Consider the following 569,047-nt stretch of genomic DNA (forward strand, 5'->3'; position numbering starts at 1 on the left):
TAGCAAGAGAATTAATTTACTCACTTTTTCAGAGTTTGGCATCAGCCAACATTAATTTGCAGATCAGGCAAGGTTGATCAGACTCAGGTTACCTCACAGAAAACCTGATGTAATCCAGCGGGGTTACTGACAGTTGGAAGGTACAGAAGAGTTAAACCATTTTATTCTTGATATTTGGATAAGTCGTCATCTTTTTAATATAAATTTTCTCTCTGATCCACATAGCACAAATAAGCCTAAGATAACCAAACACAGAGAATCCTCACAAGTCTGGCAGCATCCGAGGAGAGGGAAACAGAATTGGTGTTTTTGAGTCCAATATAACTGTTCTGAAAAAAAAAGTCATGTTGGACACAAAATGTTAGCTTTGTTTCTGTCTCTGCCAGATGCCAGACCTGCTGAGTTCCTCACAGTTTTACCTTTGACTATTTACCTTATCATTTTTTCGTAAATATTTTGATTTCATGATCATTTTGATATTGATTTTGAAACATTTGTTATGCTCCTCACCACCATGTGAAAATAAATGCCGGAGCTGGCTGGTGAAGAGGCAACCATTCGTATGGGGGAGACTGGGACCTCCATGTCCAGCTAAATGAGTGAGTTTCATTAGGCTATGCTGCTAGGGTTTTATCCCTTTTTTCACAATTAATTTCCTCTCTCCTCTTAAGCATGTACTAATGGGACCCAAGAAACCACTGCAAGAAAGAAACCAGCACCAGAAATCCTTAGCTCCACCTCCCTTTTTGAGGGGGAAGCCACTGAACCCTCAGGATGCACCAACAAGGCTTCCACCTGCACCCTCCCCTACCTCCGAGGTGGGTTCTCTTTCTAGATTAAACCTGGGAGCACATCACTGATACATGTCGCAGTTGGCCAAGGAAGAAATATCTCTGGTCTCTGATGCTCACAACGCTGGCTGAGACCAGGCACTTGCTCAGCCCCAGGAAGACAAATCGCATGGCCTTGGCTTCATCCAAAAGCACAAACAGGCGTGGAGAAATCAGTAATGTCAGAGGCAGTTGGCATTGAAGGATGGAGGAATCCATCACCATTATTTGTACCATGCTGACTCCTGTAGGTGCTCATCTGGCTTCTGCCATCTTCACCACCCTGTCCACCTGTGATTCCACTTTCAAGGAAATATGCACCTTCACCCCTAGGTCCCTTTGTTTAGCAACAGTCCCGAGGGCAAGGGTGAAAGAAGATACCTTATATTTGTTACCGTAAAGAAACATTTATTTAACCACAAAAATGTTCCTGGACTGTAGAAATAACCAGGTTCACATGAACGGACTGGGAGCCTGTTTGCCATATTCAATAGAAGTGACACAATGAAACTTCCATGGAGAGTCAGGCCTAGTACATTCAATGCTTGCTAAGTATCCACACAGATCTGTACTCTATCTCAGTAGCCATTGGTGCTCAACAAGAAGGGGAGGGGGAACCTCACTTCAGGTGTCCCTTCCTTTCATGGAGATGAGGTGGTACCAGCAGGTACCCGTAGGAGATGGGTCTACACACAGGAGAGCCTTCTCTCCAGGTGAATCTACTGAGAACACTCCAGAATGGCCAGCCCTTTCACCTCCTCCTGCCTCTGTTGAAATGTGCGGAGGGGGAGCCTGTATCTGGGCAGGCCTATGCACTCTCGGCCCAAACCTATTGTGCCACATCAGTTCACAGGGGACACAAATAAATGTTCACTTGCACTATTACATTTCAGCTGTAGTCTCTTTTTAGCTATGAGACCTGATGAAGTTGCATCCATTTGAGATGATGTGCAGCTCCTTTAGACATGAAAGACGTTATAATGGCCAAGCATTACTCATCTATCACTAGTAGCCAACTCCTTGAAGATATCAGTCTTCAGGGATTGGAAACTGTATGTTTGATGATTGCATTCAAGGCATTGTGCAATAAGATAGACAACACCTGAGGTTAAAAGTGATGTGAAGGGATGTGGTAGAGCTTGCTCTGCATCAATCATCTGCTTACACCCACCCTGTGAGTGAGAAGATAGAATGAGTGACGATTCCAGACATTTTTTTCAACCTTTCAGCCCTTCAAGGCAGCTTATTGCTAATCAGGACTGGATGGTGTACAAAGGGCAATTTACATTCTCACTCTCACTCTCTCGCTCTCGCACTGGCTCGCGCTCTCACTCTCACTCGCTCTCTCACTCGCTCTCTCTCACTCTCACTCTCGACGCTGCTCAGGCATTTCATCACAATATAATAATCTGTACAAACTTTGAAATGTTGAAGGGTGAAAGAAGGTGCCTTATATTTGTTACCAAAAGGAAATGCATTTATCAACTGACACGTTCCAGGGCTGCAGGAGTGACCAGGTCCACATTAACTGACTGGTGCCTTGTTTGCCATGTTCAACAGAATTGACACAATGAAATAAGTCATTCCTCCTGGAAATGGGTCCTAGTTAGATTCTGTCTGACTGCTTGCACTTGCTGTTGCAAAGCTCTATCATGGTCTCTTGGATATCCCTCCCAGTCAATGCCCTGATCCTCATCCTTTGAGAATCGATTTTGATCCCTTATTTTTTTCTGGACTAATGACATGGACCCCTTGGTCAGCTCCAGTTGTGCAGGCTTTCTAGAATATACAGTTAGTTCTGCATTTCTTCAACACGATTTGGCTATAACACGATTGAAAAATTTAGACCATTATTTGTGGAACACAAACTTTCCTTACTTGTATTAGCTATAAAGCAATTCTGGTCCCATTGGTTTAAATGGTGCTGCTATTATGCAATTTTCTTACATCAAGGGATCACAACTGAACGGAACTATCGCATTATACCAGAACAGACTGTGCTGCAAGGTCTTGCCAGAGCAATGAAACCTTGTCTTAAGGAGATTTATGGTCGGTTTCACTATGACACTGGTGACAGTGTGAGCAGCATTGTATCTCCCTTCTGTGTCAGTCTGAGACTTTGTAAAGGTGTCATCAATCATGTTTGCAAGGGGTAACCCTTACCTCCCAGGAGCCATCCTGTTTAGGCCAAGGACTTTGGGATTCCCCATTGCTCCTTGAAAGGAACTGGTATAAAAATTGGGATACAATGTAGTACTGTATTAATATTTTGGATACATACAACTGGATGAGGTTACATCACTCAAAACTCCATATCAAGACATGACATTAGCCTCCTTGCAAAGCCTGCTAGCCACACTGTCTACACAAACACTTGCTTCATTGTGATTGTTGTGGGGGATTAGGACGACTGCTACTTATTCACTATTCTCCACTGATTATCAGCTCACTCATCTGAGGTACAATCAGTGTTTGGAGGATCCCTTGAGGCCTTATTGAACACACGACAACAGCATCAAAGAAGATATCAATCAAAGTGTCACAAGCAAACCAGATCAAACAAACAATCACCAGCAGCTGCAGCCCAGTGTCCAGAGGGAGAAGCAGCAGGTGAAGAGCCCCCAAGGAGGTAGGGAAGAATGACTAGGTGCTGAGCTTACCAGCCTCATTGTCATTAGTCTGAGCCAACAGCTCTGGATAAAGTTGGCCCAGGCCAATATCACTGAATTGTGCCATCTGCTGAACCAGGACTGGCACTTGGAAAGAATACGTGCCATCCCATCCCAGTGGCTCTCATAGCTTGGACCACACAGGGATGACTGCTGGGAGGCAAGGGTTACCACTTCACAAAATCTCAGACCGACACAGGAGATACAATGCTGCTTACACTTTCACCAGTGTCATGGCGAAACCGACCATCGGCCTCCTTTAGACAAGGTTTCATTGCTTTGGAAATTCAATGTATGGTAATGGCACCACTTCCCAAAAAAGGTCATCCCAAAACATCACAGATCATGTCTTTGCATACTTCAAGTTAGGTGCGGGATGTAGCAGTTCCAAAGCATTGTCTTTGTCTTTTAATTTCACATATCAAAAATTTATGAATTGACAAAGGCAGGTGAGATTTTTAAGTTTGTCTTTGCATCGCTTTGCAGATGTGACATGGTGGAGGCTAGTTGATGCATGATGGTCAAGATTCCTAGATGCCATTATTCTCAATGTTGATGGTCCCTCACTTCACAGTTAACCAGATTCCACTTGTGACTGAGCAGCTGATCTAACAAGCTGGTCTATATTCTCCTGTAATGCAAGGCTATCCTCCTCACCATTTACAACTCCAAATTTTGCAATAAAATAGAAATTGCTAGAAAAGCTCAGCAGGTCTGGCAGTGTCTGTGGAGGTAGATCAGAGTTAATGCTTTGGCCAATTTTTAAATCATCCACAAACTTGAAGATCTACCCTCCTACATTCAAATCTAAATCATTTATATACACCGCAAACAGCCAGAACCCCAACACTGACCCCCTGTGGAACCCCCTCAGACACAGACTTCCAATCACTACAACACTTCTCAACCATCACCCTCTGCTTCCAGCCAGTCAACCAATTCTGGATCCAATTAGTCAAATTTCCTTCATACTCTTTGGATCTTGCCTTTTTTTCTTTACTTAGATCCCTTGGATTCTTATGGTCACTATGAGTGTCCCATCTGGGATCTTATCAAAAGCCTTGCTGAAGTCCAAGGAGACTATGTCAAATGCACTGTCCTCATCTACACACTTGGTCACCTCTTCAAAGAATTCAACCAGGTTGGTTAGACATGATTTCCCCTTAACAAGACCATGTTGTCTGTTCTTGATTAATCCCTCCTTCTCCAAGTGCAGATTAATTCTATACCTCAGAATTGCTTTCAGTACTTTCCCCACCATTGAGATTAGACTGATTTGGCTTGTAAATTCCTGGTTTATCCCTTCCTCCCTTTTTGAATAGTGGAAGGCCATAGGCTGTCCTCCAGCCCTTTAATATCTCTGCTGTGGCTAGAGAGGAATTGAAAATTATTGTCAGCACTCCTATTTCCTCCCTTGCCTCACTCAACTGTATGGAAAACATTTAATCTGACTCTGGAAATTTATCTCCTTTTAAACCTGCTATTTTACTCTGAACCCCTCTCTTCTTTGTCTCTACTAATTTCTCCTTTACATTATCCCTCTCATGAGTGAACACCAAAACAAAGCATTCATCTCAAACCCTACCTACGTACTCTGGCTCCAAGCATGCATTACCTACCTGTGGTCCTTAATGGGCCTTACTCTTTCCCTAGTAATCCTTTTACCCTTAATGTACTGGTAAAATAATTTAGGGTTTTTCTTTACCTGCCTTTATCCTTTCATGTCCCCTTTTGCTCTCCTGATTTCCCTTGTAAGTTTCCCCTTGCACATTCTGAACTCCTGTAGGGTTTGTGCTGTTTTGAGCCCCCAGCTCATGTCTAAAAGCCTCCATTTTCTCTTTATTCAATCTTGTATATCCCTCAATATACAGTTTGCTGGATTTGTTGGTCCCACCCTTTATTTTTATTGGAACGTGTTAGCCCTGGACACTCCTTATTTCCTTCTCATTACTCTGACACAGATTTGCCTAAAATTATCTGCTCCTAATCCACTCTGGCCAAATCATACCTGATCTCTTTAAAATCAGTTTTCTCTAGTTTAGAACTTTGATTTTAGGATCATCCTTTGCCTTTTCCATAACAACCTTGAATGTAAAGGAGTTATGATCATTGTCTGCAAAATACTTCCCCAGTGAAACTTCCACCGGTTGCCCAACTTCATAATTTAAAATTAAATCCACAACCACTGGCTTAAAAAGCTCTCCTGGAAGCATTTTAAAAGTACTGTTCCCTTTACAACTTTCACACTATGATTATTCGAGGTAATGTTGGAGAAATTGTACATCCCCATTATCTATTACTTCTTATAAGACTCAAACTTGCCTACAAATATACACTTCTATTTCTTTCTAACTGGAGGATCTACATTATACTTCCAGTGATGTGATTGCACCTTTTTGGTTTTTAAGTTCTATCTGTATGACTTAATTTGACAATCTTGTAAGATGTCATCTGTCTGTACTGCTAATCAATATTGCCTCCTCCCTCCTCTTTTATCTCCTACCCTCTCTCTCACCTGAAGACCCTATATCCTGGAATACTGAGTTGCCAGTTCTGCCCCTCTCTCAATCATATTTCACTGATAGCAATATTATCATGCTGAAAGTTTGAGAGAAGATTTGTAGCTCGGGTACTCGTTGTTGTGGTTCTGTTCGCCGAGCTGGGAATTTGTGTTGCAGACGTTTCGTCCCCTGTCTAGGTGATTTCCTCAGTGCTTGGGAGCCTCCTGTGAAGAGCTTCTGTGATCTTTCCTCCGGCATTTGTAGTGGTTTGAATCTGCCGCTTCCGGTTGTCAGTTCCAGCTGTTCGCTGCAGTGGTCGGTATATTGGTTCCAGGTCGATGTGCTTATTGATTGAATCTGTGGATGAGTGCCATGCCTCTAGAAATTCCCTGGCTGTTCTCTGTTTGGCTTGTCCTATAATAGTAGCGTTGTCCCAGTCGAGCTCATATTGCTTGTCATCTGAGTGTGTGGCTACTAAGGGTAGCCGGTCGTGTCGTTTCGTGGCTAGTTGGTGTTCATGGATGCAGACCGTTAGCTGTCTTCCTGTATGTCCTATGTAGTGTTTTGTGCAGTCCTTGCATGGGACTTTGTACTCTACATTGGTTTTGCTCATGCTGGGTATCGGGTCCTTCGTCCTGGTGAGTTGTTGTCTGAGAGTGGCTGTTGGTTTGTGTGCTGTTATGAGTCCTAGTCCTAGCAGCACTAGAATGCACATCGGAAACAATGGACTGACAGAAGAGACACAACAAACAGTGAGACAAAGTATCGTACCCCTGATAACAAGGAAAAGACAAACACATAACCTCAACACCAAGGAGAGGGAAGCACTAAAGGCACTAAGAAACGATAAGAACATAATCATACTACCAGCAGACAAAGGCAGAATGACGGTCATCCTGGACAAAGCAGAGTAATTCCAAAAAGCATAACAACTACTTGCAGATACCAACACCTACCAAAAGGGGGATTTTGACCCCACCCCATAGCTCACCAATAGGATAAACAACACACTGAGGAACCTGTAAAAAAACGGACAGATAACCAGGTTTGACCTACAGAGAATGAAACCTGAAAACAACAACACCCCCAGATTCTATGGACTACCTAAAGTGCACAAACCAGACATCCCATTCAGACCCATAATATCACTACCAGGGACACCATCACACAAACTGGCTGAAGAACTACAGCAGAAACTGAAACACCTGATCAGCGGATCCAGACACTCTATACAATCAACACAGGAATTCTTGGACATCATCAGAAATATACACATAGACAAGGAAGAAACCATGGTCTCATTCGATGTAACGGCACTGTTCACCTCTATCCCTAGCCCTAGCCAGAGAAACAATAGCCAACCTGCTGGACATACAGAACAGACAACAGGACGTTGAACCTATCAACAAAGACGGCATACTCAAATTACTGGACCTGTGTGTCACAACACACTTCACATTCAACAACCAAATATATGAACAAATCAACGGCACACCCATGGGCTCACCCATCTCTGGACTCATAGCAGAAGCGGTAATGCAAAGATTAGAACAAACAGTCTTACCGCAAATTCAACCCAAACTCTGGGTCAGATATGTGGATGACACCTTTATAATCATTAAAAACACAGAAATAGAGAACACACACCGGATCATCAACGCCACACTCACAGGAATCCGATTCACTAGAGAGGAAGAAAAGGACAACCAACTCCCATTCCTAGACGTGATGGTACAGAGAACACCGAACGGAAAATTCACCACAAAGGTATACAGGAAAGCCACACACACAGACCAAGTCCTAAACTGTGAAATCAACCACCCCAACACACACAAAAGAAGTTGCATCAAGATACTGTTCAAAAGGGCCACACAACACACTGCAGTACACCAGAACTGCAAAAAGAGGAAGAAGAACACCTATACAATGTATTCGCCAAAAACGGATACCCGCGCAATTTCATCAACAGATGCCGAAGGGAAAGACAACGGAATGAGGACATGCCACAACCCAAAGGACTAACCACACTACCATACATCAAAAACATTTCTGAACTGACAGCCAGACTACTGCGACCACTAGGACTCATAACAGCACACAGACGAACAGCCACTCTCAGACAACAACTCACCAGGACAAAGGACCCGATACCCAGCATGAGCAAAACCAATGTAGGGTACAAACTCCCATGCAAGGACTGCACAAAACACTACAAAGGACAAACAGGAAGACAGCTAACGGTCCGCATCCATGAACACCAACTAGCCACAAAATGACATGACCAGCTATCCTTAGTAGCCACACACTCAGATGACAAGCAATATGAGCTTGACTGGGACAACACTACTATTATAGGACAAGCCAAACAGAGAACAGCCAGGGAATTCCTAGAGGCAATGCACTCCTCCACAGATTCAATCAATAAGCACATCGATCTGGACCCTATATAACGGCCACTGCAGCGGACAGGTGGAACTGACAACCGGAAGCAGCAGATTCAAACCACTATAAATGCCGGAGGAAAGATCACAGAAGCTCTTCACAGGAGGCTCCCAAGCACTGAGGATGTCACCTAGACAGGGGACAAAACGTCTGCAACACAAATTCCCATCTCGGCGAGAACCACAACATATTATCATGCCCTCCTATTTTAATTTGTGCCTTCAACTCATCTACTTTGTTCATCAAACTCCCAGTATTAAAATAAATACTATCCAACCTTGTCAAACTCCTTAGTAGGAGAAAGTGAGGACTGCAGACTCCTTAGTACCTTAACTTACCTTTAATTTCTATGCTTTAATTACTCACTTGCTGTCTTTTCTAATTTTGGCCAGACATCTCCCCATTCAGTGTGTGCAGATGCCAGCATCCTGAAAAATGGTCCCAATTCCCATAAAACTAAAGCCCTCCCTCCTGCATCATTTCTGCAGACACACATTGTTTTGGGTGAACCTCTTATTTCTGTATGCAGTAGCATGTGGCATCAGACATAATCCAGGGATTACTATCTTTTGGGTGCTTTTTTTTTAACTTACTTCTTAGCTTCTTTGATCCTGCTTGCAGGACCTCATCCATTTTCTGCTGATGTTATCATACAAAGCAAATTGTCTCAAGCTCAGCTGCAAGGACCCAATCTCACTGTAGTAATCACAAATAGTCTTGAAAGATGACTGAGTTTCCCAATGGTGGTACAGATGAAATTGTCTTCAATGGTCTTGTGTAAACTATGATTAGATTGTGAAGGGAGTTTTTATTCTGCTTAATTTATGCAGTTTGCAAGGCCTGTAAATCTAGCTAGTGTGCCTCTAATTTGTTTGATTTTCAGTCTGTTGCTCAGCCAGTTGGGGCAGTGGGTACAGAGAGGCTCTATGATGGATGGTGGAAATGTGAATGTGGGCCTTCATTCATGGAGGAAATATATGTTCTTTCAGGAACTTCATGGTGGAGAAATCACTCTGAATAAGATTCCCATGAACCTTCCAAGTATGCTGCTCCAGGGCTCTGACTGAAAGTTAATGTTCTGATTCCTTTAGCTTTTTCTTCCATATTAGTCAGTCAGAGTCTGCTATATCATTGTGCCCTTCTCTGTTAAGATAGATTGTAGCATCCTTCGTTCTTCACAATCATCGTGGAGACCCTTCCTGGCTCATTCTGAAGAACAAGCCCAGAGCAGGCACTGCATTTTTTTAGAAGACGAATTGGCTGCTCCGTGTCATGTCAGAAATTGTATTGAGTCTCTATTTCGTTACTGGGGTTTCTAACAGTGTATTATGACCTCAATGGCGTGCATCATCTCCTGAAAAAGAAGTCTGTACTTTTGGTTATTAACTGAAAGAATCCTGCCGTAAAGTTTCACATTTTAAACAAAACTTTACTGTATAAAAACTAAATAAAACAATTTAACACCAAATATATTTTATAAACATTTAGATTTTAAACTTGAAGATCTCAACAGACCACTTCCTGTTCTGTTTTTAATTCCATGCAAGAATTCCCCTTTACATTACAGAATTTAGAGGGCTCCATTATATCTCCTGGGACCAAAGGAAGTTGTGTCACAACTCTTAGGAATTTGCCTTGATTCTCCTTAGCACGTCTGCTTTTCCTAGAGATATGCAACTTCTTGATGTTCTTCCAGTAGTATTCAGCGAGGCAGCCCACTTTAAAAGCTCATCACTATGGACCCTCCAACTCAGGAGAAGGTTTAACTGTCTTCCTGCTTCTTGGTGTATGATTTTCTTTTCTCTACTGTCTTCCAAGCTATTCCACTTTGTAAAGTTTGTAAACCTATGGTGCTTATCGGAAAAGACACAGGTAAACCCAAAAAAAAAAGGGTGCCTTCCTTGCATACTATCTCCATGACAATGTGGCCCACTTGAGATATCCCAGATAGCGATCCAAACTAATTAACTTTACCTTCCCAAATCAATTTGTTGCTATACCAAATGTGTGAATACTATAAGGCCTGCTCTTATTTGCCAGTGGTTTCCAACATTTCTTTGACGTAGCGGAATTACATGAATAATTGACACATTTAATTGGGGAAAACAGCAAACCGATCAGACTTACTAGTTCCATTCATAAGCAAACAGTAGCCCACCTATCTAATTATCAGTTTCTCAAACCCAATATTTTTTACACTTATGTTTAAAAATGTATGAATCATGAAATTAGGCATTTTCACAGCAGGTGTTAACAGCCAGGATTTGAGAGGGGAACTCCTGTTGCCTTGGATATATCCATGGTGTTGTGTGACATGTGGAAACAGCTGGACAAGTTGAGTGCTGCCGGATGTGACTGGTGAGTGCTTCCTGGGAAACTTGCACAACATGCTTCCCATGGTCACATACTAACTGATCATAAATTGAATTAAACCTCTTGCTGTTGTTAGAGGCTGCAGGGCTGGAGCTTCAAAGGCCAGATATGTGGAATTGATGGTTTCCTGCCCATATGGAGAGCCTTCAATGGACTTGAATGGACTTGAATCCTATACACACCTCATCTTGGTTTTTCAGGTGTATTCAGAATTGCATGGACTCTCCAGCATTTTTTAAAAAGTTTTTTTTGTGATACCTCGATGCAGCATTATTTATCTGTCCTGGAATGTTTCCCGTAGATTCTTGAAAGAACCTGGATGCTTAAAAACTTGATGTCACAATGATCTTTAGTATGACTGGCATCTGCTGCCCACACAAACCCATTGAACACAGGTCATTCCATAGCAGTCTGCTTAATCTTTGATTCTACACTTGTACGCTGGAAGTCTGAGATAAGAGAAAATGCTGCAGAAGTTCAGTAGGTCTGACAGCAACTGTGAAGAACAGAGTTAATATTTCATGTTTGATTTGACTCTTCTTCAGAACAGTCATACTGGACTCAAAACATTAACTGTTACTCTCTCCACACATATTGCCAGAGCTGCTAAGTTCTTTGCAGTGATGTGTCTGACTATTTAGATATATCATGTATATTGTAAATATCAGTTAGTTTTATTCAACGACCAGTTTATACTGACACCTTCTCACAAGAAGGATTTCTTGCTGATAAGTGTTGTGTCAGTAGCCATGTTTATTTCCAGTGTATTCTTCACTTCCCTGGTCACCATTTCTGAAGTTTACTTTATTCTTTACAATGGAACCCTCCCCTTACTTTCTGCCAGCTTTGTGAAGTCAATTTTCGAGAGGTCTTGAGAAACAAATTGCCATTTCATTTCACCTGTTTGTCTTTTTAAAGTTGTATTTTTGATCTGACACTTGGTTTGTATTCATCCTACATTATTTTCAATTTCCTCTTGAAGGTGCCCTCGCTTATGCTCTCTTGAAATACGAGCAAATAATTGCAACCAACCACATTGTTCATACAACTTATTGTGTATCTTTACAGTCAGTCTTTTTAGAATGTTAAAATATTGACTGTGTTGAATCTTCAGTCAGGTTAATCCACCCAGAGTTTTCCATTTTCGGCATACTGTCAGAATAAATTGTCTTTGTCAAGTTAAGCTGAGAGTTTCCCCTTGTAATTTTCCAGGCACACCAAGTCATGAAATAATCGTGAATTATATTTACAAATTTTGATTCGAAGCTTCTTCCATTTTATGCTTGATCGAAGTGCACCATGAATGCAACTCTCCTATTTTTACTTATCCTCTTTAGTTTTCCATGATGCATTCTTTCTAGGCTCTTATTCTGATCTAGCAGTCTGTAAAATCTTCCAGTTTTATCGTTGCATTAGATATGTGCAGCCAGATGCTTTCAATTCAAGCAGTCCATGACAATGTGTCCAGTAATGGGTAGAAGAGCATAAAATATGTGCAGATAGATTTTCCACTTGTTTCCACAAATAATAGCAGTGTTGTCCAGATGGAAGTAAATGGAGCAGAACTAAAGATTAGAAAATGTTAACTGCAAATAATGCCCAAATACATTGACATTATGCACAATCTTTTGCCTAAACCAGTCCCGATCCCACGAAAGGGATTATACACCAACCCCCCCCCCCCCCCCCCCCCCCATTTGAAATTGAGCTCTTTTTCTTTGTACATAAGCATTATTAGGCACATTTTAAAAGTTCTTTCATATCAAAATCTACTTAATTTACTAAGAAAATGACTTTTGTATAATTATGAAATGAACCTGTCTAGTTTATCGTTTTATTGAATTTTAGATCATATTAATCACTGGTGGAGAACTAGGACCTTCACTAAATATGATTAGTTGGTGTTAAACACATTTTCAGATATAATAAAACTGCACTTGATTGCTTCAAGAAATGCATCTTTAATGAAAATAAACAATTGAATTCTATAATGCTGCCAGATTGTGTTTGTACATGGACAATTTTACATTTATGATTAAAACAAATTTTAATGGAAACTAGTGGTAACTGGTGCAACATTAAGGAACTTTTGAATGTTGGTCCTGATTATATCTAAAGCAGAAACTGTAACCAGTGTCTTCTCCCAGTGCGGCACTGGTAAGTGAGGCACATGCACAAGTGAGTGGTCCTTTTAGGAAATGCACATCTTAGTACCTTGTTGTGGCCAAGTCCTTTCGCTGCCCAACCTTTCTACAAATGGAATGATAGTATGGTTACAGCATGAAGAAGGCAATTGAGTGCTTGGTCCCATTTCCCCAGCTTTATCATGTAGGCTTTCTTTTAAAACAAAATCTTCCCTTTATTATCTAACTCTGTTTTGAAGGCCTCACTTTAATTTGCCATCACCCCCCCCCGCCCCCCCCTCAGGCTATGTAATTCCATTACACATATGGATCACAAAATGTTTTTGTTCATGACTCCTTTGCTTCTTTTGTTAAATGCCTTAAATTGGTACCCTTTAGTATTGGATGCTTCTACTACTGGGAACATCCCAATATGAACTCTATCCCTAATGATTTGCAAACTTCTATCAAATCTCAAGTCAATCTTCTCCTATCCAAAGAGAACAGTCCCCTTTCTCCAACCTACCAATGTAACTGAAGATCTTTATCTCTGTAACCATTCTCATGAATCTTTATTCTATATTCCATCTCATGTCTTCATATCCATCATGATGCCCAGAATGGTGTTTCTTCATAACTTCTTTGCTTGCACTTTCTGCCTCTATTTATAAAGTTCAGATTGCCGTATACTGTATTCCATTAATTGCTTTCTCAACCTGACTGCCACTTTCAATGATGTGTGCACATGTATCCCCAGATTCCTCTGTTCCAGCATTCACCTGAGAACTGTATTTTCCACTTGATGTTGCACACCTTTGTACTTCCTACTGAAATGAATTGCTTCAGATTTTTTCTGCATTACATTTCACCTGTAACTTTCATCAGCCTGCCTTCCTCATAAAATTGTTAAAGAAGATAGGATAGTGAAGAAGGTGTTTGGTGTGCTTTCTCTTATTCACCGTGGGGCAGCATGGTGGCTCAGTGCTGCCTCACAGCGCCAGGGACCTGGGTTCAATTCCTTCCTCAGGTGACTGTGCAAACTCCACACAGACATTCTCCCAGTGTCTGCGTGGGTTTCCTCTCCCTCTCAAAGTCCAAAGGTGTGCAGGTCAGGTGAATTGGCTGTCCGAAATTGCCCATAGTGATAGGTACATTAGTTCGGGGTAAATTTGGGATAGGGGAATGGGTGTGGGTGGATTACTTTTCGGAGGGTCGCTGTGGACTTGTTGGACCGAAGGGCCTGTTTCCATCCTGTAAGGAATCTAGTCTTGTTGGTCAGAGCGTTGAGTACAGGAGTTGGGAGGTCAAGTTGCAGCTGTACAGGACAATAGTTCGGCCACTTTTGGAATATTGTGTGCAATTCTAGTCTCCTTCCTATTGGAAGGATGTTGTTAAAACTTGAAAGGGTTCAGAAAAGATTCCTGAAGAAGGGCTTATGCCCGAAACGTCGATTCGCCTTCTCCTTTGATGCTGACTGACCTGCTGCGCTTTTCCAGCAACACATTTTTCAGCTGAGATTTATTGCTGTCAATTGCCCAGGGCTCAGCTGTTTTCTCCTTTTGGGTTCTGAAAGTAGCAGGGAGCTGAGTCTCACCCTGTCGCCCTTCCAGGCGCCCTGGGCTGCAGGGAGCGGCTCGGATTGAGTGCGCCCCCCGGAGGCGCTGCAGCACAGTACAGCACAGCCCGGCCGGCAGCAGAGCGCATGCGGGCCCGGGTGCCTGCAAACTTCCTGGTCAGTGTGGATGGGCGAGAGGCGGGCAAAGGGCGGAGGTGTTAGCAAAGGAGAGAGAGAGAGAAAGAAGGAAGGAGGTTCTGCTGCTGTTGCGATTGAGAAACTCAGAAAGCCTCCAGTGGAGTAAAGCGAGGAGGCGCTGTTGGTAGGAAGTGCAGCTGCAGCAAGGGGGAGCGAGGCGGCTCCCACCATAGACAGGGACACTGACTCCAGCATGTACTCCCAGTGCCAACTCTTCCTGCTCCACAAATCCAACTTCCAGCGACCTGGCAACACGCTGCACCGCTAGCCCCGTGCCGCCTGTGATTACAACCTGTGGGCTTTGCTGGAGGAGATTGCATGGAAGAACAAACAGCCCCAGGTGACTGGAATACACCCTGTTCTTGTGATTTCTTCTAGCCGGGTTGTGAGCATCAGGAGCAGGGAGCAGTGACGGGAAAGCGCCTTCTGCCTCCCGCTCTCCAGAAGCCCGGCTGTAATGGTAAACATATAAATCGGATGGAGAGCACGTAATTAATCAAGAGTGAAAAGTTTCTGCAGGCTGGTTGCTGCAGCTGCTGCTTTTCCAAGTATTTATGCACGTTTTATTTAAACGAAAGCGCTCCTGACATTTTTAAAGGAATTTCAACTACATTATTGTGCTAACCCATAAAGGGAGAGAGGAAAGAAACATTGTGGGGATGCCCGCGAGCACCTTGCAGTCTGCCATTGAGATGGTGTTGTGTTTGAAGGAATGATGTTAGCTGAAGTGCATTAATCCAGACGCTGGCTCTGCAGAGAAACAGTGGCCGGGCGGACATCAGGATTTTGTTTTCCCCTCCGGGCAGGTTTCGTTGCGAAGAAAATTAGCATTTCGAAGTGTATTTATCGGAGTATTTTATCTGTATGTAAGAAAAAAGGAGGTAGGGAGGAAGGATGCACCCCAGCGTGTACAGAGCAAAAGTCGAGAAGCAGAAAGGGAGACACAACTCTGTGACTGTGGAAGTGTTTCTGCAGGGAGGTGCTCCCTGGGGATTCACTCTGAAAGGTGGCCTTGAACATGGGGAGCCGCTGATCATCTCCAAGGTAAGATGCGATTCTCACTCACACGGAAGAAAGCAAAACAACACATTCTGCTTTCTTTATGCAGCATTGGCTGTACATCGTGTCGAAACTGTTAATGCATGCTCGTTCTCGGCTGGTGTTTTGAACTGTATCGGAGAAAATTGAGTTTTGAAGCGCAAATTGTCGATGCTGGCTTAGTTCCCATTGATAATGTCACACCTCTGTTGCCTTCAACGCTGATTCTTTTTTTTTGGTGAGAAAGCCCCAAACGAGTCACCTTGGCAGGAGGGGAGGTTCGCCACTTCGCTGGAGCTCTCCCCCTGAATAAAGTGAGATGGAACTTCTGCACTGACGGATTAAATGAGTGCAAGGATCCGGTTTCCACAACAACCCGACCCTTTAATGGCAAACACGCCGAGAGGGAGAGAGTGATGCCACTGGGCGCTGCATCACTTGGACTCGCTCACATACCAGCACATCGCGACGTTTGGACCTCTGCTTGGGGGGGGGGGTTAGTTTACAGGTCAGAGCTTGGCATTATGGAGCCAGTAACACCGCTGCCTGCATGATGGGGTTCTGCCGACCCCATCGTTGAAGACACGGTAGCATTTGTTCCGATATGTTCCTCCTCCACCCGCACAGGCAGTGATGGAGGGAAGCACAGCTATGGTTTCTCCTGTGACCCCCCCGTTTCAATTTGGTTTGAAGCAGTGGGGACGAGGTGGAGAGTAAAGTTGAGATGCAATCATTGGGCGAGAGAAAGATTGCGACGAGACTGTGGATTCTCCCTTGATGATCCCATAATCAGCTCTGGAGAGACTCACAGCAGGGCAAACGGGTGACTCTTACTGAGTGTGCTCCACAGCTGTAACAAGAGCTTTTGATTTGATTTATAGTTGTGTCCCTAAGTACAGTGAAAAGTTTTGGTTTGCAAACAGTACAGGCACATTCATAACAAACGCAGACGTACAAATCATAGGGTGCTTACAGCAAGGCATATAAGGTTACAGCTGCACAGGAAGTGCACAACAGCAAGATTGGATTTGAAATTAGAGAGGTACATTCAGCAGGCAAGATGCTGTTCTTGAAATTTTGGTGCTTGTGTACAAGCTTTTGTATCTTCTGTCTGACTGAAGAGGTTGGAAAAGAGCTTTACCAGGGTGGAAGGGATCTTTGATGATGTTGGCAGCCTTTCTGTAGCAAAAAAGTGTAGATGGTGAGCATGGATGGGAGGTTGGCTTAATGTGATGGGAGCTATAAGGCAGATGAAAACCTGTGTGACACATGGAGATTTTTTTTGTTTGCATTTATTTATGTCAAACAAATAAAGGCTACAGTCTCATTGTCACACCATATTATGATGTGACTAAGACTTTTTGCATGTGTTGATCAGGTTAACAATTTTATACCAATTTTTATATTTCTTAGAAAATCTGGACATACCTGCAATAGAACATGTCTCCTCACTTGACGAATAGGAGCCAGGTAGAAAATCATTTTGATAGTTCTATCCAGTGACAATTACTGGCAAGTTGCTTGTTACCAAATCCATCACTCATCCCACCCCCTGTCAAGTGCACCCGTCTCTGCTCCCCCAAAAGGCCATCCTAAATCAATTGCTACAAAAGACAATTAGCAGTACAATTGCCCTGCTAATAGAGAATTGGAATTAGCTTTATTATCACATGTACTGACATGAGTACAGTGAAAAGTTTACAAGTCACCACTTACTTTCATCCCTAAGATGATGCAGTATGTAGGTACAGACACTTAAGTATAAATTCTTTGATATGAATTAGAAAAATTAAGAAAAAATCTAGCAGAGGAATGAAGTAAAAAATATATAATTTACAGGCTTTCCACCCCAGTCCATGCAACTTCCATTCATGAACTCCATCTCAATATGAATTAGCAGCCCAAGGAGAGTAAGAATAAGGGGAAAACATCTTTTATCAGAAGCTAGTTAGTGAGTGAATTCTGCTGGTGCTCATGAATAACTGCCCTCAAGAAGTTGATTTCAGACCTTGCCTTGTTGAGTCTTTGTTCCCATCTAATGTTTTGTTTGATACTGTGGTAGTTTTTTTTTAATATAGATTCTGGCACCAATACTCCTACAAAAACAGAGACTAATCACTCAGTGCACCAAGAAGGTTGCGCCGCCCTTGCACTCCTCTATTGTTTCTCAGTGTGGTGTTGTGGGCCAATTGCATTGTGGTAGCTTGCTAAGGAGACTTCCTAGAATGAGATGTTCCTGATCTGTGAAGATTCATGTACCCCAGCACTGTAAAGGTAATAAATTCTAAATATTATGTTAGACTTGTTTAGTAATAATTTCCATCAGCTGTTATAAAGTATTGGTAATCTTTGGGTGAAACCTTTAAAAAAAGAAGGAAAATTACTAAAAGCTGGTAGAACAAAAAAGAGAGAAGGCTGTGAAATAATGAAGTTAGCAAGAAATACTCAATATTGGGAAGGGTATTGTATATGTCAAAACTGTCAACTGTGTATTGGTTCTGTAATATTTGAGAGTTTGCAAATTTATGGGAATTAATGTAAAAATAGAAGTTCAAAACTGTTATCATCGGTCACAGTAATTCAAAAAGTGTTATTTTAGTGCTTGAAGCATTTTCCATTTTAGTTCTGTCCTCTCCTGATAATGTAAATTAAATACAAGTAACCATTTTAAAGCTGAACATTCAGAGGAGGTTACCATTTTGGTCCCCAGTGTGATCAGTTTAGCTGTGGAGACCTAATACCTGGAGTTCTAAGCACAGTTTTGGTTTCTCTATGTAAAGTTGCAACACACTGAAAATTCACTGTTGATTTCTGACATGAGAGCGTTCTCCTAAGATAAAGGACTGCATAAGTTAGGCCTATGTTGTCTGGAGTTTAGAAGGATAAGAGGTGGTCATGCTGTAATATACAAGTTCTGATGGAGCTTGATAGAGTAGGTACTGAGAGTTTATTTCCCTTTGCTGTGATGAGGCTACCATCACAGTAGACCATTTAGCACTGTGATGTGGTGCAATTTCTTGACTTAAAAGATTGCAAATCTTACAAACTGTCTCCTTAAGTGAATTCTGGGTGCTCCAATCTTTGAATGTATTTAAGGCTGATATTTATGGCAGATTTTTCAGTATTCAGTGAATCAGTGGAGCAGTGAGAAGGTGGTGTTGAGGCAGAATAATAGCAGAGTGAGCTTGAGGACCCATGTAGTTAATGCACCCTCCTATTTCCTATATATTGTCTGCATTACTGTTAGCTTAGGTCGAGAATGGTCAGCAAATGATGCACTCTTCTGTTTGCAGGTCTACAACATTTGGTGATCAAAGACCTAATTGGATTGTGATTTTGCCTGTATTTAGATAAACTGATGTGTTTACTGTTCAGGCTAGCAATGAAGAATAATCACTTAGTACTGGAGGATGCCAAATGATAATGACAGTGGTTCCAATAAACAGTCAGTGTTGCAGAGGCCAGAAAGTGGGAGCAAGTTTAATGAGAAGAAAGTATCCAAGTGCCTTATTGTTTCTTGGGGAAATTTCATGATCTTACATCTTTCTCCTTCCTTAGTGTAGGAATAATATGGCTTTAAGAGGTGTATTTGGTACTTTATTTTTGAAGAGAGATTGTGAGCCAAGCTGTCTCTTCGTAGTCAATAAGTAAAAAGCTGTGAGGCCTTGGTTTTTTTTTTAAAAGGTTGGAACAATAAAAGCAGCATGAATGGGCAGAGTCAGGTTCCCACAAAACGAGAGTTTTAGTTTAGCTTTCAGTGGTTAGGTTTTGAAGTTGCTTGTGGAAGCTGCCATACCCCTCTCTCTCTCCAGAGTTTTCCCATGGTGTTCGTTTCTCCTTGATTGAAGAAACATCGCATGTGAGATCATCTGTTATATTGAATTTGCTTTCACTAAGGGTGTGTTTAGAGGAGGTTACTATATTGTTGTTTAGTAGTTAAATAATCTTTTATTCTGTTAAGTTTTCCAATAGAATTATACTGATTATTCTTTTATTTGTATTTTAACTGTAGGGTAAGCATAAAGTGTGTTTTGCTTAAGGCAGAGTAGTGTGACCAAGTTACACGTGAAATACAGCATTCTTGCACATGCCTTTAATTAAGATAAAAGTTAGAGTCTCAGCTATGTCCTTGATAGACTTGAAGGGGGTTTAGTCTGGTCCATGACATTTGTCCAATCTCTCTGATTCACTTGAGTGTTTCTGGCATTACAAACTGTAAAAGCCGAGTTCAAGTAGTTAAGGACATTATTTTTAATTTCTTCATTAAGCTGGCTGATTTACTTAAACCATAGAACAAATGTTTGACTTGTATAGTATCCTAAATAGTTCAGTGAAAATGTAACAAAGATCATGACACAGTATCTTGAGGTGTATGGTATTATTGTAATGGTATTATAATTCCTTTTGGTGTCAGGTAAAGCAAAATCTTTAAGAAATGTTGCTGGCAATGGATTATGGGTGAAGGAAAAAGACAAAGTAATACTTTGGACTGTTGTACATCCTATATAATTCTCAGTCGCAACCTTGGTTCGTGATCGTTTTGGCTGATTGAGGAACATTTATGGCATTTGCATCTCTGTAGTACAACACTTCTGTCTTCCGAAGACTGTAAAGCAAATGTTTTCCAGTTGCGTCTAGAATGTCTCTAAATAGCACTTCAGTTAAGTTTTAAACATTTTTTCAAATCAATGTTTGGGAGCACAGATTTAAATTAGTGAACTAGGAATTGTACTTTATTTCATATTTGATTTCTAAAACTCTGTGATTTGAAGTAATCTTTTGGAAAATGATTTTTGATCATTCTGCATACAGGGAACAGTGCATTACCTGTATATATGTGTTTAGAGCCTGGTGCAGATTGACATGCAGAATCCTGCATTCACAAACTTGAAAAACTCTGTGATGAGCGATCTGAGCCCAAAAGGGTCCATTTTCTTGTGAAATATCTTAAAGCAGTCTTTTTCATAATAATGTGCAAATTTATGACGTTTCAATATTGTCTGAAGTCAGTTGTCTCTGCCAGTGAGCTCATTGCTCAATAAAAAATGCATCTGAAAAGGAGGAAAAAAAAGTGAACAAGAGGCTTCCATCCAAGCTGATATCAAGGTCCATGTATGAGAAGCAGTCTCATAGAAGCTGGGAAGTGAACATGTGGAATGTAGCTGAAGTTTTGGCTGTGCTCCAGGGTTGGCAAAGGAATGCCAAAAACATGTGCAGCTTAGTTGGCCCAGTTTGCTTAAACCGTAAAAGGGTCATCATTTCAAAAGGATTGTTCGAGACTTCCTAGTCTGCCTGTTAAAGAGTAAGGTCTTTTATTAAAAAATCATTCATTTGAAAAAAACTATATTTAATTAGTCAGTTTTCTAGTGTGGAAGCAGGAAGGAAGTGGTGCGTTAACCTATTTGTCAAAGAACAGTAAGATTAAGAATCTTTTCCTTGTCGTTCAGGTTTGTATTGATGGCTGTATTGTGGTTGGCTTGGCAAAGGGTTCATATTTTTAAAGTTCATATTAACATTGTACAAATAGTAAACATTTGTTTTTTCCTGGTAAGTAGTAATTGCATTAAAACTTCCAGATGGAAGATCTTGGCTAAAGTGGCAGACCCTATAGTTGAATCTTTATATTTTTCATATTGATTTCTAAATGATTGTGTAATTGGATCATTTTGTTTACCAGGTTTTCTCTAACCAAATCGCCTTTTTAAAACTCTGCAGCAGCTCATAATCGTCTATCGGAACACATGGCATTGTGTAGCAGATAGTTCGTTAGTCTCTGAATCATAGCCCCTGTGATGCACAATATTTTATTATTGTTATAAAAAGTTTAGGTGAGCTTTTGATTTATCATGATCAGAATCAGAATGGGCAGTACGCTGATTTGACCGCTGATTCACTCCTTGCTTCAGACATCAAGTAGGATAACATGTCAGATGCAAAGTATTGTCAAATACATTGACATCTTTTCCCTTTTACAGAAATAATTTGGTAATGGAAAACAGCGTGAGGAGGGATTTTATTCTTGATGCCATAAAAAGCTTTTTGCGATCCTCTTTAATTAAATGCATATTTGAAATGTTTGCACTAATCTAATTACTAAATCTGATGTTTAACCTGAATATGAAGTCCAAGTAGATTACAAATTGTCTTGTTGATGTTGCGTTATTACTGATAACTCATTCATGCCTTCATCAAAATGATTGCAATTCTGTGCATTACTGAAATGTGACTTTATTATCATGGGAAACTTTGTAAAAGTTCGCAATCACTAACACAATACTTTTTTCATCATCAAAACAGCCCTTAAGCTCTCTACTTTATACATTACACCATATCTAACTTTGATGTGGTAAAATAAAATGCCAGAGGTATACAGTATATAAACTTCAAAGAGACAGGTTCATGTGCCTAATGGGAAGCTTCACATATCCACCATTTTTGATTTTAAGCCAGTTCATTTGTCAGGTGTAATTGAAAATTCACCGATCCTTTATCATATATCAACGATCTATTGTAGTGCTACTAATAAAGTCTCATTCCCACTTCTGTGTAGTTCTCCGGCTTTCTATACAGGGAAGGTTTACTTCCTCTAACTGTGGTTGCAGTTGCTGTTGTTGCATCTCCTTGATAAGTTCTGTGAATAAATAGATAACTTTCCCTCCAATTTACCGCCTTGAACAAAAGAATAATCTCCCCTCAAAAAAAAGAGACACCAGAGACTGGAAGAGCAGTGCCCCCTGAACTCGAGTGTACAGGAAGGCCTGAGGCCTCTGCTTCCACTGAATGAACAACATGAGTGTTGGGTTCCTTTTCTACCACTGTCTCCTGAAAGATCAAACCAAAGGTCTTGAGTGCCTTATTTAGCTTTGCTGCCGTTTGTCTCACCATGTGTTGCTGCTGCTTTAAGAGAATGAAGGGTCTTATGACTTTGGTGCCTGCCAACTTTAGAATATTCAATACGATGCCCGCATCTCTGCTTCATAAAGAATCAGAATGATTTGGAATGATCTACAGGGTTTCTGTTATCTCTCTTTCATTCTAACAAAGATTAGCCTGGATCTGGATCTGCTCTTTGGGGCACAGACATTAATAAAATCAGTTGGTCTGAAAATTATTTGCCTTAAACATGGCAAGCAAGCTTCTGAAAGAATCAATACCTCTGCCCTTGTATCCAATTTAAAATTAATTTTCTTGTTTTTAAGCATGATCTCAACACGCCAGAATTTGTTTTATGGGCCTGTGCATTCTGGGAAACTGACACTTTGCAGTAGCCCTGTCACACTCCAGAGGAAGAATTCACCATCCCCTCCATTGTCCTCTGTTGCTGGAACACAGATTGCTGTGGTCTCTGTTTAATTTTTGGTGTTGCTGCTGTAACATGATCTTCCTCTTGGTACTTTTGGCCCTCTATAAAACTAGCTAGGCTGATTTTCTGCTGGTCAGATTCCTTAATGGCACCCACTGTACTCTGTTTCTTTATTAGCAAATTTCTTTGAGTGTTAATTTCTTCTCCATGCCTGTAAGCCCTGTGATCTGTGATTCTATTTACTTGCTTTTGCTGGAGGCTTGCTGACTTTCCTGCAATGAGCTATTTCCTGCATTTTTACTGCTTTTATGCATGTTTTCCTTCTCCGTGGTCCATTGCTTAGGAGAGCCTTGAGGTCGATTACTCACTGCTTCATGTTACTGTTGGATTTCCCTTTTGGGATTTGCCATACTCCCAGAGTCAGGTTGCTGGGCTAGTTTCATCTTTCACCTGTAGCACTAAACTGCCGTTGGGCTTCACTTCAGGTACTCCTTGCCATTTGCCTCTAATTATCAATGTCTAGTCATTGCTGTTAAGATGTGATTGATATGCTTGAGTGCACATTGATGAGTGTTACTAAGCGTAACTATATACAAGAAATGGTAAAAGGTCTTCTGGAACCCTGTAGACTCTGCTTCCATTTCCCAGTGTTCTGATGTTACCGTGACTGCTCAATTTGCATGTGCCAACTGGCTATTCTTAGAGTCAAGTTATAATTAACCCCTTACTCCACACCTTGTACAGCCCAGTTGAAACTTTCCCTAAGTAGGTTGGCACAAGTCTGTGAAATCTTTGTAAAAATGACCAATTGTCCCACCAATTTGTCCTCAGTCAGTTCCAGTCAAATCATTGGTATCACTGAAAAGGCTTGTATTGCATGAGATTGCAAAGTGGAAGATTTATGTTTTCCAACCTTCTGGTAATTCTGTTTGTCAGGAAGAACATAAGTGTGAAGCCCCCCCCCCCCCCCATATTTGCCAGTTACCTTTGTGCTCCAGTAAAAACAAAATACTGTGGATGTTGGAAATCTGTTAAGCAAGTTGCTGATGATAGTCAGCAGATCTGGGGATACCTTTGGCAAGAGAAACAGTTAGTGCTTCGAGTCAAATATTAATTGCAGAGCCTTGAGAAGACTAAGTCTCTTTGGCCATTGTCATTAAATTGGAGGATAGTGCAAAGCGGAAGGAGGCAACTTGAGTCATTGTATCTGTGCTGTTTAAAAGAGCTGCCCAATTCCTCCCACTCTTCTGAATTTTTTCCCAGAGCCTTCCAAATTGTCAGGTGTTTCTCCAGCTCCCTCTTGTAAGTATTATTGAATCTGCATCCACCACCCTTCCAAATGCATTCCAAATTTTCTCAAAAATATTCTCCCATCTCTCCAGTAAATAATCTGCCTTTAAAATCATCACCTTTTAAACCAGTATTCTGTGCTCACCAGCCTGCTGCCACTTGAAACAATGTAGTCTATTTACTCTGTCATAAGGTTTCCTGATGTTGAACATGATTTATGCTGGTGTCAAGCCTCCAGGTTTGAATACACTGGTAAGTATCAATGTAATAAGGTTGGGTGTCAAAATCCCAAGTACATACATAGTTTACTAGTTTTAACATATGATGTGTATAGCTGATGGCTACAAATCTCCAGAGTATAGTGTTTAACTTGCTTAAACTCTGAAAGTGCTTTTCCTTACTTAGATTTAGCATCGCATTCGAAAATGTGCAGACAGTCTCAAATTGGACAATATGGCATTGCATTTGGATGATTGTTTTTGGTGGTTTTCCTCTTGCAGATGTTTGGAGCTTCAAATTATATGCAGTTTTGAGAATGCTCTTAGTGTGGCAAACCAGAATGAAGCCATTGAATTAGTGGCCCAACCTCAAAGATTTGGTATACTTTTTACATTGCTGTATTCACATCTGATGGAGAGTTCTTCCAAAAAAAAACTTTCACAAAATTCTGCTGCACCTTGGATGTGAATCACGTAAATGCAAAATTACAAAACTGGTGTGTTTCATCTCTGGCATTGTTGCTTACAATGATATTTTATTTCATTGCTAAAGACTATGTTCTAGTGTGATTGGTTGGGTTCAGTTAACATAGGTACTTTCAAGCCTAATTTAAAGGTGTTATTGTATACCTCTGAAACAGGTGGCAGTTGAAGCCCAGTCTCCTGGTTTAGAGTTGGGGGCACTACCAGTGCACCACAAGAGCCCGCAGGAGTGCGAATAAAGAAAGTTTTTAATTAATGTGTTCAGAGTTCTTATTACACACATTTGGAGCAGCTGCGATCTAAACCCAGGCCTCAAAGTGATAAAACAAAATGCATAAATATATAATGTTTTGCAATAGTACATAATTTGCTATGGCTATTTTGCATTTTGTAAGCTTACTTGATCAGAATTGGGCAGTTATAAAATAACATCGCATCGAAAATAAATTATTTAAGGGTTTAATTTTGAAGAGCATCATATCAAAGCTAACCCTTCACTCAGATAAGGCTCATGAGATGGATTGAGGAAAGGGAAGCTGGCGGATTTTTTATTTTTCATTTGCTTCCTCCATGTCTGAAGGTGCTGAGGTGGTTGTAGTAATGTTGCTGTAGCTGAGATCGATTTAACTCAAACTCCGGAAGTGAATCTGGATCCTTTGTCTGTAATTCATTTTCAAGCAACTGAAATATCTGTGATATGTAGCAGACTTTAACAGCCTTGATCTAGTTAGAGGTTTCCCTGCATCACATTATTAATTGACTTCCAGTTTCCAAAAGGCTGAAACTCGTTCAACATAAATCTAATATTTATTATTTGCCATTAGGTTTTGCAGTCCCTTCTAGTGGCTTTAAAGTATTACCAATATTGCTCTGATATGTGTATGTGGCACTGTCAATATCTCATTCTCTCAAAGGCTCTAATTTCGGTGAAAAAGCCATAGAAAAGACAGAAAAAACATGATTTATTTTTCTTAAACGTCCTCAGCTACTGTGTTGATGTCACAACAGAAGTATGGGAGAACCCTTATGGATGGTGCCACTCTTTAGGAAGGGTAGTGAGGACAAGCCAGGGAACTATAGACCGGTGAGCCTGACGTCAGTGGTGGGCAAGTTGTGGAGGGAATCCTGAGGGACAGGATGTACATGTATTTGGAAAGGCATTAGGGATAGTCAACATGGCTTTGTGCGTAGGAAATCATGTCTCACAAACATGGTTTAGTTTTTTTGAAGAAGTAACAAAGAAGATTGATGAGGGCAGAGAGGTAGATATGGACTTCAGTAAGGTGTTCAACAAGGTTCCCCATGGGAGACTGGTTAGCAAGATTAGATCTCATGGAATGCAGGGAGAACTTGCCATTTGGATACAGAACTGGCTCAAAGGTAGATGATGGAGGGTTGTTTTTCAGACTGGAGGCCTGTGACCAGTGGAGTGCCACAAGGATCACTGCTGGGTCCTCTACCTTTTGTCATTTATATAAATGATTTGGAGGTGAGCATAAGAGGTATAGTGAGTAAGTTTGCAGATGACAACAAAATTGGAGGTGTTGTGGACAGCAAAGAGGGTTACCTCAGATTACTACCAGATCTTGACCAGATGGACCAATGGGCTGAGAAGTGGCAGATGGAGATTAATTTAGATAATTGCGAGGTGCTGCATTTTGGGAAAGCAAATCTTAACAGGACTTATACACTTAATGGTAAGGACCGAGGGAGTGTTGCTGAACAAAGAGACCTTGGAATGCAAGTTCATAGCTCCTTGAAAGTAGAGTCGCAGGTAGATAGGATAGTGAAGAAGGCGTTTGGTATGCTTTTCTTTATTGGTCAGAGTATTGAGTACAGGAGTTGGGAGGTCATGTTGCGGCTGTACAGGACATTGGTTAGGCCACTGTTGGAATATTGCGTGCAATTCTGTTCTCCTTCCTATCGGAAAGATGTTGTGAAACTTGAAAGGGTTCAGAAAAGATTTCCAAGGATGTTGCCAGGGTTGGAGGATTTGAGGTATAGGGAGAGGCTGAACAGGCTGGGACTATTTTCCCTGGAGCGTCAGAGGCTGAGAGGTGGCCTGATAGAGGTTTACAAAATTATGAGGGGCTTGGGTAGGGTAAATAGACAAAGTATTTTCCCTGGGGTCGGGGAGTCCAGAACTAGAGGGCATAGGTTTAGGGTGAGAGGGGAAAGATATAAAAGAGACCTAAGGGGCATAGTTTTCACACACAGGATGGTACGTGTATGGAATGAGCTGCCAGAGGAAGTGGTGGAGGCTGGTACAATTGCATCATTTAAAAGGCATTTGAATGGGTATATGAATAGGAAGGGTTTGGAGGGATATGGGCTGGGTGCTGGCAGGTGGCACTAGATTGGATTGGGATATCTGGTCACCATGGACGGGTTGGACTGAAGGGTCTGTTTCCATGCTGTACATCTCTATGACTCTGTCTGTCTCAGCTGTCTCATTTCCAAGAGATCTTTTACATTATGGATACAGATGGGCTGTTGTCCTGTTTAAAATCCACAAAATATTTATCTGCTCCTTCACTCTTCCTCTCAAATGTTTTACTTCTGTTCCTGGATGAAAGGATATAGATGTACACAAAAGCAACAACTTCCCTATCAAGATATTATTCATACATCTGAATAGTTGTTTTTTAAAGAAGCATAATATTGCTGCATTTAACTTTTCTTTCATTTTTCATGTACTTCAAACTTACCGGAAGCACAAACCTTGATTCTGGTACTGGAAAAGACATCTGCAAAGATATTCTTTATATATAGAATATATATTTTACAGTATTTTCATGTTCCATTTTCTTTCTATCATGATGGATGAAAATAATATTCCACTCTGCATGTGAGGTAAAGTAGTTGGCTGAGCAAAGTTCTCTTTCTTTCTCATTATAGTGTTCGTGATCTTTCTCACAATAGAGCTAAATCATTGCAGAGCAATGACACCAAACTTAAACCTTCCCAAGAGAACTAATCTTGGTTTTACCCCAATTGTATATGCTCACTCTTACTAAGAGTACTCATGACATAGCCAAGAACGTCACTATGAAAGCCAATTTGTCTATGAGCAGTGTTGTAACAGACTTGGGAACTTGTGTTCATAGCTACTAATTCTCATTTGCATTTACCACTATATATAATCTGAAAGAACTTGGAAAGGATTATTTCAAATGTTCCATTCTGATGTTCACAGCATTATGATCCCAAAGAGGTAGTTTAGGCAAAGCATAAACTTTCATTTGATAATTTCTGTCTGCTTTCAGGGATCTTGGCAGCTGCTACCACCTAGCTGGGTCATTTTTAATGTGCAAATCGACTAAGGATAATATTGACCAAGGAATGCAATGTGTAATGAAGTTTTATGTCTATTAGAAAGTTGCCCTTAAATATATCTCACTAAAGTATTCAACACTGTCAGCAGGGTAGGATCCAACAAAAAGTGGGTGAAAACTGCTGATAGAGCTCCTCAGTCACATATTCTTTTATGAAGATGTTCTTTTTTACTGGACAATTTGATTACAGCGCCTCTGACAATTTCATGATGAAGAATGAAATGAAACAAGGTTGTGTCAAATACACAATGAAACAAGGGACTTGAAAGTCCTCATTTGGGATTCTCTTAAGGTTAGCATGGAAGTTCATTTGGCAGTTGGAAAGGCAAATGTAGTTTTAGCATTCCTTTCAAGAGGGCTAGAATGCAAGAGCAGAGACGTACTGCTGAGGCTATATAAGGCTGTGGTCAGATTGCATTTGAAATATTGTGAGCAATTTTTGGACCCCATATCTAAGGAAGGATGTACTGGCATCATAGAGGCTCCAGAAGAGGTTTACAAGAATTGGTCTGACGTTTCGAAGGGTGAGGAGGGGATCTGATTGAAACTTAGAGAATACTGAGAAAACTGGATAAAGTGGGCATGGAGAAGATTAGATTAGATTCCCTGCAGTGTGGTAACAGGTCCTTCGGCCCAGCAATGTTTCCACAAGTAGGAGAGTGTGCAACCTGAGGGCACAGCCTTGGAGGGAAGGGGCAACCCTTTAGAACTGACATGAGGAGGAATTTCTTCAACTGAAACGAGGTGAATCTGTGGAACTCATTGCTGCAGAGGCCTGTGGAGGTTAAATCATTGAGTGTATTTAAGATAGAGGTAGGTTATTAATTGCTAAGGCGATCAAGAGTTACAGAGAGAAGGCAGGAAAATGTGCTTGAGAAATATACCAGCCATGACTTAACATAGACTCATGAATGGCCTAGTTTTGCTTCTATATCTTATGCTGTCCTAGCCCCCACCTCGCTAGTATCATCTCCATGTCTCTAACCTTTTCTTTCCCAGCAGATATGGAATACGGCACGGTGGCACAGTGGTTAGCACTGCTGCCTCACAACGCCAGAGACCCGGGTTCAATTCCCGCCTCAGGCGACTGACTGTGTGGAGTTTGGACATTTTCCCCGTGTCTGCGTGGGTTTCCTCCGGGTGCTCCGGTTTCCTCCCATAGTCCAAAAATGTGCAGGTCAGGTGAATTGGCCATGCTAAATTGTCCGTAGTGTTAGGGGCAAGGGTGAAATGTAGGGGAATGGATCTGGGTGGGTTGCTCTTCGGCGGGTCAGTGTGGACTTGTTGGGCTGAAGGGCCTGTTTTCACACTCTAAGTAATCTAATCTAATCTAATATCACCTTTACCTGCATACTAGGTTAGATGGCAAGCTCGGCAATCTACTGAGATTGCAAGCAAAAGCAAAAAGTACATGTATTTATCAGGGAGCTTGTCTGTGCTGGCACTGCAGCATCAGTCACTCACAAAGAAACTGTCAAAGATTCATGAATTGTCACTCTAATATCTGCAACTTGCTGTAACTGTGCTACTTCAATAATGCTATAACCATCCAGAAAATTGTGGTTGTGGATCAGCATGTCACATTTCTATCCTTGATCACTTAAGTAACATGCCATTGGAAGTGGTTAGTAGTTTCTTGAGTCCACAGTGACAGATAATCCTTCTCTTGGCACAGAACTTGCATGCTTGTGGGGAAGGCAGTTTCCACCTTTTGGTCAAATCACATAATATGCATGTAATCACATCAAGCTGACTCTTGACAGGAAGATATAGGCTTCTGATAGAACAGTACAGCACAGTTCAGGCCCTTCGGTTCTCGATGTTGTGCCGACCTTTTATCCTACTCTAAAATCAAACTAATGTACATACCCTTCATTTTACTATCATTCACGTGCCTATCCAAGAGTCGCTTAAATGTCCCTAATGTATCCGATTAATACCACCACTGGCAGTGCATTCTATGCACCCAGTACTCTGTGTGTAAAGAGCCAACCTCTGATCCTCCAATCACCTTTAAAATAATGCCCCCTTGTGATACCCATTTCTGCCTTGGGGAAAAATCTCTGACTGTTCACTCTATCTCTGCCTGTCGTCAAGTTGTACCTCTATCAAGTTGTCTCTCGCTGTTCTTTGTTCCGATGAGAAAAGCTTTTGCTCCCTCAACCTTTCTTCATAAGACATGCCCTCCAGTCCAGGAAGCATCCTGGTAAATCTCCTCTGCACCCTCTCTAAAACTTCCACATCTTTCCTATAATGAGGCAACTGGGACTGAACACAATATTCCAAGTGTGTTCTGAACAGGGCTCTACAGAGCTGCAGCAGAACCTTGCGGCTCTTAAACTCAATTCCTCCTGTTAATGGAGGCCAACACATGCCTTCTTACCAACGTATCAACTTGGATGGCAACTTTGAGGGATTATGGACGTGGACCCCAAGATCCCTCTGTTCCTCCACACTGCCAAGAATCCTGCCTTTAGTTCTGTATTCAAATTTGACCTTCCAAAATGAATTCACTTCCTCACACTTTTTCATATTGAACTCCATCTGTCACTTATCAGAGTAGTTCTGCATCCTGTCAATGTCCTGTTGCAACCTACAACAGTCCTTCACACTATCCACAACTCCTCCAACCTATGTGTCACTGGCAAACTTACTAACCCATCCTTCCACTTCCTCACCAAAGTTATTTATAGAAATTATAAAGAGCAGAGGTCCCACATCAGATCCCTGCTGGTTACTGAGCTCCAGGCTGAATATTTTCCATCTGCTACCACCCTCTGTCTTCTACAGGCCAGCCTAGATCCAAACAGCCATATTTCCCTGTATCCCATGCCTCCTTATACTCTGAATGAGCCTACCATGGAGAACCTTATCAAAAACCTTGCTAAAATCCATGTACACCACATCCACCGCTCTACCTTCATCAATGTGTTTTGTCACATGAAGTCTTGTGAGGCATGACCTATCCCTGACAAAGCCATGCTGACCATCGCTAATCAAACTGTGGTTTTCCAAGTAATTATAAATCCTGTTTCTGAGAATCCTCTCCAATGTTTCACCCGCCACAGCCGTAAGACTGACTGGACTCTAATTCCAGGATTATCGCTATTCCCTTTCTTGAACGAGGGAATAACAGTTGCCAATCTCCAAACATCTGCCATGACTTCAGTAAGGATGCAAACACTATTGCCAGAGGCGCAGCAATCTCTTCTGTCGCTTCCTGTAGTAACCTTGGGTATATCCTATCCGTCCCAGGGGACTTATCCATCCTTACGTCTTTCAAAATTTTCTGCACATCCTCCTTCCTAACATTAACCTGCTCATGCATATCAACCTTTTTCATGCTGTCCTCACAAATGAAAAGGTCCCTCTCAGGAGAGAATACTGAAGCAAAGTATTCATTTCGGACCTCCCCTATCTCCTCCAACTCCAGGCACAAGTTCCCTTCACTATCCCTGATCAGCTCTACCCTCACTCTGGCCATCCTCTTGTTCCTTATATAAGTGTAGAGTGCCTTAAGGCTTTCCTTAATCCTACCTGCTAAAGCTTTTTCCCGCCCTCTTCTCGCTCTCCTAAGTCTATTCTTCAGTTCCTTCCTGGCTACCTCATAAACCTCTAGAGCCCTGTTTGATCCTTGCTTCCTCAACATTAAGTAAGCTTCCTTTTTCTTCTTGACTAGATGTTCTATATTCCTTGCCACCCAAGGTTCCTTCACCCTACCATCCCTTCCTTGCTTCAATGGGAAAAACATATCCAGTACTATCAGCAAGGGTTCTCGAAACAACCTCTACATTTATCTGTTATGCATTTTCCTGAGAACATCTGTTCCAGTTCCTGCCAAATAGCATTGTAACTCCTCCTTCTCCCCCCCCCTTAAATATTTTGCCATTCTATCTGCACCTATCCCCCTAGATGACTGTCGAAAAAGTCAGGGAGCTGTGATCACTATCACGGAGATAGAGTCATTGAGATGTACAGCACAGCCACAGACCCTTCAGCCCAAAGTGTCCATGCTGATCAGGGTGGCACAGTGGCTCAGTGGTTAGCATTGCTGCCTAACAGCGCCTGGGACTGGGGTTCGATTCCAGCCTCGGGCGACTGTGTGGAGTCTGAACTATCTCCCTGTGTCTGCATGGGTTTCCTCCAGGTGCTCTGGTTTCCTCCAACAATCCAAAGATATGCAGGTTAGGTGAATTGGCCATTCTAAATTGCCCAGAGTGTTCAGAGATGTGTCAGTGTACTAGTCAGGGATAAATGTAGAATAATGGGGAATGGGTTTGGGTGGGGTGGGATACTCTTTGGGGGGTTGATATGGACTTTTTGGGCCGAATGACCTGTTTCTACAATGTAGGGATTCTATGATATTCTAACCTAATCTAGTACCATTTACCAGCACTTGGCCCATGTTCCTCTAAACCCTTCCTATTCATATACCCATCCAGATGCCTTTTTAATGCTGTAATTGTACCAGCCTCCACCACTTCCTCTGGCAGCTCATTCCATACATGCACCACTCCCTGTGTGAAACATCTGCCCCTTCGGTCCCTCTTATATCTTTCCCTTCTCACCCTAAACCTATGACCTCGAGTTCTGGACTCCCCCACCCCAGGGAAAAGACCTTGTCTATTTATCCTATCCAAGCCCTTCATGATTTTATAAACCTCTATAAGGTCACCCCTCAGCATCCGATGCTGCAGGAAAAACAGCCCCAGCCTATTCAGCCTCTCCCCATAGCACAAATTCTCCAACCCTGGCAACATCCTTGTAAATCTTTTCTGAACCCTTTCAAATTTCACAACATTCCTTCCAATAGGTAGGAGACCAGAATTGCACGCAATATTCCAAAAGTGGCCTAACCAATGTCTTGTACAGCTGCAACATGACCTCCCAACCTCTATAATCAATTCTGTGACCAATAAAGGAAAGCATGCCAAACGTCGCCTTCACTATCCTATCTACCTGCGACTCTACTTTCAAAGAACTATGAACCTGCACTCCCAGGTCTCTTTATTCAGCAACACTCCCCAGGACCTTACCATTAAGGGCGGCACGGTAGCTCAGTGATTAGCACTGCTGCCTTGCACCGCCAGGGACCCAGGTTCGATTCCAGCCTCGGATGACTGTGTGGAGTTTTCACATTCTCCCCGTGTCTGCATGGGTTTCCTCCAGGTGCTCCGGTTTCCTCCCATGCTACAAAGATGTACAGGTCAGGTGAATTGGCCATGCTAAATTATCCATAGTGTTAGGTACATTAGTCGGGAGGCAGGGAATGGGTCTGGGTGGGTTACTCTTCGGAGGGTCGGTTTGGACTTGTTGGGCCGAAGGTCCTGTTTCTACATTGTAGGGAATCGAATCTAAATATTAAGTGTATAAGTCCTGCCTGGATTGGCTTTTCTAAAATACAGCACCTCACATTTATCTAAATTAAACTCCATCTGCCACTCCTCAGTCCGTTGGCCCATCTGATTAAGATCCCATTTTACTCTGAGGTAACCTTCTTAGCTGTCCACTACACCTCCAATTTTGGTGTCATCTGCAAACTTCCTCTGTTCACATCCAAATCATTTATATAAATGATGAAAAGCAGGGGACCCAGTAGTGATCCTTGAGGCACACCACTGGTCACGGGCCTCCAGTCTGAAAAACAACCCTCCACCACACCCCCTGTCTTCTATCTTGGAGTCAGTTCTGTATCCGAATGGCTAACCAGTCTCTCATGAGGAACCTTGTCGAACGCCTTACTGAATTCCGTATGGATCATACCTACCGCTCTGCCCTCATCAGTCCTCTTTGTTAGTTCTTCAAAAACTCAATCAGGTTCGTAAGACTTCTCACGCACAAAGCCACGCTGACTATCCGTAATCAGTCCTTGCCTTTCCAAGTACTTGTAAATCCTGTCCCTCAGGATTCCCCTCCAACAACTTGCCCACCATCAATGTCAGGCTCACCGGTCTACAGTTCCCTGGCATTTCCTTACCACCTTTGGAAGTAGTGACACCTCATTAGCCAACTTCCAGTCTTCCAGCACCTCACCAGTGACTATCACTGATACAAATATCTCTGTAAGGGGCCCAACAATCATTTCCCTCGCTTCCCACAGAGTTCTATGGTCAGGTACCTGATCAGGTTTTGGGGATTTTTCCACCTTTATGCGTTAATTTTATCAAACACTTCCTCCTCTGAATCATGGACATAGTCATAGAGATTTACATTTTCAAGATGTCACCATGTATTTCCCTACATTCTATATCTTTCACATTCTTTTGCACAGTAAGCACTGATGCAAAATACTCATTTAGTATCTCCCCCATCTCCTGCTGCCCCACACATAGCCTGCCTTGCTGATCTTTGAGGGGCCCTATTCTACTCCTGGTTACCCTTTTGACATTAATGTATTTATACAATGCCTTTGGATTCTCCTTAACTCTATTTACCAAAGCTATCTTATGTCCCCTTGTTGCCCTCCTGATTTCCCTTTTAACTATACTCCTCCTGCTTTTTATACTCTTCTAAGGATTCATTCGATCTATCCTGTCTATACCTGATATATGCTTCCTTTTTTTTAACCAAAATCTCAATTTCTCTAGTCATCCAGCTTCCCCTACACCTACCAGCCTTTCCTTTCACCCTAACTGGAATATGCTGTCTCTGGACTCTCATTATCTCATTTTTTGATGGCTTCCCATTTTCCAGCCATCCCTTTACCTAAGAACATCTGCCTCCAATCAGCTTTTTGAAAGTTCTTGCCTAACACCATCAAAATTAGCCTTCATCCAATTTAGAACTTCAACTTTTAGATCCAGTCTATCCTTTTTCATCACTACCGAGAGATCTGACACCTGGCCTGTTTCGTTGCCAAGCACCAAATCCAATATGGCTTCCCCTGTAGTCGACATATCTACATATTGAGTCAGGAATTCTTCCTGGATACACTTCACAAAAGCTACTCCATCCAAACTATTTGAACTGTTCCAATCAATATTTGTCATTTCAGTGTCGTGTTGTGTGGTTGTGAACTGAGATTTATTTTCAGCTGTGAAGAAAAGTATATTCAACAACTTTAATCTGTTGTTTGTGACACATTCTGGGCATCTCATAGAAGGACAAAATAACAAATATGGCAGTCGTCTTAAGGGCAAAGCTGCCAAGAATGTTGGTAATCAGCGGACAGAGGCATCTTGGTTCTCCTAGTCATTTTCTCAGGATGGAGCATGATTAAATTCCTAAAGATTTTCTCTATAATGAGTTAGCTGGAGCCAAATGGAAGGTACGACACCCAGAACACTGCTTCAAGAATTCAAGCATGGCATGATGGCCCTAAACATTGATTCTCTGTCTGGGAGATTGTAGCTGATCAGAGAACAATATGGCATCATCATCTGTGGGCTAGCATCTGTCCCCATGGTGATCAGTAGTTACAATGGGTGCCCACATCAAAATCAACAACCTGCAACATGACCTGATAACCACTTCAAATGAGACACGTGTCACGGATCCTGCATTTCATAAAAAGCTTTCTTCAGCTCTTCGCAGAAGTGCACCAGATTAAGCTGCTGGGCCATACCTAACGTTGGAGTTGTTGCATGCCCATCATCACGTGCAGATGGTTGGATGCCAATGACATCTGAGAGAGAGAGAGTTGTGGCCTCTATAATTATTAACTTTGATTGTGTAGTCAGTAGTTAGTAGTGTGAGGAAATGATGGAATCGAGAAAGGCCAATATTGCTTCAACCTTCCTGAAATGTGTTGGAATGAAGGGAAGCAACAGAGCAAATTGAGAAAATTATTCAAACAAGGGATCAGATTTCTGAAGACGAGATTCATTTTTCAACCAGTTTAAAGGTGTTGAAAGGGGAATTTGGTAATTTTGTGAGATTAAAGAGCAAGACATCAACACAATAAATTTAGAATTACATTCTGAATTGAATAGAATTAGCTTTATTGTCAATTGTACTCCATTCTCTCCTATCAGCTTGACAGGTTAGGGAGAAAAAGGTTAGGTTTAACACAAGTTTTGGTGTGATGTAGTTCAGAGGCTTTTAGATTTATTTTAAGGAAATGGACAGAAGTTTGGGCTAATAGAAACTCTGACACAGTTTTATTGAGATTCTGAGAGTACCGATGTTATTGTACAGAGAGAGTAAACAGAGCAGTGGGAGGATTTAAACTATAAAGCAATTGACAATGGATAAATCCTAGTGAAATGAATAACTGTAAACGTAATTTTATGAAAGATAACTTGCAAAGGATAGACATTAATAAGAAAAGCAAAAAAATGAAGAAAAGAATTATATTGAGGAGGATGCCAGGAAGTACAAATATACCAGTATTAGAAATGGTGATGAGAGAACTGGTGCTTCTAATTTGAATACAAAAATTATATTATCATCTTGATGGAGGTCATTTGGGGTGAGGCTGAGCTAAATATTGCTGGATACAATATTTTCAGGTGACATAGAAAAGAACATTATTCATTATTACATAATCTTGCATTTATTTTGTTCTTGTCTTCAGCAATCCCTCGCTGGCGAGTGTGATTGTCCACCCGGGTAATCCCCTGTCACTGGTCATGGTTTCTTTGGGTCCTTTAGGGGCTGATGAGCCCGATCCTCGAGCTGCATGTGACCAGTGTTTCTGGGAGGTGGGATTGGTACTTGGCCTCAAGATCACTGGCATTACTTTCTCAGCCCTTTTTCTTGCACTTTTCTCGCCGACGCAAGTTTGCAAAGAATTGTGCCCCTTCGTACAGGAGGCTTCCCTAAGTGAGTTACTTCTGAGTGAGGGTGCCCCTGGTGTTGATGTCTATGTTGCCTTTCTTGGTACCTCCCTCATTCAAGTGCCTTCCTTGAGCAATTTATATAGTGCCTTTAAACTAGGAGGATGTTTTGTGTACACTAAAGAAAAGCATTGCTTTTGTTTTGGTTGTCATGTAATAGGAGTATAGTTCCAGCCATGGCTGTCTTTCTTTCTTGTTTACCAATGGAGAGAGAGATATTCAGACTAAAATTCGCAAGCAGTTTAGGGAAGTTGGCAGCTGTAGCTGATTGCACTAAGGTAAACTGCAATAAGACGATAATTCTGGTTAATTATTTTAGCCTTTAATCAATTCATTTTCTTTAATGGTAAACAGAAAGAAAGCCTTCATTGCTTGATCTGATTGAAAGTGACTAAGGAGGAGGGTGAACAACCCAAAAGTAGACATCATGACATAAATCTAATTGGGTTTTGCAAAGAGCAAGGCTGTAAGTTTTTAAAAAGAATGGACAGAAAATTTTCTATGGCACGAAAGAGCTTACGAAATACAATCAATTTAAAAAAAAATGATAGGTCAGTTTGTGATGTCTAAGTACAAAATAAATAAGATTAATCAGTGGGAGGTTAGAATAGACAGACATAGAATACACTCACCTTCTTCCAAATGCATGTCGACCATCTACAAGATACAAGTCAAAAATATAATGGAATATTCTTCACGTTCCCAGATGAGTGTTGTTCCAACCACATTGAAGAAACTCAGCATGATCCAAGACAAAGCAGCCTGCTGGAGTAGCATCCATCTGCCACATTCAATAGTTACTCCCTCCAGCACAGGTGCACATTGTGGGCAATGTGTCCTATTTATCAACCGCTCTGCACCAGTTCATCATAGCTCCTTCAGCAACACCTTCCAAACCCACAACCTCGTTCACCTTGGACGTGGGCAGCAGACATGTGGAAACACTGCCACTTACATGTTCTCTCCTGTGCAATATGCCATCCTGGAACATGAATGTTACACCATAGCAATGATATCATTTAAAAAGGAAATATTTGAGTATTTTACGCAAAAGAAGAATACAAAGAGATGTGAAGTGAGTACAGGAAGATAGGATCACAATCGATGGTTAAAAGCACCAACGCAAGATAAGCAGAATGATGATCTTCTGTCTTGATTTTTTTTTTGTTCTCGGTTTTTGTTGTATAATCTTGAGTGGATATAAATAGATTGAAAGGAGAAGTATAAAAATAACATCCCATTGTAATATAAGATGATCTCATGCTGTGTTTTCTGCTGTAGAATCCTTTTAAAATGTAGCGCCCACCTTGCCTCACCCTGAGTCTCAACAGTTAATTGCTTCTGTGCTGGTACAAGTAATATTGCGAAAGAGCAATGTTGTGAGAATACGCTAACTTGATTCAGCTTGAAATGGTTATTTACTGACCAGAGTTGAGGTACAGATGGCAATACCAGAATGGTGGAGAAACCAAGCTTCAGACAAATGTTGCTGCATCCTGTTGAGAATGTTCCTTCATCTGATGAGAGAAGAATGGTCAGAGAATATATTGTGTTTTGTTTCAGAAGGTAGCTGGAGTGGGCCTTATGCTTTCAATCCCTTTAGTATGCACCCTTTAGTTAATTAAGGTTGACTGCTGCACATTAAATAAGAGATTGTCTCTTCTTGTTTCTTGACCATGGCAAGAGAACTGTTGTAATCTTCCTTTTGAAGCATAATATAGAAATGTTGGAGAATAATCTGCTATCCTTCAATGTTTTCATTGTGGCTTAAGTGACATTGGGACTTGATAAACATCAAATATTTTTATTCAATTCCTGCAGCAAACTAGTTTTTCAGATTCAGAGATGTATAGCACAGAAACAGACCCTTCCATTTGTCCATTTTTGTTTTTTTTAATGTTTCTAAAGCTAATGTCTTTAATAATTTTGAATGCAGTTGGTCTTGATTTTCAGTTCGGAGGTTTGTTTCAATCTTACTCAACTCTTCTGAGCGTTACAGTGAAGGTCTTGACAGTAAAAGACCGAATGTTGTCAATAAATTGTTTATACTCCTATGGAGAGGTGATGAATGCGAGTACTGCTGTTTCATAAGTTCCTCTTCTGCACCATCCATCTTATATGTAAGACAGGGTGCACCAAACATCTTTGACCTGCCTAAATCCTACATATCACGCAATTCATTTTATTCCTTGACTCCTTTTTCTTTTCACAGCTTTGTTTGAAAGGTCATAATTTCTCCAGGACTGGCGAAAACCTTTTCCTCTCCTGCTTCCGTTTAGTGTTTTTCAAGCAGTTACTTGTGAATCTCCTGATCACTGACAGGCAATCTGGAACACATTTTCTTCTCTGCCAATCAATCCCTCTCCTTCATTTCAATTCTGTTTCAGTAATTTTGAGAACTTTCTTTTAATAACTTCAAAATATTGTATCTCCACACTTTTGTATTATTCTGTGAGCTGTTTGTACTGCTCAAGCAAAACCCCAGTGCAATTGTTTGTTTTTCTCATCTACTTTTTTTTAAACTGTGAAGCAAAGAGTAAAGCAATTTCTGAATTTCCGGACTTTCTTGGTGTGCTTTCATTTATGGGTGTATACAGGAAACATACAGGAAAATGAAGGAGTTGCAGGAAAAATGCATAGAGAAGTTTTGGAGTATACAGGAAAAGCTTGGATTCTGATCTAGGAATATTGAAGTGATAATTGCAACTGAGTGTGTTTTTGTTTTTAATATTTTTCCTATCTTATCTTCCCTATTCATTAGGCATTTGTTTTTGAATGATCTGCAATGTGACTCTCTGAAAGACACTTGCCCACCCCAGCTATCATGTACAAACCACAAAAAAATGCATTTGAAAGAAAGGAAGGGAATTCTGGTTTATGCGTCTTCCTTTAGCAAGAGATGAGGGAAAGTTGCAGAGAATGGGCAGGATGAACTTGCCTGTGACAAAGTCAAATGCATATCTTGGCCAGAATTTGGGCCTTTTTTGCCATAAGTGTATCGTTTGTTTTATCTGTGATCATACTGCAGTACTCATGATAAAATATATTCTGTTCCTTTGTACTGTGCAGCTTTATTTCAGTATTTGCAAAAAAACTAGCACATTAAATTGAGAGGCTTGTGAAATTGAGATTTATTACCTTATGTGTATGTCTTATGTACATATACACACAGAAAATAGTTAGTGGTACTATTAGAGTCTTTGTGTCAAAGTAAAAGCTAAGCCCACTCCTCTTTGACTGATACAGCGGGCCACATTTCTTTCAAAAATGAAAACAGAAACTGCTGGAAAAACTCAGCATGTCTGGCAGCATCTGTGGAGAGAAAGCAGAGTTAATGTTTCGAGCCCATGTACACCTAGCTATTATTGCTTTCGAACATTTCTCTAGCAAGCTGGGATCACATCTCATCAATCTCTTCCCTGCCCTACTGTGTTGGTGAGGCACAACACTAGATATCAGCAAAATGCAGGCTACATGATTTAAGTACACTATCTTTGTCAATGATGATGTTTTGATGAAGTAAAGGAAATATTGACTTTGTCGATCCAGTCACGTCTGCGCCAGAGCAAACAGTATGCATAGTTCCCAATCCTCCGGTTGTTATCATTTTAAGCAAATAATTTACTCTATAAGTAAACCTAAATTTAACACAGATGAGAAGGTATAACAAGGACATGTGTATTAACAAAATGCATTGACAAACAAGGAAGACTATTTTACAAGATTATACAATCTATTGAACGTGCCGTTTCTGAACCGTAATAACAATGCATCTGTATAGAAGGTATTCATTAATATAATAATTAAACAATACAAAATTAATAATCTATTTTGGGATAATATTCCATGTAAGAGGTCTGCTTGCCTTGCAAGGCATGTGGTAGAATTTTCCATTCATGTAAAAAAATCAGGCCTTGCTGAATTACCTAGCTCTTGAAGCTATTCCTTTTATGTTCACGACCATCGCACCCTTAACAATGGTCTCCCTTCATTCCTGCATCCTCAATTTTTCCACTGTTTCAGCACTGATTGTTCTGATTTCAATCCTTTTCCTATAGACCCAACTATTTCCCTTCCAATCCCGTTTCTTAAGGACCAATTTTTAAAATTATTTTATTCCTGAATAATGACGTAGCTTTAGGGATTTCCATGTAAGGACAAATCTGAGTCTGGGGGAAGGCAAATTGTATGTTAACCTTTCTAAAGTTGAAATAAGTGTAAAGAAGTCTTGCTGCAATTATACAGAGTTTTCATGAGACCACATCTGGAGTACCATGTACAATTTAGTCTCCTTATGAGGAAAAGATATGCTTTCCTAGAAGAGGAGTAGCATAAATTCATTAGATTGATTCCTGGTACTGACAGTGATGCTGACAGTACTGTAAGCAGAGATTGAGTAGAATTGGACCATATTATTGGAGATTAAAGAATGTGAGAGATCCCATTGAAATGTCAAAAACCCAGTGAAACCCAAACAAGATTGATGCTGGGAGGCTGTTTTCTTTGGCTGAGAATCTAGAACCAAGGGTTATAACTTCAGCTCAAGTGATCAACCATCTAGATGAGGTAAAGAGAAATTTCTTAGTTGCAACGATTGTGAAATGTTTGAACTTTCTTCTTCAAGAATTTTCTGAACGAGTAGATTCAAGAATTTGAGGAGACCAAAACAATCAAGGGATCGGATAATGGGGTAGGGCAAGTGAAGTTAATATAATTGTTTATGATGATTTTATTGACTGGTGGAGGAAGCTTCAATGACTGTACAGCTTACATTTGCCTTTATTTCTTGTATATGTTTATGACTTGGCCTCTGTTCTCTAAATTGCATGTTGAGGTTATGTTGTATTTGATGACATGTAGTCGGCAATTATATTTTGAATTGATGCATGGACTTGTAACTAACAGAGGTTTTCACAGCTGTAAAACAGAAAATGCTGGAAATACTTCGTGGGAGAGGGAGCATCTGCAGAGGGAGAGTCAGTTACTATAATTGTTCTAGTCCAATAGCCTTGCATCAGAGCCGGAAAATGTTAATAATGTAACAAATGTTTGCAAGAAATAAGGTGGGAAAAAGAGGGCAATGAAGAAAAGGGAACTTTTATGATATTGTACAAGTCAGGAATTGATTAAATTGCAAAAATGGTGATGGCACAAGGTAAAAGCTGATGGTAATGGGTCATGTAAGAAACTAAAAATGCATCCAGAGAAGCTGTAATTGGGAGTTAACAAAATTTTCACACTCAACCGTTTTTATACAATAAATGGTAGAGTCCTTGGAAGCATTAACACACAACAGAATCTAGGTGGAAATGTCCACAGTCCTCTGAAAGTGACATTACAAGAGGATAAGGCAGTCAAGGTGGTGTATGGCATGCTTGCCTTAATTGGTACTAACATAGAACATAGAAAATTGCTAAGTCATGTTGCAGCTTTAGTTAGGTCGATTTTGGAATATTGTGTTTAGCTCTGGTCACCGCAGTACAAGAAGGATGGGGGACGGAAAGGGTTTACCAGGATTTTTCCTGGTTTGGAGGATGTTAGCTATGAAGAGAGATTGAACAAACTTGATTTGTTTTCACATAAATGTCAGAGACTGAAGACATGAACTGATGGAATCATTTTCCCAGGGTAGAAATATCAATTATCAGGGGACATACGTTTGGATTAAAAGGGGGAAAGTTTAAAGGAGATGAGAGAGACCAGCTTTTCACATAAAGGGTGGTACGTGCCTGGAATGCACTGCGAGAGTATGTTTAAGCGGCATCTTGACAGATACATGAATAGGCAGGGAATAATAAGATACAGACTGCATAGAGGCAAAAGAGTTTTAGTTTAGAAAGGTGTTTACATCAGTGCAGAACTTGGTAGACCAAAGGGCCTGTTGCTATGTTATATGCAGATGTTCCAATTTGAAAACTGTGCAACTCAGTGTCATGGAAGACAATGAATTGTCCAATCAAAAAATGAGATACTGTCCTCCAATTAGGTTGACCTTAATTTAAACACTGTCGAAGCCAAGGACAGGGAGATTAGAGTTCGGATAGGGTGGAGAATGAAAATGAGTAGCGAGAAGTTCAGGATGGTAACTAAAAAAAAAAAATTTTGGTCTTACTAACCTGGAACTGTCTTTTCAGAATGCTGAAAGGAAAAGTGAAGGTAAGTTTACTGATGACATCCTGCATTGGAGATGGTGGAAATGATAGAAGATGATCCATTGAATATGGATAATAAGGTCGAACATGTTGGAAACACTGGTATGAAAAGTTGCATCAGTGGCGATGTAGTGGAGATAGGTTAGATTAGATTCCTCTACAGTGAAAACAGGCCCTTTGGCCCAACAGGTCCATAACGACCCTCCGAACAGCAACGCACCCAGACCCCATCTCCCTCTGACTAATGCACCTAACTCTATGGGCAATTTAACATGACCATGGGAGGAAACTGGGGTAAAAGAGATGGAAATGTGTTGCTGGAAAAACGCAGCAGGTTTCCTGAAGAAGGGCTAATGCCCGAAACGTCGATTCTCCTGTTCCCTAGATGCTGCCTGACCTGCTGTGTTTTTCCAGCAACACATTTCCATCTCTGATCTCCAGCATCTGCAGACCTCACTTTCTCCTCAAGGAAACTGGGATACCCAAAGGAAACCCACGTAGACACAGGGATAATATGCACACTCCACACAGACAGTCACCCGAGGCTGGAATAAACTGAGAGAATGGGAACAGTGTTGCAGGAAATGTAGTAAATACAGCTAACATTCCCCATACTCATCAAAACTTTATAACTCTCATATTGAGAGAGAGAGAGGCAAAGACCTAGTGGTATTGTCGCTGGAGTGTTAACCCAGAGACCCAGGTAATTTTCTGGGGGCGTGGGTTCGAATCCCACCAATGCAGATGGTGGAATTTGAATTAATTAAAATATCTGGAATTTAGAGTCTAATGACGACCATCAATCCATTGCCAATTGTTGAAAATACCCATCTAGTTCACTGTCCTTTAGGGAAGGAAGCTGCTATCCTGACCTGGTCTGGATAACATGTAACTCCAGACCCATGGCAATGTGGTTGATTCTTAACTGCCGTCTGGGCAATGAGGGATAGGCTGGCTTGCCAGCGAAGCCTTCATCCTGTGAATGAATTAAAGATAAATCATATTGCAGTCTACAAACATTTAAAGTTGTGTCAGTTGCTCTGTGAGAAATGTTATGGAAACTCATACAATAACATCTAAAGGTCAGGCACACTGGCTGCAAAGCAATATTGAGAAGTTTAATAAAATAAACTCCATAGTTTGAATGGGGAGATGATGGCAATAGACAATAGGTGCAGGAGTAGGCCATTCAGCCCTTCGAGCCTGCACCGCCATTCAACATGATCATGGCTGATCATTCCTAATCAGTATCCTGTTCCTGCCTTATCTCCATAACCCTTGATTCCACTATCTTTGAGAGCTCTATCCAACTCTTGCTTAAATAAATCCAGAGACTGGGCCTCCACTGCCCTCTGGGGCAGACCATTCCACACAGCCACCACTCTCTGGGTGAAGAAGTTTCTCCTCATCCTTGTCCTAAATGGTCTACCCCGTATTTTTAAGCTGTGTCCTCTGGTTCTGCACTCACCCATCAGCGGAAATATGTTTCCTACTGCCAGAGTGTCCAATCCTTTCATAATCTTATACGTCTCAATCAGATCCCCTCTCAGTCTTCGAAACTCAAGGATATACAAGCCCAGTCGCTCCAGTCTTTCAGTGTAAGGTAATCCCGCCATTCCAGGAATTGACCTTGTGAACCTACGCTGCACTCCCTCAATAGCCACAATGTCTTTCCTCAAATTTGGAGACCAGAACTGCACACAGTACTCCAGGTGTGGTCTTACCAGGGCCCTGTACAGCTGCAGAAGAACCTCTTTGCTTTTATACTCAATCCCTCTTGTTATGAAGGCCAGCATGCTATTAGCCGCCTTCACTACCTGCTGTACCTGCATGCTTACCTTCATTGACTGGTGTACAAGAACACCCAGATCTCTCTGTACTGTCCCTTTACCTAAACTGATTCCATTGAGGTAGTAATCTGCCTTCCTGTTCTTGCTACCAAAGTGGATAACCATACATTTATCCACATTAAACTGCATCTGCCATGCATCTGCCCACTCACCTAACCTGTCTAGGTCACCCTGTAATCTCCTAACATCCTCATCACATTTCACCCTGCCACCCAGCTTTGTATCATCAGCAAATTTGCTAATGTTATTGCTGATACCATCTTCTATATCATTAACATATATTGTAAAAAACTGCGGTCCCAGCACTAATCACTGCGGTACCGCATTGGTCACTGCCTGCCATTCTGAAATGGAGCCGTTTATCACTACCCTTTGTTTCCTATCAGCCAACCAATTTTCAATCCAATCTAGTACTTTGCCCCCAATACCATGCGCCCTAATTTTACTCACTAACCTCCTATGTGGGACTTTATCAAAAGCTTTCTGAAAGTCCAGGTACACTACATCTACTGGATCTCCCTCGTCCATCTTCAGAGTTACATCCTCAAAAAATTCAAGAAGATTAGTCAAGCATGATTTCCCCTTCATAAATCCATGCTGACTCTGTCCTATCCTGTTACTACTATCTAGATGTGCCGTAATTTCATCCTTCATAATAGACTCCAGCATCTTTCCCACCACTGAGGTCAGACTAACTGGTCTATAATTTCCTGCTTTCTCTCTCCCACCTTTCTTAAAAAGTGGTATAACATTAGCCACCCTCCAATCCTCAGGAACCGACCCCGAATCTATCGAACTCTGGAAAATAATCACCAACGCCTCCACGATTTCCTGAGCCACCTCCTTCAGCACCCTGGGATGCAGACCATCAGGCCCCGGAGACTTATCAACCTTCAGACCTAACAGTCTCTCCAACACCAAATCCTGGCAAATATTAATTCCCTTAAGTTCAGGTCCTTCAGCCACTGTTACCTCAGGGAGATTGCTTGTGTCTTCCCCAGTGAACACAGATCTGAAGTACCCATTTAATTCCTCTGCCATTTCTTTGTTCCCCGTAATATAATTCCCCTGTTTCTGTCTTCAAGGGCCCAATTTTAGTCCTAACCATTTTTTTGCCTTGCACATACCTAAAAAAGCTTTTACTATCCTCCTTTATATTATTGGCCAATTTACCTTCGTAAATGGCCTAGTGGTATTTTTCCTAAACTATTAATCCAGAGACCCAGATGGGGTTCTGAAGACCTGGTTAAAATCCTGCCATGGCGGATGGTGGAATTTTAGTTCCAGATTTTTTTATTGAATTTAGAATCTGTTGATGGCCATGAATTCATTGTTGATTGTTGTAAAAGCCCATTTCATTCACTAATATCCTTTAAGAGGAAAACTGCCATCCTTATCTGGTCCGGTCTCCAGACCCACAACAACATGATTGACTTTTAACTGCCCTCTGGGTAATTAGAGTTGGGCGGTAAATGCTGATCCTGTCAGTGATGCCCTCATCCAGTGAATGGTAAAGAAAACTTGCCCTGTGTCCACTATTTTGAGTCTGCTTAGTCCAAGAAAAAGAACATTTGCAATATTGGTCAGTTATGACATTTAAAGCTTACAAGGCTAATTTTATTCTAAGAATTGGTGGAGAGATTTTCTTTGAATAATTGGAAGTCAGCAGAGACTGCATGGTTAGGATTGAAGAATGATAGAGAACTGAAAATCATAGCAGGAATTGTCTGCAAGCCTCCTCATAACAGCAGCGAAGTGGTAAAATGTTTTAATTCTGAGATTAAAGTTTCTTTGTAGAAAATGTTAAGTTGTTTTCGTGGGAATCTTCAATTTTCACATGTATCAGGAGCAACAAAGTAGTTGAATTGCTGAATTTCTTGAGTACACTCCATGTAGTTTTCGGAAACAACGTGTTCGAGAATCAACAAGAGGACAAAGCAAACCAGATTTAGAAATGAGCTCGACTTAGTTAAAATTATAATTGTAAATAACATTTTATTAACAGTGATCATAATATTATCAATTTAATGTTTGGATTGAAAAGGAAAACTTATCAAAACATGTAGTTTGTGTGTTAAGACTAACTTGGCGAAGGTGGTTAGTGATGACTGCAGACTGTAGGTCAAAAACATTATGGAATAATGTTTGAACACCGTGGAAGTGTTCAAATTGCAGTTAGATTAATACAGGAAAAATGCATAGTTCTAAGGAGAAAAAGTACTACTTATTAAATAAAGTAGCTATGACTGACAGAATACTTGTAAATAACAGCAAAGAAAGGTTAAAAAGAAAATTTGCAACCGATTTCAAGATTTATACAGGGTTTACAATTATAATTGGGGAGAAAAGTGACGGTATTGAGGTTAATAAAATCATGAGGTATGGGGTGGCACGGTGGCTCAGTGGTTAGCACTGTTGCCTCATAGCGCCAGGAACCCAGGTTCGATTTCAGCCTTGGGTGACTCTGTGGAGTTTGCACATTCTCCCCGTGTCTGCATGGGTTTCCTCTGGGTGCTGCGGTTTCCAGAGATGTGCAGGTTAGGTGAATTGGCCACGCTAAATTGTCCATAGTCAAAGGGAAATGGGTATGGTGGGTTGCTCTTCAGAGGGTCGGTGTGGACCTATTGGGCTGAAGGGCCTGTTTCCACACTGTAGGGAACGTAATCAATATAGATAAGTGAATGACAAGGGTCTATTCCCGAGGATGGGGAGTTCAAAAATAGGGGACATACTTTTAAGATGGGAGGAGAAAGATTTAAAAAGGACATGAGGGGCAATCTTTTTACACGCCGTTTAGATATCAGACAAAAGTAGTGGATCCAGGTACAGTTACAATGTTTTAAAGTCCATGAATAGGAAATGTTGAGAGAGATATGAGCCAAACACTGGCTGGTCAGATTAGTTTAGTTTAGTTTGGGAACATAGTCAGCTTGGACTGAAGGGTCACTTTGTATGTTGGATGACTGACTCTATGGCCAAACAGTGTAGTCAGGGATTATGTGGGCACTTAAAACAGTTGTTGAGAATATCAAAAATGGAAATAAAGAAATAGCACCCGCCTTGAATGATCGAGGATGAGGATAAAATACCTGATATTCTAAGAAAATTAATAATGAACTAAGAATTAGAACTCACTAAAATTAGCATTAGCCAGAAAACAGTGTGGAGGAAAAAGGCATTAAAGATAGACAAATTCTCGGGATTTGATGGTTTCCACTCCAGGATTTTAAAGGAGGACCCTTTATACACTTTTTACTGTAATTTTCCAAGATATGGAGGCGCTGGTGTTGGACTGGGGTGGATAAAGTTTAAAAAATCACACAACACCAGGTTATAGTCCAACAAGTTTATTTGGAAGCACTAGCTTTTGGAGTGCTGTACTCCGAAAGCTTGTGCTTCCAAATAAACTTGTTGGACTATAATCTGGTGTTGTGTGATTTTTAACATAATCTTTCAAAGCATTCTTTTAATACAAGAATTGCCTTCTCTAGATTTCTAAGTTATAAATATAACTCCCTCATTTAAGAAAGATAACAAGTAAACACTTTCAGAGATCTGTTTGTCTGATATCTGTTATAGGGAAGTTTTTGGAATTAAGGACAAAATGACTGAACTCTCGGAAATTTGAGTTGATTAGAGAGAGTCAACGTGGGAGCATAAAGTGTATGTCATGTGTAACAAACCAAATTGATTCTTTTTGACCAAGTAGTTAATGTAGTGTACAAAGCAGCATGTATAAATGTAACTTTTACGGACTTTTAGTAGACATTCAGAAATGGCCCTGTTAAATAACTGTTTGTTAAAAGGTGAATTATTGCCCTTATCAGGAGATTGATTAGGTGGTAGAACAGAGATGGAATCTGGATAGTGTGTCCCAGAAGGATTTGTGCTGGGGCATCAATTATTTGCTATATTATTTGTCTGTGATAACATAGCAGTGAGCTATATATGCAAGTTGGCTGACAACGCACAGATTTGTGGTATAATAAGTAACTTAAAAGGAGGATAAAATGACAAACGGATATTGATAGCTTATGAGTGGGGAAGATGAGAAGGTGGGTTTCAGCACAAGTCAGTTTGAGATCATTCATTGTGGAGCAAGAAGAATGGATCGGAGCATTATTAAAATGATGAAAAGTTGGGAAGAATGGACCTCCAAAGGAATTTAGTGGTCCATTTGCTCAAATCTCAAAAATGTATCAACATATGAAATAAAATCAAAACAGATTATGGAAAGCTAATGTTTAAGGCTTGATTATAATGAGGAGGAAGTTTAGCTCGATCACTACAAAGCTCTGGTTCCACCACATCTGGAATACTATACACAGTCTGGGAACCATATTTTAGTAAATATGGATTGACTTTTGAGGGAATGCAGCACAGATTCACCAGAATGTTATTGTCTAACTTACAGAATCATAGAATGGCTGGGGTGCAGCAAGAGGTCCTTCAGCCCATCACGTTTGCCTCAGGCAGGAAAAAAAAACAAGTTTCCCATGCTAATCCAATCTCCCAGCACCTGGTCTGTACGCATCAGCTTCAGATCCAGGTTCCTTTTAAATGAGTTGATAGGTTCAGCCTTCACCATCAAGCCACACAGTGAATTTCAGGCACCCACTTTCCTCTGGGTGAAAAATCTCTTCTTCCTGTCCCCTCTAATCCGTCCAGCAATCACCTTAAATCAGTGCCCCTGGTAATTGATCTCTTTATCAGGGACCAGGTAATTCTTGTCCACTTAAAAAAAGAGTCATACTGAACTCCATGTTAATTCTGTTTCTCTATCCACAGATGGACTGTGGCTTTGAGTACTCTTGTGATCTTTCCATGAATGCTATATACAGTATTCTATAAGTTTGGCTGGCAGCATGCTTTCCTGTGCTAGGGCAACAGAATGTTGGCTCCCAAGCAACCCAAAACAAATAAAAATTTGGGCAGGAAATGATCAGTTTAAACTGTGTTACATTTGCAATTCAAGTTAATTTAAAGATTACTTCAGGCTAATTTAACAAATGTTTGTGATTTGAACTTTTATGGGGAGAGAATGGGAGAGAAGGTGAAGACCATGGACAAATGTGTAATATGTAATACAGAACAAAAATAGAAATACAAAGAAATATAAAATACAAAGCACTGGAAATATGCAGTCCACCTGACAGTATCTATGGAGAGAAAAGTAGTTAACATTTCAAGTCTGTGACCTTTCATGAGACATATGGGTGGTATACATTATTACAGTGAATGATTGAAAATGCTTATTTACTCGATAATCGCTTAATTTCCGTATTTAAAACATGTAAATGTGAACATCAGAGAAGAACATTTGAGGAACTATATTCAGGTTTATGTACATAACATTGAATGGTTACCAGAACTTACGGCACATAATCACGTGTTGTACTAAGCCAAGCTTGTGTAACAGTCATCTTATTTGTGTTGGAATTTACCTCCCAAAGAGTTTAAGCAACTTTGAAATGTTAAATTATGATCCAAACAGTGTTTTTTTAAAAAAAACAGCTCTAAGATAAACATTTTGCTTCCTCACTCAGTCCTATCTTTCAGAAACTTGGTGCATGGCTACTTTGCTATGCAACAGAGTGAAATTTTCCAGGTAAGATTTTTGTAAGGTTCAACATTGGAATCCCCATAAAAGTACTATAAGTTTGGAAACGATGCTGAATGCCTTCTTGTTTTAATCACTTTTGGTTTGATCATGTTCACCTTGAATTTGAGCACTGGACCTTTGTTTGATAATTGTAAAATCCAAGGGCAGAAAACCTTTGGTCACACGTAAGTAGTCAGCGCAAAGGATAGTGCTATAATCCCCACGGAGACCAAAAGCCTTTCTAAATGTTGGAATCCAAATAATTCCAAATAGGTAGAGAACTGGTGGACAAGAATTCAAGTTTTTGAACTCCTTCTACACAACTAACTAAAATGAATACAATTCCCACATTAATTAACAGGTGGGATCTCTGCCCAAGGAATGAACATTGCTCCTTGGAATGCGAAATGATTGTAGGGCTGCAGTGCTCAGTTAGGATGTGTTCCTCACCCACTGTTAGGTGGTGGGGCTGGGAAATCTGCCATCTAAAATATCCTGTCATGTGCCCTGAACTGTGGGTTCAGAAACCGGGTTCAATCTCTGTTCAACGTTTGCTATTTAGCTTTCATCTCCCCAAAGCATCCTCGGGTCGCTTCTTGTAATGAAAATGCTTGCTTTGGAAAATCTGCTTATGTCCTTTTCAAAATATTAGCCACTTTCACTCTGAAGCGGACACGACATTCCCAAAAGAACTCGCAGGCTGTTCCCGAAAGCGCACAGGTCCACACAAATGTTTGGAAAAATGAATAAACATTTTAGGAGCAGTTAAATAAAGAAAACTGGCCACTTGTGCTTAAAACTTGGCCTTATTTCTATGTTCTATGCACAAGTGAGCAAAGAATTGAAATGAGGGGAGTGGTCTCCAGCTTTGTCAAAATGAGACATTTCCCTCGCCAGTTTCTGTGGAATCTGCAGTCATTATTGATCTGAATTGAATGAATAATTTCAACTTTGGTTCTGTGACAGCACTCTCACCTCTGAATCTATAGGTTCAAGGTTCAAACACACAGTTTCAACTGACTCGTCAATGAGCAATTTCTTTGCAGTGGGAAGGGGCGTTGGCAAGTTAAACTGAAAGCGCTGTGCTGCACTTTGCTGCAGGCAAGAATGACACAATTTTGTTACAAATTCCTTCTTTTTTAATTCTCTCCCCTTGGCATTGAGGTGAAATGTGGTGTTGGATATAAGAGAATAAAGGGTGCAAAGGATTAAATGTGAGAATCCATTGGACAATTGAAGGCTAAATGTATGTGGACAATCACGGTATATTGATCCTTCAATTTAGTTTCAATGGCTATATGGATTAGTGGATACATGTCTTCCTTCATATTTAAGATTTATCAGAATACTTGTGTTAGAAACACATCCCCAGAGGTCAGCTACTTGCTTAATTTAACAACATAATGCAGTAGCTTTTACATGCTCGTTAACTTTTAGTTACCTGCATTCTGGCTGGAACATTAAAGCTCTTCTGTCCCACCTATTAGCTCCTTGTCTTTGCCAAAATGGGTATTTTATATCAGAGCTAAAGGATTCCCTTGGACAATTGAGCAGAGTTTTCTCAAGGTGGAACAAAATAACTACATATAGAGTAGGTGATTACATTTTTAATAAGAATTATATATACTTTAATTGTAATTAATTTTCTTGTCATTTATTTTTTTGAAAAAGAGAAGTGCATAGCTATCTTTTCCTGCCTTCCTCTGTTGTTTGCCCTCCATGTTGTTCAATTTTTTTAAAAAGAACTGAATGAATTGTACCACTGTCACCTTGCATTTAGTGTTACTCCAGCAGGTGGCAGGCAGAGATAGGACTGAACTTTCTCAAAAATTGGCAAAGTGTCAGTTTTGGGGAGTTTAATGGAGGGTTTCTCCCCATGAGCTTGAGTGAGTTATCACACTGAGTTCTCAGTTGCTTGCTTCATTATGTCAGCTCCACATCTTTGAGACACTGCTGTTAGGCTATCCTGCTCTCACCAGGTGTACTACTCATTGTTGCTGGGAGCTCCCAGGATTTGCTCTGTGAGTACCTTTATTTAAAGTCCAGCTAAGTACCAGGTTAAGCTCTGTCAGCCACAACTAGCCCTTCATCGTGCACATAGTAGGAAGGAAATGAAAGAGGAAATCCTTTTGAGGGCACATAAATGGCATAGGTAACACTTCATTTGAAATATAACCTCAAGTTCACAGATGTTACATCATTACCTGTTTGGATGTCATTGTGATTACAGCTGCAAGAGTCAAGCTGCAGTAGTTATCTGACCGTGGCACCGTGCCATGTTCGAACCCTGTCGGACTCTTTACCTAAGGCCCTGTGTGGTATCTTGTCAATGTTCAACATGTGAGCAACACACTTTGGGTAACCTTCAAACAGCTGAGAGTGTTAACCTTTATTGAACTACAGCAAAAACAAAGAACAAACAAAAAGCCTTTGTTTTTGGGACTAAACCGGGGCTGCTGACCTTTCAATGAGCCAGAGATTTGTGGTCAATGGAAGGTTACTTTATCCCATTCCAATCTGTAGGAGCAGGTGTCGATTACATCCTGTCTGGACAGTTGTACCTGATGCCCCACTTCTGCATCGTGTTGATCACAATGTCCCTCCTGCGCAGTCTCATCCTCTGGAGACTGCTGCCAGTCTCCTAGCTCCTCAGCGTCCTTTGCCTTCTCCATCAGTGCAAGGTACAGTGTGTTAAAATAATGCAGTGCACTCTGTATGGACTATATTGCAAGACCACCTCCTCTCCATTTATGACACCATCCAGGACAAAGCAGCTGGTTTGATTAATACCACAGCCACAAGCATCCACTACTGACGCTTAGTAGCAGCAGGGTATGCTTCCTGCAAGATGCATTGTAGCAATTCACCAAGACATATTTTGCCGCACCTTCGAAATCCGCAATCTCTACCGCCTAATCGGACCAGGACACCTCTGCCTGCAAATTCCCCTGCAAGCCACACACTATCCTGACATGGACATATATTGCTGTTCCTTCACTGTCACTGGATCAAAATCCCAGGACACCTTCCTGAACAGTACTGGGAATATACTCCATAGTCTACCACATTTCAAGAAGGCAGCTCACTGCCACCTCATTTTCTCCAGGATAGTTGTAGAGTCATCGAGATGTACGGAAACAGACCCTTTGGTCCAACTCGTCCAGGTATCCCAACCCAATCAAGTCCCACCTGCCAGCACCCGGCCCATAGTCCTCCAAATTCTTCCTATTCATATACCCATCCAGATGCCTTTTAAATGTTGCAATTGTATGAGCCTCCAGCACTTCCTCTGGCAGCTCATTCCATACACGTACCACCCTCTGCGTGAAAATGTTGCCCCTTGGGTCTCTTTTATATCTTTTCCCTCTCACCCTAAACCTATGCCCTCTAGTTCTGGACTCCACCACCCCAGGGAAAAGACCTTGTCTATTTACCCTATCCACGCCCCTCATAATTTTATAAACCTGTATGTGGTCACCCTTCAGCCTCCGGCGCTCCAGGGAAAACAGCCCCAGCCTGTTCAGCCTCTCTCTATAACTCAAATCCTCCAACCCTGGCAACATCCTTGTAAATCTTTTCTGAACCCTTTCAAGTTTCACAACATCCTTCCAATAGGAAGATTTGCTTTCCCAAAATGCAGCACCTCGCATTTATCTAAATTAAACTCCATCTGCCACTTCTCAGCCCATTGGCCCATCTGGTCCAGATCCTGTTCTAATCTGAAGTAACCCTCTTCGCTGTCCACTACACCTCCAATCCTGGTGTCATCTGCAAACTTACTAACTGTACCTCTTATGCTCGCATCCAAATCATTTATGTAAATGACAAAAAGTCAAGGACCCAGCACCGATCCTTGTGGCACTCCACTGGTCACAGGCCTCCAGTCTGAAAAACAACCCTCCACCACCACCACCCTCTGTCTTCTACCTTTGAGCAAGTTCTGTATCCAAATGGCTCATTCTTCCAGTATTCCATGAGATCTAACCTTGCTAACCAGTCTCCCATGGGGAACCTTGTTGAATGCCTTACTGAAGTCTGTATAGATCATGTCTACTGCTCTGCCCTCATCAATCTTCTTTGTTACTTCAAAAAACTCAATCAAGTTTGTGCCACATGATTTCCCACTCAAAAAGCCAAATCCTTGCCTTTCCAAATACATTTACATCCTGTCCCTCAGGATTCCCTCCAACGATTTGCCCACCACCAATGTCAGGCTCACTCGTCTATAGTTCCCTGGCCTATCCTGACCATCTTTCTTAAACAGTGGCACTACGTTAGCCAACCTCCAGTCTTCCGGCACCTCACCTGTGACTATCGATGATACAAATATCTCAGCAAGAGGACCAGCAATCACTTCCTCAGTTTTCCACAGAGGCCGAGGCACCCCTCTGCCCTCAAACCCCACCCCCCCCAACCATAACAAGGACAGAAACCCCCTGGTCTTCACTTTCCACCCTACCAACCTTCACATAAACAACATCATCCGACGACATTTCCGCCACCTCCAAACGGACCCCACCACCAGGGATATATTTCCCTCCCCACCCTTTTCCACCTTCCGCAAAGACCGTTCCCTCCGTGACTACCTGGTCAGGTCCACGCCCCCCCAACATCCCACCCTCCCATCCTGGTACCCTCCCCTGCCACTGCAGGAATTGCAAAACCTGTGCCCACACCTCCTCCCCTCACCTCCATCCAAGGTCCCAAAAGAACCTTCCACATCCATCAAAATTTTACCTGCACATCCACCAATATCATTTATTGTATCCGTTGCTCCCAATGCGGTCTCCTCTACATTGGGGAGACTGGATGCCTCCTAGCAGAGCGCTTTAGGGAACATCTCCGGGACACCCGGACTAATCAACCCCACCGCCCCATGGCCCAACATTTCAACTCCCTCTCCCAGTCTGCCGAGGACATGCAGGTCCTGCGCCTCTCCACCGCCTCGCTCTCACCACCTGACGCCTGGAGGAAAAACACCTCATCTTCCGCCTCGGAACACTTCAACCCCATGGCATCAATGTGGATTTCACCAGTTTCCTCATTCCCCCCCCCACCTCACCCCAGCTCCAACCTTCCAGCTCAGCACCGCCCTCATGACCAGTCCTACCTGCCTATCTTCCTTTCCACCTATCCACTCCACATTCCTCTCTGACCTATCACCTCCATCCCCACCCCCATCCAGCTATTGTACTCTATGCTACTTTCTCCCCACCCCCACCCCCCCCTCATTTATTTCTCCACTCTGCAGGCCCCCTGCCTCTATTCCTGATGAAGGGCTTTTGCCCGAAATGTCGATTTTCCTGCTCCTCTGATGCTGCCTGACCTGCTGTGCTTTTCTAGCACCACTCTAATCTCTACTCTAGGTCCTGTGATTTATCCACTTTTATGCATTTCAAGACATCCAGACTTCCTCCACTGTAATATGGACATTTTTCAAGATGTCACCATCTATTTCCCTACAGTCTATATTTTCCATGTCTTTCTCCACAGTCGACACTGACGCAAAATACTCGGTTAGTATCTCCCCCATCTCCTGCGGCTCCACACAAAGGCCACCTTGCTGATCTTTGAGGGGCCCTACTCTCTCCCTAGTTACCCTTTTCACCGTAATGTATTTGTAAAAACCCTTTGGATTCTCCTTAACTCTATTTGCCAACGCTATCTCATGTCCTCTTTTTGCCCTCCTGATTTCCCTCTTAAGTATACTCCTCCTGCCTTTACACTCTTCTAAGGCTTCACTCGATCTATCCTGACTATACTTGACATATACTTCCTCCTTTTTCTTAACCGAACCTTCAATTTCTCTACTCGTCCAGCATTCTCTATGCCTACCAACCTTTCCTTTCACCCTAACAGGATATACTGTCTCTGCACACTTGTTATCTCATTTCTGAAGGCTTCCCATTTTCCAGCCATCCCTTTATTTGCGAACATTTGCCCCCAATCAACTTTTGAAATTTCTTCCATAATACTGTCAAAATTGGACTTTCTCCAATTTAGAACTTCAACTTTTAGATCTGGTCTATCTTTTTCCATCACTATTTTAAAACGAATAGAATTATGGTCACTGGCCCCAAAGTGCTCCCCCACTGACACCTCATTCACCTGCCCTGCCTTAATTCCCAAGAGTAGGTCAAGTTTTGCACCTTCTTTAGTAGGTACATCTACGTACTGAAAAATTTTCTTGTACACACTGAACAAATTCCTCTCCATCGAAATGAGTTAATAAATGCTGACCCAGCCAGTGACATCCACATCTTGTGACTGAATCGGAAAAATGTCATAGGAAATTTCGCATCCTCTTGAGAGAATAAGTAGGACTTCAGTTTAACATCTCATGAAAGGTAGCACCTCTGACAGTATGGCTGTGCTTCAGCAGTACACTAAGTGTCAGCCTAGATTGTGAGTGGAAGGCTGGAGTGGGTGTGAACCAGTAACGTTCTGACTCCAAGAGAATGCAGCTACTGAACCAAGCTAATGAGTACCAAGTTATAATGAAATACTGTTGACATGTCCATTTTGCAATTGTATCAATTTAGAAATTGAAATGAATATTTTTTGGGAAATTACCAAGGTGTTAATATGAATATATTTCTGATGGACAAAATTCAGATTAACTTGAAGAGTGAATGCTATGTTTTTGAAAATTGTAGAACCAGTCTCTTTACTGATCATCTTTGTGTGCAGCGCCCATGGTGCCAATGGTATTGCTAATTGTCAGAGTATTCCAGCAACATAAAACGAGGCAAAATGTATTGTCTTCTGGTGCTGACCGAAGTGGTCAGTGCTCTCTCTGCCTGTTCATACACCAGCCACTGATGTTCAAAGAAGATCTGTTGCACTTCAAAGATTGCACATATGTAGTTATTTATTTTCTGGCACTACTCCTTGGAGATCTATTTTTTAATGTGGATGTGCTGAACTAAAAGCATTGTGCGATTGCTTCGACAGGAAATCTGGAATTAACAGTTCAAAATAAAGTATTTGTGTAACAAAATTATAATGATGCTAGCTGTCGGTGTGTAATTGTTGATGAGCTATACTATGAAATATACTCATTGAAGTAAATGTTCCTATAACAAAGGTCAAATTCCTGACCAAATTAACGTAATGTAAAAAATCCCATATTGTGAAGATTACACTGCACTACAGAAGGGAATAATTGAGCTATTAATGCTGGTACGTTCTCTTGTCTTTGTGTTCTCAGAAAACACAGGCAATGAATTGCCTGATACTTGCTTACATGAGGGCAATTAGATTCCCATTCTCTCCGCCCAGCCCCAGTGTTGTACTTTAGATATTCTGCATCACAATAAAGCCTTCATAGTTATGCTATAGTTGGGTCCTCTTATTTCGTGCACATGGAAGAAATTCCTTTTGTATGGATAATTGACCGTTGGCTGCAGATTTTTGGTCATGTGACATTATGGACCAGTCTAGACGGTTTTCAGCAGGAGCTGAGTTAGAAATGATTGTTGCAGCTTGAGCCACCAATCTCATTCAAAGTAGCAGCATATTTGAAATGGGAGGATGTCAGTTCTGTTTAAATAAAAAAGTGTCCTGCAATAGTTTCATAGCTGAATCATTCTTGTACAGAAATTATTCTGTCTGACATGATTACATTTCTCACAATTGTACAGAACAAACAGCCACATCTGCGATCAATATTAATACCAGGTATATATTTAATCAATTCTCTATCCTATTTGTTTGACTTAGGCTCAGATCCTGAAATCTACGTTATTGGGAAGTTATTGTAAAGGGCAGAGTGAGTAATTAGAAATGGAGACTATCTAATCTAGGTGAGAGATAGATAGTTGACAGAAAGTGAAATAAAGGCAATTGGAACTAGTTTGAGAATAAACACCAGCTGCCTTCTTTACCTGTTGTGATTTGTATGAAATGTTTTAATTACTTTCACGGTTGCTGATCTGCATCATAATTTGTAACATCCAAAGGTACATTAAATTGAATATATCAGCTTACAGCATTAAAAATTGCTTGTTTTGTCAGTGTCTTTTTCACTGAAAAAAGGATTGTACCAGTTCTTTTATTTTGCAAGACACAGGCATTTTGCTTATATCTTCCTTCTCATACTTAGTAAATCAAATGCATATGGTCCCTCTCCTGAATGGTTTTGTGGCTGAACTTTACATGCTGTGAAAGCTTTGAAAATTCAACATTGTCTTTCAGTGTATCTGCCAGCTGTCTCTTTCAGAAATGCTGCAAAGATTAGGGAAGAGAAGAGGAATTTTGTGTATTGTCTTTTTTTCCTGAACTGGACAGGGCAGAGCACCAACATCCACTTTGGGAACATATATCATGCTGCAAGAACTGGTGAATTCAGTGAAGCACTGTCCTGGAATGCGGTCTCTTTGAGATTTTCAACAATTTGAAATTGAATCCACATAATTAACAATACTCGCAATCAATTTTTAGCCTGAATGGATTTAACTTTATCAAGAACTCTTCCAAGTCTGAATTTCCTCCTGTCCATAAAGAAGAGAGGAGGTCATTTCCTTTGTGCATCGCCTCATCACTAACTCATAGTTTGTAGCATCGTCATCAGAAATTTCAGAACCATTGGTTCATCAAACCAGTCATTAGAAGAAGAGGTGCAGGACACCCATCTAAAAGGGTGGGTAGCAATCTCCATATAGATTGAGAACACAGCATATAGAATTAGTGTGGTTTATTTCCATGTCTGGTAAAAGAACTTGTATTTAGACATCTTCTCCAAGAAATGTCGAAAGGTAGATTCTTTTTTAATAGCTGTGTCACTTCTGAGGACACAGTAGTCAATTTGTGAGATTCCTCAAGCAGCAAAGTAAAGGGATGATTAGTTAATCTGTTAGGGCGCTGGTGGCAAAGAACTTGTGTTGCTGAGAGGTATGCTTTGTTGAAGCTTTTCATCTTGTACTCATCAGACCAATTTGCAAGCAATACCAAAACAATCATTTATACTGTATGAGGTGAGTACTGATTGTTTGGTAGTTAGGGGACTATCATTGGTCATGGTGTTGCTGTGGGCATTGCATGAGTTGATGGTTGCTGACAATTAACTGTCAATCTTTATTTAAATATTAAACCATGTACGCTGACTCTGATTAAGCCATCACCCTTGGAAATGAACCAGAGAATAGCCGTCTTCTGTTTTATTGCATCGAATCAGGTGCAGTATTGGTACATGTTCTTTCCATATGACAAGAGTAACCGTCTGTGTAATTATATCTGTAGCTTCCAGTACATGTCAGTACTGTAAGCCGAACTGACAATCCTAAATCCTTGCACACTCAGGATTATGGTGCAATTGTTGTCCTGTTAAAATAGTTGTAATTTTGGATCCTGTTATGAGTTTAGTGAGCATGGGCTAGTTGGATATGGGTAGTACCTTTCTTCTTGCAGACAGCTAAAGGAATATGCTGTTAGATGTGATCTGCCTGTGTTTGGTATGTGCCACCTCTGTATCTAGCTTCATAGAAGTATGGAAGTATCTTTGCAGCCAGAAAGAACTTACAGACACACTCTGCTTGTTTCGATGCAACAAAATGGGTGCCAGCCATTCTCTGGTTCATTTCTCAGGGCCATATCTAGATTAATCAGAGTCACGTTTTAGTATTTCTTAACAATAAGAATTGTTAACCAAACCACTGGGCGAATACTGCTGACTCCAATTAATGCCAGCTTTTGCATTCATTTAATAGGTATAAGGGGCTTTCATTAAACCTCAACCAAAAGGAAAGTATCTTGCTTCCAAATGACTGAGTTGAAGCCTTTTTTATACTCTTGGTCTTATATATTTTTCAAGCTGTACAACTGGGCCATGATAATGAAATACATGAGTAAAATAATTGCATGCCTTTTGGAAAATCGGACATAGAAGAAACACAGAAGGATAGAAAATAAGTGCAAGAGTAGACCATTCGGCCCTTCGAGCCTGCACCACCATTCAATATGATCCTCGCTGATAGTGCAATCTCAGTATCCCGTTCCCACCTTCTCCCCATACCCCTTGATCCCTTTAGCAGCAAGGGCCACGTCCAGCTTCACATTGAATATATCTAATGAACGGGCCCCAGCAGTTTCCTATGGGAGAAAATTCCACAGGTTCGCAACTCTGAGGGAAGAAATCCTCTTCTCAGTTCTGAATGGCTTACCTCTTAATCTTAGACTGTGACCCCTCGTTCTGGAGGCTTGGAAATACTGACTGAGGCTAAGTTGAGATGTTAGTCAGTATTGATATTTCCATCAAGTCTACAAATTTGAGAAAAATGTCAATATTGTGGAAGTAATTAACTTGCGTCTCTGTTAAACAGTTAAAAATCACACAACACCAGGTTATAGTCCAACAGGTTTAATTGGAAGCACTAGCTTTCGGAGCGATGCTCCTTCATCAGGTGGTTGACAATCATATGATGAAGGAGTGTCGCTCCGAAAGCTAGTGCTTCCAATTAAACATGTTGGACGATAACCTGGTGTTGTGTGATTTTTAAATTTGTACACCCCAGTCCAACACCAGCATCTCCAAATCTGTTAAACAGAATATTATTGAATAGTATGTGAAAGGACAATTATGATTTGTCAATTTTGTACCTGCATATGCAAGAGACAGATATGCATGTAAGGTATACATTGTTCTTTTGACCTATGCTTGACTAAAATAAATAATATTTATAGATATTTATACAAACAATAATTATGGGAGGTGATAGACTAGTGGTATTATTGCTAAACTATAAATCTGGGGAGCCAGGTAATGGTCTGGAGTCCTGGGTTCAAATCCCACCTTGGCAGATGGTGGAATTCGAATTTAAAATTAAAAAAATCTGGAATTAAAAGTCTAATGTTTACCATTGTCAGAAAAAAATACGTATGGTTCATTAGTGTCCCTTAGGGAAGGAAACTGCCATCTTTACCAGGTCTGGCCTACATGTGACTCCAGACCCCCACAGCAATGTGGTTGATTCTCAGCTGACCTCTAGGCAATTAGGGATGGGCAATGAGTGCTGGCCTCGCTTACAATGCCTGCATCCTGTGAATGGATAATAAAAAAGAAAGATCTTGTTTTCCAGATCAGAATATTTGACAACAATCAGTGACTGTGATGTCGAACAATACATTTGTGAGTTAACTATAGCCCATCAGATTATTTGGAAATTTCTTTTGTCACTTGTGTGCAAAGTTGACTTCAGAATCCATTTCAAATATTCATTTCTATGATTGCAATGAATCCTGGTCAAGTCAGATTCCAGAGTGAGACCTGACTTGATAGACTGGTATTATTTTTGTTTGCCATGGAGGTCCGTTATTGAACATATTCATAATGGGCTGTGGGTGTACTTGTACATTCTTTTGTTAAAAGGTAATTACTCACACAAGAACAACACGAACTGTTACAGCCTTATTACACATATCAGAATGTATGATTCAACACATAATCTCAGAATAGAACGGGACTGTGATCAGATGTGCTAATGGGCTGCGGACTGGCAGATGGATTTTAATTTAGATAAATGTGGGGTGTTGCATTTTGGTAAGGCAAACCAGGGCAGGACTTGTATAGTAAATGGTAGGGCCCTGGGGAATGTTACCGAACAAAGACACCTAGGGGTACAGGTGCATAGTTACTTGAAAGTGGAGTTTAAGGTAGATTAGATTAGATTCCCTACAGTATGGAAACAGGCCCTTCGACCCAACCAGTCCACACCGACTCTTTAAAGAGTAACCCACCCAGACCTATTTCCCTCTGACTAATGCCCCTAACACTATGGGCAATTTAGCATGGCCAATTCACCTAACCTGCACATCTTTGGACTGTGGGAGGAAACCAGAGCACCCGGAGGAAACCCACGCAGACACTGGGAGAATGTGCAAACTCCAAACAGACAGTCACCCGAGGCTGGAATCGAACCTGGGACCCTGGTGCTGTGAGGCAGCAGTGCTAACCACTGAGCCACTGTGCTGCCCTATGTAGAGAGGGTGGTGAAGAAGGCCTTTGGCACACTCGTCCTTCATTGGTCAGAACATTGAGTATGAGAGTTGGGTATCATGTTGCGACTGGACGGGGCATTTGTGAGGCCACTTGTGGAATACTGTGATTTTAGTCGTCCACCTATAAGAAGGATGTTGTTAAACTTGAGTGGGTGTGGAAAAGATTTACAAGGATGTTGCTGGTCTGGAGGGTTTGAGCTGAAGGAAGAGGCTGAATAAGCTGGAGCTTATTACCCTGTAGCATTGGAAGCTGAGGGGTGACCTTATAGACGTTAAGAAAATCATGAGGGGAATAGATAGTGTGTATAACCAAGGTCTTTTTCCTTAGTTGGTGAAGTCCGAAACTAGACGGTATAGGTTTAAGATGAGAGAGAAAAGATTTGAGATGAACATAAGGGGTAACGTATTTATGCAGAATGTAGTGCATGTCTGGAATGAGCTACCAGAGGAAGTGGTGGAGGCTGGTCCAATTACAACATTTACAAGGCATCTGGATGGGTATATGAATAGGAAGGGTTTGGAGGGATATGGGCCAACTGCTGGCAAATGGGAGTAGCTTTTCCAGCACCACACTCTTTGACTCTGACCTCCAACATCTGCAGTCCTCACTTTCTCCCAGAACTTCTCTTCAGGCCCACGCTCCTTGAGACTGTTTAAAATAGCCCCTCTGCTTTTTGTCACCTCTTCTCTCAATGAACCTGCATGCTATTTGGTTTCTTTTGGATCGTTCTCTTTTGTACTGAACTGTTCACGTCATTTAAATACATGTAGCTGAAACAAATCTCCATTTACCCAATCACTGCTCACAGAACAAAACTAAAATGAAGCTAAACCATCTCTCCCCTTCCAACACACAAAAATATAATTTCACCTTAAGGCTGTACATTGTTCTTCCATTTTAGAATCTAAGCTTTCAAATAATAAAACTACACTGTGAACCTTCATTACACCAGGCCTGGTGAGGAAAGGAAAAGATGTGTTTGCACTCATCAGCGAACTGTCTTCACTGGACCTTCACACCATAGTAGCTTTGAATAAATATTGCATTTTCTCCAGCTATGCTTGGGACCTTTGTATCTACTTTGCTGAGCCACCACATTCAGAACATAGGATTCAATCGTCAAACTTACTTTGAAATAAGTAGAATGTTCGAAAAATCTTGAAACTTTGCAGTAAGAAAGATGAAGAAATCTAGCTGAAAAAAAAAATTCCAACCAAAGGCACAAAAGCTTTGCACTACAAGGTAGAGAGAGCCTGTGAATGACAGTAATCCTGTGGTGCATCATGGATGGGTTTGTAAATATGGATGAAAATTTAAAAATGGAAGTATTGTCGCAATGCGAGGCAATGTGCATTAGCAAGTACTTGGTTGTGGGCAAACAGGGCATAAAGCAAGTTAGGATGCAGACAGCAGAATTTTGGATGTACTGAAGTGTATGTAGAGTGGAAGCTAAGATGCAGATCAGTAAAACTTTGGAATATTGGAATCTGGAGTTAATTAAGGTCTGGTGGGGATGGGGCTTCAGCAGTAGATGAACTGAGGCTGGTTTGGAGTCAGTCAATATTATGGAGGAATAAAAAATAAATCTTGACAAAGTTCATAAATGTATTTTGAAGCGCATCCCATGGTCAAATAAGGCACCAAGGTTCAGCATACACTCTTTCAACCTTGGACAGTTGCTAGGGAGAGAATGGAATTAAGTTGCTTTATTATAAACCGTGCTTGGACTGTTTGTATGGGATAGTCAAATCTATTAAACTGGTGATACCTATGGCATACCCAGATTCGTAACTATTGAAAACAGGTAGCCTACCTGCTCAGCTCTCACTGTGCATTAGTAAAAGCTTGTATATTAATTTTGATCCTTATTTTGGATTGCTTACAATTCTGAGAATGTGCGTTCTGCACTTAAAATGCAATACACTGCTTTACCAAGGCTCAGTACAAGTATTCTTGGAACTGAATGATGTAGGCAAATCATTCTGAAAGATAACCTGCACTTTTTGATGTTAATCTGATTTCCTATTCTATTATGCAGTGTTTAGAAATGATAGAAATGTTAGAATCGTTCGTATCCCCATGAATTGAGCATTGTACGAATAGCTAAGGTGCATAAGTAGCTACCTCGGGGTATCTTAACTGGCATTAATGTGTGCAGCATGGGGAAAGACATTTAATGACTGTGGGAAAAATGAAATAAAATCAAAAGATGAATACAAAGTATCTGTTTCACTTGACTACTTAGATAGTATTTCAGATAAGAAATCTAATCTATGCAGAACACCATTAAAATACCAGATCAGCCCTAGGAAAATAGACTATCTGAAAACCACTATCTGAGATTTTTGTAGTTAGGGGAATGAAATATAGATGACAGTATTTAAATGGAATGTCAAACTCTTGTTGAATAAAGGTTTATTTTTAGAAGGGCAAATTTTATTGTATGATGATCATAAATAATTTGCAAAACTCTTGTTTCATTAGAAGATTACCCTTTGCACAAAAGACTTTTTTTTTTAAACTGTTCTTTGGCTAAATGAGCATATTAAGTGTATTAATTCCTTTTGATGCGGTTGATTGGACTGAGTATGTGCCTGAAGGTTCTGGTGGAAATGAACAAAAAAAACCCTTTATCAGATTAAGCTAATGTATCTGATTTCTAGACAGTCAGAATACTCACTGTAAAACAAAAATGAAAAATATAAGTAAGGTTGACCCACTATACTATCTGAGTTTACCATTTATTCTGGTTCTTGAGGTATACATTTGGTGGAATGTATTTCACAAACTGGTAATTGCACAATATCCCATTCATCCAGCTGTTGTCTGAATCTTCTTGTTGTAGTGTAATGGCTTATGCTCATTTTAAAATTGCATTAAGAAATCTGCAGTGATTCCCAGTTGCAATTTGTTTTACACAGTGAAGTTGAACTGGCAACATACCTAAATGCGAATCAATCCTTTACGCAGTGTATCCTTTTCTTGCGTTATGTAGCTAAATGCAGGTCAAATCTATGGTGCCACATATCCCACAGTGGTTGAGGAGAAAGGTCCTGAATCCACCTCACAAAAAAAACACAGGAATCAAACCCCGTGTTGTTGGCAACAATCTGATGCACACCGACTGTCCAGCCAACTGAACCACTACCAAAGGAGTCCAAGTTGCTGTGGCAGCATAACTTTTGCGTATATGTTGGACCCTGGAACTTTGAATGGCAATGATCGAGACTCCAGCTTCCTTCCACCAATTAGCAGGAGGCTGGAAGAACACAGCAAGCCAGGCAGCATCAGGAGGTAGAGAAGTCAACATTTCATGTGTAACCCTTCTTCAGGACTGGCGTCCTTCCACCACTTGGCTGACCAAGAGCTCTCCCACTTTCGCTGTCTTCTTGGAAGGGTTTTAGCTGGATTATGAGTGCAGTTCCCTTGATCATCAGGTCCTAGGGTGGAATTTGAACCTGGAGAGATTGGCTCAGAGGCAGGAATTCAACCCACTGCACTACAACATCTCCACACAGTGCATGCTTTGCCCCAATTTGTTTGTGTTCTGAGATATGCAATTTTACATGGTATGGTATGTCGCAAACATTTTAGACCAGCTCTCTTTTGTTAGCATTCCCTCAATTCAATAAGTTTACATTAGCAATATGTAAGTCCAATTATATTCCAAATTATGTAGATAGATCAACTTTTTAATTGTGAAGATTTCAAAACAAAAAGTATGGTACTTGTCAACATGCTGATCAACACCTGTGGAGAGAGAAACGTTTCAGGTTGATAACGTTTCACCATAACTGGAAAATGCTGGAGTTTTAAAAGGTTTTAAAACTAAAACTAAATATGGAGTTGAGTAAGAAAACAAAGAGTCTGGGATTGAGTAGAGACCGAGGCGATTAAACAGCCAAGGCAACGATGGTGTATCACAGAAGTATATGTCAATGCACAATGTTGAAAAATAGTGAAAGCATACATCTAGAAGAAATATAAATGGGAAATAACAAAATCGCCATCAACAGTTGCTAACAGAAAAAAATAGGAAAATGTTTATGATTTGAAATTGTTGAATTTAGTCTGGATAGCACTTCTTAGGTTTCTAAACTCAAAATTGAGTTCAACAAAATTGATCAAGAATGAAAGGGAATGTTTATTTTGAGCTTAGAATTGATCATTACGATATTGGGGGGCAGTGACAAAGTGGAAATGTGACTAGGTTAGCACTCCAGAAGTCTTTGTTAATATTTGAGGGCCACGGGTTCAAATCACATCATTGCAGTTGGTGTAATTAATAAATCAGGAATATAAAGTTAGTCTGAGCAATGGCGATCATGTGAGCCGTCATAAAACGCATGTGGTTCACTGGTCTCATTTCGAAAAGGGAATGTGTCGTCTTTACGTGGTCTGACTTATTTGTGACTCCAGGCTCACAGAAATATGTTAACTCTTAACTGCCCATTGAAGTACAACAGGGAATGAGCAACAATTTCTGGCTTTGCCAGCAACACCCGCATCCCATGAAAGAATGAAACAAAAAGATCTGCCATACTGTCCTGAGAAGATGATAAAGTGATTAAATATTCCTGTAACTCACCACACTAATTGCACTGCCGTTTCTGAGATTGAGCTGAACATTTTTGAAGAGACTTGAGTATAAATGTGTAATTTATTAAAATGGCCATTTTAGGATTGTCTTAGAGCTGCTCAAACCTGAAATTAGCAATGTAAGTCCAGTTGTATTCCGAATTATGTGAACAGAAACTTTTTAATTATGAAGATTTCAAAACAAAGAAGATAAGGAAATGACCTGATGAAGGAGCAGTGCTCTGAAAACTTGTGATTTTAAAAAATCCCCGTTGGACTATAACCTGGTTTTGTTTGACCTTTGACTCTGAAATTTTTTCTGACCAACTGAAATTCAGTATTTGTCGGTGCTTATGTCTGTGTATTTCATTTGTAACTTCTCTTGAATTTCCTCATTTTTCTTGAGTGCTTCCAAACTGACCAACTGAAGATTTAAGGTTCTCATGTATACGTGTCCTGACATTGCACTGTCAAAACCGAAGCAACATGCTGAGGATTATTGTCAGACTGCAAATTACGGCTATGCAATTTTGATTTGTCTGTATATCCCAGGTTGCTCCCAACAAGATTGGAGAGAGAGATTGACTGACTAACTGGCTCAATTAAACAGGCTCATGTATTTTATAGCCATGATCTAAAGGAAACTGTTGGTGTTCATCACCAATACTCCATTGATAGCAACGGCAGTATTTGGAATCCATTCATATTCAGCAGAATCCAGAAGTTATCGTCTGTTTTTCGAGAGTTTGGAATCCAGGCAGCAATCGATGCACAGCTTTATGAACTGGTGAGAGTGTCTACTCTGCTGGTTGTGCTGTTAAAACACCTTGAAATAGAATGTCACGTGGTGGAATGCAGTGCAAATGGGTTTTTATTGATGCACTAACAGCTCTACTAGCTGATGTTGTTTGTTTTGATGTTGTTACGTGTCACTGGGATGCTGCACTGGACATCAAGCTCTGTTATTCTGAGAGTAATCGCAAAAGTTCAAGGTTTTATAAAAATGCAAAATGCCTTATCTATCATTTAGATTCAGGTTGACAGAAAACACAGTTTCTGCACTTAAACATTATATGAGAAAATTAATAGATTCTAGCTACAAGTAAATGACTATGGACTGTCACTATATAACTCTACAAGTTAAAACTCTAACCCTATTACAAAGCTCCTGCTACACACAGATACTGACAGACTCAAAGAAATGTATGTTCTGGGCAGAGGGAAAGATTAGGAAGGCAGTTCAGTTGCCCCATCAATAGGATATGCGAAGATCATCATTTTTCCTTGTCAGGACTTGCAACTCCTGAATCGTCTTTCTCCAGGGACTTTCGGTTCTTGCAGGAGGCACAGGGTTCAAATATTTCCAATTAAAGGATTTCTGCTGTAACTTTGCACCCCCTCCTTCCACCACTACCCTTCACGGTCTTTGTTTGCCACCCTCAGTGTGTACTAATTTCCCAGGTATGTGCTAATGCAGCGTTCGAACAGTGTGGGTTGATGCATGCTCTGGTTTATTTCCTCTCTCTTCATTGATTTTCCATTAGACATCTCACAAGATGTTTCAAAATGATATTACAGTCTTAGTATTTTGGAAATTATGTGGGAGCATCTGTTTCTCATCCTTCTATGGTGCAGTCTCTTGAGTATCACAGAGAGATAATTCTGTGGATTTAATTTTGAATCTTGGCAGAATCAGAAACTTCAAATGTCCCATCCAGCTGTCTGTAATTCATATATGTGTAACTAAATGAATGGTCGAAATTAAATTCTTTCAGATATGCTGAGGGAGAGAAAGAAAGCAGATGGACTCAACTACTGAATTGCACTAGCATTAGGGTTATTAATAACAATAATTTCTGTGATATCTATAAACAATGCCATTGAGCTAGACTGAGGTAGTGGGTCAGTTTGAACCAAATCTTGGTCAATGATTCATGCACCAGTTTGGAGCATTGGTGTGCTCTGCTTTAGAGTGGATTACAAAGGCTCAATCCCATCCTGCTCTGTTGACTTGCCAATCTCTATCACACCTCTGTGTTCAGGAAAGTTTAGGAGGCTCAATAGGCACGGTAGTGTATGGAATGAAGTAAGGATTCTGCTGTCTGTAGTAGATATGAAAAGACCAATGTTGGCAGCTAAGGAAGGTGATTGCAGTTACTGAAAAGAGAGACATGTTGAAGCTTTCTCTCTTGCACTCATCAGGACAAATGCAAGAATGTCAAAATTCAAACAATCAGGACAACTTATACTCAAGGATCCAAGGGTGCTGGCTGGTTGGCAAGTTGACTTTGTTTTTAGAATCCCATAGTGTGGAAACAGACCCTTTGGCCACACAGACACTCCAAAGAGTAACCCACCTAGACCCATTCCCCTCCCCTATATTTATCCCTGATTAATGCACCTAGCAAGCACATCCCTGAACCCCATGGGCAATATAGCAAAGCCAATTCACCTAACTGACACATCTTTGGATTGTGGGAGGAAACCACAGCAAACCCATGCAAACATGGGGAGAATGTGCAAACTCCACACAGACACCCGAGGCTGGAATCGAACCCAAGTCCCTGACACTGTGAGGCAGCAGTGTTGACTGACTGAAATGTTGCTGTGAAGAAAGTAGCAGAGAAAAAGCTCATAAAGCTTCTGGGTAATTCAAAAAAAGGTGTACATCTTGAACATATTTATTTTGTAGACAATAGGCCACTGCATATGATCATACACTGCTTCTAGCAAATATAAGTGAACTATGAAGATCTTGGAAGTTGCCGGCGAACCTCAGCAGGTCTGGAAAGATCTGTGAAGAGGAAATAGAGTTAACGTTTCAAATCAGGGCCACCGAATCTTGCTGTGAATCGTTGTGTCTTGCTCTCACCTTGAATCAGAGAATATTTAATGTTGACCCTAACAAATACCTTGTTTTTGCAGTTGAGCTATTCAAAGCAGTATAAAGGATTTACTTCATTTACCAATCAGGCTATTTTTAAAGAAGACAACTCAGTACGTCAATAAAATTTAAAACACCTCGACAGACTGTTCTGAAACGGTCTTTTATCTGCCATTTCATCCATTCAGTACACTATAATGAATTACTACCTAATTGAATTGATCTCCCTTTTCGCTGAACTGAACGCACTAGAAATTCCACTTTGGTAATGGAAGACAGGCAACAGGGAGTACGAAAGCCCATTTTATGTAGTTGGGTCAGTTAATTTCAATGGAGAAAAAAATGGTGCAGTTTGTAAAACTGCTGATTTTGATCACTTGTTTTGTGTTGTTGTAAATGTTGAATTTTATTCACTGACAGCTACTGTGTCAACCTTTGCAGGTTTTCCTTCACCTTCACTTTATCACATAATCAAATGCATCAATATTGATATATGAATGTACCTCAAAAGGTGAGGGATACCTTTTATGGGTGAAGACTTCGCTGAAAGTGGCTCATGTATGGCCAAACAGGGAAGGCATTTTAAGGGCTACTTTAGATGGTTACAAATATTTAAGTTATTATGTTTGAGAAAAAAAACTGATCATCTAGGTAACAATCAAAATTTTTAAGACATACAAGAGATTGTTTAATAATGAGGATACCAGTCTCAACATCCAAGTAAGTTGCAAGGTGTGTGTGGAAAATTGCCTTGTCATTGTGGATCCAGATATCCCAGGAGATGGTTTAACGTCTGTCTAAAGTAGCGTTCATTTGTGTGTGGTTTGGGGGTTGGGGGATTTTCATCATAGTGAGGAATGGAAGGATAGAGACATTTCTAATCAAACTATCTAAATTATTATTATGTAGACATGTCTGGAGGAGATAAGACTTGATCCCAGGCCTCCTGGGTCCAGGGGTATGGATGCTACCACTGTGTCACAAGAGCCTGGAAAGTAAGAAAATGAAGTGCACATTTTGATTCACGACAGCTGTGATGGAAATCTAAATTTACAGCTGCTTACTATGTAATACGTCAACCATTTATTTAGTACATGTAAAGAATAGACAAAACTGGTGAAATAAAGTTTGCACATCTGTATTTCACTGATCAACGCTTTACTGATACATATTTTAAGTGCTACAAATTATTTGTTCAGGTGGAGGAAAGCTGCTTTGAGAGAGTATAAAACATTTTCATAGGTCATTTGATGATAATGAATAGATCAAAATTTGGTTGGGGAAAAAAAATCCTGCATGATTATCGTGCCACGGAGTCCAAAATCAGAAGCAATTGTGGAGCTCTAATTTCTTTATTATTTGTCTTCTGGATTTTTGAAGCCTTATGCACAATGTGATTAAATTCCACATCGATCCTTGTCAGACTTGGCTGCCTCACTGCCTCAAACAGCTTTTCAGCACCAAAAGATAAATTCTTCAGCTATTTGCCTCATTCTTGTACTTGCCAGGTTGGCTGAGTGGTAGCATTGCCTCTGCATCACAAAGTTGTGGATTGAAGAACAAAAATGAACTGGACCATGTAACCAACATTGACACTTGGTTGCAACGTAATATCAATTGTCCCATCCATCAGGTGGATGTTAATCCAAGATCTCGTTTGCCTGTTGAGATGGTCATAAAATTACAAGCTCTCCGAGTATCCGAGCCAACCTGGTTCCTTTAATCAAGGCCTGTAAAAAGGATTAACCAGGAGCTTTATTTCAGACACTGTGCACAACATGGTTACTATATTTGGTAGACTACAGTGACCACACTTCAGAAGTAATTAAAACAAAGAACGGCTGAACATCTGAAACAAAAGCAGAAATTGCTAGCAAAACTCAGCAAGTCTGACAACATGTGTGGGGTGAAAGCAAAGTTAACACATCGAGTCTGGTGACTTTTCTTCAGAAATAATTAATTGGTTTTGAAGCATTTGAGCACTTTGAGGGTAAGAAAGATACCTCTTAAATGCAAGTTTGCTCTTTCTGTAGAGAGCTTATGTGTAATATGAACACCTGAGAGCTGTCATACCTTTCCTGCTTCCCCCTTCCCAAACTTCATGGTGATCTTTCTTAATGAGACAGATTCCCTTACTGCACCTTTCTTTGCTCAGTCTTGAAGAGTCGACCCGCCAAGGCAGTTGTTGCTCCACAAACAATTTTGCAGCTCAGTAAGTAACACAGTCTGTAGTCCCGTAACTGCTAAGACCCAGTGCTGCAGTACCGAGTCCCCTGCTGCTCACATTCAACATTGCTGCCCCAAGCCCTATGAAGCTGTTCCTAAAATGCTGCGCTCTGCATAGACTGTGACACAAAATTAGTGTGCCGCTGGGTCATGTTGAGCCTAAGGCACACTGATCCAGCAGGGCTGCACAATGCCAGAAGCACATTATCAGGCCTATTGAATTCACTTAAATTATTTTTTTAAGGAAGCATTGCAAGCCACAATGCACAATTAACAGAGATAGTAACTTTATTGAGATTGGATAGGATATTTTTAAATGCTTGCATTATGAGCAAGGGGAACAAGTAAATCTGTTCAGATATTCTTTGGTGATGTCTAGTATGCCTGATGCTAAATGCATACCATGACATGCAGTCAGGAGTATTTCCGTCATCGTTGCATCAGGAAAAGAAAAAAATGATATAGTGGTTATATCACTGGTCTAATAATCAGTAATAATCCAAACAACAATTTACGTGCAAGAATTTGAAAGTCTAAGAATTTGAATTAGTTTACGATAAGAAATTTTTTTATCAGTAAGTTTATTGGATCATAGCAAGAACAAACCACTTCCCTAATTTGAACATACAAATTAAGAGCAGGAGTAGGCTGTTTTGCCCCTCCAGTCTTGTCCATCATTCAATAAGATCACGACTGATCTGCATGTGACCTCAATTCCACATTTCGCCTCCTTACCTCTGATAACTTTTCACCTCCTTGCTTAACAAGAATTTTTTCTACCTCTGCTTTAAGATAGTCATTACAGAAAGAAAGTTCCAAAGACTTGCATCCCTCTGAAAGAAATCAACTAATTTCTGTTTTAAATGGGTTGCCCCTGATTTTTAAACAGACCCTCTTTCTCAATTTTCTTAGAATCGGAGAGGATGTTTCCTCTTATATCCTGTCAAGATCCCCAAGGTGGTCAAGTACTGTGGACAGCACTCCCGATGTGGTCTCACCCTGTAGAACTTGAAGCATCACTTTCATACTTTTGAATTGAATTCCACTTGTGATAAATAATAATATGCTGTTAGCTTTAGATTAAACTTCATGCACAAGAATACTCAGATCTCTGGGCATCACATAGTTCTGAAATCTCTCAACATTTAGATAATTTTTTATTTTGTTGTTCCTGCCAAATGGACAATTTCACATTTTCCCACATATTCCATCTGCCACATTTCTTTTTCACCACTCACTTAATCTGTCTGTATAGTTTTGCAGCTTCCTTCGGTCCTCTTCACAACTTTTCTACCTACCTTTATGTTGTCAATAAATTTAGATGAAAACCTTAAGGCATGTTTATCAAGTTACTTCTGTAAATTGAACCATCAGCATCAATTCCTGTTGCACATCGTTACATCTTGCCAACCTGGAAAAATCCTATTTTTGCCTGTTCTCAGCTAACTGTTTGCCAGCCTATCTTCTGTCCCTGCCAGTATACAGCCCACATACAACATAACCTTTTATTTTCCACTGTAACTTTTGATGTGGCATCTAATCAACTGCTTTCTGGAAATTTAATTTTAGCTCATCTCACCAGGTCCTTCCTCAAAGAACTCCAAAAGATTGGTCAAACCTTCACATCCAAATTGACTGTGCTAGATTGGCGTGAACCTGTCCAAGTGTCCGAGGATAATTTCTTGAATAATAACTTATAATATTTTCCTTCTAATAGATGTTGTAGTTTAGTGCTTTCTGTCTCCTTCCTTTTTGAGTGAAAGAGCTACATTCACTCTCTTCCAATCAAATGAGACCATCTTCGAATAAAGGGAGTTTTGGATACAGTACACAAGCTATTTCACTAGCTTTTATTTACAGCCCCGAGGCTGATCCATGAGGACTTGGGCACTTTTACAAGAATTTACTCAGTACCACTTCACTCCTGTTTTTAATTTTCCTGAGTTCCTCCCTCCTTTCCATTTCCTAATTTAACACTGCTTCTGAGATATTACTTGCATCCTTGATATTAAAATTACCCGTTAAATTCCTCCATCATTTCTTTATTTTCCTTTATTAATTCTCCAGTCTCACCTTTTATAGCCAGCAAACTCTTCTCTATTTATTCTCTCTATTAATATTTTAGTCATTCTTTGCTCTTTTTCATGTTCTGTCCAATTTTCTGACCTCCAAATACATTTGATCAATTGTATTTTTTTAAGTTTGATACCCTCTTTAACACTTCTAGTTAACAGGTTTGTGTATCTGTCCCTTGGAATTTTCTTACTCATTGGAATGTATCCATTCTGATATATCTCTTAAATGTCTGGCAATGCATCTCTCTTGACATATCTTTTAACGTAATTTGCCAATTCATTTTGGCTAGCCCTGCTTTCATAATTGTCATTATTTAAGTTAAATAAAATTGTCTCGATCCCATGCTCATCTCCCTCAAACTGAATGTAAAATTAATATATATTATGGTGTCTCCTACTTAGGGGTGTCTTCACTATGAGATCATTAATTAATCCTGTCTCTTTGCACAATACATCAGCATTCGTGTAGCTTTCTAGGCCGCTCCAGAACGTGCTGTACTTACAATACCATCTCAAAAATAATGTATGAACTCCTCATGTAAGCTTTCTCTGCCCATTTGATACCTTCACTCTGTTTGTTGACTAAAATCTCCCATGATTGTTGTCATGAGGTCAGCCACGTGACCTCACGGAATATGCATTCCATGATTGGACCAGATTAACAGCCCCAATCAGGGAGAAGAACAGGAATGTCTAGTCATCTTGATATTCTAAGGGAGGTGAATTGGAATCAAGGACTTTCCATGTATAAATAAAGGGTGACTTGATAATGGGATATTTGCCTCTGTGGAGTTATTTCAATTATTGCTGTGTCTTTCTGACAACCTTTTGTTTTAGAACACAGAACATTACAGCGCAGTACAGGCCCTTCAGCCCTCGATGTTGCGCTGACCTGTAGAACCAATCTGAAGCCCAAAAAACCTACACGATTCCATCCTCGTCCATATGCCTACCCAATAACCATTTAAATACCCTTTAAGTTAGCAAGTCTACCACTGTTGCAAGCAGTTCTTTCCACGCCCCTACTACTGAATAAAGAAACTACCTCTGCTATCTGTCCGATACCTATCACCCCTCAGTTTAAAGCTATGCCCCTTGTACTAGCCATCGCCATCCAAGGAAAAAGGCTCTCACTGTCCAATCTATCTAACCCTCTGATTATCTTGTATGTCTCAATTAAGTCGCCTCTCAACCTCCTCCTCTCTAACGAAAATAGTCTCAAGTTCATCAGTCTTTCCTCATAAGACCTTCCCTCCATACCAGGCAACCTCCTAGTAAATCTCCTATGAACCCTTTCCAAAGTTTCCACATCCTTCCTATAATGCAGTGACCAGAATTGAACGCAATAATCCAAATGTGGCCACACCAGAGTTTTGTGCAACTGCAGCATGATCTCCTGGTTCTGAAACTCAATCTTTCAACCAATAAAAGCTAACTAATCAAAGTGTGCCTTCTTAACAACCCTATCAACCTGGATGGCAACTTTCAAGGATCTTTGGACCTGGACACTGAGATCTCTTTGCTCATTTGCACCACCAAGAATCTTACCATTAGCCCAGTACTCTGCATTCCTGTTACTCCTTCCAAAGTGAATCACCTCATACTTCTCCGCATTAAACTTTATTTGCCAACTTTCAGCCCAGCTCTGCAGCTTATCTATGTCTGTCTGTAACCTACAACATCCTTTGTCACTATCCACAACTCCACAGACCTTAATGTTATCCACAAGTTTACTAGCCCATCCTTCTATGCCCTCATCCAGGTAAGTTATAAAAATGACAATCAACAGTGGACCTAAAACAGATCCTTGCGGTACACCACTAGTAATTGAACTCCAGGATGAATATTTCCCATCAGCCATCACCCTCTGTCTTCTTTCACCTAGCCAATTTATCACCCAAACCACTAAATCCCCCTCAATCCCATGCCTCCATATTTTGGTATTTCTTACTTTATGGTCCATTCTACTGAGTATTTCGTGTTAGGTGGCCTGTAGACCACTTCTACAAGTGTCTTGTTTTTATCATTTTTAACTTGTGTGAGCCAGTTTCCCATCTTGGGTTCCTGGGCTTGGGTTCATACCTGTTATGCTCGTCTCATCATTAACTAACAGAGCTACCCCTCTACTTTCTCCTATTTTCCTATAATCCCTAATTATCATGTATCCCTCAAAATTGAGGTCCCCAATCCATGACCTCACGTAGTCATCTCTTTTTAATGGCTACCAGATCATACTTGTACATTTTAATATGCATGCGCAGTTCATCTGATTTATTTTGAATACTGTGTGCATTCAGGTTTAGAACATTTAGTTTTATCCTTTTATTCTTTTTTTTATTACAAATTCTCATCTTATTTGTTGATTGGCTGTTAGATTTGTGCTCTCTCTCCATTCCTGTCATAGAATGTTTTTGATACCTGTTCTCTTTGACTTTCACTGTACTCTTTATCGCAGCTTCTCAAATTGCATCCCCTGATCCCACTATTTATTTTAAAATGTTTGCTGCTTCCCTAGTTATGTGAATGGCAATAACGCCAGCCCTTGTGTTGACCACATGAAGACTCTCCCATTGGTCCAGACTCCACCTTCCCCAGTGCTGCTGCCAGAGCATCGTGAACTGAACTGACTTCTCCCTTAAATTAGATTAGATTCCCGACAGTGTGGGAACAGGCCCTTTAGCTCAACAAGTCCACACCGACCCTCCAAATAGTAACCCACCCAGGCCCATTCCCCTACCCCATGTTTACCCCTGATTAGTGCACCTAACCTACACATCCCTGAACCCTATGGGCACTTTAGGACGGCCAATTTACCCGGCCTGCACATCTTCGGATTGTGGGAGGAAACCGGAGCACCTGGAAGAAGCCCACGCAGACACTGGGAGAATGTGCAGACTCCACACAGCCAGTCGCCCAAGGCAGGAATTGAACCTGTGTCCTAGGCGCTGAGTGGCAGCAGTGCTGACCACTGAGCCACCGTGTCACCCCTGAAGCTGCAAAGTTATATTGCAACTCCTACTAGGTTGAGTATTTTCATATGCTTCTAAGACAAAAATCCTGTCTGACTCACTCAATGCACATTCAGTTTCAGCGAGTTTTTAAATTAAATTGTTCTTTGCCTGGAAGCCTTACTAAAATCCTGCTGTTGGCTGACAACTACAGAATTTAACTTATAGGTTTCAGTTAAATGCCAACCACAAACTACATTAGATTGCTACAAAATAAAAGCTGAATGCTAGGACGCAAACAATGGGTAACAATCTGTTCTTATCAAATATGACTTCAGCCCTGTACCAACGCGATTGACTAACAGTAGCAACAAACCATATTTATGTAGCACCTGTTAAAACTCTCCAAGGTGATCAAAATGATTGTTATTGAACAAAACTTGACACCAAGCTATCTGACGAGACCTTAGGACAGGTGACCAAAGGCTTGCTGAGTGAGTTATATTTTAAGCAGCTTTCTGAAGGAGAAAATGTAGAAAGATTTAGGCACAGAATTCCAGAAGTTAGAACTAAAGCTGCTGCATATGCAGGTGCCAATGATGAAGTAACTAGAATTGGGGATATCTTAAGAATGTGGGGCTGTGAGAAGTTTAACGCGAGGGTTGGGCTCCACAAAAAAGGATTATTTTAAAATTGAAGCGTTGCAAAATCAGGAGTCAATCTCAGTCAGTGAGCACAGGGCTTATGAGAAAGCAGGAGGGTAGTGAACATTTTGAGTGAACTCGAGATTTTCGGGTACACATCAAGAGGCTTGCTAGGAAAGCATTGGAATTGTCGAGTCTCAAGGTAACAAAGGCATAGCTGAGAGTTTCATAAATAAATGAGTTGGGGGCAGGTGAAGACAGGGTATTCAAGGTGAAAGTGGAAAGTTCTGATTATGAAATGATTCTGAAAATTCTTTAAACGCCACCCATTTATATCAAACCTTGGATATACTACTTGCTGTCTTTACCGGTGACGTAGGTGCTGGCTTGTTAGAATGAATGACAGCACAAATATTCTGTTTATGTGGCTGTATCAGTTATGAATCACTAAGAAGTGTTGCAAATGGCTTAAAGTATGTTTCTACGCAATGGGAGCTTATTTCCACACGGTACTTCAGCTAATGAGGTATGAGTAACACTGTGAATATACTGTTTATAGGATTTCTATAATCCAATGATTCTCTGCTAATACTCTAGTATTAATGTCAGGAAAGAGGCTAAACTAACTTGAAGGTAACAGCGTGGAACATTTCAACATAGAAACTGTCACAGTAATGGAAATGACCACACAACTCCAAACCAACAGGAAACATATCTGTTATGCCCATCAACAGGTTAAAGACTGTAGGGGTGGTCAAATAACATCAGTGCTCTTTAAAGCATTGCATAGTCTTGGGTGTAAGTATTCATTACTTTGCAGTGTGTAAATCCATAATGACATGATAATTACCCTAATTTTGCTTTTGTAAAGACATATGACTCATATTTTTTTTATAAATAAGGACAGTAATTTTAACCAAAAAAAAACTACTTATCGGCAGACTTCAGCCTTCACATTCACCATGGCTTCCACTGAATCGATTTTGTGTTACTTTATTTGTGATGAATTAAAGAGGAAGAATTTCCTTATTATTCATGATCATGATAATTATTAACAGTCTCTTTGTGTTGAGGATGATTCTCCTTTGTGGATTGCTGGTTTCAGTGAGTTGTCAGTGTTACTTGTGTGCTTGCAGATCGTGTGACCTCTATTTTAAACTTCCAGGCTCTCCCATAGTGAGGCCTTCTCTTGTCAGCTGGTGGTGGCAATGGCAGATTATTGCTTGAGCAGTTGCCCTCGCTTCTGGTTTCTCTTGCCCCATGCTCAGCGGATCATGCAGTCATCCTGAATGATGGATGACCAAAGTGGCTTCAATTGGGCACCTGCTTCCTATGTTAGTATGAATAGAACAGACTTACGTTGAGGCTTTAAGCTTGTATTTGAAACATTTCACTTATCCCCATGTGAATGGGCACCCTGGCATAGCTCTGAGTAAAGAGTCTGTTTGATGGTCTTGAGTCAGACATTGTAACATGTCCTGGAAAAGCACAGCAGGTCAGGCAGCATCCGAGGAGCAGGAGAGTCGACATGTCAGGCATAAGCCCTTCATCAGGAATACGCTTGTGGGCTGGGGGGGGGGGGGGGGGGGTGGGGGGGGGGTTGCTGAGAGATAAATGGAAGGTGGGTGGGGTTGGGGTGGGGGGTTGGTGGGAAGGTATCTGAGAATGCGATAGGTAAGTGGAGGTGGGGGAGAAGGTGATAGGTCAGAGAGAAGGGTGGAGCAGATAGATGAGAAAGGTGATGGACTGGTCAGGAGGGCAGTGAAAAGTTGGATGCTTGGGATTGGGATAAAGTGGGGGGAGGGGAAATGGGGAAACTGGTGAAATCCACATTGATCCTATGTGGTTGCAGGGTTCCAAGGCGGAATATGAGGCATTCTTCCTCCAGGCATCAGGTGGTAAGGATTTGACGATGGAGGAGACCCAAGACTTGCATGTCGGTGGAGTGGGAGGGGGAATTGACATGTTCAGCCATGGGGCAGTGGGGTTGGATGTTGCGGGTGTCCCAGAGATGCTCTCTGAAGCAAGTTGGGGTCTTTTCTTCCCAATGTAGAGGATCTCGGGTGCAATGAATACAGTAGATGACATTGGTGGAGGTACAGGTAAATTTCTGTCAGATGTGGAAGTTTCCCATGGTGTCTTGGACAGAGGTAAGGGAGGAGGTGTGGGTGCAGGTTTTGCACTTCCTGTGGGGAAGATGTCAGGAGTGGGATCTGGGCTGGTTGGGGTGGGGGGGCGCGGGGTATGGATCTGACAAGGGAGTCGCGGAGGGAATGGTCTCTCCGGAATGCTGATAGCGGTGGGGAGGGAGTAATATATCTGGTGGTGGGGTCCGTTTATAAGTGGCGGAAGAAGCGGAGTGATGGGTCGGAAGGTGAGGACCTGGGGGTTCTGTTGCATTGGGAGGGGGTGGAATTCAAAGACGCAACTATGGGAAGTGGAGGAGATGCACTGGAGGGTATCGTTCACTGTATGGGAATGGAAATTGTGATCTTGGAAAAAGGAGGCCACCTGGGATTTTCTAAGGTGGAATTGGTCATCCTGGGAACAGATGCGGTGGAGGCGAAGGAATTGGGAATAAGGGATAGCGTTTTTCTGAGGTACAGTCTAGGTAGCCCTGGGAGTCAGTGGGTTTGTAGATATCCATGGTTAGTTGGTCGCCGGAGATGGAGGTGGAGAGGTCCAGGAAGAGGAGGGAGGTGTCTGAGATGCTGAAGGTTTCGGTTTTATAGTATGTACTGGTTATCTTCAGGTCCAAATTGTGTTGGTTTGAATGTAGTCCGGGGTCCATGTGGGATCAGTCAGTTCCATAGGTAGGCACTGAGGAAGGAGATATAGATGTGGTAGTGAGTCTGCTTCAGGATGTAGTTTAAGAGCTTCAGGGCGGAGGAGATGACCAGTGTGGTGCAGTGAGAGAGAGGGACTCACTGAGATCCTTGTAGAGAGAGGAGGGGAACTTCTTCAAGGTAGGCATCTTTGGAAGAGGCTTCGCAGTAGGGTTGAAATCAACTAGGAGAAAGTGAGGACTGCAGATGCTGGAGGTCAGAGTCAAGAGTGTGGTGCTGGAAAAGCACAGCAGATAAGGCAGCTCCACCCTCCTCTCTGAGTTATCACCTTCTCCGTCATTTTCAGCTCCCTATCACATTGTCAACTACCTTACCCCAACCGCACACCCTAGCCCAGAAGCCTCATTCCTGATGAAGGGCTTATGCCCGAAACGTTGACTCTCCTGCTCCTCAGAAGCTGCCTGTCCTGCTGTGCTTTTCCAGCACCACACTCTTGACTCTGATCTGCAGCATCTGCAATCCTCACTTTCTCCTAATATAATATGTCCTATCCACCTCAGCTGATGTAAGATATTATCCTGGCCCATCTGCTTTTGTTTTGTAGGTCCCTATTGCTGGTTCTTCCACCTCCTTGCTTCACAAGATCCTCTAAGACAAAGCTCATTACCTTCTCGAGCAGTGATTCTCAACCTTTTTTTGGCCACAGCCCCCCAGGAGCTCTTCTCAGGTTCCAGGCCCCACCCCTTTCAAATGGATGCAACAGGAACAGATGCACAGAAAATCATTTATTATTGAGCAGTCTGTGACCCCCTTCAAATGTACTGGCGGCGATATGGCCCCCATCGAGAATGACTGACTGTTCTCGAGCCTTGATATTGCAGCCAGATGTTGTCCCAAGTTTCAGCACTGTGCAGAGCGCAAAGAGAACCACTGCCCAGTACGTCTTCAGTTTAGTGTCTCGAACCTTTGTACATGTAATTTATCACTAACACCAGCACAGTGTGTGATTGTCCCAGCGTGTTTCTCTTTAAGTGCAGCTTAGAGGTGCAGGCAATGCAGGCTGTTAGGCATTCAGTGCCATAGCAAAGTGTGGGAGCACAAAATGAGCAACAAGCAAACACAACTGTGCCAGCAAGAATCTGGAACCATTGAGCTCCTGAGGCTGATATAATTTTTATAAAAATAGACTCCTATTCAAGCTCAGCAGGAATGATGTAATGGCCAAGACTGGGCAGCAGGGAATCATGTGGCATCAACATGCTGCCAGGAATTGAAGGAAACAGGCTTTGGCATTGTAAGTAGCTATGTTTATCGGGTGAGGAAAGCCAAGTATTCCTTCTGTGAACTACATTTTGCCTGTTGCCATAGTTTGGAAATTGATACAGTTTCTTGTTTGAAGATTTTCTTAACATTGGCTTTATATTTAAACTTTCAATTTCATTAGTTAGTTTGGCAGATGGAACATAATATGGGCAAATGTGAGGTTATGCATCTTGGCAGGAAGAATGGAGGAGCTGAATATGGTTTAAATGGAGAATAACTGCAGAAGGCTATATAACAGAGCAGAATGGTTAAAAAAAGCCATAATTTTGTTCAAATGAGAATATTTCAAGAAAGGAAATCTTATCTGTATCTTGAATAGTTAATTTGAATTACTAAAGCCTTTTGCATTGGTTGACAAGTTTGACAAAAAAAAATGCACACTCTTTCCAATGATTTCTGATTAGAGAATCGATAAATTCCATTTTCTTTCTCTTTATTGTGGGTTCACAGGAAACAGTAACTCCTCTTCAAACAATTACTTGTCCTATTTTCCATCCCATTGAGAATAACCTCCATCGCAGAGTTTGAACAGATCTAGCATCTCAAGACTGGGCATTCATAAGGCGGAGTACAAAGCAGCAGAATTGTACTCCAACACGATCTGTAACCTCATAGCCTGACTTATCCCCTCTCGACCATTACCATAAAGCCAGGGGATCAACCCTGGTTCAATGGATAGTGCAGGAGCCAGCACCAGGCAAACCTGAAGATGAGGTGTCAACCTGGTGAAGCCACAGAACAGGACTACCTGCGAACCACACAGCACAAGCAGCAAATGATAGACAGAGCTAAGCAATCCCACAAACCAGTGGATCCGATATAAGCTCTGCAAGCCTGTCACACCCATTCATGAATGGTGAAGGATGATTGAGCAACTCACTGGAGGAGGTAGCTCCACAAATATCCCCATCCCCGATGATGGAAAAGCCCAGCACATCAGTGCTAAAGAGAAGGCTAAACCTTTCGCAGCTGGATGATCCATCTCGGCTTCCTCCGGTGGTCTTCAGCATTATAGATACCAGTCTTCAGTCAATTCAATTCACTCTGTGTGATATCACGAAACAATTGGAGGCATTGGAAACTGCAAAGTCTATGGACCCTGACAACATTCTGGCAACAGTCCTGAAGCCTTGTGCTCCAGAATTTGTGCTTTGGTGATTCAAAAGAAAATGCTTAATAAAATCATGGACTTTATTAAAATTCAAGATCAGAACTCCTACATTGTGCTTTGCTTCAGGAAGCAATTGTACATAAACTAAAACAAAGTGTTTCTGAGCAGATTAATTGAACTTACTTGGTTGTGATGTTACTGTTTTCAATTAACACTGAAAAGACTTCTCTTTCCTGCTTCAGCCTTTGCCCATCTGGCAGTCATAATATGATCTTTCTCTTGGCAATTAAGGCATTTGATATTTCTGTACTGACAGCTTGTCATTATAGCAAAAGAAGTTTCTAAGCCACTGTCAACAACCGTGTTCTTGCTCTTGGGTCTCCACCTTAGACATGGCAGAAGTTACTTGCATTGAACCAAATTTCTGAGAATTCCTTGCCATGTGCATGGAAAGTGAAATCTTACATTCTTGCTCAAATGTAGGATTTTGGCTGTTCAGTAAGTTTGATTGCATCTATCTTCCGCATACATCTGTCACACAATGCACTGTCTAAAACTGTAGTTGCAATGAAGTGACAAATTCTTTAGCACCACAACATACTCATTGACTGTTTCGTTATTTTTCTGAAGTCTGGTTCCAATTTTATAGCTTTCCTCTGTCTCACTTGGGATGAAATGTTTCCGAGAATTGGTGAGAATTATTTTGAATGGAACATCTTTAGCGTTATCGTGTGCAAGAAGATTTGTTAATGCATGACATTTCTTCAGGCCAATTTCTATTTACAGGATTGCTTGCCTCTGCTCAAGAACCCGTGAATTGCTGCATTCTGAATCTTGACTTCTTCACTTTCAACTTCCAAATGCTTTTGGCTTTGAAGATTTGTCCATTCTTTCAATGTACAAGATGAATGGTTCTTGGCTCCTTTTCTATGCCCTGAGCTTTCTGATACGTCTCATGCTCACAGTCATATTGTCCTACATCTAATTCCAACAGTGACACTGTCAATACTTTAGTGTTGCTGGCCAAGACAGTGTGTGATGCATGCATGCTGTAGTTGTGAGGCATGTGCGATTCAATGTGAGCGTTCATGATAAAACATCTCAAATCAATTTACAACAATCAAACTCACCCAAAGCCATCCAGTTCATGATTAAAAATGTCAAGGAACCCCAGTCCAGGAGGTCAGTGACAGAGTTGAGTCTACTCCAAACTGTCCTATGGGTCTGGGGCCAAGCAGTCAGACCAATTCACTCGAAATTTCAAACATCACAGCAGCAAGGTCAAGTTCAGCCCCTTCTGCAACTTGTTGCTAGTATTTGTGAACTTTCAGCCCATGCATCTGATTGATGTTGCTAATTTTGTTCTACATCGGCTATCACACAGAGAGGCCAACACAGAGAAAGCCAGTTCAACTGAGTTTATTGTAATGTAGCAAACTGAGCAAGCTCCGATATCCTATTATGTTAACTCGTGACACGAACCAATTTTTTAAACTGAACACTCAAGATGAATCCGGTGTTACAAAACCTTGCCTGCACATTCACCAACCCAGTTCTTACCAAGCTTTTCTGGCTTCCTGTGATTTTGCAACTATTTCAATTTCATTATCTTAGTTTTAAATCTCTCATTCCCACACCCAGCTTACTTAAGTAATCCTCTCAAGCCATACATCCAATCACTTCACAAAGAATGATTTGCAATTGCATTATGCCTTTCATGACCTTGGTCCCAACAGCCAATTAAGGGTTTTTCAAGCGTTGTGACTGATGTAGCAAAATTTGCTTCAATTCAGTATTGACAAAAGCAAAGCCATTGTCTTTATCTTTAACACAGACTGCAAATCATATTCACGCATCACCCCAGGCTGACTGAGATAGATTCGTTCCCAGTCTAGCAATTCCTCAACTCTTGAATTTTCATCTTTGACAACTATCTCGTTGTTGATACCACAACTGGAGAACTGTGTTGTGAACTGTAGTGTTCTCCTTACTTAAGGAAGGACGTAAACATGTTGGAGACAGTTCAGAGAAGATTTACTAAGCCAATTCCTAGAATGTTTGGGTTGTGTTATAAGGAAAGGTCGGACAGGCGAGACATGTTTAAAAGGGTAAGATTTGGACAGGTCATGACAAGGTGAGTGAGAAAAGGATGGCTCCTCTCATGGCATAATCTAGAATTGAAGTCCATCCATTTGAACTGAGATAGGGAGAAATGTTTTGTCACAAAAGGTCGAGAAAGGATTTAAAGAGAAACTTCAGGGGGTTAAAGGCTGTGAAGAGCTGGCACAAAAGAGGAGTTGAGGCAAAGGGCAGATCAGCCATGACTTTATGGTGAAGATGGGTGGGTTTGAGGGGCTGAATGGGCTACTCTTCCTATTTCTTATATTCCTTGAATATTTTTAAGGCAAAGTTAGACAGATTCTTGATCAGCAAAGGGGTAAAGGGTTATCTGGGCTGGGCAGAAATGTGGAGTTATCAGATCAGCTGCAAAATCTTATTGAATGCGCAGCAGACTTGAGGGACCAAGTGGCTCATGTCTGCTCCTAGTTTGTATATCCTTCCTTTCCCTTGCTGCTCCCTATCACCGTGCCTTCATACTAATCCCTGTTCAAAGAAAATTGCTGAGACTTCATGTCTGGATTGCTTTGCAGATACACTTATATTATGTTTGTATATCTACATGAACAATTATATATAAATGATAGCGCTATTTGTATCATTCTGAATTCTCTGCAAAAAGGCTTTTCAGGCAACTTGCAATTTCATAAAGTTATTGAAATTCCATGCTCTAAATTTACCTTTTGTATCTTTCTCTCTCTTGTTCTGTCTGTGTGTCTCTACCAAATTGTACCATAGTTCAAGATGCTTGTTTACAAAGTACTTTCAGTAAAATGTTATACAATTGAAAATTCTAGTTGGTCTTGATATCGTACGTATTATTTATGAAACAGTGAACAGGCTATAGAATATCTGTTCACCATCTTCACAAAATGTTATTTTAAAACTTTTTATCCTTGAATGTTGTTGTCAAGATCCAAGTTCTTAATCTGTTTAAGACAGCATAATTGAGCTGTAAGCAAAACATTTTCTTTCATAAAAGGAAAATAAGCATGTACGGAGACTTCGAACTTTACTGTTGTTTTATAATTAGTTTGTTTTTCATTCATGGGATATGGATGTTGCAGGCTGGACCAGCATTTATCCTCTGTCACTAACTGCCTTTGAGAAGCTGCAATGAGCGGCCTTCCATTTAGTGTAGGCAGACCGAAAAAGCTGTCAGATGGGGTTCCAGGAGTTGAACAGCAACAGTGAAGGAATGACGATGTAGTTCTAATTCAGGATGTGGAGTATACTTAAGAAGAAAATCAGGAGGGTAAAAAAGGTGATGTGAGATAGCTTTGGAAAATAGAGTGAAGAACAATCCAAAGAGATTCTACAAATGTATTAAGGGCAAAAGAATAATGCAGGAGAGCATAGGGCCCCTTAAAAATTAACGATGCCATCTCTATATGGAACCATAGGAGATGGATGAGATACTAAACAAATATTTTTTGTCAGTATTTACCATGGAGAAGGATATGGAAGCTGGGCAACTTGAGGAAATACATAGTGGTGTCTTGAAAAGTGCCAGTGTTACAGAAGAGGAGGTCTTAAAACACATAAAGGTAGATAAATCCCTAGGACTTGATCAACTGTGTCCCAGAACTTTGTGAGAAGCTAGTGAAGAGATTTCCGGGCCCCTTGCTGAGATATTTGTATCATCAATAGCCATAGGTGAGATGCTGGAAGTTGGCTAATGTGGTGCCATTACTTAAAAAAAGGTGGTAAGAAAAAGCCAGGGAATCAGTGAGCCTGATGTCAGTGGTGGGCATGTTGTTGGAGGGATTCTGAAGGACAGGATTTACATGTATCAGGAAAGACAAGAACTGATTAGGGATAACCAATATGGATTTGTGCATGGGAAATTGTGTCTCACCAACTTGATTGAGATTTTTTGAAGAAGTGACGAAGAAGATTGGTGAAGGCAGAACAGTAGACGTTGTCCAAATGGACTTAAGCAGATGTTTGACAAGGTTTCACATGGTAGACGAGTTAGATCATACAGCGGAGCCAGCCAACTGGATACAATATTGGCTAGAAGATAGGAGACAGATGGTAGTGTCAGAAGGTTGTTTTGCAGACTAGAAGCCTACAACAGGTGGTGTCACAAGGACCAATGCTGGGTCCACAGCTTTTCATCATTTATATAAATAATTTGGATGTAAATACAAGAGCTATAGTTACTAAATTTGCAGATCACACCAAACTGTTTGGGGTAGTGGATAGTGAAGGTGGTTATCTCAGGGTACAACAGGATGTGAACATCGGAGGGATTAGATTAGATTAGATTCCCTACAGTGTGGAAACAGGCCCTTCGGCCCGACCAGTCCACACTGACCCTCCGAAGAGTAACCCACCCAGATCCATCTCCCTCTGATTAATGCACCTAACACTATGGGCAATTCAACGCAGCAAATTCACCTTACCTGCACATCTTTGGACTGTGGGAGGAAACCGGAGCACCCGGAGGAAACCCTTGAAGACATCGGGAGAATGTGCAAACTTCACATAGACAGTCGCCCGAGGTTGGAATTGAGCCTGGGTTCCTAGCACGGTGAGGCAGCAGTGCTAACCACTGAGCCACCTGACTGCCCCTTAGTTAGTAAGTTTGCAGATGACACCAAAATTGGAGGAAAGGTGGACAGCGAAGGAAGTTATCTCAGAGTACAACAGGATCTTGACCAGATGGGCCAATGGGCAGAGGAGTGGCAGATAGAGTTTACTTTTGGATAAATTTGAGATGTTGCATTTTGCTAATCAGGGCAGGACTTGTACACTTAATGGTAGGGCCCTGGGGAGAGTTACTGAACAAAGAGACATAAGGGTGCAAGTGCACAGTTCCTTGAAACCAGAGTTACAGGTAGACAGGGTGGTGAAGGAGGCATTTGGTATGTTGCCTTCATTGGTCAGTGCATTGATATAGGAGTTAGGATGTTATGTTGCAGCTGTATAGGACATTGGTGAGACTGCTTTTGTCATGCTGCATTCAATTCTGGTCTCCCTGCTATAGGAGGGATGTTGTTAAACTTGAAGGGTTCAAAAATATTTACAAGAATGTTGCTGGTATTGGAGGGTTTGAGTAATAGAGGTTGAATCGGCAGGGGCTTTCTTCCCTGGAGCGTTGGAGGCTGAGGAGTAACCTTTTAGAAGTTTATATAATCATGAGGGGCATGGATAGGGTGAATCGACAATGTCTAATCCCTCGGGTGGGGGAGTCCAAAACTAAAGGGCATAGATTTGAGGTGAGAGGGGAGAGATTTAAAAGGGACCGAAAGGGCAACTTTTTCACACAAAGGGTGGTGCATGTGTGGAATGAGCTGCCAGAGGAAGTGGTGGAGGCTGGTACAATTACCGCATTTAAAAGGCACCTGGATGGATGTATGAATAGGAAGGATTTAGAGGGATATGGGCCAAGTGCTGGCAAATGGAACCAAAAGCACTGTGGATACTGTAAATCAGAAACAAAAACAGAAGAAGCTGGAAAAGCTCAGCAGGTCTGGTAGCATCTGTGAAGAGAAATCAAAGTTCATGTTTTGAGTCCAGTGACCCTTCCTCAGCACTGACGGTAGCGAGGAAAATGTCAGTTTAATGCAGAAGATAGATTGTGGGAAAGGGTTAAGGAGTAAATGATAGGCATGGAATGAATCCAAAGATAGAGAAGAACAGTTGGACAGACAAAGCAGTCAATAACAATCTGGCTGGGAGGATGAATAACTGTTATTGGAGGCTATCAATGGCTAACAATAGGTAGTGTGTAATGGCCAACTATGTGATAACAAGGCCTGGTGTGTGAGGAAGGGAGCTCGGACCTGGGGAAGCTCAGGCCTTAAAATTATTGAACTCGATAATGAGTCTGGAGGACTGCAGGGTCCCCAAGTGGAAAATCAGGTGTTGTTCTTTCAGCTTGCATTGAGTTTAGCTGAAGCACTGCAGCAAGCCTGAGACTGAGATGGTGACCAGGGAACAGGGTGGTATGTTGAAGTTTTGGATGTAGGTTTGCTCGCTGAGCTGGAAGGTTCATTTCCAGATATTTCATCACCCTACTAGGTAACATCTTCAGTGGGCATCAGGCGAAGCACTGCTGAAAATTCCTGCTTTATATTAAAATGTTCGGGTTTCTTTGGGTTGGTGATGTCATTTCCTGTTCCTTTTCTCAGGGGGTGGTAAATGGGGTCCAAGTTAATGTGTTTGTTAATAGAGTTTCGGCTGGAATGCCATGCTTCTCTGAATTCTCATGCGTGTCTTTGTTTGGTTTGTCCTATGATGGATGTCTTGTTCCACTCAAAATGGTGTCCTTCCTCATCCGTATGTGAGGGTACTAGGATGAGAGGGTCATGTCTTTTTGTGGCTAGTTGGTGTTCATGTATCCTGGTGGCTAGTTTTCTGCCTGTTTGTCCAATTTGGTGTTTGTTACAGTCCTTGCACGGTATTTTGTAAATGACATTAGTTTTGTTTGTTGTCTGTATAGGTCTTTCAAGTTCATTAGCTGCTGTTTTAGTGTGTTGGTGAGTTTGTGGGCTACCATGATGCCAAGGGGTCTGAGTAGTCTGGCAGTCATTTCCGAGATGAATTTGATGGAGGGAAAAGTGGCTAGGGTTTCTGGACGTGTTTTCTGGAACACATCGAGTTAGACCCCATCTACCACCCCCTGAGAAAAGGAACAGGAAGTGACTTCAATATAGGAAATGACATCACCACAGGAAATGACATCACCAACCCAAAGAAACCCAAACATATAAATAGAAAGCATGAATTTTCAGCAGTGCTTTGCCTGAGGCCCACTGAATATGTTACCTAGTAGGGTGACGAAATATCTGGAAATGAACCTTCCAGCTCAGCGAGCAAACCTACATCCAAAACCTCAACCTGAGCTACAAATTTTCTCAAATTTAGGTAAGGTATGTTAAAGTAGCAGGTAACTGGAAGCTCATTTTTTGCAGGCAGAACATAGATGTTCTGTGAAGCGGTCACCCAGTCTACACCTCATTTCCCCAACCTAAAGGAGACCACGTTCTGAGCAGCGAATACAGTCGACCCGATTGTGTGAAGTGCAAGTAAAACGCTGCTTCACCTGGAAGATGTGCTTGGGCCCTTGGATACTGAGGAGGTAAATGAGTAGGTGTTACCCATTTGGCAGTTGCAGGGGAAGATGCTGTGGGGTTCTGGGGGATTGTTGGGAGTGAAGGAAGAGTGGAATAAGGTTTCCCAGAGGTATTGGTCCCTGCGGAAGGCGGGCAAAGGTAATATGTATCAAGTGGTGGCATCTCACTGGAGTTGGCAGATGTGGCGGCTGATGATCTTCTGGTTGTGGTTGCTGGTGGGATGGCAGGTACGGTAAAGGGGAACCCTTTCGCTTGTGGGAAGAAAGAGAAGGGGTGAGAGTGGAAGTGCGGGAGATGAGTCGGACCCGGATGAGAGCCCTGTCAACAATGGTACTGAGGAATCTCTGGGTTTTTGTTCCAATCATTTCTCTTATCCACTGACAGTAATTTTGCTTTCACTCCTAGTGTTTGACCAGGTATTTGTTAAAACTCATTCCCATTGTCACAGCACATTCCTCACTGACTGTCCTTGGCTCAGACCTGCCTCACATAGATTCCAATTGAAGTTTCATCCCTCTTACTTTGAATCCAATCAGGATCGCAAGTGTCTCTGTCGTGTTCAATGTTCCACAGATAGCTGCTCTCACCACATCCTGAGATCTGCACTGAGTGCCATGCGGCATCACATACACACTCTTGACCTCTCTGTCCACACACTGTCTCAGGACTGCACCACTCCACAGCTACACTTCATTCTTCACCGTATTCACCACGCTAACAAGAAACGTTTTATTTTCCTTTCAGGCTTTAAGGCTCACAAGATGCAAAAAACCAAGAATACCCATGCTTTCTGGAATTTTGCTCCCCTCCCCTCCCCTTCCCTCTGTCTACATCCCCTCCCCCAACCCCCACCTCCTGCTGGGTATTCACCATCCCTCCCAACTGTCCACTCTCTGATGCTGAAAGTTCTGTCCTCAGCAAAGGTTCCAGCTTTATCCCACTGCGTCCCCACCTTAACGAATTTCCGGCACAACATGATGTCGAACTCTTCTTCCATCATCTTTACCTCCATACCCATTTCTTTGGACAACAGTCCTCTCCCCATCCCATGGACCCCTTCGCCAAGTTCCAACACACTTCCTCCACCTGGACCTCTCCCTCTAGCCTTTTACGTGCCCTTGACCTGTTCATTGAGAACTGTCGATGTGACACTGGTCACCTCAAATTCTGTCCCCTTCACCTAATCCAACCCAATCCCACTCCCTCCAATCTGACAGCACTCCGTGTGCTTAGACCCAACCCTGACTTTGTTGCTAAGCCTGCCGATAGGGGTGGCGTTGTTGGAGTCTGGCGTACTGATTTCTACGTTGCAAAGGCTGAGTGCCAGCTCTCAGATACCTTCTCCTATCACCCTCAGACCATGCCTTCACCAAGGAACAACATGCTATTGTATCACCTTTAGTCATTAACCTCACTTTATCCTCCAAGCTGATAGTGCCCCAGCCTTGCATAGCCCGCTTCTACCTCCTTGCAAAAATCCATAAACAGGTCTGGTCTGGACAGACCTATTGTTTCAGCCTGCTCCTGTACCATAGAACTCATCTCCTACCTTGACTCAGTCCCTGCCCACATACATCCGCAAATCCTCTGAGGCTTTTTGCCAGTTTACAGACTCCAGCTACCACCTCTTCACCCTGGACGTGCAATCCTTTTACATGGCCATACCCCCAACCCCCCCCCCCCCCACCCCCCACCCCCACCCCCCACCAGGATGGCCTCAGGGCTCTTTCATAGAACAAAGGACTGAACCGTCTCCACCTACCACCACTCTCCTCCTCTTGGCTGAGCTCATCCTCACCATCAATAACATTTTTAACTCTTATCATTTTCTTCAGGTCAGTGGGGTGGCCCTGTTACCTGCATGGACCCCAGTTGTGCCTATCTCTTTGTCGGGTACGTGGAACATTTCTTGTTCCAGTCCTATACTGGCCCCCATCCATAACTCTTTCTCCGATTATATCAATGATATCATCGATGCTGCTTCTTTCACTCGTCCAGAATTGGAAAAGTTTATCATTTTTGCTTCCAATTTCCATCTTACCCTGACTTTCATCTGGTCTATCTCTGACTCCTCCCTTCCCTGCCTTGACATCTCTCTTTCCATTTCTGGGGATAGACTGGCCACTAATATCTATTATAAACCCATTGAATCCCACAGCTACCTGGACTATACATCCTCGCACCCTGCTTCCTGTTATTCTCTTTCTGACTCATATGTTCCAATAAAGCTAACTTCAACAAGGGAGCCTTGGAAATATCCACCTTCCTCAAACGAGGATTCGGGCCCTTAATTCGGGGCCAACCCATCTCCTGCACTTCCGCTCTCACCCTTCTCTTCCGTCCTGCAACAGCAATAACTTTCCTTAACTACCATCCCACCAGCATCTACATCCAGAAGATCATCAGCCGCTATTTCTGCCACCTCCAACGAGATGTCACCACCAGACACACGTTCCCCTCCCCTCCCTTGTCTGCCTGCCATAGGGAACGTTCCCTCTGGGACACACCAATTCCACTCTTCTTTCACTCGCAGCATCCACCCCACCCACAACCCACAGCATCTTCCCTGCAATGTGTAAAAACCTGCCCATTACATCCTCTTTCCTCAGTATCCAAGGGCCCAGACACACCTTCCAGGTAAAGCAACACATTACCTGCACTTCACACAATCTAGTCTACTGCATACTGGGAAAATGAAGCGTAGACTGCGTGACCACTTTGTGGAACATGTGTGTTCTGCCTGCCAAAAAAGAGCCTGAGTTTCCAGCTTGTTGCCTCTTCAACACAACGTCCTGTTCCTTGGTCAACATCGTGATAGGTACATTCGTCAGGGGCAAATGTAGGGTAGAGGAATGGGTCTGGGTGGGTCACTCTTCGGTGGGTCAGTGTGGACTTGTTGGGCCAAAGGGCTGTTTCCATACTATAGGGATTCTAATCTAATCTCTGTCTCAGGTTTGCTGCAGTTCTCCAGTGAAGCTTCGTGCAAGCTGGAAGAACAAGTAATCTAATCTAATCTAACAAAATCTCATTTTCCACTTGAAGACCCTGCAGCCCTCCAGCTTCAATATCAAGTTCAATAATCTTAGGGCCTGAGCTTCCCCCATATCCAGCTCCCTATCCCACACATGCAGGCCTTATCACAGTCTGCATTACATACCGCCTATTATTAGCCACTAACAAGTCTCCATTAACAGCTATTCACCCCCCCCCCCCAGCCAGATTGTTATCGACTCCTTTGTCTGTCCAACTGTTCTCTCTCTCTTTGGGTTCACTCCCGACCTATCATTTACTCCTTACCCCCTTCCCCATCCTATTCTTCTGCATATAAACTGACATATTCATAGCTACTATCGGTTCTGAGGAAGGGTCACCAGACCCAAAAGGTTAACTTTAATTTCTCGTCAGAGATGCTGCCAGACCTCCTGAGCTTTTCCAGTAACCTCTGTTCTTGTTGCTGGCAAATTGAACTTGATCAGTTTAGGATATCTAGTCAGTGCGGACAAGTTGGACTGAAGTGTCTGTTTCCATGCTGTATAACTCTCTGTGCAACAGACATTAGGTAGTCTACTCCCATCCAGTCAGTCTTTAAAACAGAAAAAAACCTACAAGTACATGCTGTACATGCATTCACTGACCCACAAAAATAAAATTTGTTTTCTGTTTTATATTACAATATGTATAATTTTAAAAAGGTGGCATCTAAAACTAAGTATGCAGTTGAACTTAGGAGTTTTTAACTTCAGCTTGAACTCCACCCTGAAATTAGTTACATATTTTTCTGGGTAATTTGTATCAAAGGTGGAGATATTGATTTATTTCCAAGCTAATCTGAAAAACTGCTTCATTCTCAAGTTGGTTAATGCTAATAGGGGGAAAATAAACCACATCCTAAAATTCCCCTTGTGCAGGTTCAAATTCTCTTCCCTTGTGGCACAATTGCAAAGTGCACATGCTGAAAACACATTTGTTTTACAAGGTGGCCTGGGAGAGCTGCAATCTGTGCGTGAGTGTGCTAATGAGGTTCAGATGTGATGTCCTGAAAATATTTGAGATTGTAATCCACATGACTGCACAAAGAATGTGTGAGCTACTCAACAATAGACAGCTTCACATCAACAAATACCTCATTATTCAGTGTAAAATGTTATCCCTTCCAGGCATCTTAAAGCTGAAGTATTTAATTTGTAGCACAAAGGGATTTACAAAAGGAGAGATTGATGCAAATGTCTAAAAATGGCTAAGCAACACCTCACACTTTGGCTGTGTGTATAATTTAAAATGACATATATTGCTGATTAGGCCATATTTGAGATACTGTAGGTTCATGCACCGTGAGTGGGGAATGGGTATCTTCAGGGGTGACTGATTCCTTGCCAGATCAAGTGCCATTTAGAAGTTTTTGGCAAGCTCCCTGGTGAATTGCAAGCCTTCACACTGATTGTTGTGGTTCTGTTCGCCGAGCTGGAAGTTTTTGTTGCAAACGTTTCGTCCCCTGTCTAGGTGACATCCTCAGTGCTTGGGAGCCTCCTGTGAAGCGCTTCTGTGGTATTTCCTCCGGCATTTTTAGTGGCCTGTCCCTGCCGCTTCCGGTTGTCAGTTTCAGCTGTCCGCTGTAGTGGCCGGTATATTGGGTCCAGGTTGATGTGTTTGTTGATGGAGTTTGTGGATGAGTGCCATGCTTCTAGGAATTCCCTGGCTGCTCTTTGTTTGGCTTGCCCTATAATGGTAGTGTTGTCCCAGTCGAATTCATGTTGCTTGTCATCTGCATGTGTGGCTACTAAGGATAGCTGGTCGTGTCGTTTCGTGGCTAGTTGATGTTCATGGATGCGGATCGTTAGCTATATTCCTGTTTGTCCTATGTAGTGTTTAGTGCAGTCCTTGCATGGGAGTTTGTACACCACATTAGTTTTGCTCATGCTGGGTATCGGGTCCTTCGTTCTGGTGAGTTGTTGTCTGAGGGTGGCTGTTGGTTTGTGTGCTGTTATAAGTCCTAGTGGTCGCAGTAGTCTGGCTGTCAGTTCTGAGATGCTCCTGATGTATGGTAGTGTGGCTAGTCCTTTGGGTTGCGGCATGTCCTCGTTCCGTTGTCTTTCTCTTAGGCATCTGTTGATGAAATTGCGTGGGTCTCCGTTTTTGGCGAATACTTTGTACAGGTGCTAGCGATGGCAGTTTCTGGGTCATCGAGAGTGTTGTTTGGATGGAGCAAAGGTAAATGGCTGCGAATGGTGAGTGTTATGGGGTGGATGGGTTTGGGAGTTATTGGAGGCAAAGGCAGTGGGGTGGCCTTCAGTGGCTACTCTGGATGGGTGACAAGGATCAAAGATATTTTTCTCTTTTACAGGGACTCCACCTAAGATTTTCTCATAGAGTACTTTACAATTTGCGGGGTGGGGGGGGGGGGGGGGAGGGGCTTGATTTTTGGGGGTTACTTTATTCTCACTGACTCAATTTATTGGGCACTGTTAACCCATCTTCTATTTGTTGAGATCTGGGATATTTAGACAAACAGCAGCACTATTAGAATAATTCACTTTTTATAATTATGAACTCCCCTCTGAGCTCACAAGAGAGTCCTCCTCTTTTCAAAGTATTGTATGCAGCAGCCCGAAGCAATAGGAAATTAAGCAGGGTCTCTGGGGGCGAGGCAACACACAGTTTCTGTGGAAGGAAAGCATTTTTCAATTTAAAAAAAAAAGATTTTGTTTTCAGCCTGGCATTTAACTGTTTAAGGGAGCTGTGCATAAATATTGATTGCACTTCTCTCCATGCTGTTGAAACGGGAGCACACTTTGTGCAGATTGGAGGGCCTGCTGTTGGGCCTGGCCAGAATGGCTGTCAACAGGTCCAGGCCACAGACCCTGGAAGGGGTCATACTACCTGATTGTCTGGGCAGGAGTGGGTGCTGCAGATTAGAGTCAAGATTAGTGTGGTGCTGGAAAAGCACAGCAGGTCAGGCAGCATCCGAGGAGCAGGAAAATCGACGTTTCAGGCAAAAGCCCTTCATCAGGAATGAGGCCTGACTGTCTGCCTGTCTTCAACCTCATGAACAGGGAGCATGTGAAGCCCACTAGTACAGTATAGGCCTTCCGTGAGAGGTGGGTACCACATAGGCTGGGGTGTAATCATTACCTTAGGTAACAATGTTGTGTATTTTTCTGGCTTTAAAATTTAAGTTATTGGAACAATTAAGTGAAAGGATAATGGAATACAGTGAAATATTTGACAAAGTATCATTTGCAAGTTGCTACGGGGAGAATGCGGGTAAGTGGAGTTGAAATGCCCATCAGCCATGATTGAATGGCGGAGTGGACTCGATGGGCCGAATGGCCTTACTTCCGCTCCGATGTCTATGTCTTATAGTCTTAAGTCACTCCAAAGGAGTCATGATGTGAAGGTGTAGGTGTTTGACTGGGGTGGACAAAGTTAAAAATCACACAACACCAGGTTATAGTCCAACAGGTTTATTTGGAAGCACGAGCTTTTGGAGCACTGCTCCTTCAGTTGGTTCTGATGAAGGAGCAGCGCTCCGAAAGCTAGTGCTTCCAAATAAACCTGTTGGCCTATAGTCTAGATGAGAGCGGTGCTGGAAAAGCACAGCAGATCAGGCAGCATCCGAGGAGCAGAAAAATCGACGTTTTGGGCCAAAGCCCTTCATCAGGATTTTAGCTCTACTCTATTCTTGACTCGAATCTCCAGCATCTGCAGTCCCCATTTTCGCCTGTTGGACTGTAACCTGGTATTGTGTGATATTTAACTCCAAAGGAGGGAAGCTTTTGGAATGAATAGCTGCAAGGCAATGAATGCATTGTTTCTGAAAGAAGCAGCTTCAGAGCAGAAAGCGGTGTCTCGTAGCTGCTGAAGAGAATTAGATGTTTGGTCATTGTTACCTTCAATGTTTCATTCATAGTTTTAGGAATGAATGGTGGTGACATTTTGTCAAGAGTTGAGGTTTGATGAAATGAGTTTAGAAAGTAAACCTGTTGCAAAGGGGCATGCTCAGGTCGGATGTCTGGACCAAAAATATGTAATGTGGAATAAAAAACCATCGAGTTGCAGAGGGGAAGCAAACAGTGGAAGTACAAAGCGTATCGCGAACAGCTTACAGAACAAGCACTGTAGAGAAAAAAGAACAATAATGTTTAATTGGCCCAACTAAGTCTTACTGTGGATGACAAGGCCAGTTTTTTCTGCTCCTTTACTGATGAGGGCATTTTTAAAAAAGATTTTTTATTTTGTTGTCATGTACTCTATTGCAAGAGTACAGTGAAAAGTATATAATGTCACCACACATGGCACCATCTTAAATACAGAGCTGAAAATGTGGTGCTGGAAAAGCGCAGCAGGTCAGGCAGCATCCAAGGAGCAGGAGAATCGACGTTTTGGGCATGAGCCCTTCTTCAGGAATGAATCAGGAATGAAAGGCTCGTGCCCGAAACGTTGATTCTCCTGCTCCTTTGATACTGCCTGACCTGCTGCGCTTTTCCAGCAACACATTTTGAGCTCTGATCTCCAGCATCTGCAGTCCTCACTTTCTCCATCTTAAATACACCAAGGTACCTCAGTACCAAAAAGCTTAGGTACAATGTAGTAAGAGAAACAAGAGTTCGAAAGTTAAACAATACTTCATAGAATGGGAGAAAAATAAAGAAAAATGTCACAGTTTGCATTAAAGTCTTTTATAATTTAAACTCGGAAAATAAAGGAAAAATTTAAAGTTCAACGTCTTTGATGAGTCCTCTGCTTATCTCGCTCTGCTCTGTTCTCGCCGCCGCTGCAGATACTCTTGGCGATCTCCCACAGTGCCTCAAGAACACACCAAGCCAAGACACCACCATGAGCCGCTGAGAGACCAGGTGACATACTATCGGGAGACAAGGCTGATAGCAGCCAAGAGACTAGGCTGGGACCCACTACGAGCAGAAAGTGTGGTCTGCAGATGCTGGAGATCAGAGCTGGAAATGTGTTGCTGGAAAAGCGCAGCAGGTTAGGCAGCATCCAGGGAACAGGAGAATCGACGTTTCGGGCATAAGCCCTTCTTCAGGAAGAAGGGCTTATGCCCGAAACGTCGAATCTCCTGTTCCCTGGATGCTGCCTGACCTGCTGCGCTTTTCCAGCAACACATTTCCAACCCACTACGAGCAGCCAAGAGACCAGGACGGGACAGGCTACAAGCCACCGTGAAACCAAGTTGAGACGTGCCAAGAGACGACAGGGGGAAACAAAAGAGAAAAAAGGGGAAAAAGGAGGAGATGGAAGGAACAGAGGAGACCTGGTTGAAACATCCTACTCTACCGCCATCTTAACTGGATTCTTTGTAGTTGAGGCGAGGTTATATTGCCCATTTCTAATTACCCTTGAGAAAGTGATGGTTAGACACCAATTAAGTGGATTACTCAGCCATTTCAGAAGGTATTTGAGTTAACCACATTTCTCTGGGTCTGGATTTGTGCGCAGTAGATTTCTTCCTTTGGATATAATGAATTCATTTTTTTTAAATAAAAGTCCAGTAGTTTCATTGGCACCATTACAGGGTGAACTTTCCATTCTAGATCTTTTTAAACTTAATTTGATTAAGTTTAAATTCCTGATTAAACTTAACTTCCCCAGCTGCTGTGGTGGGATTTGACCTGGTTCTTAGGTTCATTGGTCCATTCCTCTGGAGTACTAGACCAGTAACAGAACTTTGATATTTTCTAATTAACCTGTTAAGTGATGCTATTAAATACCTCTGAAGCAAATGGGACCCACTCTTCTGGTCTACAGGTAGGGGCATTACTACTGCACCACAACTTCTGTACATATCTCTCATGTGCTTATGCGTTGAGTCTGGCACAGAAATGTAGAAGTTTTATCTTGAGGAAGGAAAAGGGAGATTATAACTCGCTTGGGGTCCCAGGCAAAAGAGGAGAAATTGTTTAAGTCAAGAGTTAATTGCAGCGGCTCAGAACCGAAAATTCGGGAAGTGAAATGGTGAGGGTGCTGAAGAGTAACTTTTCCAGATGCACAGGTGGATTAACCATCACCAGGGGGATGTGGAAGTTATCTGTGACAGTATTATCAATAGCTGAGATCTCAGAAGAAGTGGGGCAATGGATTTGGTATGTAATTAGGAAGATTAGCGGCACAGTGGTTAGCACTGCTGCCTCACAGCGCCAGAGACCCGGGTTCAATTCCCGCCTCAGGCGACTGACTGTGTGGAGTTTGCACGTTCTCCCCGTGTCTGCGTGGGTTTCCTCCGGGTGCTCCGGTTTCCTCCCACAGTCCAAAGATGTGCAGGGTCAGGTGAATCGGCCATGCTAAATTGCCCGTAGTGTTAGGTGCAGGGGTTAATGTAGGGGAATGGGTCTCGGTGGGTGCGCTTCGGCGGGTCAGTGTGGACTTGTTGGGCCGAAAGGCTTGTTTCCACGCTGTAAGTAATCTAATCTAATCTAATCTAATTATCAAGAGAGAAAAGCTAAATGAGGTTGATTAAGGCAGGTTGAAGACATTGGGGAAGAATGATTGTTAAATGTAAGGTTTGGACCGTGTTCCAAACTCTGTTCACAGGCCTTTCTCTCCCTAACAACTGCCTGAAGCTAAACCAGGCAGTTTGCAATCTTGATGTACAGAAGGTGAGCTTCTCTCTACATTTCTGGTGTATCACCATGTCTATCTGCTTTTATATTAATGGCATCGCCAAACTCCATCTTTGCTTCATCGTACAGAAGCAATTCTGCAACTGGAGTGATTTGGACCCAGCACACAGAGTCATAGAGATGTACAGCACGGAAACAGACCCTTCGGTCCAACCTGTCCATGCCGACCAGATATCCCAATCCAATCTAGTCCCACCTGCCAGCACCCGGCCTATATCCCTCCAAACCCTTCCTATTCATATACCCATCCAAACGCCTCTTAAATGTTGCAAATGTTGCCTCCACCACATCCTCCGGCAGCTCATTCCATATATGTACCACCCTCTGCGTGAAAAGGTTGCCTTTTAGGTCTCTTTTATATCTTTCCCACTCAGCCTAAACCTATGCCCTCTAGTTCTGGACTCCCTGACCCCAGGGAAAAGACTTTGTCTATTTACCCTATCCATGCCCCTCATAATTTTGTAAGCCTCTATAAAGGTCACCTCTCAGCCTCCGACGGTCCAGGGAAAACAGGCCCAGCCTATTAGGCCTCTCCCTGTAGCTCATCCTCCAACCCTGGCAACATCCTTGTAAATCTTTTCTGAACCTTTACAAGTTTCACAACATCTTTCCGATAGGAAGGAGACCAGAATTGCACGCAACATTCCAACAGAGGCCTAACCAATGTCCTGCAACATGACCTCCCAACTCCTGTACTCAATACTCTGACCAATAAAGGAAAGCGTGCCAAATGCCTTCTTCACTATCCTATCTACCTGCGACTCCACTTTCAAGGAGCTATGAACCTGCACTCCAAGGTCTCTTTGTTCAGCAACACTCCCTAGGACCTTACCATTAAGTGTATAAGTCCTGCTAAGATTTGCTTTCCCAAAATGCAGCACCTCACATTTATCTGAATTAAACTCCATCAGCCATTTCTCAGCCCATTGGCCCATCTGGTCCAGATCCTGTTGTAATCTTAGATAACCCTCTTCGCTGTCCACGACACCTCCAATTTTGGTGTCATCTGCAAACTTACTAACTGTACCTCTTGTGCTCGCATCCAAATCATTTATGTAAATGACAAAAAGTAGAGGACCCAGAACCGATCCTTGTGGCACTCCACTGGTCACAGGCCTCCAGTCTGAAAAACAACCCTCCACTGCCACCCTCTGTCTTCTACCTTTGAGCCAGTTCTGTATCCAAATGGCTAGTTCTCCCTGTATTCCATGAGATCTAACCTTGCTAATCAGTCTCCCATGGGGAACCTTGTTGAACGCCTTACTGAAATCCATATAGATCACATCCTCTGCTCTGCCCTCATTAACCTTCTTTGTTACTTCTTCAAAAAACTCAATCAAGTTTGTGAGACATGATTTCCCACGCACAAAGCCATGTTGACTATCTCTAATCAGTCCTTTCCTTTCCAAATACATGTACATCCTGTCCCTCAGGATTCCCTCCAACAACTTGCCCACCACTGAGGTTAGGTTTACCGGTCTATAGTTCCCTGGCTTGTCTTTACCACCCTTCTTAAACAGTGGCACCACGTTTGTCAACCTCCAGTCTTCCGGCACCTCACCTGTGACTATCGATGATACAAATATCTCAGCAAGAGACCCAGCAATCACTTCTCTAGCTTCCCACAGAGTTCTAGAGTATACCTGATCAGGTCCTGGGGATTTATCCACTTTTAACCGTTTCAAGACATCCAGCACTTCTTCCTCTGTATTATGGACGTTTTGCAAGATGTCACCATCTATTTCCCTACAGTCTATCTTTTCCATATCCTTTTCCACAGTAAATACTGATGCAAAATATTCATTTAGTATCTTCCCCCATTTTCTGTAGCTCCACACAAAGGCCGCCTTGCTGATCTTTGAGGGGCCGTATTCTCTCCCTAGTTACTCTTTTGTCCTTAATATATTTGTAAAAACCCTTTGGATTCTCCTTAATTCCACTTGCCAAAGCTGTCTCATGTCCCCTTTTTGCCCTCTTGATTTCCCTCTTAAGTATACTCCTACTTCCTTTATACTCTTCTAAGGATTCACTCGATCTATCCTGTCTATACCTGACATATGCTTCCTTCTTTTTCTTAAACAAGCCCTCAATTTCTTTAGTCATCCAGCATTCTGTATACCTACCAGCCTTCCCTTTCATCCTGACAGGAATCTACTTTCTCTGGATTTTTGTTATCTTATTTCTGAAGGCTTTCCGATTTTCCAGTCGTCCCTTTACCTGCGAACGTCTGCCTCCAATCAGCTTTCGGAAGTTCTTGCCTAATACCATCAAAATTGGCCTTTCTCCAATTTAGAACTTCAACTTTTAGATCTGGTCTATCCTTTTCCATCACTACTTTAAAATGAATAGAATTATGGTCGCTGGCCCCAAAGTGCTCCCCCACTGATACCTCAGTCACCTGCCCTGCCTTATTTCCCAAGAGTAGATCAAGTTTTGCACCTTCTCTAGTAGGTACATCCACATACTGAATCAGAAAATTGTCTTGTACGCTCTTAAGAAATTCCTCTCCATCTAAACCTTTAACGCTATGGCAGTCCCAGTCGATGTTTGGAAAGTTAAAATCCCCTACCATAACTACCCTTTTATTCTTACAGATAGCTGAGATCTCCTTACAAGTTTGTTTCTTAATTTCCCTCTGACTATTAGGGGGTCTATAATACAATCCCAATAAGGTGATCATCCCTTTCTTATTTCTCAATTCCACCCAAATAACTTCCCTGGATGTATTTCCGGGAATATCCTCCCTCAGCACAGCCGTAATGCTATCCCTTCTCAAAAATGCCACTCCCCCTCCTCTCTTGCCTCCCTTTCTATCCTTCCTGTAGCATTTGTATCTTGGAACATTAAGCTGCTAGTCCTGCCCATCCCTGAGCCATGTTTCTGTAATTGCTATGATATCCCAGTCCCATGTTCCTAACCATGCCCTGAGTTCATCTGCCTTCCCTGTTAGTCCCCTTGCATTGAAATAAATGCAGTTTAATTTATTAGTCCTACCTTGTGATGGAAGCTGTGGCTTGAGACACCAAGTATAAGGTGTAAAAAGCTGTAAAACTAATAGCTTGGATGCATCATCAGTGAGGTCCGATCATGAGGAACTGGAACCTGTGAGAAGACGGTTCTGGTGAGTCCCCTCAGTAGCCGTTGAGAAGTGAAAAGAGCGATAGAAAAGACCTGGGCTCTTCTCACAGCCCAGGACTACGTGAAGAGCATCAAACAAGCGGCAGACTGGATCAGTAGAGTTGTTGTTTCACTCGACTCTGACCTGCTGCTCGAACCTCTCAGAACCTTAGCAAAGTTCCAGTTGGTGCATTAACATGTGCAAAAGGTAGAAATGCCGTTGCTATTCTGACTAGGCAGTAGATCAAAGAAAAGAACTACCAAATGTTAAGAAATGATGAAGGCCATTGATTCTTCTTTAGTTTGCACCCAACCCTATAATAGACTGGGCAAAGTTCACCTGGCAGAACCAAGAAAGATTATTGATTCTAGTTTTAAGTGACCTGCACCACCTCACAGACAATTGTCAATATGGAACATTGAGAGATAAACACATAAGAGCCCAGTTATAATGCAGATTCTGGATTAAACTTTATTTAAGTTCTTGCAATCTAGTGAGAACTTTATCGTGGCCAAAGTAGTGTAGATCGTCTGACAGGCTGCAAGCAAACTGGACGTTTTATCTGATGGGGCAGGGAAGTTTCCTGGGGCCAGGCTTCTGATTGCGAGCTAATCGGAATCAGTGTGAAGAAGCAGCACGTCCTGCCATTGCTTCGGGTCTGTACTGAGGCAGAAAAATGCTGGATCAGTGTCCGGCCTGCCCGACGTTGTTGCTGGGTGCTATGAATGCCGTGGGAGAGGCCATTTCAAAATGATCTGCTGCTACAGCAGAAGCTGTCCATCTGAAAAACAAAAGCTGGACCCACCTGCAACTGTCTGAGACGTAGATGATACTGAAGAATGATATATGTTCTTCTTAGGGGATGTCATAGATCACAACATGATTTCTGGTGTGCTAATATTATGGCTGGTGGCAGGAATGTTAATTTTAACCTGGGCCCAGGTACAGGAGTATTCAATCTTTCTGATACCACAACGTAGGTGAAGCCTGAACCTCTCCAAATGGCCACCATTCAACTTCATTTTACGAGGATATTCTGCTTGGTCCCAGGCCATATATAACTCTGTACATGTAATTCCTAATCAATGCTGTGTTTTATTAAGCAGGGAAGCTTGTGTGGTTGTATCATTTTTATTTGCCAACTGCAAAAGTATTTCAGTTTGACTCAGTACACTGTCAACCTGTCTTCCATAAATCCATCTCGAAGACCACAGGAAGATGTTGGAGATCTTTCTTTTCCCTTGGAGGAAAAGCTAAATGAAGCAGAAGAGGTGCCCCAACGATGAAGGTCATCAGCTACAACATGGCCTGTCAAACCTTCACTTATTCTTTAAGGAAAGTGTGGAAGATGTTGGTGGTTTTCTTGGGTGAAGAGGTTCTCAATCTAGCTTTGCTCCCCGAAGATGACATCGGTAATGTTCATGATAGCCCCAATGTCTTTATTGAATGGAATCTGCATATTAGTGCACTTTCCAGGAAACGTATTCAAGAAAAAAGATGTTCTGAAGAAAGAAACTCAGGGGCACTCTAGATTGGCAAATACGTGAGGAATCAGACTACATATGCCACATGTAATTAATATTTCTGTACCTGGAAAAACTAGGAGAGGTAGGTTTAACATGAAAGGAGGTAAGTTTAAAAAAGATGTGAAAGGCAAGTTGTTTTTTTGACAGAGTGGTAAGCGCCTGGAATGCGCTGCTAGAGAAGGTGGTGGAAGCAGATGCAATAGCAATGTTTCGGAAGCATCTCGACAGATACATAAATGGGCAGGGAACAGAGGGATATGGATTATGTAAAAGTAAAAGGATTTTAGTTTAGGAAGGCATCATGTGTCAGTGCAGTCTTTATAAACCGAATGGCCTGTTCCTGTGGAACTGGAACCTGAGAGGAGGAGGTTCTGCTGAGTCCCCCGGGTAGTATCAGCCATGGCGGCCATGTGCAATCAGCTGCGTGGCCGTTGAGAAGTGGAAAAAAAGCAATAGAAAAGACCTGGGCTCTTCTCACAGCCCAGAACTACGTGAAGAGCCTCAAAAAAGCTGCAGGCTGGATCAGTCGAGTTGTTGTTTCCCTTGATACTGTTCTTTGTTTCATACGTAAAAGCAGGAGAAATGTAAGAGTTTCTGTATTTAACTGATGAAAATGCTGGAGAACAAGTAACTGAAACAAAACAATAGGGATTGAAGGAAAGAATAAACCCACGTCTTGTAAAGATTTGAAAACTGTGCAAAGTGTAGAATTGCAGAGTGACACAGCTACTGTTTGAGCTCCAGAACACCCACTGCCACTAAAAATAGAAAGACTCATCAAAGAAAGGGTCTTGTTAAAACTGCTGCTTCACGACTCAGCTCAACAAATCAAAGGCATTTTCAAATTCACACATTCTGAACTAAACTGCATGGATTTTTGGGCAACCACTATCTGCAGCGAGAGGTTGAGGAAGAAAAGGCTTTCTGCAGAAAGTCAGTGCTGTGCTTCACAACAAGATTGTTAAGACAGACACAGAGGAACTTGGCCCCATCAAAGATGGTAGTCTTATAGGGGGTTGAAAATGAAGAAACTCTTAGGGGCACAGTGACTGTAAGATTATAGCATTTACCTTGTAGTTTGAGAGGGAGAAGCTGGAATCCGATGGAACAATATTACAATCGAGTTAAGGTAGTTACAAAGACATGAGGGAGGAGCTGGCCAGAGTTGATTGGAAAGGGAGCCTATCAGGGAAGGCAGTGGGAGCTGCAATGGCAGGAATGTCTGGCAGTTATTTGGGAAGCACTGCAGAAATTCATCCCAATGAAGAAGAAGAAACATACTCTGAGAGGACGAGGTAGCCATGGTGACCAAAGGGTAGCATAAAATCAATGTGGTTGATGATTAGCAGGAAGCCAGAGGATTGGGAAGCCTTTAAAAACTAGCAAAAGAGCAAGGGTGCAGGGTGGGGTGTGGGGAGGGGAAGATGAAACATTTCGGAAAGCTAATAATATCAAAGAAGATTACGCAAGTTTTGGCAGATGTATAAAAGGCAAGAGTGAACATTGGACACTGGAAAATGAGGTTGGAGAAGTAGTAATGGGGAGCAAATAAATGCTGGAGGAACTCAGTAAGTACTTTGCATCGGTTTTCATTGTTGAAGATACCGCTAGTATACAGGAACTTCAAGAGAGTCAGAGTCAGGCATGAGTGTAGTGACTATTAGTAAGGAGAAGGTGCTAGGGAAGCTAAAAGGTCTGAAGGTGGATAAATCAATGGACCTGGAGTACTAAAGGAGATAGTGGAGGTATTGGTGATGATCTTCAAGGAATCACTGGAATCAAGGAGGGTCCCAGAGGACTGACAAATGGCTAAGATAACACCTTTGTTTAAGAACGGAGGAAGGTAGAAGATGGGAAACTATAGGCTGGTTTGTCTGATCTTAGTCATTGGTAAGATTTTAAAATCCATTATTAAGGATGAATTATGGAGTACATGGAAGTCTATGGTAAAATAGGGCTGAGTCGGCATGTCTTCGTCAGGTTGGTTGTCATGCCTGACAAATCTGTTGGAATTCTTTGATGAAATCAGAGCAAGTTAAAACGAGAGCCAGTGGACGTGATCTATTTGGATTTCCAGAAGGACTTTAACAAGGTGCTGCACAGGAGCTAAATAAGCAGAGAGCCAGTTGTGTTCAGGGCGAGGTACTCGCATAGGTCGAGAATTGGCTGACTGGCAGAAGGCCGAGGATGGGGATAAAAGTTTTTTTTTCAGAATGGCAGTTGGTGACTAACAGTTCTCCTAGGGTCAGTATATGGACCACAAATGTGAACAGAAATCAAGGTTAACCTTTCGAGTTCAGTGAACCTTCCTCAGTTCTGAGGAAGAGTCACCAGACCTGAAATGTTAACATTGATTACTCTTCACAGCAGCTGCCAGACCTGCTGAGTTTTTCCATTTTTCTTTCTGATTTACGGCATCTGCAGTTCCTTCGGTTTTTATTTAGGGCCATAGCTATTCACGTTATACGTTAACTCTCTGAATGAAGGAACTGAGGGCATTGTTGCTAGGTTTGTAGATGCCACAAAGATAGATGGAGGAACAAATAGCATTGAGAAAGCAGGGAGGCTGCAGAAGAACTTGGACATAGTAGGAGAGTGGGCAACAAAGTAGCAGATGGAATGCAATGTGGAAAAGTGCTATTGGTCGTAAGAATAGAGGCATAGATTACTTTCTAAATTGGGAAAGACTTTGGAAATCTGAAGCACAAAGGACTTAGTTTTAATTCAGGGTTCTCTTCAGGTTAATATGCAGATTCAGCTAGCAGTTAGGAAGGCAAATGTATTGTTCGCATTCATTTCCAGAAGGCTGGAATACAAGAACAGGGATGTACTGTTGAGGCTGTGTAAGGCTCTGGTCAGACTCCATATGGAATATTGCGAGTAGTTTTATGCTCCATGCCTGACGATGGATGTGCAGTGTCAGAGGGGTCCACAGAAGGTTTACAAGAATAATCCTGGAAGCGAAGGTGTTGTCAAATGAGGACTGGTTAGAATTAGAATCCCTACAGTGTGGAAACAGGCCTTTCGGCCTAATACGTCCAGACGGACCCTCCGAAGAATGACCTATCCAGACCCATTCCCCTACATTTACCTCTGACTAATGCACCTAACCTACACATCCCTGAACACAGTGGGCAATTTAGCATGGCCAATTCACCTAACCTGCAAATCTTTGGACTGTGGGAGGAAGCCGGAGCACCCAGAGGATATCCACGCAGACACAGGGAGAATGTGCAAACTCCACACACACAGTCGCCTGAGGCTGGAATTGAACCTGGGTCCCTGGCTCTGTGAGGCAGCTGTGCTAACCACTGAGCCACCATGCTGTCGGTTGACGCTTCTGGATCTGTGTTCATTAGAGTTGAGAAAGATAAGGGGGGATCTGATTGAAACTTAAAAGAATACTGAGAGGCCTGGCCTATGGAGAAGGTGTTTCCATTAGTAGAAGAGACTAGGACTCAAGGGCACAACCTCCAGGTAAAAGGACCAACCCTTTGGAACTGGGACCAAGAGGGACTACTTCAGCCAGAGGGTGGTAGATCTGTGGAACTCATTGCTGCAGAAGGCTGTGGAGATAAAGTCACTGGGTAAACTTAAGACAGAAGGTGATAGATTCTTGATTAGAAAGGGAATTGAAGTTACAGGGCGAAGGCAGAGAAATGGGGTTGGGAAACATATCAATCATTATTGAATCATGGAGCAGACTCTCTGAGCAAAATGGTCAAATTCTGCTCCTATATCCTATGGTCATATAGTCTAGTCACGGTGCTGTCAAGCAATAGAGCGAGATTCGCACATTAGGAATGGCGCAACAAAAGAAAGGAACGTACTTCACTGGAGGTGTAAATGTAATTCTGCAGAAATGCAATACATACTATACACTAAAGAGAATAAAAGAGCACGAGTGAAAGTACCAAAACTGGGTGCCTTCCTATCACTGGGGCACCTACAGTGGACGAAATGCCTGATACTAATGTTGAACCTTGAAAAAAGTCTGTGGATCAGAAAGCTGTGAAGGAGCTGTCTTTGTGTTTCAATCCTGAGGTATGTGTCCAAGAGATTCCAAGTTCATAGGATCTTCAAATTTATTCAAATATTTGGAAGGGTTTGGAGGGATATATGCTGGGTGCTGGCAGGTGGGACTCGATTGCATTGGGATATCTAGTCGGTGTGGATGGGTTGGATCGAAGAGTCTGTTTCCATGCTGTACATCTCTATGACTCTATAACTCTATTAATCTGTGGAGAGGTGCAGCCTCAAGTTGGAAACTATAGAAATAATGCCAGAAATTCTTAATGCAGGAATCGATTGTTTATTATAATACCATCATTTTCAGAATAGTCCTTGAAGATTTTTTTGTGTCTACCCAGTGAGTTCCTCAATGAAGTGTTGAATAGTTATTTAATTGTCGCATTGAGGACGGATGGTAGAGTTGCAAAGTTTTTAATGAGCGGTCAAAGTGCTTCAATTTTTTTCAACCTTTGTTTTAACACCACCTATGTAAAAGGATATGACGGAAAAGCAGAAGAAAAAAATGAAAATTTTGCATGGTTTCATGTTTTGTGATGGGTTTTGATGTTTTAGGTCCTGAGGATTTGTCCTTTGAATCAGTCCTACTTTGATCACTTTTCAAGTCACCATCAGTCAAACGGATAGTACAGGCTTATTATTGATATTCCCAAGTGCACCAATGGTATGCATTCATTGGAGACAGATAATGGAGAGCATTTATCCCTACCTTCCTCAAAAAAAAGCTGAGAATATTAGTGAAGATTGATGCCTTTGGTGGGGGATACTTGGATTTGGGGAGGTTTTGTAGGGTGAGGGGTGTGGCAGAGGGGAGGATAGTGTACAAGAAGTGAGAGAAGGAAACCTAGATTACAAAAGGAAAACACTGGAAATATTCAGGTCAGGCAGTATTTGTAGACAGAGAAATGGAGCAAAGTGTAATTACACAGTTCGCAGGAAGATGAGTAGAAAGATGGGCAGGAGATGGTGTGAATCCAAAATTCAGAATCTAAAGTGAGAAAACAGGAAAAATTCTTGCAATTTAGTTCCCTCACCTTAAAAGGCGGGTTGCCATTCCTGACGGCAAGTGTCAGGAAGCTCATCTGTCTCTCAGTAAAAATAGAATGAAGTGTTTACTTCCTGTTAAGTTACACTAGATCAAGAAATCCAGGCTTTCATATAAGAGACATGGACCTGGTGAGCTTGACTTCTTCCAAGACTTCAAAGCAACTATTAGCCACTTTGTCTTTGATAGCACGGCAGTTGTGGCATTTGGACGCCAAAAAGCATGAAAGTTGAACAGGGAGAAAGCTGACTATGGGTGTGGGGCAGGGCAGAGCAAAAGCAGCACAGTTTTGGTGGGGAGTGGGGGAGGTGTCAGTGGTGAAAGGAAGAACAATGGTTGGCATGGCGTGGGACGTTAGGCAAGGGTAGAGAAATAGCCTGTTTGTTAGGGGTGATAGCTGGGAACGTTGTGCAACACAGAGCTGGGTGGCCAGGATATAGTTGTTGTTCTGGGATGTTTCTAATATCTTTGAATCCATCTGTTGATATTACACAGCAGAGTGACAATCGTGGTGAGGGAGCTGGCAGTAGGATTTCAAAATGAGCATAAATGCAATCTGTATGAACGGGTGGGGGAAGGATTTGGTCACAATGGACAACAGGAATCACAAGACAGTTTGGGTGAAGGATAATGGGAAAATGTTGGTGGGAGACAAGTAGAGATGGAATGTATTAGACCTCACAATAAATTTGAATCATCGCGTAATCTCCCAAGGGAGTCAGAGGTGCTCACGAAACTGCAACACCAAAGGTGGGAGAGATTTTCTTTTATACGGGCTGAGTTGATATTCAAATGTTTGACCCACTGAAGAGACATCCTAATGTTTATGATCCCAGTTACTGGAGAAGGACGCTTGACTCGGTTCCACTCTCAATGGACCTCCATCGCTTCACATCTCCAAGCATCGTATTCCAACCAGGTCCCATGAAGTCACGGAGCCACAATTCACCAGAAGCTGATTGGCATTTTATGATTTCTTGAGGTATGGGCACAATCAAGAAGGAAAAATGCAATTCTTTAAAAGGCCTAAGTGGCAAAGGGCAACAGTCTCCTGGACTGGAACTTCGACTTTCCTGTTTAGCAGCTCCAGACTGGAGAGAGAGTGGAGCAGATGGACTTATTCATGGCTGCTTCGGTGATACAATGACAAGAGTATAATGGTTGTGCTGCAGCTTCACTGAAGGGAAACTGAGTGTTGTCTCTGGGAAGATCCACAGCCATTCTTTAAGATACCCCTGACATGATGCAATGTCTTCATGCCTTTGGATGTTGGATCACAAGGCTGTCGTCTGGGGCGTCCTGACCGAACCTCACTGCAGTGGACATGATGCGTAAGGAGGAGACAGGTGAGGTAAAGGATTTAGCGGGAGAATCGTGGAGCAGGTTTGGAGGACCCACCATCAAGATGTGTGGGTTTCCTCCAGGTGCTCCAATTTCCTCCCACAATCCAAAGATGTGCAGGTCAAGTGAATTGGCCGTGCTAAATTGCCCATAGGTGCATTAGTCAGGGGTAAATGTAGGGGAATGGGTCAGGGTGGGTTGCTCTTCGGAGGGTCTGTGTGGACTTGTTGGGCCAAAGGGCCAATCTAAACAACCTGCCCTCCTCCTGGCCATTGTGCAGCTGAGGAGAGGCCAGCACAAAAGGATACAGGAACAGAAGCAGTGAGATAAGCTGCAGACCATTGCTAGTTGTCCCGGAGAAGGTGGTGGTGAGCTGCCTTCTTAAACTGCTGCTGTTTTTGGGGCATAGGAACACCCGTAGTACTAACAGACAGAGACTGTCCTGTGAAAGCCTTATCGTGGACAGATTACAAGCTGGGTGAGCTGCAGGCTTCTGTGAAACCTGCTTGCTCTTTGGGGCATTGATCATTGGGTAACACAAATTTCATTTCTCTGTCCTTCGTGAGGTGAAGTGTCTTTTCTTAAAAGTGGCACCTGGACCTGTGGTCACGGCAAAGGCAATAACGTAATTCTGCATAAGGTTTGCCATACGTGAGCAATGAGCTAATTGTAACTTAATTGTACAAGTGGAAGGGACCAGCCTGTCAACTTGAGAATTCCTCACAGTGTTTCACGAGAACTGGTCTAAGTTGGGATGAAACAGGTTTCAATCAAGTTTAGAGGCAGGGATGGAGGGTAAGGGACAGAAGAAATAATCAAAGGGATGATACATGATGGGAGCCATGTCAGAAAAGCATAAATGATACAAGAAAATGGTTTAAAGAACATATTGGAAATCTCTTTAACTGACCTGCGTAATTAGTTAGTCACATGAAATTTCGCTTTAGTTTCATCTGATAAGTTAGAAGTCTCCAGAACATTGGATAAGAAAGTGAACTCTGCCTGAATGGTCTTAAATCAACAATAAAAGAAATGCAGTTCCAGCACTGTGTCAGACTTTCTAATCACTGCAGAATGGATTGAACTTTGTTCAAATCTAGGTAATCCTATTTTGAAAATTGTTATTTATAAACTGGTTTGAATTTGATTCTGGATTAGTGGTGCTGGAAGAGCACAGCAGTTCAGGCAGCATCCAAGGAGCTTCGAAATCGATGTTTTGGGCAAAAGCCCTTCATCAGGAATAAAGGCAGAGAGTCTGAAGCTTAGAGCGATAAGCTAGAGGAGGGTGGGGGTGGGGAGAAAGGAGCATAGAGTACAATGGGTGAGTGGGGGAGGGGATGAAGGTGATAGGTCAGGGAGGAGGGGGTGGAGTGGATAGGTGGAAAAGGAGATAGGCAGGTAGGACAAGTCCAGACAAGTCATGGGAACAGTGCGGGCTGGAAGTTTAGAACTAGGGTGAGATGGGGGAAGGGGAAATGAGGAAGCTGTTGAAGTCCACATTGATGCCCTGGGGTTGAAGTGTTCCGAGGCGGAAGATGAGGCATTCTTCCTCCAGGCGTCTGGTGGTGAGAGAGCGGCGGTGAAGGAGGCCCAGGACCTCCATGTCCTCGGCAGAGTGGGAGGGGGAGTTGAAATGTTGGGCCACGGGGCGGTGGGGTTGATTGGTGCGGGTGTCCCAGAGATGTTCCCTAAAGCGCTCTGCTAGGAGGCATCCAGTCTCCCCAATGTACAGGAGACCGCATCGGGATCAACGGATACAATAAATGATATTAGTGGATGTGCAAGTAAAACTTTGATGGATGTGGAAGGCTCCTTTAGGGCCTTGGATAGAGGTGAGGGAGGAGGTGTGGGCGCAGGTTTTACAGTTCCTGCGGTGGCAGGGGAAAGTGCCAGGATGGGAGGGTGAGTTGTAGGGGGGCGTGGACCTGACCAGGTAGTCACGGAGGGAACGGTCTTTGCGGAAGGCAGAAAGGGGTGGGGAGGGAAATATATCCCTGGTGGTTGGGTCTGTTTGGAGGTGGCGGAAATGTCGGCGGATGATTTGGTTTATGCGGAGGTTTGTAGGGTGGAAGGTGAGCACTGGGGCGTTCTGTCCTTGTTACGGTTGGAGGGGTGGGGTCTGAGGGCGGAGGTGCGGGATGTGGACGAGATGCGTTGGAGGGCATCTTTAACCACGTGGGAAGGGAAATTGCAGTCTAAAGAAGGAGGCCATCTGGTGTGTTCTGTGGTGGAACTGGTCCTCCTGGGAGCAGATCCGGTGGAGGCGGAGGAATTGGGAATACGGGATGGCATTTTTGCAAGAGGTAGGGTGGGAAGAGGTGTAATCCAGGTAGCTGTGGGAGTCGGTGGGTTTGTAAAAAATGTCAGTGTCAAGTCGGTCGTCATTAATGGAGATGGAGAGGTCCAGGAAGGGGAGGGAGGTGTCAGAGATGATCCAGGTAAATTTAAGGTCAGGGTGGAATGTGTTGGTGAAGTTGATGAATTGCTCAACCTCCTCACGGGAGCATGAGGTGGCGCTAATGCAGTCATCAGTGTAGCGGAGGAAGAGGTGGGGAGTGGTGCCAGTGTAATTACGGAAGATCAACTGCTCTACGTAGCCAACAAAGAGACAGGCATAGCTGGGGCCCATACGGGTGCCCATGGCTACCCCTTTGGTCTGGAGGAAGTGGGAGGATACAAAGGAGAAATTATTAAGGGTGAGGACCAGTTCGGCCAAACGAATGAGAGTGTCGGTGGAAGGGTACTGTTGGGGACGTCTGGAGAGGTAAAAACGGAGGGCTTGGAGGCCCTGGTCATGGCGGATGGAGGTGTAGAGGGATTGGATATCCATGGTGAAGATGAGGCGTTGGGCGTCGGGGAAACGGAAGTCTTGGAGGAGGTGGAGGGCGTGGGTGGTGTCTCGAACGTATGTGGGGAGTTCCTGGACCAGGGGAGATAGGACAGTGTCGAGGTAGGTAGAGATGAGTTCAGTGGGGCAGGAGCATGCTGAGACAATGGGTCGGCCAGGGTGGTCAGGCTTGTGAATCTTGGGAAGGAGGTAGAACCGGGCAGTGCGGGGTTCCCGGACTATGAGGTTGGAAGCTGTGGGTGGGAGATCTCCTGAGGTGATGAGGTTCTGTATGGTCTGGGAGATGATGGTTTGGTGATGGGGGGTGGGGTCATGGTCGAGGGGGCAGTAGGAAGAGGTGTACTTGAGTTGGCGTTTGGCTTCAGCGGTGTAGAGGTCAGTGCGCCAGACTACCACTGTGCCCCCTTTATCCGCTGGCTTGATGGTGAGGTTGGGATTGGAGCAGAGGGATTGGAGGGCTGCGCGTTGTGAGGGTGAGAGGTTGGAGTTGGGGAGGGAGGTAGACAGGTTGAGGCGGTTAATGTCCCGGCGGCAGTTGGAAATGAAGAGGTCGAGGGCAGGTAATAGGCCAGCACGGGGTGTCCAGGTGGATGCAGTGTGTTGGAGGTGGGCAAAGGGGTCCTCGTAAGGTGGGTGGGAATCCTGATTGTGAAAGTAAGCTCGGAGGCGGAGGCGACGCAAGAATTGTTCGACGTCATGGCGTGTATTAAATTCATTGATGCGTGGACGGAGGGGGATGAAGGTGAGTCCTTTGCTGAGGACTGATCGTTCGTCCTCAGTGAGGGGAAGGTCTGGAGGGATGGTGAAAACTCGGCAGGGCTGGGAGCTCGGATCTGGTGTGGGTGTAGAGCTGGGAGTGGGGCGGAACCTGTAACTGGAGTGGGTGTGATGGTGGGGGGAATGGGGGTGGAGTCATGAGCAGAGGTAGTGTTCCCCTCGGGGTTCTGGGGGGTGAGGATAGTGACAGTGGGGTCTATGGGGGGCATGTCAGCAGAATGCAGGTGACTGGCGCTGGTGGGGGCGGAAGTAGTGGTGACCACGGCAGTAGGGGTGGCGGAAGTCACTGAGCATGTGGCATCAGCGATGATGTGAGTGGCGGAAGTGATGTCATGTGTGATGCATGAGGAATTGTGAGGGGTGGAAGTAGTTGTGGGAGTGGCCATGATGGGGGTGGAAGTGACATCATCAATCAGCATAGGGGTGGCAACTGTGTTAGCCGCATGGCTAATGGCGGAATAGGTTCCGAGGCCAGTGGAATCTTCTGGAATGTTTGAGGAGCGCTGGTTATGGAGGATAAAAGTTTGTTGTACTTACAGTTTTTGATGTTTGAGATGGAATTGAAATACTGTTTGTTGAGCATATGGATTCTCCTGAGGATGTAGTACAGAGTGGGTCCTTTGCAATACTGAGAGAGTGTGGCCCTCAGCTGAGGCAGGGCTGACTATAGAGATTAGGTGTTGGCACATTGCTGTGAGTGTGGAGCAGAGGATCTTGAAGGAGAACTGTTGCTGGTGTTTTTGAATCTGTAGTCTGTACTGTTTGTCCTGTTCGGTTCCGAACTCTGCTGATTTAAAGGTGGTCCGGAGTCCGTGTGGGATGAGTTGGTTACGGAGGCAGGCACTGAGGAAGCAAATGTGGCTGTGGTAGCGAGTTTGTTTCACAACATGGTTGAAGAGCTTCAGGGCAGAGGAAATGACCTGGGAGTTGCAGTGGGAGAGGGACTCCCTGAGATTCTTGTAGAGAGAGGAGGAAATCTTCAAGGCAGGCATCCTTGCAAGAGGATTCGCAGTAGGGTTAAAATCACGAGGTAAAAACAATGACTGCAGATGCTGGAAACCAGATTCTGGATCAGTGGTGCTGGAAGAGCACAGCAATTCAGGCAGCATCCAAGGAGCTTCGAAATCGACTTTTCGGGCAAAGTTTTTCAACTCTGACTCTCCAGTGTCTGCGGTCCTCACTTTCTTCTGTCATAAAATTGTCTCAGTCCATAGAGTGACAATGTAATGGCTTCTCACGATTCATTACAATGCTTTATCCACAGAGGAAGTTGAGAAAGGTCCATTTCAGATCGTCTAATATTGAAGAAAATTAATAGTTTCAATATCCATACTTTTTGAAAGTTTATTACTTGAATTTCACTTAAGTGTTTTACACTAGGATCCCAGAGATTACCCAGAAGATTTTTGTTGAAAATGCAACTTAAATTCTATTTGTTTTATTCTGCACATCACAGGGTTAGGATAGGCGGTTAGGTCTGGGTGGTGTGCTCTTCAGAGGGTTGGTGTGAAATCGATGGGCTGAATGGCCTACTTGCACACTAGGAATTCTGTGATTCAGAAGATAAAATAAATAAAGAGGTTCCTTGCTCTGAGATGATTGGTGTAACATGAAAATCAATCTCTGAATTCATAGGCAAACGAACATAGGAAATCTCAGCAGGAGTATGCTATTCAGCTTTTCACCCCAGTTTCACCATTCACATACGACCATAAATAGAGTAGTAGTAAGATGTAAGTTCTGCTCAGAAAGTTCTGATTTAGGGGTATTTACTCTCCAAATGAAATGTGTCTTCACATCAGTGCCTTCTGTATCTTAGATTTGCAAAGTACAATTAGCTACCCAGAGAGGCCACCACAGATACCTCCACTCCCTTATCTCCCATCTTCCTGTATTGTCTTCTGAAGGTATATATTCTGGCATAATTCCATTCTCTGTAAATTCCAAGTGCTCAGGTTTGGAGTAATTGCTGACTACCGCCAGGCAGAAACTTGCACAAGATCACGTTCCTTTTCCATCCCCCATGAAAGTGTGTCTCATGCCAGGCTGAAGCTGTACAAGTGCCCTCATGACCATTCCTCATAGATAGGTCCAGACAGTGGGCAGTCAGTGTTAGACCATGACGGGTGTTCGATTTGGGAATGGCAGCAGAGAATAATCCTGTCTGCATCACTGCATAAGCACATTTCATTTGGCAGAATGTGTCTTGGCTGATTTGTGTTCTCTCTGTTACTCAGTTCAACTCAGTTAAATCTATACAGATGAAGGGGTCCTAGCTGAACTATATGGATCAGTACCATGCCACGCAATGTCGTTATCCACTGAGCCATCAGACGTGGTTTAATTAACAGTAACACATTTTCCAAAAGAGAAGCAGACTTGCTGAATTAGGTCAAGTGAGTAAATCCTTGGTTTTCCTGCTGTTTAAGGCAGCTGAATGGTTCTTATCCACTCAACACTAACTTTTCATCTGGTGTTACATTTCTTGCTGTGTAAGAAAATATTTCATCACTTCTTATCACAAGGTTGTACAGGTTTGCTTCCATGTGACCTGGCCTGAGCTTCAATAAAGTACGAAATGCGAAATCTGAATAATGCAAAACTAACTTATCAGTCGAATGGATTGAAAGGAAGAAATGTCTGGAGTTTTGTGATATGATGTCCTGTTTTTCTTTGAAATCATGCTTTGTAAACGGGGTGTAGTCCTAATTTAGAAAGCCACTTATCTGACTGGCTCAGGTCCATACAAAGTTAATGGATAAGATACTGTACATGCCTCTGGTCCTATGAGACCTTGTTTCCCACAGTGAAATACTAAACTTTATCTCGAGTTGAAATTGCCACCCAATTTGAAACCAAGGGCATCGAAATAATTTTAACAAATTGCAGTTCACCAATAGATGTAGTAGCAAAAAAAATGCATTATTGTTTTAAAATCACATATGAATGTCCATTTTCAAACATTACCTTTTAAGACGTATTTAGTAAAGACAGAATAATAGCTATCAAAATTTCCTTGAATCTCCTGGATCTTTGTAGCAGTTGGTAAGGCTGTTCCTGTACTATGCTCTGTGGTGAGGCTGGTCAGGCTACAGTGCTTGGGGAATAAAGAAACTGCACAAATCTGTAGGTTTTGACATGGTTAAATAGTGAATGAGGCAAACAGCAGGAGGAACACTTTATTAATAAGACACCATTTTTGTTAAATTAGCTATGGAAAAGTATAATATATATATAGCCAACCATCGAGTCATTGTATTTTGTCAAATCCACGGTTCAATGGAGCTTTGGCCAATAGCTTTTCAAAAAAAAATTGATAAGGCAACACCGACTTTCTGTAGTTATGCTGAAGGGAAACAGATTCTGTATTTAACTGAAACCATCTTTCGACAGAAACACAAATGGAGTCTAATTTTCATTTGAGTTGAAAGGCTTATTTCAGTGGCCATCTGACTGCTCTGTTTATCCCCAGTGTGGCGGTCAAATTAATATAAATTATGGTGTCCCTGATAAGCATCAAATACTCGTTTTTTTTTCATCTTTGTGTTGGCTATGTACAAAAATAGATAACTCTCAGTGTGGTATGAAGTGTGATATCCATCATTGAAAGAGAACTTAAAACAGTCAAATTGCCAGATGTTTCAACTGCTTTGAGCCTCATTTTGCTTTCCTTTTAATTTCTTAAGTATGGTAATTGCATGTGTGCAAATGTTACTTGACTTCTCTTCGGCAATTCTCAAACAATGAGGACATTCTCTTCCCAAAACTTGAATTTGGAACCTATATATCAGTAACTGCGAGTCTTTTCCTCTGCTTTCTGGATCTCCAAATCAAGAGATGTATTATGCGTATGGTATGTTTGTGGGTGGTGATTTATAAATCGATACTTTGGCTACAGTGTGCATTTTGTAAAGGCATACAGCTAAGCTACTGCACAATCTATGTTTTAAATCCGACTGCTTGATTTAGTTTTGTATAAACAAATTCCTTTGATTTGAGACTAAAGATGGAGACTGCCCAAATAACCAGAAATGATGACTCACTACTTTTTACCTCATTTGGAAATAAAAACTGGAATCATTTTTGCACCTCTGTTTGGCTCAGGACTCTTGTAATTTTATTATCAACTAGATACAGAGACTGTTTGAAAGCAATGGCTGTGAATTTCCTTTTGCACTTTGGCTAAGGCTGCCTCCTGTAGGAAATTGAATTACTTTTTTCTGTTGTTGGCTTCACCAACTGAAATCCAAGTTGTACAGTAAGCCGTGACTTGTTAGTCTTGAACTATGCTGTGTTTCCATTGTTTGCTTTACAAGTTGTCACACTGTATAAATCAACTCTGGATTTAATGGGTACAGCGAAAAGATGGGAAGTGGTGTTCCACAAGAATTCGTGTTGTAATTACTATTCACCTGGAATGTGAACTGTTTGGATTTGTGACTTGGATGTGAATTGTCCAGTTTTCCAGACAACACCTAATTTGCCAATGTCGTCAAAATACAAGGATACATTAAGAAACCTGCAAAATGGGCATAAACGTGACATCTTGGTCCAAATGGGGTCGAGGTGCAGAGTGATCTGTTGGTACATGTGCACAAATCATTAAGCAAAATGGCTCAGATTTACCAGGCACACAAAAGAACATATAATCCACTCATTCTTTGGGGCTAGAAATGAAAAGCAGAAAAGTTGTACTAAACTTGAACACTGATTAGACAATAATTAGGAACTATTGAAAATTTACTTCTCCATATTAGAAGATAACGAGTCCCTGAAGTATGTGGGGAAAAGAATTACTGGAACATTCAAGTTGAGGTTTGGCCTATCAGAATAGATTGAGCAGGCTGGAGCACTTTCTTCAGGAAAGAAAAATTGATTTGTTAAATGTCTTCAGGATTTTGAAAATGTTTGATAGGGTGTATGTGGAAATGGATGGTGTACAATGGCAGCAGTGTGTACCTTTTGCAAAATGTGTTATAGCAACTTGCCAAGCCTTCCAAATGATGGAGCTCTACCAGCTAGAGGATCAAGGACAGCAAATGCAAAGAGACATCACCATACCCAAGCTACATACTATCCTGATTTGGAGCAATATTGCTGTTCCTACTGGAATTGTCCCTATACTTCATAAACTGAAGTGGTTCAAGAGCCAACTGTGCCTGGTACCTTTGGAGTGCAAATATTACTTGCCGAAGTCTGAGTGTGGTCCATATCTTGTTGTATTTGGTCAAAGTTATTGCACAAGAGCTGAGCTTAGGGTATTGGGGGTTATATATTAGTTTGGTGGAGAATTGGCTTATGAACAGAAAACACAGTGTGGGCAATGGGTTATTTTCACACTGATAAACTATAACTAGTAGAGTGTCATAGAAATTAGTACTGGGGCCTCAACCATTTAAGATCTGTGCTAATGACTCGGATTTAGAAAAGTGGGATGATTTCACGAAGACATGTAAGATTCTTAATGGGCTCGACAGGGTGGATGTTGAGAGGATATTTCGGCTCATGGAAGAGTCTCCGACCAGAGGATATAGTCTCAGAATTAAGAAAACCAATTTAAGCCAGAAATGAGAGGAATTTCTTCACTAAAACTTGTCTTTGGAACTCCTTGCTACAGGGAGCATTGGAGGCAGAGTCCTGACATACAGCTGAAATAGCAGTGGAATCAAGGGTTATGGGGAAAAGGTAGGACGGTGAATATGGAGAGTATCTGATCCACCATGATCCTATTGAATGATGGAGCAGGCTCGAGGTGCCTTATGGCCTACTCCTTTTTCTATTACTTATGGTCTTATGGATGAAAAGACCAAACATTTTATAAGCAAATGTCACCACAATGTTCAAGGAGGGATGGACAGAGAGAAAACTGAGAACACTCCAACCCTACATTGACAGCAGGGAAATGATGGAATCCACCATGAAGGATGTGATAAATGTACACTTGGACAACAATTATCTGATTGGGCAGAGTCCGTGTGCATTTGTTAATGGGAAATTGCGTCTGATGTACTGGTTGGAGCTCCTGGGAGATGATGTGGGCAGAATTGATGAAGGGAAATTAGTGGACATAGTATACCTCAATCCTCAGAAGGGCCCTTAATGAAGTGACCATTGGAGGTTGCTCAACAAAATATAAAGCTCGTTGGATAGGAGGCAAAACTTTGGCAGCTATTAATGTATTTATACCCAACACTCATCAGTGGTTAACATTCAAGAAGAATTCCGATTTCTGTGTTTTTGCCAGTATGACAGGTTGGAGCATACACTGATGGTACAGAGCAAGTATTAAGCTTGAGGTTTTCTTGGTGTCTGTGGTTCAGTTCCTGATAGTTTGTCATCTTGAGCTGTTATTTACTGAGCTACAGAGAAATCTGTAAAATTTTAACTGAGATTGAAATGGTTGGTGTAAGCTTCAATACAAATGACCCCGACATTCACCTACCCAAGATGCTTGAAGGAAGAGAAGAATAGAAAAGCCTTTGATTGTATTAAAGATACACAAAACAAGGCACCAGCAAATACTCCCAGTTGCTTACCTTTACTGGACAAACAAAAGAACCGTCTGGAGGTTTTGCTGTGAAACCGGCTCGATCTGACGTTTTTGGGGTCTCTGTTGGTCACAGAATCTTGGAGCCCAATCATAACCTCCGTATACGTGTCACCTCTGCTCCTCAGCACTCGGGGCATGTCCAGTGAGAGTTTGTGTCATTTGTGCATCAACAAAGGCAAAATCAACCTGTCTTTAAAATTATGTCCAACCTGTTAAGTGACATCGGTGGAGGTTCATCATGGTCATAATGTGTACCTTAGTTGTCCTTCTGACCATGAAAGATGAAAGGTGAAAGATTAATTGCACCATAAGTAAGCAGTTCCTTTTGAAGGTTACACAAAATGTTCATGATATTTTTATCTTGGTAATGTGGATGATTCAAGGTTTTGAGACTAAAATGATCCTGCCTGTTTTCAGTTTTCTTAACCTGTAGAATTCTGGTTTGTGTGGTAAGGCTTTATTTATACAGAGTTAGTTTTCAGAGTGTTCCAAGAAATTGGAGTTGTCGGTTCTTATCTCGTGATATTTTACAGTCAATGAAAGTAAGTATAAAAAGTAAACCAGAGGGTAATGCATTTCTTTCATAGTGCTTCTCACTGTATCTATGATTAATGTCATCGTCTGAAACTATTTTCAGCCAGTCAGATGCTAGTTTGTGTGTATCCTTCCAGTGTTTTTGAGTTTCATTTCAGAGGGAATGATTGTGAAAAGTCACAGATACAGTTTGCCATTCTTTATTTTGAGTATAAACCATCATTTTGTTGAGAGTTGGGATATTTGTCTCCTGACCCTTAAATACATGGTGACAGCTTATATTACTCTGTTGATATATGATTATTTCATAGCACATCAATGAATGCTTTACAGGCGTTGATAAAAAGGTATAACATCCTTTTATTTTTCTGTTTTTGCCATTTGGAATTTAATTTCTGAAGCTGTTGACTTTGGCTAGTGCATGGTTTTCATATAACTAACAACTTACATCCATTCAGGAGGTTTGTTGAGTTTTGAATCTTTGACCCGAGAAGCATGATTTGGTTCATCTGGTAGCAGTAATGCTCCCCAAATCAGGAAGTTGTTGGGTTCAAGTATAGTGCAGGAGTGAAGCATATAATCGAAGCTGACACAAATGCACACTGTCGAGAGAGGGCCACTTTGTCAGGTGCTATCATTCATAAACTTTTCGTTCTAATAAAGCCCCCTTCAACCAACTCCACCGAAATTCATGAACTAATCATTCAGCTCATTTCTACTGGAGTGTATAACAGTCGAAGAGCGTGGCGCTGGGAACGCACAGCAGGTCAGGCAGCACCCCAGGTGCAGGCGAGTCAACGTTTCGGGCAAGTCCTTCACATTCCTGATGAAGAGCCTATGCCTGAAACACCGAATCTCCGGCTCCTCGGATACTGCCTGACCTGCTGTGCTTTCCCAGCAGCACACTCTTCGACTCTGATCGCCAGTATCTGCAGTCCTCACTTTCTCCTTGCTGTGTATAGGTCAATTACAGGAGTTTCCTGCGTAATAACCTGACTATACACCAAGAGTAATTCAACTGAATGTGAGAAGTGCAATGTAAGGACAGATTTGCTCATTCTCTTATCGAGCTGAGGGGCATGTTTTCCAGCACAGTTTTAATCCCATCATGTTTAGTGTATATTAATGGTCAGGCAGACAGACTGTTTGAGGGCTGGACATCTCCAAACCTCCTTACTGTAATAAGTACGTTTCTGTCTTTGCTAATCTCCAGATGGGTTTTGCTGTTGTAACTGTAATCCTGAGCATCATTGTGTCATGGTGACACCACCATGTTCTCTCCCTGCCACTGCCGTGTGTGTGTGTGTGTCTCTCTCTCTCCCCCCCCACATTCTCTCTCACTGTTCCCCTCTCTCTCCCCGCTCCCCTTCCCTCTTTCGTGTCTGTCTTCTCTCTCTCTCTCTCTATCTGTCTTACACTCTCCCCTCCACACACACTCACTCTCTCTCTCTCTCTCTCTCGACCCGTCTCTCCCTCCCCCGCCCCTTCTCCCTCTCTCACCCTCCCTCCATCTCTCCCTCTCTCTCCCTCGCTCACCCTCTTCCCCTGCGTCTCTCCCTCTTTCCCTCTTCCCCTGCGTCTCTCCCTCTCTCTCTCTCTCTCTAACTCCGCGTCTCTCCCCCCTCTCTCTAACCCCGCGTCTCCCCCCCCCTCTAACCCCGCGTCTCCCCCCCTCTCTAACCCCGCGTCTCTCCCCCCCTCTCTAACTCCGCGTCTCTCGCCCCTCTCTCTCTCCGCGTCTCTCTCTCTCTCCCCGCGTCTCTCTCTCTCTCCCCACGTCTCTCTCTCCCCACATCTCTCACTCCCCCCACATCTCTCTCTCTCTCTCCCCACAACTCTCTCTCTCTCTCCCTGCATCTCTCTCTCCCCCCTCTCTCTCTCTCCCCCCGCATCTCTCTCTCTCTCTCCCCGCATCTCTCTCTCTCCCCGCATCTCTCTCTCTCTCCCCCCGCATCTCTCTCTCTCCCCCCGCATCTCTCTCTCTCTCTCTCCCTGCATCTCACTCCCCCCTCTCTCTCTCCCCGCATCTCTCTCTCTCCCCGCATCTCTCTCTCTCTCTCCCCGCATCTCTCTCTCCCCGCATCTCTCTCTCTCCCCGCATCTCTCTCTCTCCCCGCATCTCTCTCTCTCTCTCCCCCCGCATCTCTCTCTCTCTCTCCCCCCGCATCTCTCTCTCTCCCCCCGCATCTCTCTCTGTCTCTCCCCCCGCATCTCTCTCTCTCTCCCCCCGCATCTCTCTCTCTCTCTCCCCCCGCATCTCTCTCTCTCTCCCCCCGCATCTCTCTCTCTCTCTCTCCCCGCATCTCTCTCTCTCCCCGCATCTCTCTCTCTCCCCGCATCTCTCTCTCTCCCCGCATCTCTCTCTCTCCCCGCATCTCTCTCTCTCCCTGCATCTCTCTCTCTCCCTGCATTTCTCTCTCTCCCTGCATCTCTCTGCCCCCCATCTCTCCGCCCCCCCCACCTCTCCGCCCCCCCACCTCTCCGCCCCCCCACCTCTCCGCCCCCCCACCTCTCCGCCCCCCCGCCCCTTCTCCCTCCCCGCCCCTTCTCCCTCCCCGCCCCCTTTTCCCTCCCCGCCCCCTTTTCCCTCCCCGCCCCCTTTTCCCTCCCCGCCCCATCTCTCCCTCCCCGCCCCATCTCTCCCTCCCCGCCCCATCTCTCCCTCCCCGCCCCATCTCTCCCTCCCCGCCCCATCTCTCCCTCCCCGCCCCATCTCTCCCTCCCCGCCCCATCTCTCCCTCCCCGCCCCATCTCTCCCTCCCCGCCCCATCTCTCCCTCTCACTTTCTGCTCCCCATCTCTCTCTCTCGCTTATTTCTCTGCCCCCACCTCTCTCTCTCCCGTCCCCACTCCTAAAAAAACAAAAACAAAACTTTATTAAAACTCGTATTCTGCTGAGTTACTTCACAGCAATGGGGGTAGCTGGTAGCTGCAGATATTTTTGCAATGCTCACTTTCGATGTAGGGCCTTATTGCTGCTGCTGTTTGGTGTGTTGGGTTTGCTAAACAAACACGTGTCAGACATCTGTATCATAAACAGATGTTTCACTTCAGTTAACGCTAGAAGCTACTGCAAACACGGAAATCTGCCGAACTGGTGCTGGATATTCAGGGATTCCAGTCTCTTGCACAGTTGATCCATATTCCAGGAACTACATTTCAATAATGTTTTAATGTGATCGGTGAGTGGCATTGGCTGGGAGAGAGTTCAATGGACAGTGAATGGAGTTCTAGCCAATGCATAAAAGTGGATAAATCCCCAGGACCTGATCATGTGCACCCTAAACTCTGTGAGAAGCTAGGGAAGTGATTGCTGGGCCTTTGTATCATCAATACTCACAGGTGAGGTGCCAGAAGACTGGAGGTTGGCTGAAGTAGTGCCACTATTTAAGAAAGGTGGTAAGGACAAGCCAGGGAACTGTAGACCAGTGAGCCTGACTTTGATGGAGGGCAAGTTGTTGGAGGGAATCCTGAGGGACAGGATTTGGAAAGGCAACATGGCTTTATGTGTGGAAAATCATGTCTCACAATCGATTGAGTTTTTTGAAGAAGTAACAAAGAGGAGTGTTGAGGGCAGGGCGGTAGATGTGATCTATGTGGACTTCAGTAAGGCATTTGACAAGGTTCCCCATGGGAGACTGATTAGCAAGGTTAGATCTCATGGAATACAGGGAGAACTTGCCATTTGGATACATAACAGGCTCAAAGGTAGAAGACAGAGGGTGGTGGTAGAGGGTTGTTTCTCAGACTGGAGGCCTGTGACCAGCCGAGTGCCACAAGGATCGGTGCTGGGTCCACTAAGTATCATCATTTATATAAATGATTTGGATGTGAGCATAAGAGGTGCAGTTAGTAAGTTTGCAGATGACACCAAGATTGGAGGTGTCGTGGACAGCAAAGAAGGTTACCTCAGAATACAAGTGGATCTCGATCAGATGGGCCAATGGGCTGAGACATGGCAGTTCGAGTTTAATTTAGATAAATGTGAGTTTACATTTTGGAAAAGCAAATCTTATCAGGACTTATACACTTAATGGTAAGGTCCGAGGGAGTATTGCTAACAAAGAGACTTTGGAGTGCGGGTTCATAGCTCCTTGTAAGTGGAGTCGCAGATAGATAGGTTCGTGAAGAAGGCATTTGGTATGCTTTTCTTTATTGGTCGGAGTATTGAGTACAGGAGTTGGGAGGCCATGTTGCAGCTGTATAGGACATTGGTTAGGCCACTGTTGGAATATTGCATGCAATTCTGGTCTCCTTCCTATCGGAAAGATGTTGTGAAACTTGAAAGGGTTCAGAAAAGATTTCCAAGGATGTTGCCAGGGTTGGAGGATTTGAGCTATAAGGAGAGGCTGTACAGGCTGGGGCTGTTTTCCCTGGAGCGTCGGATGCTGAGGGGTGACCTTATAGAGGTTTATAAAATTATGAGGGGCATTGATAGGATAAATAGACAAAGTCTTTTCCCTGGGGTTCAGGAAGTCCAGAACTAGAGGGCATAGGTTTAAAGGTGAGGTGGGAAAGATATAAAAGAGACCTAAGGGGCGACTTTTTCACGCAGAGGGTGGTACGTGTATGGAATGAGCTGCCAGAAGAAGTGGTGGAGGCTGGTACAATTGCAACATTGAAGAGGCATTTGGATAAATATATGAATAGGAAGGGTTTGGAGGGATATGGACCAGGTGCTGGCAGGTGGGACTAGATTGGATTGGGATATCGAGTTGGACCGAAGGGTCTGTTTCTGTGCTGTGTATCTCTATGACTCTATGACTTTTCCCAACTTGCAGCTTTATAATGTAGATGTGAAATATGTCATGACAAAAGTAACAGCTGTTTTGAATCCTCAAGCAGCCAGGAAGCTCTGGCTGCAAAGAACTTGATCTCACGAAATGGTTTTGCCAAGCACTTAGCAAAGCAAACTATTGCCGATGCTGGAAATCTGAAATAAAAGCACAAAGTGTGGACAAACTCAGCAACTCTGGCACCATCTATGGACAGAGTAATAGAGTTAATGTTTCGAGGTTAGCGTAAATCTTCTCCAACACATCCTGTTTTAATGCCAAACTCTCATATTTGTACAGCGAAGTAGAAGAAGCTGAGAAATTTGTTTGGTTTGACATCCCATTTGTGAGAAAATGAATTGTTTTGGCACATTTTATGTCTGCAGATTTTGAAATTGTGAAAAAGCTGGTGATGGGAGGTGGGGGGGAGTTGATCTGAAATGATCTCATGAAGATATGTCCTTTTGAATACAGACAAATCTTGGGATTCTGGATCTAGGTTTCCTCGCTGACCTGGAAGGTTTGTTTTCAGATGTTTCGTCACCATACTAGGTAACATCATCAGTGAGCCTCCGATGAAGCACTGGTGTTAGTGACCTGCTTTCTATTTATGTTTCACCAGCGCTTCACCAGAGGCTTACTGATGATGTTATCTTGTATGATAACAAAATGTCTGAAAATGATCCTTCCAGCTCAGTGAGCTAACTTACGTCCAGAACCTCAACCTGAGCTACAAATCTTCTCAAAACTCGCTAAATCTTCAGCCATTATTCTTCAGACCATTCAGGGCCTAACCGTGTGTCTTCAGTAGGTAAGCGGCTAGATTGTGGCATTCAGGTTGTGTTCATGACGTTTGTACTAAGCCAAGCAGCAAGAGAGACATTCTGCAGAAAAGAAAACTGCAATATTCAATCACAATTCCGACATTGGCTGTCTACACGTGGAAGTTTCAGGATAAAAGTGAGACTGTTATTTCACTGAAAACCTCAATCTGCTGTTCCCACCACCCACTTCTATTTTTCTCTTCTAATTAAGTATTGGATCATTAATTCCCATGGTCCTGCACACCACATCAAATCGAGTTACATTCTTGTGCATTTATAAATTGACTGATTACACCTGACCCTCGAATCGCCTCCAGATTTAATGTGCTTCATTGATGTGTGGGATTGAACTGCATCGCAATGTGTGGCATCTCCATTTCTTTCCTCAAGTAAGGACTGTTCCATTGAAAACATGGAATGAAGATTTCGCACGAGCCCACTCAGCCACAAATCACTCTTGTGCTGCCCAGATAAAAATGGTGCAAGAGCTGAAGATACATCCTCAGTAGCATCCAAAGAAACAAAATGTGGAAGGACAAACAAAAGATCACACTCTGTGCCCTGGTTGGTAGCATCTTCCTGCAAAGGGTTCGCTGTCTCCCTGGGGATAGCTATTGTGCAGAGCACTTGTGAGAGACCAAAGGAACCATGAATGGTCTGCCAGTTACTGAGGAATCCGCTCAGTACCTGAGAGATGTATCACTGGAATAAAGGGAACCTCTTTCAACATGAAAACAAGCTGAGTTCCCCATTTGTATCTGTTTTATGACAGAGGCACCCTCCCCTTCTGTAAAAGTGAATGCTTAGTGGGTGAGTAATCCAGCCAATTTGGTGAATGATTCTATAGGGAAAGAGAACACTTAAATGCGTGGCTACACGGATGGTGCAGGAGGGAGGGATTCCGGTTTTTGGATAACTGGGGTTCTTTCTGGGGACGGTGGGACCTCTATAAACAGGATGGTCTACACCTGAACCTGAGGGGCACCAGTATCCTTGGGGGGAGGTTTGCTAGTGCTCTTGGGGGGGGTTTAAACTAACTCTGCAGGGGCATGGGAACCCAGATTGTAGCTTCAGGGTGCAGGGCCTGGAGTGTAGAGAGGTTAGGAATATGGCATCAATTTCCAAGGAGGGTGCCTGTAAACAGGAAAGTGGCTTGAGGTGTGTATACTTCAATGCAAGAAGTATACGAAATAAGGTAGGTGAACTTGCAGCGTGGGTTGGTACCTGGGACTTCGATGTTGTGGCTATTACGGAGACATGGCTAGAACAGGGACAGGATTGGCTGTTGCAGGTTCCAGGATTTAAATGTTTTAGTAGGGTCAGAGGTGGGGGTAAAAGAGGGGGAGGTGTGGCATTGCTTGTCAAAGATAGTATTACAGTGGTGGAAAGGACGATGGATGAGGACTTGCCATCTGAGGTAGTTTGGGCTGAGGTTAGGAATAGGAAAGGTGAGGTCACCCTGTTAGGAGTCTTTTACAGGCCTCCTAATAGTCCTAGAATCATTGAAGAAAGGATAGGGAAGCTGATTCAGGAGATGAGTGACAGTAATAGGGTGGTTGTTATGGGGGACTTTAACTTTCCTGATATTGATTGGGAAAGCTATAGCTCAAGTTCGTTAGATGGGTCAGTGTTTGTTCAATGTGTGCAGGAGAGTTTCCTGACACAATATGTAGACAGGCCAACAAGAGGTGAGGCCATACTGGATTTGGTTCTGGGTAACGAACCAGGCCAGGTGTTAGAATTAGAGGTAGGTGAGCACTTTGGGGATAGTGACTATAATTCGGTGATTTTTACTCTCGTGATGGAGAGGGATAAATGTGTACTACAGGGCAAGAGTTATAGCTGGGGTCAGGGAAATTATGATGCGGTGAGGCATGACTTAGGATGTGTGGCTTGGAAAAGTAGACTCCAAGGCAAGAGTGTAAATGATATGTGGAGCATGTTCAAGGAGCAACTATTGAGTCTCCTTGATGATTATGTACCTGTCAGGCAGGGAGGAAAGGGTCGTGCGAGGGAGCCGTGGTTTAATAAGGAATTGGAATCCCTTGTTAAATGGAAGAGGGGGGCCTATCTCAAGATGAGACGTGAAGGTTCAATTGGGGCGATTGAGAGTTATAGGGTAGCCAGGAAGGACCTGAAGAGAGAGCTAAGAGCAGCAAGGAGGGGACATGAAAGGTCCTTAGTCGGTAGGATTAGGGAAAACCCTAAGGCTTTCTATAGGTATGTTAGGAATAAAAGAATGACTAGGGTAGGAATAGGTCCAGTCAAGGATAGTAGTGGGAAGTTGCGTGTGGAGGCGGAAGAGATTGGGGAGACACTGAATGAATACTTTTCTTCAGTATTTACTCAGGAACAGGGCATTGTCGTCGATGCGAATACTGAGTCACAAATAAGTAGAATGGATGGCTTTGAGATATGTCGAGAAGAGGTGTTGGAAATCCTGGAAAAGGTGAAAATAGATAAGTCCCCTGGGCCTGATGGCATTTATCCTAGGATTCTCTGGGAAGCAAGGGAGGAGATTGCAGAGCCATTGGCCTTGATTTTTATGTCCTCTTTGTCTACAGGAGTAGTGCCTGAAGACTGGAGGATAGCAAATCTGGTTCCCTTGTTCAAAAAGGGGAGTAGGGATAACCCTAGTAACTATAGGCCGGTGAGTCTCACTTCTGTTGTGGGCAAAGTCTTAGAGAGAATTGTAAGGGATAGGATTTATGCACATCTGGATAGGAATAATGTGATCAAGGATAGTCAGCATGGTTTTGTGAAGGGCAGGTCGTGCCTCACAAACCTTATTGAATTCTTTGAAAAGGTGACGAAGGAGGTTGATGAGGGGAAAGCGGTAGATGTGGTATATATGGATTTTAGTAAGGCGTTTGATAAGGTTCCCCATGGTAGGCTACTGCAGAAAATACGGAGATATGGCATTGAGGGTGAGTTGGAGGTTTGGATTAGGAATTGGCTGGATGGAAGAAGACAGAGGGTAGTAGTTGATGGCAAAGTTTCTTCATGGAGTGCCGTCACTAGCGGTGTTCCGCAAGGATCTGTTTTGGGACCATTGTTGTTTGTCATTTTTATAAATGACCTGGAAGAGGGGTTAGAAGGTTGGGTGAGCAAGTTTGCGGATGATACGAAAGTCGGAGGAGTTGTTGACAGTGAGGAAGGATGTGGCAGGTTACAGCAGGATATAGAGAAGCTGCAGAGCTGGGCAGAAAGGTGGCAAATGGAATTCAATGTAGCTAAGTGTGAGGTGATTCACTTTGGGAAGAATAACAAAAAGATGGGGTACTGGGCTAATGGTCGGATACTTGGTAGTGTGGATGAGCAGAGGGATCTTGGTGTCCATGTACACAGATCTCTGAAAGTTGCCACCCAGGTAAATAGTGCGGTGAGGAAGGCATATGGCTTTTATTGGTAGAGGAATTGAGTTCCGGAGTCCTGAGGTCATGATAAGACTCTGGTGCGGCCGCATCTGGAATATTGTGTGCAGTTTTGGTCGCCATACTATAGGAAGGATGTGGAGGCACTGGAACGGGTGCAGAGGAGGTTTACCAGGATGTTGCCTGGTATGGAAGGAAGATCGTATGAGGAAAGACTGAGACACTTGGGGCTGTTTTCATTAGAGAAAAGAAGGTTTAGGGGTGACTTGATTGAGGTGTACAAGATGATTAGGGGGTTAGATAGGGTTGACAGTGTGAACCTTTTCCCGCGTATGGAGTCGGGTATTACAAGGGGGCATAGCTTTAAATTAAGGGGGGGTAGGACTGAAGTTAGGGGTAGGTTCTTCACTCAGCGAGTCGTAAGTTCATGGAATGCCCTGCCAGTAGCAATGGTGGACTCTCCCTCTTTATGGGCATTTAAGCGGGCATTGGATAGGTATATGGAGGATAGTGGGTTAGTATAGGTTAGGTGGGCTTGGATCGGCGCAACATCGAGGGCCAAAGGGCCTGTACTGCGCTGTATTCTTCTATGTTCTTCTTCTATGTAGACCCGAAATCAGATCTCACCATGCCAGTGGAGGAATTTACAATCAGTTAATTAAATCTTAGATGAAAAAACTAGTATCAGTGCTGGTGGTCATACGGATTGCCCGAAAAACATAACTAGTGCATTAATATCTGTCAGGGAAAGATTTGGTTAATTTTATTGATTTTGCAGACTTTTTTTTATATTTTGTGGTTTGAAGACTACAAATCCCTCATACGTCCCATATTTAAAATCATTTGCATCAGCTTTCCCAATGTTGTTGTTGTGTTTAGATCCAGCAGTTATTCACTAAACTTGAATCTTGCCAGAACATATATTTGCTATCATTCAGAGTGACACATTAGCCTCAATGCTTCAGTACAATGGAGACTTCAGCAATTTTATTCCAGCAGATGAAGGCCTAATGATATTATCATTAGACTGTTGATCCAGAGACCCAAGTAATGATCTGGGGAACAGATCAACTAGAGGGAAGTGGGTACTGCAAATGCTGGAGATTAGAGTGGTGCTGGAAAAGCACGGCAGGTCAGGCAGCATCCGAGGAGCAGGAAAATCGACATTTTGGGCATAAGCTCTTCATCAGGGATGCCTCATTCCTAATGAAGGGCTTTTGCCCAAAACATCAATTTTCCTGCTCCTCGGATGCTGCCTGACCTGCCGTGCTTTTCCAGCACCACTCTAATCTTGACCCTAATGACCTGGGCCCAAGTTCAAACCTGCAATGGCAGATGGTGGAATTTGAATTCGGTGGAAATCTGGCATTAAAAAAGTATAATGCTGACCACAAATCTATTGTTGATTGTGGGGAAAACCCATCTCATTCACTAATATCCTTTAGGGAAGGAAACTGCCATCTTTACATAATCTGGCCTTCATATGACTGCGAACCCACAGCAATGTGGTTGACTCCTTAACTGCCCTCTGAGCACTTCGGGATGGGCAATAAATGCTGGCCTAGCCAGTGATGCCCACATCATTTAGTATTTAGGGGAAGTTTCCAATGACTGTTTAGCCTGTGGAGCATTCGTTGAACTGAGTAATTGAAAGATTAGGTGTGTGGTCCAGTATCAGATTACAAAAGTCTGTGCCGTTTTCTTCAGTCAGGTAAGGTGTGCACTTCATGTTGAGCCAAAGAACACATTGTTGGATGCAGCAATCATGCCATGACTCAAAATCTGTGGAATGTGATTAGGCTGATGAGCTGGCTTAGCATGTAAACAGGAAGGCGTCTCACTTATATGACCTTTAGTGAAAATTAGTTTGAAAATGTTTTTATCTCGCAAGCAAAGATAACAGAAATGAGTTGTAGCATTCCATCTTTTTTGTGTGCTTCTAACAGTTCTTTTTGTTTATATCAAGTTTATATCTTCCGTTGGCAACTATTTTATTATAAGATTGCATCTAAAATGCTTTTGGATTTCCTTAAGCCATCTTTTATTTCACACAATATGACAGTGCTTGCAATAAAATTTGTTAAGATGACCCTGACTGCATGAGAGGCATCGAGGTGTACAGCATGGAAACAGACCCTTCGGTCCAACACATCCATGCTGACCAGATATCCTAAACCTCATCTTGCCCCATTTGCCAGCACTTGGCCCATATCCCTCCAAACCCTTTCTCTTCATATCCCTATTCAGATGCCTTTTAAATGTTGTAAGTGTACCAGCCTCTACTTCCTCTGGCAGCTCATTCCATACACGCACCTCCCTCTGTGTGAAAAAGTTGCCCCTTAGGTCCTTTGAAATCTATCTCCTCTCATCTTTAAACCTGTGACCTCTAGTTCTGGGACCAACCAACCCCACCCCCTGCAAGAGAGAAGACCTTGTCTCCTATCCTTGCCCCTCATGATTTTATGATTGTATAAACCTCTATACGTTTAGCCCTCAGCCTCCGATGCTCCAGGGAAAACAGCCCCAGCCTATTCAGCCTCTCCCTATAGCTCAAATCCTCCAACCCTCGCAACATCCTTGTAAATCTTTTCTGAATCCTTTCAACTTTCACACATCCTTCCTATAGTAGGGGATCCAGAACTGAATGCAGTATTCCAAAAATGGCCTAACCAATGTCCTGTACAGCCACAACATGACCTCCCAACTCCTATACTCGATACTCTGACCAATAAAGGAAAGTGTACCAAACACCACCTTCACTATCGTATCTACCTACAACACCACTTTAAAGGAACTATGAACCTGCACTCCAAGGTCTCTTTGTTCAGCAACACTCCCCAGGACCTTCCCATTAAGTGTATAAGTCCTGCTCTGATTTGCCTTCCCAAAATGCAGCACGTTTCATTTATCTAAATTAAACTCCATCACCTTTCTTAAATAGTGGCAACACGTTAGCCAACCTCCAGTCTTCTAGCACCTCACCAGTGACTAACGATCAGACAAATATCTCAGCGAGGAACCCAGCAATCACTTTCCTAGTTTTCCACAGAGTTCTAGGGTACACCTGATCAGGTCCTGGGGATTTATTTGTTTCAAGACATCCAGCACCACCACCTCTGTAATATGGACATTTTTCAAGATGTCGCTATCTATTTCCTCACATTCTGTATCTTCCATGATCTTCTCCACAGTAAATACTGATGCCAAATACAGGTGTAGTATCTCCCTCATCTCCTGCTGCTCCACCCATAGACTACCTTGCTGATCTTTGAGGGGCCCTATTCTATCCCTGGTTATCCTTTTGTCCTTAATGTATTTATAAAATCCCTTTGCATTCTCCTTAACTCTATTTGCCATAGCTATCTCATGTCTCTTTTTTGCCTTCCTGATTTCCCTCTTAAGTATATTTCTACTGCCTTTATACTCTCCTGTGCTTCCCTTCTTTTTCTTAACCAAAACCTCGATTTCTTTATTCATCCAGCTTTCCCTATACCTACCAAGTGTGGGAACAAGGAGCCCCACCTTGGTGGGAACCAGGGGGAAATGCTCCCCAGGTTGGACATACAGGAAAATCGTTGTAACTGTTGGAGGTCAGTCATCTCAGCTCCAGGACATTACTGCAAGAGTTCCTCATGGTAGTGTCCTAGGCCCACCTGCTTCATCAATAGCCTTCCCTTCATCATAAGGTCAGAAGTGGGAATGTTCGTTGATATTTTCACAATGTTCACAAATACTTGCAACACCTCAGCAACTGAAGCAGTCCATCATCAAATGCAACAAGATCTGAATGACATTGTAGTTTGAGCTGATAAGTGGCAAATAAAATTCATGCTGCACAAATGCCAGGAAAAGACCATCTCAAACCAAAGAGAATCTAACCATCCCCATGACATTCAAGTGCCATTCCATTGTTGAATACCGGATTATCAACATGCTGGGTGTTACCATTGACCACAAACTGAGCTAGATTTGCCATATACATACTGTAGCTACAAGAGCAGGTCAGAGACTGAGAAATTCTGCAATGTGTAATGCACCGTCTGACTGCTTAAGGTCTGTCCAAGTTAGGAGTCTGGTAGAATACTTTCCATTATCTTGGATGAGTGCACTGCCAATAATACTTCAGAAACTTGGCAGCATCCAGAACAAATCAGCCTGCTTGACAGACGTCCACTCACCACGATGACCATTCAGTCTCTTGACCAGCAATGGCAGCAGTGTGTACTATCCACAAGATACATAGCGACAATTCACCAGATCTCTTCAGATGGCACATTCTCATCACAAAACCTGTTCCACAAGGGCAGTGGATGAATGGGTAACCAACACCTGCCAGATCCCCTCCAAACCACACACTATCCTGACTTAGAATTATATTGCCGTTTCTTAGCTGTCACAGGGAAAAAATCTTGGAATTCCCTTCCCACTACCAATATCCCTAGCCACCAATAACTGCAGTAGTTAATGAAGTTTTCCACTCCCCTGAGAGTTTAATAACTGTAGACCTACGAGGAGAAGATGAAGATCAAGGTATTGTTTGGTTACACTTGATGGATGCATCAACTAGAATCGACCTATTAATGTCGATAAACAGCAAAGTCAGAAACACTTTTGTGGACAAAGCTATTATAAAGTGGGTTGAGTATCACTTGGAATGATGATTTAATCTTTGGATAATGCAGGAGAATTCAAAACTTATGAACTGCTGAATAGGTGAGAATTTGAGTATTGTAGTCATGAGTGCTGCACTGGAAAGCATCTTCACTGATGGTTTTAGTACAAGGAAATAACAGTTATTGACACATATTGTGTAAGATACTGATTCATCAACTGAATTATAGTTTACCTATGGCTTTGACATAGGTCGTGTATTTAAAAATGCCTGACACCTCTTTGGGGGTATTATATCCTATTTCTGTTCTCTTCTGTACTCTGTGACAGTCCCACTACGCTGGAAGGAATAAATTCCATTCTTTCTACTTAAGTGCATTACGTGAAAATTGGAAAGTTTGTATCAAGGCTGAGGTTTCACATTCTGAGACACACAAAGCCAGTTCCACCTGGGAGGGGGCTGGTTGACACGGGTGGATAGTTGTCTGCACTTATACCATAATGAATATTGTTAATAAAGCTCCATGTCCCTACCTCTGAGCCAGGATGTTTCAGGTACCACCTGCTACTGAAGTGTATTATAACACATCTGTCTGAACAGGTTGATTTAAAAAAAAAACGATGGGAAGGACAGCTTCCTTTATCAAATGGAGGCTCACAACATTTACACTTCCAACACTCCCCACCCGACATTGCACAGTACCCCTCGTAACATTGCTGAGCCTCCTCCTGTCACAGCTCATAGCAGACATTGCTCAACCCTCACCCCTTCTACTCCCCAACAGTGTTTATATTCCGGAACCCTTGGCTCCTTAGTCTGGATGAGGTTGGAACGCAGTCAGCAGTGTTGGGACTGGTGTCAGGGGGCTGACATGGGGCCAGTTGACATGTTAGCTAGTGGCGAGCGTTGCCAGAGGTAAGGGAGAACATGGGTGAGCACGGTCAGGGGCTACGTCAGAGGGATGGCTGGATGTTAAGGGAGGGGGGTGGGGGGGGGCGGCGGGTAGGAGAGTGGGATTACATTTTCAGAGAGCATGGGTTGTACTATTTTCAGATGTCAGTGGTGAGCAGTGTCAGAGGTGGGAGAGGCTGAGGCGTGACAAATGTATGGGGTTGGAGTGGGAACCTAACGAGTAAAGATGTATTAAAAATCTGTCCAGGTCAGTTCATCCCAACTGGGGATGGGACGAGAAGGTTGGAAAGATAAAGCATAAATAGTTAAAGGAGTATTTTTAAACCAGATTTATGGCATGTGTTTCTGCTTACCAAAAATCTGGGGCAAGATTCAATGTTCATCAGGAAAATTAAAACGTTATGAATATAGAGAACACTGCCCTCAAAATATTGGCGACACTGCTGTACCTCCTTTCAGCTACATTTATCTAGTACCTTACAAGGAAGCTCCTTCAGTTCACTTCTCTCTAACAGTCATTCTGTGGTATTCATCACATTCGGCAATGGACACATTGTTGGAATATTTTTCAATATATACTAAAAATAGAGAATGCTGGAGAAACGGAGCAGATCTCGCAGCATCTTTGGCAAGAGAAAAAGTCAATGTTTTGAATCCAAAGATTCTCTTCAGAATATTTTCCAAACCTAATATTTATAACCTGCCCAAAGTATTTACCCTCTGCTCTGATCTAAAATGTTGAGCTCTGATTCAGTTGTTTTTACATTTTGAGCTAAAAATAGATTGAAAGTGGAATCAAATGTGAGTGTGATCTGATGTAGATTGTTTTTCTTGTGCCATATTCAAACAAAACTATTGCTTCATTCTCAATAGTTACATTCTGTTGTTATCCTTTGAGCCACGAACCTGCCTTTCAAATTGTACAGACATTTTGTTTAAAGCTTCCTGTGGTGTAAAATTCCAAGCAGTGGAATGTGGTGAAACGGTTAAAAATTATGTCCCAATACATGTGTGAATCTAACCGGAATGGAGGTGTTGCTTAGTCCCGTGTGAATCTTCTTATCTGTATGTAACCAGAATGGAATGTGTTTTTTAGCCTTGCTCTGCTGTTCACATGAATGTTTATATCTGGAAAAGAATAAAAAGCTGGAAAAGTCTCCAGTTCGGTGAGTCTGCTCCGGGGTTACGTTTAACCGCCGAGCGTGGGTTGTTGGCAACCGCTCTACAAGAACTGACGGCTCCCAGTTTTTGTAACATGTAGAGTGAGCATAAACCAGACCCGTTGTGCGACACTGCGGGGAATAAAATGCCCATATTCTAGCAGTCTCGCCTCTTGGTCGTTTGTTCTGTGTCAGACTACTCTCCTACGAACCTGACCTTGAGAATTTTTTAAAACATTTGGCGTAGTCGGGCAGGATCAATCGCAATTGAGGAGAGATTTTGATACAGAACAATGTTTTGGAAAACGACTAAGAAACCAGAAGAACAAACTGTGGAGGTCCCGACCGTCCCGGGATGGCATGGATGTGGGCATGTACGTGGTAGTTTGTTTGAGAAAGGATCCCAGTCCTGCCGAAGAACCCCTTGCCTGGGGTACAGCGGAGGATGTGGGCATGTCCAAAAGGCTGAAGCGGAGTTAACAGAATTGAATGGGATTGAACTGAACTGAACTGAGTGGAACTGAAGTGAATCAAATTGAACGGAACAAAATGGAACTGAGCTAAATTGAATTGAAATGGACGGAACTGAATTGAACACAATTGAATTGAACTGAACAGACCTGAACTGAGCTGAATTGAACTACACTGAATTGACTGAACTGAAATTAACTGAAACGAATTGCATAATGTAACACATGTATTGGGCCAAGCAGTGGAATGTGGTGTAAAATTCCAAGCAGTGGAATGTGGTGAAACGGTTAAAAATTATGTCCCAATACATGTGTGAATCTAACCGGAATGGAGGTGTTGCTTAGTCCCGTGTGAATCTTCTTATCTGTATGTAACCAGAATGGAATGTGTTTTTTAGCCTTGCTCTGCTGTTCACATGAATGTTTATATCTGGAAAAGAATAAAAAGCTGGAAAAGTCTCCAGTTCGGTGAGTCTGCTCCGGGGTTACGTTTAACCGCCGAGCGTGGGTTGTTGGCAACCGCTCTACAAGAACTGACGGCTCCCAGTTTTTGTAACATGTAGAGTGAGCATAAACCAGACCCGTTGTGCGACACTGCGGGGAATAAAATGCCCATATTCTAGCAGTCTCGCCTCTTGGTCGTTTGTTCTGTGTCAGACTACTCTCCTACGAACCTGACCTTGAGAATTTTTTAAAACACTTCCTTATTATTTTAGATGGTTTGTTCTGTTAATCTTATACACGACCACAGATCAAATCCATCCAAATTATGAAGCAGCATTTTGGGGATACATCTAAGCCCACAATTTTTTTTCCCTTTAGTGACTGCATTACTGCAGTATTTCATTCCTTTTCTATTTTGTTCTCCCAGTCAGTTCATTAAAATAGTTGCTGGAGCTGGTATGTGTTTGTTTCAGCAAGTTCACGGTCTCACAGCTGGAACTAGGCATCTGGAGAGTTGGATTATCCAATCAGCCACGGGGCCATTAGGGTTGAGAGCCTGTGTTTAGAAAGTGTCATGTCGTTGATGGGATTCCACTCTGAGCCTTGTCTGTGTCTCGTCTCGTAGCTATAAATGGTATACCACCCGGCCAGCGTTCCATTCATTGACGAAAGGATGAGAAAAATATAGTCCTGTAAGTTGTGAATGTGAACTTGGTCAGCCTGTTTTAATAGATGTGAATGACGTGGATATTTGCTGCCAGAAAAATTACTTGGTACGTTCCAGAGTTTGTACAGCACAGGAACAGACCAGGCCCAGGAGTTTTTATGCTTCGAATTAATTTTTCTCACCCTTCCTCATACAATGTGATGAATACAATCATCTGTTTCTCAGCTCTCCCAGCTTTATCTAACCTGCCTTAAATCCATCAATTTCTTCCACACATTTTTAAGCAGTTTTTTTTTCAATATAAGAGTGAAATTTGTCGTTTAATTTTTTTAACCACATCAAATATGATAACTATGCTGGTGTTGCCAACAGATGAGCTCGAAGCAGATTATTTTAGTTCAAGAGGCAAGCAGTGTTTTTAGCTTTTTGTTTTCTGAGCGTTGCCTGAAGGATGTGTCCTTTCTCTGCACATTTCTGCATGCCTGAGTTCCAACACTAAACTGAAGTGAAGGGATTTAGGAAGGGAGTTCCAAAGATCAGGATTGTATTTGACATTCCTTCCCTAATCTGTGCCTGGACAGTTGATCTCAGCTGAACTGGCAGTGGAACTGTCGCAGTTGACTTAAACACTCCTAAGCAATGGAGAGAAACACAAACCAGCCTCATCCAACAAACAGTCGATACAACTGTGAGGGTGTTGAGGTTGGATTGTGATGTCCTCCCAATGTAACATAATCCATTATTGATCACTACGTTTAAAGATCAACATTTAACTTGACCAGATTGGCACTGGTCAATCCATACATTACTGAGCTGTACAGTGGCTAGGAATCAATATGTCATAGAGGAAGGAAATAGTGAGCTGAGAAATTTAGCATGTAGGGGAACCCATTAAATATTAAGTATATAAAAGAATTATGAGTTGATATTAATTATGGTGATAGTGGGCTGCAAGCTCTGTTCCCACCTTTACTACTAGAAGCAACCCAATGAGTTGATCTGTAATAGGAAGTCGTCATGATCATATCACTGGTTATTCTGATTTTGTACACTTATACAGAGTTCCAATTGTGACAGTTTACAGCCCACTTGGATAATGCTCTGGATATCAAATTTCGCCATTCCAGGGTCTCCACAATTACAAAGAGTTGGCAAAATTATAAAATCCCAATTTGTCTCTTACTGACTGCTCCCCTTGAGAAAAACGAACAAAATACCAGGTTCCTTCAGCAGTAGTAATAATAATTATTTATTGTATGCTGTTTAACAGAACAAGCACAGTTGGCGCGGGGGGGTGATGACCTCGTGGTATTATCACTGGACTGTTACGTAATGTTTGGTAATGTTCTGTGGTCCCAGGATTGAATCCTGCATGGCACACGATGGAATTTGGATTCAAGAGAAAGGAAAATCTGGAATTATGAGTCTCATGTTGACAATGAATCTATTGCCAATTGTTGGAAAAAAACATCAGGTTGAGGGAAGGAAACTGCCAACCTTTCCTGGTCTGGCCCATATGTGACTCCAGACCCACAGCAATGTGGTAAACTCTTAACTGCCCTGTGGCATTGTCAATAAATCTCGCCTGGCAAGTGGTGTCTGCATCCCATGACTGAATTAAACAAAGAAGGATTTATGTACCTCGCATTTCATCCCTCTGAAAATTCTTTGTCTCTCTCACGTGCATACGCGCACACACGCGCATACATAGAAATAAAACAAACATATAATTCAAATATTATGAGCAGATGGAAAAAAAATAGCCTGGAGAGTGCAATTCTGTATCACAAGCCTGAAATCACTTAACTGGATAGGTTGGTTTCACAATGCTCAATTCTTCAATGCTGCTCAATGTTATCCACGTAGGAGGCTGTTAAGTAAGGTAACAGTCCATTGTGTTAGTGACAAGGTACTGGCACGGATAGAGGATAGGCTGACTGGCAATAGGCAGAGAGTAGGGCTGAAGAGGTCTTTTTTCAGGATAGCAGCCAGTGGCAACAAGGACTTGCCATTATCTCTCTGCATATAAATTCTGTACCTGTGCACTTCCCTCCACTTCACCTGACGAAAGGGTCGCGGTCCGAAAGCTTGTGATTTCAAATAAACCTGGTGTCATGTGACTTCAGAGAAAGGAAAGACAGAGCGATTGGTGCAGCCAACCTCTGGAGAGATCCTTACTTTTCTGCTCTCTGCCCAGTGTCTGTGTTAACCCCCATCCTGACCAATCAGAGTTGTTACTAGGCTGAGTACTTCAGATCCCACAACAAATGGTGCTGGTTTGTCTGAGCTCAGTGTCTCTAAAAAGTCAATATTGATGTGTCTTTATCATTTAGCTTCACTTGTTTTTCCAAATTGCAACAACTTTTTGTACCTTCTCTCCTTTTCATAACCATTTTTCACATTTTCGGTTTGTCCAAAAATGAAAAGTTGTCTCCCAGACTTGGTATAAGAACTGCTTCTGAAAGCAACATTTTAGTTAAACTGATCCAAACATTCAAAATTCGGAGATGCCGGTGTTGGACTGGGGTGTACAAAGTTAAAAATCACACAACACCAGGTTATAGTCCAACAGGTTTAATTGGAAGCACACTAGCTTTCGGAGCGACGCTCCTTCATCAGGTGGTTGTCACCTGATGAAGGAGCGTCGCTCCGAAAGCTAGTGTGCTTCCAATTAAACCTGTTGGACTATAACCTGGTGTTGTGTGATTTTTCACTTCAAACATTCAAAGAAAGCTTTCTGCAACGATTAAATGTAAAATCTTTATAATGGAGATTTTGGAATACGTGAAGGAATTATTTGCAGTCAGCATCACAGTCACCACCCAAGTGGTCACCTGTCAGGGCAGATCACCTGTCCTTAGAAAGCCTTGGTACAGAACCTGAACGAAAGGCCCAATAACCATGTTTGATATTTAGATTCTCTCTTACTATTCCAACAAGTAGATTTTAATTAAATTGTTTATGAAATGAAAAAAAGTTGGAATTCAACTCTTGTGGCTGAGAAATTTCATATGGATGAGCAGCGTTCGTGTTAATTCAGTTCTGAATTAGTGTCTATTCATAATCCAGTGTAGTTTAGACAGAGGTATTTCCTTGCAGATTGGATTTTCTGATGCCTTATATTGTTTCCATTCAATCGTATTGCATTGGTCCAGCGTTTAGAAAGCTCACTCTGTTAGATTTTATCTAACTTTGCACCTCTTAACAGTGAGTCCAGGCAGTTATGAGTTAAGCATTCTCTTTAAAATGTTTCGATGGCAGCCCATATCTAAAGTAACAAGTCTCCTTCTGAGATAATCATATGATTTTTGCCGAAGTGCAAAGTGCTGTCAGTTCGATAACCTCTCTTCTGTAATGGTGTGGACTTTATGTTAATGCGAATCATAAAAAGCAAAACCCCCAAATTGGTAATACAGTTGGGCCATCAAATGGTAAGACTGGCTATGAGTTTTGAAATTGATGCAGACAGTGGTATAATGCTGCCAGCGGGCAACGTGATGAGAAGCAACTGTCATGTGAGTCAATATTCTATGCTGTATAGAAATGGGAGAAGAGTGGGTGGCATGTTGATAGATCAGAACTGCTGAAAAGCATTTAATAGGAGAAAAAATGTTCTGTCTTTGAAAGTGTTGGGATTTTTTTCTAACCCACACAGTGCAAATTTTCTGTGCCTGTACAGATAATGCTGACACGAGTTGATTTGCATTGTGTTTGCCTGTGTCAATCAAATAAACAGACCTCGTAAAATATGTATATCTTTAACTGTCTAGGAAGTCTTTCCCTTTTCTTCCAGTCTTCCAAGTCATTAAAATAGCTTCTGAACAAGAAAGCTTGAAGTGTTAACTAAACTTTAAACAGCAGTTATCCAGCTTTTAATACATCGTTATACAAATGGTTTTGGTCAAACAAATTGTATCTCGAAAGAATGCAGCAAATCCACTCTAATGACTCTCAACCCTTAATGCAACAAACAGTGAACAATTTTTTTTGTGTAAGGGTCATTATCTCACTCTGCCTTTCTTAGGTCTGTTCATGATATTATCACTGCATCGTATGACCTGAGGGTATGGGGATCTCATACTATATTTTACCTTGCGTCACTTGAAGCTTAATGCTTTACAATAAGCATGCTTCTCTGTTATAAACTATTAGTTTAATGCTAGCCCAGAGACTTATGTGCCTGGGGAATGTCATGCTTGCACAGATTACTCATTTATAATAAATGCCTGTGCGATCCCTCAGTACCAGGATACCCATGCCCCTTGCATTATGGAAGATTGCATAGACAATGCTGCACTTAGAACTTGCATAGAAGTGACATGTGGAAGTTGAAAACAATCCAGTTCCAAGATCCATGCTATCCTTTCAACCAGGTGCCTTTAGTTGTAATGTACATAATGAACATGGCTCCACTAAATGATACACCTCTTAACTCTTATATTGAAGTGTAACATGTGGACAAGGTCAGTGGAAGTATTGGACTCCTCTTGAAATTAAGTATCCAACCAAATGAAAAGCAACCCTTACTGCAAAAGAAATAAAAGTTTGTCCTGAGTAAGATTGCAGTGACAAAGTTTTCAACTTGATTAGTATTGATTTAGATTAGATTCCCTGCAGGCCCTTCGACTCAACAAGTCCACACCGACCCTCAGAAGAGTAACCCACCCAGACACATTTCCCTACCATATATTTACCCCTAACTAATGCACCTAAGTCCTATGGGCAATTTAGCATGGCCAATTCACCTGACCTGCACATTGTGGGAGGAAACTGGAGCACCCAGAGGAAATCCACGCAAACACTGAAAGAATGTGCAAATTCCACACAGACAGTCGCCCGAGGCAGGAAACGAACTTGGATCCCTGGCCCTGTGAGGCCGCAGTGCTAACCACTGAGCCACCGTGCTGCCCAGAAGTTTTGCAACAACAAAGTTTACTTTATGTAGGAATAAAGTAGTATTTATGTAGTATTCATTGGAGTTTAGAAGATTAAGAGGAGATCTAATAGAAACTTACAAGATAATACATGGCTTGGAGAGGGTAGACACTAGGAATTTGTTTCCGTTAGGCAAGGAGACTAGGACCCGTGGACACAGCCTTAGAATTAGAGGGGGTAAATTCAGAACAGAAATGCGGAGAAATTTCTTCAGCCAGAGAGTGGTGGGCCTGTGGAATTCATTGCCACAGAGTGCAGTGGAGGCTGGGACGCTAAATGTCTTCAAGGCAGAAATTGATAAATTCTTGATGTCACAAGGAATTAAGGGCTACGGGGAGAATGCGGGTAAGTGGAATAGAAATGCCCATCAGCCATGATTGAATGGCGGAGTGGACTCGATGGGCCGAATGGCCTTACTTCCGCTCCTATGTCTTATGGTCTTATTGTCTTAAAGCAAATGGCTTTGTGTCATGATGGTGACTTTGTCTCATATATATGTCTGTGTCAAATTAGTAACATCTTGATTAGTTGAAATTCATTAGTTATAGTTTTGAAATTAGCCTTATCTTTCAGTGCCTGACATTTTAATATTTGTCTACTTAAATTGCTTCTTTAAGATTCGCCAATGAAGATATTCCCCATAGACACTGTCATTACATTGGGGAGCCAATTAGTAAGCTTAATATCGAAGATAAACAGCCAAGCCCTGTTCGGATAATCCCAAGTGTGTTGGTGAGCGCTGTGTAAAACTTCCTGAGCTGAATGCTTGTGCCTGACTCTAAGGGCCCTGAAGATTTGTGCAATGACCTGAAAACTTACATACTGGCCCAAAGTCTGAGGATTGGATGCACGGGTTATGACTAGGATAGTGGCATATTACAAGAGAGAACCATTTAAACAGTCATACTGTGCAAATTGAGCATATTTCATTGGGCTCATTATTATTTGAATGTTTTAGTTTCTGTTGAGATAACATTTATCAAATTAATTACGACTATTAATGTGCCTTTTATGAAGTACATAGTGCAGAGAAATAAAGTCATGAGCCAAGTAGTTGATTTAATGGATAACTGCTGAGTAATAGGAAACCTCCTCTTTTATTTCAGCTTTGTCAAACCAGTTTGCTATAAGGTTCCTATTTCAGTGAGGTCTTTGTGTGGGCGAATAGGCACTTTGTGCTAATATCTATTGCCTACATTTACATTATAACGGAAGTAGAAGATATTCTGAGTTTTCTGTTGGCTTATATCTGTATTTCAAAACATAAATTCCAGGTAGAAAGTACTTTGAAATGTTTGATATGATGAGGCATAGTTTTTATTAACAAAAATCTGTTCATAGATGATCTTTTATTTAAAAAAAGTTACAGTATAATATTTTTGATCAACTTAAGTGGAAGGATTAATTATTTTGGGAGAACTATAATTTTAACAAGCTGTAAGTGTATTTCAGAACTGCAGCTTTGTTTCAAAATCTCTGTATAATTAGGGATGGGCAATAAATGTTGGCTGAGCTAGCGATGCCCTCATCCCGTGAAAAATAGAAAAGAAACATAACTAATGTCCTTTGGAAGCTAGCTAGCGTTTGTGCACTTATTAAAAGTAGACTTTGTTTATTTAATAAATGCATAACGTAGTTCCAGTACATTCCCACAAGGTTTGTATGACTCCTCCCTTCTTCTCAAGATCAAAACATTACTGCTTTCTCTCTTTATGTGAACAAATGCAATATTGAGTCTTTTATGTTTGTGATACAACACTGCCTCTCATGGTTTATAAGGAGATTGTCATCAGTAGATATTTGCACAAAGGTTATAAACTAAGGATATTGGCTGTGCAAGTTATTCTGAATGCGACAATGTTTTCAGCTTGCAGAGCAGTAGGGCGGCGCACTGAATAATTCACTCTTTCAAGATGTTGTCTGTCTTGTTGAGTGTGAACCTGGAGCTAACCAGGAGTACTATCATCTCCAAATTGAAAGTAATTCTGTTCTTTAGTTTCTTACGCTTCACAATTTGGCTGCTTGAATGCCAGTGTGATAATTTTCTCTCGGGATACTGTAAATGCCACTTTATTTTACCCTTTTTGAAAACAAATACATTTAGGTATTGTAGGCCACCCCCCTCTCAAATATTATTTCTTGTTAACCCTGTTTGCCTCTCCATTCCCTTCTTTGTGTCAAGTGTTTCCTTTCCGATCAGCAAGTCCTTTTCCTTGAGAAAAGTCGGAACTAACTCCAAGACATGAAAGCTGCTCTCATGTCTGAAAAGGATCTTCTATCACCTCCCTCATATTCCTGGCCAGTATGCAAGCAAAGCTCTGTCACCTAATAAGGTAAGTAATTTCCCTTGTTCCAATTTTCAGTTGCTGTCACACTCTAGTTTGTCTTAATTATTAATTGTGTCAAAATCAGTGCACCATGGAACATTGTGCCCAGTTCCTCAGAAATTGCAGATAAGTTCTTCAGGGTGATGTCCTCAGCCCAAGCACCTTCAACTGCTTCACCAATGACCTTCCGTCCATCACAAGGTCAGCATGCTTGTTCATTGATGATTATGCAATATTCAGAACCATTCACTACTGCCCTTGTGACGAAGGGAAAATCATTGATAAAGCCGTATATAGACAAAACTACTTCAGACCTGGACAACATAGACATTGACTAAGAAATGGCAAGTAATGTTTGTGCCACACAAGTGCCAGAAAAATGACTCCCAACAAAAGAGACTTTAACCATCATCCCTGACATTCAGTGATGATGGTGAACTGCCTTCCTAAACTATTGCAGTCCATTTATAGGAATTAGACCCACAACGTTGTTAGGGAGGGAGGGAGTTGCTGAATTCTCCATTGATACTGACCAGGAAGTGAACTGGAGCTGCTATTTAAATACTATGACTACAAGAGGCAGTCAGATACTGAGAGTGTTACAGCAAGTAACTCGGCTCTTGTCTCCCAGTGTCTAATCACCATTAATAAGGCACAAGTCAGGAGCTGGATAGAATACCCTCCACTTGCCTGGATAAGTGCAGCTTCACGACACATGAGGAACTTGACACCAACCAGGACAAAGCAAACTAATTATTGGCACCTACCCATCACCTTGAACTTTGCTCCTTTTACCACTGAGGCTCAGTAGCAGCAGCACGTGCCATCCACAAAATACACTGGAGGAATTCACCAAGGCTCCTTATATAGCAACTGCCAAGCCTGCAATCTCTATTACCTCGAAGGACAATGGCAGCAGATGCAGAGGAATTCCACAACTTGCAAGTTCCCCTCCAAATCACATTGTGTCATGACTTGGAAATATATCGCCATTCTTTCAGTGCCACTGGGTCAAACTCCTGCAACGGTCTCCCTTACAGCATTGTGGGCCAACCTACAGTAAATGGACAGCAGTGGTTTAGGGAGGCAGCTCACCACCACCTTGTGATTGGCATTAAATGCTGACCTAGCCCCTGGCTCCCACCTGCTAGGAACAATTTTTAAAAATAGATTCAACTTTTTTTTTCTCTTTCCTGGATGCTCATCATGTAGACCACTTGCCAGTTACTTTTTCTTAAGTTACTTTATCCTTCATCTCAGCATTCCCTATATATAAGTAGTGTCGTGTAATTGACATTTTCTGATTTACCGAATTGTGACCAAAACTTATTTTATTGAAGATAATAAGCCAAAAAGTGATGCAATCATTTTAAAAACCATTTTTCTGTCTCCTTGGTGCCAAAGGTATGCTCTTTTTTTTGGTCGCTATTAAATCAAAGAAGATTGGTCAGCACTTTCTGATCATGTTTATTAAAGTAGGACCTTACACTTAAGGTCTGTTGGTTTAATTAGATTCCTCACGAGTGTCGAAAGGAAGCACAAAGAGTTGTAAATAGTGGAACCTTTTATCTGCATAAAATTATGATATTTTGTAGAATTTCCCCTGTATCCCGGAAAAAAAACACAACCAGCTGATCCCACTGAGCAATGGGAAAGACGTGGTTGTTAAGAATTTCCTGATTAAGTGAGTCTGAAGTTTAATCCCTTACTAATTCCACTGATTAGAGCTCAGTGCCAGTGAAAATATGTCATGTTAGTTTGCTCACTTTGTAAGAATAGAAAACAAAGAAGAAAAAGCAGGCAAATAATACTTGTAATAGTTAGTTTAAACTATTTAACGAACTGCAATTTCTTGTTTTTTGAGTCGTTGCCTTACTTTCTGTTAGACACCAACCCATTGCCACTGCCATTCACCCAATAAGGCAGAAGGTTTGTTTCCATCATCTGGCAATGTTCTAATTCGCGTGTGTCTGTGTGCATGCACGAGCGCTTAGGTGGGGAGCAAGAGGACTGAGTTAGAGGAAGGTGGGCAAGTATTTGGACTGCATGGTTATTTAACAAACTTTGGCGAGCTTTCTACATCCATCCACAAAAAATGAATTCTGTAACCAACAGCCACCATGAAATTTGTTGTGACGTTCATGGAATGAAGAATCCTTCTTAGGTTAGTTAATTAGTTAGATTTCCTTAGCATTCATAAGCTATACCTTCCCATCAAAGTTATAATGCTATATAACATTGATAAAATGACAGTGCTGCATTTAAAGTGATTTAGTAATGTTTTAAGGCAATACGTATGTAGGTAAACATATCAGATATTCAGAATTTCCCTCAATGCTGCTGTTGTGTTTTTGGTAGGGTTGAAGTAACTATTGAATATTTATTAATCTTATTAAACAATTACTTCTTGATCTGTATGCTATTCTATTTTGAATGACGATTACTGGTTACAGCACAGTTCTACTTTTACGGTTCTATTAAAGTATATAACCTATAGTGTGTTCACTAATATGTCCAACTTTAGTTAAATCTGTTCGGGTGTTTAGTACTGAGTCAGCCGCAAGAGACACTCAGAGGGTTACTTAGGCTCTACACCTTCATGCTGCCCTCAGTTCCCATCTCACCTCCAGCCACTCTTTCGTTTACCTTGAGTTACCTTTTGATGTCATTCATTATCCAGATAAAAGCAAGCAATCGGAGTTCCTTCCCTTCTCAGATTCTTTGACTCGTGCCCTTCAGAATATTTCATTTACCCACTGGATGGCCTTCCATTACAGCTCAATATCTCTCATAGGCAATGTACACCCCCAGAGTACACCATGAGCTTCAGAACTGTTAGAGAGTCACAGGGTTGTACAGCATGAAAACAAACATCCATGCCAACCTGATACCCCAATCTGATCTAGCCCCATTTGCCAGCATTTGGCCCATATCCCTCCGAACCCTTTCTATTCATATACCCATCCAGATGCCTCTTAAATGTTGTAATTATCCCAGCCTCCACCACTTCCTCTGGCAGCTCATTCCATACACAAACCACCCTCTGTATGAAAAAGTTGTCCCTTAGGTCCTTTTTAAAACTTACCCCTTTCCCCTTGAACCTGTGCCCTCTAGTCTTGGACTCCCCTATACTGGGGAAAAGGCTGTTTACCCTAAACATACCCGACATGATTTTAGAAACCCCTATAAGGTCATGCCTTAGCCTCCGACACACCGAGGAATATAACCCAGTCTATTCAGCCTTTCCCTCTAACTCAGACTTCCAGTCCTGGCAACATGCTTGTCAATCTTGTCTGCACTGTCTCAAGTTTAACAACATTACTCCTATAGAAGGGTGACCAGAATTGTATGGTCTGAAAGTGGCCTCACCAATGTCTTATCCAGCCGCAACATAATATCCCAACTCAAATACTCAATGTTCTGACTAATGAAGGTAATCATGCCAAAAACGCCTTCTTCACCATCCTGCCTACCTGTGACTCCAATTTCAAGGAGCGATGTACCTGCATTAACAATCAATCATGATCTGCATCCCTAGGTCTCTTTGTTCAGCAACAGCCCCCAGGGCCCGACCATTAATTGTATAAGTCCTGTTCTGATTTAGCTTATCAAAATGCAACACCTTACGTTTATCTCAATTAAATTCTATTTGCCGCTCCTCAGCCCAGTTGCCCATCTGATTAAAGTCCGGAGATCGTTATCTTCACTGTTTACTGCATCACCAATTTTGGTGTCATCTGCAAACTTACTAACCATGCTGCCTATATTCACATCCAAATCATTGATATAAATAAGGAAAAGCAGTGGACCCAGCACTGATCCTTCCAGCACACTGCTGGTCACAGGCCTCCAGTCCAAAAAGCAACCCTATACCACCACCTTTTGTCCCCAACATCAAATCAATTTTGCATCCAATTGGCTAGCTTCCCCTGGGTTCTATGTGATCTAACCTTACTAACCAGTCTATGTTACGGAACCTTGTTTGAACACTGCTGAAGTCCATACAGACAATGTCTATCACTCTGCATTCATCAATTTTCTTTGTCATCTCTTCAAAAAAACTCAATCAAATTGGTGAGATACGATTTCCCATGGACAAAACCATATTGACAATCCCTAATAAGTCCTTGCCTTTCCAAATGCATGTAAATCCTGTCCCTCAGTAGGAGGGGATACTAAGGGACAGGATTTACATGCATTTGGAAAGGCAAGGACTTATTAGGGATTGTCAATATGGTTTTGTCCATGGGAAATCGTATCTCACCAATTTGATTGAGTTTTTTTGAAGAGATGACAAAGAAAATTGATGAATGCAGAGTGATAGACATTGTCTGTATTTACCACTGACAATAAGGCTCACTGGTCTATAGTAGCCTAGCAGTTCCATACAGCCTTTTCAAATAATGGCATCACGTTAGCTAACCTCCAGTGTCTGGCACCTTCCCCATGGCTGTCAATGAACTGTTCAGGGTTGACACCATCTAATGAGGTGCCTCTGCTGTTTCCATGTTTATGCTACTTACTAAGTGTAACTCATCTCTCCAGCTTCTTGTACCCTAATTCTGATCACCTCGCTCTCTTTAGTTTACCCACCATTCACCCACCCACAATTTTATTTCTGAGCTCATATCCTTTAAGGACAGCACAGTGACTCAGTGGTTAGCACTGCTGCCTCACAGCGACAGGGTTCTGGGTTTGATTCCACCCTTGGGGGCTGTCTGTGTGGAATTCGCACATTCTTGTGTCAATGTGGGTTTGCTCCTACAATCCAGAGATGTGCAGGTGAGGTGGATTGGACGTGCTAAATTGCCTGTAGTGTCCAGGGATATATAAACCAGGTGGATTAACAATGAGGAATCCAGTGTTACAAGGATAGGTTAGAGCCTGTGGGTCAGGGTGGGATGCTGTTCAGAGGTAGCTATGACAGCCTATATCTTGCAAACAGTAGAATTCCAACATTGTCGAGAGGACAGTAATCTAGGATCATTTAAATATGTTTTGCCTAATTCCCATAATAAATTTCCAGATTTATTTAGGATAGTGGATCAGTAAAAACAGGTAAAGTGCTGGAAAATTTCTTCAATCTTCACTTATTCCTCATATTTAAAATTGGGTTCTGAAACGCAAGCAAATTTCTTTTATTTATAGTGTGAAGGATGAAAGACTACCATTTGGAAATTTGCGACATTTTACAGGGTTGGGGATTGTTGTTGAAGTGACAGTCAAATCAATTGTGTTCTTATTAAGTGGAGGAGCAGGCTGGAGGGTCCAAAGATGTGCAATTTGTGTGGATTAGCAATGCTAAATTGCCCCGTGGTGTCCAGGATGTGCAGGCTAGGTGGATTAGTTCTGGTAAATGTGGGGTTTGTGGTTAGGGTCTGGGTGGATTGTTCTTTGGAGGGTTAATGCAACCTCGATGAATGGCCTCTTATTGCATTGTCAGGAATATATCTGTAGTGATTGTAATGAGGTCAGCCGGATGGACGTTGTGCAATACGAGTTCCCTGACGAGGGCTGTGAACTTGGTCCAATCAGGGAGCCCTGGCTGACAGCTATGAACAGATGTGTCAGACATCTTGACACTCTGAGTTGGCTCTGAGGAAGCTGGATCAGTGTCTCACACTCTCCACATGTCAATAAAAGGTGACTTAGTGACGAGATACCAGCTCCTGTGGCGTTATTTCACAATGATTCTATGATCCTTATGAAATTGCCTGCTCCTGCACCCTTTTCTTCTGGTCTGTTGTGTGAATGAGATATTGTATTATCTGTTTTAGCTGTAGCTTCTCTTCAACTCTACCTGTTCTCTTGAATTTTAATGTCATAGAATCGTACATGATAGAAACAGGCCCTTTAGCCCAAATCATCCAGGCTGATCAGATCTCCTAAAGTGAATTAGTCCCATTTGCTTGCAATTGGCCCATATCCCCCTCAACCTTTCCTGCTGTTGGCAAATCAGGTTAAGGCCAGAGAATTTTGGCAGCTAACTCCAAAAGTAGCTTTTAACTTTCTGCCCCATGATGTGCATTTCTCTTCCATGTACAAAGACCGATTAATCCTTCGTGTGACAAAGCCATTTTAAATCTTGGTGCTACTGAGTCTGACCACAATGAAAGATAAAAATGCGTAAGTTATTATGATCAGAAATAGGCCGCATTATTACATTTCATGATCCATGATATCTGTACATTGATTGCATTGAGCAACTACTAATCACAGGTGTCTTTTCAAGAAGTTTAAAAACAAATATTAAGTAATTTGGCTGCTCTTTTGTGCCTCCTAGTGGTCATTAGTAAAGTGACAGCAGTAGAAGGTTGCACAGTTCTCCAGCTGCAACTGTCAGTCACAGGATGTTCAGGAAAATTTGACAAAACAAATAAACTACCTCAAAAGAGAAAAAAATAAATGACACTGCAAAAGGTCAACCTACTGCCATTCACTTAATCTGTTGTAGGTAGAATTAAATATGATTTAAGGAAGAGGACTTGAAAGGATTACTTGAAAAACTCTAACATTTTGGAGGGTAGGTATGAAGGAATAGAAAGACGGTGAAGAGGGAAAAGCATTTTGGTTGGTGTTAGTATCAAATGCAATTTTTAATCTTCTGATAAGCCGCCCCCAGGCAACTGGAGACTAAATCTGAGAGGGAGATTAATTCAAGGATGAATCTAAAAGGATGGAAATACCACCAACTTAAAAATCATTTTAACATTGTGGAAATGGAGATTAACCTGTAATTACAGTGTTCTACATTTTGTCACCAGACTTAGTTCACCACTACAGGAAGATACAGGAAGGCAGTTGCGTTGATAAATAACACTCCCTCTGAATAACATTTTATTTCCGATGCATTAGAATTCAAGTTGGGGTGATGTGTCTTTCTTCTAAATTATCTCTGTTCCCGAAGATGCTGATCGAGAGTGTGTAAATATGTAAATATCTGTGGTACCTCATCAAGTGACAATCTTTCCTTTCTGAGCTAAATTAGCCTGGCAGGATTTTGCTCTAAGGGGCTTCATTTGATCATTTGTGTATCTACGCCAGTCCTCATCCAACTTGGATGCTGCATAATTTCCAGCGTGAGGAAGTGGTTAGTCATGATGCATGGAATCACTGCCTGTTCTTGTTTAATTCGTTTTGTGCCAAAGAGTGTGGCTGCCACTTGTAAATCCCAGGCAATCACCCTGAGTGAGATTAGCAAACTAGGCACAGACCTGGATCCTTGTGGTGCAGTGGGATCTTCGTAGGATATGTGGAACAGTCCATCTTCCGCAGTTACACCGGCACCACCCCCCACCTTTTCCTCCGCTACATCGATGACTGTATCGGCGCTACCCCGTGCTCCCACGAGGAGGTTGAAAAGTTCATCCACTTTACTAACACCTTCCACCCCGACCTCAAATTTACCTGGACCGTCTCCGACACCTCCCTCCCCTTCCTAGACCTCTCCATTTCTATCTCGGGCGACCGACTCAATGCGGACATTTACTATAAACCGACCGACTCCCATCGGTCGGGAAGAAGATTGCAGGTCAAGAGGGCGGTGCTGAATCCGAGGGTTGGGACTGAGATAAGGTGGGGGGGAGGGGAAATGAGGAAGCTGGAGAAATCTACATTTATTCCGTATGGTTGGAGGGTTCCTAGGCGGAAGATGAGGCGCTCTTCCTCCAGGCGTCGTGTTGCCATGGTCTGGCGATGGAGGAGGCCAAGGACCTGCATGTCCTTGGCGGAGTGGGAGGGGGAGTTAAAGTGTTCAGCCACAGGGCGGTTGGGTTGGTTGGTGCGGGTGTCCCAGAGGTGTTCCCTGAAACGTTCTGCAAGTAGGCGGCCTGTCTCCGCAATGTAGAGGAGGCCACATCAGGTGCAGCGGATAAAGTAAATGATGTGTGTGGAGGTGCAGGTGAATTTGCGACGGATAAAGAAGGATCCATTGGGGCCTTTTTGGAGGGAGGTGAGGGGGGAGGTGTCAGTGCAAGTTTTGCACTTCTTGCGGTTGCAGGGGAAGGTGCCGGGAGTGGAGGTTGGGTTGGTGGGGGGTGTAGACCTGACTAGGGAGTCACAAAGGGAGTGATCTCTCCTGAATGCTGATAGGGGAGGGAAATATATCCTTGGTGGTGGGGTCTGTTTGGAGGTGGCGGAAATGACGAAGGATGATACGATGTATCTGGAGGTTGGTGGGGTGGAAGGTGAGGACCAGTGGGGTTCTGTCCTGGTGGCGATTGGAGGGTCGGGGTTCAAGGACGGAGGTGCGGGAAGTGGAGGAGATGCGGTGGAGAGCATCGTCGACCACGTCGAGGGGAAATTGCGGTCTTTGAAGAAGGAGGCCATTTGAGTTGTTCGGTATTGGAATTGGTCCTCCTGGGAGCAGACGCAGCGGAGGCGAAGGAATTGGGAATATGGGATGGCATTTTTACAGGGGGCAGGGTGGGAAGAGGTGTAATCTAGGTAGCTGTGGGAGGCGGCCAGTTTGTAGTAAATGTCTGTGATGAGCCGGTCGCCCGAGATAGAAATGGAGAGCTCTAGGAAGGGGAGGGAGTGTCTGAGACGGTCCAGGTAAATTTGAGGTCGTGGTCGAAGGTGTTCTTAAAGTGGATGAACTGTTCAAACTCCTCGTGGGAGCACGAGGTAGCGCCAATACAATCATCGATGTAGCGGAGGAAAAGGTGGGGGGTGGTGCCAGTATAGCTGCGGAAGATGGACTGTTCCACATATCCGACAAAGAGGCAGGCATATATGGGGCCCATGCAGGTGCCCATGGCTACTCCTTTGGTTTGGAGCAAGTGGGAGGATTGGAAGGAGAAGTTAAGAGTGAGGACCAGTTCAGTCAGTCGAAGGAGGGTGTCACTGGAAGGGTACTGGTTGGATTGGCGGGAGAGGAAGAAGTGGAGGGCTTGGAGGCCTTCGTGATGGCGGATGGAAGTGTATAGGGACTGGATGTCCATCGTGAAGATAAGGTGTTGGGGGCCGGAGAAGCGAAAATCATGGAGGAGGTGAAGGGCGTGTGTGGAGTTCTTGGACTAAGGGGGACAGGACAGTGTCGAGGTATGCAGAGATGATTTCGGTGGGGCAGGAGCAGGCTGAGACAATGGGTCGGCCGGGGCAGTCAGGTTTGTGGATTTTGGGTAGGAGGGAGAAACAGGTGGTGCGAGGTTGTGGGACTATGAGGTTGGAGGCAGTGGATGAGGTTATGGATGGTCAGGGAGATGATGGTTTGGTGGTGTGAGGTGGGGTCATGGTCAAGGGGGCAGTAGAGGGAGGTGTCCACGAGCTGGCGTCTAGCTTCAGCGGTGTAAAGGTTGGTGCGCCAAACTACCACCGCGCCTCCCTTGTCTGCCGGTTTGATGGTGAGGTTGGGGTGGGAGTGGAGGGCTGCGTGTTGTGAGGGTGAGAGGTTGGAGTGGGTGAGAGGGGTGGACAGGTTGAGGTGGTCAATGTCACGGCGGCAGTTGGATATGAAGAGATTGAGGGCGGGTAAGAGGCCAGCACAGGGTGTCCAGGTGGATGGGATGTGTTGGAGGTGGGAGAAGGGGTCGTCAGAGGGTGGGCGAGAATCCTGGTTGAAGAAGTAGGCCCGGAGGCGAAGGCGGCGGAAGAAATGCTCGATATCTAGCCGCGTGTCGAACTTATTGATCTTGGAGCATAGGGGGATGAAGGTGAGGCCTCTGCTGAGGACTGATCTTTCATCCTCAGAGAGGGGGAGGTCTGGAAGGATAGTGAAAATACGGCAGAGCTGGGAGCTAGGACCTGGAGTGGTGGCAGAGTTAGTTGTGGGGGCGGAGATCAACGTGGGAGTGGTGTAGCGTGCAGTGTGGTCCTTGAGCAGGTGAGTGACGCCACTGGGGGCGGAGGTTGCTGGGGCGACGGCCACTCCGGGGGTGGAAGTGGCACGCCGGGCAGAAACACCGCTGGTCCTGGTGGCCGTGGATCCCATGGCGGCCGCGTATCTGTTGGCGATGGTCTTCCTGGCGATTGTGGAGGCGGTTGTCTGGGCAGTGATCGCGGAAGCTGCATGGTTGGTGGTGGCTGTTGTCCGTGCGGCGGTGGGGGCGGAAGTGATGTCACCGTTTGCCGCGGCAGTGGTGGCTACAGCGGCCGCATGGACAATGGCGCCCGAGTGGTTCTGGAGGTCGCGAGAAGGTTCTGGAACAGTCGAGGAATCCTGAATAGGAAGGGTTTGGAGGGATACGGACCGGGTGCTGGCAGGTGGGACTAGATTGGGTTGGGATATCTGGTCGGCATGGACGGGTTGGACCGAAGGGTCTATTTCTGTGCTGAACATCTCTATTTCTCAGTGATTCTATGGGCATGCAACCTTTAATGAGTCATGGACCAAGACATCCAGATCCCTTTGAACATATATACTTTGTAACCTCTCACCATTTAGGAACAGGCATAGGCCATTCAGCCCTGGCCTGATTGAATATTTCAATACCCTTTACTCACCCCATTCCCATAATCCATATCACAAAATCTATCCATCCCTACCTTAAATATATTACAAAAACTGCGCTTCCTTAGTACTCTGTGATAGTGAATTCCAAAGATTCACAACTTCTCTGAGTAAAATAATATCTAGTATCTAAGTAGCATCCTGTACTTTTAAGTTGTGCCCCTTATTCTAGAGCTGAAAATGTGTTGCTGGAAAAGCGCAGCAGGTCAGGCAGCATCCAAGGAACAGGAGAATCGACGTTTCGGGCATAAGCCCTTCCTTATGCCTGAAACGTCGATTCTCCTGTTCCTTGGATGCTGCCTGACCTGCTGCGCTTTTCCAGCAACACATTTTCAGCTCTGATCTCCAGCATCTGCAGCCCTCACTTTCTCCCCTTATTCTCAACTCCCATACAAGGTTTGAGAGTGGCCCTTGTCAAAATTGTGAACTTGTGATAGGAATTCTCATCATACTACTGGAAGGTCTTGTAGTCATGCTGGTAATCGTAGTCGTAGTTCAGAAACAGATACGAGAGTAAGTCAACATCATTATTTGACAATAACAATGACTGTGAGACAGGCTGGGAATATAGCCTCTCCTGATTGAGATGTTTTTAGCTTCGACAAAAAAATTAGAAGGTGAGTTGATCAAGGATGACAAACAAAGACCTGGATAGCTGGAAAGTATTTGATGTATTCACTCAGGTACCAGATGGGGGACGACAATCCTTATCAGACAGATATGCACATAAAAGGTGCCTCCTGATTGGAAGATAAGGCTAAAGTTAATTGAGTGATGTGCGGTTTCAAAGAAAAACTTGTTGATAGTGTAGATTCTTCTACTGCTGGAATAGTAACAGGAGATTATCTTTGGCAACATATCCCTGGGAAAGTACGTTAGTCGATGTAAAGGTTAGGTGAACGTGAGGACAGCAGATGCTGGAAAAGCGCAACAGGTCAAGCAGCATCGGAGGAGCAGGAAAATCGATGTTTCCGGCAGGAGGCATTCATCAGGAATGGGATGTAAAAGTTACACTGTTGCAGAGAGGAAATTTTCAAAAGCAGGTGACATAGAAGGTAAGCGATGAAAATGTAACAAGTGTTTTTATGGGTTGGACAATCTGTTTACAACAGACTTTGCAGTATTCTACTGCTATCCCAGAGACAAACTAACAAGCACCTTTATGATCAATGATTTTCTGTGGAACAGTTCTATGAAATTTGAGCAAATGTATGATAGGTAAAATAAATTGGGAATTCAACTTTGGCAGTCAGCCTTAGGGACCTTTTAAATGTAAAAGGTTTGACATTAAACAGAATAAGCCAGGTGTGACTTTCGATGAACAACTTCCGAGGGGTGGGAAGTTTTATCATATCCTGGTAAATCAGACCAGGCCCTCACAGAAAGACAACGTTGCATCCAAGGAACAGACAGACCAGTCAAGAGTTTGGTTGGAGAGTTAAACTGGTTGTGCACTCTGACTAGATCTGATGCTGGTTATGCCTTAACCAAAATGGGTACTATGATGAAACATATTACTGTTGGAAATCTAGACTGCAGATAAAATATTAGTGATTGAATTCAAAAACATTCCAAGAAGAGAAGAAGCGACCAAGAAGAGAAGAAGCGACCAAGAAGAGAAGAAGCGACCAAGAAGAGAAGAAGCGACCAAGAAGAGAAGAAGCGACCAAGAAGATAAGAAGCGAGTCCTTTGCAGCAGTACTTCATCGAAGGTCTTCTGGATGATTAATGGAATATGACAGGCTTTATCGTAACCTTGGTGCAAAACGTAATGAATGTTGTTGATTGGCCTGGAATGCCAAGAAATTAAAAAGGATCATTAAAAGTACCTTAGCTGCTGAAACACTGGTGTGAGTCGAAACTTTAGATACAGGGATGTATTTGAGTGGGAGCAGCAATGGAGGTAAGGTGAACCAGGAAGTCTACAGCTAAGGTAAGGGAGATTTTTAAAATTACTTGCCGGTAGTGGCCAGCGGTGTTTTTCCTCCACAGTAGGAGCGGGAGCAGCTGCGGAAATGACGCGGACCAGAGGGGCTGCCGGGAAGGAAAGTAAGTGACGATGTATATTAGCAAGGCGGCTAAACCCAAGGCACTACTACTGTAATGGCTCCCACCCGCCCTCCTCCTCTAACCAAGTTAATAAGGTACGGTTCATTTCTAAACTTCCTTTATTGGATATAAGTTTATTGCTTGATTTTATAGCAATTGAATTAACCTTTCTTGTTTAGTATTGTGTAGGCGTTCAGATTAGTGGGGTATGGATGCTAGGGCCGTTGCTTGCTCCTCCTGCAGAATGTGGCAGGTGGGAGACATGACACACGTCTCCGCTGGCTACATCTGTGGGAACTGCACCCAACTGCAGCTCCTTGAAAACCATGTTAGGGAATTGGACCTGGAGCTGGATGAACTACGGATCATTCGGGAGGCTGAGGGGGTAATTGAGAGAAATTACTGGCGGTTGGTCACTCCTGAGGCTCAGGATAAGGATAGATGGGTTACAGTTAGGGGGAGGAAAGGGGGCAGACAGACAGTGCACAGTTCCCCTGTGGACATTCCCCTCAGCAATAAGTATATCGTTTTGGATACTGCTGGGGGGGGATGACCTACCAGAGGAAAGCCATAGCAGTCAGTTCTCTGGCACTGAGCCTGACACTGGCCCAGAAGGGAAGGGGGCAGAATAGAAAAGCGCTAGTTGTAGGAGACTCGATAGTTAGGGGAATCGACAGGAGATTTTGTGGTCAGGATCGGGATTCCCAGAAGATATGTTGCCTCCCTGGTGCCAGGGTCCGGGATGTGTCCGATGAGGTGTATAAGATTCTGAAAGGGGAGGACGAAAAGCCAGAAATCTTGTTACATATTGGCACTAATGATATAGCCAGGAAAAGGATTGAGGATATAAAAACTGATTTCGGGGAGTTAGGATGGAAGCTGCAGAGCAGGACGAACAGAGTAGTGTTCTCTAGTTTACTACCGGTGCCACGAGATAGCGAGGCGAGGAACAGGGAGCGGGTGCAGCTTAATACGTGGCTGTACAGCTGGTGTAGGAAGAAGGGCTTCAAATATGTAGATAATTGGGATGCCTTCTGGGGAAGGTGGGATCTGTACAAGAAAGACGGGTTGCATCTGAACTGGAAGGGGACCAATGTCCTGGGTGGAAGGTTTGCTCGAGTAGTTCGAGAGGGTTTAAACTAGTATGGCAGGGGGGTGGGAACCTGAGCTGTATACCAGAGGTGAGAGTTGATGGAGATGAGGCAATTGCAAGAGGTAGTGCAGCCAGTGGAAGGAATTTCCTGGGAATGAACCAAGGGATTGGTTAAAATGTGTTTGCTTTAATGCAAGGAGTATCAGGAATAAAAGTGATGAGCTTAGAGCATGGATCAGTACCTGGTGCTATGATGTTGTGGCCATAACAGAGACATGGGTTTCTCAGGGGCAGGAATGGTTGCTTGATGTTCCAGGGTTTAGAACATTTAAAAAGAATAGGGAGGGGGGAAAAAGAGGAGGGGGTGTAGCACTACTAATCAGAGAGGGTATCACAGCTACAGAAGCTTCCATTGTCGAGGAGGGTCTGCCTACTGAGTCAGTATGGGTGGAAATTAGGAACAGCAAGGGAGCAGTCACCGCATTAGGGGTTTACTACAGGCCCCCCAATAGCAGCAGGGAGATTGAAGAAAGCATAGGTCGGCAGATTTTGCAAAAGTGTGAATGTAGTAGGGTTGTTGTAATGGGTGACTTTAACTTTCCCAATATTGATTGGAACTTCCTTTGAGCAGATGGTTTGGAAGGAGCTGTTTTTGCAAGGTGTGTTCAGGAGGGTTTCCTAACTCAGACGAGGGGAGAGGCCATTTTGGATTTGGTGCTCGGCAATGAGCCGGGGCAGGTGTCAGATCTTGCGTGGGAGAGCATTTTGGTGATAGTGCCCACAACTGCCTCACATTCTATATAGCTATGGAGAAGGAGAGAAGCAGGCACAATGGGAGGATATTTAATTGGGGAAAAGGAAACTATGATGCTATCAGACGTGAGTTGGGAAGCATGGACTGGGAGCAGTTGTTCCATGGAAAGGACACTTTCGACATGTGGAGACTGTTTAAGGAACAGTTGTTGCGAGTGATGCACAAATGTATTCCTCTGCGACAGGCAAGAAGGGGTAAGATAAAGGAACCTTGGATGACGAGAGCGGAGGAGCTTCTCGTCAAAAGAAAGAAGACAGCTTATGTAAGGTGGAGAAAGCAAGGTCTTGCTCAGCTCTAGAGGATTACAGGCAGGCGAGGAAGGAGCTCAAAAATAGTGTAGGAGAGCCAGGAGGGGGCACGAAAAAGACTTGGCAGGAAGGATTAGGGAGAATCCAAAGACATTTTACACGTATGTGAGGAATAAGAGAATGATCAAAGAGTAGGGCCGATCAGGGATAGCATAGGGAACTTGTGTATAGAGTCTGAGGAGGTAGGAGAAGCCATAAATGAGTTTTTTGCTTCTGTCTTGACTAAAGAAAAGGATCTTGTAGTGAATGAAATCATTGAGGAGCAGGTAAGCAGGCTGGAACAGATAGAGATTGAGGAAGCTGATGTGCTGAAAATTTTGACAAACATTAAGATTGACAAGTCGCCAGGGCCAAACCAGATTTGTCCTCGGCTGCTTTGGGAAGCGAGAAATGTGATTGCTTCGCCGCTTGCAAAGATCTTTGCATCCTCACTCTCCACCGGAGTCGTACCTGAGGATTGGAGGGAGGCAAATGTAGTTCCTCTCTTCAAGAAAGGGAATAGGGAAATCCCCAGCAATTACAGACCAGCAAGTCTTATGTCTGTCATCTGCAAGGTGCTGGAAAAGATTCTGAGGGATAGGCTTTATGACCATCTGGAAGAGCATGGCTTGATTAAATGCAGTCAACACGGCTTTGAGAGGGGCAGGTCATGCCTCACAAACCTTATCGAGTTCTTTGAGGATGTGACTAGAAAAGTTGATGAGGGTTGAGCTGTGGATGTGGTGTATATGGACGTCAGCAAGGCATTTGATGAGGTTCCCCATGGTAGGCTCATTCAGAAGATCAGGAGGAATGGGATACAGGGGAACTTAGCTGTCTGGATACAGAATTGGCTTGCCAACAGAAGACAGCGAGCGGTAGTAGAAAGAAAATATTCTGCCCGGAAGTCTGTGGTGTGTGGTGTTCCACAGGGATCTGTCCTTGGGCCTCTACTGTTTGTAATTTTTATTAATGACTTGGATGAGGGGATTGAAGGATGGGTCAGCAAGTTTGCAGGCGACACAAAGGTTGGAGGTATCGTTGACAGTAGAGAGGACTGTTGTAGGCTGCAACGGGACATTGACAGGATGCAGAGATGGGCTGAGAGTTGGCAGGTGTTCAACTTGGATAAATGCGAGGTGATGCATTTTGGAAGGTCGAACTTGAAAGCTGAGTACAGGATTGAGGATAGGATTCTTGGCAGTGTGGAGGAACAGCGGGATCTTGGTGTGCAGGTACATAGATCCCTTAAAATTGCCACCCAGGTGGACAGGGTTGTTAAGACAGCATATGGTGTTTTGGCTTTCATTAACAAGGGGATTAAGTTTAAGAGCCATGAGATCTTGTTGCAGCTCTATAAAACTTTGGTTAGACCGCACTTGGAATACTGCGTCCAGTTCTGGTCGCCCTAGTATAGGAAAGATGTAGATGCTTTGGAGAGGGTTCAGAGGAGGTTTACCAGGATGCTGCCTGGAATGGAGGGCTTATTTTACGAAGAGAGGTTGACTGAGCTCTGACTTTTTTCATTGGAAAAAAGAAGGAAGAGAAGGGACCTAATTGAGATGTACAAGATAATGAGAGGTATAGATAGAGTTGATAGCTGGAGACTTTTTCCCAGGGCAGAAATTGTTAACACGAGGGGTCATTATTTTTCGCCAAACAGCTTAAAACTTAGAGGGGACGTCAGAGGCGGGTTCTTTACGCAGAGAGTTGTGAGAGCATGGAATGTGTTGCCAGCAGCAGTTGTGGAAGCGGGGTCATTGGGGATATTTAAGAGAATGCTGGACATGCATAGAAATTTGAGGGTGCATACATGAGGATTAGTGGTCAGCACAACATCGTGAGCTGAAGGGCCTGTTCTGTGCTGTACTGTTCTATGTTCGAGATAAAGATGTAAACATTGAGGCTGGTGTATAGGAAGAGCTGTAAGACGAAGCAGTGAAGAATCACACAGAGAGCTGTCGTGGTTTCGATCTCCAGTGTTTGGCCTGAGTCTGAATTGGCAGTGTAAAATTCTAGCTATCTGTGTATTGATCCCAGCTCCTTTCTTGATGTTCATAATTTGTGTTAAGCAACCAACTATCCAGGTTTGACTTATATGTCAATTCCTTAAACCTTCTTTCCTCTTCAAAGCTCATGTCAAATCCTCACTTTTGAACCTGCATTTACTCAACTCTTCTACTTTAATTTGCTGCTATTCTGCTTTGCAGTTTGGGATTTTATTAAATGGAATAATTTGGGATAGAATTACAACTTTAAAAACTGGACTCCCTTGGCCAAAGTGGTAAATGCTATGAAATATAGTGAATTGGGTTAACTTTCATAATTATGGTGCGTTATTAAATGTTTGTGAGAGTAATGTTCTCCCCTCCTCCTGTTGAAACACAGTGCCATCGCACTGGAGGGGAGGAGATATAGTTTCAACCCCCTGCCTGTCAAACTTCCCGGAGCAGCAGTGCTTTTGTAAAGAGGCAGTAACTGAATTGATATGTGGACTTTGTAGTTAATGATTCAGAGCAATGTTGATGATGACCTGGGAGTAGTTAACATGCTGTTAGAGGAAGTGTGTGACCTTTCAGGAGACAAGCGAGACTGGCAGGAAATGTAGGAATTTTGCTTGTAGTTGAATAAATGTTGAATTTTTGTGCAATGCCAATTGAGCATACATTTTCTTCTTGGCTTATGTTTGGTATAATGCAAAAGCAACAACTCAAATGGTAATATCGAATTGTTAAATTTCATATTTGTACTACATGTAAGTTTGACAGCACAGATTGTTCGCCAGACATTTTGATGGCAGCATCTTATCAAAATCGCTTCTGGAAACCCAACCCCAAGACATTCAAAACAAGTTTACAGGGCAAGCCAAGAAAGCTGGTCCCAGAGGCTGAAAAATGAAATAGAGCATAGCAAAAGCTAACCGCTCAGAGCTCCTACTCATAAACAGCTCGCATAATCTGAATTAACCCAGTAATGACCTTGTATAGCAATCAAAAGTAGCCCTCTTGATTGTATCACAATGTATTTGGGCTGTTGCATAGCTAAATGCATAACTCATACTATTTCTGTCCATCTGTCCGTAGCCAATTAAGTACTGTTACTCCAGTGCATTTGTGGCAATGGTGAATAACAACTTTTATTTTTATTTACAAAAGAGGATATTCTGTTGGATACTGAATTAGGGATTTAGATACTTTCCTCCGCACCAAAACTGGAGGAAGCATAGCAGAGTGGCATGGCAAGGCAACTTGGGACATTTGCTTTGTGGCTGATCATGTTGTATCAGAAATCTGAATAATTAATGCTTCCACCTAATGAAACATGGATTTTAAAACAAGACACTGTTTTAAAAAAAATTGTTTTAAACTTGCTGTCAACAGTCAGGAATTCGTGATAATGTGGTTGTCAATGTCAGAACATTAGTGTACACATTAAGATTTTTTGTTGAAAAAAATGTTGGTAAATGTTTGAGTTAGGTTCAGTTCAAGATTAGAATAGATGTTGGAATGTCCTTTATAGAATTCCATTCTTCTGCACAAGAATACATTCTACACTGCACAACTATTATCAGAGCAATTTGGCATGTTTTAGCGAAATTGTTGTGACCCAGGTGCTGGTAATCTTTTAGAAAATGTTCCACACTTTCCAATATGACCATAATGAAGGATTAATGTTCTCATTATGTCTGCACTGGGTGTCTGCTATCTCTCACCTGCCTGTTAGATAATTCCCCGAATGTCCTGACCGAACTGGGGTAGTGTGCTGAGAATAAGCCTTATCGTTCCCAGAGACATGACAAATGTGAGGATTTGATTAAACCATCAAATTGCAGAATTTTACCTGGTTCAGACTCAAAGATTGTGCACACCAGGTTTTTATCATTAACATGAAATTAACCATTTATTGTAATCAAACAGTTTCTACCCAATGGCAAAATGTAGACAAATTGAATTGCTAATCTATAATTTTCTAACTTAAACCCTATCTCTTAAAATTCAGATACATACTAAAGCGATGCACAAAGAGATAATACAAGGGACAAATATTATTTGCGAGGAAGAGATTTAAAAAAAAGTTAGAGAAGCACCATTCTGTCATCAGTCTGCATCATAAACGTTGATCAGCTGTTTGCTTTCAATTTATGTGGATTCCTTCTAAATCTTTTCTAGCACTGCAAGTTTGCAGAATCGCCTGTTCTCATCTAGTGGTTGAGAATTTACCCCCTCCAGGGCCTCTAAATGAGGATTTTCCTTTATCTTTTAACAGAAGATTTTCAGAGAGAGAAACCTACAGGGAGAGGTGAGGGAGAGTAGACAGCTGTTGGGAATTTTTTTGACTTTTCTGCACATTAAGGAGAGAGAGAGAGAGAGAAAGAAAGATGGACACTTTCTCTTCTAAGGCTGGATGTTTCCTTATCTAAGGCTGCAGCCATCTACCCAAGAACCAATCAAGTGGTCGTTATGATGCTGGGCTTGCAACAACTGGTCCTAATTGAAAAGCTAACCAAAAGATTGTCTCTAAGCAAAAATGCCCTGAACACACACACACACACACACACACACACACACACACGAGCACACACATTTATACACACTCATTCCATCTATAATCCTCCCTCACAGTTCAACTTAGGGAACATCGTACATACAATTCATAATGTGTTCCAGGAGTTGTAAAAACTGCAAACATCATCTTACTCAGTTTCCTTGATTTCAAGCAGTACCTTTTCCCATTTTTATAAAAAGTAAGAGTGGCTTTTATACAGGTTTTTAGCTTGTGAATAAATTTTTCAAAGCTCATTGAAGTAAAATTGGTTTCAGCATTCTATATGTCACTCTCACTCCTTACAAATATAATATCCATTTATGAAAAGAATTGACTAATTAATCCAAATATTTTGCAGTCTTGATTATTTGTTATTGAGCTTTTTGATGAGAATTTTAATTTTTAAATTATGTTACCTCAAACTATCCATTACAAGCCATGAATTTCTAGAATTGTTTTTATTTATTCATTTTTATAATTTCAGAGGGAACTGTTATGCCATCTATTTACATTTGTTGTGAAACAGAGTTCTGAAATCTGAATGACCATGTGGAAGTTAAGGATTATTTTCATGAACACTCAAAGATGACTGTAATGTATTAAACAACTTCCTGTCCAGCCGAATCTTAGTTGCTGTGTCAATTTTGTGTCACAGTTTGTCAACATGAAATCCTATCTTAGCAATTCTTCTGTACAAATTTCAAATTCAAACCGAAGCTGATCGAAACTGTGAAGGTGTGTGCCGTGCTTGGAACCAGGTAGACTAAATTGATTGAGGGATTGTTAACATGGGCCAATCTAGCGAGCCCTGGCTAACAGATATGTGTAAGAGATTCAGAGTCTCCTCACTTCAGGGGCTGACTCTGAGCTGGCTGGCCACAACCGTTGTACTGTGCACATGTCGATAAAAGAGTGAATTGGTGATGGAAGACTGGCATCTGTGCAGTATTTCAGTAATCCTTAACTACCACATCGTCATTAAGATTTCAGAACTATGTTTCACAACAAATGTAAATGGTAGTCATAACAGTTCCCTATGAAATTATGAAAATAAATAAATCAAAGCAACTCTAGAAATTCATGGCTCATAATTGATAGTTTGAGGTAATTGTAATAATATAAATGTAAAATAAGTGGGTTACAAGCTACAAACGTGAAATGTATAATTGCTATGAAGGATGACCAATCCTGAAGGACATGGTTAGCAGATGCAAGAAGTTCAAGACCATTGCAACATCAGTCAATTTTTTTGGAAAGAAAAAGAAAGCCACAGTTTCTCCCATAATAACATAATTTGTAATGCCGAAAAGGAAATTTTAAACAAGAACTGCGTACAGTCAGTTCTGCTATAACGCGTGTTTCTTCAATGCAAGTTGTCATTAATCCAATTGAAGAATTAAGACCGTTATTTGTAGAACACGACCATTGTTTACCTGTATTGGTTAAAACGCAATTCTGGACCCGTTAATTTAAATAGTGCAGCTATTGCGCAATTTTCTAATAACGCGAGATGGCATGAGAACGGGACTATCACATTTATCAGTACTTTTCAGGAAAAATGGCCAAAGTTTTCACAGTGTAGGGGATGGGTTCACATTGCAAGTCTTTCCTTCCTTGAGGGCAGATAAGCAAATTTCAGTAAGAGAGGGTTGCCAAGCCAGTAAACATGCATTTCATCAAACATAATTCAATAATTGATCATTTAAATAATGTTTAGGACCATTAAAATGTACAGAGGAGCAAAGCTTAATACTAAGGTGAGTTTTTGGCTGTTTGATTAGAAGCAATAGAGACCAAAAAAAAATCAGCCCTGATTCATGATCACCAGGAACGGGGTGGTGACTAGTGCTGAGTTCTTTTCGGTCACCTCTGAATTGGCCTTAGCAGAATTTACAGAGAAGTTGGAATTGAAAGTGAGTTGACTTTCAGCCTGGGATTCCATCCCCTCTCTCCTGCTCTCACATTCTTGTCCCTTTCCCTCCCGCTGATCCCTTCGCTCCACTTGATACTACTCTCTCTCTTCCCCCCCCCCCCCCCCCCCCACCCTCTGACTGTCTGTCTTACTCTGCCCCCTTTAACATCAAGAAAATAATCCATGGGGCTTTATGCTCCAATCATTGCTGCCAGCACTGTTACCTCACCAACAAAAATTCCATGTTGCAATGAAAGTGGCAAAGTTTTATTTTCAAGAGAAGCTTTGGTAAAAGGCAATTTTTTTTTAAGCATGAAATGAAAAACAGATTAGCGGGGCTGACCCAGCTGCATGACTCTCATTGCCTTCTCCTTGTGGTGTGACTCTCATCCCCTTCTCCGTCCCCAAGTCAGAGTCTCCTTGAAAGTCTCCTATTCAGCCTTACCTCCAGGCCTCAGGCTGCTCCAGTCACAGACTGGCATTTTCCCACATTTGCTCCTGATGTGCTTATAAGTTAATACTTATGGAAGAGAAATGGCATCTGATTGGAGGAGCTGCTTCTTATAAAATCATCCACTTCCACCTTCCTATATTTGAAACTCAGGCTTTAAATAAAACATTTTTAAAAAACCAATAAACTTGAGCAAGCTGACTGTTCTCCTCATCATTTCTTTAGTTCATTAGTAACTTTTGTCCTTCTGTGCTCCTATGAAGAGCCTTGGGACAGTTGTAGAATCATACCCATATCCCTCTAAACTGTTCTGATCACTTTCAATGCTGAAGGCACTTTATAAAGAAAAGCTGTTCTTATTCTTTATGATGTTTATGATTTTTATGTTTTTTTTTTAATTTAACAGTGCATAAATATCCTCATAAATACTTTGAAACGTATTCCAAATGGAAATTGTGGTCTTGTGGGTTGAGAAAATTCTTTTGGAAATCACCTTGTCATAGCAGCAGTGGGTCTGGGACTGTATTTCGTCATGGAGCTATGTTAAAATGGCATCCACTATAAGTATTAGAGTAATAAGATTTTGTTTCTCGTATCTTTGCGAACTTCTGCATTTTACAGATTGGGAATTATCCTGGTGAGCTATTGACAGGTAATAGTGATTTTTTTTAAAATGACCTTCACAGGGTTGTGAGAGAAAAACCAGGAGGATATCTGCATTCTCCATGTGAATATAACCAGCGAACACCAGACAAAGCTCTTTTCAATGTCTGGGGCCCATTGTGGAAGTGCCACTTGTGAGCTAATGAGCTGCTGTTTTCTCAATCAAGTGTTACTATTGTATTGTTTTACGATTTACCAAAATATAGTTGTTAAATTGTTTCCGTACTACTTGCGTTTGATTACTCTGGGAAAAACGTCGGGATAGTATGTCAGAAATTTAGGAAAGTCTGACCTGGACATTTTGAATTAGCATTTTCTTTCCATCGATGTTGCACCAAAGCATTTTTACATCCATTGGTCAGAGCATCATGTGCTTTTTGAATCCATTCCTCGCTGCGTTCTTTGGTCTTGTCAATGTACACATCAGAAACTCTTGAGGTAGCCCCATTCAATTCTTGCAGCTATAAAAAAGAAATAACATTCTTCAAAGTTTTTTCTGTGGCTCGTTCTGGGTTTCAGGTAATGTGTTTAAACTGTAGATTTGTCACTCCAGAATAAATTATGGAATGTAAATAAGACAAGGCTGAAGTTTGCGGTTGCACCTTTTTATTTTAGTTCTCATCCAGTGTACATTGAGGCAAAGCACAGCACACAGACATATGAAAGTGTGAATCAAATGGCACACACAGACATATGAAAGTGTGAATCAAATGGCACATCTAAACGTTCATCCTGAGCAAAAAACCAAGGCCCTAAATAAGAAATGGGACAGTTTATTACCAAACAGAATGATTCTCCAAGATATTACTTTCTGTAATATCTTGGTGTACCAGCAGGGTGTGCTGTGTAGCATTGTAAACAACTTGTCAAACCGGCTTAAAATCCAGACACAATAGGATCATAATATGTACAACATTCTGAGCTACATGTGACTAAGTGTATAACAATCAGGACTGTAAAGACATTTGGGGGAAACAAAGGTACTAAATACAATACAGAAGTGTCCATTTAAGACACTTAAACTACCTGTTGGGGATAGTATGTGGATATAGGTTATAGAATCATAGCAAGTCATAGAATCCCAATGGTGTGGAAGCGGGCCATTTGGCTCATCAAGTCAACCCAGACCCTCACCGTACAACCCTGCATTTCTCATGGCTAATCCACTTAGCCTGGGCACTGTGGGAATTTTAGCATGATCAATCCACCTAACCTGCACACCTTTCGACTGTGGGAAGAAGTCAGAGCACCCAGAGAAACTCTACGCAGGCACAGGGAGAATGTGCAAACTTCACACGGTTGCCCAAGGGTGGAATCGAACCCAGGTTCCTGGTGCTGTGAGGCAACAGTGTTAACCACTGAGCCACTGTGCTGCCCCATGATTTAATTTGTACGGTCCAAATAATTATCAAATCAAATACATTTACAGGACAGAAAGTAACTCATTTGGCCCATTGTGTCTGATGGCCCTTTGCTCAAAAGAAAGAAGCTTGTAAGGGTGAATGAATGGAGACATCAAAAATTCAAATACTGAATCCCCTGAAATTAAGTGCAGATTGATAACATCATGTAAAAGGCCAGTAGTGTAAGACTAAAATCAAAGAGATCATAAGAAATTTGTACAAAGCAATATGGTTGCATAATCGTATATTATTTTGGGTACCTCATTAGATGAAGAATATGAGAGTCATCGACAGATCCAGTTGGTATTCACTGGGGTTGATACTGAGGATGAGAAGCTACAATTATGAAGAAATACTTGAGATAATTGGACATGTTCTCCACGTGTGAGAGAACGCCACAAGATTTAATTTGTGTTTTGAAAGTAATGATAGTAAAGGGAGAGATTATATCATCTGGTTGGGAAACCAGTGCTGAGGTTTCATCATAAGAACACTGGGGAGAAATGTTTTTCTGCAAAAGGGTTTTAAAGCATTGGGAAACTGATACAGGGAGTGAGAGAGAGAGAGAGAGAGTAAACATTACATCCTAGAAGGAAAGTGTTTCAAGAAAAAACATGGTGATCATATGAAAATGGGTTTAATTTTAGATTATTCTAAAAAAGACCCATGGTTCAAATAGTTTCCTTTTGTACATGTATATGGATGGGTTTGATTGCATTTCCACTCATGATTTGCCTACGTCAATCCTACAGGAAGTTGTTGGTTTGTATTTTGTTTTGGAAATATTCTTGTATGCATAACTAAAAAAGGTCAAGAGTGACTTGCAAATGCTGTGCAGAGTGGGCAATAATACTGCAGTCATCTGCACACTTAGGTCATGTACACCTACGATGGTGTATTCAGTTTTTGACACACAAGTGACTGAGCTTGGAGTTTCTCATCAGTGCAGTATTTAATATGATGTGGAGGAGCTGGTGTTGGACTTGGGTGGACAAAGCTAAAAATTGAACAGCACCAGGTTATAGTCCAACAGATATATTTGGAAACACTAGCTTTCAGAGCACTGCTCCTTCAGTGGGGCAGGATCATAAGACACAGAATTTATAGAAAAAGATCATAGTGTAATGCAATTAAAATGATATATTGAACAAACGTAGATTGCTGTTAAATCTTTTATCTTTTAGAATGAGTTACATGTTTCAGTTTATTAATATGCAAATCCAAGAACTTCTTTCAAATCAAATTATAGAGTCATAGAGATGTACAGCATGGAAACAGACCCTTTGGTCCAACCCATCCACGCCAACCAGATATCCCAACCCAATCTAGTCCCACCTGCCAGCACCCGGCCCATATCCCTCCAAACTCTTCCTATTCATATAGCCATCCAAATGCCTCTTAAATGTTGCAATTGTACCAGCCTCCACCATATCCTCTGGCAGCTCATTCCATACACGTACCACCCTCTGTGTGGAAAAAGTTGTCCCGTAGGTCTCTTTTATATCTTTCCTCTCTCACCCTAAACCTATGCCCTCTAGTTCTGGACTCCCTGACCCCAGGGAAAAGACTTTGTCTATTTATCCTATCCATGCCCCTCATAATTTTGTAAGCATCTATAAGGTCACCCCTCAGCCTCCGACGCTCCAGGGAAAACAGCCCCAGCCTGTTCAGCCTCTCCTTATAGCTCAAATCCTCCAACCCTGGCAACATCCTTATAAATCTTTTCTGAACCCTTTCAAGTTTCACAACATCTTTCCAATAGGAAGGAGACCAGAATTGCACGTAATATTCCAACAGAGGCCTAACCAATGACCTGTACAGCCGCAACATGACCTCCCAACTCCTGTACTCATTACTCCCTGACCAATAAAGGAAAGCATACCAAATGCCGCCTTCACTATCCTACCTACCTTCGACTCCACTTTCAAGGAGCTATGAACTTGCACTCCAAGGTCTCTTTGTTCAGCAACACTCTCTTGGACCTTACCATTAAGTGTATAAGCCCTGCTAAGATTTGCTTTCCTAAAATGCAGCACCTCGCATTTATCTGAATTAAACTCCATCTGCCACTCCTCAGCCCATTGGCCCATCTGATCAAGATCCCGTTGTACTCTGAGGTAACCTTCTTTGCTGTCCACCTCACTTCCAATTTTGGTGTCATCTGTAAACTTACTAACTATACCTCTTATGCTCACATCCAAATCGTTTATATAAGTGACAAGAAGTAGAGGACCCAGCACCGATCCTTGTGGCACTCCACTGGTCACAGGCCTCGGTAGAGGGGTAGATGTGATCTATATGGACTTAAGTAAGGCATTCGACAAGGTTCCCTGTGGGAGACTGGTTAGCAAGGTTAGATCTCACGGAATTGAGGGAGAACTAGCCATTTGGATACAGAATTGGCTCAAAGGTAGAAGACAGAGGGTGGTGATGGAGGGTTTCACTTATTTTTAAAGTGACTTCTCAGCTCAGACAAATGTTATAAGGATTGTCTGCCTGTAGGTTGTGTGCTTTTTGAGCAAAAATAGAATGTATCTGCAAGTACAATTCTGCAAATGCAAATTAACTACATTAGCCTTGTGAGTGTGTGAGTGCATGTGAGAGTGTGTGTGTTTGTAGTGTGTGCGTTAGTGTGATGGAGTATAAACCTGTGAGAGGGTGTGTGTATAGGTGAGAGTGTGGGGCCAAGGAGAAGCTGATAGCCAAATTCAGTACCCATGGGGATGGCCTCAACCGGGACCTTGGGTTCATGTCACACTGCACTATAAACTCACTCACTCACTCACTCTCACTCACTCACTCTCTCACTCTCTCACTCTCTCACTCTCACACACTCACACACTCACACACTCACACACTCACACACTCACACACTCACACACTCACACTCTCACACTCTCACACTCTCTCACTCTCTCACTCTCTCACTCTCTCACTCTCTCACTCTCTCACACTCTCACACTCTCACACTCTCACACTCTCACACTCTCTCACTCTCTCACTCTCTCACTCTCTCACTCTCTCACTCTCACACTCTCACACTCTCACACTCTCACACTCTCACACTCACACTCACACTCACACGTGCACCCACTCACTGTCTTTTTCTCTCTCATTCTCTTTTTTTCTCTCTCTCTCTCTCTCTCTCTCTCTCTCACACACACACACACACACACACACACACACACACACACACACACACTCTCTCTCACTCTCTCTCACTCTCTCTCACTCTCTCTCACTCTCACTCACACTCACACTCACTCACACACTCTCACTCTCACACTCTCACACTCTCACACTCTCACACTCTCACACTCACACTCACACGTGCACCCACTCACTGTCTTTTTCTCTCTCATTCTCTTTTTTTTTCTCTCTCTCTCTCTCTCTCCCTTCAAATGCGCACACACATACATATAAGTCTATGCAGTGAATTTGCATTTGCAGAGTTGTATTTGCAGATACATTTTATTAAAGCACACAACCAGCAAGCAGGCAATCCTTTATAACATTTTACAAATTCCTCCTTTGGAAATACAGCCAGTCCAACTCAAGGTTGAGATACAGACTCTGACCTCACGCCTCTAATACTTTGTCTGAGCTGAGATGTCACCTGTTTTTATAAAACCTTAATTTATCTCGAAGATGACTTGAAATTAATTCTGGAATTTACATATTAATGAACCAAAACCAGCAACTCATTCTAAAAAATGAAAGACTGAACAGTAATATAGGTTTTTTAAATATATCATTTTAATTACATGACAATGTGATCTTTTGCTATAAAGTCTGTGTCTTATGATCCTACCCCATTAGTTGCCTGATGATGGAGCAGTGCTCTGAAAGATAGTACTTCCCTGTTGGACTATAACCTGATGTTGTGATTTTTAACTGTTTTTAATTGTCAGATTAGAGGACAGTTGGCCTTTGATAAAATGAATAATGACTATTAGGTAAATAGTATGGGAGCTATCGCAGAGCTTTGCTTGACACCTCGGCTGATTTTGAAACTTCTGTTGCAGATCTTAATTTGAATCAATTTTACTGACGTTGTCTGAATGCAAGTATAGGATTGGGATGAGCATTGTTGGGATCCAGATCTCTGAAGAGCAATTGACAGAACTTCAAAATTTATTAAATCAAATGTTTTGGTCACATCAACGGATGCTGTGCAAAGTTCCCAGTCTTTTTCTTAAGATACTTCCAGAATTTCCCTGGTGACAAAGGGCAGAATATCAGAAGTTCTTCTGGAAGATGTAAAGCCACACTATGTCCCTCAGAAGATTCGTCATAGCAGGAACACAGGACCTGCATGAATTAGGGGACGGCCAACAAACGAGAGCAGACGTTGTGGATTTGCATCCGTGATCCACAGTCTTACTTTGTTCAAAACGTAAGCACAAATGGCTGTCAAATTTCTAACAAAGAGAAAAGAACACTCAATTGTGGAATGATATGCAAATACCCCGCAAGAGTAGAAAATACATAAGTGTATTCAGTACGGTAAATATTTTTCAAAGATAAATGTGTTTCTACTTTCAAAAAATAATTCCAGATTGTTTTATATTTGTAATTACATATTTACTTTATATACACAATGACAGAAAATATGAAACCTCGGCAGGAAACCCTCTATTTCAGAGCATAAATGAGGATCAGCAAAACAAAAGGGGGGTTGATGGTGGGGGAGCCGACCCACTGCTGGCCTCCTGTCGACGTATATTGCATTTATGAAGTAAGGGAAAGAACCAGAGCTTTAAGTCATTTTAGGAAATAAAACCACTCTTAGGCTTATTTATGTATGTTGTTGGCCCAAACTGTAAGTTTGTATTGTGTGGGTGTGATATTTTTATAAAAACAAATACCAGTGTGTGGAAAATGGTGTACAACATTTTCCAAGAAAGACTAACCTTGAGCTTGTGCTATAAACATTCTAAAACATGAACAAGTAATATTTGAGAGACCTTTAACATTAGCCTATTGGAACCAAAATGGGTTGCTTTTTTTGGGTTTTGGATTGGGCTTCGACACACAGGACAGTCACTCAGTGACTCTCTACGTTTCGGTTCTCTCTCTCTCTGCATCTTTGTTGTGGAGACCCCAGCCAAATGTCTCTAAAGCATTGTCTCTGAGTGTGTTTATTTTTCATGCACACCATTCCTACAATGAATGCTATTAAATTAAAACCCCATGATATAGAGATGAACAGCTGTAATAAAAGCCATTTGCTTGCCATGCCAAGATGGCAATTGCATAATAGACAAACAGGAGGCTGGAAGAACACAGCAAGCCAGGCAGCATCAGGAGGTGGAGAAGTCAGCATTTTGGCTATTTGGATTTTGGTTGGCTGAAGTCCTGAAAAAGGGTTACAGCCAAAACATTGACTTCTCCACCTCCTGATGCTGCCTGGCTTGCTGTGTTCTTCCAGCTTCCTGTTGTCTAGTTTGGATTCCAGCATCAGCAGTATTTTGTCTCTAATTGCAGATTAAAAAAAACATAAATGAACCAAAAATCGGTCAAATTTCTTAAGAATACACAACGTGCAATTCACTAATAACTATCTTGTTAACGTTGATGTGTGTCAGTAACACCAGTTTCAGTCCACATTGCACACACCCGCAGCTTTTCCCCCATTCTCTTTGTTTTACTCCTCGCTGCCATGCAGTGTGCTGCGGGCTATTGCCACTACTCACACTGGAGAACCGTGACAACCGAGCTGCCTGAGTCAGGGTCTTGTCCCATCGGTTTGGTGCCCCATATCTATTGTAGCCTGTTTTGGAAAAAAGTACTGAAACATTTACATTTCAACAAAGCAACAGGAGGCTGGAAAAGATTGGTCAGCCAACCAGAATCCGTTTTGTATATTTTGTCACATGCTTGCAAGCAAAATTGGGGAAAATCCATGGACCGCAGCGGTTCGTGAAGGCAGCTCACCACCAGCTTCTAAAGAGAAACCTAAGGATGAGCGATAAATGCTGGCCCAGCCCACGATGCCCATGGCCCACGAGTGTGTTTAAAAAAAAAAAAAATCATCTAATGGATGTCCTGTCAATTTTAATGAACAGTGGATTTAATTCAGCATCGAGAGAACAGTTAGGGTCTGTAAAACCAATCAGATGCTTCAGGAGTGGATTCATTACCTTGACTGAATGAGAACGATACGATCAAAATCTAGCAGATTGCCACTCTGCCCTTTTTAATGAAAGAAGGGAGCTCCTCGTTTCTGAGAGGAGTTTCCACTCCAGTCTTCCATTCACATTCAAGTCACGTACTTCCATTCTGACCATAGCTCCGAGCTGGCAAAGGAAAGCAAGGTGCGCACCTCCTTTTCACAGCAGTCAGCTTCTGTATCCTGACATTTAAAAGTCCAGATAGCCACTTGGGCAGTGGCACAAGACAGGTAAGTCCCTTGGCCCTGTTGCCTTGCGTCCCCAGAATCCTAAAAAGAGTAGCTAGAAAGGTAGCAGATGTGTTGGTTGTACTTTTCTAAAAATCCTTGGATTCTGGGAAGTACCAGAGGATTGGAAAACTGCTAATGTGGCATCCCATTCGGAAAAGGAGGTAGGCAAAAAAACAGCAAACTTTTGGCTGATTTCCCTGACATCTGTTGTTGAAAAAGTATTGGAATCATTAAGGAAGTAATAGCAGAACATTTGGAATCATAATTTAATCAAGCAGTGTCAACACGGCTTTGTGGAAGATAAATTGTGTCTTTCTAATTTAAGGGTTTTTCAAGGAAATCTCAACCAGCGTGGGGAACCGTAGATATGTTGTATTTGGACTTTGAGAAGTTCAACAAAGCACCTCACAAAAGGTTAAGTCATAGTCATAGAGATGTACAACATGGAAACAGACCCTTCGGTCCAACCCGTCCATGCCGACCAGATATCCCAACCCAATCTAGTCCCACCTGCCAGCACCCGGCCCCTATCTCTCCAAACCCTTCCTATTCATATACCCATCCAAATGCCTCTTAAATGTTGCAATTGTACCAGCCTCCACCACATCCTCTGGCAGTTCATTCCATACACGTACCACCCTCTGTGTGGAAAAAGTTGTCCCGTAGGTCTCTTTTATATCTTTCCCCTCTCACCCTAAACCTATGCCAAGTTCTGGACTCGCCGACCCCAGGATAAGAGCTCAGTAGTATGTTGGCGTGGATAGAGGATTAGCTCGTGAGCAGGAAGCAATGAGAGGGGTTTAGAGGTTCGTTTCCAGGTTGGCACACTGTGACCAGTGGCGTTCCATAGGGATCATTGCTGGGACCACAGCTGTTTATAATATATATTAAAGACTTGGAGGAAACAAGTAAATTTACTGTATCCACATTTGAAGACAACACAAAAATACAGGTCATTCTGCTATAATGCATGTTTTGTTAATGCGAATTCACTATGACATGATTGATACATTGGGAACACTGTTTCTATAGCGTGAACTTTTAAACCGTGTATTGGTTATAGCATGATTGCAGCCCATTAGTTTAAGTGGTGCTGCTATTATGTGATTTTCTTGTAACGCAGGATTGAATGAGAAGGGAACTACCGTATTATTGCAAAACTGACTGTAGATGGAAGGCAGATTGTGGGATGGATGCAAACAGTTTACAGGGAGAGATTGATTGGTTAAGTAAACGAGAAAAAAGTTGGCAAATGAAGCATAATGAGAGAAAATGTGACGTTATTCATTTTGGAAGGGAGAGCAAAATAACAGGTACTGTTTAAATTGAGAAAAGCTGCAGCACTAAGGCACTCGGGGTACTTGTACATGAAACACAAAGCTAGCAAACAGGGTGCAGCCTTTAATCAGGAAGTAAATGGAACGTTGGCCCTTATTTCCAGGGGATTTGAGTAGAAGAGCAGGGAAGTCATTCTGCAACTGTGCAAGGTGCTGGTGAGACTACATCTGGAGTACTGTCAATAGTTTTGGTTCCCTTATTTAAATAATTATACTATTTCATTGGAGGCGTTCGGAGGGGTTCACAAGGATGATCTCTGAAATGGAGAGATTGCCTTAGGAGCAAAGGTTAACAGTTTGGGACTCCAGTCATTGGGATTTTGAAGAATGTGAGGTGTTCTTGTTAAGTCATCGAGGATTCTTAAGGGTTTGACCTTAAGAATGTTTGAATGTTAAAAAGATGTTGTCACTCATGGGACCAAATAACGCAGTCTCAGAATTAAATAGCACCAATTTAAGACTGAGATGAGAAGGAATTTCTTCTCTCGGCGTTGAGAGTCCTTGGAACCCCTTGCCACAGAGACCTGTGGGACAGAGTCCTTGTGTATATTTACGGCTAATATAGATTGATTCCCCTGCAAATTGAGAATCTCTGTAAAGAGCAGCAAGGTGGACGCTGGGAGCATTTGATCACCCATGATCCTACAGAATCTCAAGAGGCTGAATGGCCTACTCCTATTCCTATTTCTTATGGACAGTTGCTATCAAACTGTAACTTCATCACGTAAGTGTACTGTTAGGGTGTAGAGTGTGGGAGTATGAGGTCAGATGGGTAGGGATAAGGTGCCAGCTGTGTAGGGGTAAGGTGCAATGTGACAAGAAGGCCATACACGCAATGTAGTGTTTCATAAGGTCGGTGGGAGCTGGAAGATCTAGCAGAGGCATGTCATCCCATGACCCAAAAGGGAGAAGGGAATGGTTGGATTGGGTCCAGGAATGGCTGGCAAGGGGTTGGCTGTGGATTGGGGAAGGAGATGTTAGGCCCCGAGGACGGTGGGAGTATGGTGCTAGGTGTGTGTCAGGTAAGGTCTGGAAAGGTGTATTTGGGTGTGCAATGAGGTAAGTAATCAGTTGGATTAATGTTTACTCAGGAGTTAGACTGTGTATTTAATTGTCTTAACCTTTCCTGAGTAACTATTTTACATAATTTCATTAGAACAATCTGAAGTCTCAAATTTAAATGGAGACACTCAGAGGGATTCTAGCAAAGAAGAATTGTCCAATGTAATCTGCAGTAAACCTGAGATGAATCCAGGTTAAAACCTTTGAAGAACTGATATCAGGATGGCTCAGTGGTTAGTGCTGCTGTCTCACAGCGCCAAGGACCCAGATTCAGTTTCAGTCTCAGGTGACTGTAGGGTTTGCACATTTTGCACATTCTCCCAGTGTCTGTGTGGGTTTGCTCCAGGTGCTCCGGTTTCCTTCCACATCCAAAGATGTGCAGGTTGGGTGGATTGGCCATGGCTAAATTGATTTGCTTTGATTTGTTGTTGTCACATGTTCCTCAGTACAGTGAAAACTTTGTTTTGCGAGCAGTGCAGGCAGATCATAGCAAACGTGCAGACCATCGGATGCTGAGAGCGAGGCATACAAGGTTATGGCTGCACAGATGGTGCACAAAGCAGGATCAACATTAACAAGATCAACATTATTTCATGTTAGAGAGGTCCAATAAGCAGTCTAATAACAGCCAGGAAGAAACTGTTCTTGAACCTGAAGGTGTATGTGTTCAAGCTTCTGCACTTTCTGTCTTGTAGAAAAGGTTGAAAACCAGCATTATGGAGATGGGAGAGGTCTTTGATGATGAAGGCAGCCTTTCCATGGCAACAGGATTTGTAAATGGAGTCCATGGGTGGGAGGTTGGCTTCCATGCTTGCCTGTAATTTCTAATGATCCTGAGCAAAGTATTTACTGTAAGAGATGTTATGCACCCTGTTAGAATGCTTCCTATGATACATCTGTAAGTGTCCAGGGATGCATAATTTAGGTGGCTTAACCATGAGAAATGCAGGGATATGGTTGGAGGTTGAGTCTGGGAGGGCTGTTCTTCAGATGGTCAACATAGACTTGATGGAACAAATGGCCTGTTTTCACACAGTAAGGATTCCACGATTGATATCAGTGCTGTTCATTTGTTTGGTAGCAGAAGACCACTTCCTGTTCAAACATATCCCCTAACCCTTTACAACCCTGCCCCCCCCCCCCCCCAAACGATGATGTCACCCCAAAAACCAGCTTTGTAAGTCACCACCTCAGCATTACAGCAGCAGAATAAGAGTTGATGCAACTGGTATTGAGATGGTCTAGACCCTCATTAGCCGATAGACTTTGGCTCACTTCACAGTACCATATACCATAATTAAATCACCAAGCAACTATTTATTTGCTGCAAAATGTAGCTGGGTGCAGTTGAAAAAGTCTGAAGATCTTTCATCAGTCATTTGTGAGCACAGGCTTGAAGGACAGTTGATGAATGAATGTTGTGATTGATGGTGAAGTGATCTTTCTGTGTCATTCTGATCATGATTCTGATACTGCATTGGAAGCCACATGAAAGAAGAATTTTTGTTTGGTTGACAGGGTTATTCATCTGGTTTCTAAAAGAACAGACTTCTAATTTTGAAAGTGAATTTTTGTAAATCCACAAATCATTAAGATAGTTCATGCACTACTGACATATTTGGGTTACACACATGCCAGGCAAGATGTTAATTGCAATGTAATTGAAAATGTAAGGATAGAAAATGTTCCAACATACACCTTTGGGTCTTTCTGTTTATCAACAGCATGTTATATTTTTCAAAAATCCTTCTCGTGATGATACTGGGAAACAGAACCTTACGTCATTGCTGCTTTCAGTCTTGCACAGTATTTTCACTCAAGTTTTGTCTTCGAGAATGACGTCTTTATCTTACTGTGACAAAGTAACCGACACATTTTCTAGCGCCGCCATCCACAATGGAGTTGAGATTTCCATTAAACTTTACGAGAGTTGCAGTTGCTGCATATGGAATGAATCATGAGGGTGTAGTGATCTCCAGGTCCATGAAACATTTTCAGTAGGATTGAACATCATCCATGTGCTATGCAGTCACCTGGTTTCTCTTGGTTTGGTCTTGGTCGGATATTCCTAATTAACATGATTATAGACAAGGTTTATAAAATGAAATTACAGGCTGCCTATGTAACATGACCTGTGGTTAAATTAATGGTACTTAGTTGGATAGTGCCCCACGAAAATGGCTTAATAAACATATTTGTTTTGATCGAGAAGAATGGGTGAAAAAAGTATGATGTAACATTTTTCTATAACAATAGAACATTCTCCAAGTGTACGGTAGCTCAATCCACAGCTCTGAGGCGAAAGGAGGGGCTGACATTCCAGATCAAGACCCTTCATCTGATGACACAACATGATCGTCAATGTTCTTTTCCTCTTTGCATCTTGATGGCTCGCCTATGTTTTTCCATGGTTCTTGTTTGAGTTTATTTCGCTCTTTTTTTCATTTAATATCCATAATTTAAAGTAATTTCAAACAGCTGCATTTTAAAGGTTTTACTTTCTATAAGCAGGGATCATGAATGCTCCTGCAAAATCTTTGCTGCTGATCCAGCCGTTGCTGTCAATCCCAGAGCCAGCAATGAGTTGTGTCGATCAGAGGTCTGTACCACTTGTAATCAAAACATTGCCTTCCAGAGTCAGGCATCACATAAGAAGGAAAGCAAGTTAGATCAAGAAGCAGAGGTATAGGGAGGGAATTCAAGAGATCGTGGCCTCAACACCTGAAGGGTGTGATTTAAAATTGGGGAAGCTCAAGAAATCAGAATTCAATAAGTGAGGGTTCTGAGTCCGTTGGAGATTTTAAAAATAGAAGGGATCAAGATGGAGAGATTTGAAAACGATAAGCATTTAAAATCAAGACTTTGCTTGATTGTAGGTCATTGAAGATGGACTGATGGGTAAACTTGTCTTGGTGCAACTGAGGATACAAGCTACAGAACTTTGACCAAGTTTACTGAGGTGAGAATATCAGAGACTAGTGAAGGGTGCATTGAAATTGTCCAATTTAAATGTAGCAAAGGTATCAACAGGAGTTTCACTAACAAACAAGCCAAGTGTTTGGGGTGAAGTCAGTCAGTGCTCTTGAGTTGGAGATTGGTGATCTTGGAATGACACGAATTGTGGTCAGGAGTTCATCTCTGGGCCACATTGGACACCAGAGTTATAAATAGACTGCTTTAATCTCAGACTGTTACCAGGGAGAGGTGTGGAACCCATAACTAGGGATCAGAGTTTGGAACGGGGATTGAAAATTATATCCTCAGTCTTGCTAATATTTAATTGGAAGCAATTTCTGTTTCTACTGTACTGGAGGCCGGAGAAGCAGTCTGATAGTTTAGCAACATTTGGAGGCAGTGAGGTACAATTGAGTGCCATCAGTTTAAACGCTCTGCTTCTGACAATGGTGCTGAGCAACTGTAATGTCCAAGTACCTTTAGAAAGTTCCTGCTGAAACTGCTTCCGCCACTTTTTCAGATAGTGCTGTCTTTCTCAATCTACTGAATGAAAAAAACTTTGTTTATTACTTTTCTAACTCTTATATCATTTATTTAAAATCTGTGATCTCTAGTTGCTGATGATCTTATAGAAGGAAACAGTCTCTCCCTACTTCTATGAAAATTTGTTGCAATTTCAATTGCCTCAGTTAGTTTTTCTTTTTATCCCCTCTGGTAAAATCAGAATAAGTCCAGCTCCCTCCATCTCAACCCCGAACTGGAGTTGGGGGAGGAGGTGGTGCGACTGGTGACTGTGGTAGCTTCATTCATTGAGTCTTGGGCAAGGGCTGGGGCGGTGAAGTTCAGAGTGGTGATAACTATGTCAGCTACAGGGTTTACAAAAATGCAAACACTTCTCTTTGAACAAATTTGTTTTTGCAGCAACAATTACATTGGTCAATTAGGCCATCAATAAAAGCAAAGAAGGATTTAACCGTGCCGCATGGCTGTATGCAATCAGGTTAACTTCCACTTGGGTTTGCAACCTATGCATCTTAACTACCCTACCAACCCTTAAACATTTGTGCATGTTACCTCAAGATCTCCCCTCTTATCATTCGCTTATCCCACCCAATACTCCTTAGAGTAGTAAACTTAGAATATCATAATATGTCTTCCCAGTGAACAGTGCCATTAAAGATAGCCATTTATGCATTGTGGAGGGGCTCAGGTGAAGTTGATCCTATGTGCCAGGAGGTTCAGATGTCAGGGTGCCCCTCTACATGCATTAAAATTGTGATGTACAATCAAGAGTGAGCTGAGGTTTAACCTTAATGTTTGCTATCAGACAGGAAACTTGGGATTCTGAATACCAATCAGCCTCAAATAAAGATTCAGGCCTCATACTCATAAATAACCTGCCTTCAATCGTACCCCCGCTCTAATTAATTCAGAACTCTGTATGCTCTAAAGAGAGATTGCTGGGTGAAAAAAAATCAAGCTTCATGTATTCATCCTACCGTCCTTGTCAGATTGAGATGTGACGGTGGAGTTGCTGACTAATCCAGGCAATTGGATTCCAAAATGTAATTGTTCAAAACAATCGTATTTCCATTCAGTACTAGCTGCTACGGCAGTGATGGAGAAAGGGGATTGCTGACAAGAATCAAATCTCTCATTCCAGCCGATTATGAAACACTGTCAGGGATGCTGCAAAGATTCTGCCTTGTGAGTACAGAGGAACCTCGATTATCTGAAGGACACGGGCGGGGAGTATTTTATTCGGTTAATCGATGCTGGATAACATAGTTTAGCCAAGCATTGGGATCATGTGGTCTTGCCGTATAATCCAAATTTTGGATAATCGAATGCTGGATAATCGAGGTTCCTGTTTTTTTTTATTATAAGCAGTGTCACACAATCACTTTATACTGACATCACCATGCATTGCTTGAATTTTGCCCATGTGCAAGCGGTACTCCACCTGGTGGTGGCACTGACCTTAAACGTCACCTTAGATGATACTATCTCCCCGTATTGTACTTCCCACAGTGCGTCACAGTGTTTCATTGACACGTGTCTGCCCATTTTGTAGTGTTTTTCCTCCTGAAGTATTTTATTATTTACTTGCTATTTATTAAGTTGCCAAGCTGTGCCTTATCTGGAAACTTAAAATGAAACTCCCTACATCTAAATCCATGTAATTTATATAAAACAAGAGATATACTAGGCCTGGGAAACACCTTGCACACTTAATTATGCAGACTGCAGTAGTTCAAGAAGGCAGATCACCACCATCTTAAGGGCAACTAGGGACAGGCAATAAATGCTGGTCAAGCAGTGATGCCCATGTCCCACAAATAAATGGAAAACAATTTTCTAGTCTGACAAACAAGAGTTTGTCTTTCAGTATTGATACTGATTTGCAGATCATGGGTAAAAGCAAAACAATCAGCAAGAGACTACAGGAGCGGAAATTCTAAAATTAAAAAATAAAAATATTGCAAGTACTCAAAATCTCAGTCACCATCAGAAAGAGGTTAGCTTTGAGTGTCTAATCATGAGTCTGCCTTGCATTTCACATTCAGTAACTAATTGCTTTACTGTGTATTTCCAACATTTTAACTGCTCTCGATCAAAAAAAACTCAAACTTCATACACAGTATCCAAGTGGTTAAATATCTAAGTCCATTGATGAGAATTGTGTTTTTCTTTCCTCTTTTGAGGTTTTTTGGTGTTAATTTTCTAGTATTGACCTAGTTCCGCAGCATTGCATCCAGGTAATTGGAAAACATGCTGAAGTCTCTAGGGTAACATCCATTGTGATTAATTGGTTCTATGGTTAGGGTGTGGATAATTCATTTACAAGAATATAGATAGAGGTGGGGGAAGGAGGCAACAGCAATAATGGACTGGATTTTAAAGTGGAAAACCCACTTCTATGGGGGAAAAAAACCCATGACTAGTATTGTCACTTTCTATTTCACTCTGTAGGCAGATGGCATTTGTTCCAAGAAGCTAATTTCTGTGTTCCTGTGTGCCTCACACAATCCATATATGAGACTGATTTCTCTGTATACACCAGCTGTTATTGAGCATGCCTTAATCAGGAATTGCCAAGGGGCATTTACTGATCGAAACTAAATTGGAGGAAGTACTGAATATACTTGTGGAAAAGTTGTTCCTGTATAAATATATGTTGGAAAATGAATATGACTTCTTTGGTGATGTTCATTTTCACTCTGTTCCAAACTGACAGTTTTTGGACTCAAATCAGGCTCTTGCGTCAATCTCTCACATCAATCCCTCTGATATATTATCTACGTAAAGATTCATTTCATGACTTTTGCCAAACTGAAGTTGGTCTCAAATATACAGCTTTTACTTCAGTGTATACAGTACATGTAAATCCTTGACCCAATGCAGCCAAAAGTGGATGATAGAAGAATAATGATGGGTGTCACAGAAGCAATCATTCCCCTGGCATTGGAGAGGCCACTTTTGGAATACTGTGTTTAATTCTGGTGTCCCTCCTATAGGAACAATGTTGTTAAATTTGAAAGGGTGCAGGAAAAGATTTACAAAGACGTTGCCAAGGTTGGCAAGTTTGAGCAATAGAGAGAGGCTGAACAGTCCTTTCCAATCACCAATAAAAGAAGGATTCAAGAAAAGCAATGTAGAGGAGCTCTGGTGAAGAGCACAGAATAATCTTTGCCCAAATAACATTGAAACTGTGTAAGAGAATCCTATGATGTGTCAATGCGCTGATAACCAGAACAAGATTGACAACATGAAACAGGGCCAAAGCAATAGTATACCAAGGAAAAGGGTTAGCCAGGATTGGGGGAGATATTTAACTATTCCAAAACAAAAAGTAAGCCCTTATGGCTCTAGAGGAACTGAGTGAGTTTCAGAAAAGTTGTTTCAGGGCTGAGATAAGCAGCAAAGATGAGCTTCTCAAAGAATACCCTTGGGTGCCAGTGACTATTTTGATGAACAGAAGTTTGGAAAGTGCGATGTCCATTTTTCTCGTGTATCCATTTCTACTGTGTAAGTCAGCAAGCTGTGAAAATTGTAACATGCAGCAAAGCTTGGTGTTCTAATACTAATTACTTTTGAATTTACTCAGAAAGAGGGGCTGAGTTTGTTGTAAGGTTTTCTATAATTCCGTCAAAACTGTTCAAGGCTCACTTGAGAAGGATGGAAAGGGAATAGAGAAATTTCCAAATATTGTTGATTGAACTCTGGAAAAGTGGAGAGAACATGACAATGTATCAGTGACACTGGCAGACTGGATCCTGACCAAAAAGAATTTTCCATCTTTACAAAGGCATCTAATGTGTACTGTAATGCTTGTTAATTGCTGCTGTAACTGTTAAAATACCATGTATTTAGCAATGTAAGTGGTTAATACCTAAATATTTTGGCCCCTCACCCACTTTAGTGAAATGATTTCAGACCTATGGGCAATTATGCACAGTCTCATGAGCGCACTGAGATGTCTCAGCATCTTTTACTGCGAGTTAGTTTTCTACTATTCAAAAAGATCTGCATCTACAGCTCCTTCCTATGAAAAATTTCATGTTTGTCCAGGTGACTTCAGGATTGGGTTGGTGTTAAACTGATTTGAAAAGCTTTGCATCAACCAGAGTTATACCATAGCTGTTCTGTCGAGCAACACTACCTGTACAAGGTGATTGTTATGTTGCTGTACAAGGTGATTGTTATGTTGCTGAAGTGAGGATTGGGCTGCATCAGGACCATTTAATATGTGTACAACCTAACTACAAATTCAGAGGAAGAATAGGCCATTTGGTCCCTCTAGCTGAACCATCCAACAAGACCACAGCTGATCTGATGGTGGCCACAGGCCCACATTCACACTCTCACCTGATACCCATCAACTCCCTTGTTAGTCAAGAATCTATCCCTGCCTTAAAAATATTCATGACGTGGAGGTGCCGGTGTTGGACTGGGGTAGACTAAGTTGAAAATCACGCAACACCAGGTTATAGTGTAACAGGTTTATTTGAAAATACAAGTTTTCATTACAAAAGCTTGTATTTTCAAATAAACCTGTTGGTCTATTACCTGGTGTCATGTGATTTTCAATTTTAAAAGTATTCAATGACTTTGCCTTCACTGCTCTCTGGAAGATAAAGTTCCAATGGCTCCCATCCTCTGAGACCACTACACCGTTAGCACTGATGCAGTTGAAGCCTTGCTGTGGCATTGATGTAAGTAGTTGCATCAATAGTCTAAATTCAGAATAAGTTTACATGCCAAAAATACTGAATTATCCAATCGTCTAAATGAAGCAATTTTCGTAAAAGAGCGTTTATGTAGTTTGAATAAAGCCTATCCAAAATATCAGCATTTGAATTCAGCAGCTTCAAGATAACAATAGACCACAGCACCAGCAGAAAGTTGTCTCGAGTCATAACATTATCACTTCACCATGTGACTTTTTAATTTCCTGTGTCAGATGTTTTCATGGCCTCTTAGTGTTGTTTTAGGATCAAAGGTAGACTTTGATGTGAAATGCGAATCATTTCAAAATCATTTAACATTGCACCCTTAAAGGTCAACAGAGAGATGTGACTCCCATCTGTTGTCTGAAATCTTTTTATTTCACATACTTATTAGAACAAGTTGGATTCATATAGTACCAACAACATGGGTAAAATAGCTTAAAGAACTTTCCAGGGCAGGGTGGGATGAAGCAGCTGCTAAACCATGGTGAGAGCGGTTAAGAGTGGTGACTGATCACTTGGTTGATAAGGTTGGCTTTAAGAAGGTTCAGAGAGACAAAAGCAAGATTAGAGGGATGTAAAGATTTATAAAGTATTACAATCCCAGCTGATGTCATTATTGGACAAGTCAGATCTCGGGTTGAAAGCTTGCTCAATAGATCATTTTTACATTTCTTTGCTTTTAACGAAGTGGTCTCTAGCTGAAATATAAACATGGAATGCTACAGATATAAAAATAAAGCAGAATTTATTCAAAGTAAATGAAAATGCAATGGAATAAACCAAACTATTTGATTACAACACAAATTCAAAGATGTTTAGTCATATGTCAAAGTATTAGATTAGATTAGATTACATTACAGTGTGGAAACAGGCCCTTCGGCCCAACAAGTCCACACCAACCCGCCGAAGCGCAACCCACCCATACCCCTACATTTACCCCTTACCTAACACTACGGGCAATTTAGCATGGCCAATTCACCTGACCTGCACATCTTTGGACTGTGGGAGGAAACCGGAGCACCCGGAGGAAACCCACGCATTAATCACATTAATCCCAAAACACTCCTTCATAAATTGAAAAGATAAACAACAGCTTCTGCATTTTACCAAAAACCTTTCACTGATACTATAGCTAAAAACACACCTTGTATAGTATCAAGAGATCATAAGATAAATGCACAGATATAGACCATTCAGCCCACTAAGTGGCCTCCATCATTGAGGGCCATTGTGTCCCATGTAAATGTTTGCTACTCCCTGTACATGTGGATTAATTCCCTGATTGCTGACACTGTGGGAGTCCTTGGAGCTTAGTAGGTGTCTAGTCTCCGGCAGCCCTCTGAGTGCCAAAAACCTGGGGCCATTTCTTTCTCAGTCAGCTGTAGAGCCAATCAGGTCTGCAATGACTCTTCAATTGAGCCTCATTACTTTGTGCCAATCTTTTCCCTTTTCCCCATACCCTTGTACACTGTGTCTATCCAAATAATGCCTCAATTAAATCTGCCTCACTGTGTTGGGGTTGACCCATTTTATATCCTAATTACTTGCCGAAATTTAAAAATTTTGTTATTCATTTGTGGGATGTGGGCATCACTGGCTGGCCAGCATTTATTACCGCCCCTAGTTGCCCTTGAGAAGGTGATAGTGAACTGCCTTCTTGAACCACACAGACTATGTGATGTAGGTTGATCCAAAATGCCTTCAAAGAGGGAATTTTAGGAATTTTAGCCCAGCAACAATGAAGGAACAATGGTATATTTCCAACTCAAGGTGGTAAGTGGCTTGCAGGGGAACATATGGGTGGTGGTGTTCCCACGTAGCTGCCACCCTAGCCCTTCTAGATGAAAGTGGTTATGGGTTTGGAAGATGCTATCTACGGATTTTTAGTGTTTTTTTTTGGCAGTGCATCTTGTAGGTGATACACACTGAGCATCAGTGGTGGAGAGAGTGGACATTTGTGTATGTGGTGTGAATCAAGAGGACTAATTTGTCCTGGATGGTGTCAAGCTTCTTGAGTATTGTTGGAACTTAACCCATCCAGGCAAGTGGGGAGTAGCTACCTCCACTTGTATGATTTCAGTTACACCACATGTATCATTTCGACCTGGTAGGAGCAGAATCTGGATGTTATGGAAATGTTTAGATATTCATAATGTTACTCTGGACAAAAGCCTCATTGCACAAGTTCCTGGTACAACTATGGAGAGGTCTGGTGTCCTCTGAGATTGTTAATAGTAGACTGTAATGTGTGTAAATAGCACACAAATTTATTGATACTGACAAACCTTTTGGAACTGTCCAAAATGCAAGAGGATCTATCAAGAGAAAGTATCAAAAACGTCAAGGTATTAATAACTCCTGCCCTGTAAATCTTTGAAATAAAAATGTCTGGAATGTTTTCAAAAAGCTTGCTTTTTTATTCTGTCTGTTGACATAACCCTGACACTTAACAGTACTGGATTGACATTTATGGTAAGTGACTAATTTCATAATATTTCATTCTCACAGTAAGGTGCCTGTCATCCCACAGTTGAATTAACTACTTTAAGTCTTTATAGATTCATTGAAGTGGGATTATACAGTGCAATGGTTGCTGTTACTAGAGATTATATGAATTAAATGCTTCTATTATAAGGGATTATGTAGTTGAAGGAAATTAAACATAGTGATTGTGTTTTTTATAATATGAAGTCCTCAGTAGGCACTTGGATCTATTGTATCTAACCTGGGCATACATTCAGAGGTCTACTTATGGTGCATATTGGGTGAGCTAGCATAGTCGGCATCAGGTGATGGGCGGGGATGTGGGCTATAAATGATGATGTGGTAGACATTGGATCATAGATTAGCATCAAGGTTGTGGGGCTGGGCAGTGGGCACGAGGTGACATAAATGCAAATGGGACATTTTGTTTGTGATTTATTGCTTTTTGTTAAAACCTTTGACACAGTGCCAATGCTGAGACAGGCCTTTCGCCAGCGTGCTTGTGCACTCAGAAGCAAATGCATTCACTCTGCGATTTGCCAGGCCTAAGGCCTGCCTCCCAGGAGTCTCACCACACCAGAGCAAAAAAAGCAAACTTGCCTGCTACTTTCTTCAAGGCCAAGTTTGTAGAGGGAGGATATGTCCTAACTCTGTGCTCCTGATATGGGAGCAAAAATGCCAGACTATAATTTTCACCACACCATTGTCACAATAGATTTACCAATATACATCCAATACAGCCTGCAATTCCCCATAAGAAAGTAGACCTCATAATCACATTTTTGTTGTAATTTCCAGAAAACATGATAAAACGTTGGATCAATCCAACATTTAATTTGAGATAAGCCCATAGTGCCCTGTGGCATTGTCACATATTCAGGACTATGTTTATATGGATTTTTTTTTTTGAAGCTGTTAGTCAGATTTTGCAAATTACAGGGCTCTTGTGTGCAGTCTTCAAATCCCCACTTCTCGACCAGAGGTCAGGGTTCAAATCCCACCTGCCACGGAATTGTGTCATAGTATGTCCGAAAAGATTGCTTCAGAATAATGTTGCTATTTGCTGTTTGGCATTCACAAATCTGTGCCCTTTGTTGAATTATGTGGTTCACTCTTGTCTTCAGTTCAGGTCATTCTTCATTCTTTCTTCTGAAATTATTTGATGCTTTATTCGTAAAAGTCAATTGTTGTTGCGAGTACTTGTGTAACACAAGGTAGTTCACTTGCTAGCCATTAATTTAAATTCAAGTTCAATTTAACTATTGAATGTTTATCTGTAATTATATGATTAACAGCTGTCTCAAAACCTACTCTCTAAAACATCTTAGAGACTGAAACCCACTAATTCTTTGCTGTGGTGCTATTCAAATACTACACCTCTTTGTATCATATAAAAGCAAACTATCAATGTTCAAAATACTCTCTGCAGTCGATAGCCTACTGAGCTTTGTTGGTCCACCTTCAATTACCCTACAAGTATCGTCACGACAGAAGAGAACAAACAGCACCAAGATTTAGGTTTGATTTAATATTAATCCTTCGGATGAAAAGCAAATGTTAACATCTGATAACTGTGCCATCTACTCATAACACATGTGTATGCAATGGAAATTGCTATTTATCTTGTCATTGAAAATGACAGTTGGTACACAGACTAAGATGTTTGGCTAACAGCCTTTTCATTAATGGATGCAATGAACTAAAATGAAGTAATGCAGCATTTGTTATTCTTTGATTATGTTACCTGGAAATGGACCACAGCGTGGAATGTCTGGCATCTTGTTTTCTATATTTGGAACAAAAATGGCACTGAACTTTGGAAGATGTGAGCAACAAAAGAATTTCTAGATCCATCAAGGAATCTAAATAAAGGAGTTTTGTTTTTGAAGCTTTCAGGCAAGGAAACAGACTGAAAAGTGGTGGTTAAATGAGGGGAATGGTATATCTATCAATATGTCAGCACAGCAGCTCAGTGGTTAGCACTGCTGCCTCACAGTGCCAGAAACCTGGGCGACTGTCTGTGAGGAGTTTGCACATTCTCCCTATGTCTGTGTGCGTTTCCTCTGGGTACTCTGGTTTCCTCCCCTAATCCCAAGGTGTGCAGGTTAGATGAAATGGCCATGTTCAATTGCCCATAGTATTCAGCGGTGTGTAGGTTAGGTGTGTTAGTTAGGGATAAATGTAGAGTAATAAGGTAAGAGAATGGGTCTGGGAGATTTACTCTTTAGAGGATCGGTGTGGACTTGTTGGGCCCAATGGCTTGTTTCCACACTGTAGGGATTCCATCTATGATTCTATGTCATACTTGCTGTAATTATGAAAAAGGAATTTATTATATTAAAATAAGGAAATTGATTTCACCAAAGAATTGCAAGTTTTCACTGCTGTTGCTCTGTTTTACTTTATTTTCTAATGGAACTGCACCACTGTATAATAATCTTCACTGATTTTACTCAGATGTACATTGTCCAGCTCACTGTGCTGCTGAAGGCCAGATGCTCAGTGTCTGGATTTTCTTGGCCTATTTATTTTGGCATATGTCTCTCTCAGTAACTGGTGCAAACAAATAAACGCAAGTGTTGTGGAGTGGGTTAAAATATTGCTGCTTTATCCAAGAAAGCTAAAATCAAATTCATGTACAGGTAGATTAGGGATGGAATCCAGGAAAACATATGCAGCTGTAATTTAGGAGCACGTTATCAGGAACAAGGAGTTAAAGTTTGAAGAATGACTTCTATCACTTCAGTTATTGTTTCAGTTGAAATGAGAAGGATGAGCAGTGACTTCGTGAAGTTCTTCAAGATTATGAAGGGCTTATGGTAAGAAAAGTTCTTCTATATTGTCTCTATTGTCAGTAAGAGACCACCAATGTAACATAATCACAAAAGTCATTTAATGGAGATTTGTTTACACACAGGATTATTAGACCGTGGAGCTTTCTGCCACAAGCTATTGTTGAAGCGAAGTTCGTGCATTCTTGTAATATTGAAAACATTTTCACAAACCTTGGAAATTAAAATTAAAGGTTCAGGTGTAAGGCAGAAGATGATCAGATTAAACTTGGTGATGTGGAGAAAAACACTGGTGCAGTTGTGATTAGATGAATCTGTTTCGGGTCTGCAATATTCTATCATTCTCTCCTCCCTCTCATCCATCCTCTGAGAGGCTTCTGTGTGAGGTGAAGTGAATGTGAGCAGTTTCCACAAACTCCTAAGTCCAGCGCACTTATTGTAATTTTCCTTTGAATTGATGAGCTTGCTGTTAAGGAAGACAAAGGTGGTGTGTGAGAAATGGAAATATCCTTTAAATTTGGGCTTGTTTTTTGGAAGCTGCGTTTTATAGCATAATAGTACAGAGCAGAAGGAGATTATCTCTCCATCTAGCCATGTTGCATCTCAGTTTCAGGATGTTTAATGCTGATACTAGAATACAGGTTTTGCCTGCTTCAAGAGCAAGATAACAACACAAAGCAGAAGAGGAGTGGGTGTGAGAAAAAAAATCTTGTTTCTGTGCAAGAAAGTAGGATGCTTCTTTATCAGTTTAACCTGAAATTTTGAAATTTGTTTTTAAAATTTGCTTTTTTCAAAATAAATAAATTGCTCTGTTGTAAATTGCTGATTAATCAAAGATAGCACATGTCAATATGTTGTCACCAATTGCTTGATTATGAATAGTATGAAAGGGACAGAGTATAACCCTGGATTAAATGCATTCATTTAAATTCAGGATTTGTTAGGAAGGCTGGTTTGTGATGCAGTGATACCAAGAGCATGGGTTCATTTCCTGCACTGACTTGATGAGCATGATGGACTCTCCTTCTCCACCTCTCTCCTTACCTGAAGCGTGTTGACCCTCAGGTTAAACCACCATTAGTGGTCTGTCTCTGATGAGAAAACAACCCTGTTCCCCGGTAGGACTATGGTGAATTAACTTCGTCTTATACTAAAACAACATTGAGCAAGCATTAGAGTAGCAACTTGTTGCCGGGAGACCTTTATACTAGTTATATTTAACCAATGCCAGTTTGAGTTATTTATAATGGACAATAAATGCAAACCATCCAGCTTTTAGAAGTCTGAATTAGTAGCAATAAGAAAGCCACTATTTACATATCTGCAGGAAGTTTCAGAGCTCCGTGTCCAGGGAGGGGCTAGGGAATGATTTTGATTAATCTGGATTGGGTTTTCAAAACCTGTTTTGAACCTGAATTGGACCAAAGTTGATTTATTTTCTAAATGTTGATTTCTAAGTTTGCATATAAAAGAAAGAGGTGTGTTTGAGACTTGTGCCTTATTACACCATTCAGAAAGCTAGGTCTGCATGTAATGCATTGTTTTGCAGCAAAGTGAACATCTCTACCAAGTTAGGTATGAATGTCACTTGCAAAGAAAGTAAAAATATCAGTTTGAAAAATTGCAAGATATGTGCCTCTGCATTATATATGGTGCAGTTGTTGCTTAATAAAAAAATGACAATATTTTAATTAGAAACACAACCATCTTTTTAGTTCAGTGGGAGTGGTGAGAGAGAATTTAGTTATTGCTTACACCCGCAGGGTTATATGACATTTTAATATTAAAATTTAAGACTTGACATGTTTTCTTGCATGACTGGTTTTATTGGTGTGGTGTCAGCGTATGTGTGAAGCTGTTGGAATCCAGCAAAATGTGATTTTAATTTTGCCATTTCAACTATTTTGGCTCATATGGGCATCTGGTAAAGGGGCTCAGTGGGAGCATGTTTTTTTTTTAAACATCATCATCTATGTTTCTCATTCTCCAGATGCAACCTAACCCACTGAATATTCCCAGCATTTCATGTTTTCATCTCAGATTTTCAGCATTAGCAGTATTTTTCTCAAATTAATTCTGAGGAGTGAAATAGGGTCACAAACTGCAAGAGAACATTTGTTTATGACGAATTGCAGCAGTTTGGTTCTGTGTCGGTACAGGAGGGCCAAAGCAAGTTTAAAAACAAGGGGACTGCAATGGTTTGGGGAGGAAGCCAAATGCAAAGATCAAAGGAAGAAATGGGGCTAAGAGACTTAAAAACAGGACAATGAAAGAAAATTTGGACAATTCTAGCATAGCTAAACTAGAAATGAATGAAAGCCAAAATGTCCTCACTGGATAGAAAATTGGCAGATGACATCGAACTCTGTTACCTGCGGTGGTTTGCGTGCCATTTCATTGAGCTACTACACACCCTGTACATTTCTAAACACAGGGACACAGATTCTCTGATCAGCTCATCAGTGTGGACTAGGAGAGCCTGAAATGAGGTCATGGATTACTTATTCTTCACCATCATTAAGGTAACAGTTTCAGTAGGACTCCCGGTGATACTAACCTCTTCATTACCTTGATTGGTCCTGTCTACCATCCTCTGTCAAGTTAGTCCAACATACATTAATCCTTGAAAGCCTGGACAATGAGTTCACATTTGAAACATCGAGTGGGCGTTAAATAGACTCTGCTGGAGAGGGCATGCTGGCAGATGTCCTGGAAAATCAGACAGGGGTTCTCCAAATCCAATTTCCAATACTGGGAAAACCAGCCCTCATTTACTGGGGATCAGGAAGGTCCTGAGGCAGGAATTTCCCCCAGAGGGTGATGGGATTTCAATTGAAGTCATTAATAGGCCACTCAAGTAATTGCCCCTGAACCTTTCCAGGGTTTTAATAGTGGCTCAAGAATTTAAAGGGACTCTCAGGGCTCTTCAATGTTTCCTGAGTGTCAGACAAGAAACCCTAGTATGTTCATCTGCAGCACTATAGGAAAAGCACTTCATTCAGGCACTCAGCGCCTTATTAAAGAGCCTGGCATTGTGGGAGGTGGGTGGGTGCCTTTCCATCTGAATTTCCTAACACCTTGTTGGTGCCCCCCTCACCCATCCTGTACCACTCCCCCACACCTCCCTTCCAATTTTTCCAGCTATCCCACACTAATCCCCGGTGACGACTGTGGCTGACAGTTCTTGGGATGGGAATTCCTCCTGCTCGGTCTTCAATCTATGGGCATATCAAATCTACCTGGGTAAATGTCTACTTACACTTAGACGGTATTGGCCTCCCAGAGAGCAGAATTGCAGGGCCCCCACACATTGTGCAACCATTAAGGGCAGGCGAAAGTGAGGACTGCAGGTGCTGGAGATCAGAGCTGAGAAGTGCAGCACTGGAAAAGCACAGCAGATCAGGCAGCATCCGAGAAGCAAGAGAATCAATGTTTCCGGCACAAGCTCTTCATCAGGAATGTGGGGAGGGGGAAGGGGGCTCAGAGATAAATAAGGGGGTGAAGGTGGGGCTGGGAGGAACCTGGTTGGTAAGGCGATAGGTAGATGCAGGTTGGGGGTGATGGTGATAGGTCGGAGGGGAGGACGGAATGGTTAGGTGGGAAGGATGATAGACATCTCTGGGACACACGCACCAAACAACCCCACCACCCTGTAGCCGACCACTTCTGCTCCCCCTCTCCCCCGCCCCCCCCCCCCCACACTCCGCCAAGGACATACAAGTCCTGGGCCGCCTCCACTGCCAACTCCAAGCCACCAAATACCTGGAGGAAGAACACCTCATCTTCCACCTTGGGACCCTCCAATCGCCCGTCATCAACAGTGATTTCACCAGTTTCTTCATTTCCCCTCTCCTCCACCTCATCCCACATCCAACTCTCCAACTGTACACCGCCCTCTTGGTCTGTCCTACCTGTCCACCTTCCTTCCTATATGTTTGCTCCACCGTCCCCTCTGACCTATCACCATCACCACCCACCTGCAGCTACCTATCACCTTCTCAGCTACCTTCCCCCCCCCACAGTCTCACCCCCACCATTCTATTTATCTCTCAGCCTCCTTCCCCTTCCCCAAATTCCTGATGAAGGCTTATGCCCGAAACCCTGCTCCTTGGATGCTGCCTGACCTGCTGTGAATTTTCAGCCCCACACTTTTCGACAACCATCATGGACATCCCACCTCCCAAACTGCATTCTCCCAATATAAGTTAAACCCACGATCTCTCACAGGCCAAGTCGGGAGTAGTTCCTATTCCTGACAAAAGTGTGTAGCGTTTTGTTTCTCGTCTTAAAAACATTGAGTCCAAGTGCAAAGCAATTAAACTAATTCATTAAAAGCAATGGTTAAGACACGATTCGGGTATTGGATGGATGCAGTTTCGCATGGTCTGTTACAGAAGGCGTGCAGTCGAATAATAGCAAACTTCTGCAGATGCTTGAAGTCTGGAAATACAACACAGAAATTACTGGAGAAACTCAGCAGGACTGGCACCATCTGTGGAAAGAGAAACAGAGCTAATGTTTAGAGTCCAGTATGACTCTTGTTCAGAACTGAGGACTTTGATCCAGCAATAGTGAAGGACAGTGATATATTTTCAAGTCAAGATAGTGTGTGGCCTAGCAGGACACTTGCCAGTGGTAGTGTATCCCGGTGTCTACTGCCCATGTCCTGCCAGTGGTAGTGGTCATGGGTTTGAATGTGTAGAAGCATCTTGTAGACAGTACACATGGCTGGAACTGTGCTTTGGTGGTAGAGAGAGTGAATGGTGATGGTGGGGAATGGGGTACCAGTCACATGGCTTGCTTTGTTCTTGAATGTCATCAAGGATGATCTCTTCCCCCTGGTTCAGTGGGTTCCGAGCTGGCCGATAAGTGCAGTGTGTGATTTGCCAACTTTGCCACGTGTAGGTTTGGTGCCACTGAAAGAGTCGAACAGAATGATACATTTGTAAGCATGAGTGCTCTCTTTGACACCTTGACTTCATCTATGTATGTTCCTGATAAAGTCTTTTCGTGTGTTTGGTATATTTCTGAATTAACCATCTCTATTTTGTCAAGCCAGGAGCTCGTGCAGAGAGTTGACAGGGATGTACAGTATTAAGGACATCCATAAAGTGTATCTACTATCCTCCTGGGAATCTCCAGCTGTGACCACACTCCGAGTAGAACAGATACGTGGAAGTCTGAGAATAGGCATGCAAACATAATGTCCTGCACAGCAGAGCAAGTGTACAGTCATTAGCAGCTCCATATGGGCATATTATCTTGGCAGTGGAAATTATAGTTAAACCTTTATGCTTTGAGGTACTACTGAAAATCTGCCTTGGAGGTCAATTAGCTCAGTTGGTAGGATGGCTCGTTTGCAATCCAGAGTGATGCCAGCAGTATGGGTTCAATTCTCATATGAGATGAAGATTATCATGAAGGTCGCACCTTTTCAACCTCTTCCCTCACCTGAGGCATGATGACCCTCAGTTTAAACCACCACCAGTTCTCTCTGTCTAATGAGAGATCAGCCCTATGGTCAGGGAAGGCGAAAGTGAGGACTGCAGATGCTGGAGATCAGAGTCAAGACCTGGAAACGTCAATTTTCCTCCTCCTCGAATGCTGCCTGACCTGCTGTGCTTTTCTAGCACCGCACTAATCTGTGGTCAGAGAGGACTATGGTGACTTTACCTTTATATTTGAACATCTGCAAGGTTTTGGCAATCAGCTCTAATATCTTCTGAGGTGACTCGGTGTCAACTTGTGTTTTATGATGTTCAGTGAAATTCTTGGGATGTTTCTGTATGTTACAGGTGCTAAATAATTCATTTTGCTTTTGGTAATTCTAAATTGATTGGTTGTGATCAATTGACAAGTCTCGTCACACTAACACATGCAAGACGCCAGATCTTTTATTGGGTCAATTGAGCTGATCAATCTTCTACGTGGAGTAAAGATGAGGTGCTGTATTTTGATTGTAAGAATCTAAACACCTTGCCTCAAAATGTTATGTATTCTGTGTATTTTCTTTTTTATTTAAACACAGAATGATTACTCCAAATGCCAAAATGGCTTACAAAATGTCCACCGGCACATGCGCAAGCTGATAACATTTTGCTGAGATTCAGCATTCCTCATTGGAAAGTGCCCACATATTTGCGGATGCTGCGGACAGTCTCTGTGATGGCAGCCATTTTCCAGTCAGTATTGCAGCAACTGAGACACAGGAGAGTGCCTCAGTAAAATCAGTGACATATTTCTTTGCATACACCAAACTCCCAAGAAAGTTCATTCAAACTTCTAAATTTTAAGTTCAAAAAGAATTAAACAATCATGGCTGTGAAGCTGGCGCTCAGGCAGTGGGGTTATACGGAAGTGCTATCTTCTTCCAGGCAACTGTCTTTCTGGACTTGTGCGCGTGCACTGTTGCTGCACCACCTGTGGTGACATTCATGGTAAAGACAACATTTTAAAAAAAAAAAGAAACAAATTCCACAGTTAGAATCCATATGACTGGAGGTAAGAAATACCAAGGGCAACAGTGGGGACACAATAAATCAGGAAATAATGATGGCATGGAAGAAGGCAGTACTTTAGTCATGGGTGACTTTAATCTTCATGTGGATTGGGAAAATCAAATTGGCAGAGGTAACCACGAGAAAGAACTTGTAGAATGTATTTGGGACAATTTCCCAGAACAATATGATGTGGATCAAACCAGGGATCAGGCAGTTATGTAAAATAAGGCAAGTTTAATACATGATTTCAGAGTAAATCTTTTGCTTGGGTAGAATTTAGCATTCAGTTTGAGAATGAGAAACTGATGAAGAGCTCATGCTAGAAACATCAACTCTCCAGCTCCTCGGATGCTGCCTGACCGGCTGTGCTTTTCCAGTGCCACACCTTTCGACTCTGCAGTCCTCACTTTCTCCTTGGAACCAACTGTGCCAAACTTACCTTGAGATAATTGTATGGGAATGGGGAGAGAGTTAAGTGAAGCAGACTGGGAAAGGAGTTTAGCAGAATAGATAGATGAGGAACAATTACAGATATTTCACAAAGTTGTGCAAGATGAATAACTAAGATTTATCCCATTCTGAAAGGTGGTTTCTTGGTACGGAATAAATTAACCGTGGTTAACCAGGGAAATTCAAGATAGCTTCAAATTGACAGAAGGAGACATACAATATGACAAAGATTAGTGGTAAACCAGTGAATTGGGGTAGTTTTAAAACTAACAGAATTTAACTAAAAGTATTGAGAGAGAAAATAAGCTGGGGGCAAATTAACAACTAATATTAAGACAGTCAGAAAGAGCTTCTTCAAATATATAAAAAGTAAAAGAGAGACCAAAGTGAGCATTGGCCCTATGAGACTGAGGCTGACAAAATAGTAATGGGAAACCAGGAAATGGCAGAGGAGTTGAATAATTACTTTGCATTAGTCTTCACAGTAGAGGACACTAATAGCAATCCAAAATACTAAATACTCCACGGGGCAAATGGCAGAAGAGGAAATAATTACAGTAACCAACAAGAGAAACTAATGGGGTTTAAAGCTGATGGCCAAGCATATTAAAGGAAGTAGTCACAGAGATGGTGAATGCACTGGTTGTAGTCTTCCGTGAGTTCTTAGCCAATAGTATTGGAGGTATGGATAGAGAAGTGACTAACTAAAAGAAGACAGAGAGCTGGGATCAGTAGGGGTCACTTTCAGGATGGCAATCTAAAACTGATGGAGTGCCACAGAGATCAGAGCTGGGGTACATTTATTTATAATATGTATTCATGACTTAGAATAATCACACAAAGGTGGGAAGGCAAGTGATGAGGCTGGTACCAAGAGTCTACAAAGGAGTTTAAACAGGTTAAGTGGATGGACAGGAACTTGGCAGATGAAATATAACATGGGAAAATATAAGGTTAAGTGCTTCAGTTGGGGGAAATTGAGGAGCTGAATATTATTTAAATAGGCAAAGACTGCAGAAAGCTGCAACACAGTGGGTTTTGCGAGTCCTCACACACACATCACAAAAAGCTAACAAACAAGTTCAGCAGCAAAGAGGGAAGGTAAATGGAATGTTGGCCTTTATTTCAAAGGGAATGGAATATAAAAATAGGGAGAAATCTTGCTAAAACTTTGCAAGGCACTCGTCATATCACACCCAGAATACAGTGAACACGTTGCCCTTTTTTGTGGAAAGATTTACTGGCATTAGGGGCAGTCTAAAGAAGGTTCACGAGGTGGATCCCAGGTATGGAAGGACCTTCTTATCAGGAGATGACAAGTAGGTTGAGACTCTACACATTCGAGTTTAGCAGAATGAGAGAAGACCTTATTGAAATGTACTAGATTCTTAGGTGACTTAGGGTATTTGTGAAAAGGTTATTTCTCCCTATGGGAGAGTCAAGGAGGGCATAAACTTTGAGTAAGAGATTGCTTATTTATGACAGAGATGAGTAATTTCTTGTCTCAGAGGGTACTGAATCTGTGGGATTCTGGACCGCAGAGGACTCTAGAGGCTGGGTTATTAACATTGAAACGTAGGAAGTAGGAGCAGGAGTAGGCCATTTGGCTCTTCGAGACTGCTTTGCCATTGTGTATGATCATGGCTGATTATCTAACTCAGTGCCAGTTTTCTCTCCAAACCCTTTGATTCCTTTAGCCCTAAGAACTAAGCTCCTTCTTGAATGCATTCAATGTTTTGGTCTCGACTGTGTTCAATGCAGAGAACTCCACAGGTTCACCACTGTCTGGGTGAAGACATGTCTCCTCATCTCAGTCCAAATTGGATTGTCCCATATCCTTATTCTGATTCTAGACTCCCTAGTCATCAGGAACAACCTCTCCGTGTTCACCCTGCTTAGTGTTGTTGACATTTTATAGATTTCTGAGAGTCCCTCATTCTTCTAAACTCCAGTGCATATAGTCTTAACCAACCCAGACTCCCTTCATACATCAATCCTGCCATCATAGGAATCAGTCTAATAAACCTTTGTTACACTCCTCCATCGCCAGAATATCCTCCCTCAGATCAAAACTGCACACAATAGTTTAGATTAGATTAGATTAGATTACTTCCAGTGTGGAAACAGGCCCTTCAGCCCAACAAGTCCACATCGACCCACCGAAGCGCAACCCACCCATTCCCCTACATTTACCCCTTTACCTAACACTACTGGCAATTTAGCGTGGCCAATTCACCTGACCAGCACATCTTTGGACTGTGGGAGGAAACCGGAGCACCCGGAGGAAACCCACGCAGACACGGGGAGAACGTGCAAACTCCACACAGTCAGTCGCCTGAGTCGGGAATTGAACCCGGATCTCTGGCGCTGTGAGGCAGCAGTGCTAACCACTGTGCCACCGTGCCGCCCACTATGGCGGCACGGTGGCACAGTGGTTCGCACTGCTGCCTCACAGCGCCAGAGACCCGGGTTCAATTCCCGACTCAGGCGACTGACTGTGTGGAGTTTGCACATTCTCCCCGTGTCTGCGTGGGTTTCCTCCGGGTGCTCCGGTTTCCTCCCACGTCACAAAGATGTGGGGGTCAGGTGAATTGGCCATGCTAAATTGCCCGTAGCGTTAGGTTAAAGGGGTAAATGTAGGGGTATGGGTGGGTTGCGCTTCGGCGGGTCGGTGTGGACTTGCTGGGCCGAAGGGCCTGTTTCCACACTGTAAGTAATCTAAGTAATCTAATCTAATACTCCAGGTGTGGTCTCACCAAGCCCTGTAAAATTGCAGCAAGATTGTCTCCTCTGCACATTAAGTATATTCAAGACTGAGATGGACAGATCTGTATTCAGGAAGAGAATGAAGTGCTGTGGGAAAAGGCAGGAAAGTAGAGTTGAGGATTGTTAGCTCTGCCATGATCTCACTGAATAGTGAGCAGACTCAATGGGCTGAATGGCCTACTTCTGTATCTAGCCTTTAAGGTGTTATTTGTATTACGTGTAGATTGCCAGGTGTAAGATATGTAAGGCCAATTATATACAGATGTTCTTCTTACTCATATTATCTTAAAGTTTTAATATTCTGAGAAATTGATAATATTTTGACTCTCATTGCCTTTGGACATCTCTGGCTAGATAATTACTGACCTTGTTGGAATGATACATGTCTGCCTCTTGGGAGAGCTGGTAATGTATGTTCACTATAATGCACCTTGGGACCCGTACTGAAACTGAATTGGATACCAGCCACTAAGCTAATAATTCTTTTTTCTTTCGTGGTTTCCTCTGATTAGACAATCTGTTTGAGAAATGTGTGGAATGCATCACAAATCCAGAAACTGGTATTACCAGGATCTGCTTGCCAAAGGGGATGATTTCCCTTGTCATTGAGATCAAAGTCTATTGCTGTATCAGTACTGCCTTTATTGAAGGCTACTGTAATTAGCTATGTCAGCTGGTATTCAGATGCAGCCCTAGTACTGCTCTATCTCAATTGGCTGAACATTGTACAACGTTTATTTATTTCCTTGAAGCCAGGATTAGGTTTTTATTGCTCCAATTAACAGGTACATTGTTGTAAGTGACGATTGCAACAATAATGCACAACATGGCAGAGTAACAAGTGTTGCTTCCTGTTATTCTCAGTGAAGGTTAACCTTCATTTCATCTGTACATCACTCAGAGAAAGAAAATGACTGGTGCCATTTTATCAAACGATGACATAATCTATGCAGGTGCACATTGACCAGCAAGCAGTTTTGTATACCTTAGCATCTAGCTTTAATTTTTTGTATACAAAATACTGAACAAGTATTTATGTTACTGTGTGGATGTTCTTCTTTCTCAGCCTAAGGTTTGAGTTTTCTGTGAAAATGATAATTTCACGACTATCCTAGCCTTTGGGCTATTCTGGCTGAACCATTACTGACCTCATCAGAATGGTTTATGCCTGCCTCCTAGAGGTCCCGATAAAGTATATGCACTATCTGAGAGCGCGAGTAACTTTGGACCCCACCTCAGTGTTGAGTTGAGTTGGATAGCAGTCATTATTTGACTTGCTTTTGTTTTCACTAAGTTAATTCTCAACAGACGTTCTTGGGCTTTATTTGAAATGGTCAATTTTACTGAGCCGTTTTGATGGTGTTTGAAAGCTCAATGTGATTGTGCTTTCTGTGTCTGTCATAAAAAACAAACTCCATAATATGTGATTAATGATGTTGCAATAATTGAATGATTCATCTTCCATATATAGTATTTCAGAAGGGCCATGCAAGGCTCTGTCATCTTTTTCTTCCAATTCTAAACTGAATAACTCTTGTTTGAAAAATAAATACAAAAATATTGAACATTTTAAAACTTGACTGTGCTATTTGTGATGCACATATAATGCTTATGTTCTATAGAATGAATCATAAGAAGATATATTCTTAAGGCAGTTTTCTCAATTTGGCATCTCAAATTCTATAAAGTGGGAGTCCTGATTATATCACCATCCTTAGTTTGCAATGATTTTGAAAAACATTTTAATATCAGCATGGTTAACAAATAAACTCTATAATTGGATACAAAATAAAGACATTTCTAATTCTTCCTCTGGATCGAAGAATCTAGCTTGCTGCGTTCAGACAAGCCTTTTACAGTAAAAACCAATATCAAAAAGCCTTTGACACAGAACTACATGAAGGGATATTGAGACAGATGATCAAACACCAGGTAGAATGTGTAGATCTTAAAGAGCAGCTTAAATTCCAGAGCTTAAGGAACAGCCAGCTGAAGGCCTGGCTGCCAACAGGGAAGTGATGACAATCCAGGAAGTACAAGAGGCCAAAATTGGTCGAGTATATTGGGTTGGAGGAATTAATGGTAGCATGTAATTTTCCTTTTTACCAATCTGTGTTTGAAAAATTTAGTTCTATTGGTCTTCCAGTCAATTTTAATGTATCAACAGAATTTCACAATCTTGCAGTTATTAATCAGCTGTATATGAGAGTGCCGTTGTCGTCTGGCTAAAGATCATTCGGACTATCTTGACCAGTCGCTGAGCAGATGCAGGTCAACAGCACATCTGAATGTGTTAACCCGTTTATCCACCATTTCATCCACATCGGCAACTTATTCAGTTTTAACCTCTTGTTTGACAGTTATCTTGCTGTTATTAGCTTGTGTGTATTAGCAGCTTTTACATTATTCTCTTCTCCCATTTATGTTTCTGATATTCTGATACTTGTTTCAGAACGTGAATTTTCTCTTAAGAGCTTGAGTCTGGAGTGTGCATGCATGGGTGAGAAAGAAAGGGGTACCGGGAATTTCTGAAGGCTTCATTTTGAAGTTTTGATACTGTATTGGCTTTGAGTCCTGGGAAGAGCTCAGCCAGAATCATTGAGTCTGCCACAACCAAATGAAACAGCGTGCCTTCCTTTGAAAGCAGCCACAAAGCAGATGCAAAATGTCAGCACAAGAACTGGAAAAACCAGGCTGAGCATTTCCAAAACTCAATTGGCTGCAGCATCCAGTCTTGGTTACTGCAGAACCCTCTGAACCTTAATTGGCTTTAGCAGTCACCTAGGTCCCCACAAATTGCCACCAAACACCCCAACTGAATACATTCAAGTTCACTTCAAGGCACAAAATATTATTATGAATCTTTGCAATACAGTTGCAATTTTAATAAGGTTTGCCATCTGTGATTAATCTGTGTAACCTTCCCTGAAGCGTATAGTAAAATTTGTAAATCTGGGTTTAGGTTTTAAACAGTGTCAGCTTCTATTTTTAACAGCAAACAAATTATTAGGGCTGGAGGAAAATACTCTCCCTCGCTTTGTCTGAAGACACTGGGTTTTTATTTCTATAATTTTTCTTTTGCAATTGTTTCTGTCCATGTAGGCAAACCTTAATTGGTTTCTTTGAATGGAATTTTTAATATAATATTTCCTGCAGGGTGTCAGCAAAGAAAACTAACATTCTTGGACTTGTTGATTTTAAATTTGCATCCTTGTTTTTAAATTCCTTTTGTAGTCTTACCCCTCCCTAACTTTGTAACCTTCTTCAGCCCAGCAACACTTCAAATCGTTATGCTGTACCAATTTTGATCTCTTTACTCCCTGTCACCACCACACTGTTGGCAGCCGGGCCTTCAACTGCCCAAGCCTTAAACTCTGGAATTAAGCTGTTCCTTAAGACTTATACATTCTCACCAGTGTTTGATCACCTGTCTCAATATCCCTTCTTGTGGTTCCATGTCAAATGCTATTGTGATATACCATGGAACATTTTGAAGAAGTCATTGTTGTTTGACCTTTGAACCAACCGGCTGTTTTGGTCTTCTATTAATTAAAATATTGCAGTATTGAAAATTCCATATTTGCGAAAGCAATCACAGCTTAACCTTTGATGTAATGTGATTCTCTTCCTGCTCGTGCTGAACTAACTGTGTTTGTTTAACAGCATTCCAAGTAACTGCTGTTACTGAACTAAAAGATTTCAAAGTCAAGTGCAATCTCTGTATGAAGATCTCAAATTGAAAATTATTTCATAAATTTCTACTTTTAAATCCATTTGTTTATCCATCTGCTTTCATGAACCCATTGCAGTCCCATTACTTGGGTTAGCAGGCTGGGGGATTCTATCCCAACAATGGAACCGGATGCGGAATGGCGGGGGCTGCCTGTTTACGTTATTTCACTCTATTAGAGGTGATTTTTCCAAGCTTGGGGAAGACACTGATCAGAGCCATGGACAGGGAAGGAAGCCATTCAGCCCCATTTGGGCCATCCCAGTTACCTGTCTGGCTTTTCAAATCGCAATTTTGTTTTTTTAATTGGCCTCGCTGAGGAAGCCTGTATCCAAGACCAAAGGGCTCAGTGGTTAGCACTGTTGCCTCACAGCACCAGGGATCCGGGTTCAATTCCCACCTCAGGCAACTATCTGCGTGGGTATCCTCTGGGTGCTCCATTTTCCTCCTACAATCCAAAGATGTGCAGGTCAGGTGAATTGGCCATGCTAAATTGCCCGTAGTGTTAGGTGCATTAGTCTAGGGTGAGTATAGGGTAGGGAACAGGGTTTGGGTGGGTTACTCTTCAGAGGGCCGGTGTGGGCTTGTTGGGCTGAAGGGCCTGTTTCCACACTGTAGGGAATCTAATCCAATCACAGGGCTGCCAAGACCGCAAAGCCGTTGGCCCTCTGATTGGTTTGGCAAAATCGGGAGCCCGTGGACTGTGAACCCTGATACTGCCTCTAGTGAAATTGTTTTGCTGGTCAGGTTCCCAATGAGTGTGTTTACAGGCCCCACACATGGCCTTGATATCAGAATACTGATGCCCTCATGAAAACCCCATCTCAGACCAGTAACTGAAACATTTAATGCAATAATTTGTAAAAGTAATTTTTTTCCTGATAAATCTTAATAAAATTTCTAACAAACCAAGGCAATGGATTATTTGGCTGGAAAAATAACAAAGGAACTTATTATCTAAATGGTGTAGATTGCAGAGCTCTGAGATGTAGAGGGATCTGGGTGTCCTATTGCATGAATCACAAAGGATTAGTGTGCACATAAAGAAATTAGGAAAGTTAACAATATTATTACTTATAAGAGAGCAATTGAATATAAAAATAGAGAAGTTATGTTTTGGTTATACAAAGTCCAGAAGAACCTTGATTATCTGAATTTCGGATTTTCCAAAGCAGATCTCAAGGTCCCAATAGAAACATTATATAAAAGACGTGTTTCCAACATTGATTGCATCTTTTGTTTACAGTGATTAAAAGTGAACCCGCCTTACTGAAATGCTGCCGAGAACAGTCCAGGACTGATAAGAGCCCAGGCACCGCCTCCAAGTGACTAACCCTCCTGCTCTCTCTCTATCCCTCTCTTCCCCCACCAAAAGTGTGTGTGTGTGTTTCATTGATAGTCACAGGTGAGGTGCCAGAAGACTGGAGGTTGGCGAACGTGGTGCCACTCTTTAAGGTGAATAGTAAGGACAAGCCAGGGAACTATAGACCAGTGAGCCTGATGTCGGTGGTGGGCAATTGTTGGAGGGAATCCTGAGGGACAGAATGTACATGTATTTGGAAAGGCAAGAACTGATTAGGGATAGTCAACATGGTTTTGTGCGTGGCAAATCATGTCTCACAAACTTGATTGAGTTTTTTGAAGAAGTAACAAAGAAGATTGATAAGGGCAGAGCAGTAGATGTGATCTATATGGACTTCAGTAAGACGTTCAACAAGGTTCCCCATGGGAGACTGGTTAGCAAGATTAGGTCTCACAGAATAAAAGGAGAACTAGCCATTTGGATACAGAATTGGCTCAAAGGTAGAAGACAGGGTGGTGATGGAGGGTTGTTTTTCAGACTGGAGGCCTGTGACTAGTGGAGTGCCACAAGGATCAGTGCTGGGTCCTCTACTTTTTGTAATTTACATAAATGATTTGGATGCGAGCATTGGTGGGCGGCACGGTGGCACAGTGGTTAGCACTGCTGCCTCACAGCGCCAGAGACCCGGGTTCAATTCCCGCCTCAGGCGACTGCCTGTGTGGAGTTTGCACGTTCTCCCCGTGTCTGCGTGGGTTTCCTCCGGGTGCTCCGGTTTCCTCCCACAGTCCAAAGATGTGCGGGTCAGGTGAATTGGCCATGCTAAATTGTCCGTAGTGTTAGGTAAGGGGTAAATGTAGGGGTATGGGTGGGTTGCGCTTCGGCGGGGCGGTGTGGACTTGTTGGGCCGAAGGGCCTGTTTCCACACTGTAAGTAATCTAATCTAATCTAATCTAATCTAATCTAATCTAATTTAATAAGAGATATAGTTAGTAAGATTGCAGATGACACCAAAATTGGAGGTGTAGTGGACAGCGAAGAAGGTTACCTCTGATTACAACAGGATCTTGATCAGATGGGCTAATGTGCCGAGAAGTGGCAGATGGAATTTAATTCAGATAAATGCGAGGTGCTGCATTTTGCGAAAGCAAATCTTAGTAGGACTTTTACACTTAATGGTAAGATCCCAGGGAGTGTTGCTGAACAAAGAGACCTTAGAGTGCAGATTCATAGCTCCTTGAAAGTGGAGTCGCAGGTAGATAGGATAGTGAAGAAGGCATTTGGTATGCTTTCTTTTATTGGTCAGAGTATGGAGTACAGGAGTTCGGAGGTCATGTTGCAACTGTACAGGACATTGGTTAGGCCGCTGTTGGAATATTGCGTGCAATTCTGTTCTCCTTCCTATCGGAAAGATGATGTGAAACTTGAAAGGGTTCAGAAAAGATTTACAAGGATGTTACCAGGGTTGGAGGATTTGAGCTACAGAGAGAGGCTGAACAGGTTGGGGCTGTTTTCCCTGGCGCGTTGGAGGCTGAGGGGTGACCTTATAGAGGTTTATAAAATCATGAGGGGCGTAGATAGGATAAATAGGCAAAGTCTTTTCCCTGGGGTCAGGGAGTCCAGAACTAGAGGGCGTAGGTTTAGGGTGAGAGGGGAAAGATATAAAAGAGACCTAAGGGGCAACTTTTTCACACACAGGGTGGTACGTGTATGGAATGAGCTGCCAGAGGATGTGGTGGTGGCTGGTACAATTGCAACATTTAAGAGGCATTTGGATGGGTATATGAATAGGAAGGGTTTGGAGGGATATGAGCCAGGTACTGGCAGGTGGGACGAGATTGGGTTGGGATATCTGGTCGGCATGGACGGGTTGGACCAAAGGGTCTGTTTCCATGCTGTACATCTCTATGACTTGTGTGTGTGCATGCGTTTGCTGTTTGGAGACTCATCCCCAAAAGGCAGTAGCAGTCTTACTGTTGGTGTCCGGTCCAACTGCCGTGGAGGGGGGCGGGTGCCGATGGGACGCATGTGGGTCAGTCTCAGGGTGGGGGTGTAGGCAGGAGTCGGATGGTGGGTGGGGCTGGACTGGGTTGGACCAGTTTGGGGAAGGACAGAGGGGCAATGTTGGACAGGGTTGGGGGGCAGATGGGCGGGGCTCGGTTGCACTGTGCTGCTGCCTCGTCTCCTGAACGGGGAATGAACTTAACAGAAGACTGGGAGCCCCAGAGGAAAGGCATTGAATCAATTATTCGAATGAAATAGTGCCAGCCCATCTCGTTCTGTAAGACTATTATTTGAAATACTGTACATAATATTGCCTTCCTTATTTCAGGAAAGATGTAAATACATTGGAAGTAGTACAGAGAAGATTTACCAGACTGAAAGATGGACTGAATTGGTTCATTTATGAGGAAAAGGTGGACGTGCTAGGAATTGTATGCATTGGTGTTTCGAAGACAGCTTGAAACATATCAGATACTGAGGGGTCTTGACAGTGCAGATGTGGAAAGGATGATGCCCATTACAAGTGTATCAAGAACAATGGTTCACTGTTAAAAGATTAGGGATCATCCATTTAAAACAGAGATGAAGTTTTTTTTTCTGTCTGAAGTTCATGAGCCTTTGGAACTCTCTGCCTGAAAATGTGTTGGAAGCAAATCCATGAATATTCTTAATGTAGAGATAGAGAGGATCTTGTTAAGCAAGGGGGTGAAAGGTTATCAGGTGAAAATGTGGATTTGAGGTTACAATCATGATCTTATTGAATGGTGGAGAAGGTTCAAGAAACCAAATGACTTACTCCTGCTTCCTGCTGGTACATTCAGATATAATGGAGAAGGCCAATAGCTCAGTATACTCTGTTACGAATTATAGGTTTATCCTTTTTCTAGTTTAACTTTTCATTGCCCAATATCCATTTGCAAAATGGAGTGTCTCAAAGCTGTAAAAATGAAATCTTCATCAATTGTAATCTTTAGCACAATCACTGAAAAATGGACTGATTAACAATTTATTGCGATGAGACCAGGTAATCGTTATGTTGCCAGGTAACTATGGCGATGGTTGTTCAGGGAGGTTTTATGCCACAAATGCATGTCCTTTGGGAGCTGACTTGACACTGTTTAAACACATTTTACATAAACTCTTAAAGCCAGGAGGGTACCACAGGATCTTTTAAATTTAACTTATAGTAACCTCTTTCACTCGTACAGCCTTCCAAGATTTTAACACTCCTCCAATTCTGAGGCACTAATTCTTGTCACATGGTTCTGAGTAACCGGACAATCAGCTGCTGGAACCCAAAGCTCTGTCATTCTCTCTCTGCACCTCTCTGTCCCTCTCTCATGTCCAGCCAGTCATCTTCTGAATCAGTGATGAAAAAACATTATCACTAGATTAAACGGAGATTGATTTAAGTAGATTGCTGCAGAAATTTATAGACTGCAGTAATTTGAATTCTTAGAAGTAGAATGTCTTGAGGGAATTTTTGTATATTATTTAAGGCCTATTTCAGACAATCCTAGGGTTGATTATCTTATTGCACTGCAGCACTGTTGACGCTGCACACTGGTTATCTCACTAAGGTCAAGGAACCTTTAAGTGGCTTAACATGGGTTTGGTTTCAGACAAGCATTGAGTCCTGTAGATTTAGCTGAGTCTCACTAGATGTACATGATTACTTTTGCATGAGAACAGGACTCATATTTTCAGTAATGCCTGTGGTTGAATTAATGAGAGTGTGTCTTACAAACTAAATCATTATCAGCTACTTCCTTCAGATTGCAATCTTTGCATTTTCCTCTCCTCCCACATATTAGATTGTTAATGGAACCTCTCAAGTTATTTTTGATCTTGCTACCAATCCCCTAAATGCTTTAATTCCTCATTCTGTCACTCCACATTTTGTTTCCACGGGGTTTTTTTTAGCTTTCCTTGAGTTGCTTGAAGTACTTGAAGACACTCCCTTTGTCTGGTTATGGAACATTGCTCATGCTATTGTTATTGTTTATTTTTAACTTTATCTTCCTCATTCTCTGCTGTTTAAAACATCCACTCACCTCAAAAATGTCCTTTGTCTACACTACATTACGTTATATCATTTCCATTTTGGTATCTCAGCAACCTCGTCTGAAAACAAAGAAGCTGTGAGGCAAATGTGCACTTTGGCATAAATGAAATAAATTTCAGTGGAGGGAAGGCTAGCAACAGGCTAATTTTATTACTGCAGCATCAAATTATTTTTGCAGAATAGTTTATCGTCGTCTCGGTCTGAAGGAAGTCACCTCCAGATGCACATACTTGTGTGTGGTGCCTCGTGTCAGTCCCTCGTTGTCCATAAATAAAAGATGTAACAGAAGCTGTACACAATTTTCTACTTTCTTCCCATGTCCATTATCTGGTTTTCCTTTAATCCAGACCAGAAGCACTTTTTAGTCATGGTGTTTCTTTTGTTCCTAATTTATCAGAACTCTTGCCATGTTCAAATAGCATGAGAGGTGAATAGGGCAGGAAGTTGCAGTTAAAGATATTTGCATATTGTAATCAAGAGTGGGTTTCCCACTCAAATGAACGAACTGTCAAAAGCACATTACTGTGGAATTCTGAAATCTGAACAGGGAAGGCTACAAATACCCATCAGGTCATGCAGTCTTGTTGGAGAGAGAAAGTTAACATTTCAGTTCTTGACCTTTAGCTGTTGCTTATTACAGACAAGTATGCTGGCCTGAGCACCAACTGAACAATGCTAATTGGACATGCACGTAATTTGAGTGGCAAATAGATTTGATAATAAACAGTAATTTCTGGAGAAAAACAATCCTCAAAGATTTGAGAAAAATTGGAATTCCACATTTGAGGAAATCGTGAGTTGAATTCAGTTGTGAATGATGAGTCATGCTCTCACACCATCATCAGGTGTTTATGTTCAGCGTGTTTTAACAGTTGATAGTCAGATTAGGAACGAAGGGAATTTTAAATTTGACCAGAAGGATTAATTTGCAAATCCTTTGCTTATGAGTGAGCAATGCAGTCTGTGTTTTTGGTTGTGAAGATTTACATTACCATGAATCACAAGAATTGATTTTCAAAGATAGGTTTTGAATTTGAGCAGCGTATGTTTTGAGTTTCAAACTGCATTCTCAGTTTTGCTGCAATTATTTTACCCCTTATACTGTAGCAAGAAATAAACCAAACATTATGTGTCCTTGAATTTTCAATTCTTCCCATCTTCCTGCCTTACCTGAAGTGTGACTCAATTTATCGGTCTTGGGAATGGAGGTGCCAAGTAGTGCTCTTGTCCTTGGGCCTATTGATTGAGATTCTTAAGTGGCCAATTCATCCCAAACCCACTTCTGTTTTAGCTGCAGTCATGGGGAGCCCAGACTAATTAGGTGGATGAGCCAGTGTCATGATTGAAGGGATTAACTTAGTTAGGGGGAATCCCTGCACCATTGGAGACATCCTGCCAATGCCGTATCATACACTGCCCACCCACAACCCCATCCTCTTAAAGTGGACCCGCACAGTTCCTTTACACATCAGCCTTTCTTTGGCTACTGCCCTGGGCATGCCTTCAGACCCTCCTCTCTAACCTCCTCCTCTTTAGGGCCTGCATGTATCTCCAACAGAGCTCACCACTTCATCTGGTGCTGCTGGGACGACAGAGATACCAGCCAATTAAATTGGGAAGGGTCCTGACCAACGTTTTAATCAGACAGGTAAATTATAGGGCACCCAATAAAGTCCAGCCCAAGGAATGTTTGAGTTGCTCAGAAAATGCTCTTTCTTGAGCATCACGTAAAGTTCATTGAACCCTATATGAATTATAATGAATTGCGCTCTAGGTATCTCTCTCATGAAAAGCAAACAAGTTTCATTTGGTTTAATATCTTTGAACTGTTCAAATGATGGAATGTTCCCTTATTCAGTCGAAGGGTTTTATCTGAAGAGAATAGCTTTTCCCACAATTTTCAACTTCTCATCTCATTAATGAATGCAATTTTGCTCTTAGGGAATCGCTTGGCTCGAGGGGCAGAAGTGCTCACCACTGCTGGATCTTCTGGTGCTCACACACTGGCACCTTATTTAAAGCACTTCAGAAGCTGCAAGCCAGGAGCTGGCCCCAATGGTCTTAACCATTATCACTGAGGACATGTCCCAGCGGCACATGTTGCGGGTACTATGATGAGCACAGTGCCACACGGCTACATGTCCCCACCTTTGACAGTTCAATGTTGCCTGCTATTACTGCCTCTTCTGTATTAAATGTAATGTAAGCCACAGGGGCTCGCAACCTGTAACTAAGTGCTATAAATCCCAAAAGCTACAAAAGAAATTAGTCTCACATAGGCTGGCAGCCTGTAAGTTTGTGCTGAGGGCAGTGAGTGTGTGTTAAGAAAGCAATGCGTGGTGGGCCTGGCAATCTCCAATTAAGCACAAAGTGAATGAATGTTAAGAAAGCAAACTAAAAGTCAAAAGACGTATCCTGTGAAGACCTATGAGAGGTGCTTTGTTTTCCTGGATGCAAAATTATGTGACAGAGGTGTGCAGATCATAACTGAGCCTCTGTAAATCATTAAAGGCTGAAGTGTTGTCAGAGTTGGTCTGAGAGCAGACGCGATGACGTGCTGAGCTCAGTGGCTGAACTGATACCAGCATATGAGAACAAACATTCAAGGAGGATGGTGGCCATGGAGCATGCAGGGACTTTTTCTGAAGAAATAGTTGAATAATGGCCAGGATGAACATTCAGTGGACTGCATTTACAAGTCAGGAACTTGTGTCTTCGATTTTTCCAGGGGAGGAAAAGATCATTGGCAGTGTGTATGAATACGTTGAGTTGGTACGTTAATAAGATGCAATTGCACAGCATTTCCCGCTCAATGGCGAGATTCTAAAGTTGATATTTAAGGCTTGGGGGAATTTTGTAAACATTTTTCTTGAAGTTGAGGTACAGGTTGTTTACGTTCTCAACATTTCCGCACTTCACACTTGGGAGGAGAAAGTTTGCCCAATATTCTTAAATAAAGTCATACGGCATCGGAACAGACCCTTTGGCCCGCCATGTCTATGCTGACCAACAAATGATTCTAATCCCATTTACCTGCACGGATCCTCAGCCTACCAGAAATGCACACAGTATTCAATCTGTGGACTAACCAATGTTTTATAACATTATACCAAGGCTTCTTTGCTTCTATATTCTACACCCTGGCTAATGAAGGCAAGCATCCCTCATGCTTTCTTAACCACCCTGTCTACTTGTGCTGACACCTTCAGGGATCCATGGACTTGTACACTCATTTAGGTATATCCTTCCCTATGAGATCTCCCAAAATGCATCACCTTACACTTCTCAAGATTAAATTCCATCTGCCATAGCCTGATCTAGTTTATCGACTGATCAGTGTCAGACTGCAGCCTGAGACTATCCTCTTGGCCCTCCTCTGGTCAGGTGGTAGTGTCCCTACTCTTGACCAAGAGGCCTGGGTTCGAGTCACACTTGCTCCAGAGGTGTGCAAAAACATCTCTGAACCAGTTGATTAGAAAAATAGGTTGTGTTAAAAAAAATCTTTCTAACTATCAACAACACCCTCAATTTTTGTGTAATCTACAAACTTGTTAATTATACGTTCTACATTCACAATCAAGTCTTTAATGCACATAACAAACAGCAAGGGTCCCACTGCTAGTAACAGGCTTCCCATTACAGAAACAACTCTCCACCATTACCCTTTGCCTCTTGTTTGCAAACCAATTTTGGATCCAATTTGCCAACATGGATTCAGTGGGCTCTTACTTTTTGGACCAGCCTTCCATGTGGGACTTGGTTCAAAGGTCTTACCGAAGTCCATGTAAACACAATCAACTGCACTACCCTCATCGATATTTTTTTTTCACCTTTTCAAAAATCTCAACTAATTAGTCAGACAGAATTTCCATTGAACAAATCCATGCTGACTATCCCTGGTCAAAGATTGCCTTTCCAAGTGTAGATTCCCTCAGAACTTTTTCCAATAATTTCCCTACCACCGACTCCAGTTTAACTGGTCTGTAATTACCTGGCCTATCTCTGCTGCCCTTCTTGAACATAGGAACCACATTAACTCTTCTCCAATCATCTGGCATTTCACCTGTGGCCAGTGAAGTATTAAAAATCTCCACCAGGGACCCAGAAATCTTCTCCCTTGCTTCCCATTAGGAGCCTGGGATACATTTCATCAGGCCTTGGTGATTTTTATAATGTTTGCCCATTAAAATATCCAACACATTCTCCATATTAATCTTAACATGTTCATAGAACCCCTGCAGTATAGAAACAGGCCATTTGGCCCAATAGGTCCACACTAATCCTCCAAAGAGTAACCCACCCAGCATCATTCCCCTATTACTCTACATTTACCTCTGACAAATGCAACTAACCCACACATCCCTGAACACTATGGGCAATTTAGCATGCCCCATTCACCTAACTAGCAGATCTCTGGATTGTGGGAGGAAACCGGAGCACCCGGAGGAAACCCACACAGACACTTCTTGCCCGAGGCTGGAATCGAACCCGGGGCCCCAGCATTGTAAGGCATCAGTGGTAACCACTGTGCCACCTGTTAAGAACTCGAGAACCTCACCATCCCAACTTACATCCCAGGCTACAATGTCTTTCTCCTCTGTGAATGCAGATGAGAAATAGTCATTTAAGACCTCCCCCACATCCTCAGGTTTCACACACAGGTTGCCCCTTGAGTCTATAGTATGTCCTACTCTATCCCTGGGAATCCTGTTATACTTAAAAAAAAGCTTTGAGGTTTTCTTTGATGCTATCTACAAAAGATATTTTATGGCCCCTTTATGCCCTCCTAATTTCTTTTTCAAGCATCCACCTACACTGTTTATACTTTTGAAGGGTCTGCCTGTTTTTAATATTCTGTACCTGACATATGCTTCCTTCTGTTTCTTTATCGAACTCAGGATAAACCTTGACATCTAGGATTCCCTTGACTTGCTGCCCTTGCCCTTCACTCTTAGAGTAAACATGAATTCTCACTCTACTGCTTTTAAAAGACTCCCATTTTCCAAATTTAATCTTACATGCAAGTAGCTGCTCCCAGTCTGTTTGCCAGATCCTGTCTAATGATACTGAAATTGGCCTTCCCTCAATTTAGATGCTTAACTTCAGCACTATCCTTGTCCCTTTCCATAAAAATGAAGATTTACGGTGTTATGGTCACTATCTCCAAAATGGGCATCTACTCAAATTTCAACCACTTTACTGCCTTCATTCTCGAGGATTGAGTCAAACTCTGCCTCATCTCGAGTAGGACTATCTACATATTGATACAAAAAGCTCTCCTGGATGCACTTAAAAATTCCAAACTGTCTAATCCTTTCACACAAGACGATCCAAGTTAATATTAGAAAAGTTGAAATCCACAACAACCATAACCCTGTTTCTCTCACACCTCCTTGTGATTTTCCTATATTTCCGCTAATCTATTTCCTTCTGACTGTTGGGAAGCCTGTAGTATAATCCCAGCAACGTTATTGCAAAATTTTTTATATCTAAGCTCTACTGAGATGGCCTCACATGGAAACCCTTTACAGGACATCCTCCCTCATTATGGCAGTGATAGTTTCCTTTATCAAAAATGCAATGCCGCTACCTTGCTTACAATTCCCCATCAAGCCTGAACCTTCCATAGCCTGGAATGTTAAGCTGCCAGTTCTGTCCGTCCTTCAACCATGTCTCCGTGATTGCAACAATACCATGTTCCCACATGCTGATTAATACTCTAAATTACTCTGCCTTACCAGTCAGGCGCCTATCATTAAAATAAATACAATTTAGCTTTCTCGATCCCCCATGTGCCTTATCCTGCCCATGTCTTCTCCACCTACTGGACTTTCCTAGCACCCCTTCGATATTGAATGGACCATGCTTCCAACTTTACATCAACTCTGTCCCTCACTATAAAATCAATTTTAACCCTCCCCAACAGCATGAACAAACCTTCCAGCAAGGATATTGGACCTATTCCAATATCATTCAATTCCAGTTTATACCCCAGAAACTTGCCCAGCGATCAAAAAATCTAAAACCTTCTCTCATGCACCATCCATTTTGACACGTGTTCATCTATTCTATCTTTCTATTCCTGTACTCTGTAGCACGTAGCATTGGAAATAATTCAGAGATTACAACCTTTGTAGTCTTTTCACAATTCACGACCTAACTCTCTCAATTCCTGCTGCAGGACCTAATTTCTTCTTTTACCCATGTGATTGGTCCTGATGTGTACCATAACTGCTGGCTGTTTGCCCTCCCCCTTCAGAATGCCCCACAACTGCTGTGAGACAGCCCTGACCCTGACACCAAGGATCTCAGTGGAGAGTCTCTTCTGCTGCCACAGAATCGCCATCAGTTTCCCTTACAATTGAGTACCAGGTCCCTAAATCTCTGCCAGTCTTTTTCCTTCCTGGCAGTTCAGCACAGCCAACTGTGATATTACAAACTTGACCGTTGCTGCTTTCCTCTGAGAGGCCATTCCCCCCAGTGGTATCCAACATGGTCTATATGTCTGACAGGGGACTCCTGCACTCCCTGTCCATGGTGACTTGTCTTCCTGGTAGTCACCCAGTGCTTTTCTGCCTGTGTAGCCCTAACCTGTGGTGTGACGAGCTCACTAAACGTGCTACCCACAATGCCCTCAGCCTCATGGCTGCTCCACAGTGAATCCATACAGAGTTCCAGCCGCTCCAGGTGAATCATGAGCTGCAGCTGAACACACTTAAGGCATCTGAGGTCACCACGGAGACTGGAAGTGTCTCTGAGTTCCCACATGTTGCAGGCGGAGTATTCCACAGGGTCACGTTCTCCTGCCATTGTGATTCTTACCAACTACAGACAATAAAGTAGGAACCAATTACTCAACCTTGCCCATTACTCGCCAAATCAGATTTCTCTCTCTCTCTCTCTCTCTCTCTGTCCGCTCCTCTCTATTCTTAACAAGCCACAAAACATACAAATAAGGACTTTGTCTCCCTCCCAGTGCTGCTCACTCAGTACCTAAAGCTGGTTCCCACACAGCCAATCCTCTTGCCTGACATCACTGTTTGAAATCATGACATCACCACCTGTGCTCTGCTTCTGGATTCAGGATCACTCCCATTCCCACTCTGCCTCTCTCCCTTCCAACTGAGCTGAATCCACTCACCTCCCACTCTGTCTGCTCCAATCTGGGCACCGTTCCTCAAGTTTTTATCCGGAAGCCCCTCCTGCCATTGTTTACCACTAGGCTCGCTCATCTGCCACTGCTGCTCTGAGTTGAAAAGGAGTGACTTTAGGAATAAAACAAATTGGAGTTTTGGATCGTTTCATTTTCCCAAAACTTTCAGGCTTATTCTGGGCTCATAGTCCAATTACAGACTGTGAATATAACATGGTTTTCAAATTTATATATTAGATAATCCTAAACCAGTATGCAATGATGGCATATGGCATTTGTTGAAATAAACTCAAGGTATATAAACCAAGGAATCTTGCTCTTTATGTTCTTGTGGTATGTATTTCATTTGCAACAAGTGCTTTAATTATCAAACTCAAGCAATTATCATTTTATGGATTTGAACACATTCATTCACTGTAGTCCAACTATTTATTTAATGTTGCTGAGATATCTGGATGTGCCTCATAAAGAATGATCATTTATGCAATGCTAGGTAGTAGATTGTGTCAAGAAGGTATTGAACTATTCGTGCTAACAGGGACTCTGTTGCAATTTGATTGAGTGGGTGTTCAGCAAAATCTGTCAGTACAAATAAAGGCACTTTGTGGTGTGTTCAAAGTATTCAGGCACCTTTTCCAACTTGTCCAAGTTATTCATGTTAATTGATGAAAGTAAATGAACAAAAGCTGATATTTAACTTCACGAGGACTCAGCATGTTTTTATAAAATTCTGAGCCGTGACGAGAATTGCATTAGCAATATAAAAGATACAGTATGGAAGAACTACAGATGTGATTACTTTTAATTATGCAGTTGTGGAAATACACAATAGATTGAAAAAGTCATGTGTTTTAACTTGTTGATAGATGAAGTCATTACTTTCACTTCAATTGTCAAAAGATTTGACTGCTTCAAATTTTGAAATTTATTGTGGCATTCCTGAAGAAGGGCTTATGCCCGAAACGTCGATTCTTCTGCTCCTTGGATGCTGCCTGACCTGCTGCGCTTTTCCAGCAATGCATTTTTCAGCTGTGGCTGGAAAGGAAACAAACATTTTCTAAGTTTTGAATTAAAATATTTTTGAATTAGGTCTGTTCATATTTTTGAAGTGTTTCCAATAGTAGGCACTGCACCGTAAACACTCAGTTTAATGGTAAGATGCTGCATTCTTAGAAAATATTTACTCCTGAGCAAAACGACAAACCTCGGTCCATTTCCAGTTCAACACAAAGCTGTCCCCTCTTCGCTGAAGTTTGCTTGAAGAAATTGGATTTGAAGATTTACCACGTATGCTTTTCCACCTTTTTTAAAAAAACATCAATTGATAGTTGAAGGTAGACTATAATCTAAAATCATAATTAAAAGAAACAGTCATGCCATGATAAAAATAATCAAGACTGAGATAACAAGCTTTGGGTCTAAAGAATAATTCAAGAGGAATTGAAATCCAGTTTAATTGCAATTTTTATTCAATTTGCATATGCATTAAAATTTCTGGTGATATCCCTCTGAATTGTGCGATTCAGGACAAAAATGTGAATTTTGTGCTGAAATATTCCAAATATGTTTTATGTTGCATCTCAAAGAATACTAAGATATGGTGCAACCTTTAAACAAGAGGGACATTGAGCAAATTATTAATATGGAACTGTCAGTTCTAGTTAACAAAGGATGCAACTTGTATTGGTAAAACCCTATTAAGACAATCCCAAATTTCAAAGCCATCACAAATGTATTATGAAACAGAATTTGATGCTGCACTTGTCCTTGTTAATGGTAGAGGTTGTGGCAAATGTCTAAAAGCTTGGTCAAAGAACTAGGTTTAAAGAAACAGCTCAAAAGCAGAAAGAGAGGCAGTTTCAGAAAGGAGCAGCTGAAGAAATCTCTGCCAATGATAAAGTCATTAATGTTCAGGATTGCAGATAGCTAGGGGCTGTAGAGGTAAAGGAGGTTATGGAGATGGAGTAGAATATCCCCAGAAGCTTTGGAATCCGACCATTATGGTCAAATGAAGGGCATTCTTGCACTATGTGGGAACAGGCATGGCTGTCACCTCCCCAGAATTAGGCAATTACCAGCCAGTGGGCAGACATACCATCTGGTTGAGGCTGGAGACGGGATCTCAAACTTAGACAGCCAATAAGAGGCCCCCAGCACTGACGAAGCAGTGAGAATGCCCTTTCAGTTGGATGAGGGAAAGGGTGCTTAATCTCGAACTTTGTTAACGTTACATAAAACAAATAGCCTCAGCAACTGGGCCATTGAAGAGAGACCCCTCCATCAAGTAGCTAATGGCAGGGGGAGCTGGAAGAGCCTCAAAGCCTACCTGGAACCTTGGGCTGTCCCCATTGGGCTGCAGCCAGAGGCCTCCTTAAAAACTACTCTTCGGTACCTCCAGTGACTTGGAGACTACTGGAAAACTCCAACTGGCCTTTGCCTGTCCTCAAGCTCACTATCCTACCCCTGGGATAGAATGGAGCCGGCAAACCAGCATGTCAGGCAGAAACATGAACTTAGATGTCCGCCCACCTCCTTCCCCATCTGCATTGGAGTCAAAATTCTCAGCCTGGAAATCGTTCTTTGAACTATGTAGCTCTCTTCACAACATATCAAAACACTGCACAGCCAATAATGTTCTTTTGAAGTGTAGTCTTTAGTATAATGTAGCATTTGATTTGCAAGCCATAGGCTTTCACCAGCAGCAATAATGTAAATCAGCAGGCCATTGTTTTTGAATTTTAGTTGAAGGTAATAAATGATTTTTACATATTTTGTAATAAAAGGACTAACCTTTTCGATATTGTTCGGGTTTTGAAACATGGTTGCTGTGAGCATCAGTTGAAAACATGCTGCATTAATGATTCTGAGAAAAGAAAAGATTCTGACAGAAGTTAATTATATGTTATATGGACAAGGTTATTCCACAAGAGAACTGAAAGCGGGTTTTTAGGAATGTTTTTGACTCTTTTGTAACATTTTAACTGCAGAGTATTTTTAATTTCCTATCTAAAATCACTGGTGAGAGTGAGTTCCATTTCAGCCTAGCTTCAGAAGTGTCTGTATTTGCCTTGGGATCAGATAAACCTCTGGAAATAAACAAGCAGCAAAACCTTGTTTGGTCATTGTTTTCAGGGACTGGATTACCTTCTGTGCACAGAAAAATTCATTGTCCAAATTAAGATTGCCAACCAGAGCAGCTTGAATCCAAATAACACTCTGAATTCCATGAAAAGCCTCAGGCACCTCACGGGAGATTTAACAAACCAAATTTGGAACTGAAGCGCATAAGAGCAGATGGCCCAAAACTGGCAGTCAGTATGTTTTAAGGCCTAACTTAAAGGAGGAGAGAATGGGAGAGAGATAGAAAGGTTTGGGGGAGTGGACTAGGGTACGTTTACGGACTCAACAGCTGATGGCAGTTGAATTCAGGGATGTGGGTAAGCCAAAGATTGTATGCCCACAGCTATCCCTGTAGGTTTGTAAAGTTGGAGGATGTTTCAGAGATAGGGGGTGGTGAGGCTCCCTGTACCAAAGAGCACAGTGGCAATAGGTAAATAAGATTTCGAGTCATAGAGACGTACAGCACGGGAAACAGACTCTTTGGAAGGTCCAACCCGTCCATGCCGACCAGATATCCCAATCCAATCTAGTCCCACCTGCCAGCACCCGGTCCATATCCCTCCAAACCCTTCCTATTCATATACCCATCCAAATGCCTCTTAAATGTTGCAATTGTACCAGCCTCTACCACTTCCTCTGGCAGCTCATTCCATACACGTACCACCTTCTGCGTGAAAACGTTACCCCTTAGGTCTCTTTTATATCTTTCCCCTCTCACTCTAAACCTATGTCCTCTAGTTCTAGACTCCCCCACCTCAGGGAAGAGACTTTGTCTGTTTATCCTATCAATGTCCCTCATGATAATATAATTCTCTATAAGGTCACCCCTCAGCCTCTGACATTCCAGGGAAAACAGCTCCAGCCAATTCAACGTCTCCCTATAGCTCAAATCCTCCAACTCTGGCAACATCCTTGTAAATCTTTTCTGACCCTTTCAAATTTCACAACATCTTTCAGATAGGAAGGAGACCAGAATTGCATGCAATATTCCAAAAGTGGCTTAACCAGTGTCCTGTACAGCTGCAACATGACCTCCCAGCTCCTGTACTCAATACCCTGACCAATAAAGGAAAGCATACCAAACGCTGCCTTCACTATCCTATTTACCTGCAACTCTACTTTCAAGCTGCTATGAACCTGCACTCCAAGGTCTCTTTGTTCAGCAACACTCCCTAGGACCTTAGCAGGACTTATATACTTAATGGTAAGATTTGCTTTCCCAAAATGTAGCACTTCACATTTATCTAAATTAAACTCCATCTGCCAATCCTCAGCCCAGTGGCCCATCTAATCAAGAACCTGTTGTAATCTGAGGTAACCTGTTTCACTGTCCATTACAACTTGGTGTGCATAAAGCCAGCAGAGCTTTGGATGAGCTGAATAGAGGTTCATGGATGGGAGGCTGGCCAGAAAATGTGATTGATCAATTCTGAAGATAACAAAAGAATGGATGAGAGTTTTAGCAGCAAATGAGCTGAGATAGCAACAATATCAGGTATTGCGCCAGAAGTGGAATTGGGCAGTCTTATTGATGACTCAAATATGTGGTTACAGGCTTATCTCGGGGTCAAGTACGATTGAGTTATCGTACACCTCTATTTCAGTCAACTTAATGGTCCAGTGTGTCAGAATAATTGAACACACATCACCTGAAATACATTGTGTCAGGACTAGGTCAAAATCCAGTTTCTAGCCTGTTGTTATACTGTTGATGCAGCTATTGAGTTTTTGAAATGAAATTCACTAAGTTAAAACTTGACAAGAATATATAATTTTGTCTCAAAACTGGACCATTAAGCTGACTGAAATAGGGTGGAGGATGAGAGGTAAAGTCTGTAGGGATTTTATAGTCTATCAGAACATATTTTCCCTGTCTAGTCATTTTGGAAGGAATATTCCCTAGTCTTGGAAATGTGATCACATTCTATGTCTGATATCAACATTTGTTTCTGGGGAAAATTGGCATTTTCCCATGCCAGAGACTGCAACTTAAATGATGTTTCAATGGATATTCTTGCATCTTTAACAGTTAGCAGGAGAAGAAACCCAAAGTATCTAGTTTTGGCAATATAAATTGAATATTCTTCTCCGTATACTTGGCAAGTTGTTGTGAAAAAGCATGCTCAGAAAAGCAAACTGAAACATCTTGGCTGCATGGAAAGCAGTTTCCAGCTGCTGCATCTTAGTTCTTTAAGAGAAGTACTTAAGATTCTGTCATATTCCCCCAGAAATTACACAATTCGATGAACAGCGCATTAAAACCCCCACAAAGATATAATATTGAAGACAATATTCACCAGTATCAGTAAAGGCAACTAATGCCAGACTGAAAGCAGGTTATGGTAACCAACCAGATGAATATCTACGATTAGATTGTGCAGGTTTGAGGAACAGGTCATATGATAAAAATACAAAAAGACATTTAAACCTCTCGCTGGGCTTATCGCACAAGACTAGAGCCACTTAAAAGTGTATTACACTGGAAAAGATAATATTTACCATGCAGCACCAGCAAGGTCAAAAGGTTTGAGAACATCTATTTTAAATTAAATTGGGGAAAAAGTACATTGCAGGTTCGAGGGTTAAAGCAGCTTTTCTTGGTGTTGGTGATCATATGTATAGTTTTAATCTTAGCTGTATGATAAATGCAGTATATTCAAATACCAGTGGAGGAGGTATGAAAGGGTACAATTCAACAGGATATACTGAAGAGCAGCCTCTCATCGACAAAACACATTAGGATAGTTGGTCAAGCAACCCAGCTAACATATTGAGAAAATGATTAGAAAAAGATCTTAAATATCTCCACTTGGAGCAGTCTTTGATTTTTCATAAAAGTCTGAACGAAAGATCACTGGACCCGAAATGTTAACTCTGACTTCTATGCACAGATGCTGTCAGACCTGCTGAATTTTTCCAGCAATCTCTGTTTTGTTTTTGTCTTTGATTTTTCATGTCTGTTTTCTTCAAGGAATTAAGCCATTTGACTGGGATGCATGAACATATGGTTGGTACAGTAATAAAGTATTCTTAAAATACAAATGCAATTGTCTGAAATGAGCATTTTAGTGTCACTTCCCAGTCAGGTCATTTTAGAATCAAAGATGTTGCTACTTCTGGATATGTCAAAAACCAGCCACTCGAATACAAATACTATCAATATGCTCCGTCCACATTGTATTTATTGAGATTACTTAAACCCAAAACACTACCCCTGCCAAGTGTGACAGCACTTTATGGTATTGTTTAACGCATAACAATCTTGTTTGACATCTAAACATGAATTCTCCTTCCCGAATACCAATACGTTTTAATGTTTGTAGTATGGTAGCTAGTTTTTACTCAAATTTGGGGACCAGGCACACATGAAGCAGTGACTTTCTTCCATAAAGAGTTAAAAATCCGAATTGAAACACCCTTCACTCCTAACAACATGGCTGCAAATACACTGGTTAAATATTTCATCGGTATGTTGCAATCAGGTGTTTATATTTAATGCAGCAGGTTTTAACAGTAGCATTTACTCATTTTGACTTTTGGCATCCTTTGTACTGAATAATAGTCAAAATGAGAAAATAAGTCAGTAATTTGTAGCCAAGTACCTTACATGTTGCTCTGTATTCAAGATAAAATTGTCCTGGTTGAGTTCAAAATTGCATTTCCCTTTCCTTTTTAAAGCTTCAACTGAAATTGGAAATATAGGAGAGTAGCTGGTAGGAAGCTTACAACCAACCACTGGATTCTGTAGTCTTGTTTCACTAATGTAGAGCTTACCTCAGAAGAACACCACAACTGTGCAATCTACCAGTGATTTTGCTCAGAATTTGGATTTGGTCTCGCACCCTTAGTCCAAACTCTCTGTTAGTATTAGCTGGCATACATGCCTGTTTCACGTTTGAAAGAGTTTACTTTGAACCTGTGACATTTGCCTCCATTGCTAATTAATCAAGATTGCTGTATGAGAGAGAAATTACTTGGCAGGTGATAAATCATGCATGACGGTTCTTTTGAAATACAGCAGGGCCTTGTATTTGTTTCAAATACCATTCTGATATTAATCTACAAACCTTGTTATATATTTATAATGGAATTCAAAAGCAACACAGTCACTGGCCTGTTGGGGTGGGTTTCTGTTTCCAAGTGAATACTCCAGGAATTATTACCAACTAATTAAACCTACATCATTTTATAAATGTAGTCCTGGTGCACTATTAAATATTTCTTAAGCTATCAAGATGAACTTCACCTTGGTGCATTCTCTAAGCCCTCACGTTATCTGCTGAAGAATAGTTGCCAGTCACTCTGAAAGGTGAGTTGTACATATTTGTTTCATCAACACTGTTATCTGTTCCTCCTTCCTCTCAAAAATGCTGACTCATATGTAAACTATTCAAAGTTTAACGTGTATTTGAATAACATTACAGATGGCTGCTGTGCTGACAATCATTCTTGAAGGGCATTGCAATTCTGCATGGTTCTTACCTGAAGCATATATCTCTCTTTAGGAAGAGATATTAGGTGGAAATCAGGGCAAATCAAAAAAAAGAATTCTAGTACATTCATGTCTCACAACTTTGGGAAGCCCTCAAGCAGTGAAGTTTTAGTTTTAAATTTGTTTGCTTATTTAAATACAACAGTGTTCCACAAAAAATGATGTGGTGATGATGATGATCTAGTGAGATATATTAAGTGACATATATTGCCAGGGTACCAAAGTGACCTCCTCTATTGTACTTTGGATTTATGAAACTTTTACATCTGTCTGAGAGAGTAGGGCTTCAGTTAAATATCTCAGTAAAATTGTACATCAGACTGTGCCACCCTGAGAGCACTGCACGAAATGTCAGCATAATCTACTCAAATGGCTGGAGTGGGTCTTTGACCATCGAACCCACGGGATAGTGCACTCTAAATCAAGCCCTGCTGATCCCAGAGGCGAACTAAATGTTGTTTTTAAAGTACACACCGTATTCAAAGTCGCTGGACTTTAAGACCATGAATGCACGGACCAGGTTTCTGTACTACGAAGAATTATTATTTATTTCAAGTAATTAGATTTTAGCTACAGGTAAACAGATATAAACCACTGACATATAACACTAATAATTGAAACTCTAACCCCCCCTTATAATCTCTACCTTAAGCACCCACTTACACGATATAACAGGCTACAAACTGAAGTAGAGTAGAATCATGTCCAACAAGGCAGCTCTCCCCAATGAGTTCAGTACATTCTATGCTTGTTTTGCAGAGAAGGTCAGTGAAATGATGTCACCAGCTCCCAGAGCCTCGGGTGTATTTATACCCACAGTCACTGCTGCAGATATAAGATCGGCCTTCTTGAGGGCAAACCCATGGAAATTGACTGGCCTGGATGGAGTCCCCAGCTGTGCACTCAGATCCTGCATGGACCAACTGGCGCAAGTATTCGCGAATATCTTTAATCTCTTCTGAGTACAGAGGAACCTCAATTATCCACCATTCCGTTCTCTGAATTTTGGATTATAAGACAAGATTGCAAGGTCCCGATGCTTGGCTAACCTATGTTGTCCGGAATTCGATTAACCGAATGAAATACTCCCTGCCCGTGTCCTTCGGATATTCGAGGTTACTTTGTACAGTGTGAGTTTCTCATCTGCTTCAAGAAAATCATTATTATCCCATTGACAAAGAAAAATCATGCAATGTGCCATAATAACTATTGCCCTTTGGCTCTGATATCCATCATTATGAAGTGCTTCAAGAGGTTAATAATGGCAAACATCAGCTCCAACCTCCCAGACTGCCTTCATCTGTTACAATTCAACTACCACCACAATAGGTCCACAGTGGATGTCATCTACCTGGCCCATCACCTAACTCTGGAACATCTGGGTAACAAGGATACCTACATCAGACTTCTACTTTTTGACTTCAGCTCTGCCGTTCAATACCACAGTTCTAACCAAACCCACGTCCAAACTCTGAGACCTAAGACTCTGCTCCCTCTTCTGTAAATGAATCTTCCTGACCCCCAGACCACAATCAGTAAGGATAGGTGACAACACAACCTCCACAATAATCCCGAACACTGGTACCCTGCAACGTTCCATAATCAGCCCCTTACTATATACTCCTCATACACTCACAACGATGTAGCCAAATTCAACTTTAATTCCACTTACAAATTTGCTGATGACACCGTGTAGTGGGTCGGATCTCGAACAGTGACAAGACAGAGTACAGGAAAGAGATAGAGAGCTTAATGGCATGGGGTAAAAACAACAATCTCTCCCTTAATATCAGCAAAATGAAGAAGCTGGTCATCACCTTCAGAAAGCAGAGTGGAAGACATGCCCCTGTCTGTATCAATGGCGCTGAGGTGGAGAGGGTGAAGAACATCAAGTTTCTAGGGCTAATTATTGCCAAAAATCTGTCCTAGTCGGTGCACATTGATGCTACACTCCAGAAAGCACACTAACATCTCTACTTCCTCAGAATGCTAAGGGAATTCAGCATATCCCCAATGACTCTTTCCAATTTTTATAGATGCACCATAGAAAGCATCTTATTCAGATACATCACAGCTTGTTATGGCAAGTGCTCTTCCCAACTCCACAAGAAATTACAGAAAGTTGTGAATGCAGCTCTGTCCATCCTGAAAACCAGCCTTCCTTCTGTTGATTCCGTCTACACTTTCTCTGCCCCAGGAAAGCAAGCAACATAATCAAAGACTCTTCCCATCCTGTTTATACTCTCTTCTCCCCTCTTCCATTGGGCAGAAGATATAAAGGTTTGAAAACACATGCCAACAGATTTAAGAACAACTTCTCCAGTGTTATCAGACTTATGAATTTTGTCTGCAACTTCTCTGTAGCTGTAGCACTACATTCTGCAGTCTATTACCCTGATGTGCTTATGTAATGTATGATTTGTGTGGTTAGCACTGTATCTCTGTGCATGTGACAAAAGTAAATCAAATTAAAGACAAACAAATAGGGAAAATAGATTATCAGTGGAGATAGAAAAAACTGGAATGATGGTTCAGTGGTCTTTGCTTCCTAATTCCGATGTTAAGAAGATTCTACTTTGGCTAACATGGCTCTTGGTGTTTATTTGTTTGTCTTTGCAAGGCGCTATTGGTTTGCAATAAGTACAGTCTGATTGATTCAGTCACAAAGGAAATGTCTTTGATTTATCAGTTCAAATTCAAAAGTCACAACTCAAAAGCAACTGCTGCAAGAAATGTCAGTGGTTTTCTTCGAGTTTAACCTGGTTTTGTTTTTACTGCAGAGAAGAGAGAGCGTCTGAGAGAAACACAACTGCACACACCTCTGTGTCTTTCTGTCTCTGTCTCTCTGTCTCGGTCTTTGTAACTTGTTTCCCGTCCCAACCTGCTCATTTAGCTGAGAACTAATCAGCTTCACTTGTAAACAACTTCTTGGCTCCTAATTATCTGTGCATTGCAACAAAAACAAAGTTCAAAGTGGGTGTTGAATTCCTTGCTGTGAAATTATGCAGTCGTCCTGGTAAATCCCTGTTTTTTTTTCCCAAATAGACTCCTTACTCGTTGCAGTTTTTCAAACACACAAGTAGTAAGATATGGTCCTTACACTTTAATCTCCAAGATGAGAGTGCTGCCAAGTGCTGATGACCCATTTGACAACCTGAGGAGGAATAAGAGAGTTTTGGGGATTGAGGACTAGATGATGTTGGATTTGAGGGCAAATGTTGTGGGGAAAGCAGTTTTCGAAGGAAGAGGGATACTGGCAGAAGAAAGGGAGACATTGTGTCCAAGAGAGAGGTAGTTTGTTGGTAGTGGTTCACTCTGCAGAGGTGATCATTGAAGTAATGAGCTGATAAAATACAGGGTAAAGCTATAATTTCATATTCTATAATAAATTTAAGTTCTCAATACCCTAGCCTATAATAGTTGAAGCTGAAGACCAATCCAACTTACTAACTCTTGTGAAAAAAAAATTGAACACACAGCAGTGACTTACTTATTCACAGCACCTTTTACATAATGATACATTCCAAGGCATTTCAGCGGAGCATTGTAAAACATGGTGTGACATTGACCAACTTAAATAGGTTTTCATCAAAGAGGTAAATTTTAAGGCGTGACTGAAAAGAGGAAAGTGAGGTTGAGAGGTACTGAGATATAGGAATTACAACATGGTTGGCAGCACAGTAAAAAGTGATTGGTTCTAGCAGATCTGTACTGGTTTCAGTGCTCAACATGAACTTATTCCCACCATTCTTTATCTGACCTTGTCAATTCTATTCTCCATCAAACACACAGCAGCCTTCGCTTAGAATGCATCTGTGCCTCTTTGCCTCAACAATTATTTATGGTAGGCATGTTCCACTTGACTCACCCTCACTGATCAAAGGTTTTCATTTTAAACATGGTCCCTGATCTGGTCCAGCTTGCAACTTTAGATTAGATTACTTACAGTGTGGAAACATGCTCTTCGGCCCAACAAGTCCACACCGACCCTCCGAAGCGCAACCCACCACCCAGACCCATTTTCCTTCATTTACCCCTTCACCTAACACTACGGGCAATTTAGCATGGCCAATTCACCTAACCTGCACATTTTTGGATTGTGAGAGGAAACCGGAGCACCCAGAGGAAACCCACTATGTTCACTCTATCTCCAGCTGTCTTGAAAGAGCATTTAGAAAGAAAGTGTTCCCCTGGCAAGTAACTAAAAGTTTTTAAAAAAGTATGAGTGCTCTTGGAGTGAAGACCTGCCCAGCCTCCTCATTGCCTTGAGTATAGTCTCCAGGTCAGTGCCTTGTGAGCATTAGGTAGCTCTGCCTTCAATGCCAGCTTCCACTTCACAGCAAGGAAGCCGACACTTCTTCATTGAAGGTAAATGGCATCAATTTAATGGCCGCCATGCCTGTTTCAAACAGACCCCCATTTTGCCCTAGCTTCATGCCGCTAATTGGACACCAAGCCCACACTCTAGACAATTAACATTGGGCCCCTTAAAAATGAGAGATTGTGCTTCCTTCTCTCTCTGGCAGAATCAGGATCTGAAGATGATCTTAAAACCAGTTTCTCAACCGCGGAAAGAAATTCAGACTGTGGAGACTGACAAATGAAATTTCACTATCACACCCAGCATTTATCACTGAACCCAATCTGACCATCCAAGTACATACACAGTTTTTGGCACATGTTCTCAGCAGGAAGTCAGTTGGAGGGGGATTGCAGTCATATAATGTAGATAAAAGAAGGTTGTTTGTGTTGACTTAGTGTTAAAAATATTAAATTGACAACAGCACCTGTGGAACTGCAGCTGATTACAATTTTATTTTGTTTACTGTATTTGCATTGAGTACAGGAGTTGGGAGGTCATGTTGCAGCTGTACAGGACATTGGTTCAGCCAGTTTGGAATCCTGTGTTTTGTTCTGGTCTCCCTCCTAGAGGAAGGATGTTATGAAACCTGAAAGGGTTCAGAAAAATATTTTACAAGAATGTTGCCAGGGTTGGAGGATTTGAGCTATAGGGAGGGGCTGAAGGCTGGGGTTGTTTTTCTCGAGCATTGGAGGCTGAGGGGGTGACCTTATAGAGGTTTATAAAATCATGAGGGGCATGGGTAGGATAATTAGACATGGTCTTTTCCCTGGGCTAGGGGAGTCCACAATTTGAGGGCATAGGTATAGGGTGAGAGGGGAAAATTTTAAAAGGGACCTAAAGGCCAACCTTTTCATGCAGAGGGTGGTGTGTGTGTGAAATGAGCTGCCAGTGGAAATGGTGGAGGCTGGTACAATCACAATATTTAAAAGGAATCTGGGTGGGTATATGATTAGGAAGGGTTGAGAGAGTTCTGGGCTAATTAGAGGGATATTGGCAAATGGGACGAGATTGATTTAGGATAGCTGGTCAGCATGGACTAGTTGGACTGAAGGGTCTTTTTCCATTTCGATGACACTATAATTCTAAGTAATTCACCTATCTTCTGGAAAATGGTGTTAGAATGTCTGCCTTCCTTTCACCTCCCACCACTCACTTGGTTCATGCAGATTGCAAGTCGGAGATGAATTGGTTCAGTGAGTTAAAGGTTAGACACATGTGGTCACTTACATACTTGGCGATTTACTGCATTTAGCACCTAATTAGTTACCACAAACTGAAGTTTGTTATCCATGTCAGAATGTCATCATTTTAACTGTTTTAACTCTTGGATGAAGCATGATGCTGTGAATGGAGCTAGTTGATTTTTCTTGTCACGATGAGGAAAGCTAATCCTGGCCATCAAGCTCATCTGTATGTGGACAATCAGCTTTGAGCATTACAAAGTCAAGGATATATGAATGGGCTGCAATATTAAGGACTAACAAAATTACCCTTGGTTCACCTTAATACCCAAAAGCAATGTATTTATTTCTCACACCGGAAATTGAATGTAAATATTAATTTAATGCAAAATTTTCCAAATAATTCTTTCAACCAGGTTTAACCCAGGTTTTGAAGGCCATTCTCACTATGTTACCCTTCTCGTCTATAAATTCTACCTTTTTCCTCGTCTGTTCTTTATGTGCCTCTGTATCTTGATTTCAGCTGGGCTCACGAGCAGTATTTTGCTGTGTGGGTACTTTGCCACATGATGTTACAGCAATAAATGATTAAACTTTACAGATCAGTGTATACACTGTAAAAGTGTTTGGCTACTTTTGAAGTGAACTATGTTCAGCAATTGGCAGATCAAAAATGGAATGGCATCAGCCTAGGCTAAGGTATTTTAATTATTACTAGACATTTATTTAATTGTTCTCTGTTACATTTCTATTTTTAATTTCCGAAGTCTCTCCAACCAATTTGTGGGGATTGGAAAAGGAATTTATTTTCTGGTGCCCTTCCCTTCAAAGCATTCTTGACCCCATAAGCATAGTTAATTTGACTTGTTAAGAATTTTAGCAAGTTATACATTTTTTTTAGGCAATTGAAGCTGCTTATTCAGGAAACCTTAAATCTTCTCAGATTTGAAGCTTTTGTGTTTACTTAATTCTTCGGAAAACCAGTGCTACCCAGTCCTCTTGAAAAGTGCAGTGTATGATGCAGTCTCAGATTTCTCACTGGGACCATTTCTTTCCACCGATTAAGGATTCCTTTGTTATTCGACTTTGTATATAGGGGGTGCATTTGGTAGGATTAGGAGATCGTTGTCTGGATTTCCTCAGTGGGATATTCGGTGGTCTGTGGAGAGGGGGCAAAGGTTACAGGAGCTTTTAGGGAATTTGGTGCAAGACTTTTTTCAGAATCTTTTTGGATTACCTCAGCAAAACAGCTTATCCCATGTATTCAAGTAACCCACTTCTGGTTAAATATATGCCCAATTGGTATTTTTTCATCCAAATTCTGAGAATGTTAAGCAGTAACATCCAAGGTAAATGAGTAACATTTATCTTCAGTGTGCCTTTAGAAATCAGGTTTACTTTACATTCTTTTGATCCACTAATGATTGCTGAATTAATATTAACACCATTTTTAAAAAAAACATAGAGTTTAATTGATGCTAGAATCTAAGTTTGGAATCAGTTATGAAATATGAAACACTTAAATTGGCTTAATGATGGCCATGTTCAATCAGTAATAAGTATTTGCAAGATTTTTAATTCAGTGACCAGTTAAGAAAATTGCAAGTTGATTATGCTTTTATTAAAAATTTGCTTTAATAAAATCAGAAGTTAGCCTTTAAGAATCTTGGGGAAAAAAAAGCACTGCTTCACAAAGCATTGAAGTCAGCGATATTTTGGTGCTAAAAGATGTAGAGAAAGGAGCAGATTTGTTTGTATAAAGTGCAATGCATTTGGATCAGTATTGCTTTTTATACCAAATTCTTCAGCCTATTAGCCATTGAGACAGAAATATCTTTGCGCATTGTTAACAAAACACTGTGCACATCTTTAAAAGCTCGAATAGTGATTGATTATGCTCAAAATTCAAAGCTAAAGTAGCTATGCTCATATAAGCCATTCGATTGCAAAAAAGAACAAGACCATTCTTCAGTGGGCTTTTGTGAATCACTAATTCTGTGCAGGTGGTGCCTGGAATACTACAGGATTGTGACTTTCCTCATTACTGAGGGTCAAGGTTAAAAAGTGTGGTGGCAGAGTTTAATTAGCAAAGCAACTTAAAGCCCTGCAGGAGGTCAACTGCAACCATGATTGAAAGGTCTGCGATGTTTTCCTCTAATTTAGTCTATTTTTTTTCTTCTTTTGTAGGTTGAGGAAGGAGGGAAAGCGGACTTGCTAACAAGCAAACTGCAGGTGGGGGATGAAGTGGTCAATATCAACAATGTGGAACTGAGCGGTTACAGACAAGAGGCTATCACTCTAGTGAAAGGTTCCTACAAGACCCTGAAGCTGCTCATTCGCAGGTATGAGATGCAGTCCAGATGAAGATGTACCCTAAATCTAGTAAAGGCAGCTAAAGTACTGGAAAACCTCTAGTGGAAAGGAAAAATGTTGATGAAACAGACATACGGAATGTCTACAGTTTTCCTTTCTTTGCAGATGTTACCTGACTTGCTTTGTTTTTTTTTAACATTTTTGAAAAATTTCCATTCCAGCAAAAGCCCTTGTTTATTGCAACTGATAGAGTGCATCTGAGTGTCTTTCATCTGCTTCCTTGCTTCAGGAGCTGTTTTCAAAATGAGATACAATTTAATTTTGAATCGTGTGAGTAATTTCAGTCTCTTGATCCTTGCTCATGGGTTGACAAGAAAATTGCATTTTTATGAACAAGACAGCGGCCCAAAGCACTTATTCTCTGTGTTCATATTTTTAACTCTAGTCATAGAAAGGAAGAGCTTGGTAAACAATCTGACTTAGAGGGAGAAAGAAAGAGCGAGCTGTAATGTGCCTTAAGAAACGTAATGGCAAATCATGAAATTAATTCATCCACCAAGATTGTCATTCATGATGGTTAACTGACAGGTTCAAATTGCAATTTCCAGCTCACACAGGCCTAATATTGCCCTGTTTCATTTTCAAATCAAACTGGAGAGCTGCAAACTATAGGATATTTAAGTTACAATTTGCGAACAGAATTATAGAATCCCGTCAGTGCGGAATCAGGCCATTTAGCCGATTGAGTCCACATCGACCCTCAGAAGAGCATCCTAGCTATTCTTGTTCACCTGCATTTCCCATGGCTGATCCACCTAGCCTGCACATCCCTGGACACTATGGGCACTACAGCATGGCCAAACCATCTAACCTGCACATCTCTGGGCTGTGGGAGGAAACTGGAGTGCCCAGAAAGAACTCTCTCAGGCATGCAGAGAATGTGCAATCTCCACACAGACAGTCACTCGAGCGTTGAATCGAACCTATGTCACTGGCACTCTTAGACCGCAGTTCTAACCACTGAGCCACCATGCCAGTGGACTGCATGGTGTCTATACATCAAGAATGTGTATTTATTTAATGCCTTTGACTTCAGAAATTGTCAGAAGGTACATCACAGAAGTATATCAAACCCAGGTCAATCTGAGTTGTGTGCAATATTGTGTCCAAAAGCTCAATCAAAATGTTAGGTTTAAAACAAAGTCGTAAAGAAAGAAAGAGACATTCCAGATGTGTGGTAAAGCATTCCAGAGCATAGGTCCAGGTAGCTGAAGACACAGTCAATAATGTTGGTGCATTCCGAAGTGGTGTCACTGGGTCAGCATCAACATCAGCATGTATATGGAACCTGACATTATATTGCATAATGTGCTGAAGGACAGCATGTAAGTGAGAAATACGAGGCAATGGATCAGTATACAAGCAACTATAGACACAAATCACCTTAGTTTTCAAATAACAAACCACCCTGAGCTCTACTCCTGAAAGTTATGGATTGTAAAAATACTCAAAAGCTGTGTATTTTTTTAATATTTCTGCACATGCTCTGGCAACTGTTGTTAGATGTTTCGAAGCAGGAGTCAGCTGCAGCTATTCCAGATGCAGTACTTAACAATGGTTACAATGTGGGAAATAAGTGGCTGGTCGTCCATTGAAGGAACCCAGTAGCGGATAATTAGGAGGTATTGATATACAGGGCCTGTGAATCATGGAAGACAGTGTCTGTAATCTTGATATTTGTATTCTTACAAAGTTAAAATTGGATTTCAATAAAACTTTGATTCTGTGGCACAAATAGAATAAAACCAAGGATGAAAATTGTTTCTCAATTTGTGCATCATGCTAGTACCATTTGAAATATTTTTGTACTTGTTATATTTTAATGTAAAAATTCTTATATCTGTAAATAGGTAGTCTAGTCCACCAAACTGATTTTTAGGTGAGGCAGCATGGGCAAATCAATTATTTTACCTGTACCCTTTGTGAACACTGATCTTGCTGATAAAACATTACATAGAATATTGTCCAGCACTAACACCCGGCAATAAGCTACTTCGCTTCATTTTTTTGCAATGTTAGATATACTGATTTATTCTGTTGTCAATGATTTGATTTTCATACAAGCATTCAGCATTTTTGTCACCAAATGCATATTCTGAATTTTTAAATGAACCTGTCTTTGCAGTTTAAATATCCCTGGTTTATGAGTTTTAATCATAACTCAATTGCTAGCTTTTTTTGTGTAAGAAGATTGAGAGTTCAATTCAAGCATATGTTTTTAATTCCTGTGCATGTTGTTGACTGCTAAACTTGTTTGAACATGATTTCTTTTTAGCAGTCCATCCTGCAAACTGTGGCACTGGTCCTCGTCACCAGCAAATCTAAGGGGAAATTCAGGTGAAACCTCTTTATTCAGAGTGGAATTTGTTGTGTTTGGAATTGTGTATTTTCTGTAGTTGCATCTTCACCCTAAGACTGACAAGTGAGCGATCAGTATCACAGTCTGCAGTGTGATAGGGTTGGGTGTGAGCAATACTGGTCAGATCACACCTGGTGATTATCAAATCAAGATGGTGCTCAGTAGCAGATGACAATATGACAGTTTGTGCTGATGTCTCCAAAGAAGGTGTTTGTATAATGTACACTTCACACTATACTCACTGTAGTAGCTGCTGTCTGCTCTGATCATCTTGCCAACGCTGTGTTTACCAAGGCACATTTAACATGAAACTCTGATTCAGCTCTTGTATTGCATTCCAGAAGGAGTAATAACTTTTCTCCATGTGGCTGATACTCCATGATATCACCTAGGGTGTTGTAAAAGTAATCTTTGCTTTCAGCATTGGCATATCAGGTGGATGCATAAGCACAAATCATGGTGATAAAATCTTCCTCTGAAAGTGTCATATTTATAGTGGTCATCTGTGCTTTTCCACTGCCTCGGAAAGATGCAATTGGCCTCGTGTGTTGCTCCAGTGTTGGATGGAGACCAGCAACTTCTTTTTCTTAAGATGGCAGCGGGATAGCAGCACAACATGTGAGCTCCTCGGCCCAGGACTCTAGAACTCGTCTATTCCATTTGTTTGATTTATTTTCTTTCTATGCTTTTTGTTTAATGATCCAATTTTTTATGTAACTTACCTTTTAATGACTTCACCGAAAGGCGTCTTCTACCAGTCTGGACCCAGCAAAGAGGTGGCTTCCAATACTGGGGCCTGGGTTGGGGGTCTTGTCCAGGAGGGGAGGCAATCTGGGACTGGAGTGGGCTTTTTGTCCCAGCGTGGAGGTCCTTGACAGCTTCCGGGTATTCCAGCAGCCCAGTGTGAAAGTCCAGTCTTGGTGCAGAGGTCTTGCCTTGGCATTGAGGTCTCATCCTTGCTTCAGAAGTACCTTCTGGGTTGTCCAGCAGCTCAGCGTGGAGGTCTCGTATCAGTGTGATGGGGTGACCCTGTGTGGAGGTTTCAGCCTGGTTTTCCAGCATACGCCAAACCCAGTTTTATGAACTTTTACTTTTATTTCCTTCATATTTATGACTTCTGTATGGTTTTGTAAAAATACACATGACAGTAAATTGCTGTTCTATTCTATTCTGTCTTGATCTTGTGAAGGAGGAGAAAGTGAGGACTGCAGATGCTGGAGATCAGAGCCAAGAGTGTAGTGCTGGAAAAGCACAGCTGGTCGGACAGCATCCGAGGAGCAGGAGTATCGATGTTTCGGGCATAAGTTCTTCATCAGGAATCATGATGACTGGCTTATGCCCGAAATGCTGATTCTTATGCTCCTCAGATGCTGCCAGACCTGCTGTGCTTTTCTAGCACTACACTCTTGACCTTGTGAAGTTCAATCAACAATGCCTAATGTATATTGTCTGTTCGCTGCAAATTGTCATACATACCAGGACACACAATGTTTTAAGTCCAATATGACTTTCATTGAACTTGGTCAACTTGTATGGATGGTCACTTGGCTATTTTGAGTTAGTGTTTTGCCCCTTAAAAACTTTAACCTTTCAGCCCATGCAAGTCCCAGGTATTAAATCTGAAGACGGGTTTCAAAAATCAAAAGTCCTCTTTAATACCATCACAAAAATTGTGGTATTAAAGTCAAATTACTGGATTTTGAGAAATATTGAATTTATACAATAATCACATTTTTGAAAATTATGAACTCCACACAGCGGACTTAGCAGATTTGATACGTTTGCTTTGGTGGCGCCACTGACTTTGTGACATTTGTATGTATGTTAGGAACCAGCAACACTAGCAAAGTATTTGTCATATTAGAGTCAAGAATAAGCTGGTTCTATCAAAAGATTTAAATTATTATAAATATTCAGAAATTGAAGCATCAAAATAGTTTATCTGCGGTCATTCTTTTGAAGGATTTTTGTTTCAATTTCTCTTAGGTATTTGGTCTATCTGACGGTGTGCTGTGTAGATTTAGCAGTATCTATTGGTATAATAACCTTAGATCGCACCAATATCTTTGTCCTTTGATATCACGAGTTGCCCCATTGATCACTGAGAGCATCTGAGTCAGTGAAGCAGGGATTAAACAGGACATTACCTTCCAAACCCATGACCATGTCCACCTAGAAGGACAAGAGTAACAGGTACTTGGGAACACCACCACCTGCAAGGTCCCCTTCAAGCCACTCACCATCTCGACTTGGAAACATGTTGCCAATCCTTCACTGTCGCTGGGTCAAAATCCTGGAAATCCCTCCTAATGCCATCATGGGTCACCCTACAGCATGAGGACTGCAGCAGTTCAAGAAGACAGTTCATCACCACCTTTTCAAGGGCAACTAGGAACAGGTAATAAATGCTGCCCAGCCAGTGATGCCCACATCCCACAAATGAATAAACAAAATACTGCTTTATCTTGTGCTTGCAGCCAGTACTCCTACCTGAATAATGAGACACCAGACTGGAGTATCTTGTAGGTGTCTGCACATGTACTGTCCCTGGGGCTGCTTACTTCTTATGACTAAGTAAGGCTCTTTAATTCCTCATGTACTGTAACACTCCTTTATTTAGCTCTGGCTCCTTACTTACTGATGTCAGTCACACGATCAGTTGCATCATTGGCCTGTGTAGGTCAGAGGCTAGGAACACTAATGAGTAACTCACCTCTTGATTCCCCAAAGCCTGTCTATCATCCACAAGGCACAAGTTAGGAGTCTGATGGAATACTCCCACTTGCCTGGACTGTTGTAGCTACAGCAACACTCAAGAAACATGACCTCATCCAAAGCAAAGTAACCCTCTTGATTTGCACCACATCCACAAGCATACACTTCCTCCACTATCAATGCTCAGGAACAGTGATGTGTACCATCTACAAGATACACTGCAGAAACTCGCCAAGTTGACACAAACTGCACCTACCGAGCTGATGAGCACCATCTAAAAGGACAAAGGCAGCAGATACATGAGAAATCCACCGCCTGTAAGTTCTGCTCCAAGCTGCACACCACAAGTGTCGCTGGGTCAAAATCCTGGAGATCCCTTCCTAACAGCATCACCCTACAGCAGCATGAAGAATGCAGCAGTTCAAGAAAGCATAAGATATACGTGCATTTGGAAAGATAGCGTTTGATTAGGCATAGTCACCATGGCTTTGTGCACAAGTTTGATTACTTACAGTGTGGAAACAGGCCCTTCGGCCCAACAAGTCCACACCGACCCGCCGAAGCGCAACCCACCCATACCCCTATATTTACCCCTTACGTAACACTACAGGCAATTTAGCATGGTCAATTCACCTGGCCTGCACATCTTTGGACTGTGGGAGGAAACCGGAGCACCCGGAGGAAACCCACGCAGACACGGGGAAAATGTGCAAACTCCACACAGTCAGTCGCCTGAGTCGGGAATTGAACCCGGGTCTCTGGCGCTGTGAGGCAGCAGTGCTAACCACTCTGCCACCGTGCCATTCTTTGATGAAGTTACCAGGTAGGTTGACAAGGCAGGGCGTTAGGTGTAGTCTATGTGGATTTCAGTAAGGCCATTGATAAGGTTCCACATGGCAGGCAGCTCTGGAAGGTTAAATTGCATGGAGCTGGCAAATTGGATACACAATTGGCGTGATGGTAGGAAGCAGAGGGTCATTGTGGAAGAATGCTTGTCAAACTGGAAGCCTGTGACTAATGGAGTGTCTGTGGGGTTGGTGCTGGGTCCATTGCTGTTTGTTATCGATATCAATAATTTGGACGAGAATGAACAAGGCATGATTAGTAAGTTTGCAGAAGATGGATTCTGGGTAATCCAAGATGGAAGACGGGAAACATTTCTGGCTGTAAAAGCTGCTTTTTTTAAGGTTTTTTAGGTGTTGGAGGTGATTTCCTCGAATTCCAGGAGCAGCAATTACTGTTTTATATGCTGTTGCATTGTTTTGGAACTTTGGGAAAAAAAAGTCAAAACAACAGCAGTTTTAAAAGGGAGAAGAGCAGACAAAGGAAGCACATGGTGAGGACAGTGCAGGAGAGAGAGAGGGAGAACCTGCACAGTTACCACCTTTGCTGCTTGAATTCGTGTATCGCTGGACATCGGAGTGCATCTGGGAAAATTAACAAACAATGAAATTCACAACTGATCTTGGAGGAACTGTTGGGCGAAGTTCACAACACAGAATCAGATAAGTTAATTGTTGTTTTAAGTCTGTCCAAGAGAAAGGCTGCAGTAGTGAGTATAGTGGATTCTTCTTTGATTATATGTTTTTGGAGATAAGTCTTTTGATTAAACTTAAAATATAAGCCATAGCTATTAATTTAACCTGGGGCAGTGTTTGTAGAGGAGTAAGACACACCTAGATCGTGAAGGAGCAACAATGGTCTTTGCAGTGATATGTACTTCTTGTCAGATGTGGGAGTTTAAAGAGAGTTTAAGGGTTACTGCGGATTATATCTGCCATAAATGCTGTTGGATGCAAATCTTATCAGATCGAGTGGATCTGTTGGGGAGACAGATAGAAGCAATGAGGAATTTGCAACAGCAACAGTATGTGATGGATGGCAGTTATACGAAGGGGGGATGTCTCAGATACAGACACATAGATGGGTTAACTCCAGGAAGGGAGAGAGAGGTCGGCACCTAGGGCAGGAGTCTTTTGAGGAATATACCCATTTCAATCAGGTGTGCTGTTTTGCAAAATGTAGGGGGTGATGGATTCTCTGGGGAACGTAGCGCGAACAGCCAAGTTTCTGGTATTGACACTGGCTCTAATCCAACAAGGGGTACGTCGACTTCCAAGAGATCAGTTGTGTTAGGGGATTCTGTAGTCCGAGGTACAGACAGACGTTTCTGTGGCCAGCAGAGAAAAAGCAGAATGGTGTGTTGTTTCCCTGGTGCCAGAATCAAGGATGTCTCAGAGAGGGTGCAGAATGTTCTCACGGTGGAGAGGGGCTAGCAAGAGGTCATTGTCCACATTGGAACCAACGACATTGGAAGGGAAAAGGTTGAGACTCTGAAGGGAGAATCTGAAGGGAGATTACAGAATTAGGCAGGAATTTAAAAAGGAGGTCCTCAAGGGTAGTAATATCTGGATTACTCCCGATGCTACGAGCTAGTGAGGGCAGGAAGTGGAGGATAGAGCAGATGAATTCATGGCTGAGGAGCTGTTGTATGGGAGAAGTGTTCACGTTTTTGGATCATTGGAATCTCTTTTGGGGTAGAAGTGACCTGTACAAGAAGGACGGATTGCACCTAAATTGGAAGGGGACTAATATACTGGCAGGAAAATTTGCTAGAACTGCTTGGGAGGATTTAAACTAATAAGGTGGGGGGGGGGGGGTGGGACCCAGGGAGATAGTGAGGAAAGAGATCACTCTGAGACGGGTACAGCTCAGAACAGAAGTGAGTCAAACAGTTAGGGCAAGTAGGGACAAGGTAGGACTAATGAATTAAACTGCATTTATTTCAATGCAAGGGGCCTAACAGGGAAGGCAGATGAACTCAGGGCATGGTTAGGAGCATGGGACTGGGACATCATAGCAATTACGCAAACATGGCTCGGGATGGGCAGGACTGGCAGTTTAATGTTCCAGGATACAAATGCTACAGGATGGATAGAAAGGAAGGCAAGAGAGGAAGGGGAGTGGAATTTTTGATAAGGGATAGCATTACAGCTGTGCTGAGGGAAGATATGCCCGGATAATCCAGGGAAGTTATTTGGGTGGAACTGAGAAATAAGAAAGGGATGATCACTTTATTGGGATTGTATTATAGACCACCCTAATAATCAGAGGGAGATTGAGAAACAAACTTGTAAGGAGCTCTCCGCTATCTGTAAGAATAATAGGGTAGTTATGGTAGGGGATTTTAACTTTCCAAACATCGACTGGAACTGTCATAGTGTGAAAAGTTTAGATGGAGAGGAATTTGTTAAGTGTGTGCAAGACAATTTTCTGATTCAGTATGTGGATGTACCTACTAGAGAAGGTGCAAAACTTGACCTACTCTTGGGAAATAGGGTAGGGCAGGTGACTGAGGTGTCAGTGGGGGAGCACTTTGAGGCCAGCGACCATAATTCTATTCGTTTTAAAATAGTGATGGAAAAGGATAGACCAGATCTAAAAGTTGAAGTTCTAAATTGGAGAAAGGCCAATTTTGATTTTATTAGGCAAGAACTTTCAAAAGCTGATTGGAGGCAGATGTTCGCAGGTAAAGGGATGACTGGAAAATCGGAAAGCCTTCAAAAATGAGATAACAAGAATCCAGAGAAAGTATATTTCTGTCAGGGTGAAAGGGAAAGCTGGTAGGTATAAGAAATGCTGGATGACTAAAGAAATTGAGTGTTTGGTTAAGAAAAAGAAGGAAGCATATGTAAGGTATAGACCGGATAGATCGAGTGAATCCTTAGAAGCGTATAAAGAAAGTAGGAGTATACTTAAGAGGGAAATCAGGAGGGCAAAATGGGGACATGAGATAGCTTTGGCAAATGGAATTAAGGAGAATCCAAAGGGTTTTTACAAATATATTAAGGACAAAAGGGTAATGAGGGAGAGAATAAGGCCCCTCAAAGATCAGCAAGGCAGCCTTTGTGTGGAGCCACAGAAAATGGGGGAGATACTAAATGAATATTTTGCATCAGTATTTACTGTGGAAAAGGATATGGAAGATATAGACTGTAGGGAAATAGATGGTGACATCTTGCAAAACGTCCACATTACAGAGGAAGAAGTGCTGGATGTCTTGAAACGGTTAAAAGTGGATAAATCACCAGGACCTGATCAGATATACCCTAGAACTCTGTGGGAAGCGAGAGAAGTGATTGCTGGGCCTCTTGCTGAGATATTTGTATCATCGATAGTCACAGGTGAGGTGCCGGAAGACTGGAGGTTGGCAAACGTGGTGCCACTGTTTAAGAAGGGTGGTAAAGACAAGCCAGGGAACTGTAGACCAGTGAGGGAATCCTGAGGGACAGGATGTACATGTGTTTGGAAAGGCAAGGACTGATTCGGGATAGTCAACATGGCTTTGTGCGTGGGAAATCATGTCTCACAAACTTGATTGAGTTTTTTGAAGAAGTAACAAAGAAGGTTGATGAGGGCAGAGCAGTAGATGTGATCTATATGGACTTCAGTAAGGCGTTCGACAAGGTTCCCCATGGGAGACTGATTAGCAATGTTAGATCTCATGGAATACAGAGAGAACTAGCCATTTGGATACAGAACTGGCTCAAAGGTAGAAGACAGAGGGTGGTGGTGGAGGGTTGTTTTTCAGACTGGAGGCCTGTGACCAGTGGAGTGCCACAAGGATTGGTGCTGGGCCCTCTACTTATTGTCATTTACATAAATGATTTGGATGCGAGCACAAGACGTACAGTTAGTCAGTTTGCATATGACACCAAAATTGGAGGTGTAGTGGACAGCGAAGAGGGTTACCTCAGATTACAATAGGATCTGGACCAGATGGGCCAATGGGCTGAGAAGTGGCAGATGGAATTTAAATCAGATAATTGCGAGGTGCTGCATTTTGGGAAAGCAAATCTTAACAGGTCTTATACATTTAATGGTCAGGTCCTAGGGAGTGTTGCTGAACAAAGAGACCGTGGAGTGCAGGTTCATAGCTCCTTGAAAGTGGAGTCGCAGATAAATAGGATAGTGAAGAAGGCGTTTGGTATGCTTTCCTTTATTGGTCAGAGTATTGAGTACAGGAGTACAGCAACCTTTTCACGCAGAGGGTGGTCCGTGTATGGAATGAGCTGCCAGAGGATATGGTGGAGGCTGGTACAATTGCAACATTTAAGAGGCATTTGGATGGGTATATGAATCGGAAGAGTTTGGAGGGATATGGGCCGGGTGCTGGCAGGTGGGCCTAGATTGGGTTGGGATATCTGGTCGGCATGGACGGGTTGGACCGAAGGGTCTGTTTCCATGCTGTACATCTCTATGACTCTATGACGCCAGAATAGGTGGTATCATGAGCAGTGAGGAAGATTATCAGAAATTGCAGCAGGACCTTGATCAGCTCGGGAAGTGGGCCAACAAATGCAAATAGAGTTTAATATAGGTAAGTGTGAGGTCTTGCATTTTGGAAAGTCAGATCAAGATAGGAGTTTCATGGTGAATGATTGGGCCTTAAGGATTGTGGTGGAACAGAGGGATCTTGGAGTTCAGGTTTACGGTTCTCTGAAAGTGGAGTCTCAGGTAGACAGGGCAGTGAAGAAGGTTTTTGGCATACTGGCCATCATCAATCAGGGCATTGAGTATAGAAGTTGGGACATTGTGTTTCAGTTGACCAGGACATTGGTGAGGCCGCACTTGGAGTACTGTGTTCGATTTTGGTTAGCTTGTTATAGGAAGGATGTTATTAAACTGGAAAAATTGCAGAAGAAATTTACAAGGATGTTGTCAGGACTGAAGAGTTTGAGTTTTTGGGAGAGGTTGGACAAAGTGTGATGTTTTTCTTTAGAGCCTAGGAGACTGAGGGGAGATCTTAAAGAAGTGTATAAGATCATGAGAGGCATGGACAGGGTGAATGCACTCAGTCTTTTTTTCCCAGGGTTGGGGAATCGAGGACTAAAGGCCATCAGTTTAAGATTAGAGGGGAAAGAATAAAGAATAAAACCTATGGGGCAACTATTTTACACAAAGGGTGGTCTGCGTATGGAATGAGCTGCCAGAGGGAATGCTTGATGCGGGTACACTAACAGCACGTAAAAAACATTCGGTCAAATACATGGATTGGAAACGATGAGAAAGGTATGGGCCGAGTGCAGGGAAATGGGTTTAGCATGGATGGACATTTTGGTTGGCATGGAGTAGTTTGGGCAAAATGGCCTGTCTCCTTGCTTTAGGACTCTTTGACTCCTTTCCTAAAGACATTGACAGTATACCTAAATTAGAACTGCAGTCATTCATAAAGGCAGCTCACTGCCACCTTTTCCAGGGCAGCTAAGCTTTATCTTGAGTTGATAACAGAACTTTTGAAATTTTTGTCATAATATGTTTGAAAATTCAAATGTTAAAGATTGTGAACAGTAATGGTCTCCTTATTTGAGAAAAGATATAGTGGCATCGGAGCCAGTCCAGAAAAGATTTATGAAGTGATTCTGGATATAGGAGGATTTTCTTAAAAAGAAGGGTTGAATAAGTTGAGCCTGAACTTATTAGAATTTAGAAGGTTGAATTTATTAAAACATACAAAATACTTAGAGGGCATGACAAGGTGGATGTTGAGAGGTTGTTTCCTGTTATAGGGGACTCAAGGACCAAAAAGCATAATCTTACAGTAATTAGTTTCCCAATTAAGACAGAGATGAGAAGGAATTTCTTCCCTCGGGCGGTGGTAAGCCTGGAGTTCTTTACTACTATTGTGGCTGAGATAAACACACCTTGAATCCGTAAGGTAATAAAAGATTATGGGGAAAAGACATAAAGTGTAGTTGAAAGATTATCAGATCAGCCATGATCTCATTGAGTAGTGGAGCAGACTCACTGGGCCATATAGCCAAAATGTGCTTCTCCATTTTATGGTTTTATGGTCTTTTCGTTGCAAACCAATAGGTTAGGTGAGTGGACAAAAATCTGGCAGGTGAGGGATAATGTTAAAAAAATGTGAAGTTGTTTACAAGAGGAATAGAAAAGCAGAGTGTTACTTGAATAGAGGTTGATTAGAATTATGAGGTGCAGAGGGGCTTGGGTGTTCTAGTGCATGAATTGCACAAAGTCAGTTCATCATCAAGAAAGCTAATGAAATGCTTCCCTTCATGACAAGAGGATTTGGACATAAAAGTAAGGATGTTATGCTTTCGTTATGCATTGAAGACACCATATCTTGAATACAGTATGCAATTTTGGTCTCCTTATTTAAGAAAGAATGCATATGAATTGTGGGTATTTCGGGGAAGGTTTACTAAATTGATACATGGACTGAGTGGGTTGTCTTACGCGGATAGTTTGGACAGCCTGTGGTTGTCTCAATTGGAGTTGAGAAGAGGAACAAAGGATAGTATATCACAGGAACAGGCCCTTCAGCCACACCAAACCGCACCAACACGTTATACCTTTCTAAACTTAAAACCTTTTGCCTCTGTTCTCTGCCTATTTATATATTTGTCAAGACGCCTCTTAAACGTTGCTTTTGTATCTGCCTCCACCACCATCTCTGGCAGTGTTTTCCAGGTCCTTACCACTCTATAAAAAAAACTTACTTCTTGCATCTCCTTTAAACTTGCCTCCTTTTACCTTTAAGCCTGAGTAACTGATATCTCTTGCCTGGCGAAAAGACTCCAACTATCCATTCTATCTTGCCTCCCATAATAAACATTTATCAGGTCACCCCTCACCCTTCAATATTCAAGTGAAAATAAACCAAGTTTCTCCAATGCCTTCTCATAGCTAATACTCCCTAAATCAGATAACATCCCGGTAAACCGATTCTGTACTGTCTCCAAAGCCTTCACATTCTTGTGTGGTGAACAGAACTGTATGCAATATTTCAAATGTGCCTAAGTTCAGTACAGCTGCAAACTGACTTAATAAGTTTAAAAAATTGTACCCTGACCAATGAAGACAAGCATGCCACACACCTTAACTATCTTATGCACTTGTGTTCACATTCTCAGTGAGCTGTGGACCTAGGCCCCTCTGTATGTTGATGCTTAATAAGGGTTCTGCCCTTTACTGGATACTTTCCTCCTGTAATCGACCTTCCAAAACACATCACTTGTATTTGTCCAGGTTAAATTCATCTGCCACTTCTCCGCCCAGGTCTCCAGTGTACCTATATCCTATGGAAATAAAGGCGGGGGGGACAGAGGCGGTGGGGTTTGCCTTATTAGTAAGGAATGAAATTAAATCAATAGTAAGAAACAATGTAGGGTCAGATGGTGGAGAATCGGTGGGGATAGAATTAAGGAACTGCAAAGGTTAAAAAAAACAGTTGGAGTTATGTACAGGCCTCCAAAATGTCGTCAGGAACTGGAGCAGGAACGGGATAGAGAGAAGATGTGGAGCAAAGGCAAAGCGATCATGGGGATTTCAATATGCAGGTTGCCTGGGAAAATCAGGTTGGTAATGGATTGCAAGAAAAGGAATTTATGGAAGATACAAGATGGCTTTTTGGAGCAGCTTGTGATGGAGCCCACTGGGGAACAGGCAGTGTTGGATTTAGTGTTGTGCAATGAGGCAGACTTGATAAGGGAGCTTAAAGTGAAGGAACCCTTAGGAGGCAGAGATTATAATACAATTGAATTTACTCTGCAATTTGAGAGAGAGAAGATAGAATCAGAGGTAATAGTATGACAGCTAAATAAAGACGACTGCAGGGGCATGAGAGAGGAACTGGGTAGAATTGACTTGGAGAGGAGCCTAGCAGGAAAGACAGTGGAACACTAATGGCAGGAGTTTCTGGGAATACTTCAGGAGACAAAACAGAGATTCATCCTGAGGGAAAAGAAGCATGGTACAGGGAGGATGAAGCAACTGTGGCAGACTAGGGAAGTCAGGGATAGCATAAAGGCAAAAGAGAAAACATATAGGCAGTGGAGAACCAGAGGATTGCGAAGCTTACAAAGACCAACAGAGGGCAACAAAAAAAGAAATAAGGAGGAAGAAGATTAAATACGAGGATATGCTAGCCAGTAATATAAAAGAAGTCTGTAAAAGTTTCTTTCGATACATAAAGGGCAAAAGAGAGGCAAAACTGGACATTGGGTCACTGAAAAATGACGCTGGAGAGATAATAGTGGGGAATAAGGAAATGGCTGAGGAACTGAGTAAATACTTTGCATGAGTCTTCACGGTGGAAGACACGAGTAAAATTCCAAAAATTCAAGAGAATGGGGGGCAGAGCTGAGTATGGTGGCCATCACCAAGGAGATGGTGCTAGAAAAACTGAATGGCCTGAAGGCGGTTAAATCACCTGGACCAGATGCACTACATGCCAGAGTTCTAAGGGAGATAGCTGAAGAGATAGTGGAGGCATTAGTGATGATCTTTCAGGAATCGCTCGAATCAGGGTGGGATCCCAGAGGACTGGAAAATCATTAATGTGACACCCCTGTTTAAAAAGGGAGTAAGGCAAAAGACGTAAAATTACAGACTGATTAGCCTAACCGCAATCGTGGGTAAGATCCAGGAATCCATTGTGAAGGATGAGATTTCTGAATAATTGGAAGTGTATGGTAAAATAGGGCAAAGTCAGCATGGTTTCATCAAGGGGAGGTCATGTCTGACAAATCTGCTAGAATTCTTTTGAGGGAATAACGACCAGGTTAGACCAAGGAGAGCCAATGGATGTTATCTATTTGGCCTTCAAGAAGGCCTTTGACAAGGTGCTGCACAGGAGGCTACTGAGTAAGAAAAGGGCCCATGGTGTCAGAGGCAAGGTGCTAGCAAGGATAGAAGCTTGGCTGTTTGGCAGAAAGCAGAGTGTGGGGATAAAAGGATTCTTCTTTGGATGGCAGCCATTGATGAGTGGTGTTCCGCAAAGCTCAATTTGGACCACAGCTTTTCACTTTACACATTAATGATCTTGATGAAGGAACTGAGGGCATTCTGGCTTAGTTTGCAGATGATACAAAGGTAAATGGAGGGGCAGGTAGCGTTGAGGAGGCTGCTGAAGGATTTCCACCACTACGGTCATTTATGACCAAGCCAGATCTGTATCCATCTTACCAGCTCACCGTGGATCCCATGTGACTGATCTTTCCGTATCAGCCTTGTCAAAAGCCTTGCTAAAGACCATGTAGTCAACATCCAACCCCACCCTCATCAAACATCTTCCTCACTTAGAGTCATAGAGATGTACAGCACGGAAACAGACCCTTCGGTCCAACCCGTCCATGGCGACCAGATATCCCAACCCAATCTAGTCCCACCTGCCAGCACCCGGTCCATATCCCTCTAAACCCTTCCTATTCATATACCCATCCAGATGCCTTTTAAATGCTGTAATTGTACCAACCTCCACCACTTCCTCTGACAGCCCATTCCAAATACGCACCACCCTCTGTGAAAAAGTTGCCCCTTAGGTCTCTCTCATATCTTTCCTCTCTCACCCTAAATCTATGCCTTCTAGTTTTCCCCCACCCCAGGGAAAAGACCTTGTTTATTTACCCTATCCATGTCGCATGATTTTATAAACCTCTATAAGGTCACCTCTCAGCCTCCAACGCTCCAGGGAAAATAGCCCCAGCCTGTTCAGCCTCTCCCTGACAACATTCTTGTAAGTCTTTTCTGAACCCTTTCAAGTTTCACAACTTAGGAAGGAGATCAGAGTTGCACCCAATATTCCAAAAGTGGCCTAACCAATGTCCTGTACAGCCACAACATGACCTCCCAACTACTATACTCAATACCCTGACCAATAAAGGAAAGCATACCAAACACCACCTTCACTATTCTATCTGCCTGTGACTTTACTTTCAAGGAGCTATGAACCTGCACTCCAAGGTCTCTTTGTTCAGCAACACTCCCTTGGACCTTAGTGTGTGAGTCCTGCTAAGATTTGCTTTCCCAAAATGCAGCACTTCGCATTTATCAAAATTAAACTCCATCTGCCACTCCTCAGCCCATTGGCCCATCTGATCAAGAACCCGTTGTAATCTGAGGTAACCTTCTTCGCTGTCCACTGCTCCAGCAATTTTGGTGTTATCTGCAAACTTACAAACGATACCTCTTCTGCTCACATCCAAATAATTTATATAAATGACAAAGAGTAGTGAACTCACACCGATCCTTTTGGCACTCCACAGGTCTCCAGTCTGAAAATAACCCTCTGCCGCCAACCTCTGTCTTCTACCTTTGAGCCAGTTCTGTATCCAAATGGCGAGTTCTCCCTGTATTCCATGAGATCTAGCCTTGCTCACCAGTCTCCCATGGGGAACCTTGTCGAACGCCTTACTGAAGTCTATATACATCACGTCTACCATTCTGCCCTAATCAATCCTCTTTGTTACTTCTTCAAAATACTCTTATCAAGTTTGTGAGACATGATTTCCCACACATTAAGTCATATTGACCTCCTCAAAAAAGCTCAGTCCAGTTTGTGTTATGTGATTTCCCTTACACAAAGCCATGCTACTTATCACGAATAAATCTGTATTTTTCCAAATGTGAGTAAATCCGGTTACTAGGAATCTTCTCCAATAATTTCCAGACCACAGTTGTAAGGCTTGCTGACGTATGATTTCCCGGATTATTCCTGTGCCCTCCTTAAACAAAGGAACAACATTAGCTATTCTCCAGTCCTCTGGGACATCTCCCCTGAATAAAAAGGATATAAAGATTTCATACAAGACATCACCAGTTTCCTCCTGTGTTTTCTGTGATAGATCCTACCACGACCTGAGGGCTTATCTACCTCAACACTTTTCAAAACATGCAAAACCTCCATCTTTCTTATATCAATATGCTCTCGAGCATAACCCTGTCTAAACTCACCATCCACCATGTCCTTCTTCTTTGTAAATATTGATGAACGTACTCATTAAGGACCTTACCCACCTCCTCCAGTTCCACACACACATTTCCTCTTTGTCCTTGAGTGAATTTACCCTTTCTCTAGCTATTCTCTTGCTCCTAGTGTATAAATAAAATGTCTTGGGACTTTCCTTAATCCTGTTTGCCGAGGGCAATTCATGGCCCTTTTAGCCCTCCTAACTCTGTGTTAAAGTTCTTTCCTGTTTTCTTTGTATTCTTCATAGGTGGTGTGTGATAGAAGCATATAAGATTCTGATTAGTCCTGTCAAGGAGGGCAAGATGTTTCCTCTTGTGGGTCAGTCCAGAACCAGGAGGCACCATTTTAAAATTGGACTTTCTAGGTCAGAAATGACTGTATTTTCTGTCTGAGCTTTGTGTGACTTTGAGACTCTTTGCCTCAGAAGGTGGTAGAGGTGAGGTTGTTCAATGTTTTTAAGACACATGTAGATAAGCTCTAATCTGGCAAGGGACTCAAAAAACTGGGGGTAGATGAGAATGTGCAATTCCAAGACAAACATCAGCCATGATATTATTGAATGGCAGCGCAAGGAGCCAAATGGTCCACTTCAGCCTCTATTTTGTATGTTTATTGTGTAACTCTAGCAATTCTAAACACATTTGGATTATATTCTTGCCATGCCAGACTGTTCAATTCTGAGCATTGATTTATGTTAAGTCTCAGAATGTAAAGGTGGGCACCTGTACTGACAAAGAACTGATTAACCTTGAAGAGACCATCAGCTAGCTCCTTTCAGGTCAGCTTAATGGTCATTTATTAAAAGAAATTAAGTTGGTCAGGAGAAAGTTGTCACACAGTTATTAGGCATGTGATCCAATTTCCAATGAAATGCAACCACATATGGATTAGCCACACTGACCCGTATTATTAGGTTATAGGGAATGTTTCCCAAATATCATTAAACCAGTATAAAATTGTATTTAATTGTTTTAAATTCAAAAGCTAATCAGGGCACATTTTATAAATGTAGTCAGTTCTTAAAGCAAACCAAACACACAGCGTGAGGATATGTGCTCTTCATGATGTGGCTTGATCTCTCAAGTTACTACGGTATTGAAATGAGTTTGCAGGGAGTAAACATCAGAACAGGAACACTAATATTAGGACACACCTTTTGACTAAATTGAATGAATTGGAATTGGGAGTGACTGCCACTTTCCCACACTCAAACAGATATTTTTCTTTTGAAGATTTGTTTTTGATTAGCTTTATTGCTGAATTCATGGAATTGCCATGATCTCTGAAAAGGTTTTAAGCTTCCTCCCAGAGACCACATTTTATTCAGTTAAGACCCATCATCTGTTTAGTGTGCAGTATAATCATTCTGGTCTACAAAGGAGCCAAACAGGATGTAAATGTTTTAATGATGGTCAAAGTACATTTCAGTTTATTGTTAGATCATTTACTGTGTGGAAAATCTCCAGCATGCACACAGGTGAAGATTGCAAAACAAAAGAAGCTGTGTCAATGGAGTGAATTTTGACAATATGAACAATTACCACAACATTAACAAGAGGAATCAGAGGTGAGCTCCCTAAAATAAAACACAAAGATGATTTGTCCTTTCTGATAATTTGAACGATGACAGGTAAGATGTCATTTAAACTTTTAAATATTTGAAAAGCCTCATAATCTGCTGAAATGTCTAAAATACAAAGATATCCATTAATAAGCATTTAATACAATCTGCGTGTACAGGTATATAAATTACACAGTAGAAGTACTTAGTTACCTGAAAAATAGAACACTGCATAGCATTGGCCATGAAATTTAGAAAGTTTAATTAGTTATACTGGTTTATTGTTTAGCTGTGAGTTGCTGCTTCATGTTGTCTGACTCTCCCTGTCCTTTCAATGGCCTTTTCAAGTTTACGGCAAGTAAATTGTTTTATTTCACAGGCAACTGGAAAAGTACCTGCATGGGGTAAATTCCATAGTCAACTCATTGTGATGCAGCTGAATAACAGTTGAAGCTATCGTTTATGAATTGGCCAACAAGAATAATATGGAACCATTAATTTAATTATCTAATTTATTTCTTGATGTGGAGGTGCTGGTGTTAGACTGGACTGAACAAAGTCAAAAACCACACAACACCAGGCTATAGTCCAACAAGTTTATTTGGAAGCACTAGTTTTTGGAGTGCTGCTCCTTCACAGCTACCTGATGAAGGAGCAGCGCTCTGAAAACTACTGCTTCCAAATAAACCTGGTGGACTATAATCTGGTGTTGTGTGATTTATTTCAAACACTGTGGCACATTTAACTATTTTCAAAGCTAATAATTGTGATTCTTAAATCGTGGTTGCATGAAGATTTGTAATATTAATTTGGCACAAGAATGTTTCCTCACTTAACAGACTTACTTCTCCAATTACCAAATTCCTTTTATTGAAGAATAGCCACTGAGTAAGCACGCCCGAGGACAGTGCCTGTAAAATCACAACAGTCTAAGACACTATCTTCAGATGGTGGTAGTGGAGAAAATGGTCATTAAATAGCAGCATTTAGAAACACAATTTTGGATCAATCATAGAATCTCTACAATGAGTAAGAAGCCATTCGGCCCATCGAGTCAGCACCAACCCTCTGATGAGCATCACACACCCAACTCTCTCCCCATAAATCTATATTTTCCAAGGTTAATCCACCTAGCCTGCACATCCCTGGACTCGACAGGGCAATTTAGCATGGCCAATCCACCTAACCCGCACATCTTTTGAACTGCGGAGTACCCGATAGAAACCCACGAAGACATAAGGAACATGTGCAAACTCCGGTCAGACAGTGACCCAAGGCTGGAATCAAACCAGAGTCTCTGGCGCTGTGAGGCTGCAGTGCTAATTGCTAACTAATTGCTACTCTCTTCACAGGGCGGGAGTGGTGAAGAGACACTCACTCCTGGGTCCATAATCCCAGGCCAGGCTCACCAGTGCCTGGGTAAGTGCAAGTTAATACAGACCTTCCCCAAAGCAGCTAATGTGGGGCTGTCACCAGCTCTCCAGCTGGTGGGCAAAATTTTCATCACCTAGAATAAGTTGCTTTCCGATAATCTCACCAGTCACAACATCAGATTACCTCTTAATGCTTTCAGAATGTTTTCTCCCTGCTACTGTTCTCTATAACAGAAGATCATTCCCGATTATTAATAGGTGCATGGAATGTATCTTTAAAAAAATCGTAAGCAGAATTGTAGAAAATTGATTTCCTTGAAGGAAAGGAGACACTTTCAATTTGTGAATTGCCTTTCTAAAGCCTGTAGAGAAGCATAGAACAGGTTAATTGAATCAGCATGAAATGATACATCATTGAGCAGGACTCTACAGAATATTTGCATTGTGGACTCACTCGAAAGCTTCATGAAGTTCGATGATGACTTTTAGTATTCTGCAGTTTTGACAATATAGATCAAGTTACACTTTGGTTTGTTGGCTGCTGCATCACATTATATGAGTGTTCTTAACATTGAATTTAACTATATCACCATTGGAGTGGTGTTCATATGTCAGGAGAAAGTGAGGTCTGCAGATGCTGGAGATCAGAGCTGGAAATGTGTTGCTGGAAAAGCGCAGCAGGTCAGGCAGCATCCAGGGAACAGGAGAAGCGACGTTTCGGGCATAAGCCCTTCTTCAGGCATAAGCCCTTCTTCAGGCATAAGCCCTTGTTCATATGTAAACTCAGCTGCTTCCTTATATGTGATACTTGCCATTGATGCAATGCTGTCTCAACAGAAACATTTTGTATATCTCATTTAGTAAGTTCTGCTTGCTCCAAATTAATTACTCCTTCTAGTTTGAAAGCTCAATGCTCAAATTTGAACAATTTATGTTGCATTTCTGAAACCAAGCCATTAATGCAAATTAGAAATTGTAATAGTGCCAGTGTTTGTCCCTGGGAGACTGTATTCAATGTTTCCCTCTCCTCCACTGCCTCTGCTACTCCACAGATTTACATGTGCTGTAATGAATAGCTATTGTTTTCCGTTCTTCAGCCAATATCTTATCTATTCCCAAACTTTATAACTTTTACCAACATTATCATGTCCTCAACTTGGATCATGGGGCCGGTACTGAGTTCTATTTTGTGGACAGTATGAGTACATTTCGTCTGTGCCAGTGATGTATTACAAATAAGAAAAACATGCCATTATCTGGGAAAAGGTATTTTACATGAATATACACTGGAATTGATCACTAAACATGGGATCTAAAAGGCGGCAACTACCACAGCACTAGCTATACACTGTTAGGATTTATAATGTGCTGGTCGAAAACAATGGTTGGATTAGATTAGATTACTTAGTGTGGAAACAGGCCCTTTGGCCCAACAAGTCCACACCGACCCGCTGAAGCACACCCCACCCATTCCCCTACACTTACCCCTTTACCTAACACTATGGGCAATTTAGCATGGCCAATTCACATGACCTGCACATCTTTGGACTGTGGGAGGAAACCCACGCAGACACTGGGAGAACGTGCAAACTCCACACAGTCAGTCGCCTGAGGCGGGAATTGAACCCGGGTCTCTGGCGCTGTGAGGCAGCAGTGCTAACCACTGTGCCACCGTGCTGCCCACGGTGGGTTGGCACATTTGCCCTCCTCATTGGGCATCACCTAGTAAGCTGTCTGAAGTTGGCCAGGATATGTCTTTTGGACTTGTGCAAGGCACAGTATCTCCCAGCGTGAACTCAGGGGTTCCTCAAAATGGAACTAGAGCAACTGTGTAACTCCTTTAACTGAGCTCACATGACAATTCTGTAGTATCTTGTAGGGTTGTGGAGGATTGACGTGTTCAATTTATTTTTGATGCTGGATGACACTTCCTTGAACTAAGATCAACCCTACTGATTTCAGCAGATGTCAGCAGCCTTCACTGGCAAAATCTTGCAAGGAGCAGAGTGAATGCAATGCACAAAACAAATGGAAACAATGCACCATGCATTAGGAATGTCATCAAATTGTTTAAATTGGCAGATCCCATGCAGAGTGGAATGAAGTTGGTCATTTGGGAGCAGTCAGTTGGTAGCAGGTTTCTTAAAGTGTGGAAGGACATTCAGTGAAGGAATTTTCCCATTCTTTCTTCAAGTTTGAGTTTCATGCTGCTTGATTTGTTTCGAACAAAGGCAATGCACAATCAAGAGTGGAGAACAGAATGGTTTGAAAAAATCACTACTCAGCAAAATACCATCTTTTTACGTCAGTTGTTTGTGGATTTCATCCATGTATTTCAGTCCTCAAATTTTTTAACATGCGCTGTGCCAGATTTTGAGTGGAGCTTGCATCAATGTAACAAAGACCAGCGTTCATTGGAATTGCTTCTGCCCCAACTGTTGTCCTTAATCAGCAGCTTTCTCAAACAGATTTAACAGTGATCGCTATTATAGCATTCCATCCATTGCGCTGTGTAGCTTGCACTGGGCTTAATTGAGCAGAAAAGGTATCTATTAAAACCAGTTTTATTATATTGTTCCCATTGTCATTAATTAACTTTCTTGTTAATGACTGATGTTTGTGAGTTGACTGCGATAACATGTATCTAAGTTTAAAACATTCATGGAGACATTATCATATAATAATTTCATTTTCAAAACTTTGAGGAATATCTTGGAAAGATTGATTCTTTAAATTTTCTTCACTGGTAAATGGAATCAATTGGATCATTTTGGCATTTTTGAAATAATCTTACTTTCTGATCTTAGTTCTTGGTGAAAAGCACCATTCACAGTATTTGCAAGAGGAACCTAAAGACAAGAAAGACTTGAATATTTTGAACACAACTTTCAAATGTCTCAAAAGATTTCACTTAAAGTGATGACATTACTAAGCAGCCAATGTTATAGAGTCATAAGACATACAGCATGGAAACAGACCCTTCGGTCCAACTCTTCCATGATGAATCTAGTCCCATTTGCCAGCATTTGGCTCATTCCCCTCCAAACCCTCCCTATTCATATACCCTTCCGGCTGCCTTTTAAATGTTGCAGTTGTACCAGCCTCCTCCACTATTTCTGGCAGCTATTTCCATACACGTACCACCCTCCGCCTGAAGAAGTTGCCCCTTAGGTCCCTTTTATATCTTTCCCCTCTCACCCTAAATCTATGCCCTCTAGTTCTGGACTTCCCCACCCCACGGAAAATACCTTGTCTGTTTACCCTATCCATGCCCCCTCATGGTTTTATAAATCTCTAAGGTCACCCTTCAGCCTCTGACATTCCAGGGAAAACAGCCCCAGCCTGTTCAGCCTCTCCCTATAGCTCAAACCCCGTCAACATCCTTGTAAATCTTTTCTGAAACCTTTCAAGTTTCACAACATCTTTCTGATAGGAGGGAAACCAGAATTGCACATTATGTTCCAAGAGTGGCCTAACAACATCCTGTACAGCCGCAAAATGACCTCGCAACTTCTATACTCAATACTCTGATCAATAAAGGAAAGCATACCAAAAGCCTCCTTCACTATCCTGTCGACATGCGACTCCACTTTCAAGGAACTAGGAACCTGCACTCCAAGGTCTCTTTGTTCAACAACACCCCCCCGGGGACCTTCCCATTAAATGTGTATGTCCTGCTCTGATTTGCCTTTCCAAAATCTAACACCTCACATTTATCTAAACTAAACTCCATCTGCCACTCAGCCCGTTGGCCCATCTGATCACGATCCTGTTGCACTCTGAGGTGACCTCCTTTACTGTCCACTTTTCCTCCAATTTTAGTGTCATCGGCAAACTTACTATACCTCCGATGTTCATAATCAAATAATTTATATAATTAGTGGACCCAGCACCGATCTTTGTGGCACTCCAATGGTCACAGGCTTCCAGTCTGAAAAGCAACCCTCCACCACCACCACCACCCTCTATCTTCTACCTTTGAGCCAGTTCTGTATCCAAATGGATAGTTCTACCTGTATTGCATGAGATCTAACCTTGATAATCAGTCTCCCATGGGAAACCTTGTCGAAGTCCATATCAATCACGTCTACTGCTCTGCCCTCATCAATCCTCTTTACTTCTTCAGAAACCTCAATCAAGTCCTTGAGACATGATTTCCCACGCACAAAGCGATGTTTACTCTACCTAATCAGTCCTTGCCTTGACAAATACATGTAAGTCTTGTCCCTCAGGATTCCCTCCAACAACTTGCCCATCACCAATGTCAGGCTCACTGGTCTATAGTTCCCTGGTTTTCCTTACCACCTTTCTAACATTGTGGGAACACATTAGACACCCTCCACAGTAATCCGGCACCTCACTTGTGACTATCGCTGATACAAATATCTCAGCAAAGGGCCTGGAAATCACTTCGCTAGTTTCCCACAGAGTTCTAGGGTACAGCTGATCACGTCCTGGGAATTTATCCACCTTTATGGATTTAAGACATCCAGCACCACCTCTGTAATAAGTACATTTTTCAAGATGTCACCATCTATTTCCCTACATTCTATATCTTCCATGTCCTTTCCACAGTAAACACTTGTTTAGTATCTTCCCCCATCTCCTACAGTTCCACACATAGGCTGCCTTGCTGATCTTTGAGAAGCCCTATTCTCTCCCTAGTTACTCTTTTGGCCTTAATATATTTGGAGAATCCCTTTGGATTCTCCTTAACCTCATTTGCCAAAGCTATTTCATGTCCCCTTTTTGCACTCCTGATTTCCATCTTAAGTATACTCCTACTGCCTTTGTACTCTCCTAAGGATTCACTCGATCTCTGCTGTCTATCCCTGACATATGCTTCCTTCTTTTTCTTAACCAAAACCTCAATTTCTCAAGTAAAACAGCATTCCCTACAACTTACCAGCCTTGCCTTTCACCCTTACATGAATATACTCTGGACTCTTGCTATCTCATTTTTGAAGGCTTCCCATTTTCCAGCTGTCCCTTTACCTGCTTTTGAAAGTTCTTGCCTAATACCATCAAAATGAGCCTTCGTCCAATTTAGAATTTTAACTTTTAGATCTAGGTCGAACCTTTTTCTTCACTATTTTAAAACTAGTAGAACTATGGTCGCTGGCCCCAAAGTGCTCCCCCACAGGAACCTCAGTCACCTGCCTTGCCTTATTTCCCAAGAGTAGGTCAAGTTTTGCACCTTCTCTAGTAGGTACATCCACATACTGAATCAGAAAATTGTCTTGTACACGCTTAACAAATTCCTCTCCATCTGGCAGTCCCAGTCTATGTTTGGAAAGTTAAAATCCCCTACCATAACCACCCTATTATTCTTACAGATAGCTGAGATCTCCTTACAAGTTTGTCTCTCAATTTCCCGCTGACTATAGGGTGTCCATAATATAATCCCAGTAAGATGATCATCCCTTTCTTATTTCTCAGTTCCACCTAAATAACTTCACTGGATGTATTCCCAGGAGTATCCTCCCTAAGCACAGCAGTAATGCTATCCATTAGCAAAAATGCGCCTCCCCCTCCTCTCTTGTCCCCCTTTCTGCCGTTCCTATAGCATTTGTATCCTGAAACATTAAGCTGCCAGTCCTGTCCATCCCTGAGCCACATTATGTTGGGAAGGTGTGGATCAAGATGAAAAAAATGCTTACACTTGCTAAGTTAACTGTCGTATGGTTGTTTTGAATGGAAAGATGTTAATTTATCTGTTTATCCACAGGGGAATAAAGCAATAAGGAGATTCTTAAGTAGACATAATCCCTCCTGTTGATAATTTTACAGAAAAGATATGCATACAGGCATAACACAGGAAATCCTGCTTTGTACTGCAACTGTTTTTAGTAAAATGAATGGAAACAATTTCAATCCAAAAGTATTCTGCAGATTAGTTTCAAAACATTGAGTATTTTCTTAGTTATTTAGATTGACCCAGTAATTAGCATCCAGTTTCTACCTCTACAGCCTTCAATTAAATTCTGTCTGGTTGTTGAAAGCCTGTATTATTATTTCACTTAGTTCAACTGCCATGATATGGCTTACAAAGAGAGATTATAAAGTAAATAAAAAGAATTTAAGAAAAATATTCATTTGGAAGGAAAGCCTAATGATAGAGTGCAGAAGGTAACAGCGACTAGATATGAATTGAAAACTGTCCAGATGATTTGCCCCATTCCTATGACTTTCTGAGCCCATGACTTTCAGGTGTCAATCCCAAGACTTCCCCCAGTATTCTCCTGCACACTTCTCCTCGGAATAACATGCCTCTCAGCTACACTTACCCCCCGGTGCCTCCAGGCAGTGCTCAAGCCCACCAGAACAATCGATACTCACATGCACCCCTCATCTTTTTGTACTCTCTTAGCCATCATCCCATTTGAAAGATGGTACTTTTCCATTCTCTGCACGCTAACTATTACCTGCAATCATCGCTCCCAACCCCTCCACCCTGATCTTCTCCATTTGTTTTCCATGCAGGAGTGTGTGAGCGGTAGAAATGTTGGATGGGGCAGGCAGTGGGCCATTGTGGCAGATGCCTTTGGCGACAGGCAATGTGTGTTAATCAGGGAAGTCTTATTCCAAGAAGCTGCGCATATTCACAGCAACTAGCCTCAACCTCATGAGGCAATGATGCTGAGGCATTTTTGGAGAGCACATCCTCTGACTGTAGACCTCATTTTGTGGGTCTCCTCTCCTTCCATTGGATCCAGGAGTCCATCCCATTTGTGAAATGGAATGTGTTTGAGGAGAAGGTAACTGGTACTGCTGCTTGTGTTGCTGGAGATTTTGAAAGTGATAGATATTCTGCCCTTGACCTTCAGCAGAGGACAATGGTGCTGCATAAACCTCTCCCAATACAAGACTGGCAACTGGGGCAGTGCACCAGACAGGTGTTGGTAATGCTGGGCAGGTGAACACCTTTGCAATTACCTCTCAAGTAGCATCAGCAATCCCTGACAGAAGGATTGCTATAAACAGCAACCTTTTACCTGGTCTGTAGCTCTTCAGTTTAACTGAGTGTAACCTTCCCAGCTCATTACTTTCACAGTGAATGTTCTTGTTGCAGAACAGGTCACCCACTCTGACCTGCTGGGTTGCAGACACAGCCTGTGACAATTCACCTGATGGAATCCATGTGCAGAATCAATGTTGACTATTGTCTTGCATTGGCCAGAGGAATTCTCCACTGTACTCATAGCCCACCACCAGGCAAATGGGGTGGTGGTAGAGGTAAGATGGTAAGATCACATTGGGATCATGACCAAATTTCTGCTATTTCCTACCCTGCATGCCCCCAAACCTTTTGCACAAGTTAGAATTGCTCAATTTGTTTTTGTGACAGAAGGAGCCAGCAGTAATGAAGTCGTCTACCAGTCATATTCTGTGAAATGAAATTATGAATAAAATTATAGTTGAAAGCAAGCTCTATTTTACTTACCAAGGGTTAAGAATGTTCTCCTTTGCATCAGAAAGAACAATTCAGTAATTGTGTCGCATATAACATTTAGTGATTTTAATTGAGTGCAGAAATTTCAAAAGATAGTTTGATGCTTGCATCATGTTGTCAGTCTCTTGGTGAACTGGCAAAGAGGAACTACTAATCCACATTCCAGAGAGACGATGTTAGTGGACAGCTTGACGTAGCTGGATTTCAGCCAGTGTACCAGTATACTGGCCTTTCAGCAAGTAATCTTTGCCACCTATTACAATTGTTCCAAGAACACAAAATTGATTGAAAGTGGAACTGTTTCTCATTTGAGGTATGTAAAGTGAAGCAGTAACTTCTCTCGCGTCGTTTCTTGAATAACTTACAGAAATAGTTTTAATAGCGTTTGCTAGCAAGACATACTCATTTGTGAAATTAGTTTTAAAACATTTACTTTCAAAATGTTATGTATTTGAACACCAAAAGTAGAGTTTGAACTGCATTCTTCTAGCTCAGATGTGAAAGTGCTGCCAATGAACCAAGGCTAACACTGCAGAGTGATTGTTTATGGAATACACTTATTGTCACAGTGGAGGCAAAGTCCTTTTAAAAGGAAATGATTGCAATGGGAAGAACCAAAGCACCTTTCAACATGTTGAAATTTACAGACCAATGAATTAATATGATTATTATATTATTCTTGGAGAGAACAACAACTGGGGCAGATAAATGGGAAGCATTGGATGTAATACATTTGGATTTTCAGAAGGCATTTTGATAAAGTACCACATATTTGACTATTTATTAAGGCTGTTTTATGAGTCCATGGTATTGAAGGTATATGTTAGTTTGAATAAAGGATTGGCCAGCTCATAAAAGTCAGACACCTGTGTCATTACAGAATTGCAATCTGTAACTAGTTGTGAGTAGTGCTGGGGCTGTGTTTATTTTGAATATCTAAGAATGATTAAAATGAGGAAAGTTAATGTACTATAGTCAAGTTTGAGGATAACACAAAAATAGGAGGGAAAGCAAGTGATGAGGATGACAGAGTCTGCAGAGGATTACGTGATTTGGCAAAGACATGTAGTTTGGGGAAATGTGAGATTTTGCACTCTAGCAAGAAGAATAAAGAAGTTGAATATTATTTAAATGATGAAAGATAGACCATTCCAGAACACAGGGATTTGGGAGTCCTCATCCATGAATCACAAAAAGCTAGCGTCTAAGTTCAGCAGGTGATGGGAAAGCAAATGCAAGGTTGGCCTTTACTTCAAAGGGAATGGAGTATAAAAGTAGGGAGGTATTGTTAAAACTATACAAGGCACTAGTCAGACCAAAGCTGGAATACTATGAACAGTTTTGGGCCCCTTATCTTAGGAAAGATATACTGGCAATGGAGATATCCCAAGAGTGATCACTTGGTTGATACCTGTTATAGAGGGACTGTATTATGAGGAGACATTGAGGGGGTTGGGCCTGTACTCATTGGAAAATAGGACAATGAGAGGTGACCTTACTGAAATATACAAGTTTCTTAGAGGCTTGACAGTGCAGACACAGAAGTATTGTTTCCCCTTATGAGAGAGACTAGGTCCAGATAGCATAATCTCAGAATAATGGGTCAGAGTTTCAGGCAGATATGAGGAGGAATTTATTTTTTCAGAGGGTAGTAAATCTGCAGGACTCTTTACCACAGAAGGTTTTCAAGGCTGAGATAAACAGATTTTTAAACAGTAAGGCAATCAAGCCTTATGGCAAAAAAGCAGGAATGTAGAGTGGGGAATTATCAGATCATCATGGTCTCATTAAATTTTAGAACAGACTCGATGGATTGAATGGCCTACTCCTGCTCCTGTGTCTTTATGGCCTTATTAACTTAAGCTATTATTACCTTGTCGTCTTTTCATTTAGAAATAACAACCTCCAGCATTGAATTTTCATGAGTGGATTAATCCTGAAGGAATTGAGCTAAGAACAAACTGTTTCCAAGTGCCACAGCTAAATTCAAACATAGTGGTAATGAAAGTTTGTCAAAAAAGTAGTGCTGTTCAGTATAATTAAAACTAGAGGAACTGTACGCAGAGTTCTTATGAACCCAATGAAACCAAAAGCTGCTTTTGTTTAAGGTTTATAACGTTGCATCGCTTAAATAAACCCTTTCTCTGGCTGCAGAAAAGAATGATGATGGGATATTTATGATGCAACAATCTGATATAATGTTTGCAATTTTTCTTAAAATTTTTAGAAGAGTTACTGACAATTTTTCATGCACATGTGAAACATCTGCAGTCTCATTGTAAGGATGTAAAATAACTGCACTATCTAATCTTAGCTCTTCATCCTAACAAGTGGGCGGCACGGTGGCACAGTGGTTAGCACTGCTGCCTCACAGCGCCAGAGACCCGGGTTCAATTCCCGCCTCAGGCGACTGACTGTGTGGAGTTTGCACGTTCTCCCCGTGTCTGCGTGGATTTCCTCCGGGTGCTCCGGTTTCCTCCCACAGTCACAAAGATGTGCAGGTCAGGTGAATTGGCCGTGCTAAATTGCCCGTAGTGTTAGGTAAGGGGTAAATGTAGGGATATGGGTGGGTTACACTTCGGCGGGTCGGTGTGGACTTGTTGGGCCGAAGGGCCTGTTTCCACACTGTAATCTAATCTAATCTAAGTATGGTGGAAGCACCTTAATGGACTCATGCCCTTTGGCTGTGGGGATGGGTAGAATTGTCCATGTCACATGCTTTTTTAGTGACTCCCCTCCATCAAGGATATTGACTGGTTGAAGTTTGATGTACATAAGATTGATATTTTCCTAGCTTCTGAGCTTTTTGTCATTCAATAGCTGAAGTAATGTGAAGACTGTCACTTTAGCAAGATATTGGAAGAGATTTGATGTGTACATCCCAGCAGTAATCAACAATGTCAGAATACATGAGCAGAAAATAGACCTTTTTTTTAAAATTAGGCATAAGTTACTGAAAGACCTCTGGCTGTTCATAAGCTGTCAGTTGCAGTTTCCAATTATTATTACAGAGGAATGTTGAACAGAACACCAGATTGGTGCTTCATATGCACAGTAATAAGGGAGAAAATAGACTGTGGTGGAAAGACATAAGTCTCACTTAGAAAGGAACTATTCTGTTCATGCCCAGAAGTCAGTGATCGAGAATTGTCTGAATGTTTTGCCTTTGCATAGATTTCTCATGAAATTTGATGAAAGTTCACTTTAGTGAAATTATATCGTCTTTGTACAAAATTATTACTGTGATGAAATAGAAGATGAAACTCAGTCATGTTTGTTTTCTGTGTTAAGTTAATTGGCATGAGAATTTAATTTTCTTGGTATATATGCATTCCACCTTCAAATTGGACAGATGCTTGTGCACTATATGACCGGATATAAAGCTTTTTAAAAAGTAACTTGTTTCATTTATGTAAATAAAAATGCTGATAAAATGTAATCTTATATCCTGCTCTACTTTCCGAAAACCAAATGACACTGCCTCGCACACGTCATATACCATATTGCTGCTTCATTTTACAGAAATCTTTGTATTCATAGTGTATGTCATTAAATGTAATGCTTGGAAAAGTGCATGGATTTATAATCATGTTATAGAAATAAACTGTATCTGATCCATTATCACTAAGACCCAAAGTAACAAAGCTATTAAAAATGTTCCTGACTATAAAGGCCTTTAAATATTCAGTCTTACACTTATCTATGTGTTGTGCTTTTATAGCTTATTTGCTTATATAAAGAAAGGTTACACCTGAAATGTTGACTTCTCCAACTCCTGATGCTGCCTGGCCTCGTGTCCTTCCAGCCTCCTGCTTGTCTATCTTATGTTATAAGGTGCTAGGAATTTTTTTTCTAAAGTAATTTGACTTCTCCCTAGTTTGTAATTTCTGGGTGATGATGCACCCAGCAAAGTACAGGCATGCCACACCACTTAGTCAAGTTTCTGCCAAGGTAACTATTGAAGTGACCAACAAAAGTACATTAAAAGATGATGTCCCTTCAATGCATGTCCTTCTCTTTCTCTTGCACTCTCTCTGACCAAGTCCCTCAACCTATCTTTGCCTTTCTAAAGTGCTTGGACTCTCCAAGTCCTGCTCAAAGGTGTGTCTGAGTTTTCGGTATGGCAGTAAAAAGCTTAATTATGAGATGCCTTTAATGTAGAAAATGTTCCAAGTACATTATAAAAGAAAAGCAAGCGCACAAGAAGATGGGACAGATGACTGAAAGTTTGTTCAAAGACATAGGAATATTCTAAAGAGGAAACAGTGGAGTGGTGGAGACATTGAGGAGGGCATTTCAGAGTTTATGGAAGAGGCAACTGAAGACTCAACCACCAATGATGGGGTGATTAAAATGAGCAATGCGAAAAAACCCCAAGTAGATGAGTGTAGACATCTTGGAGGGGATGAGTCTGAAAGAGATTACAGAGACAGGGCAGGGTGAAGCCATGTAGGGATTTGAAATAAAAATGAGAATTTTTAAATCACAACATTGCTTGACCTGGAGCCAATGTCAAGCAGTGAATGTCAGGTGATAATGAACAGGATTAGTTGCAGTCAGGAATATGGGCAGCAGAGTTTTAGATGATCTAAAGTTTGCAGTGGGTAGAATGTGGGAGAACATCCAGGAACGCAATAAAACAGTCAAATTTACCAAAGGCCTAAATGAGAATTTCAGCAGCTGATGAGCTGAGACAAATAAAGTTACATGATATTAAAGAAGTAAAAATTGGGACAAATATTGACGACATGATTTTGTGGTTTGAACATTAAAGAATAGGGATAGAGATCTGAAATGATTAAAACAAGCCTCCTAAGATAGATTGGGAGAGTTGTTTATGTGAGAGATGAATATGTTGCCGCATTCAGGTTCCTCTTTGAAACTATATGCTTTGAAAAAATGGAATGTTCAAAATATTTGGAGTATATTTTTAATCTTGAAATCAGCTACACAGTGGTCACTTGAAAATCCTGAGGAGTTTCTATGAAACATGTAATTTTTTATAAAACAACTTGATTTTATGTCACACTTGTTTTGACCTTTGGTTTTGATATGCTCTACAACTGATGAAGTACTTTGGAAGTGTAGTCACCACAGTAGTGTCAGTAATGCAGCAGTCAAGTTGCATCCAGCAAGCTCCCACAAATAATAACATGATAACAACCAGCTAAACTATATTTTGTAACAGCAATTCACAGATAAGTATTGGAATGATCTCAGCATCACTTTCTCACCATTTCCCATATAATTTGATTTCCTTTGTTCCCAAATTCTATTTGTCGAAGTCTTATCACTCATTACCGCAGCATCCACAGGCTTCTGGGCAAGTTGATTCTAAGGATCCACATTCTCTGAATGAAAAACATTTCTACTTCTTTCAATCTGAAATGGCCCCTCCAAGTTTTAGATTCTCCAACAACCTCTTAACATCTGGCCTGACAAAGCCTTTGAGAATCATGTTTAATGAGATCATGTTGCAGGTCTTCTGAACTCCTGAGAATATAGACCCAGTCTTTCCCAGAAGAGCCCTTTCAAACCTGGATTTTTTTTTTGTCATAATCCCATAGGTAAAATATCACTCTTTTGGTAAGGTATCCAGCACTGTATCGAACAGTCCAAGTGTACACTCAACGAACTTGATAAAAATTTCAGCAAAGCTTCATTACTTTTATACTGGAGCATCCTTGCAGTAAATGTGAATATACCATTTGTGTTCCTCATTGCCTGCTATTCCTGCATGTTTACCTTCTGCTTTTTATGTGCATGGAGCAACAAATCTCTTGGCATACCAATATTTCCTAGTCTCTCAGTCTTTGAATCATTTCTCCCTCAATTGTATTGTACTTCATTAGCCAACCCACTTAACCCATTATCTAATCAGTCTTATAGCCTCTTGGCATTCAACCCAATGCCTATTTTCCCATCTAGCTACATATCAGCAAACTTAAGTAGACTCAATCTCTTTAGTTAAATCATAGATATAAATTATAAATGGCAAAGGCCTACACAATGATCTTTGCGACAGTCTAGTCCTTACACCCTGCTGCACCCAAAATTACCTGTTTATTTCTGTTTTGAGTTTGGTTTGTTAAACCAATCCTTTTTTTAAAACTCCAATCCCCTGTTACTTTGTGTAACAATCTCTTTCTTGACACTTTTAGAATGTCTTCCAAAAATCCACATAGATTACATCCATGGATTCTCCTGTATCAGTTACATACTCAAAAATCAATGCGTTTGTCCAACATGATTTAAGACCGTGTTGACTCTGCCCAGTTTTACTGTGATTGCATATTGTAAATAGGCAATATTTCACACTTATCAAGAAACTCTTTGCTCAAACTGCTCAGAATCTACAAATTTCTGTTGCTCAGCGACCTGAATATTTCCAGCAGTTTTGGTTTTAATTTCAGATATTCAGTGTACTACATTGTTTTCTCATTTCTTTTTGGTGTTTTATAAAACGGGTACTCCATGAATGAATTTTGTATCCACAACAGAAGGCCCTTGCTCGCACCTGGTCCTTCTTTTGGGATTCATCTGAAAGATAAAATCTATATAATGACCTGTGTAATTACTACATCCTTCTGTACCTGCTATTTAACACTAGAAATATTCTACTTGTGTCCTTTGATGGAAGTAAAACTGACAGACTCTGAGGGGAGAAGGCGTTCTTCAATTTCACTCCCAGATCAGGAAGCAAGTTTTGACACAGGAATCCCATTCAACAGCAGGAAACACCTGATGAAAGCAGAGGTGCTTTCTCAAAGGGCCCAGGTAGCAATGAATAGACGAATTGTCCCAAGAAACCCTGACGTAATTGCTTTCAGATTGTTGCTGACAATGAAATCTGCTGATGACTTTACAAATGGGAGTTAAGAGGAGGGAAAAGAAAATGTTTTTGTGCTCATTATGATATAGTGGCTTGCCTGTACCCAGCAGGAGATTTTGTTAGTCCAATAACCAAAGGATTGTGCCAAATGCCTTTATAGTTAAAAATATAGAAGGAAAACTGATGTGTATTCATGCATTCAAAATATTTAGCCAAATCCATCATTAAAATTGGCACAAACTGTTAGCATTCACAATTAATTAATGATATAGAAAAGAGACTTTTCAAGTCAAATATTACTCCTCTTCAGAACTCTACAGATACCACCAGAACTGCTGAGTTTCTTCACGTTTTTATTTCAGATCTCCCAGCAACCATGGTACTCAATTTTATTTGGCCTTTACAAAAGCTGCTTTTGACACTAACATATTATAATACTTGAGAAAATATTGCATTATTTATGCATCAGATATAGTCTTTATACAAAGTCAGTATTACCAATAAGAAGAAAACACACAATAACTTGGATTCAATTTTTGAATCGCCAATGCTTGAATGTGTGGGCAACTCTTTTTTTCATTGTTTAAAATTTTATTGACATATTTATATGGTTCCTTGTGAAGCCATTTACATGATGTTGATCTCATTGACATCATGATCTCGGTAGGCCCAGTTGGGTATATGCTTCCGTTTCACCATCAGGTCTGATAAGAGTGTTGACTTTAGCTATGTCATTAATTTCTTTGCAGCCTGTTTGTGTTGGTTTTTGTTGGCCTTGATTTCAGCAATGAAAACCAAAGTATTTTTGTCCTCCGTTTTCTTCATAGCAGACGAGTGATCAGACGATATATAACAATAGTATAATTTGTTCCTCCTGGGAGCACTCTTTCTGAAATACATGGGTTACCTTCTCAGTCTGTGTGTCTTTGGTCTCCTGAAGGTAGGTATTGTCATAATTTCCTTCTGTCTGTGACTATTAACTCGCTTCAAAATGGTCTAATGTGCTTTCAAGGCCTTTGTTTTATGCTCAGTTTTGTTAGGGCCAGTTTCCTCCTTCCCCTTTGGAGCCATCTTAGAAAAAGAGTTTAAAAATTATTTTAATGTTCTTTTAGTTCCATCAATTACAATGTATTTTAAAATCCCTTCGACAAGTCTTTATGTAGGATTTTCAAAAGATTTTGATTTACTTTTAGCAAAGGATTAAAATGTCTTGAGAGTATTTGTGTAATAGTTCTTAAAATGAAATAAGACAGAGTCCTAACTTGTACAGTATCGGTATAAGCATGAGGACCTTTCTCACTCTTCAGAAATGATTAATCTTGACGATGCCCCTGTAGAACACACTAGATTACTTTTGAGAGATGCTGAGACAAACTAATTACCAAGTACCTGCTTGCAATCCATTCGTCAACTATATCCATAATAAGGGGGCAGCTCATATTTTATTTTAATTATTTCAGCCAAAGTTGTATCTGCTTCGATACATTGTTCACATTTATCCATCCCGTTGTGGGCTGTTCTTTCCTTCTCTCAGTTTCCATTGAATTACTGTGAAGGTCTGCAAAGTTCCCATGGCCAAGCAACTCAGATTAGAGATTTTTTTAAAGCGTGAATGGAGCTTTCACATGATTGATTGATGGAGAAATGGTTCTTGGTGCACAGATTGATCGATTAGCTGTCCTAAACATCAAATTTCATCCCAGGAGTTTTCACAACTAAGTGCTGCATTTGAGTAGATAAATGAAGTTTCATTTTCTGTAATTAAGAAATAGATGTCTCTTCGTTTCCTCTCTTCTGAAAGTGGTGGATGAAACAGGCATACATTTCCACTGGTAGTCTTGTCCTCTGTTCAAACAGTCAATGACCATCTGTGGGACTCAGCGTTTCACCTCATGAGAATCCTTGATTCTGAGAGGCATGCTAGCCAGGCCTATTCTCCCTCCATATGCCCACCTGACAGAGATCATTGGATGGCATTTGAGAGATGGGGCCAAGGCTGTTTTGTACCATTGCTAAACTGGGGACATTACCACTGATTTCAGTGACCTATTGCCAAAGCCTTTTATTTCACAAAGTAATTAAAATTCATCTCATCACATGCCTTGCTTTTCCACTCTCCAGTGATGTTGAAGTTATAACATACTGAGTGGTTATTGGAATTGAATCACACCGCTCAACAAGGCTATTTGGCCCATTGTGCTGTGTTGGCCCTTTGAAAAAGCTGTCCAATTGGTGCTACTGTACTGCTATTTCCACATAGTTCTGCAACTCTCCTTCCAAATAAATATCAAATAAATAATCAATCTGCTTCTACCACTGTTTCAGGTGATGCAACACGGGTTATTATATTCAAAGTATAGTTTATGATACGTGAAGTACAGTTTGTGTGGCTGTTAAGTATGTGATTTTGTTTTTAACTAGAGAAAGGCAGTGTCTGAAAAACAATTATTTGAGCAGAGATGTGACTGTTGGTCATAAGATACAACTGCTGAGTTCAGCTTCCAAAATATTCCTGTGTCATGTCTATGTTAATTGGTGAATATTTGTCACATTTCTGTGCTGACCGCTAAGTTACTCCCACTGCATCTCCCTTAGTTACACATGCCAGCGGAAGAAAGGAACAGGTAGTGCTTCGAAGTTCATGTGTGGGAAAGGGAGGAGTCTTACTGCAATGGAAAGAAAGCTTTAAAAAGGCTTTGGTGTTTTTTTTCCCAAGTCATGATTTTAGATTAGATCTTTTCCTTAAACAGCCTGAAATCACAACATAATTACTTTATTTTGGCAGTGTGTGGGTGTTTTGCTAAATTTCCTGAATGTCAGGTGTTATTTTCTTTCACACAGAAACTGGCAGTCTGTATATCAGAGCACGCTGACTTCATAGTTTCAGGTTAAGTTGGTTTTGATTGGTTTGCAGGAGGAAAGTAATTTGATCCACCATTCTATTTGTCTGTACGACACTTCCTTCTGCAAGGTGTCCTCATTGAGATCACTTGTGTCTTGCTTACTTTAGGGAAGCCTTTCTCGTGTTGAAATGTAGGCTCTTAATGTCGGCTCTTAAACTCCTTTGTCGGTTAATCATTGCTGGGAAGCCTGTGGTACTGGTTGACATGGAAGACATATACCTCCCTGTGTTTACTCGCTGACTTGTGTGCCATGCCTGAGGTATGTAATCAACTCTGCATTTTTTCATTTTCTGCAACAAATACTCAGGAGGAGCACTGACCAGTTCACTGTTTGGCATTAGATTTAGTCTGATTATTTATATCAAACCACTATTTTATCTTGCGTGTACTGTCCAACATTTTTATATATTTATGAAAATTACTTTCTCTTGGAGCAGCTTTATTCACAAGAAATTATTTAGCGCTCTAAAGTGAAATCATATTTTTTATTATAAGGTGATTTGTTTTCTATTTCCTCTGCCATTGACTCATTATTTGTAGTTGGAAAGAAAGTGCATGCAATCCCATATAGATGTATTGAAAGTACTGGCTCTCCTGTTTCTAGGTACATGGGAACAGGCTGGAGTGACCCCGCGAATGTTTCATGCCATTCTTAGCCAGGCTTTGTATGTACTTTCCCCAAAAGATCAGAAAGTGACCAACAAATTCTTCAGGCTGCAATTGCAGGAGAAACAAAATATCTTATTTACACGTCATGGCAGGTATAGTTAGAAACCCTTACGATGATTGGGAAACTTTTTAATACTTAGTGTTAGAATTGTGTAGCACAGAATGAGGTCATTCGGACCATTGACCCTCTACTTTTGGAAGATGTATCAAATTAGTCCCAGTGCCTTGCTTTATCCCCAAAGCCATGCAAATGTTATCTTTTTCGATTGAGAGTGTAAGAGCACACACTGAACTTGCAAAGTGATATAGACAAGTTTGGTGAGTGGGTAAGAATATGATAGATGGAGCACAATGTGGCAAAGTGTGAAATTATCCATTTTGTATGAAAATAAAAAAAAAAGTTTTTTTTAAGAATGGTGTGAGATTGAGAAATGTCTGCACCAAAATGAAGCTTGGACATGAAGCACAGAAGTGTAGTATGTCGATATAGCAAGCAGTTTGGAAGGGAAATGATGTGTTAGCTTTAGTTGCAAAGTGGTTGACATAGAGCAATGAAGAAGTACTACGACAATTATTCAGGGTGTTGATGAGGCCACAGGAGGAACTGTGCACACAGTTTAGGGCCCCAAACCCAAGGAAAGATGTGCTTGCCCTACAGAGAGTGCAACAGAAGTTCATTGCATTCCTTCCAAACATGAGGCTGATTTGAATTGCCTTGTATTCCCTGGAGTTTAGATGAATGTGAGTTGATCTAATTGTAATGTATAACATTGTTCAGAGTCTTGACAGGTTAGACACTGAGAAAATATTTCCCCAGTTAGGGAACCTGTGTATTGGCCTGGATTTTGGAACAGCTGTCGTGGCAGTTGAGTCCACACGATTCCACTGTTACCAACTTGCCAGTTTGTTGTCATGTTCACACCTTGGCCACTTTCAGTCTGGTTATGGGGAGTGTGGGGAAGAGTTGGTGTCAGCTACTTACCTGTGAGTGCAAGGAACTAATTCCACCCCTGAAAGGGCTCATCGGGACCTCGGTGCGGACACCCATTGGGACAATGAAAACATGGGGTAGTCTGGGAAGGTGGCAAGTTGAAGTAGAATACCAGTTATGATCTTGTTGACAAATAGTGCAGGCTTACATAGCCTATTGTGGTTCTTATTCACTATCTTCTTGTGATCAGGTGAATATCCAAATTTCCTTTGAATCTACTTCCAGCACATTCCAAATCATAGTGACTAATTAAATAAAATAATAGTCTCATCTTCCCCTCCACCAATCCTCCCAGCTACTGCCCACCCAACTAGCTGCACTTTGTCTTTAACTGTGTTCTTTGCTTCTCAACCCTTCTGCCAGTGCAAGTAATTTCTCTTTGCTATCTTTCCTGGTCTCAAAACAAAGTGAAACCTCTAATTTCTGTTCTGAGGAGCAGTCACAGGACTCAAAATGTTAACTCTGATTTCTGTTCACGGATGCTGCCAGCCTAGGGGAGCTTTTCCATCAACTTCTGATTTTGTTTCTGATTTACAGCATCTGCAGTTCTTTTGGTTTTCATTTGAAACCTGTATTCCTTGGTATCATTTTAGTAAGTGACCTCTTCAGCCTTTTCAAGGCCTAGATATCCTTCCTTTTCCTTTTGACTCATGGGTCCTGCTGAGGCTTAACCAGTGATTTATATGTGTAGCAATATTCTGTATTAAAGATTAATACAGTTTTATAATTCACTCCTCATTCCCCTGACAAAAAATCTGTGATGACTTGACCTGGTGGATTAATGTCCTACTTTAATCCAGCAAAAAACAATGTCCATCATTCAGCATGGAAGACTTTGTGATTTAAGTCGACAGGTGCACAGTTATTTCAGTTTTTAATCTAATGTTTCAGTGTATGGACTCAGTCAGATGAAATGGGTTGAGTTACCCTCTCTTGAGGCTCTTTCCAGGGCCTACAATTTTCAAAAGTTATAAACACAGAAATAGAATGAAAATAGTACAAGACTTGTCGTTTCTTTGTACTGCATGCAGTCTTAATTTTGAGTAATTTTAGAAATGATGTTATTATATTGAGGATTTGGTTTTTGACGTCCTCTGTAACTGTGCTTACTGCTTTGTAGTTAACGCTGTCGCCACTATTCAAATAGCAGTTTCTCAACTATTTATTATTTCCAAAAGCAAAATGTTCAGCAACAGAACTGCAATGTAACTTTATTGTAATTTTAACAATGCAAACAATCACAAGCACACTAGTGTTGGGACTGGCAGTTAAAATTGGAAATTCAACTTTGTCTTTAAGGAAGGTCTCCGAGGTCCAGTGAAGTCTCAGATGTTAATAAGTCCATCAACAGAATTCCTATGAGGTTGCTCCCTGATGGCAACTTACAAAAGGTGTCTGCTGTTACTTAGACTCGCCCTCACCCATTTTATCTCCATCATAATTTGCAAAGCAAATTGTCAGAACATGAAAAAGCAAAGTCAAGTAAATTTGAATTGAGAAAAGAAAATCATGCCAAGAAAGCAAAGGTAAATAAAAGTGATTTTAGCAGTGGGAATCATGGGCCTTCAGTCTACACTGGACATCAATTGTTGTGTGACAATAGTCGATGTAAATCCTAGAGTGGCCTATAGATGTTAGAAGTCTCCATTTGAACATTTTCTAACCTGGGACAATTTATGGCAATGGAAAACTGATCTTTGTTTACAAAATAGAGGAATGAGTTAGACCAGTGTAAAATTAATTGCATCAGTTGAAACAATCCTGTATCTGTATTTCCCAAAGAATTTCCAGTGATTTCACCATCCATTTCAATTCAAATGTCCCCTGCACAGAGTTTGCTGCCTTCCTGTCCTCCTTTAATCCCTCTCACCATATCATCTCTTCTCCCCTCATTCACAACCACACCACTTACCTTCTCATTTCACATGGTCTTGCTACTCCTAATGTGTTGCTCTCTGCTGAAGCCATTTCTTATCACTTCCTTGTATCATTATCCACTCACATCCACATCTTCCCCCAAATTCACCTTCATCTGTGCCCCACCCTGGGAGAAAAATAATTTCTGTCAATTCATTTATATCCACCTTTTTGAAATCCCCACTATCTAACCTTTCATACCTTTTTACTGTAACATTTCTGCAGCTACTGATTTGTTTGATCACACTCTCACCCCCACCTTTGCACTAGTCCCCAATGAGAGCATGATTGACTGATGCCCTGGCATGACCTTCAGGAACGTAGATGTGACTGAATATGATGGACAACTGGTTTAGTCACCCACTGCCGGAAACACACACACAACACAATCTCATTTGCCAAATTTGCCCAGTATTCGAGGATCATTCCAGAATGCCAGTATAGCCCTGTTAGCGTTCCTCTACTGCCCAACATTTTGCCTACTCCAGCCTCACCACCAACAGCTCATGCTAGGTGTCCATGTGCTACTTTATTCCTAAATTGAGACTACCCTGTCAACTGCCACTGTCACTGTCCTTCCATCCCCTATCCCTGCATGCTATTCTTCATCCAAGCACCCTCTTCTCACCATATCCTAACACAGAACTTGGATTTTCTCTAGCCCTCTGTTGTCGACCTCCATGTCCTCCCCAAGTTCAACTTTGTGAGAGCCAGATCCAGCTTTCTTGAACCTCACCCCATTGAACTATTAACCATCAGGTTCTGTTAAAAGTACTTGTGAGAGTGCATGGCTGTGTAGGCTGGAAAGTAGCATAGAAACCTCTTCTGTATTAAATACAGATCATGACCAGACATGCAAAATCATTAAAAACTACCATAGGTTGAACAATTGGATGTACATAACAACAAATTTTGCAGAGAATTTGGACCAAGTTCCCTTTCTGGTTCAGGAGTTACTTTTTATTGTTACCATTTTTCCCTGTTAGAGTGTTTTCCCTCTCTATTTGAAATCTGGTATCATCACTCCTGGAAAAAGCACCCATTAATCCTTCTCTTCTTTCAAACTAATGCCAGTTTTTCAATTGCTTTGCTCTGAAGGCTTTGATCAGGATATTACCTCCAAAATCTCTGCTCATCCATCCCACAATGGAGTCTCTCTATCAGGATTCTACTCCTGCAGTAGATTAGATTAGATTTGATTCCCTACAGTGTGGAAACAGGCCCTTCGGCCCAACACGTCCACACCAACCCTCCGAAGAGTAACCCACCCAGACCCATTTCACTCTGACTAATGCACCTAACACTATGGGCAATTTAGCATGTCTAATTCACCTAACCTGCACATCTTTGGATTGTGGGAGGAAACTAGAGCACCCGGAGGCAACCCACGCAGACACGGGGAGAATGTGCAAACTCCACACAGACAGTCACCTGATGCTGGAATCGAACCTGGGACCTGGTGCTGAGGCAGCAGTGCTAACCACTGAGCCACCATGCCGCCCTTATCAAAGTCACAAATGAGAGGCAAAGTGAGTTATGTCTTTCCATCATCCCTAAACCTAATTATGGCATCTTTTTCCAACCTTATTCATTCATTTGTAACCAAACATTTAAGGATGTATAAGTCCAGAGTTTATTTTAATTAATCTATTCAGACATATTATGAAGCAACTCTGCAGCAGCTGGTGCTTGAACCCAGATGTTCTGGTCTAGAGGCAGGGACACTACCACTGCACCACAAAAGTTCTGTCAGCCCAGTGAAAAGATTGGGAAATGAACTGGAAGAGTTGAGAAGGAGGGGGAATAAGAGTGTGTGAGTTCAATGTCAAATTAGGCTCCGAAAGAGAAATGAAAATAAGGAAAAAAACAATGGATTAAGACTGGAAAAAAAAAAGAAAAACTGTAAAAATTTGAAACTTATCATTTTTAAAATCTCCTTGAATAATTCAAGCCTAATGGAACAGAATTTCACACTTATAATGGTTTCCTTTTAGGTGAGAGGTTAAGTAGCAGTCATTAACAATTACAACCTTGTTAAAATGGTATTACATAGATCCCTAGAATCCTGACAGTTGGCCATTTGGCCCATTGAGTCCACACAACCCTTCCTAAGAGCTTCGCACCCAGACCCACCCCACTACCCTATCCCTGTAGCCCTGCATTTGACAGGGCTAATTCACCTAACCTGCACTTCTTTGGACTGCAGGTGGAAGCCAGAACATCTGGAGGAAACTCATGCGGACGGGGGGGAAAATGTGCAAACACCACACATACTGTTGCCTGAGGGTGGAATCAAAATTGGGTCATTGGCGCTGTGAAGCAGCAGTGCTCACTGCTGAGTCACTGTCACCCCTAATACATGCAATTAATTACGCAAGTTGAAAAATGTCGTGCTGGAAAAACACAGCAGGCCAGGCAGCATCCGAGGAACAGGAGAATCGACATTTCGGGCATAAGCCCTTCTTCAGGAATGAGGCTGGTGTGCCAAGCGGGCTGAGATAAAGGGTTAGGGGGGAGGGAGTTTGGGGGAGGGGCGCTGGGAATACGATAGGTGGAAGGTGGTGAGGGTGATAGGCCGGAGAGGGAGTGGGGGCGGAGAGGTCAGGAAGAATTAATTACGCAAGTTTGTTTCCTGTGATGATTGGACAATTTTATGCGCAAATAGAACAACCCCCTGAAACTCTCAGGAAAGCTAAGTGTGAGATGCCATTTTCACAAAGCTAAGGGTGGAATGTTCTAATCAGCTAATAACCTCTGGTGATTTGCATTTCATGAGATGTCTTCCTTGCTGCATGTCACTGGCCAATTTGCATGTTTATAAATACGTGTGTCATTTATACACTTTTTTTTCCCAGCAAAGGTAGGCCCCGTCAATGTATAACCAAACCAACTCAGGTTAAAAATAGAAAGCCATTAAATGCATTCTTCACTGAACTCGATAATATCTCCTTTGAATTTAAGAATTCAGTTATAAATGTTTCAGTTGATGGGCCAAGAAGTATCCTTTCAAAACCCTAGTCTCCTAAAGTAAATTGGCAAGCTTTAATTATGAAAATACATTTTTGAAAATGCTATTCTGTTGTGTGTTATTCTTTGTGAGGCTTTTCATTTGGCAAGGGATTGGAGACAGCAAGGTTCAAATTCTTGTTGATGGAATTTCTATAAAGTGTCATCCGGAGAATTGTATCGTACTTTAATAAGAGGCCAGGGTGTAGTTCAATATGGGTAAATTGTCTTGGAAACAGGGTGCACAGCAGTGAAACTTCGACTTGAGGCATGTGAAGAATGCTACTGGCATGCTTGAGTGGAGGACTTCAGAGCAGATCCCCCTGAACAAAGCTCACTACCATCTGTTGTTATCCATATCGCCTCATGGCAACAGCCTCTCCGGAATGAGTTCATTTTGAGCAAAGTTACTTAGAATAGACAGCAGATGACTGGAGCATTCAGCATCACTGTAATGCATTAACAAGAAAGAAAGCTTAATTTAATGCTTAATGTATTCTGATCGGAAAGCCAGAGCAATACTGCCTCCTCTTCCACCCCCCCCCCCCCCCCCCCCCAGCATTGTGCACATCCCACTTGAACACCATGCCACAGTATACAGAGATTTTTGTTTGCTGGCTATCGGTACCCAGTCTTTCTATATCTTTGAGGCTGGGCAGAGAACTTTCACAGACTCTTTGTCATCAGATGAGAACCCAATCTTGTTATTCAGCACCACTTTTGTACTTTAGTTGCATGGCTATGTAAAAACAGAATGAAAGTGGAAGTAGCTCTTTCAAAGGATTGGCACAGGCTCATTGGCCAAATGGCCTCAGTCTGAACTAAAGGATTCCAAAATTCTGCAAATACAAATTAAGTTGCGAGCCCTTGACTAGCTTTCACTCTTTGTTTTTCCCTCTCCCAAATGTATAAACACAGGACAGTTGTCATATCTCTCCCAGTTGCCCTGCTAACAGCTGAGTGAGTCAATGTCAGCACAGTGGGGAGTTTTGAAGCAGGTTTGGTTCCTGAAATAAGATATGGTGCAAACCCAGTGCCAGTCATTGTCGGCCTCTGCTGCAAATTCACATGTCTGCAAGCCACTGTGTGTGTGTGTGTGCTGTCACAAAGAAAGCTTTTTATCTCTTCACTTTCTATTAAGACTCATAATGATTTCTTGCTTGGTTTGTGTGGAAGTAGCCATAAAAAACCTTTCTTTAAATAGACAAAATTACTGCCACAAAGACGTAGGAGTAGGTACTAGAATTAAAAGTGCTCCAGCTGCTAGTCTTTGAAGATTCTTTTGGAAGAGCTTAGTTTTTGAGAGAAGGAAGCACTGAACAATAAAACTAATAAAATGTAGTAATCAGCCAAGGTAGCTGAGCTTTAAAGAGTTGAATGTGTTGGAGGAAATATCGATTGTATATGTCTCTACTTGCACACACATACAAGGTTTACCTCTGCATTGCTGAGGCCTATCCCAAGATTTAACATTCTAGCGCAATACTGAGCTGTAAACACTGGGGTAGACAGGCAGGAGGCTGGAAGAACACAGCAAGCCAGGCAGCATCAGGAGGTGGAGAAGTTGACGTGTTGGGTGCAACCCTTCTTCAGGAGAGGGCTGGGTGTTGGGGGAGCTGCAGATAAAGGCGGTGGCAGGGGCACGGTGGTGAAGTGAGGATAGGTGAAGACAGAGAGAAGGTACAACCTGGTTGGTCAATGGGAGGAATGAATCTGGTTGATGGCAGGGAGAAGTGGAAGGGAGGGGAAGGGGCTGGGAAGAGAATCTGAGGATGGGAAGGGAGGTTATTTGAAACTGGAGAACTCAATGTTGAGTCCTCCAGGCTGTAAGCTGCCCAGGCAAAGGATAAGCTGTTGTTCCTCCAATTTGTGGTTTGGTTCACGGTGGCAATGGAGGAAGCCAAGAATGGTCTGTCTCCAGTGTGGATACTGGAGCCATCTTTCAGGCGAGGCATTAAACGAAAGTGCTTTCTCTCTCAAGTGCACATAACTGATCCTATGGCACTGAATCAATAAAGAGTAGAAAAGTTGTCTTTCTCTGATGGCCTGGTTAATATTTTGCCATCAATCAGTATAACTAAACCAAATTGTGTGGCCATTTAAACATTATTGTTTGTGAGAACATTTTGTGTGCACATTAGCTGTGCTATTTCCTGTGGTGACAACACTTTACAAGTACTTAATTGCCTGTAAAGAGCTTTGTTATAGAGTGAAATTGTGAAAGATGCTACATAAATGCAAGTTTTGCTTTTCTTAATTGCTTAAGCACAGAATAGAAACTCCTGTCATGTTAGTTGGGAACAACGCTAAATCCAAAATAATAAGGGAATTCTTCTCCTCTATGCCTTCAGACGTAAACATGAGATACAAAAGCTACCATTTTACATTTAATATTACAAAATGTTCAGGAAGCAAGCAGGATAATGGGATTAAAGTGGATTGTCCATGTGGGGAAAATCTCCTTGGCAAATGTTACAGCCCAACCACCCTCCTCCTGTGCTGTAACATGCTAGGATTTGATTTTATTGCAGTTACACCTCATCAATCTGTCATGTTAATCTGACTACCTAAATATTCACTGGAGATTTTAGCAGAATACAAGTGCCCAGTTAGTATTAATACCCATAAATTTAGAATTTGGTCAATTAACATGAATAATTTGTGTTCAGCCTGCCCTGATTCGTGAGATGATGTTTGAAGTTAAATAGTGCAGCACTCGTAACCATGGCAGTCAAATGTTTTACGTTGAGACGTTTAATATTAATTGATGTCCATTGATGAGTTATGCTTTCTTCTCTCTCAGCCAGAAACATTGTGTGGATGTGAGAGAGAGAAAGAGATACTCAAGAAAAATTAAATGTAAGCATTGTATAAACAAGAGAACAGCACCTTAATCGGCATTGACCATGAGACAGTACCTGGAATGAAAGATGTGGGAGCAATAACTGACACTTGGACTCTTTGAGGAAATGATTCTATGATTAAATCTTTGGAATTGCTTCTTTTCCAAGGCAGACCTTATTTTGAATAAAATGTATGCTGGCAAGACTTTCTAATTGGGTACCCTCTCCTCTGCTGATTCTTATTTTTTAACAGTGGTTAATGATACTTGTGAAAACTCCATAGCAAAATAATAAGATAATTCAGCTCCTAAAGTTTACTCTGCTGCTCAGCTAAACCGTGTCTGTTATGTACCTCAACTCCATTTCTTCCCCCTTAGTTTCATACTCTTGAAAAAACTTTAACGAGCATGGGATTAATTCCCAATGTTTAATTTGTTAATCAGCTCGCTCTAATTTTAACCATTATCTCCCTTTGATCTGGATTTCTCTACCAGAGGGTATAGCTTCTATGGGTTTACCAAATCCTTTTGCAGATTTTAAACACCTTAATGTGCTCATTTCTCAATGCTCTGAACATAAGGGACTATAAGCCAAATTTGCACAACGTATTCTCAAAATTTGGTTTTATTCTTCTCAATCTGTGCAGTTCTTCCTGCAATATATAATTCCTGAGCTTTTGTGCCCCAAACTGAACACCATATACCGGATGGATTCTTGTACAGTGCTTCAGTTTTAAATTTCAAGTGACTTTAAATTAAAAACAGAATTTCATTAGCTCTTAATTTATTTAATTTTGATTAATTTTTCTAGTTGTGCACTGGCTTTAAATGATTTCCATGAATGGGCACATAAAATCCTTCAGCTCTCCATGTCATCTGCTTGCTGCTTGTTAAGAAAATATTCCAAAGCACCTTTTTCAGATCCTTAAATCTTGCGCTTCCCCAGACTGATCATTAATTGCTACATTAATTACCAACTTATTTAGTCTTCCTATGTGCCTTTGTAAAGTCTTGCTCCTGTTCACACTCAGTACCATGCCACCCAACTTAGTGTTAACAACAACCGCGGATATGTAACTCTCTATTTAATCATCTGCTTGTATTATCGTGTATGGTGAGGATTTCAAGCCCCAGAACTGATTCTTGGGTTGTACCACTTGATGTATTATGCCAAGCAGTGAGCAAAGTCTTTATCCCGCTTTCTCTCTCTTCTATCCTTTTTTTTCCTCCACGCACTTTTAATTTTGTCAAGTTTGTAAACCACTCATGTAGAACCTTCTGGAAATTCACATAAACAACACCCATAAGCAATCACTATTCAGCATGCTAGTGGCTTTCTGAAAATATTTTTGAGTACAAAGGAATTTTGACTTGTTTTTGGAACTTGTCATGCTATAAGTAACATTTGTGACCCTATTTAGTCAAAAGTGACATTCGTAGCTAATGTAAACACACTTTTTCTAACAAAGTGCTGGTCAACCCAACTAATTTTCTGACCTATGTCAGGAATGCAATTGCAATAAGAATATCCATTATCAGTCACGAGACCAAGCAGCCATTTTGTTTCCTGGCAGTATGTTTTTTCTACGAGGTCAATGTTGCTCCAGTCTGCTTTGAAAAGACAAATGTGCCACTGTTTTAAATTTTGTGGAAAAGAATAGCAGGTGGAATTTTACCAAATTAACTCGGAATGGAGTCCTGGAGTTATTTGCAGCACAGAAGCAGGGATGTAAACGAACCTAGTTGTCATGATTTAATCCAGGAGTATCCAGGAAATTGGGGCAGTGAAAAGAAAATTCTCATCATGTGGAAGCCCTCAACACCAAACCTTGTCTTAGGGGAGATGGTGACATAGTAAATAACATCACTGGACAAGTAACCTAGGGGTCCAGACTAACACTTTGAGAACATAGATTCACATCCCAATACAGCAGCTATGGAACTCAAATTCAAATAATAAACAGGGAATATTTTTTAAAACCTGGTCTCCATAATGATTACCATAAAAACATCATCAGTTGTTGTAAAAACCATCTGATTCACTACGTCCTTTAGGTGAGGAACCCTAAAAACCTGACCTGGTCTGACCTACATTTGACTCCAGACCTAATGTGGTTGACTCTTCACATCCCACTGGACAACAAATATTGGCTTTATTGAAAAAAAAACTTGGGATTCAGAGATTGATATCAAATATTGGCAGATATTTAATAAATTCAGTAATTCTTCCAAGTAATGTGCTGCATAAATTGATAGATGGGCCACATTAACAAAGAATGTTTTAACTGCGTATATAGATATTTGTAACCTTGGCGCAGTATGTGAATAGGTGCATCTTGTTGCTGTGAAGTCTTTCTCGAACTCCTTGATGTCGAGGTTTCAGGATTTGCAGCTGGAATTTTCCAAGAAACAGTATGAAATTCTGTTTTCAGTGATGATTGATGTATGTGGCAGCAGGTCTGTCTAATAGTTATTGTATCCCTTGAAACTTTCTAATGAAACATCAAGCACCAGTCGTGAATCATGTATTACCAACCATATAATTGATAAAAACCAAAAACAAGAGATCATATGCTGTGACAATGCACATTGACTTAAGAAGGTTAATACATGCATGACTGAATTATGATCTGGTAATATCTGGTTACCCCATTGCCATAAAGGTTAACATTTTGTGTAGTATTTCATGCACTTTGCAGTTTTAATCTTTGGGATGTTTTGACCACTTAAATGCTCCTCGTGTCATGTGTGTTACAGAAATAAGGCATTTAATAGGCAAATACAGTCCTAAACAATGCTGTCATTCTGACATTATCCAGCTATATTATTCACTATCAAGTTGCTCCCCTTCTTTTCTAAAGCCTTTGATTACTTGCACAAGTTTCACTGGTCATCTCCATTATCTCACTGAATAGCCATTCTTCATGAGGATATCTAGACAGCAAATATTGACTGAATCTTCTATGTCTGAAGGAGATGGAATCCCCACAGTGCTGTTTCTTGTCTGGTCCACTGAAGCAGCCACTGCACAGCAAGGCAAGAGAAGGTCCCCCCTATACTTGGACCATGTCTATTCTTGATTCTATCATAAGTTGTGGTTAAAGGGCAGCACAGTGGCTCAGTGGTTAGCAGCCCCTCAGCGCTAGGGACCCAAGTTCGATTCCAGCCTTGGGCAACTGTCTATGTGGAGTTTGCATTTTCTCCCTGTGTCTGCATGGGTTTCCTCCCACTGTCCAAAGCTGTGCAGGTCAGGTGAATTGGCCATTCTAAATTGGGACATTTCTCTTTCTTATAGAAATGAAATTTTGAGTCTATATTGCAGATAAACAAGACTGAAGAAAAGCTATCTTTTTACTGATATACTATGTACTAGAGAAATTGGACAGGTTGAGTCTTTTGCATTGGAATTAGTTGGGTTGACTGCATTGGACCAGCAAGCAACGGTGGGAAAACATTGAATTAGGTCATTTTAACATAAATAGCTGTGTACCTACTCCAGCAAGTAATCACAAGATGGAAGTCTGGGTGAACTTGCTCACCCTTCCTCTTCTGAATATTGCACTTCCCTTCTCCTTTCAAAAAATTCAGAGGCGAAGAGGGTGAAGGACAGCCATGGTAGAAATCGCTAAAACATGCAAGAAAAACTCCAGTGGCTTGTCTGCCAGTTAAGAATCTTTTATCAGAGTCAAAAAGTGTGGCACTGGAAAAGCACAGCAGGTCAGGCAGCATCCGAGGAGCAGGAGAGTCAATGTTTTGGCCTGATGAAGGGCTTATGCCGAAAACGTTGATTCTTCTGCTCTTTGGATGCTGCCTGACCGGCTGTGCTTTTCCAGTGCCATACGTTTTGACTATGATCTCCAGCATCTGCAGTCCTCACTTTCTCCAAGGACCTTTTATCACATGACTCTGAAAGAAATTTGTGCTGCGATACCTCATTGTTCTATCAATGAGGCTTTATTAAAACCATGTAGAAGGTTTACTTGTTGGGCAATGAATTAAAAACTAGAAGTGTTGGAAATCAAGTTTATGCCAAATTAAATCTTCTATACATTGCTCCCCATCAATATAGATTTGAAGTCACTAAAATCTTTCCAATTATGAGGAAGTTATTCCTTGCAAAGTTAAAATTGCACTCATTTAACAACAAAAGACAAATGAGGAGAATTGCATGCAGGCCGCTTTTAGTAATGGTGTGTGGAAGAGTACAATTTTGCGCAAGCAAGAAATGCATACAAAGTCTTGTTATTTGTTGTGTGGATTTAGATGTAGAGCATTCAATTATAATCCTTTTTGGAGGTAGTTATTTTGAAAGTTCAAAGAAAATACACATTGTATATTTAACTTCAGTTCATAACGTGCAAAATTTGAGAGCTTGCCTTCGATTTCAAACGCGGCAGGTAATGCCAAGGGGACTGTAAAGAATGTTTCTATTGCAGAAAATACCTATATCTGAGGAAGCATTAATGTAGAAGGCACTACAATGCTGGAAACAGACATGCCAAGAGAGGAAAGCAGCTTTACTGTGTAGCTCTTGCTAGCATTCCATTTCCTACATTCAATATATGGAATGTTATTTGTTTTGTTATTATTTAGTTTGTAAGAGGCAAAGGGTGAAAGTGATCAACATCAGTAGAGTTGAGCAGTGGAGTACTCATTAATCTTCCCCAGCAACTGCATGAAGATTTTGTACAACATGTTTGCTTGGCAATGATGGACGTTAACATTTTCTTACTGAATTATTTATATTCAATGAGGCAAAAGACTGTGCAGAGTATATTTTAAATTCTTTGAACGACTGTACATGTCTGTGTGATTTCTAGATTCAAGATCTTCATTAATTTAAAATATTCATATCAAATACATCATTGAAGTGTTTATAGTGCAAGGGATGCATTCACATTGGGATTTGCACATCCAAGCAGCTGTCTTCAGTGCAGCCCTGTGGCAAGGAGGAGAATATGTAAGCACACTGCTGTGCAGAGCCTCCAAATTCGCATACTAACCATACTAAATAATGCGTGAATTCTCTGAGGTGAATTTAAAAAAGAGTATCTTACCCATTTTGATACCATAGCAAGTGGAAAAATTAATCTTTAACCATCTTATCCTTAGCAAACTACCATTTTGAGATGTAATCTGTGATATAACTGCCTTCATGTTTTCATGGTAACTATGTATTAGCCATAAATAGGTGTAGAGTGTGTTTTACTCTCACTTCTCCCTACCCAGTCAAAGATAGAACATTTGGCAGCCAATCCACTTGGAGTTGTCCCTATGTGCCGCCTAGTGCCTGGCCGAGGGGTAAATTACTCTTTATTTAGGGGAGCAAAGCGAACATTTAAAGAGGTGACAGAAGTCTGTAAGAATTAAGGAGCAAAGCAAAGATTGAACTAGAATTTGAGATATGCTGTTTTAAGATTTGTGTGTTGATGTGGAAGGAAATGACCTCACTCACTTGCCTAATAGCAAATAACATTGATGAGAATCTATTAACTTTGTAGAAGCCGCTCTTCTTCACAAAGCCTTTGAAAACTCTGTAAAATTACATTTGCATGCTGTAGGCACAGTTGAAGTCACCATTAATCTAAATTGTCAGTTTGATCTTTCAAAGCTGGTTGAAAAGAAAAATACCTGTGTAAGCTGATCAGAGCATTTTGCAGCTGTGAAGATATCTTGCTCTTCACAGGGTCTGTTATCTTCCAGCCTCGAGACTGTCATCTCATAAAATGATTCCCATATCAGCTTTCTGGGAACAGCAGTGTCCGCACAGTTACCCGCCTGGGGTGACATATTCACAATGTACAGAGAGAGGTGTCACTTACATTCTGTGAATCAGAATTCAAAGCGTGCACGCAATGGCAGATTGCTTCTCACTTGATGATAGCAATGTATTAATTAGTAATGGAAATAAACTTCTTCGATTAAGACTCTGGGTCATCCCTTCCTGCAGTTTTAAAAAGGTATTTCTGTTAATGGTTTAGTTCCAGTAAATCTGTACATTTTCTCGAATAAATGTGTTGATCTTTAAATGTCCTGATGATACAAGGCTTGTGCAGAATATAATTTTGGTGAACTTTGAAGAAGGAAAACCTTCCTATGGTTGCCATCTGGGTATATTTACACTTTTTGCAAGCTCAATGACTGTGCATTTATACTATTCAAATATCATAACATAACAAAGGTGTTGCCATGACACCTGTGCATGACATTATAGAATTGCAAATTACAATAACCTCGAGCAACTTTTTCTTTCTCAGTAATTTAAGCAATTGAATTTTGTGTTTTATGTCTAAGGAATATCTCAAAAGTAATTAACTTACACTAAATTACTCTAAAACAGTGAATATTGCCTTAAAGGCAATTTGGCAGCCATTTTGCATTCAGTAAGATTCCACAAACAGCAATGTGCTGAATCAGCAATCAGCTCATTCAAAGTGATGTTGGGTGAGGTCAAAATATTTCTCCCTACATCAGGAAAGCTCACTGTTTTTCATTTGTAACAGGAGATCACATCCACTGAGCGTGCAGGTACACAGTTCAATATTTTATCATGCAAGTCTGGGTTGTCACTGGAGGCCTTTGAGATTTCCCTTGAAGGGGACAGTTGGTGGTTTATCACCATGAGATACTATGCCTAGTAAGCGCACTTAAAATCAAACTTTATAAATTGTGACCATGTGCCATTAATTACATATATTTCAAAATGCCAATACAAACAGATGTTAGTCTTCTGTTTAGGGTTAATTAAACAAGAAGGTTGCTGTGCTTAGAACAGTATTTTTTGAACCTCACGCTCACACAGTTCAAACAGGCCATAGTCAAACTTCAAGCCTATGCACAAAGACTGATTTGCCTTGGCTTTGAGAGTTAGATTTACCAGAGTTGACGGTAGGATGTTACCTTTGGGTCTTTTTATGAACATTCCTGACCAAATGAGAAGTTAATGACATCTAGATATGAATAGTGGTACAAATATTAGCAGTAATAGCAATACCTACTGTTGTATCAACAGCATTTTATTAACTGAGCCGTGTCCCTGAGCCTTTGCTAATTTCTTCATCCATCCAGCATGTTGAGACTAAGAGGGACAGACTGATAACCAGTCTTGGTCAGAATGGTAAACTCACATATGCCAGGGATTGAACTTGGAACTTTCCTGTCTATGTGCTTGCTTATTTGAGCTGTTGAGGAAGACAGAGACCTCCTTTCTTAAAAACTATGCTCTGAAAAAAAGAGGCAACCAGCTCCACAACCACAACTAACACAATCACTTTTTAACAGCAAGTTATACCATTTTATGCATCCTTCTTATCAAAGTTTATTAATGTTACAGTCTTTTGCAGATAGTATATTTTTCTTGGGCAATGCTGTATTAGCTGCCTTTTTCTACACCCTGCATGTTTCAGGCAGTTTTTCGCAGGGTGTAGAAGAGATAATTCCACATCTGTGTATTGGCCACTGCATCACCATGGCAAAATTCTGTTCTCTTGAACATAGAGTCAAAAATTGTTGCTGTGTCATATACTGTGCAAACTAAAAATAAAAGTGCCTTTACCTATAGCCAGCAAATGCACTTCTTGAAAGTGGCTGGAGGTAATTAAACAGACTGGTTAAGTTATGGTGCACTCAGTAATTAACATTGAGAAAAGTTAATGGCAGAACTGTAAAAGTGTAAATGTCAATGCAGCCCTTTGAAGGAGATGAATGATCCTCTCGAGACTGTTCTGAACTCACACCTCTAATAAAAATGATATGTAGCTTGCCGTATCCTTTGTCATCTTACTCCTCCAAGACCACAAGCTCTTTAATGCAGAAGTCATACTCCCAACTTCCCCCCCCCCCCCCCCAAACCCCAACACCCTGCCACCCCTCCACCCCTGCTCCCAGCCCCACAAACAGCTATAATCTACAGTAACTGCCCTAAAATCCTAAATTATGCAAAATCAGCTCAGAGGGGTTTTGTTTTGTTGAATTTATTGTTTCTTCCCACAGTCAAAGACCTTTGTGGTTGGTCACTGGAGCAATTTCTGTGCATAACCCTGACTTGTTCAGTTTAGTTGGTTCTTGCTCAGTAGCAAATTCTAAGCTTCAAGACAGTTTTCACAATTAATTTTGATGTGCTGCCAGTAATCTCTGTGATGAGGGACACTGACTTGTGAGCAATAATGTGCAAGCCTAATATGAATTCCTGGTTAAAAGGAATTATCCTCCAATTATTTCAAATAAAGTGAAATAACAAAGGCTGTGGCCAACCATGTTTCATTTGAAGTAGAAAAATAAGATCTTGAGACTTTCTTGCAAAATACAATTATTTATCAATAGAAAGTGAATTTTGCTTTGGACAAATAAGTAATTATCCCTTTTTTTAATGTTGCTGCTAGATTGATGCAAATTCATCAAATAACACATTTTCAATTGGGTTGAAGCTGACCATTAGAAATGAATGTCGTGTACTCTGCCAATTTTAGTACAATTTAGTTGGACTGGACCTAAGTATTGGAATAAATAGATGCCAATGCCTTTCTGTTCTTTTTTTTTTGTTACTAGGAAATAGACAGTGTTCTTTGAATGCCCTTGATTTATTTACTTTCTTGTTTCCCCTTGAATTCACAGCAGCATTGGTTTTGTGCAAAGCAATGGTTTTATTTTAGGCTTGCTCCATGCACCTTCTGTGAAACAAGGTTTCTAGTACATGAAATTAGCAATTTCATAGTTTAATTGAAGAGCCCCAGTAACTTCAAGTTCTGATTTGGGTAATATTTCAAGGTAAGGAAATGCCTGAATATATGCTAGAATGTTCAGATGTAATTTTCAAAAGGGAACTAAACATATACTTGAAAAGGAAATGTAGAAGGAAAAAGTGGTGGAATGAAGCTAATTGAATATTTCTTAAAAGAACTGGAACTGTGACACAGGATGGATAAAATGGGCTCCTTCTATATATCATTGACTGAACGTATATTTTCCCTTATTGTGCATGATTTGTATCTATTGTTTGTAAGGAATGTGTGTTTTCTTACCCTCAGAATATGGGACCAAAGTAAATAATTTTAGCAGAAAGGTTTTGTGAGTTTAAAGGCAAAGATTATTATTTATTCTCACTCACTTAGGTCAAAATTAATGAGATGTTTCATTCACACACTCAAGGGTTAGGTACAGGTGAAGTTATACTTTTACAGATTGTCATTATTGTAGTATCTTTTCTGGAAGGCCTTTAGTTTCTTAGATAATTTTGATGCTTTATATTTGAAGAAATGATTGAAGTTTCTTGTTGAACTTCTAGGAAAAGTGTTCTTCGGAGAACCTGAAGTTGAAGCAAATTAGAGGATCCATCTTTTTATTAAAATCTCCTGCTTTCAAGTTTTGTTTTAATTTCCATAACTGCTCGGATGACATGCCACAAGTTCAAGGGCTTTCTGATAGAACTCAGTCTGTAAATAATTTCTAGATGATTTTAAAAGTACACAAAATATGGTTATCTCATCACATGACATTTTACAAGTTCAAAGCCCTTTTTCAAATAAAAAGCATGATCAAGTTGATTATATGTCTTATATTGTCATTTAACACTTAGAGAATTTTATGTCTTGTGTTTGAATGACTCATTCAGTTTGGTGTCAGTACTCTTCTGGATTGGTTTCAGGGAAGGTATTGATTCATACCTGGAATGCTCTTTTTGAGCCATCCTGAGACAGGAATTGATTTTAATCCAGAAAATAAGTCACGTGACTGCCCCCCAACAATGGACAGTCACCTTTGTGGTTGTTTACATCCAGTTTTAAGATATAAACATTACTTCTGTGATGATGATGCTCCCTTCTCCCAGACCAGTTGTAAAAGAAATAGATTCTGAATAGTCTGGGGTTAGATGGGTTTTCGGGCCAATTTAATTATTGCTAACAGATACTGCCTTAGGCAAAAGGCTTTTCAGTTTCAAAAAAAACACGTACAATGAAAGGGCAGTGGCCAGTTCTCCCAGCTCAACTTTACTGTGGTTTGGTTTGGTCTGGCTATTCACTGAAAGCAGTCATGCAGTTGAAAAAGCTGCTGGACCTAATGAAGTAGGTCCATGCTGATCTTCTCTTGCTGACATTCCAGTAAGACCCTGTGTGTTGATTTTATCTTTTGTGCCAGTGGGGTGTTTATTGGGATTGTTGCAAGTATTGAGAACAGGATCCTTACGTTGGGATGATCTGTTGGGTTTGCGGATAGGTTCAGTTATTCTGTTTTCTGTTCTCTGTTGTTTGTATTTCATTTGGTAATCTTGTAAATAAATTCTGTTTTGTTTAAAGCTAAGTAGCCTGACCAGCTGATTCTCTCCTGGAATATCCACTGTACATTTGCTTAAAATCAAATAGCGAAGTTATGGTCTGGGTTACTTCCTTGAAGGCTTTTGAGGGGGTCTGGCCTGGTCCATAATACTTTGAAGTTCTGAATATTTTGGGGCACGATATATACAAGGACATAGAATGAAATGGTACTTCACAACCTCAGAACTTTTCTAACTGCTTTGTCACCAGTAAAACAGTTCTCCAGTGTAGCCATTGTTGGAAAAAAGCTGGCAATTTTGGGCGTATCAAATTCCCACAAACTGCAGCATTACCAGATAATCTGTTTGTCAGTAACATGGAATAATGGATAAATACTGACTAGACCACCAAGATAATTTTCCTGATCATCTTTGAATGAGCCATGGGATAGTTAGGTAAGGGGAAGGGAGAGACAGCTTCAGGCAAAAGCAGTAAACCCTACTCTTCACACTTTTTCATTCAAAGTTACAATTTCTTACTGCAGTATTTAAATTATAAGAAAGGATGGCTGTCAAAATGAAAATAGGTGTGTGCATATTGCACATGTAGAATTTGTACGTACAGCAAAATTTAACAAGTTGAATCACAGGGCTTCCGCTCACAAGGTCAAGTTAAGCGGAACTTCAAATTAGCTGAGCGGTTTCCTTATGTGCCCGAGATCAAAAACCAATGAAAAAACAGTAAAAATGCCTTTATTTTATAACATGTTCACACCTTACAATGGTCTTCTTACCTTGTATAAGTAGACAAGTCAATTAGAAATGTTCGGAGTTAGCTCTGGAAAATCTCAATTCTTTTTCAGAATTGAGAATCTTATTCTGTTTAGTGAGTTATCCATCTTCAGGCAAGTTTGAAACTGCCCAGAGTGCCATGTTGCCAAAGTAGTCAACATCTTTTCCCTGTTGTTGTGCTGCAGTGCAAAATCCCAGATTTTGGGAAACATGTGGATGGGTAGGTGGCCGTTCATTGGCCTCCTCAACCATATATGCAGTGTTTCACAGGGAGACTTTTAAATCGATCGATGGCTTGCCATGCTTTTGCACTGTGGTGTGGCTTAACTCCCCTTCAGTAGATTGGCATGATCACATGACAAAGTGGCACAGGCTTGTCCAATCCAGATCTTTGATTATCATAGCCAACTTCCTATTGGATTTCCTATTCTGCTGGCAGGAACAACTGATGACTTCAACACAATCGGAATTCCAGGTTATCCAATTTTGACTCCTTGTGATGTCATTGTGACTTGAAAAGTCTGATTCAGGAGTAGTACTTTTCCTCTCATTTGAAATATATGGTAACAATGCCTATTTCAGGAAAGAAGCATATCGCAAGGCTAAAGGGATTAAAGTCAAAGATTGTGGTGTTGGAAAAGCACAGCCGCTCAAGCAGCATCCAGTGAACAGAAGAGTCGACATTTTGAGTATAAGCCTTTCATCAGGACTCTCCTGCTCCTCGGATGCTGCCTGACCTGCAGCACTTTTCCAGCACCACACTCTTCGACTCTGATCGTCTGCAGTCCTCACGTTCTCCTAAAGGGATTAAAGGTATGGATGAAAGCAGGAACAGTGTACTGAGTTGGATGGTCAGCTACGATCCTATTGAATGGTGGAGCAGGCTTGAAGAGCTGGCTGGCCTCCTGCTGTTCCTACTTTTCTATGTTTCTAGGTTGAAACTTTTGCTCCAAACTGATGGAGTGTTCCATTGTAGGGAAGACCATGTTTTTGATCGGATATTAATTCTGTTCAAGTGGCTAAGCTAGTCTCTGGGGTGCATTGAAGAAATGCAGGATTTTTCCTCGTCAACAGTTATTCCTCAACCACTACCTCCATAATGAATTGAGTCATAATTGAACTCTTGGCCAAAAGAGGAGCCTACTATTGGGCTACCAGAAAAAGTTTATCTTTCCGCATAAGTCTTTAACTATGCTTTTGTAATTACAATATCAGCAACAATTGATTGATTCTCCAGAAATTCTCTAGAAAATAAATCTTTTGTGATAAACCTACCATTTTTGAACTATTCACATCGAGGCCGTTAATATGCCACTAGGCTGTCCTCGCACAACTGTATGCATTTCCAATTTCCAATTAAGTCCTCCTTTTTCGCAAGAAACACAGGCAGAAAGATTTATTTTGCGTGCAGTACAGCAAGTAATCAGAGTAATCGCGTCTCCCTTGTCCTCACTTTTCATCCCACCAGCCTCCGTATTCCAAGGATCATCCTCTGCCATTTCAAATGCATCCTCCCCTCACTCCCCCTGTATGCATTGTGCAGGGACCGTTCCCTCTGGGACACCCTAGTCTATTCCTTGATTATCACCAATGCCACCCCCCCTTCCCATGACCCCTTCCCGTGTAACCACAGAAGGTGCAACACCTGACCTTTGACCTCTTCCCTGCATCTTTTCTCTTCCAGCACTCCACCCTCCCCATATTTCACATCAGCTCAGATGAGTCATTTCGACTCAGTTAGTTTGCTCTGTGCCACAGATGCTGCCTGACCCGCTGTGATTTCCAGCAGCTTTTGTTCCGTCCTAAGAGATCAGCTATTGTTGTTTCATCGAAAGCTTTATCAAACTTGTCAGCATTTTCCTCATGATTAACTCCTGTCATCTGTACCTGGTTTTATATGGATTTATAAAGTTAAAAAAAATTAACTCTGCTTATAGCATTTACATGTTAAAAATATGAGCAGAATGGAACAATGTTATCATAAAGTGAACAGGCACCTGCTTTGTGTTTATTTTGGCATGTTCAGCTGAATTTCTTCAATCAAAAATATCCCAGCAAGGGGTAAGCAAAGTGACCTATCACACTGACCTTTTGGGTGATGTTGGTGAGCAGTAATATTTTTCCTGTCATGATTTTATCGTAAGTTGTTTATGTGGAGTATGTACGGATCATGGTAGTATCAAGTGGAGAATTTTTTAGTAATACCTCTCACAGAACCTCACTTGAAGGAATGTGCGGTTCTCAAGTTTATTGGCAATTTACACCTTGATCCATTAACACTGACTGGAATGCATCTGTTCAGTTGGGATGGAATTAGTTGATTCTAAATTCTGAGTCCATCCTAATTTTCAGTTATCAAATAATTTGTTTATGGTCAACAGGGTGGAGGGAAGAATGTTTTATTGGACGGTATTCTGATGGTTTTCAAAATATGCCCATAAAGCACCAAACTCACTTGACAGCAGATTAGTAACAAGCTGGGCAGTTCATGTGAAGGCTGCTGTTTTACCACCAACGAAAGTTTTTTTTTGTTCTCCTGTCCCACAGCAGTAGCTTTTGTGACTTCTGCAACAAGCTTCATCAGACTTATGCCAAAACCGCAGCAATGTTTTCAGTACAACATGTTTACAGATCCTCTTTGTGAGCAGCTTGTTGCTTTTAGCTTCACCAGTGCAGAGTCAGCATGAACAGCACTTAATCCTGGCACTGGGGCAGATGTGGATCATATGCCATCATCTGCGATCAGATATTGTCACAGCACAAACCTCAAATAATTTTAGTATCAAAGTATATTCTTCCAAACCCCAGTACAAGCAGAATGTCAGAAAATGAAATGTTTTCAATACTCATGGAATCGTTTGAGTTGCCCCCTGCAATATCAAAGAGGACAAAATTCTGATGGGACTGTTGAACGCTAAGGTGAAAGGTACAGTTTGTTTATAGAGTCAGAGTCATACAGCACTGAAACAGACCCTTCGTTCCAACCAGTCCATGCTGACCATAATCCCAAACTAAACTAGTCCTACCCACCTGCACTTGGCCAAATGTCCCTCCAATTATTTCTTATTGATGTACTTGGCTTTTAAACATTGTAACTGTACCCATGTACGCCACTTTCTCTGGAAGTTCATTCCACACACGAACCACTCTGCGTTTTTTAAAAAACATTGCCCCATGTGCCTTTTTCAAACGTTTCTCCCTTTACCTTGAACTTGTGCCCCCACCCTAGGAAAAAGATACCTGCCATTCACCTTGTATATACCTCTCATGATTTTATAAGCTTCTACAACGTCACCCCTCAACCTCCTCCAATGAAAAAAAATCCAAGCCTATCCAGTTTCTCCTTATAACTCAAACCCTCCTTTCCTGGTAACATCCTGATAAATCTTTTCTGAACCCTTTCCAGCTTAATAAAGTCATTCTTACAACAGGGCAACCAGAACTAGACACTACTCCAGACCAGCTCTCGCCAATGTCCTTAACATGACATCCCAACTCCTATACTCAAAGGTCTAAGCAATGAAGGCAAGCATGCTAAACACCTTCTTAAGTACCCTGTCTGAACATGATGCAAACTGTACCTTCTTTGATATCAAATATTTCAGAGTAATTTACCAACAGTCAAAAGCAATGTACTAATTCTCATTTCAGTGATTACAATGGACCTCCAATCTGGTAACATTTATTATGAACTCCCCCGTCTAGCTCTCTGTGGATTGCTGATTTGCAGCTTATCCTTTGTCATCCTCCTGAAAACTGTTGTGCAATATGACAAAGCAGGGAAGAGCAGAAATAACTTTCAAAAGCATCCTAGAAATGCACATGGCATTATCCAGAATTTGAAGAAGTAGAATGGATTAACATTTCAGAAGGAATCATTCTTGAGGACTACGGTACAATTGAGTTGATTTTATATCCCAGGAGTATATTTAATAAATGTCACAAGTAGTACAAACTTGTTTGAGAAATGTATTTCTGACATCAGTTAAAACTGCAATCCTGAAAACTACTTGCTTAGAAAAATTTATTTGAAACGTTCTCTTTTCCTGAGTGCTGTGTGGGCTGTGGGTGTGAAAGTGGCAGGGTCTCATCAGTACCTTTCATGGGCGAGTTCACAGTGACCTTTAGTAGGTCATTTGACCACCAAAGGAAACCACTGGATCTAATTAAAGTGCTCATTTTCTACTTTGCTGAGGACAAAAGTTAATATCTCAAAATATTACAGTAAAGCTTCTGTTCTGCTAATTAGTCAGTAATATTTGTTTATTAACAAAATTGTTGGACTAATTTTACAAAAATGTTAGCATTAATGAATCAACCCATCTAAGGACATGGTTGTCTTTAGATGACAACTACAGGGCAGATGCTAGCCAACTCAAATTGTTAGCATCAGAGAGTTCTGTGCTAATAGGTGGCCAGAACATCACTCCAGAACAATAAATTCCAAATGTTCTCAGTGTGTAGGCAGCAAGAGTTGAAACCGATAAAATATCCCAATCTAAGGTTTCACAGGAGTTACATTCCCTTGGAATTAAGACCAGAACATCGATAAGGAGTAGATTCCAGAGTGCCTAGATAAAAATAGCTGGGGTCTAGCAAAGCAGTGCAGGCATTCCCCTCCGAGCAACCAGTCAGATTGGAAGGCTGGCCAGTGACTCTGACCCTTCTAGGTGGTGAGAGAGTTTACTGGTGGACCCAGCAGGCCATTTAACTCATGAGCTGGGCTTCACAGAATACCTTTCTTCTTGTGCTCTGACTCTCTTCATTCTGTGAGTCTTACCAAGTCCTTGAAATCCTGATTGGCCTCTTTCAAATTTTCAGTCAGGCTCCCAGCTGCATTGAGTGATCCTTGCAGCAGTGAAGGGTTCCACCTCTAAACCTGTAGGGTAAAAACAGCAATGGATATGTGCGTGACAAGGTGGGGAAATTTGTTGTATGTGTTAACAGTTTTAGCACCCCCGGATGCTTTCCTCTTCTCATGATGGTACTAATACTGAATTAAGGCCACATAAACAGGAGAGAGAGCCTTTGCATATTGTGAAGTTGAAACCTCAGGAATACTGGACAAATGCAACTTAAGTAGTGCACAAGATGAATTTTGGGTGCCACCCAACAGATGACGTGTGTACTCCTTTCAGACACCTTACTTATGATAAAATGTAAATAGTTCCTTAAAAAAGATTTGCGTGGAATATTCAGTGTCAGGCAACTGTTCCGGAACAAATTTATAAGATTAGAGTGTCATGCTGGGTAGGAATGTTTGGTGAACCGAGGCAATTTGCCAACTTATTTAATGGACTTTAACAGAAAGAAAACCTATCGTCCTTTTCCTGAACAGTTGCCCCATAGTGACAGTGTTGCATATAAAGTGGTTGAATGTGCTAATTTTAAAACATTTAGAGGATGACTTGTTTTTTGTGTGCTGGTGTGATGAAAAGAGAATTGAATGTTGTTTGGATGAGTGCTGAATTTCTTTTAGATGCAAGCAAGTGTTTCAGTATTCAGTGACTTTGTGAAGTCTCTACAAAATAGTGTTCAATCCGACAGATAACTAAGAGCCGAGCTTTGTCTCCTGTTTTTTTGCAGGCTTTTGCATGCTCTGCCCTCCACAGCAGTAGGCCCAATCTCTGCCTGTTTTTGTGACACTGAGACTGTGTGTAGAAGTCTGTATAGTCTTGCTCCCTGGCTCACCCTGCACTGACTTTGCTCACATTGTTTCATTCTTGGAGAGTTTCATTGTTTCCTGGGAAATGAAGTATTGGAGTTGGAGCTCAGTCACAATTATCTCAAGCAACCACTGCAGCCAGCGAGTTATAGAGGTTTTCTTGGATCACATACTGCATTGATATACCACAGAAGAATAAGTAGCTTGCTTCTTCCACCACGTGGCATGTGTACAAATCTGGCTGTGACATCTCTTCCAGTTGATGATTCCCATCCAGGAGCAAAGGAGATGAAAAGTGTCAGATTAGCAATGGGGACAAATTGTCTGCTTTACCTTATTTAGCCACTTATTAATATATGGAATAAAGGAGGCTGGGCAAGGCAAAAAAATTAATTGTTAAAAATTCTCAGCGTAAGCAAATAAGTAAGTAAAATAAAACAATTGCAGATGCTGACAATCTGAAACGAACAAAAACTGAAATTGCTGCATAAACTCAGCAAGTCTGGCAGCATCTGTGAAGAGAAAATGGAGTTAATGTTTCAAGTCCAGCGATCCTAATGAAAAGCATCTGGTCTGGATGGGAGGGTAGTAGTAACAGTAAGGACAGGGGTGTGGCTTTCTGTGGTCTTCTCCGTCTTACTGTGGGGGTCGTTCGATTCGGTACAGAATGGCAAACACACCCACATTCCTTCCCTTTCTGAAGGATTCAGGCAAACACAATAAGTGGGTCTCCTGCCCAGCACCAGTTGAATACCAGTGACAGCAGGAAATGGCCCAAAAGTAGCCACTTCAGGGCTTCAGTCACCTTCCAGGCAAGAAGGCTACCACAAGTCTTCCCGCCTACACTTAATCAGAGGGGATCGAGACAGCTCAGAGATCTCCAGGCAAGAGATCCAGGTTGATCACATAACCCTCGTCACTTCCAATCTTCCCCCTTTGTGGGAGGGTGTGAAATTCCACAGCCTGTTTCTTTGGTCCTTTTGGTAGGTTTGTTGTATCACTGCTATGATACTTTTAAACCATTCAAACACCATGACTGATCATTATATTCTCTGGTTCATTTTCACTTGTTGGTGAGGGCATTTATTAACAATCAATTAATTGTCAGCTTCATGGGACATGGCTAAATTAGAAGCTTTTCCCATCTGTAAAATGTATTATTTGATTTTGTTTATTGTGTTCTCACTTCTGCATTCCATTTTTTGGAGGACCACATAAAATGGGCAGATAGTTTGAAACTAAATCTGTGCTGTAATATTAGGAAGAGTCAAAAATGTATCGTATGGAATAACCAAGAGTTGTCAGGATTAAATACCTGAAAGGAAATTGAAGCAAACTCAATCAGACCTTTCCAAGAGAAGTGGATATGTACTCTGAGGAAAACATTTTCAGGATTCTGTGCAAAGTGCAAGGGAGCGGGACAAATTGAGCAGCTCTTTTGAAGAACAGGTGCAGCATATTGGTGCAATTCATTACATTAAAGAGGTTGCACAAATATAAATAGTTGCTGGTGCAGACTTAATGGGCATAATGGCCTGTTTCTGTGAGTATAAAGCGGTGACTTTCACCTCCTAATGTAAACCAATATAAACCTTTCCATGTCTCCCATGTTTTGTATTTATTATAAATAAAGATGTGCTACTTTAGCACAGTGCAGAATGGGAATCTTGTCCATTCTGTTATGACAAAACTTGCTGCAGAGTTAATTAAATGAATTTGCACCTAATATAATTCTGACCAGGTGGCGGAGCAGTGGTTAGCTCCCTTTCCTTTTAACCCCTCTCTTGATCGGTGACAACAAATACACCTTTTTATTGTACACAGATTAAAATGAATTGAAAATCTGTTAATTAGATAAGAATGAAGGAGAAGATTCTGAGATTTTCTTGAGTAAAAGAAGAATTTAATACCTACTAAACCTGAAGAAGAAAGTAATGAAAAATGACATCAAACACAGGTAATAAGCTTTAAAAGGAGTGTCTGGTATAGAACACATAGTTTAAAAGTCAGCAGAGTCCTTGAGATGTTAGATTTTTTAACTTGAGATCACAGTTGTTCAATTGTCCCTCTGTAGTGGAGAAAGATTATTGATATCTTTGTATTCTCACCAATTCTTTTTTTCCATCATTTGCTTTCTCATTGGCCACTTTCTTCTGAGGTGATGAGAGAGACATGGCAAGAGTCTTTTGGTCCTTGTTCCCAGTCCATGTTCTTTCTCTGCTCCATTGCTCAAAAACAGCATCTGAAATTTGGACTAGGTGGCACAGTAACCTAGGATAGTTGGGGGCCCTTGGCTGACATATAAATGGGGTTGAAACTTTATTGCTGGAACAGCACAGCAGGTCAGGCAGCATCCAGGGAACAGGAGATTCGACGTTTCGGGCACAGGCCCTTCTTTCGGCCTGTGCCCGAAACGTCGAATCTCCTGTTCCCTGGATGCTGCCTGACCTGCTGTGCTGTTCCAGCAATAAAGTTTCAACTTTGATCTCCAGCATCTGCAGACCTCACTTTCTCCTCGAAGATTTCAACCTACTGCGAATCCTCTTACAAGGATGCCTTCCTTGAAGAAGCTCTCTGCCTCTCTCTGGGCCCTTATTCTGGGGACTGGCTCTGAGCAAGCTAATCAGAGTCCATGTACTATACACATGTAGATAAAAGATGACATTGTGACAGGATACCTGCCTCCTTGGAATTATTTCAATTTTTATTTCAGGAGAAGTTTGTGACAAGAAATAATGTCGAAATAAATGCAAAAATTGCTAGAGAAATTCACCACATCTGGACAGCATCCAAGCAGACCGAAAAAGAGTTCACATTTCAAGTCCAGTATGACTATTCTTCAGAATTGAAATGTTTTTTTTAATCATATTGGCAGAGTGGGAAGAGGAGTGTGTAAAATAGAACATTTGATTGCTGAAGGATTTGTTTACATTTTTTGGGTGGAGTTTATTTTCTTAATTAACGTTGAGACAAAGTATATTTGACTTTGCTGCAATGTATCAGGGCTTTTCCTTACTGCTGCTGTGGGGCCTTGCCGTGTGCTGGCTGTTGCGCTGTCTACACCATAATAGTGGCACTGCTTCAAAAGCACATCACTGGTTGTATTGCTCTTTGGACATCTTTGGGTCATGAACGGTACTTTTCTTTCTATATCTTGAAGCAGTAATGTCAGTCTCAAATCCACTATCTGCCTGTGTTATACTGCACCTAATCAAGGATTCTGATTCTCATAACATTACTTTTTCAAATTTTCAATTCCACATTCTGGTCTAGAGTTCGATATAACAAGTAGTCAACTGAACAGCTTCTTCTGTCATTAGTCAACAACACTGTCACTTGCTTGACATGGTATTCATCCTCAGTTCTCTGCCTAAAGCCAGGTCTGACCCACCAGAAAGGCAGCTCCTGAATCCATACCTACTGGGACTGGAATTGATCTCCATTTCTTGGCACCAATCTGATCCATAATAGCCAACCAGTCTCATTCCTACCTGTATGAGTTGCTTTAGCAACGTAATCATTCACATACATGTTGTAGTCCAGAGCTATGAATCAAATAACAAAAACAGCCTGCTTGATTGGCATCCTATTCACCATCTTAAGTGTTCACTCCCTCCATTTTCTAAACACTATAACTGCACATGTACCATCTACACAATGCACTGCAGCAATTATCCGAGTTCCTTTGCCAGCACTTCCAAATTCACAACCCATGCAACTTAAAAAGACGAGGACAGAGAGAACTACTACTTGCAAGATCTCTCCTGACTTGGAATTGTACTGCTGTTCCTTTGCTTTCGGTAGAGATGCTGGAACTCCCTCCGTAATGGAAATATGGCTGTACCTACACCCCAGGGATTGCAAGGGATCAAGACAGTGATTTGTGATTAGCTTCACAGAGGCATTTAGGATGCAATAAATGCTGGCCTCTCCAGTAACACCCACATCCAGGAAGGAATACATTTCAGAAAAAAGTGATGGTAGGGGTTCTAATGTTTTTTCTATCACATGACTGAGCAAGAATCTCTGCTCTCTTAGTGTCTGCCATGTTGAAAGGCTTTGCAAATTGATAATTGACCTGCTTGGTCAAGTTATGAACACTCCTTCCTTAGCCATTAGGTCCTAAAGTAGGACTTGATCCCAGAGCTTCTAGCTTAGATGTAGGATTGTTACTCACTGCAGTACAAAACCTCCTGCATAGTCTCCACCTTTAAATTGTTATGAATCACATCCATGTGTGGCATGTTTTAATTGATGGCGCAGTGCTAAATACAGGATATCTAATTGTAAGCTGCTTTAATATTGAGCATTTCCCTCCGAGATGCTATTCTGTAGATTTCCTGTATGTCAACACATAAGGTGCTTAATGTGCGAGAAGGGCAGCATCATGATTAGTTACTCTGGTTAAATTAATGTGAAAACATTGCAGTAAGATATATTTTTCTTACAGTATGCCATGTTAATGTTTATACATACTCCAGTAAAATATGTTTTATTTTACAAATGATGTTGCAGTGATGCATGTTCATTATTGGATTGGTATTACACCAAGTACACGTTGTATACTTCTAAACCTGATTAGAGACAAAAAAGAACTGCAGATGCTGGAACCCAAGGTAGACAAGCAGGACGCAGGAAGAACACAGTGAGCCAGGCAGCATCAGGAGGTGGAGAAGTCAATGTTTCAGGTGTAACCTTCTCCCCACCCACACCACACACCCCCTTCTACAAACTTGATTGGCATTGTCAATCAAACCTACCCAAATAATGGTGGAGTCACAAAAATGTGATTTAATTTATAACTGAGTTGTTTACCATATGTACACTGCTTCACCTAATCTTTGAAAGTAAACTCAATATGCACTTTCTGTAGTCATTCAAAATTGCTTTGTTGTCATGCCTATTTTACCATCTGCTTTTGTAATTGCACCTCCTTCAGTTCCCCCCCTCCAAGTTACCTTGTAAGGAAAAGCTGGACAGGCTAAGCTTGGGTCTGTTTTGAGTTTAGAAACGTAAGAGGTGACTTGATTGAAACATATAGGATCCTGAAGGGCTTGGCAGAGTGAATATGGAAAGAATGTTTCTTCTTGTGGACGAATCTAGAATGAGGAATTACTGGTTTGAAATTAGAGTTGCACATTTAAGACATAGGAAAGGAGAAATATTTTTCACAGAAGATTGTGAATCTATGAACTCTGTTCCTCCAAAGATGGTGTATGAATGTAGAGTAATCAGATCAGCCATGATCTTATTGAATGGTGGAGCAAATTGCAGGAGCTGAATATTCTACACCTGCTCCAAATGTATATGATCATTTCAGTGGAAGTGCTGCAGTGTCATTACTGGTGGAATACTGCAATCGCAGTGTGACATTTTTCCAAGGACAGTTTCACGTATAAACAAGAACTTTTATTCTATGCAATGTTTTTAGCATGGCAAAACATCTCAAGACCCTTCACAAGGGTGTTAACAAATAATAAACCACATTAGGAAATATGAGAGCAAGGTTGCAACACAGAATGGAATACATCAATAGGATAGAGTCTGTGACTTTAAAATGAAGATTGACATCTGCATTCCTTGGCAGAATTATCCTTGATATGGAGGTGTCGGTGTTGGTCTGGGGTGGACTAGGTCAGAACTCAGATGACACCAAATTATTGTCCAACAAGTTGATTTGAAATCACTAGTTTACAGATGTCACCTGACGAAGGGTCAACCCTGCGAAAACTTGTGATTTCAAATAAACCTGTTGGACTATAACTTGGTGTCGTCTGAATTATTCTTGGCATCGAACCCTCCTTCACCTGCAAAACTGCACTTGTTTTTGAATCCCCTACTGTAATTCCACAGAAGATTGACGAGTATTTGAACAATAAGTAGTTTTGTGATGCAGTGTATCAGATCATCAAAATCCCTCAGCTGTGTTACACTTTTGTAACACGTTCACAGTTATTTATTGGCTTCAGTCTGATATTGCATACTGTGTGTGTACCAAACCATTTCATGTAAGATGAGACAAAATTCTTTGGTAGTGCCAGTACTGCTTATTAAAGAGTGCAAAGAAATTTCAGGAGGTTGAATTTCCATGGAAAACATATCCTGTTGAAATGATATGAATGGCATTAATGTTGGTTTTCTGGATTTTCTACCGGGCTTACAGCAAAACACTACTATGTTGCTGCTCAATCAAGCAACGAGTCTCTCGGTATCAAAAGTCATGATTAGTGACATGCTGCAGTTAGGTAAGTAACATTTCAGTTTTGCACATTGAGTGACAAAGTGGAAATGGCATACTTGGATTTTAATGTGCTTTAATGGTCTGCTGTTTTGTTTAATTATTTCCAAGTATAATGTGACTGCAAATGTAAAAGATATTCCGTCTCTCACATTGATTTCTTTTCAGCATTCTTTGTGTCACAATCCAAATTTGTCTCTTGCCAACCAGAACTTGCGCAAAATGGTTATACTGTTGTTAAATAATACCAAAAGTCCACAGAGGAAATAAATCTATGAGCTATTTTTGTCTTCTCACCACCTCCATTTAAGTACGTTGTTGTTTTAATCATTTTTAGTTTAACAGAACAACATAAGTTATACAAAGGAAGTCATAACTGAGCTAAGTACTCAGCACTGGATATGGCCCTGTAATTGAGAACAGAAGTTGATTAAAACCAAACTGATCTGTCTCTGCCAGGTTAGCAGGAGGAGGATTACAGATGGCCTCAGTGCTCCTCGTGTCTTATCTAAGTGGTCACCCTCAGAAACAAGCCTAAACCAGTGTTACTAACTATTTAGAAAGAACTACAAGCCTAAATGATCTCTTGTTTGAGGTGTATTTTCAGGAATGCTACACCCTAAACACGGTGATGAGTATCTCCGCAGTAAATCCTTGATTCTGTTGTTTACCATTTACAGTTGGAGTCCAGGTGTAATCATGTAAGAAAGGGAAATAAAACCCATTCATGCATCAGATGAGGGCATCACTGGCTGAGCCAGCGTTTATTGCCCACAGGGCAGTTAAGAGTCAAACAAATTGCTGTGTAGGTACGGAGTCACATGTAGGCCAGACCAGGTAAGGATGGCAGTTTCCTCCTTTAAAGGATATTTGTGAACCAGATGGGTTTTTCCAATAATTGGCAATGGATTCATAGTCTTCAGATTTCAGTTTTTTTTATTGAATTCAAATTCCACCATCTGCCATGATGGGATTATTTAACCTTGGGTCTCCGGATGTCCTGAAGCACATAAAAAGTGGATAAATCCCCAGGAACTGATTAGGTGTACACTAAAACTCTGTGGGAAGCTAGGGAAGTGATTACTGGGCCCCTTGCTGAGATATTTGTATCATTGATAGTCACAGGTAAGGTGCTGGAAGACTGGAGGTTGGCTAACGTGGTGCCACTATTTAAGAAAGGTAGTAAGGAAAAGCCAGGGAACTATAGACCGGTGATGGGCAAGTTGTTGGAGGGAATTCTGACTAACAGGATTTACATATATTTGGAAAGGCAAGGACTGATTAGGGAAAGTCAGCGTGGCTTTGTGCGTGGGAAATCATGTCTCATTAAGTGATTGAGTTTTTTGAAAAGAAGAGGATTGATGAGAACAGAGCGGTGGACACGATCTATATGGAATTCAGTAAGGCATTCGACAAGGTTTCCCTTGGAGACTGGTTAGCAAGATTAGATCTCACGGAATACAGGGAGAACTAGCCTTTTATATACAGAACTGGCTTGAAGGTAGAAGACAGGATGGGGGTGGAGGGTTGCTTTTCAGGAGGCCTGTGACCAGTGATGTGCCACAAGGATCAATGTTGGGTCCACAGCTTTTGGTCATTTATATAAATGATTTGGATATGAACATAGGAAGTATAATTAGTAAGTTTGCAGATGACATCAAATTGGAAGTGTAGTGGACAGCGAAGAAGGTTACCTCAGAGTAGAATGGGATCTTGATCAGATGCGCCAATGAGCTGAGTGGTCAATGGAGATTAATTTAGATAAATACAAGGTGCTGCATTTTGGAGAGGCAAAACAGGGCAGGACTTATACACTTAATGGTAAAGTCCTAGGGAGTGTTGCTGAACAAAGATACCTTGAAGTGCAGGTTCATAGCTCCTTGAAAGTAGAGTCGCAGGTAGATACGATAGTGAAGAAGGCATTTGGTATGCTTTCCTTTATTGGTCAGAGTATTGAGTCTCAGAGTTGGGAGGTCATGTTGTGCCTGTACAGGACATTGGTTAGGCCACATTTGGAATATTGCGTGCAATTCTGGTCAGAAGGATGTTGTGAAACTTGAAAGGGTTCAGAAAAGATTTACAAGGATGTTGTCAGGGTTGGTAGATTTGAGCTATAGGGAGAAGCTGAATAGGCTGGGGCTATTTTCCCTGAAGCATCGGGGGCTGAGAGGTGACCTTATAGAGGTTTGTAAAATCATGAGAGGAGGTGCGTGGATAGGATAAATAGACAAAGTTTTTTCCCTGGGGTGGGGAAGACCAGAACTGGAGGGCATAAGTTCAGGGTGAGAGGGAAAGATATAAGAAAGACCAAACGGGCAATTCTTTCATGCAGAGGGTGGTACGTATATGGAATGGGCTACCAGAGGAAGTGGTTGAGGCTAGTACAATTGCAACATTTAAAAGGCATCTGGTTGGGTATATGAATAGGAAGGGTTCGGAGGGATATGGGCTGGGTGCTGGCAAGTGGGACTAGATTGTGTTGGGATATCTGGTCAGCATGGATGAGTTGGACTGAATGGTCTGTTTCCGTGCTGGACGTCTCGTTGACTCTATTATAATACCACTCGGCCATCGCCTTCCCAAATTATTATTTTAAACGTTTGTTATCTATGGGTTTTTTAAAATCTATGCATTTTTTATCTTTACACGATATCACTTTCTCACTTTTAACAAGGCAAAGAGTAGCAATATATTCAGCATTTTTACCATTCTACAGTTGGGCAAACCAAGTGTATTGAGCAGTACAGCTGCCTCGGGCTGGCATAAATCAGTAACCCTGCCATGAATACTGGTATGTAAGGGATTCACCATGGAGGCATCAGAGCTCAGTTTCCTCACAATACTATTTCCTTCCAATATTTTCTGTTTTTATCGAAATAAAATCAATGTTTGTCATATTTCACTGCTAAGGAAATGGTTACTGGGTTTACCTGCAACACAACAAACACTAACCTTTAAAGTAAGTAATTGCCCTTGAAGCACATTGAGATATTTGATATGACGCTACATAAGTGTAATTGTTTGATGGTGTTTGTTACTGTTGTATTAAATCAGTAGATGTTGCAGCCTTCTGGTAGTAATTTTAAAACTCCAGAATTTGATAGCTAATTTTCGTCCTGATTGATCAGCTTGAGGTACATTTTACCTCACTTCCAGCTTTTCATGTCTCAATCCCCAACTTGCTCTCAACATAGGGCTATGTACAACACTTAATTTTTGGAAAGCTCTAAGTGATACAATGAGCTGGTTATCCAGACAATTAGTAAGAATGAGAGGGGATGGGAGGGAGTGAGGACATTATTAAATTACTCACCATCATTAGTAATCTCCTACTTAATAGCAGGTAATGCTAGTGTCCTCTTTTGGTTCCTGTGGGATTAAAATTAGTGGATATGTTTGAGCTTTTTACAGCACTTGACAGAGTTCATTTTCGACTGCCCTCTTACCACCTCCCTTTTCCAAAATGGTACATTCCTGTCTAGAGAAGGATGGACTTGTGATTAGTTAGTGGAGGAGTTGTTTGGCTGTGAGAGAGAGCCATGTTGAACAGCAGAATGCTTCTGCTACAAATGTAAATGAACAAGTGGATTAAGAAAGGATTGAAAAGATTGTCCAATAATAAAAAAGCCTTCTGAGTGGGTGAGTTTTTTAAAAAAATTAAAACTGAAATGTAACCAAATAGTAATGTATGTCAGCAACGATAAGGTGTTTTCAGTGACAATGCTTGGGGAAGATTAAGGGTCTTAAGGCTGCAAACATGAACAAAAGACATGTTTCAGACCTGGTATCGTTTCTCTGCATGCACCTTATGCGAGCTCATTCTGAATCAGCTAACCACGTCGAACAGAAATAAACGTTTCAATAGCTTCAGAGACCAAAGGGAAGGTGTGTTGCTACTGCAGACAGGTATGGGTTGCAACAGAGGTTTTATATAATTCACAGTCTTCTGTTTTTAATGGATTTTAAATCTTTGTACAACCTGCCTCCCAATCTTATTGCTTTACTATTTCAATTAAATTATTTTTTGTGCTTGTCAGGGGTTGGACATTCACTCTGCCTCACCTGGTACAGTGTACAAAGTCTATTGACATTGATCCTGAGACTGACTGAATATTCAAATACTTAAAACTAGCCAATCAGATAAGCATTGTCATGCTGACTGCCTAGTTATGGTATCTAATACCTTTTCTAACGACAGTTAGATGGACATTGTTCAACAAAGTAACTTTTGCAACAAAATGTAATGGCGTAGATCCCCAGTGAATTCATGCTGGCACTTTATCCCTGTCGTTTTTATGAATGTTTACCCTAAACAGTAGTTGTGTAAATCATGAAATTTAACGTGTGTTAAACAATAGAGTCACTGGTTGCATCTGAGTTACATAAAGGTAGTTCACAGAGAATAATGATTTGCAGTAATTTTAGCATGATCAGTCTTTGCTAGTCCATATCTTTATTATTCTAATTAATTATAAACAGTTGTAATTAAAGGGAGTGGTGTTGAAATTCTAGTTGGTTAAGTGCCGAGAACAGATACATTAAGGTTGATCTCAGACAAACTCCCAGGGACAGGCATGCTAGCATGTCGTATGCTAGAATGTCGTATGCTAGAATCTACTAAAGTATATAAATAACACTGTCCCCTAGGTTGGGGGGCACTTTACTCCTCTAATGTTTAAATTAAAGGCTTTAAAGGACCACATGCATACATATTTTTAAATTCTGTTCAATTATTAAACCTGCTAATTCTCTTTCCTTGCTGAAGATTTGGGACTTCTCCCAAGGCCCAAAACAACACTACATGTCAGTTCTCAATTGGCAGTATTTTCATTGAGGTCTTATAAGAGCCCATTCGGCGAAATTCCCAGGATAACAGGGACCGTTATGTGAGCAGTGTTGGGGTTGGTGAAGGTTGATAGCGCCTGACCAGACATAAAGTCGCACACATACCTGCCGAACCCCATGAACCGGAGTTGAAAAGCTAGTTAAATTGAATCTAACCCAAATTCTAGCTGCAGGTAAATAGTTTGCAGGGTATCTGCCCTGGCCCAAGACTCCGCATTCGTGGGTGAGCAAACTTTCCCTTGCAGATTCAATTGTCAAAACACTGGGTATGCCCTTTGCTCCTCTCATCGTTCCATATCCACGATATACATACCTTCCATCTAAATATTTGTGGTTTTGTTTTAAGGCGTAAAAACATTTTTTTAGATTCAGCAAGTGTGTGAAGTTTGTGTGAAGTGGTTCCTATGGCCTCACATATTGAAAAAGATTGAGAAACCTTTTGGAATGCCAAAGCCCTCCTGAAGGACAGCACAAAGGCTGAATGGTATTAAAAGCAACGAGATAAGACAAAGGATAGCAGGTGCTGGAAATCTGAAACAAAAACAGGAATTTCTCATGAAACTCAGCTGATCTGGCAGCATCTGTGGAGAGAAAGCAGAGTCAACTGTTCCAAAGAAGGATATTTGGCATTAAAATGTTGATGCTGTCTTCTCTACACAGATGCTGCCAGACCTGCTGGGTCTCTTCAGCAATTTCTGTTTATAAATCATGTGATAGTTTGGTATTCGATAAAAGCCTGAAGGTTACAGAAGAAGAAGAAAACTGAAGGATTTGAGAAGTTAAACAGTTCAAGGAGGAAAAGACTTTAGGCTGTCAGCGCACAATGAGTTTTGGGTCAGGAATTTTCTTAGAACCACTTCAGCTTTGCTGCTGTATGTTCACCAGGGACGCTTTGCAAATCCAGATTTACACATAAACCAAAGAGGCTCTGTGAAAATTACTGTGTGATAGAGAAGGTTTTTGCATTGAAATAGATAAGAATGAGGAGTGGAAGAGAGATTAGTTTGATGCTAGATGAGCAACATTGGCTTGTACCCTGTTTAGAAATGGGAGAGGGATGCAGGGTTTGGAGTGCTCTGGGAGAAAGGATGTTGTTTCTGATTAAGTAATTGAAATGCTTGTTTGAAGTAAATATAAGTGCTTGGCACAAAAGAAAAGTTGCATTTGAGCTATTTGTTTCACTAAGGGATATGGAAGTACCCTTTAATGACAAAGGAATTTGAGGGCAAGGATCTCTGAAGGAAGAATAAAGATGAAACCCTGCACATTAAAAAGACAATTAAGAATATCGATCTATGAAAAGATTGGACGGAATGGGAACTTGATTATTCTATTGAAAGACTTGAAAATTGAGATTTGGTGATTCATCCTTTACATGGAGGAACTTTTGTGTATTTACAGATTCTCCTGTGGAGGATGTTGAAGGCAAATGGAATAATTTGCGGAAGACTATATTGGATTGATTGAATGGAGGGAGGGAATTGAAATTCAGGTGAACCATGACAGAAATGAGACCGAATGGTTCGGTACTCTTGTGTTTATGGGGAAAACCATTAAATCCAGCATTGATTGAGCAGTTTGAGAGACAACTGAAGAGCAGCCATCTTGGACGTTTTAGTAAAAGGCCATATGAGTTTATTAAATAATATACAATGCCAGGCTGTGTCAAGGTAATCAAAAGCTGACCTTAAAAGCATATGATAGCAGCAACAGCATATACAGTGGAGAGGTCATACTGATAAATGCACTGCTAATCATGGATTTGTTTAAATCTTGAAAAAGTGACTACTTTCATAACGTACAGAAAGTATTGATGTAAAGGCAGTGACATTAAAGTTGAAATGATTGCTATGAGTGATTTGTTGCAGATAGAGTGAAAACAAAACAATCCAAGAAGGAAGACTGCAGATTAAAGAGATTCCTCTGAATAAGAGTAAATTTGAAGACCCATGTCTTGAGGGTGATTGAGGGTTGTTATAAGGACTGGGGTCAGAAGATTAAGCACACCAACGAAGCTCTGAATTCACAGTGTATAAAACTAATTCAGGTTATTCTGAAAACTTCTAGCTGGTCTTGCCTCCATTGTAACAAAAGAAAATCTGCATTTTGATCAGTTTGACTTAACATTTCCCTGCTTATATAACTGAACAAGGTTTGAAGTAGTTGGCATGTCAGGCACCAGGTGAATAAGGAGGAGAAGACTGAGAGTGATCTGTTTGATGTTCAACTGTTGCAATGAAATTGAGAAAGTGGACAATGAGGAGAGAGGTGACCCAGTGTGAGCAAAAGAAAGCAGGAGTGATTGTAGGCAGGGAGTAAAAGAATTGTAGATTCTGAAAATCTGAAACAAAAACAGAAATTGCTGGAAAATTTGAGGAAGTCTGGGAGCATTATCTGGAGAGAAATCAAAGTTAACGTTTCAGAAGAAGAGTCACTGAACCCAAAATGTTAACTCTTGATTTCTCTCGGATGCTGCCAGACCTGTTTGGGGCGGGTTGGCTGGCTGGCTACATATTTGTTCCCATGTCCGCCCTAACTATAGACTGTCGCTATTGAAATTCCTTATACAGGCGGCATATCCACTGACTTCCATCTGAAATAAAAAAAATAAATCAGAAACAGACAAACGGAAGCGAAAGGAATTAAGGGTGAGAAGACGATCATTAAAAAGAAGCAACAGAGGAGAGAGACTTAGAGAAACAGCAAAATGAAAACTTATCAAACAGTGTAGAAGAGTGACCAGATTTGATGACCAATAGTTGCAATGGCACCAGTGATTGATTAGTAACTCAAAAAATGAAGTTAAAAATAACACTACACCAGGTTATAGTGCAACAGTTTATTCGAAAGTACAAGCTTTCAGAACGCTGCAGCTTCATCCGGTAGCTAGTAGGGCACTGTCAAATAAACCGTTGGACTGTAATCTGGTGTTGTATGATTTTTAATTTTGTCCACCTCAGTCCAACACTGACACCTCCACTTGAGAAAATGAATTAAGATTGTTTTACCCCTCCATGTTTTCTCCAGTTTGATCTTATTTCTCTGTTTCTGTTGGCTCCTGAGCAGCAGCAGCCAGTTGATCCTAACTCACCGCCATTGCGACCCTCTAATAGGCTGGTGGAGACTATTGCAACTTGCATCATTGTGAGTGTCCTTTCCTCCTTGAGGTGAAACTGTTTCTCACAGCCTGTTCCTTTACTTCTTCCCAGCCATGTGGCCTCAATATGATTGTTTTATGGATAATAGCTTCTTGAAATCATCTTATTACCATATTACATTCTTGTCTAGTTGGTATTACAGTGGCTTATTTAAATTAGCTGAAAGCGGGGCATTTTGCTTTGAAGAAAAAAGCCTAAAAAGACCATGTGCAAATTGTCACGCTCAATGTGTCGCAACAAATGTACAACAGTGTGTTTCTAACCTTTTGGTCATAAGTTTCCAAGACGTGCATTGAAACTGACTGTTTGCGAGATATGTTGGCAAATTCACCGTGCCTGGTTGCAGGAAGTCCTTGTTTAAATAGCCTTGCCTCAGGGTGTAGGTGAAGTTAAACACAGGAACTGCTGCTGTAAATAGTATGATCAATCAGAAACTCGACACAGTATCAATTCAGCAAACAAAATCGTGATTACTTACAATGAGCAATAGCACTTTTAATCACCCCCTCCCCCTCCCCCAGGAGGATTATTTTTGAAAAGGTAAAATGCCAATTTTTGTTCCTTTCTTCTTTCACGCTACAATTGACCCTGTACATGGTCCAATAGGAGTTGAGAGTTGTCCTGCATCTCACCCACATGTCATTGTTTGTGATCCATGAAATGGTGTGTTGGTAGTTCAGTCAACCATTTGGAAATCATAGCCATCATTTCACCGTGTTTGACAGGCTGACAATTGAATACAGAAGCTTTGGAGGAGCTGTCCCCACTTGCTTTCACACAGACATGCCAATGTCAATTGTCGTGCCTCAGGCAACCCATCCAATCTGGAATCTTACATAGGAATAAACGGAATAGGGCATTTAGGCCCTGAAGCATGTTGTGCCATTCTGTCTTTCAGATGAGATGTTAAACTGAGGTTCCATGTGCCCTCTCCAGTGAACATAGATCCCCACAGCACTATTTTGAAGAAGATTGAGCAAGTTATCCTTAGTGTGCAGGTCAAAATGTCATTTTAATTGCCATCACAAAATATTATGTGATCTGTATCACATGCTGTTATTGGGAGTTTGCTGTGTACAAGTTGGTCACTTTGTCTCCAGCCACCTTGTCTCCAACATTAGTGATTCGACTTCAAAGTACTTCATTAGTTGATGGTGCTTTGGGATATCTAATGCTCATGAAAGGCACTATGAAAATGCAAATTTTTTTTATTGCATTAAATCATGACTGTTTTGCACCTTAACTCCATTGACCTGTGATTCTTACCTTTCATCTTTCACAGATTTTCAAAACCTGCTACAGTGAAGTCCTTAGGCAAAAGTGAGGACTGCAGATGCTGGTAACCAGCGTCTAGATTAGAGTGGTGCTGGAAAAGCACAGCAGATCAGGCAGCATCCGGGGAGCAGGCAAATCGACGTTTCGGGCAAAAACCTCAGATGCTGCCTGATCTGTGCTTTTGCAGCACCACTGTAATTTAGACAGTGAAGTCCTTGCATTGCAAAAAACATCAGCTAGAAAACCACGATGTGAATTGTTCAAAAGACCACTTTATTTTCAGTTCTCTTGGCTGGTAGAGAAATGTGAAACAAAAAAAAGGAGAGTGATCACTGAAAATAAAATGAGTAAAAGAGGAAAGGGGTCCAAATGGCCAAGTGTATTAGAATGCAGCCACCTTGATTCTGAGTGAGATGGGAATAAGGCACTGTTATAACAGGATCTGTCTTTTAATGATGTGTTGATGGGGTGAAGATGAGAAGTGCCATGCAATAAACTTTTGTGCTTAAAAGAAGTGGACTTAAATTGGTCACTAAGGAGCAGATTTAATTTTACCAGCCAATTTGTTCAAAATTTATTTTCTGTGAATACCAAACGCTGTTACAGCCCAATAGAATTTTTTCAGTTAAATCTATTCCTCTTGGTTGCAGGATGTTTCAGAACACAACTGGCATCACCTGCTGTGTCTTCTATTCCAGTTCACCTCTCAATACTGTCATTAGTTGAATGCTGATGTGTACATTATGGACGCAGAAACTGTGTTGGAATTTGCAGGATAATTTGAAAGGCATTTGCAATTAATAGTCTGGTGATTTTGTTTTGTTACAGAATTAATGCTGTGGGCTGGATAGGCTATTATACATCTCAGATTGTACTGTATTGAAATCATTGACTGTAACTGATGTCGGATAGAATATCATTGACGCCCTTTCAAGTTGATAACTAAATGGGTACGTCACCACAAAATATCTCATATTGCAGATGGGGACATAGATTGCGTGAATTGAAATACTGAAAACTGTAATCACTGTACATGGGTTTTTTTGCAACAGTAACCTTTTTTGGAGAGAAGTCTCCTTTTTGCATCATCCTTGGGAATGTTCCTGTAAGCTGTTAGGTAAGAAAACAGTAAAGCAAGTGTTGCTTCTCTGGAGAGAGTGTCTAGGCAGTTAGTTGTGGAAATCAAGAAATCAGTGGATGCATTGAATGGGAATTTTGTGTCCATCTTCTCTGTAGAAGACGAGCAGAACTTCCCAAAGATACTTGAAAATCGAGAGGAAGAACTTAAAACAATGAACATCACCAGGGGAAATATGCTGGGAAAGCTGTTGGATCTAAAGACATGCAAACTCCCAAGCTCTGATGGTCTGCGTTCTAGGGTCACAGAAGAAGTAGCTGCAGAGAAAGTAGATGCATTGCTGTTAATCTTCCAAAATCCCTTACTTTGGAAGAGTCCCAGCTGATTAGATAATAGCCCATGTAACACTGCTAATCATGAAAGATAGGGGTGTTGTAGGGGGCAGAGAGAGTCAGACAGAAAGCTAGAGACTATCAGCTATTAATCTATAATCTGTAAGGGAAGTAACCATTACCTTTTATTAAGGAGGTTACAGCAGGATATTAGAAAATCATAATGTGATCGGACAGTTCATCAAAATTTTGCTTTTATAACAAAGGTTAGCAGAAAGCATTACGTGAATAAGCATGTTTTTTTAAAATGAGGAATAACGGCCTTTCGTGCTTATTTAAATTGCAAAATCAAAGGTTTTTCAGTTTGTAATTACATTGAATGTATCATGCCTTCCCCTTATTTTCTGTAGTAACTGAATACTTCATACACTTTTTCAGTCTTGCAAAATGTGCTTTAGCAATGTCTCATCCAATTAAATAGTACTGATCAAATCCAAGTCTTTGTCAGAAACATGCCTGTGTAAATTCTTTTTGGTATTATATCTTTTACTCTAGAGACTACAGTGAATTAGCAAGTTTTGTGAATACATTATGCTGTGGGGCAGAATGGAGACTACAAAAGCTGCTGCACTTATGACAATTAATAATGTTGAACAAGTATGGATCTTCTTGTGTCAGTGTGGGGTTCAGACTTCGATCTTAACTGGTGCAATTCTGTTGTATCATTTCATTCCCGTATGAGTTTCAAACACGCAACTCTTTAATATTTTCCTCTTTTCAGGCTCTGGTATCAAATGTAATATGATCTGAACTTGATGAAAAAGAAACCATTTAGAGCCTGAGGATAAGATTTTGTTCATGAGAAACATGGAGGACAACAATAACCATTGAGGCAATCAGAAAAGTGTCATTTCGGAATTATCAACACCTCCATCATAAATAGGAATTTTATGTCCCATATTTCATTTACATAGCTATGGTTATCATGTGCTGGGGTTTTAACAATACTTCCACTTTTCCATGCATTCCCGTGAGAGTCAAGATATTGCTTTTCAGTATCTCAAACATTCCAATATAGTCCTGTCCCAACATTAATCTTGCTGTGAGATCCCTGTGGAGAGCAATAAATTTTAGAAAGAGATGAATTTTTTCCAGTGACAGAACTGAAATGCATGTTTTAAACTTGTTTTGTAATAAACAAATAAAAGTAAAATAAAAAGTTAAAATTAATTAACATAAACCTAATACATCAAATTAAAGACTCCCTCACATTAACCAACTAACTAACTAACTCAGCCAAAGCATAAGACCATCAGATATTGGAGCAGAAGTAGTGCATTCGGTCCAGGGAGTTTACTCCATTCAGTGCGATTATGACTGATTGATAATCCTTGACTCCATCTTTTTGCCTTTTGCCCATAAACCTTGATTTTCTTACTGAATTAAAGACTGTCTTGGCCTTGAATATTCTCAATCACCCAGCATCAATAGTTCTGAGTGGTGAAGAATTCCACAGATTCATTACCTTATGAGAAAAATATGTCTTACAAAACATGTTCACTATGCTTTTGCTGATATGTAACATTATGCAAATAGTCACTCCCTCCTCTCCAGTCGAGGTTGAAAGTTCTTCCAGCATACTCAATAATAGCTTTACTCGGCTTACGTTTTCCCAGATACATTTGCCACCATCGAGGGGCACCTTGGTTAAGCTGTGATTTGTAAATTTTCACGATCGTGTCAGTTCTATTCCCTTTCGAACACTAAGCTCTCACCAGCATCCTGATTGATTAGTTGGGAACACAAAAGCAATTACCCTGTTACTTTCTTACTGAATCTCAAACAATAGTTGTCCTTTTGCTAGAGGTATTGTGAAAATTTAAAAATGAAGCCTAGCCTCCATGAATTTTGCTTTGAGTTTCTCCCTCAGTAGCAGCCAGATCACGTGGGCATGCCTTCATGCTGAAATGTTTATCCAGAACTTTAACTTCCACTTTGAGTTAAATGTTTTAAAAATAAGTTTTGTAAAATTCAGCATTTGTGACAGCATCTTTGTAGGTAATGAAGCCTTTTTATCTAGACAAAAAAAACTGAAAGAACTGCGAGTGCTGAAAATTTGAAACAGAAATTGCGAGAAAATCTCAGCAAATATGGCAGCATCTGTGGCGAGAAGAGAGTTAGTGTTTCGGGACCAGTGACCCTCCTTCAGAATGGACCAGCCTTTTTATCTGTCTCCCTTGCAAAGGAGAAACAGTGTTTAAAGCTTAAGTTTGGTGATCTTGGAAATAGAGTGGATGGGATTGCTGGCAAAAGTCAGGAAGAACTTGTGTAGAAGAAGGAAAGAAAAGTCTCACAAACATTATGTCACAGACGGATACAGTTTAACCTTTTCAGTCCATGCCAGAAGAAGTGAAATAAAGAGTGGAATAGCCAGGAAAAATAATCCTCCCTACGTTTTGAACAAAAAATGAGTTTATAATATTTGCCACACACACAGTAGGAATTTTCATTACCACTTTATGGAATAAGGTGTTAGTGTAATGTAAGATTTCCTTTTAAATGAGTGGGCAGTACAACACAATTCTTAGGTTGTGTTTTTACAGACCCTAGTTCTGGTGGTCAAAGAAAACTTACCAAGTCAGAACTGGTTTGATTCCTGTTGAGTATCAGCATAATTCCTTTTTCTGACTGTGAGCAGCAACTCCAACTGGAATTGTGTGCCCACTGATGCTGCAAATAAAATGGTGTACTCTGAACTGAAAACAAAATGTGATGAAAATCACAGCGAGTCAAGCAGTGTCCCTGGAGAGAGAGCACACTAACGTTTCAAGTCTAGATGATTTTTCTTGATACATTATCTTGCTCTCTTTCCATCGATGCTGCCTGACCTGTGATTTCCAGCATCTTTTTTGTTTTCGATATCAATTCCAGCATCTGCAGTAACTTGCTCCTAAATGATGTACTCTGAAGCCAGATATGATTCGTGACCTTTTATCTCGACAAAAAAAAACGAAAGAACTGTGAATGCTGAAAATTTGAAACAGAAATTGCGAGAAAATTTCAGCAAATATGGCAGCGTCTGTGGCGAGAAGAGAGTTAGTGTTTCGGGAGTGACTGCTTTTTAGTGGGATTTCAGGCAAGTGGAAAAAATGAGGGATTGAAGCTGTTGATCAGGAGGTCTGCCAGTTGTACTTTTTTAATGATGTGATTGTAATTTTATAGTTGATTGACTTTGACCTTTTATCCAGGTAGATGGTCCAGGATAGAATAAAGAAGAATACAATATCCTTTGTCACATATACTCAAAGAATATAGTGAAAAGTTTTTATGTCGTCAATTACTACGCCGATTTAGGTATAAAAGTACCTAGGTGCAGTTTCGTTTGTTACAAGATTTTAGACAATATGGAAATAAAATGTCCAGCATGACACAAAATAATTAACTACAGTGGACCGCACTGGCGCTGCCACACCACATTCGGCACCAGCCCCTGGTCCATGCTGGCAACCCACTGCACCAGGCCTGGAGGAGGCCAGATCATGAGTCAAAGAGGGAATAATACAGGAAATGACAAGTTGAATTTTAAGAGACCGAGGAGTGTAAAAAGAAGGAAGAGCATGGATCTTTATGCCATTTTGGACCATCTCACTGATTGTTGTAACGTAGAAGTGTATATTATGTGAGAATGGTGGGAAAATGTAAACAACCTTTGCAGTTTAATTTTTTAGCTGCTTGTAATCAATGAACTGGGTGCTTCATTAGCCACAGTAAAATTAAAATGTTGGTTAGAAATCTAAGTTTGCACTCAGTTACATTCCTGACAATTTTCATTTATTGATTGACAGGAAGAACTATTTGACCTGTCTGCTGTTTAATACCCTGTCTTTTTCATTGGACATTTGAATGCGGATCTTTTTGAAGTTAGCTCTTTGTTGGGGTATCAATTCAGATGAAACTTGGTTTGTTCTTCAACCTGGCTAGATTGATGCTCCTGATGTTGGCTTCTCTGGTGGATATTGTGGAGAACTAGTCCATTTTGTCTTTTCAGAAATACACACATTCTCTTACACACCCACAAATGTTTCCCGAATTGCAGGGTTTTCTCTTGATTTTTTTTTCAGTTTTTTTTGTATTGTCACCTTGTGATCAGAGAACATGCAAGTTCCAAGTGCTTGGACAGAATTATCCAGAAGTAATGTACATTAACAATATATTATTGAGGGGCAAGAAAAGCTTCACATATTTTAAAATGCTTAAAACCCTTACTGATTGTATTTGGGGTGTAAAACTGCGAACTATTAACCAGAGGATTGCAAACATGACCAAGTGTTCTGTAATGTCAGAAGTCAAAGGTTAAGGTAACTGATGTAATTTATTTATAATCTTAACATTCAACCTTTGTGTTATTTTCTCAAATCTTTGGAATTTTTATTGCACGTGAATGTGATTGTCTTTCTAACTTTATGTGCACAAGAAGATGAAGATTGCTTTTGAAATTGTGGTTGATTAGTGATCTGAATTGTAGCATTGTATCCCTTCTACTATATACACATTTAGGCACTTAGCTTTAACAAAAGATTGGATTTGGGTTGCTAACGAGAGAATCTTTTAAAATAAATACAATCATAAATGTTGCAAATACACTGCAGGCCTTTCATTATCTGACAAGAAGAAAAGTAGCTGAACATTTCAAAAGAGATCTGTTGAACATAAAGTTTGTCTGACTAAACGTAACTTTTCTTTTGAATGCTGAAATTTCAGTTGTTTAGATCAATTTGACCATTGTTGGAAGAGCTACGACACAGGATTTAGTCCCGAATTGTCAAACTATTTTTCTGTTTTTCGTTGCTGATGAAGCTCCGCTAAAGGTTTAATATTTCACGTTTCTGTTCCAGATTTACTGGAAAATGGCATTTTTTTTTAATTGCCACACATGAACTCGATCATTGATTTGAATAAATAGCTTTGGAAAATGCTGTATTGAATGATACAAAAAAGTCTTAGCATTAAGGAAATTGAGAGAAAGTTGTTTTACAAGATGCATGGTATATGCTTAAGGCTTTACTTATAAGTTACATTAGAAACATCTGTGATTGACCTCTTAGAGATGCATGAAGGGGATTCCTCAAGCCCTTATGCTTTCTTCCTGCAAGTCCATTCTTGTGAAAAAGTTCAAGATAGACCAAGAGGCTGGTGTCAGGTATACGTCCTACTGAGCAAAACTGGTTTTGGATGATTTGATTCTCAGTGCTGGACAAGTTGAGTTGGAAGTGAACATTGCTGTTGGACCATCTCTCTCGGCAGAATTTTGAAAAGGTTGCAAAAATACAGATGGTGAGGATCTACAGTGCTTTGCGCTGCCTGCTAGAGGTACTACAAGATTCTAAAGCATATAAGAGTACAACAATCACTGCTGCCCGATAAATAACGACTTTTGTCCTCAGCTTGAAGTCCTAATCCTCAAATTCGGTGCCTCCACTGTACCTGAGCTCTCTGCCAGCAGAGGAAATGTTGAGTTTTATCAGAAATGTTTGCCTTCAACAAGAGGCTCTGAAGGGACTGAAAATGGTGCACATTTTTTCAGGAGCTTGCCTTTGATCTTGGTCAATGTGTGATATGTTTTACTGTAGGAGCTGGTTGGTAGAGGATCATAGTTTTCCAAGTGGTAAGTGGAAGGCACATACCTCAGAAGGAGTCCCAAAACATCTGGAATTCACTTTGAGTAAGCATAGAGACAAGTGACATATGTACACAAAGTCTGTGAGAAAGTTAGAATGGTTTTGGTTTTGGAGGATTGAAGGTGGAATAAGTTAGTCTCCCATTGACAGTATAAATTATCTCCTGTGGGTAATTTGCTGGAAGTGAAGAGCAGCATGTCAACAAGAAAAATGGAATAGAAAATTGGTGTAATAGCACAGCCTTGTTTGACTCCAGTTTTCACTGCGATGGGACCTGGAGGGTACCAGTGGTGAGGGGATGCCTTGTATTGTCATCGTCAGATTGGCAAAGGATGGTAACATGTTTGAGTATAGCCAAGTCTAGTCTGCAGGAAATTGAGGAGCAAATTTGTACGGAAATCTCAGTAATCTGTAAGAATAATAGGAGTGTAATGGTAGGGGATTTTAACTTTCCCAACATAGACTGGGATTGGCTCTAGTCTTCAGGGCTTGGATGGAGAGGAATTTGTGTTTACAAGAAACTTTTCATATTCATTTTGTGGGTGTGGAGCAAAACTCGACCTTCTCTTGGGAAATAAGTGACTGAGTTGTCTGTCAGGGAGTACTTTGGGGCAAGTGATCATAATTCTGTTGGTTTAAAAATAGTTACAGAAAGGGATAGGCCTGATCTGAAAGTTAAAATTCTAAATTGGAGTAAGGTCAATTTTGATGGTATTAGGCAAGAACTTTCAAATGTTGATTGGGAGAGGCTATTTGCAGGTAAAGGTCAGAAAGTAAGAGCATTCAATAATGAGAAAACGAGAGTCCAGAGGCAGCATTTTTCTATTAGTGCAAAGGGCAAGGCTTGTAGGTGTCGGGAATGTTGGATGACTGGAGAAATTGAGGCTATGGTCATGAAAAAGGAGGAGACATATGTCAGGTATAGATAGCTGGGATCAAGTGAGTAGAGAAGTACATGAACAGTCGGAGTATACTCGAGGGAAATCAGGAAAACAAAAGGGGTCATGAGATAGGTTTGGCAAATAGGATTAAGGAAAATCCAAAGAGATTCTACAAATACATTAACGGCAAAAGAGTAAGTAGGAAGAGAATAGGGTTCCTCGAAGATCGGCGTGACCACCTGTGTGGGGAACTTCAGAAAACGGGGGAAGTACTAAATGACTCTTTCACATCAGTATTCACTGTGGACCTGCAAACAAGAAAATTTGGAGAAGTAAATAGTGATATCTTGAAAAGTGTCCATTATTACAGAAGAGGTGGTGCTGGACGTCTTAAAACACATGAAGGTAGATAAATCCCCGGTGTATCCCCAGAACTTTTTGGGAAGCTAGGGAAAAGATTGCTGGTCTCCTTGCTGAGATATTTGTCATTAATAGCCACAGGTGAGGTGCTGGAAAACTGGAGGGTTGCAAATGTGGTGCCATTATTTAAGAAAGACTGTAAGGAAAAACCAGGGAACTATAGACGAGTGAGCTTGACTTGAGTGGTGGGCAAGTTGTTGGAGGTAATTCTGAGTGATAAGATTTACATCTTTTTGGAAAGACAAGGACTGATTAGGAATAGTCAGCATGGCTTTGTGTGTGGGAAATCATGTCTCACAAACTTGATTGAGTTTTTTGAAGAAGGACGAAGAAGACTGATGAAGGCAGATCGGTGGATGTCGTCTATATGGACTTCAGAGCATTCGACAAAGTTCCTCGTGGTAGATTGGTTAGCAAGATTAGATCACATGGGATCGGGGGAGCTAGCTATTTGGATTCAAAATTGACTTGAAGGTTGGAGACAGGGTGGTGGAAAGTTGTTTTTCAGACTGGAGGCCTGCTCTAATAATGTACTGTCGGGGTTAGTTCTGGTCCACTGCTTTTTGTCATTAATATAAATGATTTGAATGTAAATGTTGGAGATTTGGTTAGTAAGTTTGCAAATGACACCAAAATTGGTGGTGTAGTGGACAGTGAAGAAAATTATCTAAGAGTACAGTGGGACTTTGATCGGATGGGCCAATGGTCTGAAGAGTGGCACAATGGAGTTTAATTTATATAAATGTGAGGTGTTGCATTTGGGAAGACAAATCAAGACAAGAATTGTACAGTTAATAGAAAGGTTATAGGGAGTGTTGTGAACAAAGAGACCTACAGGTGCAGGTGCATTGTTTTTTGAAAGTGGAGTCACAGGTAGACAGGGTGATGGAGTTTGGCACACTTGCTTTCATTGGTCAGTGCATTGAGTATAGGAGTTGGGACATCATGTTGCAGCTGTACAGGACAATGGTGAGGCCACTTTTAGAATACTCTGTTCAGTTCTGGTCTCTCTGCTATAGGAAAGATGTTGTTAAACTTGAGAGAGTTTAGAAAGGACTTTCAAGGATGTTGCTCAGATTGGAGGGTTTGAACCAAAGGGAGAAGCTGAGTTGGCTGGGGCTATTTTCTCTGGAGGCTGAGGGGTGATCTTATTGAGGTTTATAAAATCATGAGGGTATGAGTAGGACGAACAGCCAAGGTCTTTTGCCCAGAGTATGGGAGGCCAAAACTAGATGGCATAGGCTTAATGTAAGAGGGGAAAGATTTAATGGGAATCTGAGGGGCAACTTTCTCATGCAGAGGATGGTGTTTGTATGGAAGAGGAAGTGGTGGAGCTGGGACAGTTGAAGCATTTAACAGGCATCTGGATGGTTCATGAATAGCAGGGGTTTAGAGGGATATGGTTGAAACTTTATTGCTGGAACAGCACAGCAGGTCAGGCAGCATCCAGGGAACAGGAGATTCGACGTTTCGGGCACAGGCCCTTCTTCAGGCCCTTTCTCCTGTTCCCTGGATGCCGCCTGACCTGCTGTGCTGTTCCAGCAATAAAGTTTCAACTTTGATCTCCAGCATCTGCAGACCTCACTTTCTCCTTTAGAGGGATATGGCCCAAGTGGGTCTAGATTAATTTAGTCAGCATGGATAAGTTGGATCAAAGGGTGGTGGTGAGCTGCCGTCCACCTGCTGTGGTGTGCGTCATGATGCTCTGAGGATATTATGATCGAAGGCTAAAATATTACTTTCTATAGCCTAGCAAGTTAAAGTGCTTGAGCTTTTTTTAAATGCAGTTTCAGGCCATAGCTGTGATCTTCCTTTTATATTTCCATTCAGTAAATTGAACTTGGTCTTCAGTTGGATAATATGTTAATAGGTCATCCATTACTTGAGTCTGGTCAGCTTAAGCGTTACATTCCAAGCTCTGCAAACATTCCTGAAGCACTCATATCATTGTAAACATTACGTGAAGTTATTTGAAAGAATGTTACCTTTAATATACTTTGTATGTGTTCTCATTAAGAGCACCCTCCTGTAAAGTGGGTAAGAATGGCAGAAAATATCCTGTAGATTAACAGAAGTACATGTTCAATTTCTGGATGACCGTCCAAGGTAATTGAGATTTTCGGGCATTATTTTATAAATTGCCGTGTGTGCAAGTTAAGTATTTTATATCCATTTTATTCAATTCACAATAAAATATAATACCTTTTGATTTGTGTAGCACTTTCAAGATGACAACCTTTCTAAGGCACTATCAAGCAAGATTTGGCACCAAACCACACAATGCCCTGCTGGAACCCGCAGCCTTCCACTTCCTCCGTTGCAACCCCAACCTCACTATCAAACCAGCAGACAAGGGAGGTGCGGTAGTAGTTTGGCGCACCAACCTTTACACCGCTGAGGCCAAACGCCAGCTCGCAGATACCTCCTCCTCCTGCCCCCTTGACCATGACCCCACCCCCCACCACCAAACCATCATCTCCCAGACCATCCATAACCTCATCACCTCGGGGGATCTCCTATCCACCGCCTCCAACCTCATAGTCCCACAACCCCGCACCGCCCGCTTCTACCTCCTGCCCAAAATCCACAAACCTGACTGCCCCGGCCGACCCATTGTCTCCGCCTGCTCCTGCCCCACCGAACTCAGCTCCGCATACCTTGACACCGTCCTGTCCCCCTTAGTCCAAGAACTCCCCACCTACGTTCGGGACACCACCCATGCCCTCCACCTGCTCCATGATTTTCGCTTCCCCGGTCCCCAACGCCTTATTTTCACCATGCACATCCAGTCCCTGTACACCTCCATCCCCCATCACGAAGGACTCAAAGCCCTCCGCTTCTTCCTTTCCGTACTGACCAGTACCCTTCCACTGACACCCTCCTTCGACTGACTGAACTGGTCCTCACCCTGAACAACTTCTCTTTCCAATCCTCCCACTTCCTCCAAACGAAAGGAGTAGCCATGGGCACCCGCATGGGCCCCAGCTATGCCTGCCTCTTCGTAGGATATGTGGAACAGTCCATCTTTCGCAACTACACTGGCCCCACCCCCCACCTTTTCCTCCGCTACATCGATGACTGTATCGGCGCCGCCTCGTGCTCCCACGATGAGGTTGAACAGTTCATCCACTTCACCAACACCTTCCACCCCGACCTCAAATTCACCTGGACAGTCTCCGATTCCTCCCTCCCCTTCCTCGACCATTCTATTTCTATCTCAGGCGACCGAATCAATACGGACATCTACTACAAACCGACTGACTCCCACAGCTACCTGGACTACACCACCTCCCACCCTGCCCCCTGTAAAAACGCCATCCCATTCTCCCAATTCTTTCGACTCCGCCGCATCTGCTCCCAGGAGGACCAGCTCCAAAAATGTACAACCCAGATGGCCTCCTTCTTCAAGGACCGCAATTTCCCCCCCGACGTAGTCGACGATGCCCTCCACCGCATCTCTTCCACTTCCCCCTCCTCCGCCCTTGAGCCCCGCCCCTCCAACCGCCACCAGGACAGAACCCCACTGGTCCTCACCTACCACCCCACCAATCTCCATGTACAGCGCATCATCCGCCGTCATTTCCACCACCTCCAAACGGACCCCACCACCAAGGATATATTTCCCTCCCCTCCCCTATCAGCATTCCGTAAAGACCACTCCCTCCGTGACTCCCTCGTCAGATCCACAACCTCCACTCCCGGCACCTTCCCCTGCAACCGCAGGAGGTGCAAGACTTGCGCCCACACCTCCCCCCTCACCTCCCTCCAAGGCCCCAAAGGAAACTTCCATATCCGCCACAGATTCACCTGCACCTCCACACACATCATCTATTGCATCCTCTGCACCCGATGTGGCCTCCTCTATATTGGGGAGACAGGCCGCCTACTTGCGGAGCGTTTCAGAGAACACCTCTGGGATACCCGGACCAACCAACCCAACCACCCTGTGGCTCAACACTTCAACTCCCCCTCCCATTCCACCAAGGATATGCAGGTCTTTGGACTCCTCCATCGCCAGACCACAACACGACGGTTGGAGGAAGAGCGCCTCATCTTCCGCCTAGGAACCCTCCAACCACAAGGGATGAACTCGGATTTCACCAGTTTCCTCATTTCCCCTCCCCCCACCTTGTCTCAGTCAAATCCATCGAATTCAGCACCGCCTTCCTAACCTGCAATCTTCTTCCTGACCTCTCCGCCCCCACCCCAGTCTGACCTATCACCCTCACCTTGACCTCTTTCCACCTATCACATTTCCGACACCCCTCCCCCAAGTCCCTCCTCCCTACCTTTTATCTTAGCCTGCTTGACAAACTTTCCTCATTCCTGAAGAAGGGCTTAAGCCCGAAACGTCGATTCTCCTGTTCCTTGGATGCTGCCTGACCTGCTGCGCTTTTCCAGCAACACATTTTCAGCTCCGATCTCCAGCATCTGCAGACCTCACTTTCTCCTGCTGAGATTATAGCAGGGGTCATTTAATTGGGTAGGAGGTGACAGGTGGAGACCCCATCTCAGTTCCACCTCCTCCTTGATTAAGTCCAGGTTGGTAATATTTGTGGGTGATCTTCCTGCAACATTGTCAGTTAAGGCAAAACATGCCCACTTGAAGTCCTCATCCCCCTTCCAATGGTGTTCACCCAGTGCTGGGCAAGGTTCTTAATATCGCAGAACTCCAAAAAAACAAATCCTCTCAGGATTACTTGCAACCTTGTGAGGAGGAGGGTTTCTCATTTAAAGACCTGTATGTGATTGAGGGACCAGGTATTGACAATACTGGGTGTTGCTGGTGGTGAGGAGGAGTTGCTGAGAGCAGCCTCCCTTGCTGTTGTGCCAATGCTTACCCAGCGACACCCCACCCAGTATCACTCACCTGTGCCTCAGTCCATCAGAAATCCTTGGTCTTGGATGTATGTAATGTAAGCTGTTGCCACCATATCTCTAGTGGTGCTGCTGAGCAATGAAGACATGGCACCCTCCAGTGGCTGGTGGTGCCTGACAAGCAGGACTCTGCTTTAATCCCAGCGATGGCCAGCGACTGCGCAAATAATTGCTCGATTGGCACTTCACTCAGCAGGCCTTACTGTGAGGAAGCAACAAGGCTTTCGCTGGCTTTCCAGCTGGTGGGAAAAACCCGGTCATCTGCACTAAACATCACCAAAGGAAGTGTTGGATCAGAAGACCCAAACCTTGGTATAAGAGAGCAGTTTTAAAATGCATCTTGAACAAGGGAGGAGAAACAGAACAGTTCAGAGAGGAAATTCATGAGGCAGAGACCTCGGCAACCAAAGGCATCGATGTCACTGGTACAGCAGTTAAAATGAGGAATGAGTAAGAGACCAGAATTGGAAGTATCCAAAGATTGTAGAGGGTTGTAAGGCCTGAGGTGAGATTTGAAATGAAGGATATTATAGAAGGTGCATTGGTGTTTATATTGATTTTACTTTCAAGGAAGATGTTAGGTAAATTAAAACTAAAACTCCCTCAAATAGTTTGGTTAGCTGTCAAAATTGTACTGTTGACCTTTTCTCTGCTGAATAATTGATTGAAATGTTAACTGATAAAATTCAAGCATTGTATTTTCTAATCATTAACAAAAATCAACAAACAACAAAATCTGAGTCAGTCTTGAGTGGATGTAATGCCAGGTGTAGCCACCACCTCCCTGGTGGTGCTGCTGAGCAATGAAGAAGGTGCACCCTCCCATTGACTGGTGGTGCCTGACAAACAAGATTTCTACCTTAACACTGGGGGTGCCCAGCGTCTGCCCAATTAATTGCCCAATTGGCACTTCATTGAGCAGACCTTCCTGTGAGAATTTTTTGAGATGTCAATATGTGATGTGAAAGGAGGCCTACAATAAGGGTACAGCTGTGGAAATGGCAGAAAAAAGATTTAGGAAGATTGCTGCAGGTTCTTTTCCTGGGTGGTAGGTGAGGTCCACCGGTTTTTGACAGGATCCAGGCCACTGTAGCCTGGTCGACCAGTTTCAAAAAGCAAAACTTGGATTCCATGGTTGTCATGATAGTCACCAAGCATTTAAATGTTCTTTTTTCATTCAAAGCACATTACTTGTTGGAAAATCAATCCTATCCAGATGGATAGCATTTGGAAGTGAAAGAAATAGCGATGTTCCCAGGCCACAGCCATGCAGGGATTGTGGAAGCAGAAGCTGATGTTATCAAGCAGGAAGATTAAGAGTTATACTCTATCAGGCTGTAAATAAAAAAAACATGGAAGATAAGAGTAATAGGGCTGAAGATAAAATTCCAACACCCACAGTGGAAATTAAAGTCAAGATTCACAGATTGCTACAATGGCATTAAAAGATGAAAGGAATGTCTGTTATTTCAGAAGCAGAATACAAAAAGTCCCTAAGTTCCATTCCCTTATTGAAAACTGTTGTGAAGTTGATTAGTTATTCCATTAACACTATTTCAGGGTTAAGTCAAGTTAGAGTGGAACATGATAAGGTGCCCTTTTACTTGCATTTTGGCAGTAAGAGAGGGAACAGTGCTCTCTGATGGAAAGAAATCGGCTTCTGAAAAGATGGAGTGAGTTTGTTTTTATTCACTCATGGAGCGTGGGCATTACTGGGCTGTGCCAGCATTTATTGACCATCCCTAGTTGCCCTCAGGTACTGGTGAGTTGACTCCAGTCAATTCATCCACTTAGGGAGTCAGCAAGAGTATGTCTGCCACGAAACGATCCTTAAGCAACAAGGACCAAATGATGAGGTTTGTCTTCAGTACGAGATTAAATGTCATAAATTAGTGATCATACAACTGTGGGCATTCTTTCAAAATTTCCTTTCAAGACCAATTTCATTCTAGTTACTGAGTTCACCTGTGTATTATTTTATGTGCAGGAAAGCCATATCCCAGTATTGGGTTGAGGGGTGTTGGGAAGGTCGCAACCAAGCTGGGGAAAGTCTGAAAGGGTGTAAAAATGGCAAAGAGAGAACAACACTACAAAGAAGAAAGGAGAGTTTCAAGCTTGTCAGCAACAAAACAAGAAAGATGTTATGCCTGGTGTTCTAGCCAATATTTGTTCCACAACCAACCTCAGATTCTCTGGCTGCCACATTTCCTGCATTATAGCTGAGACTACTGCACTTCAAGTATATTCTGATTGTCAAGCTCTTTGTCAATCCAGAGGTCATCACAGATGCTGTACAAATATAAGTATTCCTGCTTTAATGACAATACAATTTTCTTCCTCTGCGTAGTATGATGTTTGAGGTATTTCGAGGGTAAGGCATTAAGCAGCATGAAAGCGATTATCAGTTGAAATTTAAAACTCAGCTTTTGCCATCTATTCATGAGGTAAAATGTGTTTGAAGAAGCAATGTAGGTTGGCGGCAAATTCATTTCAAGTCACTTGCTGTTGAAAAGCAAGACGTATATTCTAAATATATGATTCCATAAATCAGCCCACACTTCATTTGTTGCCACTAATGAGATGTTAATTTTCCCATGATAGGTTAAGATCTGCATATGCGAACATTGGAAGAACAGCATGATTTATTTAGTTAATCCACCCTACATTGTAAAACAGTGTATTTCAGATTGCCTGTTACTGGAAGGTTGATCTGCACTCGTTATGCACGCTGCTGATCTCGTGTTTTGTTTAACCCCCCCCCCCCCCAACCTCTTTAAACACCTTCTGGAGTGCAGATCCAGCTCTGGGTTGTTTAGTCACCTCTGGGGCCATAACTCCTAGAGTGGATAAAAGACATCCTCAGTCTTCAGGGGTTACCTAAGAAGAAGAATTAGGGAGTGCTTTACTGCTTTCTCTCATTAGTCTCACACAGGTAGAAACCATATTAAAATAAACCTGCCATCTTATTTCATACCAATGGTTACAAGGCATAGCAAATTCTCTGTTTCAGAGGCAGCAGAGCTCAGTGCTAATATTGTGATTGAACATTGCTTTGTGACTGCTCTAGGCGTGTGTATTGTCTAAAAAGCCACAGTGAATACAGAGTGAACCAGTAAGTTAGTTTACAGAAGCCCTGGTTGCATGTCAGCAGGTGAATCCTAGTGACCTTAGCTAGCTTGCTCTCTGCAGACTGGGTTCTTGGATAAAAGCAGTGTGGATACACAATTGATCTGCAAGATAATTATCACTTCTTGCATTTTTGTTTTGAAGTATTGTCCTTGCTGCAACTTAGATATGTCTTGCTTGAGACTTAGTGCATTTTGCCAGGATCTTCCTCAATGCGGAAGAAACCTCCGTAGTGGCCAGCCGAGTTAAAAGCATGTTCTAACGCTGTTTTTGTGGCTAGATTAAAATGTTGCAATGGCAAAAGGTGTCATTAGGAATTTTTCAGATTGATCACCACTAACATTTTTAACCAGAGACATGGAATCGAACTACTATTCAAGGAGAGTTTGCTAAGTACCAGGATATTTAAACTACAGCAATGACTGTAATATTGCCAGCAAAGACCCATTAGTATGAAGGGAACACTAATGTATTTGCAACCTTGCAGAATTAGAGTTAATCCAGTTTGGATTTTTTAAAATTGCTAATGTTAGTTCAAATTTTCAACGCTTTGCTGAGTAATTAACATTTAAGATGTTGACATTGGTTGTGAAGACAAACTTTTTGCCCCAGTTCTGTGTAGTAGAATTATCAGACAAAAGGCATTGGGTATGTACGTCTGTAACTAGAAACTATTAACTTAACAGCTGAATTCAACACAATAGAAAGAGTAAGCTAGTCTCTAAAGCCAGCAGTGCCTCATAATTACAACAATACTTAAAGCGATCGTTGGCCTCATCTTGGCATAAGCTGAATGTAAAAGCAATAAAACGAGTATTACTGAGAACACAGCTTTGTTGTTTACATGTCGCAAAATGGGACATTACACTATTGACGTCAATCCCCATTTTTCTCACCAGTTTGTAGTGTTCCAGTTGGGTTTTTTTTCAATGGATATTTGTGCTCATCAACATAAGCGCTGCCTCTACACGGGGATGAGAAACTGACATTCTCGCCACATGAGTAAATGTAGGGAATTTTTAATTTGGGAATATCCTGGTCGAATGCAGTTCAGAACTTACTTACATGTTACTGTGTCCTTTTTGTATCTTTTTCTTCTAGCTATTTTGTTGCCTTGCTGGCAGTGCTTGAGTTCCAATTTGATTATTCTCATTTAGAATTTATTTTTTCTTCAATTTTCCACTTTTCCTGGAGGGGACATAAGAGCAGGATTAAACCCTACCCCTGCTTCCAGCCTGGAAAACTGATTAGCTGATTTATGTCCTCTGCTGACCCAGTCTACTACAGATATTTCTCATGTTCAAATATGAGCTCAGCACACACCAGGGATCTAACTTTGCCTTTATAGATCTTCACGGCTGTTTCACCATCATTCCATTTACTAGCCAAGTTTTACTTGTCAGTTTTTGTTGTCTGGCCAACAACAAAGCTTACTGAAATGCTTAGTGCTCCATATTACTGGGTCTTTGCTCTGAATTGTCCAATAGAAAACAATGAGGAAGCACAAGATGGATTATGTTTTAGTCATGTACATGAAACTTGGACGACACTGTACGTGTGCATCTATATTTTGTAATGTTCCAAAAATATGTTATCTATAATAATGCATAATGTCATTGGCTGAAGATATGTATAAAATAAATAAATCTATTTATCTTGAAATATTTGAAAAGAACACTTCCAGAACACACAACACTGTTAAAGCAACAAAAATATTACCTTTATGAACAACGCAAGCTACTCAAATAAGCTCAACAAGTCTGCAATGCTTTGAGAGGTCATGTGACCCACTTTCTTGGTTATAAAAATGTATTGGTTTTGAATAGAGAGAGAGAGAGAGAGAACTGCCATAGGTATAGCAGCCTTCAACCCCTCTCTTTCAAACCGCTCTTATCAAACTGTGAGAGATGGAAACCCAGTGCAAGACCTCTTTACCCTGGATGAGAAATCTAAATCTACAATCCCATTTTCAGGAAAGGAATTCATCCATCATAACTGATCCAGGAAAAATCTCCAATGCCTATACTTTGTGTGAAAACTGATTTCAGATGCAGGCCAGCATTTTGGGCATTCTGTGTGTATAATGTCTTTTTACAAAAAGGATAGATATATTTGCATATATTAAAACCTTTTCTTAGTAATCTTTGCACCTTTGCTTGAGTGCTATTTTTGTCATTTATTTGTAAATTTTAAAAAAACCTTAACAGATTTGTTTCTGATAATGAATCACATGCAGTCTCATACTAGTAACATCACCTTCCTGTTAAATTCAGGTTTTGTTGGGGCTAGTGTCAGAGTGAGATAAAGAAAGGAATCTGTCCACTCCACGGACCTGAGTTGTAACAGTAGACAAAATCAACTTCACGTGTGTATTTGCTTAGGAACCAAAGTCATATAGAGATGTGCAGCACGGAAACAGACCCTTCAATCCAATTTGTCCATACTGGCCAGATATCTTAAACTAATCTAGTCCCATTTTACAGCACTTGCCCCAAATTCCTCTAAACCTTTTCTATTCATATATCCATCCAGATGCCTTTTAAATGCTGTAATTGTACCAGCCTCCACCACTTCCTCTGGCAGCTCATTCCTTACATGCACCAACCTGTGTGTGAAAAAAGTTGCACCTGAGGTCCCTTTTAAATTTTTCCCCTCTCACCCTAAAACTATGCCCTCTAGTTCTGGACTGACCTACCCCAGGGAAAAGACATTGTCTGTTTACCCTATTCATGCCCCTCATAATTTTATAAACCTCTATTAGGTCACCCCTCAGCCTCCCCCTCAGCTCTAGGGAAAACACCCTCAGCATATTCAGCCTCTCCCTGGAACAGCTCAAACCCTCCAACCTTGGCAACATCCTTGTAAACCTTCTCTGAGCCCTTTCAAGTTTCACGACATGCTCCTGATAGGAGGGTGACCAGAATTACATACAATATCCAAAGAGTGGACTAATCAATGACTTCCCAACTCCTGAATCCGATGCTCTGACCAATAAAGGAAAGCATACCAAACATCACCTTTATAATCCTATCTACCTATGACTCCACTTTCAAGGAACTATGAACCTGCACTCCAAAGTGTCTTTGTTTAGCATCACTCCCCAGGACCTTACTATTAAGTGTGTGAGTCATGCCCTAATTTGCCTTTCCAAAATGCAACACTTTACATTTATCTAAATTAAACCCCATCTGCCACATGACATACTTGCAAACTTTGTTACTATTTTAGCAGCAAACACAAAAAAGATTAAATTTCATTTGCATGCACTAGGACTATGGTGTTGAGATCACGTGCCCAATGACAGTGTCTGCTTTTTTTATTTTCTAATTGGAAATGTAGTTAACCACATCTGGATTCCAAACTAGTTACATGTGGCTGACTAACAGCTAATCTAATGAAGAAAATTGTTCTAACTTTGTTGACCTAATTGGTATAGCAGCCATAAACAATATCTTTTTAGTTCACTAATCTGCAAATTCCTTTGCATCTCCACGTCTCTCCCTCTGTGTAAAAACATACTCAACATATATTTCTTATATTTCTATATTTGATTGTCCTAACCTATTTGGAAAGATTTTATGCCTGCCCATTTTCTTTACAAAGTAATACTGGGATGCTTCACTGTATGAAAGATGCGATACAAGTACAAACTGATGTGTATATTCTTCAAAATGAAGTGCATGTGGTTTAACCCAAACCATGTTAGTATGATTCTATTGCTATCGTTCCGTATCAGTGTAATATCTGAAGCAGTTATAATTAGTAACTCTATAATCAGTTATTGCATCACTCATCCTTTGTCGTTCTAAGATGCAAAGCTCGATTGTTATTTCAGTTATCTGTTGGCTCTCCACGTCCACACTCAAATTATGCATTTGTTTAGATGCCAGCAAATCTTATTTTCATCTCTAGTGTTTAATTTCACAGGGTGTGACTGTCTATTATCGGAAGTTTCAAGCATTTATTTTGATTGTGCATGAATTTTCCCAGGAATGATTGATGGCAAAAATGCTTTGGGCAATCAAATCATTAAGTGTCTTTTTTGAAGTTGGAAAACAGCAGGAGGCATTCTTGTGGAATTTGGAACATTGTCAGATTTTTTGATGGAAATAAAAATTGGCTGGCAATCGCTAAGATACTATGTACCATTTGTTTTTGCATCAAAATGATGTCAGTCAGGTGAAGACTGTGATGGGAACAGAAAATAATCTATGTAAGATTGCATATTTAGTGGGAAAAATGCAAAAACTTGAAAGCTCTGCTTTTCTCCAGTTAATGTTATAATGATGGGACCAAGGCATTTCCTGCACCATAAATTGACTTGCACATGTCACTGGAATTCTTAACAATGGCCTGCCCAGTTTTTGAGCTTTGGATTTAGACCAGAAGTTCCCCATTCTATATCATGTATTCTGTCTTTGAATCTAACCATGGACAAGAGGGAATGGCAGACTGGTTTATAGTTTTCAACTCTTTTGTCCATTTGATTCCCCTTTTGAAACAGACTGTGGTGTATATCTTCAAAAATGAGCAGTGGCAAACACACTTTTTGGGGTTAAAATAAAAGTATGGTTTCTTCATGCATTCAAGCAGGAGGATGATTAGTGCAGCGTGTATATATGGACATGCATATAAGGAAGAAAGAAAAAATGGAGGTTATAATTTAGAATAGCATAAAAATCAAAGATTTGGACATCAATGCATGTCAATTTTGGTTGAATCCAGTACATCACTGTCCAGTGAAGGTTTCTTTCCATAATGTGCATGCACTTGACTGAAGGCAGGGTATTGTGGCAGATTACCATTTCATAGTTGTTGAAGGCGTAACAGTGTGAGGCTGGGCCACCTTTCAGGCAAATGTAAGGTCTCTTCTGGAAACTGGGTTTTCTCGAGGATTTAAATTTGACACAGGAGTCTAGTGTCACAAATTGGATTCTTAGCAGAGTAACTCAGATGTTAACAGCAAGCTACCTCTTGCCATACTGAGGCATTGGAGCCCAGAAGATATAGTTAAACCATTTTTCAAACTTTTGATCATGTGACTGGGTTTTAATGTACCTGTTTCAACTTAAGGTTGACTTAAGAGGGTAGTTTGTTTGTAACAATTGACATCTATCTTTCTGGCTATGACCATTGTTTATTTGTACAAGAAGTGAACCATTGTATCACTTCAGGTGTAATGAGTTATGATCAGAAATTTCATCTACTGGTCTTTTGTGATCCACTAATACAAGGGTGTGACATTCCAGAAGGATAATGTCTCAATTCCATCTTGTCTCCTGGTAATTGAATCCTTTTAGAAATTGTGACCAGTTTTATCATGTGATTGGCAGCAGCCACATTTTATCCAGCAAAATTCATTTCAAATTTTTAACAAAATATAGCATTTAAAATAAAATGAAACTTCGCTTGAAGTTTCATGGACCTGATAATCTCAAATTATTCTTGTTTATGTCATTGGTTCAGGTGAAAAGAAGGTCATTTGTCCCGTCGGGTCTGCATCAGCACTCCAAATGAGAGTCATGACTTAGTGCCATTCTGTGTAACCCAGTAACTTTATTATCTGATTGTACTTTTGAATGCCTTTTGTTGTGAAGATGTGGTTGAACTGTACCTTTAAGAGAGTTAAAAGCAACAGAAGTACCTGACAGAACCAAGTGTTCTAAAAAGAAATACAATTGAACATTTGGTCGAACAACTTAATTAGCTGGTTGCCTGGAAACGGCAAAACAGGTTCGAATTAGGCCAATTAGTTTCAATTATACCCTGAAAAATACCAAACTCCAATCCAGTTTGAATTGTGTATATTGACAATCTTAAAAGCCAATGATGCAATCCGATGCTTTGGAGTATAAGACCGGGGGAAATTGAACATTTGAGAGGAGAACTGCCAAACCCCAGCATGTAAAAAGACTGCCTGAAAAATAGCTCTCTTCAAAGGAACCTTTATTAATCAGTAGCCTGTGAAGCAGAAATCCCTAAGAAGAAAAGAAGACCAGAATTCAGAAAACAAAAACTGCCTGGTTTTGAGATAAGTTATGTTTTGTAAATTGTAATCAGGAGCTGTACCGTGCTAGTATTATAAAAGGGAAGAAACAGATACATTAGAGTAAGGAATTGTAAATAGTTGTTAGGTATACTTCAAGAAATAAACTTGTTAATTTTTACTTTAACTAGTTCTTGACCTATTGAATTGTCACAGATTACTGCATTGGATAAATCTTTTGTGCTGCTGGATTTAAATTAAGCAGGAGAGTTTACCCCGTGTCATAACACTTGATTGAACCTACCTGCACCACACTTCCAGATACTCCTAACTATTCACTTCTTTTGCACATTACTTTAATTCCCTGCCCTCTGCCTTTTATGAATAGGAATTGTTTCTCAATATCTACTCTGTCCAGACTTCTGACCAGATCTCCTTATCTTCTCTTGTCTGAGGAAATTCGCCACAACAAAGATTTAATTTCTTTATATCTCTTTCCTCAATTAAAATGTAGTCATCTATTTTACTTTAAGCAATACGGAGTCAATCAGAAGGTTTTCTTGAGAAAAAAGGGAAATTTTATTACCTGCTAAGCCCAAGAATGATAAAGTTATACAAGGTCAAACATACAGCCTTTGTTATCACGTGGGACCCTCACCTTTGGGAGTCAGTAAGCTCAGTTCGCTGGATGGCTATTTTCCAGTGCAGCGTGGGTTCAATTCCTGTACTGGCTGAGCTTACCATGACCATCCTGCCTTCTCAGCCTTGTCCTTTGCCTGAGCTGTGGTGGCCCTCAGGTTAAACCCACCACCAGTCAGTTCAATGAGTGAGCAACCCTCCAATCCTCTAGGGCCGTGGTGACTTTGCCTTAATTTACCTGGGGCTTGCACACAAATCCAATTTTTTTTTAAAAACGGTTTAGCCTTTGAAAAAAAGTGAAGGAATATACAGTTTAGAGTCCTTACTGTGTCTTTGAGGCATAAGGTTTTTAGAGTTGGTTTCCTGGACTGTTAGAATAGAGTCATAGAGATGTACAGCACAGAAGCAGACCCTTCGGTCCACCCCGTCCATGCTGACCAGATATCCCAACCCAATCTAGTCCCACCTGCCAGAACCCGGCCCATATTCCTTCAAACCCTTCCTATTCATATACCTATCCAAATGGCTCTTAAATGTTGCAATTGTACCAGCCTCCACCACTTCCTCTGGCAGCTCATTCCATATACACACCACCCTCTGTGTGAAAAAGTTGCCCCTTAGGTCTCTTTTATATCTTTCCCCTCTCACCCTAAACCTATGCCCTCTAGTCCTGGACTCCCCAACCCCAGGGAAAAGAGTTTGTCTATTTATCCTATCCAAGCCCCTCATAATTTTGTAAATCTCTATAAGGTCACCCCTCAGCTTCTGACACTCCAGGGAAAACAGCCCCAGCCTGTTCAGCCTCTCGCTGTAGCTCAAATCCTCCAACCCTGGCAACGTCCTTGTAAATCTTTTCTGAACCCTTTCAAGTTTCACAATATCTTTCCGATAGGGAGGAGACCAGAATTGCATGTAATATTCCAACAGTGGCTTAACCCATGTCCTGTACAGCTGCAACATGACCTCCCAACTCCTGTACTCAATACTCTGGCCAATAAAAGAAAGCATACCAAACGCCTTCTTCACTATCCTATCTACCTGCGACTCCACTTTCAAAGAGCTATGAACCTGCACTCCAAGGTCTCTTTGTTCAGCAACACTCCCTAAGTCCTGCTAAGATTTGCTTTTCCAAAATGCAGCACTTCGCATTTATCTAAATTAAACTCCATCTGCCACTTCTCAGCCCATTGGCCCATCTGGTCAAGAGAATATTGCAGATTTCCTTTAAGAACTTGTTTCTCTGTTGCTTCTTCCCATTGACTGCTGTTGAACCAGGCATTTCCTTCAGGAGAGAAAAAGCCTGTGTTCAGTTTTACATTCATAAATCCCACTTTTCACCACCTGGAAATACCGGCTTTGTTTGTGTTCTTTGTCTGCTGAGCTTATGTTTTCAGGCTTGCTAATTGTACACAGTGTTCATTGCTAAGGTGAAGATTCTCACAACAGTGTAAATCAAAAGTAGTCATCATTTGGAGGTGCAGATGTTGGACCGGAGTGTAGAAAGTTTAAAAATCACACAATACCAGGTTATAGTCCGACAGGTTTATTGGAAGCACTAGCTTTCGGAGCATTGTTCCTTCATCTGGTGGTTGTGGGTGCATTCACATTTTCATTGACAGTTTCCACAACTACTTGATGAAGCGATTGTTTCCAAATAAACCTGTCTGACTATAACCTGGTGTTGTATGATTTTTAAACTTAGTAAATCAAAAGATTCTTTTCACACATCCCACAAGTTAACTGACTTGTTTCACTGTCAATGGAAAATGTTAATTTTAGCTCAGACTTTGTTGGTCTGATCCATGTTGGTTTCACGAGACATGGCCAACTTGTCTGGGTCACTTGATCGGTTTCATTCTTTTAAGTCTGTTTTTGGACCATTTTTAAAATTGTTTCAGTTCATGGAAATTCATTAGGTGGAATAGGATCATAGGACAGAGGATTCAAAGCAAAAGACAATATGCTGCAATATATTGAACAAACCTAGATTGCTGTTAAGTCTTTCATCTTTTAGAATAGGCTACAGGTTTCAATTCATTAATATGTAAATCCAAACTTCTTTCAAATCATATTCCTGAGATAACTTAAGGTTTTATAGAAAAAAAGTGACATCTCGGCTTATACAATGCATTAAAGGCGTGAGGTTAGATCTGCTTGTATTCAGATCTTGAGTGAGACTGGTTCTGTTTCCAAAGTAGAAATTTATAAAGTGTCACATGAATTATAAAAAAAATATTGACTGCTACAGATTGTGTGCTTTTTGAACAAAATAGAATGTATCTGCAAATACAGTTCTGCAAATATGAATTCATCCCATAAATACATGCATGTGTGCGTGTATGATGGGGAGAGAGAATGTACTGTGCATGAGTGTGCTGGAGTATATGCCTGTGAAAGGGCGTTTGCATGGGTGTTTGTGTATGTGTGTGAGAGCGTGTACATGAGACAGTGTCTGTGTGTGTGTGTGTGTGTGTGTGAGAGAGAGAGAGAGAGTGTATCATGTAGTGGGGTGACCTGTAGTGTGACATGAACCCAAGGTCCAGTTGAGGAAATCCTCAACTGAGTACTGAACATAGTTAGTCTCTGCTTGGCAGAGACTAATGAACAACAGTCTTTGCAATGGTTGTCACTTGGAATTGGATCTGATTCTGTGTTGATCCCACCTCATTCCCACATGCTGTGCTTAATTGAGCAGGAAACAGGACTTGTAGCCAAATAAGCACTTTGTGCAACAAAACTTCAGCACATTTGTCTTCCCATGATGATGCTGGCTGCTGATCAGGAAGTCATTTCTACCCCTAAGCACCATCCAATAACCTATAAGTGAAAGTTTGTGCATCTTTGCATGTGATGATCAGTTGAGAACGGAACTTGACCTGACTGTCTACCCAACGGCCTAGCTCCTTTTTCCACTGTTGTATACATTGTTCACACCAATGGGGACAAGGGGGTAAGAATTTAGCTGTTAATTCCAGTTTCTCGCTGTCCCATTTCAGAACGTCCTATGTTCACTTTGTGAACCCTGGCACCTGAGAAGCAAGCCACTCGGGACTCTGGAATAAATTTACAAAAGAAGCTAACTAATCTCCTTTTCTGTCACAAAAAGTATATATGCCCCCACAATCACCATACCTTTATTCTTAATCCCCAAAGGGTAACCACTCATTCCGTTACCTAATAGCGATCATGTTTATGGTCTGACCCTTTTTTTGTTTAGAATACTGCTGCCCAATCAGAAGAACCTGTAAGATGGCTCCTTGTTTTAATCCCACTAGTCGCCCTGACCTTGCCTGCAGTCTGCGCAATCAGCTTCTCTACTTTGAGTGAATATGAAGCAACCACTACACTGCAACCCTACATCACCAAGAAAGCAGCAGTTCACTACCACCTTCTCCAGGGTAACTGGGGATGGGCAATAAATACTGGCCCAGCCAGCAACTTCCACATTCCTTTAACAAATATATGAAGTAAAGGAGCCCTGTGGCACTTAGTCCCATGAACTTTCTTCCTCCTGAATATTGCCATTTATGTCACTCAATTCTCAAATTCCCTTCACACCAAAGAGCCTGACTGCAAGAAGTGTCGTTCTGCGCCCAAATTTGGAATCTTAATTCTTATTCAGATCTCATCAGGAGATGCCACTCCTGCAGCTAAGATTCTTTTTGTTTAAAACTGCTTCCAAAGAGAAGGAAACCAGTCATTAACTTGTTTTTTCAAGCAGCCAAGAGACAGCCCATCAAACTGGTCTGATAAATGTGGGAAAGGTGGAGGGCAAGAGTGCGATGAAATCAAGTGATAGTTATTTTACCATTAATGGAGGGTTTATTCTCCAGAGAAAAATATATAAAGTTCTTGAATTGATTTCTGAGAAATAAAGTTCACTGATTATGAATAATCTACTGAAGAAAGAGTTATATAATCTACGTATTTGAATGTCTTGAATTTGTATTTACCTGTTTGATTTATGACAACCCTTGTAAATAGACCTCACTCTTAGTGTAGACTATTAAGCATTTTCATCTAGAACTACATAAGACATAGTGAATGTGCAGAATTTGAACTGATTTTAGCAGAGCTTCTAAACAGCACTGCAAGTTTCATTGCCTGTGAAATATTTATCCAGTTCCCTGATCTCTTCTCAAGTACACAACGACATTTGGGTTCTCATTCCACAGTTTCCAGTGGTCCATTTGTATAATACATGTGTCAATAAAGAGTTTATTGAGTATAAATGGAGAGCATCATATATTAGACCCAACTTGCAAGAAGGAGCTACACGTAGTCATCAAAATCAAGGTTGATTGTTTTCCCCTAGCTTAGCCAGTAGCTCTGAAGTTGAGATTAACCAAACAAACCCAAGCTCGAATTGAAGAATGGGCCTTTTGGAATTTATGGCTTAACAGCAGTATTTTATCCTACTAGGTCTTTTTTTTTCTAATTTTCTAATCTAATGTTTTGCAGAAAATATTGTGGGGAAAGGTCCAAATTGCTGAATCTTAGATAATTAACAAACGTTTCACCAAGTGAGAAAAATTTTGGAAGAATTGAGCAGGATGGACTCTTCTCTAGAAAGCACAACTCATAGAGGCCTTCAAAGTTATGAAGTGATTTAATAGAATGGATGTGGAGAAGCTGCTCCAGCTCTGGCTACGAGCGCCAAAAAAAATCTAATAATGAGGTTAGAGTTACATAGAACATAGAACAGTACAGCACAGAACAGGCCCTTCAGCCCACGATGTTGTGCCGACCATTGATCCTCATGTATGCACCCTCAAATTTCTGTGACCATATGCATGTCCAGGAGTCTCTTAAATGTCCCCAATGACCTTGCTTCAACAACTGCAGCTGGCAACGCATTCCATGCTCTCTCAACTCTGTGTAAAGAACCCGCCTCTGACATCCCCTCTATACTTTACTCCAACCAGGTTAAAACTATGACCCCTCGTGTTAGTCATTTCTGCCCTGGGAAATAGTCTCTGGCTATTGACTCTATCTATGTCTCTCATTATCTTGTATACTTCAAATAGGTCCTCTCTTCTCCTCCTTTTCTCCAATGAAAAAAATCAGAGCTCAGTCAACCTCTCTTCATAAGATAAGCCCTCCAGTCCATGCAGCATCCTGGTAAATCTGCCTCTCCAAAGCATCCACATCTTTCCTATAATAGTGACCAGAACTGGACGCAGTATTCCAAGTGTGGTCTAACCAAAGTTTTATAGAGCTGCAACAAGATCTCACGACTCTTAAACTCAATCCCCCTGTTAATGAAAGCCAAAACACCATATGCTTTCTTAACAACCCTGTCCACTTGGGTGGCCATTTTAAGGGATCTATGTACCTGCACACCAATATCCCTCTGTTCCTCCATACTGCCAAGAATCCTATCCTTAATCCTGTACTCAGCTTTCAAATTCGACCTTCCAAAATGCATCACCTCGCATTTATCCAGGTTGAACTCCATCTGCCACCTCTCAGCCCATCTCTGCATCCTGTCAATGTCCCGCTGCAGCCTACAACAGCCCTCTATGCTGTCAACGACGCGTCCAACCTTTGTGTCACATGCAAACTTGCCAACCCATCCTTCAATCCCCTCATCCAAGTCATTAATAAAAATTACAAACAGTCGAGGCCCAAGGACAGAGCCCTGTGGAACGCCACTCACCACAGACTTCCAGGCAGAATACTTTCCTTCTACTACCACTCACTGTCTTCTGTTGGCCAGCCAATTCTGTATCCAGACAGCTAAGTTCCCCTGTATCCCATTCCTCCTGACCTTCTGAATGAGCCTACCATGGGGAACCTTATCAAATGCCTTGCTGGAGTCCATATACACCACATGCACAGCTCGACTTTCATCAACTTTTCTAGTCACATCCTCAAAGAACTTAATAAGGTTTGTGAGGCATGACCTGCTCCTCACAAAGCCGTGTTGACTGCATTTAATCAAGCCATGCTCTTCCAGACAGTCATAAATCCTATCCCTCAGAATCCTTTCTAACACCTTGCAGACGACAGACGTGAGACTTACTGGTCTATAATTGCCAGGGATTTCCCTATTTCCTTTCTTGGAGAGGAATTACATTTGCCTCTCTCCAGTCCTCAGGTATGACTCCAGTGAAGAGCGAGGATGCAAAGATCTTCGCAAGTGGCAAAGCAATTGCATTTCTCGTTTCCCAAAGCAGCCGAGGACAAATCTGGGCCTGGCGACTTGTCAATCTTAATGTTTGACAAAATTTTCAGCACATCAGCTCCTCTATCTCTATCCATTCCAGCATGCACACCTGCTCTTCAAAGGTTTAATTCACTACAAAGTTCACTTCTTTCGTGAAGACAGAAGCAAAAAACTCATTTAGGGCCTCCCCTACCTCCTCAGACTCCACACACAAATTCCCTATGCTATCCCTGATCGGCCCTACTCTTTCTTTGACCATTCTCTTATTCCTCACATGTGTAAAATGCCTTTATGTTCTTCCTAATCCATTCTGCCAAGCCTTTCTTGTGCCCCCTCCTGGCCCTCAGACCATTTTTGAGCTCCTTCCTAGCCTGCCTGTAATCCTCTAGAGCTGAGCTTGACCCTAGCTCCCTCCACCTTATGTAACCTACCTTTTTCCGTTTGACAATAAGCTCCACCACTCTCGTCATCCAAGGTTCCTTTATCTTACCACTTCTTGTCTGTCTCAGAGGGACATATTTATTCATCACTTGCAACAACTGTTCCTTAAACCATCTCCACATGTCTATAGTGCCTTTACCATGGAACAATTGCTCCCAATCCATGCTTCCTAACTCATGTCTAATCGCATCATAGTTTCCTCTTCCCCAATTAAATATCCTCCCATTTTGCCTAATCCTCTCCTTCTCCATAGCTATATAGAATGTGAGGCAGTTGTGGGCACTATCACCAAAATGCTCTCCTACCACAAGATCTGATACCTGCCCCGGCTCGTTTCCAAGCACCAAGTCTGGAATGGCCTCTCCCCTCGTCGACCTGTCAACGTACTGAGTTAGGAAACCCTCCTGAACACACCTTGCAAAAACAGCTCCATTCAAATCTTCTGCTCGAAGGAGGTTCCAATCAATATTGGGAAAGTTAAAGTCACCCATTACAACAACCCTACTACATCCACACTTTTCCAAAATCTGCCGACCTATGCTTTCTTCCATCTCCCTGCTGCTATTGGGGGGCCTGTAGTAAACCCCTAATGAGGTGACTGTTCCCTTGCTGTTCCTAATTTCCACCCATACTGACTCGGTAGGCAGACCCTCCTCGACAATGGAAGCTTCTGTCGCTGTGATACCCTCTCTGATTAGTAGTGCTACACCCCCTCCTCTTTTTCCCCCCTCCCTATTCTTTTTAAATGTTCTAAACCCTGGAACATCCAGCAACCATTCCTACCCCTGAGAAACCCATGTCTCTGTTATGGCCACAACATCATAGCACCAGGTACTGATCCATGCTCTAAGTTCATCACTTTTATTCCTGATATTCCTTGTGTTAAAGCAAACATACTTTAACTGATCCCTTGGCTCCTTCCCAGGAAAGTCCTTCCCACTAGCTGGTCTACCTCTTGCAATTACCTCAGCTCCATCAACTCTCACCTCTGGTATACAGCTCAGATTCACACCCCCCTGCCATACAAGTTTAAACCCTTTCGAACTACTTGAGCAAACCTTCCACCCAGGACATTGGTCCCCTTCCAGTTCAGATGCAACCCGTCTTTCTTGTACAGATCCCACCTTCCCCAGAAGGCATCCCAATTATCTACATATCTGAAGCCCTCCCTCCTACACCAGCTGCACAGCCACGTATTAAGCTGCGTCCGCTCCCTGTTCCTCACCTCGCTATCCCGTGGCACCGGTAGTAAACCCGAGGACACTACTCTGTTCGTCCTGTTCTGCAGCTTCCATCCTAACTCCCTGAAATTACTTTTTATATCCTCGATCCTTTTCCTGGCTATATCATTAGTGCCAATATGTAACACGATTTCTGGCTTTTCACCCTCCCCTTTTCTGAACCTTATACACCCGATTGGAGACGTCCCGGACCCTGGCACCAGGGAGGCAACATACCTTCCGGGAATCCCGATCCTGACCACAAAATCTCCTGTCGACTCCCCTGACTATCGAGTCCCCTACCACGAGTACTTTTCTATTCTGCCCCCTTCCCTTCTTTGTCATAGTATCAGGCTCAGTGCCAGAGAACTGACCGCTATGGCTTTCCTCTGGTTGGTTATCCCCCCCAGCAGTATCCAAAACGATATACTTATTGCTGAGGGGAATGTCCACAGGGGATCCCTGCACTGTCTGTCTGCCCCCTTTCCTCCCCCTGACTGTAACCCATCTATCCTTATCCTGAGCCTCAGGAGTGACCAACTCCCGGTAACTCCTCTCAATTACCCCCTCAGCTTCCCGAATGATCCATAGTTCATCCAGCTCCAATTCCCTAACTTGGTTTTCAAGGAGCTGGAGTTGAGTGCACTTCCCACAGATATAGCCAGCGGAGACGTGTGCCATGTCTCCCACCTGCCACATTCTGCAGGAGGAGCTAGCAACTGCCCTAGCATCCATACCCCACTTATCTGAACACCCACTCAGTACTAAAGTAGAAAGCTTAGTTCAAGTTGCTATAAAATTAATAACAAACGTATATTTAATAGAGGAAGTTTACAATGAACCTTACCTTATTAACTAAGTTAGAGGAGGAGGGCGGGTGGGAGACACTACAGTTGACTTCTTTACACAGAGGGTGGTGAGCACATGTAATTTATTACTACATGCAGATAACATTGCATCCTATTTCCTCTGAAATGTACACTTGAAAGAGAAGGAATAGTGTGATATGGGAAAGATCAGATGATAATTGGTGAGAGGAGGCTCATGTACTGTATAAACACTTATGGAGCAAAAGGGTCTTTGCCAGAGAATTCAATGTGATTTTTTTTATTCTGGTTCTGTATTGGGAGGTTGAAGAAATACCATATGGTTTTGAGTTTTACCATCCTGTCTTTCCCCATTGTAAAGCAGCAAACCAGCCTTTTGCCCAAACTGCAATGTAATCAGTGATCTTTTGATCTGTAGCATGAGAATATTTAAGGAGAAAGTAAGAACTGCAGATGTTGGAGATCATCGTTAAAAAAGTGTGGCGCTGGAAAAACACAGCTGGTCAGGCAGCATCTGAGGAGCAGGAGAATCGACATTTTGGGCATAGGTCCTTCAGGGATGTGAGGGATGCCCAAGGGGGCTGAGAGAGAAATGGGAGAGGGGTGGGTTTGGGGAGAGGAGAGTGTGAAGGTAGCTAGGGAGGCGATAGGTAAATGAAGGTGGGGGGTGATAGTGATAGGTCAAAGCAGATAGGTGGCAAGAAAGATGGACAGGTAGGGCAGTTCAAAAAGGTGGAGCCAAGTTGGAGGGTTTGATCTGGGATAAGGTGGGTGGGAATGGGACCTTCCCTCCCCCACCCCCTATTTATTTCTCAGCACCCTTGGACCCCCCCCCCCCCAAACATTCCTGATTAAGGGCTTCTGCCCGAAACGTCGACTGTCCTGCTCCTCAGTTACTGCCTGACGTGTTTTTCCAGCGCCATGCCACATAAGAATGTTTAAACAGAGCGACAATTCATACAACTTAAAAAAGATTCTAATGAATCTTATTCTCACCAGGGACATGAGGGTAAATAGTGTGAATTTCCCTGGAAAATACTTTGCTATCATGTTTAGTACTCTAGTATTATATTCAGTATATTAACGACTGAATTTATTTGTTCTGAAGTTTTTTTTGATGTTCTGATCAGCAGAGATAATTTTATTTGCACTTGGGATGTGGGTATAGCTGGCTACAGCATTTAATGCCCATCCCCAGTTGCCCTGGAGAAGGTGGTGGTGAGCTACCCTCTTGAACCATTGCAGTCTCTAAGGTATAGGACATTCACCAGCGCCATCAAGGAATGGATATTATTAATAAGAGCCTCTTGTTTCATGTACTATAATGAGCTAGAATTTGCTTTTGTATAAATTTAATTAATGTTACAAACATCAATGTCTTTAAGACAGTCTGTGTTCATTTAATTCAGTAATAGATTTTAAATGTCTTTGGCCTGATTTTCATTCCTCCCCATAGTTATTGATTTTCATGTTTTGTGCTGGTGGGTCCATTAGTCAGGTACGAAAATGTGTTGCTGGAAAAGCGCAGCAGGTCAGGCAGCATCCAGGGAACAGGAGAATCGACGTTTCGGGGCATGCCCGAAACGTCGATTCTCCTGTTCCCTGGATGCTGCCTGACCTGCTGCGCTTTTCCAGCAACACATTTTCAGCTCTGATCTCCAGCATCTGCAGACCTCACTTTCTCCATTAGTCAGGTAGTCAGTTGCTGAGAAGGAAAGATTTCCTCCTCCCCTCTTCTCCACAACAGCCCCACAGAAGCCAACATGCAACCATGCCATGATTTACTTTTCAGATTCCCCACATGGTAAGGTGGGTGGCACTGTGAGGAAACCCTTGTGGGCATCGATTGCTCAGTTAGATGTGTCAGCAGTTGACGGTGGAATGTGTAGACCATCCTCGGGCCTTGCTGCAAAGGGCTTACTTGAAGCAGTGGCTGGAGGGCGGTCAGGTTTCCACCCTGCATCCTCCCCCAATATTCAATACAGCTTCCACTCCAGGCTCACTGGTAGTGGACCCTCTGTGTTAACTGTGAATCAGTGGTGGCATACTTGCCTCTGAATCACAGCATTCTGGATTCGGGTGCCACAGAAATCAAGGGGTTGACAACTAGGGCAGCAGTATGGCAGCATCGCACTGTCAGTTTGCTGTCTTGCAGGTGAAACATTCTCTTGGAGAAGGTGGTGGTGAGCTGCCGACTTGAACCACCGCACTCCCCTTAGGTATAGGAGCACCGCCAGTGCCACTAGGAAATGGTGTGTGGGTGGAAAAGGGCAAGGCAGTTGCTCTGGAGTTCTCGGCTGATAGTTATTGCTCAGTTCCCATCATTACCACGTTGCAGTTTGTGGGAGTTTGCTGAGCACGAAGGTTGCATTTGTTGTCAATGCCACCACAAGGTGGCAGAGCGAGCAGTGAGTTCAGGTAGAGAGAAAGCTGGCAGCCCACTGGGGAGATGCACACCCAGGAGCTGGGGGGGGGGGGGCAACAGTTGTGTGGCAGCTGGGGGTAGGGTGCAACATACAGCAGTCGGGGGGTGGGAGGGGAGGGGCTGGTGGTGTGAACACAGAACAGCTCAGAGGGAGGGGCAAACAAGGCTAGGGAACTGTGGAGCATCCCAGGGTGGGGAAGGGCAGGGGGGGTGACGTGGAGAAGGTAGTATGTGGGGAGGGTGGGATGCAGTAGGCGGCTGGAGACCATCCTGGTGCTGGTAGCACACTCCAGAGCAGCAATTATACTTTCAAAGGTACTTCACTTTCTGTCAATCACTTTGAGACACCCACTGAATGTGAAAAGCAGAAGACAAGTACAAAATCTTCATTTATTTTTAGAGGAGCCTATTAGAATGTCCTTTAAACTAATAATTTAATGATATAATCCTCATTTTCGTTTTCAAAATTATATAGAAATAATATTGTTTTTGAAACAGATTAATTTCCAGTGATTGAAGTGAGAATAAAAGTCGAAGAGATGTACAGCTCAGAAACAGTGTTTCGGTCCAACTTGTCCATGCCAACCAGATATCCTAAATAAATCTAGTCTAGTCCCATTTGCCAGCTTTTCGCCCACAGGCCCCTTTTAAATTTCTTCCCACCCCTGGCCTCACCCTAAACCTGCACCATCTAGATTTGGACCCCCCCCACCTCAGGGACAGACCTTGTGTATTTACCCTATCCATGACCCTCATGATTTTATAAACCTCTATAAGGTCACCCCTCAGCCCCTGACACTCTAAGAAAACAGCCCCAGCCTGTTCAGCCTCTCCCTAGAGCTCAAATCATCCAATCCTGGCAACATCCTTGTAAATCTTTTCTGAACCCTTTCAAGTTTCACAACATCCTTCTGATAGGAAGGAGACCAGAATTGCGCGCAATATTCTAAAAGTGGCCTAACCAATGTCCTGTACAGCCACAATATGACCTCCCAACTCCTATACTCAATACTCTGAGTAATAAAGGAAAGCATACCAAACACCGCCTTCTCTATCCTATCTGCCTGCGACTCTACATTAAGGAACTCTGAACCTGCAACCCTAAAGTCTGTTTGTTCATCAACACTACCCCGGACCTTAGCATTAAGTGTATAAGTCCTGCCCTTCTTTCCTTTCCAAAATGCAGCACCTCACATTTATCTCCAGGAGCGTTAGGAGAGGGAAGCTGATTGTGCGGGAGTATCCCGTGGCTATCCTCATCTCAAGGAAGATTGCTGTTTTGAAAAATGTAGGAGGTGATTGACTCTCAGGGACTTTTATTTATGTAGATAATATGGAGGAGCAAATGTAGATGTGTTATATTGAAGTTATTTTATTTCTGTTTTGTATACTTGGTTTTACACACTGCATGTTCATCCAGGAGGAATTCACTTACATCCCACTATACGTCTGTGACTCCATCTCCAGCCCAGTGTACAACTGAGTTTTTCCATCGTTTTGCCCATGACTGTGAATGACACAGAGCAAAAATAGCTCAGAATTTCAAAATTGTTTAAATGTCCTGTACTTTTCATGCTTCTATGAATTTTGTTTTGAGGCATATTTTAAGTAGTTGGAAAATCAAATTTTAAAATCCGTGGTCTTTTAAGGGGGCTGAATAAATAAAGATTATGAAGCAAGTTATTAAGGTGAAGGGTATATGTTGCTGCACCGATGTTAGGGCTGATTTGATTTTCTATCTCTGCGCCCTCCTTATTTTCCATGCCAAGCCATTCTGCACAGAGAGTATCAATGGAGGGAAAGTTGGTCAAGATGAATGCAGTGGTCTCTTACTGTGTGCACAAAAGCATTAACACTAGCATGCTACTTTGCATCGTTTTCCTAAAAATGTATGTTTTTAAGTAAGGTAGCAGTGGCAAGACTGTATCTTACTGCCCAGTTCTTGATTGGTTTGATTAATTGTGGACTTGTTTCTGAACCACAACAGTCCTTAGAATAAGGATGTCAGGATTATATATTCTGCAGAACTAAAAGACGTATTTGCAAATTTTCTGAACACATCTGTCACACACCTCAAAAAAAGGAATTCACATTATTTTTTAAGTACAGCCACTGTCATATCGGAAACAAAAGCAGCGACTAGATATAAACATTCCTTTTTTACAAGATATTCCACATATGACTGAGAATCTTTTTCCTTATTCTGACTGCATATATCACATGTGAAATTGTAAATGTTGAAGTATTGCATTTTCGAGATGTTTTTCGGTGAAGTCCCAAAGTCAATGGGTAGTAATTACGCATAAACCACTTCAGAGTATCGATTCCTTTGAACCTTTGTTTTAAAATGTCTCTATGTTTACATAGCTCATCCTTGGAAATCTTTTGTACGTTCACCTGCAGGAGCATAATGAAGGAGTTATTTGTTCTGTTTGAAGGCTCCATGCTCTCTTTAGGTAATGTTTCCAGTAAGGGTTGTATGTCATCTCTCTTGACCTTGGGTTATTTTCTGTGAAACACAATTCATTGTGGATAGCAAGGAACATTGTCAAAGATACGAGCAGGATATAGATCAGTTGGAAAATTGGGTGGAGAAATAACCGATGGAGTTTAATTGAGACAACTGTGTTGTGGTGCATTTCGGGTGGTCAAATGCAAGAGGAAAGTATACAGTAAATGACAGGAGCATTGATACACAGAGGGATTATGGGTACAAGTCCATAGCTGTCTGGAAGTGACAATACTAATGGACAAGGTGGTAAAGAAGGTGTAGGCATGCTTGCCTTTATCAGAGCATTGATTATAAAAGTTGGCAAGTCTTGTTGCAGCTGTACAAGACTTTATTTAGGCCATGTTTGGAGTGTCGTGTGCAGTTCTGGACCCCACACTGTAGGAAGGAAGTGGAGGTATTACAGTGGTGCAAAAGAGGTTTACCAGGATATTACATAGATTGGAGTGTATTAGCTGTAAGGAAAGGTTCAACAAACTTGGATTGTTTTCACATTGGAGGCTAAGGAGTGACTTGATACAAGTGTGTAAAATTGAGAGACATGGATAGGGTGGATAGTCAAAGTCTTTTTCCCAGGGTGGAGCCAGGACTCAAGGGATGATGTCGCACTGCGGAGACTGGAGGAATCGAGAGGATGAGGTAGATGGAAAGGGAAAGATGAACTTTTGAAGCTGTTTCAGTTTTAGTAATATCAATTTAATATTAATTTATTCAGTATTTTCTTTGTACAATTTATTCATGAGTTTATTCTGTAATCCAAGGTGGCATCTGAATGTAGCGACATGATCCACTTTTCACTGTACCTAGGTATAAGTGACAATATTAAATACATCTAAATCTAAATATCAAATGCTTCTATGCAGAGGTGAAAGGGGCAGAAATGAAAGGAGGTAAGTTTAAAAGAGATGTGTGAGGCACTTTTTTTTCGCAGAGGATGGTGGGTGCTTAGAACAATGCCAGGGGAGGTGTGTCAGAAGCAGATATGATAGCAACGTTTAAAAAAACATTTGAACAGACACATGAACAGGCAGGGAATAGAGGGATACAGACCATGTACAGGCAGATGCGAATAGTTTAAAGTAGTATTGGTCAGCACAAAAATGGTGAGCCGAAGCACCTTTTCCTGTACTGTACTGTTCTATGGTGTATATTTCAAGCCAATTAGTACCCTTTTTCTAAAATGTTTTCCAGCATTGTTAACTTCAGCTGTGTTCATCTTTGGTTTCATCTAAACCAATAGAGTCAATGGAAATGGATGTACAAGCAAGGTGTGCAATTCAAAAAATGTAACGAGTCCACTGGATGCTACTGTACAGAAAATAAAACGTTGTTACTGGTAAAAGTGAATACTGTTTAGAGTGTTAATACATATAACAGTACAGTTTGGAGAGAAAAGTGATATTAGCTGGAAACACTTCCTACGCTGCCCAGTCTTCAGATACACTGTGTGAATAATACCTCTGTATGTTGTGCCCTTATATTGCCAGTTGTTCCATTAAATGGCATGCCCTGTGCTTTCACAGTGATTCCAGTAGTCACTCATTAATTTGGTATAGCTTGTGTGAACTTTAGCTGTCAAGTTCCAAGGCATCAGTGGAGATGCCAATAAAATAGAAGATATTTTCATTTGGCAGATCCTGAATGTTAGCGTTTCCAAAATTGATTCTTCAGTCATCTGACTTTTGGGTCTTTTGCAGTTTCTTTCAGTTGACTTTCTTACTTCTGTTTTTCTAGTCATGACATTTGAATTCCTGTGCTATTTCACATTCATTCCTTGGCTTTTATTTTTCTGTATCTGACTCTGTCTTCTCTCAGCTTCCTCTTGTATGTCATGGCATTCTAAGTCATGACATTCTAAGTCTTGTGCCAAGTTTTGCATCAATAACATTCTTCTTTGCAATATCATGAGTTCTGATCAAATTGATCTTTTCATAGAATGGATACATCCCCGGAAGAGGGTGTGCATCCTATTGTGTCTTTGCTGACTCTCTGCAAGAACAACTCAGTCAGTCCTACTCCTCTGACTTCTCCAGTATTCCAGCATTTCTTGCCCCCCTTTGTACTTTTTGAAAGCTTCAGTTGAATCTGCCTCCACCACACTCTCAGGCAGTCCATTCCAAACTCTTAAACACTTGCCGAAGGAAGAACCTTTACCTCATGTTGTGCTAACCACCTTAAATCATTGTCCTTTGGTTTTCAATCCCTCCACCTAGCCCTTCAGGAGTTTGAATGTATTCATTAAATCTCCTCCCAACCTTCCCTTCTCTTAAAAGGAAGAACTCTAAGTTTCTCCAGTCTGTCACATAACCCTGGAACCCTCCTTGTAAAATTTTTCTACACTCTTCCTCCAGCTTTCACATGTGCAGTGGCCACAATTTGAAATATTATTCCAGTTGAGACTGAAGCATTATTTTATCAAAGTTCGTAATGATTTTCTTTCTTTTGTGCTGTTTGCCTCTTCATAAAACCCAGAATCTCATATGACCTTTTTCTCTACTCACGTTGACCAGCTTCAACCATCTGTGTGCATTAGTCCTCTCTCTCTTCCCTTTAGAATTATAAGCTTTATGTTGTCTCCTCATTCTTCTAAACTTCACCAGTTCACAGTTTAACTGCCACATTTCTGTCTTTTGCACCAATATCTGTGTTCTCTTGAAGTCCATCACTATCTTCTTCACAGTTCTTCATACTTCCAAGCTTTGTACTAAATGCACTCGGGTCAAAGTCATTAACATGTAGCAAGAAAAGCAGTGTGGTCTGAGAACCAAACCCTGAGTCACCTAAGCCCACCCAGCTACAGTCTCCCACTGGAGCTGACCCTAATACTAGCCTAATCCAGACTCTGCTTCCTGAGCTGTTGAGAAGGGTGTCCAAATCCAATCGTTCTGGCCCAGAGCCAGGTGCACAGAACTAGTGGTCATTCCATCCAGGTATGTTTGCCCCATTGGGTATCTGCCCAACTTAAAGTTAGAGCAAGACTGTTCAAGGATGATACAAGAAAGGGAAACTGAGGACTGCAGATGCTGGAGACTAGAGTTGAAATATGTGGTGCTGGAAAAACACAGCAGGCCAGGCAGCATCCAAGGAGCAGGAGAATCGACGTTTCGGGCATAAGCCCTTCTTCAGGAATGAGGCTGGTGTGCCAGGCGGGCTGAGATAAAAGGTAGGGGGAAGGGAATTTGGGGGAGGGGCGCTGGGAATACGATAGATGGAAGGAGATGAGGGTGAGGGTGATAGGCCGGAGAGGGAGTGGGGGCGGAGAGGTCGGGAAGAAGACTGCAGGTCAAGAGGGCGGTGCTGAATCCGGGGGTTGGGACTGAGATAAGGTGGGGGGAGGGGAAATGAGGAAGCTGGAGAAATCTACATTCATCCCGTATGGTTATAGGGTTTCTAGGCAGAAGATGAGGCGCTCTTCCTCCAGGCGTCATGTGGTCAGGGTCTGGCGATGGAGGAGGCCAAGGACCTGCAGTCCTTGGCGGAGAGGGAGGGGGAGTTAAAGTGTTCAACCACGGGACGGTTGGGTTGGTGGGTGCAGGTTTCCCAGAGGTGTTCCCTGAAATGTTCCGCAAGTAGGTGGCCTGTCTTCCCAATGTATAGGAGACCATATCAGGTGCAACGGATACAGTAAATGATGTGTGTGGAGGTACAGGTGAATTTGCGACGGATATGGAAGGATCCATTGGGGCCTTGGAGGGAGGTGAGAGGGGAGGTGTGGGCGCAAGTTTTGCACTACTTGCGATTGCAGGGGAAGGTGCCGGGAGTGGAGGTTGGGTTGGTGGGGGGTATGGACCTGACGAGGAAGTCGCAGAGGGAGTGGTCTTTCCAGAATGCTGATCGGGGTGGGGAGGGAAATATATCCTTGGTGGTGGGGTCTGTTTGGAGGTGGCGGAAATGACGGAGGATGATACGATGTATCCGAAGGTTGGTGGGGTGGTAGGTGAGGACCAGTGGGGTTCTGTCCTGGTGGCGATTGGAGGGGTGGGATTCAAGGGCAGAGGTGCGGGATGTGGTGGAGATGCGGTGGAGAGCATCGTCGACCACATCGGAGGGGAAATTGTGGTCTTTGAAGAAGGAGGCCATTTGGGTTGTTCGGTAGTGGAATTGGTCCTCCTGGGAGCAGATGCGGCGGAGGCATTGGGAATATACAAGAAAGCACTTGTTGATACAGAGGATAGTAGAAAACTGGAGCTCTGTTCCTAAACATAGTAAAGTTAGATCAGTTGAAAACTTCATGAGTTCAATTGATAGTTTTATTGCTGGGTGTTAGGATTATGAAACTAAAATGGCTTGATGGAGTTAGTCATAGAATCCCTACTTATCACAGAATTCCAACAGTGTGTAAACAGTCCCTTCAGCCCAACAAGTCCACACTGACCCTCCGAAGAGTAATCCACCCAGACTCATTCCCCTATCCTATTACTCTACATTTACCCCTGACTAATGCACCTAACCCACATAACCCTGAACACTGTAGACAATTTAGTATGGCCCATTCACCTAACGCTGGGAGAATGTGCAAACTCCACACAAAGACAGTCACTTGAGGCTGGAATCAAGCCCTGGCCCCTGGCGCTGTGAGGCAGCAGTGCTAACTGAGCCACCGTGCCAATCAGTCACATAGTTGAATAGTGTAATAAGCTAGAAGGACTGAATGGCCTGTTGTGGTTCTGAGACCACGCTCTTTAGTCCACACATAGGACTAAACACTTCTGGAGACAGTTGCGCTTGAATTGGAGTTTGACACTATTGGAGAATTTCTGGTGCAGAGATCTTTTGATAATTAATTTACATTAAGTTTACGTTTGCTCCTGTTTGGGTGCTGACACTACAAAGACCGTACAGGAAGTTGGGGTTTGGTGTTTACTTCAGGAACAAAATGCCTCTGTGTGCCACTGATTTTTCAGGAATAGGGCTGAAAAATCTCAGTCCAGTTATCTTTATCCTTGGCACATGTTAATGTAATTAACTTTATCGGCATTTGTCTGATAAGCATCTTCACTGTTGCTCTTAAAGTCTAACGAGTCCAAATGAACCTCAGTAAGCATTTTGATAGATAAGTTATTGAGTAAACAGAGTATCCATGGTGCTTTATTTCAGGAATACAGTCCCTCACTGCTGGATACTTGAATATGCTTTTCAAGTTTCAAAGAGCTTGCAGTTAATTGTAATTGACATGCAGACAGGAAGTTCACAGCCAATCAAACCAGTTTGTCTTTATGATAACGTGACACGGGAGGACGGAGTTGTTCGTCAGTGGACTGAAGAGAAGTGTCATGTCGCAGGTCTAATGTTCTCCAGAACTCCTCATTTTAATGAGGGAGATTGCTTTCTGTCCCTGTAGTTTTCTTCGGTGAATGTTAGACCTTTTTTAAAAGGTGGGTGAAAACATCCTATGAATGAGGGATGTCTGTTTGCTCTGTCTCCCGGTTCTAAATTTGAAGGTTGAGGGTGAAATTGATCAATTGTTGCACAGATTCTTTAGAGGTACCCACCCAGAGTGTTGCTTGTGTCACTCAGATGGGCAGCCTCCAGCACTGAAGCTCCTCCTACACTTGAATCTGCTCAACGCTCGGCTGGATTGCATCTCTTTTCATATCGTGGCCTCGCCTTGGGTCTAAAATTTGGTCACTTATCTACGATAAAACAGAAAGTTTAGAAAATGATGACATATTAATCATCAAACACATTGCATATTTATCAAATAGTGTCTTTCATGCTATTTTCACTTGTCTGTCATGTAAGCACTTGAAAGGTTTGGATATGCTTCAGGCTGCTTCTGTAAAGTGACTGGAAAATTTATTACCAACTTTGACCTGTAAAACAGTAGAGAGTAAGTTTACAATCTTGGACCTAAAACCTCTGACTTTGTTAAAACATCACTGGGTTTTAAATTTTAGTTCTTGGAGCTTAATTTGTAATGAGCCGTTTTGCATTGGTCATAATGTTGAGAATGTAAGTATTCTCAAACTATTCTTGGATGCTGTACAAAGTGCACGCACATATATCTATACAATAGCAAAGTCTTTAAAGAATAAAGAGGTTCTTTACCTCTGTTAATGTTCCCTATTATCAGTGTCGGGCAGCATCCAAAGAGCAGGAGACTCGATGTTTTGGACCTAAGCCCTTCTTCAGACCAAAATGTCGATTCTTCTGCTCTTCAAAGCTGCCTGACCGGCTGTGCTTTTCCAGCACCACACTTTTCGACTCTGATCTCCAGCATCTGCAGTCCTCACTTTCCCCACTATCAGGGTCACTTTGGTATGTTGGCACCAACACATTTCCCTGACACTGTTCAGTGGCGGTGTTACAATTGATTGTTCCAGTCTTGTATGTGCCACTATCCGAGTACAGGATAACCTTGAAAGATTTTGAAGTATCAGTTTTTCGCACTGGTGGTTTTATGATGTTGCAAAAATCCTGACTCCAATATGCTTTAAAACTACTTTTAAAATTCATTCTCAGTTGCTTCCTCCTGCTCATGTTGTTGATTGGTTTCTGTGGCAGGGTTGAGTAGGTTTGCCAACAGCAGGGAGAGAACTTGTTCACTATTAGACATTGTGCCTCCCACTTCAGCAATATTACAAATTTAGGGTGAGACAAGGACTTGGGATTCACACCCACTACTTAGTGAACAAGTTACCTTGCCTTCTTTCCCCTTCTGTTCATTGATTTGATGCAGATCTGGTTGAACGTAGACCGAGAAGCAGTAAAGTCTGTGATATCCCCTCACGTCCTCTAGCTTTAATCCTAACCTAACGTTGCCCTCTACATCCTCTAATTATTGGCTGTGAATGAATGTTTCCTATCAACTGGTCCAGATGAGTTCTGATGAAGTGTCACCAGACTAAGACATTAACTCTGGTTTCTCTCCACTGATGATGCAGACCTGTTGATTTTCGTCAGCAATTTGTTTTTATTGAAGTTATAAAACACTTCTGGAGCAGATGGGACTTGAACCTGGACCTTCTGGTTCAGAGTTAGGGACATTTCCGTTGCCCTGAAAGACCCCTAACTAGCAACTGTATCATTTCAAAGTAATCTAGATTGAGTGTGTGGAATGCACTGTCATTGCCAAAGCTTCTGTTTCTTGTCAGTTTATCGGTTTAAACCGATGCCAAAGCCCTCTGTATTTTAGTCTGAGCAAAATAATTTGTAGAAGAATTCAAGACTTCAGGTGCTGATATCTGCATGTGCTTTAACATAACTTTGAGCAGTGGCATAAAAAACTTTGATACTCAAATTGGCAGGTGTGCAACGGTGTTCCACAAGGATCTGTGTCCGGGCTTTGGTTATTCACATTCATTGTTAATGACTTGGATAAAAAGTCGTATTTTCAAGTTTATTGATGACACTCAGTTATGCGGCACTGTAAACTGTAGATAGCATAAAATTGCAAAGAGATATTGAATGAATGGGCAAAGTTGTGATAGATCAAGTTCAATGTAAGTGAGTGAGCGATTAGCTATTTTGGGACGAGAGAGGTTAGATCAGGGTAGTTTCTAGATGATAAGTTGAATACAGCAGATGTCCAAGGATATTTGGGGGATCGGGTAAACAGATCTTTAAAATGCTACAAACAACTGCAGAAATTAATCAAAAGGCTTATGGAATGCTGGTTTTTATATCTAAGGGACTGGAAGATAGGGGTAAAAACATTGGGCTGCAGCTGAACAAAACGCTGGTTAGACTCCACTTGGAGTACTATGAGCAGATCTGGGCACCATGCTTTAGAAAGGATCTATTGGCCTTGGAGGGAGCACAAAATAGGTTTGCAAGACCGATACCTAAACTTCAGGGGCTATATTATGAGGAGAGATTGGGCCTGTTTTCTCCAGAATTTGGAGGGTTAAGGGGAGATTTGATCCAGGTTTTTGAGATATTAACAGGAAAAGACAGGGCAGATAAAGGTAAACTATTTTCATTGGTTGGGGGTTCTAGAACTAGAGGCATAGTCTGAGCATTTAGGGCCAGACTCTTCACACAATGTTAGGAAGCACATTTACACACAAAGGGTGATGGATGTTTGGAACTTGCTGCCACAAGTAGCAGTTGATGCTAGATCAGTTCTTAAAATTCCTATCTAAGATTTAAAACTTTTTATTAAGCAAATGTATTAAGGGATATGGGCCAAAGGCAGGTCTATGTAGTTGGGCCATAGATCAACCATGATCTCATTGAATGGTAGAGTAAGCTTGAGGGACTAAATGGCCTACTCCTGTTCCTTTGTTCCAATTGGATTTCAATAGAGAAAGCATACTGAGGACCTGAAATAGGCAAGCTGTGGCACTATTGGTTGTAATTTTGAACGTCAGTGTTAACCCTCCCCTAACCTTGTAGGTCTGTCAATTTGGTCAGAAGCTGGCAATCTGAAATAATAAGTCTTTCCCTCCACATATGCTACCTGTTCTGATGAGGTTTTTCCACACTACTTTTGTTCATATTTCTATCAATTTGGTCAGCAGTCCAGACAGGAAATCAACCCGAAAAAGAAGTGATCAAGTCATATTTGACAATGCATGCCCAGCCTTGTCAGATCCCATTGCCCTTCCCCACCCCGCTCTCATTTAAATGTCAGGGCCCATCTCCTTTTGCCTTTGTTTCCATTTAGATTGCAGTGGTGAAGAAGAGTAGTCAAATGGACTTCTCCATTCATCAACCACTGCAAAGTCATTTTGAACATTAAAGTAAAGTACACAAAGTCATGTAAAAAGAGATGCTGATCATTCCCCAGTCTCTCCTCTTTATGCTGCTTCACACTTGAATGTGGGCACCACTTGTTCTCTTCTACCTAATCGAGGTCCACATCTTTATTTGACATCATGGACCAGCTCAATCATGTCATTACTTAAGTGTCTGTGCACAAACACTTTGTGATCTTGGTCTCTGGCTAGAGTTCATGAATCTTGGATGATTTGTCTTTCTCGAGCGCAGGGATATAGAGTCATAGATATGTACAGCACGGAAACAGACCCTTTGGTCCGACTCATCTATGTGGTAAAAACAATGACTGCAGATGCTGGAAACCAGATTCTAGATCAGTGGTGCTGGAAGAGCACAGCAATTCAGGCAGCATCCGAGGACAGGCAAAATCGACGTTTCGGGCAAAAGCCCTTCATCAGGAATAAAGGCAGAGAGCCTGAAGCATGGGAGAGATAAGCTAGAGGAGGGTGGGGGTGGGGAGAGAGTAGCATAGAGTACAATAGGTAGGTGGGGAAGGAGATGAAGGTGATAGGTCAGGGAAGAGAGGGTGGAGTGGATAGGTGGAAAAGGAGCTGGGCAGGTCGGACAAGTCCGGACAGGTCGAGTTACTGGAGGTTAGAAACTAGGATGAGGTGGGGGAAGGGGAAATGAGGAAACTGTTGAAATCCACATTGATGCCCTGGGGTTGAAGTGTTCCGAGGCGGAAGATGAGGCGTTCTTCCTCCAGGCGTCTGGTGGTGAGGGAGCGGCGGTGGAGGAGGCCCAGCACCTCCATATCCTCGGCAGAGTGGGAGGGGGAGTTGAAATGTTGAGCCACTGGGCGATTTGGTTGATTTATGCGGGTGTCTCTGAGATGTTCCCTAAAGCGCTCTGCTAGAAGGCGTCCAGTCTCCCCAATGTAGAGGAGACCGCATCGGGAGCAACGGATACAATAGATGATATTAGTGGATGTGCAGGTAAAACTTTGGATGTGGAAGGCTCCTTTAGGGCCTTGGATGGAGGTGAGGGAGGAGGTGTGGGCACAGGTTTTACAGTTCCTGCGGTGGCAGGGGAAAGTGCCAGGATGGGAGGGTGGGTCGTAGGGGGGCGTGGACCTGACCAGGTAGTCACGGAGGGAACGGTCTTTGCGGAAGGCGGAGAGGGGTGGGGAGGGAAATATATCCCTGGTGGTGGGGTCTGTTTGGAGGTGGCGGAAATGTCGGCGGATGATTTGGTTTATGCGAAGGTTGGTAGGGTGGAAGGTGAGCACCAGGGGCGTTCTGTCCTTGTTGCGGTTGGAGGGGTTGGGTCTGAGGGCGGAGGTGCGGGATGTGGATGAGATGCGTTGGAGGGCATCTTTAACCACAACAAACTTTTGTAAGTACAACAAACTTTTATCTACCCACCTCCATAACCAGCGCTCCTCAAACATTCCAGAAGATTCCCCTGGCCTCGGAAACGCCATTAGCCATGCGGCTGATGCAGCTACCACCCCCACGCTGATTGATGATGTCACTTCTGCCCCCATCATGGCCACTCCCACAGCCACTTCCGGCCCTCACATCATCGCCGATGCCACACGCTCAGTAACTTCCGCCACCCCTACTGCCGTGTCTGCCACCACTTCCGACCCCACCAGCCCCACTCACCTGCATTCTGCTGACACGCCCCCCACAGACCCCACTGTCACTATCCCCACCCCCCAGAACCCCAAGGGGAACACTACCCCTACTCATGACTCTACCCCCATTCCCCCCACCATCACACCCACTCCAGGTACTGGCTCCGACCCCACTCCCAGCTCTACACCTACACCAGCTCCCGGCTCCCAGCCCTGCCGAGTTTTCACCATCCCCCCCAGACCTCCCCCTCACTGAGGACGAACGATCAGTCCTTAGCAAAGGACTCACCTTTGTCCCCCTCCGTCCACACATCAATGAATTTAATACACGCCGTGACATCGAACAATTCTTCCGTCGCCTCCGCCTCCGAGCTTACTTTCACAATCAGGACTCCCGCCCACCTTCCGAAGACCCCTTCGCCCACCTCCAACACACTACATCCACCTGGACACCCCGCGCTGGCCCATTACCTGCCCTCGACCTCTTCATTTCCAACTGCCGCCGGGACATTAACCGCCTCAACCTGTCGACCCCCCTCCCCCACTCCAACCTCTCACCCTCACAACGCGCAGCCCTCCAATCCCTCTGCTCCAATCCTGACCTCACCATCAAGCCAGCGGACAAAGGGGGCGCAGTGGTAGTCTGGCGCACTGACCTCTACATCGCTGAAGCCAAACGCCAACTCGAGGACACCTCTTCCTACCGCCCCCTTGACCATGACCCCACCCCCCATCACCAAACCATCATTTCCCAGACCATACACAACCTCATCACCTCAGGAGATCTCCCACCCACAGCTTCCAACCTCATAGTCCGGGAACCCCGCACTGCCCGGTTCTACCTCCTTCCCAAGATCCACAAGCCTGACCACCCTGGCCGACCCATTGTCTCAGCATGCTCCTGCCCCACTGAACTCATCTCTACCTACCTCGACACTGTCCTATCCCCCCTAGTCCAGGAACTCCCCACATACGTTCGAGACACCACCCACGCCCTCCACCTCCTCCAAGACTTCCGTTTCCCCGGCCCCCAACGCCTCATCTTCACCATGGATATCCAATCCCTCTACACCTCCATCCGCCATGACCAGGGCCTCCAAGCCCTCCGTTTTTTCCTCTCCAGACGTTCCCAACAGTACCCCTCCACCGACACTCTCATTCGTTTGGCCGAACTGGTCCTCACCCTTAACAATTTCTCCTTTGAATCCTCCCACTTCCTCCAGACCAAAGGGGTAGCCATGGGCACACGTATGGGCCCCAGCTATGCCTGTCTCTTTGTTGGCTACGTAGAGCAGTTGATCTTCCGTAATTACACCGGCACCACTCCCCACCTCTTCCTCCGCTACATTGATGACTGCATTGGCGCCACCTCGTGCTCCCGCGAGGAGGTTGAGCAATTCATCAACTTCACCAACACATTCCACCCTGACCTTAAATTTACCTGGACCATCTCTGACACCTCCCTCCCCTTCCTGGACCTCTCCATCTCCATCAGTGACGACCGACTTGACACTGACATTTTCTACAAACCCACCGATTCCCACAGCTACCTGGATTACACCTCTTCCCACCCTACCTCTTGCAAAAATGCCATCCCGTATTCCCAATTCCTCCGCCTCCGCCGTATCTGCTCCCAGGAGGAGCGGTTCCACCATAGAACACACCAGATGGCCTCCTTCTTTAGAGACCGCAATTTCCCTTCCCACGTGGTTAAAGATGCCCTCCAACGCATCTCATCCACATCCCGCACCTCCGCCCTCAGACCCAACCCCTCCAACCGCAACAAGGACAGAACGCCCCTGGTGCTCACCTTCCACCCTACCAACCTTCGCATAAACCAAATCATCCGCCGACATTTCCGCCACCTCCAAACAGACCCCACCACCATGGATATATTTCCCTCCCCACCCCTCTCCGCCTTCCGCAAAGACCGTTCCCTCCGTGACTACCTGGTCAGGTCCACGCCCCCCTACGACCCACCCTCCCATCCTGGCACTTTCCCCTGCCACCGCAGGAACTGTAAAACCTGTGCCCACACCTCCTCCCTCACCTCCATCCAAGGCCCTAAAGGAGCCTTCCACATCCATCAAAGTTTTACCTGCACATCCACTAATATCATCTATTGTATCCGTTGCTCCCGATGCGGTCTCCTCTACATTGGGGAGACTGGACGCCTCCTAGCAGAGCGCTTTAGGGAACATCTCAGAGACACCCGCATAAATCAACCAAATCGCCCAGTGGCTCAACATTTCAACTCCCCCTCCCACTCTGCCGAGGATATGGAGGTGCTGGGCCTCCTCCACCGCCGCTCCCTCACCACCAGACGCCTGGAGGAAGAACGCCTCATCTTCCGCCTCGGAACACTTCAACCCCAGGGCATCAATGTGGATTTCAACAGTTTCCTCATTTCCCCTTCCCCCACCTCATCCTAGTTTCTAACCTCCAGTAACTCGACCTGTCCGGACTTGTCCGACCTGCTCAGCTCCTTTTCCACCTATCCACTCCATACTCTCTTCCCTGACCTATCACCTTCATCTCCTTCCCCACCTACCTATTGTACTCTATGCTACTCTCTCCCCACCCCCACCCTCCTCTAGCTTATCTCCATGCTTCAGGCTCTCTGCCTTTATTCCTGATGAAGGGCTTTTGCCCGAAACGTCGATTTTGCCTGTCCTCGGATGCTGCCTGAATTGCTGTGCTCTTCCAGCACCACTGATCTAGAATCCGACTCATCTATGCCGACCGGATATCCTAACCCAATCTAGATCACCTGCCAGCACCCAGCCCATATCCCTCCAAACCTTTCCTATTCATATACCCATCTCGGTGCCTTTTAAATGTTGTAATTGTACCAGCCTCCACCACTTCCTCTGGCAGCTCATTCCATACACGTACCACCCTCTGCGTGAAAAGGCTATCCCGTAAGTCTCTTTTATATCTTTCCCCTCTCACCCTAAACCTATGCCCTCTATGAGTGGAGATGTTGCTTGGCTACTCTGCTGAGATTATTTAATTGACCACAGCCCAGAAATTGAAGCTGGAACCTTGTACAATTCAGTATTGTATGGGGTGAACACAAAGCAGGCGCTTTTAAAAGGAATTGTTTTGGAAACACAGTCTGATTTCTGGTGTAAACAATCGTTTGTTGCTTCAGTTTTCATTTGTTACGATAAATGAGATACTTCGTTCTAGACGTCCATGATGTCATCTGAATCATAGGATCAAGTTACAGCACAGTACAGCCACAAGTTGCCAGCTCCTCTGGTGTTTCATCAAATTAAGTACAATGCAGTTGGCAAATGTGTGATGGAAATTTTTTTGTGTGCCTTTCTTTAATGTTCAAAATGACTGGGAAGATGCTTCCACCTTTACCGATCCTTTCATATGCCACTAATACTACCAATTTAAGTGTTAAAACTTTGTTTCAAAACTTTTGTTGTAGCACTGTCTAAAACTCTGGCACTTATAATTTTATTTTCAGTACTTATCAGAATTAAAGCGTTGAAGACACATTTTGGAGCTATCATGATGTGTCACATGGTAGAAATTTGAGAAAAGAGAGTGTTTTCACTCTGATTTGGAGGCACAACACTTTCCCCTGAAATGTAACGTCGACCAATAGCGTGTCATTCATGTTGCAAGAGCATCAGCATTGTTTGAAAATGTGTACATGCAATAAGAATTCAGTCAAGACAAATAAGCTTGTAGATTCCATTCTATTCAAAACTGAAGAATTAAAACCACAGTCAAGATGGAAACATCAGCGATTCTTCATATTATTATGCACTGTTTTATATTGATATTACAGCAGAAACAATGATTTTGTTGGTAACATGTGTTTGTTGTTGACCGGTGTGAAATGGATGCTTTATGTTTGATCTACAGGAAGGCACTGTGGGATTGAGAGAAAATATATCTAAGATTATTCATTGTGTAATTTTGTATTCCTTATTCAAAATTCCTTGTGCTGCTTCACAGAAAACAAATCATGTTGTCTGAAAATGTGCTTCACAGCTTGCTGTTTCCGTGATGTACTTAAAGTAGTTTGGAATGCGCATAGAGATATTAGCTAAAATGAATACTGTGAGGTGCTATATTAACCATTAATGCTTTGCTAGGAATGTTCAGTTTGCACCGATACAGACTGTTAACTTAATCTGCAATTTAAGAGTTAAGGTGCATAGTTTGGATTCTCTTTCAGCATTTGCTGAGCAGAGTAATGATTAATGTGTTGAGATCTTTTCCAGATCAGCTTGCCCACAGCACACCATGTTCCTGTTTTGCCTGACAGGCTTTATGGAAGCACTTGTGACTGATTTGTTAGGAGTTGATCTGGATGTTGAAGGCTGGCCTAATAGGATTTGGTTCTTGTAGAAGGGCAGCATTTTGTCTGTGCTTGCAATTTTTTTCATACCTTCTGTAATATATCTAGCTTGGTTTGTTTCTTGAAGCAGTCACAATATGATGCAGGTGGAGGGGACAGGAAGAGAGTGTAGTGTAACATTGTTTGTCAATGTTGTTCTTCATTTCAGCAGATTGATTTAACTTTATTTTTCCTTGGCCTTTATAGCTGCACTATTACAAAGCATCTGTTCCTGATAATTGCCAATGGCTCCCTTTCCTCCCCTGTTTTCTTTCACTTTCACTTCCTGCATTCCCCTCTTGGCCCTTCCTACGGCTAGGCACCATAAGATGAAGTGGAATTATTCAAATAGTGCCTTTCACAACCTCAGGATACCTGAAAGCCTCTCTTGGCTTTTAAAAGAATGAGGAGAAAGTGAGGACTGCAGATGCTGGAGATCAGAGTCGAACAATGTGGTGCTGGAAAAGTACAGCAGGTCAGGCAGCATCTGAGGCTGCTGCCCGACTGGCTGTGCTTTTCCAGCACCACACTTTTTGATTTTGAAAGAATTACCATATCTAGTGAGACTAGTCCCAGAAATCAGCATTGAGACAAAATAACCAAATCATCCTTTTTAGTGGAGTTACCTGAGATAGGATTAATAGCTAAAACTTTAACTAAAAATTGGAAAATCCCAGCATATTGGCAGTGTTGGCTGTGGAGATTTGGTAAAAGTCATTTGTAAAGGAAATTGAGCCACTCAGGGTAAGGAGGGTATGTGGGTGATCACAAGGTATCTTCCTGTGGCAACAAGCAGTATTACAGTGCAGCCTTGGTTATCTGATCAACACGGGCGAGGAGTATTTTGTTTGGATAATCGAATGTTCGGATAAAACAGTTTACCCAAGCATCGGAACCTTATGATCTTGTTCAGATAATCTGAAATTTGGATAATCGATGTTCAAATAACCAAGGTTGTTCTGTACAGCAGCTTCAGACATCACAGAAACAATTCAGATGAAGCACAGCCAGTTTGGTTTTAACTCTTTAAAATTATTGCATTTCTTTTTTTTCCCCCATTTTAGTTTTCTCATCCCCTTTGTTGAAGGCACTTGTTCAACCATGAGAACCATGCATTTGCATGGCCTTCCACATGGTGAACACTCTCCTGGCAATTCCACAGACATTGATGAGCTGCTGAGTTCACTGTTACTCCTGTATGAGATAACTAAGTGCTACTGGCAAGTGAATACACATGTGGGCATCATTGCTCAGCACAGGCTAATTGTCACTGCTTTGATCAGAATTGGCATTTTTTTTTAACAATGTAATCATAATGTCACTTCAGTTTCTAGTCAAAACACTTCTCCCAATGTACTCAATGGGACTCTTCAGCGTGGTCTTATATTGAATGCTGTATATACAAGGTGTTATTGAATGAAAGACACATTTTCAAAAATATTCCATGGCTTTATGGATTTCTTTTCCAGGAGAATTTCATCTTCTTCATTTGGCTGAGGAGTGGAACATTTCTCCCAGTATGAGCACTCTCAGAGCAGTGAGAGCATACTGCTGCTGAGTAATCTGTTCCAACAAATACTGCTGATGCACAGTATCCTGTATTGACCAGTTTTTTTTGTCTTTTCCAAACCATCCCACTGGCTTCCACAAGGGGTAATACTTCTCCCAAACTTGTTGCAAGTAGTGCAACACTGGGATCAACTCAGCTTTGTGAGCTTTTAACACACAGCTGCCAAATTTGACAATCTTTGAATAAGTTTCCTGGCTTACCTTTCAGCTAGCCCTTATAGACTCACCCAGACTTCGGCACTGAATTCAAAACAGGTGCCAGAGGTGAAGGGGGTGCGCGAACATGGTGATCATAGAAGCCAATTTACACAGTGGCTACCAATTTACATTTGTTTTATGTTGACAAGTGACACCAAGCAAATATTTGCATGTAAACTGTTGGCAGTTAGGTACTGTGATTATGTATGCACTGACCTGTAAAACAGGAGGGTCATGTTACATGGATGTATAAACACCTGATTTGAACCTGCTGTTGCTTTCCTGTGGGGAGTAGGAACTCACTGCGTGGTATGTGACCTCCACAGGATTGCGGTGTATACACAACAAGAGTTGAAAAGCTGCACTGTTTACTGCAGCACAAAAGCTTTTGTGCAACCTTTATACTGTTCAATAAAATTGATTGGGCTTTCTATTATTTTAACTTGAAATCAGGTTATTTGGGTGCTGTTGTGATAGTGTTAAAATGGAGTTGCTGTTACACTGGACTTAAAGGATTGTTTGTCATCCCACGTTTTAAAACAAGAATGCACCTTCTTGTCCAGAAGCAGCAATTCCAGTGCCAGTTTGCTAAATACCTGAAAAGGTGCAACATAGAATCATGAGGACAATGCTGGAACTTAGAGGTTTATTTATTAGAAAAGGTTGAACATACTGGATGAATACATGATTGAAAACCGATTACCTTTATTGAATGTCACATAATAAAAATGCAGACAATATAAAGGTTGCATAAAAGCTTTTGTGCAGGCATTAATTGCCCGTCATGAGTGCCCCCCCACAATTAATGGTACAGTTTGAAAGTGAAACCCACAAGTGTTGAGCTAGAGAGAGGTGCTGAGCAATTTGTTGGAGCTGTGAGCTTCCAATTTCCTGGATCCTGATGGATTTCATCCTCAGGTCATTGAAGAAATGATCAGATATGAATTGACATTAATTTACTAAAAATACCTTAGATTTATGGAAGGTTTCACTAGATTGAAAAGTTGAGAGTGTAACTCATTTATTCAAAAAGGGAAGGAGACAAAGATAGCAAACTACGGGCCCGTTTAGCGTGACATCTGTCATAGGAAAGCAGTTATCTCTAATAAATAGACTGCAATGATTCAAGAAACTCATTCACCTCCTAATCACTGCCTTACAGATTGACAATAAATGCTAGCCCAGCCAACAAAGTCCATATCCCTTGAACAGTTAAAAAATCCTGACTGCATTAATTTGTGGGTGCTTGAAACTATATTTATCACACACAAGGCCTCTTCCGTGCTTGAGAAAGAATATATCCATAGTGCACCTTCTTCATTAAAGAAAGGGATATGAATCCAGCCAATCCCTGCTGCATCCCAATGGTAATGTCCTGACCAATCAGAGTTGACTAAGTCCAGTCACTTAACTGTGGTAGTTCACAGTTCATGCTGCAACTCCAACCAAGTACAGGCTAACCAATCAGAACCTTGTTGTCTTAGTGTATATATTATTGCCTCCTTTTTAACTTTGTTTTCTTGCATTTCAATCCTGATGAACATAAGACAAAAAACTTTGACTTGATGCCTCCTTTTTAACCATGTTTAAGATATATTCCTGAGATTGTCTACACAGTCAGATTCTTCTGCATTTCTGATGTAGGGGTTGGTTATTTTTAGTTCAGTCAATGTTTATCTAGAACAGCAACCTCCCTACTTGTATCCCAGATATGTGTATCCAGCAGCCCCTGCTTCCTTTCTCACAGCATCTTGACATTTTCCAACTTGACATCCCGCGCTGACCCGAGCGCTATAGCATTCTTTTTTCTCGTGCTACTTTGCTATCAGCTTCTCTGTAAATTTCTCTAATGTCTTCCTGAATCCTGCTCCTTCATTTTCCCAGCATGTTTGACTGATCTTCATATTGCCATTTGCTGTTGAGTTTTTAACCCTATCCTTTTGTCCCAATCTAGTCGCCTCCTAATATGAGAAAAATACTTAAAATGTTTAAACAGCAGTTAACATGTCAATAGTTCAAAGCATTTCAACAGTAAATTTTTTCTTATACAAAGTAACTTGTTGGAAAAATGGCAGCCATTCTGTATCAACACCAAACAAATCACAAGATGGATAAGCAGGTAATTGGAGTGTTTTTTTGGTACTTTGGTTAAGACAGTGATGCTGACCAGAGTCAGGAAAACCGGCTGCTGTCCCACAATTCAAAAAGGACGTGAGGGGCAACCTTTTCCCACAGTGGTTCTTGTACGGAATGAACGTCCAGAGAAAGTGGTGGATGTAGATACAGTTACAGTGCTTAAAAGACATTAGACAGGTACATGAATAAGAAAAGTTCGGAGGGATATGGGCCAAATGCAGGCCGGTGGGGCTAGTTGAGTTTGGGATTGTCGTTGATGTGCACCGGTTGGACCAAGGACTGTTTGTTTCTGTACTCCATAACGAAAAACACTGAACAGGAACCAGCAGTGGGATCTGAGTTTCAAAAGATATTTGAACAAGTATATAGTTAAGAAAGATTTAGAGGGATATGGGCCGAGCGCAGGCAAATGCAATTAGTTCAGATTAGGAAACCTGGTCAGCCTGGACGAGTTGGGCCGAAGGGCCTGTTTACATGCTGTATGACTCCATAATAGCAACTGCTGCAATGTAGCACTGTTTCGGTGTTCCACAGAATTGTGCACTCCGGATGGAGTTCAAACTTACCAACCATTTGAGATCTAATCTAACAAACACTGTTTTACAAGCACTTAAACCTATATGGGATCCATGTTTACTTCTGTAAAGTAACCTTTATTTGATCCAGAGCTACTAATTACTTCAAACAAAATTAATTTAATTTAATAAGAAAAAACTTCAAAGCCCTACTTTAAATACAAATAAAATAAACAGATTGAAGGGTGGATTTTGAAGCACCAGAAAACTGATTGCTGCCAAGTTTGTGACTTGTATGAGCTCATTTGTTAAGCTGTTTCTGTGTGAACGACTTGCACCAGTGTTTTCCATTATGATGCAGAATAAATACTCAAAGGGAGCGATGGAGCTTGTAGCTTCTTTCCTGACAGAAATAGCCAGAAACTTACTGAAAGGTAGAAATAGGAGTTTGAAACCTCTTTCTGAATTCCTTAAACTGAGTAAACCCACTTCCCCACCATGTAAAATGAAGAGTATTATGAGAATTAAGAATTTATCTTAATCTTTCATACGTCACTTTGTTTTGCCTTGAGGTGATAATCACTTAGCACCATAATAATTTCCTAACCATGGTTGTACTATGGGTTTGGATTTTGAAGTCACTAAATAAGTAATTAGTGTATGCTGGTGTCTATAAAGTCTAGTGACCACTGTGGTGTTTATTAAAATTCTAGTTGTACCTCATTCAACAAGATGCAGATTTGCCAAGGCATTCTGCTGCAGGATCAACAGTGTAACAGTGCAAGTTCTCATCTGATCAGTTTTTCATTATTTAGTAGTGACTCAGTACTTTAGAAACACTGTTTATCAGTAACATTGAACTTCAACGTTATTCAGCATCTATACAGCATAGACTCCAGAGCTCCTGTCAGTTTTAGTAAAATAAAGATGGCTAATGTTGATATTTTTGCCATCATTACCTTTGCAAGGTTCAGGCCACTAAATTAACTGATCAGTTTGGAATGTTGTTGAGTGGAGGCCATAATAATACTGAATTTTAATATTACTATACTATGTTTGTTCACAGTTGCATGTAATATGGAAACAAGTTGTTCTGATGTTATGCTCTTTTGAGACTGAGGAGAAAGTGAGGACTGCAGATGCTGGAGATCAGAGCTGAAAATGTGTTGCTGGAAAAGCGCAGCAGGTCAGGCAGCATCCAAGGAGCAGGATTCTCCTGCTCCTTGGATGCTGCCTGACCTGCGCTTTTCCAGCAACACATTTTCAGCTCTTTTGAGACTGATACTACCTTGAAGCACCTGAACATGGCACATTTAAGGAAATCAGAAAACATGCCGATTAAACATATTCTGCCCATAGTTTGTAAATGGTTAAGCAAAATCTGCTCCAAAATAACATCTTGTGATAATCTTTCAGACTTGTCTGTCAGTTTTTCTGTGCAAGGTGAATATAAAGTTTCCAATGTGAATAAAAATCCCTTTTTCTGTTCTCTGTGACACACACCACCTCTCTTGCATGCACAGTATCTTTACATGAGGTTACTTTTCCCAATCTCATTATCAATGTGCTCAAATCTGGCTATAAACTGCTGTACTATTACATTTAAATGTTTGCCCTGCTCAATGCTTTCTCTGATAATCATTCAACTCTGATGAAGAAAAATCTTAACTCGAAACATTAGCTTTCTCTCTCTCCATGGGTACTGCCTGACCCACTGTGATTTCCAACATTGTTTTTGTTTTCAGTACAGATTCCAATATCGGCAGTAATTTGTTCCTCCAAACATTCGTTCCACTAGGACCTGGGAATTGTTTATAGCTGAATAAATGCTGTTTAAAAAGTTAAAGAAACATTTATTGCTTGATTCAGATACCTTGCAAATTTCATCAGAGAAGAGGGGAATTTTGTCATAACGAGACAAGATTGGATGTCAAAGAGGAAAGATTAAGTTGTATAAATTAATTATGCATATTAATGGAGCTATTCTCATCTCAATCGATCCAAATTTAAACAGCTGTCATCTTGAAGCAGAATCTCATGCAGAAATCTTATGGTACTGAAGGACTTTTTTGTCACTGAGCAAATAAAATGATTAAAAAGGTGTAACTTCAATGCACACCTTTTCCAAATATTAATTGCAATCATATGTATATGTATTTATAATGAGGTTGCAGTGTATCACTTTGAAACAATTCACAGCGTCTCTCTAAAATAGGGCTTCATGGCATCCTACTTGTTAAATTTGCATATTTGTGGATATAGTGAAAATTGTCACAATGTTCACAGATTCTGGTGTTACCATTTAGCCTCCTAAGTTACCACATTCTTGAAACAAGCCTAAGCATAATCTTGGTGCAAAATAGTTTAGAGACCAGAGATAAATCCTACTGATTGGAACTGTCTCTTGAAAACCCTCTATTTCACCTCCTCACACTCATTCTTTCAGCCCTACCTTTTAAATTAAAGTTTGGGCATTTGTATTTCCTATACCCCTGTGAAGTGCCTCCTGACATTTTTCTGCAATGTTCATGGATTAAGTGCAAATTGCTGTTGTTACTGTTATGGGCTCAGGAGCTGTGCATTTTGTGTGTGTTTGTGGATAGGGGACCTCATTTCATTGTGTAGTTACAAGCTGTACACTCACTGGCTTAGCTATCTTTTCCTGACTGCAATTCCATAGGTGACACTTCTCTCAGGTTTTTGAGTGTGCTTCATTCTGAGAATAGTATAAGTATTCCCCTCCCCACAAACATAAGTAATGTCATTGACTGGTCACAGTAGATTTTACATCAAGTCCACCAGCTGGTATTTAGGTGATTAATCCTCACACACATTCTTCACCATTGATGGAATCTCAGGTATTTGCAATCACTGCCTTCACTCATTGCTTTCTTGAGGGCTCGTTAAAACAATAAATAAAACACTAAAAATAGATGCACTGTGAAGCGTTTTAGGTTGTTAATCATTGGTGACTGTAGTATTTTGTGACAAATTATTCAACCTTTTGAATGATGTGTTAAAAAAATTCTTTAAAACTCAAATCAACCTTGGAAGAATTTAACCTGTAATATCTGAACACTCTTTGAAGTCTCACTAAATGCATGACCTACTCCAAATGAGCTTTTGAAGCTTTACTAAGGTATAATTTTTATAATTCATGTTACTGTGAAGTCCTGTCATTTTAAAATAGTTTGAAGGTTGAAACAATGTTTTTAGGCCCTTAGACCAATGTAACAAGAATTAAAAAGGCAATGAATAATTCAACAAAATAAACCAAGTGTTACAGAATGTTTGTCACTAACTTCAGAACAGATTGTTTAGAAATTGTTCCCTATTTTCCTTTTTTGCTCCTGTTATTAAACTTCAGGTGGATCCAACAGCAGTATCAGCTTGTATTTTCACATAGAGTATTGTCTTTGTGAGAGATGGATGCCAAGAAAGCAATGAAGTATTTTAGCTAGGGTTATGTTCCAGGTGATATTTGAAGGAAAAACAAGTACACAGCAAGATTTTCTTTCAAGAAGAAAATGCCAAAGGATGTACATTGATTGCAAGATCAGAGAACAGGGAACCAGCAAAAATCTAGAATAAAGGACTGTCGAGAGATGCAGGCAGGGACATCTGACTGGAGAAGATTCTGCAAAAGGAGCAAATCAGAACTGTGGATTTGAAAGCAAGGTCAGTTTCTAGTTGTCCATTCTGATCTGTGTGAAATTAGCCAGCAGAATAGTCTTCGTGATCTTTCTCCCCACCACCACTGAGCAGAGGCTACCATTGCCTTTCTAGTGACCTGTAGGAGAAGGGAACTCTGTGAAGTGGGTGGGGGAGGGGTTTTTGGGGGGAAATGTGCATGTCTGTATTGTTCAATACTATTCGTTGATGCTCCTAACATTCTGCACCATATCGTTTCCATCGGATTGCTCTATTTATTGCTGACTGTGCTGAAAATGCCTCTCACTTTACTTATTGAGTGAGTATCCTAGCTGCTGGCTCTATTTTCTGTTGTGTGATGATTTTGCTTAATTTCTTCACTCATTGAAAGCATGATCACAGCCTCCTGTTTGACTAGTTGCTGCTCATCAAACAATGGCAGTTCAACAATGCACTTCGATACTTGACCTTTGAACTTGAATCTTTTTCTCTTGCAATTTTCTGTTTCTAATATATTCAGCCTTAACAATGCTGTGGAATGCTGCTTCTCTGCAAATCTTTGCATCCTATTTGTTTTGACAGGGACGCATGCCCAGACAAGGGCAAGGCTGAGCTCATAGTTTCTCTCTCTCTCAGTCCAGTGTTCAGTGCCTCTGATCTATGTTGGAGGAAAACAGCATGGCAAGGAAGAGTTAGACTGTGACTGAAAGAAAAAGAGGTGAAGGAGAAGCTTGTGGGTTGGTTCACACAAATAAGTAAGTTCAGCTTCAGCTGAAAGGCAGCAGTCTGTAATTGTTTTGATGTATATGTTTTGTTTATCAGCCACGTTGACTCTCTTAAGACACAAAATTCTTAGAAACATGGAAAGGTGCAGGAAGACCGGAAAGCTGATTTACTTGATTGAAAATGCAGCACCCTAAGAGATAATGTGGGTTGAAAAGAAACTTAATGTCCTGTTCACCTTTACATAAAAGGTTTAAAAAAAAGTCAGATTCTAATTCAAATTTTTATTGTATTCCAGCCCACATCTGTGAGTGAAGTGTGTGGGAAATAATCACATTTTTCGATATGCAAGGATGTTCAATGACAATCTAAAAAATATTACTAGCAATTTAAGAAAAGCTTGTTATGTGTTCAAGTTTAATTTTGTAGTTTGGGTTTTTCCTCACTCTGAAGCCAGTTTTTAGGTAGGTAGATTATTTATTGTGATATACTTTGTATAGTTTGTTAATTTGCTGTTATATACTCTTGCATTCTTGTTGTAAGAGTCTTGTGTGCCTGAGTGAGTTAACTTGAGTCAGGTTTGGATTTCTTGCCTCTTGCTTTGAAATGAGTTCCTCATTTGATGTAACTGAGCAGAGGAGAGTCAGCTTCTGCTGAATGAAATAGAACATTAGTGAATGTGTTTTTAGTGCTATTCCAACAAGAGCCTTCAATAGATTGATTTGGGGTAATAATAGTAATTGTTCTGATTAGCCTTATTTCTATCAGTGTTCCTCACCCTGACCCCATTTCTGGAGTTCTGTACAGCATGGGAAGCATACTATTGTGGAAACATGAATGAACAAAAATAAATGCATGCAAGGTTGTGATATAAACTAATTTAATCACCTTCAGTTGTGGGATATATTCTTCCTTCATTTCGCTTTAAGCAGTGATATCCTGGAATTCATTGCCCTTGAAGGGGAATTATAAAAAAAAAGTTAAAGGCTTCCTTCTTTCTCATAAAAATATGACCACTGTAATTAAGCAGAAATTCACAGAAATAGCTCTTTTACATTCAACCACAATTCCCTGTATCTAAATCAACAACAACTTCTATTTATGCAGTGCATTTGACATATTAAATGCCCCAAGGCACCTCACCTGGAACATTTATAAAACAAAGTACATAGCCAAGCTACATAAGAAAATATGCAGTCAGGTGACTAAATTGTTGGTCAAAGAAGTCTATTTTAATGAGCCTCTTAAAGGAAGGAAAGGGTTTCGAGAGGCAGAGGCATGAAGGGAGGGTATTGTAGAGCAACAGAAGGTACAACCTTGAATCATGAAATAATTAAAATCAGGAATACTCAAGACCAAAACAAAAGCTCTGCAGGTATCTGAGTTGTGGGACTGGAGAAGAAGATAGAAGCGTAGAGGGTTCTAGTCATGGAGAGATTTGAAAAGAAGTGTGAGGATTTTAAAATCCAAACATTGTTTGACCAGGCCACTACACAAGTCTGAGAGGGTAGGGGTGTTGGGGAATATGACTTGGTGTAAGTTAATACTTGGACAGTGGGTGAACTCTGTTTTACAGGGGATAGTATGTGGGACACCAGTCATAAATGGTTAGATTGTAAATGGAGTAGGCATGAATGAGGGTTGTAGCAGCAGTAACCAGCTGAGACAAGAACAGAGTTGGGGGATAATATACTGACAGAGATGACCGGTGTTCGAGATGGAATGAAATTGAGGTCAGAAGCTCCGCCCTAGGCCAAATGTGACTCCCAGGTTACAAACATCTTGACGTAATCCCAGACTGTTGCCAAGGAGTGGGGTGGATTTTGGAACATAATAAGCAAGTGCCATTTTGGTCCTTCAAAGCATAGAAGTTTCTGGAAATCTGGTGGACTCCAGCTTTTAGTCTGACAGGAGTGCATCTGAATAACTACAAATTTGGAGGAGTTCCAACTTTGATCTGAGGATTCTTCATTAGCCTAGTAGACATAGAACCTGCATTTAACCTTCCAAGATCATCTGTGTGTAAAGAACTGTTTGTAACTGGGTTAGATTGGCACTGTTAATTCCAGGGACTAGATTTTACAGCTTCAGTACTAGGTGTTTTTTGAAAGTGGGGGGCCAGGCCATCTCCTTCCTGCCTATCTCTATCCTGTTCCCTGTAATATGGGGGGGAAATTGGGTAAGGTGTCTATTAGACAGGCTGTAACATTGTAGTCCCATTAGGACTTCCTGTCCACTGAGATGCAGAGGCCAAAGCTCAGCTTGTTTGGGGTCAGCCCTGTCGTGTTCACAATGCAGGGGATGGTGCTGATGGTTGGTGGCGTAATCTGTCGCACCAGCTGACCACTTCAGCTGGCGAATTTGTCCAGAGGATGTGGCTTCATTCACTGGCACCACTCTGTGCCAAGTAACATGAATTAGATCAGACAGTGGCAGTCACTTAGCAGTATTTATGCTGAGAAATTCTCTCTCTCTCTCTGCAGATTTTAGAGCTGAAATCTCTAAACCTGGCCTCAAATCTGAGAAAAACAAAGTTCTTCCTTTGTTTTCTCCTGAAAGGACTAGCTGCTATTTATAGAATGAATGTGTTGATTTGAACATGTTTCCAAGACAAAGTGAAGCCACTGTTTGGCCAACACTGTTGTGCTTTTTTCTCACAGCTAATTCTGGTCCATAGGATGATGTATGAGCAGATCTCAAAGGCAGTGGCTTCAGTTTTACACAGTTCTTCTTAGCATTAAAAAAGTAATAAATAATTACTGTAATAAATAAAGGCAAGTTTAAAATAAAAGCAATTCTGTTGGGCCAAGGGCTTGATGCCAAATGAGACTATTGAAACAGATGCACTTGAACTATTAAATGGTTAAGAAGTACAAGCATTGATTTCACACAACCTTTTCATTGCTGCATTCCATTTCAATTCCACACTAACCAGTATCTTTAGTTTTGTCACTTTAGCCCTTTAGCTAAGATTCAAAGTGCATTTTATTACCAGGCGGGAGGTTGAGGCATGTGAACTATGAAAGCTATGCCACAAACTTGCCTAGCTTCATGAATCCATTATCAAACCATCAATCCATATTTATTGATAAAAGTCCTTAATAGTTCTTTGTTTTGGCAAAATCTGAAGGGTATTTAATAGCATTTGGCAGTCTTATCTCTACTGTACCTGTATAAACAGATGTGCCTTCCAATATATGTAAGCTCTTAGCAGTCTGTTACAGCGTAATATGCAGTTTGTGTAAGATTGTGATCCATTTTAAGTTTAACGTGTTCTTAGATATGTAGTTGGTGCATATTATTATACACTTGTCAGGTTGAACATTACTAAATCAAAAGTGATGTAGTCTCTTCACTGTGGCGTTAAAGATATTCCAGCAGGCAGTTTTTAAGAATTCCACTTGTGGGAACATGGGAATGGGAGTAGGCCGTTTAGCCCATTCTGCTGTCCAATTAGACCATGACTAATCTGAATCCTTGTTACTTGCCTTTTTGTCGTAATCACTTCATACTGCATCCTAACATTTAATTCTTTAACCTTTCAATTGACTCAACGTGGATTTCCCTAAGCCTTGCTGAGAAAACTAGTTGAGCTCAGTTTTAATGTTATGCTTCCTTGTTCTGGGTTCTCTCACTAAAAGAAATAGTTTCTCTGTGTCTAGCCTGTTCAGTTATTTTTAAAAAAAGGACACAAAGTGTATGTCATTTATCTTCATAATTTAACTCTTTAAACCCAAGACCGATCCAAGTAAATCTGTGAAGTACTGTCTCCAAGGTCAATATACCTTAGAGTCATAGAGACATACAGCATGGAAACAGACCCTTCAGTCTAGTGCCTCTATGTTAATCAGATATCCTAAATAAATCTAATCCCATTTGCCAGCTTTTGGTCCATATCCCTCTAAACCCCTCCTATTCATATACCCATCCAGCCTCCACCATTTCCACTGGCAGCTCATTCCATACACTTACCTCCCTCTGCATGAAAAAGTCACCCCTTAGGTTCCTTTTAAATCTTTCCTCTCTCCCCCTAAACCTATGCCCTTTAGTTTTGGACTCTCTCACCCTGGGAAAAGACCTTGTCTTTTTACCCTATCCATGCTTCTCATGATTTTATAAACCTCTATCAGGGCACCCCTCAGGCACCAATGCTCCAGGCAAAACAGCCCCAGCCTGTTCAGCCTTTCACTACAGTTCAAATCCTCCAACCCTGGCAACATCCTTGTCAATCTTTTCTGATCCCTATCAAGTTTCACAACATCCTTCCTATACCAGGGAGGCTAGAATTGCACGCAGTATTCTAAAAATGGCCTAACCAATGTCCTGTACAGCCACAGTATGACCTCCCAACTCCTATACTCCATGTCCTGAGACTCCACTTTCAAGGAACTATGCACCTCCCTCCAAGGTCTGTTTGTTCAGCAACACACCCCAGGGCCTTACCTCTTCCTGAAGCTTCTACCCAAAGTGCATGCAGTATCCTAACTGTGCAAAAAAAAAAGCATACTTTGCTCATTTTATATTTTCACCCCTTTGAAATAAAGGTGATGCCATTAGCCTTTTTCATTACTTTGGGTATAGTTACACTTTTATGTTCAATAATTTGTTTACCTGGACATACAAATGGCTTTGCTTCTCCACAGCTCCTCGTTGTTCACTGTTCAAAAGATATATTGTTTTAAGTTCAATTCATTAGTATGTACTCTAAAAAGCTGAGGCCCCAGTACAGATCTCTTTGCAAGCTCTCCTTATTACATCCTGGCATTCAGAGAACTAACTCCTGCACTCCCTCCAACCTTGCAATCAATCATCAACCCATGTCATACTATTTATTAGCTTCAGTTTCTTGCATTTGTATTTTTGAAGATTTGCTCAAAAGAGTCTCTTGCATGAGCTTATGAATTAGGAACAACATTTTTGCCATTCAGCCCCTCAAGCCTGCTCTGCCATTCAATAAATTCACGCTCATCTGTTTATATTTAGAATCCCAAATTCCCATTTACCCTCATAAACATTCAGTTACCCCAATCCACCATCCTCTGAGGCAGAGCATCCAAAATCATGCAACACTGAGAGAGAAAGAAATTCTCCTTATGACTGTCCTAAAAAGATGACTCTTAATGTTAAAACCATAATCCCTTTCCCTTTTACAAAACCTTGCTGGACTCTTCCTGGTTCTGATGAGCCTTTGGAAAATCTTGATAGACAATTTTCATAGATGCTCATCTATCCAAGATGGGAGTGACCTTCTTTTCAAAAGATTTGTATACATTAGTTAGACAAAATCCACCCTTCACAAATCTAAGGTGACCTAATTTGATCAGCTGTTTAAGTGTTCAGTCTGTTTCTAATTATAGCTTATGCAGTGTGTTGCAGGTCCTCGTTTGTTGACGTCCATTATAATAGACTGAATACTCAGCCATTGTGTTGCTTTCAGATTGCATAATGGAGTAATTACACTTCAGTTTTTTTTTGTTCATTTAAGGTGAATGGAAACCTTGATTCTATTTGAATAGAAGCGAGAGGGGTCATGTGGGGGCAGGTGTTGCACCTCGTGGTTGTTACCGGGTGTGGTAAAGACATTGGTCGGGAGTGTAGAGTTGACAAGTACGTCATGGAACACCTGCCCCAACACTTCCCCTCTCCCCTCCATCAAGATCCTAAACAACCCTTCCATATCCAGCAGAGGTTCACCTGCACGTCATCCAACCCGATCTATTGTATTCATTGCTCCAAATGTGGTCTCCTCTATATCAGGGAGACCAAACGCAGACTCGGGGGCCAGTTTGCAGAGCATCTGCACTCATCAACCAATTTGACCTTCCAGTTGCCACCCATTTTAATAAGGAGGAGAAAGTGAGGTCTGCAGATGCTGGAGATCAAAGTTGAAACTTTATTGCTGGAACAGCACAGCAGGTCAGGCAGCATCCCGGGAACAGGAGATTCGACGTTTCGGGCACAGGCCCTTCTTCAGGAATGAGCAGAGAGTGTTCAGCAGGAGAAGATAAAAGGTAGGGAGGAGGGACTTGGAGGAGGGGTGTTGGAAATGTGATAGGTGGAAAGAGGTCAAGGTGAGGGTGATAGGTCGGAGTAGGATGGAGGCGGAGAGGTCAAGAAGAAGACTGCAGGTCAGGAAGGCGGTGCCGGGCTGGAGGGATTCGGCTGAGACAAGGTGGGGGGAGGGGGGATGAAGAAACTGGTGAAGTCCAAGTTCATCCCCTGTGGTTGGAGGGTTCCCAGTCGGAAGATAAGACGCTCCTCCTCCGACCGTCGCGTTGTTGTGGTTTGGCGGTGGATGAGTCCAATGACCTGCATATCCTCGGTGGAGTGGGAAGGGGAGTTGAAATGCTGTGCTACAGGGTGGTTGGGTTGGTTCGTCCGGGTGGCCCAGAGGTGCTCTCTGAATCGCTCCGCAAGTAGGCGGCCTGTCTCCCCAATATAGAGGAGGCCACACCGGCTGCAGTGGATGCAGTAGATGATGTGGGTGGAGGTGCAGGTGAATCTGTGGCGGATATGGAAGTTTCCTTTGGGGCCTTGGAGAGAAGTGAGGGGGGGCCATCATCTCCCAGACCATCCATAACCTCATCACCTCAGGGGACCTCCCATCCACCGCCTCCAACCTCATAGTCCCACAACCCCGCACCGCCCGTTTCTACCTCCTGCCCAAAATCCACAAAACCTGACTGCCCCGGACGACCCATCGTCTCAGCCTGCTCCTGCCCAACCGAACTCATCTCGGCATACCTCGACACGGTCCTGTCCCCATTAGTCCAAGAACTCCCCACCTACGTTCGTGACACCACCCACGCCCTCCACCTCCTCCAGGATTTCCGCTTCCCCGGTCCCCAACGCCTCATCTTCACCATGGACATCCAGTCCCTGTACACCTCCATCCCCCATCACGAAGGACTCAAAGCACTCCGCTTCTTCCTTTCCCGCCGTACCACCCAGTACCCTTCCACCGACACCCTCCTTCGACTGACCGATCTGGTCCTCACCCTGAACAACTTTTCTTTCCAATCCTCCCACTTTCTCCAAACAAAAGGAGTAGCCATGGGCACCCGCATGGGCCCCAGCTATGCCTGCCTCTTCGTAGGGTATGTGGAACAATCCATCTTCCGCAACTACACTGGCCCCACCCCCCATCTTTTCCTCCGCTACATCGATGACTGTATCGCCGCTACCTCGTGCTCCCACGAGGAGGTTGAACAGTTCATCCACTACACTAACACCTTCCACCCCGACCTCAAATTCACCTGGACAGTCTCGGACTCCTCCCTCCCCTTCCTAGACCTTTCTGTTTCTATCTCAGGCGACCGAATCAACACGGACATCTACTACAAACCAACCGACTCCCATAGCTACCTGGACTACACCTCCTCCCATCCTGCCCCCTGTAAAAACGCCATCCCATTCTCCCAATTCCTTCGTCTCCGCCGCATCTGCTCCCAGGAGGACCAGTTCAAAATACGTACAACACAGATGGCCTCCTTCTTCAAGGACCGCAATTTCCCCCCGACGTGGTCGACGGTGCCCTCCACCGCATCTCCTCCACTTCCCGCTCCTCCGCCCTTGAGCCCCGCCCCTCCAACCGCCACCAGGACAGAACCCCACTGGTCCTCACCTACCACCCCACCAATCTCCATGTACAGCGCATCATCCGCCGTCACTTCCGCTACCTCCAAACAGACCCCAGCACCAAGGATATATTTCCCTCCCTTCCCCTATCAGCTTTCCGTAGAGACCACTCCCTCCGCGACTCCCTTGTCAGATCCACACCCCCCACCGACCCAACCTCCACTCCTGGCACCTTCCCTTGCAACCGCAGGAGGTGCAACACTTGCGCCCACACCTCCCCCCTCACTTCTCTCCAAGGCCCCAAAGGAAACTTCCATATCCGCCACAGATTCACCTGCACCTCCACCCACATCATCTACTGCATCCGCTGCAGCCGGTGTGGCCTCCTCTATATTGGGGAGACAGGCCGCCTACTTGCGGAGCGATTCAGAGAGCACCTCTGGGCCACCCGGACGAACCAACCCAACCACCCTGTAGCACAGCATTTCAACTCCCCCTCCCACTCCACCGAGGATATGCAGGTCATTGGACTCATCCACCGCCAAACCACAACAACGCGACGGTCGGAGGAGGAGCGTCTTATCTTCCGACTGGGAACCCTCCAACCGCAGGGGATGAACTTGGACTTCACCAGTTTCTTCATCCCCCCTCCCCCCACCTTGTCTCAGCCGAATCCCTCCAGCCCGGCACCGCCTTCCTGACCTGCAGTCTTCTTCTTGACCTCTCCGCCTCCATCCTACTCCGACCTATCACCCTCACCTTGACCTCTTTCCACCTATCACATTTCCAATGCCCCTCCTCCAAGTCCCTCCTCCCTACCTTTTATCTTCTCCTGCTGAACACTCTCTGCTCATTCCTGAAGAAGGGCCTGTGCCCGAAACGTCGAATCTCCTGTTCCCTGGATGCTGCCTGACCTGCTGTGCTGTTCCAGCAATAAAGTTTCAACCCATTTTAATAACCCCTTCCATTCCCCTGGCTGCATATCCATCCTTGGCTTTCTCCACTGTCAGAGTGACGAAGGGTTTCAGCTTGAAATATTGACTTTTCTGTTCCTCGGATGCTGTCTGATCTGCTGTGCTTTTCCAGCTTCACATCTATTGACTCTGGGTTCCAGCATCTGCAGTTCTTACTGTCTCCTGGTCCCATTTGCCTCCCTTTAGGCCTATATTACTCTAAGCCTTTCCTTACTCATATCCCTATCCAAACCTCTTTTAAATGTTGTAACTGTACCTGCATCTACCACTTCCTCTGGCAGTTCGTTCCATATATGCACCATACACTGTGGAAAAAGTTGTCTCTCAGGTCCCTTTTAAATCTTACCCATCTCACCTTAAACCTATGCCCTCTAATTTTGGATTCCCATTCCCTAGGGAAAAGACCTTTGCCATTAACCTTATCTATGCCTGTCCTCTATAAGGTCACTCCTCAACTCCAGGTGAAAAGTCCCAGCTTATCCAGCCTCTCATTGTAATTCAAACCATCCAGTCCCAGCAGCATTCTTGTCAATCTTTTCTGTACCGTTTCCAATTTAATAATATCCTTCATATAGCAGGGCAATCAGAACTGTGCACAGTGCAGCAGAAGAGCCCTCACCAATGTCCTGTACAGCCACAACATTATGCCCCAACTCCTGTACTCAATGCACTGACCACCTTGTCTACCTGTGACTTCACTTTCAAGGAACTATTTACTGAACTCCTAGGTCTCTTTGTTCAACAAAATTCCCTGGAACCCTACCATTAGCTGTGTAAGTTTTGCCCTGGTTTCTCTAAATGTATCAAAATTAAACTCCATCTGCCACTCTTTGACCCATTGACCCAGTTGAGCAAGATCCATTGAGCTCTTAGATAACCTCTTCACTGTCCACTATACTACCAATATTGGTGTCATCAGTAAAGTTACTAACCATGTGTCATATTCTCATCCAAATCAATCATATAAATGACAAACAAAGAAGGCCCAGCCCCAAACCCTGTAGAACACCACTGGTCACAGGCTTCCAGTCCGGCAAAAATCCTCTGCCACCACCCTTTCTCTCCTACCATCAAGCCAATTTGTTACCCAGTTGGCTAGGTGTCCCTGGATCTCATGTGATCCAACTGTATTGGAATCTTTGAACTAATGGTCCCTGGCCCTGACCTGCCACGATTTTTTATGGTGGAATGGACAAGGCTAATTTAACTGCGTACAATGTTAGTTCTCTTACATGAGAAATTATGTAATTGTATTGGAGACAGTTCAGAGAAGATGTACCAGGTTAGTTCCAGATGTGAAAGGCTTCTTTTATGAGGAGAGATTGGGCAGGCTAGGCTATACTCTGACACTTTAGAAAGATGACAGCAGATCTGATTAAAGTATATAAGATGCGAATGGGCATTGACAAACTGGATAGAAATGAAGTGGAGCTTTCCCTTTTTAGTGCAATCTAGAAAAAGAGACGATACATTTAGGTTAAGGAGTGACAGATTAAAAACAAATAATTAATTCTATCAAAAGATGGTAGACCTTCGGGCACTGAACAAATTTTGATGGCAGGGTGGCATCATGGCTCAGTGGTTAGCAGTGCTGGCATACAGTGCTAGGGACCCGGGTTCAATTCTAGCCTCGGGTGCCTGTCTGTGTGGAGTTTGCACATTCTCCCAGTGTCTGCGTGGGTTTCCTCCGAGTGCTCCGGTTTCCTCCCACAATCCAAAGATGTGCAGGTCAGGTGAATTGGCCATGCTAAATTGCCCCAAGTGTTCAGTGATATTTAAGGTGTTCAAAATTTGTGAAAAGATTTGTAGCTCGGGTGCTCGTTGCTGTGGTTCTGTTCTATTTAAGGTAGGTACATCAGGGGTAAATAGGGTAGGGGAATATGTCTGGGTGGGTTTTTCTTCGGAGGGTCAGTGCAGACTTGTTGGGCCGAAGGGCCTGTTTCCACACTGTAGGGTTTCTATTCTATTCTAAATTTAAGGAGAAGTTAGACTTTTAATTAGAATTGGATTAAAGAGTTATGGTGATCAGGTGGGAGAGTGGAGTTGAGACCGAGATTAAATCAACCATGATTAGATTTAGATTAGATTAGATTCCCTACAGTGCGGAAACGGGCCCTTCCATACCAACCCTCCGAAGAGTAACCCATCCAGGCCCATTTCCCTCTGACTAATGCATCCAACACTATGGGCAATTTAGCATGGCCAATTCACCTAATCTGCACATCTTTGGACTGTGGGAGGAAACCGGAGCACCTGGAGGAAACCCATGCAGACATGGGGAGAACGTGCAAACTCCACGGAGACAGTGGCCCGAGGCTGGAATTGAACCTGGAACCCTGGTGCTGTGAGGCAGCAGTATTAACGTCTGAGCCGCCGTGCCACCCCAATTGGCAGAGCAGGCTTAAAGAGCTGAATTGCAATCCCCTTCTCATTCTAATGTCCTTCCCCCATCCACCTGCCATTGCCCCAATTGTAACCCTGTCGTGGGCAATTATGGGAATCCTGTCTGCATCTAATTAACACCATCCGAGAGACCAGTTCTACCATGAGAGCCTGTCACTGTGGGGATTGCCCCTTTGAGACAGAAGGTCTTGGATTTCAGGACCTGATTATGAAATATGGGCTGATACCCCCTTGTGGAAAATGGTGAATTTAGGTGAGACACTTTTTAAACTGAGGCCTTCCGTCTGGCTGCACAAGTGGATGATGTAGTATAATGAGAACCGATATGATAATGAGATGGTGATGCAAACTAGGTTGTAACCATGACATCAGTAATGTGGAAGAGACTGTGAAGAAAGGATGGAATAATCTGGATTAGTGAGAGATGTACCTACAAAGAACAGTATTGGGTGTAGTACTGTAAATAAGAGTTTGCAGAGTGTACTAGAGTCAGACGACCTATACCATCACCATACAATTTATTTGATCATGGATCACAATTCAGTTTAGTAAACTTGTTATGTGCATGTTGGTCACTGTGTTTGCCCACGTGATGGTGATTGTACTCCAGAAGTAATGAATAAACTGTGAAATACGTGGTTGTAAGAAGTGACAGATAAGTTCGCATTCTTTCTCTTTCTTAGGTTGTTCTTCGTTTATATAGCCATTGTGTGCCTTGTTCACTCCCAAATTCATTATAACATAGGTTATATGCACTGAAATACTGTTGATGCTGGAAATCTGAAACAAGCACAGAAAATGCTGGAGAAACTCAGCAGGTGTGACAGCATCTTTGCCCAATGAAACAGTTATAATTTCAAGTCTGACTGAAATTCTGCAGAATCATACTGGGCAAAGAAATGGCATTTGGAGTACAATATGGGAAAGCGTGAGCTTGGTAGGAAGAATAGAGGCTTGGACTATTTTTTAAATAGCGAGTAAATTCACAAGTCTGAAGTGCAAAGAGTTTGGGAGTTCTAGTCCAGGATTCTGTCAAGGTAAATTTGCAGGTTGAGTCAGTAGTTAGGAAGGCAAATGAAGTGATGGCATTTATTTGGAGAGGAATATAAAAGCAGGGATGTACTTCTGAGGCTCTGTAAGGCTCTGGTCAGACCACATTTGGATTATTGTATGCGGTTTTGGGCCCCAAATCTCAGGAAGGATGTACTAGCCCTGGAGTGTGTTCAGAGGAAGTTCACAAGAATGGTCCCAGGAATGAAAAGTTTAACATATGAGGAATGTTTGAGGCCTCTGGGTTTATACTCGATGGGGTTTAGAAGGATGAGGGTGGATCTAATTGAAACATCCAGAATACTGAATGGCCTAGACCGAGTAGATGTTGGGAAGTTGTTTCCATTGGTAGGAGACCAGAACCCAAGGGCATTTCCTTAGAGTAAAGGGAAGATATTTTAGAATGGAGAGAAGGAAAAACTTCTTCAGCCAGAGAGTGGTGAATTTATGGAATTCATTGCCACAGAAGGCTGTGGGGGATAGTTCATTGAGTATATTTAAGACTGAGATAAATAGGTTCTTGAGTATCAAGGGTTACAGGGAGAAAGCAGGACAATGGAGTTGAGAGACTTATCAGCCATGATTGAATGGTGGAACAGATTCCAATGAGCTGAATGGCCTAATTTCTGCTCCTGTGTCTTATGGATTCAGAACATTAACTCTGTTTCTGTCTCCACGCGTGCTGCCAGACCTACTGAGTTTCTCCAGCATTCTCTGGGTTTGTTTCAGAGTCGACATAGCTCTGATCATGTTTTTTTTATTGATGCCTCAGTACAAATGATTACAGTGTTGGTCAACATTCATCTAGAGAAAGGTGTTTTGCTTGTGATGGACTAAATGACAACACCCTTGTTAAGTGTAGTCTACAGGTGAATTTCAGGAAGTGAAGTAAAGGAAATGCATATATGCATTGGGGTCAATACCAATTATATGGGCTGTTGTTGGCAAGGGTCTTGGCAATGGTAGTACCATTAAAGGTCAAGAGGACAGTGGTCTTGGGTGTAGTCTCAAAGGAATGATCATTTCTTGGCATTGATATTGTGTGGCTCTTGATGTTGTCCTAGTGGAAAGCCACTTTGATATTGAAACTAGTTGTTCCTCCCACTCTACAGTCCTCGTGTCCAGGGCTGAAAATGTTCTGTAATGAGATCTGCAGCTGTGGTTATTGTAACACGCAAAAAGAGTATTTGAGTTTGGGCATGTGTGTGTCACTCTCACTCACACTCTCTCTCTCTCTCTCTCTCTCTCTCTCTCACTCTCACTCTCTGATGGCCTTTTCCATAACCATGCCATTTGGAAGGAAGTAAATTTATTGTGCTAGATTTTTCCGGTTTTCTATGAATAGTTTTTTTTTATTATCAGTTGGATTCTATTGTCATGGCATCATGGAACAACTAGCTCGTGAAGGACTACAGTATTTGGCCTCTGATCACACCTGATCCTGTTACATCCACTACATTCAGGAGCTTGATGGTTATCCACAGCTTTTGCCTGATCCTAATATGCCTTGTAAAAACAGAGTTAGCTCTGACACAAATGTCAATAGCTGTGTTAACTAGATATCAGTATTTTTCTGTGAACAACATTCCCTGATGAGCTAACAAAGAATTTGAAACTGGGAAGCTTTTCTCCAGGAAGCAGAAGTAATTTTACCTTTTCTTGTATAATGGACTGGCTGAAACCTTAGTTCAGCATAACTTTAATAATCACCTTGGTGTCTTCTTCTTCCTCATTGTACATAATCAATAAGGCGCTAGCTAATGCATATATTTTAGATTCATTCTGATTCCATTCTTTTGATCTGACTGCAACATTATTGCAATTACGTTATCCCAGTTGAACAATATTTTGCATGCCAAGTATTTGTGTTAAATAGATGTTTGTTCCACTGCAGAATATAGTAGTTTTTAAAATTGCAATCAACAAGACAGTAGCTGGGATGTCTCATGCAGTATTTTTAAGGTTGACTGGACTTCTAAAGAGATATTTCGACTGCAAAGCTGCATTCTTTCAATTTCCCTTCTAACCCCTCACTGCATTACTTCATCATGATGCTTTCTCACTCCCAGAACAGGACATACCAGCAGCATCTCAAGTCAGTTTAGCTGCATGTACAAAATCATTACTTTGCAGCACAAATTCAGGCCATCTAATTTTGTATATAAGGAGGAACTAAGTAAAAGTTCACTAATTAAGAAAAAAATTGCCGATTTTTTTTATAGTCTCTGCAAATATCATGTCCTGATTGTAATTTAAAGCCGATGAGTGATCAAAGATCAGAAAGCCTCAGGTTGCATTTATATTGTGCTACAGAGAGCACGAGATAGTGAGATTTCTCCACTTCCTTCTCACTTCTGTTGTACACAATAATACGGTTTTAGAAGGAATGTTTTACAGCAAAAACGCAAGCAGGCTTTTGTCTTGTTTTAAATCAGAAGAAAAGACGATGTGTGCTCACAGAACACCCTGTATTGTAAACTCACTCTCGTGAAACTTACACTCTCATGTGCACGTGCATTCAAGCCAAAATAGTATCTGGAGACAAAGCATAGATTTGTGCCATTAGCAGTTGTGCAAGAAGTAAATCATATGAATAAATTTCAGTTCCATTTAAAACGTATGCAGTGCAAGCTGGATGGATTGCTTCTCATCATTCTTGGATAAAGGAAGTTGGAAACATTTGACTCTCCAGACAGAATTGTGGCCAGCTTTCGGTAAAGGCAAATCTGTTTTTGCTAAAGATGTATCAATGCTATTTCTCTCTGTGTTATATCATAGAATTGATCGTAGTATTGTTACAGCTTGGAGGAATGCTCTTTAACCCATTTTGTCCATGCTGTTTCTTCTCGGGACCAATCCATGACCTGCCATCCCCTTACACACTCTTCCCTTCAGATATTTAGAATATTTACACAATACAGAAGAAGTGCAGCACAGGAGACTGTTCTTCCCATTGTATCTGAACCTGCCAAACAGCAAGCCAACTAGCATCATCCCATTTTCCGGCACTTAGTCCATATTCCTCAAGGTTATGGCACTTCACTAAGATACGTTTTTTAGATGAGGGATTTTGACTCTTAGGCAGTGAGTTTCAGATCTTTGCTACCCTATAGATGAAGCAATTCCCTCATGTCTCATTTAATCATTCCATTAATCACTTTAAATAGAGGTCCTTGAATCATTGATCCCTCTAATAAGATGTTTAGGCACTTCATATCCACTATATCCAGGGCCCTCACAGCCTGTCTGCTTCATTCACATTTTTCCTCCATAGCTATATTTTTCAGGTCCTTTTAAGTCTCCACTGCACCCTTCCTAATAATGAGGTGATTAGAGCCAGAGTGTGCAGGCAGCATCTGAGCTGCAGGAAAATCTACGTTTCGGGCAAAAGCCCTTCATCAAGAATTGATGACTCTGATCTCCAGTATCTGCATGTACTCACTTTCGCTGTACCTAATTTCTGGCCGACCTAAAGGTTTCCATAGCTCCAGCCTAACCTTCCTACTCTTACATTCTGTGCCTTGGCTATTGGAAGAGTATTTCATAGTCCTTCTAAACCACCCTATTGACCTGGTCTACTCCTTCAGAGATCTGTGGATTTTTACTCCAAACTCACTCACTTCTCTTCCATTGCATTTCTCAGTTTCTTTTGTGAATTTTCTACCTTGTTTGATTTCCTGAAATACCTTGCACTTGACTTGGTTGAATTCCTTATGCCACATTTCTGCTTGTCTGAGCAATCGTTCATACCTACCTGAAGTCTACAGCTTCCCTCTTCATGACCAACCGCATAGCCAATGTTTGTGTTACTACTTGATACTTCCTACTTTGACAGGTTGATCAGATAGGGTCCTCCTCTCCTTTCAGGTCAGCAGGGAAATGCTTTCTCTACAACACAGATGCTTCAACACTTCATTCCATGTTCTGGGCTCTCAGCCAATGCATACCGAGATTAAATGCAATAATGTATACTGAGGCTAAAGAAAAGTTTGCTCGATTGACAGCTCTGATTCTGCACTATTGTGTCAATTCCACAGTGTTTATTCACACAAGATAAAGCGGTTTCAAGTATTTATAGTTTCTGTTATTGATACTTTAAAAGACCTGGATGATTGACACTTTTGTCGGGCTGCCATAAAAACATTCTTCATAAATTATGACTTTTTAATCTACAGGGTAATAAGAATTACTTAATACAGAGCATTGAAGTGCCAAAACTTGGTGTGAAGGACAAGGAGGGGCCTTGGGAGTATGTGAAGGGTGTAATTTGGTACCTCGAATGGATGGAGAATGTGAGGTGGATGAGAGCTAGAAGGCCTTATACAGATGAGTCGAGTGTGGTGCTGGAAAAGCACAGCAGGTCAGTCAGCATCCGAGGAGCAGGAAAATCAGCGTTTCGGGCAAAAGCCCTTCATCAGAAATGAGGCTGGGAGCCACCAGGGTGCACAGATAATTGGGAGGAGGTGGGGCTGTCAAGTTTCAAAACACAGGCAGGTTTTCAGAACGGCCATCTTGGCAGCTGCCTCTGAATTATGTCTGAGGGGGTGGCAGGCCTGACTGGTTACTCCCCTCCCCCGAGCAAAACTCTCAATTTTGCAGGCTCTTTATCCCAAGGTAGGCCACTATTTCCCAATCCCCTGTTACACATAAAAATCCAGAGAGTTGTCTCTCTATTCAGAAACTACAGCAGAAATCACTTGACTTTCCACTAACTATTTTGATGGGACAGATGTTGATTGCACCTTGTCTCTTCCATTTTAAAAATGTACAGATTCCACTGCCCAATCTTCACACCAAAACGTGACTGTCACAACTACTTTTTTATGCAAACGAGTTTTCAGTGCAAAGTGATGGTCTACTTAATGCAAAACCCTGTTCAGGGGGTATATTGCATTGGTTTGAATTCTCCAGTGCGGCATATAAATTTAATTACCCAAGATACGATCACTTTTTCAAGTGAGTGTTTGTTCAAGTGACTGTCAGTTAACTGCTGGTGAACATCTCAAAAGTTGAGATTCGAAAGAGCAAGAAACTCCATTTAAGTCGGACATAAAGGTCAAAGTCATGAATCATCTTGAACGTGGACTCAAATGTGGATCATTAATCAGCTAAAATGATCCACTGTTTGTCTTTTATTGTGTTTGTTGTTAGGATTGTGCAGTCAGTTTGCTTTCTGGACCATTAATTATTGTATCAGGTCATTAATTAGGACTATTTTCTGAGAACTTTCTTTGCCAGGTTAGGGTTACTCACTAATCACAAGTTGCCTGTATACTTGTGCATAGACATTATAAGATCGTCAGTGGTTGCCAGGGGTTTACCATCTTGAATGTTAGAGTTACTGCACATTTTATCACCAGCAACCATGAAAATTATCCATTTGGGAGAGAGGCACTTTCATCAAATGAAGGTCACAGATTTCTGAAGGAATGCAACAAATGATTTTTGATAAATATGTCAAGTTGTTTGACAAATCCCCATACATTGCAAGATGTTATTTATATTTTGCATCTTTTGCTTTTATTTTGCTCAGGGGTGTCACTGTGATATTTGCAGCATAGATGATGACATTGGGTCCTCAGACAGGCTTGCCCATGGTCACTGAACTTGGTATGACCAAATAAAAAATGAATGGCTCCTTTGAAAGTAACTGAATATCAAAAGCAGAAACAAAACATGGGAGAGGAATCTTTCAGGTGCATCATTGTAAGTACCTAGTTGCCCTTAAGTGAGCTGCCTTCTAGAATTGCTGCATCCATGTGCGGTAGGCAGTCCTAAGGGAGGGAATTCCAGGATTTTGACCCAGCAACAGTGAAGGGATGGTGATATATTTCCAAGTCAGCATGGTGAGTGGCTTGGAGGGGCAATTGAAGGTGGTGGTGTTCCCATGTATCTGCTGCCCTTGTACGTCGATGGAATTGGTCGTGAGTTTGGAAGGTGCTGTCTGAGGATCGTTGGTGAATTTTTGCAGTGCATCTTGTAAACAGTGCACACTGCCGCTACAGAGCATTGGTGATGGAGGGAGTAGATGCTTGTGAGAGTGGTGCCAATCAAGCGGGCTGCTTTGGCCTGGATGGTGTCAAGATTCTTGAGTATTTTTGGAGCTGCACCAATCCAGGCAAGTGGGGAGTATTCCATCACATTCCTGACTTATGCCTTGTAGATGGTGGTCATGAGTTATTTGCCACAGTATCCCTAGGCTTTGACCTGCTCTTTTCGCTGTTGTGTTTAGTGGTTAGTTAGTTTCTGGTCATTGGTAACCTCCAGAACATTGATAGTGGGGGATTTGGTGATAGTAATGCCATTTAATGTCAAGGGGCAGTAATGAGATGATCATTGCCTGACATTGTGTGGCACAGATGTTACTTGCCACTTGTCAGCTCAAGCCTGGATATTGTCCAGGTCTTGTTGCATTTGAGCGTGAATTGCTTCAGTATCTGGTGAGTCATGAATGGTGCTGAGCATTGTGCAGTCATAGGTGAACATCCCCATTTCAGTTTACATTGGGGTAAGGAATTTATGGAGCAGCTGAAGATGGTTGGGCCGAGGATATTGCCCAACACGTGCAGAGATGTCCTGGAGCTGAGATGACTGACCTCCCAAATATATAGTAAGGTGGTTGTGCCAGATGCAAGGTATTACTCCAACCAGCAGAGAGTTTTCCCCCAGTTCCCATTGACTCCAGTTTTGCTAGGGCTCCTCGACGCCATACTGATCAGTTTTTGTCATGTTGTTTACAAAGAGACAAAATATGGGCAAACACTGGTAAAAACACATTCAGCAAGGGCACGTCAAATCCAGCCCAATGTGAATGTAAAAAGAAAAGCATGGAATTAAATGTGAGTGACTTCCTATATTTAACCTCACTCATAACTTGTTTAACGAAAGCTGATATATTGATTTAATGCTTAACTGGAAAAGGTTAATGTTCAGCTGACTCCCCTCAGTGGACTATTCATTGTCATTAAAGCAGGTGGCGATGATCTTGATGGTATAACCTCACCATTCTCAATGCAAACTGTAGAGGTGTGGCAAGGAAGAAAGCCTGAACATAATTCTGTTTAAAGCAGAGAAATGTATCTCCAACTGTCTATAACTGAATGCTGAAAAAAAAGTCTTGCTAATCAATTCATTTTGCCATTAATGAACTCTGACTCAGTCTCTTACTTCAAAGCAGTGACATAATGTCAAATATTAACTTACTGTTTTGCTTTGCAAACTAGTCCCCAAGTGATTTATTGTTATTATAGCCTTTGGAAACATTTACCTCACGGGAGTGTTAACTTTTAATGATGTAATTTAATTGTATCAAAGCAACTGACTAAATATAAGGAAATGCATTGTCAGTCAGTTTTTCTGAAATAGTATCAGTATTTTGACATCGTACAATAATGCAGAAAATGGGTGGTACTGAATTAACAGAATACTTTGCAACTCTCCAGATTTTACTTTCTATTAAAGTAGATGAAAATAACAAATCTAAAATTTCCCCTTTGCCTTCACATCAAATAAGCTATCAAACGTGATGCTAAAAAGATTGAAAGCTGATCTGTCTAAAGATATTTTGACCCTGGTTGAAGTGCTGTGACACTTGTTACAGTACACATGTGCCCTTTTTATTCCTTTTCTTTCCTAAAATACTTGTTTTAGCTTGTCTTTAATGTGTCACCTCTTATTGTGATTGAATACGCCCAGACGCAAAATTAATCTCTCTGTGATCTTTTCACCCTACTCCCTAGACAGATTATCACTGCTATGACATGTTGAATCCCAAAAGCCATTAGATAGCACAAAGTAGTATGAACTGTATCTATTTTTTTCAGGACTGTTTACACAGACTGCTCTTTTAGCTTGTTCATCAGACATCATTCAACGTCTTCAACCTATACTTAAAATTGCAGTTACAGCCTGTTTTCTAATAAAGTTCTGCAGTAAGTTCATATTTTAGGTTATTTCTTGAAGAGAAGAGTTACTGTACTTGCCCAATCTTGCACTCTCTTTTTGCTTACAGACAAGAGCATTTCAAAACTGGTACTGCAACTGAACAGGTGAATTCTGTCACCACAGCTATCATTGTCACATGCTCAATGATGTTTCACCGATGGTTAACCTGACATCATCGAAACCATGTAAATCTGCAACCACATCCTTCAGGACCAATCAAATGGTCCCAAACAAGAGAGTTTTGAAAGAAGCATTTGCCAGTGATAGGTTACAAGGATTTTAAAGGAAAGGAAAGAATATTGAAGAAGCTTGAGCTCCTTCAAGGAGGAAGATGCACTAGTGGTACCAAAGTGAGATTTGTTGGTAAATGTTGCAAAATTCTTTGCTGTAGAGTGCTAACAAAGTTAGGTCATTCAGAATATTCAAGGCTGAGATAGTCAGATTTTTAATCAGTAAGGCAATTCCCCCAAGGGGAATGGGGAAAAGGCAAGTGTGGAGTTGAGGTCTGTCAGATTCGCCATGATCTCATTGATGGAAATGACATGATGGGCCAAATGTCTTTTTAACTCACTCATGGAGCTTAGGCATTGTTGGCTGAGCCAGCATTTAGTATTCGTCCCTTGTTGCCATTGAGAAGGTGAGCTGCCTTCTTGAACCACTGCAGTAAATGTGCTGTGGGTAGACCCACAATACTATTATGAAGAGAATTCCATGATTTTGACTTGGCGATTGTGAAGAAATAGTGATCTATTTTCAACTCAAGATGGTGAGTGGCTTGGAGGGGACCTTGGAGGTGATATTCCCACATATCTTCTGCCCTTTTCCTTTGATGGAAGTAGTCATGGGTTTGGAAGGTGCTGTCTGAGGATCTTTGGTTAATTTCTGCTGTGCACACTGCTGATAGTACACACTGCTGCTTCAGTGGTCGAGAGTGTGGATATGGTAACAATTAAGCGGGCTACTTTGTCCTGAATGGTGTCAACAACTTACGTGTTGATGGAGATGCGCCCATCCAGTCAAGTGGGGAGTATTCCATCACAATCCTGACGTGCACCTTGTAGGTGGTGGTCAGGAGTTGAGGATTTGGGAGGTCAATTATTCGTAACAATATTGATTCCAGTTTTGCTTGGGTTCCTACATGCCACATACTCAGTTGAGTACAACCTTGGTGTGAAGGGCTGTCACTCTCACCTCACCTCTGGAATTGAGCTCTTTTGTCCATGTTTCAGTCAAGGCTTGTAATGAGTTTGGGAGCTTGGTGGCCCTGGCAGAACCCAAACTGGGAGTCACTGAGCAGGTTATTGCTGAGCAGGTGCTGCTTGGTAGCACTGATGACACCTTCCATTATTTTACTGATCATCAAGAGTAGATTGATAGGGCAATAATTGGCTGGGTTGGATTTGTCCTGCTTTTTGTGTACAGGGCATACTCTGGCAATTTTCCACTTTGTCTGGTAGATGCCAGTGTTGTAGCTGTACTGGAACAGCTTGGCTGGGATGCAATAGGCGTTGGAGCACAGGTCTTCTATACTATTGCTGGAATGTTGTCAAGACCTTTGCAGTATCCAGTGCTTCCAACCCTTTCTTGATATCACATGGAGCTAATTGAATTGACTGAAGACTGGTATCTGCAATATTGTGGACCACTGGAGAAGGCAGAGATGGATCACCCACTTGGCACTTCTGGCTGATTGTTGCAAAAGCTTCAACCTTCTCTTTTGCACTGATGTGTTGAACTCTTCCATCATTGAGGATGGGGATTTTTGTGCAGCTGCCTCCTCCAGTAAGTTGTTTAATTATCCACCACTATTCATTATTAGATGTGGCAGGTCCGCAGAGCTTAGATCTGAACCATTGGTCGTGGGATTGATTAGCTCTATCTAGCACTTGCTGCTTATGCTGTTTGGTGCGCAAGTAGTCCAGTTTGGTGGCCTCACAAGGTTGACGCCTCATTCTCAGGTATGTATGGAGCTGCTCCTGGCATGTCCTCCTGCACTTTCCATTGAACCAGGTTTGATCCCTGATTTGATGGTATTGGTTGAGTGGGAGATCTTCTAGGCCATGAGGTTTCAGATTGTGTTGGACTACAATTCTGCTGTTGATGGCCCACAGTACCACATAGATGCCCAGTCTTGAGCTTCTCGATCTTAGAAGTCTGTCCCATGTAGTACGGCGATAGCGCCACAACACAATGGAGAGTATTCTCAATATGAAGGTGGGATTTTGGCTCCATAAGGACTGTGTGCTGGTTACCGATACTGTCACCGACAGATGCAATTGCAGCCAACGGATTGGCGAGGTCACGTCATTTTTTTTTCCCTTAGTGTTAGTTCCCTCACCAACTGCTGCAGACCCAGTCCAGCAGCTATGTCCTTTAGGATTCAACCAGTTCAATAATAGTAACTGCCACATCCCTGGTGGTGGACATTGCAATCCCCTGCCCAAAGTACATTTTGCCCCCTTGCCACCCTCAGTGCTTCTTCCAAGTGTTGTTCAGCATGGAGTACTGATTCATCAGCTGAAGGAGGAAGGTACATGGTAATCAGCAGGAGGTCTCCTTGCCCATGTTTAATCTGAAGCCTTGAGTCTTCATGGGGTCTGGAATTATTGTTGAGTACTCCAGGACATTTCCCTCCTGACGGTACCACTAAGCCACCACTTCTGGGTCTGTCCTGCCAGTGGGACGGGACATATACAGTGATGGTGGCGTCTGGGACATAGTCATACTCTCAGAATCATAGCTTGCAATGTCAGGCTGCCACTTGTCTGAGAGACCGCTCCCTCAATTTTGACACCAGCTCTAGATGTCAGTATGAGGACTTTACAGAGTCAACGGGACTAATTTTGCCATTTCCGGTGTCTAGGTCAATACCAAATCATCATCCAGTTTCATCTCTTTGTTAAGACTTTGTAGTGATTGTTATAAACAAGTAGCTTTCCAAGCCATTTCAGAGGACAGTTAAGAGTCAATTACATCGTTGTGGGCCTGATGTCATATGTAGGCCAGACAAGGTGAGGATGGCGGATTTCCTTCCCGGAAGGACATTAGTGAGCCAGATGGAGTTTTGTTTTACAATCGACAATGGTTTCATGGTCATCATTAGATTCTTAATTTCAGACATTTTTATTGAATGCAGATTTCACCATCTGCCATTGAGGGAATTTAATCCAAATCCACAGAATATTGCCTGAGTTTTTGCGTGAATAGTTTAATAATAGTACGACTAAACCTTTGCCTCCAAATGGACTACTTCTGCTGCTGTGTCTTATGTCCTTTATGGCCAATAGCAGTGGAGCAGCTGGAGGAACATATACCCAAGTGAAAAATCTGAGTAAGGGGCAGCGGGTTCCCACTTTTAAGACCAAGCTTTGGTCAAAGTTACATTATTAGTACGTTTGAGATTGTGAATGCCTCAAGCTTGTTCACAAGACATCCCAGAAAAAATCATGGAGAAAGGTTTGCCTGATGGGCTAAGGGTGGGTAAAATTAATGAAATTGATGAAGTTGGCTCCCAGCAACTGATCCAGACAAGAACATCAACAATCTGAACTGAGGAGAGAAAGCAGGATCACAATGAACTAGGCCCAGAGGTTGTGTATGAGGTGCTGGAACACTGGGGGATTGTGACCATGGAAGTAACATATTTGGTAAATTGATTCATCTGTTGAAAATTCAAATATGTTTTTGTTTTTCTTTCTTTTTATTTTAATCATTTTTGAAGATTAATATACTTTCATTGGACCAGAACACACCACTTTAATATGCAGCTTAACATTTTACTAGGGTGTAAATCCAAGATAGCTCATGTGGGTATGCGGAACCAATTTTTTGGTTCCGACATTTAGATTTTTGGGGGTCTATGTCAGCTTGCTTGAAGAAATTGCCGAGTTTCTAAGAAAGCTGTGGACTAAAATTTCATTTTGCTGTCAGAAGCAGAGTTGGAAATATTCCTAGCTCCACACACCCAATCCTAAAAGTCTGCCCTACATGTTCCATTGTTCATTCTAGATCAGCGGGAGGACAGGTAGGTGTGAGTAGGAATTAGATCCAACATTCTTTTAAAAAAAAAAGTTCTGAGGCATCTATGGGTGCTGGTGGTACTGAAGCTCTGCAAAGAAAACAATAAATGAAATGCATCCTACACCATTTCACCTTCTCCCCTTTAACCAACACTGATTCCCCATGTCCTATCCAGGCCAACCCAAGTGAGTTCATGATTCTCCCCCTACCCACGACCCTTTATAGCTCATGAATTATGCCTCCCCTGCCCTTACTCTCTCCATGCCAACTCACCCAGCATTCACCATCTGCGGACCTCTGGACCCAGGCCAAGTTGAAAAAAAATGTATTAATGAATGTTATTAATTTTCTTTTGTTAATGAATCCTGTCCAGCTGCCTTTTAAATGTTGTAATTGTACCCATTCTATACTCCGTGTTCTGACCAACTCCTCCTCCGCCTTGTCTTCCTGCAAGACCACTTTCAAGGAATGAGGTATCTGCTCCCCCCCCCCCCGTGTCTTTGTTCGTCAGTACTCCTCAGGTCTCTACCATTAACTGTATAAATCCTGCCCTCGTTTGTCTTACCAAAATGCAACACTTCACATTTTTCTAAATTAAACTCCGTCTGTTTTTAATTTTGGTATGGGTGAAGGACAAAACACAATGTAGCCTGACCAGTAGTGACAGTAGTAGGAGGAAATTATGTGAACTTCGCTCCTTAAATCTTCCCACTCCTTTACCACCTTCACAATCAGTTCTGTTGTTGATGCTTTCAGTCACCAACTTGTAAACTTCCTGTTTCATTGTCAATATGCCTTCCAACCATTCATGAAGATGTGGTTCTTTCTTTTTGCAGAAAAGATGTTACATACATTGTTGAAGAGGATGTAAATAGAGTAATTGTGGTTTAATGATACTAAGATTGACTTTTGGAAATCAACATATAGTGGAGAGAGAAGTAATGAGTTCCATGGTTCTGAGAAATAGTGAAAAAGGGTGTAATGAATGTTTTTGGAATGTAAATTGCAAATTTCAACGATATGTTTTTGTGTTTATTTATCTCTCAATGATTCTTTCAAAAAAGATAGCTAATTTGTCATTAAGGAAATACTTCTTCATAGAATCCTGATAGTGTGGAACAGGCCATTTGTCCCATCGAGTCCACACCAACCTTCCAAAGAGCATCCCACTCAGACTCAACCCCTACCCTACCCTGTAGCCCTGCATTTCACTTGATTAATCCACCTATCCAGCACTTCTTATTCTCTGCAAATTTTTTGTAGATTCATTTTTAGTTAGTAGTACATATATGGGAACACCATCATCATCAAGTTCCCCTCCAACCCACTCTCGATCCTGACTTGGAAATATATTGCCATTCCTTCACTGGGTCAAAATCCTGGAATTCCCTCCCAATGGCATTGTGGGTCAACTAGACAGAAGTTCAAGAAGGCAGTTCACCACCAATTTCTCAAGGGCAGTTAGGGACGGGTAATAAATGCTGGCCAACCAGCAACACATGCATCCCACAAAACGAAGAAACATAACTGAAGACATACGAAATGTATTGCAGTTTTTAAAAATATCACCGTCAACTTGCATTTGTGTTGCACTTTAAAGGAAATTTGATGCGCCCAATTATTTTTGTGTTTGCGTTTCTGGAAAGTGATTTCCATTTCAGGGCACTGCATCTGTGACCATGTAGGTCTCAAATCTGATTGTGACTTTGTAGGAGAATTGAGAGAGATCATAGAAAGTGCTGTCTTGGACTGCCAGAGACTATTCAAGTTTGGTATCAAGCTAAGTTTGCCAAGGAGTCAAATGAATTCCCTAAATGTAAAAAAACTTATTCAAATACATGGAGGGAACATTTTCATAGTTACAAGTATAGGTATTCATGTTTATCCCAAAACTAGTGGGTTTTTTTAAACTGCTGCAATAATTTGTATCCAACTGGTGTTTCAGTGACTTGTTAGAATGGAGGCAACTGTTTCCAAAAGTACAGAACTCACATCAAATTCAAACACATAACAGAGGATTATCTGTGAACAACTCAGCACAGAATGTGTGTGTGGTCCCTATAATCTCTTTTGTGTGCCAACATTGAATTTAATATGGGTGGTGCACAGAGGTAAAAGAACTTCAAAAAACGTGAAACATAAATCTATTTCCAAAGGCCTTTACCATCTTTTATTCTTAGAAGTCCAGTACTTTAGTGCAAGGTGCGTAGAACCAATTTTATTTTGAGCATTGGTTTTTATACCTTGAAACTTTGAGGCAAGTACATTGCAACTTCACCAAAGCATAAGGTGTACGACTGCAGCAACACTGTCTTCAGAAATCAGACCTGTGTTTTAAGACTTTAAATCTTTTCGATGCTTTTCTTTCTGTGATTTGTTTTTAGTTGGTCACACCCAGAATTCTGGGCTTGGGAGAAAAGGATTCAGCCAAGCCTCTGATTATTGATTGTTGTCCAGTGAGCCTTGCTAGAAAGATGTGCTTATGCTGAGACTGAATGGAGAGCAGACCAAGTGTAGTTACAATGACCAGGCTAATAAGTAATCTTATTATAAAATTAGAAATCCAGTTTGGCACATTTTATCTTGTCAGCAACCAATTAAAAACCCCAAACAGTATGCTGTTCCATTGACCTTCATAAAGGCAACCAAAGCAATGCAGTCTGGTTTTTGCCCCATGTCGTTGGTGGCCACTTTGATTGAGTTACATTTGACACTCATGGAGCTTGGCTGTAAATAAATCAGTACTTTAAAAAGAAAATGAAAGGGAAATTCTGGGGAAAAGCAGAGGAAAGAAATTCCAGTTTTTCATTAAAGCAATCTGTAGTTTTTAACATCATGTTCCTGGCTTTCATCTTACCTGAAAGCTAATTCCTGTAATAGATCAAAATAATTTCAATTTATCACAATTGTGTATCTGAAATATGTGGCAATGAGTTTAAATTATTGCTTTGGAATACTTTGCTCTCTCTGGCCATTGAACCTGAAAGATCAATTATTTTATTTTTCACTTTTAATAAATTTGAAAGAAGAATCAAAAAGCTGTCACTTCTAAATTATATTTTCATTAGAAACTCTCAAAGGAAAGCTGTAAATGATGGTTATTTGACTTTGATATGATTTATTTCCATTATTTTCTTGCTTTGATCCACACCGATGTTCTTCCAAAAGTAAATTCTATAGGGAGGAGAATCTAGCTGTTAGTGTGGTGTTTATGAAACTAGTTAATTTACCATTAGCTACCTTCTGAAGTCTTGAAGCATATTTTCAATGTGCTTGATCAAGCAAGAGACAATTCCAAGAATGTTTTCAGTCCCGTTTCGTTTTACTTAGATCACCAGTGGGAATGTTCACCAAAATCAATATCATAGTTCGAAAAAGACAAGCTGATGATGTAGCTTCAAGTAACTGTTGATGTTACCTGCAATCTCTCCTACAAATGATCAGCTTTTACTTTGTGTCACTGCCTGGTAGCAAAACCAAAGTTGAAAATGTGACAACTGGGGAATTGAAGACTGGTTTGCACCTTTGACATTAGATAGCAACTCTGCTTCACGTTTGATAGAACTTCTTCTCTAGTAACATATTGTTAATAGATCGGGCCATTGCAGCAACACAAACTTCAGAGTTTTGACTATTTTTATGGTCCAAAGTTGTCAAAGGGAGAGTTCCAACATATTTAATGTAGCAGTACAGCTTCCAAATAGTTTCAGTCATATTTTAGTAGCAGGTACTGGGATAAAGAATCCTGCCTGTCTGTTGTTTTTCCGAGGTGCTGTCCCTTCTCTGTCCTGTTCTTGTCATGAGAGTGGAGCATGACTGAAAATGAAAGATTGCATAGACTAGGATGCTTCATTCCTCAAGGAATTGTATGGGAGGGAACACTTTGCTTTAAAAAAGGGGCAACTAGAGATGGGCTTTCAACTTCAGTTTTACAATTACAATGTAGTGAGGAAGTGAGGCAATCTGGAGAATGTTTACTTCAGAACTCTCTAATCTCTAAAAATTTCCTGTATTTCCCTGAAGCCTGCTTTAAATGTATCTCCATACTGAACACAGTGATTGTTTTGCAGAAGAACTCAGAAGTGGAGGAAAACAATGAAAGCTTTTTTTTGTATGTCAGCAAATATAGAATGAAAGTAAATGTGGAAATTATTTACTGGACTGAATAAGCGTACAATTAAAAACTGTCTTGATCAGACTTGCTCCTTGTGACTGACTTACTGTTAATAAGCTGCATTTTTTCTCTCTCTCTGTTCACAGGCGGACTGAACTGACAGGCCGACCTCACTCCTGGCATTCTACAAAATTAGTGGAAAATCAACCAGATTCAAGCATGATGCAAATATCTCAGGGCACGATCAGCACTCCTTGGCACCAAACCTACCATTCTAGGTTCGTAAGCGTCCAATTTCTTTCTGTGGCAACAGAAGAATCTGCTACTTATTTCTGTACTATGAAACCAAAATATAACTATCTGGAAAGCAGATCTAATCCTGTTTCACATACAGTGAGGGAATGGAGAGGTTAACGGCAGACTTTTTACAACTTCTGTTTACACTGCTGACTAAACATAGTTAGTTGCTTCCATTCCTTTAGCCATTTCCAAACATTCACAGTTAATTTTCATTAATGTTTGCAAGTTTGAAGATTTAGAGGATCCTAAAATGCTGCTTGTAAAATTTGTACAAAGATATGTCTTCAGCTATTAACCTTGTCTCTAGTATTGACATAAAGGGTCCCACTGCCACATGTTCTCTATTTGGATGCATGACTTTCATCTCTCTCTCCTACCACTGCCCTCACATGCCCCCCCCCCCCCTTCTCTCCCCCAATCTCAGATATTTTATTGTTGGCCTGGATCATAAAAATAACTGTTAATCACCATCAAAGAGATTCAAAACTTCTGACGTATAAACTAGGTACATATACTGTAATTGGTTAATGTTCAGAATAAATGTTAACATCACCAGGGTTAAACCAGTTGAGCTGGACACAGGAGTTTGATAATTGGGCTGAACTGTTGTGGCTTGAACTCTGAATGGAAGTTGGTCAGTTACAGTGTTTCACTAGGTCTAGTTACGTTGACACATCTAATTTGTGCAGGTATGTCTCACTTACAAGTAACATTTAGATAGGATGTTATGAGCAATGTGACCTTTCTGAAGGAATTATTTTGTAGCAGATGCTTCTATCTGATTTTCACAACAGCTCACGTAATTTCTCCATCCTCATATGCTTTATAATTGCATGTTGTTAATTTCAAAGGTTAACATCTTACAGTAGAACTAATCAGAGTTTAAATCAACTTATTTCAAATGGAAGAAACCAACTGAGTTTGAGGCTCACGTAGGACCCTGCCATTCCAGGCAGCAAATGGAATTTACGTTTTCTTAATTTTCTACACTGTAGAGGTAAATGTATACAGGAGTCCTTGGGTTACAAACGTCCCATACTTACGAACAATGCTCTGTCTCTTTTTTCAAAAAAAATTATTTTTTAAAAATCCGAGTTACCTACAATGTTTCAGCCTAACAAACGGGCTGACTAATTTCCCCATATCTGTTCCGACTTACACATAAATTTGGCTTACGAACAGCAGAAAAAACAAAACTCATTCGTAACCTGAGGACTTAAATGTTCGCAGTATTCTTAGTCCCTACAAGTTAGTTTAATTCGATGTCAATTTTTTTAATAGAGACGGGAAGCCCTAGGCAAAGGTAAAATGTTGGAAGGTATTATTAAGGAGGTTTTAGTAAGGCCCAGAGAAAAACATAATGCAATTGGGTAGAGTTAACATGGTTTTGTGAAAGGGAAAATTGTATTTCACTAATTTATTATGACTGATTTTTTTGAGGAAATACTAAGTAAGGTGGATAACGGGGAATCTGGAAATGTAGCATTTTTGGATTTTAAGAAGGCATTTGTCAAGACCTCCTATCAGAGATGACTACACAAAAACAGAGCTCATGATGTAGAGGTTAGCACATAAGCCTGGAAAGAGAATTGGTTAGTTAACGTGAAACAGATGGCATATATGGATAATTTTCTGTTTGGCATGATGCCATGATTGGAGTGAAGCAAGAACCAGTACTGGGGCTTCAACAATTTAATCGCTATCGATGACTTGGATGAATAACCCAGTTTATGATTGCTAACTTGCTAGTTGCAAACAGGACATGATGAGTCTGCAAAGGAATATAACTAGGTTAAATGATTGAGCTAAAATGTGGCAGATGAAGTATAACATGGGAGTTTCTGAACTTGTCCATGTTGGCAGCAAGAATAGAAAAGCAATACTTTACTTAAATGAAGAGAGGTTGTAGAACTCGGAGGTAGAGGGGGATTTGGGTGTCCTGGAACAAGTTTTTAAAAGTTAGCCTGCAGATACAGCAAGTGATTAGGAAGGCAAATGGAATTTTTTAAAATTATTTTTAGAGGAATATAAAAGTTGAGAAGTTTTATTCCAGATGGCAGGGCATTGGTGAAGCACATCTTGAGTACTACATATAGTTTATGGCCTTGTTGTTTAAGAAAGGATTTAATTTCAATAAGAGTCATACAGAAAAGGTTCATTTTACTAATTCCTGAGATAAAGGTGCATTATCTTACGAAGGACCGTTGACCAAGTTGGACCTTAAGCAACTGGAAGAATGAGAGTTGATCTTATTGAATCAACTAAGATCCTGAGGGGACTTAATGAGTGGATGCTGAAAGGATGTTCTCCCTAATGTGAGATAAGAGTCAGGAGACATAATTTCTAAATAAGAAGATTCCTAATTATACTGGAGATTAGACTTTTTTCTTGTCTTGGAGAGGCATTAATCTGTAGAATTCTATTCCCCTGAGAATGATGGAGGCAGGGTCATTGAGATTTTCAAGCTGAATTTGATGGATTCATAATTGTCAAGTGAAGTAGTAGAGAAGATAGACAGAAAAGTGGACTTGAGGCCAAAATCAGATCAGCACTGACCTTATGTAGATATGTACTTTATATGTAGAACAGAATAGAATGAATTACTTCTTACCTGTTGTGTTAAAATGGGAGATTTTGTGTTGCCAGTCGAGTACCAAATCTTTATCTGGTTCATCTTGTCCTATGAAGTGCATTGTGACTGGTGACCTTCCACTCACTGTCAGGAACTGTCATTTGGAACCTGAGAGAGAACATGACAGGTGACCGCTAGGTTCCAGTTGGCAAGATGTTCCCGCTGTTGGGTTGCATTTCTACTTGATTTTCTTACAGAAAACCAATGCCCCTGCTGCTGTGTTGAAATGAGGCTTCTGCCAAACTTTGCTTTTGCTTTAGCTCTGCATATTTTTCATAAATTTGCTTAAGTGCCTGACATTGTTTGTTGAAGATTGTTGATTACGTATTTTAACAAATATTTGCAGTTGTGTACTTGTCAAGGTCCTTTCTGTGCTGCATGTTCTCCTGCCACCTTGTTGTCCTGTCACCTTGTTTATCCGTGACAGTCACAACTGAAAACTCATTACACAATAATAAGAAAAAACAAACCGTATCCAGGGTTGGCTTCATTAAAGGTGGAAGATCAAGAAATGAAAGAAGGCTGTCAGGATTTCTTTATTTCAGGGCAAAAAAGTAGCTTTTGATAATAAAAAGAAGTGAGCCAGCAGCTGCATGGCCAAAGAGACATAAGAGCAAAACAGGCAGTTCAGCTCATCAAGTCTGCTCTGCAATTTAATAAGATGATGGCTGATCTGATCATCCTCCGTTCCACTTTCCTGCCTCTTTCCTATAACCTTGATTCCCCAATTAAAACTCTGTCTCTACCTTAGACAACGAACTAGCTGTCTGTGATGAAGAACTCCATTGATTCACTATCCTCCTGAGAGAGGGAATTCCTTCTCATCTCTGCCTTACGTGGGTGACCTTTACTCTTTAGAACCAGAAGACATAACTACACTGTCCCACAAGGGAAAGCAATCTTTCCGCATCTACCTTATCAGTCCCCTAAGAATCAAGAAGATTATCTCTCATTCTTCCAAATTCCAATAATGTAAATCCAACCCACTCAGCCTCTCATTGTAAGACAGGCCCACCATAGTAGAAATCGGGCTGTTGAGCCTTCTTTGGACTGAGTCTAGTGCTAATATTAAGGAACCAAATCTGTTCATAATATTTTGCAATATACTTTTTCTGTGAAGCCTATGAACTTGTGATTCATAAATCACACTACTTTTTTAGCTTTCACTTTAATATTTTATTGGAACAAAATTAAATCCTGTATTGAAAAGTACAGAATAGTTTTCTGCTTTTGCTATTAGTCAACAACTGTAATGGCGGAGGAGATGACTACTATCGGACGACAATGACTGAGTTAGATCAGCAAAAATCCATCCCTGGGCCCTGCTCCTGGCTTTTCTGAAAAATGTGTCAAGAGCTTTCAATGAGGCACGACTGCGTTTTCTTGGAATTTCCCACATGGGCTAATAAATGATGTGTGGACATGATTGGAGCTCACTCAAGAGCAATTACCTCTTGGGCAAGGCAACAGACCACTTCTGCAGCTTGTGATCCTGTACCTTAAGTCATTGCCCCAAATGGTGGAGAGTTTAGAGGAGATCTCTGCAGTTCAATCAACGATACATGGTCCAATCCATTTTATAGTGCTGCACTGTTCCTCTTTATCCGAGATTTTAAAATGTTAAAAGGATCAAAGGAGATTTCCATAAAGGAAAAAAAGATTTATTTTCTTTGGTGACAGAAACAAGAACCAGGGATCTTGATAGAATTGGAGCATGCACCATTGAGGAGATTCACGTGTATGGAGCAAAGATGGGGAAATTGATGCAATATAAAAACGCCATGGCTTTTATTGTCAAACCAACATCTGATTTTAATCCACTTTCCTCAATTCATTGATTTCTTGCAAAATCTCTCAGGTTACTTATATTTCACAGAGTAATGTAACATTCATTGGAGTAATTTTTATTTGTTTCATCTTGAGGTGGGAGCCTGTTCATATGAGACCCGAAGTAAAGTATTTTGTTGCACGGTTTATGAGGCCTGAGTTGACCTTATGTTGAGTAACCAAAGTGATGTCTCCTGTTGCCTGAGCAGATGTTGCCTACACTGAAAATTGTTTGAGGAACATTAGGTTTCCAATTGCACAGAGCTACGTCTGGAATCCTTCTGCCTCTCCATTCAGTGTGGAATTTTTGTTTTAAAAGTGAGCTTTTTATTCCATACTGTATAGAGACTTTGTGACATTGCAATATTTTATGCAGATCTTCGGGATTTATGAAGGAACAACAAAAGCCATTCAGCCCCCATAATTAGCTCCGTCGTTTACAGGCTTTTCTGAATTGTGTAGATGGGACCATGCGCAATAGATGATGAATCCATTCCAGTTCTAAGTTGGGATTATGTTTCACAAATAGTGTAGGGAATAAATTGCAGCATTAGTAACTGAGAAAACAACATCTGCTCAAAATGACAACAACACAGAAAATTGAGAAAATGAGTCAAGGAACCAATAACGAAAAGCATGACCAAAGCGATAGACAAGAATTATTCTGTAATAATGGTAGGAAGTACAGAGAGATTTATGAAATGATTGCAGACGATCTGGCAGCAAAATACTTTCATTACCGTGGAAAGGTGCACAAAATGTCAAAGGAGTCAATAATACAAGAGGAATTATAAAACTGGAGAGGTAACAGGAATGAGATGGACTGAGGTGATGGAAGAATTTACAGTTAAATTCATCAGGTGCAGGGACACATGCAAGTCAGCACAAATGTTAGGAGGAGGTGCTGCAGTCAAAATTGAACTTAAGGTGTGGTGAGATATCAGGAACTAAATTGTTAATTATTTGAAGAGGGTCGAGAATGAAAGCAAGGAATAGAGGATGACAATGTATTTCCTATGTGTGGTTGTGGCATTGTATATGAGAAATCGAGGTGAAGTATTGCCCCAGGTGAAGAAGAGCCTTGAATGGGATTAATTGACCAGGAGGCTCAAAAGCAATTCATTCAATCCTAATTTTAAACTAATTTATTCACATTTCCATTATAAATGTCCATGCCTGTGCTTGTTAACTGTTGATGTAAATTTGTCACATTGCAATTATAGACTGTCAATGATGATACTTGTGCACCTCCACCAGTTAAAGGGTGTAAATACAACCTGACAGATTTCCTTTGGCACTTTCAGTTATACATGAGAGTGTAGGAATTTATAATGGAAGTTAAAAGAGAGTGTACAGTGTTCAAGAATATCATCTATCGCTGACCATCAGTGCATCTATCACTGGCTTTGATTAAGTAGGAAATGTAGTTTGAATAAATGGTAAAGTATGAGCGCTTAATGCATCTTTTGACAATCGTTAACACATTGCTTTATTGAGGTTGTGTCAATTGATGGAAATCTGATTCCTAAACACACAACATTTCGTGTTGAAATGCTTGGTCTGTGTAACCTGGTATCACTTCCTTCAGTACATTCCGCCATCGTCTTGGCGACTGCTAACAGTTAAGTTTGACTTAGAAAGAGTCAGTGAGCTGTTTCATTCATTTTTAAAACTTAGATCTCCTTGCCTTTAAAGCTGGCAAGTTATTACTTACTTTGAGAGCCTCCAAATCTTTCCCGGGATGAGGGTGTCACTGGCAAGGACAGAATTTTGTTGCTCATCCTAACTTGAGACGCTAACCACATTACTGTTGATATGGAGTCATATATATAGACCAGATGGGAAGAATGGTAATTTCCTACCTCTACCACTTATTAGTGAGCCAACTAGGTTTTCCCTGACGTCAGTGCTAGTTTTTTGTCGACCACTGAGACTGCCTTTCATTCCATTTTTCTCCAGACTTTTTATTGGTGGAATTTGAATTCCAGCAACAGTGTATCTTCCCCTGCACCCTAGAGCCTCCAAATTAGTATCCAGTGGCATTCCCGTCACCACCTCAGCTTGAAAGCTGAAAGTGTTAACATCAAGTTTGATAGGAATGCAGTTTTACTCTGATAGGATGGTTGCATTATTACCAAGGTCTTTCAACATGCTCTTCCATCCTTACCTCTCTCTGAATAGACTAGCTCTGTCTCATCCAGTCCTAACCAAAGTAGCCTGGAACCTTAAGCCAAATTGTAGTTGATTGTCAGGGATGGTATTTTTGGGTGGTATCCCTCTCTTACTCCCTCTCTGTCACTCCCAGTCTCCAACCCACCCCTCCTCCCGGTCACTATCACCACAACTGATTAATGGAATATCTTCCGTCAAATGTTCTGGTCCCCATATTTCGGGAAGGATGTGGAAGCATTGGAAAAGATGCAAAGGAGATTTACCAGAATGTTGCCTGGTTTGGAGGGAAGGTTTTATGAAAAAAGGCTGAGAGATTTGGGTCCATTCTCATTGGAAAGAAGGTGGCGAAAAGGGGATTTGATAGAGACATACAAGATGATCAGAGGATTAGATAGGGTAGACCGTGGAAGTTTTTTTCCTGGGATGATGATGTCAGCATGTATGAGAGGGCATAACTACAAATTGAGGGGTGATAGATTTAAGACAGATGACAGAGGCAGGTTCTTTACGCAAGAGTGGTAAGGGCGTGGAATGCCCTACCTGCTAATGTAGTCAACTCAGCCACATTAGGGAGATTTTGGGATAGTGTAGGGGGATGAGCTGAAATAATTCGCAGGTCGGCACAACATCGAGGGCCTGTTCTGCGCTGTATTGTTCTATATTCTATGTTATAAATCTTTCTGCCACTTAGCCTAGCCAATCAACTGGTAAAATCTGATCAAGAAAATTACAACTTTGATAGTTTGTTCACAGCAAAACAAAAGGCACTGGGAAGTTAATGCATGTGTAAAGATGCTTTTTATTTTAAAATGTTGGGGAGAAATTTAGTTTTCTTGGGACCATAATATAATCAAATCACAACAATGTTGATATTAAAATTGAAGGCACGAAAATATTATTATAGTATTTAGTAACATAGTAAGTATTGTGTGCTGTGTTTTGCTGTTTGTTTAAAGTTTTTTGTTTTATGTATTGAATGATTGCTTGGACAGGATAGATTCTCAGCATTGAAATGATGTTGTTTGGCACTAATATACAAGTAAATTCAATCTCTGATTCAAAATAACTGTTGCTCTTTTCCTGACCAGTTCTTCCACTAGTGACCTCTCTGGCTATGATCCTGGGTATCTGAGGAGGAGTCCGGATCAGTACAGCTCGAGAGGTAGTATGGAGAGCCTGGACCACACCAACCCTCCGTATCATTCCTGCAGCCTGTCACCAGCCAAGTCCACCAACAGCATCGATCAGCTTTCCCAGCATCATAGCAAAAGGGACTCTGCCTATAGCTCTTTCTCAACCAGTTGTAGTATTCCTGAATATCCAGCTGCACCCTTCCGGACTGAACGTTCCTTTTCCATGGAAAACATGCCTTCCAGAAATAGCCTCCATGAAGGAATCAGACAAGCTGACATAAAGTATGTGAAAACAGTTTATGATTCCCACAGAGGAATTTCTGAGGAGCGTGAAGTTAGCTGTCCTTCAACAAAGAGCTCAAATATTCGGGCCCAGACAGATCCCAGGAGCTATTATAAGCCCTACAGTGGTAACAGACACAGTATTGGACCAGTGTGGAATACCCCGAGTAGGAGCTCTTTCGAGACAGATAATAAAGCACCTCCACTTCCACCAACCCGCAGTGACAGTTTCATGGCAATCAGAAGTCATGAGAAACCTACCTCTTGGTCAAGTCTAGACGGACAGCCCAAGCCTGTTCGACCTCCGCCAAAGGGAGCATGGCCTCACCATATGAACACAAGTTCCTCTGGGCAAACCCATCCACTGAAGTCTGCATTCGTAGAAGGACAACTCAACACAGTATTGGAGAAGAGCCCTGAAAGTAGCCCAGCTGTTCAGCCGAAGCACAGTTTCACTCAAGCACCACAACCAGGTCAAGCAATGCTTCCAACTGGAATTTACCCAGTGCCTCAGCCTGAACCACGGTATGCCCAGGCACCAACCACCAGCACAAGCTATCTGCATCAAAACAGCAATAATGGATTACTCTACCCTGCCCTAAGTAGAGAAAATACACACACCGCTCAAAATTCAACTGATAGGACTAAATGTACTCCGTGCAATGTGGAGGAAAGCAAAAACCAAAGTATCGTCAATAAACCTGCTGTTTACCAACCCAGCACTGCACACCTTGATTCTAACAGTAAATATGAAGTGAGCTCAGAGCGTCCAGACGGACAGTATGCCCACTACAAGGTACATGTCTTCTCTGATTCAAAATGCTTTCCTGACACAGTGCCTCCTAATGGAGGCCCACTACCTTGTCACAGTTCCCCAGCTAGTGCCAGCACAAGTGATGCACAGTATCGTTGTAGAAATATCGAACCTCCACAAGCACAGCAGAGAAGGCAAAGCAGTGAGAAAGGCCCAGCCAATCAGCAAGCTGAGGACTGGCAAGGAAAAGGTCAAATGGATGGAGACTCTTATCAGCGGAAAATTGAATGGGAAAATCATCCCGTTCAGATAAAGGATGAGAACAGAGACCAAAAAGGACCTCCACTGTGGCAGAACCACCCAGAGAGCAAAATGGTCCACCGTAGGCAACAAAGCTTGGACGCAAAAACATTACAGCAGTGGGAAAGTTACAGTGACAGCCGATCATCCCAAAAATGGGATCCGGACTTCATGCAGCAGATTCCTGAACCATGGAGTCACTATGAAAGGCAGTTGTGTCCGAAACGCTACAGTGATATAATCAGTACATCGTCATATTCACAGCCAAAGTCTGAGGTGCAGATCCCATGCCAAGAGCAGCATGATACATCTAATTTCAGCAGGTCAAGGTTCAGTACCAGTAGCACCCAAAGTTCCCAGAGTGGTCACTTTGGAAAACCCGAAATGACAAAACGTTCCTCTGTGCTTGAGACTGTCAGTAAGATCGAGCAACGCGAGCATGACATTGAGAAGGTTTCAAATAGCCGAGGACTACACCACGGTTCAGACGCTGTTAGGTCAAACCAGTCTTCCAGTGCCAGAAGTTCACTTAACTGCTTGGATGACATGAGGAACAGATGCAGTGCTGCAGAAGGGCAGCCAACAAAGCAGTCGTCAACTTCAATGAGCAACTTAATAACTGCAGACAAGACCCCAATCCTGCATCACTTGACGTGTGAGAGTAGAGAAGCCGGCACTAAAATGGAGGAGCTGAGACGTCAGGATGGTGAGCTGCAGGTTCCTGCTAAATCAGCACAGAAGAGCAAACATGCTTCACTTCCCATCACAAACAAGGGAGGTCAGCTCAGCAAGAGCAGAAGTTCTATCCAGTTGATGGATAAAGATGAAAACGACACTCTGTGGGAAGATGACCTCTCAGGCTCTCCCCCTGATAATGCCTTTAACCGAGCTTATCGAAACAGTCTGAAAGATGCTCAGAGCAAGGTGCTGAGGGCCACTTCTTTTCGACGAAAAGACCTGGATTTAACCTCTCTGTATGTGAACAAACAGAGCATTCCTGTCAGGCCTGCTTCAGCTCACGTTGGCTCCATGTCTCAGCCAAAGCTCTTGCACATACCAAAGGACAGGCATTGCATCACACCAACAGAGGTGAGGAATCTGACCCCAGACGTCAGCAGCAAAGAACTTCAGAGCAGTCACCGTGTCGCACGAATTGGGAACAGGAAACGCTTGACGGCGGAGCAGAAGAAACGGTCTTTCTCCGAGCCTGAGAAGATTAATGAGCTGGGAGTGTTGGACAGCGAAACCTCGTTTGCTGCTCAACATAAACCAGATCGAGTGTTTGCTTTCCCTGAACCCTCAGAGCTACGGTCTGTGGCGGACAGGCGGAGGCTTTTTGAAAGAGATGGAAGGACCTTGTCCACCGTGAACCTCTCCAAACCTGAACTGAAGCAGATCCAACAGAACGCACTTGCCGAATACATTCACCGGAAAACTGGCAAAAGGCCTTTTGTGCAGGAAATGGGAGTGGTGAAGGAGCGATCACAGAGCGTTTACCTGCAGCCGAGCCGATCTGAAGATCAGAGCCTTTCCTCCTATTCGAGTATGAGCTCACTACTTGACCAGAGCGTCTGCAGTCGCCAGCCTCTGGATAGATTGCCAGAGACCACTCGTGTTTCCTCAACACTCCCCCCTGGACTTCCGGGCAACTTTGATTTATACGGCGGTGCGTATCAGGCTGATAGCGAAGCCTCACTGAACCGGTACCGAATGAGCATGGAGCGCACATACAGCTCAGAATTAACACTGAACAAAATCGCTCCTCAGGATCCAGTCCAACCTTATGATCCGTCCGATCAAAATCAGTTCCACCATCAACAACAGCCGGCATTTGATCGGCAGTCGTCTGCAAGGAATTCTGGGAAGTTTGCATCTGCCGACAACCTCCTGGAAAGATCGAAAAACCCGGTGGCAGTCCATGTTCGGTCACGGTCCTCACCATCGACTGATATGATCTCAGAGGTAGGTGGCAAATTCATGAGCAAGTAAATTAAGGGACAACACTGGCAACAAAGCACAAGTTCAACGTCAGTTCAAATTCGAGAGAAAGAGAAACTGTCAGTTTCAAAGTGGGAAGTGATCTTTTTCATAAAATATTGAGGGTCGAGGCATGAATTAACAACACCTGAAGGTTTTATCTTAGTAGAATATTATCTGCATTCTTGATCATCTTGTCTAATGTCCTTTAAAAGTTTTAAAATGTCAAATCCAGAACTGTAAAATCCTGAACAGGCCATGTGTTATAACTGTATGATGTTGGAGCTGGTTGACCTCATTACAGTTCAGAGTGACCACATCTGTAGCAAATGCTGGTTGCTTGAGGAACTCTGGCTCGGGGTTGATGAGCTGAAGTCTGAGCTTCAAATACTGCAACATATCGGTGAGGGGGAGAGTTACCTGGACGCTGTGTTTTGGAGGTAGTCACACCCCTTCGATTAACTGTCTTAAGTTAGGTCAGTGGTCAGGCACAGGTGGGTGTGACTACAAGGGAGGCAGGTAGAGGGATCCAGGAGATAGTGCTGAAGCAGCCTTAGCTCTTGTTCTTGTCGAACAGATTTGAGATTCTGGCACCTTGTATGGATGACAGCAGGGGAAGCAGGGAAGATCAGCAAATTGACCATAGCACCGTGGTACAGGGAGCCATTCAAGAGAGAGGAGAAAAATGAAATGTAGTTGCAATCAGGGATAATATAGTCAGGAAATAGACACTTTTCTCTCTGGCAAGGATTGAGAGACTCGAAGGTTCTGGTGCCCAGGTTGAGGATATCTCAGGATCTGTCATCTGGGCTGCAGAGGAACTTTAATTTGGAGGGGTAAAATCCAGCTGTTGTGATCCACGTCGGTACCAATAATGTAAGAGGTTATGCTGAGGGAATGTGAGCAGCCTAGGCTAAATTTTAAAAAGCAGAACAAAAATTGTAATAGCCAGATTACTACCTGTGCCACTAACAAATTGATACAGGGTCAATAAGATTAAAGAAGAAGATATTTTGTAGCAGAAAACGTATAAAGGTGAATATGTGAATAAATCCCCAGGACCTGATCAGGTGTACCCTAGAACTCTGTGGGAAGCTCGAGAAATGATTGCTGGGCCTCTTGCTGAGATATTTGTATCATCGATAGTCACAGGTGAGGTGCCGGAAGACTGGAAGTTGGCTAACGTATGGCACTCTTTAAGAAGGGCGGTAAGGACAAGCCAGGGAACTATATACCGGTGAGCCTGACGTCGGTGGTGGGCAAGTTGTTGAAGGGAGTCCTGAGGGGCAGGATGTACATGTATTTGGAAAGGCAAGAACTGATTAGGGATAGTCAGCATGGCTATGTGCATGGGAAATCATGTCTAACAAACTTGATTGAGGTTTTTGAAAAAGTAACAAAGACAATCGATGAGGGCAGACCAGTAGATGTGACCTATATGGACTTCAGTAAGGTGTTAGACAAGGTTCCCCGTAGGAGACTGGTTAGTAAGGTGAGATCTCACGGAATAAAGAGAGAACTAGCCATTTGGATACAGAACTGGCTCAAAGGTAGAAGACAGAGGGTGGCAGTGGCGGGTTGTTTTTCAGACTGGAGGCCTGTGACCAGTGGAGTGCCACAAGGATGGGTGCTGGGTTCTCTACTTTTTGTCATTTACATAAATGATTTGGATGCAAGCATAAGAGGTACAGTTAGTAAGTTTGCAGATGACACCAAAATTGGAGGTGTAGTGGACAATGAAGAAGGTTACCTCAGATTACAACAGGATCTTGACCAGATGGGCCAATGGGCTGAGAAGTGGCAGATGGAGTTTAATTCAGATAAATGTGAGGTGCTGCATTTTGGGAAAGCAAATCTTAGCAGGACTTATACACTTAATGGTAAGGTCCGAGGGAGTGTTGCTGAACAAAACGACTTGGAGTGCAGGTTCATAGCTCCTTGAAAGTGGAATCGCAGGTAGATAGGATAGTGAATGCGGCATTTGGTATGCATTGTTTAATTGCCCGGAGCATTGAATGTAGGAGTTGGGAGGTCATGTTGCAGCTGTACAGGACATTGGTTAGGCCACTTTTGGAATATTGCGTGTAATTCTGGTCTCCTTTCTATCGGAAAGATGTTGTGAAACTTGAAAGGGTTCAGAAAAGATTTACAAGGATGTTGCCAGGGTTGGAGGATTTGAGCTATGGGGAGAGGCTGAGCAGGCTGGAGCTGTTTTCCCTGGATCATTGGAGGCTGAGGGGTGACCTTATAGAGGTTTACAAAATTATGAGGGACATGGATAGGATAAATAGACAAAGTCTTTTTCCTGGGGTGGGGGAGTCCCGAACTAGAGGGCATAGGTTTAGGATGAAAGGGGAAAGATATAAAAGGGACCTAAGAGGCAACCTTTTCATGCAGAGGGTGGTATGTGTATGGAATGAGCTGCCGGAGGAAGTGGTGGTACAATTGCACCATTTAAGTGGCATCTGGATGGGTGTATGAATAGGAAGGATTTGGATGATATGGGTCGGGTGCTGGCAGGTGGGACTAGATTGGGTTGGGATATCTGGTCGGCATGGACGGGTTGGACCAAAGGGTCTGTTTCCATGCTGTACATCTCTATGACTCTAAATGGGTTGGAATTCATGGGTCATTGGCACAAGTACTGGGAAAAGGAGGGAGCTATTCCAATGGGATGGGCTCCACCTGAACCATTTTGGGACCAGAGTCCTGGTGAGTTGCTTAACTAGGGCTGTGGGTAAGATTTTAAATGACATAAAAAAATTATGGGAAAGGTTAAGGGCAGTGGGGGTGCTCAGCAGAGGTATTAAATTTTCCAGAGCAAGGAAGAGGACAAAGTATGGAAAGGCTTATGAATCTAACTTCAGGGACAGTAGGTAAGGGGACAACTTTGACTGCTCCCCCTTCTCATCGCAACACTGAGTGTGTTGTACTTATATACGTACAACATATGAAACCAGGGAAACAAGCTTGTAGTGCAGACAGAAATTGGCAGGTTCCTTGTTGTGGATATCACAGAACCTTGGCTGCAAAGGGTTCAGGGCTGGGAACTAAATATCTGAAAGATATACGTGCTACCGAAAGGATGGGCGTATGGGCAGATGGAGCAGGGTTGCCTTGTTGGTAGGAGATGAAATTAAATCGATAGCAAGAAGCAGTTTAGAGTCAGAATATGAAGAATCGGTGTGGGTAGAGTTGAGGAATAACAAAGAAAAACTAACTCTTAAAGGTTCCTAGTGGTAGTCAGGATGTGGGGAAGAAAGTACATCAGGAGATAGAGCGAGCATGAAGGAAAGGCACGGGTAGCATAATTCTGGGGGACTTGAGTATGTTGGTGGACTGCGAAAGTTTGGTTGGTAGCAGATCTCACAAATGGAATTTAGGGAATGTTGATGAAATGTTTTCTTTGGAGCAGCGTGTGGTAGAGCACAGCAGGGAACAGGCAATTCTTGATGTGGTGATGCGTATTGAGGCAGACGTTAGAGAGCTGAAGGTGAAGGAACCAGTAGGAGGCAGTGACCAAATTATAACATCATTCACCCTGCAATTTGAGGGTGAGGAGTTGGAAATCAAATGTAATGGTATTACAGTTGAGTAAAGATAGCTACAATCTTGATCAAATGGGCTGAGGATTGGCAGATGGAGTTTAATTTAGATAAATGTGAGGTACTGCATTTTGATAAGGCAAATCAGTGCAGGACTTATACACTTAATGGTAAGGTCCTAGGCAGTGTAGCTGTCAAAGAGACCTTAGAGTGCAGGTCCATAGCTCCTTGAAAGTGGAGTCGCAGGTAGATAGGATAGTGAAGGCAGCGTTTGGTATGCTTTGTTTTATTGGTCGGAGCATTGAATATAGGAGTTGGCAGGTCATGTTGCAGCTGTACAGGAAATTAGTTAAGCCACTTTTGGAATATTGCATGTAATTCTGGTCGTCTTCCTATTGGATGGATGTTGTGAAACTTGAAAGGGTTCAGAAAAGGTTTACAAGGATGTTGCCAGGGTTGGAGAATTTGTGCTATAGGGAGAGTTTGAATAGGCTGGGGCTGCTTTCCCTGGACAGTTGGAGACTGAGGGGTGACCTTAGACGTTTATGAAATCATGAGGGGCTTGGATAGGATAAATAACAAAGCCTTTTCCCTGGTGTGGGGGAGTCCAGAACTAGAGAGCATAGGTTTAGGGTGAGAGGGGAAAGATATAAAAGGGAACTAAGGGGCAACCTTTTCACGCAGAGGGTGGTGCATGTATGGAATGAGCTGCGAGAGGAAATGGTGGAGTATGGTACAATTACAGCATTTAAAAGGCATCTGGTTGTGTACATGAATAGGAAGGGTTTAGAGAGATATGGGCCAAGTGCAGGCAAATGGGACTAGATTGGGTTGGGACATCTGGTCAGCATGGATGTGTTGGACTGAAGGGTCTGTTTCCGTGCTGTGCATCTTTGACTCAAAATACATGAGGGAGGAGTTGGCTGGAGTTGATTGGAAGGAGAGCCTAGCAGGGAAGCCAGAAGAGCAGCAATGGAGGAGTTTCTGGGAATAATTTAGGAGGCGCTACCGAAATGCATCCTGAAGTAGAGGATGAGACAACCATGGCTGACAAGGGAAATCGAGGGCATAAAAGCAAAAGAAAAAGCATACAATGTGTTGAAGATTAATGGGAGCCAGAGAATACGGAAGCTTTTAAAAATGGGTAGAAGATAACTAAAAAAGCAAAAACGATGTAGGGGGTGGGATGGGTGAAATATGAGAATAAGCTACCTAGTGATATAAGGGAAGATTGCCGGACATCAAAACGTACAAGAGAGGTGAGGGTGGACATTGGACCGCTGAAAAATTAGGCTGGAGAAGTAGTAATGGAGAACACAGAAATGGTGGATGAACTGAATCGGTACTTTGCATCAGTTTTCACAGTCGAAGACACCAGCAACCTACTGGAAGTTCAAGAGAATCAGGAAGCAGATGTAAGTGTAGTGGCCAACATTTATAGAGAAGATGCTGGGGAAGCTAAAAGGTCTGAAGGTAGATAAATCGCCCAAACTGGATGAGGTACCCTCCAGGGTTCTGAAAGAGATAGCTGACTACATTCTAAAGGCATTGGTGGTGATCTTTCAAGATCACTGGAGTCAGCAAGGGTCCCAGAGGATGTGAAAATGGCTAATTTTAACGCCACTGTTTATGAAGGAATGGAGATAGAAGACAGGAAACTATAGGCTGATTAGCCTGACAGCAATTGTTGATTAGGCTTTCGAGTCCATTATTAAGGATGAGATTGCAGAAGTGCCTGGTAAAATAGGGTTGAGTTTACATGGCTTTGTCAGGGGAGGTAAAATGCCTGACAAATCTGTTAGAATTCTTTGAGGAGGTAATGAGCATGTCAGACAAAAGTGAGTCAGTGCATGTGATCTATTTGGATTTCCAGAAGGCCTTTGACAAAGTACTACACCGGGTCTTCAAATAAGAGCCCATGGTATTCAGGGCAAGGTACTGGCATGGATTGAGAACCTGATGAAAGGTAGAGAGTGAGATAGAGGGATCTTTTTCAGGATGGCAGCTGGTGACTAGTGGAGTGTTGGGACCCCAACTTTCACTTTATACATTGACTATCTGAACAAAGGAACTGAGGGCATTGTTACTAAGTTTGCAGATGGCACAAAGATAGGTGGAGGGATGCACTTGAATATTTTATGCAAGAGATCAAAGAAGTGGCAGATAAAACACAATGTAGGAAGTGTGAGGCTATGCCCCTTGCTGGGATGAATAGAGGCTTGGACTATTTTCTAAACAGGGAAAGGCTTCAGAAATCTGAGCACTAAGGGACTTAGGAGTCCAAGCTCAGGATTCTCTTAAGATTAACATGCAGGTTCAGGTGGCAACTTGGAAAGCAAATGCATTGTTGGCAATCATTTCAAGAGGAATAGATGTACTTCTGAGGCTGTATAAGGCTCTAGTCAGACCACAATGTTGTGAGTAGTTTTGGTCCCTCTATCTAAAGAAAGATGTGCTGGCATTGAAGGGGTTCCAGTGGAGGTTTACAAGAATGTTCCTGGGAATGACAGCTTGTCATATGAAGAGAGGTTGAGGTCTCTGAGTCTACATTTGATGGAGTTTAGAAGGATGAGGAAGTATCATTTTGAAACTTACAGGATGTTGAAAGGCCTAGATAGAGTGAACATGGAGAAGATGTTTCCACTCGTGGGAGGGACTGAAAGGAGAGACTAGCACCCGATGGCCCAGCCTCAGAGTGAACGGGCAACCCTTTAGAATTGAGCTGAGGAGGAATTTTGTCAACGAGAGGGTGGGGAATCTGTGGAACACATTGCCGGAGATGCCAAATCAATGAGTATATTTAAGGCAGAGGTAGGATCAAAGTTACAGGGAGAAGGCAGGAGAATGGGGTTGAGAAACCTATCAGCCATGATCAAATGGCAGAGAGAGTCAATGTGCTGAATGACCTAATTCTGTCCCCATATCATATGGTCTTGATGTGTTCAATAATGTTTCAGCAAGCTGAGTGGAAATTAGAAATTGCTGGATGTGCGTGGCATACAAGTTGTCATTGTTAGGAATCTAACAATGTAGACAATGCCATTCTGCCCAATACACCTGTGCCAGCCCTTTGTAAGATCTAGTTACAAGTCCCAGGCTGCTCCTCTCAACACTGCAAACCAGTTTTCTTCAAGTACATGTTCACTTGCCCTTTGAAAATTCCTATGAACCACCCTTCCAGGAAGTGTGCTCCAAATCATTAGAAACCCCAGTGTGAAGAAATGTCTCCTCTAGATCTTCTGCCAGTCATTTTTATTTGATAGTCTCTAAAAACTGACCCAATACCAGAGGAAATAATCTCCCCCACTTGCTGTATGGAAGCTCTTTGTAAATTTGAAGTCCCTCTGTTACAGCTCCCTTAACGTACTTCCCTTTTAAGGAAAGCAATCACGCTAATCCATCTGTCCACCTAACTCCATTACTCTACTATTATTTTGGTCAACAGACTTTGTATTCTCCAAGATTTTGATGTCCTTTCCAAAGGAGGGTATCCAAAGTTTACACAATGTTCCAACTGATGCTAAACTAAAACTTTGTATCAGTTTAGAATGACTTCACAATTTTTGTATTTAAAACTCCTACTCTGAAGGCCAAGTATCCATGTAGATTCTTAACCACCTTCTCAACGTTTCCTCCCATCTTTAACGTTTAGTGAATATGCATACAATGTATATTATGAATATGTAACAGAACATGTGTCTTTTCTTGCAATCCCTCACATTAGTACCATACAACCTCTCCATGTTATTCCTCTTAAAGTATATTGCTTCATGATTACCCAGATTAAATTGCATCTATCAATTGTCTACCTATTTCATCAGGCTATCTCCTGAAGTAGTCTACTATTTTGCTTTCTATTTACGAAGTTGCCTATTATTGTTCTTCTGGTATTGCTCCATTAAGCTTCACAATTGCACTCCATGCCTGAGAAATCAGCACTGATGAATACAGAACCTGTTAATGTGCAGCCTCATGGTGCATGTGCTATAGTCATCAGTTGTTGTCTAAAATTGCGTCAAGATATGCAAGAATAATGATTTTTGTTTCAGATCATGGGAACTATTCTGTGCTTGACAAGTTTGAAAATAATCAAAAGGGAATTTGCCAGAACTTCAGTGAAATCTCTACTGTTAGAGTAGCAGACAATTAACTGTCAGGAAATCCTTTGTAATCCTACCCTACCCATTAATTGCATCCTCTCATTATAGGTTTTATCTGTCTGTGTTGATGAATAGCACAGGTATTTATCAGTCTTTAGTGTCAGTCATCATGTTGCACTGACTCTCATGACACAATTATGCTTGAGGCACTGTTATAATGGCCGTTGACAAGAGTGCCTCAGAATTGTTAGTTCACATGGTTAAACTCTGAGTTAGGTTCAAATGCTGGTTAAATTTAATGTTACTATAAATCTGGTGCGGTACTCCAACATTGAAACAATTAAAAGAAACTTTTTTAAAATGCTTGTGCCAACATGAACGACTACCTGGGAGGTTTTCAAGTGTTCAACACAATGTTTCAGTCAGGGGAAAAGCTGTGATGGGGTCTGATGATTTCTTTGAGGTGTCTTTCCAAATGTTGCTGGACATTGACTTCTCTGACCCCTCTCCTGAGTTGTTATCCTGTTCAGTCAGCCAATAAACACAAATAATATAATATAACCAGTTGATAAGATTTAAACAACATGAAATCATTACTACACTCTGGTGAACTGATTATCTTTCAATATGTGTTTGATTGATATTGTTTCTGTCTAGATTATCAGATTAATTCAAAACAACGATGCAGTGCAGTTTTTATTTTTATTGAAACAAATGCCAGCTGTGGCATATACAATGGTTCCTGCTGGTCATGATCAGGAAACGCATATTGTTTCAGTATTTTCCCTGGGTGCTGTCATTTCGTAGGCAATTAATTCTTTACCTGATGTTATAACAACAGATTTCACACTGAGTTTGTGCATTTTGGGAGATTAGATTCTTTCCCCTTTGGCATATGTAATTTTTTTTCTGAAATTTAAATGGGAATTTTTTAATCTAATAGTAAGTGGTGAAAGAAAATCAGAATTTCAACTGGCAAAGCAATTGTTATTTTTTTGAAATTACGGCAAATATAATCTTGTCAAGCTTCTCTCTTAATGCCATAAGCCAGAGGTCAGGGGGATATTTACTAATGCTGTTTAGTCAGAACATGCAGCTCCTGCATTATGTTTACTATGTTAGATTCTAATTGCACTTTTCTCTCTCTAGGATGTTCTCTATGCCATGAACAGACCTTTTGGTACCAGCACAAAGGATCCATCCTTCTCTAAGTTGATGGGCACTGACTGTGTGGGCAGCATCCATGGGTGTGTATGATTTGTGATCATTGAATTCAGTTTGTGACTCCTGGTGCAGCTGCTAATGAGGTTGATCCAGATGTGAAGTGTGTGTTGCACAGCATTAGTACCTGCTGTCAATTCTCCACATTATCTATGGTGGATATGTCTGCTGTCCACTAAAAGGATTGTATTATTCAACATAAAGGGCTAACTGCATCTGCAGGTCAATTCTATATTGGGATGGCGTAGTGGCTCAGTGATTAGCACTGCTGCCTCACTGCACAAGGGACCTGGATTCAATTCCAGCCTCAGGTGACTGTCTGTGTGGAGTTTGCACATTCTCCCCGTATCTGCGTGGGTTTCTTCCAGTGCTTGGGGTTTCCTCCCACAGTCCAAAGATGTGCCGGTGAGGTGAATTGGCCATGTTAAATTGCCCGTAGTGGTCAGGGATGTGTAGGGTCGGTGCATTCGTCAGGGGTAAATGTAGAGCAATAGGTTCGGGGAATGGGTCTGGGTGGGTTAGTCTTTGGAAGGTCAGTTTGGACTTGTTGGGCCGAAGGGCCTGTTTCCATGCTGTAGGAATTCTATATTAAAAAAATTTTAGAATTGTGCTATATAAGGGTTGCAGCATAAGTGATTCTGTCATATATAAAGCATCTGTTTGGTTTAGTTTGGGAAGCCTGGTCAGCATAGGCGAATCAGACTTGAGGATCTGTTTCCCTGCAATATGATTCCATGTATATTTAACCTGAGCAGTGAAAGTTAAAAGTATATCCAGATAAAATCACTGTTGATCATACACAAAGGTTGGGATGAGTGATTTGCTCTTTATTTATCTATCCCTATTGTGCATGTTTATTTTAGCTTGCTGTGTGTTATGGGTTACTGTAACTTTGATATTCCTTTTATTCACTGAGAACAGCCCCCCCCCCCCCCGCCGCTGCTTCATTCTGCTCACATTAGAAACTAAATGTTGCAGCACTCAAGTCTGGTTCTCACAGGGCTGAAATTCAATGTCATTAAGCCACCCAAAAATGCTATCCTTCCTGATCTGTGAAAAGAGAATATGTTACTACTTCCACTAGTATCAATGGGCAAATCTGAGCATGTGCAGGCTTACCACTATAAACTGTTCCAATATCAACTTTTTTGGTAGCATCGGGCATTAGAAGAAATATACCCAGAAACAAATTTCGGAAATCCTTGAATCAAAACCCTCTGGGCCAATTGTTTTCCAGAAAAAGGATGTTTTCAGTTTTTAACATTCTTACCTTACTAATCGTCTTTCACTAATCGTCTCAATTCCAAAAGCAAAATATCTGTTTAGTTCTTGATCAAAAACTTGGTGGCATCTGTAAACTTTTATTTCATTATTGTTCTTTGTCTCCATTTGTTGCTGCTCTTCACATTTAGGCCCATTCTGGGTCTGTTTGGGCCAAGCAAAGTTTTATTCCAAAATGCCAGAATGGACCTGAACAAACCTGAATTGATCTGTGGACACACTGAAATCGGAGACTGTGGGAGGAAAGAAACTCGTTTTTAGGTCTGTTTATACCAAAGGGTCTGAACCCAGTGTGTCTGCAGGTTGTTTGGGGTCTGCTTTCAAAAGGCCATACAGCTTTTAGGTCTTTTTGGTTTTGGATGTGTGGCTAAAGGATAACTGATCTGTAATTTACAGATGTACGCTCATAAGTCGGTTCCGCTACATTATTCTATTCTTGCAAAAGAACTATGCACTTTCTATTCTGCTTCATTCTTTTTTGTGAGTTAGACCTCATAAATATGATTTCTGCCTTCAACAGCAATTTTTAATTATATAGCACCTTTAACATTGTTAAGCAACCAATGCCCCTCACAGGAAAAGGATTACCGAGCAAAATTGGACACCAAGCGACATGAGGAAATTTCAGGTGATGTACACTTGGAGGAGCACTTTAAGGAGGAGAGAGAAATGGACAGATTTCTGGAGGCAATTTCAGAGTTTACAGCTTAGGCAACTAAAGGCGCGACTGCCAATAGTGCACCACAGAGCCAGGAATGCAGAGGTCTCCAAGTCTTGTTCGGCTGGAGGAGGTGACAATATTGTCGCTGCATTACTCATATTGAACTATACTCACTTAGCATATGTTCCCTCCCTCTATTTATTACACACTATGAATTATCAAATCTAATTAATTAAGATTTGACATTGCTTTAGTCCACCACACTTCTGAATCTTCTTGTTTGGTGCTCAGGTCTGTTAGTTCAGCTTTTCTGTACTTCTGCCTCTGAGGTATATTTTGAGTTTAGTGAGTCCCACGAAAGAAAGATGAGAAAAACAGTTGGAAAGACTTTATAAGGCGAATGAAGCAAAGTGGAAAGGGATTCAGATTAAGTTGACAGACATGTCAAGTGTTCATTTCTTCTGCATGTTTAGCTATTTCAAGAAACTTTGAATGGTTCTGCTTCCCTTTGCATATCCCTGGGCATGTCGGTCTGTGTTGTAAAGCTAGTGCTATGCTATAGCTGTGAAGCCTGCCTCACTTCCTCATGTCATTCATCCATTTTAACCTACTGTGATATTATAATTCAAGCACAGTTTTGGAAAGGTGTTTCCTAAAAACTACATTGATGAGGATTGGGGAGGGAAGAATTGTTGTGTGCCAGTTATGTAAAATAACATCAAATTTTATTAAAACTGATGGCTGTCATGAGTCTAGTTCCTTCTTGAATTAAGATTCCATTCGTGAAGTTGCCTTCTTGTCAATTTGTTACAGCTCAGAACCGATTTCACTTCCCTCTTGTACTTTTTCCAATTACATGTTAGTCAGCAGATCATAGTATGTAGGTTAATTATAGAAGTGTTACTGGAGCTGTCCTGAGATGTTGTACAGAATTGATCCACCATAACATACTATGCTGTTTCTTTCAAATTATCTCCCCTCTTTGAAGAGCAAGTTCCGGTTCTGTGGCTGCCGCGATCTGTCTGATCAGCTGTTCAAACAGCATTTCCCACCTGTGAGGTGGCACGTGATGGCTGGAGGCTTGTCAGAAGTAAATAAAAATTTTGCCGCACAAAATTTACACTTAAAAAATGTTTTAACTCATAGCTCTCACTTTAGCAATTTGACCCACCAACTTCTGTGAAGCCTCCTGGGATTGCTCCCAGCATCCAGGTGAATAATGGAGCATAACCAAAGCAATTCAGTCCACTCCTCAGACCAGAAAGCTCATTGCAGGGAATGCATTCCATTTACCTGGAGCTCCGTGTAAGTTTCTTCGTTGCTACATTGCTCCCACTTTAATGCCTCTTATAGAATGTTCAGCTGGAATAGTATTATATTGTCTCTTACAACCTTTCAGGTACTGTTCCCACACAATCTACCACTCCAGGAGTCCCTCAAAAGCCCTGAGTGAATGCAGTGCTCTAACATGCATTGTTTGGTTCACAGTGTACCGTCAACATCGAGAATGCAACAAGTGCCCAGACTACAGCGTTCCGACTGTGGGCAACAGCTAGTGAGGGCAGCATCACAAGACTGGTATGGAAAAAGATGTTGCAAATTTTGAAACTTTTGCCTGCTGTCGATATTCAGTTGTGTTTACTCCCTATTTCCTGTCATTTATCATGGAGTCATAGAGATGTACAGCACAGAAACAGACCCTCCACTCCAACTCGTCCATGCTTGTCATATATCCTAACTTAATCTAGTCCCATTTGCCAGCACTTGGACTATATCCCTCTAAACACTTCCTATTCAAATACCCATCCAGATGCCTCTGGCAGCTCATTCCACCTTTTGCATGAAGAGGTTACCCTTAGGTCCCTTTTAAATCTTTTCCTTCTCACCCTAAACCTCTGGTTTCGGACTCCCACACCTGAGGGAAAAGACCTTTTCCATTTACCCTATCCCTGCCCCTCATGATCTTATAAGCCTCTATAAGGTCACGCCTCAGCTTCTGATGCTCCAAGGAAAACAGCCCCAGCCTATTCAGCCTCTCCCTATTGCTCAAACCCTCCAACCCTGGCAGTATCCTTATAAACCTTTTTATTTCTTACGTGCTATGTCCTGAAGCCATTGATTCATGGCCTGAGTGTCATTCCATCCATTCCACTCGGCAGTCAGTTCCTTACCAGTTTTTCAATGTCAGAGCCAGGGTAAAGACAGGCAGTTACCATTCAATCTGATCCTGGCCTCAGCCAGGTATTTCCTAACATGTTACAGAATCACAGAATTCTCACAGTGCAGAAGCAGGCCTCTTGCCCCATCACGCCTGCCCTAGCTCCATTACCTACTGCCAATCTCTTAACCTTTTCCCATATTCCTGTGCATCATTGCTAATCAAATAACCACCCCATGTTCTGTCTGTCACAGGATAGTAAACCAAGGGGATATAAGGCAGCTCTTTTTCTCTGTTGCAACCCAGACACCAATTGTCACATTCCATGTGTCACCCTTGCTACAATCAGTGACCTGAATGATGTCCAGACTCTAATACCAGGGCGAGTAAGAACAGGAAATATTCACGTCTGATAACAAAGAGAAGTAGAATTAAAATTGAAGGGTGCTGTCCTGGTAAGGAGGATGTTTTAAATGATCAGAGAATCTTGTAAGGACATGGACTGGGATTGCCCTTCCAGAACCGTGTGTTTCCTACACCCAAGGCCAGCGGTCAGTTTGAGAAGGCAGCTCACTGTCACCTTCCCAAGGGCAAGATGGCATGGGCAATAAATACTACCCAGCCAGTCATGCCCACATCCCAGAAAGGAGTTTTTCTTTTCTAAATGGGGTGAGGGATAGGATTGAAGTAATATAATTTAGGAAGGAAAATGTGCAGTGGGAGTATGAACAGGTTTGGAGGAAGATAGAGACTTACTGGTCTATTTCTTGAAAACAAGGGAAGAAATATTGAAAGGAGAAAGTGAGGACTGCAGATGCTGGAGATCAGAGCTGAAAATGTGTTGCTGGAAAAGCGCAGCAGGTCAGGCAGCATCCAAGGAGCAGGAGAATCGACGTTTCAGGCATGACCCCTTCTTCAGGAAGCCCTTCCTGAAGAAGGGCTCATGCAAGAAATATTGAAAGCCATATAAAGGGCCTTCAAACTTCGGGGCTTTAAGATACACTGGATTACAAGAAAATAGAGGGAAAGAGTTACAATAGTTTGGTAGCATATAACATCTGCAACTTTGGAAACCTCAGACCCGAAAGGGCAGTAAATTAATAGAGCGTACAGCTGCGATGTTTTCAGGGAAAAGAACTGGCTGTTTTGAGGAGATGCTGGAGGTAGTGGAATAATTCCCAATGAAGCAGGGGTTTCCAGGAGATTTTACATTCAGAGAAAATTTTGTTCGTTGACTGATTCCTCTAGTTGGATAGGGTCAGTGGCTCAGTTATTATTCTGGTTCTGTTCGCCAAGCTGGGAATTTGTGTTGCAGACGTTTCGTCCCCTGTCTAGGTGACATCCTCAGTGCTTGGGAGCCTCCTGTGAAGCGCTTCTGTGATCTTTCCTCCGGCATTTGTAGTGGTTTGTATCTACCGCTTCCGGTTGTCAGTTCCAGCTGTCCGTTGCAGTGGTCGGTATATTGGGTCCAGGTCGATGTGTTTGTTGATTGAATCTGTTCAATCAATAAGCACATCGACCTGGACCCAATATACCGGCCACTGCAGCGGACAGCTGGAACTGACAACCGGAAGCGGCAGATACAAACCACTACAAATGCCGGAGGAAAGATCACAGAAGCGCTTCACAGGAGGCTCCCAAGCACTGAGGATGTCACCTAGACAGGGGACGAAACGTCTGCAACACAAATTCCCAGCTCGGCGAACAGAACCACAACAACGAGCACCCGAGCTACAAATCTTCTCTCAAACTTTGCTCAGTTATTAATTTCAAACATCTCATTTAAGAGTGAAAGTGTGTTAAGAAAAGTTGTTGGAGCATGGATTGACTGAGGTACTCAGGGCAGGGTAGATAATATTGGAGATACAAGGCAGAATTGTCTGCCTGGAGTCAGTACAGGTGTAGTGGATGAAATGGCATTGACCTGTGCTGATACAGTTGGCCTTAGTCTCTGTTAATCCCAGTCAGAATAATGGTAGGGGCACCCTCAGATACAGATTACTGGATTGGATTTGGCTGCGATGCCTGCCACAGTGGAACAGTTTGTTGCCCTCACGGTCTGTGCTGCCCAAGAAAACACTGTTTGACTGAAGCACCAAATGGCTGGTAGAGCTTGTGGATTTGTACCAAGGTGTAAGCAAGGGAAGTGGGAAAATAAATTGGAAGTGGAGGGAAAAGAGCAAGAAACTAACACGGACTGCAATAATCCCTAAATTCCAATAGTCACTAAATTTCTCTTACCCTCCACTTTATCACAGACGAGCCCTTTTGTTCTTCCCACTTCTCCTTGAGCAGCTGTTGTATTTATTGAAAATCTGTTACGCCTCGAACTCTTCGAGCCAATTACTGAAATTTCAAATGCTTCTTTCTTCACTGGGGCCAGCTCAGATGCTGACTGTTTCCAGCATTCCCTGTTATTATTTGCAATAAAATCAGTGATTTTATTTTTAAGGAGATTGTTTGTTTTTGACTTTTAAAGGTCTTATGGCAATGAAGGAATGGACTGCAAAAGCAAGGCGACAGGAACGCATCTTCCAGCTGGTTATGAGAAGGAGCCAAAGCCCATGGCAGGAAGCAGACTGCCGAGTCAGAATGAGAAACACAAATCACGAGAAGGTTACCGGCCTAGAAGCACCTCGAGCCTCAGTCAGCTGACCAGCATCAGCCAACACAGCCATCGCTGTGCAAGTGATAACTCAGCAGCGGGCAAAGCAGCTTCGGAACAACGCAGTAAATCTTTCGCGAGACTTCACGAAACTGTCAGCACCAAACCAGCGACGGCAGGACCGGAGCCCTTTGTAAACTATCAGCCGGAGGGAATTAGAGCTGAAACAGCATCAAAGAAGACCGTGCCACCTCAGAGGCCTCCAGCTCCTAAAATGAAATGGGTCAATTCGATACACGACGACACCACAAAGCGGAGCCCATTTCTCCCCCACATCACTGGGTTAATCTTCAAACAAGCCGAACAGGGGCAGGGTCCTGGAACAGCCAGCAGCAGGACCTGGGAGTCTGAGGTGCCGCCGGCTAGACCACCTTCACCACAGCCCAGTGGTCACTCGTCCCCTTCTCCACTACGGCTCAAGTCGTCATCTTCTTTTGCAGAGGAGGACGATGTGTTTATCCAAGATCTGGAACAGCAGGCTTTTAGTAGCTGTTACCCCACTCCTCTACTACCACCTCCACAGGATCCCACACTCATTCCAAGGGTTAGAGACCAGGATCTTCCACAACCGCCTTCTCCCATTAGTGTTGGTGATCAGGAGACAGAAGAGCTGTTTCACAGGAAGGAGAGTGGAGTTCTGGCCAGGTAACTAACCACCTGCTACATTCTAATCCACCAGTCCCAAAATTCAACAGATAGCAGATCAGGGCTTTATTTAAAAATAGACCCAGTCTGCACCTGAATTACTTTGCACTTTGTGTGTCAGGATCCCAGCTTAGACCTATGTGGGTGCCTGAGGACAGGTCTGACAGACTGGCCTAGAGTTTAGAAGAGGGAAAGGTGATTTTTTTTTTAAGTATGTGGGCAATCTTAAATGATCTTGAGAAGGTGCACACAATAATAGTGTTTTCTGGGTAAGTACCAAACGAGGGGAGTCTGTTTTAAATTAGGGGTCGCCTTTACATAGCCGTACCAAGGAGGATTATTTTCTTGAGGGTTGTCTGACTTTCGAACTCTCTGCCTCAGGTGGTTATTTTTGACTGACCTTGGGGGGAGTGTGAAAGCCTTTCAGTTCATATTTTTACGATGTTCAGGAATAGATTTTTATTTAGACAAGGGAATCAAATAATAGAGGGAGTAAAGTGGGAGTGTGGGATTCAAAACACAAGCAGAATTGCCATAATCATTTTGAGTTTTGGTGCAGGATAGAAGGGCTGAAAGATCCAATTTGTCTAATTTGTTTATTTGTTCGTCCCTAAACTCGCCCATATTGTCAGAACAGCCTCTGTAGGAGGCAGCTTTGCAGTGGTACCACTCTGCACTCCCTCTCCTTGAGCAGGTTCCTGAGCTTGGAGCCCACAGTGATGTCAGACTGGCACACATGAGCACTCCTGAGGGAGGTGGGTGAGTGTGGAGGCACCTTGACATTGAGGCACCCTCAGCTGCCTGCAAGGAGAGCATCTGTTAACCAGCCTGAAACCGTTCTGGTGGGCTGAAGAGGGTGGACTCTTTCTCTAGATGGGCGGAGCTGGGGCCTTTCAGACCTGCAGCCTGGGCTGTGGAGACTTCTGCTCCAGTCACCCTTTTGTCTGTCATCAGGAAGCCCCCGGGAATTGAGCTGGAGGATTCCCCATTCAACCGCAGTCTGCTAGATGATTACATACCAGCACTGCAGCCAAAATGGTCCCACGGTAGACACATTGGCTGCTCACCCCCACAGAGCAGTCCACAATCTAAGGTCTGCACAGAAGCCGAGCTCTGTCAGGGAGGCACATGATGTGTCCTTGACCTCCAATCCCACTGCCACACGACTAAACACATCAAATTCTCATTTTCTTTTTTAGCCATCCTCTTAAGACATAGTTATTTTTATATTGAATTATGTTATATGTGGTTTTCATTTATTAGTTGGAAACAATGTAACATGGAAAGTGTGCAATAATTCATGGGCAATGGGTACAGTATCTGTCACCTTCCTTTGAGAATGATGCAAATTGTAGTTGTAGTTGCTGAACTTTGTCCTGTGGCTAACATGAGCTCTCTGTATAGAAACAGCACTGCTGGCATGTACAGTGCACTGAGGAAATGCACTGTTACGTGGCACTGGCAGCCATTTACATTCATATTTCAACTCAGTAAAATAAACCACATTTAGGAACTTATATAAAACAAATTAGTCAGATAAATAAAGGTGCAGAATGCTAACAGTGTTCCATAGGACAAATTATCCAGAATTTATAAGTGGGAGTTAGACCATAAGACATAGGAGTGGAAGTAAGGCCATTTGGCCCATCGAGTCCACTCCACCATTCAATCATGGCTGATGGATGTTTCAATTCCACTTACCCGCATTCTCCCCGTAGCTCTTAATTCCTTGCGAAATCGAGAATTTATCGATCTCTGCCTTGAAGACACCCAAAGTCCCGGCCTCCACTGCACTCCGTGGCAATGAATTCCACAGGCCCACCGCTCTCTGGCTGAAGAAATGTCTCCTCATTTCCATTCTAAATTGGCCCCCTCTAATTTTAAGGCTGTGTCCATGGGTCCTAGTCTAAAGTTGTTTATTCTTTATAGAAATTTAACTGAGGTCAGGAATTCAAAGCTTTTTGGGAATAGGCAATATGGTGGTTAATAAATAGGCTTGATATTGCACTGAGATTTGTTTTCCTTTGGTGTTCTGCTCTTTTGCTACACTGCTATCTGCTTGTCACTACATCCTCCAAACAACAGCAGGCCTGTCTAGGCAGTGGACCTCTCTTGCATTAAGAGAAAACTGTTAATTTTAAATCTGAGGCAGTAATACACCTTTGCCTTCTGATTTATGGTGGTTGGGTCATTTGAAATTCCAAATTGTTCTTCCAGTGCCATCATCCTTATTGTTTTTAAGTCAGTTGATTTAAAAAAATCTTAGAAGCATACTTGTATTAATCCAGGTTTGAAAACATCGTAAAAACAATTCAAAGATACATATAACATTTCATATTTATGTATAATTGGCTTCTAATATAAATTCTTTCTTCTGCAGTTGGGTTAGAGGCAGACATTTAAACAAGTTAGAACACTTCTTCACATTTATCCAAAATCACAGGAATAACTGTTTTCATCTCCCATCAGCAACCTGTTTTCATTTACTGAGCACATTGATTCACGAGGGAATGATACCTTTGTGAGATATTGTGCAGCCGTGCCCTTATAAGAGCCAGCAACTTTAGGAAAAGAAGAGAATAAGTTGGAAGGTGGAAGCAAGAGAATCCACATTTGGGAGCTTACCAAATTTGAGTTCAGAATTCAACATACAAATTTTCAAGACATTTCAAATAATTTCAATTCTTTCAGCCAAACATAACTCGGCATAAGGTCGTGTATCTTACATGGAACTGTACACACAAAATACTGTTGGAAAATCCCAAATATGGAAATATTCCCTGCAATAATTAGTCCTCCAAATCTGTGCCACAGCTCCAGAGAACGCTCACGTATTCTGAATGGAATGAATGACATTGCTGGAGTTCAGAAGCACCCACATCTGTACAGAGTGGTGATTTAGTGCCACTTGGTGGTCAACATTAGAAGTACAAATAGTTTTCAAATAATAAGGGCTCCCTCATTTAAGGTGGGCATCAATGAACTGTAATGGCTTATGTAGAGTTGATCTATGGTTCCCTTCACCTTTTTGAATATATACACAGATAATTTTCCTTTAATTATTACCGAGTGTATTCTGATGCCAGGATCATTGGCACTGCTATTAAATAATCATGCCAGAGGAGACTCAAAATAATGTCAGCACAAGTCCCATTGGAATGACCAGATATTAAGCCATGATCCAAATAGTTGCAGGTCATGGTTTCGGGAATGACCTTGTGGGTGTGAAACTTCCATCTGTCTCTTGCAAGGCCATCAAAATAAGAGGACAGGAATACTAAGCACAGAACTCTCATGTACTGGTCCTACAGAGGGACTGGACAGTGTGGTTGCTAAAAGGATGTTTCCTATTGGTGGAAAGGTGAAAAACTGACAATTGAAAGCTGAAATACTCTCCAAAATGGGACTATAAATGTGCAACATAATAAATTCTGATATTGGAGTACATTTTTTTGTTTATTAGGATTTTCATTCATTCAGAAATGTGGACATTACTGGCTGGGCCAGCATTTATTGCCTGTTCCTAATCCAGTGCCTAACTGGAGAAGGCAGTGGTATATGTCGTCTTGAGTTGCTGTAGTCCAGTTGGTGAAAATATATCCAGAGAGCTGATAGGGAGAGGGATCCAGGATTGTGACCCAGTAACAGTGAAGAAACAACAATTATATTTCCACATCAGGATGGTGACTTGGAGGGGATCTTTTTTTCTCATGTATCTGCTGTCCTTGTCCTTCTAGGTGGTAGTTGTCACAGTTCTGGAACATGTTGTTGAAGGAGCGTTCTGCAGTGTTGTAATTACTGACTGATAAACCAACCCAATAATGCATTTTTCTTAATTTCCAGTCTGGTTTACTGATTTATTTATTCAGAAAATAACATTTACCAGCTGTTATCATTGTCAAGTTTGAATGTGGGCTGTAGTGTGTTGGTTAACTCCAATTTTCTGCATTTAAAGGTTTCTAGACAAAGACGCTGCAAAGAATAAGTTTCCTGAAAAGACCTGGACAGAAAGAAGTGACCAAACAAACCTACCCTGCAATTGCAATGTTTCTACAATGAACGGTGAGCTGGGAAGTGCAGCAGTGGTCACTCCAGCAGCCGCAGAACAGGCTCTCTCAACCCAAAACGCACAGCGCAGTAACCAGAGCTGGGATAGTTCATTTATTCAAACACAAAAGGCTGCCACAAGCCAAGAAAACTCAGACTGCAAACATTCTCCTATGCCACTAGAAGAAAATAAGAAGTCTCCCGAAGACCTCAAGTCAGAAGAACTTGCCAAGGAGATCATTGGCAAAGATAAGTCTTTGGCAGAGATTTTAGATCCAGACTCAAATATGAAGACAACCATGGACCTAATGGAGGGCATTTTCCCCAGAAGCAGCACAGTGAGGCAGGAGACACAACACAGAAAGCCAAGATTACAGAAAGTCATTGACAAGTCTGTATCAGAAGAACAACAGTAAGTTCCAAAGCTCTGTAAAGGACAGGTTCTTGAATCTGTCAGACAGCTATTAAATAAATGAACAATGTTATTGCTGTTTGACAATACACAAGCATATGTTGTACTACTTCCCTCTCCCATTGGCGCCAACAAAGAATACAAGTGCAGCCTCTGTCCATGGCAAAACCCTGGCAATGACAGAGTGATAGTCAATGTCCACTGATGATGATGTTTCAAGTCCAGTTTCTTTCTAATGTTGTGTGCTAGATGTTAAGCAGCTGGTTCTATTTTCTAAGGGGAATATGGATATTCCACTGTTCTCAAAAAGTATATTATTAAGAAAACTATATATAGAATAATAAACAGGCAATGCAATAGGTTTACCCATACAAACAATGCCCCAATTCTGCCACCAGCTCTTCCTCATCACTCATTGTTTTATATCTTTTTTGAGAATAGCATTTCAAAGTAAACAATACTATCAACACTTGATTATGTTATTCTTGCAGCAGGACTGCAAGCTCAGATCCTCCATCTCTACCTTCATAAAACCTCAGCACATTATTGAGGGCCATGTGAAAACAAACTAAATGCTAACTGCTTGGTGGCAATGCAATAAAGTATAAATTGATTAAGAAGTAATTCCTAAAAGTGCTGTACTTTGAGCTTATGAAATCGTGCACGTGCCTCATCTAGGAAGACCACCGTGGCTCACCAGGATAGCATCACATTGAAAGAAAAAACATCCAATATGGCAAAGCTAAGTGGTAAGCCAGGTGTTTGGGCAAGTTTTAATAACCAATAAAAAATGACCAACAGAATAATAGAGAGAGAACATAACTTTGAGGGTAAACTTGCAAGTAATATCAAAATGGAGAACAAATGCTTTGTATATGTAAAAAAGGAAGAAAGAAGCTAAAGTGAGGAAACGTTTCTTAGAGAAAGAGATGGGGAAATAATTATGGGAAGCCAGGAAATGTCAGAGAAATTGATTAATATTTTGCATTAGTCTTCATAGTAGAAAACACAAATAGAACACAAAAGTGCTAAATAATGAGGTGCGAAAGGAGAAGAAGAAATAAGTACAATAACTATCATTGGGAAAAAAGAGCAAGGGTAACTAATGGGGCTAAATCCCCTGGACCTGATGGTATGCATTTTAGGATAGTTGAAGAAGTAGCTACAAAGATAATGGATGCACGGGTAATATTCCTTCAGGAATCCTTAGATTTTGGAGAAGTCCCAGAGCATTGAAAAATGCAAGTGTAACCACTTTTATTTTTTAAAAAAAGCAAAAGAGACAAAGATCAGGGAACCTGAAACCAGTCAGCTTAATGTCTGCAATTGGGAAAATGTTAGAACTACTTATAAAGAATGCAATAGCAGAGCAGTTGAAAATACATAAAATGATCAAGCAGAGTCATCGTGGCTCCATGATGGGAAATCATACTTGACGAATTTTATTAGCATTCTTTAAGAACATAGCGAACAAGGTCAATAAAGGGAAAGCCATGGATGCAATATATTTGCATTTTCAGAAGGCATTTGATAAGATACTAGACGTTAGCTTACTTAATAAGATAAGAGGCCATGGTGTAGGAGGTTATAGAACATAGAACAATACAGCACAGAACAGGCCCTTCGACCCACGATGTTGTGCCGAACATTTGTCCTAGCTTAAGCACCCATCCATGTACCCATCCAATTGCTGCTTAAAGGTCACCAAAGATTCTGACTCTACCACTCCCACAGGCAGCGCATTCCATGTCCCCACCACACTCTAGGTAAAGAACCCACCCCTGACGTCTCCCCTATACCTTCCACCCTTTACCTTAAATTTATGTCCCCTTGTAACACTCTGTTGTACCCGGGGAAAAAGTTTCTGACTGTCTACTCTATCTATTCCTCTGATCATCTTATAAACCTCTATCAAGTCACCCCTCATCCTTCACCGTTCCAATGAGAAAAGGCCTAGCACTCTCAACCTATCCTCGTATGACCTATTCTCCATTCCAGGCAACATCCTGGTAAATCTTCTCTGCACCCTCTCCAAAGCTTCCACATCTTTCCTGAAGTGAGGCGACCAGAACTGCACACAGTACTCCAAATGTGGCCTAACCAAAGTCCTGTACAGTTGCAACATCACTTCATGACTCTTGAATTCAATCCCTCTGCTAATGAACGCTAATACACCATAGGCCTTCTTACAAGCTCTATCCACCTGAGTGGCAACTTTCAAAGACCTATGAACATAGACCCCAAGACCCCTCTGCTCCTCCACCTCACTAAGAACCCTACCGTTAACCCTGTATTCCGCATTCTTATTTGTCTTTCCAAAATGGACAACCTCACACTTGACAGGGTTGAACTCCATCTGCCACTCCTCAGCCCAGCTCTGCATCATATCCAAGTCCCTTTGCAGCCGACAAGAGTCCTCCTCCCTATCCACAACTCCACCAATCTTCGTATCATCTGCAAATTTACTGACCCACCCTTCGACTCCCTCATCCAAGTCATTAATAAAAATTACGAACAGCAGAGGACCCAGAACTGATCCCTGTGGAACTCCACTTGTAACTGGGCTCCAGGCTGAATATTTACCATCTACCACCACTCTCTGACTTCGACCGGTTAGCTAGTTTTCTATCCAATTGGCCAAATTTCCCTTTATCCCATGCCTCCTGACTTTCCGCATAAGCCTACCATGGGGAACCTTATCAAATGCCTTACTAAAATCCATGTATACTACATCCACTGCTCTACCCTCATCCACATGCTTGGTCACCTCCTCAAAGAATTCAATCAGACTTGTAAGGCAAGACCTACCCTTCACAAATCCGTGCTGCCTGTCCCTAATCAAGCAGTGCCTTTCCAGATACTCATAAATCCTATCCCTCAGTACCCTTTCCATTACTTTACCTACCACCGAAGTAAGACTAACTGGCCTGTAATTCCCGGGGTTATCCCTATTCCCTTTTTTGAACAGGGGCACAACATTCGCCACTCTCCAGTCCCCTGGTACCACCCCCGTTGACATTGAAGATGAAAAGATCATTGCCAACGGTACTGCAATTTCCTGTCTTGCTTCCCACATAATCCTAGGATATATCTCATCAGGCCCAGGGGACTTGTCTATCCTCAAGTTGTTCAAAATGTCCAACACATCTTCCTTCCTAACATGTATCTCCTCTAGCTTACCAGTCCGTTTCACACTCTCATCTTCAACAATACGGCTCCTCTCATTCGTAAATACTGAAGAAAAGTACTCATTCAAGACCTCTCCTATCTCTTCCGACTCAATACACAGTCTCCCACTACTGTCCTTGATTGGACCTACTCTCGTTCTCGTCATTCTCATGTTTCTCACATACGCATAAAATGCCTTTGGGTTATCCTTGATCCTATCTGCCAATGATTTTTCATGCCCTCTCTTGGCTCTCCTAATCCCTTTCTTCAGGTCCCTTCTGGCTATCCTGTATCCCTCCACTGCTCTGTCTGAACCCTGTTTCCTCGACCTTATGTAAGCCTCCTTCTTCCTCTTTACAAGACATTCAACCTCCCTCGTCAACCAAGGTTCCCTTACATGACCATCTCTTTCCTGCCTGACCAGTACATACATATCAAGGACACGTCGTATCTGTTCCTTGAAAAAGTTCCACATTTCCACGACATCCTTCCCCGACAGCCTATGCTCCCAACTTATGCTCCTCAGATCCTGTCTTACAGCATCGTAATTACCCTTCCCCCAATTGTAAAACCTACCGTGTTGCACGCACCTATCTCTCTCCATAACCAAGGTGAAAGTCACAGAATTGTGGTCACTATCACCAAAATGTTCACCCACTAACAAGCCCATCACTTGTCCGGTTCATTACCGAGTACCAAATGCAAAATGGCCTCCCCTCTGGTCGGACAATCTACATACTGTGTTAGAAAAGCTTCCTGGACACACTGCACAAACACCTCCCCATCCAATCTACTTGATCTAAAGAGCTTCCAATCAATATTTGGGAAGTTGAAATCGCCCATGACTACTACCCTGTGGCTTCTGCACCTTTCCAAAATCTGTTTCCCAATCTGTTTCTCCACATCTCTGCTGCTATTGGGGGCCTATAGTAAACACCCAACAAGGTGACTGCACCTTTCCTATTTCTGACTTCAGCCCATACTACCTCTAAAGGCAGATCCACCTCGAACTGCCTTTCTGCAGCTGTTATACCATTTCTAATTAGCAACGCCACCCTCCCTAATCCTACTGAAACATCTGTAACCAGGAACCTCCAACAACCATTCCTGTCCCTCTTCTATCCACATTTCCGCGATGGCCACAACATTGTAGTCCCAGGTACCTATCCATGCCTTAAGTTCACTGACCTTATTTCTGATACTCCTTGCGTTGAAGTATATGCACTTGAACCCATCTCTGTGTCCGAAAGTATTCCCTGTCAGTGCTACTTTCTTCACAGCCTCCCCACATACTTGGACATCCTGACAAACAGCTAGCCTACTTGCTGGACTACAAGTCTGGATCTGGATAGCCAGAAGGGACCTGAAGAAAGGGATTAGGAGAGCCAAGAGAGGGCATGAAAAATCTTTGGCGGATAGGATCAAGGATAACCCAAAGGCATTTTATGCGTATGTGAGATTGGCTTCCTACTAGAATAGTTGAGGTAAGAGGAGCATTTTCAGAGTGGCATCCTGTTACTCATGGAATGCCACCACAATCAACTTTTCTTCATAAACACAATTATTTACAACGTATGTTAATGAATTAGATAAGGAAGGTGAATGTACTACAGCTAAGTTTGTGGATGACGCAAAAATAGTTGGGAAGGCAAGTAAAGAGGATATCTTAAAATAGTCTGCAGAGGGAGGTAGGCAGGTTAAGTGAGTCAGCAAAAACTTGGCAGATTGAACATAATGTGGGAAAATGTGAGGTTATGCACTTTGGCAAGAGGAATGGGGGGCTGAATACTATTTAATGGAGAAAAACAGCAAAAAGACATAGCAAAGAGGGATTTGAGAGTCCTTGTGCATAAATCATAAAATGTTCACATACATGTTCAGCAGGGAAAGGGAAGGCAAATTAAATAGTGACCATTGTTTCAAAAGGAATAAGGTATCAAAGTGGGGAGGTCTTGCTAGAACTATACAAAGCATTAGTCAGACCACAGCTGAGAATTCCATGAACAGTTTTTTAAAAAATTACTTAGACCCTCTATCTAAAGAAACATATTCTAGCATTGGAAAAAATCCAGAGAAGGTTTAGTAGGCCTAGCCCAGGTATGAAGGGACTGTAATGTAGGTTTGGCCTATATTCTTTGGGATTTGGAAGAATGCAAGGCAACTTATTGAAACATACAAGATTCTTAGGGAACTTGACAAGGAGAGATTGTTTCTACTTGTGGTAGAGTCTAGAACCAGAGAGCATATTCTTAGAATGAGGAGTCATCCATTTAAGACAGAGATAAGCAGTATTTCCTTCTGAGGGTGGTTCATCCGTGGAATCCTTTATCACAGAGGGCTATCAAACCTGGTCATTAAGTATATTCAGGGTTGAGATAGATTTTTAATCAGTAAGGAATCAAGGATTATGGGGATAATGCATGAAAATGGAGTTGAAGATTATCAGATGAGCATTGATTGCCCTGAATGGCTGAGCAGACTCAATGGGCTGAATGGCCAGTTTCTGCTCCTGTGTCTTTTGGTCTGTCTTACAGATGGAGAATAATCCTATATAGTGGTACGTTGCAGCTAAACTTACCCTAGTGTCCACAAATTTGTTAAACAATCTGAAAATTACAAAATGCCATGATTCTCATTTGCACTTGACCTCGAACAGAAGCAGAAGAGAATTAATTGAATCTCTTGATTATTCATTCAGACAGCTTTGGGCTCTGAGAAACATGAGAGCCATTTCAGCAATGGGGGCAGTGTGGGGAAGAGTCGTGCCCAGAGTTGAGTCCAGCTTCAGTTTAACATCGCCTAATCAGGTGTCTATAGCATTACAAAGTGGGAGGGTACTGATGAGGAAGAGCTGACGGTTAAAAAGAGGAGATCACTGGTTCTTCAAAGCTCCAGTCTAAATATAAACTTAGTTGGCTCACTGTCCTAAGAACAGTTTATATACAACCACAGTCTGATCTTCATTCACTATTTCTTGCATCACTCACCTTCTCCAGATACATAAATAAATATAAAATGTCTGATATTCAATGTAAAGACATAAAGTAATTGGCCAGCATGCTGCTTAGTGATGAACAGCACAAGAACTCTGAGCAGACGTAGATCTTCAGCCCTTTGAGCTTACTCTGCCATTTGATATGATCACGCCTGATCTTATCTTGGCCTCAACTCAACTTCCCACCCGCTCAACTAACCACCTGACGCCAGGAGGAAGAACGCTTCATCTTCCACCTTCGGACCCTCCAACCAGACAGGATCAATGTGGATTTCACCAGTTTCCTCATTTCCCGTTCCCCCCACCTTATCCCAGATCCAATCTTCCAACTCGACACCACCCTCATGACTACCTGTCAATCTTCCTTCCCATCTATCTGCTCCACCCTCCTCTCTGACCTATTACCATTACCCCCACCTACATCCACCTATCACACTCTCAGCTACCTCCCTCCCCCCCCCCCCCCCCCCCGCCCCAGCTCCAATCCCCTCCCATTTATATTTTCACCCCCTTGGCTCACAAGCCTCATTTCTGATGAAGGGCTTTTGCCCGAAACATTGATTCTCCTGCTCCTCAGATGCTGCCTGACCTGCTGCACTTCTCCAGCACCACACTCTCGACCCAGTCCCACCCATGTTTCCAACCCTTCAACCCATTACTCATTAAAAATCTGTATCCTCCTTTGAATTTCCTCAATGTCTCAGCATCCACAGCGCACTCAGATAGTGAATTCTACAGATTTATTTGAGAGAAGTAATGTCTCCTTACTCTGTTTTAAATCTGCCACCCTTACCCTAAAGTTATGACCTCTCATTCTAGACTGCCCCAGATGAGGCAACATCCTTTCTACATCCAGTTTCTCAATCACCTTGTGCCTCAATCATCTTGTGCCTGAATTCAATCTCCTCTCAGTCCTCTCAACCCCAGAGAATATAGGCAGAACTGGTCAATTGGTCTTAAGACAAATCCCTAGTCTCTGAAATCAATCCATGACCTTCCTCTCATGTGACTCCAATAGAACTACATCTCTTGTCAAATAAGGGGACCAAAATTGTCCCCAGTACTCCCAGTGCAGCCTCGTTAATGCCGTGTACAGTTGCAGCAAAACTTCCCTACTTTTATACACTACAAAAGCATACGCTGATGCTTGGACTGTTTTTGTTGATCTTCGCTAAGGTTGTAGCTGCTTTGAGCTTGAATTACACAGAAGGAAAGGATGTCTTTTGTTCACCTGGAAGATATACTTTTGTTGTAGTCTCATTGAGGTCTAGATTAGATTTAGATTAGATTACATTACAGTGTGGAAACAGGCCCTTCGGCCCAACAAGTCCACACCGACCCGCCGAAGCGGAACCCACCCATACCCCTACATTTACCCCTTCCTAACACTACGGGCAATTTAGCATGGCCAATTCACCTGAGCTGCACATCTTTGGACTGTGGGAGGAAACCGGAGCACCCGGAGGAAACCCACGCAGACACGGGGAGAATGTGCAAACTCCACACAGTCAGTCGCCTGAGGCGGGAATTGAACCCGGGTCTCTGGCGCTGTGAGGCAGCAGTGCTAACGACTGTGCCACCGTGCCGCTCAGGTCTATATGTGAAACCCTGGAGGTCAAATAACCATCCCATGGTTATGTTCTAGATTCAAAACCAGCAAGAACATATACATCATATAATCATAAAATGAAACAGCAGGAAGCCATTTGGCTCATCAAGATCATGTTGACCTGTTGTACTCTCAATCTTGGTACAACTTAGGACCTTTCCAGGGAGTGAGGGTTAAGCAGGAAAGCAACTTAACAAAAGAGGTTTTCAGTGATGGAGATGTCCATGTATTTGGTGTCATTTTGTTAAACAGAAAGTTTCTAATCTGTCCTATCCAAAGCAGTTCTCCTTTTTTTGTTGTTCTTTGGAAAGATTGTGTTCATTAGCAGCAACTCATGTCTTTTAAACTTCCTCCTATGTATCCAGAAAAGAAGAGAGAGAGACAGGAGGAAATTTAGCACGTTGTCCCACTTACTACAACACATCAGCTGTCAAAGCTGAACTGATGAATAAAGTAAAGGACATGCAGAGAAATTCTGCTGAAGATGAGGATGTTGAAGAACCAGACATCAATGAGAAAAAGGTACATGTCATTGCAAATCGTCTTCAATGAAAGCAAACTTGGCAGCCTTAACATCTCCCAACGCCACAGCAGCTAAAAGTTCTAATCCAGTCTAAAGCAAACCAGTTGGGACCAGGGGACCATCAGGTTTGAGGGCTGATTTTCCCTAAGTTAGCTCACCATTCACATGATGGCAGATGATAACTAGCCTTAGAGCCTTTGTGATCCCTGTAGGATCACTGCGACGTTTCAGTTCACATGAAATGTCTCTGTTTTCAAGGGTGACTGTTATATTTGACTATTCCTGGTTTCTGATTTGCAGAAGAACAAATTAGTCAGTGAGTTGCATTACAGCTAAATATTACATTTCCCCTTTTGAAATGCCTTGTAGATGTTTTTGGATACCTTGTATAGTGCAGAAGAATTACTTGGTGGGGGTGGAGAGGAGGAGGTGTGTGTGGTGTTGGGGAGGTTGGGCGGAGGTGGAGGAGTGTGTGGTGTTGGGAGGAGGGTAAGAGGAGGGGGGAGGTGTGTGTGGTGGTGGGGAGGTGGTTGTGGTGGTGAGTACTGTGCACAAACATTACTTGGTTGAATCAAGACTACTTGCACAAATTTGCAAGATAATAATGGTCTGTGGTGCATCTGACTTTGCGCCACACAAATGCCAGGCAATGGCCATCTCCAATAAGAGACAATCTGACCACCAGCCCTTGACACTCAATGCCATTATCATCACTGAATCCCCCACTATCAACATCCTGGGGAATGATCAGAAACTCAACTGGACTCACCAGTAAATACAGTTGCTCCAAGAGCAGGTCAGAGCCGAGAAATACTATGGCAAGTAACTCTCACGTCCTGACTCCCCAAAGTCTGTCCACCATGTTCAACACACATCATAAGTGTGATGGAATACTCCCCACTTGCCTGGATGACTGCAGCTCCAACAACGCTCAAGAAGTTCAACACTATCCAGGACAAAGTAACACACATGATTGGTATTATATCCTCAAGCATCTGCTCCCTCCATCACCAACGCTCAGTAGCAACAGTGTGTACTCTACAAGATACACTGCAGACATTCACCAAAAGTCCTCAGACAGCACCTTCCAAACCCATGACTACCTCTGTCTAGAAGGGTCAAAATTCTGGAATTGCCATCTTAAGGGTATTGTGGGTTAATCAACAACAAGTGGACTGCAGTGATCAAGAAGGTAGCTCACCACCACCTTCTCAAGAGCAACAAGGGACAAGCAGTAAATGCTGGTCCACCCAGAATGCCCAAGTCCAACAAGTGAATTTTTAAAAATCTGTTTACAATGGCTGTGAAGACACTATATCCTGGGCTTTCCACAGATTCTGGAATTGTGTCATAACCTATCAACATCCACTGTGACAGATCTTTTTGGGCAGTTTTCAGTGAAGCTGCAGAAAGTAGGGCAGCACAGTGGCTTTGTAGTTAGCACTGCTACCTCACAGCCCTGGGACCCAAGTTCAATCCCACCCTTTGGTGACTGCCTGTGTGGGGTTTGCATGGATAACCCCTGGGTACTCCAGTTTTCTCCCACAGTCCAAAGATGTGCCGTGTATTAATCATGGTAAATGTGGAGTTACGGGGATTGGTAGAGCATTGGGTCTGAGTAGGGTGCTCTTCAGAGGGTCAGTGCAGGCCTAGTGGGCTGAATAGCCTCTTTCTGCACTCCTAGGAATTCTTTGAAAGTAATCATGTGATCCCCTTCACATTATGAATATGAGTCAAGTAGATATGATTCATACTGTATCACAGCCAGTGCTGTGGAATCTGATGCATTTCATCTTGAAGGAGGCGTTTCATTGCAGCAACAAACCAACAACTGTTCAAAAGTGGTGATTACTTTTTGGTTTCTACCTATCGGATTTTCCTAAACACTGAGGAAAGTGTATTAAAGCCAGGGATGATAAAGTCAAAAGTGGTCTTTATGAAGCCAGTTTTTGGTCAAAACAAACAATGATTCATCGTTTGCTGCCAGAGGAATTGGTGGAGAGTATCCCTGTGCTTCTGCACGTGGCCTCCACTCATTTGCTTGGCAGCCATCGGCAATAACTCTATAAAGTCCAGTGCTGTTCAGTGTGTCTCTGGTGAACAGTAAACCAAATAGTTAATGAGTAAAAGTGCTCAGAATCAGTTACTGCCTTTAACATTCAACAAAGGTTAGTTGTTTCTGACATTTTTATCACTAATGTATTGCTGTTCCTTTTCTTTCTTTCTTTGTAGTCTGAGCTAATTGAAAGCATAACATGCAAACTTCAGACACTACGGAAAGCCAAGGAGAGTCTAGCAGCTGACATTAAATTGAACAGTGCTCTGGGTGAAGAAGTGGAGACCATGATTAAAGGGCTGTGCAAGTCGAATGAGTATGAGAAGTACAAGATGTTCATTGGAGATTTGGATAAGGTTGTCAATTTGCTGCTTTCCCTGTCCGGCCGTTTAGCTCGAGTGGAAAATGTCCTGAAGACTCTCGATGAAAATGCAAATACTGAGGAACGTGTACGTAATCTGTTGTTTTTAATTTGTTTCTGGATTGATTAATCACCAAATTCACTCAACAGAGAGGGCATGTTAGTTCCTATAATTTGTAAGGAATAAAAGGGCAAACATGACAGATATTTCTGTTCAGGGTAGTCAATAGATTGACTCTTAGGACCTTCAATAAAAGGGAAGGGTTTGTTTCATGGGCTGGTAGTAAGTGCAGTATGTATTACAACACTGGGTCATGCTAACTACAAAGTGCCATGTGTGATTCTCAATGTAAAGTTGGCTGCAGCTTTGAAGGTACTGACACATTAGTCCTGGTTTATCTTTTTCTCATAAGTGAGCCTAAATCTTAAATGTTAGCACACCCTGAACCTCTTTTGGGGAGGGCATGCCTAGCCAAAGTAAATGCAATCCAGTTTTCAGCCTGTTGTGGCATGACTTAATATGGTATGAGACCCCTGACTAGTTTTATTTTCTCCAGTTTCCTTTGCTGAATCTGTTTGTAGACCCTCCCCTCCACTGTCCCTGATCAGCAATCGGGCTGAGAACTGCTAATTCAGTGTTGCTTCGAAAATCAAATCCAAGTCTCCCTAAGTACTGAGGTTCAGTAATCTCCAAGTTTATTCAAGGATTCATTACGTTTTTCGAATAAACCCACCAGGGTGTATAAATTTCAAAATGACTTCCATTTTTAAATTCAAAACAAACCATACTAGTCTTACACAGCATTAGAACCATAGTTATATCCTACAGCTTGCAAGGCAAAGACTTCAGTGCAGTTGGTAATAAAGATGACAGAGAGACTGGTGGAGGGGTTAGTGTTCCTGTTTATTGAGTAATTCTGCCTATCAATCTAGCTTAGTAATAGCAACCCTAGATACACATCCACATGTGGCTGAAATGGCAAATTCAAGCTGTGAAGTCAGTGAGAAGCAAGGAGCAAGTCCACTATTGAATTCGTGCTGAAAACCATGATTGAGCCAGAAGGGAATGTTTCCACTTTGAATCATTTTTCGGTTCTAAGTAGTGTTAATATCAGTCTGATGTAGGGAGCTCTTTTGAAAGAGAAAATGATTGAAAAATGTAGTGGGGGGAAGATAACTGAGACAAATGGGGGATAACAAAACATAATTTAGATTCCTGAGTTACTTGGTCTCATGTGGGACACTGATATATTTAATAGAGCTAAATTCAATCTCCCTAAGTTACAGTGCAGAAAGACAACCAAATGTACTGTTCCCATTGGAAGTAGATGGCTGTTGGTTAGACATAATGTTGGGACTAACTGTGATGTCCTCTTGTAGTTACTGGTACCACAGCAATGTACATATTAATGAACTATTCAAGGCCAAGTCGTGAGCTAAGAATGTATGTTGCAGGAAGAAAAGGGGAGGGCAGAAAAGTAAACAAGAAAAGTAACATGAAAGGATTTGATAGGCCTAACTGCTTCCTAAATCCTTCTCAAAACAAAATCATCTTCAAGCAACTTGGAGTTAATACTAAAGGTGTGCATTTGATATTGCAGAATCTGTTGAATGAGAAGCGAAGACTTCTGACCAGTCAGCACGAGGACGCAAAGGAACTGAAGGAGAATCTGGATCGTAGGGCACGCGTGGTCCTAGATATCCTGGAGAACTACTTGACAGAAGAGCAATTCCAAGACTACCAGCACTTTGTGAAGATGAAGGCAGCACTGCTGATGGAGCAGCGAGAGCTGGATGACAAGATCAAGTTGGGTGAGGAGCAGCTCAAATGTTTGTTAGAGAGCCTCCCTGCTGACTTTGTATCACAAAGGACAGCTCACTCGCCTGCCACTCACCCAGAGCCTGACACTTCGCAACCTAAACTTACCTCTTCACTTTAAAAGGAAATTGTAAGGGTTTTTTTTTTCAAAAAAATCAGGTTTTAATCGTAAATCACTCAGAGAACAAGATTGAGGAGGGATTCTGCAAGAAGAAGATGACATCTTTAAATTGCTATCAACATCTATGTATTAGTGAAACAATGGCTAGCATTGTTTGGGCACAAGATGGTCCTTGTGGGAGCTTATTACCAGCAAGTCTCCAACAACACAAAACTTAAAAATGCTCCTGAGGCATCTTGAGCATCTTTTCAAATATGACGTTAGAGATACTTTTTGAAGACCCCTTCAAAGGAGAATGGCACAACAAGAAATTTCTGTTTGCAACTTATTTTAAAAACAAAAGAAAGCATTTTTTAGCCTCCCCAATAACATCAGAGCATTACTACTATTTATAATTTTGATGTGTAAGTTTCTGTACATACGCTAACCTCTTATGGTTCAACTTTGTTGTGTAGGGAAAATAAACTAATTTTTGTAAGAAAATAACTTTTGAAAGAACGAAAGCAAGCTCTAATCACAAAATGTGATTGCAGTCTTCTGTGATTTTGTTTTTTTTTTAAATATTATTCATGATGAAGGACATGGGACCACCAGGATTAGAGAAAGCTGCAGTTTGGGAAAAGTTTTAGAATGGTACATGTTGACGATTGACTGATTCTTTCAAAATAACTTCGGGCGATGCTCAATTTTTATGTCATGAAGTACAGTTCAAACTATCAATAATTCACTTTCAAATAATGTTTATAAGCTTCAATTTATATATATATTATATATAATATATATATATATATATATATGCATTTTTGTCCAAGTATTTGGCAATTGCATGCGAGACATGACCCTCAGTTGGTGGGTAATCATCCATCTTAAAGCTGGTAAACCTTAATGATCACTAAAGTATATTTAGCATGGGTGACCATTGCAGAAAGCAAGCATCTTCAGTGGACCCACTATTTATATCTCAGTTGGATTTAATTGAAAATACAACTCCAGATGACCGAGGTCTGTGGAAAAATTAGAATGTGTTTGCCACTGAAGTATTCTCCGTGAATGAAGGAAATTCATGCAAGTACACTACATAATCCAAGCTCACCCTTTTTCTGAGTGTACCTGTCCCTGCGTGCATAATGTGATTTTAATTGTAGTATTGGAAATGCAGTTTACAGTGCAAAAGTGCACAGCTCCACCCACAGAGCTCTATTTGTGTGGTTTAGCTAATGCATTGATTCAGTTAGAGGTAAAGGATTTTCTAACACTTGCTTTCATTCCTTTTTAAAACATTCATTTTTCATATTCTGACTTCTCAATGTACTGAGCTGTGTGTAAACCACTGTATATAATACTAACTTTCTGAACAGTAGTCACTGGCATAGATTAAGAATATTCATTTCTCAGCCTCTGTCAGATCTGGGTTTTAGTTTTTTAAGCTTTGCTGCACTTGACAATATGTTACTGTATGGATAACTGCTCATTCTTGATTGTAATGTCAACTTTTTTTGTTAAATCAGAGGGTGAGGACTTTTCAGGGTTCATTCACCACTTGGCTATGGCCGCAATTTTCCATAGCCATTCTGAGTCTTTGTCCAGTCAGTGATGTGAAACACACTGCATGGCTTCTCACAAATCAGCCAGTTATATGGTATGTGAAATAAATTAAAAGGAACTTGCTGTACTTTTCACAGTCAAATGTTTTGATGAGATGTGTTTTCAAACAGAAATCATGACATTAAAGCTTGTAAACCACTTACTGCTGCAGACAATAAAGATGATGTGTGTCAGCAAATGTGTTTTGTTTCTTGTGTGAATAGAGCAGCAACTTCATGTTAGAGCATTCGTAACAAATTTACCTGACTGTAGGCTTTCTTTGTAGATTATTTTTCTCAAAAGCAGGGAGACATAATATTCAAACAAATAATATTGACTCCCACATTCAGTTTGCTGAGCAGTTGGAATTAAAACACATAATGACATAATAATTCATGTACATTTGAATAAGTGAGAAAGGGCTGGCGAGGATGGTGTGGCTTGTTTTAGACCAAAGAACTTGAGATTGATTTCAGACCAGGTAGGAAACCTCTCTGTAAGGAAGCTGGGTAAAATAAATATGGGAAATCTCAAAATAGTTCATAATTGATCCAACCGGGGTACTGCATCCAATCCTGGGCACCATGCTTTAGGAAGGATGTTAAGGTCTATAAAGCATACAGAAAAGATTTGCCAAAATAGCTCTAGGGATGAGGAACCTCAGTTATGCATGGATGCATCTGTAAAGTGGTTCCTGTCATCCTGTTAATCTTCTACTCCTTACCAAGACTTAATCAAGGTAGTCAATATCGGGGTAGATGGGGAAGACCTATCCTCATTGAGGGAAGCATCAGGTACCTGACAGCATTGATTTAAAATTGTATTGGTTCTTTCACCAGAGACATAAGAAAAAAGATGTTTATACAGCATTTGGTTAGGATCTGGAATGCATTCTCTGAGAATATAGTGAGGCAGGTTTTATTGTGACTTTAGATAATTATTCAATTCACTTTTTAGACAGACAACTTTCCATGGCTATGACGGAAAAAGGCAGAAGTGGCACCAGATTATTTTTTTCATTTCATTGGGTAGTGAGCCATCTAGTCCAGCAGCCCATTCCTAACTGCACTGGCCAAGGCGGTAGAGAGCTGTCTTAAAATCCATGTGGTGTGCAAACACCCATAGTGCTATCAGAAAAGAAGTTCCAGGACTTTGACTCTGTGCCAATGAAGGAATGGCAATATAGTTCCAAAACAGGATGCTGAGTGTCTTGGAGGGGAATTTACAGATGGTGATGTAATTGCTGCAGTTGAACTTCTCGGAGGCAGAGTTGGCTGTTTTGGAAGGTGGTGTTTAAGGAACTTCAGTGAATTGTTGCAGTGTATCTTGTAGATGATACATACAAGTCTTCAAAAAGGATGTGGAGACCTTGGAGAGAATACATAGAAAATTAATAGAATGGTAGCAGAGATGAGGGACTTCAATCACATGGTAAGAATTGGGAAATTGGAGTTGCTCTCGTTAAAGCAGAAAGGTTAAGATGGTGCCAAATTGTCAGGGTACAGATTACACTGCATTGTGCGAGAGACAGTGCTAGATTGTGCTAAAGGTTTATTTATCCTTTTATAAAAAGACCACTGTAATCTCTAAAAAGACCACATGGTAAATAAAGTATGCCAGATTTTTCCCTCTGATTGCATGCCCATTGTTTCTGTCATGGCTGTCAATCTTTTAGCATCTCATCCAGACTCCATTCGTCAAGGGATAACATAGCTCAGTGTCCATCCTGTGTCAGCCTGATATTCTGAGACATGGATCTTTCCCTCAGGGTTCACAGGACAGCGATCAGAGTTGGTAAAGCCATTAGCAACCACATAGCCAAATTTCCCTGTCAAGTAGGGTCAGTTAACACTGCAACACCAACACAATGGAATTTTATTGGTCTCTGATTCTGCCCCAATTATCCATTTCATTACCAAGTGTAACTTCTGTTTGTGTACAGATTGTGTTTCTTTTTTCTCTTTAGTTTGGTGTATCACATGTCGAATGGTTATCATTTCTTTAGATGTTGCACTTCCTCACTCTGAGGAGACAATATGGGGGAAGATTTCCTCTTTGCATCTTACCTAGTGGGACCAAAACTGAGCAATTCCCCGACCCCTAGCCCATTTTTGTCAGCAAAACAGCAAGCACATCCACCTGTGTAGAGAATTCAGTTGTCATACAAACTGGGAGTCAGCTATTTGACCCTCAAGTCTGTACTGCCATTCGATAAGACAATGGCTGATCAGGTCATATTACTGCCTTCCTATGAAAGTCCTTCACTCTCCTTGTTTGTCATGAATCTAATGTCATTCAAAGACTCTTGCTTCCATTGCTTGTCAAGAAGAGAAGCCAAGAGAACAATACATCCCTTTGGTTCATGATAAACAAGCATATGCCTATAATACCTTAAGCTTAATGCCAGTCTCCCTCTATAACTGTGCTGTAGAGCCAGCAATGGGCAGTGGTAGATGTCTCGTTTAGGCAGTCAGTTCTCCACTCAATCTGGGACTTCTCTCATTTTGTCAGGGACAGAACCTCCATCTTCCTCAGAGAAAATAAAGCTAAGGGATGGACCTGGGACCTGGACCCATACACCGCAAGTTCCTTTACTTAGTTGATAGAGTGTGGTACAGGAAAAAGCATAGCAAGTCAGGCAGCATCTGAGGAGCAAGAGAGTCAACATTTCGGGCATAGCCCTTCATCAGCTCCAATTATTCATCTCATTACCAAATGTAGCTTCTCGAAGAGACGGAACGCCAACTCTTAGAGTGGTTCAGGGAACATTTCTGGTCTGTCGGCACCAATCAACCCCACTGCCCTGTGGCCAACCACTTCAACCCTCCCCCTAAGGACATGCAAATCTTGGGCCCTCATCACCACCAAATCAAAGCCACCCACTGACTGGAGGAAGAACACCTCATCTGCCTCAGGACCCAGCAACCATACGGCATCAACATTGACATCACAAATCTCCCCACCCCCAACCTCATTCCAGATTCAACCCTCCAACTTGGCACCTCCCTCTTGACCTGTCCACCTTCCACCTATCTGCTCGACCCTCCCCACTGACTCATGATAATGACCTCCTAACTGCATCCACACCCGCCATCCAACCTACCTTCACTCCAGCACCACTCAGCCCCCTTCCCCCTCCACATTCCTGATGCAGGGCTAATGCTGGAACATTGACTCTCCTGCTCCTCGGATGTTGCCTGACCCACTGTTTGTTTTCCACTTTTCGACTCTGACTCTCCAGCACCTACAGTCCTCACTTTCTCCTTTTAATGAGTTGTGCAACTTTAGAACTCCCTGCCCCAGAAGGTTGTGGAAACAGTGTCATTGAATAGAGTTAGAAAGATACTTGTTAGGCAAGGGAATCAAATGTTATCAGGGATAGATTCGAATGTGGAATTCGGAACATAGACAGACCAGCCATGATCTTATTGAATCTTTTTGTAGGTTTGAAGAGCTGAATGGTCTACCTCTTAGAGTCATAGAGATGTACAGCACGGAAACACACTCTTAGATCCAACTTGTCCATGCTGACCAGATATCCCAACCTAATCTAGTCCCATTTGTCAGCACTTGGCGCACGTCCCTCGAAATCCTCCCTATTCATATATCCATCCAGATGCCTTTTAAATATGGTAATTGTTCAAACCTCCACCAGTTCCTCTGGCAGCTTACTCCATAGATGCAACACCCTCTGTGTGAAAAAGTTGCCCTGTAAGTCTCTTTTATAACTTTCCCCCTCACCCTAAACCTATGCCCTCCAGTTCTGGACTCCCCTGCCCCAGGGATAAGACCTTGTCTATTTACCCTATCCATGTCCCTCATGATTTTATATACCTCTATAAGGTCACCCCTCAGTCTCTGATGCTTTAGGGAAAACAGCCCTGGCCTATTCAGCCTCTCCCAAGAGTTCAAATCCTCCACACCTGGCAATATCCTCGTACATCTTTTCTAAATCTTTTCAAGTTTCACAACATCCTTCCAATAGAAGGAAGACCAGAATTGCACACAATATTCTAAATGTGGCCTAACCACCATCCTGTACAGCCACAACATGACCTCCCAATTCCTATACTCAATGCTCTGAGCAGTAAAGGAAAGCATACCAAATGCCTTCTTCACTATCATGTCTACCTGTGACTCCATTTTCAAGGAGCTATGAACCTGTTCAGCAACACTCCCCAGGACCTTACCATTAAGTGTATAAGTTCTGCTAAGATTTGCTTTCCCAAAATGCAGCAGCTCACATTTATCTCAAATAAACTCCAGCTGCCACTTCTCAGCCCATTGGCCCATCTGATCAAGGTCCTGTTGTACTCTGAGGTAACCTTCTTTAACTACAGCTCTAATTTTGGTGTCATCTACAAACTTACTAACTATATCTCCTTTATTCTCATACAAATCACTTATGTAAATGATGAAAAGAAGTGGACCAGCACTGATCCTTGTAGCACTCCATGGTCAAAGGCCTCCAGGCTGAAAGGCAACTTTCCACCATTACCCTCTGTCTTCTACCTTTGAGCCAGTTCTGTATCCAAAAGGTTAGTCCTCCCTATAGTCCATGCGATCTAACCTTTCTAATCAATCTACCATAGGGAACCTGGTTGAACGCCTTACTGAAGTCCATATAGATCACGTTCACCAATTTGCCATTATTAATCCTCTTCAATACTTCTTCAAAAAGCTCAATCAAGTTTATGAGACATGATTTCCTACACACGAAGCCATGTTGATTATCCCTAATCAGTCCTTTTCTTTCCAAATACATGTACATCCTGTCCCTCAGGATTCCCTCCAACAATGTGCCCACTAACAACATCAGGCTCACTGGTCTATATTTTCCTGGCTTGTCCTTATCACTCTTCTTAAACAATGGCACCAAGTTAGCCAACCTCCATCTTCCAGCACCTCACCTGTGACTATCGATGATACAAATACCTCAGCAAGCGGCCCAGCAATCACTTCCCTCGCTTCCCATAGAGTTCTAGGGTACAGCGGATCAGGCCCTGGGGATTTATTCACCTTTATGCATTTTAAGACATCCAGCACCACCTCCTCTGTAATACGGACATTTTTCAAGATGTCACCATTTCCCCACATTCTATATCTTCTATGTTCTCCTCAGTAAACACTGATACAAAATACTCGTTTAGTATTTTCCCCCATCTCCTGTAGTTCCATACTTGCTGATCTTTGAGGGTCCATTTCTCTCCCTAGTCACCCTTTTGTCCTTAATGTATTTATAGAATCCTTTTGGATCCTCCTTAACCCCATTTGCCAAAGCTATGTAATGTCCCTTTTCTGCCTTCATGATTTCTCTCCTACTACCTTTATACTCCTCTCAAGATTCATTCAATCTCTGTTGTCTGTTCCTGACATATGCTTCCTTCTTTTTCTTAACCAAAACCTCAATTTCTCCAGTCAGTCAGCAATCCCTATACCTACCAGCCTTTCCTTTCATCCCAACAGAGATATACTGTCTCTGGACTCTCATTATCTCACTTTTGAAGGCTTCCCATTTTCCAGTTGTCCCTTTACCTGCGAACATCAGCCCCAATCAGCTTTTGAAAGTTCTTGCATACTACTGTTAAAAGTAGCCTTCCTCCAGTTGAGAACTTCAACTTTTAGATCCAGTCTATCGTTTTATATCACTATCTTAAAACTAATAGAATTATGGTCACTGGCCCCAAAGTGGTCCCCCACAGACAGCCAGTCACCTGCCCTGCCTTATTTCCCAAGAATAGGTGAAGTTTTGCACTTTCTCTATAAATATATGCATATACTGAATCTGAAACTTTTCTTGTACACACCTCACAGATTCCTCTCCATCTAAACCTTTATCACTATGGCGGTCCCAGTCTATGTTTGGGAAGTTAAATTCCCCTACTGTAAACACCCTATTATTCTTACAGATAACTGAGATCTCCTTACACATTTGTTTTTCAATTTACTGCTGACTATTGGGTGGTCTATAAAACAATCCCAATAAGGTGATCATCCCTTTCTTATTTCTCAGTTCCACCCAAATAACCCAAAAATCTGTTCCCAACCCAGATGTTTGCAAGTCCCTGCCTTTGCACCTCCTCAAAATAGTATAATTTAGATTATACTGCCTCTCTGTTGTTCCTCCCAAAGTGTATCCTTTAATACTTGGCCACATTAAACTAATATGTCTGCCTACTTCCCCAGCTTATATATGTCTTCCTGATGACTACTTTGATCCTGTTATTTATTAAATTGTCAAGTTTAGTATCATCTACAAATTCAAAAACTCTGCTTCTCCAATCCAAATCCAGGCCATTTTTCTAACTTGATGACCCAGTGCTGAACCTTGGGGGATCCAACAGCACTCTTCCCCTCAGTCAGAAAATCACCCATTCACTTTGACTTTCTACCTCCTGTTATGTAAGTTACCACTATCTCTGTAATCATGTCTACATCTATATTCTGAACAACTATTATTTCATACTTTATTAAATGCCTTTGGAATGTTCATACACAACATCATTACTTCATCAAACCTGCTGTGTTATTTCTTCAAAGACTTCAACAACTTAGTCGGTGACAATTTACCTGTAACAAGTCTATGTTGTTTTCTCTAACTAAGCAATATACCTCCAAGTCAGTATTAATTTTGTCCTTGATATTGAACTCTACTTGTTTTCACTAATCATGTCAAACTGATTAGCCTATGATTATCTTGCCTTTTTTTTAACAGAAGTGTAACAATAGCAAAACTCCTGTCCTCTGGCACCACTCCCAGATCCAAGGAAATTCAGACAGTTGTGATTTGTGTTCCTGCTATCTCCACCCTGGATTCCAGTAGCAATCTGCAATGTATTACAGCTGACTCAGCTTTGAATGATTCCAAACTATTTAGCATCAGTCCGCTTTTTATTTTATCCTATTCCTTTATCTGAGGAATATGGAACAGCTCAGCATCTGGAGAAAGGTGATGTGGGGCACTGAATGTATCTGAACTGACTGAGGAAGTTGTGGTTTGAGCGCCTAATTGATCATGAAAGGAGCTAAAGCAGATTTTGAATCTGTAAACTTAGAAGTTGGAAAACTTTATCGTTAATGCCTATTAGAAGGGCATACATTTGCTACCAATTAAGTTAATAGACTCGCCCCCAGTACAAACAACAAAAAAGAAAAAACACTAGTTTAATCACTAAAAGGAATGCCTGGCAAGTGACATGGCAATGTTACAGTGAAACATGAACATAAGATGTTAACCACAGCAGGAATACTGATAACAGATGCTGAAAGATCGTTACCACTTGGATATTGGTAGATAACCAGGATCAGACAACACTTATAAGGAGAGAAAAATTAGCCATCTTTTTTATTGATAAACCTTTAATGAGGATTATTTTAAGACTGAAAGAATAAGAAGGTGATGAAAGAAATATTCATATAACAGTATAAAACAAACAAATCGACAAGATAAAAACTGACACTTTCATCACCAAATAATTAAGGAATAATATGAAATGATGCAGTGTCACATGGAAATGGGAGGAAACTATACTGAGGGTTAACACCCACATTTGCTTAGTTGGAGGGATCCAAACAAAAATAAAGCTGACTTCACTGAAATTTCAGAAGTATCAGGAACCCTCAGATAATATTCCCCAAAAGATATTTTCTCCCACCGAGAAAAAATACCATATTTGTTCAGGACGTTAATGTAAAACTTTACTTCAATAATTTATTCTTGGATTTTATTAAATATCCTATTCTTAGCTGTTCTTGGATATTCTTAAATATCCTTAGATATTCTTGATTAGTTCGAAATAACATCAAACTGAGTTCTATGAGATTTGGTATTTCATCTTTCAATAGTTTCTGAGTGTAATAGTATACTTTTCCATTTAAAGTTTATTGTTTATTAATTTCTGTTAATTAAGTTGTAAAGTTAATAACTCATTTAGTTTAAGCATTTCTATCCCCTAGACTCCATATATTCCTTCACGGGAGAAGTATATTTTCTGGAGAGCAAAATCCTGGACACAAACAATATATTGGATGTTTAAAGTATAGTGATGACTTATTGAAATTCAGCTGGCTGTATGGAGGAACTAACATTCTCACATAGGTCTACTGCTATGAGATCATTATGTGAATTCTACTGACCAAAGACTAAGCATTTGTAGGATTGACTGGCTTGGACAGAAGTTATCATTAAGATAGTCCTGATCTAATTTCATCCTAAATAAGTGTTAGGAGTTAGAAATTGTTTAAATTAGTTGTAAGTGTTTCAAGCTATAATATGAAAGCTTACAGGGTTAGAGTTGAAGTGCCCATGGATTTCTTTGGACTTTCACATGTTAATGTGCTGCCAGTCAACATTCAACAAGAGACTGCCCTCAACTGAGTGTCTGGGAACTGGGCATACAAGGCCAGCACCTCCTTAACCAGTCAGATGGCAGACTTGTTAAAGGGCAGTGCAATACTCAAACCAGGAAGTGTCAGGTAGAATGTTTAATTCAATATCAAAACAGGTTCAGAAGGGGAAAGAAATATTTGAAGTAATAGGGACAGAGAAAATGTGAAACCGTCTATTATATTTTGAAAAATCTCCAACAGTAGTAATAGGCTGGAAGAATAAGGCTTCACACTTGAAAAGCAATTTTTTTTCATGACTGGAAAAGTTGGTTTGTAGTAATTATAAGTTTTCACATAGTTAAAAGTGTGATTTCAAAGTGCGGATGTAGAAAGTTCAGATTCTTCAGGATAATTGAGTGGTGAGTCAGACAGCAAGAGGTCATTATTGCACAACTTTGGGAGAGGCAAAGCAGCTCAAACAATTTCCAAATTTCAACACATAACTAGCCAGCTACAGATACGGAAAACAGCTGTCTCTTTTAGAATAAGACTTCCTATCATTATATTTACAATAAAATCTGTCTCAATGCCAATCAAATACAAATCAAACAGGGTGCTTTGTCCTGGATGGTGTCAGACTTCTTGAGTGTTATTGAAGCTGAATCCATGCAAGCAAGTGGGGAATATTCTATCACACTCCAGATTTCTGCCTTTTAGATGGTGGACAAGCTTTGAGAGTCACAAGATGAATTACTGCAGAATTTCACGCCTCTGACCTCCTGTTTTCATCGCCAAGATATTTATTTGGCTGATCCAATTCCTGAAGAAGGGCTTATACCCGAAACGTCGATTCTCCTGTTCCCTGGATGCTGCCTGACCTGCTGCGCTTTTCCAGCAACACATTTTCAGCTCTGATCCAATTCAGTATCTAGTCAATGATAATGCCCAGGATTTTGGCAGTGCACACAAATAAGGGACAAGAGTAAGCCACTTAGCCTTTTGAGCCTGTTGCCTTATTTAATAAGATCATGGCTGATTGATTTTAATCTCAACTGTATAGTCCTCTATATCCCCAAAATCTCCTTAGTAATCAAGAAACCAGCTACCTCTGCTTTAAAAATATTTAAATATTCTGCATACACTGTCTTTTGAGGAAGGGAATTCCAAAGTCACTCATACCTCCCAGAGAAAAAAATGTTTTCTCAACTCTGTTTTAAATGGGCACCCTATATTTTAAAACTATCACCCCTTCATTCTCGATTCTCCCACAAGGCTAAACAAATTGGACCAGGAGTCAAGTTGACTGATAGTTTTATTCAGCCACATTTAACTGTATTTCTACCTTTCCATTCTGCTTCTGACTAAGTTTTCAGTTGCAAATTTAGCTTGTCATTTTTTTTCCCTTATTGCGTTTACTTCTGGTTCAATTTGAGATTTCCAACTATTAGGAGCATTTTAAAATTGTACGATTGGCAAAATATCTCCATCTTGTGGTCACATTTTGAAAGTGCAGTTAACCCTAATTTGATTTACAAAACGTGAGCATCTCAAATAAACATACTTCATCAGACCATCAGAATTTTACCCTTTTTGAAACATCACTGAACATAAAAGTAGCATTAACATGCATAATAATATAAGGGAATGAGAAAAAGAGAGAAGAAACCTTTTATATAGTAATGTTCTCCAGAAAGTGGAGCGGCATCCTTACCTGGTGTAAGTCCAAATAATTCCAGTTCAATACAATGTACCTCCTGGACAGCTTGGCACACTGAGACAAACATCAATTCAGTAACACAACCAATGCCCCCCTCACCCTGATGGCCACCTTTGTGTGTGGCTGCATCAAGCTGTGCATGGATCCCCGGTACGCAAACACCAAGGGTCACTACGTACTGAGGTTCTACCCGTCCCCGGTGTTGTGAAGGATGGGCCTGGCCTCGCTGCCGCGGAACGCTCCGAGTAGTTAGGCCATTCTGTGTCACCTGTCCTTCATGGAGAAGTTTATGAAGAAAAACACCTTTGACCACAAGTCCATCAGGAAGTGGTCAGCACAGAGTGTCCTTGGGACCCTTCGGGAAAAGGAGAGGGTGGATCCTGTCGAGCGGTTCCCTGAGCAGACTGTCAAAGCCATTTGGCAGAATGCCTCATCGCCAGAACTTTCCAACAAGCACCAAGACATGGCTTGGCTGGTGGTGAGAAGGGCTCTGCCTGTGAGATCCTTTATGCACGCCCGGCCTCTCAGCCACACCACACGCTGCCCTCGAAGTGGCTGCGGGGCGGACGAGACTGTCACACACCTCCTTCTGGAATGTTTGAAGAGAAAATGAGGTCTGCAGATGCTGGAGATCAGAGATGGAAATGTGTTGCTGGAGAAGCGCAGCAGGTCAGGCAGCATCTAGGGAACAGGAGAATCGACGTTTCGGGCATTAGCCCTTCTTCCTGAAGAAGGGCTAATGCCCGAAACGTCGATTCTCCTGTTCCCTAGATGCTGCCTGACCTGCTGCGCTTCTCCAGCAACACATTTCCATCTCCTTCTGGAATGTGCCTATGCAGAAGAAGTCTGGAGAGGAATGCAGTGGTGTTTGTCGAGGTTCGTCCCGAGCAGCGCCTTGACGCGGGACTCTGTGCTCTACGGCCTGTTCCCTAGGACGCACACCGAGACGAACATCAACTGTGCCTGGAGGATCATCGACTCGGTCAAAGACGCTCTTTGACCTGTCCAATACCTGTTGATCTTCCAGCTGAAGGAGTTGACCCTGACTGAGTGTTGCAAACTGGCACATTCCAAGGTCCAGGACTACGTGTTGAGGGCCCGCTGAATCTTGGGGCAGCTGCTGCCAAGGCGCAGTGGGGAAAGACCACTGTGTAACATTTGCCTGCCTAAGCACAGGGGGCCAACGCAGTAAGGGGGCTCCGCTAACCCCCCCAGCTAAATATGTGGATAGTAATTTTACAGACCTGTATATATGAATGATTACTCTGTCTCTGTATGCAAAGAAATGGAATGTTTACGTACATATGGCATGACCAATTGTACAGATCATCAAAATATTTTATGAATAAAGTATATTTTTGAAATAAAAAAAAGACAAACATCAACTCCGTCTGCCTCATCACCAGAACTTTTCACCAAGCATTGAGAGATCGCTTGGCTGGTGGTGAGAAGGATACTATTTGTGAGATCCTACTTGTACACCCAGTATGCCTCTGCCAAGGCACACTGCCGTTAAAGCAGCTGCGGGAGTGTAGAGATGTCACATATCACCTTCTGGAATCTGACTTTGCAAAGGAAGTCTGGAGGAAGTTGCAGTGGTTTTTATCGAAGTTTGTCCCGAACAGCTCTGTGACACAGGACTCTCTGCTCTATTATCTGTCAACTACACCTGGACTCAGAGAAGGAGGTTCTTTGGTCTGCCTGAGACTTATTGACCTTCCAGATCCAGAAGTTGACCCTGACTGTGTGGCAGACTGGCACATTCCAAGGTCCAGGACTACGTGCTGAGAGATGCATTAAAGCTTGGGACCACTGCCACCAAGTTGCAGTGGGGAAAGACCAATGAGGTCTTCCTGCTGAAGATTAACAAGGGTCTTTTATGTTTTGAGATACGTTATAGCTTTAATGCTAATATCAATAGTTCCCTTTCATGATTAGAAATTGTCTTTTTGTTGCAACTGGATTGAAGCTCTCATGAGAAATGTCAAAACTGTACTATATTTTCTACAAATTCTGTACTTGCAGTTACTTAGAGATCATATATGTATTAAGTATATTTTTGAAGTTAAAAATAAATACTAGTTTGCCAGCTCACCCACATCATAAGGAAATTAAATAAAGAAAATATCTTGTTGAAGAATTATTTGTGAGGTTTTATTGACATGGCACCATTAGTTGTATTTAATGATTTCGTACATTTCATCGAATCTAGAATAATTATAGAAAAGACCATTTGTCCATGATATCACAAACTTACTTAAGCCCACTCTCCCCTTTTTCCATTGTGTTGGATTTTTTTCTCTATCAATAGCTATCCATAAATAGTGATTCATAAATGTGCTTACAACTTTAGTGCCAAGGACAACTGTACTGATATGACACGAGAGATATTTTTCTCCTGTCTTTCTCTGTCTATTTTAACCATACAATTTAAAATACAGACAGTTAATAATGTAATTAGTATTAATAAAAATGCAGGCTTTATTCACCACTGATTATTAATTATATGTCCTTCAATTACAATATAATTGATGTGTATTTTTTATATTAATTATATTTCCCCACTGCATCTTGGTGGCAGTGGTCCCAAGCTTTAATGCATCCCTCAGCGTGTAGTCCTGGATCGTGGAATGTGCTAACCTGCCACACTCAGTCAAGGTCAACTCCTTGGTCTGGAAGATCAACGAGTCTCAGGTAGACCAAAGAACTTCCTTCTCTGAGTCAATGGTCCTCCAGCCGTAGTACTTATAGTTTGTCAGTGTTCTGGGATTATCAATGTGCAATATCATAATGGCTTCTGTATTCAGACAAAATGGCATTTTGGCTTTGTTAGACTTGCAGAATAAGTGTTTGTAAGAAGAGAAACTTTAAAAATGACCAGTTTAAACAAACAAAGTCAAAAACCTAACAATTTTAAACCTCGGTCTCCTTACACTTCCCTAGTTTCCTTGAATGTATCCCATCTGATCCTGGTGATTTATTGACTCTAAATGCAGCCAATCTATCTAATAATATAACCATTTTTAGTCCACCCAGTGTCTCAGCTATCTCCTCCTTCTAAATTGGAGAGCTTCTTCTTCATCCACACATACAATGTATTCATTTAATACATTTAATATAAAGCCCATGGGGAATGACTAATTAATCAGCTTGTAGAGCTCAGGTAATGGGTAATGGCCTTCCCAGCTGGAACTCATCACTTGAGCCTTTGAGAATGTAGGCCCAGGTTAATGTTTCATTAGCCACATGGCTGTTTTCCTGGTGGCAGAACATATGGGGCAAACAAAAACTACTGAGCTCTCTTGGGTGCAGTGGTGGGGGGGGGAGCATTAAAAGTAAATAAATAAAAATGATTCAAACATGCCCGGCTAGCTCCTAATGTAACCCTTAATGGGACGCTTAATCTTAGGATCATGGTTCTGGCTCCAAACTGGGTGCATTTACAAGGCCCTCTTGGGATGAAAAGAAGCAGGCCTAGGGATGGGTGTGTAGAACTGTCTGTCTCAGACAGTTCTACACACATCACATTTCCAACGCCCCTCCTCCAAGTCCCTCCTCCCTACCTTTTATCTTCTCCTGCTGAACACTCTCTGCTCATTCCTGAAGAAGGGCCTGTGCCCGAAACGTCGAATCTCCTGTTCCCTGGATGCTGCCTGACCTGCTGTGCTGTTCCAGCAATAAAGTTTCAACTGTCTCAGACTGGGACTAACCTATGCACACCACAAGTCGTGGCACTATTTTAGTGTTCAACAATAAAGGATGTTCCTGTCCACTTGGGTTTCCTGAGTGATTACAAATACCTTCAGTAGCTCCAATCTCCGTATGTAAATCCCTTTTAGGTCACTAATAGGACCCTCTCATCTCTTTACTAATTTTTTATTACTTAAGGATTCAGTTTGGTGTTAGCTATCTGTCTCTTCGCCTGCTATCTCTTTGATCATTTGTTTGTTTTTTACTTACCTTTCGACTCCTCTCTCTGCACCCAGTTTTCACTTGTGTAATCCACCCAATATTGATCACATTCTCCCTTGTTTCATTTTTAATTTTTGTTGTCATCCAGTAGCTTCAGGATTTATTTGATTTTCTTCCCTTGTGGAATGTACGTAAAGACAATCCATTGTGAATACTTTTGCCTGCCAATCTTTGATTCCAATTTATCTGGGCTAAATCAGTTCTCATGCCAATGAAATTGGTTTTTCCCTAATTAATTAATTTTACTTTGGAGTGCGTCATTCCCATAGCCGACATGATTCTATGATCACCGTCCCCTGAATGTTTGTATCCTGAAGGTTAAACCACTCGATCCACTTCATTCCACAGAATCAGAATCAGAACTGGCGATGCCTGCTTCCACGTTGAATTAGAAATATAGCGATGTCGAAAATTGTCCTGAATACAATTTAGAAACACTTGCCCCTTTCTGCCCTTTTACTGTTCCAGTCAACACTTGAAAATTTAGAGTGTAAAGTTCCACATTATAATTATCCTTTAATTAATAGTCATCTGGTAGTGTAGAACTTGAATCTTCCTGAAAAACAATGTATTTTTAGTCTTGGACTGATCAGTACATTTGCAAGAATATCAGTGTGAAGGGGAACAACTTGGAGAGAAGAGAGTGTTGATTGCTTGCAAAGTGATTGCTAGAAGCATTGTCAATGAAGTGTGCACCAGTTAGATAATAACTGGCAGTTAACTGCCAAGCTGAAGTTAAGCCAGACAAGATGACTCAGATGGACCAGGGTGTTGTAAGGAGGAATGAACCAGACAATGGTTTTTGCTCATTTTGTGAAGTTGAAACAGGCGCAATTTGTTTTCAGTCTATGCAAGTTGACCACACAACAAGACCAAATGACAATCATAAATTGCTTATCAGTCTAATTCATAACATGCTGTGGTTACCTTTCCGAAAGTGCTCAATTAACAGCTGGTCTGTCATGGGGACTCAACTAGCATCAATTATTTCAAAAATTGTGGTACTGGCAAATTACAGCCATTCTGGCAACATCCGAGGAGCAGGAGAGTCAACGTTTCGGGCATAAGCTCTTCATTGCGAATGTGGAGGGGGAAAGGGGGAATGAGAGATAAATGGGGGTGGGGTGGTGCTGGGGAAGGTACCTGGGAAGGTGGATGCAGGTGGGGGTAATTGTGATAAGTTGGTGGAGAGGGTGGAACGGATAGGTGGGAAGGACGAAGGACAGGTAAGATAGGTCAAGAGAACGATGACGAGTTGAAGGGTTGGATCTGGGATGGAGGGAGGGGAGATGAGGAAACTGGTGAAGTCGACATTGATGCCGTGGAGGGTCCCAAGGCGGAAGGTAAGGCATTCTTCCTCCAGTTGGTGAGTGACTTTGGTTTGACAGTGGAGGAGGCCCAGGGCTTGCACATCCTCAGAGAAATGGGAGGGGGGAGTTGAAGTGGGGGTGGTGGGGTTGTTTCATGTGTGTGTGTCCCAGCGATGTTCGCTGAAATGCTCCGTGAGTTGGCATCCTCTCTCCCCAATGTAGAGAAGACTACATTGAGAGCAACAGATATAGTAGTTGAGGTGTTTGGATGTGCAGGAAAATCTCTGCTGGATGTGATATGATCCTTCGGGGCCTTGGATTGAGGTGAGGGGGGAGTTTGGATGCAGATTTTACATCTTGTCCGGTAGCAAGGGGCCAACTCAACACAAACATCCATTTCAACCACACGGAATTCCACAGCTACCTTAGCTACCCCTCCTCCCACCCCACCTCCTCTAAAAACATGATTAGTTACTCCCAGTTCCTCTGCCTCTGCTGTATCTGCTCTCTGGAGGAGCAATTCTACTCCAGGACATCCCATGGCTTCCTATTTCAAAGATTGCAATTTCCACTCACTCATGATCAAGAATGCCCCCCAGAGCATCTCCTCCACTTCCTGCACCTCTGTCCTTGAACCTCACCCCTCCAACCGCAACAAGGATCGAACCTCCCTGGTCCTCATCTTCCACCCCACCAATCTCCGGATTCAGCACGTTAGGACATAGAACATAGAACAATACAGCACAGAACAGGCCCTTCGGCCCATGATGTTGTGCTGAACATTTGTCCTAGCTTAAGCACCCATCCATGTACCTATCCAATTGCTGCTTAAAGGTCACCAAAGATTCTGACTCTACCACTCCCACAGGCAGCGCATTCCATGCCCCCACCACTCTCTGGGTAAAGAACCCACCCCTGACATCTCCCCTATACCTTCCACCCTTCACCTTAAATTTATGTCCCCTTGTAACACTCTGTTGTACCCGGGGAAAAAGTTTCTGACTGTCTACTCTATCTATTCCTCTGATCATCTTATAAACCTCTATCAAGTCACACCTCATCCTTCGCCGTTCCAACGAGAAAAGGCCTAGCACTCTCAACCTATCCTCGTACGACCTATTCTCCATTCCAGGCAACATCCTGGTAAATCTCCTCTGCACCCTCTCCAAAGCTTCCACATCTTTCCTAAAGTGAGGCGACCAGAACTGCACACAGTACTCCAAATGTGGCCTAACCAAAGTCCTGTACAGTTGCAACATCACTTCACAACTCTTGAATTCAATCCCTCTGCTAATGAACGCTAATACACCATAGGCCTTCTTACAAGCTCTATCCACCTGAGTTATCCTCCGTCATTTCCACCCCACCACTATCTGCATTCCGCAGAGACCATTCCCTCAGTGACTTCCTTGTTAGGTCCACGCCCCCACCAACCCAGTCTCCAAACCCAGCACCCTCTCTTGCTGCTGCAAGAGGTGTAAAACCTGTGCCCACACCTCGCCCCTCACCCCCATCCAAGGCCCCAAAGGATCTTATCACATCCAGCAGACATTTTCCTGCACATTCACCCCTCTCATCTACTGTGACTGTTGCTCTCAATGTGGTCTCCTCTACATCGGGGATCTAGGACACCAACTCATGTAGCGTTTCAGGGAACATCACTGGGACGCACACAACAAACAACCTTACCACCCTGTGGCTGACCATTTCAGTTCTCCCTCCCACTCCCCCAAGGACATCCAACTCCTGGGCCTCCTCCACTATCAAATCCTAACCACCTGATGCCTGGAGGAAGAACATCTCATCTTCAGCCTTACACGGCATCAACATCAACTTCACTAATTTCCAAATCTCCCCTCCCTCCACCTTATCCCAGGTCCAAACCTCCAATTCTGCACTGCCCTCTTGAACACTACATTTTCCTTCCCATCTCTCCACTCCACCCTCCCCACCAACCTATTACAATTACCCCTTACCTGCATCCTCCTATCACCTTCACAGCTACCTTCCCCCAGCACCCCCCCCCCCCCCCCAATCTATCTCTGAGTCCCCTTCCCCCTCCACGTTCCTGATGAAGGGCTTATGCCTGAAACATTGACTCCCCTGTTCCTCCGATCTTGCCTGACCTGCTGTGCTTTTCCAGCGCCACACCTTTTGACTCTGACTCTCCCACATTGTCAGTCCTCAATTATTTTCTTAATTCCCATTATAATGCTCTCTCCTGGCCCTAAATGCTGGGAATACTTGGATAATGTAAGGGTGAAACAATCCAGGCTGTAGGGTGCAGCCAATGGATTCAGGGAATTCTCAATGCTCTCAAACAATGGTGTGAAGAAAGCCAACTGAATGCTCAGGATTTTGCCACCCGAGTCAACTAAGCACGTTCCCCTGGACAAAGTTAAGCAATTATATCCTGGCAGAGGGACAAGTCTCAAAAACCGTGGATGCATACATCCAAATGGACTGGTGTTGGATGATCAGGTGGACAGTTATACAAAAACACAAATAACTGGATGTTTCTCCTCAGATTCTTCATCACTGTCGGACTCCCTGTCCACGATCCATTGTTCATCGACACATCAACTTCTATTCCTTGTTCGAATCTACTGTGCGCGTGGGGAACCTCAGTCTCACACTTATCCAAACTACTCAGGTTACAAGAATTGGGTGGCACGGTGGCACAGTGGTTAGCACTGCTGCCTCACAGCGCCAGAGACCTGGGTTTAATTCCCGCCTCAGGAGTTTGCATGTTCTCCCTGTGTCTGCGTGGGTTTCCTCCGGGGGCTCCGGTTTCCTCCCACAGTCCAAAAATGTGCAGGCTGGGTGAATTGGCCAAGCTAAATTGCCCATAGTGTTAGGTGAATGGGGTAAATGTAGGAGAATGGGTCTGGGTGGGTTGTTCTTCGGAGGGTTGGTGTGGACTTGTTGGGCTGAATGGCCTGTTTCCACACTGGAAGTAATCTAATCTAATCTAAAAATAGAAGCACAGGCTGAGCTCGGTCTTAAAGCCTCTGTCTCACATTGTCCTTCCGTTTAAACTCTCCTAACAAGGGTAGCCATTAAGTGCTGAAAAACCCTGACACTATTTGCCCAATACCTGAATGGATTGCCACCACAACCAGAGAAATCTAGACAACGCTGAGGTTTGACTAAATTCATCCCCAAAAGATGTAAGATGGAATGGTACCAAAGTAATCCTATTCTTTTCATGGTCCAAGACCCCAATGAAACACCTAAATTATGAAATCTGTATCTATTTCAATGCTTGTAATGTAGGAATGGTAACTTTAATTGTAACTTGTCTGTAATTGTTTATAATTTTTTTTGCGAATATTTTATTAGCAAATTTTTTAACTTTACAAGCATGTAAAATTGTTGAAAAAATGCAATCAACAACAAATATCAGTATAATACAAAGAAAAAGAACATAAATTATAATACAACTGCAGTCTACTAATTACTAACCTACCCTATAGTACAAAACAAACCCCAACACTGTGCAAAGCATCACCAATAAATAAGTAAATAGCTAATAGATCAAAAAAAAGAACAGCAAAAAAATCCCCCCCAAAAAAAACACAGAATACAGAACAGCTATGCTCAGTGCAAAGCTCCCAAACAAAGGAACGGGAGCATTGTATATATATATATATATCCATATTAACTCAGGAGACCCTCTCCAGGGCCCAGGGCTTGACAAACCTAACCATCCTGGTTAAACAAACACCCTAGTTAAGATAACTGACAAATCTATATCCAAATAACTCAAGTAGGGCTGCCATGTCTTATAAAAATGGTCTGTTGTGTGGTGCACCATGTTTGTGAAAATGTCCAAGGGAATGTGCTTCATAATTAATTTCTGCCATCCCAGCAACTCCAGCGGGTTCTCAGACACCCAATTCATCAGAATATTCTTCTGTGCACAGTATGCAAGAATATTAAATAGTTTCTTCCCATACCCATCTAAAGATGGTAAATTTGGTAGACCTAAGAGGAGAGATATGAGTCTACTTTGACTTCAGTCCTCAATACCTTCCCTATCTCTCCCGCCACAGCGCTCCAATAAACACGGAGCCTGTGGCATGTCCAGAAGCATTGGGTAAGAGTACCTACACTTATTTTACCCAAAGAGAGAAAATGTTGGAAAATCTCAGCAGGTCTGGCAGCACCTGTAAGGAGAGAAAAGAGCTGACGTTTCGAGTCTAACTGACCCTTTGTCAAAGCTGTGACAAAGGGTCAGTTAGACTCGAAACGTCAGCTCTTTTCTCTCCTTACAGATGCTGCCAGACCTGCTGAGATTTTCCAACATTTTCTCTTTTGGTTTCAGATTCCAGCATCCGCAGTAATTTGCTTTTTTACACATATTTTGCATTTGGGGCACACTGAAGATGCCCCTTTTTTAAACTTCGCTAGACGGTCTGGTGCCAGATAAGTCCTGTGCAGAACTTTTAACTGTGTAGTGCACAGCCTATTACAGATTGAGATCTTTCGAATATTCTCCCATATGTTCTCCCATGTTTCGGAAGAGATCTCCATTCCCAGCTCTTGCTCCCAGACCTCACATAACCGGTTAATATCCTGCCAGGCCCTGCCACCCAGCAGGCGATAGAGAGCACTAACCGAAAGGGTGCTTGTGGAACGTAGCAACATCCTCTCTGTATCGGGCTTAGTGAGAAGCATAGTCTTCTTCTGGATGAAATCCCTGACCTGAAAAAAACGGAAAATATCTCTTCTGCGCAACCCTTATTTGCAGTTCAGTTGCTCAAAGACATCATAGCCTCCCCTTCAAACAAGTCTCCCAAACTAGAAACTCCTCTCGCTGCCCATAGTTTGAACCCTGAGTCCATCATCCCTGGTCCGAACCCTGGCATGCCAACTATAGGTGTAAGTGGCGAAGTCTTGGATAAACAACCTTCACTCTGACGCATCACCCTCCAAGCCTTGACTGTACTAATGACAATGGGGTTCCAGCAGTGGTCCATAACTGTCCTCATCTTATCCATGAACAATAGGTTAATAAGAGGGCACTTTGCCTGGGAGGCCTCGATATCCAGCCATATTGAGTTTGGATTGTTACCTAACCAATCACAGACAAAGGAACAGCAGGGAGCTCAATTGATACCTCCTGATGTCTGGGAAATCAACTCCTTCCCCTCCTTGAGGGAACTAAATTTAGTAAGTTTGATGAGGGGCCGCCCACGATGCCAGACAAAGGAACCAAACCACCCCATAAGCTTCTGTAGCGTTGACCTGGGAAACATGATAGGGAGCATCCGCAAGGGATAAAGCAAACGAGGAAGAACATTCATCTTAATGAAAGATATTCAGCCCAGCCATGAAATCAGAAGACCCTCCCATCTCTGGAGATCTCACCCAGTATTGTTGAGCAAGTGAGCAAAGTTAGTCCGAAATAATCGATCAAACCTGGGGATAATAAAAATGCCTAGGTACCGGAACCCTGCCCGTGACCACTTAAAAGGGAACTTAGGGCCATCTTCAACTTCTGGCACATCCTTAAGGTTCCCCAAAGGCATAGCCTCCGATTTTGCAAAGTTAATCTTCTATCCTGAAATAGCCCCAAATGAATTGATACATTGTATCAAATGGGGTACGGAGGTCATCGGGTTCGATAAAAACAGAAGGACATCATCTGCATACAGTCTAATCTTGTGTGCCCTCGATCCCACTTCCGGAATGGTTCTGTGGACGTTCTGACGAATAGCCTCTGCCAGCAGCTCTATCGCCAACGTAAACAATAATGGTGAGAGGGGGCAGCTTTGCTGACTACCCCTACCAATTGTAAAATTCCCAGACTTCACCCCGTTGGTGATGACCATGGCCAGAGGGTGGTGATATAAAACCTCCACCAACCGAGCAAAGACTCCGCCCAGCCCGAACTGTTCTAAGACATAAAAAAGATACGGCCATTCCACCCGGTCAAATGTTTTCTCTGCATCTAAGGAAATCACCAACCCCTGAATCGATCGTTGCTGACAAACTTGGACTATATTCAGCAGCCTTATAATATTATTAGAGCCCCTACAGCCCCTTAAAAAGCCGGTCTGGTCCTCTTTAGCAATATGGGGCAACACCCTTTCCAATCTCAGCGCCAGGATCTTACAAAAAATCTTGAAATCTGAATTTAATAGAGAGATGGGCCTGTATGAGGCCCAATCCTCAGGAACCTTCCCCTTCTTAAGAATTAAGGAAATATTAACTTCTCTCTAAGATGGTGGTAGGTGTTCATGCATATAGGAGTGACTGTACATCTCCAACATCGGCCCTGACAGAATCCCTATAAACTCCTTATAAAACTCACCCGGGAGACTATCAGGGCCAGGCGCTTTCCCACTCTGAAGTTGCCTAGTTGCGGCCTGTACATCCTGAACTGTCAAGGGGGCATTAAGGAGAGAGGCCTGTTCCAAGGTTACCCCTGGGAGGTCCAGGTTCTTAAAAAAGACCTCCATTTCAGCCCTCCTGTCCTCGCAACCTTCAGACCGATACAATTCAGAGTAAAAACTCCAAAAAGCCTCATTAACCTTTTTAGCATCGTATGTAAGGACCCCGACGCTGTCTCTGATTGCAGTAATGGATTGGGGAGCACGCTTTTTCCGAGTCAGGTACACTAAATACTTCCCTGGCTTATCCCTATATTCGAACAGCCTTTGTCTAGCAAAAGCAAGTTCTTTCTTTGTGTTTTGTGTCAGTATTGAATTCAAGGCAGCCCAGAGGGCCGTGATCCGCTGGAGCTTAGTCACCAAAGGCCACGCAAAATGTGCCACCTCAGAGGCTTTCAATCGCATCTCAAGTAGAGGCTGCTGTTCCTCCTTCTGTCCTTTCCAGCTAACTGAATAGGAAATAGCTAATCCCCTAGCAAAGGCCTTAGCAGTCTCCCATAGCATGGATGGACTACTAGCCGTGCCTGAGTTGATAGTTAAGAATTCATGAAGCTCCTTCAAAAAGTATACCACAAATTTGGAATCCTTAAGGAGAAAAGGGTCCAAACGCCAGTGCCGCAAACCTAACCCCTCACTCCTGGTCTTAACCACCAAATATACCCCCGTGTGATCAGAGCTATATTCCCCATTTTACAACCCATAATCAAATCCAGAAGTGCTGAGGGAGCCAGAAAGAGGTCAATCCTCGTGTGACATCTATGTGGGTTTGAAAAAAAGGTGAAGTCCCTGCCTGTAGGGTGAAGACATCTCCAAATATCCACCAGCCCCAACTCCTCGTGTAAGTCAACCATCTGCTTGGCCTGCGAAGAAATAATTGGGGTCCCACTAGGCATCCTGTCCACTGTTGGATCCAAAAGACAATTAAAATCCTCAACTATAATAATGTGCCATTTTCCAAAAGCACTCAGCTTAGAGAAAGCACTAATCAAAAATTTGAGGAGATGCACTGGAGGACAGTAGACATTTAAAATGCCATATTCCTCCCCATGTGTCAGGGATTTAAGTATCACAAATCGTCCTTGCTCAAATTTCACCTGCTCTAATAATGTGAACAGAAGTTTTTCTGGATAAGTACTGCCACTCCCCTACTTTTAGTAGTAAAGGATGAAAAGAATACCTGGTCATAACCCCCCCCCCCACCCCCCGTTATAATTTCAGGTGTTCCACATCATCAAGATGGGCTTCCTGCAACAAAGCAATATCAACCTTTTCTCTCCTAAGGCTAGAAAGCACCTTTTTTCCTTTTAACAGATGAATGACTTCCCTTGATGTTCCAGGTGCACCATTTAATAAGACACTTAGCCATATCCCCTTTCAGAGACCCTTGAACCCTGCTTACAAAGCGCCAAGCATAAGTAAATAAAGATTCATAGAGTCAAAGAATTATGTACACAATAACTACTCTATCATAACTATAAACAACTATCACTACCAAAATACTACAAAGAAAGCAACTATAAAACCTTGAATGGAAGACACTTCCTCCGGCCCATAGGGGGCACTCACCCTACCCATCCCCTCCTTCACAGCTCCTTCAAATCCGGACTGTGCTCCAGCCTTAGGCCAGAAAAAAAGTCAACAGGAAAAAGACAAAGTCAGGATGAGCACTCCACCCACCCCTGGCTTCATGTCACATTTACTTGTGACTAGAAGAGAAACAGAGCAAACAATAAAAAGGGGAGACAGCAAAGAACATCCACAAAATTTCCCATCAGAAAATCCAGTTATAAAAAAAAGGACAACTTATTCCAAGTTTTTTTCCCTCTTTCCAAATAAGAAATTATTAGGGAGTAAGAAAGGAACTTAAAAAAGGAAGGGAAAACATAGGGAAAGACAGAAAAGAGAACAAACATTAACTGTATTCTTTAGGCCAATCCGTTTATTCTAAAGTGTCCACAATGTTTTTAGCTTTATCCGCTGAGTCAAATTTATAAACTGAGTCCTCGTGGCTGAAACGATGTACTGCGGGGTATCTCATGGTGTACTGGATGCCCAGGTTCCTCAGCCTCTTTTTAACTTCATTGAAGGACTTCCTCTTTCGGATTACAGCTGCCGAGAAATCCTGGAAAAACATGATTTTTGACCCCTTGTACAGCAATGCCTGCGGATCATTTACAAGTAATCTGGAGGCTTCTGCAACATTTTGCTTGTCCTTATATGAGTGGAAGTGCACTAGGACCAAGCGGGGGTGCTGCACCGGCCATGACCTGTGCACTGAAACCCGGTATGCCCTTTCAATCTGCAGCCTGCTGGACTCGATGCGAAGGCCCAAATACTTCGGCAACCAGCTATCAAAGAAGCTGATTTTCAAGGTTGTCAATATGGTCTCGCAAGGCCTGCTCCAACACCTGGATCCGACTGGATGAGGACTCCATCGCAGCTTCCGAGGCCTTAGTTCACCCATCCATCTCCTCCAGCAGCTCCCCGAGGCCCTGCATCTCCTGCTCATGCTTCTGCAGCATGGATGCGATGGATTGGACCTGGGCACAAATCTTCAAGGTAAGTCTCTCCATCGCCGCAGCCAATTCCTGTGAGTCTGTCAGGTCCCCGGGTGGGGGTTCAGGAGATGCTGCAGTCTCTGGTGTGGTAGGTGTGTGAGAAATGGGGAAGGGTGTTGTTTTCGCAGATGTAGCAAAAAGGGTAGTGATAATAAGCTTAAGCATCGCGCTGACAAACAACTATAGAGGGCAGCTGCAGGCAAAGATCAGATTAGCAAACTTCTGGGAAAAACAAGTTTGTGCAGGCAGAAAAGCAGGACAATAGAAAACACTAGCACGGCAAGTGTTAATATAGTTACAAAACGGTTGCAGCTAACGGCCCAAGGAGATAGAAGTAGAATCTAATCAAGATAAGGAGAAGTCACGTAGGGGCAGTCAGGTCACAAGTTAGACAGAGAACGAGGGTGATTGGGTAATGTAGGAGTCGGGAGAGGTGACCTCACGCAGCTCAAAGGTATAACCGTATACTTGTTTCAATGCTCATTGCTCATTTGCTTTAGCAGTTGACGCCCTTTCTTGCAAGATCGTAAAATAAATTGTCTTGTTTCCAGTTGTGGTGGTCTTGGCTAGTTTTGTTAAGTTTGTTTCTAACAGGTGCTGCAGGGGAGTGTCCTCCCTGCTGCTGTTTGCTCGCCCCTTTTCCCTTTGGCATTCTTCCCACTCCCAAATATTAACAAATATGTGTTCTGTAAAGTTTTAAACTAATGATTCCACCACATAAGTTGGCCAGGGATGGCAAAAAATGCCAGTATGACTTGGCTGTGAGGCAGAGCTGTCCACAGCAGTTCTACAGAATCACCGCCATCTTGCCGAGTCAATTGTTTATCATCTTAATATGATTTTAACACAATTGTTGAACTTCTAAAATCCTATGGCAGGTTTCTCTCCATGAACCCTAGCGAGATTCTCACACTGTTCTCTGAAACTTGCTACTACCTATGCATCTACAGTGCCACACTCTTATCTTCCCTCTTGCCACTGCAGGGACCTTTCGACTCAATTTTTTTAAATCCAGCTATGCACCCAGTCATAGTTGGGCATGGGGTTTGTGTAATAGAGTCATCATTAATGGTCCCAGAGGTTTGCACTTGCCTCCCAGTAATCATCCTTGTAAAACAAAACAGGAACATCAGAGTTCGCAAGGATATTGTCATTATGGCAGCTCCCAGGGTACTTGGTGTGTAGTTCTGAGGTATGGTATTAATGATCACAAATAACTTGCACATTGAAAGAATCTCTACTCATGAACTCTGCTGTGTTATGATACTTCCTTTGAATATGATGTGTGTACTGTCCACAGTACCTGCCCCTGGTGGGGGGGGGGAGCAAGCCATGTTTGGCAAAGCCTCTTGCCCCTGAGGACTGCAGCCCTGAATCATGAGGAAATGAGATGAAGCTGTGGGATCTGGCACAAATAGCATGAGCAACAGCCTGGATATATTTTGTGCATCAAGGGTTGTGAGGTCCCACACAGGGGTCCCAGTGGATCCGTTTCACAAACGTTTCGGAGAACTGTCACTCAGACAGCTACTGGGACAATGTGGTCAGCCATCCCTTCAGATCCCAGATCCCACTCCAGCAGTTGGCATTCGGGGATCCCACAATATCCTCAGTCTGCTGTGACACTGCCTTTTTCTGCAGAGTGTTATGGACCAGGCCAGACCCCCTCAAAATATTTCAAGAAAGTGGTCCAGACCCTAACTTTGACAGTTGTTTTAAGCAGGATAGTGTAAAGTGGATATTCGAGGAGAGATGCAGCTGGTCAAACGACTTAGTTTTAAGCAAAACGGAATTTATTTACATGATGACCAAATGAAACACAAAACAAAAGAGAACTGAATATTTTAACCTTTTTGAAAACCCAAACGATCATCCCAACCTAATGATGCTGTTCCCAATACTTGCAACATTCCCCATAAACACTGCTTGGCATAAAAGGAAAAAAATCAAACACAGGGTCTTACAGGAGAGAGATGTCAGAGAGAGAAGAAGGATCAGCATGGACCTGCTTCTTTCATGTAGTTGCTGCTGGGATCTACAGCCTCAAAACTGCCTGAATGCTTTCAGTTAACAGCCAAACTGCCAAAAACACAAATCAAATCAGAGAAAAGCTGAGCCGGGAGAACAGGCCACTCCCCCTTCATTGTAGAAGTATTTTTTTTAATAGATATTTTTATTAGAAATTTAACATTTTTACAAGTTTACAAAAATAAACAAAACTCTCAGATATAAACATTGATATACAATTAGCTCAAATATACAATAGCCAAAATTTGACAAAAAAAACAAAACAACAAAAAAAAAACCGAAAAGAAAAAAAAAACAAACAAAACTCAACTATCGACTAATCTAACCTACAACTAACCAGGGTGTATATTTAAGTCTCTTACATGCTCGGGATGTGTTAGCATCAGATATAATACAACCCGTATTCGTGCGGGATTCCTCCCCCGAGGGGCCCCGGACCAGCCAGGTTTGTAATCTCAATTAAATAAAAGCCCTTGTTAGGATAGCCGAAATATCTGTATTTATGTAATTCAAAAAGGGCTGCCATATTTTATAAAATAATTCGGTCTTTCGGTGCACCATATTTGTAAGGAAGTCAAGGGGAATACATTCCATAATTAGTCTGTGCCAATTTGAAAGTCCAGGGGGGCCCTCCGCCGCCCAGTTCACCAAAATATTTTTCCTTGCACAGAAAGAAAGAATAGAAAATAGTCTCTTCCCGTACGTGTCCAGGGAGGGAAAGTTCGAAAAGCCCAAGAGGAGAGATACAGGGTCCACTTTTATTTCCGTTCCTAAAATTTCTGTCAGGGTACTTGCTACTTTAGTCCAAAATCTACGGATCTTATGACAGGTCCATAAGCAATGTACAAGAGTGCCCACCTCTATTTTGCATTTAGGACACATTGGAGATGCTCCTGCTTTAAATTTTGCCAATCGAACCGGTGCTATATGGGCCCTATGAAGTATCTTCAGCTGGATAGCCTGGGTTCTGTTACAAATAGTAATTCTTCTAGCATTTTCCCAGATATCATTCCATGTTTCTGTGGAGATTTCTAGTCCCAGATCCTGATCCCATGTTTTAAGCAGATTATCCATATCTCCCGATACTTCATCATGTAGCAAATGATAAATATTACTGACGGAAGATACCCCCACTGGTCGTAGGACACTACATTCTCTATCGGATTTATAAAGACTATCTAATAACGTAGTCTTCTTCTGTATATAATCTCGAATTTGGAAGTATCGAAAGAGGTCTCCATTGGGTAATCCGAATTTCTGACGCAGCTGTCCGAAAGACATCAGGACCCCATCTTTAAATAAATCCCCTAGACATGAGATACCCCTGGATCTCCAGAGTTTAAAAGTGGCATCTGTTGGAATCCCCATGCTCCCACTATCGGTGCATAGGGGGATGTTTTATGTGAATTACCCTCATTTTGCCGCATTATATTCCAAGCCTTGATTGTATTTAGTATTATAGGGTTTTACAGTGATCTGTAATGATTTTCCTCTTGTCTGAGAATAAAAGGTTAATAAGTGGGTATTTTACTTGAGAAGCCTCGATGTCCAACCAGATTGATTGTGGATCAGACAAGACCCAATCAGCTATGTAACTTAATAGGGAACTTAGCTGATATTTCCTAAAGTCTGGGAAGTCCAATCCACCCCTTGCCTGTGGAAGCTGTAGCTTCTTCAGCTTAATGAGGGGCCGCCTATGATTCCAGATAAAGGAACTCAGCCAGCCGTATAATTTACATAAAGCCATCCTCGGCAGCATCACCGGAAGCATTCTCATAGGATATAGGAGACGGGGCAGGATATTCATTTTGATTAATGCTATTCTACCCAGCCAGGAAATTGGTAGGTCTCCCCATCGCTGGAGGTCCTGCCTTATCCTTTCCAATAAATACACAAAATTAGCCTTATACAACTGACCAAATACTGGAGTAATAAAAATGCCTAAATATAAGAAACCCTCCAGGGACCAGCGAAAGGGAAAAAGGGAACCGTCCGCTAAGCGGGGTATCATAGCAAGGCCACCCATTGGCATAGCCTACGATTTTGAAAAATTAATTTTATAGCCTGAGAATGCACTAAATGTATTAATAACTTGGATTAAGCGAGGTATGGACATCAAAGGGTTACTGAGGAACAGAAGAACATCACCTGCAGAAGAACATCACCAATCCTTGGGGCCACTATATTAGGATCAGCTCGAATAGCTTCTGCTAGTGGTTCAATTATTAGCGTGAATAACAATGGCGAGAGAGGACATCCCTGACGGCAGCCCCTACCCGCACTGAAGCTATCCGAGCCTAATCCATTGGTAACCACAACTGCTTTGGGATCACTATACAATGTTGAAACCCATTTGGTAAACACCTGTCCAACGCCAAACCTCTCCAATGTGTAAAACAAATATGACCATTCGACCCTATCAAATGCCTTTTCCGCGTCTAATGAAACCACTACTCCTGGTATCTTTCCCTGATGACAAGCTTGAATCATATTCAGAGCCCTTCTAACATTATTGGATGATCTACGGCCCTTAATAAACCCCGTCTGATCCTCCTTTATAATATGTGGCAGTATCCTTTCTAGTCTCAGTGCTAACGTTTTAGAGAGGATTTTAAAATCTACATTTAGCAAGGATATTGGTCTGTATGATGCACAATCTTCTGGGTCCTTTCCTTTTTTAAGGATAAGAGAGATATTTGCCTCTTTCAGCGAAGGCGGGAGACAGCCCTGACTATATGCATAGTTATACATGTCCATAAGTGGACCAGCCAGTATTTCTGTAAATTCTTTATAGAATTCAGCTTGAAAGCCATCTGGGCCCGGTGCCTTACCATTTTGAAGGTGCTTAATTGCATCAACTATTTCTTGGGGTGTAAGAGGAGCATTTAGGACCAATACTTGTTCCGGAGTTAGGTCTGGAAAAGTCAAATTTTTAAAAAATGACTGCATCGTCTTCGTCCTATCTTCACAATCCTGTGATTTATATAACTCAGAATAGAATTCTCTAAAGGTCTCATTAATCTTTTTATGATCATGAGTCAAAATACCCGTACTTTCCTTGATAGACATAATAGTCTGAGAGGCCTTTTTTTTCTTTGCAAGAAATGCTAAGTATCTACCCGGTTTGTCGCCATATTCATATAACCTTTGCTTTGCAAATAATATTTCCCTCTTAGCCGTTTGAGTAAGTGTAGTGTTTAGAGCTGTCCTAAGAGCTGTAATCCTTTGCAATTTAATAATAGAAGGTCTATCGATGTATGCTGTTTCAGCCGCTTTTAAGCGGGCTTCAAGCAGACGCTGTTGTTCTCCCTTTAATTTCTTCTGGGTCGCTGAGTAGGAGATGATCAAGCCTCGCGTGTAAGCTTTGATGGTCTCCCACATCATTGACGGGTTGCTAGCTGTACCTGAATTAATTTCTAAAAAAGTTTTAAATTCTTGAGAGAAGTACTTTACAAATTTACTATCTTTCATTAGGAAGGGGTCCATACGCCAATGACGAAGGGATGTCCCACTGTTCCTCGCCTTAGTTTCCATATATACAGCAGCGTGGTCAGAAATTGCTATATTACCTATTTTACAGGATGATATGGAATTTAAAAAAATTGAGGGGGCAAAAAACATATCAATTCTGGTATGACATTTATGTGGATTAGAGTAGAAAGAAAAATCTCTACCCTGTGGATGAAGACATCTCCATACATCTACTAATCCTAATTCTTTGTTCAGATCCATCAATTGTCTAGATCTGGGAGATACTCCTGCAGTACTCTTGGAAATCCTATCTATTTCTCGATCCATAATACAATTAAAGTCTCCCCCTATAATTATATGACGGGCATCAAAAGCCATCAATTTTGAAAAGGCTTCCGTTATAAATTTAAAGGGGTTTTGCCGGGGGGCAGTACAAATTTAAAATCCCATATTCTTCTCCATTTATGAGGGCTTTAATCAAGATATATCGTCCAGATTCGTCTTTTATCTGCTTTAGGATTTTGAAAGGGAAATTCTTCCGAACAAGAATAACAACTCCCCTGCTTTTTGAGCTAAAAGAAGAATAAAAGGCCTGATCAAATCCGCCCTGTCGTAATTTCAAGTGTTCTTTATCTGACAGGTGTGTCTCCTGTAGGAGAGCTATATCAACTCTTTCCTTCTTAAGATTTGATAATATTTTCTTCCTTTTAAATGGCGAATTACTCCCCTTGACATTCCAGGTGCACCACTTAACCGACTGATCAACCATAATCCTCTGGGCCAATCCGAGACCCCTCGGGAGGGGGAACCCTATCCAGAACAACCCGAGCGTGGAACATGTAAAATTTACAAAAATAAAGCCTCTTTAATACACCCACAACAATACAGTAAAAAACTATTTCTAAATAAAAAAAATATAAAACGTATCTAAGTGGAGACTTTCCCCCTTGTTCCCGGGGGCGTCACTTCCTCTCCAAAAATCCCTCATATCCTCTCCCAACCAATGCCCCACCCTTGACCCAGGCACTCCTCAATAAAATGAGGAGAATTCAAATATAATACAAAGCTAGAGTTAACAGTGAGCACCCCACCCCCACCCATACCAACACCTGGGTATATTTGGTAATGTTAATACCATATATAAACATATAATTATAAAATTACCACTTCAACAAATAATAATTAAATATGATAATACAAAATAACGAAGGGAAAACAACCCCGCTCCTAAAGACAGAGGTAAAATTGAATAAGGTAACCACCTCCCCCCACCAACATTAACCAAATCCCTCTCCCCACCCCCCATGATAATATTAAGCAGTAAGGTAAGAGAAAGAAAAAAAAAGGAGGGGATATAAACCAAAGCGGGGGGGAAAGGCAGACCAACATCCATTATCTAAGAGAGTCCAAGAATTCCTTAGCCTTTTCTGGTGATCCAAAGTTATATACGGATCCTTCATGGTTAAAGCGTAACATCGCTGGGTAGCGTAAGGAGTACTGAACATTTAAGTCCCTTAAACGCTTCTTCACCTCGTCGAATGCCTTCCTCTTTCGAACCAGAGCTGGGGAAAAGTCCTGAAATAGCATGATCTTGGATCCTTTGTAGATCATAGCTTGGGGGTCTTTTCCGAGATTTCTAGAGGCTTCTAGGAGTATCTGCCTCTCCCTGTAGCTCTGCAGCCGGAACAGGACCGGGCGCGGGCGCGGGCGCTGGTTCGAGCCGGGCCCGCGTATTGCTACCCGGTAGGCCCATTCCACCCTTACCTGGCCTGATCCAGCTCCCAGATTTAAAAGTTGTGGCAGCCACTGCTCCAGGAATGCTGTAAGCTGGCCTTCCTCTTCCCGTTCGGGAAGGCCCAGCAAACTAATATTTTTTCGGCAACCTCGATTATCGAGGTCGTCAATATGATTTTCCAAGGTCCGGACTCGCTGCTCGAGAGTCCGGACCTGATCCACGGCCGATTGAGCGGTTGTCTCGGAGGTCGCGGCCTTTAGCTCCACCCCTCCAACTCGGAGTTGAATTTCTTCAATCTCTCGGTCGTGCTTCTGCAGTGCGGCCGAGAGCGACTCCCAACGATTTCTGGATTCGACAATAAAAGCATCGATCTTCGAGTCAAGCTTGGAAAGCATTTCTGCAAGACTTGTTACTGTAGGTAAGTCCCCCGGGGCGGCTGTGGACGCCTCTGCTGCAGCTGGAGAGGGTGGGGGAGGGGTTCCTGCTTGCTGAGAGCTGCGGGCTCCCTTCCCTTTAGTCATTTTAATTTAGGATTAAATTGTTTAAATGTAATATTACACAACTAATTAAATTACAAAACTATTATAAATGATTTGGTGAGCTTGGTAGGGGGTAGGTGACCCACTGTGCCCAAGTCTTGGGAGGAGCACTATAGACTCAGTCTTACTGGGTCGCCGCCATCTTGGATCCCCCCCGTAGAAGTATTTTTAAAACCTTGAAAGCCAGTTGCCTAAGGCAGTATCTGTTAGCTATAATCAAACTGGCCCTAAAACACATCCAAAGCCAGACTTTTTGGAATATCTGTTTTTATGACCTCTCTGAGAAAAAAAACAAGGACATCATAACCTTGTTTAAGAGCAGCATCATCACAGGAGGAAATGACATTGAAGATGTTAGACCCTGGACTTCCTGTACCTCCTCCATGTCCTGAGGGGACCATCAGCTGCCACCACTTCACGTGCAGGCCATTCAGCAGCTGCTGGAGTTTGCTGCTGGCCCTGGGCTTTCTGACACATTTATTCTTCCTCAGTTTCTCTGTGCCTTTGTGGTACTGTGGCCTCAGCAGTGATGACCCCCACCCCTATGGCTGGATCAATAGCTCGCAGTCCCCGTGAAACAAACCAGATCTTTAGTAACAGGAGTAGTCGGCGTTTGGCATCACACACAACTGATGGTTTAGCATCATCCTCCATGCATGGGACATGGAAGACACCAACAAGGAGGGCTTTAGAATGCTTCTACATGAACTCTTTAACATAGGGACCTTATTCTGATGTATCCAGCACTAGCCATGTCATGCAAATACAGGAGACTGTGAGTGCTGTTTGATTACTGATATTTTGTTCCACTCTCCACCATTCCCACATCATCCAAGAAATCAGCATGTTGGGAAATACCTACAGTTCAAGGTGAGAGGAAATTAACTCTGTGCACCTTATGCTGCCTGTGAGATCCTGGATAGTTTTTGAAAATTGTCACCTTTGATTATTTCTGCTTCACAGAGATAGCTAGACTAAAGCTGCAATGACCATTGACATGGTCAGGATTGTTTGTGACCAGGATTTGTAACCCACCCAGTTGCACACGGCATGTATTTGAAATGCAGGGGGCTATGATTAGAGAGGGCTGCAACATGTACTGTGGACATGCCTGATTAATGCAATTGCCCCTCGATGGACCTCACATTGACCACAAGTGGAACCTGCACATTCTCAGACATTTAAAAATCACTTATTCCACCCATTCCTCGTGAGATTGTAGCCATTTTTCATTTCCATTGTGCATTTACAATTCAGATGGGAGTGGAGGTGACCCAGGTCACACTTGGTTCAGTGGTTCATATCTTTGAGGAGAAAGTGAGGTCTGCAGATGCTGGAGATCAGAGCTGGAAATGTGTTGCTGGAAAAGCGCAGCAGGTCAGGCAGGATCCAGGGAACAGGAGAATCGACGTTTCGGGCATAAGCCCTTCTTGCCCGAAACGTCGATTCTCCTGTTCCCTGGATGCTGCCTGACCTGCTGCGCTTTTCCAGCAACACATTTCCAGCTCAGTGGTTCATAGACTCAGCTTGGTCATGAAGGCACTGTCCCTGAACCTCCCTGTATCTTTGTTCCTTCCATTCCCTATTTAGCCCCCATCAATACTGAGCCTCCGCACATCCCCATACACCATCTTCAATTTCAGCTTCTTCTCTCTCTCTCTCTCTACTACTGTTGCAGGTAGTGCGTTCCATGCCCCTACTACTCTCTGAGTAAAGAAACTACCTCTGACATCTGTCCTATATCTATCACTCCTTTTTTTTTAAAGATATTTTTATTAGAAATTTAACATTTTTACAAGTTTACAAAAATAAACAAAACTCTCAGATATAAACATTGATATACAATTAGCTCAAATATACAATAACCAAAATTTGACAAAAAAAAACAAAACAACAAAAAAAAAACGAAAAGAAAAAAAAACACAAACAAACAAAACTCAACTATCTACTAATCTAACCTACAACTAACCAGAGTGTATATTTAAGTCTCTTACATGCTCGGGATGTGTTAACATCAGATATGATAAAACCCGTATTCGTGCGGGATTCCTCCCCCGAGGGGCCGCGGACCAGCCAGGTTTGTAATCTCAATTAAATAAAAGCCCTTGTTAGGATAGCCGAAATATCTGTATTTATGTAATTCAAAAAGGGCTGCCATATTTTATAAAATAATTCGGTCTTTCGGTGCACCATATTTGTAAGGAAGTCAAGGGGAATACATTCCATAATTAGTCTGTGCCAATTTGAAAGTCCAGGGGGGCCCTCCGCCACCCAGTTCATCAAAATATTTTTCCTTGCACAGAAAGAAAGAATAGAAAATAGTCTCTTCCCGTACGTGTCCAGGGAGGGAAAGTTCGAAAAGCCCAAGAGGAGAGATATGGGGTCCACTTTTATTTCCGTTCCTAAAATTTCTGTCAGGGTGCTTGCTACTTTAGTCCAATATCTACGGATCTTATGACAGGTCCATAAGCAATGTACAAGAGTGCCCACCTCTATTTTGCATTTAGGACACATTGGAGATGCTCCTGCCGTAAATTTTGCCAATCGAACCGGTGCTATATGGGCCCTATGAAGTATCTTCAGCTGGATAGCCTGGGTTCTGTTACAAATAGTAATTCTTCTAGCATTTTCCCAGATATCATTCCACGTTTCTGTGGAGATTTCTAGTCCCAGATCCTGATCCCATGTTTTAAGCAGATTATCCATATCTCCCGATACTTCATCATGGAGCAAATGATAAATATTACTGACGGAAGATACCCCCACTGGTCGTAGGACACTACATTCTCTATCGGATTTATAAAGACTATCTAATAACGTAGTCTTCTTCTGTATAAAATCTCGAATTTGGAAGTATCGAAAGAGGTCTCCATTGGGTAATCCGAATTTCTGACGCAGCTGTCCGAAAGACATCAGGACCCCATCTTTAAATAAATCCCCGAGACATGAGATACCCCTGGATCTCCAGAGTTTAAAAGTGGCATCTGTTAACCCCGGTTGGAATCCCCATGCTCCCACTATCGGTGCATAGGGGGATGTTTTATGTGAATTACCCTCATTTTGCCGCATTATATTCCAAGCCTTGATTGTATTCAGTATTATAGGGTTTTTACAGTGATCTGTAATGATTTTCCTCTTGTCTGAGAATAAAAGGTTAATAAGTGGGTATTTTACTTGAGAAGCCTCGATGTCCAACCAGATTGATTGTGGATCAGACAAGACCCAATCAGCTATATAACTTAATAGGGAACTTAATTGATATTTCCTAAAATCTGGGAAGTCCAATCCACCCCTTGCCTGTGGAAGCTGTAGCTTCTTCAGCTTAATGAGGGGCCGCCTATGGTTCCAGATAAAGGAACTCAGCCAGCCGTATAATTTACATAAAGCTGTCCTCGGCAGCATCACCGGAAGCATTCTCATAGGATATAGGAGACGGGGCAGGATATTCATTTTGATTAATGCTATTCTACCCAACCAGGAAATTGGCAGGTCTCCCCATCGCTGGAGGTCCTGCCTTATCCTTTCCAATAAATACACAAAATTAGCCTTATACAACTGACCAAATACTGGGGTAATAAAAATGCCTAAATATAAGAAACCCTCCAGGGACCAGCGAAAGGGAAAAAGGGAACCGTCCGCTAAGCGGGGTATCACAGCAAGGCCACCCATTGGCATAGCCTCCGATTTTGAAAAGTTAATTTTATAGCCTGAGATTGCACTAAATGTATTAATAACTTGGATTAAGCGAGGTGTGGACATCAAAGGGTTACTGAGGAATAGAAGAACATCATCTGCATAAAGGGTAAGTTTATGTTTACATGTACCAATCCTTGGGGCCACTATATTAGGATCAGCTCGTATAGCTTCTGCTAGTGGTTCAATTATTAGCGTGAATAACAATGGCGAGAGGGGACATCCCTGACGGCAGCCCCTACCCACACTGAAGCTATCCGAGCCTAATCCATTGGTAACCACAACTGCTTTGGGATCACTATACAATGTTGAAACCCATTTGGTAAACACCTGTCCAACGCCAAACCTCTCTAATGTGTAAAACAAATATGACCATTCGACCCTATCAAATGCCTTTTCCGCGTCTAATGAAACCACTACTCCTGATATCTTTCCCTGATGACAAGCTTGAATCATATTCAGAGCCCTTCTAACATTATTGGATGATCTACGGCCCTTAATAAACCCCGTCTGATCCTCCTTTATAATATGTGGCAGTATCCTTTCTAATCTCAGTGCTAACGTTTTAGAGAGGATTTTAAAATCTACATTTAGCAAGGATATTGGTCTGTATGATGTACAATCTTCTGGGTCCTTTCCTTTTTTAAGGATAAGAGAGATATTTGCCTCTTTCAGCGAAGGCGGGAGACAGCCCTGACTATATGCATAGTTATACATATCCATAAGTGGACCAACCAGTATTTCTGTAAATTCTTTATAGAATTCAGCTTGAAAGCCATCTGGGCCCGGCGTCTTACCATTTTGAAGGTGCCTAATTGCATCAACTATTTCTTGGGGTGTAAGAGGAGCATTTAGGACCGATACTTGTTCCGGAGTTAGGTCTGGAAAAGTCAAATTTTTAAAAAATGACTGCATCCTCTTCGTCCTATCTTCACAATCCTGTGATTTATATAACTCAGAATAGAATTTTCTAAAGGTCGCATTAATCTTTTTATGATCATGAGTCAAAATACCCGTACTTTCCTTGATAGACATAATAGTCTGAGGGGCCTTTTTTTTCTTTGCAAGAAATGCTAAGTATCTACCCGGTTTGTCGCCATATTCATATAACCTTTGCTTTGCAAATAATATTTCCCTCTTAGCCGTTTGAGTAAGTGTAGTATTTAGAGCTGTCCTAAGAGCTGTAATCCTTTGCAATTTAATAATAGAGGGTCTATCAGTGTATGCTGTTTCAGCCGCTTTTAAGCGGGCTTCAAGCAGACGCTGTTGTTCTCCCTTTAATTTCTTCTGGGTCGCTGAGTAGGAGATGATCAAGCCTCGCGTGTAAGCTTTGATGGTCTCCCACATCATTGACGGGTTGCTAGCTGTACCTGAATTAATTTCTAAAAAAGTTTTAAATTCTTGAGAGAAGTACTTTACAAATTTACTATCTTTCATTAAGAAGGGGTCCATACGCCAATGCCGAAGGGATGTCCCACTGTTCCTCGCCTTAGTTTCCATATATACAGAGGCGTGGTCAGAAATTGCTATATTACCTATTTTACAGGATGATATGGAATTTAAAAAAATTGAGGGGGCAAAAAACATATCAATTCTGGTGTGACATTTATGTGGATTAGAGTAGAAAGAAAAATCTCTACCCTGTGGATGAAGACATCTCCATACATCTACTAATCCTAATTCTTTGTTCAGATCCATCAATTGTCTAGATCTGGGAGATACTCCTGCAGTACTCTTGGGAATCCTGTCTATTTCCGGATCCATAATACAATTAAAGTCTCCCCCTATAATTATATGACGGGCATCAAAAGCCATCAATTTTGAAAAGGCTTCCGTTATAAATTTAAAGGGGTGTGCCGGGGGGCAGTACAAATTTAAAATCCCATATTCCTCTCCATTTATGAGAGCTTTAATCAAGATATATCGTCCAGATTCGTCTTTTATCTGCTTTATGATTTTGAAAGGGAAATTCTTCCGAACAAGAATAACAACTCCCCTGCTTTTTGAGCTAAAAGAAGAAAAAAAGGCCTGATCAAATCCGCCCTGTCGTAATTTCAAGTGTTCTTTATCTGACAGGTGTGTCTCCTGTAGGAGAGCTATATCAACTCTTTCCTTCTTAAGATTTGATAATATTTTCTTCCTTTTAAGTGGCGAATTACTCCCCTTGACATTCCAGGTGCACCACTTAACCGATTGATCAACCATAATCCTCTGGGCCAATCCGAGACCCCTCGGGAGGGGGAACCCTATCCAGAACATCCCGAGCATGGAACATGTAAAATTTACAAAAATAAACCCTCTTTAATACACCCACAACAATACAGTAAAAAACTATTTCTAAATAAAAAAAATATAAAACGTATCTAAGTGGAGACTTTCCCCCTTGTTCCCAGGGGGCATCACTTCCTCTCCAAAAATCCCTCATATCCTCTCCCAACCAATGCCCCACCCTTGACCCAGGCACTCCTCAATAAAATGAGGAAAATTCAAATATAATACAAAGCTAGAATTAACAGTGAGCACCCCACCCCCACCCCTACCAACACCTGGGTATATTTGGTAATGTTAATACCATATATAAACATATAACTATAAAATTACCAGTTCAACAAATAATAATTAAATATGATAATACAAAATAACGAAGGGAAAAACAACCCCGCTCCTAAAGACAGAGGTAAAATCGAATAAGGTAACCACCTCCCCCCACCAACATTAACCAAATCCCCCAGCTTATATATACATATATATACATATACATACATACACACACACACACATATACATACACCCCTCATATATATATAAAATAATAACAGAAAACAACTCCAAGGGGGGGGGGGGGGGAGAAAATCAAATCCCTCTCCCCACCCCCATAATAATATTAAGCAATAAGGTAAGAAAAAAAAAGGGAGGGGATATAAACCAAAACGGGGGGGGGAAGGCAGACCAACATCCATTATGTCCTACAGTTTATCTAAGAGAGTCCAAGAATTCCTTAGCCTTTTCTGGTGATCCAAAGTTATATACAGATCCTTCATGGTTAAAGCGTAACATCGCTGGGTAGCTTAAGGAGTACTGTACATTTAAGTCCCTTAAACGCTTCTTCGCCTTGTCGAATGCCTTCCTCTTTCGAACCAGAGCCGGGGAATAGTCCTGAAATAGCATGATCTTGGATCCTTGGTAGATCATAGCTTGGGGGTCTTTTCCGAGATTTCTAGAGGCTTCTAGGAGTATCTGCCTCTCCCTGTAGCTCTGCAGCCGGAACAGGACCGGGCGTGGGCGCTGGTTCGAGCCGGGCCCGCGTATTGCTACCCGGTAGGCCCATTCCACCCTTACCTGGCCTGATCCAGCTTGCAGATTTAAAAGTTGTGGCAGCCACTGCTCCAGGAATGCTGTAAGCTGGCCTTCCTCTTCCTGTTCGGGAAGGCCCAGCAAACGAATATTTTTTCGACGGCCTCGATTATCGAGGTCGTCAATATGATTTTCCAAGGTCCGGACTCGCTGCTGGAGAGTCCGGACCTGATCCACGGCCGATTGAGCGGTTGTCTCCGAGGTCGCGGCCTTTAGCTCCGCCCCTCCGACTCGGCGTTGAATTTCATCAATTTCACAGTCGTGCTTCTGCAGCGCGGCCGAGAGCGACTCCCAACGATTCCTGGATTCGACGATAAAGGCATCAATCTTCGTGTCAAGCTTGGAAAGCATTTCTGCAAGGCTTGCTACTGTAGGTAAGTCCCCCGGGGCGGCTGTGGACGCCTCTGCTGCAGCTGGAGAGTGTGGGGGAGGGGTTCTTGCTTGCTGAGAGCTGCGGGCTCCCTTCCCTTTAGTCATTTTAACTTAGGATAAAGTTGCTTAAATGTAATGTTACACAACTAATTGAGTTACTAAACTATTAAAAATGATTTATAAATGATTTGGTGAGCTTGGTAGGGGGTAGGTGACCCACTGTGCCCAAGTCTTGGGAGGAGCACTATAGACTCAGTCTTACTGGGTCGCCGCCATCTTGGATCCCCTCATCTATCACTCCTTAATTTAAAGCTTTGTCCCCTCATGCAAGCCATCACCAACCGAGGAAAAAAAAGGCTCTCACTGTCCAACCGATCTAACCCTCTGATTATTTTATATTTCTCAATTAACTCACCTCTGAACCTTCTCTCCAATGAAAACAGCCTCAAGTCCCTCAGCCTTTCCTTGTCAGACCTTCCCTCTATACCAGGCAATATCCTAGTAAATCTCTTCTGAACCCTTTCCAAAGCTTCCACATGCCTCCTACAATGCGGTGACCAGAACTGTACGCTATTCTCCAAAAGTGCCTCACAAGCCTTAATTGAGTTCTTTGAGAAGGTAACTGAACAGGTGAATGAGGGTAAAGCAGTTAATCTGGTGTATATGGATTTCAGTAAGGCCTTTATAAGGTTCCCCATGGCTATTGCACAAAATACGAAGGCATGGGATTAAGGGTGATTTAGTGGTTTGGATCAGAAATTGGCTAGTTGAAAGAAGACACAGGATGGTGGTTGATGGGAGTTCAATTACTAGTGGGGTACCACAAGGATCTGTTGTGGGTCCACTGCTGTTTGTCATTTATATAAATAGAGTCATAGAGCCTTTGAGATGTACAACATGGAACAGACTCTTCGGGCCAACCCGTCCATGCCGACCAGATATCCCAACCCAATCTAGTCCCACCTGCCAGCACCCGGCCCATATCCCTCCAAACCCTTCCTATTAATATACCCATTCAAATGCCTCTTAAATGTTGCAATTATACCAGCCTCCACCACTTCCTCTGGCAGCTCATTCCATACACGTACCACCCTCTGCGTGAAAAAGTTGCCACTTAGGTCTCTTTTATATCTTTTCCTTCTCACCCTAAACCTATGCCCTCTAGTTCATGACTCCCCGACCCCAGGAAAAAGACTTTGCCTATTTACCCTAACCATGCCCCTCATAATTTTGTAAACCTCTATAAGGTCACCCCTCAGCCTCCAATATTCCAGGGAAAACAGCCCCAGCCTGCTCAGCCTCTCCCTATATCCTAGTAAATCTTTTCTGAACACTTTCAAGTTTCACAACATCTTTCCGATAGGAAGGAGACCAGAATTGCACACAATATTCCAACAGTGGCCTCACCAATTTCCTGTACAGCCGCAACATGACCTCCCAACTCCTGTACTCAATACTCTGACCAATAAAGGAAAGCATACCAAACATCTTCTTCACTATCCTATCTACCTGCGACTCCACTTTCAAGGAGCTATGAACCTGCACTCCAAGGTCTCTTTGTTCAGCAACACTCCCTAGGATCTTACCATTAAGCGTATATATCCTGGTAAGATTTGCTTTCCCAAAATGCAGCACCTCGCATTTATCTGAATTAAACTCCATCTGCCACTTCTCAGCCCATTGGAGCTGAGAAGTGGCCCCAAGGAAAGGCTGAGGGATTTGAGGCTGTTTTCATTAGAGGGAAGGTTGAGAGGTGAATTAATTGAGACATATAAGATAATCAGAGGGTTAGATCGGGTGGACAGTGAGAACCTTTTTCCTCGGACAGTGATGGCTAGCACAAGGGGACATAGCTTTAAATTAAAGGGTGATAGATATAGGACAGATGTCAGAGGTAGTTTCTTTACTCAGAAAGTAGTAGGGGTATGGAACACGCTGCCTGCAACAGTAGTAGACTCACCAATTAGATCATTTAAATGGTCATTGGATAGGCTTATGGACGAGAATGGAATAGTGTAGGTTAGATAGGTTTCAGATTGGTTCCACAGGTCGGTACAACATTGAGGGCCGAAGGGCCTGTACTACACTGTAATGTTCTATATTCTAACATTACCCCCGAGCCCTGGCCCTATATTTAGTCTCACCTCATCGAAGCCAGACTGGGTGTGTCCATCAATGGCCCCCTATTCCACAGTAACTTCCTCACCCACAGACTGCAATCAGTGAGAATACGAGGAGGCTGGAAGAACACAGCAAGCCAGGCAGCATCAGCAGGTGGAGATGTCGACATTTTGGGTGTAGCCCTTCTTCAGGACTTGGAGTGGGTGTAAAGGGAGCTGCAGATAAAGGGAGTGGTGGGGGCAGGGTGGTGAAATGGGGATAGGTGAATACAGGTAGATGGTACGACCTGGTTGGTCAATGGGAGGAATGAATCTGGTAGATGGCAAGGAGAAATGGAAGGGGAGGGGCTGGGAAGGGAGTTAGGGGAAGGGAGGTTCTTTGAAGTTGGAGAACTCAATGTTCTTTCATGTTGAGTCTTCTGGGCTATAGCAGAGGATGAGGTGTTGTTCCTCCAATTTGCGGTTTGGTTCATCGTGGCAATGGAGAGGCTAAGGATAGTCATGTCAGAAAGGGAGTGGGAAGGAGGATAAAAATGGGTGGTGACCATTGTGGCAATGGAGGAGGCCAACTGGGCAGCCTACAGCCTGAAGGATCCAACATGGAGTTCTCCAATTTCAAATAACCTCCCTTCCATTCTCCTGATTCCCTTCCCAGCCCCTCCCCTCCCCTCCCTTCCACTCCTTCTAGCCACCTACCGGATTCATTGCTCCCATTGACCAACCAGGTCGTACTCTCTACCTGTGTTCACCCATCCCTACTTCACCACCCTTCCCCCATCTTCCCCTTTATCTGCAGCTCCCCCTACACCTACGCCCAGTCCTGAAGAAGGGTTAAACCTGAAACGTCGACTTCTCCACCTCCTGATGCTTGCTGTGTTCTTCCAGCCTCTTCCTTGTCCACCTTGGATTCCAGCATCTGCAGTTTATTTTGTCTCTAACCAGTGAGAATAGGCAAAAGCACCTCCTCCACAATAATCCTCAACACCAGCGCCCTGCAAGGCTGCGTACTCAGCCCCTTAATATACTCCCTGTACATTCACGATTGTGTGGCCAAAACCCGCCCTAACTCCAGCGAAAAGTACACTGTTGACGCCACCATTGTAGGCTACATCTCAAACTATGAAGAGGCAGAATACAGGAAACAGATAGAGCGCTTGGTGGTGTACTGTAAAGATAAGAATCTCTCCAACAACATCATTAAAACGAAAGAGCTGGTTATTGACTTCAGGCAGCAAGGTGCAGGGCAAATCCCTGTCTACCTCAGTGGTGCTGAGGTGGAGATGGTCGAGAGCATCAGGTTCCTGGTCCTGGTCCACCCACATTGACACTAACGTCAAGAAAGCACAACAATACCTCTACTTCTTCAGGAAGCTAAGGAAATGTGACATTGTAAGAAACTACAGAACATTGTGAATACAGCCCAGTCCATCCTGCAAGCCAATCTTCCATCCACTGACTCCATCCATACTTCTTGCAGCCTCAGGAAAGCAGCCAACATCATCAAAATCCCCTCCCACTCCAATTATAATCTCTTCTAGCCTCTTCTGTTGGGCAGAAGACTCAAAATCTTAAACACATGTACCAACAGATTCAAGAACAGCTTCTTCCTCGCTGTTATTAGACTTTTGAATAGACCTCTTAAATTTTAAATTTAATGTTGACCTCGCTCTTTGTGCACCTTCTCTGCAGCCATAACATTGTATTCTTCGCACTGTTCTATTACTCTAATGCGCTTAGTAAGGCGTGGTCTACCTGTACTGCACACAAAACAAAACTTTTCACTGTACCTAGGTACATGACAATAATAAATCAATTCAAATAAAAAAAAATTCATGTTCACCAATACACAATTGTCTCTAACACCTCCTCTTATATGTTCAATTGCTCAATTACAACTATTGTCTCTAGGTATCCTAGCATACTACCTCCAATCCCCACAACCAACTTCTATAAATTCCCCACACCAGTGGCCCTGATAACTGACTTTTATGAAGCTGACACACAGGACTGATACTGGCTCATTCCCCTGACATGTACAACCCCATTGATGTGGATCTCTGACTGATCTCTGTACAACTCTCTGACTGACTGGTTGCACTGGACCTGCAGGTCTGAGCTGTGCCCACTCCCTGGACTGTAGTGATATGGATCCCTGAAGCCTGATGGTGTCTAAGCTGCTGGACGCTGCCCTTGATTTACTGCGTAGGGCCCCCCCTAACTGAAGACTGCCTTCCATGAGAGTGTGGAGAGGCTGGTACATACCTGCTGCCAGCTTCCATATTTGGGGGGGGAGCGGGGGGGGGGGCAGGGGGGGGGCGGGGGGAGCCCATGCTGCCCATGAAACCTGTTCTAAGGCATTAGTGACTGCTGTTCAATTTAGAAGGCCAGAAGAGAAAGTGGTGAGCCGGAGTCATCAGGCATCCACTCTGACTTTCATGTCGGGAATTGTCGCCATCTAGTTTCTCTCAGCAAGTGGGAGAATGGGAAAACTGCACAGCAATGAGGTGAGATTCAGAATTGTGGAGTCCCCCTAATGCACACAAATGAGTCATTCACCATTCACCACTTGCTGGCAAGATTCCTGTCACACCCTTCCAAACCTGGTTGAAGAATCAGACTTGTTCTACTTGATGTTGAGAACCTCACTATTGTCCAACTGACTCATCAATTCCCACATTGTGCAGGGCCTGGGAAAATTCCATTCTTTATAACTGTCACAGAAGATACAAAAGTTTAAACACAAATCCCAACAGATTCAAGAACGGCTTCTTCTCTGCTGTTATTAGACTTCTGAATGGACTGCTCAAATTTTAAATTTAATGTTGATCTCACTCTTTGTGCACATTCTCTGCAGCTGTAACATTATATTCCTCACTGTTCTATTACACTTATGCACTTTGTACGGTGTGATCTGCCTGTACAGCATGCAAAACAAACCTTTTCACTCTACCTAGGTACATGTGACAATAATAAATCAAGTAATATCAAATAGATTTCCATATTTTAAGTCAATTACTATGTTTATATATAATTTGTACAGGTAGTTCTCCTATAACGTTGTAGTTGCATTCCCATGCACGTGTTAGAGCAACATTAATAATGGGGCCTGTGGGAAAAACAGGGTTGGGGCAAGCCACCAAAAATATCAGTAATAATTGAAACAAAAATGGTAGTTAGCCTAACACAAATGACAGCACAGTCTTCAGTAAATTTTTAAATCATAAATTTTAATGAAATAGTACAGCAAATTTAACATTTTAACACTAAAATCACTGACTACAGCACTGTACCTTTCACAAGGCTCTCCACCAGAGAATGCGCAATCTGACTGACCATGGGATGCCCACATGGAAATCCCGTCCTCCTCAGGACTCCCCCACCCCCCACCCCCCACTTGAAATAAAGTTCCTTCTAAATGTAGGCTACAATTCCCAGTTTCAAGGCTTGCAGAGCTGCTACATTCCTATTTTAGCTGAGCACACTGAATTTGCATTTTGCAGAGGATGCTAAGGCTGGTTTTGCTGTTCAGCTAGTGCCAGCGATGGAATCATGGAACAACAAACGGGGTCCGCTTTAGAAAACAAAGGTCAGCAATTCACAAATTGCATTACAACCAAATCGAGTTGAATAAATGCGTGTTATAGGAGAACAACTTGTATGCAACTTGCAATGAAATTCAGTCTTTGCGCTTTGAACATATTTCTTGAATAAAATATCATTATTAGCATTATATTTCCTCTTGCTCTGACCCCTTTTTATTGTATATCCTAGAGCTATTTTCATTTCTTAATTGTCTGTACACCTTGTTTATCCTTCCCTTTTCATCCTAAGCCCCATAACCCCCAAGCCAAGTTTGTTTAAACCAGGTTTCTGAAATATTTCATGGATCACATTGCTTCATTATCCTTTTGAAAAATAAAAATGTTTACTGAAACTACTTTCTATCAGAAAATTAAAATTAAATTCTGTGATATACCATTGCTTACAATTCTCCTCGTTGCAATTATATTGGAAGAACAGCTAAATGATATAATTTGCATTATAAAGTGAAGCAACACTTGTGGTGCGAAGATTGGCAGCATTCGGTTCTGCAGGTTCAAATCAACAAGAAAATGGATTCACACTAATCGACTAACAGAGTTCCGAAGAAGGGCTACTTGAATCAAAACACTAACTCTGCTTTCTCTTGTTAGAACTTCTGAGTTTTCCCAGCAAATTTCTGTTTTTGTTTTTGATTTCCAGCATCGTCATTCTTTGGGGTTTTTTGTGCTCAGACTAATCGAGCCCATTTCACAAAGAACATACATACAAACAAACATAAGAATGTGTGCTATCCTATATAGTTGTGATTTCACATGCATCCCAATCTCAGTCAACCGAGCATCATCAAATCAGCAAAAGTGATCAACATGTACTGAGGCAGAATATCTGGAAAATTCCGCTCTGACCCCAATAAGGGATCTAAATTCTTTCAGGAAATGACCTTTTTGCTGAAGCGTGTTGCAAGTAGAAATCTCTTGTTCAAGGCATTCAGTGTCTGATCACAGGTCCAATGATCTTTCAAGAGGTTCAGTAAATGAGCTTTCACCACATGGATTTAGATTCATTGTCAATATTCAAACATGTGCATTTACTTCTGTCCATATGGCATGACAAGTTTCCAATCTTTCAGGAAAAATCAACTTCCAATCTACTGCAGCAAACTGTATTCCCAGAATCTCCAGAACATATTGGTTAAAGATTAGGGCAGCAGATACAGTACACAGGAACACTGTCACCTGCAAGCCTCCTCCAAGCCACTCAACTTGGAAATATATCACAGTTCCTTACTGTCGCCACATCAAAATCCTGGAATTCCCTCCCAAAAACATTGTGGGTCAACCAATAGCACATGTACTACAGGGGCAAGAGTGTGGTGCTGGAAAAGTACAACAGGTCGGGCAGCATCCAAGGAGCAGGAGAATTGACATTGAGGGCATAAGCCCTTCATCAGGAATCATTAAGATGCCTGTAGAGAGAGGAGAACTTCTTCGAGGAAGGCATCCTTAGAAGAGGTTTCACAGTAGCGTTAAAATCAACTAGGAGGAAGTGAGGACTGCAGATGATAGAGATCAGAGTCGAGAGTGTGGTGCTGGAAAAGCACAGCAGGTCAGGCAGCATCCAAGGTGCAGGAGAATTGACGTTTCAGGCATAAGCCCTTCATCAGTAAAGGACTACAGGGGTTCAAGAGGCAGCTCACCACCACCTTCTCTTAGAAATGGGCAATATATGCTGGCTCAGCTCGCAGCACCCATGTCCCACAAACGTATTTTTTAAAAATTAACTCAGGTACCCTCACTTTTAGTTTACACACTCAGAATTTTACCTTTAATTTTTTCATATTTTTAAGAACTTGCTCAGTTAGCACATTAATTACTCAATAAACTCACCACAACTCATCAAGGCTGGTAATTAACAGTGTGAGTAACCTTTTATTAAAGTAACAACTGTTAATGAAATGCTGAGCAAATGCTGTTCCTGAAAGGGAACGCCTGAAATTTTGAAGTTTCATTCATTTAAGTAGGGAAAATTCTTTACAGATATTTTTCAATTTATAAATATCATTTCTTACCTTCTATTCGTCTCTTTTCTCTCTCTTTATGTCTCATTCTGTATTTGACTCTAATTCAGGGATTGCAATTCAGCCTCTTTCTCTGACATTCCTCTGCATCGTTTTCGTAGGCTTCAGGAGATTGAACCTTTCTTCAGCTTTTCAATAAGATCCAAACTGCAATATTGCCCTTGCCATGGCGATGCGTTTCTAGAAGTTACAGCTTCAAGTGTTTATCAAGATAAAGGATACAAAGCAAGCTGCCTGGCCTGTTGTGCTTTTCCAGCACCACACTCTCAACTCTGATCTCCAGCATCTGCAGTCCTCACTTTCTCTCGACTAATGATATGTAGTGCATGAGATGCAAGATGCAAGATCCAGTCCTTTATGTCTAGGTGTCTGTCAGGATTGGAAACATTTATAGATAAATGACGCTTAAAAAGAATCAGTTCAAACTGAAAGGGAGGAATTCAAAAACATAGACTTACAATGGAGTAGGACGACCTGCAAAATATTTACAAAGAAAACAAAATGGTTGAACACTTGAAAACAAAATTAACATGAGGGATCAGGAAGAAAGATCTGTTGTACAATAAATTAGAGACATTGAAGAGGCAGAAAACAACAGTGGCAATGTAGCATAACGCTGATCTTAAATGGAAATGAGTAAAAGCTGGCAACATGGAGCAGAACCTGGCAGCCTCAGAGAGCAGGCCCACACCAAGTGAGCAGACTGCCCAGATTTTAATGAGGCTTGTGATCTGCTTTCAAATTATTTCTCTTCTTTTCTACTACAGCAGAGATTCAGTTCTGGTACGATTTTGCATTAGAACGCAAATGAGTCAACACGGTGACAGCTTGGGGGTTCAATCCAATTTGCAGTTTGCCTCATTCCTCCAACAACAGCACAGATGGTAGTGGTGACGTTCAGGCTAATATGATGATTTGCCAAGAATTAAGACTGATGAAGAAAATGTGTTATCATTTGCTTTCTACAGCACTACCAGGCCTGTGCTCAATTTTATCATGACACCAAAATCCCAGGCCTGTCTCCAAGCTGTCATTAATGGGCTGACAATAAAATTGGTCCAAATTAGGATAAAAATCAGGAACGTGGCAAATGTGTTTTTATATATGGATATATATTTATTGGAAAAGAGATTTTTTAATGTTACAACATACCCAAAACAATGTGATTCAAAACAGTACAAAGTCAAAGAACAAAACTACAGTCATGTACAAATATGTATATATATATATATATATATAAGAAGAAAAACAGACCAACTAAATACATAAATAAATATATAATAACTAATAATAACAATGCACTAATAAATAATAATACGGCTCAGCGAAACAAAACAATAGCTCTCAACCATTGAAACCGTTAATTTATACATGTTCATATGTTCGCAATTCCCCCTCTCTGGGTGTTAGATTCATTAAACACAATCATTACCATTATACAAACGCCCTTATTAGTGTAGCGGACAAATCTGTGTCCAGGTAAACCAAAAAGGGCCGCCATGTCTTATAGAAATTCTCAGTTTTATGCTTCACCATACTTGTAAGAAAATCCAAAGGGATATGCTCCATGACTGGCTTACACCAGTGCGACAAATCTGGGGGATTTCAAGACACCCAACCTAGCAGGATGCTTTTTCTTGTGTAAAAACTAAGGATATTGAACAGATTTTTTTAATATGCTTCTAAAGAATATACGCTAGCCAGGCCAAGAAGAAGACAGACCGGGTCCATTTTCACTTCTGTCCCCAAGATCCTCTCTACTGCGCTCCAGTATATGTGGAGCCTGTGGCAGGACCAAAGACAATGAGTGAAAGTACCCGTACTCGCTTTGCACTTGGAACATGTTGAAGATTGCTGACAGAAAGTGTGCTGTTAGCACTAACCACCCTCTTCTCTATGTCGGATCTTTAGGAATCAGTTAGAAGTGTAGTTCTTTTGTGAATGAGGTCCCTGATTTGGTAAAAAACAGAAGAGATCCCTGCTAGGTAGCTCATACTTCCAAGCTAGCTAGTCAAAAGACATCATTGTGTCCCCCTCAAATAAGTCACCCAGGCAAGACACACCCTTAGTTGTCCAGAGTCTAAACCCAGAGTCCATCATCCCCAGTTGAAAACCCGGCATGCCAGTTATAGGCGTAAGACGTGATGTGTTGGCAATATTACCTTCACTCTGCCTCATTGCCCTCCATGCTTAAACAGTATTGATAACTATTGGATTATGGTCATATTTCTTAACTGTCCTCATTTTGTCCAGGAACAGCAACCGAGTAAGGAGCACCTTTCCTAAGAAATTTTGATATCTAACCATATCGAAAGAGGGTCCCCACAGGCCCAGTCACTCACATTAGATAAAAGTGAGTGTAATTGATCATTTTTCTTATTTGGGAGGTCCACTCACCCCCGTCTGTGGGGCAGTTATAATTTAGTTAGTTTATTAAGGGGCCATTTACGATACCAGATGAAAGAACTGAGCCCCGTTCAGTCTCCTGAATGCTTACCGAGTGAAGATCAAGGGGAGCATTAAAATTAGATTTAAACAGCTGACCAAAAACGGGAGTAATGAATACAGAGGAACCTCGATTATCCAAATAGCAATTATCCGAAAATCGGATTATCCAAAGGAGATTTCGAGGTCCTGATGGAAACATTACATCAAGGACGTGTTTCCAACAGTGATCACGTCTTTTGTTTACAGTGATTAAACAGGCACCGTCTCCAAATAACTGACTGCCCGCCCTTTCTCTCTCTTCCCCCGCACTTACCCTGGAGTTCTTCAAAGGAGTGTACCCTAACCTCCCTCAACCCCCCACCCCCCATCCCCCCCCCCCCGGTTCCCCAGATAATCTCTCCAACATCGTCCTGTACAGGGCAAAGATGGAACCTGTCAAAAAGTTGCAGTTAAAAGTTGTGTGTGTGCACTATTTGGAGACTTACCCCACAAAGGCAGCAGCAGCAGTCTTGTTGGTGTCCAGTCCAGCTGCCCCGAAGAGGCGGAGAGTGTGTATGGGGTTGGGGGGCGGGCGGGGGGGGGGGGGGGGGGGTGTTGGTTGGAGTTGGGGGCGGGGCCTTGTGATATGTGCTGCTGCTGTCTCCTGAACGGGAAGCAGAGTTTAAAATCTCCAAGCCCCAGAGGAAAGGCATTTAATCAATTAACCAAATAATCAATTATCCGAACAAAATAGTGCCCGCCCAACACATTCAGATAATCAAGGTTCCCCTGTATACCTAAATTTTAAAAAAACTCTCGTGACCACTTAAAGGGAGATCAAGAGTCGCCCTTGAAACCAGGTATTTTCGGGAAACCACCCATAGGCATGGCCTCCAATTTTGTAAAATTGATCTTATAAACTGAAAAGGTGCCAAACGAATTGATACATTGTATCAGACGAGGTACTGAAACTGCTGGGTTTGACAAAAAGATAAGGACACCATCCACATACAATGTAATCTTGTGTGACTTTGACCCCACGTCTGGAGCAGATATGTTGGGATCTATACGTATGGCCTCCGCCAGCAGCTCGATCAGCAATGTGAAAGGCAACGGCGAGAGGGTGCCCCTATCGGCTACCCTTAAAGCTATTAAAATTGCTTGATCACACACCATTAGTGAGAATCACGGCAAAAGGGTCACTATAAAGAACTTTTACCCATCTGATAAAGACCTCACCCAAGCCAAACAGCTCTAGAGTATAAAAAAGGTATGGCCACTCAACCCGATCAAATTCCTTCTCTGCATCTAGTTCCAGTCCAGTTACCCTTGTGCCACTTCTTACCGGCAGAGTACGAAATAACTAACCCTTAAGCTTTAGCAGTTTCCCAGAGAATGGATGGGTTACTAGTTAAGCCTGAATTAATATCTAGGGAAGCCCTGAAATCATTTAAGAAGCAGTTGATTCCTGTCTAGCTCAGCTCATTTTTGAGTTGGTCCATGATGGGTACTTTCTCCTCTGCTTTCTCCCCTCTTGTATCCCGTTGCTCTGTCTATAAATCACCCAATCCCCTCAATTTGACTGCAGTCTGCAGCTCAGTCCTGGGTATCTGTTATTCTACACATAATCATCCCGAATCCCCTTGGTAAAATTCCAATCTGGAACTGACTTCCATTTTTAAGGGACTCTGTACATTAGCCACGTCAATCCTTTGATTAGATTCCAGTCTGTATCTCACTCCTGGGTATCTGTTATTCTATATATTAACCATCCAATCCAAACCCTGTTAAAATTGCCCATAGTGTTCAGGGATGTGTAGGTGAGGTGCATTAGTCAGGGGTAAATGTGGGGAAATGGGTCTGGATGGGTTATTCTTCTGAGGGTCAGTGTGGTCTTGTTGGGCTGAAGGGCTTGTTTCCCCACTGTCGGGATTATATGAATCACCTGAAACCCTCTCGATTAAATTCCAATGTGTAACTCACTTCCATGTATGTGTGACTCGCATGTTTCATAAACACCCCAAAACCTTCAATTCTATTCCACTTGATGAAGTTTAACTTAGATAAACACGAGGTGCTTTTGGGAAAGCAAATTTTAGCAGGACTTATACACTTAATGGTAAGGTCCGAGGGAGTTTTGCTGAACAAGGAGACTTTGAAGTGCAGGTTCGTAGCTCCTTGAAAGTAGAGTGGCAGGTGGATAAGATAATGAAGGCAGCGTGTGGTATGCTTTCCTTTATTGATCAGGGTTTTAAGTATAGGCATTGAGAGGTCATGTTGCGGATGGACAGGACATTGGTTAGGCCACTGTTGGAATATGGCGTGCAATTCTGGTCTCCTTCCTATCGGAAAGATGTTATGAAACTTGAAAGGGTTCAGAAAAGATTTACAAGGATGTTGCCAGGGTTAGAGGATTTGAGCAACAGGGAGAGGCTGTTTTCCCTGGAGCGTCAGAAGCTGAGGGGTGACCTTATTGAGGTTTATAAAATCATGAGGAGCATGGATAGGATAAATAGACAAAGTCTTTGCCTTGGGGTGGGGGAGTCCAGAACTAGAGGGCATAGGTTTAGTGTGAGAGGGGAAAGAAACGAAAGAGACCTAAGGGGCAACTTGTTCACACAGAGGGTGGTACGTGTAAGAGGTAATTTCGGTTTAAACTTTAAGATGTGCCTGGACCACAGACTGATCTATAATAAAAGACAAAACCTTTGTTTCTTTTCTAACAACCATTTTATATACTCAAAAGTAGAGTAGTTTAAATTGTGCAGAATGCTGACAATTTATGAGCTATAGTAAAAGCATGCAGGCTCTTGATTAATGAAGCCATTCACACAGCAGAGAAGGATGAGTCCTTCTCTGATAAGACTCCAGGATGGGAGGACGACTTGAGACATCTGTTTCAAGATTAAAAAGCTTTTGACTGATAAGACTACAGGGTGAGAAAAACAACAAACTTTGGAGACTCTGGAGCCTTTTGTTGCAGACTTTGTGATAAAAATAATGATGTTTTTAAGAATGTGAACCTCATGGCTTGTTGGAGCCAAGGAGAGGAGGGACTTGTCCTATAAATAATGGAGACTTTGTAAGCCTCAGCGCACCTTTTCTTTAAGGGTGCCCGACTCTGCAGACTTGACTTGTTAATAAAACTTTGTTTTCCTGAATTTGTCTAGAGCGATTATTGAGAAGCGATTTTCGTTTCTAACAGTACGTGAATGGAATGAGCTGTCAGAGGAAGTGGTGGAGGCTGGTACAATTGCAACATTAAAAATGCAGCTGGATGGATATATGAATAGGAAGGTTTGGAGGGATATGGGCCAAGTGCTGGCAAAAGAGACTCGAGTAGATTAGGATATCTGGTCGGCATGGACGGGTTGGACCAAAGGGTCTGTTTCCATGCTGTACATCTCTATGACTAAATACTCAACAAAATTACTATCCTTAAGGATGAAGAAATCCATTCGCCAGTGTCCCAGTCCTGCTATAGTGTCTTTCCTCTTAACCAATATGTACACTAGAGCGTGATCAGAGATGGTAGTATTACCAACTGTAAAGGACGCTGTGTGGGGAAAAACATCAGTCTTGGAGTCAGAATTGGGTTCAGTGACAGAGTTAATTGCACAAGGAAATACCGGAGCTCCGGGAAGAGAAAGACACCAACAGCACAGTGGTCAGCTGCGAGTCCTCTCTCGACCCGGAGCACATGTCAAGAAACCTTTATACCTCTTTTGATACAATAGGTGAGTGATGAGATTATTGTCTTTGTAACATGGTTTGTTTATAGCAATCATTGCAGAATTATTGATAGTTTCGATACGGTCTTTGTCAGTTCCAGTGCAGCCTTTGTTAATTTTTACGTGGTCGTTGTCAGTTTCAGTGTAGACATTGTCATTTCAATGTCTGCACAGAAGTCCATTGCTGTAGTAATGGGCGCTAATCACTCTTCCTGAGAAGGACGATTACTGCAGCCCTGGCCTTTAACATTCCATATTGAGTCTGTATCAAGCTGTTAGCATTTCTATGAGAGGTGTCGGCTGGACCCAGACACTTCAGCCGACGGTATTCATTACTCTTGTGTATTCTGTCCCCCACCTGACTTAAACTAACCAATTGGGTTGTGAGTGCATTGTGCTGGCATTCTGGTGGTCCCAGGCAGTATCTGTATCTGCTCTACTGTTTCTCTCCATATTGTGGCTCAGCGGCCATCTTTTGTGTCTGTGTGCCTAGTGTTACCCTACCCCATGCCATCTCACATTTCACTCCCCCCCTTTTAGATCAAGGAGGCGACTTTGGAGATCTCCCACACACCCCCCAATTTACATGTAGAGGTAGGTCACCTCTAGGAGCTCCTCCTCCCGATGGGTGTCATGGAGTGCCAATTTCGTTGGAGGCGCTTCTGTGGTGACACTCACTGCTGGCACAGTTCTTGTCAGTAGCGCCGTGCTGCAGAGCTTTAAACACCTGAGGCCCATACAGAACACCAGTATGAGTGCAATGAAGAGAACTATCCTATGTGACTAATAGGGTCCACAAGATTTACATCGCAACCAATTTCGCCAGCTGTCTGTAAGTGTGGTTCCCTGTCAAAAACTGTCTAGCGGGTCTCGGATATTTTTAAAGGCTTCTGTAATATTATAAGAGACATCACTATTGTGTCACCAATAATTATACAAACTCCCCATTGCTGGCTAATTGATAATCCACCATGTAATGTGTCAGCTTTGTGTACAGTCTGAGTTCAGCCAGTGTTGTGTTAATTGCTTCCAGAGCTTTCGAGGTACTATTGCTTAAGATAGTCAGGCCACATACAAGATAATTTCGGTTTTTAGCGCTGACAACCCCTGTTGTGCCCCCTCCCCCAAAGAAAATAGAGATCCTAGAAATCCATATCCCAATGATGACCCCAAAGTGGTGGGGACCTGTCAGTTAGCACGGAACTCCTGACTGATGGAGCGGGTCACTATCCTTCTCTGAACATGTCCCCCACTGGGGCATGGTACAGTAATAGGCGCAACTGCCCCCACTGTGAACAGGTTTGGGAGGTTTGGGGTATCTGTCGCGTAAGTCCCCTTGAATAGAAAAACAAATCCCGTCACCGCTCAGTAACAGACATTGTCCTGTCCTTCTGTTTGTCCACCTGTGGTGTAAAATTCCAAGCAGTGGAATGTGGTGAAACGGTTAAAAATTATGTCCCAATACATGTGTGAATCTAACCGGAATGGAGGTGTTGCTTAGTCCCGTGTGAATCTTCTTATCTGTATGTAACCAGAATGGAATGTGTTTTTTAGCCTTGCTCTGCTGTTCACATGAATGTTTATATCTGGAAGGGAGTATATCAGCTGGAAAAGTCTCCAGTTCGGTGAGTCTGCTCCGGGGTTACGTTTAACCGCCGAGCGTGGGTTGTTGGCAACCGCTCTACGAGAACTGACGGCTCCCAGTTTTTGTAACATGTAGAGTGAGTATAAGCCAGACCCGTTGTGCGACACTGCGGGGAATAAAATGCCCATATTCTAGCAGTCTCGCCTCTTGGTCGTTTGTTCTGTGTCAGACTACTCTCCTACGAACCTGACCTTGAGAATTTTTTAAAACATTTGGCGTAGTCGAGCAGGGTCAATCGCAATTGAGGAGAGATTTTGATACAGAACAATGTTTTGGAAAACGACTAAGAAACCAGAAGAACAAACTGTGGAGGTCCCGACCGTCCCGGGATGGCATGGATGTGGGCATGTACGTGGCAGTTTGTTTGAGAAAGGATCCCAGTCCTGCCGAAGAACCCCTTGCCTGGGGTACAGCGGAGGATGTGGGCATGTCCAAAAGGCTGAAGCGGAGTTAACAGAATTGAATGGGATTGAACTGAACTGAACTGAGTGGAACTGAAGTGAATCAAATTGAACGGAACAAAATGGAACTGAGCTAAATTGAATTGAAATGGACGGAACTGAATTGAATTACACTGAATTGACTGAACTGAAATTAACTGAAACGAATTGAACTGAATTAAGCATAATGTAACACATGTATTGGGCCAAGCAGTGGAATGTGGTGTAAAATTCCAAGCAGTGGAATGTGGTGAAACGGTTAAAAATTATGTCCCAATACATGTGTGAATCTAACCGGAATGGAGGTGTTGCTTAGTCCCGTGTGAATCTTCTTATCTGTATGTAACCAGAATGGAATGTGTTTTTTAGCCTTGCTCTGCTGTTCACATGAATGTTTATATCTGGAAGGGAGTATATCAGCTGGAAAAGTCTCCAGTTCGGTGAGTCTGCTCCGGGGTTACGTTTAACCGCCGAGCGTGGGTTGTTGGCAACCGCTCTACAAGAACTGACGGCTCCCAGTTTTTGTAACATGTAGAGTGAGTATAAGCCAGACCCGTTGTGCGACACTGCGGGGAATAAAATGCCCATATTCTAGCAGTCTCGCCTCTTGGTCGTTTGTTCTGTGTCAGACTACTCTCCTACGAACCTGACCTTGAGAATTTTTTAAAACACCACCTATGTCGCCCCTGATCCCCCGGGTGCCGGCCCCACCCCTCCCAGCTGGTAAGTATCGAACGGGTGTATCCGTGGCAGAGCTGACATGGGTGCCATTGCACTGACCACACATGAATTGTCTGCCGGCGGTGACATTCAAGCATGCCTGCTCCATGCAGGTGCAGGTAAACTGTCCCCTAGTGACCGTACAGTGCTGATAAATGCACGGAGTCTGGACGCATGAGTTGTTTTTGGGAATCAGGGCATAAACGCATCCCCATCCCTGCCCTGTGAAACAGAGTGGGTAATTACTGGGTTTTAAATTGATTTTCCCTTCCCCATGCTGCTGGGGCCTGGCCCCATGGGCTGGTGGTCCTGCCCAGCTGCGCACATCGACCCTGGAGTCCCCGTTTGTATTTCCCTACCTGCCCTTTAGACAATGCTCCAGAGGTGTCTACTGTATACAGTTCGCGAGGAGTCCACACTGGGGTAGCCATAAATAGTGATTTCACTGATTGCGCCAGTGGGTAGCAACAGCTCAGTTCCCATGCAAGCTTCAGTGGGTTGCTCCCAACAATTGTGACACTTAAATACAATGAAATACAGATAGGTGTATACACGTTTCAGTTAAAATAAGAGTTAACAGTTAAAGTCTTTGTTCCTGTTAGGAGGTGCAGTCGTGCCGTGTTCTGTTGTGTTTTCGGTACTCTCTCTGGGAGGACCATCTTGTCCACCTTTGCTGCTTGCACCTGGAGAATGGTCAATGACATTTGGCCACAGGAGTCTTTAAACAGTTTTAGCATGGTCAAGTGCCTCCATGAGCCTTTTCCTTTAATGTTTCGGCAGGCACAGGTGTCCCCATTTAATACCACCTCGTACGGCCCATTCCATTTCGGGGCAAGGCCTGGTTTGTTGGGCAGTGCTCGCACCAGGATGCGGCTTCCTGCTGCTGGGATCTCAGGGGAAGACTTCAAGTTCCTCTGCCCTGTCCTTTTTGTCCTGCTTGTCAATTACAGATTTCCAACTCCCTTTCAATTAGGCGCTTAATTCTATCACATAGTGCCAAATTTTGTCTTTAAGTGCCACCTGGGATTATTGTCTCTGGTGCAGTTCAAGCAATGCGTTCTGTATACACACTGGTGCTACCACCTTGTCTGCTCCCCTTTGAATGCCCCAGTATTCTTTCTGTTCCTGCAAGGTGTCCTCCCGCAGCTGCTGAATTTGGATAGTGTCGTTCGCTATTTCAATAGTGGGCTACTGCAGTCTCGTTAATGGCTTCTTGTCCTAGGGCTTTCTGAGCTGCTCAGTCTGCTGCTTGGTTTCCTTTGAACAGTAGCCAATTTGGGGTCTCTTTTGCTGATTCTTTTTGATGGGTTTTTATTTTTATTACTGCAGCCTCCTTTGGCTGTTCACTGACACGCAATAGTGCCTGAATTACTTTTTTAATAAATATTTTTATTAAAGACCTTTTTAGATCTTTTACAAAACATCTATATACGAAAAAAAGGAATAACACCAAAACACAGAAATGCAGAGGCAGTACAACAAAGTCATATCACGATAGTATTAGTAACGAACAACCTACTATTCCACCAGAACAAACTTAACTTAAACTACAAACAAATTAAATAAATATTACATTAAACTAAATTCAAATAACTTAAATTATATCTCACTACTAGTGCCTGAATTCTTAACTGGTGTCTGATAGGGGCTCCCTCCCACATGGTGGCCCCATGCCCCCATATAGTCATGGACCACACTGAAGGTATATTGACTGTCTGTATATATATTCATGGTTTTTCCTTTTGCTAGTGGTGAGTGCTTTGGTGAGTGCTACCAGTTCTGCTGCCTGTGCGGACTGACTTCTATCAATCCTCCCAGACTGAATTGTTTCAAATTTATCATTTACCACAGCCTCATCCTGTTCGGGGCGACCCTGCTACATATTTTCGTGACCCCGTCCATGAAGAGGGTCTCCTCAGCTGTGTCTGGGGGGTATCATTTACTCTCCCCCAATCTCCATCCCCATCTATATCCCCACAGTTGTGCAGTCTCCCTGCATTTAGAATTCCCTCAGCTGGGCTTTCTCCCATATCCCTATTACCATGCTCTGATTTGGAGGCAAAAGAACTGCCTCCCACTTTGCCCTTCTCATATTGGAAATGGCCCTCAGTTTCCCTGTTTAGTGTGGAGGGTGACATTCCCGGTCATTACTAGGGGCTCGCTATCCCTAAGCCCAAGCAGCACAGTCTAAGGCTGCTATGCACCTGGGCAACCCAGTGACTACTTGCCCTTCTGTAGTTAAGTAATACCCTACGGGCCTTCTCCAGCTACTGTGGTCTTGGGTGACCACTGTGGAGTAAAATTCCTCCCTCGTTACTACAGTGGATGTGAAAATCCTTGCTGGGATCTGCCGGCCCTAGACCGGCAGCCAATATGAGTCGAGTTTTAAGCTGACTGTATGACTCCTCCTGTTCTGGCCCCCAGGTTACAGGTTCCAAGGCGGGCTTGCCTTCTTTAATTAATCTCTGGATCGGTTCAGCCAATTTTGCGAACTCGGGTATAAAGCTCTGACTGTAGTTGAATACTCCATGACCTTTCTGACCCCCCTGACAATGGTAGGTCGTGGCATCTGTTGGATTGCCTTCCTGCCGTCGTTCGGCATTTCTTTGAATCCCTGAGATATAAGGTGTCCCAGATATAAGACTTGTGTTTTGCTAATCTGTGCCTTTGTGGGGCTAACTTTTAACTCTGCAGTTGCTAATCCCTACAATACTCGCCGTTAAGCTTCCTGGTGTCCTAACTTGGAATCTGAGGCAATTAGGATATCATCTACATATTGAAGGGCAGTGCGACCCTCAGGTAAATCTATTCTCTTCAGAATGTCGCTCGTCACCCTGTGAAAAATAGTGGGGCTGTTGTGGAACCCTTGTGACAGGTGAGTCCACGTGTACTGCCTGTCCCTTAGTGTAAAAGCGAATTTGTTCTAGGACTCAGGGTGTATCAGAATAGACCAGAACCCATTGGCCATGTCTAAAACAGTAAAAATCTAGAGTTCGGGGGCCAAGCGTTTAAAATGGTAGAGGGATCCGCTACAATGGTGTGCAATTTGGGGGTGACCTTATTTAGTCCTGTATAATCAATGGTGGGCCTGTAGCTCCCACCAGGCTTTATTACTGGCCACGTTGGGGAATTAGTTGTAATTGCGGTTTCTTTCAGGATTCCTTATTTCACTATTGCCACAATTGCTTGTCCTGCTTCGGGTTTTATTGGGTATTGCCGGTGGGGCTTATGATCCTGTCTGGGAACCCTTATCGGGTCGATGTTAACTAGACCTGTAACTAACTTTGTTCCTGCCCATGCTCCGGGGACGGAGGGGCAGATGGCTCCATTTCCCCCACTTTTCGAGGTTCCAGTCCCTACTGGTGGCTGTAGCCACTTTAACAGTTTCAAGTGACTTATATGTTTCCCAATCTCAGTCTTCCGACCGTCCTGTCTGGGACAAATCAATTTCCCTTTTGCACAATCAATTAGAACATTATATTCTTTCATGAGATCATTGGCCATTATGGGGCCCTCGTTATTTTGGCATACATAGAATCTCATGGGGATACACAGGGAAACCTCGCTTATCCGAACGTGATGGGCAGGCATTATTTCGTTCGGATAAACGATTATTCGGTTAATCGATTAAATGCCTTTCCTCTGGGGCTCGGAGTTTTTAAAATCTGCTCCCCATTCAGGAGACTGTTGAAGCACACAGCGCGCAAAACCCTACCCCCAGCACCACACCCTCGCCCCCAACCCTGTCTAACACTGTCCCCCCAACACGTCCAACACCGCTCCCCCACACCCAACCCCATCCAACACTGCCCCCGCACCCAACCCCATCCAACACTGCCCCCACACCCAACCCCATCCAACACTGCCCCCACACCCAACCCCATCCAACACTGCCCCCACACCCAACCCCATCCAACACCGTCCCCTCGCACCAACCCCATCCGACACTGCCCCTCCGCCCCAAATCCATCCAACACCGACCCCGCCCTAACCCCGTCCAACATCACCCCTGCCCACTAACCCCATCCAACACCTCCCCTGCCCCCAAAACTGCCCCCTGCCCCAACCCCATCCAACACCGCACCCCGCACCCAACCCCATCCAACACTGCCTCTCCGCCCCCAAATCCATCCAACACCAACCCCGCCCTAACCCCGTCCAACATCACCCCTGCCCACTAACCCCATCCAACACCTCCCCGCCCCCCAAAACTGTCCCACCCCAACCCCATCCAACACCGCACCCTGCCCTGAACACTGCCCCGCCCCCTAACCCCATCCAAAACCACGCCCCTGCCCCCGCCCCAAACAACACAGCTCCCCCACCCCAACCCCATCCAACACCGCCCCCTGCCCCCAACCCCATCCAACACCGCCCCAACACCCAACCCCATCCAACACTGCCCCCCACACCCAACCCCATCCAACACTGCCCCAACTCCATCAAACACTGCACCCCCGCCCCCATCCAACACCGCCCCCTGCCCCCGCCCCCATCCAACACCGCCCCCCACACCCAACCCCATCCAACACTGCCCCAACTCCATCAAACATCGCTCCCCCGCCCCCATCCAACACTGCCCCCTGCCCCCGCCCCATCCAACTCCGCCCCCGCCCCCGCCCCAACCCCGTCCAACACTGCCTCCCCGCCCCAACCCCATCCAACACTGCCCCCAACCCCATCCACAACTGTGCCCCCGCCCCATCCAACACCGCCCCCCCACCCCAACCCCGCCTCCCCACCTCAACCCCATCCAACACCGCGCCCGCACCGTCCAACACCTTCCCCCTCCACAACACCACTCCCCTGCCCCAACCCCGTCCAACACCTTCCCCCTCCACAACACCACTCCCCTGCCCCAACCCCGTCCAACACTGCGCCCCCACCCCAACCCCATCCAACACCGCCCCCAACCCATCCAACACCGCCCTCTGCACCCAATCCCATCCAACACCCCCCCGCCCCAACCCCATCCAACATCACCCCCCAGCCTCAACCCCATCCAACACCGCCCCCCCGCCCCCTAACCCTGCCCAACACTGCCACCTAACCCTATTCAGTGGCTCCTGTGTCCACTAGCATCTAACATTTCCTCCCTCCTATCACTGCAGGTACATATATTCTCCTCTCTCCCTTACTCTCACGAATGGGGGCAGCAGGTTGTCAGCTCTGCTAACCTCGGAATTCCCGCGGTTCCGCAGTTTTCCGGATGATGTTTGGGAGTGCCCCATGCTTTTCCCAGTACACTGCTTCTGTGTGTCCTGTTCTGTTGCAGTGGCTGCAGTATTTACACTGTTTCCTGGTCTATCTCCTGCTTGTTGGGACCCTACGTTCTCGAGCAAAGTGTCCCTGTTGGCCACAGTTGTGACAAGATAGTTTTATTCTACTCTCATCTCCATTTCAGTCAGCTGCTTTGTCAGGTTTTGCCTTTATCACAGGGGCTTCTGCCTCCTGCACCCCGCTAGCCCACTCAACAAGATCATCATAATCCTGGGTCATTATTACTCCCATTTTCAGGATGGCTTGGTGGGCACTAGTGAGCCCATCTCTAAAAGCTTGGATGAATGCCCGGTCTCCCCAATCTGGGTTTGCTTGCCCTGAGCGTCTCTGATTGACCTTAAATAATCGTTCCCCATATTCAGAGGCTCCTTCCCCTTTAAGTTGCTTAATGTTCATGATCCTGCTCCAGTTCGTGGGAGCATTTCCTAGCACCCTCTGGGTTTCCTCTTTAAAATTGGTGACGGCGGCCTGCTGAGCTCTGAGGTCAATGGCATGTATCCACCATCCTCCCCGAAAGTCTTGGGCTGCTGTGGCCTCGGGTCAGCCAGCTACCTGTCTCCACTTGTTTGCTGGGCAAGCTGCCCGGACCAGCTGATATATGTCCCTCAGGTGTAGCTGGTGCCCTACCCATGCACTATCCAGCTCTTCCCAGAACCTGGTGTTTGCGCTCTGGGGCTGTAATTTGCCCAGGGAGGCCATATTCTGCTGCCTCTCCCCTGGGGTGAAGGGTTTATCATTCGCTTTAGGTTGCGACTCTGTGCCTCCTCTGGTAACAAAGTTAAAAATCACACAACACCAGGTTACAGTCCAACAGGTTTAATTGGAAGCACTAGCTTTCGGAGCGACGCTCCTTCATCAGGTGGTTGTCCTCTGGTAATGGGAGCGAAGTTATACTCCTACACAGTTCGTCCAACAGAGGGAGCAGTTGGCTCCTGCTGGACAGTTTCATAGGAGGGGAGACAGTCAATTTCTCTCTCCTCTCACATTTTTTCTAAGGTGAATTCTAAAGCTTTTATTCTGCCCTCCAGTTCTCTAACTTGCTCCTGATCCTTTCTCCACCTACTTGTGGAGGCACTCACTTGTTCCATTAGGCCTGCTAATTGGTGTACTCACTTTACCCCTATCTTTTTAGTTTTATTTCGTTACTGTTTACCTACCCACCCTCTCTGTTGTGCTAATGCCTGGGATGGATCCCAACCACTCTTCTCCATTTGCTCTCTCAGCCCTTGTCTGTCTGCCTTGTATTTCTCAATAACGGAACCTGCAGTATCCCCTTTGATCTGCCATTTAGCAGATTGTGTACCCCTGGATACCACCAACAGTAAGGTGTTCCTAACCAGTGAGTACTTCTCTACTACCTGGCCAATAATATTGTCCCAGCACCATCTGTATGGCCATAGCAGCCTCCTAACAAGGTGTACTCTCTACCGGTGGGATCTCTCTACCCTCCCAGGCACCACTACTAGTTGGTACCTATCGGTCGGCTGGGAATGCTGGTTCAATAGGGTGTGCTCTCTACCGATGGGACTCTTTACCCTCCTGGCCACCTCTACTGACCCAACACCTTCCGTTAGGCCCAGAAATCCACCTCTAACCCAGTGTGCTCTCTACCGGTGGGACTCTTTACCCTCCCGGCCACCTCTACTGACCCAACGCCCCCCCAATAGTCCCAGAAACCCACCTCTAGCCCGGTGTGCTCTCTACCGGTGGGACTCTTTACCCTCCCGGCCACTGCCACTATTCAAGCTCTGTCGTTCTACTACAGACTGACAGGGGATCACGGTTACTCACAGTGTCCACGCTCCCCACCTTGGTAACGTGTGCTCCACTGAGGTTTGGCTCTTAGTCAGAGTGATCAGCTCCTCTTTCTCACCACACTGGGAGTTACAAGTACATACAGCACCCAGCTTTTAACTTAAACTCTAACTGGATTCCGCGTTGTTCGCCCCTACAGAGTCCAATCTTACCTGACTTTGCCACTGGTGGTTCACAGCTCCTAGTGCCCTTTGGCACCTCAATTCCCACTTCAAATCCCAACCTTCACATGGGGGTGCCTACCCCTCTTAACAACCAGTTTAGGGCAGGGTCTTTGAGATGGGCACTACCTTGTCCTCTTGCTGCTTCAGCACAAGCAGCAGATTCTTACAGCAGTTGATACAGTTAAACACTTATTCTCCTCAGACATGCACTTAAAAAAAATTTAACTCAGTACGGTAGCAAGTTAGACATTACAATCGGTATACCTTTTAAACTGTGTCCTTGGCCCGGTCTGACTCTTCCCGTTTGCAGGTACAAATTGGTTCTTAGCCCAGTCCCCCTATTGTGGCCTTCGACCAGGGCACCAGTAATAAGAACCCTGCTCGCAGTGTAGAATACATCTATCAGGAATTTAAGGGGGTGAAAATCACCAGCCTCAGAGTCAGAGTCAGGGTTGGATGACAGAATGTGTTGCACAAGGAAATACCAGAGCTCCAGGGAGAGAAAGACACCAATAGCTGTGGTCAGCTGTGAGTCTTCTCTCGACGCAGAGAACATGTCAAGAAACTTTTATACATCTTTTGATACAATAGGTGAGTGATGAGATCATTGTTTTTGTAACATGGTTTGTTTATGGCAATCATTGCAGAATCGTTGATAGTTTCGATACATTGTCAGTTCCAGTGCAGCCTTTGTTAATTTCTGCATGGTCATTGTCAGTTTCAGGGTAGACATTGTCAGTTTCAATGTCTGCACAGAAATCCATTGTTGTAGTAGTTGGCGCTAATCGCTCTTCTTGAAAAGGACGATTACTGCAGCCCTCACTATCAGCATTTCGTATTGAGATGTATCAAACTGTTAGCATTTATATAAGAGGCGTTGGCTTGACCCAGACACTTTGGTGGGCAGTGTTCGTTACTCATGTGTATTCTCTCCCCCACCCGCCTTAATCTAATCAATGTGAGTGCATTGTGCTGGCGATCTGGTGGTCCCAGGCAGTCTCTGTATCAGCTCTGCTGTTTCTCTCCGTATTGTGTTCCAGCAGCCATCTTGTGTGCCAAGTTGGCCAACTGATAGCTCAGCGGCCATCTTGTGTGTCCATGTGCCTTGAGTCACCCTGCCCCATGCCATCTCCTTCTTCAATGCCACTGAGCCCAAGTGTGCTGCTGGAGTCAAAAAGGGATCAATCCTGGTGTGGCACCTGTGCAGATTGGAGAAAAATGTAAAATCCCTGCCTGGAGGGTGGAGACGCCTCCAGAAGTCCACCAACCCTAGTTCAACACACAAATCCACTACTTGCTTAGATTGTAAAGAAGGTATTGGGGGGACATTTGGGCAAACTGCAAACCGTGGGATCCATGCGACAATTAAAATTTCCCCCTACGCTAATATGCTGAGATGCAAGACTAATCAGTTTAGACAATACATCTACCAGAAATTTAAGGGGGTAAGTCGGGGGAGAGTAATTATTTAAAATACTGTATTTTTCTCCACTTATCAAGGCTTTAAAGATTACGAACCTCCCATATGTGTCTTTAACACACTCTAGCAACTTAAATAGGAGATTCCTCCTAATAAGTATGGCCTCTCTCCTACTCCTAGTGTTAAAAGATGAGAAATAAATACAATCAAACCCACTCTGCTGCAGTTACAAATGTTCCCTATCATCCAGGTGTGTCTCCTACAATAAGGCAATAGCCACTCTTTCCTTTTTAAGACTGGAAAGTACCTTTCTCCTCTTGACTGGCAAGCGGCTCCCCTTGATATTCAAGGTACACCATTTAAGCACGTCATTAGCCATAACATTCTGTCACAACATTTAGACTCCAGACAGGAAGAAATCGAATAGCAAATCACTGAGTCTCAATGAAAGAAAATCCACAGAACAAAAAAAACTACACAAACTACAACTAACAAAACTGCAAAACGTTCGAAAACTATGCATAACAAAGCCCAAAAAACAAAACCACATGTGAAGTGCCAATGGCAGTGAATTGGGGGAATTTACCTCCCCTCCCCCACTCACCCAAAGTGGGTACCGACACACTCCAAAACCCTACTTCCCGCCCTGTTGCCAATATGGCAACTATGGTAGTTAAATACCAAAACTAGGCTTAAACCTCCTCCTTAACTTCTCCTGACTAGAGCTGCACCACAGGCCTAAGCAGAATTAGAGAAAAGAAACAAGAATATCACTACGAACAAAGGAGTTAAAAGTATATACTCCCCCCATTCACTTAGAAGCTAGAAGTGAATACGCTGTCCATCCCTGAGGATAATTTAACACAGATTATTACCAAAAAAACCCCAACAAGATTTTCATTAGGAAAAACAAACCCAAACAACACTATTACCTGAACCTATTAAATTGTCCATCTAAGTTAACATGTCTACAGTTTCTTGCTTTCTCTAGCAAGTCAAATAAGTGTACGGATCCATTAAAGGTAAACTGAAGCACTGCTGGGTACCTTAGATCCTGAACTCCCTCAATCTTTTCTCGAAGCCATCATAGGATTTCCTTTTCCAGATGACTGCCGCTGAGAAGTCCTGAAAAAACATGATCCTGGAGCCCTCATAAACTAAAGCCTTCAGATCTTTCCCCTGGGAAGCTTCCATGATTCTTTGTTTGTCTCTATAATTGTGGAACTGCACCAGGATAGGGCGAGAGCGTTAGTCCAGACCTGGCCTCCGTGCCATGACCCGGTGGGCTGTTTCAATCTTCATCCTTCCCATTTCAGCCTCCAAGCTAAGGAATTCCAGCAGCCATTTCTCGAAAACTTCCACTGGTTGCTCACCTTCCTTCCCCTCAGGCAGAGCAACAATACAAATATTTTTCCTCTTGCCCCTGTTCTAAGACATCTTGAAAAATATCCATATAACAGAGGAGGAAGCGCTGGATGTCTTGAAACGCATAAAGGTGAATAAATCCCCAGGACCTGATCAGGTGTACCCTAGAACATTGTGGGAAGCTAGGGAAGTGATTTCTGGGCTCCACCTGCCAGCATCCTCCATGAAATACAATTGATTCCATAGCTTGAGGGGCACCACTCAATTTCTGTGGGTCAAGGCCAGGAGGCAGGCCTGCATTAACTACCATATCAGCAATAATAGGGAAGGCAAATGGAGTGCTGGCCTTTATTTTGAAGCGAATGGAATACAAAATTAGGGAGGTCTTGCTAAAATCATAGCAGACACTAGTCAGTCCACACCTAGAATATCATGAACAGCCTTGGTCCCCTTATCTAAGAAACGATATACTGACATTGGAGGTATCCAGAGAAGATTCACTGGACTGATCCTAGGTATGATTTTCTTATGAGAAGAGGTTGAGTAGGTTGGGCCTATACTCATTGGAGTTTAGAAAAATGAGAGAAGACCTTCTTAGAAATATAGAAAATAGGAGCGGGAGTAGGCTATTCGGCCCTTCAAGTCTGCTCTACTATTCAAAATTATCATGACTGATCACTCAGCTCAGTATGTTGTTCTCACTTTCTCCCCATGCCCTTTGAACCCTTTAGACCTAAGAACTATATTTAACTCCATCTTGAAACCATTCAATGTTTTGACTTCAACTGCTTTCTGTGGCAAAGAATTCCATAGACTTATCACTCTCTGAGTGAAGAAATTTCACCTTATCGCAGTTCTAAATGTTTTACCCCATATAATTAAACTGTGGGCCCTGATTCTGGACTTCCAAGTCATTAGGAACATCCTTTCTGAGTTTACCCTGTCTATTTTGTTAGAATTTTATAGGTTTATATAAGATCCTCCTTCATTCTTCTAAACTCCAGTGAATATAGTCCTAACTGATCCAGTCTCTGGAGGTCCAGTCCCCTAAATGTTAGTCTTGCCATACCAGGAATTGGTCTGGTAAACCTTTGTTGTATTCCCTCCATAGCCATAGCATCGCTCCTCAGATGAGGAGACCAAACTGCACATCATACTCTAGGTGCGCTCTCACTAAGGCCCTGTACAATTCCAGCAAGACATCCCTGCACCTGTATTCAAATTCTCTCATTATGAAGGCGAACATACCATTTGCCTTCTCCACCACCTGTTGCTCCAACATCTTTAGTTTTAGTGACTGGTGTACAAGGATACCCTGGTCTCATTGCACCTTCCTCTTTTCCAAACTATCGCCATGCATATAATAATCTGCCTTTCTGTTTTTTTTTCTACCAAAGTGGATAACTTTACGTTTATCCACACTATATATCATCTGCCATGCATTTGCCCATTCAATCAACTGGTCCAGATCACAATGAGCATCAAATACTGAAACGTTTCTGCATCCTCCTCACAGCTCTCTCTCACACACACCTTGCTTTGTGTTATCTGTGAATTTGGAAATATTATATTTATGTCCCTCTTCTAAATTATTAATACATACTGTGAATAACTGGGGTGCAAACACTGATCCCTGCCACTTGGAAAATGACCTATTTATTCCTCCTCTTTGTTTCCTGTCAGCCAACCAGCTCTTTCTCCAACTTGGTACATTACCCCCCACCTCAGTCCCATGTGCTTTAATTTTACATACCAATTTCTTACGTGGGGCCTTATCGAAAGCCTTCTGAAAATTCAAAGAAACCACATCCACTGGTTTCCCCGTAACAACTCTACTCGCTGTACCTTCGTAAAATTCCAATACATTTGTCAAGCATTTCATAAATCTATGCTGACTCTGTCTAATCCTGTCACCATTTTCTGCCATTCATTCTCTAATAATGGGTTCTAATCTTTTCTTGAAACATACAAGATTCTTAAGGATTTAACAGGGTAAATGCAGAAAGATTGTTTCACCTTGTAGGACAGATTAGGATCAGAGGCATAATCTCAGAAACTGGGGTGGAAGTCACACATTCAAGAGAGAGATGAGGAGGGATTTGTTCTCTTAAAGGGTAGTGGATCTGTGATTTTTTTTTACTGTAGAGGGCTATAGTAGTTGGGTTCTTAACGTCTATTCAAGATTTTTAATCAGTAAGAGGATCAAGGGTTGTAAGGAAAAAGTAGGAAAGTGGATTTGATGATTATCAGATCAGCCATATTCTCATTGAATAGCAGATTTAAAGTTCTGAGTGTCCCATGGCTTCTTAGTCTGCATTATATTGTGACCATCAAGCTAACTGAACCCTCACATGGGAGTGTATTTCCCATTGTGTATGAATGTGCTGGTGAATGCAGACTATCCCTCTGAAATGGTTATGCTGAAATGGGATCACTTTTCGAAAATGGGCACCCTTTAGAAATATAAATGATAATGCTTGAAAGTGGGATTCATTACGATTTTCACTTGTGTACTTTATTGATATAAATGGACCAAACTATCTTCCTAAATCCATAACTATCTTGTCATCCTGTGCTCTTTTCACACCATAGAGAACTAACTAAACAGAAGCTGAAATGTAAATACGTGTAGAAACTATTTTTCACCCAGTAAGATACAAACTCACCCTGAGGGTGAGGTTTAAATTCCATCATTCCTGACTATCCCACCATGCTATATTTTGACCGTAACTTTCTATTGTCAGCAAACTTAGATACATTATTCCCAATTTCCTTTGTGTAAATCATTAAGTAACTGAGGCTCTAAGGTTGTCTACTTGTTAAAGCCTGCTAACTTGAAAATATACAGTTTATCCTTACTCTCTGCATGTAGGCCATTAAGCAAGCCTCCATTCATGTTAATATTTTATCCCCAATTCCCTGAGCCCTAGTGCATGAATTTTGTATCATACTTTATCAAATGTTTTTTGAAAATTCAAGCTTACTTTTTTTATCATTTCCCTTCTATCTATCCCACTAGTAGTGTAAAAGCACAAATTAATTTCTCCAAGATGATTTCCTTTTCCACAAAACCATACTGATCTTGTCTGATAACCCTATGACTTTCTAACCACAACGTTAGGTCTTCCTTAGATTTCAGCACTTTTTTGGAGCTGATGTCAGGCTAATTGACCTGCAGTTTCCTGTTTTCTCTCCCCCTATTTCCTGAACAGCAGCATTACATGTGCTAACCTCCCACCTGTTGGGTAATTCTAGAATCTAGGACATTTTGGAAAATCATAACCGGTGCATCCACTATTTCCGCAAATAGCTCAGTGAATTTCCTCTTCAGAGTTGGCAGTCCACTCTCGGTGTCTTATGGAAGGTCAAATGACAAACATGGCATCCTCTACAAGAACGAGTCCCCTGAGTATTTTAACACAAGCAGAGGCAGCTTTTTTGGCTCAGACATGGTTGCTGATGGAAGATGGAGGAAAGGATATTTTGTAAAGGGAAGTAGCTGGAGCCAGGAGGAAATTAGGACATTCAAAACTTTACTTTGAGAATGGTTGTGTATGAGACTTGGTGGTTGTAAACTTTGATTTTCACAAATCATAAAATGTGGCAGAGACTAGCTAACACTAAAGGGAAATAGCAATATTACCTTTGGGCTTTCATGTGCCACTATGACGGTCACTGAGAATCAACACCAAAACAACAACCCACAACAAAACCTGAAACCTCGGCGGCACAGTGGCATAGTGGTTAGCACTGCTGCCTCGCAGTACCAGAGTCCTGAGTTCAATTCCCACCTCAGACAACTTATCTGTGTGGAGTTTGCACATTCTCCCCATGTCTGCGTGGGTTTGTTCCAGTTTCCTCCCACAGTCCAAAAATGTGCAAATTAGGTGAATTGGCCATGCTAAATTGCCCGTAGTGTTAGGTGTAGGGGAATAGTCAGGGTGGGTTGCTCTTCAGAGGGTCAGTGTGGACTTGTTGGGCCGAAGGGCCTGTTTCGACAATGTAAGTAATCTAATCATTTGGCAGAATGCCTCCTGGACTGGTCACTTCTGAAGAGATGAGCAAGTGTATGTGATGTGAAATTATCCCTTTGGCAATAAATTGACTGCATGGTTATCATATTATGTATTGCCATTTAAGTGCAATTGAGGATAGATAATGATTGTTTTCCCAGCTAGTAATGCCCACATCTCCTGAATAAATACATTTTAAAAAGGTGAAGGATGTTGACATAGCTATCCTAGGGAAAAATGTTAATTCGGGTGAGTTTTGCAAAAGGACTTAAAACCTAGCTACCATTTTTTTCAGATTATATATTATATATTCACTTGGCTATGATGGAATGATGCAATTATTGGAGGATCATACTCACAGAATAAACAAAATAATGAAAAGTGGCCAGTCTGAGAAGTTAATCTTGAAGGTTAATATTGCATCTCCTTTTCTGTTCTTTTTTAGTTCCCTTGCAACTCAGTTCCAATCTTTTTGCTAAAGCCTCACTTCTTAGCAGATCAGCTTATAGAGTCATAGAGATGTACAGCATGGAAACAGACCCTTCGATCCAACCCGTCCATGCCGACCAGATATCCCAACCCAATCGAGTCCCACCTGCCAGCAGCCGGCCCATATCCCTCCAAACCCTTCCTATTCATATACCCATCCAACTGCCTCTTACGTGTTGCAATTGTACCAGCCTCCACCACATCCTCTGGCATTCCATACACGTACCACTCTCTGTGTGAAAACGTTGCCCCTTAAGTCTCTTTTATATCTTTCCCACTCAGCCTAAACCTATGTCCTCTTGTTCTAGACTCCCCGACCCCAGGGAAAAGACTTTGTCTATTTATCCTATCCATGCCCCTCATAATTTTGTAAACCTCTATAAGGTCACCCCTCAGCCTCTGGTGCTCCAGGGAAAACAGCCCCAGCCTGTTCAGCCTCTCCCTGTAGCTCAGATCCTCCAACCCTGGCAACATCCTTGTAAATCTTTTCTGAACCCTTTCAAGTTTCACAACATCTTTCCAATAGGAAGGAGACTAGAACTGCACACAATATTCCAACAGTGGCCTAACTATTACTGCCGCAACATGACCTCCCAACTCCTGTACTCAATACTCTGACCAATAAAGGAAAGCATACCAAACATCTTCTTCACTATCCTATCTACCTGCGACTCCACTTTCAAGGAGCTATGAACCTGCACTCCAAGGTCTTTTTGTTCAGCAACACTCCCTAGGACATTTCCATTATATGTATAAGTCCTGCTAAGATTTGCTTTCCAAAAATGCAGCACCTCGCATTTATCTGAATTAAACTCCATCTGCCACTTCTCAGCCCGTTGGCCCATCTGGTCCAGATCCTGTTGTAATCTGAAGTAACCCTCTTCGCTGTCCACTACACCTCCAATTTTGGTGTCATCTGCAAACTTATTAACTGTACCTCTTATGCTCGCATCCAAATCATTTATTTATGTAAATGACAAAAAGTAGAGGACCCAGCACCAATCCTTGTGGCACTCCACTGGTCACAGGCTTCCAGTCTGAAAAACAACCCTCCACCACCACCCTCTGTCTTCTACCTTTGAGCCAGTTCTGTATCCAAATGGCCAGTTCTCCCTGTATTCCATGAGATCTAACCTTGCTAATCAATATCCCTTGGGGAACCTTGTCGAATGCCTTACTGAAGTCCATATAGATCACATCTGCCACTTTGCCCTCATCAATCTTTTTTGTTACTTCTTCAAAACCCTCAATCAAGTTTGTGAGACATGATTTCCCAAGCACAAAGCCATGTTGACTATCCCGAATCAGTCCTTGCCTTTCCAAACACATGCACATCCTATCCCTCAGGATTCCCTCCAACAACTTGTCCACCACTGAGGTCAGACTCACCGGTCTATAGTTCCCTGGCTCATCTTTACCGCCCTTCTTAAACAGAAGCACCACGTTTGCCAACCTCCAGTCTTCCGGCACCTCACCTGTGACTATCGATGATACAAATATCTCAACAAGAGGCCCAGCAATCACTTCTCTAGCTTCCCACAGAGTTCTCGGGTACACCTGATCAAGTCCTGGGGATTTATTCATCTTTAACCGTTTCAAGACATCCAGGACTTCTTCCTCTGTAATCTGGACATTTTGCACGATGTCACCATCTATTTCCCTACAGTCTATATCTTCCATATCCTTTTCCACAGTAAATACTGATGCAAAATATTCATTTAGTATCTCCCCCATTTTCTGTGGCTCCACACAAAGGCCGCCTTGCTGATCTTTGGGGGGCTCTATTCTCTCCCTAGTTACCCTTTTGTCCTTAATATATTTGTAAAAATATATCTGAAGAATATAAAAAAGGTGTTTTATCAGCAATAGTTAAACCAAGTCATCACTAAGATTATCTATTTTCACATTTGCATCATTGCCCTCCTCTCCTCCCCTTGACCTTACTTTTCACCTTTAAGACTTTCCTTAAAACCTGTCCTGTTTTGGTCATCTAACTTAATATTGCCTTTAATGGTTTAGCTTAGCGTATTTACCTTTACAACGCACATATGAAGCAACTTGGGATGTTTTATTATAATAAAGGTCCTCTATAAATACAAGCTAATGTTGTTGCTAGACTGAAAGCAACTTCAGGCAATTGTGAGCTTTCTGGATTGGCCATTCTTTATCAGAATATCTGGTAATACAATGTGATTCAGAAAGAACATCCCTAATAATACAGTAATAATATTGACCAAGGTTCAGAATAAACCTTTAACACAACATACACTTTTTACAAGATCTCAATTTTGGTTAGTTACAACAAGGACTTCTGTCTTTGTGCCATGTCTTTATGGTGCCCCCCATGAGTACTATTTTGCCTCTGGCCAGTGGGACTGCTGGGACCTCCTGGGAGTTGTTGCTGCTAGTTGTAAAGCCCAGCTGTGTACCCAGTTAAATGCAGCTAGCCAGGTGTTATTCTTCATCTTGCACATAATGGGAGAGGTCCAAAACCCTATGGTTCTGAGGGCACACAGGAGCACACCTGACACTTCATTATAAATATAAGTGTGCATTCATAAAGGTATTGCTAGTTAAGAACCAAGCCACACAGATTTTTTTCATTTCAAAAATATATACTTTATTCATAAAAATCTTTATATACATATATTGTCGCTACAGCAGTTTGATTCTATACAGTCTTTACATATGAAGAACAAACAAACCCAAGGCATTTCTTACTTGTACACGTCTACATTTACATATATTTAAGGCACCGGGAGGGCCCGATAACTGAAAGGACCCTCATTTAACTTTGGTAGAAAGACATTAGCTGGTGGTCTTTCCTCACTACACTTTTGTGGCAGTTGCCCCAAGCTTTAGTGCTTCCCTCAGCACATAGTCCTGGACCTTGGAATGTACCAGTCTGCAACACTCATTCAAGGCCAACTCCTTGCTCTGGAAGACTAGCAAACTTTCCTTCGTATCATCCCATCTTATAACATTGTCTGAGAGAGAGCTACTCCTTCCACAATGCACCATGTAGCCTAACAGCTTGTTCAGTGTGAGAGCTTCATATACTGGAAAGACATCAGAGGGTTTAAAACATTCATTTTTCTTCAGAAACAGCAAAAACAAATAAAAAAAACAAACTGTTAGAAGCTGCATTTGCCTCTGGGAATGGACAGGGTCCTTCTACCTTTCAAGCAACAACAAATTTACAACTGCTCCCAGCTCACATCAACTGGAGCCAGGTGACAATGATGTCCTGTTCAGCTTGGTGTGCCCGACACTACAGCACTCCACCATGGTGACTGCAATGTTCTTCCTGCTAAATGCCTCCTGGCAAGACTGCTGCTGCTCTCTCAATTCTTCAGAGTTCATCACATTTCCTCTTTGCCTGCTCCAGTTGTGTAGCGCACAGCATGCTTGAATGCAGTACACTCTGTGGTGTCCTGCAAGACCCCACAGACACATCCATGCATCAGAACCTCATCTTCATCAGGTCCATTGCCTGTTCCATGATTTTCCTGACCAAAGAATGGGCTGCATGATACCTGCAGTCAGCTTCAGTTAAAGGGTCGAGAAAAGGGGCGGCACGGTGGCACAGTGGTTAGTACTGCTACCTCACAGCGCCAGAGACCCGGGTTCAATTCCCGCCTCAGGCAACTGACTGTGTGGAGTTTGCACATTCTCTCAGTGTCTGCGTGGGTTTCCTCTGGGTGCTCCGGTTTCCTCCCACAGTCCAAAAATGTGCAGGTTAGGTGAATTGGCCATGCTAAATTGCCCGTAGTGTTAGGGGAAGGGGTAAATGTAGGGGAATGGGTCTAGGTGGGTTACAATTCCGGAGTCGGTGTGGACTTGTTGGGCCGAAGGGCCTGTTTCCATACTGTAAGTAATGTAAAAAAAAGAGATATTAGCCATGGCTGCAGATGGTAAGTCTTGTTTCCTCATAACAATCCTTGTAAGGAATCCAGTCATTGAAATGAAGCAGAAACATGAGCATTTTCAGCGATATGCATAATGGCTAGCAGCTGGATTACCTGCTGTAGACTTCTAAGATGTGGCTAGTGATGGCTGTAAATCTGACTGTCTGTGTCCCTTTACTGACTGCTTCCATGAAGAACTGAACAAACTGAATTGCTTTTCTGTAAAATGTATTGGTGAACTCACAAATGCACCTTGTGGGCTGCTGATTGGAAAATACTGCACCGGTCCCCAGTGGAGGTTTGAAAGGAGCCAGTGGCAAGGAAGATTCAAGCTACAGTGATCTTCAGCACCACAGGTACAGAACTGCCTGCATGAGCTGACACATGTAGCCAATGGTCCTCAGTCATGCAACCACTCTCTGGCACTGCCTTTCACTCATCTGCAGACAGCTGCATTACCACCTGCACACCCTTTTCCTGGTACACTGCTTGAGTGAATTGAAGACCTTGTTTGCCCTCTTCATGCACTGCTTTTTCATCCACAGCGACAGCCCTCTCAGAGTCTTGCCTCTGATTGTGCTGTTGCTTTCTTCCCCTTCTTCTCCTTCCTCTCTTTCATCTTCTTCTTCTCAGTCTTGGCAAATCTAAGATAGCGACTGGGTTAAGTTCAAACAACTGGTATAAAGTACTGGTCTGTGAAGACCTATCCAGACAGAGATGTATGATCTTGATTTGAGATGTTGATATAGTCAATGTAACCTTTGGGCCCTTATCAGTTTTGCTCATGTTTTGGGTGAACACCTGCACTAGAGTAATCTCCAACACAGTGAGGTGCATCTTCCGTGACCCAGGATTTCTGTTCCTCTTCCTGATGCTATGTGTGCAAGATATTTGAGTCTGTTGTCTTTGTCTGGTTTTTCATGCATGTGGTGACTAGATTAATGTAAATCTTTTTGTCCTGCATTACACCCTGTGATGCAGCCTTGTAATCTTGCAATGAACTGTCTGCAATTCAGTTTCAAACCCATGTTCTTAACTTTGATATGCATGGGCCTTTGAATGACCCTTCATGGTGGAATCTGAAATGGCCCCACCCTCCCTAGCATCAACACTGCTGGTAATTGTTAGGCTGTCCTTTTTATCAAAGGTCATGGTTGGGAGGTCACTGATTGCAGTTTAAAGATTTCATTTGCCTTTGTTCTGCAGTAAGTGTTTCCCTTCAAAGACCTTAAGTGAGTGATTACACAATGGGTTTCTTCAGTTTCTGTTTGGATTGGCTTAGTTGGGTAAGTTTAGTTTGGACAGTGACCTGGGTAAATAGAACAGGAGACCCTACTGTTTTCACACCACATTCTTTGAGAGTCCACCTTCTGGAAAAAGTAGCTGACAAAGATAGTGATGGTTAATTTTTCCTTTGAGTCGTTAATCCTCTCCCTACCCCTTTTAGAGTATAACTACCCTCTAGAAAATAACATTGAAAGCCTTTTTTCTCCTTTCTTTCCCTTTTGCCTTCTTCAGCTTCCTCCTGTGACTATCGGTCCTTTCACCATCTCCCTGAATATTTCTGCTCTTCCCCTAGTCCCACTCCTATTTAGATCCCATGCTCAGTCTTACCATGTCACTCCCATTCAGTTCTGCTGGTTCTTCTCCCTCCTCAACACACCAAATTATTCCCTTGTGTACCCCTTAATATGTAACTTAGTCACTCCTTGTTCCTATTCACTGTTACTCTGCATCCCATTTTTCTTCCTCCACTGCCCAGGATTCTTCCAGTGCCCAACAACCACATCCTATAAGTTGCATTACAGCTTTCCATCTGGTTCACCTTTCAATGCATCTTTTCTGTCTACCCTCCTGTTAGGTTAATCCCCCATTAAATTTGAGCCCTCTTTTAAATTGAGACTCATTCGCCTGCCCCAGTCAGGTTTGTGGGAATCAGCTGGTGTGGCGCTGCCTCTTGGGCAGGCTTTTGTCCGAGGCAGGCTTCACCCATAACACTATAATCATTTACCTATGCAGATGGCAGACTGCATATGACTGAGACTGAGCATGAGTATAAGACTGAAAATGAGCATATGACTGCATAAGATCATGATCTGGTTGACCTGATCAGGCTTCACCACTTGTACTGCAAGTGCGTGTGCAAAGCAATAATTTGTTTATGAAGGAGTTGGCTTCGTGAAAATGTTTGAACACACTGGAGCTTACAGGAAATAGTCCATCTTGACAGGTAAACATCTAATATGTAAAGTTGTCCTTGTGTATACAGGGGGTTCCCCATTTTTAGCTAACAGGATTGCATAATTCCAGCAGCCTGGGTTGTTAATGAACAGTCAGGACATGCTACTGAATGCAAAAGAGGTTTCAAATGATGAAATTCAGGAAATCCAACCAGCCTGAAAGATTCTGAGAACTTAATCTTACAGTTTTACCCTACTATCACGAAACTGAATGCATTCTTTTCCCAGTTACATCCTCAATGCCACCCACTCTTCTAAAAGATTTAAAAGGGTGGCATTGAGGGTTGAGGTGCAACTTTTACATGCAATGTGGTATGTGGACGGAATGAGCTGCCAGAGGAAGTGGTGGAGGCTCGGACAATTACCCGTCTGGATGGGTATAGGAATAGGAAGGGTTCAGAGAGATAAGGACCAAATGCTGGCAGTTGGGACTAGACTTACTGAGGATATCTGGTTGGCATGGATGAGTTGGATCAAAAAGTCTGTTTCCATGCTGTACAGCTCTCAGACTAACTAGAAGGGCAGAATTCCTGAAGCCTGCCTAGAGATCAAGTCATACAGCACAGAAACAACTTTGGCCTTCAGTGAGTGATTTTGTAAACCTCTACTGTATATGGTCACCCCTCAGCCTCAGACACTTCAGGGAAAATAGCCCCAGCCTATTCAGCCTATAGCTCAAACCCTCCAACCCTGGCAACATCCTTGTAAATCTTTTTCTGAACCTTTTTAAGTTTCACAATTGTTTCAGTTGTACAATTGTTTCCCACAGAATAACCATCACGTAATGGTTCTCATAGCTGTAATTAGTCATTGATGTTATTAAATACTACTAAGCATGCAATGGAGACAGTAAATGGAAAAGATTAAGCTTCTAAAATCAAGTATGGCAGGCTGCCGATTTTCCTAAAAGCATGTCTGAAATGTTGTTAAATACAAGTTTGCAAAACACTTGATCTATCTATAAGTGGGAAGAGTTGATCAGCATTTCTTTTGTGAAGTGGTGTGAGAGAGTTGGAGTAGAAACATTTCTGTCATTTCTTTAATTATACCCCCGATTGATGTCCACACCTATTACATATTTTCACTCAGTGTCACTGAGATACATGCCTCGACACATCTCCTCTTTAGATTCTTGGAACCATAGGCATCAAAACAATAAACAACAAGCTACATGTATAATGTTGCAGCTGTAAGTGTTAAATCAAACCAGAAAATGCTGAAAATACTCAGCAAGCCAAGCAACATCAATGAAAAGAGATATATCATTAAACTTTCCTTTAAAGATTATGATTCTCTCTCTCCCCAAATGCTATCTGACTACTAGCATATTGCAGCAGTTTGCTGCTCTTATTTTCTTCTAAACTTCAAACATGAATTGAAGCTTGTGGACTTTTCTTCCCTCTCTTAGTTTTATTCAACTTTCTATTCATCAAAACAGTGAATGATGCCAATATGTGGTTTCATCGACACTGAAAATAGTTCAATACCTGTTTATTACTCAAGTGACCGTTAATTATGTGCAAAGCTGGAATAATAAACTGGATTTTCTTCTGAAATCTTGACGAGCAATTGGTTTAAAAGCAACAGATAAGGTAAAAATCCAGTCTATGGTTCCCTGTCCGGCCTAACCTGTAGTTGCCCTTCTGAGATCCCCTGTAGCTGTACCCATTGACAAGAGGTAGGATGTAGCTTTCCAGTTAGACCCTTGGCCACTCACCTTTCGCAACTCTTCCCTGAGATAACCTTGTGAGAAGTGACGAGGATTCTGAGATAGTAGAGGTAAGGCCTCTGAGACAAAAAAATATAAGACCAGAGTCCTAGCGAACTGCATAACTCAGGCTGTAGACAGGGCTTTAAACTAAATAAGGAGAGGGAGGGCTCAAAAATAGGGGAAATTAAACGAGGAGGTGAGAACTCAGGAGAGGTTATTAAAGTCTCCAGCACAAATACAAATAGGAAAAGGTATATGGAAAGAATTAGCAAACAAACTCCAAGCACACTGGATGAACAAATGATAATGAGAAGAGGGATGATTAAGACAGGACTCAAGATGTTATATCTGAATGTATGCAGTATAAGGAAAAAGGTAAATGAACTTGTGGTGCAGATCGAAACCGGCGGGTATGACGTGGTTGGCATCACGGAGCCGTGGCTGCAAGGGGATCAGGATTGGGAGCTGAATATTCAGGGATAAACATCCTTTCGAAAAGATAGGCAGGTGGGCAGAGGGGGTGGGGATGCCTTATTAGTAAGAAATGAAATTAAATCAATACTAAGAAATGAAGTAGGGTCAGATGTTGTAGAATCTGTGTGGGTGGAATTGAGGAACTGCAAAGGTAAAAAAAAAACACATAGTTGGAGTGATGTACAGGCCTCCAAATAGTAGTCAGGAGCTGGGGCACAATATACACCTGGAGATAGAAAAGATGTGTAGGAAAGGCAAAGTTACAGTGATCATGGGGATTTCACTATGCAGATTGCCTGGGAAAATCAGGTTGGTAGTGGATTGCAAGAAAAGGAATTTGTGGAATATCTACGAGATGGCTCTTTGGAGCAGCTTGTGGTGGAGCCCACTAGGGAACAGGCAATACTGCTTTTAGTGTTGTGCAATGAGGTAGAATTGATAAGTGAACTTAAGGTGAAGGATCCCTTCAGAGCAGTGATAATAATATGATTTAATTCACTCTGCAGTTTGAGAGGGAGAGGATAGAATCGGAGGTAATGGTATTATAGCTGAATGAAGACAACATGGGGAGGAGCTGGATGGAATTGACTGGGAGAGGAGCCTAGCAAGAAAGACAGTGGAGCAGCGATGGCAGGGGTTTCTGGGAATAACTCAGGAGGCAGAACAGAGATTTATCCTGAGGAAAAAGAAGCATGCTACAGGGAGGATGAGGCAACCATGGCTGACTAGGGAAGTCAGGGATAGCACAAAAGCAAAAGACAAAGCATAATGTAGTGAAGAGCAGTGGGAAATCATAGAATTGGGAAGCTTACAAAAAACCAATAGAGGGCAACCAAAAAAGAAACAAGTAGGGAGAAGATTAAATCTGAGGATACATTAGCCAGTAATATTAAGGAAAACTGTAAGAGTTGCTTTAGATATACAAAGCGCAAAAGATAGGCAAAACTGGACATTGGGCCACTTGAAAATGATGCTGGAGGGATAGTAGTGGGGATAAAGAAAATGGCTGAGGAATTGAATAATTACTTTGCATCAATCTTCACGGTAGAAGACACAAGTGAAATCTCAAAAATCCAAGAGAGTGAGGAGCAGAGTTGAGTATGTTGACCATCACCAAGGTGCTAGAAACACTGACTGGCTTGAAGATGGATAAATCACCTGGGCCAGATGTTCAGCCAGAGTTCTACACGCCAGAGTTCTATGGGAGATAGCTGAAGAGATAGTGGATGCGATAGTGATAAACTTTCAGGAATCGATAGAATCAGGGAGGGTTCCAGAGGATTGGAAAATTGCTAAAGTGACACCCCTGTTTAAAAAGGGAGGAAGGCAAAAGGTGGAAAATTACAGACCAATTAGCCTAACCTTATGGGTAAGATCTTGGAATCCATTGTGAAGGATGAGATTTCTGAATACTTGGAAGTGTGTGGTAAAACAGGACAAAGTCAGCATGGTTTCATCAAGAGGACATTATGCCTGACAAATCAGCTAGAATTCTTTGAGTAAGTAATGAGCGAGTGAGATCAAGGAGAGCCAATGGATGTTACTTACCTGGACTTCAAGGAGACCTTTAACAAGGTGCTGCACAGGAGGCTACTGAGTAAGGTAAAGGCCCATGGTGTCAGAGGCAAGATGCTATCATGGATAGAAGCTCGGCGTCTGGGAGAAAGTGGGGATAAAAGGGTCCTTCTCAGGATGGCAGCTGGCAATAAGTGGTGTTCCGCAAGGCTCAATTTTGCCGCCACAGCGTTTCACTTTATACATTAATGATCTAGATAAAGGAACTGAGGGCATTCTGGCTAAGTTTGCAGACAATAAAATGATAGGTAGAGGGGCAGGTAGCATTGAGAATTCGGGGAGACTGCAGAAGGATTTGAATTGGTTAGGACAGTGGGCAAAAAAATGGCAGATGGAGTACAACATTGGAAAGTGTGAGGTCATGCACTTTGGTCGGAAGAATAGAGTCATGGATTATTTTCCAAATGGGGAGAAAATTCAGAAGTCTGAACTACAAAGAGACATGAGAATTATAGGAGAAAGTGAGGACTGCAGATGCTGGAGCTCAGAGTTGAGAGTGTAGTGCTGAAAAGCACAGCCAGTCAGGCAGCTTCTGAGGAGCAGGAGAAATTCCTGATGAAGAGCTTATGTCCAAGATGCGATTCCCCTGCTCCTCGGATGCTGCTTTGAGAGTTATAGTTCAGGATTGTCTCAAGGTAAACTTGCAGATTGAGTCAGTAGTTTTGGTAAATGTAATGACGGCATTTATTTTGAGAGGACTTAAATATAAAAGCAGGATGTACTTCTAAGGCTCGAGAAGGCTCTGGTCAGACCACATTTGGAGTACTGTATGCAGTATTGGGCCCCATATCTCAAGAAGGATGTATTGGCCCTGGAGCACGTTCAGAGGAGGTTCACAAGAATGGTCATAGGAATAAAAAGATTAACATATGAGGAACGTTTGAGGACTCTGGGTTTATACTTGATGGAGTTTAGAGGGTGAGGGAGTATCTAATTGAAATATACAGAATACTGAATGGCCTGGACAGAGTGGATGTTGGGAAGATGTTTCCATTGGTAGGAAAGACCAGGATCCAAGGGCATAGCCTTAGAGTTGTTAGCGCGGATGAAATTATATCAGTCCGAGCCCAGAGTGCGGTTCAACAATCGGTAACGTTTATTGCTACAGTAACGCCGGCGGAGACCAACCGAGGTCTGAATCTCGGCTGCTCTGCTGTTCCCGCGCGCAGCTACATATTATATACTTTTAGTTGTCAGGATGTGTGGAATTTGACGATGAATGGGATGATAGTTCCCCATCATCACTGGAGTAGGTGCAAATAGAATGTTTCCTGCCGTCCCAGGAGAGTTGCAGGGCACGCACAATAGGGTGCTAATTGGTTTATGTAAAACGGGTCCGGGTATTATCTGCTCATCTCTCTCTGTGAGGGCAGGGGCTAGCACCCCCCTTTGTTCCCTTGGGGTGTTGGTGTGTCCATTCCTGTCTGGTGGATGCCTGTCCTTTGTGTCAGGGTGGCTCCGTATCGATGGGTATGGGTGTGTTTCAGTCAGTCTCTTGATGTGATTAGGAGATGTGTTTCCATATTTAATTAATTCCGGAGTTTTGGTCCATGAGTCATGGGTAGTGTTGGTCTAGTGTGGATTCTATCTGTCCTCTGTCTCCTATCTCCCGGTCATGTGGGCAGACCGGGAGCTGCTGAGTTTTGTGGGTTTAAAGCTGCAACTGCTGTTTAAAACACAAAAATGAATTCTTATCGTTTCCTGATGTAGGCATAGTCCCGTGGCAAAAGCAGGGCGACTCTGATGCCCGCTTGCAGTCCCCCCTTTCGGAAAGGGGTTGGACACGTCCACACCCCCAATGCCGATATTTTAAAAGTCAGTTCCTCGCCCGGTACATTCCGCCGGCCGTCATGCTGCAGTCATGGGGCCTTTGGATAGTCCCGGGAGATGGTCACATTAACTCGAGCCCTGTGAGCTCACGGTGCCTGATCGCCCGCCAGGAGTCGATGGCGTGGAGCATGGTCTTCCTGGCCTTTCGTTTTTTGTGCTGGCGGCATGAATGACACGCCACCAGGAGCCAGGCCAGAGCCAGCAGTAACTGTATGCCTACAATGGTGTGCGAGATGATTCGGATCCAGGGATGGATGTTTACGTTCAGGCCCCAATCCCACACCCTCTGTGCCCACCCCTGGGACTGCAGAGCTGTGTCTGTGTCCTCCTCTAGGTCCTTTACATGCAACTGCAACTGGTGATACAATTTCACTGAGTGTCCTACCCGGGTCCTAAGCTCCCGTAAGACCTCAGCCAAATGTGGGATGGGGGCTTGTTCAGGCTCCTGATATTCCCTGAGGGTGTCCCTGAATTTATCAGTAATTTGTATGGACTCGGGGTTCCGTCGTCGGACCTCTGAGATGTGAGCTTGCCCAACCGTGACTGGGCGCCTGGGGGTGAAGCAGAACTCGTGCTGGGGAATCGGGCACTGCAGTCCATTATACCAAAATGAGGTTTCAAGACTGGAGACACAATATCGTCCCCCCCCACCATATCCTGCCCTAGTGAAGTGGGGGCCCGTGGGTTCGATTTCAAGGGTGCAGCCCTGTGTCCAGTTGAACCCGCAGTCCGTTGTTTCACTCCTTCGTAAGGGGTGAGGGCAGATGGTAATTGCCCCCCACTGCTTGCAGCCTGCAAGCGGCACCCCGTACACAGCGGCGTTTCGAGATATGGCTGTGTGGTGAGCTAATCGATATTTGAGGGAAGCGTTTTCCCGTATGACTCCGATGTTCTCAATGTGAAACAGGGGAAATGGCCCCAACTCTGGGGTGACCACGGGGATCAGGAGGACAATCCCGACTCCGGTCGCCTCACTGACCTCACAGTCGGGAACCACTGGGTATACTCTGGTCATACCCTTCAGAGTCCGGCTGTCGAGCGGCCCGGAGCGCCCCTTGAGTGAGGCCAATTTGGCACTGTCGATCCAGTCGGACACCTCCCCCCTTTGGACCTGGTCAAGATTATGCCGAATCTGGGCTACCATCCACAGGCCATACGCATGGCACAGCTGCCCCTTGTGGATATGGGCCGTGTTTTCTCTTTCCCGGTCTATAAGGCGGTTAATGGTGTGGGCGTGTCTCCAGGACTGCAATGCCGTCGAGCTGGATGTATGCTCCCTCTTCCCCCAGGCCTGCCTGGTCTGCCTGATTTGTGAGAGACCTCTGTAGCAGGTCCTTCATTACCCCTTTTAGTTGCTCAACCTTTTCGTTAAGGCCCTGGATGTCTAGGGAGTTTACTACGGATGTCCCCGTGTTGAGTCCTGTGAGAGCATCGTTGACTATGTCCAGTCTGTGTCGTTGTGTGTGCGTGTTATGTATGTCATTTCGGTAGTGGGTTGCCCCATGGCATCTATGGCCGTCTCTATAACCTCCTTCCCCATCATGGCGTATAGGTTGCGTACCTGTGCTGTGCAATAGTCCGGTACCCGGATGCCCGATATATTGACCAGCACAGGCACGAACTCGTGTCGGACGTTGTCATAAAGGGCCTCTCCCTCATCCCACAACACCAGTCCCCCCGCGGGCCCCGGTCCCAGAGAGGGGCATGGCAATATCTCGGGAGTCGTGGTCGGGGGCGGTGTGGTCGGGGTGGGTGGAAAGCACAAATACAAAGAGACTACCGCGGCATCAGTAGGCTCGTAATATCCGCAAACAGACAGATCCCGTACAGTAGAGGCATCAAAGGCCGGGGCAGAGGAGAGGTCCTCTGGCATGGCACACATTGTCCCGAACATGCAACCCCCCAAGTCCATCGCCTCAGCACGCCGGAGGCAGGTCGGCCACGGGTCGCGCTCCGACGTGCAGAATAAACAGAGTGCCTGTACGCCCGGGAGGACCTCCAGCCAGGCGTTGTAGAACGCGTCGATCACATCAGGCTTGTCCCTTGCAGGAATACAGATGGCGTCGGACGTGTTGAAGGCAACACCGTGGTGGTAGAAGTTGTCATGTATTTCGGGGAAGGAAGGCGCTAGTCGTAGGGCGAAGAGGAGAGCAGGGAGGAGAGCGGTGCACCGGTGAAGCATGATCTGTGGGAAGAGAGGGAGAGAGGCACCCTTACCAAGGGTGTAGGGTTAGTGTGTGTAGGAGCAGGTCTCCCTGGAACCGGTCCACCCGTTGCACTGTAAGGAGAAAGAGGGGCGGTTACAGTCAAGTCAAGCGGGGGGGGTGGGAGTGTCTGTCCGGTCGGGGCTTAAGGGAAGGGTTTAAGCTGGGACCAGTGTTTCCACCTGCCCTTTCCCTTCATGTCGACACAGGCGCACGTGTCGCTGGTGAGGATGATTTCGTGCTGTCCCAGCCACCGGGGGGCGAAGCCGGGCCGGTCGGGGGTGGCCCTGACCAGGACTTTGTCCCCAACGCCGGGAAGGGGTCGGGCGGGAGATGCGGTTGCAGTTTTGTTTGGTCCCTAATGTCCTGCTGGTCGCGCGCAGTTTGTCTAAGGGCCTGCAGCTGTGTGTCCAGCTGCCTGATATAGCGCGTCATCCTGTCCCTCAGGGGGGCCATGTCTTCCCCCCCCGACCATGACGTTCTCTGGTAGTCGCATGGCCCTCCCCGTCATGAGCTCGAAGGGAGTGAGGCCAGTGGAGCGGCCTGGGGTGGCCGTTAAGCGCATCAGTATGCAGAGCAGAACGTCCACCCAGCCCTGCCCTGTTTCGGCGATCGCCTTTGCGATCGCAGCTTTGAGGGTCCGGTTCATGCACTCAACCATCCTGGAGCTCTGGGGATGGAACGGGACGTGGAAGCGCTGTCTGATGCCTCGGAGGCGGCAGGCCAGTTTCATTGCACGTCCGGTGGTGCATGCCCTGATCTGAGTCCATCTGGAGGGGACCCCCCAGCGAGGGAAGATGTTGAAGGCCAGCACTCTGGCCACGGTGGCGGATGTACAGTCCCGTGTAGGGAAGGCTTCTACCCAGCGCGTGAAATGGTCAACGATCACCAGGCAATAATTCTTGCCACGGCTGGGGGGTAGGGGTCCTGTGAAATCAACTTGGAGGTTCTCCCAGGGCCCCTTGGGCCATGGCTGGTGCGCCAGGGGAATGCGCAGGGGCCGCCCCTGGTTGTGCTGGGCGCAGACAGCGCATCGGCGGCAGTGTTTGGCCACATCGCGGCCGAGGCCGGGCCACCACCAGTCAGTCTGGAGCCTAGCAAGTGTACCGTCACGGCCCGCGTGGTCCGGCTCGTGGTGTAATTGCAACAAGGTCGTTCTGATAGCCGTGGGTGCCACGACCCTGTCGCCGTGTCGCCACACCCCATCGGGGCCACGGGCTGCGCCCTTTGCCAGCCAGTCCTCTAACTCACCGGGCTGCGCGCAATTCTGGACGTCCAGGACATTCACGTCCCGGACCTCAGTAGCGGGTGCTGCATGCGCGGGCGGTAGCGCTGCGCCCGCGGCGGCCTTGGCGGCCAGGTCGGCCCAATGATTCCCAAGCTGTTCAGCGGTGGTGGCCCGCTGGTGTGCTTTGATTTTTATCACCGCAGCGAGCAGGGGGAGGCGTGCGGCCGCCACCAGGACGCGGACCGTATTTTCGTGTTTAATCTGACCACTGCCGGCCATGATAAAGCCCCGGCGGCTCCATGCTGCCACGTAATCATGGACTACCCCGAAAGCGTACTGGCTGTCGGTAAAGATGTTTACCCGCTTGCCTGTTCCCAGGCGGAGTGCGGCGGTGAGGGTGACCAGCTCCGCGACCTGGTCTGAGGTGTCGCCCCCCCATCGTTCCCTGTGCTCGGGTGTTCCCGGTATGGTCGACCACCGCCCATCCCGTTTGGTAGGACCCCTCGACAAGCCTACGTGAGCCGTCCACATACAAGGTCAGGTCGGGATCAGGGACCGGGCTGTTGGCACGCAGTCCCCCTCCGCCGAGTCGATGGCGGCCTGGCAATGGTGGGGTTCCATCACCGCGATAATCCCGTCGGCGGGGTTTGGCCTTGTGTATCTAACGATCTGTATGGACTGGTCCCGGGGAGGAGAACCGCCTCCCAAGTTGCCCTGCGGGCATCCGAGACCGTCTGGAGGCGTCCCGTATTCAGGAGTTCAACTATCGTGGGTCTAGTGTGTAGTATTATCTGGCCGGACATGGTGACCGGCTCACACACCCGGACCGCCCACGCGGCGCAATCCAGCGCCGCCATGCAGCAGTGCATGCCCTTCACGACCGGGGACTCCTTTGTGGAGTAGTAACCTACTGGTCTCATGTGGTCGCCTGAGGTTTGCGTGATAACAGCGCTGTAAAACCCCCCCTTCAAGGCCGTAAGAGATGTGGAAGGGCTTCGATAGGTCAGGGAGGCGCAGGGCCGGGGCACTGAGGAGATGGGACTTTAACATAGAGTAAGCGTTGTCCTGTTCGGGTCCCCATACCACCCCCTCCACTCCCGGCCTGCCCCCCTTCACCAGGCGCTGAATGGGTTCGGCGATAGTGGCGAAATGTGCAATGAAGGGGCGGCAGTAGTTAAAAAGCCCCAAGACGCGGCGGGTTCCCCTGACTGTGTCCGGCCACGGCATGTCGGCGATGGCCCCTTGTCTGGGGCGTTCCTGGTTGTGGAGGCGTGAAGAGTGCAGCTGTGAGGGTGGCTGGCCCCCCTTTTGGCCCCAGGGACATCGGAAAGAGAGCGGGCATTGGGCTTTTCGGTGTCCCGGCTGTTTGCAGCGGAAGCAAACGTCCGGTCCGACCGTCGAAACTGCCGCAACGGCAGGCGCCGCTCGGTTGTCAAGGGACATGGCCCAGTTCTCAAGCTCTGTAAAGGTGACATAGGGCACCAGGCCCGTCCGTAGGACTGCCTGGTGTGTGGGGCTCAGACCGTCTTTGTATAATTGAATGAATGCGGGGTTCTGCCTATCAGAGTCGGGAACCCGGCTGTGTGCTCGGAATGCCTCAAACTTGCGGACCCCATATTCCTGGGCGCCCTCCCCAGGCTTCTGAGTGATACCCACAATGGCGTTCCAATCGACCGGTGTATAGCCAAGCACCTCGCTGACATCAGCCTTGAAGTCGGCGAGGGCAACCTCCTGTTCGCGATGGTTGTCGCTGAGGTCAGCGCACCAGGAGCCGGCCTGGTGCGCGGGCCGGAGCCTGGACCACAGGTTCTCCGGGAGTTTGGTCTGAACCAGGCCGGCCACGTCCCTATTGTGAAGGTTGTGGCAGATCTGCATCTCCCTAAGCCTCTGCGAAAATTCAGCTTAAGTGCGGGGAGCCTGTCCAGAAGTTTCATGGTGTCGCCCGGGGTCAGGGAGACGTAGGTCATCTTAAAGCGGGGGTTATGGGCAAGGTCGTGGCCTGTCCCCTCTTCCCCCCACCCCCCCCCAGGGGTATATTCAACTTTTACCGGGGCTGCACGGGCATAGCCCGAGCACGATTCCCGGGGGTCCTGATTGTCCGTGAGCCCCTCCCAGTCCCAGGTGGGGGACGGCGGGGCGCTGGGTGCATCGGTTAAGGTCGGTAAAACAGTACGGGGAGCAAGCGCCTGGGCTTCTAGATGCTCCGTGGCCTGCTGCTTTTTGTCTTGGACATAAAGCTGAACCTTGCCAGCAAGCCTAACGTGTACCTGCAGCACCAGGACGCAAGCTTTCTCGTACCTATCTTTCTTTTGGCGGGCCCACCACTTGCGCTGTACATCCAGCGGGTCAGCGGGCTCCCAGCCTGAGCGAAGCATAGCCTTAATAAGTGTCTTATTCTTGTCGGCTATAAAACGGGTAAGGGAACCCTCTGGCCCCCAATCTAGGTCTTCGGCCGCGCTCCCACCCATGGTAGGGGCGCAGCGGGTGTAGCTTAACAGAAGCTAATTTAAAGTAAAGCTAGCAGGCGTGCTAGGGATGTCGCTGGCACTGACTTATTAATCTCCCAGTCGGGGAGCCCACCCCCTGTAAGTCGAACCCTAGCCCTGTGGGTCAACCTGGCCGGGGGGGGGGGATAGTTACAGACGGGGCGTGTGTCGATTCCTGAGCGCGCAACCCCGGGTTTCCGAGAGTCTCTCTCTCACTGCCTGACGTTCAGCGGCCGTGTGTACCCCACAAACACTGGGCGTGAACCAGGGGCCCGAGTGCAAGGTGGGGGGGAGGCGTGAAGTCAGACCTAACCGCGCCTGATCCTACAGAGGCCAATACTTCGGGACCGCGAGGTCAATGGGCAGAGCGTATAACCATCGGTTGGCCCAAAGGCCCCGCGTCTCGGGCTGGTTTGGAGGACTTCCCTTCTTGTAGCGCGTAGACCTCCCAGCCTCTACCGCGTACGCAAGGAAGGCGCTAAAACCGGGCTCAACGTAAAATGGGGTCCCCTAACTCCCACTGCAGAGGTCAACCAGGAAGGCTTGTTTGGTCGGTTTTTAAACAGGGGGGGTCAATCTGTCGGGGTCTCATACCTAAAGTCGTCGGTCCAAGGATAGTCCGTCAGTCACAGTAGCACATTGACAATAAATGACAATAATAATAATCACGCACACTTTTACTAGTGTTCCGTGACCCCAATTGCCCACCCACGAAGGATCACTCACACACACACACACACACACACACACTTTTTAAAGAGTACTCTACCGTTACACGACTGCCGGACTCACTCTGTTCACAGGTTCAGATAACAGCCGGCAGTGAAGTCCCTTGTGGGGCACTGGGAGACTTTTATGCGAGAAGTAAAAGAGTAAAGATACTCACCCAGTGCCGTCGCAGGGATCCAGCAGCCGTCGTTAACCAGCCCCCAATTGTTAGCGTGGATTAAATGATATCAGTCCGAGCCCAGAGTGCGGTTCAACAATCGGTAACGTTTATTGCTACAGTAACGCCGGCGGAGACCAATCGAGGTCCGAATCTCGGCTGCTCTGCTGTTCCCGCGCGCAGCTACATATTATATACTTTTAGTTGTCAGGATGTGTGGAATTTGACGATGAATGGGATGATAGTTCCCCATCATCACTGGAGTAGGTGCAAATAGAATGTTTCCTGCCGTCCCAGGAGAGTTGCAGGGCACGCACAATAGGGTGCTAATTGGTTTATGTAAAACGGGTCTGGGTATTATCTGCTCGTCTCTCTCTGTGAGGGCAGGGGCTAGCACCCCCCTTTGTTCCCTTGGGGTGTTGGTGTGTATTGGTCTGTCCATTCCTGTCTGGTGGATGTCTGTCCTTTGTGTCAGGGTGGCTCCGTATCAATAGGTATGGGTGTGTTTCAGTCAGTCTCTTGATGTGATTAGGAGATGTGTTTCCATATTTAATTAATTCCGGAGTTTTGGTCCATGAGTCATGGGTAGTGTTGGTCTAGTGTGGATTTTATCTGTCCTCTGTCTCCTATCTCCCGGTCACGTGGGCGGACCGGGAGCTGCTGAGTTTTGTGGGTTTAAAGCTGCAACTGCTGTTTAAAACACAAAAATGAATTCTTATCGTTTCCTAATGTAGGCATAGTCCCGTGGCAAAAGCAGGGCGGCTCTGATGCCCGCTTGCAGAGTAAAGGAAAGACCTTTTAGGCTGGAGATAAGGAACAACTTCTTACAGCCAGTGAATCTATGGAATTCACTGCCACAGAAGGCTGTGGAGGTCAGGTCATTGAGTACATTTAAGACTGAGATAGATAGGTTCTTCAGTATGTAACAAAGTTGCTCCTTACTGCTGTAACTCACCAAATAAATCGACCAAACTCAGTCCATTTGAATTTTGGGCATAAAGTGAGAGGACAGTTGAAATTAATTAAGGAAAAATTGGTAAGTCAGAATTCAGAGACCACATATTTGGACTATGTGTCAAATTTTACGGAACAATTAAATAGAGCTGGGGAATTGGCTAGACAGCATTTAAAAGTATCACAGTATACGATGAAACAGGAAGCAGACAAGAAATCAAAATTTCACAATTTTGCTACCGGGAATAAGGTATTGGTGTTATTTCCAGTGATGGGTGACCCTTTAAAAGCAAGGTTTAGTGGACCTTATCAAGTCGAAATGAAATTAGTGAAGTGAACTATTTGATAGGGACTCCAGACAGAAAGAAATCTCACAAAGTGTGTGATGTGAATATGCTCAAAAGTTATTTTGACAGGGAAGGAAAGCAAAAGGAGAATGTGTTATAGATTACAATACAGAGGGAAGAACCAAGTTCAGAGGATTCTGAATTGGACATTCCTCAATTTAAATTGGACAATGAGGAAGTTGTCAAAAATTTGGATAGATTATTGAGTTACCTTCCAGAGGAAAATCAATATTACCTGAAAGAGCTATTGCTAACACATGGGGAGATAATTGAAAATTAGCTGAAGTACTAACCTAATTATGTAGGATGTAGATATAAAAGATGCTGTTCCAATTAAGCAACATCCTTATAGACATAACTCTCTAAAATTGGCACAGGTTCAACAGGAGATTGAATACATGCTCCAGGATGACATAATCAAAGTGAGTTACAGTGACTGGAGCTCACCCATAGCAATGGTGTCAAAACCAGATGGTACCCCCAATGGTCATGTGTGGACTATCGCAAAGTCAATGTAGTTATAAAGACCGATGCATATCCGATTCTGTGTTTGGAAGACTGTGTTGAGGAGGTTAGATTACATTACAGTGTGGAAACAGGCCCTTCAGCCCAACAAGTCCATACCGACCCACCGAAGCACAATCCACCCATACCTCAACCCCTACATTTACATTTACTCCTTACCTAACACTACAGGCAATTTAGTATGGCCAATTCACCTGACCTGCACATCTTTGGACTGTGGGAGGAAACCGGAGCACCTGGAGGAAACCCACGCAGACACGGGGAGAACGTGCAAACTCCACACAGTCAGTTGCCTGAGGCGGGAATTGAACCCGCGTCTCTGGCGCTGTGAGGCATCAGTGCTAACCACTGTGCCACCGTGCTGCCCACTGTGCCGCCCACCGAAATATAAGGTGGGACAAGCAACTTATATTTCTAAGTTAGACTTGCTCAGAGGTTACTGGCAGGTTCATTTGTCAGACACAGGAAAGGCAATTTCTGCTTTTGTAACGCTGAGTGGACTATTTCAGTTTAAAGTCACTCCATTTGGTATGAAAAATGTGTCAGAGACTAACCAATAAGGTCATTGCCAGATTATCCAACTGTGTCATATATATCAATGACCTGGTGATTTTTAGTCACATATGGAACGAACAGTTACAACATTTATCAGACTTGTTTGATTAACTTCGGAAGGCAGGCTTGGTGATAAATTTGGCTAAAAGTGAATTTGTCAAAGCCTAAGTCACCTTCCTGGCCCATGTTATTGGACCCGGACAAATGGCCCCATGGGATGCAAAAACACAGGTAATTGGGGAGTTTCCCATACCACCGACAAAAAGAGCAGTGCTATGGTTCCTGGGATTGAGTGGATTTTATCAAAATATTGTACCAAACTTTAGCAGTGAGGCTGCTCTACTCATTGAATTGCTAAAGAAAGGCAAGAAGAGTCAGTGGACAGCGGATTGTCAGAAGGCATTTGACAGCCTGAAAGCTGTCTGGTTTTGGCACCATTGCTATGGGTGAGCTCCAGTCACTGTAACCACTGCCCCAGTATGAGCCACAACTAATTACACAAAGACATTCAAGGTGACTATCTATGTGAGTGATGTGGGTGTTGGTGCTGTGCTCCTGCAAGATAACGATGAGAATATAGAAAGACCAATTGGGTATTTCTCCAGGAAGTTGGACATTGATCAGCATAAATATTCGATGGTTGAGAAGGAAACTTTGACCTTGGTGTTGGCATTACTACACTTCAGTGTTTGTTACCAGTAACGTATCCAAGACAATTATATACACTGATCATAGCCCATTGAAGTTTGTGGAGACATTTAAGGACAAAAATGCCTGACTGTTTATATGGAGCTTGTTGCTACAGTCATTCAGTTTGAAAATTGTGCATGCGGTAGGACGGGAAAACACGGTTACCAACGCATTATAGAGTCATAGAGTCACAGAGATGTACAGCATGGAAGCAGACCCTTCGGTCCAACCCGTCCATGCCGACCAGATATCCCAACCCAATCTAGTCCCACCTGCCAGCACCCGGCCTATATCCCTCCAAACCCTTCCTATTCATATATCTATCCAAATGCCTCTTAAATGTTGCAATTGTACCAGCCTCCACCACATCCCCTGGCAGCTCATTCCATACTCATACCACCCTCTCCGTGAAAAAGTTGCCCCTTAGGTATCTTTTATATCTTTCCCCTCTCACCCTAAACCTATGCCCTCTAGTTCTGGACTCCTCGACCCTAGGGAAAAGACTTTGTCTATTTATCCTATCCGTGCCCCTCATAATTTTGTAAACCTCTATAAGCTCACCCCTCAGCCTCTGGTGCTCCAGGGAAAACTGCCCCAGCCTGTTCAGCCTCTCCCTGTAGCTCAGATCCTCCAACCCTGGCAACATCCTTGTAAATCTTTTCTGAACCCTTTCAAGTTTCACAACATCTTTCCAATAGGAAGGAGACTAGAATTGCACACAATATTCTAACAGTGGCCTAACCGATGTCCTGTACAGCCGCAACATAACCTCCCAACTCCTGTATTCAATACTCTGACCAATAAAGGAAAGTATACCAAATGCCTTGTTCACTTTCCTATCTTCCTGCGACTCCACTTTCAAGGAGCTATGAATCTGCACTCCAAGATCTCTTTGTTCAGCAACACTCCCTAGGACCTGAACATTAAGTGTATTCCTGAAGAAGGGCTTATGCCCGAAACGTCGATTCTCCTGTTCCCTGGATGCTGCCTGACCTGCTGCGCTTTTCCAGCAACACATTTTCAGCATTAAGTGTATAAGTCCTGCTAAGATTTGCTTTCCCAAAGTGCAGCACTTCGCATTTATCTGAATTAAACTCCATCTGCCACTTCTCAGCCCATTGGCCTGTCTGGTCCAGATCCTGTTGTAATCTGAGATAACCGTCTTCGCTGTCCACTACACCTCCAATTTTGGTGTCATCTGCAAACTTACTAACTGTACATTGTCAAGACTGGAATGAGAAATGGAGCCGTTCGGTGGCAGGAATCCAACAGACTGAAACGGAATGTAGTTGTGCATGTGTTCACAGTTATAGTCAATGAAATGTGTGTGTATTTTCGAGTACTAATACATTTTAAGGGGTTGTATTATGAAGCCATCTTTGGATATTGATGGTTCATTTTTTTTTATAGATATTTTTATTAGAAATTTAACATTTTTACAAGATTACAAAAATAAACAAAACTCTCAGATATAAACATTGATATACAATTAGCTCAAATATACAATAGCCAAAATTTGACAAAAAAAAACAAAACAACAAAAAAAAACCGAAAAAAAAAACAACAAAAAAAAACAAACAGACAAAACTCAACTATCTACTAATCTAACCTACAACTAACCAGGGTGTATATTTAAGTCTCTTACATGCTCGGGATGTGTTAACATCAGATATGATAAAACCCGTATTCGTGCGGGATTCCTCCCCTGAGGGGCCGCGGACCAGCCAGGTCTGTAGTCTCAATTAAATAAAAGCCCTTGTTAGGATAGCCGAAATATCTGTATTTATGTAATTCAAAAAGGGCTGCCATATTTTATAAAATAATTCGGTCTTTCGGTGCACCATATTTGTAAGGAAGTCAAGGGGAATACATTCCATAATTAGTCTGTGCCAATTTGAAAGTCCAGGGGGGCCCTCCGCCACCCAGTTCATCAAAATATTTTTCCTTGCACAGAAAGAAAGAATAGAAAATAGTCTCTTCCCGTACGTGTCCAGGGAGGGAAAGTTCGAAAAGCCCAAGAGGAGAGATACGGGGTCCACTTTTATTTCCGTTCCTAAAATTTCTGTCAGGGTACTTGCTACTTTAGTCCAATATTCAGGGATCTTATGACACGTCCATAAGCAATGTACAAGAGTGCCCACCTCTATTTTGCATTTAGGACACATTGGAGATGCTCCTGCCTTAAATTTTGCCAATCGAACCGGTGCTATATGGGCCCTATGAAGTATCTTCAGCTGGATAGCCTGGGTTCTGTTACAAATAGTAATTCTTCTAGCATTTTCCCAGATATCATTCCACGTTTCTGTGGAGATTTCTAGTCCCAGATCCTGATCCCATGTTTTAAGCAGATTATCCATATCTCCCGATACTTCATCATGTAGCAAATGATAAATATTACTGACGGAAGATACCCCCACTGGTCGTAGGACACTACATTCTCTATCGGATTTATAAAGACTATCTAATAACGTAGTCTTCTTCTGTATAAAATCTCGAATTTGGAAGTATCGAAAGAGGTCTCCATTGGGTAATCCGAATTTCTGACGCAGCTGTCCGAAAGACATCAGGACCCCATCTTTAAATAAATCCCCGAGACATGAGATACCCCTGGCTCTCCAGAGTTTAGAAGTGGCATCTGTTAACCCCGGTTGGAATCCCCATGCTCCCACTATCGGTGCATAGGGGGATGTTTTATGTGAATTACCCTCATTTTGCCGCATTATATTCCAAGCCTTGATTGTATTCAGTATTATAGGGTTTTTACAGTGATCTGTAATGATTTTCCTCTTGTCTGAGAATAAAAGGTTAATAAGTGGGTATTTTACTTGAGAAGCCTCGATGTCCAACCAGATTGATTGTGGATCAGACAAGACCCAATCAGCTATATAACTTAATAGGGAACTTAATTGATATTTCCTAAAATCTGGGAAGTCCAATCCACCCCTTGCCTGTGGAAGCTGTAGCTTCTTCAGCTTAATGAGGGGCTGCCTATGGTTCCAGATAAAGGAACTCAGCCAGCCGTATAATTTACATAAAGCTGTCCTCGGCAGCATCACCGGAAGCATTCTCATAGGATATAGGAGACGGGGCAGGATATTCATTTTGATTAATGCTATTCTACCCAGCCAGGAAATTGGCAGGTCTCCCCATCGCTGGAGGTCCTGCCTTATCCTTTCCAATAAATACACAAAATTAGCCTTATACAACTGACCAAATACTGGAGTAATAAAAATGCCTAAATATAAGAAACCCTCCAGGGACCAGCGAAAGGGAAAAAGGGAACCGTCCGCTAAGCGGGGTATCACAGCAAGGCCACCCATTGGCATAGCCTCCGATTTTGAAAAATTAATTTTATAGCCTGAGAATGCACTAAATGTATTAATAACTTGGATTAAGCGAGGTATGGACATCAAAGGGTTACTGAGGAATAGAAGAACATCATCTGCATAAAGGGTAATTTTATGTTTACCTGTACCAATCCTTGGGGCCACTATATTAGGATCAGCTCGTATAGCTTCTGCTAGTGGTTCAATTATTAGCGTGAATAACAATGGTGAGAGGGGACATCCCTGACGGCAGCCCCTACCCACACTGAAGCTATCCGAGCCTAATCCATTGGTAACCACAACTGCTTTGGGATCACTATACAATGTTGAGATCCATTTGGTAAACACCTGTCCAACACCAAACCTCTCCAATGTGTAAAACAAATATGACCATTCGACCCTATCAAATGCCTTTTCCGCGTCTAATGAAACCACTACTCCTGGTATCTTTCCCTGATGACAAGCTTGAATCATATTCAGAGCCCTTCTAACATTATTGGATGATCTACGGCCCTTAATAAACCCCGTCTGATCCTCCTTTATAATATGTGGCAGTATCCTTTCTAATCTCAGTGCTAATGTTTTAGAGAGGATTTTAAAATCTACATTTAGCAAGGATATTGGTCTGTATGATGTACAATCTTCTGGGTCCTTTCCTTTTTTGAGGATAAGAGAGATATTTGCCTCTTTCAGCGAAGGCGGGAGACAGCCCTGACTATATGCATAGTTATACATGTCCATAAGTGGACCAACCAGTATTTCTGTAAATTCTTTATAGAATTCAGCTTGAAAGCCATCTGGGCCCGGCGCCTTACCATTTTGAAGGTGCCTAATTGCATCAACTATTTCTTGGGGTGTAAGAGGAGCATTTAGGACCGATACTTGTTCCGGAGTTAGGTCTGGAAAAGTCAAATTTTTAAAAAATGACTGCATCCTCTTCGCCCTATCTTCACAATCCTGTGATTTATATAACTCAGAATAGAATTTTCTAAAGGTCGCATTAATCTTTTTATGATCATGAGTCAAAATACCCGTACTTTCCTTGATAGACATAATAGTCTGAGGGGCCTTTTTTTTCTTTGCAAGAAATGCTAAGTATCTACCCGGTTTGTCGCCATATTCATATAATCTTTGCTTTGCAAATAATATTTCCCTCTTAGCCGTTTGAGTAAGTGTAGTATTTAGAGCTGTCCTAAGAGCTGTAATCCTTTGCAATTTAATAATAGAGGGTCTATCAATGTATGCTGTTTCAGCCGCTTTTAAGCGGGTTTCAAGCAAACGCTGTTGTTCTCCTTTTAATTTCTTCTGGGTCGCTGAGTAGGAGATGATCAAGCCTCGCGTGTAAGCTTTGATGGTCTCCCACATCATTGACGGGTTGCTAGCTGTACCTGAATTAATTTCTAAAAAAGTTTTAAATTCTTGAGAGAAGTACTTTACAAATTTACTATCTTTCATTAAGAAGGGGTCCATACGCCAATGCCGAGGGGATGTCCCACTGTTCTTCGCCTTAGTTTCCATATATACAGCAGCGTGGTCAGAAATTGCTATATTACCTATTTTACAGGATGATATGGAATTTAAAAAAATTGAGGGGGCAAAAAACATATCAATTCTGGTATGACATTTATGTGGATTAGAGTAGAAAGAAAAATCTCTACCCTGTGGATGAAGACATCTCCATACATCTACTAATCCTAATTCTTTGTTCAGATCCATCAATTGTCTAGATCTGGGAGATACTCCTGCAGTACTCTTGGGAATCCTGTCTATTTCCGGATCCATAATACAATTAAAGTCTCCCCCTATAATTATATGACGGGCATCAAAAGCCATCAATTTTGAGAAGGCTTCCGTTATAAATTTAAAGGGGTGTGCCGGGGGGCAGTACAAATTTAAAATCCCATATTCCTCTCCATTTATGAGAGCTTTAATCAAGATATATCGTCCAGATTCGTCTTTTATCTGCTTTAGGATTTTGAAAGGGAAATTCTTCCGAACAAGAATAACAACTCCCCTGCTTTTTGAGCTAAAAGAAGAAAAAAAGGCCTGATCAAATCCGCCCTGTCGTAATTTCAAGTGTTCTTTATCTGACAGATGCGTCTCCTGTAGGAGAGCTATATCAACTCTTTCCTTCTTAAGATTTGATAATATTTTCTTCCTTTTAAGTGGCGAATTACTCCCTTTGACATTCCAGGTGCACCACTTAACCGATTGATCAACCATAATCCTCTGGGCCAATCCGAGACCCCTCGGGAGGGGGAACCCTATCCAGAACATCCCGGGCATGGAACATGTAAAATTTACAAAAATAAACCCTCTTTAATACACCCACAACAATACAGTAAAAAACTATTTCTAAATAAAAAAAATATAAAACGTATCTAAGTGGAGACTTTCCCCCTTGTTCCCAGGGGGCATCACTTCCTCTCCAAAAATCCCTCATATCCTCTCCCAACCAATGCCCCACCCTTGACCCAGGCACTCCTCAATAAAGTGAGGAAAATTCAAATATAATACAAAGCTAGAGTTAACAGTGAGCACCCCACCCCCACCCCTACCAACACCTGGGTATATTTGGTAATGTTAATACCATATATAAACATATAACTATAAAATTACCAGTTCAACAAATAATAATTAAATATGATAATACAAAATAACGAAGGGAAAAACAACCCCGCTCCTAAAGACAGAGGTAAAATCGAATAAGGTAACCACCTCCCCCCACCAACATTAACCAAATCCCCCAGCTTATATATACATACACATACATATATATATATATATATATATATATACATACATACACACACACACATATACATACACCCCTCATATATACATAAAATAATAACAGAAAACAACTCCAAGGGGGGGGGGGGGGAGAAAATCAAATCCCTCTCCCCACCCCCCATAATAATATTAAGCAATAAGGTAAGAAAAAAAAAGGGAGGGGATATAAACCAAAACGGGGGGGGAAGGCAGACCAACATCCATTATGTCCTACAGTTTATCTAAGAGAGTCCAAGAATTCCTTAGCCTTTTCTGGTGATCCAAAGTTATATACAGATCCTTCATGGTTAAAGCGTAACATCGCTGGGTAGCGTAAGGAGTACTGTACATTTAAGTCCCTTAAACGCTTCTTCGCCTCGTCGAATGCCTTCCTCTTTCGAACCAGAGCCGGGGAAAAGTCCTGAAATAGCATGATCTTGGATCCTGTGTAGATCATAGCTTGGGGGTCTTTTCCGAGATTTCTAGAGGCTTCTAGGAGTATCTGCCTCTCCCTGTAGCTCTGCAGCCGGAACAGGACCGGGCGTGGGCGCTGGTTCGAGCCAGGCCCGCGTATTGCTACCCGGTAGGCCCATTCCACCCTTACCTGGCCTGATCCAGCTTGTAGATTTAAAAGTTGTGGCAGCCACTGCTCCAGGAATGCTGTAAGCTGGCCTTCCTCTTCCTGCTCGGGAAGGCCCAGCAAACGAATATTTTTTCGACGACCTCGATTATCGAGGTCGTCAATATGATTTTCCAAGGTCCGGACTCGCTGCTCGAGAGTCCGGACCTGATCCACGGCCGATTGAGCGGTTGTCTCCGAGGTCGCGGCCTTTAGCTCCGCCCCTCCGACTCGGCGTTGAATTTCATCAATTTCACGGTCGTGCTTCTTCACCGCGGCCGAGAGCGACTCCCAACGATTCCTGGATTCGACGATAAAGGCATCAATCTTCGAGTCAAGCTTGGAAAGCATTTCTGCAAGGCTTGCTACTGTAGGTAAGTCCCCCGGGGCGGCTGTGGACGCCTCTGCTGCAGCTGGAGAGTGTGGGGGAGGGGTTCCTGCTTGCTGAGAGCTGCGGGCTCCCTTCCCTTTAGTCATTTTAACTTAGGATAAAGTTGCTTAAATATAATATTACACCACTAATTCAGTTACTAAACTATTATAAATGATTTATAAATGATTTGGTAAGCTTGGTAGGGGGTAGGTGACCCACTGTGCCCAAGTCTTGGGAGGAGCACTATAGACTCAGTCTTACTGGGTCGCCGCCATCTTGGATCCCCCGTTCATTTTTTTTAAAAGGGGAGGTGTGACAAAGCTGCTCCTTTAACAAGTATATGCTGTCCTTGGTATTTTTTAGAGAGGTTGTAAACAATTCAGACTCTGAAAAGTTTGGGGTGTAGGGTTTTAGGGCCAATTTGATAATAGCTAAAGATACTGCCTCAGGTAGAGAGGCTTTCATGTTTAAAAAACACTTGTACAATGAAAGGGGTGTGGCCAGTTCTGCCAGCTCAGCTTTTCTCTGGTTTGGTTTTTGTAAGCAGGAGTGTGTGAAAAAAGGCTTCTGGACTCACAGAAGCTGGTCCAGGCTGGTACTTTCTCTCTCTGATTTCTATCCTGTAAGAACATGTACTTGATTTTACCTTTTGTGCCAAGGGATGTTTTTGGGGATTGTTTTGCAAGTATTTGGAACAGCATCATTAAGTTGGGATGATCTGTTGGGTTTTTGGAGAGGTTAAGCTATTCGGTATTCTGCTTTCTGTTGTTTGTGTTTCATTCAGTAATTTTACAAATAAATTCTGCTTTGTTTGAAACTAAGTGGTTTGACCAGATGATTCTCTCCCGCAATATCTACTCTACACCTGCTTAAAACAACTAGCAAAGTTAAGGTCTGGGCCAGCTTCCTCAAATGTTTTGAAGTGTCTGGCCTGTTCCATAACAAGTATCAAAGGGATCAAGGATTACGGAGAGAAAGCAGAAGAATGGGGTTGAGAAAAGTATCAACCATGATTGAATGGCAGAGCAGACTTGATGGGCTGAATGGCCTAATTTCTGCTCCTATGTCTTATGACTTAAATAGGAGTAGATCATTCGGCCCTCAAGACTGCCCCACCATTCAGTAAGATCATGGCTGATCATTCTCCACATAATCCTTGATTCCCCCTACTGATCAAGAATCCATCTATCTCAGCCTTAATATACACACGGACTCTATCCTCACAGCGCTCTATGGAAAGCAGTTCCAAAGACTTACCACTCGCTCAGAGGAGAAAAGGGTAGGTTTCTTCTCTCTTCAACGCAGCAAGCCTAGGCTTATCTTTAAGGGCTTCAGTGTTGGTGAATTTTCTTCCTTTTGTAATGTATTCTGCCTAACTGGAAAAGAAAACCGAAAAGGGATACTAAGAAAGGAAACTGAGCTGCTGAATTTCCAAGGAAACTGAAACTATCACAGGAAACTGGGTAAAACATACAAAAGAACACAGACTCATTGAAGTTCAGACATTGATGAGTCCAGTGGTCCAGTTCAGGTATGTCAAAGAAAACAGGGGTCAGATGCAGGGACTGTGAATAAATAAATATAAAATTGCTACAACTATTTCTATTTTTTAAAGATTTCATTGCGGGATCTACACCATCCAGATCGAATTAAAGCGACCTGCAGTGCCATTTGTGGTGAAGGCATTATTCATGAAATTCAGGTTGACTGTGCACTGCTGTTTGCTGGACTACTTCCAAGAGGAGTTAAAATTCTTCATAAAAAACTTGAAACTCAAAATACTTTGTCTCTGAATTTGGAACTCTATGTTGAGTAGAGTGCTGAGCCAATTACTAAATCTCTTTTAGCTGTATCTGCCATTTAGTGGGTAATTAACAGTTCCCATTAATTCATGTTCAACTGATACTGACTTCATGTGTTATAGTAAAAGTAATTCACTAAATTGCATTTACTGTTTACTTTCTTTGAGTCTTGTCTAACAAAAACAATCTTGAATTCAACCGTGGAATCTCGTGGCTCCATTCCTTTCGTAAATAACTTGAGTTTCAGATTTCTTCCAATTTAAAAAGATTACTGGCTGTACTGAGATTGTAACATTCTTCATATGATATGGACTGGATTTCATTACAGCATCACCTCAATCATTCAGCTTTCCAGCCCTGATCCTGAGGATAGAGGTTCATTAAACCAGAGCTAAGATAGAAAAAACAGATGGGGTTACAATGGAGCCACAAAGACAGGAGGAAATCTTATTTTTCTGCTACTCCACCTTAAAAGGAAGAAACATACATTGTCATTGGATTGTTAGATACTTGAGTCTTAACATGTTTACCCCTCCCTATCTTTGAAATGCAAGGGATTTCCACCAGAACCATTATCCTCTCTCCTGTATTATTTTAACAGTAACCACTGAGTACAGGAAACTGAGGTTTTGGTTAAGAAAAAGAAGAAAGCATATGTCAGTTATAGACAGCAGAGACCAAGTGAATCCTTAGAAGAGTATAAAGGCAGTAGGAGCATACTGAAGAGGAAGTCAAGAGGGCAAAAAGGGGACATGAGATAGCTTTGGCAAAGAGGATTAAGGAGAATCCAAAGGGATCTTATAAATGCATTAAGGGAAAAAAAGATAACTCGGGAGAGAACAGGATCCCTCAAAGATCAGCAAGGCAGCCTATGTGTGGAGTCACAGGACACGGGTGAGATACTAAACAGGTATTTTGCATCAGTGTTTACTGTGGGGAAGGACATGGAAGGTATAGAATGTGAGGAAATAGATGGTGACATCTTGAAAAATGTCCATATTACAGAGAAGGAGGTGCTGAATGTCTTGTGGCACAGTGGTTAGCACTGCTGCCTCACAGCGCCAGAGACTCGGGTTCAATTCCTGCCTCAGGCAACTGTCTGTGTGGAGTTTGCACATTCTCCCCGTGTCTGTGTGGGTTTCCTCCGGGTGCTCCGGTTTCCTCTCACAGTCCAAAAATGTGCAGGTTAGATGAATTGGCCCTGCTAAATTGCCCATAGTGTTAGGTGAAGGGGTAAATGTACAGGAATGGGTCCAGGTGGGTTGCTGTTCGGAGGGTTGGTGTGAACTTGTTGGGCTGAAGGGCCTGTTTCCACACTGTAAGTAATCTAATCTAATCTAATCTAATCCCCAGGACCTGATCGGGTGTACCCTAGAACTCTGTGGGAAGCTAGGGAACTGATTGCTGGGCCGCTTGCTGTGATATTTGTACCATTGATAGTCACAGGATTGCAGATGCTGGAGATCAGAATCAAGAATGTGGTGCTGGAAAAGCACAGCAGGTCAGGCAGCATCCGAGGAGTAGGAGAATCAAAATTTCGAGCTTAAGCCCTTCATCAGGAATGAGGCTTGTGGGCTGGGGGTGGGGGGGTGGGGGGGGGAGCTCCAGCCATCACCATTCCCATCTATCCGCTCCACCCTCCTCTCCTATCACCTTCTCCCTCACCTTCATCTACCTATTGCATTCTCAGCTACCTTACCCCCAGACCCACACCCCTCCTATTTATCTCTCAGCCCCCCCTGGCCCACAAGCTTCATTCCTGATGAAGGGTTTATGCCCAAAGTGTTAATTCTCCTGCTTCTTGGATGCTGTCTGACTTGCTGTGCTTTTCCAGCGCCACACCTTTCAACTCTGACTCTCCAGCATCTGCAGTCCTCACTTTCTCCTATTTGATTTCAACCCTACTGTGAAGCCTCTTCCAAAGATGCCTACATCGAAGAAGTTCTCCTCCTCTCTCTACAAGGATCTCAGTGAGTCCCTCTCTCACTGAACCCCCCAGGTCATTTCCTCTGCCCTGAAACTTTTCAGCCACATCCTGAAGCAGACCAGCTACCACAGCCACATCTCCTTCTTCATTGCCTGCCTATGGAACCAACTGATCCCACATGGACCCCGGCTATCACCTTTCCCATCTATCTGCTCCACCCTTCTCTCCGACCTATCACCTTCCCCCTCACCTTCATCTACCTATCACATTCCCAGCTACCTTCCCCACAAACCCCAACCCTCTCCCATCTATCTCTCAGCCCCATGACCCACAAGCCTCATTTCTAATTCAGGATTTATGCTTGAACCAGCATTTTTTCTCCTACTCCTCAGATGCTGCCTGACCTGCTGTGCTTTTCCAGCACCACAGTCTCAACTCTTACCTCAATTTAAGTTGATCTGAGTGGTTATTAAGCCATTTCAGATAGTAGTTAAGACAAGTCGGCAGACCAGGCAAGGATGGCTGATATCACTCCCTATGAGGCAACAGTGAACCAATTGTGTATTCATTGTTATTCTTAATAGTTGCTGTTGCTGTTATTTCCTGATAGTTCTTAAAATTGATTTTGACCATCTGCTGTGGTGCAATTCAGGTGACAATGTCGTTTTTACAACACAATGATCTCCTGGAGGGAGTAAATGAGGGACGAGCTGGTACAGAACATTAAAGCATAATTAGTTCACCCATGAAAGCATGTGTGAATTGAGGCCAGACAGAAAGAATGATAATATTTTCTCTTTAGAACAACTGATGATGACATTATAAACGGAACAAGTTCTTACAGGCTTAAACCAATTTGATTTGTCATCGTGGATGAATCACAGAGATAGTACTGTGATGGACTGCAATCTCATGAGATTTCATGAGCTCACGTTATTGCTCCTTTATTGTACATACAACGTAAGCATTTTCAAATGAGAAAACTGAGTTTATCTTTGCAGCAAAAAGGAAGGAAAGTCTCAATTTTTTTTCCTTTTCTGATTGGTTTACTCCCGTTTGAATGTGATGACTTTTGCCAAGTTACAGTTCTGCAGGCACCTGATCCCATGTAGTATCTCACTCAATGGGATACTCTTCCTATGCAATGGATCTACACAGTGAGTGTTGCCAGTTTAATGTTTTCATTGCATTCAACATAACCTTTTCAATTATGTCCTTACAGCGCTTTACACAAACAGCAGGGGTACTGGATAATGATCAGAAACTGGAATCTTGTCTGATGTTAACTCCATATCCCACAAATCAATCATTGAACCTCTGAGCAAATGACAGAGAGTAAAGAAGAACAAAAGAGAGTGAGATGGTTTGAAACATTCTCATCTGCCTTAAACAAAACAATATACTATTCTCAATAATAAAATCAGGAAGTGCTGGAAAAAGTCAGCGAGTTGGTAGTGAACAGAGAAACAGAGTTAATGTTACTATGACTCTTCTTCATTACCTTCATTTGTATTAAAATTGGCAAAAAAAATATGAGCAGCAGTATGGTAGTAAGAGTGAGAACTTGCACATTTAGTGGCATACAAATGTGTTAACTCTTGACATCAAAACCCCAAGCAGCCAATAGAAATTTCAAAGGAAATCTCTCAGGTTCACTAGAGTTCACCAGGTTTACTCTCAGGTTCACCATGAATACACATGTACCAATGAGTCACTAAATCCAATTAAAAAAGAAATTGAAGAGGTCAAGTGTCAGACGCAATAGCAACAGGAATTGAAGTTGCATCCCAGTTGGATCCTGGCAGCATTACTAAATGAGATAAGTGAGCCTTAACCAAATGGAACTCCAGCTTTAATTGTTTACATTGTTCCTATTGAGCAAAAGCCAACAAACAGAGCATGGTGTAACAAATGAATTAGGGGCAGGAGCAGGCCATTCAGCCCTTGAGCCTGATTCACCATTGATTAAGTCAGGTTATAGTCCAACAGGTTTATTTCAAATCACAAGCTTTGGGAGCACTGCTCCTTCATCAAGTGAAATCACTCTACTTGATGAAGGAACAGCGCTCTGAAAGCTGTGATTTCCAATAAACCTGTTGGACTATAACCTGGCTTCGTTTGACTTCTGACTTTGTCCACCCCAGTCCAACATTGGCACCTCCACATCATGGCCACCATCATTAAGATTATGTCTGATCTGATCATAATCTCAAATCCATATTCCCACCTAACCCTGATGAGGTTTCACCCCCTTGGGCTTAACAAGAATCTTAAAAATATTCAAGCCACTACCTTTTCAGGAGGAGAGTGCCAAAGACTCATGACCCTTTGTGAGAAAAAAATTGCCTCATCTCTATTTTAAATGGGTGACCTCTGATTTTTGAATAATAACTTCAAATTCAAGATTCACTCTTAAAAGGAAACATCCTCTCCACTTCCACATTCTATCCATACCCCTCAGGATCGTATATGTTTCACTCAAGTTACCTCTTAGAATTCTGAACTCCAGTGGCCTGGCCAACCTTACCTCAAAAGATAAACTCACCTTCCAGCTTTTCATCTTGTTAATCTTCTCTTGACTGCCTCCAACACAGTAAACGCATTCCTTAAATAAGGTGACCAATACTGTACACACTGCTCCAGATACAGTCTTAGTGCTCTGTATAATTGGAGCATAATCTCTTGACTCTGGGAAATGGAATTTCAGCATTTATTGCAAAAGGAATGGAGCATAAAAGTAGTGACATGTTGTTACAATTGTACCAAGCATTAGTGAGACCACATCTGGAGTCCAGTTGGTTCCCTTACTTGAGGAAGGACGTAATTGAATTGAAGGCAGTTCAGACAAAGTTCATTAGATTAATTCCAGAGATGAAATGTATGTTTTATGAGGAGGGTTTGAGTCATTCAGACCCATACTTTCTGGATTTTATAAAAATAAGAAGAGGTCGAATTGAGGCATATAAGATGCTAACGGAGATTGGCAAAGTAGAAGACGTGGAGAGAATGTTTCTTCTTGGGGCACTCAAGAATGAGAAATCATGGTTTTAGGATAAGGGTGGCAGCTTTAAAACAGAGATGAGGAGGGAATACTTCTTTCAAGGGTTGCAAATCTATGGAATTCAACAGCCCTGAGTGTTGTGGACTCTAGGATTGTGAATTAATTAGGGATCTGATGGACAGACTTTTAAGTGGCAATGGGTTCAGAGGCTTTGGGAGCAGACAGGAATATAGAGTTGAGGATGAAATGAGTTATGATCCTATTAAACAGCACAACAGCTTGAGGGACTGAACTGCCTGCTCCTGCTCCTGGTTCTCATGAACTTTTGTACTCAATTCTCCTTACAAAAATGATAAACTCCTATTACATTTCTTGATTTCACCATGTTATATGTCAATTTTTGAACTTTCTGGATGAATATATGCATGGGATCACCCAGAAGCTTAAAAAGGTCTATATGTGTGATGACCACAACTCTTGCAAAGGCATCACAGAACATCAAGAACTGATCCAATTAACAGCACAACTGTTTGCTTTCTCTTGTTAACCACTGTAGTGCTATGTTGTACTCAGAACTGCTTTTCTTTACCTGTACCATCAACTGAAAGCTCATTCATTGTGAGTGAGATACATACATTTGACCCACATGGAGTCGACACAAGTAACAAAGAAGTTCTGAGGGAGCATGAAGTCAGCAAAAAACAATTGTAAATCAGTTGCTTGGATAGTATCTTTCCCTTCTACAGTGGGAATAAAAAACATCTCTGTAACAGCTGTTGCAATAATTTTTACAAGTGCCAAAACTATTGTAGAAATCCCAGCATCCAAACCTTGAGAAAAATAAAACTCCCGCAAGAACACAAGAATATCATGCCAAAGAAAGCAGCTGCTCTGATACTGTAAAGCCAGATTAATCCTGGAGTTTTGCTCAGTTTACCTTTGGGAGGAAACAAAGAAATTTTGCAGACCTCTCCCAGGGAGATTAAATGCCTTGAATTATGCTAGAATGGATTGTACTTACTTTGTGGAAAGAATAAGCCTGAAGGAGCTTAGTTCATGTTCTCTTTTATCACAAATTATAAAAAGTAAGAATGACCAGGCTAGCAATTAGGATAGAATTTTTTGGCTTTTAAGTATTTTGTATTTAAAAATGTAAATTTGATCATCTGAGCACATTAATTTTATTCTCTGCTATTTAATAATTAATAATGATACAATATCTATTTTAGGGAATGGATTTTACAGAAATCATACACAGGTTTGACAAGAAACAGAGTGCTAATTTCATCTTAATTGAACTTCAACAACCTCTTGATTCAAATAGATTACATATAATGTATAACCCAACATACATCCTAAAATGGTTATAGGTATTAAATCTAGTTCAGAACTGCTAATAAATACAGTGGAAAATGTGAGTAGTTTGGGAATATTCTTTTAATTATTCTAAGGGGCGTTCCCCTGTATGTAGTATTTTAGCATAATTATTAAAATCTTCTTCCGCTGGTCACATATACAGAGCAAATAAGAGGGTTACTTCATGCAAACTGTTCTTTGAGAAAGTATGTAAGTGGGGAATTCTAGAAATAAACCTTCCAATCATTCCTATGGCTGCAAGAAAACATTTTGCTTCCAATCAGCAGCTATTTAACGGAGAAAGTGAGGACTGCAGATGCTGGAGATCAGAGCTTAAAAATGTGTTGCTGGAAAAGCGCAGCAGGTCAGGCAGCATCCAAGGAGCAGGAGAATCGACATTTCGGGCATTAGCCCTTCTTCAGGAATGAGGAGGGTGTGCCAAGCAGGCTAAGATAAAAGGTAGGGAGGAGGGACTTGGGGGAGGGGCATTGGGAATGCAATAGGTGGAAGGAGGTTAAGGTGAGGGTGATAGGCCGGAGAAGGGGTGGGGGCAGAGAGGTTGGGAAGAAGATTGCAGGTCAAGAAGGCGGTGCTGAGTCTGAGGGCTGGGACTGAGAAAAGGTGGGGGGAGGGGAAATGAGGAAGCTGGAGAAATCTACATTCATCCCCTGTGGCTGGAGGGTTCTTAGGCGGAAGATGAGTCGCTCTTCCTCCAGGCGTCGTGTTGCCATGGTCTGGCGATGGAGGAGGCCGAGGACCTGCATGTCCTTGGCGGAGTGGGAGGGGGAGTTAAAGTGTTCAGCCATGGGGCGGTTGGGTTGGTTGGTGCGGGTGTCCCAGAGGTGTTCTCTGAAACGTTCCACAAGTAGGCGGCCTGTCTCCCCAATGTATAGGAGGCCACATCGGGTGCAGCGGATGCAGTAAATGATGTGTGTGGAGGTGCAGGTGAATTTCTGATGGATATTGAAGGATCCCTTGGGGCCTTGGAGGGAAGTGAGGGGGGAGGTGTGGGCGCAAGTTTTGCATTTTTTGCGGTTGCAGGGGAAGGTGCCGGGAGTGGAGGTTGGGTTGGTAGGGGGTGTGGACCTGACAAGCGAGTCGCGGAGGGAGTGGTCTTTCCGGAACGCTGATAGGGGTGGGGAGGGAAATATATCCTTGGTGGTGGGGTCCGTTTGGAGGTGGCAGAGATGACGAAGGATGATCAGATGTACCTGGAGGTTGGTGGGGTGGTAGGTGAGGACCAGTGGGGTTCTGTCCTGGTGGCGATTAGAGAGGTGGGGTTCAAGGGCGGAGGCGTGGGAAGTGGAGGAGATGCAGTGGAGAGCATCGTCAACCACGTCTGAGGGGAAATTGCGGTCTTTGAAGAAGGAGGCCATCTGGGTTGTTCGGTATTGGGATTGGTCCTCCTGGGAGCAGATGCGACGAAGGCAAAGGAATTGGGAATATGGGATGGCGTTTTTACAGGGGGCAGGGTGGGAAGAGGTGTAATCTAGGTAGCTGTGGGAGTCAGTCGGTTTATAGTATACGTCCGTGTTGAGTCGGTTATCTGAGATAGAGATGGAGAGGTCTAGGAAGGGGAGGGAGGAGTCTGAGACGGTCCAGGTAAATTTGAGGTTGGGGTGGAAGGTGTTAGTAAAGTGGATGAACTGTTCAACCTCCTCGAGGGAGCACGAGGTAGCGCTAATACAGTCATCAATGTAGCGGAGGAAAAGGTGGGGGGTGGTGCCAGTGTAGCTGCGGAAGATGGACTGTTCCACATATCCAACGAAGAGGCAGGCATAGCTAGTGCCCATGCGGGTGCCCATGGCTACTCCTTTGGTTGGGAGGAGAAGTTGTTAAGAGTGAGGACCAGTTCAGTCAGTCGAAGGAGAGTGTCAGTGGAAGGGTACTGGTTGGTTCGGCGGGAAAGGAAGAAGCTGAAGGCTTTGAGGCCTTCGTGATGGGGGACGGAGGTGTATAGGGACTGGATGTCCATGGTGAAGATAAGGCATTGGGGGCCGGGGAAGTGAAAATCATGGAGGAGGTGGAGGGCGTGGGTGGTGTCCCGAACGTCGGTAGGGAGTTCTTGGACTAAGGGGAACAGGACCGTGTCGAGCTATGTAGAGATGAGTTCGGTGGGGCAGGAGCAGGCTGAGACAATGGGTCGGCTGGGCAGTCAGGTTTGTGGATTTTGGGCAGGAGGTAGAAACGGGCGGTGCAGGGTTATGGGACTATGAGGTTGGAGGCGGTGGATGGGAGATCCCCTGAGGTGATGAGGTTATGGATAGTCTGGGAGATGATGGTTTGGTGGTGGGAGGTGGGGTCATGGTCAAGGGGGCAGTAGGAGGAGGTGTCCGCGAGCTGGCGTTTAGCCTCAGCAATATAGAGATCGGTGCGCCAAACTACCACAGCACCTCCCTTGTCTGCCGGTTTGATGGTGAGGTTGGGGTTGGAGCGGAGGGAGTGGAGGGCCGCATGTTCCGAGGATGAGAGGTTGGAGTGGGTGAGAGGGGTGGAGAAGTTGAGGCGGTCAATGTTGACCGCCTTCTTGACCTGCAATCTTCTTCCCAACCTCTCCGACCCCACCCCCTCTCTGGCCTATCACCCTCACCTTAACATCCTTCCACCTATCGCATTCCCAACGCCCCTCCCCCAACTCCCTCCTCCCTACCTTTTATCTTAGCCTGCTTGGCACACCCTCCTCATTCCTGAAGAAGGGCTTATGCCCGAAACGTCGATTCTCCTTCTCCTTGGATGCTGCCTGACTTGCTGCGCTTTTCCAGCAACACATTTTTAAACTATTTAACAGAGGTTGGTTCAGCTACCTGGTGGAGTAAAGGCCATTGAACTTTGCCCACTAACGGTCACAGAGCAAGAAATGTACATTATTATTTTTGGTGATACTTTGTATTTATATAGATAACTATTTCACTGCTAGAGAAAGGAAGTCTTTTGCACTGATTGTATGGTAAAGACTAAAGGTGCCAAAACATTCTTGGACTAATGAAATTCTGATGCAGTAGATCTGTGAACATTGAAATAGATAAGACCTAGAAATGTCCAGCAGGCAATTTGAACAGAAGCAGGGTTAAGTGTTAAGTTCAAAAGAGGAAAAACTTAGGATTGGAGTATCTGTTGCCATGAATATTCCCAACTCCAGTCTCACTATAAAGTCAAGAATAAACAACAAGCAGAACAGGACTTTGGCTTTTCTGGTGTCCTGCCTGAAAATAGTAGCATGTTAATTAATAATGACCCTTCTCATAAGCAATAATTGGAATCTGCACTAATGTCATGCCTTTCATGTATGGTGGTAGGGCTATGGGGAGCATTGCCGAACAAAGAGACCTAAAGGTGCAGGTGCATACTTCATTGAAAACGGGGTTGCAGGTAGACAGGGTGGTGAAGAAGGTATTTGGCATGCTTGTCTTATTAGTCAGAACATTGAGCATAGGAGTTGTGATGCCACGTGAGGCCACTTTTAGATTATTGCATACAATCCTGGCTCGTCTTCTATCGGAACAATGTTGTTAAATTTGAGAGGGTGCAGAAAAGAACTACGAGTATGTTGCTGGGACTAGAGGGCTTGGGTTATAGAGAGAAGCTGAATAGGCTGGGGCCTTTCTCTCTGGAGCGTTGGAGACTGAGTTGTGACCTTGTAGAGGTTTACAAAATCATGAAGGACATGGATAGGGTGAATAGTCAAGGTCTTTCTTCTAGGGTGGAGGAGTCCAAACCTAGAGACATAAGTTTAAGGTGAGAGGGGAAAGATTTAAAAAGGACCTGAAGGGTAACTTTTTTAAGCAGAGTGTGGTGTGTGTATGGAATGAGCTGCCAGAGGAGCTGATGGAGGTGGGTACAATTACAGGCATTTGGATGGGTATATGACTAGGAAGGATTTCGAGGGATATGGGCCAAATGCTGGCAAATGGGAATAGGTCATATTGGGATGTCTGGTCAGTGCGGATGAGTTGGACCAAAGGGTCTGTTTCCATGCTGTATGACGCTATGCCAAGTCACTTTATAAAGGGAAAAAAAAGGGAAGATGATGTTAGGAATGGTTTTCCAAAGGTTTGAATGAAAAGGTGATTTTAAAGCAGACCTTGAAGAGGATAATAACTTGATAATGTAAATTGCTTTAGGGATGGGATTTCAAATCGTGTAGTCCACCATATCGATATGGATACTAAAGATAGGATAAAGGAAATGTAGAAGGGCTAATGCCCGAAACGTCGATTCTCCTGTTCCCTAGATGCTGCCTGAAGTGCTGCGCTTTTCCAGCAACACATTTCCATCTCATAAAGGAAATGTAAGTTGAACAAGAGTTCTAGAGCTTTGTACACAGAGATGTGAAAGGAAAGGATTTCAAAACAAGGCTGAAAACTTTAAATTTGAAGTATTGAAGGAACCTAGAGCAAATGTAACCCAGGTATAGTTGCAACGTTTAAAAGACATTTGGATAAGTTCATGAATAGGAAACATTAGGAGGGATATGGGCCAAGCACAGGCAGGTGGGACTTGTTTAGTTTGGAAACATGGTCGGTGGGGACTGGTTGGACAAGGGTAATTGTGATTGGAATTGCTCATTATCAAGAAACATTTATGGATATATGACCAAGAAGCAGGAATAGGCCATTCAGCCTGCCCTGCCTTTCAATATAGGATCTTTGCTGATCTGACTGTGATGTCAAACCTGCCTTCTCACCCACTGCAGATAACTTTTCAATCCCTTGCTGATCAAAAACCTATCCACCTCTTTCTGATAGATAGTCAATGTTTCTGATTCACTAACTTATCAGCAACGGGAACGTAAGAGATTGAGAGGAGACATTATAGAAGTTTATAAAATCATGATGTGTATAGCTAGGGTTAACGGTAGGTGTCTTTTCGCTCGGTTGGAGGATTTCAAGATTAGGGGGCACATCTTTAAGGTGAGAGGACAGTGATTTAAAAAAGACATGGGGGCAATTTTTTTACACACATGGTGATTTGCATATGGAATGGACTTCCTGAAAAAGTGGTGGGTGTAGGTACAAAAAGGACATTTGAATAAGTACATGAATAGGAAAAATTTGGAGGGATATGGGCCAGGAGTAGGGAGGTGGGTTTGGAATTACATTTGGAATGGATGAAAGAATCTGTTTCCGTACTGTTTCTGTGACTCTACCATTGTATAAGAGAGTTCCAAAGATTCAGCCCATTGTCCCTAAAACAAACTTTGCCTCATCGTTGAAATGGGTGACCCTGAATTTTTAAACAGTGACCCACAGTTCTTAGTTCTCCCATAAGTGGAAGAGCTGACATAGGGAAACATAGACTGATGAATTAAGCAATCACATGCAATTTAATGCAGAAAATGTGAATTGATTAATTTTATGAGAATTAATGAGGAGATGTAAATTGCTAAAATTTTAAAATGAGTGCAGGGACAGTGAGGCCTGGGGTTTGTGTACATTAAGTTTATTAAAAGTGTCAGGAAAAAATGAAAATGTTGGTTAAAAGATATATGGAAGCCTTGGCCTAAAGACAGAATACAAAAGCAAGAAAGAAATGCTAAACATTAATAAAAGATTTGTAACGATGCTGCTCTTTTAACAAGTTATGTTGTGCTTGGTTTTTCTTCAGAGGGGTCATAAAATCATGGGTTCTGAGTTGTCTGGGTTTATCTACTTGAAGATGCTTTTAAGTTTTAAACAAAACACTGGTACAATAAAAGGGGAGTGGTCAGATCTCCCAGCTCAGCTTCGTCTGGTTTGTTTTGGTTTTAGCCGTCTGGCTATTCAGAGGCACTCGTCAGTTTAAGCTGGTGAATCCAAAGAAATAGCTACAATGGAAGGAAGGTCCATGCTAAATCTTTCTGCCATCTCTCTCTCCTGTAAGAACCTATGTTTGATTTTACATCTATGCCAAGAATGATTTTTATGGGAACTGTTGCAGGCATTTCGAACAGCGTCATTAAGTTGGGATAATCTGTTGGGTTTTCAGATTGGTTAATTTATTCTGTATTCTGTTCTGTTCTCGTTTGTGTTTCATTTGGTACTCTGTAAATATATTCTGTTTAAAGCCAAGGGGTTTTGACCAGCTGCATCACTCCTGGAACATCCACTCTATACCTGCTTAAAACAACTAGAAAAGTTACTGTCTGGGCTTCCTTCTTGAAATGTTTTAAGAGGGTCTTGCCTGGTCCGTAACAGATTGGGGGTCTTCGTGGGATTTGTTCTATACTTCCAGTTTGGGATTTGGGTTGCTGGACTTGAGGGCAGTCAGTGGTAGGTGTTAGCTGAAATGGCTGATGATTATGAGTTGGTTCATTATCAAATTTTAGCATCCAACATCAATTTCAATCCACGAGGGATAGAAATTGGGGAAAAGATAAAGCCATTCCTGAAGAAGGGCTTATGCCCGAAACATCGATTCTCCTGTTCCTTGGATGCTGCCTGACCTGCTGCGCTTTTCCAGCAACACATTTTCAGCTCTGATCTCCAGCATCTGCAGCCCTCACTTTCTCTCGAAAAGATAAATCCTCACATGGTAAAGGAAAGGGAGATCTCGGTGAAGATCATCAGGATAACTTACCACAGGTTAAGAAGAAAACCCTCAAAGGGGAGAGAGAAGTTAAAAAGCTCCAGTGTTTTCACTGTAATCAAGTGGGCCACGTGAAATCACAGTGTTGGTGGCTTATAACAACCACTGGGAAGCCAGATGTAGGAAAACAGAATTTTGTTGAAATGGTAATGGAAGCACAGTGGAGGCTAAAAGGTTGCACCAGAATGTACAACCTGGTCAGAGATTGGTTAAGGAGGAAGTGCCAGATCTTCTTAAACCATGTACTTGCGAAGGTAAAGTTTACTTGCATAAGCCAGGAGCAGCAGGTAAAGAGGTTCCAATATTAAGAGATACAGGATCCTCTCAATCTTTGATGTTGAAAGATGAGGAGATATGTACATTTGAAGGACTATTGCAAGAAAAAGTGCTAGTAACAGGAATTCATAGTGAGACAAGATGCACTCAGTTATGTAGAGTGAGGTTAGAGTGTCCAGTGAAGAATGTCGAAGTCGTGGTAAGAGTACTGGACAAACTCTCAGCTTCAGGAATACAATTTGTCCTTGCCAATGATATAGCTGGTTCACAGGTAGCAGTGCTGCTTACTGTGGTTGAAAAGCCAGTGGAAATTCAGGCAACTGAACCATTAAAAGACACATGTCCTGGAAATTTTCCTGACTGTATGGTAACGAGGTCACAAAGTCACCAGTTGAAACAGAAGAGATCAAAGAATATAGATAAGAAAGTTGAAGTGGAATTAGCAGAGACCCTGTTTGATCAAATGTTTGAAATAAAACAGGAGCAAATGGCTGGCAAAGCAGAAATCTTTAGCTCAGATAAATTAACTGAGTTACAGTAGTAAGATGAAAATTTAAAGCAATTGTATCAAAAGACATACACAGGGGAAGAATCCAAATGTATCCCTGAATGCTACTACCTGAAAAATGATGTCTTAATGAGGAAATGGAGACTACTACATATTCAGGCAGATAAGAAATGGGCAAACATTCATCAAGTTGTATTGCCAGTCGGTTATGGAAAGGAGGTATTGCGGGTGGCACATGAACTACCAATAGGAGGTCATTTAGAGGCAAGAAAGACACAAGCTAAAATACAACAATATTTTTACTGGCCTGGACTGCACAAGGATGTAATTGAATTTTGTCAGACATGTCATACATATCAGATAATTGGAAAAACCACAGGCAATAATAAAACCTGCACCTTTAATACCTGCATTTGAGGATACTTTTACAAGAGTCCTAATTGATTATGTACTTAAAACAAAAAGTGAGAGTCAGTATTTGTTAACAATAATGGATGTGTCTGCTAAATTTCCAGAGGCCATTCCATTACGCAATATCACAGCTAAAAGAATTGTAGAGGAGTTACTCAAATTTTTCACTTGAGATGGATTACCCACAGAGGTACAACAAGATCAAGGGTCAAACTTCACATCAAAATTATTTAAGGAAGTTATGGACAGTTTATGAATAAAAGAATTCAAATCTACTGCATACCATCCAAAATCGCAAGGAATGCTAAAAAAGTGGTCTCAGACATTAAAGACCATGTTGAGGGCTTATAGTCAGGACTATCCAGATGATTGGGCTAAAGGAATTCTGTTTATATGTTTTGCCAGGCAGAGATGGACCAAATGAATCAATCAAATTCAGTCCATTTGAATTAGTTTTTTGGCATGAAGTGAGAGGACCATTAACATTGATTAAGAAGAAATTGGTAAGACATAATTCAGAGACCACATATTTGGGTTATGTGTCAGGTTTTAAGGAATGATTAAATAGAGTGGGAGAGTTGGCTAGACAGCATTTAAAAGTTAGCAAGTTTTGAGAAGATTTGTAGCTCAGGTTCAGGTTCTGGATGTAGGTTTGCTTGCTGAGCTGGAAGGTTCACTTTCAGATATTTCATTACCATACTAGGTAACACCTTCAGCGAGCCTCCAGACCAAGCACTGCTGGAGTTTCCTGCTTTCTATTGGGTTGGTGATGCCATTTCCTGTGGTGATGCCATTTCCTGTTCTTTTTCTCAGAGGGTGGTAAATGGGGTCCATTTACTTGGACTTGGACCCCATTTACCATCCCCTGAGAAAAAGAACTGGAAATGACATCACCAACCCAAGGAAACCCAAACATATAAATAGAAAGTAGGCAACACCACCAGTGCTTCATTCAGAGGCTCACTGAAGATGTTACCTAGTAATGTCTGAAAACGAACCTTCCAACTCAGCGAGCAAACCTGCATTCAAATCTTCTCAAAACTCGCTAATGCTCAAAAGATATTTTGATAGGGAAGGAAAGCAAAAGGAGATTGACTGTGTTAGTGGTTACAACACAGAATGAAAAACCAAGTTCAGAGGATTCTGAATTGGGCAATCCTCAAATTAAATTGGATAATGAGGAAGTTGTCAAAAATTGGGATATATTAATTGAGTTACCTTCCAGAGGACAATCAAAATGACTTGAAAGAGTTATTGCTATCACATGAGGAGTGGGCGGCACGGTGGCACAGTGGTTAGCACTGCTGCCTCACAGCGCCAGAGACCAGGGTTCAATTCCCGCCTCAGGCGACTGACTGTGTGGAGTTTGCACGTTCTCCCCGTGTCTGCGTGGGTTTCCTCCGGGTGCTCCGGTTTCCTCCCACAGTCCAAAGATGTGCAGGTCAGGTGAATTGGCCATGCTAAATTGCCCGTAGTGTTAGGTAAGGGGTAAATGTAGGGGTATGGGTGGGTTGCGCTTCGGCGGGGTGGTGTGGACTTGTTGGGCCGAAGGGCCTGTTTCCACACTGTAAGTAATCTAATCTAGTATGTGGAAATAAGATGGGAAGTACTAAACTAATTATGCATGATGTAGATATAGGAAATGCTGTTCCGATGAAGTGACATCCTGAAGAAGGGCTTATGCCTGAAACGTCGATTCTCCTGTTCCTTGGATGCTGCCTGACCTGCTGCGCTTTTCCAGCAACACATTTTCAGCTCTGATCTCCAGCATCTGCAGCCCTCACTTTCTCTCCTTATTGACATAACCCTCCAAAGTTGGCACAGGTTCAAAAGGAGAATGAACACATGTTCCAAGATGACAGCTGAAGCAGAAATTGAAGTGAGCTACAGAGGTTGAAGCTCACCCATAGTAATGGTGCCAAATTTAGATGGCACCCAATGGTTACATGTGGACTATTGCAAAATCAATGCAGTTACAAAGACAGATGCATATCCAAATCCAGGTTTGGAAGATTGTGTTGAAAATGTGGGATAAGCAACTTATATTTCTAAGATGGACTTGCTCAGAGGATACTGGCAGATACCTTTGTCCAAAAAAGTGAAAACAATTTTGTTGGACTATATCAATTTAAAGTCATGCCCTTTGGCTTGAAAAATGTGCCATCCACATTTCAGAGATTAATCAATAAGGTGATTTCTGGATTACCCAATTGTGTAATTTATATTGATGACCTGGTGATTTTTAGTCACACAAAGAAGGAACAGTTGCAACATTTATCCAAATTGTTTGATTGACTTCAGAAGGCAAGCTTGGTGGTAAACCTGGCTAAAAGTGAATTTGCTAAAGCTCAAGTCACCCTTGTGGGCCATGTTATTGGATATAGATAAATGGCCCATGGAATGCAAAAACAAAGGTAATTGGGGAGTTTACCATACCGTCGACAAAGAAAGTACTACGATTCCTGGGATTCAGTGGATTTTATCGGAAATTCGCACCAAATTTTAGCAGTGTGGCTGCTCCACTCACTGAATTGCTAAAGAAAGGCAAGACTTTTCAGTGGACAGTGGACTATCAGAAGGCATTTGACAGCCTGAAAGCTGTGTTAAGCACTGCCCCAGTATTAGCCATATCGAATTACTCAAAACCATTTAAGGTGGCTGTCGATGCCAGTGATGTGGGTGTCGGTGCTGTGCTCTTACAGGTAGACGACTAGTAAATAGAAAGACCTAACAGGTGTTTCTGCAGGAAATTGAACATTCATCAGCAGAAATATTCGACAGTTGAGAAGGAGACTTTGAGCTTGGTGTTATCGTTACAACATTTCAATGTTTGTGTTAACAGTCATGATTTGGAGATGCCGGTGTTGGACTGGGGCATACAAAGTTAAAAATCACACAACACCAGGTTATAGTCCAACAGGTTTAATTGGAAGCACACTAGCTTTTGGAGCGTCGCTCCTTCATCAGGTGATAGTGGAGGGCTCAATCCTAACACAGAATTTATAGCAAAACTTTACAGTGTGATGTAACTGAAATTATACATTGAAAAACTGATTGTTTGTGAAGTCTTTCATCTGTTTGAATACCATGATAATTTCACTTCTTTCATGTGTAAATCACAAAACCTTTTTTTTAAAATGTTGCATTTTTAGGTTAGCTGTTAACAATGGTGATAGCTAGACAATATGTTGCAGGTGTTAGCCCCCTGTGTTCTCTGTCTATGCCATGATGTTTAGATTGACTCTAATCTGAAAAGTGAGATAACGGAGCTTTATATGAATGCATGCAGTTTTTGAGCAAAATACAATGTAATCCTGCAAGTACAAATTCACCCCACAAAATATATGTGTGCATGTGGGTTTTTGTCTGTGTGTGTGTATGTCTGTCAGGGTTGGGGGTTGTGAGTGTGAGAAAGTGTATCTGTGTGTGTGTGTAGTGAGTGTAGAGTGTCTTAAGTCTGTGAGGGGGTGCATGTGTGAGTGTGGGATATGTGTGTCTATAAGGGTGTGTGTGGGTGTCTGTGTGCGCGTCTGTGTATATGTGTGTCCGTGTGTATGTGCGTATAAGAGTGTGTGTGTGTGTGTGTGTGTGTGTGTGTGTGTGTGTGTGTGTGTGTGTGTGTGTGTGTGTGTGTGTGTGTGTGTGTAGGAGCATCTGTGTGTGTGTATAGTGCAATGTGGTCACCTGTAATGTGACATGAACCCAAGGTCCCGGTTGAGGCCCTCCCTATGGGTAACGAACTTAGCTATCAGCCTCTGCTCAGCCACTTTCCTCTGCTGCCTGTCCTGAAGTCCACCTTGGAGGATGGTCACCAGAATGTCCGAGGTCAAATGTCCTGGACCGCTGAAGTGTTCCCCAACTGGAAGGGAACCCTCCTGTCTGTTGATTGTTGTGGGGTGCCCATTCATCCATTGTCGTATGCTTTGCTCGATTTCCCCAATGTACCATGCCTCAGGGCATCCTTGCCTGCAATGTATAAGATAGACAACGTTGGCTAGTCACATGAATACCTGCCATGTACAAGGTGGGAGGTGTCCCCACACGTAATGGTGGTATCTATGTCCACACTCTGACACATCTTGCAGCGCCTACCGTGATAGAGTTGTATGGAGTTGTCCTGAAAGCTGGGCAGCTTGCTACGAACAATGATCTGTTTGAGGTTTGGCGGTTGTTTAAAGGCAAGTAGTGGAGGTGTGGGAAAGGTCTTGGTGAGGTGCTCATCCTCATTGATAATGTGTTGCAGGTCACGAAGAACATGGCGTAGTTTTTCAGCTCCTGAATTCCTGTAAAACTCCGTTATCTCATTTTTTAGATTAGAATCAATCTAAACATCACGGCATAGACAGAGAACACAGGGGGCTAACACATTCAACATATTGTCTAGCTATCACCATTGTTAACAGCTAACCTGAGAATGCAACTTTTTAAAAAAAGGTTTTGTGATTTACACATGAAAGAAGTGAAACTATCATGGTATTCAAACATGAAAGACTTAACAAACAATCAATTTTTCAATGTATAATTTCAGTTACATCACATTGTAAATTTTTGCTATAAATTCTGTATGTTAGGATTGAGCCCTCCACTATCACCTAATGAAGGAGCAACGCTCCAAAAATTAGTATGCTTCCAAATAAACCTGTTGGACTAACTTGGTGTTGTGTGATTTTTAACTATGTTAACAGTAATTTATCTGAGACAATCATATACACTGAACCCATTGAAGTTTGTGGAGTAATTTAAGGACAAAACTTCCAGACTGTTTAGGTGGAGCTTGGTGTTACAGCATTCAATTTGAAAATTGTGCATGTGGCAGGAGGAGAAAACTTGATTGCAGATGCATTGTCGAGACTTGGACGAGAAACAGATACGTTTGGTGGCAGGAGTAAATGGGCTGAAACATAATCTAGTAGTGCATGTTTATAGTCAATATAATGTATATGGGTGTCGTAAGTGTTCTAACAGTGTAATATTAAAGGGTTCTAAAATGAAGCCATCTTTGGATATGGATGGTTCTTTTTATTAAGGGGGAAGGTACGATGACCCTGCTCCTTTAACAAGGATATTTTGTCCTTGGCCTTTTTCCAGAGGGGTCATAAAACCATGGGTTCCGAATTATCTGGGTTTATCTACTTGAAGATGCTTCCAAGTTTTTTTAAAATTGTACAATGAAAGGGGAGCGGCCAGTTCTCCCACCTCAGATACTTTGGTTTGTTTTGGCTTTAGCTGTCTGGCTGCTCAGAGCTGCTGGTCAGTTTAAGCTGGTGAATCCAAAGAAACAGCTACAGTGGAAGGAAGTTCCATGCTAAATCTCTCTGGCATCTCTCTCTCCTGTAAGAACTTGATTTTAGTTTTCTGCCAAGGAGTGTGTTTATGGTGACTGTTGCAGGCATTTGATACAGCATCATTAAGTTGGGATAATCTATTGGGTTTTTGGTTTGGTTATTATTCTGTCCTCTTTGCTTGTGTTTCATTCGGTACTCTGTAAATAAATTCTATTTTGTTCAAAATCAAGGGGTTTTGACCAGCTGCATCACTCTTGGTATATCCACTCTATACCTGCTTAAAACAACTGGAAAAGTTAGAGTCTGGGCTTCCTTCTTGAAATGTTTTGAGGGGTCTGATCTGGTCCACAACACACCTAAAACATTTATAAGAACCAGCCAGAGCACTGTGTCCAATTCTGGGTAGAAGCCTTCAGTAAAAATGCCAAGGCCTTACAAAAATGACTTACTAGATTGGTTCCAGTGATGTAGGACTTCATTTTTGTGGGTAGACTACAGGAATTGGGACTGATCTCTTTAGAGCAAAGAAAGTGAGGGAAGATTTTGTAAATGTGTTCAAAATACTGAACAATATTGATAGAATAAATAAGATGTTTCCAGTGGGAAAAGTGTAAATAAACAAGTGACACAAAGTTAAGGAGCTGGCAAAAGAATTAAAACAACAATTTGCCTTTTTGCAGCATATTTAACATAGTAAAACAGTCCGATACACTTCACAGAGTATTACCAAACAACTATTGACTCTGAGCTGCATGAAGCAATATTAAGGCAGCTGTCCAAAAGCTTGCTCAAAAAAGTAGGTTTTAAAGATCAACTTAAAGGAGGAAGAAAGGAAGAGAGATGGAGACATGTTGGGAGGGTAATCCAATTGTAAGGCAACGGAAGACGTAGTCACAAAAACTGGAGAAATTACAATCTGAAGTGCTCAAAAAGTTAGAATTGCGGGAATATAAATAAATTAGAGGTTTGTAAGACTTCAGGAGATTAACGAGATCATAGAATCCCTGTAGTGTGCAAGCAGGCCATTTGGCCTACTGACCCGAGAAGAGCGTCCCACCGAGATCCACCCCCTCTTAAATAATAACCCTGCATTTCCCACAGCTAATCCACCTATCCTGCACATCCCTGTATACTACAGACAATTTAGCACAGCCAATCACCTAACCTGCACATTTTTAGACTGTGGGATAAAACCATGCAAACTCCACACAGAGTCACCTGAGGGTGAAATTGATCCTGGGTCTCTGGTTCTGTAATACAGCAGTGCTAACCACAGAGCCGCTGTGCTGCCCTAAATAGTGAGGGTGAAACAATGCAAACAGATTTGGGGACTTTAAAATCAAAGCGCGGTGGCTCAGTGGTTAGCACTGCTGCCTCACAGCACCAGAGTCCTGGGTTCAATTCCTGCCTCAGGTGACTGTCTGCGTGGAGTTTGCACATTCTCCCCGTGTCTGCGTGGGTTTCCTCCGGGTGCTCCGATTTCCTCCCATAGTCCAAAGATGTGCAGGTTAGGTGAATTGGCCGTGCTAAATTGC

General features: G+C 42.3%; 2 protein-coding genes and 2 long non-coding RNA genes across 10 annotated transcripts; 1 reads left to right on the forward strand and 3 right to left on the reverse strand.

Moving 5' to 3' along the window:
- Positions 1–14,519: 14,519 nt before the first annotated feature.
- On the forward strand, positions 14,520–447,154 carry shroom3 (shroom family member 3). Of its 6 annotated transcripts, none has more exons than XM_043695296.2 (11): positions 14,520–15,735; positions 233,659–233,813; positions 400,754–400,885; positions 408,627–411,969; positions 420,779–420,876; positions 424,281–424,370; positions 427,430–428,260; positions 432,216–432,719; positions 440,857–441,013; positions 443,247–443,519; positions 445,033–447,154. In XM_043695296.2, the coding sequence occupies exons 1-11, from the start codon at positions 15,586–15,588 to the stop codon at positions 445,369–445,371; spliced, it is 6,072 nt and encodes a 2,023-aa protein (XP_043551231.2). In that variant the 5' UTR covers positions 14,520–15,585; the 3' UTR covers positions 445,372–447,154. The 6 variants fall into 6 exon arrangements, with proteins under 6 accessions (XP_043551231.2, XP_043551240.2, XP_087842183.1 ...); XM_043695305.2 differs by lacking the exon at positions 14,520–15,735 and adding an exon at positions 17,828–18,003; XM_087986057.1 differs by lacking the exons at positions 14,520–15,735; positions 233,659–233,813 and adding exons at positions 268,723–268,850; positions 270,921–271,072.
- Positions 219,100–225,288, reverse strand: LOC122552703 (uncharacterized). 2 transcript variants are annotated; one of them, XR_015756935.1, is made up of 4 exons: positions 225,210–225,288; positions 221,106–221,178; positions 219,520–219,616; positions 219,100–219,350 (listed from the first exon to the last, which is right to left on the reverse strand). It is a non-coding gene; the product is annotated as an uncharacterized LOC122552703 (long non-coding RNA). The 2 variants fall into 2 exon arrangements; XR_006312456.2 differs by lacking the exon at positions 225,210–225,288 and having other exon boundaries at positions 221,106–221,221.
- Positions 349,762–355,228, reverse strand: LOC148152105 (uncharacterized). Its single transcript, XR_015756939.1, has 3 exons — positions 355,118–355,228; positions 354,562–354,702; positions 349,762–349,872 (listed from the first exon to the last, which is right to left on the reverse strand). It is a non-coding gene; the product is annotated as an uncharacterized LOC148152105 (long non-coding RNA).
- An 82,241-nt stretch (positions 447,155–529,395) lies between the features above and the next one.
- Positions 529,396–547,666, reverse strand: LOC148152106 (uncharacterized). The gene is given in 4 exon segments (XM_087989274.1): positions 529,396–530,655; positions 530,657–530,915; positions 530,918–531,602; positions 547,640–547,666. Coding segments are annotated over 3 exon segments (2,118 nt in total). The 5' UTR covers positions 531,600–531,602; positions 547,640–547,666; the 3' UTR covers positions 529,396–529,478.
- Between the last annotated feature and the right edge of the window lie 21,381 nt (positions 547,667–569,047).

Source organism: Chiloscyllium plagiosum, unplaced genomic scaffold (assembly GCF_037043375.1).
Source record: "Chiloscyllium plagiosum isolate Xiang-an unplaced genomic scaffold, Cpla_swu_hap1 HiC_scaffold_1, whole genome shotgun sequence".
In the NCBI taxonomy this organism is placed as follows: Eukaryota; Metazoa; Chordata; class Chondrichthyes; order Orectolobiformes; family Hemiscylliidae; genus Chiloscyllium; species Chiloscyllium plagiosum.

What these genes read in the sequence shown, in the direction of transcription:
- shroom3 (XM_043695296.2), top strand. Translation starts at nt 15,586, where the DNA reads ATGCACCCCAGCGTGTACAGAGCAAAAGTCGAGAAGCAGAAAGGGAGA. An exon ending in CACCAAACCTACCATTCTAG is followed by an intron (nt 400,886 to 408,626) that starts GTTCGTAAGCGT and finishes TTTCCTGACCAG; the next exon opens with TTCTTCCACTAGTGACCTCT. An exon ending in GAGAGTGGAGTTCTGGCCAG is followed by an intron (nt 428,261 to 432,215) that starts GTAACTAACCAC and finishes CTGCATTTAAAG; the next exon opens with GTTTCTAGACAAAGACGCTG.